This window comes from Tiliqua scincoides, chromosome 1, assembly GCF_035046505.1.
Source record: "Tiliqua scincoides isolate rTilSci1 chromosome 1, rTilSci1.hap2, whole genome shotgun sequence".
Taxonomy (NCBI): Eukaryota; Metazoa; Chordata; class Lepidosauria; order Squamata; family Scincidae; genus Tiliqua; species Tiliqua scincoides.
The window spans coordinates 3,705,877-4,282,592 of record NC_089821.1 but is presented as its reverse complement, the minus strand read 5'-3'; the positions used below and the strand labels follow the sequence as shown (position 1 = coordinate 4,282,592).

At 44.5% G+C, this 576,716-nt stretch overlaps 2 protein-coding genes and 5 pseudogenes across 2 annotated transcripts in view; 3 read left to right on the top strand and 4 right to left on the bottom strand.

Moving 5' to 3' along the window:
- Window positions 1-133,837: 133,837 nt before the first annotated feature.
- On the top strand, window positions 133,838-348,595 carry AKAP6 (A-kinase anchoring protein 6). The gene is made up of 13 exons (XM_066630892.1): window positions 133,838-134,146; window positions 146,491-146,742; window positions 160,978-162,780; window positions 171,930-172,052; window positions 182,519-182,615; window positions 184,280-184,443; window positions 249,903-250,051; window positions 254,118-254,238; window positions 289,699-289,845; window positions 299,692-299,916; window positions 318,509-318,724; window positions 341,001-344,351; window positions 348,441-348,595. The coding sequence occupies exons 1-12, from the start codon at window positions 134,114-134,116 to the stop codon at window positions 344,307-344,309; spliced, it is 6,639 nt and encodes a 2,212-aa protein (XP_066486989.1). The 5' UTR covers window positions 133,838-134,113; the 3' UTR covers window positions 344,310-344,351; window positions 348,441-348,595.
- LOC136638052 (5S ribosomal RNA) lies at window positions 218,220-218,341 on the top strand (annotated as a pseudogene).
- On the bottom strand, window positions 232,793-232,907 carry LOC136637601 (5S ribosomal RNA; annotated as a pseudogene).
- Window positions 348,596-354,163: 5,568 nt separating the features above from the next.
- On the bottom strand, window positions 354,164-354,283 carry LOC136637530 (5S ribosomal RNA; annotated as a pseudogene).
- Window positions 354,284-354,312: 29 nt separating this feature from the next.
- On the bottom strand, window positions 354,313-354,432 carry LOC136638436 (5S ribosomal RNA; annotated as a pseudogene).
- A 38,545-nt stretch (window positions 354,433-392,977) lies between these two features.
- LOC136638339 (5S ribosomal RNA) lies at window positions 392,978-393,097 on the bottom strand (annotated as a pseudogene).
- A 12,064-nt stretch (window positions 393,098-405,161) lies between these two features.
- The window catches only part of NPAS3 (neuronal PAS domain protein 3), an 847,937-nt gene continuing 676,382 nt past the window's right edge, over window positions 405,162-576,716 (top strand). Inside the window, exons 1-2 of the mRNA XM_066633763.1 lie at window positions 405,162-405,316; window positions 536,245-536,334. Coding sequence (XP_066489860.1) covers window positions 405,267-405,316; window positions 536,245-536,334 — 140 coding nt within the window. The 5' untranslated portion in view covers window positions 405,162-405,266. The remainder of the gene's footprint in view (window positions 405,317-536,244; window positions 536,335-576,716) is intronic.

Genomic DNA, 576,716 nt, shown 5'->3' with positions numbered 1-576,716 from the left:
TTAACTTCACAAGTGTAGTAAAGAAATGTAGAGTGGTCATTATTCCATAGCGCTTCAATTCATGTGGCTCAGACGAAAGAACTGACTTTCAGTGATGCCAATCAATATACATCTTACTGTGATAAAATATTAAATTTCTCATTAAGGTTTGTGAAAATTATAGTTCGACTCCATTATGTGAGGATTTTACCTTTCAAATGTCTCAAGGAAGGCATAACTTGTTTGTAGCCGTAGTTTGGGTATGCCAGGCAAGGAATGTGGTTATCTGTTAACCCGGGACATGAATTCAAGAAATGCATAAATGCCATTTTTCTTTCACTGCCGTAATGACATGAGAATGCCTCAGCAAGTCACACCCGTGACTAAAACAATGTCAGAGAGGAGGTACACTACTGATTCATTGCTTCTAGAACATTGTGGCTGTTTTCAAGTCACTCCTCCTAAACCCTTGGCAGCCTTTGTCAAAGATTGTGGTATTTCAAGAATTTTACTGTGAACCAATCTCACTTTATATTTTGTACTTGGGATGAACCACTGAGTACAAAATGCAAATCTCTATCCGGTGAGGGGGATTCATCCTTGGAGTTGGCTTTTGTCTCTTTAAAACACTTAAGAGCAAGGGCCGATTTCACAGGCCAACACACATTTTGCTTCCTTAAACATTATACCAATTCCTGGGTATATTTGGGCATCCGTTTTGCCCTATGTCTAATTTTGGAGATACGGCATAGCTTCTTTAGTGAATGGTTCAAGCAGCTTCCTCATGAGGAAGCCTACACCATTGCTTCCTCACGAGGAAGCTGCTTCAACCATTCACTAATGAGGCTATACTATATCTCCAAAACTAGACGTGATAAGGCAACACGGATGCCATTTTTTGAATCGGCACCCCAAATTCATATCAAACCACCATAAAGTTTGGGAAAAACTTTTCTGACCCTCAATTTTGTAGGCCTGTGTTATTTCTCCATCGTTTCTTCTGAGTAAAGGGGACAATTTTACATGCTGGATGTTGCCTGCGAATGTATTCTATGCACTTGAGAAGCTCCTGTATTTTGTACTTGGCTCTGCAGAAAGTGATAATCTGCTCTACAACTCAACAACCGACAAATCAGCCTAGAGTTAGAGACTGTGGCCTCCATTCTTGCAATAGGCATCATGGGTAGAGGCTTGTATTTGATTAGGGAGGCATGGAGACAAAAGTAGGTTCAAATCCTAAATAAGCAATTTGGCTCTCATTTCTTTCAGTTTAGCAGCAGCAACAGGAGAGCAAGCAAGAGGCATGCAGGGTGGAAAAGACAATGTAAACACTTCCATCTTGAACTCTGACACATTCTAGTCAATATGTCCAAGATTCCGGTTGGTTGGTTGGTGGCTTGGGTTTTTAAAAAAATCTTTTTAGATTGCAGTCCCTTTGGGACAGGGTACCATTTTATCCTATTTTGTTATGAAAACCACTTTGGGAACTGCTCTGTTGAAAAGTATTCCATCCATATTTGTATTGCTACTAATAAAAATGCAGAGCTGACACATAGTTCCTTGTTGCTTTTTCATCACGGGGGAGGGGTGTCATAGGTTGCCGACTGCCATGTGCAAATTATTCCGGGTTTCATCCAAACGTGTATTTGAGTGCCAGACAAGAGAGGTATGGATGCCTTTTTTTCAGATTCTATTTCCCTTTCCAGCCACTTCGTTCCCTGAAAATGTACTCCAAAGGATTGGTTGGACCATTTTATTTTAATTACTTATCATGCAGATCCCTCCACTCTGCTTCTTTACATATTTGTAGTATTACACATTTCTGGGATTGTGTGTCTGTTTGTGTGTGGATTGTCTTGACTTTAGGGTGGAGCAGATGCAGCAAATTATTTAAAGCTGTGGTTCCCAACCTCATGTAGTCCACTGAGGCAAAAATTGGAATTGTCGCAGACCATGTGCAGTGCTTGGCTGCAGCCGCAGGTGGTCCGTTCACCACCATCTCTGGTGGTCCATGGGGGGCAATTGCTTGGCAAGATGTTGGGAGTGATCAAAGGCAATCTCTTCTGAGACCTCGCAGACCACTTCTCAGGGTCTCGTGGACCATCTTGAAACTTCATGCCACTGATGAAAGGGAGAAAGATGTTGTGTTTTCTTGCACAACCCTGGCTGTGTGGGTTTTGAGCAGGCTTCCTTTGTCTTGGAGATGAGAGGATGACTTTGAGAAGGGCAAAATATTCCTCTAGTAATATTTTTGAGTGCGAACTTTCTCACATTCTGTAGCCCTTAGAGTTTATACTGAACTTCTTGTTTTGTAATTATTTTAAAATAAAATCTTTTATTAAATTTTATATAATATAGTATTTTATTCTTATAATCACAATTCTAGAAGTGTGAGATGAGTCATTTTTTTAAAGGCTGTTTTAAGCAAGCCCACTGTACTCCTCTGCTATGATGGATATCACCGTAGCAGCCAGCTTGCTTCTCAGCCAATTTGCATAGTTAGGAATGGCCCCTTGCTTTACACATTTGAATTAAGATTATATCTTCATCATGATTTTTTTCTAGCACAGACAGATGGTGAGTAACTGAGTCTAATGAGGGGATAAGTTGGATCTGGGTGGCACAGTCAGGGGATTTTACTGGACGTCTGCTTCATAGAGAGTGGGAATGAAACAAATGCAAATTAAGGCTGAAATATTCCATTTACAGCATGGTCCTTGTTGCCTCCACACACCCCTTTTAACAGCTGTCCAAAGCACGAAAAACAATTCCTTGCATTCATGCTTATCTGTTCTCATGCACCTCCCTTCGAGTGATGCTGCTCCCTTGACTTTCCTGGCTCTGTCCAGCCATTGGTGAATGCAAAGCACCAGCTCATATGACTGGTAGTGAAGGAAGCCTGTGTGCTAAGCAGTAGCATAGCTATGGGGGGTTGTGCGGTGAGTATTGCAGGCTCCGCAGTACAGTGTGTGAGTGGCCTCCCCAATCTCTGACCTATCGCTGACTCTCTTTGCTTCCAATCCAGGGAGTGGGAGGAAGAGCAGTGAAAGCAAGTAGGAGAACAGAGATTAACGCATCTCCCCACCCACCCACACACACACACACACACACACACAAACACAACAGTTTGGCCTCATGGATGGACTGGCCCTGGTTGGCCAGCTTGGAAAAATTGTTTTACTGAAAGGTGGGAGAAAGACATGTTTTAAAATAAAAGCAGTAGTGAACAGTAGAGAAGGTAGTCAGTAGTAAAACTGAAACTGGCTAGTTGCACTCTTGCTTAGCAGAACTTTTATTTGACAAGTAACCAAAAGCAGGTGTGTTAAAGGATTTACTCTCTGATGAAAAACAGTGACAAATCTATTCGGTATCTCATCTCTGTTTACAGCATAGCCAACATGAAAGGAATGCTGACATGTTTCATATTTTTTCTCTCTCCTCATTTATTTTCAAGCTGTTCAGTGAATTAAACTGCACAGTCCATCTAGGCAATTTAAAAGTATTGTTTCCTGTTCTGCCAAGGCATAGAAAATTCCAATGGCAAATATAGTCCATAGGAGTATTCTCTGGAGAACCAAGTTCTTTATCAATCAAACGGTTCTTTAAAGTTGTTGAACAGCATTATTCTACCCATGTCTGCTCAGAAGTTCACCTCACTGAATTCAGTGAAGACTTATTCTGATGCAAGAGTGTGGCCTTATTGGTTCTTTGTAACCAAAGAGGCATCTGATGGGCTGATGGGTTCTGAGCTGTCTGTGACAGATCAGGAGAGGGATCTTGGGGTGGTGGTGGACAGGTTGATGAAAGTGTCGACCCAATGTGCGGCGGCAGTGAAGAAGGCCAATTCTATGCTTGGGATCATTAGGAAAGGTATTGAGAACAAAATGGCTAATATTATAATGCCGTTGTACAAATCGATGGTAAGGCCACACCTGGAGTATTGTGTCCAGTTCTGGTCGCGCCATCTCAAAAAAGACATAGTGGAGATGGAAAAGGTGCAAAAGAGAGCGACTAAGATGATTACGGGGCTGGGGCACCTTCCTTATGAGGAAAGGCTATGACGTTTGGGCCTCTTCAGTCTAGAAAGGAGATGCCTGAGGGGGGACATGATTGAGACATACAAAATTATGCATGGGAAAGATAAAGTAGATAGAGAGATGCTCTTGCACTCTCTCATAGCACTCTCATATGCACTCTCACATAACACCAGAACCAGGGGACAACCACTAAAATTGAGTGTTGGGAGAGTTAGGACAGACAAAAGAAAATATTTCTTTACTCAGTGTGTGGTTAGTCTGTGGAACTCCTTACCACAGGATGTGGTGACGGCATCTGGCCTGGATGCCTTTAAGAGGGGATTGGACAAGTTTCTGGAGGAAAAATCCATTACGGGTTACAAGCCATGATGTGCACGTGCAACCTCCTGATTTTTGAAATGGGCTATGTCAGAATGCCAGATGCAGGGGAGGGCACCAGGATGCAGGTCTCTTGTTATCAGGTGTGCTCCCTGGGGCATTTGGTGGGCCGCTGTGAGATACAGGAAGCTGGACCAGATGGGCCTATGGCCTGATCCAGCGGGACTGTTCTTATATTCTTAATTTGTATACTGTAGGAGGTCTAGTCTAGAGGGTAGAGCCTCCATTTGCCTGAAGATTAACATCCACAAGGTTGCCAGTTTGAGGCCACCGGCACCGTGCGACCTTGAAGCAGCTGGCAAGCTGCAGCTGAGCTGTTCCATCTGCTCGGAGCGTGGGAGGATGGAGGCCAGAATGTGAAGCCAGATCGGAGTGTAACACCTTGAATGTAGTGGTTCTTGAAAGAAAGAACCTTCTTTCAATTTGTAAAAATCCCTGCGTGGATTTAATAAGCCTGCCTGTGTAAACCGCCTTGAATAGAGTCTTGAATAAAGACCAAGAAAGGCGGTATATAAATACTGTATATTATTATATTATTATTACTGTAATACAGTGATTTGAGGTGGGTGAAAATGATTTTTTGTGGATTACAGTGTTTTCCAAAGTTAGAAGTGAAGAAAACTGTGTTGTGTGTTTTTATTTGAAGGGCACAGTTTTAACAAATTGTAATTGTAAATTATAATCACTTTAAAAGTGTAATAGTAGGTGCAGTCACATTGCATGTAGAGGTGTTAATTTTATTTATTTATTTTTCACATTTTTATGCCGCCCTTCCTCCAGAGCTCTGGGTGGTGTACACAGCTGCTCCCCTACTTTTGTCTTCACAACAACCCTGTGAGGTAGGTGAGGCTGAGAGAAAGTGACTGGCCCAAGGTCACCCAGGAAGCTTTGTGGCTGAGGGGGGATTTGAATCTGGATCTTCCAGGTCTAAGTCCACCTCCCAAACCACTACACCACCCTGGCTCTCACTACAATATGTAGTGGTGTAGAGAATGATTTTTTTTTTTGCAGATTTCACAGGTTTTTTTGAAACAAAAATAAGAAGTGTAGGAAACTCCAAATGAGTAACTTGAAATTCTAAAAATTAAAGCAGTCTGCGCAGAGGCCTGGTGGAACACAAATACGGCTCTCTGGAGCCCTCCGTGGCTGCACTTGAGAGTTGCTCTGGTGCTACCCCATGAAGCCATAGTGTGTCCTTAGCAGCTGCTCAGGCACCAGCCCTGAAAGGGAAACCATTACAAGAGAGAAAAACAAGAACACTGAGCAGAGCTCTCTATTCTCTGCCCATCTCTCCATCTGCCCATTCACCTCTACTGCTCTTCTTCCTCCTTTTACAACCTGGACTGGAAAAGAAGAGAGGGACAGAGTAGAAGAGGAGAGTGATGGGCTATTGATCCCTTCCCCACTTCCTTTTTCTGTCCAGGAAGTGGGAATAGCAGAGGCTTGCACAGTACTAGGTAAGAGAGCTAGCATTTGGCATGCCTCCTCTGACTATAATGATCCAAGTTGAGCAGGCGTCGTTATTTCATTTTTTGTAGTCATTTGTATTTGCACAGCTTGTTTACTTCTGGTTTCCCTGCTGTGAGTGGATGCTGGGGGAGTTCCAGTTTGAAGCAGAAATGAAACATTTCCCCTGTTCTTCTTTTAAGATTTTATAGTGTAAAGCCTTATGACCATGTAGTAAACATTCCCTAATGTAACATTAAATTAGCCATGGGCAAAACTTGTCCTGTAAACATGACTTGTTCATAAATAGCACATAAAAACTACGCTTGGAGAGGCAGATGCTCTGAAACCTGTAAGGTTTCATTTAAACATCCCTATTTGTAAGTACCCCAATATAAGGAAAAGCATCTTCTGCTGTATTTATGGGCTGGAAGGCAGCTTTGGATCCAATTAATGGACAACTGTAATGGTCCAAGTTGAATAGACCTCATTATTGCATCTGTGCATGTCATCCTTCCCCCCCCCCATGTTTGTATGGCTTCCTTTCATTCTGTTTTCCCTTAGTGAGTGGATGTTTGTGTGGGTGTGTTGTTTTTGGAAATGGCACTGCAAAGCATGTGCCAGTAGTTCTGTTTGGGGTATTTTATTTTTTTGTTTTACAAATGTCACTATCAAAGAGTCACTCCACAAACTCTCCCACCTCCATCGTGACTGCATGGCTGTTTCACACACTGAATTTCTGCTCGCTTAATCCGTCCTTTGCCGAAGCTTGTCTCTTTTTTGCCTTTTATTTTTTTAAAGAGCTTGAAAGCTACAGAAGGTTTAATTTGTTTGGAGATAGACAGGCCTGTATCAGAGGCCTGCCAACTACAAACCAAATGGCAAGCAGGGAATATGTAGCAGTTTCCATTCAGGCAGCCTGGGAACAAGAACTAGAATTTCTTTTGTATGAAGCTAAATGCCCATGATTTTTGAAAAGGAGCTGAAAGCTTGAAAAAAGGACACTGTTTTTAATCCAGTGTGGTTCTTATTTTTAACTGCAGAATGCAAGAAATGCTCAGAAAAAAAAAAAAAAAGAAATAATGTACTTCAAACCCAATTCTAAACATTTAGGTTCATATTTCTGGCACAATTCTATCACCATGGACGGGTGGGTGGACACACAATCATAAAAAAGCTATAAATTTGCTGTAATGCTGAAAGATGCCATAATTCATGCTTTTTTTGAGAGCATTTGCTGTCTACTCTGTTACCCAATCACATACTTTCTTAAGAAGAGCCCTGTGGTGCTGGGTGAGGCCAAAGACCCATCTGGTCCAGCTTCCTGTAAGAACATAAGAACAGCCCCACTGGATCAGGCCACAGGCCCATCTAGTCCAGCTTCCTGTATCTCACAGTGGCCCACCAAATGCCCCAGGGAGCACACCAGAGAACAAGAGACCTGCATCCTGGTGCCCTCCCTTGCATCTGGCATAGCCCATTTCTAAAATCAGGAGGTTGCACATAATATATATTGCACATAGTATATATTACTATATACTATATATTACTATATATTACCTCAACAAGTGGGAAACCCTGGCCTCTGAGCGGCCCGCTTGGAGGCAGGCTGTGCAGCATGGCCTTTCCCAGTTTGAAGAGACACTTGGCCAGCAGTCTGAGGCAAAGAGGCAAAGAAGGAAGGCCCATAGCCAGGGAATTGTAGTTAAGAACATAAGAACAGCCCCACTGGATCAGGCCATAGGCCCATCTAGTCCAGCTTCCTGTATCTCACAGTGGCCCACCAAATGCCCCAGGGAGCACACAAGATAACAAGAGACCTCATCCTGGTGCCCTCCCTTGCATCTGGCATTCTGACATAACCCATTTCTAAAATCAGGAGGTTGCGCATACACATCATGGCTTGTACCCCGTAATGGATTTTTCCTCCAGAAACTTGTCCAATCCCCTTTTAAAGGTGTCCAGGCTAGACGCCATCACCACATCCTGTGGCAAGAAGTTCCACAGACCGACCACATGCTGAGTAAAGAAATATTTTCTTTTGTCTGTCCTAACCCGCCCAACACTCAATTTGAGTGGATGTCCCCTGGTTCTGGTGTTCTGTGAGAGTGTAAAGAGCATCTCCCTATCCACTCTGTCCATCCCCTGCATAATTTTGTATGTCTCAATCATGTCCCCCCTCAAGCGTCTCTTTTCTAGGCTGAAGAGGCCCAAACGCTATAGCCTTTCCTCATAAGGAAGGTGCCCCAGCCCTGTAATCATCTTAGTCGTTCTTTTGCACCTTTTCCATTTCCACTATGTCTTTTTTGAGATGTGGCGACCAGAACTGGACACATTATTTAGTCTGTATTTATTAGTCTGTTATTTAAGTAAGTTCTTATGTGGGCATCCTACTGGGTCTAGGGAAACTGTTGGAAAGAATGAAAACAAAATTAGTCGCACTAAGTTGTAATATTTGGATTGTATTTTTAGAAATGTTTGCATTTGTTATCTTGCTTCACGAAACGAAATGATCAAGGCTGCAGCTCATTGACAGATGGCCAAAGTTCAGGTATTAGAGGATTTCAAAATGCTGTTCCTCGGTAAGAGGTAATCCAAGCCTCTCTTGTATGATATATTTAGCCATTACACCTTCTTAAAGGTTAACAAATGTGTTATGTCCTCTAAGGGTCATTAACAAGCATTCAGCACCTCTTGTCAGCCAGTGCAATGCTGCAAGTCTGGTATTTGTTCAGTAAATTAATTGGTTCATAGGATTCTACCAACTAATGATACGATTGATGAGGGCAAGGATCCCTACACAAGATTCATGTGTTTGTTGTCAAAGTCACATTCAGATTTATGGTCCTCAGATTTTTCCCTGGAATTAATTCAGCCTTGTTCCCACACTCCAAAGTGGCAATCCTGGCATACAGAACCATTATTTTCTAAGCAGATCTTGGCATGAGAGTGGAGACAGTGAGATCAAAAGGAGACAGAATGGTGCCAGCAGCAGAGGTGAAGGCCTTCTGGATGGTGACTTCTTGTTTGTGGAATTCCCTCCCCCTGGAATTAAGAAAGGCTTTCTCCCTGGAGATCTTCTGGTGGGCTGTTAAGACCTTTCTATTCAAGAAGGCATTTGACTATTGACATGATAGGCTAGCACTTTTAATGAACGTCATTTTAATAGTTTTGTGTGATCCATTGGGATTTGATCTGCTTTATTGTTTTAACATAAGATAGAAGTTTGCAAGTACCAAAATCAAGTCATTGTTGAAGAAATGTTATTTTAAAAGTAAAATGTCAAATCTTCCTCAATAAGACTTTCTGTGTAGGTATTTAGGATTACTAAACTTTGAAGAATGTCTTCAGGATTCATGATCTTGCTGAACTAATTGTTTGAAGAATATTTTGGTTGTTACAAACTTTCCTTGGCTTATACAAAATTCATTGTGCCACACAGATTAAAAATAAGACGTAAAATTATAGATAACAGATGAGGCTGTCGAGGGTGTTGCTTTGATAAACTAAGCTGACAAAAGACTTGCAGGCTGAATTAAATCCGTGCAGTGTCCAGGATTAAGCTTTTGTACTGTAACCATAAATAGTTTGTGTTTGCCAACATGTACAAGAGCTTTGACTCAACACATAGTGGTGGCTGCTATCAAAGGGCTCAGTGCTCGTGCGAATTCATACAGCCCTTTATACAATCTGTTTGTGTTCATGAGATGCTAAATCCAACAATTTAAAGAATGCCAGATGTGCCTACATCTTTGTCAGACATTTCTGCTGCGTTTAATGTGCCTCTTCCTTTTCTTCCAGAATAAATACTCTTCATGCACCTCAAGGAAATGGCAAAACAAAAAGACAGCTGTTGACAACAGTAGCGTAGCCAAGGGGTGGCGGTCCAGTAAGTATTGCAGGGGGCCACAATGTGCCGTGTAAGTGGCCCCTCCCACTTGCTGTCAGAGCCATTTTGGGCAGTGACGGCAACCGAGATCTTCAGCCTTTCCTCTCCTCTTTATCCTCACAGTAATTCTTGAAGGGGGGGGGGGTGGAAATCAAGGATTAGACATGGCTATGTAAGGCAATAAATTTTTCGACATGCTTTTTTCTCTCTATCTCATGCTATGCGTGTTTACTCAGAAGTAGGCCCCACTGATTTCATGTGCTTATTCTCAAGTAAGTGCACATACAACTGGAGCTTAGCCTTTGCATAAGGCACGCCAAGCCGTGCACACCCACAATGGGGACACAGCGTCTTTGAAGGATGCTTTTCCCTCCCACACAATCTCTTTGTCTTAGCTCAGGCATTTGAAGTCTCTCAAAACAAATCAGTTTGGGGGGGGGGGAACGTAGAAGCAACAGGGAAAATGGATGGGGGTGTGTGTAAGAGAGAGAGAACATGTGCAAGTGTGCACATGGTGCAGAGCTTTTTTGCAGAGCTTTGCTGGGGCATTCATTTCGGGGGAGGTGCACAGTGGGCAGCTTGTTTGAAAAACAAGCTGGACTGAGGACTTTTCATTGGGCTGGCCTTGGAAAGGAGGACGCCGTAAGCAAAGCCGAGTGCTCCTGTCCTTGCCCCAATTCTTCATATAAAGTTCTGCAGGCTGTTGGCTCTTGCAAGATCTCCTCCTTTGGGGGCGGGATTGCTGCAGCAACAGCATTGCCACTGCCTGGATGTCAGGGTCAACAGGGGAGGGGGGATGGGTGGTGAGATAGTGGATGGACTGGGCCCGAGATTGGGTGGGACCAACATCTGACACTTAGGCCAAATCCTAATCCCCTTCCTGAGCAGCCTGGCATTACACTGGGCTGTTTGGATCTGTGTTGGCAATTTAGGTGGCGCAGAGCCAAGTAGCCCCATTGAGGTGGCTGCTGTGTGACGTAGGGTAAGGTGAAATAAATCCACTTACTCCAGGTTGTGCTGGAACCACCTCCTACCCTGTGCTGGATACAGCGCAGGCCAGTTGGCCTGCCTATTCCAGCTCAGGATAGGATTGGGCTGGGGAAGAGAGATAAAGAGATACATACAGAACCAGCAGAGTGTGCGACAGAAATTCAGACTGATCATCTCCTGTATAATTGGCATTATCCAAAGCTCCAGTTATTAGAATATAGGGGAGGTCTCTTTTCCCAGGAGCAAGCTCTGTTCATGCATATTGCAATAACCATATGTCTGTGAATTGAAATACTGTCACTGAATGCAAGGAGTTGCAAACCTCCCCCCCCCTCCCAATGCAAACGTATCAGGGCATTGCTAGCCTTTTTTCAGGAAGGAACAATAGTTTTCTTGGCTGGTATTAATGGACTTATATTTGGTCATAGAGGGCCTGCTCCAAATGACTCTTCAGAATAGCTTTTAAAACCCAGGCGTAACATTCAGCTTTGAAATAATAAATGCTTGTTTTGGAAATGTGATTTGGAGAGGGTTCTGAGGTATTTTGTGAAAAGGATAAAATGTTTTATAGCTGAGATGTGCGATGCAGCAGTGTTCTGTCCTCCAAAAGTTGCCGAGAGCACAGTGGCATAAAATCTGAAAGACATTAAGGGATTGGGAAATGTATTTGCTTTTAAAAGACATCCCTTTTGGTCTGTGGCTTAATGTGGTGATTGATGACTATGTTGTTGTGAACTGACATAGTGGATATTGAGAGAGAGAGAGAAAGAGAGAATCGAATTTCTGTAACTACAGAAATGAGTTGGGGGACAGTTGAAAAAATAAAGTAACATGGTTAAATATAGCAATTATTTTAGCACAACAAGGACTTATTATTATTATTATTATTATTATTATTATTATTATTATTATTATTATTAAGTGCCCAATCCTATACTCTCCAGTGCTGATGCATCTCTGAAGTAAGAGAATAACTAGATATGGGATTTTTTCCCCAGTAACTATGACATAAAAACACACAACACAACACTTCTCATTTTTGTAAAAAAAACAAACCCAGATCTGCAAAAAACCTGTTTTCTAACACCTCTATCTGCATGTAGCGTCATCTGCTGACATTATACCACCTTATCACCTACTTACTACACTTTTATAGTGATTATAATTTAAAATTTTAATTTAGAAAATGCGCCCTTGGAATAAAAACACATAATGCTGCTTTCTGCACTTCTCATTTTTGTCCAAAACCCAAAATTTGCAAAAAACGAAACTGAAAAAGCACACCTCTAGGAATAACTTTTCCCTTACCTTGAGGAGGCCTCTGTGACTGTCCCGTCCCCCCCAACAATAAGCCTTCATGGGAGAAGGAACAAGGGTGCAAATCTGCCAGCTCCTTGTCCTTCAGGAAGAACCCAGAAGTGACATCGCAATGTCACGTGACTCACAGGCTCTGGGCAGTACGTGACACCTCTGGGTGTGTGTCCAAATCCTTTCTTTAAGGCAAATCAAAAAAGAAAATATACTAGTGAATAAGCACCAGATTCAGTGATTTGCCTCACTGAATCTGGTGCTTATTCACTAGTATATTTTCTTTTTGTAGGAGCAAGTTAGGAGTCCGGGCTGTGCTGCACAGGCTTGCTACTGGGAAGTGCCAACTGAAAGGCCTTAAGCACACTGGAAGACAAAGGGTTTCCTTTGCTAAAAATAATCTTTTCTTTCTTCCTGTTCCTAATCCTCTCCCTCCCTGCAGATTCATTATGTGGCATATGTGTATTCAGCACCCTGCAGGATTTACTGAGGTTTAATGACATCACAGATTAGAAACCAGCCTCTGGCACAATGGTTTCTGTGGGTTTAGCAATTGCCCTCTCTGTTCTCATCAAATGCTGCTAAATAGGGAAGCAATGTGCTTTTTGCATCTGAACGATGCATCAAAATCCTCACTCAGAAGTGCATGCAAACAGAAGGACTAAAACCCCCAAAATATCTTTTGGTGTATTGTAGCGGTATTTTAAGAACAGCCGTGTCAGGACATTGGATCGTTCATTTGTTGAGCCAGAGTGCCTGGAATCCATTTTCAGGAAAGGCCAGAAGTCACAAGTGCGGAAGCTGCCAGCAGACAGATTCCCCCATGACCCTTTTGCTGTGTTTGGAAGAAAGTGAAAACCATGTGGTCTGTGCATGAATGCAAAGCACTCTTTTAATGGGCACATTAGTTTCTGCAGTAAAGCATAACATGACCCCCTGAAAAACTAGGGCATATATATACAGAAGCCCTAGCAGGTTTTTCCAGAAATGTACATTGCAATATTTTATGTATTTGTTTAGGGGTTTATTTTGTGGTTTCTTCCTCTTTATGCTCCTAGAATGGCCTCTGGGGGACTCAAAATCAAAAATGCATTTTGCATCTCAAAAAAAATCATCAAGAATTTTTCAGTCATATGTACCAATGTTATAGTGATGATTACTTATTTTTCTTTTTAAAATAAATATCATATAAAAGATTGATAACAAAATGAGACAAAGACCAGCCAGGAAACATAACTTACGTTACATAAGCCAACTCAACAGGGGTTAATCAGCATAACTGAAATGCCTAGCAAATGGATAAGAAAACACAAAGTTTTCTCCAGGTACTGAAACACCAATAGAAAGGGAACCCCACAACCTGGGGGTTGCAGTCAAAGTCTAGTCCAGTGTTACAAGGACCAACCAAACCTATACAGCAGTGGTTCTCACTCATTTAGCACCGGGACCCACTTTTTAGAATGAGAATCTGTCAGGACCAGAAATGATGTCATGACCTGCTTGATGTCATCATCAAGCAGGAAAATTAACAACCCTTGGCTGCAATCCTACCCACACTTACCTAGGAGTAAGTCCCATTTACTATCATTGTTATAAGAATATACATAGTAGCTTGTTAAAAGTTCAGGTCTGTCACATTTCTCCAAATGCAGTCACTTAGCATGGTAGCATCAAGTCTAATATATTAAAAATAAAATATTGAAATGAATGGGGACCCACCTGAAATGGACTCGTGACCCACCTAGTGGGTCCTGACCCGCAGTTTGAGAAACACGGCTATCAACATTATAAATGACAGTGAAACATGAATGGGGCACATTTAGTAGGTGGTCTTGTGAAATGTTCAAGATAGGGTGTTTTAAATATAAAAAAACACTTTTATTTACAGTGTTTGGGGAACATACTATAGAAAAACTCCAAACACTTAACTCTCTGATTAATATTAAAGAATGCAGCATTAATAACCTGTCAGAATGTGTCTATTATAAAGATGGAGAAAGTGCATATCTTGGAAGATACCACTGGCATCGCAGAGCTGTACACAAGCATGGTTGAATTATTTTCTGTATTAAGATCTATGAAGGCCCACCAACTGAGGGGCAACTGGCTCAATAAAAAACAAACAAAAAACTATAAAGTAAAAATCATTGACCATGTCGTACTCCACAGTGAGAGCTTATATCAGAGCCTTCTGGGATATTTCCTGTGTATGCAACTTTCCTCTGCTTTTATAAGTTATGCAGGCAGGCCTCCATATACATGGGGGATCTGTTCTAGGCCCACCCCTGTGGATATGGAAACTGCGGATTTGGGAGAACCCTGCACCATTTAACTCCCCCTGCACCTCCATTAATATTGTTGAGATCCTTCTTGGAGCGAAAATATTCTTGCTTTTATAGGTTGCTGTAAGCATTCTCTTTCATGTATCTTTCTCTCGATACCGAGCTAAACAAGCGCATCGGTAAAGCAGCTACCACGTTTTCCAGACTCACAAAGAGAGTCTAGTCCAACAAGAAGCTGACGGAACATACCAAGATCCAGGTCTACAGAGCTTGTGTCCTGAGTACACTTCTGTACTGCAGCGAGTCATGGACTCTTCGCTCACAACAGGAGAGGAAACTGAACGCTTTCCACATGCGCTGCCTCCGACGCATCCTCGGCATCACCTGGCAGGACAAAGTACCAAACAACACAGTCCTGGAACAAGCTGGAATCCCTAGCATGTATGCACTGCTGAAACAGAGATGCCTGCGTTGGCTTGGTCATGTTGTGAGAATGGATGATGGCCGGATCTCCTCTATGGAGAACTCGTGCAAGGAAAGTGCCCTACAGGTAGACCACAGCTGCAATACAAGGACATCTGCAAGAGGGATCTGAATGCCTTAGAAGTGGACCTCAACAAGTGGGAAACCCTGGCCTCTGAGCGGCCCACTTGGAGGTAGGCTGTGCAGCATGGCCTTTCCCAGTTTGAAGAGACACTTGGCCAACAGACCGAGGTAAAGAGGCAAAGAAGGAAGGCCCATAGCCAGGGAGACAGACCAGGGACAGACTGCACTTGCTCCCGGTGTGGAAGGGATTGTCACTCCCGAATCAGCCTTTTCAGCCACACTAGACGCTGTTCCAGAACCACCATTCAGAGCATGATACCAGAGTCTTTCGAGACTGAAGGTTGCCAACATGATGTAAGCATTCAAGCTTATAGCGATGAGCAGACAGGCTGCCGGCAGCCTAAATGCTTGAAAAGACTAGATCAATGCTAACAGGAAGCAGGAAGGTCTCTTGGATCTGCAGCTATCTGAATCAGTGGATATCAGGTCTGCAGATATGGGGTCTGCAGATATGGGGCCCACCTGTTTTTTTCACCCTTAGCTGTTCAGAAGACTTAGGCCAGAGGTTCTCAAACTGGGGCATTGTGACACTCCAGCCAGGGAACCTCTGCCCCCTTAAGGGGCAGGGTGATAGCAACGGTGGCAATGTGATTGTCATGATTGTGCTGCCGCAAGGGACAGAAGGATTTTTTTCAACTTACCTGGGGGTCGCTATAGCTCTCTGGAGGGTCCAGTGAGCCTGTGACCCCCTTCGCAGTCCTCCCCATGCTTCCAAACTGCTGCAAATAGCGCAAAAAAAGAAGCCACCCAGTTTTGCTATGGAAACCATTTATAAAGGTATGTGTAGATGTAGCGGTGAACAAGTCAAACATGGATGGACAACAGCCCTGTTCCCACTGAGAACCTTCCCCCCCCCTTTTCCTCCTCTGTAATGTGGAACAGATTTTGATAGTCCTGCTATGCCCTTTCAGCCCACTGCTCTTCCGGGATATCAGCAGTGAACTTTGCACCCGTAGCAAACGGCAACTCACAGCTTCTCCTTGACATTTTAGCAGAAATGCTTCTACTGGTAGAAGACCCAAGGGAGCAATTATACAGAGCAATTATAAATTCTGCGTGGTGGAGTTTTGTCTTCTATTTCCTATCTCTCAGGAGCAGTGTTGTGTAGTTGCTGGACTCCACTCTACGTGCATGCTACTTCTCAAATGGTTACACAGAAGAAAGCCCCTTTGGTTTCATGGCCAATGCAGCTGCTCTTTGACAGTGATGTGTTTTGGTTGTGTTTGGTTGGTGCGTTCTATGTAATAATTGACTGGTTTGAAGGAGGCTTCTTACATCATGGTCGTACTGTGTGTGATGGTTGTCGTATACTTGTCGTACACTCCCAGGGTTTTGGGTGCTCAGAGTTCTTGGTTCTTGAACCCTAGAGCCTCAAGGACCCCTGTTGGGTAGAACTGCCACCACCCTGTATGTGCCAGTAGCTCAGTCCAGGGACACTGAGACCCTCTAGGCTTAACTGTATCCCTCGTAGGCACTGAGCACTTTCTTTACTTAAAGTCTCAGTCCTCAAGTTACTAGTCCACAGTGAGTATTTGGTAGCTTGCTGAACGGCTAGGCAGGATTCTGAAACTTTGTCCCCAACAGACAATGAACCAACATGGTAAAAGGATTTTTACTTTATTAAGTACATAGGGTTACAAACAGTTACAAAAGGCAGCAAATGCTAGAGGCATGAAACTTCTAGGAAATATCTCAGCATTAAAATAATAAAGCTAACTGGCTATTTCTGTTATTCCCTAACTCTCACCTGGGTCAGCTTCTGTTGTAGATCTTCAGCCCCAGTTACCTATGGGGCCACATGGTCCTGGCGGGGCAGGATGTGCACCCACCACCTTTTCCACCAAGAGACAAAAACCCAAGACAGCCAAGACCCCCCCCTTTGGGCTTTGTTCTTATACTTCTCATGCTACAGGCTGAGGTGACTCTGTACTTATTTAAACTGACCAATCAGAACTCTTGGGGACAGAATCTTCTCGAAGTGGGGCTGGATGCTAGTCCTCTTAGGTCTCCCCCTCCCCATGGGGATTCATGGGTGCCTCTCGGTCTGCTGAGGTGCTACAGTATCACCTTTCATTGAGTTGTAAATTCCTTGCAGCTAGGATGCAAGCCACTTCTATGTTACTGGGTTACTTTGGTTCAGGCTTTGCAATGCTACTAGGCCTGAACTGCACATATTCATGACAATGGTCCAGAAATGGATGGTGATTGGGATATTGTTTGACTCCAAAGATTGACAATGAAGTACAGAGTTATTCCCCTCTAGGACAGCAGTTCAAAACCAAGCTGTTCATTAGTGAATAAAAACCATTATCAGCACCTGGCCTGTGTCCTAAAATATGCAGAAGATGTGGGGGAGGAGAAGGTCTAAGTAGTGGGTAAGAGTTTAAGCAAATGACTTGCTCCTCGTGTAAAAATTGCAAGCGGTATATACCAGTGTTTCTCACGCTTTTAGTACAGGGACCCACTTTTTAGTGGGTATAGCCAGTATTGTGTGTTTACTGGTATTCTTCTGCTGCTGTTTCTTATATTTTAAAAGTGTATTTATTGAACAGCAAACACACAGCTGCAAATGCAGGTGTAGCTTTTCCTTTCCCTGCCTGCCTTTTTATTATCTAGCTGCTGAATCGGCCTCGGTCATGAAGTCACCCAATTGTGTTTCCCTTGCGTTCCTCTCCATTGGCAGCACATGGAGAGGAGGTGTGAGAAATACAAAACTTCATGATGTCACAGCACGAGGGGAGCTGTGTTTCTGCTTGGGAAATGCATGGGGGAAGCAGCAAAAAAAAAAAAAAAAAAAGGAAGCAGACTGTGCGTGTGGGTGTTTGTAGTCATCAGTTAATAATACATTAAAAACGCTTTGTTTGCAAATGCAAATAGATTGTCAAACTGCTTGGTGCTTTTAGAGATCTGATTACTTCTAACAAGCACAATGGAGATTTTTGTACAACCAAAATGGCTGGTGATGGGGTAGGGGAGGTGATGCAACCAGTGACCTGCCAGGTCACCCCTAGTCTGCTAGCAGCCTGGTGTGGCCCTGTGCCTAATACCCAGCCTGTCTGCTTTTTCCAGCCCCAGACAAATGGGCAAAATCTGGAGGTTTGTATGTTGCAGGTAGCTGCTGACACTTCTACACTACGGCTGTGGGGCTTCAGATAATTTGTGTTAGGGGGGCCACATGCGTTCTGTCTGCGGTACCTCCTGTGGGGAAATGTGTGTAAATACATATATGCTGATTGCAAGACTGGCGAGGCAACTATTGAAATCACTGGAGTAGAACTGCAGGTGGATCCTCTTTATTTGCAGATTCACCCCACTATGAATGCCGAAACCTCAGACTGACCCCCTTGCAAACCTCCCAGATGTGACTGGAACCTGGGTCTTTCTGAGCCTCGTGCCACCTCACGCAGCCTCTTTAAGGCTCAGAATGGCCCCTGGAGCGATTTTTGGGCAACTTCTGGTTTTACAAGGAGTCGACCAAAAGCTGCTCTGCATGGCTTTTCGAGAAGCCATGCAGGTGACTCTTGGAGAGCCCTTAGGTGGGCTCTGAAAATCGCCGATTTCATTATCCGCGATTTTCAGTATCCACAGGGGTCCAGAAATGGAACCCCACGGATAAAGAGGCTCCACCTGTATTTCTACTTACCTCCTGCAGGCTGCCCAAGTGCGCTCCCCCTGGTTGGGTGCAGCGCATACTGGTGGTGTGGTATAGGGCTTGAGCTTTCGTGAGACAGGACTTCTAGTCTAGTAGGCAACCTTCAGTCTCGAAAGACTCTGGTATCGCGCTCTGAATGGTGGTTCTGGCACAGTGTCTAGTGTGGCTGAAAAGGCCGATTCGGGAGTGACAATCCCTTCCACACCAGGAGCAAGTGCAGTCTGTCCCTGGTCTGTCTCCCTGGCTATGGGCCTTCCTTCTTTGCCTCTTAGCCTCAGACTGTAGTCAAGTGTCTCTTCAAATTGGGAAAGGCCATGCTGCACAGCCTACCTCCAAGAGGGCTGCTCAGAGCCCAAGGTTTCCCACTTGTTGAGGTCCACTTCTAAGGCATTCAGATCCCTCTTGCAGATGTCCTTGTATCGCAGCTGTGGTCTACCTGTAGGGTGCTTTTCTTGCACGAGTTCTCCATAGAGGAGATCCGGCCATCATCCATTCTCACAACATGTTCGAGCCAACGCAGGCGTCTCTGTTTCAGCAGTGCATACATGCTGGGGATTCCAGCTCGTTCCAGGACTGCGTTGTTTGGAACTTTGTCCTGCCAGGTGATGCCGAGAATGCGCCGGAGGCAGCGCATGTGGAAAGCGTTCAGTTTCCTCTCCTGTTGTGAGCGAAGAGTCCATGACTCGCTGCAGTACAGAAGTGTACTCAGGATGCAAGCTCTGTAGACCTGGATCTTGGTATGTTCCATCAGCTTCTTGTTGGACCAGACTCTCTTTGTGAGTCTGGCAAATGAGACAGGACTTACCTATGCAGAAACCATACTGATTCTCCTTCCCCAAAACTCACTATGTGGTACCCAGCAAAGAATCTGTGCAAATTAACAAGAAGTTCCTCAAATTATTTACAAAATATATTCTCTGCCTTTTCCCCAGAGGCAATGTAGCAAAGGGCATTAGCGAAGATCCCACCATCTGGGATGGAAAAAAATGGCATTTCGAAGCAGCAGCATGCCGTAGAGTAGAAGTGCCAGCAGCTACCTGTAGCATCTTTCTATCCGAAGGGCTTCCTGAAGAAATGATGCTGATTCCCCTGCAAGAAATCCATTGATGGGTTGGTGCATGCATGCATTTGCTCTCCAAAGCCCAGATTTATTGGCTGCACAAATTTAGAGTTACTATGAATGTACTGCAGACATTTATATTCTGTATGGGCTTGACCTTTCAAAAGCACACTTCTGTGAAAGGGTTCTGCAATATGTTTTCTTGCAGAAGCTATTTTTTCCTCCTTTATCACCTTGAGCATAATCATGCTAGTTTTGTAAGGATTCCCCCTCTTATTATTCAGATGCAGAAGAAAGCATTCCATTTGTTAGGAAACCCAATTACTTAGGCAATGACAATAGACCTGTCTGCTTGAGAGAGCATGTCTTTATAGGCAAGAATTGAAGAGGTTTGACTTCCTCTGCTGAGTTCCTAGCAGCCTGTGATGGAAAGGTCATGTTGGGACGCTGTTGATCTTTAAGTCGTTTGATCATCAAGGCTATCACAGACTCTTGGTTCCAATTATGCTCCGGAGCCTGAATAGGGATGCTTGCAAATGCTGCTTTGCTTGGTATTAGAGATCAGAAGTGGCAGCAGCAACACTAACTTCCTTTGCAGGCGGTTGCTTAAGCTAACATTGACTAAGCAAGCCCTGAGGTTGTTTCGCACCTCCACAACATGTGTGCATTTGTTTGTGTCCTTGCCGTAGGAGCCATTATTTCCCATGTCCTTGTGCCAATTAGCAGAATATTTCCCATTCTACATTTAAAAGGCATTTGATGGTTGATAGTATGTTCATGCAGAGACACCAGTGGCTTATAGTAGAGGTGGGAGAAAATGGTGATGATGAAATAAGAACACCTCTCATTGTAAAGTATTCTCAAACAAAAAACCCACAAAATTGAAAAATAAACAATCAAAACAGGTTTGAAACTCTCCAAACTGGCAGAATGGGCAGCAAAATGGCAGATGCATTTCAATGTAAGTAAGTGTAAAGTCATGCACATTGGGGCAAAAAATCAAAACTTCACATATAGGCGGATGGGTTCTGAGCTGTCTGTGACAGATCAGGAGAGAGATCTCGGGTTGGTGGTGGACAGGTCGATGAAAGCGTCGACCCAGTGTACGGCGGCAGTAAAGAAGGCCAATTCTATGCTTGGGATCATTAGATAAGGTACTGAGAACAAAACAGCTAATATTATAATGCCGTTGTACAAATCGATGGTAAGGCCGCATCTGGAGTATTGTGTCCGGTTCTGGTCGCCACATCTCAAGAAGGACATAGTGGAAATGGAAAAGGTGCAAAAGAGAGCGACTAGGATGATTACTGGGCTGAGACACCTTCCTTATGAGGAAAGGCTACGGCGTTTGGGCCTCTTCAGCCTAGAAAAGTGGCACCTGAGGGGGGACATGATTGAGACATACAAAATTATGCACAGGAAGGATAGAGAGATGCTCTTTACACTCTCACATAATACCAGAACCAGGGGCCATCCACTAAAATTGTGTGTTGGGGGGGGGGGGGTGAGAACAGACAAAAGAAAATATTTCTTTACTCAGCATGTGATCAGTCTGTGGAACTCCTTGCCGCAGGATGTGGTGACGGCATCTGGCCTGGATGCCTTTAAAAGGGGATTGGACAAGTTTCTGGAGGAAAAATCCATTACGGGTTACAAGCCATGATGTGTATGCGCAACCTCCTGATTTTCGAAATGGGCTATGTCAGATGCAAGGGAGGGCACCAGGATGAGGTCTCTTGATATCTGTTGTGCTCCCTGGGGCACTTGGTGGGCCACTGTAAGATATAGGAAGCTGGACTAGATGGGCCTGTGGCCTGATCCAGTGGGGCTGTTCTTATGTTCTTATGTTATGTTTTATTTGGTTTCAATTTAATTTTTAATGGGTGGGGGGGTGCTTGGGTAATGACCATGGCTGCAACTGCTGACACTATACCACCCATATCACCTACCTAGTACACTTTTAAAGCAATTATAATTTATAATTATAATGTACATTTTGAATAAAACACATAACAGTGCTTTCTACACTTCTAACTTTGGAAAACACTGAAATCTGTGAAAAAATAAGACTATTTTCTCCCACACCTCCTTATAGCGGAGTTCTTAAAGCCGTTAGGTGAAATGCATGCAAAATTCATCTCAAGGTCCTTTTCTGGTATGTCCCAGTTAAAAGAGGAGGCAGAGCCTGGAAACCATGGAGAGGTGCTGCTGGTCAGGGCTGAAATGGACCAATCACCTGATATGGTGTAAAGCTGCTTCCTGAAATTGTGGTGTTGGGCGGGAGCGATTCCAACCCCTTGCCAAGGCAGGCACTGAGGAGGCCTCCTCACTTGTGGAGGGCTGAACGTATCAATTTGTAATCAACAGCCAAAGTTAAACTATGAGAAAGTAAAACTGTTCAGCCGGGTTTTAGCTGTTATTCCAATGCAAAGTTTATCTCCTTGGCTTACTTTTTTGGCCTGTTATGCTGCCATAAAATGCGTGTGGTGTTCAAAAGGGAATAAAGCACACACAGGCACAGTCAACATTCCCAGACCTCATCATTCATTCATTTCTGGCTGTCGGATTCTTGTCCTTTAAGCAGTATCATGGCTTTGTTTGCACAAAGCGTTCCTTCCCCGTGCACATCATTCATTATGCAAAGGTTTTATTTCAAAAGTTTAACAGCACAAATTTTTAATATCATATTTCTGGGCTGACTCTTCCCGGGACACCCTATAACAAATGATTGCAATAACTACCGACCATTTGTGGACAGTGTGGTCTTCCTGCCCCCTTGTGGAGAAGCATCACTTGACTCCCAAAATTAACTGAGGAAAACAGACAGAAAAATCTGTTATGGTCTACTTGGATTTCAGATCAATCCAGTTGTTCCTATCTGCAAGCATATCAGTTGCAATCTATTATATTTTATTCTAAGGGAAGATATCTGGACATTTCTGAATTGCAAACGAAACTTCAGATGAATGGATCAAATTATATGTAATCTCCATATGTAGTTCGGGTGTGTGTAGAAGCTGTGGGGGATGGCATCAGGAATTGGACTGAAACATTCATGGACCAAGATATTTAACGCTTTCTACCCTTGCTGAGACTTCCCATGTTGCTATAACCCCCCAAAGTGAAGCTTCCAATGGCCACTTCCCTCCAGGGTTTTGCAGCAGTTTTGGGGATGGGATTTTTGTTTTTGGGGCTACAGTATGAGGTTAAACACCCGTCCTCTACATGGCAATGTCCTATTTCCACACTCAGTCTCTCTAACATACACATGTCATTTGCTGCTATACATAATGATTCTAGAAACAAAGGTGTTTACATGCTGTTAGCTGCATAGAGCTCATGGACTTGGTTCTATGCTTGTCACTAACCAGCCGTAGTGGCTTCTCTTAATGTGTTGGGCCACAAAAGGGCTCATTAAATATGTAGCAGGAACCTTGCATGCTCTCCTAGGTTGAATGTGCTTTGACAGTCCATGTTCAACACTTCACACAGCGAATCAAAAATGAAGAAACAATAACATCTCTTAATCCAGGTCCACACACACGCGCACACACACACACACCATGGGAACCCTATACTTGCTGTAGGGCCAAGCACTCATCTCTCTTCCATTTTGCAACTGAAGGCAGATGAGTTATGGGTGAGCGGGGGGGGGGGGGTGTGAAGAACCATAGTTAAGTGAATCTGCAGATATGGAATCTGTGGATAGGGTGGGATCAGTGGCATAGCTAGGGGGGTGCAAAGCACTAAGTTTTACAGGGGGCCTCGCTGCAGCATGCAAGTGGCCCCTCCTCGGAGCCATTCCAGGTAGGGGAGCAAAACCGAGGTCTCCATTTTGCTCCCCTGCCTGGAATGGCTCCGAGGGGGAGGGGTTGCTTGCATGCTGCAGTGAGGCTCCCTGCAAAAGTTAGTGCTTTGCACCCCCTTAGATATGCTACTGGTCGGGATGCCTGAAGTTTAATCTTCATGGGTCACAGACTTGAGCTCCTGGAAGTGTAAGAGAGCAGGTGTCCCAGAACTGGTAAACAGAACACTTACTGCCACTCTGCTCATTGAGGCAACCAGACTCAATTTCATGACAGTGCAGTAAGAGCTTTACTCATACGTAGCAGCTGTGACTTATTTGGCGGTTGCGGTGCAGAGGGAGAGGTTCACCTCTTACTTCATTTCCTCACCGAAACTGATGCACCTGAAGTGGCTGTTCAACTCTTTAAAGTGTCATTGAAGCGCATGACACTATAAGGCCTAAATAATTGCCTCAGAGACACAGCAGGAAAAGAGTGCCCAGGTGTATTAAATATAAACACTGGCAATACAGGCCAAAATGAATTGGTTGCTCCCTATGAGTAAAATGAAGACCAACCCTGTTCCGTCCCAGGGTAACCATTAACAGCCCAATCTTATCCTTTCCCTTGCCATAGCCTTTAGCTGTGCCAAAACGGACTGTGCTGCATGCTATGGGGGGGCAAGAGGCAGGCTGGGTGGCTTGGGTGAGGGAAGGGAAAATATTTTTCCTTACATCCCCATAGGCCTCCTGCTCCCCAGTCGGTCCCTTTGGACCTGCTCCAGCTCTTTAGCTGGCACAAGTCCAAGAAGAGGAAGGGGGGTGTCAAGAGGTGCAAAAGAGAAGCTGGGGCACCTTCTTTATGAGGAAAGGCTACGGCGTTTGGGCCTCTTCAGCCTAGAAAAGAGATGCCTGAGGGGGGACATGATTGAGACATACAAAATTATGCAGGGGATGGACAGAGTGGATAGGGAGATGCTCTTTACACTCTCACATAATACCAGAACCAGGGGACATCCACTAAAATTGAGTGTTGGGAGGGTTAGGACAAACAAAAGAAAATATTTCTTTACTCAGCGTGTGGTTGGTCTGTGGAACTCCTTGCCACAGGATGTGGTGATGGCATCTGGCCTGGGTACAGCGTTTGGGGCTCTTCGGTCTAGAAAAGAGGTGCCTGAGTGGGGACATGACTGAGACATACAAAATAATTCAGGGGATGGACAGAGTGGATAGGGAGATGCTCTTTACACTCTCACGTAATACCAGAACCAGGGGACATCCACTAAAATTGAATGTTGGGAGGGTTAGGACAGACAAAAGAAAATATTTCTTTACTCAGCGTGTGGTTGGTCTGTGGAACTCCTTGCCACAAGATGTGGTGATGGAATCTGGCCTGGATGCCTTTAAAAGGGGATTGGACAAATTTCTGGAGGAAAAATCCAGTAGGGGATACAAGCCATGATGTGTATGCGCAACCTCCTGATTTTAGAAATGGGTTATGTCAGAATGCCAGATGCAAGGGAGGGCACCAGGATGCAGGTCTCTTGTTATCTGGCGTGCTCCCTGGGGCATTTGGTGGGCCGCTGTGAGATACAGGAAGCTGGACTAGATGGGCCTATGGCCTGATCCAGTGGGGCTGTTCTTATGTTCTTAACTACAATTCCCAGAATGCCTTGCAGGTCTCTTGTTATCTGGTGTGCTCCCTGGGGCATTTGGTGGGCCGCTGTGAGATACAGGAAGCTGGACTAGATGGGCCTATGGCCTGATCCAGTGGGGCTGTTCTTATGTTCTTAACTACAATTCCCAGAATGCCTTGCAGGTCTCTTGTTATCTGGTGTGCTCCCTGGGGCATTTGGTGGGCCGCTGTGAGATACAGGAAGCTGGGCTAGATGGGCCTATGGCCTGATCCAGTGGGGCTGTTCTTATGTTCTTAACTACAATTCCCAGGAAGCCTTGCAGGTCTCTTGTTATCTGGTGTGCTCCCTGGGGCATTTGGTGGGCCGCTGTGAGATACAGGAAGCTGGACTAGATGGGCCTGTGGCCTGAGCCAGTGGGGCTGTTCTTATGTTCTTAAGATTGGGAAAGCGTCTGGTGCAAGTTGCCTGTGCTGGCTACCACTGCCTTCTACCTCCTGACACCAGGGATGTGCAGTGGGTGGGGAGGCAGGTGAGGCAGAGTCTCCCCTCCAGAGTCCTTCAAACAGCACTGCTGCATGTGAGGTGGGTGTGTATGTAAACACCCACAACCACTGCACGTCCCTGCCTGATACACCTCCTGCCCCAGCCCTGTTCCGCCCTCCCCCACCCTGTCTGCACTCGCTACTGACTCTCCATTATCAAAGGGATCTCCTCTGTCCACTGGTGCACCCTGAACCTCTGCAGCCTCTCCAGTGGTGGTCCAAAATCCTGCAGCTCTGCACACTTCCAGAGTGCCTTTTGCAACGTAAGAAAGCACATTTTGCCATTGAAAGGCCAATTACAGCAGTGATGTGCCCCAGTAGGATTAGGCTGTCAGTGTAGCTTGGGTCTTGGTTGCTCAGGGAAAAGGAGAAAGGACAACAGGTCACTCACTAGTCGGACAAGACAGCACAGACTCTATGCCAGGGGTGCCCAAACTCTGGCTCAGGGGCCGTTTGTGGCCCTCACAAACCCCCAGTCTGGCCCTTGTGGAGCCCCCCGTCTCCAATGAGCCTCTGGCCCTCTGGAGACTTCCTGGAGCCTGCACTGGCCCGACACAACTGCTCTTAGTTTGAGGGTGACTGTTCAACCTCTTGCATGAGTTGCAGGCCAAGGGCTCCCTCCACCGCTTGCTGTTTCAGGTCTGTGAAAGCAGCAGCATCAGCAAAGAAAAGGCCGGCCTTGCTTTGTGCAAGGCCTTTTATAAGCCCTGAGCTTTTGCGAGATCTTTGTTCTTTCAGCTACGCCATAGGAGGGTGGAGGGACAACATGTTGCCAGCGGAAGGCATGAACTAAAAGCCACCTTGGCTCCTGCAGGAGCCCTCCAATTATGTGTAGGATCTGAACATAAGTCTCGCTTGGAGGTTAGGTAACCCTGTAGCTGGCTAACATGAAAATGCCAACAAGCCCCACCCCTGGCAGTGCTGCGTTCCACTGCCCCACCCCCACTTCCCCCAGGTACGGTTTTTGTCCATGGCCAACCACGGTGCTCAGGGTGAGATCCTCTCCCTGTGATTTGGAACGTGGGCCACACCAGGGAAGGATCTCTGTCTCTGGGTTGCCCAGGGAAAGCAGGCACTGAGCTGTGGAGCACGTTCATGTTAAGCACTTCCGCCACGGACAGTCCCCCAGGTTACAGAACTCCTGCAGGTCTCAAGTTGCACAGTTACGATGCCAGTGCAGCCTCTCAGGCACTGGCACAGCAGCCTCATAGTATTGTCCAGCCCATCGTGCAATGCGCACTTCACATCTGGATCTCGAAAGCTGCTCCAACAAATCTCGGGCCTCCAAAGTCTTATTCTACAGTCATAAATTGCAGGGTGTTTTGCTTTTCAGTTTTGCTCAATTTTTTCATTGTAAGGCTGGAGCAGCTGCGGCAGGCGCGATGTCCAGAACAACCCAGAATGGAAGTGGAACGACCATGAAAAAGGATCATTATCTACACGTTTTCTACATGGTTGCGTCTCGTGTCCTCCAGGGAATGGAGTGCCTTTCGCTGCTTTCTCCATCCAGCACTAACAAAGACGCTGTTTACAAGGCTGTTGTTGGCAACCTTCAGTCTCGAAAGACTCTGATATCGCGCTCTGGATGGTGGTTCTGGCAAAGCGTCTAGTGTGGCTGAAAAGGCCAATTCGGGAGTGACAATCCCTTCCACACCCGGAGCAAGTGTAGTGTGTCCCTGGTCTGTCTCCCTGGCTATGGGCCTTCCTTCTTTGCCTCTTTGCCTCAGACTGTTGGCCAAGTGTCTCTTCAAACTGGGAAAGGCCATGCTGCACAGCCTGCCTCCAAGAGGGCCGCTCAGAGGCCAGGGTTTCCCACCTGTTGAGGTCCACTCCTAAGGCCTTCAGATCCCTCTTGCAGATGTCCTTGTATCGCAGCTGTGGTCTACCTGTAGGGCGCTTTCCTTGCACGAGTTCTCCATAGAGGAGATCCGGCCATCATCCATTCTCACGACATGTTTGAGCCAACGCAGGCGTCTGTGTTTCAGCAGTGCATACATGCTGGGGATTCCAGCTTGTTCCAGGACTGTGATGTTTGGAACTTTGTCCTGCCAGGTGATGCAGAGGATGCGTCGGAGGCAGTGCATGTGGAATGCGTTCGGTTTCCTCTCCTGTTGTGAGCGAAGAGTCCATGACTCGCTGCAGTACAGAAGTGTACTCAGGACGCAAGCTCTGTAGACTTGGATCTTGGTATGTTCCGTCAGCTTCTTGTTGGACCAGACTCTCTTTGTGTGTCTGGAAAACGTGGTAGCTGCTTTACCGATGCGTTTGTTTAGCTCGGTATCGAGAGAAAGAGTGTGGAGATTGTTGAGCCAAGGTACACAAAGTCATGGACAACCTCCAGTTCATGCTCAGAGATTGTAATGCAGGGAGGTGAGTCCACATCCTGAACCATGACCTGTGTTTTCTTCAGGCTGATCATCAGTCCAAAATCTTGGCAGGCCTTGCTAAAACAATCCATGAGCTGCTGGAGATCTTTGGCAGAGTGGGTAGTGACAGCTGCATCATCGGCAAAGAGGAAGTCACGCAGACATTTCAGCTGGACTTTGGACTTTGCTCTCAGTCTGGAGAGGTTGAAGAGCTTTCCATCTGATCTGGTCCGGAGATAGATGCCTTCTGTTGCAGTTCCAAAGGCCTGCTTCAGCAGGACAACGAATAAAATCCCGAACAAGGTTGGCGCAAGAACACAGCCCTGCTTCACTCCGCTTTGGATGTCAAAGGGGTCTGATGTGGAGCCATCGAAGACAACAGTGCCTTTCATGTCCTTGTGGAAAGATCTGATGATGCTGAGGAGCCTGGGTGGACATCCAATCTTGGAGAGAATCTTGAAGAGGCCGTCTCTGCTGACCAGGTCGAAAGCCTTTGTGAGATCTATGAAGGCTATAAAGAGTGGCTGTCGTTGTTCCCTGCATTTCTCCTGCAGTTGTCTAAGGGAGAATACCATATCAGTGGTGGACCTGTTGGCTCGGAATCCGCACTGCGATTCTGGATAGACGCTCTCTGCAAGTACCTGGAGCCTCTTTAGTGCAACTCGGGCAAACAGCTTCCTACTATGCTAAGGAGAGAGATGCCACGGTAGTTGTTGCAGTCACCCCTGTCGCCTTTGTTCTTGTACAGCGTGATGATATTTGCATCCCTCATGTCTTGAGGTACTCCACCTTCTCTCCAGCAAAGACAGAGGATTTCATGCAGCTCAGTGACGATGATCTCTTTGCAGCACTTTAGGACTTCAGCAGGGATGCTGTCTTTTCCTGGTGCCTTGCCAAAGGCAAGGGAGTCCAGGGCCACGTGAAGTTCTTCTAGGGTTGGTTCACTGTCAAGCTCCTCCAACATAGGCAGGCACTCAATGTTGTTCAGGGGTGGGGCTAATGGAGGATTACAAGGCTACAGTTGTGCATAAGCAGAAGCTGAAGACTGGCAAATAAAAGCTCTGGCCCATCTTGGAATTCAGGGCACGGGATATAGTGTTGACTCCCAAAATAGCATCACTGGGTCAAGTCTTTCTCTCTCTTGTACTGTGCTTCCGATCCCTCCAGGCAGAGGCATAACTAGGGTGGAGTCTGAGTAGCATCTGCCCTGGGTGCTATGTGCAAAGAGGAGCACATGACTGCCCATCAGACTTCGTTCTAGTTATGGAGGTGGCACTGGTCGCTTTGCGCCTTCATTCCTTCTCCTGTGGTGGCTCCCCTTCAAGCCACTGCAGCAAGTGCTCCCTCCTCTGGGAGAACCTGGAAGTGACTGCCTTGCACTGCCGCTCAGCGCAGTCACTTCCAGTTCTCCCTGGAGGAGGCGGCTCTGAAGGCTTTGCACGTCTCCCCAGGAGAAGGAGTGGGTGGTGCAAGGCTGCCACAGCGAGCGCTCCCTTCTCTCAGGAGAACCCGTAGTAACATCACAACATCACTGCCCCAGGTGCCAGGGCCCCACATTACCTCCACAGCAATATCTTATGGGTAGAGAGGGGGATAAATGCACTATGTCAGTGTTTCTCAAACTGTGGGTCTGGACCCACCAGGTGGGTCGTGAGCCAATTTCAGGTGGGTCCCCACTCATTTCAATATTTTATTTTTAAAATATTAGACCTAATGCTACCATGGTATGTGACTGCATTTGGGAAACTGTTACAGACCTGCACTTTGAACAGGCTACTCAGTATATGCTTTTAACAATGATAGTCAATGGGACTTACTCCTGGGTAGGTGTGGGTAGGCTTGCAGCCTAGGCTTGTTAAAAATTTTCCTGCTTGATGATGCCACTTCTGATCATGACATCACTTCCGGTGGGTCCTGACAGGTTCTCATTCTAAAAAGTGGGTCCTGCTACTAAAAGTATGAGAACCACTGCAATGTGTGTTGATGTCACAACATGGGACGCGTTCTGGGGAAAGCAGAAGACCGTGATGACGTATAGGATATAGTTTCCAATTTGTCTGCAATCCAAAGAGGAATTAAGTGGCGAAATGTGGGGTTTCCTGCAGCAGCAGCATCACAGACTTTCCCTTCTGCAAACCTACTGACATGTTTTTGTGCCCGTTTCCCCCCACAACTAATTATGGGCTGCCCTTGGATCAGAAGTCTGTCTTGACCATCACTTTCTTCCCAATCGTGTACAATTTGATTGGACTAATTTTGGTATTGTTATCGGATTTCTTAAGGTTGCCTCTCCTTCAGGCGCTGCTTTGCATATGGGGTGGCTCCCCACCCCCCCTTTACATCTTGCTATTCTCGTGAACATTTTATCTGCTTCATTCCCGAAGCTCCACCTCCTTATCTTCACAGTGATTTATTTTGGGGAATCTGGAACCTATGGAGATTGACCTCAGATAACCTACTGGCACTGAAACCCGTGGTTAACAGAACCATTTCCTTAATTCAACTCAAAGCCCATGGAGTATTGGAGAGACAATTGACTGGACTGCAAACATCAGTAGAAAAACCTGTCTATTTAGGCTGTGTCACTAACTATAGATATTTAACGTGCTGTGTTGCTGGGATGAGAGTTCATAGAATCAAAGAATTTGAAGGAACCCCCATGGTCATCTAGTCCAACCCCCACTTGTAGCAGGAAATCCTCCTAAAGGAAGATCTCTGCTACCCCCTGCTAACCCCTGCTAATTGGGTAAGAGGCACTTTTTCAAGTGGGTGCTCCTTTTTTTAGCAGGGGGAGAGTAACTGGCCCACCTCACCCCAGCAGTGTCTTTTCTAGTGACTGCTTGCTGGTGTTCTTTTGCATCTTTTTAGATTGTGAGCCCTTTTGGGACAGAGAGCCATTTAGTTATCTGTTTTTTCTCTGTAAACCACTTTGTGAACTTTTAGTTGAAAAGCGGTATATAAATACTGTGAATAATAATAATAATAATCTCCAGTGAGGCAGAATCTACCACTTCCCTTGGCATCTCATCTCTTTTGCAGTTTGTTTCATACCCCTCGTCCTTGGTTAGGAAGTAAAATAATTCCCTGAAATATGACTATCTCACATTAATGCTCCCAGCCTAGACCTACGTTTCTCCTAAAAGGGAGAAAAGTAGTAGTAATAAAATCAGCGCTGACATGGACAAAGCCAATGTGCACAATGCATTCAAGCCCCATAAAGAGTGGGGCGGGCACACCATGTATTACATGTATTGGCAACCTTCAGTCTCGAAAGACTATGGTATCGCGCTCTGAAAGGTGGTTCTGGCACAGCGTCTAGTGTGGCTGAAAAGGCCAATCCGGGAGTGACAATCCCTTCCACACCGGGAGCAAGTGCAGTCTGTCCCTGGTCTGTCTCCCTGGCTATGGGCCTTCCTTCTTTGCCTCTTAGCCTCAGACTGTTGGCAAAGTGTCTCTTCAAACTGGGAAAGGCCATGCTGCACAGCCTACCTCCAAGCGGGCCGCTCAGAGGCCAGGGTTTCCCACTTGTTGAGGTCCATCCCTAAGGCCTTCAGATCCCTCTTGCAGATGTCCTTGTATCGCAGCTGTGGTCTACCTGTAGGGCGCTTTCCTTGCACGAGTTCTCCATAGAGGAGATCCTTTGGGATCCGGCCATCATCCATTCTCACGACATGACCAAGCCAACGCAGGCGTCTCTGTTTCAGCAGTGAATACATGCTAGGGATTCCAGCACGTTCCAGGACTGTGTTGTTTGGAACTTTGTCCTGCCAGGTGATGCCGAGGATGCGTCGGAGGCAGCGCATGTGGAAAGCGCTCAGTTTCCTCTCCTGTTGTGAGCGAAGAGTCCATGACTCGCTGCAGTACAGAAGTGTACTCAGGACGCAAGCTCTGTAGACCTGGATCTTGGTATGTTCCGTCAGCTTCTTGTTGGACCAGACTCTCTTTGTGAGTCTGGAAAACGTGGTAGCTGCTTTACCGATGCGCTTGTTTAGCTCGGTATCAAGAGAATGAGTGTCGGAGATCGTTGAGCCAAGGTACACAAAGTCATGGACAACCTCCAGTTCATGCTCAGAGATTGTAATGCAGGGAGGTGAGTCCACATCCTGAACCATGACCTGTGTTTTCTTCAGGCTGATTGTCAGTCCAAAATCTTGGCAGGCCTTGCTAAAACGATCCATGAGCTGCTGGAGATCTTTGGCAGAGTGGGTAGTGACAGCTGCATCGTCGGCAAAGAGGAAGTCACGCAGACATTCCGCAGACATGGTGTGAATGCGGGCACACCATATGAGTCATCATATCCACCCTATTGAGGACTCTGCCCCCTGGAGACCCCATTGTTGAGTACCCAGCACTCACCACTCTCGATAATGTTGCCTAAATGTTAGGCAGAAAGAATGTTAGGACAATGTCACAGAAGGGGGAGTGCGTTCCTCAAAGCTTTCTATTTCTGAAAAAGAAATTGTGGCCTTAGTGAACATAAGAACAGCCCCACTGGATCAGGCCCATCTAGTCCATCTTCCTGTATCTCACAGCGGCCCACCAAATGCCCCAGGGAGCACACCAGATTACAAGAGACCTCATCCTGGTGCCCTCCCTTGCATCTGGCCTTCTGACATAGCCTATTTCTAAAATCAGGATGTTGCGCATACACATCTTGGCTTGTAACCTGTAATGGATTTTTCCTCCAGAAACTTCCTGAGCACATGTCCTCTTGGTTTAAAGGCATTCACTTTCAAGTATGCATGTTTAGGATTGCAGCCTTATTTAAATTGCCAGCTATGGATCTAGCAACTTGGGGGTGCTGCCCCCCCATAATCCTCCCTCTGCACCATCTATGCCCCTAATCTTTGAAATTTTTCTCCTCCCACTCAAGGCACATCTGACTTCATGACTGCATAATTTTAGTCGGTTTAGATGGCTCGTCAAAACTTTTTGCTCCATCCGGTTTGGGGAGTTTAGGTTTCCTTCTGCTCTCTGTTTTGGCTGAGTTTTCTATAATTTTGAGTTTTGCTGTTTCTTGCCTAGCAGCTTTCATTATTTAATATTTAAACATTTTAAATCATAAAATCTTGCCGGGGTTTTTCTTAATTGTTATGGTTCCTTTTTTGTGGCGCGTTACATAGTGCTTGATGGAAAAATGGTCTATACATTTTTAAAATAAATATAACACTGAATAAAAATTTATCATTTATATAGTGCCTCAACAGTTAGGGACTGTACAGTAATTATGCATATTTGTCCCTTTTATTTTGTGAATAGGCATATGGCACACCTTTCAAGGGTAACATAAGTCTCCTCTGAATGGTTGATGAAGTAGCTTGTATGGACTGCAGAACCATTTAATCTTGTTGCATGCACTGGTGCTGTCAGCTCAAATCACCAGTGGCCCTGTGTGTACCACCACAGCTGCTTGCAGAGACCCTGCCAGCACATGTAGGTTGGGAGCAAGGGCAATTCAGGGGAGGATTGGGAAGTTCAGAATGGGGAATGGGCTGGGTAAGGGGTGGGAGAGGAAGAATCTTGGAGGAAGGTGCTCAGGCTAAGTTCCTATCCAAGGCTTCTCAATGCGGCCCTCAGGGAGCCCCCAGCCTCCAATGAGCCTCTGGCCCTCCGGAGATTTGTTGGAGCCCACACTGGCCCGACGCAACTGCTCTCAGCGTGAGGGCGACTGTTTGACCCCTCGTGTGAGCTGTGGGATGAGGGCTCCCTCCACTGCTTGCTGTTTCACGTCTGTGATGCAGCAGAGGCAGCAAAGGAAAGGCCAGCCTATATGCCTAATAAAGGTTTGTTGTATGTTGAAAGGCCAGCCTTGCTTTGTGCAAGGCCTTTTATAGGCCTTGAGCTATTGCAAGACCTTCATTCATTCATATAAGTTCACCTTTAATATATTCATTTATGTAAACTTATGTAAATTTATTCAAATTTAAAATGTAAATTAATTCTTTTTTTCCCCCGGCCCTCAACACAGGGTCAGAGAGATGATGTGGCCCTCCAGCCAAAAACTTTGGACACCCCTGGAGTATGCTGCTGCTTCAGGTAAAAAAAGGATAACTAAATTTTAAAAAAAATTGGCAACATAGAGTTGTTCTATTCAGTAGCATAGCTATAGGGGGGCAGCATAGTAAGTATTGCAGGATTCTGGGAAGCATCAACAAAACACAGTGTTGCCATTGCTGTCCAGAATGGCAGCAGGAAGTAGGAAATATTTCCTCCGACAGGAAGTAGGAGGGCTGCTTACATATCACGTTGCAGCACTTGCAATACTTTCTGAGCCATCCCCTTTGTAGCTATGCTACTGGTGCCATTCGTCTTGTGGCTGTGCTACTGGTCCCATTTAACTTGCCTTCCATGTGATGTTTCGGGGGCTGTTGTGGCGCCTCTGCTTGTGTCATAACAGCTTTAAGAGGAGATCGGAACAGAATTTAAATGGCCTGGTTTTGAAAACAGATTAACATCCTCTCTGGTGCACGTGTTTTCCTAAGCCCCAAAAGCCAAGCGACTGGACGAACCGGTTCCTGCCTAAACGGCCAAACAAAATTAAATGCAGTACCAAAGCATAATGATTAACATTATCACAATTTTGAGTCATAGGATTTTAATTTCCGTATTTGGCAGGAAATGAATCAGAGGGGAAGATTCCACATGAAGGGAAAGGCTAGAACATAAACACAAATATTTGTTAACCGCTTGGGAAATCTGCTGGTCTGATGTGGAAGTCATCCAAAGAATCTAGGCAGGACCACTGTGACCTGGAAAGGTGTTGGAGGGGGAGGGGCAACTAGGAGAGTTCCAAAAGAATCAATGCTTGCTGAGAGTGGAGTTTTGGTCATATGACTGGTTGCGTATATGCGTACATACATACATAAGACCTTTAATGGCATAGATAATAGAAATACAGAACAACAAGCAAACATCCAGAACACACACACACACGCGCACAAACAATAAAATAAAACAGTCATAATCATCTAATACCCCCTCCCCCCATTCACCATAATATAGCAGAAGACCCAGAATTCCGTCCTGCCAGAATCCCAGAAACAAAGTTGGCAACCTTGTCAAGAGAGTCAGTTTCCCCTATAGAAAGAAGAGTTTGTAATTTAAATGAATCCTCCTAGCCCTGCATTTTGTTCAGCAGTGGAGCCAGATAGTTCTTACGAAGGGTGTCATGCAGTGGGCAATAAAAAAATATATGATGTAATGTCTCCGCACAATTCCTGTCACAAGTACATCTTCTTTCTGAGTAGGGAATGCCACTAAACCTGCCCGCTAGCAGAGCTGATGGAAATGCATTGCATCTCGCAAGGGAGAATGCTCTGCGAGCCTGCGGGCACTGCAGGTGATGAAAGAAAGAAGCTGGCCTCCCAAAACTGACTGGGATGTGCAGATGGAGAGGGGAGCAAATGGTGTTAGCCGCACAGAATAGCTCTTGATCCTCAATATTGAGCAATCTTTCTTTGATAGTCCTGTAGGCTTCGCTTAAACCAATCATACCCAGGCTTGCTGTGTCTAGTCCTATCGATTTAAGCTTGGTGAGTGTATCTGCAACCTCCACAGGCAGTACTGGATCAGCCAGAAGCTGGTACATTAGCCCATGTGGGGCAGCATTGAAGAGGATTGCAAGCCAAAATTTTACTGATCTCAGCCAAGCCAACGTTTTGAGTCTGATAAATGCTCTGTGCCCATTGCTGCTGTTTCAGAGACTGTGGCTTACCCAACTGCTTTTGGGATATCACGAAAGAGCTTCACATATTGTCTGTTATGGGGGCTGGGGGATAAGAATAGGCCCTCAGTTTGGCTGTACTTGTCGTAAGAGGCAACTAAACAGCCACCGGGTAGATGGAACTCGTCAGCCTGGGAAGGCAGCTCATCAGAGAAGGAAAACTCTGATCCCAAACCTCCACTGCCTTGTGGCTACATCCAGTTATAGAAAAGGCTTCAGGAGTCAACCTCGAGGCAAAATCCGGAGCCGGAGTCCCTGAGGCAGTTCATGGCTGAACACAGTCACGTTCTGGCAACTCCTGCAACGCCGCTGGAATCAACCGTATTGGCTTCTGCCTTTCCATTGGACCATTTCAGTGACGTGGAGAGGGGGGATTTGCTGCATGGGTAACAGTCTATCCTCCATATCTACTTTACCCAGGCTTCGTGCACTGGAGAGGACACTCTGTTCCAGAACCACCATTCAGGGCGTGATACCATCGTCTTCAGAGACTGAAGGATGCCAACATGATTGTCTGTTCACAGAAGGGTTAGAGGATGATGCACACTATTCCCTACACATTAATCAGCCTGAAGGAGTAGGGCATTTGGTGGGCCACTGTGAGATACAGGAAGCTGGACTAGATGGGCCTATGGCCTGATCCAGTGGGACTGTTCTTAACTACAATTCCCAGGAAGCCTTGCAGGTCTCTTGTTATCTGGTGTGCTCCCTGGGGCATTTGGTGGGCCGCTGTGAGATACAGGAAGCTGGACTAGATGGACCTATGGCCTGATCCAGTGGGGCTGTTCTTATGTTCTTATGGATTTGTGAGTGATCAGACTTCACCAGCTGCTCAGGCAGGCTGGGAGTAGTAACCTCAGCATTACCATGGGGCTAAAGGATGGGGCTCAAAGGTTCAGTGGACATACTCCTGTTGTTGCAACATGGGATAAACCACTGGGTATCTGGATGTGCTTGCATGTATGTTGCAATCCTGTGTATATATCTTCAGAGGCATAATACACTGCCCCATGTTCGTGATAGCGTGTCATGCGATGTCACTTCAGGGTTCTCTCTGGAGGAAGGGTGCTCGCTGCAGCAGCTTTTCATCCTGTGTTCCTTCTCCTGGGGAGGTTTGCCTTGAAGGGGAGAACCCTTGTGGTGCAAGACAGTCACTTCTGGGTTCTCCCCAGAGGAGGGACGCTTGCAGCAACTGCTTTGAACTCCCTGTTCCTTCTCTTTCAAGGGGAGTCACCATAGGAGAAGGAGAGGACGCGAGCCCACCTCTGTACCTATCACCCACCAGTGAACCCTCCGTAACTAGGGTGGAGCCTGGGGGCAGTCATGCACCCCCTTGGCATAGTGCCTGGAGCAGGTGTTCCTAAGGCTCTGCCCTAGTTATGCCTCTGTATGTCGCGTGTGTAAAGATTTGTTTGGATGGCGTAAGACTCGGTGTGAATGTACTTTTCTTTCTGGTCTCACTTGTTTGTTCTGTCCCAGCCTTTTGAAATCTAGCCAACCCCTAGGTGTATTGGATCTGATGAAGAGCAATTGCCTCTCAATCCATTCCGTTTCAGTTTTCTTAATTCCTGAGTTTCTCAGAGGCAGAAAGTCTCAAGCCAAATTTTACAAGCACACGGCCTTTGTGTGATGTGAAAATATTTCTTGACTCAGCAGGTGGTTAGTCTGTGGAACTCCTTGCCACAGGATGTGGTGATGGCATCTCACCTAGATGCCTTTAAAAGGGGATTGGACAGATGAATGGAGGAAAAGTTCATCACGGGTTACAAGCCATGATGGGTACGTGCAACCTCCTGATTTTAGAAGTGGGTTACCTCAGAATGCCAGCTGCAAGGGAGGGCACTAGGATGCAGGTCTCTTGTTGTCTTGTGTGGTCCCTGGGGCATTTGGTGGGCCGCTGTGAGATGCAGGAAGCTGGACTAGATGGGCCTATGGCCTGATCCAGTGGGGCTGTTCTTATGTTCTTAACTACAATTCCCAGGAAGCCTTGCAGGTCTCTTGTAATCTGGTGTGCTCCCTGGGGCATTTGGTGGGCCGCTGTGAGATGCAGGAAACTGGACTAGATGCACCTATAGCCTGATCCAGTGGGGCTGTTCTTATGTTCTTATGATGATGATATCAGCAGAAAGGATACAGGAGGCAATGGGGGCACAAGTCTCAGTCGTGTGGGTCCCTAGTTCCTGGTCCTCACCTATCTTCTTTGGAAACAAAAACTAAAACACTCTAAATTTTGCAGATAAATATTATCCAGCCCAATTAATATACCATCCCACTTTCTCCACCAGCTTGGCTTCAGGGAACTTTGGGACCCAGCTTTGTACAATAGGTAGTTGTTTGTATAATAAGGTGTTGATAGTGTGGATGTCAGTGGCCCCCAATGTAGATGCTTCCAACCATTCAATTTCATTTGTCCCTGAACTAGAGTCTGTGAAGCTAATGGGCAAGTGGCACATGGTCCCCAAATAGCAAAGCTACAGTTGGTCCTCTGCAGGGGTCACATTCCCAGAATGGAAATGCTGAAACCCACAGACAACCAAATCTGCAGCTCTGGGCCCTCACCTGACCTCCAGAGAGGAGCAAAAATCTCTTGGTAAACCAGAAGTGCTTTTCTGACTACTCCAAGAGGTGTTCTGTGGCCCGGTGTTCTGCCAGATTCCCACTCCAAGCCTCACTTAGGGAACTTATGCCCAGTCTAAGCTAATTAGCTCCCCTTTCATTCCCCAACAATGGCCCCAGTTCTCTACAGCAGCACTGCTAGACTCCACCACCAGGGTAGCTTGCCTGTTTAAACTGCAGGGACCCAGTTCCTAAGGCAGCAGTCCTTCTGGTATAGCAGCATACCTCAGCTCTCCATTAGTCACAAAGTCAGTCAGAGTATCCAGGGCAAAGTCCCAAGACAATAAGCCAAGTCACAGTCCGAGGTCAGATTCCAAAGTCAGTCAGTCAGAGTATCCAAGTCAAAGTCCAAAGTCCATAACCCAAGTCACAGTCTGAGGTCAGATTCCAAAGTCCATAAGCCAAGTCAGTCAGACTCCTCTCCAACCTACACTCCTTCTACAACCCACAAACCCTTCCTGCCTCAGGTGCTCCTTATATCCCTGAGGGCCCTATTGCCTTCAAGTGGCTGCAGCTGTGCAGCACACTCTGCTGGATGCAAGGGGCCACTGCTGACGCCACATCTACCTCCTCGCCAGATCCACAATTCCAATACACCCGGAAAGGCTGTGGTTGGCCTCTCTGAACCTCAGAAAGCCTCCCAGATGCAAGGTGCTTCTGGTTGTGTCTGGGAGGTCAGGTGGGGCCCTCACTGTGGGTTTAGAACCCATACTGAATCAAATCCGCAGATTCAGAACCTCCTGATAAAAAGGGCTCAGCTGTATTCCTGACTTCAAATACAGCATCTCTCCTTCCCAGTGAAACCCGTCTCTAAATTTATACAGGTCTATGGAACCAAGATTTCTTGAACCAGAAACAGAAAGCACATGATCAGGATGAAATCAAGCACATGTACTGTTCAGCATGAATCTCACAATGCTCTTTGTTTGTTACAGAAACATGTTTGATATGCAGTAGGCTTTCTCAAACCGGCTCCATTTGACTGTAAATTTCCATTTCCTTCTCAGTTTGATTTTAGAGGTTATGAAATGCTGGTGAGGCCATCTTGTTTTCAGTTCAAATGCATTTGCAGACATTTGACATCCGCTGTGTCTGACCCAATGGCAAAATAACTCCAGCAGACATCATAGTAATACCAATCAGCACATCATCTTCCTGCTCACAGTGCTTCAGTCCCACAGTCTCCTGTACTTCGCAGAAATTAAACGGACATGGTTAAACATACCTGTCTGGTGAGATCACTTCTGAAAAAGGACCTATTATTCATCTCATTTCTACGCCTTCTTCATCGCAAAGGGTTCAGGGTGACTTCAAAAAGCTAAAAAAAACTGTCAGAACATCACAAAACATGGTGACACCAAACATGCTGTGGGTCACATCCAGCAATCGACAATGGGAGGATCCTTGTGCAAATGGAAAGGCTCTTGTGCCAGAAGAACACTCCTTTTGTTCTTGGAGGAAGCTTCCATTAATGGAAGTGCCTGGATACATCCCAATGAAACAAATGACGCTAACTATAAAAAACTTAGCTTTAATTATAATTGCAGTTAATCAAGAATAACCCCATACTTTGTACCATGGGGTCTCATGGTGGCAGTAATATACAGGTGAGTCCTCGGTATCCACGGAGTATCCATTCTTGGACCCCCGCAGATACCAAAAACTGCAGATAATGTAATCTGTGGTTTTGGCCCCGTTAAACTCTCCAGAGGTTAGCAGAGCTGCAGTTCCAATTTCCAGAGGGAGGGCTGGAGGTGTTCCCTTTGGAAATCAGCTTTTGGGGGGGGCCAAAACTGCCATTCTGAAGCTCGCAGAGGCCGCGGGTGGATTCACAGCCTTTGTGGGCTTCCTGGGCCAAGTCTGTCTCAACACGGGTTTGGGGACCCGCATTGAGCTAGATCCGCAGATACAGAGACCCACCTGTAAATGGTTTTACAAAAGTTCACCAAAACTCACTGATAAGATTGTGCATTTTTAAAAAGATTTTTCTTCACGTATGGGTTTGAAAGAGTCCTAGGAAGATTTTATTTTTTGTTTTTAAACCTATTTTTTGTTGCTGCTTGATATTTCTGAATTCATGGAATTGTGCCGCACATGTGCAAATCTGTTCTGATGACCAATGCGAGCTCCACTTTGTGCAAAAAGTCTGCTTACAAAGGGTTTACGCCATGAACAGTGCAACATCTGAGCCGTGACATTGCAAATGTGTGTGGCTCCTCTTCTGTGTTCTGGAAACATCTCCCAGGATTTGGGTGTTTTGCAGGGTTTGCTCAAACTGACTGTAAGGGCAAGACCACATATGAGATTTCTGTTTGGAACTCCCTAATTTTGTATTTATTTTAAAAACAAGTACAGGAGTTTTTTGATCATAAAACACTGGGGGTGGGTTAATCCTTCCCCCCAACACTTCCCTAATCCAAATCAAATCACCCCCAAATTCATCCTCTAACAGTGCAATCCTATGCACATCTACTCAGACAGAAGTCCCATTGTGTTCAATGGGGCTTACTATCAGGAAACTAGGTACAGGATTGCAACCGGGCAGCCCAATCCACCATAATTCCCCATATGGCAATACCATGGTGCCAATGTTGCATCTGCGCTATCTCTTGGGGAACTTTCAGCATGTTGAGGTTTCCTTGGGGTAAGTTGCCACCATGGGTCAACTTGGACTTGTGCATTGACCAGTGAAGGTGGTTCAGGAAAGGGGGGGTTAGGATTCTGTGGACACTACTGCTGCCAAACCTGCCCCCTTCCTGGGTCTGATCTACCCTCCACCCTGCCCCATCTCCTTCCCTTTCAGTCCACCCCTGCCTCCCTCCGAACCCCTGCATGGCACTGGTAGGTTTGCACTGGTTATTTGCACTGGTAGGTATCCTTTGTCCAGCTTCACAAGCACCCAACTACTCACTACTTGTACCAGTGGCCAAGCCACAGGCTCCAGATGTGTCACATTTGTGACAGCCACAAAGCACACTGTGCCAGCAAAACACACCCATAAGATTGGGCCATAAATCAACTTGTCCTATGAGCCCCATGGAAAGAATTCAAATCCTTGTGTCAGTGTTTTTCCCCCTGGGGCTAATGGCACATTTAGGGTGGGGTGATTTAAACATTCAGAGCCCCCAGTACTTGTTTTAAAGATGTAGAAAATAGTGATAGATGTAATCATAGACCTCCTGTGTCTAGCACAGTTTCATCTTAAGTGATGGATTAATGGTGATAGAAGACTGGAAGAGACTGGCTGTAGTGATGATAGATTTTGAACCTATTCAGAATGAACCTGTTTTGAACCTGTGAATCTACTTTGAAGTTTCAGATCTGAGCCTCAACATAAAAACATTTGGCCATCCAAGTTCTTTGGTGCATGCTTCCAGCTAACAAGTCAGGCAACTAGGCCAGTGTAAATGAAATCTTGTAATCCAGGGTTCAGTCATTTAACCTGCCTTAGAATTCATTACCATGGTTTCACCCTGGAGGTACTTTTGGTAAGTGAAAAACATAAGAACAGCCCCACTGGATCAGACCATAGGCCCATCTAGTCCAGCTTCCTGTATCTCACAGTGGCCCACCAAATGCCCCAGGGAGCACACCAGATAACAAGAGACCTGCAAGGCTTCCTGGGAATTGTAGTTAAGAACATAAGAACAGCCTCACTGGATCAGGCCATAGGCCCATCTAGTCCAGCTTCCTGTATCTCACAGCGGCCCACCAAATGCCCCAGGGAGCACACCTGAGAACAAGAGACCTCATCCTGGTGCCCTCCCTTGCATCTGGCATTCTGACATAGCCCATTTCTAAAATCAGGAGGTTGCACATACACATCACGGCTTGTAACCCGTAATGGATTTTTCCTCCAGAAACTTGTCCAATCCTCTTTTAAAGGCGCCCAGGCCAGACGCCATCACCACATCCTGTGGCAAGGAGTTCCACAGACCAACCACAGATTTTCCCATTTTTCATTGTTAGGCCAAGTAGTCGATGGCACAATATCGACAATGAAAATGAACCTCCTGGTGCTGGAGGCAAGTGCTGAGCAGAAAATAAAAACATAAAAAGAGCCCTGTGGAATCATTCTGCCATGTCTGTATTTTTGTGGACTATCTAGTCATACAGGCAGTGGCGTAGCTAGAGGGGGTGCAAAGTACTAAGTTTTGCAGGGAGCCTCACCAAGGCATGTAAGTGGCCCCTCCCCTTCAGAGCTAGGCATTCACCTCTGTTTTGCTCCCTCTGCCTGAAATGGCTCCGAGGGGGAGGGGCCCTTGCATGTGTCAGTTAGGCTCCCTGCAAAACTTAGTGCTTTGCAACCCCTCTAGCTACACCACTGCATACCGGCAGATCGCTACTTTGAAAACTGCAGTTGCTGAGCTGTAGTCTTTGTTTTGACTCAGCTTGGTTGTGTGAGTCAGGTTTTCCCAATAGTCATGGTGATAAAGACAAAGTATCATTCACAATTGTGTAAACCTAGAAGCTGTCCTAAGATGTGTCATATGTTATAAAATACAAGACAAGTAAAACTATAAGCTTTTAAGTATGCCAGTTGTGCCAAACATCAAGCAGGTTTCCATGAGTCATTTTGCAGAGCTTCACAAGGGTGAAGATGGTGTTCTCTGTTAAGGTTGTTGGTACTTTCATTAGGGAAAAGTTCAGTAACACAGGCCTACAAAATTGAGAGTCAGAAAAGTTTTTCCCAAACTTTATGGTAGTTTGGTATGAATTTGGGATGCCGATTCCAAAAATGGCATCCATTTTGCCCTACCACATCTAGTTCTGGAGATATAGCATAGCCTCATTAGTGAATGGTTCAAGCAGCTTCCTCATGAGGAAGCCATGGTGTAGGCTAATCCTCATGAGGAAGCTGCTTGAACCATTCACTGAAGTGGCTATGCCGTGTCTCCAAAACTACACATGATAGGGCAAAACGGATGCCATTTTTGGAATCGGCACCCCAAATATACCCAGGAACTGGTGTAGTGTTTAAGAAAGCAAAATGTGTGTTGGCCTGTGTAATTTTGAATTCAAAACTCAATAATAATGTTATAAGTCAAATAACATTTTTGAAAGCTTGACTTTTCAACTACATACACTAGAAGGCTAGAAGACATAGGCATCATAGGCTATTCAACTACATAGGCTAGAAGACATGCATCATATTAGACAGTCAAGAGTGCATAAAATAGTCATGATTGTTAAGGTTTAAGGGGGGCTTGTATAAAATTATAAGAGGATTGGTGTAGGTTCCCAGTCTTGTCCCAATATGAGCAGGTTGCAAGAACACTTCAACTACAGCAGAGTACTTTCAGCAGTTGTATTGGTCAAGGGATATCACATACAGAGTAGTCATTTAACAGTCCAAGAGTCAGCACAGAGAGCAGTCAGTTCCAGTATAACAAATCCAAATCAGTTCCAATAATACACAGTCAAAGGCTCAGTCCATAAGTCAGTAATATCACATACATACAGTATCCAGCCTCTTCAGTCACTGGCACCAGTCTCACAGTTCCTCCATCAACTCCCCTACTGCTGCACTTAAGGCTCCTCCTGACTATCTTCATATAGTCAGCTCAGCCAATCAGTATTTGGCTTGGTCACACCCAGGGTGTGCCTGTCCCAGGTGTTTGCTGATTCTGCTGAATCATTGCTCTGCACCTGCTCCCTGAACCAACATGTAAGCTTTGGTTCTGCATCACTCAGAACTCAAGCTGACAATGATCACCTTAACTATAGATTCTGGACTCCAGATTTTCCTATCCCTGGCTAATCTTCCAAGTAAAAAAGACCAGTAGCTCCTCTATGCTACCAATACTTAGTTTTTGCCACTATACAAAAAATCCCTGTAAAAGAGCCATTGTTCATCCTCGGCGATTTCAATGCTAGAGTTGGTGCTGATAACAGTTCATGGCCCACTTGCTTAGGTCAGTTCGGCACTGGGAGGATGAATGAAAATGGCCAACGCCTGCTAGAGTTTTGCTGTCATCACGGTCTCTGTGTCAGCAACATGTTCTTCAACACAAAGCCCCAACATAGAGTCTCTTGGAGACATCCAAGATCAAAGCACTGGCACCAGCTCGACCTGATCCTCACCAGACGCTCCAGCCTTCCCAGCATCAAGATCACACGCAGTTATCATGGTGCTGCCTGCGACACTGACCACTCCCTGGTGTGCAGCAGAGTGAAACTGCAAACAAAGCGACTGTATCACACGAAAAAGGAAGGAAGACCTCACATTGATACCAGCAAGACCCGGGATCAGAGAAAAGTGGAGGAATTTGCACAAGCGCTTGAGGAATCTCTTCCAGGCCCGGCTGACGCAAACGCATCCAACAGATGGGAACATTTCAAGAATACCGTTTACAACACCGCCTTGTCCATATTCGGCAAAAAGACCAACAAGGCGGCAGACTGGTTTGAAGCCCACTCTGAGGAGTTGACACCAGTCATTGAGGAAAAGAGGAGAGCTCAAGCAGCATACAAGGCCTGTCCCAGTGAGCGCAACCTGCAGGTCCTCCGAACTGCTCGCAGCAAAGTCCAACAGACTGCCAGGAGATGTGCTAACAACTACTGGCTCCAGCTCTGTTCCGAGATACAGATAGCAGCTGACACGGGCAACATCAAGGGGATGTATGATGGTATCAAGCAGGCCCTAGGTCCAACACAGAGGAAAATTGCCCCTCTGAAGTCTGCCACAGGCGAGGTCATCCAGGATCGGGCGCAGCAGATGGAACGCTGGGTGCAGCACTACTCTGAGCTATATTCCAGAGAAAATGTAGTCACCGAAGAAGCACTGAACAACATTGAGTGCCTGCCTGTGCTGGAAGAGCTTGACAGTGAACCAACCCTAGAAGAACTTCACATGGCCCTGGACTCCCTTGCCTTTGGCAAGGCACCTGGAAAAGACAGCATCCCTGCTGAAGTCCTAAAATGCTGCAAAGAGATCATCGTCACTGAGCTGCATGAAATCCTCTGTCTCTGCTGGAGAGAAGGTGGAGTACCTCAAGACATGAGGGATGCAAACATCATCACGCTGTACAAGAACAAAGGTGACAGGGGTGACTGCAACAACTACCGCGGCATCTCTCTCCTTAGCGTTGTAGGAAAGCTGTTTGCCCGAGTTGTACTAAAGAGGCTCCAGGTACTTGCAGAGAGCGTCTATCCAGAATCGCAGTGTGGATTCCGAGCCAACAGGTCCATCACTGATATGTTATTCTCCCTTAGACAACTGCAGGAGAAATGCAGGGAACAACGACAGCCACTCTTTATAGCCTTCATAGATCTCACAAAGGCTTTCGACCTGGTCAGCAGAGACGGCCTCTTCAAGATTCTCCCCAAGATTGGATGTCCACCCAGGCTCCTCAGCATCATCAGATCTTTCCACAAGGACATGAAGGGCACTGTTGTCTTCGATGGCTCCACATCAGACCCTTTTGACATCCGAAGCGGAGGGAAGCAGGGCTGTGTTCTTGCACCAACCTTGTTTGGGATTTTCTTCGCTGTCCTGCTGAAGCAGGCCTTTGGAACTGCAACAGAAGGCATCTATCTCCGGACCAGATCAGACGGAAAGCTCTTCAACCTCTCCAGACTGAGAGCAAAATCCAAAGTCCAGCTGAAATGTCTGCGTGACTTCCTCTTTGCCGACGATGCAGCTGTCACTACCCACTCTGCCAAAGATCTCCAGCAGCTCATGGATCGTTTTAGCAAGGCCTGCCAAGATTTTGGACTGACAATCAGCCTGAAGAAAACACAGGTCATGGTTCAGGATGTGGACTCACCTCCCTGCATTACAATCTCTGAGCATGAACTGGAGGTTGTCCATGACTTTGTGTACCTTGGCTCAACGATCTCCGACACTCATTCTCTCGATACCGAGCTAAACAAGCGCATCGGTAAAGCAGCTACCACGTTTTCCAGACTCACAAAGAGAGTCTGGTCCAACAAGAAGCTGACGGAACATACCAAGATTCAGGTCTACAGAGCTTGCGTCCTGAGTACACTTCTGTACTGCAGCGAGTCATGGACTCTTCGCTCACAACAGGAGAGGAAACTGAGCGCTTTCCACATGCGCTGCCTCCGACGCATCCTCGGCATCACCTGGCAGGACAAAGTTCCAAACAACACAGTCCTGGAACGTGCTGGAATCCCTAGCATGTATTCACTGCTGAAACAGAGACGCCTGCGTTGGCTTGGTCATGTCGTGAGAATGGATGATGGCCGGATCCCAAAGGATCTCCTCTATGGAGAACTCGTGCAAGGAAAGCGCCCTACAGGTAGACCACAGCTGCGATACAAGGACATCTGCAAGAGGGATCTGAAGGCCTTAGGGATGGACCTCAACAAGTGGGAAACCCTGGCCTCTGAGCGGCCCGCTTGGAGGCAGGCTGTGCAGCATGGCCTTTCCCAGTTTGAAGAGACACTTTGCCAACAGTCTGAGGCTAAGAGGCAAAGAAGGAAGGCCCATAGCCAGGGAGACAGACCAGGGACAGACTGCACTTGCTCCCGGTGTGGAAGGGATTGTCACTCCCGGATTGGCCTTTTCAGCCACACTAGACGCTGTGCCAGAACCACCTTTCAGAGCGCGATACCATAGTCTTTCGAGACTGAAAGTTTCCAATACAAGAGGCAGGGGCTTTGTCTTGTGCAGTTTCAACAGATACCGAAGAGAACTGTGTATCTGAGGGTTCTTATGTTCTTATGACACTTGCTGGTGATGCTCTAGGAAGATTTCCTGCTGCAAGCAGGGGGTTGGACTAGATGACCTTGTAGGGCTTTCCAATTCTATGCTTTTATGATGTGAAAGCATCCACATATGGGGACATGCAACTGCCCTATACTGAACCAGAGTATTTAGCCCTGTGTGGGCTCTGACTGGCAGAAGCTCTCCAAGCTGACAGGCTGAATGTGTGTGTGGGTTTTTGTTTTTTTTAAAAACAGTTCTGCCACCTCTGTCAAAATTGCATGATCTGTCACGTAGTATTTTGATTGCCACTTTTCCTTTTCTCTCCCAACTTTCCCTTCTCATGGTGTCCCCCAAATTCAGACTTCCGAGCCATAGTTGGGGTAGAACCGTGGGCCTGGAGTCTGCATTGGAATTTAAAAATAAACAAAAAGTGGGACGGAGTAAGTTTGAAAGGTTGAGGGATGGGTTAAGTATTAAGTACTGTCTTCTATTGTTTTATACTATACACAGGGGTGTCCAAAGTTTTTGGCAGGAGGGCCACATCAGCTCTCTGACACTGTGTCAGGGGCTGGGGGGAAAAAAGAATTAATTTACATTTAAAATTTGAATAAATTTACATAAGTTTACATAAATGAATATATTAAAGATGAACTTATATGAATGAATGAAGGTCTTGCAATAGCTCAATGCCTATAAAAGGCCTTGCACAAAGCAAGGCTGCCCTTTCATTTGCTGCCGCTGCTGCATCACAGATGTGAAACAACAAGCAGTGGAGGGAGCCCTCATCCCACAGCTCACACGAAAGGTCAAACAGTCGCCCTCATGCTGAGAGAAGTTGCGTTGTGCTAGTGCAGACTTCAACAAATCTCCGGAGGGCCAGAGTTTCATTGGAGACTGGGGGCTCCCTGAGGGCCACATTGAGAGGCCTTGAGGGCCGCAAGTGGCCCCTGGGCCGGGGTTTGGGAACCCCTGCTATACAACATTTTAACAAATAGAAATACACAGTGTTTCCCAAACTGGGGTTCTGATCTGGTTGTTGATGGTTCATGAAACTGACAAGCTGAGAGCTGACTAGGAAAATGTATTGAGCCCTATGGAAAGTGAAACTGAGCCGCATATGCTGGTTTATTTACAAGTAGTTGAACATGCCTCAGTCCACTTTGAAGGGTAGGCCTAGAAGTATGCAATGCCACCAGAATGGTCTCAAGCCAGTGAATGAAGCCCATCTGAGAAAGAAAACACTCAAAAAGGAAGTCCCTTCCCTTGTGAATAGGCAAATGTGTTTCAGCTCCTGTAGAAAACTACCTGAAGGGGAACACAACACCACCAGAATGGTCTCAATCCGATGAACATGGAGCTCAACAAACACTCCAGAAAAGAATCCTTCTGTATTACAGAAAATTGGTATTCTTGGCCTATCAGACTTTGGATAAGTAGGAAATAACTTGGATAGAGAATATATGCATACCCTTAATGAGATCATCTGTGGTTGTGTTTGGTCATGGGACAACATCCAATGTGGTCTTTATTATGTCTGGATTTACAGACAGTATTCTTGCCTTAAACACCGCTAGGCTTTGCATCACTTGGGGGAGCAGTGAAATTAATCCCACAGGTTCACGCTCCAGAGGCAAGCCTCTTCTGTGCAAATGGGGTGAAAAACAGCTTTAGTATGCAAGAGTACGAGTGGTAGCGACTCACAGCGCTCCCAACATTGGCGCAAGAGTTTATGCAGCATCTTCCAGGCTTGGAGGCCCTCTGGCCTTTTGTTTTCTCTTGGGCATCAGCCTACAAAGCCTGCAAAATCCAGAGCTTTTCTGTCAGGTTGAAAGGGGGTTTTCATGCCTGGGAAAAACTGTTTTGCCAAAAACTCTCTAATCTAAGTAGCCCTGGCAAAAAGCCAAAAATGTGTCATCCTTGTTTAAGTGTGAATTGTCACACTGTTCTGTTTTAATCTGGTGCAACCCGGGCTCTGTGAGTTGCATTCCTCAATGTGAAGGGCGAAGATAAATTCCAGGTGTGGAAGGTAGGGGTTCTTTTAATCCCCCCCCCCCTTTTAAACTAGACAAATATCCAGGGGACAGCTGTCGGCTGCCCCACTTGATTGGCTCATGGCACCCTGGCCCAGAAGGCACCCAGATTGCTCCCAGCCTTTCTGGAATCTTCTCTTGTGTGTCTGTCTGATAGACAGATGAAAGGCAGGCCACTCAGCATGCAAATGATACTGCAGGTTAGCTCATAGCTGAGAAATGATGGAGCGGTTTGCCTTGACCAGTTAAAAAGTTTGCCTCTTACTTTAAAAAAAAAAAAAAAAAAGCTTTTTATTAGAAAGGATAGAGCTTAGAAGCTGCTAGACCAAATTGCTGGCAATCAGAACAGAATGAAATCAAAGAAAGTGGGATCTCTAAGAGCTTCAGATTCTAGGTAGCAGTGGCATATCTAGTGGGGGTCAAAGCACGAAGTTTTGCAGGGAGCCTCATCGCAGCATGCAAGCAGCCCCTCCCCCTCCCCTTCGAAGCCATGTACCTCCGTTTTGCTCCCATGGGCAGGAATGGCTCCAAAGAGGAGGGGAAGGGCCGCCTGCATGCTGCGATGAGGCTCCCTGCAAAACTTAGTGCTTTGCTCCCCCTCTAGCTACGCCACTGCTAGGTACAAATCTGGGTGGGGCAGGATTTTGGAAAGAGATGCTGTTTCTCTCATTTCCTGTTGTAGATGCTATAAAATTGAAGACAATAATACACGTTTGCATGTGTGAACCAATAGCCAATATTGGGTATCTTAGAAATAGACTTTCATCACCCAGGTTGTAATAAAAGTATGATTGTCATAATGTTTCCACATAAATAATTTTGAATACGTATGTTATGTGCATTAGTTACCATAGGACATCTCCAACAACATTCTCTTAAATAGGACACTATAGAGCAGTGGTTCGCACACATTTAGCACCGGGACCCACTTTTTTAGAATGAGAATCTGTCAGGACCCACCAGAAGTGATGTCATAACCAGAAGTGACATCATCAAGCAGGAAAATTTTAACAATCCTAGGCTGCAATCCTACCCACACTTACCCAGGAGTCAGAACCATTTACTATCATTGTTAAAAGAATAAACATAATAGCTTGTTAAAAGCAAAGTTCTGTAACATTTCCCCAAATGCAGTCACGTATCATGGGAGCATCAAGTCTTAATATATTAAAAATAAAATATTGAAATGAATGGGGACCCACCTGACATGGGCTCACGACCCACCTCGTGGGTCCCGACCCACAGTTTGAGAAACACTGCTATAAAGTGTTACCCCACTTACATTAACCATACAGTGACACTGCACTTTCCAAAACCCTTTTGCATTTTTCTCCCTGCCTGTCTCTTTAAAGAGCTTCCGTATTGTCTTGGGCTCCCCTGGAAATGCAGTAAGGATTCCTATCACATCACAGTTGCCATAGCAACAGCAGCCTTTCCCATAATGAGCTGCATCATCTGAACTGATGTCACAGCATCATGCAGCAGGTCAAACGAGGCACCTCCTAGTATTGCATCCTACGGATTGTGCTGTAAACATCAAAAAGAGGATGGTGGGAGCGAGAGATGGTGAGTCTTTAAGCATGAACCTCTGCTTGGGAGTCTTCCCTGTTATTAGCATGTCTGGGTTTTGCCTCTGGAGGATGGGCTTGGAAGAAAGATGCTGCATGCCTTAATGTAATTTTTCAGGCAGGACGGCTTAGACAAAGGCCTACAAGAGCCACATGCAGCCCCAAATGTGTAGAACTGACTTTGTTGCTTCTTCAGAGAGCCCCACAGTTGCATAGACAAATCCCACATCTCTGTCTGTGGTGCATCTTGTGGATTTGTTTCTGACATGGAAGCAATTCCTTATTCCTTATTTCCATTTCCAAGGAGATGGAAAATCCAGATTGACCTGTTTTTTGTTTTTTTTTTAAAATAAAGAGTGCACACCCTAGATTTGTAACCTTTGGAAAATCTTTGGTGGTCTGAGGAGGGGTCATTTACCGCTGGTGGCTTCTGAGAGCAGAAGAGCAGGTAAAAATGCTAGCCAGTGCTGAATAAGCGGCAGGTACAGCATGAACCTGAAACAGGATTTGGTGCCTTTTATAAAAAAAATGGTTTTCAGTAATCACAACATCTAATCACACCCAAACTTTCGTTACAAAGTCTATGCAGATGTTCCATTTGCCCCCAGACCTCCTAGCACTGTTGTGGATTAACCTGTAAAAGGAATGCTTAGTAGACCTGAGCATCCTGGTTTAAGGGAGAAGGCAAGTCTTCCACTGCAATTGCAGTAAAAGGTGTAGCCAACAAAATCAGGCTCCCCACTTGGTACTGCTGATCTTATATAAGTACAGCAAGAACATTAACAGTCGCTCCCCTTCATTCAACAGCAGGAAGATGCACCTCTACTCTTAGAACTTCAGTTGTGTCTTTATAACACTGGGATGATTCTTGTGCTGAAATAAATGTATTTGCTTTGTAATTGGTCTCCCCTCCCCCAGCTTCTGGGAATCAACATCAGTTTCACTGCTCTTGCAGTGTAACCTGGCTGGGTGGGATACAGCAATTCATTGTCTCTGTATGTTTAGATGAGTCATTGTTTCAGCTGTTTGCTGCTAAAAGGAACGAAAATACCAGACACGTGTCGGTCTAACTGACCAACATGTTCATTAGGAATTAGGGAGTGGTCTCCATCTCTGCCTTGCTTTTTGTAATTCTTATTTATTTTTTTTAAGTGCAGTTTGGGAAGAGGAAAGAATATATGTTGCTCTTGGTTTACTTGTTTTGACCAGGTAACTAAAGAGTGAAAAAGCTGAACGTGTAAGTGCATGAATAGAACATGTCAAAGAGCAAATGTAGTAAAAAGCTGATTGTTTTCGTAGACATAATCAGCACAAAGGCCTCATCTGGTGTGGCCTGTAACGAATCTTCTTGATTGTAATTAGGCAGCCTGCGTTGTCACCCCTGCGCGTTTTCCAGCATGTGTACATCTGTTATCTGTACACCAGGAAAAAAAAGGACATAGTGTGTCTGTTTTATTTACTGTGATGATTTTTTAAAGAAGGGATATTTTGCTGTTCTATGAGAAGAGGTCTCAGTGGATTGCTGGGTGTTCACCATCGCTGTAAAAGGCATGAGTTAGCAAAAGAGGTGCTGTCTGACTGCTGGCTGATGACATGAGGAAAATAAATTACTACTTGGGAATTAACCCCATTAGCAGATGCCCCATAAAGAGAAGCCATATTATGAAGGTACAGTAGTACTCATTGTCGGGGACCCAATGCAACTGTCAGTAATAAAGGTATGTCTGAAAGAGAGGAAAACATGCATAATACGTGCATGTGTCTGTAATGGACATGACCATTGTACAGACAGAGCCAAATATGCATCACCTGGATATAACAAGTTTTATATTTAAAATGCAATTTCTGCTTTAAAAAATGATCCTACAAATTCAAGTAAGCTAGAACAACTGTGAACTAAGGCTGCGATCCTTTACAGACTTACCTGGAAGTAAGTCCCATTAAACTCAATGAGGCTTACTTCCAAGTAGATTCACCTAAGAATTCACTGTGACATGCCCTGACCTCTTGGTGTGTTCCTAGTACTGAAGCTGATGAAGGATTGGAGGTAATGAATACTACATTTTTCGGAAGATTCTCAACATAGACAGGATGGTGGTCTGTCTGTAGTTCTCAGCATATGGGGAGAGACTGGAAATAAAAAGTTGGAGACTTGGATCCTATACCTGATGTTAGTACTACATAAATAAGTAGAAGCCTTAAAGGAAGCACAAGATAAAATGGCCAACATGCTAGACACTGAACCCAGAGGACATTTTCTTTTTTTCTTTTTTAAATTTCTACCAATGTATAAATTTCTTTTAAAGCATGCATGTCCGCTTGGCCTTGTTTCCTCTTGAAAGAACTCACTAAAATGTGAGCAAGAATCTAGGTTCTTGGGAACCATTACTATCTGAAAGCTTATTAGAAAGCACCGGTACCAGAATAGTGGTCTAGCTGGTGATTTATTATTATTATTCAACTCTCTTTTTAGCAACCTGACTTTGCTTTACTTAAAGTGATCAGTGATTACTTTATTGGCCCAGAATTAATATTGAATGGACACATCTCATTATCTTGATGCTTTTCTATAGAAACTTTCTGGAAAGAATATGACTCTGCTTGCTGGTGGGGTGGGGCATAGAGCAGCTTCAGAACAATAACTGGTTCCTGTTGAGAGCAATTAGCCCAGCGTTCATCAAAGGCAGCAAGCCATAGAGGAAGGTCTAAACTCTGATTCTCTGCCCTTTCTAATCTTCTCCTGTTGCTGAAATTAGGACTAGTTCTTGTGGATATCTGTGTTTGAATTTAAACTGTTGCTTTTTCAGATGGAAAGACTAACATGGTCAATAGTTGAGCCTTTCTTATAGAAGGCCATTGCTAGAGCTAGGACAATATAAAATTGTCCTCCTGGCTCTAGCAATATAAAATAATTATAAAATGTGGTACAGTAGTGGTATTCAACATTTAGTAAAGTTTTCCAATATTTTTAATTAAAAAGTAAATTTTATTCGCTGTGGGGCTCAATGCATATATCACAGATAAAAAAGAAATGCTTATTTTTTCAAGATCTGTTGTGCTAAACCTAAAGATCTGTTAACTTCAGAAATGGGAACCTGTCTTAGTCTGAATTCCGTTAACATATGTTAGCAAGGCTGAAGCACTAATTGATGCAATTAGTAGATTAGTGGAATTAATCACAAGCTAAAATTATGGGCTTTGATTGGAATTTCCTCTGAGCAAGAAAAAGCTAATCTGAGCTGACGGAAGTGTGTGATGCACAATTTTTGATTCTAGTTATAACTGTAATATTATTTGTTAAAACTCAAGTTTTTTTCTCTTTTATGTTTTTTTTGTCTTTGATCCTTAAATGCTTTAATGATCATCTGTAATAATATTGTATATAATATTCACTTCAACCAACTGCTCTTCAATTTAAAACATCTTGAAAAGAAAGTACCCAGTAGATAGAAAATTGATTGGCAGTGCAATCCTAAGCATGTTTACTCAGAAGTAAGTTCAACTGAGCTCAATTGGGCCTACAGTAGAGCTCAATTGGGCCTACAGCCTATAGCAGAGCTGACCCACTTATGACACCAACTGGAGGGGTTGCATCAAATGGTGAATTAGAGGAAAGCAGTAAACGGATGGGGAGTGCCCTGCCCCGCATATACATGAGTACTTGAAACTGTGGAGAAAAACATGCACACACATACACACACACCGGGGACATCCACTAAAAATGAGAGTCGGGAGAGTTAGAACAGACAAAATAAAATATTTATTTACCCAGTGTGTAATTTGTCTGTGGAACTCCTTGCCACAGGATGTGGATATGGTGTCTGGCTTAGATACATTTTAAAGGGGATCGGACATATTCCTGGAAGAAAAGTCCATCACAGGTTACAAGCAATGATGGGTATGTGCAACCTCCTGATTTAAGGCTAGCTCAGAATATCAGGTGCAAGGGAGTGGAAACACGATGCGGGTCTCTTGTTGTCTCTAGCGCTCCTTGAGGCATCCGGTGGGCCACTGTGAGATACAGGAAGCTGGACTAGATGGGCCTTTGGTCTGATACAGCAAGGCTTTTCGTATGTTCGTAGTCGGCAGCAGAACTTGGAATTTCTGATTAATTCATTCATGCACATTATTTATGTCACAAACAGATCACTGTTACCTTCAAAGGTAGAGTTGTTTCTCATGGAAGAACCTGATTAACAACTGCTGTGAAGTACGTTTTGAATATTTTCTGGTAATGGGTTCCTTTCCTTTCACTAAAAACACCAAATAAATATTGCTTTCTCCTGTCTGTCATATATTTTATAACTTGATTCTGAAGAATTCCAGTGCAAACAGAAGAAGAGGAATCGAAGGGGGCAGAACTGGAAAGTGGAAGGAAAAAGAAAGGAGGCAGTTCAGTGGTAAGGACAGAAACAGGGGAGGTTGGCTCCTGGAACTTGCCACCTTCACAGGTTGAAAAGGGGTTTCCCCCTTTCTTTTTCTCCTAATTGTCATTTTTCTAAGTCATTGCCTCAATTCACCTGCCTTTACTCCACCTTAAGATGTAAAACCCTGCTTGGAAGAAGGCACATGTGAGTTGATATCTAGAAAGCTGGAAATGGGATCACTATAACAAGCACTTTGTTAACCTCTATACTACAGAAACCTATCTCTAGTTTGAGCTGACTGTGCACTAATAAAATATGTTGATCCGTGCTTTGGGGTTAGAATACTTACTAAGCACTTAAATGCCAACCTGACAAAACAGGTTGTTTGATTGCAAATAAAGTACTTGTTCATGCAGAGTTTTAAGAAGTTTTAAAAAAGGGAGAATTCAATTCAATGTTAGGAAGGCCTTCCTGACAGTACAAACTGTTCAGCAGTGGAATAGTCTGCCTATTGAAACAGAGACGCCTGCGTTGGCTTGGTCATGTCGTGAGAATGGATGATGGCCGGATCCCAAAGGATCTCCTCTATGGAGAACTCGTGCAAGGAAAGCGCCCTACAGGTAGACCACAGCTGCGATACAAGGACATCTGCAAGAGGGATCTGAAGGCCTTAGGGATGGACCTCAACAAGTGGGAAACCCTGGCCTCTGAGCGGCCCGCTTGGAGGCAGGCTGTGCAGCATGGCCTTTCCCAGTTTGAAGAGACACTTTGCCAACAGTCTGAGGCTAAGAGGCAAAGAAGGAAGGCCCATAGCCAGGGAGACAGACCAGGGACAGACTGCACTTGCTCCCGGTGTGGAAGGGATTGTCACTCCCGGATTGGCCTTTTCAGCCACACTAGATGCTGTGCCAGAACCACCTTTCAGAGCGCGATACCATAGTCTTTCGAGACTGAAGGTTGCCAATACAATGTATCTGTGGGCAGGCCTGCATTGACGGGGGTTGGATCCAGTGATCTTGTAGGTTCCAACCCTATGCTTCTAGAATACTTTAAAACAGGGGTGTTCAGACCTTCTGGCAGGAGGGCTGCATCATCTCTCTGACACTGTGTTGAGGGGCCAGGAAAAAAGAATTCATTTACATTTCAAATTTGAATAAATTTATAGGAATGTATTAGAGATGGAACTTATAAGAATGAATGAAGGTCTTGCAATAGCTCAAGGCCTATAAAAGGCCTTGTTCAAAGCAATGCCGGCCATTCCTTTGCTGCCGCTGCTGCTTCACAGATATAAAACAGCGAGCAGCAGAAGGAGCCATCCCACAGCTCACACAAGAGGTCGAACAGTCACCCTCACACTGATAGCAGCAGTGCTGGGCCAGTGCGGGCTCCAGCAAGTCTCCGGAGGGCCAGAGGCTAATTGGAGATTGGGGACTACCTGTGGGTCGAATTGGAGGTCCCCGAGGGCTGCAAATGGCCCCTGGGCTGGGGTGTCAGCACCCCTGCTTTAAAACATGCACAATCATGCTAAAACCAAAGTGTCTGTGTACAGAGAAACAAGGGATTCTCTCAGCGAAAGCTTGTGCGTGCTGGCAAGATAGCACGACGTCTCCATCTCCAAAAAGGGAGAAATTATGCGCATCAGGCCATTTGGCATAAAAGCCTCCACTGGAGCGGCTGGAGATTTTCATGCAGCACTGGAGACTTACAGTGTTTTGGTAGTAGAGGAGTCCCGTCCCCCCTATCCTTGGATAGGGATCCAAGTCCCCTATAGGGATAGAGTCCCCTATCCCCGGATCCCATATCCTTGGATTGGGTCTGCTGCCCCTGCATACGCCCTCCCCCAGCATGGGTCCCCTCCAGAGGCGAGGGGAGCTTATAATGTCTTATAAGGCATTAAAATAGCTACTTCCAGTTTCTCTGTAAAACTGGAAGTCACATGATGTTTTGCCAGATTCCCAGTCCAATTTTCACTTAAAGAACTTATGCTCACTTTAAGCTAATTACCTCCCCTGTGTTCCACAACAGTGGCCCTAGTTCTCCACTGCAGCACTGCTGGACCCCACCACCAAGGTAGCTCACCTGTTCAACCTGCAGAGGTCCTCCTTCCTCCCCTCTCCTGCCAGCAGCTTCTCCAGCCACCACAGCAACATCTGGGATCTCAAGCGGGTCTTGGGCGTGGCAGTCTCACACCAATCTCCAGTGTCTCCAGCAGTGAGCATAAGAACAGCCCCACTGGATCAGGCCATAGGCCCATCTAGTCCAGCTTCCTGTATCTCACAGCAGCCCACCAAATGCCCCAGGATGCTCACCTGATAACAAGAGACCTGCGTCCTGGTGCCCTCCCTTGCATCTGGCATTCTGACATAGCCCATTTCTAAAATCAGGAGGTTGCACATACACATCATGGCTTGTACCCCATAATGGATTTTTCCTCCAGAAATTGGTCCAATCCCCTTTTAAAGGCATCCAGGCCAGATGCCATCACCAGTGCCCACTCCAGCAATCCTCAGAGGTCCATTAATCAGTTAGTCCATTGGTCAGTCAACAGATCCAGTAGTCCATCAGTTCCTCAGTCAATTAATCCATCAGTTTAACTCTTGCTTTCTCGGTCCTCCCTTCTCTAAGCTTTCCTCCTTCTACTATTCACACCCCTTTTCCTTCCTGCAGGTGTTGCTTTTAACCTGAGGGCCTTCCCTGCAGCTTCCAAGTGGCTGCAGCTCAGCAGCACACTCACTGCAATCTAAGGCCCTGGTGTTAACCCCATGCTTGCCTGCCAGAGCAAGGGGTCACTTTCGACACAACACCCTATCTCCTCGAGGGATCTTGCGCATTTCCATTACATGTGATTTGAGCTCTAAAGCTCAGTCTAAGCCCAGCAGAGACCGTGGATGGACGTCCACAACCTCTGCTGAGCTCAGAAGCCCTTCCGGAGCCCCTGGACCACAGGGACCGACGTTCACCTGTAGCTGTAGTTTCAGCTGTCTGCGTGCGGGGAGTGGTGTTGGTGGTTCCAGAACAGAACTCTAGTGGATAAGGGGTTACTCCTGTATACACTTTATTAATATACAAAAGGAATCTAGTGCAGTGTTTCTCAGATTGTGAATCGCAAGCCAATTTCAGGTGGGTCCCAATTCATTTCAATGTGTATTTTATTTTTAATATATTAGACTTCATGGTATTTAACTGCATTTGGGGTAATGTATATGCTTGGGGTAATGTATTTGGGGTAATGTATATGCTTTTAACAATGGTAGTCAATGGGGCTTACTTCCAGGTAAGTGTGAATAGGATGACAGCCTTTAGGATGTTTGAGGATTTTTTAAAAACAGATCAGCAACTGCTTGGGAAGATTAGGAGAGTTCTTTATTTTAAATAAATTTTTAAACTTTTTAATTTAATGGATTGATTTGATTTTGTTATATGGGGGGTGTTAATTTTCCTGCTTGATGATGTCACTTTTGGCCATGACATCACTCCCAGGCTTAATGATACCACTTCTGGTGGGTCTCAACAGATCTAAAAAGTGGGTACCAGTGCTACAAAATTTGAGAACCACTGATCTAATGGGAGCAAACAGGCACTTGTAAGCAAACAGCATATCCCTGGAGATCAACTTGTGAGTGCCCATGTACCCCTCCTCATAAACTCCTGCTCTGGAACTCCAGACCAGATTCAGGAAACACTTGCAGCTGTTACTGGAATACTGACAGTTTTGTTAAATCCTTTACTTCCATTGGGTGGTAATTTCAGCCAAATCAAAGTGATGTCATGCACCAAGTCACATGAAATAGTTGTAGTTCCAATGCATTCTGCACTGGTCAGACCTCATCTGAGAGACTGTGCCCAGTTGTAGGCTCGCACTTAAGAAGAATGGGGGTAAACTGTAATAAATTCAAAGAAGGGCAATAAAAGTAACCCTGAGAAGAAGGGTGAGATGTAGCTGGAATGTGAATGCATCTGTGTCCAGACTGACTGCCTGAATTTATGTTGTTTCTGCATGGAGATTTCCCTTATGACTATGGAGAAAGTGCAAGGTATACACTGGAAAAGGATCAGTGTCGAGACATACGAGTTTAGCGGGATGATTCATGCCGCAGCTGGCCTTCCAAACTACGTCAGCACCTGCTATGATTCACAGACAGGCCAGTCAGCCTCTGGGAGAGAATCTCAAGCACATTCCTTGTGCCCTGCTTGACAAGATGTGTGGAATGACTCCCTTTTCCTGGACTGTTTGAATCCAAGCAAAGCTGACTCAGCCATTTGTCATTCCAAGGTCAGAGAATGGGTTTTAAGATTGAACAAGCTACACAGTGGACTGTGTCTGGATTTTGTCTCAGTCTCTCAGACAAGACGCTGCAAGTAAGGGCACTGTCTGTTTTGCACAGATATCAAACCTTTCAGGATGTGTTTCCAAATGAATGTTCTGTCCAGTGACTTTTGTCCAGAGTTGCCCCTCCTGATTTGCAATTTGTGATTTGCTTCATCTCCAAATAGTGAGGAAGGGCCATAGTTCAATCACACGGAAGACAGATAAAATAGTCAAATAGATACCAGATCTTGGTGATCTCAAACTATTTTATGGACATGAAGTTCCATGTCAAAATTCTCTTTTCTCCTGTTTTCCCACCTTTTGAATTTTAGAATTATCAGATTTTGAATTATCTGATAGGTTTAGAATGTCATATGTCTCTCTAGACTAGTGGCTCTCAAACTTTTTAGCACCAGGGCCCACTTTTTAAAACAACACTTTATCGGGACCCACCCAGCTGTACCAGACTTTTAAAAAAGGAGATTTAGAAAGAAATATTTTATTTATTTATAAATAGTAATAACCAGGAAGACAGATCCACAAACATTTATATTTACACATGCTTGAAAACTGCAGGAGTTCAGCTCCTTGCAAGGCAGTCAGCAGCTACAGTATCTGATTTATGAATAACTTCAGGGCTGAATTCAAAGCCTGGTATCCTCCTGTATTTAATGTTATCGGAATTCAGTTCTTCCAACTGGAATAAACTGATGAGGAAAAAAGTCAGAACAATCAGATTCTCACTCGATTTCCTGGGCCTGTACTCTTATCCAGCGATTTATACCAATCATAAAACAAAGATTACTGAATATCAAGTCCCAAAACCTCCACGAACTGGCTTTGAAAAGTTGTTCCCCCTTAACTTTTCCATCCCATTATATCACGGTTTAATGGTGCCGTATCTCTCTTTTATGACCAACCCAATTGAGCGGTGTGCTATTTCTCTAGCAAGATTTAATCAGCTGCCATCCATGGTCACAGAAGGGAGGTATGCCTTTAAAATGGGGTTGGACAAATTTCTGGAGGAAAAATCCATTATGGGTTACAAGCCATGATGTGTCTGTGCAACCTCCTGATTTTAGAAATGGGCTATGTCAGATGCAGGGGAGGGCACCAGTTCAGTTCAGTAAGACCTTTATTGGCATAAAATACAGAGAAAGAACAGAACAAGACAGGAATGTACAAAGACAACACAACATAAGCAAAAACATCAGTCACTGCCCAGAGTCCCAGGGCTCTGCCTGGCTATTACCCCAGATAAAAAGGAAGCAACATTATCCAGAGTCTCAGGATCAGGAGTGGAAAGGAGAGACTGAAGCATGGTTGAATCCTCCCAGCCCTGCATCCTAGCTAGCAATGGACCTAGAAATTTCTTGCGTGACACAACATGTAGCGGGCAGTAAAAAAAGGTATGCATTAAAGTCTCAACGCAATCCCTACCACACTTGCATTTCCTCTCTAAGTAGGGGATACCGCTGAACCTGCCCGTTAACAAGGCTGATGGAAGAGCGTTACACCTTGCCAGTGTAAACGCTCTCCGGGCCTGTGGGCACACCAGGTGGTAAAAGGAGGCCGATTTCCCAAAACTGACTGGAATATGAAGATGGAGTGGAGAACATGTGGTTCTGGCGGCACTAAACAGCTCTTGTTGTTCAATATCTAGAATTCTTCCTTTGACAATTCTGTAAGCTGCATCACAACCAATCATACCTAACTCTTCAGTGTCCAGCCCTATTGACTTAATTTTAGTTAGAAGATCAGTGATCTCAATAGGCAGGACTGGATCCGATAATAATTGTTGCATTAGATCAGAAGAGGTGGGGTTAAATAAAATCCTAAACCAAAATTTCAAAAGTCTTAACCATACAGTAGTCCTTAGTCGAATTAACCCCACCTCGAGACACAGGACCGAGTAGGGAACGCACCTGGGTAAGCCCAAAATCTTCCATAAAAAGGAGGCTTGGACGCGTTCTAGTGATTGGTTAATAACCTTATACCAGACAGGAGAACCATAAAGAACCTGGGAAAGAACCTTTCCCTTAAACGCCTCCAGAGCAGCCGGAACATAACCATTTCCGCAGGTGAAAAAGAAACGGGAAATGGCTGAGGAAGCTAGTTTGGATGCGTTCTGCACTGCCCTGCGATGAAAAGCCCAAGTGAGTCTGTAATGGAAGTTGATACCCAGGTACTTAAAATGCTTAACCTGTTCCATTTTGTTACCATTACAAGACCACTTAAAAGCTTTCCATCTGTTAGCAAATACCATTATCTTAGATTTAGCATAATTGATCTGCAATTTGTTGGTCAAAAAATACTCTGTGGCACGACTGAGCAGACGTTTCAGGCCAGTCCTAGTACGAGATATCAGTACTGCATCATCCGCGTACAGAAGTAGCGGCACTTGGCTTGCGCCAAGCTTTGGACAATGGCCATCTACTTCCTTCAGGGAAGAGGCAAGATCATTTAGAAATAGGTTGAAAAGCATGGGGGCCAAGACACAGCCCTGTTTGACCCCTTTGTTAGTGATGATGGAGTGAGTTAGATTCCCCCTCCAGGAGCATCTAACCCTACACGAGGTATTTAGATGGAGGGACCTAATCAGCAGCAGTAATCTTTTATCAATCCCCATGTCTTAAGAACATAAGAACAGCCCCACTGGATCAGGCCATAGGCCCATCTAGTCCAGCTTCCTGTATCTCACAGCGGCCCACCAAATGCCCCAGGGAGCACACCAGATAACAAGAGACCTCATCCTGGTGCTCTCCCCTACATCTGGCATTCTGACTTAACCCATTCCTAAAATCAGGAGGTTGCGCATACACATCATGGCTTGTACCCCATAATGGATTTTTCCTCCAGAAACTCGTCCAATCCCCTTTTAAAGGCGTCTAGGCTAGACGCCAGCACCACATCCTGTGGCAAGGAGTTCCACAGACCGACCACGCGCTGAGTAAAGAAATATTTTCTTTTGTCTGTCCTAACCCGCCCAACAATCAATTTTAGTGGATGTCCCCTGGTTCTGGTATTATGTCAGAGTGTAAAGAGCATCTCCCTATCCACTCTGTCCATCCCCTGCATAATTTTGTATGTCTCAATCATGTCCCCCCTCAAGCGTCGCTTTTCTAGGCTGAAGAGGCCCAAACGCCGTAGCCTTTCCTCATAAGGAAGGTGCCCCAGCCCCGTAATCATCTTAGTCGCTCTCTTTTGCACCTTTTCCATTTCCACTATGTCTTTTTTGAGATGCGGCGACCAGAACTGGACACAATACTCCAGGTGTGGCCTTACCATAGATTTGTACAACGGCATTATAATACTAACCGTTTTGTTCTCAATACCCTTCCTAATGATCCCAAGCATAGAATTGGCCTTCTTCACTGCTGCCGCACATTGGGTCGACACTTTCATCGACCTGTCCACCACCACCCCAAGATCTCTCTCCTGATCTGTCACAGACAGCTCAGAACCCATCAGCCTATATCTAAAGTTTTGATTTTTTGCCCCAATGTGCATGACTTTACACTTACTGACATTGAAGCGCATCTGCCATTTTGCTGCCCATTCTGCCAGTCTGGAGAGATCCTTCTGGAGCTCCTCACAATCACTTCTGGTCTTTACCACTCGGAAAAGTTTGGTGTCATCTGCAAACTTAGCCACTTCACTGCTCAACCCTGTCTCCAGGTCATTTATGAAGAGGTTGAAAAGCACCGGTCCCAGGACAGATCCTTGGGGCACACCGCTTTTCACCTCTCTCCATCTTCCAACTTGGCCCAAAGAAGCTCCCTATCCACAGAATCAAAGGCACCTTTCAAATCAAGGAAGGCTACATAAAGACGGGCCTTACATATCCTGACCTGCTTATAGGCCAAATGAGACAGGATCAGGCAATTATCCAAAGTTGATTTGCCCCGACAGAAGCCAGATTGCTCGGGGCCTAAGATGCCTTGCGAAGTAACCCAGAGAGTGAGTTTATTGCAAAGATATTTAGCATAGATCTTACCTAGTACAGAAAGCAAACTAACAGGCCGAAAGTTTCCTGGTATGGTAGGGTCACCCTTTTTATGAATAGGCACGACTGTTGCTGTAAGCCAGGCATTGGGTAATAGGCCAGAGCTGTCGATCATTGTAAAAAAGTGGGCAAGTAACTGGGAGGGCACCAGGATGTAAGTCTCTTGTTATCTGGTGTGCTGCCTGGGGCATTTGGTGGGCCGCTGTGAGATACAGGAAGCTGGACTAGATGGGCCTGTGGCCTGATCCAGTGGGGCTGTTCTTATGTTCTTATGTATAGTAAGATTCCTTATGCAGAACGTGTCTGCCCCTGCAATCAGGGTCAAATTGAAACTATTCAACATATTTTGTTTTACTGTCCCCATCATGTTAGTTCTATTTGGCACGGTGGGTGCTTAATAGAGATGGGTTTTCTGATTTGCAGAACTTGGAATTTTTCCTCAATGATTGTCCAACTGTGTCTAAATTCTTAGTCTCAGTGTTCTCCAAGTATACTTAGGCCCAAATTCTGACCATCTTTCCAGCGCTGCCAATGGGACGAGTACTGCGTCCTGCCGTTCAGTGGCACTCATAGAGCCCTTCTCAAAGTAAGGGAATGTTTGTTCCTTTCCCTCGGAGCTGCATTGCCCTTATGTTGGTGCTGGAAAGTGGGTTAGGATTGTGCCCTTAGTCTACTTGTTAAGCCTTCTACAGATAATGTTCTGTATTATTTTATTTTTATCCTACCCTATGTACCCTTTGTGCTTTCTCTTGTAGCTGGCTGTTGCCACATGTATTATGTATGTATGCCAGTAAAGGTGATTGGTTTGGATTGAATTAGTTATCTGATCTTTCCATTACACTTTGGTGATCCACCAAAAATCAGGTCGTAAACCACCAGTGGGTCACCTGACCCACAGTTTGGAAACCACTGCTCTAGACATTCACATAAATGAAAAAAAAAACTGCTTGAAATTGAAAGAACCTTTTCATTAGGGTTGAAACTCCTTTCTTAAAAATGTACATTGTTTAGTACCATGAACAAACTAGCGAATTTTTGTTTTGTTTTGCAATCTTGATACCTTTTGGAAATGGGCTTTTGCATTAACTCTGAAATGCACGACACACAGGTAGACGTTGCTAGTGGTCATTCTCTCACTATAGAACTTCCTCCTGCAGCAAAGTCTCTTTCAGAATTGATGTTAAGATTGTTTACATTCGTCAAGTGTTTTGTGGTCTGGAGTAAAAAGGGCAGCTTTTGGTGATCATTTGGCTGTCTGATTGCATTCTTTCTAGCAATCCAACTCTGTGTATGTTTTCTTAGAAGTAAGTCTTACTAAATCTGTTGGACAGTGTATCACATACACAGTGTTAACCAGTGTGTATGTGATACACTGTCCAACAGATTTAGTAACTTCTAAAGATTTAGTTAACCGCTGTGTATCTTTGAGGACAGAGAGGTGTAAAAATACAGACAAATAACATTTTATTATTCAACCCTGAAACATTATACACCTTTTTTTGAAATTGAGGGCTAAGCAAAGGTCGCCATTCATTTTGACCCCTGGCCCAGTATTTGTCTGATCTAGGCTGTAGTCCTATACACACTTTTCTGGGAAAAAGTCCAGCTGAATACAATGGGATGTACTTCAGAGCAGTCATGCATAGGATTGTATTGCTAGTCTCATGAAGGTCACCTATAAGGCAGGAGGTCTGGTCTAGAGGGTAGAGCCTCCATTTGCATGAAGATAACATCCACAAGGTCGCCAGTTCGAGGCCACCGGCACCGTGCGACCTTGAAGCAGCTGACAAGCTGAAGCCGAGCTATTCCATCTGCTCTGAGCGTGGGAGGATGGAGGCCAGGATGGAGGCCAGTTCAGAATGAAACATCTGAATTGTTGTGGCTCTTGAAAGATAGAGCCTTCTTTCAATTGTAAAAATCGCTATGGGGATTTAAATAAGCCTGCCTATGTAAACTGCCTTGAATAAAGTCTTGAATAAAGACCAAGAAAGGCGGTATATAAATACCTGTATTATTATTATTTTATAAAATCTTGCCTCAAGACAACCACTGGGCAGATACGCAACTGGTGTGGGATTGGCTAGCTAGGTTTACTCCAGAGAAATTGGGGACCAAACCAAACTGTTGCCCTGTCTGTCTGAACGAATCTCCTAAGTCAGGCTGGTATAGCCCTTCCTTTGGTGTACGCTGGGGTGTAGCTGAAACATTTGGAATGAACAAAAGCTGCAAAAGGCTCATCAACCTCTGTTGTGTTGTTGTGTCTTCCCTGGATTTGCTCCAAATGCTCTCCTGGGTAGCCAAAAGGGTGGGGCAGTGAGGAATGCAGTCCAGCCTGAATGGCAGCATTGGAGCCTAGTGAAGCAGCACAACTGCCTCTATTCTTTGCCATGCAGCATTTTCTGTCGATCGGTCTGTAATCGCAACATTACATTTCCTATTATTGCTTCAGTAGACCTCCGCCCAGCCGGCTTGGCCTGCGACCAAAAGAATAAAAGGCTGTGTGTCTTTCTAGGAGAGAAGCATAATTCTTTGGTCATGGAGCCCTGCGTCTCATTTCAGAAGCAGCCGCCCAGTAGATTTCTCTTATCACCCGATTTCGAGACTAGTGGAAGCCGACGTGCTTTCAGCAAGATGGGTTCTGTGTCATCTAATTTCAGCTCGTAGAAGGGTTAGCAACCTATCTTGGTCCTCCTTTCTTGCCGTATCAGAAAATGCCATGCCTCAGAAGCTGTTCTAGTGCAGTTTGCTGTTGCAGCAGGGCTTCCTCTGACGCTTGCAGTGTTGCACTCACTTTGTGACCTCTTCCTAATGTTTAATACAGCTTGAATATCCCTTATCTGGACTGCTTGGGACAGGAAGGTGTCTGGATTTCGGATTTGTCTGGATTTCAGAATAATTGCATAAATGCAATGAAAAGTGCTTCCTCTTGCTCTTTTCACTGTTGCCCATATGGGTGTCGACTAGCCTCTTTGACGTGTTTCAGCAATGTTTGTACAGGTGCACATCACAAAGCAGAAAACAGAACTTACAGCCTGTACCTGCACTGCAGGGATATGTGGAGGGTGGGGAGGCAGGTGAGGCAGAGCCTCCCCACCAGAGTCCTTTGAAAAGCGCCGCTGCGTGTGAGGTGTGCAAGGACACACAATCCATGCACAGAGTGTGGAGAGTGCACAGTGCATAGGTTGTGAGTGCTTGCACACCTCACACGCAGCGGTGCTTTTCAAACTCTGGTGGGGAGGCTCTGCCTCACCTGCCTGCCCACCCATCGCACGTCCCTGCCCCCCTGTATGTAGGAATGAGCACAAGACCTTCGCTATGTTCACACTACAGAAAGTTTATCTTGGACAAAAATGTCTGGATTTCAGATGCCTGTATAAGGCAGTGTTTCCCAAACGGTGGGCTGGGACCCACTAGGTGGGTCGCAAGCCAATTTCAGGTGGGTCCCCATTTATTTAAATATTTCATTTTTAATATATTAGATTTGATGCTCCCATGGTATGTGACTGCATTTGGGGTAATGTACAACTCTGTACTTGTAACAAGCTACTATGTATATGCTTTTAACAGTGATAGTCAATGGGACTTGCTCCTGGGTAAGTGTGGGTAGGATTGCAGCCTAGGATTGTTAAAAATGTTCCTGCTTGATGATGTCACTTCAGGTCATGACATCACTTCCACTGAGTCCTGACAGATTCTCATTCTAAAAAGTGAGAGAACCATTGGTATGAGGGGTACTCTACCTGTGCCAGTGAAGAAGGTGGGATGTCTCTGAGGCACACAAGTGGGAGAGAAGGAGGGAGGGAGAGTGTGCACACAGTTCTACTCAGGGTTGGCCTGAGCTATCATCACCCTAGGCCTTGTGGAAATCTCTGCAGAGGACCTCAGGTCAGTGTGTGCATTGTGCAAGTGGGGAAACTGGTAGGCTGGAGCTCTGGCGACAAGCAGCATTACAAAACCATGTTACATGTGCATGATGAAGCTGCATCTGTGGGGCAGGCACCATTGGCTTAGCTCAGCGTAACTCACTAATGCGCCTTAGGATATTTTACAACTGCCTTATGCAAGCATCTGTCTCCACAGCCCTCTGAAGTTACATGCCCTGAGTACTGTTCAGGCCAAACTGCAACCGTGCATGCTGTCCACAGTTGCAGGGCTAATGGTGCGCTGGCAGCCTCGTCCCTGCTGTGCTCTGTTGCTCTGCCGTCTCCATTCCACTCTCCCTGGGGCCGGTATTTGTCTGAAAAAGCAGGTGCTTTCTCTAGGAAGAGATTCTCCCTGTGATGTCAAACCCCAGGTGCTGTCCAGGGTTATGTGTGGCCTGAACAGGGCTCTAATTATAAACATGAGCAGGTACCAGTGGAGAGGGACTGTATTGCCAGACTGGTACTGTCATTTCGTGGAAAATGCATCGCCTTAGGAGTGGACCTCAACAGGTGGGAAACCCTGGCCTCTGAGTGGCCCGCTTGGAGGCAGGCTGTGCAGCATGGCCTTTCCCAGTTTGAAGAGACACTTTGCCAACAGACTGAGGCAAAGAAGGAAGGCCCATAGCCAGGGAGACAGACCAGGGACAGACTGCACTTGCTCCCGGTGTGGAAGGGATTGTCACTCCCAGATTGGCTTTTTCAGCCACACTAGACGCTGTTTCAGAACCACCTTTCAGAGCGCGATACCAGAGTCTCTCGAGACTGAAGGTTGCCAACAAGGAAGGACTGTCATTTCCAAAGCCTGGGGGAAATGGTGCCTGATTACCTGAAATGTGACCCACCTGAGAAGACCCTGCAGACTATTTGTGGCAAGAACACACTCATATTCTGAGAGGCAGAGAACTGAGCAAGGGCCTGAAAGCAGCTGCAGCAACCCTTTGCAGTGCATTTGGCAAGGCTCAGACCCCAGCTGGTTGAAAATCCTTGAATATTCATAGGGTGTTGTAGAACAGTTTCCAAACAAGCTTACCTAATGTAGCCTCAGGACTATGGAGGAGGGTGGATTGGGCCTGGGAAGGGGGTGGGTTTGGTGGCAGAGGTGCCCTGATGCACCTTCATTGGTCAATACGGACTTGCACCATAAGAACATAAGAACAGCCCCACTGGATCAGGCCATAGGCCCATCTAGTCCAGCTTCCTGTATATCACAGGGGCCCACCAAATGCCCCAGGGAGCACACCAGATAACAAGAAGACCTGCAAGGCCTCCTGGGAATTGTAGTTTAAGAACATAAGAACAGCCCCACTGGATCAGGCCATAGGCCCATCTAGTCCAGCTTCCTGTATCTCACAGCGGCCCACCAAATGCCCCAGGGAGCACACCAGATAACAAGAGACCTGCAAGGCTTCTTGGGAATTGTAGTTTAAGAACATAAGAACAGCCCCACTGGAGCAAGCCATAGGCCCATCTAGTCCAGCTTCCTGTATCTCACAGCGGCCCACCAAATGCCCCAGGGAGCACACCAGATAACAAGAGACCTCATCCTGGTGCCCTCCCTTGCATCTGGCATTCTGATATAGCCCATTTCTAAAATCAGGAGGTTGCGCATACACATCATGGCTTGTACCCCGTAATGGATTTTTCCTCCAGAAACTTGTCCAATCCCTTTTTAAAGGCGTCCAGGCCAGATGCCGTCACCACATCCTGTGGCAAGGAGTTCCACAGACCAACCACACGCTGTGTAAAGAAATATTTTCTCTTGTCCATGGTGGCAGTGGGGGCTTACCCAAGGAGGCTTCAACTTGCCAAAACTCGCCTGCAGGATATAGTGGATGCCATGTTGGTATAGTTGCAATTCCACATGGCGAACTAGATGGGATTGGGCTGCCTGTCCCAGAAGCTGCATGGCATCTATGCCCAGTTCACTCGGGCCTGCTGCATTGCAGAATCCCAGCCTGAGCACATTGCAGTCCACATACACGAAAGGGTGGCACTGCTGCAAGAAATACGTTTTCTTCTGGCTGGTTCCTGTACTCCATGCTGTGTACTGAGCTTTCATCACAAACTTTCCATCCAAATGCAGCAGAGTGGCTAAGGAGTGACGTGACTCATAAATTCACACCAAGGGCATCATCGTGGGAGGACAGTGCAAGGGGCAATTAGTCTTCAGTATTTCCCACTAATTTACTGGTTCTCTTCCATAAGTGATGATTGTTATAAACAGTGTAACGGGCATAAGTACTAGGTATGCGTAACAAAAGCACAAATCCCTTTCCCTTAAACAAACAAAAACATGACATGACCAGTGTTGTAGGGTTGCCAGCACTACAATAGTTATTATGAGGGAGGAAAAAAAAAATCAGAACAACAGCTATTACATTTACTTAGCGTGTGGTCGGTCTGTGGAACTCTTTGCCGCAGGATGTGGTGACGGCATCTGGCCTGGATGCCTCTAAAAGGGGATTGGACAAGTTTCTGGAGGAAAAATCCATTACGGGTTACAAGCCATGATGGGTATGTGCAACCTCCTGATTTTAGAAATGGGCTAATGTCAGATGCAAGGGAGGCACCAGGATGCAGGTCTCTTGTTATCTGGTGTGCTCCCTGGGGCATTTGGTGGGCTGCTGTCAGATACAGGAAGCTGGACTAGATGGGCCTATGGCCTGATCCAGTGGGGCTGTTCTTATGTTCTTAACTACAATTCCCAGGAGGCCTTGCAGGTCTCTTGTTATCTGGTGTGCTCCCTGGGGCATTTGGTGGGCCGCTGTGAGATACAGGAAGCTGGACTAGATGGGCCTGTGGCCTGATCCAGTGGGGCTGTTCTTATGTTCTTAACTACAATTCCCAGGAGGCCTTGCAGGTCTCTTGTTATCTGGTGTGCTCCCTGGGGCATTTGGTGGGCCGCTGTGAGATACAGGAAGCTGGATTAGATGGGCCTATGGCCTGATCCAGTGGGGCTGTTCTTATGTTCTTCTGTACATTGATTTAGTTTTTTTGCAATGTAATCTTGAATATGTTCATGAACAGGCCTGCAGACCTTGAATCCGAAGCCTGCAATGCGAATGGGCCCCCTGCATAGTCTGTCTCTAAGACAGTGTTTGCAGCGCATCATCGTCTCATATTACAACATATTTGGAGTCCTGAAGTGCCATTCATTGGCAAAACACATCCTTTGAGTCAAGTCTAATTGGTAGCATATAAAATTGAAGACGATAGTTTCTCTTCAAGCCGCTGCCACTCACACAGCGGAAAGACCCTGCGATGACTCTTGTTCTCAGCCTGGGGCTTGTGCATGAGTACAGTTGCCAGCAGTGAAAGAAAATGGAATTGCAGTGAAAGGGTTTCTCCTTCAAACAAACTATTTATTTGTGTTTTAGTATTTTTTCCCCCCAAACATAATGGAGACCATCCATCAAGCATCCATCAAGCTGCCAAATAACCTCCATTCAGACTCCACTGAAAATAATGGAAATGGCAAAGCAGCAGTGCTTGGGAGATAATGCCCAGTATTGACCCCGGCTTTGTGATCTTGAAATGCCCTGTACCAAAAGGGTGACATGAGGGGTGAGCGAGCATTCTTCACTGCTAAGCAATATTGCATCATGCTCATGAATTTTTTTTTATATGTGCTATATATATTTTATATACAGTGTGGGCCCTCCATATCCACAGGCTCCGGGTCTGTGGTTTTGAGTATCCAATCCCACACCACAGAGAGCCTCAGAAGGTCTCCCAGATGCGACCAGAAGCCAACTTCCAGTTCACGCCAGTAACTTCTGGTTGGTTGCTGTAACTTCTGCGTCTGGGAGAGCTTCTGCGGAGGCTGGTGAGACTTCTGGAGGGCCAGGTGTGGCCTTTAGGTGAACAAGTGCTGTGCCGTTTCCTGGAGGATTCCAGTATCCTCAGATTTTGGCATCCATGGTGGAGGGAGCTCTTAGGAGCGATAGGGCTCAATGTAAAACGTTACCATGGGGCTTTACCCCTAAGGGACCCCTTATTCACCAGGATGAGTGGCAGCAGCGAGGCACCTGGCAGATGTGTGACCGCCAACTGCTTTGGGGGGGGCTGATTTCAAGACAGTCGGACCCAGGGCAGGCGGGAGGGTCGTCCAGTGGCAATGCTCTGTTTGCCATGCTTTCCTCGTAGCACCTCGGCATGGGTGATTCCATGCTGGAGCGAGGTGCTGGCTGTGGCTACAGGCACTCCACTCAGTGCAGAGCCCCTCCAGCTACGGGCCCCAAATTGGTCAAATTGCTCCAAGGCTGGCCCTATTCCTTCCTGTGATCTTTGTTCCTCCAGCGCCACCACCCTCAACCTCATGAAGTTTTTGTGGTCTCTGAAATGACTCTGTCCCTTCTCCTTTGCCGCCCCTTGGGACTCCACCTCTCTTACTTCCTGCAACCCCCTCTTCAAAACCCACCTTTTGGCCCTTCCCCATCGTCTTTTTACCTCACTGCAGCTAAGCCTAAATCTATGCACATGAAATAATTGCCTGTTCCAAAGCTCCTTCCTCTCGTCTCCCTTGTGTTCATTTTAGATCAAGAGGCAAGGAGCTGCCTTGTCTTCTACTGAAAAGTGCCACGCGCACTGATAGCATTAAATAAACAGATACAAAAAGGCTGCGTTTACATGTGATTACAAGGGACATCCTGGTAGTTCTGAGGAAGGCAATGCCTGGATCATAATTGGGATTTTCAAGTCTGAACAGAACTCTGCCAGATGATCTTGTGGATGGCTCATTCTGACTCCAGGAGAGTCAAATTAGCTCTGCTGAATTACCTTGGTCTGCAAAGCAACCATTTCTGCCTGTGTGGACTCCAGAACCCTGGGGAGTGACTGGAGGTGATAAAGGCAAGCCCTGCAATTAGGCGAGTCAGTGGCAGATGGGTCATATGCAGGGAAATCGCATCAACCATATGTTCACCTAACAAGGAAGCAGTCAAAAGGCAAAAGGCCTGGCTTAATCCTTGCTTCGAACAATTATGGAGAGGCTTGAAGCCAGAGACTCTCCTAATCTGATTCGGTAGAACAACAGCAGCGCTTTTCAATCTTTTCCAAATCTCATTTCAGTTCCTTGTCAGTCCTATCGCATAAAAGATGTAGAAAAGCTAAAGATGAGTGTCTTCTGTAAGGCCAGGCGTAGGTCTTTCAACAGCGTTGTGTTATCTCTATTTCCACACAAATTTGTTCATCAGTCATGGGGACAGAGAACACAAGTGAGCCTTGTAAAATGAGCCAACTCCGTTTTGATTTGGAGCGATTTAGGTATCACTGCTGGAATCTTCCAATGCCACCTTCTCTCCCAGATGGGATATTCAGTGTATTGTCTAGCACAGTGGTTCTCAAACATTCAGCACCGGGACCCACTTTTTATCTGTCAGAATCTGTCAGGACCCACCGAAAGTGATGTCATGGCCAGAAGTGACATCATCAAGCAGGAAAATTTTTAACAATACTAGACTGCAATTCTGCCCACACTTATCCAGGAGTAAGTTCCATTTACTATCATTGTTAAAAGCAAATACTTAAGTAGCCTGTTAAAAGTATAGAGCTGTAACATTTCCCCAGATGCAGTCACATACCATGGGAGCATCAAGTCTAATGTATTAAAAATAAAATATTGAAATGAATGGGGACCCACCTGAATTTGGCTCACGACCCACCTAGTGGGTCCCGACCCACAGTTTGAGAAACACTGGTCTAGCAAAACATATTGTTTAATCAATATATTGTTTAGCAAAATGCCATATTGGAGTTATTTATTTTTCACATTTTTGTACTGCTCTTCCTCCAAGTGATTTAGGTGGTTCCTCCCCTCCTTTTGCTCCCACCACAACCCTGTGAAGTAGGTGAGACTGAGAGAGAGTACCGTCCAAGGTCTCCCAGGAAGCTTCATGGCAGAGTGGGGATTTGAACCTGGATCTTCCAGGTCTAAGCCCAACTCCTGAACCACTACACCACACTGGCTCTCAGTTCTGGCAGTCCCGACTTGCACACTTTGCCCAGTCTTGTCCACACTGTTCCAGGATCTTGTCCGGCCATCCTTTCTATTCTACATAGACCAGTTAGCTGGGTGTGTAAGGATCAAACCAGATGTGATGTAAAATGTGTAAGTGCAGATGGTGAGGTTGAGAGTGGCTTGTCTGAGTGTAATCTTATGCATGTCTACTCAGAAGTAAGCCCCACTTAACTTAATGCGAATTACAGGTAAAGTGTGTATGCAAAAGTGTTTGTGGATGAGATGGTTGAAGCACAACATCGAAACTAGCTTGCAACTCATACTCTTCATCAGTACATTATACCAGTTCAGAATTTGTAGTCAAGTTCAGGTGCCAGACAAGAGTCTCTTACTTGACTACTCAATCTGGTTGTACTCCTTTGGTCCTAGCAGTGTGAGGACGCCTCTTTTTCCCCTTTGTTTTTCAGTAAACAAACTGAATTCAGTCCACGTACCGTTTTTCAATGTCAAGTGCTTCTTTTTCTCCTACCAAGTGATTGTTTTCCAAGGAATGGGTATCAAGCAGCTCAGAGGAATCCAGTTCAGATGTTCACTGCATGATTAATTTGTGCCAAGATAAGGACCATCTACTAGTTACATTATGAAACTGAGCCATTTGACTGTCTATGGCTGCACAATTAGATGTTTTATATGTGGGAAGACTTAGCTGAGCATTAGGTAGCAAGCAGAAATGGGGTAAGATGGGGGGTTCAGTTCAGGGGGGAAACAGCAGTGATTTGGGGGTGGAAATGCTATTGTTAGCATAGTATCATACTTTTGCTGCTAGGAAGACTGCCGGCTGTTTCTGCCTTTTCTTATCACTGGTGGATCCTGCTGACCCTTTAGGATAAGTGCGGTTTAACCTTTTTTCCCCTTAACTTATTTCTAAGGAATCCAGAATCAGAAAGTGGGGAGGGGGGAAGAGAGAGGGGTGCCATGCCAACATTGCACAGATGTCAGCGAGACATTCTCAGCCCATCTTAGCAATGCCACACCAGTGGTGCATTGATGCAGACACAGCACAACACAGGCCAATTGCCAAGCCTGTCCTGGCAAAGCAACGGCAGCAACACCTCCAGCATTGGTGCTTCATCCCTGTGACATTGGTGTGATGCCCAAGGAGCCAGTCGCTGCATCTAATCAGCCTGGCAGCCAGAGAAGCACCAGGGTGATCTGAGCAGGGAGCGGGGTCAGCTGCAAGGCAGATGAGTGGCCAATGTCTCTGCCAGCCACTAGGAATGAGCAACCCAGCAACAGGCACCAACTCAACCGGGGGAGGGGGAGATGCCCCAAGGATACCACACAGAAAGACACACAAGGATGCCCCAGAAGCCCTACCTCCCATGGGAGACCCAATGGTGTCAGCAGCAAAGAGGCAAAAGCAAAGAACTGCTGGAAATCCCTGCACCTAGTGTTTGTGCCCCCTCACTGCACCCACATAAACCCATGCATCCATGGAATACTTTGTGGAAACACAAGGGGCTTGTGAGGTGTGGCTGCATTAGTGAGGTTGCTGACTTAGTTGTTCCAGTCAGGCCCCTCTGGCTTTGCAGACTCCATGGCAGACAGTGAACCAACTGATGCAGCCAGACCTCACAAGCCCCTGTGATGATCCTGAGGGATCAGGGGGCAGAGGTCAGAGATGTGAGACAGAGATGCATCCTCAGTACATTACAGCTTGGAATTCCCTCACCCCTTTGCATTGCCCTTTGCATTCCCCTGTTGGGTGGCGAGAGAGAGAGCTTCCAGTTGTGTGTGTGTGTGTGTGTGTGTGTGTGTGTGTGTGTGTTAATAAGCTAGCTTGCCATACCTGATGTGAGGAACAAGAGGCTGATGTGCAAAGTGCTCCCTGCTCCCCTTGTGCACCAAGTGTCCTTTTCCGTGGGTCCCATCACCAGTGTTCCCCTTTACGAGACCAGCCTCATGGCCTCAGGCAGCACACCTTCTCATCTCAGCTGTGGCCTCCCAAGCAGGGGCCTTATGCAGGGGTGTGTGTGGTGTGATTGGCTGCCAAATGCGACCTGTATTCTATGCTCCATCATGGGGAAATGGGCGGAGCAGGGCGTGGCAGGTGGTGCCATTTGCTTCTGTTTTTCCCCTCCCAGTTGTCGTTGGCTTAGTGTTTTCCAGTGTCAGGGGCATGTCCATTCTCTGAAGAGAGGTTAGATATGGGGTGTGTCAACTTCCTTTTAACCTCTATCCGACTTAATTCCTTGGTCAAGAGGGGCCGTTCGGGTAGCGGTATTTGCCCGAGGTCTTCTGCCATGAAGACAGATGCAAAGAACTCATTTAATTTCTCTGCCATCTCTAAGTCTCCTTTTATCTCCCCTTTCCCTCCCTCACCATCCAGAGGGCCGATCATCTGATGGGCCACTGTGAGATACAGGAAGCTGGACTAGATGGGCCCTGATCCAGCAGGACTCATGTTCTTAAGCATGCCATATTTGGGATAGTTGTATTGTTTTGCATATATTTAAAGGCACCATGAAATGCTAAGAGGAAATATCTTGAGAATCCCCCTCCCATGTTTTCTTTTAATATTTCCTAAGACAGAACAAGTTGAAATATTATATTGGAATATTTAAAGGACCCCCTCTCAGACCTGTTCCTATCATACGTACTTGTCTTAGGCGTGTCCTCATCACATTCCAGAATCCTCAGGAGTGTGCTGTGGTTTCGTAAAACCCCATCAGGATAACCATGATCTTTCTCACCATTATTCATTGCAGCAGCAGTTGTCATAGCCACAGTAGTCCCCAGACTGCTTGCGGGACCACCTGGGAGGTGGCTTCCATGTGCAAGTGCCACATACAGAATGTGGGGTGCCTTCTGTTGCACACTCAAAATGGGCTGGTGGACCAAGATGGGGAGAAACAGCTACAACACAGGCTGAAATCTGTGCAGGTTTATGGGGAGTCCCATTCAAATCAATGGGACTTACTTCCACATAGATATGGATAAAATTGCCATGTTAGCCATCTTAGGCCTATTTTGATTCTGGGCTTTTTTTTTCAATAGCGTTAAAGTCTTAGCCATCCTGACTTCTGGCTCCAGCATATAGTTTCTTAAGGGCATTTCAGGTAAATTGATCTGGAAGCTATTCTAACTTTAGAATTCAAGGAGCTTAATGTTCATTTGGCATCAGTTTAAAACAAGTACAGTGTAGCACAGATCCAATGTTTTCCCTGTGATGACAAGAGGAAAAAAAATGTATGAATACGAAGGCTGGCATTTTTTTACGTTACGGATAACTTCTCAATAAGCCACTGAGCAGCGTCCAAATGTTTTTATTGGCCCAAGGCAGAATAATCGCTTTTCACTGCTAAGACTGACAGTGAATTGTTCTTGTATTGTGATGCTTCTTGAAATGAATCCGTATACAGTAGTAGAGATGTTGTAGATACAGTTTCCTTATCCAGAGCTGGGATTGCATCAAGCTTGTCACGTATGCCAGTCCTTGTTTATTAGCTATCACAAGGAAGATGGCTGTAGCTTTACAGTTAACTACAGGCAGACATGCGGCTCCCAGATCCTCCTGTACGCATATCTCAGAGAGGTGTCTCTGCTGCATTTGACGTGAACAACAGGCATCAGGAACAGTGCGGTTAGTCATGGTACAATCTTAAGTTTACATTGTGCCTGCGAAGCACATGTTCCACCAGTGGAGGCCGATGCAAAAGTGCCATGATGTGCTTTGCAACAGCATAGGAGTTTGTGGTCCTGGTGGGAAGGCCTGTGCTGGCCTTCCAGTGCCTGGAGCACATAAGACCTATGCTGGATAGTGGAAGGGCAGGTGAGGGGATGTAATGGGGCAGGAGGAGGGCAGCAACAGGGGTAGATTGGGTCTGGGAGGGGTGGTATCAATGGCACTGGTGCATATGGTACCCTATACCTCTTCCTGGGTGAGATCTGCCAACATGGGTCCACTTGAGCTTACACTGGGAAATTAGCAAGTGCAGGTCTGAGTAGACCCGTTGCCATGGCTGGGGGACAAATGTCCCCTTACCAAGGAGACCTCCATACTAGAGGGTTTCCCTTGCAGGATGCAGCGCAAGTTGTTCTGGCGCCACAGCATTTGTGCAGGGGATTGGACTTTCTGTAAATGCCCTGTTAATTCTGGGTGGAATGGAACAGTTTCATTGCACCATTTACAAAGTTAAAAGTGATGAAAAGGTGTCTAAGAATATCCACCAGTTTAACCCAAAGGCAGTGTTCTTCGTTCTATTAAGCTTAGAAGACTCACTTCCAAAGGGTAGCTTCATTTGTCAGAATAGCACAGAAGCCTTTCATTGGCAGAAATCTACTCCAGAACTATAGCTCTCTGGTTGCGAAAAAGTGGCATTTATTAATATTTTGATATGTTTCTTAAAAGAATACATGGTTTATTCTTGAATGTTTTCTCTTTTTCCCCTCTTCCTCTCACTGTTCCTGGTTTTATTCTCTAGCTACATATTTCCTGTGACGCATGTTCTCTGTCAGGTTGCATGGATGTGCAAAAGATGTGCCTGGAGGACAAGTCCATGCCTGCCACTTTGAATCTGCATGTTGGAAGTAGGGTCTATTTTGAATGACCAGCTATGGGAACTTTCACTGGAAACAGTCATTCATGATGACAGGTGATGAGTACCTCATACAGTGGCAGTCTTTGAGACCTTGGTGCATTCATACATGGTGTCAGAGGGAGAAGCATGTGTCCCCCCCACAATGACTCATGTCCTTCCATCTTTTCCTTATTTGGATCCCATGAGATGGGAGGATGATTCTGCTGTTCCCTCAGTTGTTCCAGTTCCTGCCCCTTGTAGTGTGATTTTAATTTTTAAAGAGACTGCATATATTTTTTCAGCTATAAGGGTAATTTTGACTACATTCAATTTTTGCCTTGCATGGTGATTTCAGAACCAACTGCTTATGTGAGATAAGAAGAGCCCAACTGGATCAGGCCAAATGCCCATCTAGTCCAGCTTCCTGGATCTCAGAGTGGCCCACCAAATGGCTCAGGAAATACACAACACAACATAACCTGCGTCCTGGTGCGCTCCCCTGCATCTGGCAATCAGAGGCAGCCTACCTCTACCTTGCACATACCTACCACGACTTGTAACCTGTAATGAATGAATGAATGAATGAATGAACCTTTATTAGGCATAGAGGTAATGAACTTTTCCTCAAGAAATTTGTCCAATCCCCTCTTAAAGGCATCCAGGCAAGATGCCATCACTACTTCCTGTGGCAAGGAGTTCCACAGACTAATTACACGCTGGGTAAAGAAATATTTTGTTTTGTCTGTTCTAACTCTCTCAACGCTCAACTTTAGTGAATGTCCCCTGGTTCTGGTGTTATGCGAGAGGGAAAAGAGCGTCTCTCTTTCCACTCTATCCATCCCCTGCATAATTTTGTATCTCAATCATGTCCCCGCTCAGGCACCTCTTCTCTAGGCTGAGGAGGCCCAAACGTTGTAGCCTTTTCTCGTATGCGACCTTGATGGTATATGGTGCCTTTTCATTTTTTGTCCCCAGCCTCCTTTGACTGACTCAGGGCAAATCCTAACCCACTTTCCAGCACTGGCATAGCTGTGCCAATGAGATGTGTGCTGCATCCTGCAGTTGGGTGGCACTCATGAAGACCTTCTCAAAATAAGGGAATGTTTGTTCCCTTACCTCAGAGCCGCATTGTCCTTATGTCAGTGCTGGAAAGTGGGTTAGGATTGTACCCTAACTGTAACTGGACTCTTAACAGTTTTTTCCCCCTACTTAAATATAGTAAGTACTCTACTTACTTCCTCTACTTGTGGAAGAGGGTGATTAACACTTTCTGCAAGATCCAGTTTTTTTCCCCTACTCAAAATCCTTCCCATAATGAAAGCAAGCTGCTTCCGTGGCACACCTGTGGACAGTTTGCAGCACACTGGTTGAAAATCACTATGGTAGAGGGTCTTATGGGAATGGCGATTCAGTTGGGTTTTCTGTTTGGGTGTATGCACTGGGAAGCCACCTTTTCAGATGCAAGTATTACCATCCTCACCAAATATAGGTGTACCTACAGGGTCCTATCTGATTAATGATTGCCAAAGGAGCCTCTTATTAATTTAAGAGCAGGCTTGCACAAAGAAGCTTCTGCTCTGATTGGCTGGCATTCCTTTTATGTGACCCAATCCTTCCTGAACAGAAAGGGGAGGGTTGCCTACCAGTCAGAGAGGAAGGAAACAGCCAAAACCCAATGGCTTTCACGTGGCCTCTTTATGCTACCACAATTGGACTGTGCCCCAGTAAAGAACTGTAGACGGACGGCTTCATGTCTGGGCTGCTTTTCACTCTGGAAATGAACTGTGCCATGATGTGGCAAAGTTCGTATTGCCAGATATAATGTAATTGAACATGCCATAGTATTAGGGGGGAGTGGCAAGGAAAAGTATATGGTAAATAAATAAGCTGGCACATCATTCTGCATGCAATTTTGGACCTGGAATGTGGGCAACACAGTACGATTTGCTGTTGAAAACTGCTGGAGTGTTATTGTCGATTGAATGAGAAGCTGCTAATTTGTCTTTGCCTGCCTGAAGCTAATTACTGTTCTTTTTGTGCCATTTCCCCCCATCACTCTGTTTTTCTCAAGCAAAGTGAGAAACAGCAGCTCGTGCTACAGGGAAAATAGGGAGGAAGTACTGTACTCTCCACCTGACAGGTCTGTTCTCTCGAGGAATTACCATGTGAAAGTCTGAAAGCGAAAGCCTTTCTGCAAGGCAAAACCTCCAAAGAGTCCTACCAAGATCCCTTTTGATTATAGCTGATCTGGTGCAGTTTGCTCTTTTTGTTGCTCCCCAAGTGGGAACAGTAAATTGTCTTCTGGGCAATAGCATAGTTACAGGGGGGGGGGGCACTGTAAGTATTGCAGGTGCCGCAACGAGCTGTGTGAGCAGGCCATCCCACTCAGAGCCAGTCATCCTGGGCAGCAACACAAGGTGTATTGTGGCACCTGCAATGCTTACTGTGTCCCGCTCCTGTAGCTACCCTACTGCTTCTGAGTGCGCATATTTGATGGCGACAGATTCTCCTGGCTGTAGAATTCTATGTCTACCTACGGCATAGGGGAAATGGCTTGCACTGACTATAGTCCTTCTACCACTGTGCAATTACTGTCATTTGCCTTTTGACTGGCAAATATTTCTTACCTTCTATTTTAGAAATTGACTGCCTAGATTTTGGGATTCTGTAATTGTGTGTGTGTATATATATATATATATATATATATATATATATATATATATATATATATATATATATTTGCCAGATCATCCAAAGAGATTATTTGGATCTATACTGCAAAGATATAACTTCTTCTTGGTAATGTTATAGTTTGTGCTTGCAGGGATTACAGCATGGTATCAGATTGTGTTGCATGTTGAGTTGCAATGTTGAGTTACACGTTTAGTTACAGTGGCAGAAGTTGGACATCGTGCCTTATGTAGGGTTTTTTTGCTATTGTTTGCATATAAATTTGTATATTTGTAGCTGTATTTACCTTTATAGGCAGAGCAGCTACCTTTGGTATATGTTTTTCTCTGTTTTACCTGTTTCAGCCTTTATTTTACCAGATCATAATAAGGATCCATCTGAAATGTTGTAGTTCTTGAAAGACAGAACTTTCTTCAATTGTAAAAATCCCTATAGGGATTTAGTATAGCCTTCCTGTGTAAACCGCCTGAAATAAAGTCTGAGGAGAAATCTGATGACCATGAAAGGCGGTATATAAATACCTGTACTACTACTACTACTACTACTACTACTACTACTACTACTGTTGTTGTTGTTAACAGCTCTGGAAATGAAACTGAACTGTTTTCATGATGGACAGATGGCTACAAAGTGCTTAAGGCTGACTTTAATGCTCTGTGACAGAAAAAGAATTAAGGGCTCATTCACATTCACAATATCCAGTGGACCCAACACTGATCGATACTGGTACCCCCTCCATACTTCCAAATGCTTAATGAATTTTTGTCTGACATGAACCAGTAGCTATTACTGGTGAATAATCTGACAGATCGCTGAGTCAGAATATTATGGGTACTGAACAAGTCATGTGTGAATGAAGGAAGCTTGAAAATATTTTCTGCTGAGCAGAAAATGAGGAGAAAGAGGCAAGTTGTCACTGTATATGCTGTACTTTGAAACAAGAATGTGTTTGGGAGAATGAAACATGCAGAATAGTGTATCAAAGGTTCATTTGTGGGGCTTACCGCTAGGCTTCCACCGGAGCTGGCTCAGCTCCAGCCGGTGCTGAGCCAGTGCGCAGCGGGCGCCCGCATTCCACGGCTCGGCAGTCTCTGTGACCACCAGGCTGCGGAACGGGAAATGGGGGTGTGGTCATGGGGGAGGCGTTCCGGGGAGGGGGAGGCATGGTCGAGGGCGTGGGGGGGGCGTTCCCAGAGGTGGGGGAGAGGTGCATCTGCAGAGCCGAGCTCCGCAGGATTCAGGGTGCTCGGGCAGGGCTGCTCGCCCTACACGAGTCCCCATTGCGGGACTGCTTCCCTTACTCAGGGGAAGGGGACGAACATCCCTTTCTCCTGAGGAGCCTCCCGCGGTAGTGTGGGAGGCTCTGGATCCGGCGGGAGCCCTTTGTGGAGGTGCCGGGTCCCGCAGCTCCAGGCAGCTCAGGATTGGGCTGTTAAGATCATAAGAACAGCCCCACTGGATCAGGCCATAGGCCCATCTAGTCCAGCTTCCTGTATCTCACAGCGGCCCACCAAATGCCCCAGGGAGCACACCTGATAACAAGAGACCTGCAAGGCTTCCTGGGAATTGTAGTTAAGAACATAAGAACAGCCCCACTGGATCAGGCCATAGGCCCATCTAGTCCAGCTTCCTGTATCTCACAGCAGCCCACCAAATGCCCCAGGGAGCACACCAGATAACAAGAGACCTGCAAGGCTTCCTGGGAATTGTAGTTAAGAACATAAGAACAGCCCCACTGGATCAGGCCATAGGCCCATCTAGTCCAGCTTCCTGTATCTCACAGCGGCCCACCCAATGCCCCAGGGAGCACACCAGATAACAAGAGACCTGCATCCTGGTGCCCTCTGACTTCAGGCAGTTGTATGAAAATTCTGAAGGCCTTAGGAGTGGACCTCAACAGGTGGGAAACCCTGGCCTCTGAGCGGCCCGCTTGGAGGCAGGCTGTGCAGCATGGCCTTTCCCAGTTTGAAGAGACACTTGGCCAACAGACTGAGGCAAAGAGGCAAAGAAGGAAGGCCCGTAGCCAGGGAGACAGACCAGGGACAGACTGCACTTGCTCCCGGTGTGGAAGGGACTGTCACTCCCGAATCGGCCTTTTCAGCCACACTAGACGCTGTGCCAGAACCACCTTTCAGAGCGCGATACCAGAGACTTGCGAGACTGAAGGTTGCCAACTATGGGGGGTGCTCTGGGTATATCTGTACCTATGGGCAGCAACTGTAATCAGGGTGTTAGGCTGCAATTTTGCATTTATTTGTTTGTATCTATAATGCATGTATTGCACTGGGATCTTTTTATGCTCAACTCATGCTGGATGATGGCCACAGAGAGCTGAGTTCATCCAAATGCCTGATGATTGACAAAAAAGTGCAGTTATGGCAGTGTCTAAAGTCAGGCAGTGATAGGATAAGGGATAGGAACAGATGAAGAAAAGGGTTCAGGATAAACTTACAACAAATCAGGGACATGCAGTGGGCAGGGAGGCAGGTGAGGCAGAGCCTCCCCACCGGAGTCCTTCAAAAAGCGCTGCCACCATGTGAGGTGTGTGTGCTTGGGATGCGCATGGGTTTTGTGTGCTTGCACTGCTCACATGGCAGTGGTGCTTTTCGATGGACTCTGGTGGGGAGGCTCTGCCTCACTTGCCTCCCCACCCACTGCACATCCGTGCAATAGACCTAGATTGGTGTTACATTTTGCTGTAAATCTTGATCAACGAGATATTCCAGTCTTTTATAAACCAGCTGACTAACATTATGTTTTATAACAAATGCTTCAGAGATGCCCTGTATTTTACCCCTGGTGATAACAATTAAAAACATTGGTGCTTTTCCTTGAATGCTTTTCTTTTTGCAGTGAATAGATTGTACCAAAATTATAGTTCTGACGGAATCTTTTTTTTTTTTAATGTTCTGTGTGAACTTCCCATCCTATGTAGCTTTATCAGGTTATTGCCACAGGGATACTTACAGTTGCCTTATAATGTGTCAGACCAATGATGAATCGGTTGAAGGAGTTCTGGTTTGGAAAAGACAACCTTTTAATAGCGCAATAAGAATACGTAAATCTGTTTAGCAGCATGAGATAATAGGGCATTAGGAAGACGCAGGAGTTGATGGAATTATCCTATGGAGTTGTTGTGTGGCTTATTAGGGGATACAAAGCGTATATCCTTGGTCAAAACACTCTGTATGTAATTTAAGGTTTGTGATTAGTAAACCTTTCCTGACTCCTTGGTGAAACACTTGGAGGCATTTGAATTAGAGCTGCACAATAAAGCTCTCAGCAAGAGCTTCATCAGATTCTCTTCAACGGGAGAGCCCACGAATCCAGTTCTTATTGACACTCTCTTGCCAGCCGGATTCTATGGGTTGGCGCAGAGATGACATAACAGTTCCCTTGTTCTGCCAAGTGCAAGGCTAGTGGCTGAAGAGACTGACCAGGAGGAGGAGCCCGGCTTGCCTGGATTAGTGCAAGGAATGACAGACCTGCCTGATGATGCCAGCTCTCTCGGGAATGTGTGTGAGAAGAACCTCCTTTTCCTTTGGGGTACCGTAGCTTTTGCTTCTGCTAGGAAACCATATCTGTGCAATTTTTCTGCTGTCTGCAACAGTTTTTTCCCCCCTTTCAGGCATATGTGGGCTTCGGGGGAAAAACTAGACAGCTCTGGCCTGGTCAGTAAGCGTTGGCATGTTTGGGTGATGTCTGGAACAGAATTAACCAAGTAGGATATAGCTGCAACTGACTTTATTCTCATCCTTTATACTTGGCAGCAGTTCGGTGAGGTCTTTTTTAAGAAGGAAGAATTGGTCTTTATTTTAATAGTTGTCGGCATTCTGGGGGTAGAGTCTGTGGTGCACTGTACAGATTCCCGATTGGAAGGAGAGAAAGCAGGTTGGCTGTGTCTAAGGCTGGTGAGAGACAGAAGAACCCCTGCCTGCTTCGGGATTACATTTGCCACATTCTGCCTGCAGCCTGGGGAGGGGGAGCTGTTTGGTTTGTTTGCAGTCAAGCACACTCAACAGGGGTCTGGGGGGTGTTATTTCTCATGTCGAAACACAATGCAAAGCGAATCTGCACAAGGAGCCAATTTTATGCCAACCAGCCGCTTTGCAAATGTTGTGTGCTGTGCTGCCTTCTGCTAGATATTAATCAATGGAGAGTGATTTGTTTGCCTCCTCCCATGCAGTAGGTGGGGCAATGACACAAGTGGTGGGTGTGGAGATGTACCATCGCCCTGCCCCCACTGGTTTTTTGGCTATAACTTTTGATAGAACACATATATTTCAATGTGGTCTCTTTCATTGAAATCTACTGTAAATTACACATCAAATGGTATATAGCATGATAGTATTATTCCTACAAATTTCGATTTTAGTGATTCTGTCACTAGTGGTGTCACCCCCTCTCAGGGTGTCACCTTACTAACACCTTATTGGTTCCATGCAGTGCCATAATAGCATCTCATTGACTCTTCAAACAATCAGTCTCATTGGTCCATTTTGAATTAAGGAAATGTATGTTTTTGTTACGTAAGTCAGTTGCATTTTTGTTTTCTGGTTTTTTTGGCGGTAACTTTTGATGGAATGCAGATATTTTGCTCTGGTTTTTTTCATTACATTCTACTATAAAGTACGCATCAAATGGGATGTAACATGATGGCATTATTCCTAAGAACCGCAATTTTAGCAATTATGGTCACTAGTGCGTGTATCCCCACCCTGTACTTATTACATGGTGTGGCCCTCACCCCCCTAGTGATGCCACTGGATGTTGAGAATATGTTGGAAATCAAAGTAGAGCATCGTGTTTGTCATAAAAGCTGCATAGTGAAATCCGGCTTCAAGGAGCAATTGGGGCAGAATGATTTCTTTTTTCCTCAGAGATTGACTCAAGTTATGAAATGGAGTGATGCAACCCAGAACAATCTATGGCAGTGGTTCTCACACGTTTGGCACCAGGACCCACTTTTTAGAATGAGAATCTGTCAGGACCCACCAGAAGTGATGTCATGGCCGGAAGTGACATCATCAAGCAGGAAAACTTTTCACAATCCCAGGCTGCAATCCTACCCACACTTACCCAGGAAAGAGTCTCATTTACTAGCATTGTTAAAAGAATATACGTAGTAGCTTGCTTAAAAGTACAGGCCTGTAATTCCCCAAATGCAGTCACATACCATGGGAGCATCTGGTTGGCAACTTTCAGTCTCGAAAGACCATGGTATAAGCCTACAGCACCTGGTATTCCCAGGCAGTCTCCCATCCAAGTACTAACCAGGCCTGACCCTGCTTAGCTTCCGAGATCAGACAAGATCGGGCATCTGCAGGAGCATCAAGTCTAATATATTAAAAATAAAATATTAAAATGAATGGGGACCCACCTGAAATTGGCTTGCGACCCACCTATAGGGTCCCGACCCACAGTTTGAGAAACATTGGTCTATGGGAATATTCACCACTCTCCTCACAGGAATAGACAGATACTGTTCGTTTGTATCCCACCCTTTTCACTAGGAGCTCAGTGGCAGGGGCTCAACCCAGATTGCTGCCCACCAGTACCTCCTCACATCTACTGCCTCTGCCCAATTAAAAGAAAAAGCAGCCACTGACTGCTCTCTTCATGTGGTCTCTTCAGCGGTGGGAGTGCAGGACTTCCATGTTTGATTTACAAGGACAGTGCAAAAGAAGAAGCTCCTTCACTTGTTTGCTGCCTGTAAATCAAATGTGGGCGTTCTGGGGTTTGAATAAACCATGTGAGGAGGGGTGATCCATTTTCCGCTCACACTAGGGATGGAAGGCGGATCAGTGTAGGTTACGTGTAAGGCAAGACAGAGGGAGGTGGTGGCAGTGACAGATTTGGGTTGAATCTGCCACCTTCTTGCCCCTCCCCACAATCTGTCCCTGACACAACCTGCATCGCTTGGGCTTCCCCTAATGGTTGGGCTGCCCCTGGAGCTCAGGGTGACCCGCATGTTTTTCAGCACCCCATTTTATACTTAAAATTGGTGAGACTTAGCAGTTGGCCCAGTGAGCTTTGTGGGTGAGTGAGGAAATGGTCCTGGGTCTCTTCAGTCCTAGTCTCACCATAATATTCCGCTGGCTTTTGGTGCATTTGTGCTCTCTCTCTGCAGCTGTAATGTTAGTCACAGCCCATTTAAATTTAAAGCATGAGGCTCCCAGTCTATAAATACATATATTTTCGTACTTGGTGCTTGCAGTACAGTACATATGTTACTATACTACATTGCACTTCTCCAACAGGATACACTGCATTTTATTCTATGACAAAAGTCTCATTTCTTCCTCCTCCTAGGATATCCATTTCTGGAATGTGGTTGCCCAACTGTGACAGGCCATTACTGGATATGACCTGTGACAATCAACACAACACACAAACCTGTGCCTGACTTCCGGAACTGTTTTGTGGCTTTTATTTATAAGTCCGACAAAGTCTAATTCTTTACCTGCTGGGTTGCTCCACATGGGGCGTGCTCAGTGAGCCGTTAAAGAAGTGGTTTGCAATGAGTACAATCCTGTATACACATACCTGGCGATACACCCCATCAGTGGCATCGCTAGGGGGTTGTGGGCCGCACTAGCCACCTGCACTGGGTGACGCAAACCTTAATGAAGCCTCTGCATCCCATTGAATGTAATTGGAATCACTTCTGAGCAAACATCCATAGAATTGCGCTGTGAGCAAATATGTTGGCATCCTTCAGTCTCGGAAGACTATGGTGTCACGCTCTGAATGGTGGTTCTGGAACAGAGTGTCCTCTCCAGTGCGCGAAGCCTGGGTAAAATAGGTATGGAGGATAGGTTGTTACCCATGCAGCAAATCCCCCCTCTCCACGTCGCTAAAATGGTCCAATGGAAAGGCAGAGGCCAATACGGTTGGTTCCAGCGGCGTCGCAGGAGTTGCCAGAACGTGACTGTGTTCAGACATGAACTGCCTCAGGGACTCCGGCTCTGGATTTTGCCTCGAAGTTGACTCCTGAAGCCTTTTCCATAACTGGATGTAGCCACAAGGCAGTGGAGGTTTGGGATCAGAGTTTTCCTTCTCTCAAATGAGCTGCCTTCCCAGGCTATCGAGTCCCATCTACCCGGTGGCTGTTTAGTCGCCTCTTACGACAAGTACAGCCAAACTGAGGGCCTATTCTTATCCCCAGCCCCAGGGGATAAGAGCAAAACAAGGCTATATTCCCTCTTAGGGAGGCCAAGTTATCTTTTTGCCTATATATTATTTGCTTCTTTTAGTGCTGAAGCATACATCTATACTGATCTTTATCTCTTTCTATCAAACAGCACTGTCAGTGGTGTAGCTAGAGGGGGTGCAAAGCACTAAGTTTTGCAGGGAGCCTAACTGCAGCATTTAAATTGCCCCCCCCTTCGGAGCCATTCCAGCATACACCTCCATTTTGCCCCCACCACTGAAATGGCTCCGAAGGGGAGAGCTTGCATGTTGTGGTGAGGCTTCCTGCAAAACTGCTTTGCATTCCCTCTACCTATACCACTGAGCAAAACTGTTCCATTCCCCAACCCAATCAATTATGTATGTCCAGATAATGCACTTTTGCCTTTGAATGGGAAGGCTGGCACCTTTGAATGGAGGACTAGCACCTTTAAATTGCAAATGACAGTGCATATTATTTGGTTTGACATAAGGCCAGTTGATCATGTTATTATTGCTTGGTTCTTTGTGCTGTTATACAGGAAACATTTGCATTGTTCAGTAACAATTTGTAATATTTACTTATTGAAAATATTCTGCCTTTCCACTCCCCAGTGGGAAGAGCTTAAGGTGGCTTACAGTATGTATATATTTTTTCCTATGTATTAGTAGTAGTCCCAAAGGACAGTCACAACCTTAAAATTGGCAGGTTTTTGGTAATGTTTACATTTAGGATGCTTATTCAGAATAACGACTGTGTTGATTGGTACAAATGTGATAGGCTGGTGTTGTCTTCTCCTTGACCTCATGCTGATTTATTCTGATCTTAATTATCTGAAATTTTCTGATTTATTAATTGATCCCATATTTTCAGGATTTCCCTGTACTTGTTGCTTGTTTTCTGACATCAGAGGAATTCATACTGGGAATGTCATTTAAAACCCTTTAAGTATTACAATTGAATACACAACAAAATGGCTGTGAGAAAATTTTTTGGCCCTACATCTGAAATATAACTGGTTTCTATTGAATTATTATTATTAACAGTACAGATATACCCTAGTTATCCATGGTTTTTCCACCCATGGTTTTATCTCAATGCTATGAGAAGGGCCCTTTAAATTAAAGGAAAAAAGTTGTTTTAACAATAGCCTTGTTAATTTGAAAGAGGGCAGCTGGCTGACAATCCATCAACCAGTCTCTCTCCAGGCACTTAGAACAGCTTTACCCCAAGGTAAACCTCCCTTCCCCCTGAGAACATGAAAGAAAGATAATCACTTTGCAATCTTTCCCAGCACTTCCCTCAGGGTTGCTTCCTCAGAGTGAAGGCTTTCTAAGCACCTGGAGAGAGACTGTTTGATGGGTTGTCTGTCTAATGATTGTTTTACATCACAAAGATGAGCAAGGCTGTTTTTAAATTGCCTAGCAAAGGGACATTGTTTTTTTAAATAAATTTGCTTTAATGCAATTTTTGCCATCCACATGAGTTCTAGGAAGGGAACCCTTGTGAATAATGAGACTCAACTTGTATTTATATACTGCTTTTCAATGAAAAGTTCACAAAACAGTTTACAGAGAAAATAAAATCACTAACGGCTAATCACTATTGAATGCTGTGGTTTTACACTTTGAAAACACTCATGGCCAAATTGCAATCCCAGTTGAGACTGGACTGTGCAGTGCAGAGAGCAGAAAGTTTGTGGTTCCCCTGTGTGCTATTTTCAAGGCAAAAATCCCCCTCCTCCCTCCTGCTGAGTGTCAGTTAGCCCCAGCAGTAGCAATTTCCTCACACTGGTGCTTCAGGGGCTAATTACTGCCTGGGGGAGGATTTCAGCTGGAAGAGGGCATGTGGGGTGCAACCTAGTCTTGACTGCAAATGCTGTCTCCATGGCGGTGGGCCACAAATGAGAAGTGCTTCCACTTGGAAGTCACATGCATTTAGATGCACATCTAGCTTGGCCCTCATAGTGAAATGAGTTGGGATTTTTTTTTTTGCAAGTCTAAAGAATGTCAGTATATTTCAATGTGCTATTAACTAGAGAGCTAAAAATGCCAAGTACATGAGCCAAGACACTGTGGATCAAGCAAATGGTAGTCATAAAGCAAGTGGTTAACTTGAAAATATTACTGCAGTGTGAAAGAACATAAGAAAAGCCCAGCTGGAGCAGGCCAAATGCCCATCTAGTCAAGCATCCCCTTTTCCACAGTGGCCCACCAGCTACCCCGGGAAGCCCAGAAACAGGAGAGAAAAGCATGTCTCTCTCCTGCCATTGCTTCCCTGCGTCTGATTTTCAGACTCTCACTGAACCCAGAGGTTGTGTGTAGTCAGCTTAACTAGCAGCCATACGTACATGCATCCTTCCTGAACTTGTCCAATCCTCTTCCAAAGTCATTCAAGCTTATTGTCCTTACCACATCTTCTGGTAGTGAATTACACAGGCTGATTACACAGGCCTACAAAATTGAGGGTCAGAAAAGTTTTTCCCAAAGTTTATGGTGGTTTGATATGAATTTGGGGTGCCGATTCCAAAAATGGCATCCGTTTTGCCCTATCATGTCTAGTTTTGGAGATATAGTATAGCCTCATTAGTGAGTGGTTCAAGCAGCTTCCTCATGAGGAAGCCATGGTGTAGGCTTCCTCATGAGGAAGCGGCTTGAACCATTCACTAAAGAGGCTATGCCGTGTCTCCAAAACTAGATGTGATAGGGCAAAACGGATGCCATTTTTGGAATCAGCACCCCAAACATACCCAGGAATTGGTGTAACGTTTAAGGAAGCAAAATGCGTGTTTGCCTGTGTTATGTGCTGTGGGAAGAGGAACCTCCCATTATCCATCCTAATTTCCCAGCAGTCATTGGATGATCCCTGGTTCTAGTATTGTGAAAGTGGGGATAAAACCTTTCTATCTCTACCCCACGCATATAGTTATGAATCTCAACCATATTCCAACTTGATCATCTGTTTTCCAAGCTAAAAAAAAGCCTCAAACATTGTAGACTTATTCTTGGCTTTATTGCTTCAGTAGTACCTTGTTTCTCATCCTGTCTGACTGGAGAAGAATAAATTATGCAAATGCATGTGAAACTGAAAAATTTGCATGCCTTCTATAGATCACGGATTGCTTTTGTGAGATGTCTGTGTTACGTTTATGCAGAATTTTAGAAGTGTTTTTCTTGCAGAGTACACACCGCTGGCTGTTTGTTCTCTTAATACGTCGGTGAAACAGTGCCTGATATGTGCTAAGCAGCAAATACAAGGGGGTTAATCAGAGCTGTAACTAGGGCAGATCCTGAGGGGCACCTGCCCTGGGTGCTACGCTATGCTATGCGTATGACTGCCCTTCATGTTCTGCCCTAGTTATGGAGGAGACACTTGTGACTTCATGCCCCACATTCTTTCTCCTTCAAATGGGAGCCTTGGAAGATGGCTCCAAACCATTGCAGCAAGTGCCCAGTCCTTCAGGGTTTCTCCAGAGGAAGAGAAGCCTCCAGATGAGAAGGAATGGAGGGCACAAAGTTGCCAGTTCCCGATCCTCCAGGGAGAATCCAACAGTGATGTCATGATGTCACATGACACTGTGATGTCACTGCTCTGAACACTGGGGCAGTACATCACGCCACTGGGGTAAATCACTAGTGAGCACGTTGGTGGTAAAACAGTGGTAATTTAAATCAAAGTTACAGTCTTTAACACTACTCCCTTCTTTTCTATGTTCAGCAGATTTGGGAAGAATTATTGTCTAGAGCTCCTGATGTTAGCCATGGAAGTAGCACTTTCGCCCATCATGCCTCAGGAGCTGGAGTCTGTCCCTGCTGATGCCTCCCCCATGGTCATCAACATGACTCCCACCACTGAGCAAGGTAGCCAAGAAGATGGGGTGAAAGATCTAGAGTCTGGACAGCAGTATGACAAACCTCCCCCTCTCCACACGGGAGCCGACTGGAAGATTGTTCTCCACTTGCCGGAAATTGAGACGTGGCTCCGGATGACATCGGAAAGGGTCCGAGATCTCACTTATTCGGTGCAGCAAGACTTGGACAGCAAGCATGTGGATGTCCATTTGGTGCAGCTGAAAGTAAGCCTAAGTGTTACTCTTAGAGTCTTAGAGTGTTACTCTCTACCTACTGTGTTTACCTGCTTTGGGTGTATAGAAGATGATGTATCTGCTGGTTGTATGAAAGAGGAGGAGGAACATTCTAGAAAGGCTTTTCAGTTGTCTTGCTGAATATCCTACCATGATAAAAATGTCTTGGGGACAAAAGCAGTCCTAATATATGACTAATTCAGGAAGTAGTGGTGACTGAGGTTCTGCTGTGTGGTCCAGACTTGTCATAACAAATCAGTCATGCTTCATGAGGGAATGCAGGCAACCATTGTACTGAGTGGTAACTTGTTTGTCGTGATGGTAAAATTCTCTTTAACTGTTGGCAGATAATACCAGTGGCTGACTCTCCATGTGTAATACGCATAGCATGATACAGTAGGTGTCTAAAGGCTGGGGATTATTCTACTTCCTGTAAAGGCTTTTCCTTCCTGCCCCCCCCCCATCCTTTGATTTTGCATCCAACCTGTTCTAAGCAGTAAAAAGATTTAATGCTAACTGGCTTGGAGTTTGTCTACACTATACCAAGGTACCTGAGCTGACTTGTCTGCTGATTTGTCTCAGTAAGCAATGCTAAGAAAGACTATACAGGTCCACCTTTTTCTTCCGCAGATTTTGGATCTGTGGATTTGACTCAATGCAGATGGCTGTGGCTAGATAGATGTGTAGACAGTGCTGGGGGAGAGGTAGCGGCTGTGGTGCATGTCGGCACCAACGACGTGGGCAAGTGTAGCTGGGAGGTCCTGGAGGCCAAATTTAGGCTTTTAGGCAGGAAGCTGAAAGCCAGGACCTCAAAGGTAGCGTTCTCTGAAGTGCTACCTGTTCCACGCGCAGGGCCAGCTAGGCAGGCGGAGATCAGGGGTCTCAATGCGTGGATGAGACGGTGGTGTAGGGAGGAGGGGTTTAGATTCGTTAGGCACTGGGGAACGTTTTGGGACAAGCGGGGCCTGTACAAGAGGGACGGGCTCCATTTGAACCAGAATGGAACCAGACTGCTGGCGCATAACATTAAAAAGGTGGTAGAGCAGCTTTTAAACTGATCCCTGGGGGAAGGCCGACAGGAGCCGAGGGGCATCCGGTTCGGGACTCCTCATCCCTATGGGATGAGGATGGGGAGGTTAGAGAACAACAAGACAAAGGCAGGGTAGGAGAAGAAATTGGGAAAGGTAGGGAGATGGGATGTGATAGACGGTTTGGCACAATGAGAGGATGCGGGGACAAAGGAGCGAATAAGCAGCCCATCCTGGGGCATTCCGTGTATAAATGCTTTTATGCGAATGCCCGAAGTCTACGAGCAAAGTTGGGAGAACTGGAATGTCTGGTGACAAGGGAAAATATTGACATAGTGGGCATAACGGAAACCTGGTGGAATGCGGAGAATCAGTGGGATACCGCAATCCCGGGCTATAAACTCTACAGGAGGGACAGGCAGGGGCGTGTTGGAGGTGGGGTGGCCCTTTATGTTAAGGAAGGGATAGAATCCAGCAAAGTAGAGATTGAAGGTGGGTCCGACTCCACCGTAGAATCTCTGTGGGTTAAATTACCAGGCTTGAGCAGCGATGTAATACTGGGGGTGTGCTATCGTCCTCCAGACCAGAAATCTGATGGGGACCTTGAAATGAGGAAACAGATCAGGGAGGTGACAAGGAAGGACAGGGTTGTAATCATGGGGGACTTCAATTATCCTCATATTGACTGGGTCAATTTGTGTTCTGGTCACGATAAGGAAACCGGATTTCTTGACGTGCTAAATGACTGTGGCTTAGATCAGCTAGTCACGGAGCCCACCAGAGGACAGGTGACTCTGGATTTAATTTTGTGCGGTACGCAGGACCTGGTTAGAGATGTAAACGTTACTGAGCCATTGGGGAACAGTGATCATGCTGCGATCCATTTTGACGTGCACGTTGGGGGAAGAATACCAGGCAAATCTCTAACAAAAACCCTTGACTTCCGACGGGCGGACTTCCCTCAAATGAGGAGGCTGGTTAGAAGGAGGTTGAAAGGGAGGGTAAAAAGAGTCCAGTCTCTCCAGAGTGCATGGAGGCTGCTTAAAACAACAGTAATAGAGGCCCAGCAGAGGTGTATACCGCAAAGAAAGAAGGGTTCCACTAAATCCAGGAGAGTGCCCGCATGGCTAACCAGCCAAGTTAGAGAGGCTGTGAAGGGCAAGGAAGCTTCCTTCCGTAAATGGAAGTCTTGCCCTAATGAAGAGAATAAAAAGGAACATAAACTGTGGCAAAAGAAATGTAAGAAGGTGATAGGGGAGGCCAAGCGAGACTATGAGGAACGCATGGCCAGCAACATTAAGGGGAATAATAAAAGCTTCTTCAAATATGTTAGAAGCAGGAAACCCGCCAGAGAAGCGGTTGGCCCTCTGGATGGTGAGGGAGGGAAAGGGGAGATAAAAGGAGACTTAGAGATGGCAGAGAAATTAAATGAGTTCTTTGCATCTGTCTTCACGGCAGAAGACCTCGGGCAGATACCGCTACCCGAACGGCTCCTCCTAACCGAGGAGTTAAGTCAGATAGAGGTTAAAAGAGAAGATGTTTCAGACCTCATTGATAAATTAAAGATCAATAAGTCACCGGGCCCTGATGGCATACACCCAAGGGTTATTAAGGAATTGAAGAATGAAGTTGCAGATCTCTTGACTAAGGTATGCAACTTGTCCCTCAAAACGGCCACAGTGCCAGAAGATTGGAGGATAGCAAATGTCACGCCTATTTTTAAAAAGGGAAAGAGGGGGGACCCGGGAAACTATAGGCCGGTCAGCCTAACATCCATACCGGGTAAGATGGTGGAATGCCTCATCAAAGATAGGATCTCAAAACACATAGATGAACAGGCCTTGCTGAGGGAGAGTCAGCATGGCTTCTGTAAGGGTAAGTCTTGCCTCACAAACCTTATAGAATTCTTTGAAAAGGTCAACAGGCATGTGGATGCGGGAGAACCCGTGGACATTATATATCTGGACTTTCAGAAGGCGTTTGACACGGTCCCTCACCAAAGGCTACTGAAAAAACTCCACAGTCAGGGAATTAGAGGACAGGTCCTCTCGTGGATTGAGAACTGGTTGGAGGCCAGGAAGCAGAGAGTGGGTGTCAATGGGCAATTTTCACAATGGAGAGAGGTGAAAAGCGGTGTGCCCCAAGGATCTGTCCTGGGACCGGTGCTTTTCAACCTCTTCATAAATGACCTGGAGACAGGGTTGAGCAGTGAAGTGGCTAAGTTTGCAGATGACACCAAACTTTTCCGAGTGGTAAAGACCAGAAGTGATTGTGAGGAGCTCCAGAAGGATCTCTCCAGACTGGCAGAATGGGCAGCAAAATGGCAGATGCGCTTCAATGTCAGTAAGTGTAAAGTCATGCACATTGGGGCAAAAAATCAAAACTTTAGATATAGGCTGATGGGTTCTGAGCTGTCTGTGACAGATCAGGAGAGAGATCTTGGGGTGGTGGTGGACAGGTCGATGAAAGTGTCGACCCAATGTGCGACAGCAGTGAAGAAGGCCAATTCTATGCTTGGGATCATTAGGAAGGGTATTGAGAACAAAACGGCTAATATTATAATGTCGTTGTACAAATCTATGGTAAGGCCACACCTGGAGTATTGTGTCCAGTTCTGGTCGCCGCATCTCAAAAAAGACATAGTGGAAATGGAAAAGGTGCAAAAGAGAGTGACTAAGATGATTACGGGGCTGGGGCACCTTCCTTATGAGGAAAGGCTACGGCGTTTGGGCCTCTTCAGCCTAGAAAAGAGACGCTTGAGGGGGGACATGATTGAGACATACAAAATTATGCAGGGGATGGACAGAGTGGATAGGGAGATGCTCTTTACACTCTCACATAATACCAGAACCAGGGGACATCCACTAAAATTGAGTGTTGGGCGGGTTAGGACAGACAAAAGAAAATATTTCTTTACTCAGCGCGTGGTCGGTCTGTGGAACTCCTTGCCACAGGATGTGGTGATGGCGTCTAGCCTAGACGCCTTTAAAAGGGGATTGGACGAGTTTCTGGAGGAAAAATCCATTATGGGGTACAAGCCATGATGTGTATGCGCAACCTCCTGATTTTAGGAATGGGTTAAGTCAGAATGCCAGATGTAGGGGAGAGCACCAGGATGAGGTCTCTTGTTATCAGGTGTGCTCCCTGGGGCATTTGGTGGGCCGCTGTGAGATACAGGAAGCTGGACTAGATGGGCCTATGGCCTGATCCAGTGGGGCTGTTCTTATGTTCTTATGTTCTTATGTGTTCAGTCACTTAAAAAAGGATCCTTTAAACAAGTTAAATAGAGTGGGGGGGAAAACTTCCTTTGCCTTTGTGCAGAAGAGGTTGGGAAACACTTGGAAAAGGCAGTTCACCCCCCAACTACCATCCCCACCATCCCAACCACACTCAGGAAGGCAACTGAAATAAAATGTCTTTAGGTCTACCAGAATGTCTCTATGGAGTTGGCAGTTCTCAGGGAGGGAGTTTGTCAGGTGTGTATCACTTACACACCTGACAAACTGGAGGTTGTCCATGACTTTGTGTACCTTGGCTCAACGATCTCCGACACTCATTCTCTCGATGCCGAGCTAAACAGGCGCATCGGTAAAGCAGCTACCACGTTTTCCAGACTCACAAAGAGAGTCTGGTTCAACAAGAAGCTGACGGAACATACCAAGATCCAGGTCTACAGAGCTTGCGTCCTGAGTACACTTCTGTACTGCAGCGAGTCATGGACTCTTCGCCCACAACAGGAGAGGAAACTGAGCGCTTTCCACATGCGCTGCCTCCGACGCATCCTCGGCATCACCTGGCAGGACAAAGTTCCAAACAACACAGTCCTGGAACGTGCTGGAATCCCTAGCATGTATTCACTGCTGAAACAGAGACGCCTGCGTTGGCTTGGTCATGTCGTGAGAATGGATGATGGCCGGATCCCAAAGGATCTCCTCTATGGAGAACTCGTGCAAGGAAAGCGCCCTACAGGTAGACCACAGCTGCGATACAAGGACATCTGCAAGAGGGATCTGAAGGCCTTAGGGATGGACCTCAACAAGTGGGAAACCCTGGCCTCTGAGCGGCCCGCTTGGAGGCAGGCTGTGCAGCATGGCCTTTCCCAGTTTGAAGAGACACTTTGCCAACAGTCTGAGGCTAAGAGGCAAAGAAGGAAGGCCCATAGCCAGGGAGACAGACCAGGGACAGACTGCACTTGCTCCTGGTGTGGAAGGGATTGTCACTCCCGGATTGGCCTTTTCAGCCACACTAGACGCTGTGCCAGAACCACCTTTCAGAGCGCGATACCATAGTCTTTCGAGACTGAAGGTTGCCAATACAAATCACTTACAGCACAATCATATCTTGTGCTGGAACAGGCAGCCAGGATAGGTGCCCAAAGTGGCTCAGCTGGAGGCAAGGGGAAACTCTTCCCCTTACCCCCGGGTAAGCCAGTGCAGCTCCAATGGGTCTTCTTGGACTCCAGAGGTGCCATCTCCACAGGTGGTATAAGTTAGAGGAGAGTGGAGTGACTTGGAGATGCTCTGCGCTGCTCAGGGAATAGGGTTAGAATATGGCATAACAATTGGGTCCCAGCCCCCACCCCCCACTCCCCACCCACACACCCTTGGGACTGCCCTCCGCCTGCTCTCCCCCCACTCTGGAACACCTCCCTCCCACCTCCTCCCTCCCCTCCGCAGACCCCTGCGTCAGCCAAGCTCAGCTGTCACAACCTACCTGGGGCAAGCCAATGCAGAGGCTGGATGCAGCCTCTGTGCTCCAGCGCACCTCCATGTGCTGGCGCAGCTTACTCCTGAGGAGGCGCAAACATGCTTTATGGCACATGCAAGGGACTTGCGCTGGCCCAGGGGTGCTTTAGGATTGTGCCCTTAGTAACATTCAAACCAATGACAGACCGCTGATATGACAGTCTGTCATTTGTTTACTGTACAGTAGCTGTTGTGTTGTGTTGTGTTGTTGGCACAGACTTCAGACTCGAAAGACTATGGTATCGCGCTCTGAAAGGTGGTTCTGGCACAGCGTCTAGTGTGGCTGAAAAGGCCAATCCGGGAGTGACAATCCCTTCCACACCGGGAGCAAGTGCAGTCTGTCCCTGGTCTGTCTCCCTGGCTATGGGCCTTCCTTCTTTGCCTCTGTGCCTCAGACTGTTGGCCAAGTGTCTCTTCAAACTGGGAAAGGCCATGTTGCACAGCCTGCCTCCAAGCGGGCCGCTCAGAGGCCAGGGTTTCCCACCTGTTGAGGTCCACTCCTAAGGCCTTCAGATCCCTCTTGCAGATGTCCTTGTATCACAGCTGTGGTCTACCTGTAGGGTGCTTTCCTTGCACGAGTTCTCCACAGAGGAGATCCTTTGGGATCCAACCATCGCCCATTCTCATGACATGACCAAGCCAATGCAGGCGTCTCTGTTTCAGCAGTGCGTACATGCTAGGGATTCCAGCACGTTCCAGGACTGTGTTGTTTGGTACTTTGTCCTGCCAGGTGATGCTGAGGATGTGTCAGAGGCAGTGCATGTGGAAAGCGCTCAGTTTCCTCTCCTGTTGTGAGCGAAGAGTCCATGACTCGCTGCAGTACAGAAGTGTACTCAGGACGCAAGCTCTGTAGACCTGGATCTTGGTATGTTCCGTCAGCTTCTTGTTGGACCAGACTCTCTTTGTGAGTCTGGAAAACGTGGTAGCTGCTTTACCGATGCGCTTGTGTAGCTCGGTATCGAGAGAAAGAGTAGCAGTACAGCAACTGAAACGCCTTACCTTTGTGTTGGTAGTGTCATCTGGAGGTCTCTGAAGCCTCTTCTGGATCATTCTGGGCCTGCACAGGCTTCCGAATGGCCCACAGAAGCTTCCCAAAGCCACTCTGGTTTTTGGAAGGCTACTTCGAGTTTGCTTTTGAAAACCAGAAGTAGCTTCACGATGCTTCTGGAGACCATTCTGAAGACCATGGAGGCCTGGCACAACCCATAAGAATCCACTGGGGGCATCTAATGACACCAACACCAACGCAAAGGTATACTTTTCACATAACTATGGAAACAATGGGATTTCGGGAATGTTTCCCTGTTAAGTGATGCATACCTGTACTTGCATAGAGGAAGGCGTTCTACCTGAGCAGTAATGTATTGAAAAGCAGCGTAAAAAAAATTGTGATTAGTGAATAAATAAATCTCTCTACCAATCTGCATTTGTGTTTTTGGTAGCTTGCCATTTCAAATAGAACTTGGCAAGAGTAATGGATGGAAAAACTTGGGCCTAATGGAACCTTCCCCTTCCCTGCCCGCCCCAAGCCATAAATTTTGCATTTACAAAAATAAAGAGGCTTGTACCTTCCCTATATAATATAATCCTACTGTTGCTATTTTCCCTCTCTCTGTTCAGTGGGGAGACTGCATCTGTATATTGCAAAATAGTATTTTTTATAATGCTGCAGGAAAAGATATCTCAGTCATCACACTTGCTGCTTATCTGTGATCCAAAGCTTAATCAAACGATTTCTCCAGAAAACAAGAAGCCATGGCCCTTGCTATGGTCTTGGAAGTATGGAAGAAGTTCCATTTCCGAACCTGGTCGGGCCTTGCCAGCACCTGCGTGGGAGTTTGCCTGGGAATGCCTTTGACATCATCAGCTTCATGGAAAAGAGGTGGACTGAGACAGCCAGAGAGTAGCTTGGCAGAAGAGTTCGGCCTGCTTCCTGTCCTCAGAATGCCAGGGATGTGGTGAATTCCTCGTTGGTCTCACACACGTGGATCAGTCTTGCCAAAAGGCAAGGCAGAAGCAGCTGTGCTATTAAAGGCAGTTCAAAAACAAAGCAAAGCAAACAGGTGGCCAGACAGACAGGATGAGAACCTGGAAACAAGACAGAATTTGTTTTGCTCTCAGATAATATTTTTCTATGAGATGCTTTTGAGGCAGAAAATACAGAGCAGATTCCCAGTGGTTTGAACTATATGATTATTAGTTCCCTGATTTTGATGGCTTGTGATTGCTGGCAGGAGGAACAGCGACAAATTGTTACTACAGTTACCTTAAAAACAGAGCTGTTTAGAATCTGGAAGAGTTTTTTTAGCAATTTTCAACTACTGGGCTTCAAACTCCCGCAGCACACCTGCAGACCGATGGTGGCACACTGGTTTGAAATCCCTGCTTTATACATTGGAGCCCCTTGTGGTGAACCACTCAGAGCATCAGAGTGGGAGAAGAAAGGACAATATTGTTACACCAGGCTCAGAAATGGTCTTGTCCTCCTCCTACCAGCCTAGGCAATCCATTGGTTCCTCATAAGAACAGCCCCACTGGATTAGGCCATAGGCCCATCTAGTCCAGCTTCCTGTATCTCACAGCGGCCCACCAAATGCCCCCGGGACCACACCAGATAACAAGAGACCTGCAAGGCCTCCTGGGAATTGTAGTTTAAGAACATAAGAACAGCCCCACTGGATCAGGCCATAGGCCCATCTAGTCCAGCTTCCTGTATCTCACAGCGGCCCACCAGATGCCCCAGGGAGCACACCAGATAACAAGAGACCTGCAAGGCTTCCTGGGAATTGTAGTTAAGAACATAAGAACAGCCCCACTGGAGCAGGCCATAGGCCCATCTAGTCCAGCTTCCTGTATCTCACAGCGGCCCACCAAATGCCCCAGGGAGCACACCAGATAACAAGAGACCTGCAAGGCTTCCTGGGAATTGTAGTGAAGAACATAAGAACAGCCCCACTGGATCAGGACATAGGCCCATCTAGTCCAGCTTCCTGTATCTCACAGCGGCCCACCAGATGCCCCAGGGAGCACACCAGATAACAAGAGACCTGCAAGGCTTCCTGGGAATTGTAGTGAAGAACATAAGAACAGCCCCGCTGGATCAGGCCACAGGCGCATCTAGTCCAGCTTCCTGTATCTCACAGCGGCCCACCAAATGCCCCAGGGAGCACACCAGATAACGAGAGACCTCATTCTGGTGCCCTCCCTTGCATCTGGCATTCTGACATAGCCCATTTCTAAAATCAGGAGGTTGCGCATACACATCATGGCTTGTAACCCGTAATGGATTTTTCCTCCAGAAACTTGTCCAATCCCCTTTTAAAGGCGTCCAGGCCAGTCGCCATCACCACATCCTGTGGCAAGGAGTTCCACAGACCAACCACACACTGAGTAAAGAAATATTTTCTTTTGTCTGTTCTAACTCTCCCAACACTTAATTTTAGCGTATTTCCCCTGGTTCTGGTGTTATGCGAGAGTGTAAAGAGCATCTCCCTATCCACTCTGTCCATCCCCTGCATAATTTTGTATGTCTCAATCATGTCCCCCCTCAGGCGTCTCTTTTCTAGGCAGAAGAGGCCCAAACGCCGTAGCCTTTCCTCATAAGGAAGGTGCCCCAGGCCCGTAATCATCTTAGTCGCTCTCTTTTGCACCTTTTTCATTTCCTCTATGTCTTTTTTGAGATGCGGGGACCAGAACTGGACACCAAGTTCTCCTGGCTTGACTTGGCTATAAATACTTCCCGGTTAAGCCTGGATCTTGATGTGGGCAATCAACAGATTCTTCACCTTGCCTGAATGGCTCTCTGGCTTTGCCCCACAAGTGTGTGCCTGTCAGCCTGCCTATTCCTCCATTCTTGACTGCCTACATGCTCTTCTATCAATCTGCCAGTTTCCTAGCCTTTGTGGATGCCCTACAGCTTGCCAACCCCAGCCAAGTTCCAGCCAAGTTCAGAATGAATGTCCATGTTCAAGTGAACTTTGTATATTGACCTCCCACGGATTTGATCCACTGCCTGGATCCAGATCCAGTTTGAACACTGACCTTGGGCCAGTTAGGCTCTGTCAAGATAAAATTGAGTGTGGTAAACTGCCTTGAGCTCCCTGCAGAACGGACAGGAGAATAATAAACTAAATACATGGGCCAGTACTGACTGGCTCTAAGGAGGTCCCATCCCTATGGGATGAGGATGGGGAGGTTAGAGAACAACAAGACAAAGGCAGGGTAGGAGAAGAAATTGGGAAAGGTAGGGTGATGGGATGTGATAAACGGTTTGGCACAATGAGAGGATGCGGGGACAAAGGAGCGAATAAGCAGCCCATCCTGGGGCATTCCGTGTATAAATGCTTTTATGCGAATGCCCGAAGTCTACGAGCAAAGGTGGGAGAACTGGAATGTCTGGTGACAAGGGAAAATATTGACATAGTGGGCATAACGGAAACCTGGTGGAATGCGGAGAATCAGTGGGATACCGCAATCCCGGGCTATAAACTCTACAGGAGGGACAGGCAGGGGCGTGTTGGAGGTGGGGTGGCCCTTTATGTTAAGGAAGGGATAGAATCCAGCAAAGTAGAGATTGAAGGTGGGTCCGACTCCACCGTAGAATCTCTGTGGGTTAAATTACCAGGCTTGTGCAGCGATGTAATACTGGGGGCGTGCTATCGTCCTCCAGACCAGAAATCTGATGGGGACCTTGAAATGAGGAAACAGATCAGGGAGGTGACAAGGAAGGACAGGGTTGTAATCATGGGGGACTTCAATTATCCTCATATTGACTGGGTCAATTTGTGTTCTGGTCACGATAAGGAAACCGGATTTCTTGACGTGCTAAATGACTGTGGCTTAGATCAGCTAGTCAAGGAGCCCACCAGAGGACAGGTGACTCTGGATTTAATTTTGTGCGGTACGCAGGACCTGGTTAGAGATGTAAACGTTACTGAGCCATTGGGGAACAGTGATCATGCTGCGATCCGTTTTGACATGCACGTTGGGGGAAGAATACCGGGCAAATCTCTAACAAAAACCCTTGACTTCCGACGGGCGGACTTCCCTCAAATGAGGAGGCTGGTTAGAAGGAGGTTGAAAGGGAGGGTAAAAAGAGTCCAGTCTCTCCAGAGTGCATGGAGGCTGCTTAAAACAACAGTAATAGAGGCCCAGCAGAGGTGTATACCGCAAAGAAAGAAGGGTTCCACTAAATCCAGGAGAGTGCCCGCATGGCTAACCAGCCAAGTTAGAGAGGCTGTGAAGGGCAAGGAAGCTTCCTTCCGTAAATGGAAGTCTTGCCCTAATGAAGAGAATAAAAAGGAACATAAACTGTGGCAAAAGAAATGTAAGAAGGTGATAGGGGAGGCCAAGCGAGACTATGAGGAACGCATGGCCAGCAACATTAAGGGGAATAATAAAAGCTTCTTCAAATATGTTAGAAGCAGGAAACCCGCCAGAGAAGCGGTTGGCCCTCTGGATGGTGAGGGAGGGAAAGGGGAGATAAAAGGAGACTTAGAGATGGCAGAGAAATTAAATGAGTTCTTTGCATCTGTCTTCACGGCAGAAGACCTCGGGCAGATACCGCTGCCCGAACGGCCCCTCCTGACCGAGGAGTTAAGTCAGATAGAGGTTAAAAGAGAAGATGTTTCAGACCTCATTGATAAATTAAAGATCAATAAGTCACCGGGCCCTGATGGCATACACCCAAGGGTTATTAAGGAATTGAAGAATGAAGTTGCAGATCTCTTGACTAAGGTATGCAACTTGTCCCTCAAAACAGCCACTGTGCCAGAAGATTGGAGGATAGCAAATGTCACGCCTATTTTTAAAAAGGGAAAGAGGGGGGACCCGGGAAACTATAGGCCGGTCAGCCTAACATCCATACCGGGTAAGATGGTGGAATGCCTCATCAAAGATAGGATCTCAAAACACATAGACGAACAGGCCTTGCTGAGGGAGAGTCAGCATGGCTTCTGTAAGGGTAAGTCTTGCCTCACAAACCTTATAGAATTCTTTGAAAAGGTCAACAGGCATGTGGATGCGGGAGAACCCGTGGACATTATATATCTGGACTTTCAGAAGGCATTTGACACGGTCCCTCACCAAAGGCTACTGAAAAAACTCCACAGTCAGGGAATTAGAGGACAGGTCCTCTCGTGGATTGAGAACTGGTTGGAGGCCAGGAAGCAGAGAGTGGGTGTCAATGGGCAATTTTCACAATGGAGAGAGGTGAAAAGCTGTGTGCCCCAAGGATCTGTCCTGGGACCGGTGCTTTTCAACCTCTTCATAAATGACCTGGAGACAGGGTTGAGCAGTGAAGTGGCTAAGTTTGCAGACGACACCAAACTTTTCCGAGTGGTAAAGACCAGAAGTGATTGTGAGGAGCTCCAGAAGGATCTCTCCAGACTGGCAGAATGGGCAGCAAAATGGCAGATGCGCTTCAATGTCAGTAAGTGTAAAGTCATGCACATTGGGGCAAAAAATCAAAACTTTAGATATAGGCTGATGGGTTCTGAGCTGTCTGTGACAGATCAGGAGAGAGAACTTGGGGTGGTGGTGGACAGGTCGATGAAAGTGTCGACCCAATGTGCGGCGGCAGTGAAGAAGGCCAATTCTATGCTTGGGATCATTAGGAAGGGTATTGAGAACAAAACGGCTAATATTATAATGCCGTTGTACAAATCGATGGTAAGGCCACACCTGGAGTATTGTGTCCAGTTCTGGTCACCGCATCTCAAAAAAGACATAGTGGAAATGGAAAAGGTGCAAAAGAGAGCGACTAAGCTGATTACGGGGCTGGGGCACCTTCCTTATGAGGAAAGGCTACGGCGTTTGGGCCTCTTCAGCCTAGAAAAGAGACGCTTGAGGGGGGACATGATTGAGACATACAAAATTATGCAGGGGATGGACAGGGTGGATAGGGAGATGCTCTTTACACTCTCACATAATACCAGAACCAGGGGACATCCACTAAAATTGAGTGTTGGGCGGGTTAGGACAGACAAAAGAAAATATTTCTTTACTCAGCGCGTGGTCAGTCTGTGGAACTCCTTGCCACAGGATGTGGTGCTGGCGTCTAGCCTAGACGCCTTTAAAAGGGGATTGGACGAGTTTCTGGAGGAAAAATCCATTATGGGGTACAAGCCATGATGTGTATGCGCAACCTCCTGATTTTACGAATGGGTTAAGTCAGAATGCCAGATGTAGGGGAGAGCACCAGGACGAGGTCTCTTGTTATCTGGTGTGCTCCCTGGGGCATTTGGTGGGCCGCTGTGAGATACAGGAAGCTGGACTAGATGGGCCTATGGCCTGATCCAGTGGGGCTGTTCTTATGTTCTTATGTTCTTATGTTCTTATGAGGTGGGTGTGGGGGAGAGAAAACATAGAAGCTGAAATGCAAATGGCGAAAAAATTGAATTAATAATGCTTATATATTGTGAGCAAAAATAATGGCTCATCATCAAAAATGCACATTTCATTTAGGTTTCCACAATCCTTTTCTAGTTGATTTTTAAGATGTTAAAAAATTTTGCAAGTACATACAGCACCATGGAAAACACAGGTCATGGTTCAGAACACGGAATATGGTTCAGAACATGGAAAAAAACACAGGTCATGGTTCAGGATGTGGACTCACCTCCCTGCATTACAATCTCTGCGCATGAACTGGAGGTTGTGCATGACTTTGTGTACCTTGGCTCAACGATCTCCGACACTCTTTCTCTGGATACCGAGCTAAAAAAGCATCGGTAAAGCAGCTACCATGTTTTCCAGACTCACAAAGAGAGTCTGGTCCAACAAGAAGCTGATGGAACATACCAAGATCCAGGTCTACAGAGCTTGCGGCTTGAGTACACTTCTGTACTGCAGCAAGTCATGGACTCTTCGCTCACAACAGGAGAGGAAACTGAACGCTTTCCACATGCGCTGCCTCTGATGCTTCCTCGGCATCACCTGGCAGGACAAAGTTCCTAACAACACAGTCCTGGAACGTGCTGGAATCCCTAGCATGTACGCACTGCTGAAACAGAGACGCCTGCGTTGGCTTGGTCATGTCGTGAGAATGGGCGATGGTTGGATCCCAAAGGATCTCCTCTGTGGAGAACTCGTGCAAGGAAAGCGCCCTACAGGTAGACCACAGCTGCGATACAAGGACATCTGCAAGAGGGATCTGAAGGCCTTAGGAGTGGACCTCAACAAGTGGGAAAACCTGGCCTCTGAGCGGCCCGCTTGGAGGCAGGCTGTGCAGCATGGCCTTTCCCAGTTTGAAGAGACACTTGGCCAACAGTCTGAGGCACAGAGGCAAAGAAGGAAGGCCCATAGCCAGGGAGACAGACCAGGGACAGACTGCACTTGCTCCCGTTGTGGAAGGGACTGTCACTCCTGAATTGGCCTTTTCAACCACACTAGACCTTGTTCCAGAACCACCTTTCAGAGCGCGATACCAGAGTCTTTCGAGACTGAAGGTTGCCAACTGTACACACAGCAACATACAGTAAAACAATAGGCAGAACAAGGAGGCCACTCAGCAATCTGGTGTATGAGCAAAATGCTTTGTTACAGGAATAGGTTTTGGATCCCATAATGGATGATAATTATAGAAATGATTTTCCTGATCTCAGCACAAGCAGTGCTCTGTGAGTAAATGTTTCTGCTAGAAAACAAACTGTAGGCCGATGACTGGTGTTCTGTGCATGCCACTTATCAATGTGCAAAGATGGATTCTCCTTTCTCCTTCACAAGCTTTCCATGAAACCATTGCTCAGTTGTATGGCAACTGCACTGCATATAGAAGGTCCCCGCCTGGGGAAGACCCCTTTCTGAGATCCTGGATAACATCTCCCATGTATGTTGGCATCCTTCAGTCTCCAAAGACTATGGTATCGTGCTCTGAATGGTGGTTCAGGAACAGGGTCTAGTGTGGTTGAAAAGGTCGATTTGGAAGTGACAATCCTTTCCACACTGAGAGCCAATGTATTCTGGCCCTGGTCTGTCTCCCTGGCTACAGGCCTTCCTTCTTTGCCTCTTTGCCTCAGTCTGTTGGGCAAGTGTCTCTTCAAACTGGGAGAGGCCATGCTGCACAGTCTGCCTCCAAGCGGGCCGCTCAGAAGCCAGGGTTTCCCATCTGTTGAGATCCATTCCTAAAGCCTTCAGATCCCTCTTGTAGATATCCTTGTATCACAGCTATGGTCTACCTGTAGAGCGCTTTCTCTACACGAGTTCTCCATAGTGGAGATCCTTTGGGATCCAGCCATCATCCATTCTCATGACAGGACCAAGCCAATGCAGGCATTATCCTACCTAGCTCCAACTGGGAAGACATTATCTACCATTATCTGGGTAGAAATGTCTACCCAGCTCCCAACTGGGTAGACATTATCATCTGCGTAACAGTAATTTGCAGTCAGATTCAGGTAGTGGCATAGCTAGAGAGGATGCAAAGCACTACGTTTTGCAGGGAGCCTTACTTCAGTGCGCAGGTGGCCTTTCCCCCTCCCCTTTGGAGCCATTCTGGGTGGTGGGAGCAAAACGGAGGCAAAGGCCTGACTCCAAAGGGGAGGGGGAGGGACCCCTTGCCCCTACCCCTGTTGGCAACCTTCAGTCTCGAGAGACGCTGGTATCACGCTCTGAATGGTGGTTCTGGAACAGTGTCTAGTGTGGCTGAAAAGGCCGATTCGGGAGTGACAATCCCTTCCACACTGGGAGCAAGTGCAGTCTGTCCCTGGTCTGTCTCCCTGGCTACGGGCCTTCCTTCTTTGCCTCTTTGCCTCAGTCTGTTGGCCAAGTGTCTCTTCAAACTGGGAAAGGCCATGCTGCACAGCCTGCCTCCAAGCGGGCCGCTCAGAGGCCAGGGTTTCCCACTTGTTGCGGTCCACTCCTTTGAACCCCTTGCATGCTGCGGTGAAGCTTCCTACAAAACTTAGTGCTTTGCGCCTCCTCTGGCTACGCTGCTAAGCAAGTATATGTAGCACAACAGCAAGAATGGGGCAAGTATCAACAGGATACCATTTCCCAGGTCAATTGCTTCTTGTTTGGGAGGGGTGGTGAGAGCCGGCATAGTGTCCAGTCACATCAGCTGTTTCTTAATTGTGCAAACACATATCTTTCACTTGGAGTACATTATGGTTTATATATGGTTTATATTCATTTCAATTAAAGCGTCCAAGCAATGGCTAAGCACTAGAGCAGGCTCATTGATTTTAATGGAATGATTCTAGAATGGTAATTGAAACTGGTGGGTACAACTGGCCAGATGTTACTACTTTAACTGTTAGTGGCAGAGTAATTACTTCTGGTGTGATTCGGGATGTGTATAGAGTCTATACATGCAGGCACAATCAATGCATGGAGGTTGGAGGCAGAGGCAGTGACCAATAGCATAGGCAGAGGAGGGTACAGCACGGTAAGTGCAGCTGACGCCACAACGCACTGTGTACTTGGCGCCTTCCACTTGCTGTTGGAGCCATTCTGGGCAGCAGTGGCAATGTGCAGGCAATGGAAATTTAATTAAAACAAAGGGGGGGGGTTGAGAATTTTATTCAGGGACTAGATCACATTAGCCACAATCCAGAGAGTTCCTTTAGATCAGGGGTGTCCAAAGTTTTTGGCAGGAGGGCCACATTGTCTTTCTGACACTGTGTTGGGGGGGGAAAAAAAAGAATTAATTTACATTTAAAATTTGAATAAATTTACATAAATGAATATATTGAAGATGAACTTGTATGAATGAATGAAGGTCTTGCAATAGCTCAAGGCCGATAAAAGGCCTTGCACAAAGCAAGGCTGGCCTTTCCTTTGCTGCCGCTGCTGCATCACAGATGTGAAACAGCAAGCAGTGGAGGAAGCCCTCATCCCACAGCTCAGACAGTTGCCCTCACGCTGAGAGCAGTTGCGTCAGGCCAGTGTGGGCTCCAACAAATCTCCAGAGGGCCAGAGGCTCATTTTGGACTAGGGGCTCCCTGAGGGCCGCATTGAGAGGCCTCAAGGGCCACATGTGGCCCCAGGGCTGGAGTTTGGGCACCCCTGCTTTAGATGAACCCAGTTCTTGTACATTACACTCCAGGTTGTGTGAATATGTACATACAATACTCAGAAAAGATCTCTTTCTGAAAACTGGTATAGCATAGTTGTTGTGAGACTGAACGATAAGCAGTGGCATAGCTAGAGAGAGTGTAAAGCACTAGGTTTTGCAGGGAGCCTCACCATGGTGTACAAGCGGCCCCTCCTCTGGAGCCATTCTGGGCTACAAGAGCAAAACAGAAGCAATGCCACTTATCCTAGTGAGTAGTGGAGGTACCTCCCCCTGGGGGCTGGGGATAAGAATAGGCCCTCGGTTTGGCTGTACTTGTCGTAAGAGGCGACTAAAGAGCCACCGGGTAGATGGGACTCGTCAGCCTGGGAAGGCAGCTCATCTGAGAGAAGGAAAACTCTGACCCCAAACCTCCACTGCCTTGTGGCTACATCCAGTTATGGAAAAGGCTTCAGGAGTCAACCTCGAGACAAAATCTGGAGCCGGAGTCCCTGAGGCAGTTCATGGCTGAACACAGTCACGTTCTGGCAACTCCTGCGACACCGCTGGAACCAACCGTATTGGCCTCTGCCTTTCCATTGGACCATTTCAGCGACGTGGAGAGGGGGGATTTGCTGCACGGGTAACAGCCTATCCTCCATACCTACTTTACCCAGGCTTCGCGCACTGGAGAGGACACTCTGTTCCAGAACCACCATTCAGAGCGTGACACCATAGTCTTCCGAGACTGAAGGATGCCAACACACAGTGGAGGTACCAGAAAAATGTTTTGCATTGGGGCTTGCAGCTCTTAAGACTGGTCCTGATGTGCTATTACTTTTTTCTGACAATGGTTCCTGGCATTGCTGTACCAGGAAGCCCATAAAGCTCCACGCCAAGAGTTGCAGAGTGAATTGTCAGGCTGGAGATGGCAGGGTGGGAGTTCAGTCAAGAGCATCAGAAGCCTGGCTGCATTGTCCCTTGCATGCCTCCTAAAGATCATCATATGTAAATGCCATAAACCCCCAGAGAGAGATTTACAGAGCAATCCCATGCATACTTACCTGGGACCCCACAGAACACAGTGGGACTAATATCTGAGTAAATATGCATAAGATCGCCCAGATCATTGTTTGGCCTTTCTGCTGTGTACACCAAAGCAAAATGTTACCAGAGTCATTAAATTGTCCAATAACCAAACTATTTTATATATACCTTGAGAATTCCTCTGTGCGCCTTAGAGAAATAAAAGAAGAGAAGCACCCCTGCAGGGAGCTGTGGCACTAATTTGGTCAATTATATATTTTTAAAGAAAAGTACGAAAAGTGAATTTAATGTTTTGAGCTTGTTTTTTTGAGGGCTCCCTCGTGTGCCATGTTGCATTCTAATAATTCTCTTGTATATTCCCAGTGATGTGTAATTACCATCTGAAAAAGGAACAATTACTGGCATGGTTACTAATGAGCAATTTTTACTGTAGGCAACTTAGTTCGTGCAAAGCAATGAAGAAACCCTGGAGATGTAGAAGTCTGGGCTGATGTCTAGTGCTATTGTTTTCCTCAGAAATCATCACAGTATCCTTTCATTTTCAAACTTTGGTTAGATTTGAGCAGATCCCCCAAAGAGAGAGGCCCACAGCAAACCATCTTGCCAGTCCTTGCGTGAAGTAGGCCTTAACACACTCTCTTTCTGATTAAATTAAATGCCATTGTGTTGGTGAGTTTAATTGAAAATAGGTTAGTGATTATTTTCTTTTGTCAGAAGATTCTGACAAAATGTAAGGGACAATTGTCACAACGTTCCAAACAAAAATGAACAGGCTGTCATAAGAGGAGGTAAATAAACTTACACAATGTTTTAATGCAACTTTGTGTTCTTTCACCTTGCATCCAAGGTTGTTTCATTGCACAATTAGAGCATGAAAAAGGTTTGTTTTCTAGTTGCAAAAATAGTACTCTAGGATAGCATTTTTCACTTGGTTTGCGATGCATAGAGATGTTTGTTCCTGGTGAGTAAGATAGAATTGCAGCCTACCTCTTACTGAACACAATGGGCTTACTTCTGAGTAAAAAAAATAACACAATTTTCAGACACCTCTAGTAATGCACTGTTGTACAGCTGTTGCAAAGAACTGTGAAATTCTCATATCCACAGATTATGATTCCACCAATAAATAGTGTGATAGGAAAAGGCAGAAGCAAATGTAACACCATAACTGAGTTTCTGATCATCCTTCTTGACTGCTTTTTTTTTTTTTTAATTAAGGGTTGAATTAAACGTGATAACTAAGCTACAGAGTGGTGTCGCATCAACCTTATCAGCTGCTGCAATGCCGTGATTGTGATTATACTTTTCCCTTTCTGGGTTTCCCTGTATTATTCATCCTCCAAGAGCCAAACTTGATGTGATGTGGGAGTTCCATGACACTTTCATTTTTCCAAAAGCAGTTGGGAGCAATTTGGATTGGGGGCATAGCGTTCAAACACTTTCTACTGTGCTTTGGCTCCGTTCTAAATCATCTCCGAGCTGGCTTTTCCCCGGTTTCACTATTTCTGCAAATTTCATGCCTCCGTGTTTTTCCCATTTGTGGTTTATTTATTTAAAAGATTTATACTCTGCCCTTGCTCTGCCGGAACAGATGACCAAGGTGTCTTACAATTTTGGACTTTAATTCAGAGGTGTTGTTTCAGCCAGAGAATTGTCGCAGAGCGAAGAATTAAACTTCCCTTACCCCTGTCCTGTTCTTTGGCCTTTCTCTCCCCCTGCATGATTTTTGAAAAGGAAAAAGTTTTAGGATCCTTCAGTCACAGAACTCCCATGTCACATCTAGTTTGCCCTTAGCAGTGTTCTTTCATCCTTATTGTTTTTCTGCAAGAAAGGGGGAATGGACACCCCTGTTCTGGCTGAAGGAAAAGTCAGTATAATCATGTATGCTAAATCCCTGGTATTCACAGATCCGGCATTTGTGGATTTGACTCACTGCAGATACCAGGGATGCTGGGGAAAAGCCACTTCCTATTTGCTTGTTGAACTGGTAGTGGCTTTCTGAGGCCTCTGGCAGGGCTTCTGAGACCTGTGGAAGCCCGTGAAAGTCTCAGCAGACCTTAGAAGGCCTGCTGGAGGCCTCAGATTCGTGTATCCACAGAATCAGATATCCATAGTGGTGTGTGTCCTGGAATAGATTCCCTGTGGATAATGAGGTCACACTGTACTGCATGAGAAACAGAATATCTTCTAAGGATATGGTGGACAGTGGTGGCAGAGAATGAAAGGAGCTACCTGTGTGTGTAGATCTGCAAGTGTGTGTTGTAAGTATGAAGGGAACGACACATGCGCAGCCTGACTAGTTAGCCAGGAGATTCAGGTAACTGGGGATTAAATAACAGGTCAGAACATTTATCACTGGTAAGGAAGGTGGAGGGCAGTGGGGTAGGGAAGAAACTTATGAGCTGAGTTCTAGCTCCTTCTGCTCAAAGTAATAGGCTCCTTAGAGCATGTATCTAATATGAGGGGTGGGAGGAGTGCAGAGAATTCTGGAACTCTGAATGTGGGCATGATTCAGCTGCCACTTACACACCTAATATCTGTTTGCAGAGCTCTGTAGTATAATATGGATTGTGCGAAGTAGAAAATACTCCTGATATAGTTGGGTCAGATGCGGTTTATAGTCTAGACCAGTGGTTCTCACACTTTTAGTGTCAGGACCTACTTTTTAGAATGAGAATCTATCAGGACCCTATCAGAAGTGATGTCATGACCGGAAGCGACATCATCAAGTAGGAAAATTTTTAACAATCCTAGGCTGCTATCCTACTCACACTTACCCAGAACTGATGGCTATCATTGTTAAAAGCATAGACATTGTAGCCTGTTAAAAGTACAGATCTGTAACATTTCCCCAATTTCCCCTATTAAAAATAAAATATTGAGATCAATGGGGACCCACCTGAAATTGGCTCGCGATCCACCCAGTGGGTCCTGACCCACAGTTTGAGAAACACTGGTCTAGACAAATTTCAATAGGAATTCAAAGTTTCCTAGCAAGTAAGACTCAGACCAAGATGCAGAATACAGAGTTCCAAAGAGTTTCGTGCACTCACCATCAGCCTTGGAATCACCTCTGGAAGGCAAGGCTGAAATCCGATCAGCCCAGTTGGCAGCTCAGAAAATCAATCCAAGACATCAAATGAGCAATGCAAAGCAGAGCCCTGCCAAGTCAGGGTGACACTGCAACTTTGATCATTGCAGTGGCTGAATGAATTGGCTAACTGGATGGGGGGAGGGCCTCAATTGCTCTGACAATGAGTAGGATAGGTGCCTCAATGTGCATGTAATCTGCACCACCACCCCTCTGGCTATGCTACTGCTGCAGTAAATGTTTTATTCTTTCTGGTGTCACAGGATTTTTGTTTTAATATCATGGGTGTGTGGGTATAAATCTAGTCTGCAAACCGTAGTTAAGACTATGAGCAGTGAGCTTGAACTTCTGCCTGAATTTCACCTCGACTTTGAACTCAGTAGGCTGCAGTAGGCAAGCTCTTCCTTAGCAAGCAGGACCAAACACAAAGTGGGGCAGGACCCCTTTTCCATTTAATAATATATTGAAATGTAGTTAAGGACGTCTGAGTAGTGCTGCTTGTCCTGCTGGGGTGAGAAACACGGCAGTCGTGTCTTTGCACCAGAATGAGTTCTCTCGTTATCTGGTATGCTCCCTGGGGCATTTGGTGGGCCGCTGTGAGATACAGGAAGCTGGACTAGATGGGCCTATGGCCTGATCCAGTGGGGCTGTTCTTATGGTCATACTAGGCTTGACTTCCACCGGTAATCTGGGGTGATACTGGTGTAACATAAGTGGTTGTTGCAAGGATTGTCGATGTGATGTACTTCGAACACTGAGAAAAGCTGTAGACAAATTCTAAGTAGTACAAATAAGACAACCTAAGTATTGGGAGAGGGTTGCTGTGGGACAGAGGACATGACTAGCTTCCAAGCTCTAAACTGGCTTTTGCAGAACCCTCTTCTGAGAGCCATTTTGGAGCTTCGGGGCCAAGATCTGAACCAGCCCGATTTGTGCTGCCTGGTTTTAAAATTCTGAAATAGCAAACGCAACCCTGCTAGAGAGGCTATTTATAACTCAAAGCCATGACACTGAATTATATAACTAGCATTGAGTTCTTGTGGGTAGAGAATAAGACTTCAGAACGAAGGGACTGATCCGTACAGAACTCTTTTTATGATTGTGGCCTCAGTGAGGTTGGCACCCCCTTCCCCAATTATTTTCAGTTTATAAATATGAAGATACTACGCTGGATCATGTGTCAGAACATTGAGCTATCTAGCCCTGTGCTCACTTCCCTTAACAACTGTCCAAAGACTCAGGGAAGGCCCTTCTGCTTGGAGATTATAGCAACTGAACCTGAGTTCTTCTGCATTCAAGTCATGTGCTACATCACTGAGTTATGAGTCCTCACCTTGAGGTGAGATTTAAACCAGTAGTTTCCTGATTGATAGCTCAGTCTTGTAGAAACTATGCTACTGCAACCACAAGCAAACATACTGATAAGTGACAAATGTATCTCAGGGGGTTCAAGGTAGCAAACAAAGGGCTTCCTGAGCTGGAGAGCTGGTAAATCAATGTAGCTAAAAGCACAATCCTAATATTGCTTACGTGGGAGCCTTCTTACAGGTGGTCAGTGCAGGTGCCTGAGCTGGCTTGGCTGGGCCCGATCCTTACTGGCCAGCACAGGTAAGTGTGCACCAGCCACCATGGGAGGTGGGTGGGAGAGGGTGGCAGGAAGGTGGACCTAAGGTGGAGAGGGGGCATTTTTGGGTTGGGAAGGGTGGACTGGGGAGGATCAGGCCTGGGACGGGGTGGGGTCAGTGGCGGCAGCACATGTCTTACCCTAACTCCCATTCTGGCTGGCCCAGTATGACACTGGGTTTCCCAGATTGGTACCAACTAAATAGCTCGTGTGAATCTGAGAAGCCCAAGAAGGATACCTGCGACTTTACCCAGCGTAAAGGGAAAAATATCCTTTTACCCTAAGGTGACCTCTAGTCACATCCTAACCTGCATAAGATATAAGTGCAGACCATGCACTAGGCCGGTGCAGGTTAGGATTGGGCTGTAAGAGAGTCAACTATAAATCAGGAGCTCCCAGGTTTGAATCTCACTTCTGCCATGAACTCAGTAGGCAGTAGCAAGCAAGCCACTCACTCTCAGCCTCATCTCCTATGGATATAATAACACGCACTGCTGAAACAGAGACGCCTGCGTTGTCTCGGTCATGTCGTGAGAATGGATGATGGCCGGATCCCAAAGGATCTCCTCTATGGAGAACTCGTGCAAGGAAAGCGCCCTACAGGTAGACCACAGCTGCGATACAAGGACATCTGTGAGAGGGATCTGAAGGCCTTAGGAGTGGACCTCAACAAGTGGGAAACCCTGGCCTCTGAGCGGCCCGCTTGGAGGCAGGCTGTGCAGCATGGCCTTTCCCAGTTTGAAGAGACACTTGGCCAACAGTCTGAGGCAAAGAGGCAAAGAAGGAAGGCCCATAGCCAGGGAGACAGACCAGGGACAGACTGCACTTGCTCCCGGTGTGGAAGGGATTGTCACTCCCGAATCGGCCTTTTCAGCCACACTAGACACTGTGCCAGAACCACCATTCAGAACGCAATACCATAGTCTTTCAGGACTGACGGTTGCCAACTTCTTCTGACCTCGCAGGCTTGTTGTAAGGATTCGAAGAAGATAATATACATGAAACTCTTTGGATTCTTGAAAGCGCTATACAAATGTTGAATTCCATGCTGTTTTGCATGCCATCAGTGGCCAGCCTGGAGTAGCTGGATCTCAGGATTTTGGCCCAAGACTCAGGTTTGGAAGGGCCGTGTTTGGCTGTCCAAGTAAGAGGCTCAGTCTTCTCTACCTTTCTTCTCTGCTGCCTCTCCACTCCTTTCCTCCATTCAATATTGAGCCCACACTGTTGGCCAGCATGCGACTTCAGCTCCTCCAATTAATCTGAAAGGCAGTGAGAAGGCAGCTCCATCCATAATTGGCAACGATGTGTTATTACCAGATCCTGCCTTTTGAATCTCAGGATTGCGCAGGGGGTGGGGGGGAGGTCTCTGACCTGATCATCCTAGCCCAGGTGTTTTCTTTGGGTTAGCAAAGTTGTTGCATCACAAGCCTTAAATCTTGGAGTTTTTAGAAAAGATACTTTCATCAAAACAGTTTTGAAAATGTAGCATAATCTACTTCAGCTAATAATAATTCTAAATCTGCTGAAATTAATTTGGACTGTGTTTTGCAAGACGACAGATCATGTTGGCTCTCCTGAACTTCAAATCAACCCAGTAGTGTAGCCTAAGGGGGGCAGCATGGTAAGTATTACATGGTGCTGCAATGCAAGATGTAAGTGGCATCTCCCACACACCTTCAGAGCCACTGGAGCAGCGATGTCAATGCTCTGGTCGTTGGAGTTGGGGTTAGGGTTGGGGTTGGTCACTTTCATGCTGCGTTGCAGCACTTTCAATACTTACCATGACACCTCCCTTTGGTTCTGCTACAGCATCAACCAGTGTATGGCCACAGGGCCATCTCTGAAGTCATCAGTCAGTCATGAGTCATTACATCACACTGATACTCTGGGAAGAGGGAGAGGAGAAGTTGCGCCGAGGCTAATATAGGCCGACCGGGGCTTTTCTCCCAGAAGGTGCTGTCAGAGACGGCGTTTGTGAGATGACTTGTGGCAAGGAGTAGGACAAAGCGACCGCAGTCAGTGAAAGCAGTGGCATCTCATCAGGCAGACTCACTATTTGGTCCTTGGGATTTTTGTTAAAACGGCAGACGCGTCTGACTGTAAGAAAAGCGTTTAATCTCAAATATTAATGCTTCCCAGCACAGTCACATATTTTGTGCCTGACTCAGTACCGGAGTCCTCAGTGAGCTTGTATCCAGGTTTGAAGGGCCAAAGGAAAGTAATGTGATTTCCATGCAGTTTGCATTAAAAGTGGTAGAACAAGGTCAGCATCTGTGAAAAAGTACTGAACTGGGCAGAAACGCACCTGTGATTACTTGCAGCAGATCTTACTTAGGTAGATGTGCTTTCCACTGCATTCAGTGGAATTGTGCACAGGATGGTGGCCTCAGGCCAGTTGTGATTCACAAAAAACCACCTCCGGAACATTTCCATAATATGATATTCATGTTGGCAACCTTCAGTCTCGAAAGACTATGGTATCGCGCTCTGAAAGGTGGTTCTGGAACAGCGTCTAGTGTGGCTGAAAAGGCCGATTCGGGAGTGACAGTCCCTTCCACACCGGGAGCAAGTGCAGTCTGTCCCTGGTCTGTCTCCCTGGCTATGGGCCTTCCTTCTTTGCCTTTTTGCCTCAGTCTGTTGGCCAAGTGTCTCTTCAAACTGGGAAAGGCCATGCTGCACAGCCTGCCTCCAAGCGGGCTGCTCAGAGGCCAGGGTTTCCCACTTGTTGAGGTCCACTCCTAAGGCCTTCAGATCCCTCTTGCAGATGTCCTTGTATCGCAGCTGTGGTCTACCTGTAAGGCGCTTTCCTTGCACGAGTTCACCATAGAGGAGTTCCTTTGGGATCCGGCCATCATCCATTCTCACGACATAACCAAGCCAACGCAGGTGTCTCTCTTTCAGCAGTGCGTGTTATTATATCCATAGGAGATGAGGCTGAGAGTGAGTGGCTTGCTTACACTCTCTGTTACAGCAGTGCATACATGCTAGGGATTCCAGCTCGTTCCAGGACTGTGTTGTTTGGAACTTTGTCCTGCCAGGTGATGCCGAGAATGCATCGGAGGCAGCGCATGTGGAAAGCATTCAGTTTCCTCTCCTGTTGTGAGCGAAGAGTCCATGACTCGCTGCAGTACAGAAGTGTACTCAGGACGCAAGCTCTGTAGACCTGGATCTTGGTATGTTCCGTCAGCTTCTTGTTGGACCAGACTCAGTTTGTGAGTCTGGAAAACGTGGTAGCTGCTTTACCGATGCGCTTGTTTAGCTCGGTATCGAGAGAAAGAGTGTCGGAGATCATTGAGCCAAGGTAAACAAAGTCATGGACAACCTCCAGTTCATGCGCAGAGATTGTAATGCAGGGAGGTGAGTCCACATCCTGAACCATGACCTGTGTTTTCTTCAGGCTGATTGTCAGTCCAAAATCTTGGCAGGCCTTGCTAAAATGATCCATGAGCTGCTGGAGATCTTTGGCAGAGTGGGTAGTGAGAGCTGCATTGTCGGCAAAGAGGAAGTCACGCAGACATTTCAGCTGGACTTTGGACTTTGCTCTCAGTCTGGAGAGGTTGAAGAGCTTTCCGTCTGATCTGGTCCGGAGATAGATGCCTTCTGTTGCAGTTCCAAAGGCATGCTTCAGCAGGACAGCGAAGAAAATCCCAAACAAGGTTGGTGCAAGAACACAGCCCTGCTTCACGCCGCTTCGGATGTCAAAGGGGTCTGATGTGGAGCCATCGAAAACAACAGTGCCCTTCATGTCCTTGTGGAAGGATCGGATGATGCTGAGGAGCCTGGGTGGACATCCAATCTTGGGGAGAATCTTGAAGAGGCCATCCCTGCTGACCAGGTCGAAGGCCTTCGTGAGATCTATGAAGGCTATAAAGAGTGGCTGTCGTTGCTCCCTGCATTTCTCCTGCAGTTGTCTAAGGGAGAATACCATATCAGTGGTGGACCTGTTGGCTCGGAATCCGCACTGTGATTCTGGATAGACGCTCTCTGCAAGTACCAGGAGCCTCTTTAGTGCAACTCGGGCAAACAACTTTCCTACAACGCAAAGGAGAGAAATGCCTCGGTAGTTGTTGCAGTCACCCCTGTCACCTTTGTTCTTGTACAGCGTGATGATGTTTGCATCCCTCATGTCTTGAGGTACTCCACCTTCTCTCCAGCAAAGACAGAGGATTTCATGTGACGATGATCTCAGTGACGATGATCTCTTTGCAGCACTTTAGGACTTCAGCAGGGATGCTGTCTTTTCCTGGTGCCTTGCCAAAGGCAAGGGAGTCCAGGGCCACGTGAAGTTCTTCTAGGGTTGGTTCACTGTCATGCTCCTCAAGCACAGGCAGGCACTCAATGTTGTTCAGTGCTTCTTCGGTGACTACATTTTCTCCGGAATATAGCTCAGAGTAGTGCTGCACCCAGCGTTCCATCTGCTGCGCCCGATCCTGGATGACCTCCCCGTGGCAGACTTCAGAGGGGCAATTTTCTTCTGTGTTGGACCTAGGGCCTGCTTGATACCATCATACATCCCCTTGATGTTGCCCGTGTCAGCTGCTATCTGTATCTCGGAACAGAGCTGGAGCCAGTAGTCGTTAGCACATCTCCTGGCAGTCTGTTGGACTTTGCTGCGAGCAGCTCGGAGGACCTGCAGGTTGCGCTCACTGGGACAGGCCTTGTATGCTGCTTGAGCTCTCCTCTTTTCCTCAATGACTGGTGTCAACTCCTCAGAGTGGGCTTCAAACCAGTCTGCCGCCTTGTTGGTCTTCTTGCCGAATATGGACAAGGCGGTGTTGTAAACGGTATTCTTGAAATGTTCCCATCTGTTGGATGCATTTGCGTCGGCCGGGCCTGGAAGAGATTCCTCAAGCGCTTGTGCAAATTCCTCCATTTTTCTCTGATCCTGGGCATTGGTTTTGCCCAGTTTGCTCTAGTTTGGGGGGTTACGTAGCCACATATGGTGTTGGCTTCCTCATGAGGAAGCTGCTTGAACTGGCATATGGCTATGTCTTACCCCCAAAACTAGAACCAACTGGGCAAAACAGATGCATTTTTGGATTCAATACCCCCAAAATATCCTAAATTTGTTCAAACACCTTTGGCAACTAAAAAAAACCTGTCTTCTGCGTTCAAAGTCACATGAACACTTGTGCATACGTAAATAACGGACAGTGTAATAATTCCCCCATGGGCTAATCTAGGCACTTCAAGGGCTTGCAAATCTTAGCCAGCGGTTGAGCTTCTGAGATTACAGCAGGGTTAAATAAGGAAGCCCTCGTGGGCAGATAATCCTTTTTGAGGATTCAAACGCTTCCGTCTGAGAGATTACGAACAATGCCATTGATGTATGAGAAGTGAGGTGTTAAAGCACACTAGGGTTTCAGACAAGTATTTTACAGCCCTGCTTGGAAATACCAGGAGTTGAACGTGGAACCTTCTGAGTAAAAAGCATGTCCTAGACCAGGGGTGTCAAACTCGTTTCATACCGAGGGCTGAAAACCATTCATGATGCCTGCCGAGGGCCAAAAGTGATGTCATTAGGCAGGAAGCGATGTCATGAAACAGGTTATAACAAAAAATAAGCACTTTTTCTCATTTAGGAGCTCATTCACTGCAAGTGACAGAAGAGAAAATACACAAATCTTGATCATATTTCAAGATATGGGAGAGCCCAATTTTCATGTGGGCTGCCCTTTCAGCAGTAGCACCTCAGCACTGCTCAGCAGCTGAGAGCCTGAGGGCTGGATAAAAAGCTTCTGCAGGCCGCATCCGGCCCCCGGGCCTTATGTTTGACATCCCTGTCTGAGACCTTCCGCACATGCTCCCATGTACCTCCTCATAGCTGCTACTGAACTCCACATACAAGTCTGTGCTCTCAACTAAATTGCACTTCCCTATTTTTCTTCCCCTTTTATCCATCCTTTCACACCTTCCCAATCAGCCAAGCCCAGGCCTTGTTTGGGGGGGGGGGCCAAACAAATAATGCATTTAGTTTGTGATGGCAAGGAGGGAGTGTCTCAATGCCTGTAGACTGTGGCATAGCTAGAGGGGGTACAAAGCACTAAGTTTGGCAGCAACCTGAACGTGCCCCCCCTTCAGAGTCATTCCATGTAGTGGGAGCAAAATGGAGGCATACACTTTGTTCTGTGACTGGATGATGGTCTGTGTACACCTCTGTTTTGCTCCCACTGCCTGGAATGGCTCTAAAGGGGAGAGGGAGGGGCTGCTTGCATGGCACGTTCAGGCACTTGCAAAACTTAGTGCTTTGCACCCCCTCTAGCTACACCACTGCCTGTAGAGTTCTACTGTGCTCAAGCTGGAACTAATCAACGCAGAGAGCAGTTCCAAGCATGCAGTCCATGTGCATGGACCTCTACTGTTCTCTACTGTTCATCATTTCTCATCTGCCCACATTTCTTGCTCATGTTTGACCTTGGCCAGTGTGCGTTTGCCCTTGTTGTGGAGGATGTTCTCTCCTTCTCTGCTGACTGGGCCACTTCACAAAGCAAACACTCCCTCCTCTTGTTGGGTCTGCGCCACGTACGGAGAAAAGAACAGCAGGAAGGCAGGATAGGCGTAAGAAACACTGCAGTAAGTGTACAGAGGGTTAGAAATGGCCAAGCACAGCAGAAAGTACAGAACGAGGGGTGTGTGTGATGTGATCCCCCTCCTTGCTGACAGCACCTGAGCATTCCAGGATGCAGCCAAATAACGGCCTGTCTGTCCAAACGGCAGTTTCTTGCTGTGTATCATGTTTCTTTTTTAAAAACTAAAGCAGTCAGTTGTATCCTAACAACTTCTTCCCCAAAATCTGCTCACCAGGATCCCCCAATGCTTGGTACAAATGTTCGGGTGACTAGAGAGAATGGGAGGGGGGTAACATCAGTGACAATCACACCCGTTGGCTGAAAACGTTCTTAGTGTATAAATCGACCAATTTCACGAGAAACAGCAAGCATCTCCATATACAGGTGCCCCTCCCCGTATCCAGGACTTATGGCAGTGGATTGCAAGATGCCATCAGTCCCTGACAGACTGGGGCATACGTGCCATTGAAATAAGTAAGGCTAGGTGATGACTAACTTCCTTTGTTGTAACTAAATCTAGAATATAACCCAGTTCTGAAACCTCATTGGTTTTAGAAATAGGCTACTGCAGAAGGTCAGATGCAAGGGAGGGGGAAGCCATTTCTTTGGAGGAGCAGTTTCAGAACTGCAGTCCTGTTGAAGCAAAGGGATGCACCACCTCCGAGTGCCAGATGCAAGGGAGTGGCACCAGGATGCAGGTCTCTTGTTGTCTCATGTGTTCCCAGAGGCATCTTGTTATCTGGTGTGCTCCCTGGGGCATTTGGTGGGCCGCTGTGAGATACAAGAAGCTGGACTAGATGGGCCTATGGCCTGATCCAGTGGGGCTGTTCTTATGTTCTTAAACTACAATTCCCAGGAAGCCTTGCAGGTCTCTTGTTGTCTTGTGTGCTCCTTGGGGCCTTTGGTGGGCCGCTGTGAGATACAGGAAGCTGGACTAGATGGGCCTATGGCCTGATCCAGTGGGGCTGTTCTTATGTTCATCTGGTGGAGGCTGAACTAGATGGGTTCTCGGCCTGCTCCTGGGCCACAGGAAACTGGACTAGCTGAGTCCTTGGCCTGATCCAGCAGGGCTCTTCTGATGTTCTTATGTTCTTTACGTGTTCTTAAATGTGAAATAAAGCTTTAAGTGTCTTACAGTCTTTTAGCCCAGGGATTTCAGTCAAAGCAGCTGCTCAAAGGTAAAAGGCTGACGACTGCAAAATTAATTCTGTTTCTCATTGGTTTGCAAATAAAACTGACTTAATTTCCTGCCCTCCCTCTTAGTTCCACAGAATAGTTTGTTAGATCAGTTACAGAATGATCTGTTTAGCTGTAGCAACACATCAGAGGCAGCTTTCCAGTGCAGCTGCATCACAGCACCATCTAGTGCTTCAAGAAGAGCAGGAAGAAGTTCTTGGCTGTTTATTTTTCCCCTAACCATGATATTGCTAAAACAGGGAGCAACACATGAAAGCTTCAGCTAGCACAATCCTGTGCACTGTTTCTCTCCTGCAATCATGAATTCATTTCTGCTACTGTTTGGCCTGACTGTTTAGCATAGTTCAGTATATGATTTGATGCAATCATGCTGCACATTTTCCTGTAGGAGAGGAATGGGAAAAGGAGTCATTGACAAAGGTTGCTATAGAACGATGTATATGTCAAATAGGTATGGCACAATTAATGTGGCAATAACCCCTGCTAATTGGGTAAGAGGCACTTTTTCAAGTGGGTGCTCCTTTTTTTAGCAGGGGGAGAGTAACTGGCCCACCTCACCCCAGCACTGTCTGTTCTGGTGGCTGTCTGCTGGTATTCATTTGCATCTTTTTAGATTGTGAGCCCTTTTGGGACAGGGAGCCATTTAGTTATTTGATTTTTCTCTGTGAACCGCTTTGTGAACATTTGGTTGAAAAGCGGTATATAAATACTGTTGTTAATAATAATAATAATAATAATTAATAAAAGAGAACTTCTGTAAGGCTTTTCCCCAGTTGGTATTGTATAGAATACAATGTTAGAATAAAATGATGTACAGTCCAGCTTACAGGAGATGTGATGAATGAGATGCTGGATTTTTGAAGATTTGATGGAGATAATGCAGATTCTTTGGACAGGGATATTGCAGATTATTAGAAGTCTATCTGGGGATATTTTAACTCTACAATTAGTGCAGAATAAACTGGGAAGAAGATATAGGAATGTGCTTAGTGGATGAGATTGCAATCCTTTCCTTTTTTACCTGGGAGAAAGCCCTATTGACTTTTCATAGTGGGGTATCCTTCAGAGTAAGCATGCATAGGACATAAGAATATAAGAACAGCCCCACTGGATCAGGCCATAGGCCCATCTAGTCCAGCTTCCTATATCTCACAGCGGCCCACCAAAGGCCCCAAGGAGCACACCAGATAACAAAAAGACCTGCAAGGCTTCCTGGGAATTATAGTTAAGAACATAAGAACAGCCCCACTGGATCAGGCCATAGGCCCATCTAGTCCAGCTTCCTGCATCTCACAGCGGCCCACCAAACGCCCCAGGGAGCAGACAAGACAACAAGAGACCTGCATCTCGGTGCCATCCCTTGCATCTGGCCTTCTGAGGCAACCTACTTTTAAAATCAGAAGGTTGCACATACACAGCATGGGTTGTAACCTGTGCTGGACTTTTCCTCCAGAAATTTGTCCAATCCCCTTTTAAAGGCATCCAGGCCACATGCCATCACCACATCCTGTGGCAAGGAGTTCCATAGACTAACTAGATGCTGAGTAAAGGAATGTTTTCTTTTGTCTATCCCAACACCCCCAACACTCAATTTTAGCAGACGTCCCCTTGTTCTGGTGAGAGAAGGAAAAGAGCATCGCTCTATCCATCCTCTGCATAATTTTGTATGTCTCAATCATGGCCCTCCTCAAGCGCCTTTTATCTAGACTGAAGACCACCAAACTCTGTAGCCTTTTCTCATAAGGATCTTGCTGCCAGGCTCTCAAATGACAATAGCACAGGCTGGAGCAGGCCCAAAATACCTGTGATCAAAGCACAGTTTTCACTGTCATAGCATAGATATAAATGAAGTGTGGTAGAGCCGGAATGGTGTAGTGGTCCTGGAGTTGGACTTAGACCTGGAAGAAGGTCCAGGGTCAAATTCCTGCTGAGCCATGAAGCTTGTTCGTACATCTGAGGACACACAGAAATACCACATAGAGAAATACAGTCGGATTCTGGTATCCACAGGTCTGGCATCCATGAATTTGACTCACCGCAGATGCTAGTGGATACTGGGGTTCAATTTTAAAGCCCTTTAAACACAAAAAGTACCCAAATTGGGTTTTCTGTCTTTTTGTGGCCAAATTGTGCCATTTCCAAGCCTCTACAGCTATTTTCAGTCCTGAAAGGCCCACTTCCAGGTCATATGGAGTTCCTTTCTCCTTCCAACCTTGCCCCAGAATGCATCGGTTTTTAAGGTTTTTAAAATGTTCATGATCCAGCGGAAGATTAACACGCAATAGAGGAAGGACAAGTGGTGATCCTGCGTTCAACTGCACATATGTTCATGAGGAAGGGCCAAACTGAACCAAATGATATATTTGATCCCCCACCTTAAATGTTAAACATTGGCATATAGTAGCCCTGCAGCCTCCCAATCCAAATTGGGACCATGGCATTCTGGTTTAGGGGATTTAATTCTTATTCTGATGCCACTTTGAGGATATTAAACCACTTTTTCTTCCCTTTCCAACCCAGTTGCCAGCTGGCATTATGGAATGCGCATTGTGTTCATCAAGAACAGCATTTCTCAAACTGTGGGTCAGGACCCACTAGGTGGGTTGTGAATCAATTTCAGCTGGGTCCCCATTCATTCCAATATTTTATTTTTAATATATTAGTCTTGATGCTACCATGGTATGTGACTGCATTTGAGGAAATGATACAGATTTTGTTGGCATCCTTCAGTCTCAGAAGACTATGGTGCCACGCTCTGAATGGTGGTTCTGGAACAGAGTGTCCTTTCCAGTGCGTGAAGCCTGAGTAAAGTAGATATGGAGGATAGACTGTTACCCATGCTGCAAATCCCCCCTCTCCACGTCACTGAAATGGTCCAGTGGAAAGGCAGAAGCCAATATGGTTGGTTCCAGCGGCATCGCAGGAGTTGCCAGAACGTGACTGTGTTCAGCCATGAACTGCCTCAGGGACTCCGGCTCTGGATTTTGCCTCGAGGTTGACTCCTGAAGCCTTTTCCATAACTGGATGTAGCCACAAGGCAGTGGAGGTTTGGGATCAGAGTTTTCCTTCTCTCAGATGAGCTGCCTTCCCAGGCTGACGAGTCCCATCTACCCGGTGGCTGTTTAGTCGCCTCTTACGACAAGTACAGCCAAACTGAGGGCCTATTCTTATCCCCAGCCCCCAGGGAGATACAGATATGTACTCTGAATAGGCTACTATGCATATGCTTTTAACAATGATAGTAAATGAGACTTCCTCCTGGTTAAGTGTGGTAGGACTGCAGCCTAGGATTGTTAAAAATTTCCTACTTGATGATGTCACTTCCGGTCATAACATAACTTCTGGTGGGACTTGACAGATTCTCATTCTAAAAAGTGGGTCCCTGTGCTCAAAGTTTGAGAACCACTGCACTAGAACTCTTGCATTAGCTGCAAACTTTCTGTGGATTTAATTGTGAACAGACTCAAGACCTTGCCTTGCGGGGCTCCATGTCATAGCAACCTCGCTGGTCTGAAAAGGCAGCTGAATAAGTTGATCAAGAACACTTATCCTGATTGCCCAATTAAAAGGTGATCGGAGTTTGTTTGGCCTGGCCGGGACACGAGAGTCCAGCCCCTCCCCAAGGGGGAGGAGAAAGGGGCTGGGTCTGGCAGCTACGGCGGACCTTTTAAAAGGGCACGAGACCCAGCCCTCTTCCTTCTTTGCACGTGGGCATCGTGGGAATACCCGCCCGCCCACCCTGGAGGCAGTCTGAGTATAACTGGTTGCCGTTTGGGGCTGGGTAGGAATTTTTCGCTGCCTGCCAAGATTGGCTGAAGGACAGGCAGTTTTTTCGCCTACCCCAGACTGTGGTGGGCCAGGGGGTTACACTCCCCCTGTTTGCAAGCTGCCATTGGTCACTTTAAGAGGGCAGGTGGTGCGGGTTAGGAGGCGTGAATGGGACTTTTGGCATGCACCTTCAGGCGGCATAGGCAGGGCGGAACCCTATTTCAGTCCTCAGGGGCTCGGTGGCACGAGGACGTAGACGGGGCCCTGGCCAGGACCGCGGGGCACACCTCAGAGGCTCAGCGGCTCGAGGTGGCGCAGTCCGCGGTCCGGCTGCCTTCCCCTTAAGGGATAGACATGGATGGGACGTGCCGCCCAGCCGCGGGGCGCGACTTGGAGTCGGGTGCATGCCCGCCTGGGGGCAGAGGTTTCTGGTACCGCCCAGAGGTCCCTCCCCGCACCACAGGGGCTTTCGCTGCCTCGGATGCTGCAGGTCTCAGCCTCTGCTTCTCTTGCTAATGTGAAATAAAGTGGCCCTTTCTCCCATATCTGTTGTCTCAAGTGTTCATTGGACAGTGCCGAAACAAAAGGTCACGAATATGGGCTGCAACAGCTGAATTCGTACACAACATGTCAAATGATGTAACTGCATTGCCTGGAAATGTCTGGAATGTGACCATCACTTTAAACAGAATTAGGAAAAAAAGAAAACTAGTTTGAGCTGGTCACCCCTTCTTCTTTTTTTGCAGAAGACCCATGTCAGAACACCACTTAACGGAATCCTGAAGGGTAGATGCTGAACTGTCATATCTATCTGGTGGTTTAATCTCTAAGAAATAGGAAAAAAAAAAAAACTTCAAAATGAAATTCCTTTGCCATGGCCTCACCGAGCTTACTTTGTGCTTTGTTAAAAGGGTTGATGAGAACGGAAAGGCTCAGGAATCTGGATCTACTTAGTCAATTGTAATATACAAGTGAAATGTCAGCTCAGATCTCATAGCGATAACAGAATTGAAAAGCTCAAGATGTAGCATGCTGGAAGTTTCAGATGAAACCAATTCTTTGCTCTCTCGTTTATGAAGCTCTTTCTCTAAAAAAAAAAAAAAAGCATAACTGTACACGCTCTGTCTATAGTATTGGAGAAGGGTTTGCTCTGGTTTTCCCTGCTAGCTTTCTAACTAAGGCAGTGTAGAAAATGGTAGGTGTGCAGTGGTAAGGGAGTAAATAATATCAGGGATGGGAATTTGGCATCATGGTGAGACAGGACTCTAGCCCTGAGTCTCTTCCCCCTGCAACTCGACTCATGCATGAGTCTTGATGGGCACCCTTTGATAACTCGAGTTCATTTTGACTCAGATCAGGGTCTTTTGGGACAGGCAGGCCAGGGTATGGGCCAAAAGGGACTGGGAAGCGTGCGGGTGTGGTAAGGCAGGAGGGAGTGGAACGGACAGCAGGAGGGGGACAGATGCGGCTGAACAGAAGCAGCTGGGAGGCTTGCATTAAGAGTACAACCCAATTCTTTGCAGCTCTACTCATAAGTAGTCCCAGAAGTAGCCTGTCATTCAATAAGGCAGCTTCTTCCTCCCAGGTAACAAAGTCTGGAGCCATGAGGACCTGCTTCCTGGCTTCCCTGCCTCATTTTCCTCCTCCAGCCAATCCTAAGGTAAGAACCCCCTTGGGCTCTTCCTTCTGCCCTCTCTTGTCCAGAGGGGGAAAAAGACCACCCATCCTTCATCCAATAATAATCAGTTCCTTCAGAGATGGACAAGAGAGCCCACTCCTTCCTCCTTCCCCCAACCTCCTGCTTGATGCAAAACATTAACTCTTTCCTACCTCCTTGGAACACCTTGCCACAGGATGTGGTGATGGCATCGGGCCTAGATGCCTTTAAAAGGTGGACAAATTTCTGGAGGAAAAATCCATCACAATTTACAAGCCACAATGCGTATGTGCAACCTTCTGATTTTAAAAATGGGCTATATCAGAATGCCAGATGCAAGAGAGGGCACCAGGATGCAGGTCTCTTGTCTTGTGTACTCCCTGGGGCATTTGGTGGGCCACTGTGGAATACAGGAAGCTGGACTAGATGGGCTTATGGCCTCATCCAGTGGGGCTGTTCTTATGTTCTCCTGGCTGGAACTTCCCTGCTGCTCACCCAGTTTGAATTATGGCCTGATGAGATGCTTTGCGTGCTGAAAGAAGTAAGCAAACGCACCGAGATACAGGCAGACTCAAGTCTGCACACATGGGGACTCATTTCAGAGTCTGTGACCTCAGACATGAGTCAATGCCTGAGTCATCCATATGGGTGACGTAAGTGTGCACGGATCAGCAAAAAACACTTGTTTTTGTGACTCGAACTGAAGTCACCCGACTTGAGTTCCCATCCCTGAATAATATACAAACTCTGAACAGGTTTGAATCTGGCTATGAAGGCATCTCAGCTTAAGTGGCAGTAATGAAAGCCTGAAGGCATCATTCATTCCCATTTCATTTACCCAAAAATGTTTCTCAGTGTTTATTCGGTTTACCTGTGATTCCTGCAAGGCATTCTCTGTAAGAATAACAAATAGGAATAAAATTATTCTTTATTCCAGATGCCAAGATGGGGTCTTAGTAAAAATTTTAATTGTATTTTAAATTGCCGGACTTGTGGTCTATCAGATGCGCTACCTTATATCTTAAAAGAGCCCCATGTCAGAAAGCATAGGAGTTGATAGAATGTTGGATCACCCATCAGAATCAGAGTGTCTTTGGGCTTTCTACCCACAGCATAGGGAACCAAATGAGCATAGCGCCTAGTGGTTAGTGGCAACCTAGTATTGAAATTGAATGGACTTGATCAGTGCGGCCCACATGATGGAGGCCTGTTTCTGGCTGCAGCTGGTCATAAGACGCCTTTAAAAGGGGATTGGACAAGTTTCTGGAGGAAAAATCCATTATGGGGTACAAGCCATGATGTGTATGCGCAACCTCCTGATTTTAGAAATGAGTTATGTCAGAATGCCAGATGCAAGGGAGGGCACCAGGATGAGGTCTCTTGTTATTTGGTGTGCTCCCTGGGGCATTTGGTGGGCCGCTGTGAGATACAGGAAGCTGGACTAGATGGGCCTATGGCCTGATCCAGTGGGGCTGTTCTTAAACTACAATTCCCAGGAGGCCTTGCAGGTCTCTTGTTGTCTGGTGTGCTCCCTGGGGCATTTGGTGGGCTGCTGTGAGATACAGGAAGCTGGACTAGATGGGCCTCTGGCCTGATCCAGTGGGGCTGTTCTTATGTTCTTATGTTCTTATAACCTATATGCCTGCAGTCAGCCAGATCTTGGAATGACAATGGCTTAAACCAGCAGTTCCCAAACTCTTTGAGAGTTTGGGTACCGCTGTAAGTGCATGCGGGGGAGGGGCAAAGGCAGCATCACAATTGCCACAATCATGCTGCTGGCGGGGCAAAAAGATTTTTTTTAACATACCACTAGCAACGCTGACCCTCCAGAAGGTGCCCCTCCCATGAACACCTCTGTTTATATATATAAAACTGCAGTACCTCATGTGCCTGTAGCTATGCTATTGTATATTAGGTATATATATCTTAAGTATTTTCAGTCTTGCAGCAAGCAATGACATTAGGATAAATGGGCAACATTTGGTGCTTTAATAATAATAATAATAATAATAATAATAATAATAATAATAATAATAATAATAAACAACTTTATTTGTATCCCGCCCTTCTCCCTAAAAGGGACCCAGGGCGGCTAACAACATGTAAAAAACAGATTTAAAAAACATAAATTAGTACAAATAGCAGATAAAAAAAACATATTAAAAACACATTAACAGAGACCATAAAAACAGTAGTCAGATTAAAAGACAGAATAAGAAGAGCACAAAAGAGCAAGTCACAGAGGAATCAGGCCTGTAAAAAACTAAAAGATGTATAAAAATGTTAAGAAGGCCAAAAATCAGAAGGCTTGTATAAACAGCAGTGTCTTCAGGCCTCGCCGAAAACTCTCTAGAGAGGGAGCCATTCTCAAGTCAAGGGGAAGGGAGTTCCATAATGTTAGTACCACTACCGAGAAGGCCCTATTTCTTGCAGCTGCCCCCCGGACCTCCTTGGGTGGCGGCACTTGTAAAAAGGCCTTCTCTGATGACCTGAGAGGGCGTTGTACGGGAGTAGGCGGTCTCTAAGATATCCTGGCCCAGAGCAGTATAGGGCTTTAAAGGTCAAAACCAGCACCTTGAATTGGGCCAAGAAACGAATGGGCAGCCAATGTAGCCCCCGGAGAAGCGGACTGACAGAGTTAATTTCTTGCCCCTGTGAAGCATCTGAAAGGATTATCAAGAAGAGAGCCTTCATCTTACACACTGATATGGTCTCAAGAGCCTCCTCTTACAGCTAATTCACACATTACTTCTTGTTGCTTAGTTCATCTTCGTTCCACTTATGTCATTGTGCTGCCTCTGGGAGTGACACTTTGTGAGCTCCTATCTCATGAGATGCACTTTATTCCTCATCTAAAAAGGAAAAAAAGAAAAGAATGTTTCAAAATAGTATTTCCATTTCCCAAGAGGTAGAAGTTCCAGACACAACTTTGTCTGCAGGGCCTGTGAGAAAAGGCATTTTTGTGACACATATGTGCAAATATACATTTTGTACATGGGAGAGCACATGCGTGCCCACAGACACACAGCACCAGCCTATAAAGAAGCATTAATTCTACACAAAAACAGTCTCCACTTGGATGGTCCCAGCACGGCTTCTTCCAGGTAAGGGTGAAGCTCTTGAGCAGTCTACTGAGTAGAGACATCACTAGGGTTTGCATCACCTGGAGCAAAAGTTCATCGTGTCACCTCCATTAGAATATAAGAAGAGCCCCGCTGGATCAGGCCATAGGCCCATCTAGTCCAGCTTCCTGTATCTCATAGTGGCCCACCAAATGCCCCAGGGAGCACACCAGATAGAGGATGATGGACATCCTTCCATACCAGACCAGAGAGAATTAATTACAATATCATATGCACAGCCTAAATGCAGTGTAATCACTAGGGTTGGTGTCACCCCCATTAACTTTATTTCAATATATAACAGTACAGGTCACCCAACAAACCAGTAACAAACAAAAAACCAGTGGCCAACTTGATGACACACAACTGAGTAAGGGCCCAATCCTATCCAACTTTCCAGCACCAGTGTAGCCGCAATGCAACCCCAAGGTAAGGGAACAAATGTTCATTGTCAGTTTTAAATCAAGGAAATTCACTTATTGTTATCTAAGGCAGTTGTGTTTTCTTTTTGATCTTAATATTTGATAGAATACAGAAAATTCGACACAGTTTGTTGTATTACAATCTTTATGAAATTACCTTTCCAAAGATATATAACATGATGGCATTATTCATAAATCCAAATTTTCCAAAAGGTTTCCAAAAGTTTGGCCACTAGTGATGTCACCCCTGTTAAGGCTGTCACCCAATGCGGTCTTCATCCCTCCGAAGTGTGTCAGGCATGTCCAAAGTAGCCCCCAGTCATTGATGTTCATTGAAAGGACATCTTAAGAGCTCTAAAAACATCAGCTGATCACTAGTATTTGTTACCATGCAATCAAGTTTAAAAAAGAAAAGAAAAGATGGTGATCAGTTGACACCACCCAATAATATTTCCATTACAATAAGAAGTACAAAGTAAAAGAGTGAATTGGTCTTCGTTTGCACATGGTGGGACTATGCATGGCCAAGAGAATGTGCTGGCCAAGATAAAACTGACACGTACCAGTGGACACCACCCCATTCAATGCATGCTTCCAATTGAACAAGGGATTCTGCTTCTGTTGTGACACTGATGAACAGAACGAACAGAGTGTTCCCTTACCTTGAGGAGGCCTCCATGACAGACCCTCCCCCCCCCCCGACTGCAGTGCTTGCACCATTGGCACAACTGCATCAACTCCAGAATGTTGGATAAGATTGGACCCTCAGTTGATTTGTTAGTGAAGCTTATGCCAAAACTCAGCTCTGCTTAAGAGCATCTATTCAAGGGAAAGGGAATAAGAACACTCTTTGCGTGTGTTTTGTGGGAAATGGACTTTGCTCATTAATTTCTGAAATTGGTGTTACCATCAAATGTTAAGGTTACAAAAATCCCCATTATCACAGTCATGAGAATAAATAAATAAATGGACACCTTTAAAAGGGGATTGGACAAGTTGCTGGGAAAAATCCATTACGGGGTACAAGCCATGATGTGTATGCGCAACCTCCTGATTTTAGTAATGGGTTATGTCAGAATGCCAGATGCAAGGGAGGGCACCAGGATGAGGTCTCTTGTTATCTGGTGTGCTCCCTGGGGCATTTGGTGGGCCGCTGTGAGATACAGGAAGCTGGACTAGATGGGCTTGTGGCCTGATCCAGTGGGGCTGTTCTTATGTTCTTATCTTCTTATAAATTGGCACTGATTACAGTAACAATCCTGCTGTGAATATCGGATTTCAAAATGTGTGTGTGTGTGTGTGTGTGTAGGTGCACTGTTGTCAGAAAGTCAGTTATGCTGTACACCTTTGTCTACTGTCTCAGGTTATCTCATTTGACTCATTCAATAGCTGCCCTTGTGATCTTTCTTCAAGGCATTTAAACTCTAAGGTTTTCTCACACCTGCAACACTATAATATGGAAGACCTCAGCTGTTCTACACAATTGTCTTCTACACAATTGTTAAAAGTTTGGGGCCCTCTCCTCCTATTCATCCACTGTGTAATTAATCCATGGAATTTCTTGCCACACCATATTGCACGTGGCCTTAGATGCCTTTTACAGGGGGATTGGACAACTTTCTGGAAGAAAAGTCCATCACAGGTTACAAGCTGTGATGGGTATGTACAACCTCCTGGTTCTAGAAGTGGGCTAACTCAGAATTCCAGGTGCAAGGGAGGGCACCAGGGTGCAGGTATCTTGTTGTCTTGTGTGCTCCCTGAGTCATCTGGTGAACCACTGAGATGCAGGAAGCTGAACTAGGTTGGCCTTTGACCTGATCCAGCAGGGCTCTTCTTATGTTCTTGTCATGCCTGAATCATTCTGTGCTTCCCCTGTTGCACCTGGATCATCTGGTCATCCCCTTTTGCACCAGATGATCATCTGGGTCATCTGGAACAGAGGAGAAATGACAGGATACAGTTTTTATTTAGCAGGAAGACTCAATGTTCAACCTTCCAAGCCCACCTAGTGCAACAGCAATACCTACCTGATGACATCCCTGTGCCACTATTGGACTAATGCAATGTTTATCTCAGTATTTTAGAATGCAGCAGGAAAGAAACTCGTGAGACTTTATCTTTCCTATTTTGTGATTTTCACATGCCCCTCTCTCTATATGTACAGATACAGTAGTTTAAAAAAAAAATCCTGAATTGTCCTGAAATATCAAAATCGTTTAGAGGTTGGGATGAGAAGACATAATAAAATGCCCTAGAATTAGATCATAATGAATGTTGTTTCAAAGTCATTGGCGTAGCCTTTGTAACCATGTAATGAAGTTACAAGAGCATTGTAGCTGAAAATATCTCTTATAACTGCCTTCCATGTCAAATTCTACACAGTATTGTGTAACACAGAGAAAGCCTCCAGTCACAAGTCTCCATCATATTTGTTGTGGATCTTGTGAGTCACTGCACTGGGGAAGTCAAAACTGCTGTTAATAACTGTTCCAGTCTTGTGATCTTTTGTGTCCTGAAATTCATTCTGAACTCTCTCATACTCACTTTGCAAAGTTTCTTCCATGTGTATGGAGGTTCTAAAACTTTCAGCTCACACTCTTGCAGGTTTACTTCTAAGTAAGACTGAATGATTTCACAGGACTACGTCCCAGATGTGTAAGATTGCAGCCTAAATCGATTATTTGGGGGAGGTTGGAGGACGAAGAGAAGGAATATGGTACTTATTGCGTCCATAAATATATCCAACTTCAAAACTTTATCGGTTTTGTGCTGTAACCAAGTGACCGACTTGTATTAGATTCCATTTGGCCATCTTGGTGCACAGCTAACATTCTGCTGGAACTTATGTCAGTGACTAAAATAACCCCAACTAATTTCAAGCAGCAAGTGTCTAGTAACTTACCAGTCAGAGATCTGTATGACTGAGAAAACATTATTGTAGAGTCGGTGAAACTTCAGGGCAAGTGAACAGACCTAAATTTAATCAGAGGACAAACCCTGTGCAGATACAGATTGGAAAATAAAGATCACTTGCTCTGTTTTAAATTTGTTCCTTGCAAAGCAAAAACATTTGCCCGGGAACTGCAAATGGATCTGTCTATGACCTGCCTGGAGTTTATAGCAGCACGTTCTCTGAATTTCTAACTTGCTTTGCTCACCAAAAATAACAAGGGACTGTTAATTTTCTGCTAAATGGATGAATGAAAACCCTCTTTTCAAAACAACTAAGGTAGGACATGCTCTACTGGCAAATAATTCACATAAGATGGGCTTTGGAGAGAGATCTGAGAATGTCGGATTTCAAAGTTTTGTCTCTGCAAAAGCTTTCTTGTACTGTACTTTTTTTTTTTCCTTTTGTAAGGGTCATATTTCTTTCTCTGAACTTTACATCAGCTTGGAAATCTACACTTCATTCCTTTGCACACTGTCATTTCGGCCAAGCAAGACTTGATGCTAACTACTTTATATTTAAATTACCTGTTTGAAGGCAGTTGTTTTTTTTTAATCATTCTGATGTAATAACTGGTACATCAAGCTTCTAAAATAACCTTTTATCATTTTTGTGAGGATGTATATTTTAAAGAAAACATGTCGTACTTCAGCTCAGGTTAGCTTTCAGGTTCTGAAGGCATTCATGTTTTTGATTGGAGCCCAATAGCTTTTAAATGCTTTTTCCTTAGAGAGGTAAAAGATAGTAGTCATTCTTTAGAAAACTCTGCAACAGTTTTGATGTGCTATTTATAGTTCATAATGTGATTAAAAATAGTTGGCGTGTATATTATCGGATGGCTCAGGCTGTGAGGATTCCTAGTGTGGAGTTTTCATATTTATTATGCCTTAACAAATTCATTGCAGAATAACAGAAAACATAATCAAATTTTAAAAAACTTTATCATCACATCTAAGCCTAAGATTTATTAAATGTTCAGCACTAAGTTGAAATGGGATAACTACTGAATAGTAAATTAAGAGCCCAATCCTATCCAACTTTCTAGTACTGGTGCAGTTGCAATGCAGCTTGGAGGTAATGGAACAAATATTCCCTTACCTTGAGGAAACCTCTGTCACTGCCACCCCACTAAAGGATCCAGTGCACACCCCATTGGCACCACTGCACTGGCCATGGAAAATTGGATAGGATTGGGCCCTAAAGCAACAGTGATGTCCAAGGTCCAAGGTATAAGTAACTATTTTCTATCAGCATCTACACCTTATTTAATTATGTGATGAGATGATGTGGAGTTTATTATTCTAGTATTGTCTTGCTTAGGTCTTGTACTTTATCACTGGTATCACTGGTATAATATACAGTATGCTCTTCTTCAGTAGCTGTCTGTACCATTTGTGTACCATTTTTTTTTAACAGGGTTAATCAATCAAGATAACAACTTTGTTAACTTCCCAGCTAGTCTTCATTATTTCAATTAAATGCATTAACAGAGTTCAGGCTGCTCTCATAATTGCATGAAAATATTTGTTGCTCAAGTCACTGGGGCAGATAGGACTGGGATGCTTATCAACAAGTGTTTTAAATTTTTTCCCATGATGTAGTACATTAAAACCCATCTAAACCATTGGTGGAAGGACAGGAGAAGAAGCACTCTATGCTGACTGGTCTTCCTTTTAATGATTTATAATTGAGAATCTGGTGGATTTTCAGGCTTCATTAGTCAATTGTTTTTTTTGTTTGTTTTTGGCAACCTTCAGTCTCGAAAGACTATGGTATCACGCTCTGAAAGGTGGTTCTGGCACAGCGTCCAGTGTGGCTGAAAAGGCCAATCCGGGAGTGACAATCCCTTCCACACCGGGAGCAAGTGCAGTCTGTCCCTGGTCTGTCTCCCTGGCTATGGGCCTTCCTTCTTTGCCTCTTAGCCTCAGACTGTTGGCAAAGTGTCTCTTCAAACTGGGAAAGGCCATGCTGCACAGCCTGCCTCCAAGCGGGCCGCTCAGAGGCCAGGGTTTCCCACTTGTTGAGGTATTTTTTGTGCTTGTCACCCCTTTCTTAACCTTTCCTTGTGATCATTCCGTAGCTGCTGCCTTTCCATCTCGCTGCCAATGGTTTTTAGTTGTTCTAATGGAATCCTGCCTCTCTGGGGATTTTTTTTGCAACTGGAGGAAAGAATTTTTATGACCATGGTCAGTACAGATAGGGGATCAAATGGATTCCTCTTAATTTTACAACCTGAAAAGAAAACTAACCGGTCTCAAAGAAATGAGCTGGTCTCAAATAAACTGATCTCAAACGAATCCAGTAAAAAGTTACTATATTACATTTACATTTCAAATATGCAGGTGTCAATGGAATGTGGGGACTGGTTGGATATGCATGTCTGATTTCTTGACTATACCTGACCTTAGAGATAAAGTAGAAATATGAAGCATTCTAAAGACTATAGCATCATGTTCAACAACCCAACATGCTGAAGAATGTTCAGTACCAATCAGAACTGAATTAACATTGAATGGAAACTTGTTGACCTTTGGTGTTTTTTATGTACATCTGTATAGCTTGCTCTTACTAGTATGCTGCTCTGTTATCTGAGTACAATTTTATTTTCTGTTTGTTACTTGAAACCTCATTATTTCAAGGGCCATAGTTGCCTCACCCGGAAATATCTCTCATTCCACCAACTTGGCACGTTTCCTCTGGGGGCAGCTGACATCCAGCAGAATTCCTGACTGGTTCTATTGAATTTAGTAGTAATGGAAGTCTTAGGAGAGGCAAATAGTTGTAGGGTAGGGTTGAAACTAACTGTGATAGACCAGTGGTGGCATCACACTTTTTAAATGTTTCTCCTCTCATTTCATTCCTGTCCCTTCCACCTTATGGTCATGCCTGAACTACAAGTGTATGTATATTTTCTTTAATCAATCTGATGAAAGCAAAAACCGTATTCTATGTTTCCCCAATAAAAACTTCACCGGGTTGGTCCAGGAAGCCAACAAACCATGGTTAGTTGGGATGTGAAGGTGATCTCAGTGCTATCAGCCCATGCGCTCTCTACCCTCCTCCTTTTACCTCCTCATCTTGCATGCAAAGGGAACTCTGGTTTCTTAGACTACAACTTCACAACTCACCTGAAGCCAAGAGCTGTGGTTTAACTATGGTTCCACAAAGTAGCACTTCAAGCTAGTAACTGTGGTTTAAGTGGATGAAGCCAGGATGGTGTAGTGCAGGGGTGCCCAAACCCCGACCCTGGGGCCACTTGTGTCCCTCAAGGACTCCCAATGCGGCCCTCAGGGAGCCCCCAGTCTCCAATGAGCCTCTGAATCTCCAGAGATTTGCTGGACCCCACACTGGCCCAAAGCAACTGCTCTTAGCGTGAGGGTGACTGTTTGACCTGTTGCATGAGCTGTGGAACGAGGGCTCCCTCCACTGCTTGCTGTTTCACGTTTGTGATGCAGCAGTGGCAGCAAAGGAAAGGGCAGCCTTGCTTTGTGCAAGGCCTTTTATAGGCCTTGAGCTATTGCAAGACCTTCATTCATTGGTGGTTTTACAACTGATGAATGTACATCTTTAATATATTCATCTTTAATATATACATTTATGTAAATGTATGTAAATTTATTCAAATTTTAAATGTATATTAATTCTTTTCCCCCCCTGACACAGTGTCAGAGAGATGATGTGGCCCTCCTGCCAAAAACTTTGGACACCCCTGGTGTAGTGGTTTTGGAAATGGACTTAGATCTGGAGATCAGTCATGAAACTTACTGGATGACCTTGGGCCAGTCACTATATCTCAGCCTCACCTACCTCATAGGGTTGCTGCGAACACAAAAGGAGGAGAGAACCCATGTACACCACCCTGACCTCCTAGGAGGAAGGGTGGTAGAAAAATGTGAAATAAACTAAAATAAATATAAAGTGGCCTGAGTCCCGTTCAGGAACTGGAGAGGCAAGACAGGGGATGGGGACAGTATGCACAGGCTGTGCAGGTTTGGGGTTCCAGTTGTGGTTTGCTGTCTGTCTCAACCAAATGGTTGGTTGTCTGAAACTTGAGGGAGAAAAAAAAGCAGTGGGCTACACTTTGAATTTATCAGACTGTGTCGTTATTCTTTTTTCGAAGTGCAGGTTCTAACATGTGAATTGGTTGAGCATCAGTCTCCTTGACCCCCAGGACACCGCTAGTTTATAATGACCTCAATGCCAAGCAGGTCAAGTCACCCTGGACTGCACTCTCTGCTGGGCCCCTCCCCAGCAGGCTGACAGCTGTGACCCCAACACTCACCCAAGAAAATGCTCCGGGACTTCCCCACTTCTCCAAGAGACGTTTGCTCAGCCTGCTGCAGCTGGCCTGCCCATTTACCCTGGTGGAATGCAAGAGCAGAACTGACCAGAGAGGACAGAGGGGCAAATGTTTATGAGTCAAAGGCAGGGCCAGCTCTGAAACAAACCACTGCCCTTACTTCCCAGCGTGGTGTGAGCAGGAGTGCAGAGGAGGGAGGCAGAGCAGAGGAAGTGACTCTGAACAAGCCCAAGCTTTCCTGGCCCCCAGGTAGGAGGAAAACAACACCTGCAACTGAATGGGGGGGGGGGGAATTGGGAAATCTCATGTCGACCTCCACGTTCTGATGGTTCGGCCAGAGAGAGAGAAGGGGAAGCGCTGTAACAGGTTGTCAGGCTTGCAAATCCCAGGTTTGAGCAATAAGAGCACCTCCAGGGAGGGCTGGGAAACAATGGCATAGTCAGAGGGAGGGCAGTGCAGGTGCCACCATCTACAGCAGGAGCCAGACGGGCAAAAACTGCAGTGCACAGGCCCTTCTGCTCCTTTGCCTGTCAGAGTCAGCAATACTTTGACTCAGCGTAAGGCAACTTCCTGTGTTTCCTATATGCGGAGCTTTTGTTCACTTACTGAAAAGAAGGTCTCCCAACGGAGACTAGAAGTACTGTAAAAGGCACTCAGGGGCTTCAGAAGACTTTGGAGCTTCTCCTGCCCCTGGAACGGCTTTTGGGGGGCAGGTAGAGGCGGCAGCAGCACCCAGCAGTGGTGGGTGGAGTGGAGGCAAAGCCTGCAGGTGTGGCTCTTAGGGCTTTTGTCTGACCTGCCCCCCCCGGCCCGCCACTGCAAGGCAAGGCTCTCCCCATTGAACTTCCACTTAAAGGTCTGGACAAAGTCATGCAACCCTGCTTCAGCAAGCACTTAGACAAGCACGGTAGCCTCATTCACACGACGGTCCAAGTTGAATGTGTAGGTGAAGATGGAGGGATCCAAATCACACCTGCTCACCTTAGCCTTGACCCCCATGCATTTACCTGCACTTGTCCACAAAGCCTCCACGCATACAAAATAGGTATGCAGTCTAAAACCCTGAACATTCAGTTTGCCTGACTGTGGTTTAGATGAATTTACGAAGGTTGGAGGTGGTGTCGGTGGGTGTGAGCTGGACAATTGCACGTGCGGTTTTCAGCTTCAACCACTCACTTGCAATTCTGAAAGGATGATATTGATCTGATTTGCAAAGTCATTGCAAGTTATAGTGACATGTCCAATTGTGGAGTTTCTGAACACTCAAAAAGTGATATCAGGGACGTGCGGTGGGTGGGGAGGCAGGTGAGGCAGAGCCTCCCTGCTGGAGTTCTTTGAAAAGCACTGCTGCTCTGTGAGATGCTCAAGCACACTTAACCCATGGCAGTGCTTTTTGAAGGGCTCCAGCAGGGAGGCTCTGCCTCACCTGCCTCCCCACCCACCGCACGTCCCTGAGTGATATATAAACTAAATACACTTATTATTTTCCCCATTTGAAGCAACCTAAGAATCAGCCTCTCCTGCTACTACTGTATCAATCCCAGACATATATGCAGTGTCCTATCCCCTGGGGGCTGGGGATAAGAATAGGCCCTCAGTTTGGCTGTACTTGTCGTAAGAGGCGACTAAAGAGCCACCGGGTAGATGGGACTCGTCAGCCTGGGAAGGCAGCTCATCTGAGAGAAGGAAAACTCTGATCCCAAACCTCCACTGCCTTGTGGCTACATCCAGTTATGGAAAAGGCTTCAGGAGTCAACCTCGAGGCAAAATCCGGAGCCGGAGTCCCTGAGGCAGTTCGTGGCTGAACACAGTCACGTTCTGGCAACTCCTGCGACGCCGCTGGAACCAACCGTATTGGCCTCTGCCTTTCCATTGGACCATTTCAGCGACGTGGAGAGGGGGGATTTGCTGCATGGGTAACAGCCTATCCTCCATACCTACTTTACCCAGGCTTCGCGCACTGGAGAGGACACTGTTCCAGAACCACCATTCAGAGCGTGACACCATAGTCTTCTGAGACTGAAGGATGCCAACAGTGGATGCAGTGTCCTGCAGCCAGGCTAATAACATTTGTTCTCTCTGGATCCACAAGACAACATATAAGGGTTGGGTACTAGCCCCATTTAAACATAAATGTGTATTAACACAAACAGCTCTGATCAGAAGCGGAGCTAAAATAATAACCAATAACTAGGTATTTTTATACTGCCTTTCTGGTCATCAGATCACTCCTCTGACTTTATTCAAGGCGGTTTACATAGGCAGGCATTTCTAAATCCCTCAAGGGGATTTTTACAGTCATAGAGGTTCTCTCTTTCAAGAACCAACAACATTTCAGAATGGATCTTCCTGGCTTGGTCTCACTTCTGGCCTCCAGTTCTCCCAGTCAGGCTGACAAGCAGCTCCATCTCTCGCTAGAGGGGGACGGCACGGCACGTACAGCATGCTCTGCAACGGCCCATCCCCCTTGGTGTCAGAGCCATTCGGGGCAGTGACGGCAACATACAATTGCTGCCTCAAATGGCTCCCATGCTGAGGGGGATGGGCTTATCACACTGCCCCCCCCCCCCCAGCTCCACTTCTGGCTGATGTTTCCATGCTTAGTTTGGAATTTCTGTGCCCAGAAAAGTCATAATATTATTAAAATAAAGATCAGCAAGACAGACACACTCGTAAACCATGAATTTGTTTTGCATGTAAGCTTGTCATATGCAATGAGGAAGGGCTTTATCTTTTGGAAGGGGTTTACTGCAAGATCAAAGAATATAAACCAAAGCATATTTGCTTCTGTCACTCCTGTTATCTGTGGAGCACGAGGACCTTTCATCTTCCACTAGATTTCACATATTTCAGCAGTGCTGTGTCTTTCACTAGTTAGTAGGAAGAATATCAGGAGTTCTCTTTTAAAGTATGTTAGCAAAATCTAGATTCATGCTAGGAATCTGTGGCTGCAGGCCTGAGTGGAAACCCCACTGAATTCAGTGGGGCTGACTTCCGAGTAAATGTTCTTAGGACTGCATTCTCAGTGCGCAACTCTTGTTTGTAGCCATGTTTTTACTGTTAACTTCAGCCCTCTATGACAGATTGTAGCAGCTGTAAATTACTGGATCAGCTGTCTGCTGGTCTAAGTAGGCAGTTGGTACAGTAATAGATGCCGTCTCCGTGCCCTGAGAAATTCCATGATCAAAGATGCTTCTGTGCAGTCTATGAATTCAACACAAACCTGCTATGTGGTGACCCTATGAGTTTGTAAACACGTGCTTGCCTTATGTTCTAGAACAACTGTACAAGTATGCAAAGTGCGTAATATCCCCACAGTTGAGCTCTGCTGCACAAACCCTTTTAGATGACCGTAGTTCTAATCTGGACTTGGTGGGTGGGTGGGAATTGTTCTGTCTGTGGCTGGCATGGCTGATGGGATTTTCACTTCTCATAGAATGCTTTGGGGTAGACGTCCTCTCAGAAAATCAAACTGGGTTTTAACAAATGACATACAGGCTGAGCCTCATTATTTGCGAGGGTTCCATTCCAAGCACTCATGCAGATGGCAAAAAACGCACTATAGCAAATCAATTTAAAAAACAAAGTTTCTTTGCTCTGGAAAACAGCCTTGCTGACCTTTGTGATGTAAGATAAGAGTCATTAACAAGACAATCCATCAATCAGTCCTCCTCCAAGAGCTTACAAAGAGCTGAGAGCTTACACTCAGCCCCCCTCCCTTCACCAATGCAAAGTGATCACCTCTCTTTCACATGCTCAGGGGGAAGGGAGGGGTCGCCTGGAGAGAGAAGGACTGATGGATTGTCAGCCAGCTGCCCCCTCTCTATCATTAAGGAGGCTATTGTTAAAGGACTGTTCAGTTTTTTAAACTGATTTTAAAGGGGTGCATTTTTCCCCTTCTCCAGGGATCAGCACATTCCTTCTCATTTGCAGGGGCCTCTCCTGTTGAGTCAAATCTGTGTATAAAAACTCAGTGTATAAATAGGCTGGACCTGTATTTTTCGATTCATGTTATGTTGTTCTTTTGGATCCCGTAATCTGCATCATTTATTGTGGAACCTCCTGACCAGGGAACCCTGCCAAGCCTCCTCCCAGCTGGCCTCTAGAAGAATAATATTTTAAAAACTTATTTTTTCCAAGGCCTAAGCTTAGTGGTTCCCAAACTTCCCTGGGTCACAGTGCCCCCCAGCTTGTTCTTCCCAGCTCAGCCAGGTGCTGCCATTTTGGTTATCTCATGAACTCTGGGATGGCGGTGCCCAAATCTTGTGAGATTTCACGAGATCTAAGATGCTAGTGCCTGAGAGAAGAGAGAGGAGGAACCACCAGGGATATCCTATGGCACTCCTATGAGTGCATTGTTTGTGCAAAGGCATCGTCCACCAAACCATGGCCCACAGGCCGGATCCGGCCTGACACTGAATCCCTCCCCACTGTGAGCAGCACTTACTCTTCTGCTGCGCTGCTCACGAGAAGCCCCTCTGTCTTTATTGTGCGACCATCTGGGCAGTCATGTCTGCCCGGGAATTTGGGCGTGAAGCCTGCTGGGATAGTGAGCTGTAGATGTGACTGCCCAGAGTGTTGCATGATAAAGATGGAAGGGCTTCTTCTGAGCCGTGCAGCAGAATGGTAAGTGCTGGTCCGAAAGAGAACTGCTGTGCTGTAACACAGCGGTCACGAGTTTGGCTGCCCTAAGGTGTTGTGACCCACACTTTGGAACTCCTGCCTTAGCTGAATTATAGGATACTATGTTATCACTCTCATTGATAGTTGTTGCCTTATTGTTGTTTTTATCATTTTTATGTATTTAAATTGTTAGTGGTAGTTTTAAATATTGTGAATTGTCCTGGAAGACCCTTGGAGTGAAAGTGGGCTATGGACTTTTCTTTTTTTTATTGTCACCTTATATCTTTTTTTTTCTTTGTAGAGCAATATCTGGGTCCCTTTTAGGGAGAAGGGCGGGATATAAATAAAGTTTATTATTATTATTATTATATCTTAAGCTTAATTATCTATTAATTACAAGAATTAGTCATGCTTGTAATTCATCATTAATATATACTTATTATTAATATCATTAATATATCATTAATATATACTTATTGTTATATATACTTATATAACAATATATACTTATTGTAATATATACTTATTGACAATCAGCCTGAAGAAAACACAGGTCATGGTTCAGGATGTGGACTCACCTCCCTGCATTACAATCTCTGAGCATGAACTGGAGGTTGTCCATGACTTTGTGTACCTTGGCTCAACGATCTCCGACACTCTTTCTCTCGATACCGAGCTAAACAGGCGCATCGGTAAAGCAGCTACCACGTTTTCCAGACTCACAAAGAGAGTCTGGTTCAACAAGAAGCTGACGGAATATACCAAGATCCAGGTCTACAGAGCTTGCGTCCTGAGTACACTTCTGTACTGCAGCGAGTCATGGACTCTTCGCCCACAACAGGAGAGGAAACTGAGCGCTTTCCACATGCGCTGCCTCCGACGCATCCTCGGCATCACCTGGCAGGACAAAGTTCCAAACAACACAGTCCTGGAACGTGCTGGAATCCCTAGCATGTATTCACTGCTGAAACAGAGACGCCTGCGTTGGCTTGGTCATGTCGTGAGAATGGATGATGGCCGGATCCCAAAGGATCTCCTCTATGGAGAACTCGTGCAAGGAAAGCGCCCTACAGGTAGACCACAGCTGCGATACAAGGACATCTGCAAGAGGGATCTGAAGGCCTTAGGGATGGACCTCAACAAGTGGGAAACCCTGGCCTCTGAGCGGCCCGCTTGGAGGCAGGCTGTGCAGCATGGCCTTTCCCAGTTTGAAGAGACACTTTGCCAACAGTCTGAGGCTAAGAGGCAAAGAAGGAAGGCCCATAGCCAGGGAGACAGACCAGGGACAGACTGCACTTGCTCCTGGTGTGGAAGGGATTGTCACTCCCGGATTGGCCTTTTCAGCCACACTAGACGCTGTGCCAGAACCACCTTTCAGAGCGCGATACCATAGTCTTTCGAGACTGAAGGTTGCCAATACAATATACTTATTGTGACAGTGACAAATAAGTTCATTCATTGTTTTGTAAGTGGCATGTCTGAGATTATAAACAGCATGTGTTATTCATGAGATTATCTCTATCACTAACTTTCAGTAGCAATAGAGATGCAACCTGAGTGTTGGTTGACTGGTTAGGGAATTACTGTTTTCTTTGAATTCAAATGGACTGTCCTTTCGAATGTTAGTGTTCTGCCATTAAACATTACATAGAAAGTGTCAGATTTGTTTTGCCTCCTCTTTCCTTCCGTCCATACTTGAGAAGGAGCATACAGGTCATACTTTAGATAGTTCACATACCTTGGGAGCACTCATTGAGTGAGAAGTCATGAGGCAGCAGGCTGTCAATTGGTCTGTTCTCCACCTCCATGATGTGCCGGATTTAGTTAAATGACAAAATTGGCAGATCTTCCAGCATCCTTGTTGCTGGGATAGATGCTGGGTTACCATCACATCTGCTGCAATGGCTTGTAAATTCTTGTGAACTATGCAGTTTTACACTGTTGGCAAGTAGACAAGGGAGCACCAGTTAAACAAGAATTAAAGGCACCTTCCAAACAACCATCTGTAATGAGTTAAGACAAAAAGCAGCTACACTAACCTAGGGCACAATCCTAACCGGGTCTACTCAGAAGTATGTCCTATTTTGTTCAGTGGGTCTTACTCTCAGGAAAGTGTGGTTAGGATTGCAGCCCTAGTGGCACAAAATCACGAGGCCGGCTTCATACTAGTGTTGCAGGAAGGTGTAGCTAGAGGTGGTGCAAAGCACTAAGTTTTGCAGGGAGGCTCACTGCAGTGTGCAAGCAGCCCCTCCCCCTCTTCTTTGGAGCCATATGTCTCTGTTTTGCTCCCACTGCCCGGAGTAGCTCAGAAGGGGGCAAAACTTAGTGCTTTGCACCCCCTCTAGCTATGCCACTGGTTGTAGGGAGATATGTTAGCCAAAATGTTTGGGGCCCGTGATCATTTTCTTTGCAGTATGGTCTGGGCTCTCTTTCTGACATAGTGCCCTTTTCTTGTTTACCCTCCTCCCTCTAAAAATTACAAAATGAAGAGACATTATTAATTATTATTATTATTATTAACTTTATTTGTACCCCGCCTTTCTCCCTGGAGGGACTCAAGGCAGCTTACAAGAAGGTTAAAACAAATTAAAAACACAATTTAAAAACAGATAAAAGCATATTAACAGCACATCATAAAAACAGTAGTCAGATAAAAAGTAGTCAGGTAAAAGAGCATAGAGCAGCAAATCATAAAAGAATCAGGCCTGTAACCAGGTGTTTAAAAAGATATTAAAAGATGTTGAGAAGATGTTTAAAAAGGCTGGGAACTCAGAAGGCTTGTCTAAACAGAAGGGTCTTCAGGCCGCACCGAAAAGTTTCAAGAGAGGGAGCCGTTCTTAAGTCAAGAGGAAGGGAATTCCATAGCGTTGGTGCCACTACCAAGAAGGCCCTATTTCTTGCCGCTGCCCCACGTAGCTCCCTAGGTGGCGGCACTTGTAAAAAGGCCTTCTCTGATGACCTAAGGGGACGAGCCGAATTGTACGGGAGTAGGCGATCTCTAAGATACCCTGGCCCAGAGCAGCATAGGGCTTTAAAGGTCGTCCGACTGCAGTTCTCAGACAAGTAATCCAGCTGCATAGCAAGCTGGAAGTTTGCTGTGGCTTTCCACTACTTGATCACAGGATTGGTTTAGAACGACATCCAGTTTCTTCAAAGAGACCCATGTTGAATTATTTCCATCCTCGCTGTTTTTAAAGTTTATAAAGTGTGAGGCCTCACTTGATCACTTCAGTTTTAACAGTGTGTTTTGGGAGATCTGTTTTTTGCGATGTTTGTTCCTTACGGATGCACGGAAGTAATGCAATCTTTTCCCACAGCTGCCTCACTGGGATTTCAGTGTCTAGTGGTGCCCTGCCTGTCTGCTCAGCTGGAGTGCCTGCATGACAAAATGGACTGTATAGTTATTCCTCTTCTGCAGACACAATGTTTCTATTGAGTCTCCTCTCCAAAAACTTTCTATGAGTTTAGAGAGAAACTTCAGAAGAGGTCTCTAATACAGTGTGCCCTGGCTTCAACTGTTCCTGGCAACCACAAAGGAACCACTATCCATGTGTATTGCAAGCCCTTACACATTTCCACCTGGGCTTTCTGGATTGTAGATATATTATTAAATATATACAAATATATACACACCGTAGAATCTGCTTACTGTGAAACCTTGCAGCTAAGATTCTGGTTTTTTTCTCCCTTTTTCTTACAGGATATCTGTGAAGATATCTCCGATCACGTTGAACAAATCCATGCTCTGTTGGAGACGGAATTTTCCCTGAAGCTTCTGTCCTACTCTGTTAACGTGATTGTTGACATCCACACTGTGCAGCTTCTCTGGCACCAACTTCGAGTGTCTGTCCTGGTTCTGAGAGAGAGGATTCTACAGGGGCTGCAGGATGCAAATGGGAATTACACCAGGCAAACCGATATTCTGCAAGCCTTCTCAGAGGAGACCAAAGAGGTACGGCAAGTGAACATGAGAATTTACTTTTTGTACTGAAGTTGTGTTTGCACATTCAGGCTTTTTTTTTTTTTTGAAGGAAGCTAGGGTGCAGTCCTAACCCTAACCCTCAGGTAACCCTCACCTCCTAACCCGGAGGTGTTGCAATCATGCCATAAGGCATGTTTGCACCGACTCAGGAGTCGGGGAGGCCAGCAAAAGGAGTTATGCTGGCCTCCCAACATTGGAGCCAGGCCTGGTGGGGTAAGTCTGCGTCAGCTACACTCAGTCGATGCAGGGGTCTGGGGGAGTGCATGGAGAGAATGGGCCAGAGACATTTTGGGGCGGGGGAGGGTAGGCAGCAGGTGTTCCAAGGGGCAGGCAGGGAGCGGGAGGCGGGGCCAGGATCCGGTGGTTATGCCAGATTCCGACCTCATTCCCAGGTGGCATGGAGCGGCCCCTGGCCACTCTGTTCTGCTTGGATCTGCACCACCTCACCAGGTGGCGCAAATTCATGTAGACCCATTGGGGCCAGTGCAGCGCGACATGGGGCAAGGGGAAAGTTTTTTCCGTGCCTCGGGTCATGCCACTTTTGGCCCCAAACATACACTGGATGTAGCACAGGCTCACTGGCCTGCCTGCTCCAGTGCAAGTTAGGATTGGGCTGCTAGTTACTTTTGCCAGGGGAGCAGAATATGCTTGGTTCAGACCAGTAGCGTAACCAGGGGGGGGTACGGTAAGTACAGCAGGCACTGCAATGTGCCATGTTGGAGCCTGCATATTGCAGTTGCTGCCCAGAATGGCTCCAGAAGCAAGTAGGAGGGACTACTTACACAGCACATTGTGAGACCTGCAGTACTTACTGCATCTCTCCCCCCCCCCCCCCGCTACCAGACTCAGAACCCCGCTAAGGTTCAGGCAGTTCAAGCCACCTACTGCCCAATGCTGTCAGTCAATTTTAGGGTATTGCAGCAAGTCTTAAATTACTGCTGTTGTCATCCATTCCGAGTAGTTTTTTTAAAATGTGTGGGTCTGTTGTGCTTGTTTCCAAGCGGCTGTGCCAGGGATTCTTAGCCTACCTAAATGACAGGAGAGCTAAAAGCAAACACCCAGATCACTGAAGGCTTATAGCTGCATGGATTACTTACATTCAGTGATTAGCCCAGGAAGTGGGTGCATCAATCATATCATTCTCCTTAACAGAAAGTTATAGGTTTGCATTGACAATACTATCAAAAGCACCTTTGACATTCACAGCTAATATTTTCCCCATGATTGCACAAACGCGCATGCTTTACGCACTGGATTCTCCTGCATCTTGAACACATGTACCATAGATCCAATTTAAAATCAATGCAATTATGACCCCTGCTAATTGGGTAAGAGGCACTTTTTCAAGTGGGTGCTCCTTTTTTTAGCAAGGGGAGAGTAACTGGCCCACCTCACCCCAGCACTGTCTGTTCTAGTGGCTGTCTGCTGGTATTCATTTGCATCTTTTTAGATTGTGAGCCCTTTTGGGACAGGGAGCCTTTAGTTATTTGATTTTCTCTGTAAACCGCATTGTGAACTTTTAGTTGAAAAGCGGTATATAAATACTGTTGATTGATTGATTGAATTACTCGAAATGGAGTGTTTGCATTACAGGCGTGCATTTCAATCCAGTAGATGAGCTTCTTTCTTGGTGCACTTAAGACCAGCTATAACCCGCCCAGCCAACACAGCACTACGAGTTTGGCTCTAGGCTGAGGAGATCCCAGATGAAAAGCAGCTCATTTGGAACTTGTTGGTTTAGAGCCAGTGAAAACATGATAACTGCTGGGGAGGCTGCCCAAATACACAGACACATGCAAGCAATCCATGCAGTGGACACAACCAGTCCATAAGCATGTGGCATTTGCTTGCCAGTGGGGCATTGGCCTTGATCACTGGCATAGTTACTGCTGCACTTGTACGAACTGTGGCAAAGACAATGCTTTTGTGAATGTTATGCTAGTCATCTGCATGTCTATCCATGTAGATGTTTCTTGGTGGCCTCTTCATGACCATCTTTATGATTTAGGTAGCTCTCATGCAAGGGCCCTTGTATAGCACTGCCAGGTGTGTACAAGCTGTGTACAGAAAGCAGAAAGATCCGATTCAAGGGTACTTGAAAGTATGTCTTTAAAAAGAATCAGCCGAGGATTGTCTAATAATAATTTCAGAGCTCTGCATTGGTTACTTCTAAATACTGCTGTTGGTCACTTTGCTTTCCTTCTCTTCTACCAACTAAGAACCAAACTCATGTGACCTTAAATCAGTGGCATAGCTTGAGGGGGTGTCAAGCACTATGTTGTGGAGGGAACCTTACCATGGCGTGCAAGCAACCCCTCCCCCTCCACTTCGGAGCCATTCCAGGCCGCAAGAGCAAAACGGAGGCAATGGCTCTGAAGGGGAGGGGCTGCTTGCACACCGTAGTGAGGCTCCCTGCAAAACATAGTTTATTGCACCCCCTCTAGCTACGCCACTGCCTTAAATGTACGGTCTGGCCCTGCAGTTTTCAAAGGAGTTCTATCACAGCCATGGCAGGTACGGGAATCAGGAAGGAAAGCTTCCAGGGAGGGAATCTCCTATTGGCATTAGCGGAAACTTCCTTCCTAAGGCTCATAGCATGTTCAGATACTCAGAGGCATAATTTTTGTCAGGATCATAGGAAAGGATTCAGTTCCTCCCGCCATACATCCTTTTCCCAATGCCAAGTTCCCCCCTTTTCCTAGTGGCTGCTATTTACTAAAACGCACATGACAAACCAATCCATATCTGAAGTTGTGCCAGTGCAGGCCTGTTGCGCTGGCCCAGGAGTTTAGCAAACATGCCATAAGCATGTTCATAGTTACTCTAGAGCCAGCTAGGGTGGCACAGGCTCAAGGAGGCCAGATTCGGACCCAGAGTTTGCGCTGGCCTGGGCAGGCTGGTGCAGGGGGCGGGTGGTGGGAAAGCATTCTGGGGGAGGAAAGGCATTTGGGGAGGTGGATCGGTCCCAGGAGGGAGTGGGACTGGCTGAATCCTAACCCCTGTCCCAAGCAGCCTTACACAGGCTGCTAGGATTTGCTCCAGCAAATTGGCTGGTACAGATTTGGGTAGCCCCGTGGGGTCGCTGGGGTGTTACTAGGGGTAAGGAGAAACTATCCCCATTCCCCAAGTTGCCCCCCAGCCACCTCCTAACCTGCACTGGATATAGTGCAGGCCACTCAGCCTGCCTAATCCAGCTCAGGTAAGGATTGGGCTGTGAAGCAAACCGTGTCTGTAACGTGATGTGTAGTTTGGCCTTGCTGAAGGAACAGGACACGGCAGGCCAATTAATGTTGCAGGGAGAGATTTGGATTTTCCCTACTGTGGAGAAGAACCAGAAAAAGAGTTGTGGCTTGACAGGATCAAATCTTTAAGCCACACCAAAGAAATATCTTATACAATTCACAATTTCTGAATCTGAATTTTAAATCCAGTCTCCAGGCAAAACTTCTACAAGTTCAGACGCACCTTTAGATCTGCCACCATGAGCTTCATTGACTCAGGGCTCTCAGGGTTCCACCTACATCCACATTTTGAGCAGCTTTCAAGCCCTGGTTCAAGCCTTTCTCAAACTCTCTGTTGTTCTGCACACAAACCCATATGCCAAAAAGAGTGGAACCAATCAGTGCTCCTAGTTAGAAACTGCTTATCAGATGATGGATTCCTTTTACCCAGATTGCTTTTTGGTACCATCAGCTAGTAGTTTTCAAGGACTTCTCTTGCAGACACACTTTGCTGGCTCGGTGCAGTGGCACAGTTAGAGGGGGTGCAATGCACTAAGTTTTGCAGGCGCCCGAACATGCTGTGCAAGCAGGCCCTCCCCTTTGGAGCCATTCCGGGAAGTGGGAGCAAAACGGAGGTAAATGCCAGAGTAGACCCAGAGCACCTCCAATTTGCTCCCACTCCAAATGGCTCCGAAGGGGAGGAGGAGGGACCCCTTCCACAGCACATTCAGGTGCCTGCAAATCTTAGTGCTTTGCACTCTCTCTGGCTGCGCCACTGACTTGGTGATAAAAATATCAACTCGCTCATCCTTTGCTGAACTTGATCCAAGGAGAGTGGGAAACTTGGAATCAAGATCAATAGACATGCACAGGCCCACTCTATCCTTTCCCACCTTCATTTCCTGTCTACACCTGCCTTTTGCCTCCTACTGCTTGACTGGTATGTCCTTTGCTGGCCCATCGATGGCTCCTAAATGGGAAACCCATCGAGCAGGTTAAATTAATAAAATACCTGGGGGTGATTTTTCACTATCAAGGTGGCCGTTTGGCCCATAAAAACTATGTCGGTCAATCAGCACAGAAAACATCTGGTGCCATTTATCGTTTTTATTCATCCAAAGGCGCCAAATTTCTCCCTGCGGCTCTAAGGCTGCATAATGCTAAAACTAGGGCTCAATTGCTTTATGGTTCTGGGATCGCCCCATATTTAAACACCAGGTCTTTAGAGGTGATCCAGACCAAATTTTTGCGTCAACTGTTGTATGTCCCCCGATGTGTGCCGAATACTGTGGTTAGGCTGGAATCTGGTACCCCAAGTATAGAGATGTCGATGTGGCTAAATGCCTTGCATTATTTCTTGAAGATTCTCTCGAGACAGGGTAATTTTACTCATTTGATCTTTTTGGATCCCTTTATAGGCTCCTGGGAAAAGAGGTGCCTGGATTACTTTAATTTTTGTGATCTTTCCCCTGAGTCTTTAACGATGATGAGCCTGGGAGACGCAAAAGAAATTTTGCGTCAGAGGTTGGTGGATCTTGAAATGAGATCTGCGAGAGCCAGACTTTCTACATATGTTTTTCTTGGGGATCAAGCTCTTACGCTTTCTCCTGCCAGGTATTTTTATAACATTGTTATTCCAAAATTCAGGATTGCTTTTACTAAAGCCAGGTGCAATGCACTCCTATCAGCAGTTCTTTTGGGGCGTTACGCAAAGCGTCCTTATTCAGAGAGACTGTGCCCCTGCCATAATAATGTGGTGGAGACAACTGCCCACATTATTCTGCAATGTCCAAATTATGATGATTTGCGATATAAATTTATTTCCCCGGTTTTTGGCGCTGTAACGGGAATGCAGGTGGAGGAGCAGCTTGCCTTTCTGCTGTCTGATGTAAATCCTGATATATCGCTCAGGGTGGCCCGTTTCTGCCATGCTGCACAGTTGATAAGAAAGAAAATTGAGAGTATAAATTGATGATTTTATATATGTGTAAAGGGATGTTGGTTTTAATTTTGTGTATTTTGTTGTGTTGTTTTGTGACTAGCTGGTCGGATGACCGTTAATAAAGTATCTAAGCATCTATGTCCTTTGCTGGTAGAAACAATTTCTTGTGTGGGTTCTTCAGAACTAGGCCAGTCTCTCTAGCCAAGCACTTCCTAGATGAGCCTTACCAGGTGAATGAAAATTGATCTTCTTTGTCAAGCATGGCCCTGAACCCACAAAGCCATCTTCCAAGTTTGAGAGGAAAACAAGATTTGAGGGACGTGAGTACATGCACTCCCCCCTCCTGTATGCCTGCTGCCAAAGGGGATACTGGGAACCAGATCTGAAGATCTTGAAGAGCTTCAAGATCACAAATCCTCCCATCGTGCAAATTCCTTAATCTGTGTCTGATTGCAGCCCTCCTGTTGCTGTCTCCTGTGATTGGCTGTCTCTGTGCAAATGTTAAGGGTTCATCCCTGGGACTGAGAGAGAATTTACAAGCTGAATAGCAGCAGGCCTTGAAGCCTTGGCCTGAATCAGCCAGCACAGCATCCTGGGAAGAAAGGATGATGCAACATCGGGTGATGTAGACCAGGTGACTGCTACATTTGTGTGTGTGTGTGTGTGTGTGTGTGTGTCACTCCATGCAGAGTCAGAGTGACTTAGCAGTTTCTTACTCCACATTGATTGACTGACACACACATAAAGTCCAGCAGGGACAAGATGGGTTGTGGGAGATGCAGAGTGGAGTTAGTGCCGAAGGCTACATCAGTGAGAACCGTGATTCGTGTGATATCTGGACTGTTGTTGTACATATTGTATATAGTAAAGAGGCGTTTGGTGGAGAACTTCTGCCTTGTGTCGTCTTGTTCCCGGGAGTGCCGGTGCTCTGGCCTTGGGAGATAGGCAAGCCAAGCGGCCGGGCAGCAGCTGGCGCTGAAAACCGAACATCCAGCTCGCAACAAATAGGAAACACTAACAAGAAGTGTATTGGAGGGCTTAATATAATGTGGTTCTCCAACTATTGGCACTGATATTGGCATTGGTTGTGAAACTGCTATTTGGATATCCAAGTATGTGCTAAACACCATCCAAATGGCAGTTTCACAACCGATGCTGTTTTCAACCTTTTTCATCTCATGGCACACTGACAAGGCGCTAAAATTGTCAAGGCGTGCCATCAGTTTTTTTACCATTGGCAAGGCACACCATGTTGCTGGTAGGAGGCTCAAATCCCCAATTGCCCCACTAGTAAATGACCCTCTGCGAAGTTCCGCGGCTCACCTGTGGCCCATCCGCAGCACACCAGTGTACCACGGCACAGTGGTTGAAAAGTGCTCTTGAGAGTGAACAACTAGCAGCCCAGTCCTAACCTGTGCTGGTGTAGCTGGACTGCATGGCCTATGCTAGTGGGTTGGGACCCACTAGGTGGGTCACGAACCAATTTCAGGTGGGTCCCCATTCATTTCAAAGTTTTATTTTAATAAGTTACAGACCTTTGCTTTTAACAAGCTACTATGCATATTATTTTAACAATGGTAGTCAATGAGACTTACTCCTGGGTAAGTGGGTAGGATTGCAGCCTAGGACTGTGAAAAACTTTCCTGCTTGGTGATGTCACTTCTGGTCATGACATCACTTCCATTGGGTCCTGACAGATTCTAATTCTAAAAAGTGGGTCCCGGTGCTAAATGTGTGAGAACCACTGCACTAGAGTAGTTGCAGACATGCTTTATGACATGTTCGCAACACTCTAGGCCAGTACAGCAGCTGTTGCACTGTTAGATGGTAAGTATAGGACTGTGCTGTAGAAGAGATTTATACATAAGTTTTTAATGCTTAGCATTAGTAAATAGCCATTCAAAGAGAATTGGAGTATATTGTTCAATAGGAAGGAAGGCTCTGATGACTAACACATTTTTAAAAATCTGTTTCCTCAGCTGAATTCTTTGTCAATGGGGATAATATAATAATAGGGATAATGTATTAGTCATAATGACAACTTTTATTCATTAGTTGGCCAACGCTCCATGATGTTCACTGGCCTGGGAATTGTCAATAAGTTACTATTTACTTGAACAGGATGCTTCTAGACCAGGGGTGCCCAAACCCCAGCCCTGGGGCCACATGCAGCCCTCGAGGTTTCTCAATGCGGCCCTCAGGGAGCCCCCAGTCTCCAATGAACCTCTGGCCCTCTGGAGATTTGTTGGAGCCCGCACTGGCCCGACGCAACTGCTCTCAACGTGAGGGCAACTGTTTGACCTCTCGCGTGAGCTGTGGGATGAGGGCTCCCTCCACTGCTTGCTGTTTCACGTCTGTGATGCAGCAGAGGCAGCAAAGGAAAGGGCAACCTTGCTTTGTGCCAGGCCTTTTATAGGCCTTGAGCTATTGCAAGACCTTCATTCATTCATATAAGTTCATCTTTAATATATTCATCTATGTAAACTTATGCAAATTTATTCAAATTTTAAATGTAAATTAATTCTTTTTCCCCTGGCCCCTGACACAGTGTCAGAGAGATGATGTGGCCCTGCAGCCAAAAACTTTGGACACCCCTGTTCTAGACTATAGCGTAGCTACATGGAAGGAGAGCAGTATGTATTGCAGGTGCTGTAATGCGCCGGGTAAATGGCCACACAGTTGTCGTCACTGCCCAGAATGGCTCTGACGCTGAGTGGGAGGAGCCGTTTGCCCCACACATTGTGGCACCTGCAATATTTACCGCACTCCCCCCCGTAGCTATGCCACTGCTTCTAGATACTACTAAGAGTTACTAAATAGGTCGAGGAGTTGGTTGAAATTTTTCTTCTTCTTCAAAGGGAGACAAAACAGGTAAGAGACATCATTTAATGGGCCCATGTTTGCTCTCAGGCTGCTCCAATTAAAGGCATGGCCTTTCTTAGTTTGTATCTTTTGTAGTCTCACATCTGCCTGAAGTAATTTTTCAAGCTAAGCCAAACCAACGCTGATCAGATGCTGAAATGATTGCTAGGGCATCATCTAAGCGCAGTGATTTCCCCCGGGCCTCAGGTAATTGATTTAAAGTTTCCAGCTGACCTGGGCTTTATGCCATATTGTGCTACATCTCTTGGTTTTGAACTACATCACAGCTTGCTCACTTCTGCTAGGCAAAAGACAGTACTGTATTTAGGAGCAAGACTGCATCTTAACTGCTGCCTCCCCATGTCAGGAATCACCTATGCAGATTTCACTTCAACGCATGAAAATCTAATGTACACCGTGTCATGAGACAAATGTGCATCTATGCTTCAGGGCATGAGAGCAAAAGTTCCCTTACCATGAGTAGACCTCTGCAACTCCCCCCCCCACAGGATGCAGTGCACACTCTGTTTGCACAACTGCCTCAGCGTTGGGGTAGTTTAGTTAGGATTAAGGTGTAAGAAGCTTTCCTTTAGATTTATAAAGCATAACATTAATTGTGTTGCAACACAATCCTGAGCTGCACATGGGCTGGCGCAAGTCCCTTGCATCGGCCCAGAAGGGTCACAAATGTGCTGTAAGGCACGTTTGCACTTCCTTGGGAGTCAGCAAGGCCAGCACACAGAAGTGCACCGGCCTGCGGAGTCTGACACAAACCTCCAAGCTGACAGAGGCGGCAAACCTTGCGTCGGCCCAGCTGGGCCGATATAAGGCTCTGGGGTGGGTGGGGAGGAGGTGGGAGGGAGGCATTCTGGGGTGGGGAGAGGGAAGGTGGTGGGTGGCCCCGGGGGCGGGCGGGAGGGGAGTGGGAGGTAGGGCTGAGATCCAGCAAGTGTCGACCCAATGTGCGGCGGCAGTGAAGAAGGCCAATTCTATGCTTGGGATCATTAGGAAGGGTATTGAGAACAAAACGGTTAGTATTATAATGCCGTTGTACAAATCCATGGTAAGGCCACACCTGGAGTATTGTGTCTAGTTCTGGTCGCCGCATCTCAAAAAAGACATAGTGGAAATGGAAAAGGTGCAAAAGAGAGCGACTAAGATGATTACAGGGCTGGGGCACCTTCCTTATGAGGAAAGGCTACGGCGTTTGGGCCTCTTCAGCCTAGAAAAGAGACGCTTGAGGGGGGACATGATTGAGACATACAAAATTATGCAGGGAATGGACAGAGTGGATAGGGAGATGCTCTTTACACTCTCACATAACACCAGAACCAGGGGACATCCACTAAAATTGAGTGTTGGGCGGGTTAGGACAGACAAAAGAAAATATTTCTTTACTCAGCGTGTGGTTGGTCTGTGGAACTCCTTGCCACAGGATGTGGTGATGGCGTCTAGCCTGGACGCCTTTAAAAGGGGATTGGACAAGTTTCTGGAGGAAAAATCCATTACGGGTTACAAGCCATGATGTGTATGCGCAACCTCCTGATTTTAGAAATGGGTTATGTCAGAATGCCAGATGCAAGGGAGGGCACCAGGATGAGGTCTCTTGTTATCTGGTGCGCTCCCTGGGGCATTTGGTGGGCCGCTGTGAGATACAGGAAGCTGGACTAGATGGGCCTCTGGCCTGATCCAGTGCGGCTGTTCTTATGTTCTAACTCCCGTTCCCAGGGAATTTGGAGCAGCTTGAAGCCACTTTGCTCTCCTCAGACTTGTGCCACTTCAAGAGGTGGCGCATGTCTGAGGAGACCCATAGGGGCCAGGGAGCCTTACCTAGTGGTAATGGGAAAGTTTTCCCTTGCCTTTGGCTGGGCCAATTCTGGTCCCTATCCTGCTCTGTATACAACACAAACTTCTTGGCTTGCCTGTTCCAGCGCAGGATAGGATTGCGCCCTTAGTTTGCTAACTTGTCCCTACATTATTCTACTAACTGGTGTCTATTAAAGCACGCACACAGGCATACAGCATGGGTGGCCAACTCTGAGGTAGCTCAGTGTTTTGGGCTGAAGTTCTGCTATGTGCACATTGCCTCTGTCTTGGTCAGCCATCTCCAACATGCTGTTCCTTCATGCTTCTTTTTCAGCTTTTCCCTCCAGCCCTGGTCCTTCCCCTCCTTCTGTAAACCCCTCTGCTTTGCCACTGCCTGGTCAGCATTATTCCTTCCTCTTCCCAAGGAGCTGGCGCTCCGTCTGGTGGTATGTGGCTTCCTGTCTTGCACAGCTTGGCCAGTCATCTCTTATCATAAGAACATAAGAACAGCCCCACTGGATCAGGCCATAGGCCCATCTAGTCCAGCTTCCTGTATCTCACAGCGGCCCACCAAATGCCCCAGGGAGCACACCAGATAACAAGAAGACGTGCAAGGCATTCTGGGAATTGTAGTTAAGAACATAAGAACAGCCCCACTGGATCAGGCCATAGGCCCATCTAGTCCAGCTTCCTGTATCTCACAGCGGCCCACCAAATGCCCCAGGGAGCGCACCAGATAACAAGAGACCTCATCCTGGTGCCCTCCCTTGCATCTGGCAAAGGAAAAAACTTATCACTCCAGCACGCATCCTGTCCTTCAGTCATCCCTGGATGTTGTGGTTTTCTGTGCTATAGTTGGAGATCTTCCTGGAACCAGAGGAGTGCCTGACTTTCCTAGAGCTCGGTCTTGTCTGCAGATGGAGATCCTGTTGTCTTCAGGCACATTGGAACCCCAGCTTCCCTTTTCTTGCTGATACATGAGCTCATGCACTCAGCTACATTCCTCAAGCATCTGTTCAAAAATCAAAACCCCCGATGACTTATGACGTGGCCTTGGAAGACTCCTTAAAACTTCAGTTGGCATAGAATACAGCCACCAGGCTCCTTACGGTAGCCAGGGGCTGTGCCATATCACACCACCTGCATTAAGTGCCTGTACACTTCCAAGCCTGATTCAGTGTGTTGGCAGAGCTATAAAGCCCTAAATGATTTGAGACCAGGATACTTAAAGGACTGTCTCCACCCCATGTGAGCTTGGCTGTCCCATGAATTATCTCAGGCAGTCGTGCTGCATATGCCATGGCCTTAAATGTTTAGTTGACCCACCACAGCACTTCCTATCAGTGCCCTGTAGTCAGGTCTAGGCCCAGGGAGGCAATACATACACTCACTCTCTCCCTTCTCCCCTTAAGCTCAGTCTCTGAAACTCTCTCTCCCCCCTTCCCCTGGAAATAAATAAATAAAGCTCAGTCTCTGAAATGCACTCTCTTCCCCTGGAAACAAATTTTAAAAAACTCATAAGAACATAAGAAGAGCCCCACTGGATCAGGCCAAAAGCCCATCTAGTCCAACTTTCTGTATCTCACAGTGGCCCACCAAATGCCCCAGGGAGCACACAAGACAACAAGAGACCTGCAAGGCATTCTGGGAATTGTAGTTAAGAACATAAGAACAGCCCCACTGGATCAGGCCATAGGCCCATCTAGTCCAACTTTCTGTATCTCACAGCGGCCCACCAAATGCCTCAGGGAGCACACAAGAGACCTGCATCCTGGTGCCCTCCCTTGCATCTGGCATTTTGAGGTACCCTACTTCTAAAACTCACTTCTTCTTCCCCTACTTGGAGTTAGGGAGAGCTCAGCAACACACCCCCTGTAGCAAAAGTAAAGTTGTCTCTCATGTGCAGAACAGTTTGCACAGGTTCCCTGCTTTTTTTCATGACTTTAAAAAAAAACTGTGCTGAGGCAACTCTTTCCTTTGCCTCCAGAGATTGCTTATACAGGCATGTTGCTGTTTTTTTTTTTTTAATTTGAAAGCCAGCCACCCTGCTTTTATTTATTTATTTATTTGATTACGCCTAACCTGCTGGAGGCAAATCTTCTTGTTGCCTCCCCAGAGATTGCAGACACAGGCACCCAGCCAGTTTTTTTCATTGGAAGTCAGCCATGATGACAGTGAATCAGCTGTGTGTGTGTGCTGTTTAACTTACTGACTGTCATGGAGAAGAAAGCACTTTTTTTTTTTTAACTTGTTAGTTCAGTTTCAGTTTCAGTACCTTTATTGGCATACAGTTAAGAAATCATTAAACACTTTCATACAACTAAAAGTTCGTTTACTTATAACATACCAACTTGCAATTAACTCCCAGAATTCAGAGACTTCAAAGAAATGGGGGCATGCTTCAAATTAGACACCACAATTTGCGAGATAAATGTGGCTATCTGAAAAATGGTGTTAGGGTCAGTGGAAGCTAATAAGGCTTGCAATATAACAGAATCCTCCAAGAAAAAATTGAGATAGGGTTGGAGAGCTGGACATTTCCTCCTGGCCTCATAATGAAGCGGACAATGGAAAAGAAGATGGGCTAACGTTTCTACAACACACTGAGAACATGGACAGATTCTTTCATGAAGAGGAGTACCATTAAATCTGCCCCAGAGAACAGCAGATGGAATGGAGTTACTACAGGCCATAGAAAAGGCCCTTCTAGTTTTTGGACATTCCAAAAGATATAAATAGTTGGGGATTTCCCCTACTCTAACCGGTAAATGAAAGTGTAATGGTGAACAAATTTTGTTGGCAGCAGATAAAATATTGGAAGTATGAAAACTTGTTAGTTAAACTCCTTGGGCCTTTTATTTTCCTTGTTGGGTCAGGTGAGGCACTGCCTCCCCTGCCGCCCCTGATTGCACATCTGCTTTCTATGTGCCAGCATTCCACAGAGGAGGAGGCAGTGGCAGCAAGCAGTGCTAGACACTAAGTCCTTCCCATCCTCCTCTCACATGCAGCCGTGCAAGAAGAGAATGGAGCCGGTTTGGACTCCATGGGGACGGAAGGCTGAAGGGAGTGAAAGATAGGCCTGTTGCAAAGGCCTGGTGCAAACCTGGTGCGGAGTTTCAACTTGTGTCATGGGTGGGCCACCCCTCCAGGGAGCCTACTGGTTATACAAAACTGTGTGCTACTAGCTACATCCATTACGTCAATCTTATTCCATTATTTCTTACAGGAAAAGCATTCCCTTAAGTCATTGGTTTCCAAACTCTCCGGGAGTAGTAAGTCTTTGTGGGGGAGGGGGGAATACAGTGACACGATCCCCAAGGGCTTTGTTTTATTCACCAGCAGCAGCAGCTTCCCAGGGGGTGCTGGGAGCCCTGTGGAAACCTTCACAGGATTCCCCAAGACTTGGAAAATCTAAAACTAAAGATAGCAACCAACTTCCTGTTTTTGATCGTGAAACCCAAAGTGGGTCACAATCTTTATTTTTAGATTTTCCAAGACTTGGGGAGCCCTGCGGAGGCTTCCACGAGGCTCCTCGCACCCCCTGGGAAACTGCTGCTGCTGGCGGTGGGTAAAATAAAGTCCGTGTTGCGTCTGGCAGCAGCACGATCCTGGGGATCACACCTCCCCACCCCTTAAAGGGGCAAAGACAGAGCTCCTCAGATTGGAGGGTTGTGATGCCCCAATTTGAGAACTTCTACCTTAAGCCCATTGGAGGGTATGGATGTACATATGGTTCATATTAACCCCTATTTACATTATTTCTTTTTGGGAAAGTTCCTATTTATAATTTGTTTCACGTTTCCAAGCTTTTTGATACCTAACCCTGATTTATAACGAAGTATAATAATATTCCCATGCAGTAATAGTATCAGAAATAGTGGAATGCCTGTATGAAATGGTGGCCTGATGTCCTCTGTCATTTCAATAGGGCTACTTTGGTACAGGTGTTTTGGCCTTTCTGTTAGCACCACCACCTCCACAATGTTGCACAGCCACACCTTGTGTTACACCAGACACAGATACATCCATTTCCAGAAGATCGTGTAAGGCATGTGGCAATGTTATTTTTTGGTTATGTTATTTTCTAAAGCTCGAAGAAGAACATGGTCCCTCATTCTATATTTGTCATGTTTAGTGTGACAGGTTTCAATTGTGACAATTGTTTCTCAATTTCAAGCTTGTAGAAACAATATTCTGTTATTGTAAAAATTCCCTAGGGGGGGTTAGAGAGAGCCTGCCTATGTGAACCGCCTTGAATACAGTCAGAGGAGTAATCCGATGACCAGAAAGGTGGTATATCAATACCAGAAAGAAAACAACAACAACAATATGTTAGTTTTGACAAAACCCTTTCTCATTTTTGTTGTGTTGCAGGACCGCCTGGACTCTTTAACCGAAGTGGATGACTCAGGACAGCTGACCATCAAATGTTCTCAAAATTACTTGTCCCTGGACTGTGGAATTACTGCCTTTGAACTGTCTGACTACAGCCCTAGCGAGGACCTACTCGGTGCTCTTGGTGACATGACCTCTGGTCAGGCTAAAGTGAAACCCTTTGAGTCCTGGAGCTGCAGTGAAATGGAAAAAGACTTTCCTGAGCTCATCAGAAGCGTGGGCTTACTGACAGTCGCAACCGAGTCAGTTGCTTCCAGATGTAATGAAGGCATTCATGCTAAAGAAATCCATTTACCTCTGACAACAGACCACCGAGATGATGAAGAACACAGTGAGAAAATATCGCCTGCTGCATCCACTGAACTCTCACCCTCTCATCTGTCTGGAACACCTCTTTGTAATGTGCCTTGCACAGAAGAGTCTGTATCAGTTGAGAGTAAAACACCCCTTGACTCAGACAAGAAGGAGCCCAGTCCCTTAGCCTCCAGCAGTGCAATGACCAAGCAGCCCCCTCACTGTGAAAATCCAACTCCCAAGAGGCCCATCAGAGACTGTTTTGACTACAATGAGGATTCTCCCACACAGCCTACTTTGCCCAAAAGGGGTTTCTTTTTGAAAGAGGACATTTTAAAAACTGACATGATGGTCAATGATATAAAAAATCAGATCTCTCTCATGTTTAAGACGGAAATCAGTAGGAGCACGCCCTCATTGCTGGACCCTCCAGACAGATCCAAACTTTGCCTGGCCTTGCAAACAGCTTACACAAATTGTCCTTCTGCCCTCAGCCAGTCCTGTGATTGTTTACACAATCTAGGCGATCAGAATCTCAAATTTGCTATCCAAAATCACTTCAAGGAAGGTTCTCTGGGTCTGGGTAAGGCTAGTGACACCACAAGAAGGGATAAACGGAGGTGCAAGAAGTCACACGACATTCCAGAGGAGGTGGCCTCGTGCAGGGTAGCTGAAATTGTCACGAACGCAACTTCAGCAAATCAGGTGAAAAAAAGAGTGGCATCAACTTTGCAAAATGGAACTGATTTCAGTAGCTTGCCATCCATGGAAGGAACAGAGAGTGATTCCACTTCCACATCTTCTGATCCCTGTAAGCAGAATGGCCAATACTTCAGTGAAAGGGAGGATTCCGCCTCCCCAGCTCACAGCCCTGTGAGTGGCTTTTCAGGGGGTTCGGAGTCTGTTGTGTCCTCATCTCTGGTCCTTCCAAGAAATAAAAGCAAAAAGACCCACTCCTCCTCACCAAGTTCTGTTCGTACCGACGGGAAAGTTGTTGAGGCTTGGTATGGTTCTGATGAGTATTTGGCACTTCCATCACACCTCAAGCAGACTGAAGTGTTGGCTTTAAAGTTAGAGAATTTGACAAAATTACTTCCTCAGAAACCTCAAGGAGAGACCATTCAAAACATCGATGACTGGGAACTTTCTGGAATGAACTCAGATTCTGAACTGTACCCAACGTATCAAGTTAAAAAGAAGCACAAAAGATTAGGCAGAGTTTCGCCCAGCTCTTCGAGCGACATTGTCTCCTCAATCGGTGACAGCATCGAATCCGGCCCTCTCAGCGACATCCTTTCAGATGAAGACCTTTGTTCATCCTCACCCAGCATCAAAAAATACCTTGATGACAGACCACAAAGACCACCAGTAACTCAGTCCTCTGATAAAAATGAAATCTCCACCACAAGTAAATCAGCTCTAATTCAGCAGTTAATACAAGATATACAACATCAGGATAATTATGACATTATATGGGAGAAAATGGAGGTAAGGGAAAAAGTCACAAGGTTTACATCTGTCTTCAGTTGCATTGTGCCCGACAGCAGGGAGGACAGAGTGCAGGGGGGAGGGCTGATTGGAACCAAACACAGGAGTGGTTTGCAACAAGCCGCAATGTTGTTCACAGCTTCCTTACATTTGGTGTAACTTGGATAGGGACTTCTTGATTGCGATATACTGACAGCAGACTGGCTAGGCTCATCTGCAGGGGCCCAGGAAGGAAGGAGGGCCTATGCATGCCAGTGATGTGAGCCACATTGTCTGCATACCAGTATCCACCAGCTCTGAGATGGGCTGAACTATGAGTTCTTTAGGATTTGCATGGAGCGGTGGCGTAGCTAGAGAGGGTGCAAATGCAGGTAGCCTCGGTGCAGCATGCAAGTGGTTCTGCCCCCTCCCCTTAGGTGCCATTCTGGGCAGTGGGAGCAAAAGGGAGGAGAATGCAGGCTTGAGCACATGGGCAGTCGAGGCAAATGCTTCCGTTTTGCTCCCCTGCCTGGAATGGTCCGAAGGGGAGGGGGAAGGGCTGCTTGCGCATCACAATGAGGCTTCATGCTTTGCACTCCCTCTAGCTATGCCACTGGTATGGAGAGGGGGCCATGGCTCAGTGTTAGATCCCACCCATTGCATGCAGGTAGCCTCAGCTCCTATTGTTGGCATCTCTCCAGATAGGGCAGAGAATGACCCCTGCCCCAAATCCTGGAAAGCTCCTTCCACTTTGACAAAGCAACTTCCATGTTGACAATACTGAGATTGATGAATTAATGGTATGAGTCAGGATAAGGCCCTTCTTATATTCCTCTGTATTCCCAAGATCTATAGGGAGTCTCCCATAAAGTTCTGCAGGGAATTCATCTTTTCCCAAATGCCAGTTTGTTTGTTTGCTTAACAAATGTCATGCCTGCCTTTCCACTGTGCCAGGAGCTCAGGGCAACTTGCATAATGAAAGACAATAAGAGCAAGCAATGGAAAACCATACTGTAAGAACAGCCCATGAAAACTAGTCACACCCTAATTAAAAAGCCTGCTGTGATTTGCTATCCCAAACCCACAGACCTCATTCCAATTGCAGTCCTACCTGGGAGTAAGCCCCATTGAACACTGTGGGACTCTGACTAGACATAGGATGGTGTTGTTGTTTGCACTTAAGTCCCACTGAAATTGACAGGGCTTCAGTTAGCAGTGACATTAACATAACAAACTTTAGCTGCAGGTTTGAGGGCAGGTCAAGGAATGACAGAGCTACCTGTCCATCTGTGTGACTCAGGGACTCAGCGAGCCTAGGCAGGCAGCTCTGCCATTTCCTGTGTGACACGTGACAAAACTGGGTGGGAGGCTTTGCCTCCAAGCTGAGCTCTGTGCAGCCTCCTCTGGGAGCATGGCAACCCAGAACTTTGGTGATGACATCATCACCTCATTGCTGAACATCCGGCCCCTTTACCCCAAATGGTTGCCAACCCCTGTGCTATTCAGACAGTTCAGTACATGAATAGGGTACACGAACCCTTCAGTACATGATGCGCAGAGGAATAAGAGCCTGAAACTTATTTGAGGAGAAATTGCTCCTCATAAGAACACAAGAAGAGCCCTGCTGGATCAGATCAAAGATCCAGCTTCCTGCATCTCACAGTGGCCTACCAGATGCCTCAGGGAGCTTGCAAGGCAACAAGAGACGTGCATCCGATTGCCAGTCCCTTGCACAGAGCATTCTGAGGTCACCTATTCCTAAAACCAGGAGGTTGTCCATACCCATCATGGCTTGTAACCTGTGATAGACTTTTCTTCAGGAAACCTGTCCAGTCTCCTTTTAAAGGCATCTAGGCCAGACGCCATCACCACCTGTGAGATTTGCTCTGTGCTTCTATCATTTTTGCTGAAAGAATGGCGTGTCGGTTGCATAGCTATGGAGGGGCAGCGCGGTAAGTATTGCATGCACTGCAGTGCACCATGCGAGCAGCCCTTCCCACTTGCTGTCGGAGGCATTTGGGACAGCTTCTGTCACTGCCCAGAATGGCTCTGAGGGAGAGTGGGAGGTGCTGTTTCCTGGCACATTGCGGCACCTGCAATATTTACCACCCCCGAGTAGCTACACTACTGTGGTGTGTCAATCACATTTGGTTTAAAAGTAAAGACTGGCAAACAAGTTCATTTCTCAATTATTTTAAAGTTCATCTCACGTTTCTCCAAACCTAACCTTTCCTACCCTCCCACCCTGTTCGGTATAAAATAATGAACTAAATCCTTTGGTTGACTCTGGGTTGCTTTATCTTTATGTATGTTAAGGATGTGGAAGAAGGTCAATGTATTCATCAATTATCCAGACGCAAATGCCCATCTGTTTATCCAGTGGAAAAGTTGGGATTTGTTTGGTGAGCTTTTGTGTCTGCTGCATCTAAATCCTTCTAACATAGCAATGTGGTGCCCTCTTGTGGCCTACTGTTGCTAGTGTAGCTCTTCAAGAGGTGCCTTCTGTTACTCGAAGTCAGCTAGAAGCACACAGTTCTCAGTGAGGGAGCCCATTCTTGGCATGTAAAAGGTCCCACTTTCAATCCCTGGCAGCATCTCCAGGTAGAACAGAAAAAGACTCTTGTTTGAAACCCTAGAGAGCCACCATCACTCACTGTAGACAATGGTGATGGATAAGGATGGACCAATGATCTGACTCATTTCAGAAGAACTAGATGGGCCTTTGGCCTGATTCAGTGGGGCTCTTCTTATGTTCTTAAGAAGAGCTCCGCTGGATCAGGCCAAAGGCCCATCTAGTTCAGCTTCCTGTAGCTCACAGTGGCCCACCAAATGCTTCAGGGAACAGACAAGACAATAGATACAACCTGCGTCCTGGTGCCCACCCCTTCATCTGGCAATCAAAGGCAGCCTACCTCTACCTTGCACATACCTACCATGACCTGTAATCCGTGATGAACTTTTCCTCCAGAAATTTGTTCAATCCCCTCTTTTTTATTTTTTTTTATTTTCCAAAAACAAATATAAACAAACACACATAACAAATAACACATAAAACATTCACTACACACAAAAAGGAGTGCAGGAAATCATATATCATTATCATATATCACTAAAACTAATAAATGGTTACATATCTTAATCAATTTCCTCTTCTAAATTTACCTCTTAATATCATTTTTCATTCATCCGTTGTCTATTATATCAAATCAAATATAATATATATGTAATACAATCACCTAAATACCCTATCAAATATTTCTAAAACTTCATTTTCAACCAAGCATAGAATGGTTTCCATTACTCAATTTGTGTCGGTTTTCATTGTTGATCCAAATTTTCTGAAAACCTGTCCATTTCTTTACTCAGCATGTGGTTGGTCTGTGGAACTCCTTGCCACAGGATGTGGTGATGGCATCTGGCCTGGACACCTTTAAAAGGGGATTGGACAAGTTTCTGGAGGAAAAATCCATTACGGATTACAAGCCATGATGTGTATGTGCAATCTCCTGATTTTAGAAATGGGCTATGTCAGAAGGCCAGATGGAAGGGAGGGCACCAGGATGAGGTTTCTTGTTATCTGGTGTGCTCCCTGGGGCATTTGGTGGGCCGCTGTGAGATACAGGAAGCTGGACTAGATGGGCCTATGGCCTGATCCAGTGGGGCTGTTCTTATGTTCTTATGTTCCACCACATTCATTGTTTTCTCTATTAATTCATCTTTCATTGGTATTTTAAAATCCTTCCAATATCTAATATACGAGATGATATAAAAGCATCTCGTATAAAATCCTCGCTACAATTAAAATCATAACTAAATATACATCATTTTCTTTATCTATAACATCTAAAATAATATTAAACAAAATAATTCAGGTTTCAACAGTATAATCAATTAAACAATCTCATGTATTAGATTTCTTACTATTGTCCAATAAATTTGCTTTTTTTTAGCATATGTACCACTTATAATAAAATGTTCCTTCCACACATTTACACTTCCAGCAATTATTTGATATATTCTGTTTCATTTTTGCCAGTTTTTTTTGTATCATATGCCATCTATAAAATATTTTATATACATTTTCTTTAAAATTTGTTGCTCTAATAAGTTTTATATTATGCTTCCAGATCTGCTCCCATTGACCTATTATAATATTATGGCCTATATTTTGTGCCCATTTTATCATACATTGTTTTACTGTTTCTTCTTACATCCAATCCCCTCTTAAAGGCATCTACGCAAGATGCCATCACTACTTCCTGTGGCAAGGAGTTCCACAGACAATTTAGCTTCCTATACAACTTAGCTTCCTATACGCCTCTGCATTTGTGCCATGAAAGATATTGACTCCATGCAGGGTGGATTCCAATATCAGTGGCAGTGCACCTTAGAAAATTGTGTAGTTGTGGAGACCAACTGCTTGCAGTAGGCAAACATGGGCAATGCAACATTAACTCTGACAATTGCAGTGAGATTTGAAGGGATGGAAAACCCCACCATTTTAACACTCTTCTCAGTCCCAGCTCTATTGCTCAGATGGTGTTAGCCCCTACCAGTGGCGTACCTAGAGCAGGCGCAAAGCACTAAGTTTTGCAGGGATCCGCACTGCAGCATGCAAGTGGCCCCTTCCCCTCCCCTAATCCCATTCCAGGCAGGGAGAGCAAAATGGAGGTGTGTACCTGGCTCTGAGGGGGAGGGGCCACTTGCACACTGTAGTGAGGCTCCCTACAAAACTTAGCACTTTGTACCCCCTCTAGCTACACCACTGCCTGTAAGCTGCACAGGTGCACAACTGTTGCAACTGAAGCCCTGTGGAGCTTGCTTCTCAGTGCTCTGGAGTTCAGCAATGATGATGAAGTCATCGCCAATCACTCTCACTTTCTGAGGCGGGTGTCTCAGTCAACTTCATGGATGGGTTGAACCCAGCTGAGTGTACCAGCTCTAAATTTTCTCCTTAACTTTAACCATAAGGACTTCAGTGTACATGGCTCTTTCCTATCCCTTGAAAAGTTTCTGTATCAAAACCAGAGGTCCCATCATGTATCCGGTTGATAAGGAAACTTTTCTCTGGACAGGAAGGAGTCATGCAGTAACAAATACAGTAGGTCCTTGTTTTCTGTGGATTCTGTATCTGTGGATTTGACCCACCGAAGGTTCAGAATCTGTAGTGGGAGGACCCACAGAGGACTTCCCAGATGTGACCTCTGGTCTGTGCATTTCTTTATCCATGGTTTTTGGTATCCATAAGGGTTCCAGGAACCTACAAATGCCAAGGCACCACCTGTACTACATGTAACAACAGGATGGGGTTTGGACCAGAATTGCCATTAGAAAGCACATGAAAAGCAAATACTGTAACATGTACCCCTGTACTTGCATGTTGGATGTTTGGGGTATTGAGAGTGAGATAAGCACACAAATATTAACACCAGTTGCTCCTAATGTTCCATATCTCTGATGTAATAAACAGGAGCTATCGGTTGGTGCCCCAGGAAAGGCCAAGGTTGGTCTGATGCCGGGCAGTATTTTTGTCATGTCTGAAAGAGTGTAATGAGTGCAATCCACCATCTTCCTTGCAACAACAGTTGGTAAAATGAGCTGTACTCCATTTGCACCTCCAGATGGCGCTGTTTACTCAGACAATGACATTTAGAAACTGGACAATGTTATCCATCCTCTGACAGTAATTTTCAGTGTCAGGCTTTTAGTATTCTAAATAATTTTCAGTTTCTACAGTTGTTTTCCTTTGAACAGTCTCCATAAAATTTTATAGACATCATCTGAAAAATAGTGGCGTGATAGTGATTTGTGCTTTCTACTCGAAAATTGACTTTTTTTGTGGCAGAGATAGCCACTGGATACCTCTCCTTATAGATTTTTTAAAATCCTTTCCTGTTTAGCAGAGATGCACACACACAGTGGCAGTTCAATCTCTGCTGATGTTGCTAGGGGACCAGGTATATTATTTTTAGCAAATGATTCTAGTTTATCACAGATTTGTGCCATCGTGGTGTTGCCTATACTTGCTTATGTATATTCATGCCTCAAGATCATAATTTAAATATCCCCAACCACATTTTTTTTTCCTTTTGAAGTTTGGTGGGAAAAAATTAAATATAGACTGTTGATGGGATGAATCTTTAAAATATGATCATGCGGTATAGTATAGTTTATGGGCTGCCTGTCGTTCCATTTTGTCCTTCGGGCTACTAGTTATTATGGTTCATTTCTATAGCATGATGCCATCATAAAATGCTTTGGGTTTTCAGAAAAGCAGTATAAAAATCCTATAAATAAATAAACATGGAAAAATGTTTTGATAATCCTATCTTGTACATTGTTTTTAGCTAGAGACCATAGGCACTCAAAGTAAGCTTCTATCCAGCCGTGTAAAATAAGTTGTAGTTGGAGTGATCCTGCTGTTCAGAAGAAGTAGAAGAAGCCTGATTTAGTCCCCATTCCCAACTTCATTCTCCAGTCCAAAGCAGAGCCAGCCTTGGCACAATCTGGGCAAATTGGGCCCCACACCTGGAGAGGCCCTGCGTTGTGGTGGTGAGCAGAAGATCTGCAGTCAGCAGCTTGCTCTGCAACTGACACATCAGCATGGAATCTGCCATGCTGAAGTGTTGTGAGGGTACCCTTTGTCCTCCCACCCAGCTGCCTGTTTAAATCTTCCCGGTTCCCACCTTTTGATTTCTCTCTTAGTTTTTGTGGGGAGATTTTTCAAATGAACTTGTTGAGTGCGTTGGGTTAGGAAGCAGGCAATGGGGTGACATCGGTCTTGCTGTGTGAAACTGATGAATAAACACTTTAAAAATTCATCATGAACTGAAAGACGACAAGTAATCTGTGTATGTTAATTGCATGAAATTGACAGAGGGTGTGATCTGATCTAAATTAAACCCCTAATTCCTATTGATTGAAATGAAAATGTTAAGCATATTCCAAATGCACTGGTTCTGAATTCAATGGGGTGCTTAACTTTGGTTGGGTTGTGCCCTCACGTTTGCATCAATGCTGCATATCTTTGCAACAAGTGGCTGGATTGCTTGTTTTCTTGCTAGGTTGACCTGAAGTCAAGTGATGCCTATCCTATTGTAGAATCAGTATAAATAAATGGTCCTGAACCAGAATTTCTCACATGCAGGCATGGTCTGCATGCACCCCACTGTGAACTACCCTCTTGTTTCTTGCCAATTCACTGCAACCTGAATGGAGTCTTCAAGCAAATCAGTGGCACGGAAAATAAAACCCTCAATATCATGATGCAGATCTATGGTGGAGCCACTCTTGGAATACTATGTACAATTCTGGGCATTCTGACTGAAGAAAGGATATCACAGCACTGGAAAACAAACAAAATATAGCAACCAAAACAATCAGCACTTTCCCAGCAAGGAGAAGCTCGTGTATCTGGGCTTTGTGGTTTAGAAAACAATGACTGGGTGCATATGTGTAGAATGATAGAGATTCATGAAATCAGAGGAAGTAGCTGGAGAGTCTTACTTACTAATTTGAGAACTCAAGGTCATATGATTGGAAGGAGGAACAGGAAAAAATACAATATTTCTCCAAAGAGTTAATAATTAATATATGGAATTCACTGCCACTAGATGTGGCAATGGCCACTGGCATTAAAAGGAATTCAACAAGTTCATGGTGTATAAGGCTACAATCCTATATGCACTAACCTGGAAGCAAGGTCCATTGAACTCAGTGGGATTTATTTCTGAGTAGATATGCATAGGATTGTGCTGTATGTGTATCAATACTTAGCAATGCTGGCTTTTTGGACTCTCCATATTCTCAGAGAGCATTATTATTAACAATTAATAATAATAATTGAATTATAAACTTAATAAGTACATAATTATTAAGAATATTTATACAGTGGTTCCTCTTTATATGTGGGTTCGGAACCCACAGATCTGCCCCACCGCAGGCTCCAAACACATGGAACGATCCACAGAGGACCTTTAAGAGGCAACCAGATGTGGCTGGTTCCACAGATGTGTACTTCCGAGGGAGGCCACAGGCAGCCTATCTGGACCTCAAAGCACCCCCAGGGGTGTCAGAAAAAGTACTTCCAGTTTTACTGAAAACTGGAAATGCAACACCTTTGGGAGGTGCTATGAGGCCAGTAGAGGCCCCTGGACATGACTGAAAGGTGCTTCCGGTGAGGGCTCCTGACCCACTGATTTGGTTATCCATGGGTTTTAGCATCTATGGCGGTTCTGGCCAATCTTTATATCGCTTTTCAACAAAAAAAAATAGTTCACAGAACAGCTTACATTGCAAAATAAATCATTGTTGGAGGCAACAATGGTTGAGTGAAATCAGAATGGCTCAGGAAAAAAGAATAATGGACCCAATTCTATGCATATCTCTGCAGAACTAAGTCTCATTTTTCTCAGTGGAACTTGCTCCCAGGAAAGGTTGTATGAAGGGTGTATTACAGCTGATGATGTTGAAAGCTTTAAGAATATGTCAGCCTTATGGTCTTTTAATACATGTACTGTACTCTGAAACCGAGCTGGACAAATGTGATGGGTTTGTCCTTGGAGGTCTCTCAGGTGAGTGTGTTTAGGATTGCAACTTCAGTCTAGGACATCCTTGTTCTTGTTTTGATATCCATTGGTTGTATGGATATTTTTTTGAGCTTTGATTACCCGTGTAGTCTCGATGCATTCTAATCAAGTAAATTCTTAAAAACACATTGCAGATTGCCACATGTGCTATTTCTGTTTTCATTCAGAAATAATCACCTTCAGATAAGGATAAGATCCTTCTGTACCAGCCTGTGGAAATTCTTTATACTATGGCTTTAGAAATTCTCTGAATCAAAAATCTTAAATGAATTTGGGTATCCTTGTATTTTTGCCATGGTTTCCAGCCTTTGGAGATATTGTCTTTGCCTTTTCACTTTTTTTTTCCGGGGAAAACATAAATGTTGCAAACTTTAACAAGCTTACAGGGATAATGGCAGGAATTCTATGTATTGGTCATAAATTTATTCAATTTATGAGGCTAAAGTTGTCTCACCTCATAATCAAAGGCTTAAGTGCAGTTTTTTTAGTGTTAAAATATCAAAACAAAAACAGTGTGTTTAGGGGATGATCATTTTACTAACAGACCTACTATTTTCTTGTTCTTTTCTCTTGCTGTGGAAGGGGTTTGTAAGCAAACTGGATGAATTCATTCATTGGTTAAATGAAGCCATGGAAACCACAGAAAACTGGACGCCCCCGAAGGCCGAGACAGACAGCCTTAAACTCTACCTGGAAACGCACTTGGTAGGACAAGATTTTACTGTAAATAACTTCAATAATGGAAATGGCCTCCATTTGATTTTTATTAATTTCTAGCATGGATCATTTTAAGGAAATGTATGTCATAGTCTTGCTGTATGTATTAACTAAAATCCCAACCAATTAATTTTTTTTAAAAAAGAATCCAATTAGTCCTTTTTATCTTGTAAGCAAGCGTTGTGGAACAAATGCCATACCTGAATTTAGGAGTGTGGTGCTGTAGCGATGATCTCATCTCATAAAAAGAAATCTCACCACAGACAGCAAGTAACGAATTTTTACAAATGGCTTTTCAACTGACTGGTAAAATTTAAAGATGACTGCCAATGTTGTTGTTATTCTTATAAATGGAAGTGCTCTTTATCAAGAAAAATAAGACTTTTTCTACCTTTTATAGCTCCAGTACAGGGTCATTTAATACAATTAACATGATGTACATTTTTACAATGCACTGAATGCCACGATCATTGTTTTTATGCTAAGATCCAAAATACTGGTGAGGAGAGTGTTTGCGTGAAGAGGTTTGCAAACAAAAATGAGAGAGAGATTCATTTTGTGAGTCCCAAGATGTTTTTCATTTATTGCTTCTTCTGGTGCTGGTTGTAAACTGGTAAATGAAGTAAAATGGAGAAGTCACCACCACTACCACCCACACACCCCTTTCCATATTATTATAAAATAAGGTGCTGGTGGAGTTTTCTGCTGCCCTCCCCTTGCTGATACTCTAATTTATCATTTCTTAAATGGGGCTTCTTGAGACACTTTCAGGGCTCTGCACGCGCACCATAAGTGGTTGTCATCTGCTTCATGCTGTGCCACTCTGTGCATGCATTGGAGTCTGGGGCTCCCCAAGGCTTCATACATGTGCCAACCAGGCTTCCCAAGTCTCTGTTTAGGAGTGTAAAGGGCTTGGGAGACTGAAAAGTTTGAGAACCTCTGCTGTAGTTCATCACTGTGCTCGTTATCTAGATAAAGGCAATGATAGCATGATGCATTTATGTGTGTGCTCACAATAGTAGCACAATATCACAGCAGGTTGTGACGATGATGGCAAGGAACAGAGGATTATGGAGCAAGCCTGTCAAATAAACATAGTACTGGCTGGTCAAAGGTGTCTGGTCAAAGGTATCTGGTGTGCTCCCTGGGGCATATCTGGTGTGCTCCCTGGGGCATTTGGTGGGCTGCTGTGAGATCCAGGAAGCTGGACTAGATGGGCCTATGGCCTGATCCAGTGGGGCTGTTCTGATGTTCTTAACTACAATTCCCAGGAGGCCTTGCAGGTCTCTTGTTATCTGGTGTGCTCCCTGGGGCATTTGGTGGGCCGCTGTGAGATACAGGAAGCTGGACTAGATGGGCCTATGGCCTAATCCAGTGGGGCTGTTCTTATGTTCTTATGTTAAGGCCACACTGGATAGGTACTGCTAGATTCTCAATTTGGATAGTGCAAGTATAATCTGGTGTTTAACGAGGTGTGGGGAAAGACCTGTAATTTCCATTTCAGACACCACATATTTGGATGGAAAGTAAATTTGTGCTTTGAAACACTGAGCGCCCAAACAGCTTAATTTCCACCCCCCCCAAATGGAACACCTTTTCCGTCATTTACCTTTCTGAGAAGCAGATGATTAAATTATTTTAAAAGGGGATACTTTTGCAACTAGAAGATACCGTTAGTCATTGCTTTGTGATCTATATTTTATTAATGAGAATGTCAGCTTTTCATTTGGTTCAGGCAGAAATTCTAATCGGTGTTTAAACAGAAGTCTATGAAATTAAGTTCCCATTAAGTGCAGTGTCAAAAATATTTTGATATAGTATTTGCATTTGGTACTAAGCTAAAGGGTATAAGGGGGCAGGAGCTTGGCTTCTCAAAATTACCATCAAACTGTGCAAGGTATGTTGTTATAGACTATAGGTGCCTCTCATCTCTAAATAGTTTTAATAACGTGAACATCTTTTAAAAATTACTGTTATGAATTTAGAAAAGATGGATTGTAATTAATTGTTGTAAAATGTACCAACATGTGTTTAGATTAATATATGCAAGACATCATCTATGTGCTCTGTTTCTTCCAAAACGACACAGAGGGGCAAAGCTAGGTGGAATCAAGGTGCACAGAGAAGCAAAGGTTAATTCTTTCCCCATGTGCTGTTTTCATTTTGAAAACATCTATTTGCTCAAGCAGCATGGTAAAGAAAGGAATATTTTACTCTCTGGGCCTCAGAACCGTATGTTGATTTTTGGCATTATCGTGCACTAAAAAAAGAGAGAAATTCATATTTTTAGAGGACAAAACTGGAAAACAAAAACCCCTACACAGCAATTTAGGAGTGGCAATAATTATGCAAACTTCACTGGGGATCAGTTCCATTAAATTCAGCGCAACTGAGTAAAGAGGGCTGGCCTTAGGAGCTGTGGGACCAATGCAAAACATTTTTGCAGGGCCCTCCACACCTGCAGGGGCTCTACTCACCACCAGTGGCAGACCTAGAGGAGGTGAAAAGCACTGAGTTTTGCAGGGAGCCTGACTGCAGCATAAAAGAACCCCTCAACCTCCCATTCAGAGCCATTCCAGGCCATAAGAGCAAAACAACTTTCCAGAGCTTCCCCAGGCCGCCCAATGCCTTATAAGGCGTTAAAAATACGGCTTCCAGTTTCTTCGTGAAACTGGAAGTTGTGTTTTTTCACTTTAGAGCTCAGTCTGTGCTCTGCAGAGGCCGAGGACAGATGTCCCCCAGCCTCTGCTGAGCTCAGAGGACCCTCTGGAGGTGAGGGGAGCAGACTTCCCCTTGCCTCCAGAGGGGGTGCATGCGAGGAGGTGCACTCTGGAGGGGGGCCAGACCAGATCTGTGGGTAAGTGAATCAGCGGATACAGGATCCGTGGATATGAGAGCTCCCTTGTAATAACATTTTTTTTAAAATGCTACTTTTTAAAAAATGCACTGGAAAGTAAAATATTGTAGAAGAGTTTCATACAAACAGCACGAAGGAGCTTTGCAGATAGTGACAGCTCCAGAGTAGGGATTTTCTGCATAGAGAGGAAGAGCTGGCTTGGGATATGGGAGGTTGCAAACATCTATGTGCATGCCCATGCTCTTGGGTTACAGGGATATGGCCCTGTGTGTGGGCAGTGCACCCATGACCATCTTCTGCCTGGTAAGCCTGAATCAGAATCCTGAATTCAAATGCTATGCTTTGGGTACAGTCTCCAAGCCGTGGCCCGCTATGTCACAAGGTGACTTGTCTGGACATGGCAAAGTGATAGCAAAAGTTTTCGTTCTGTGCTGCAACCTCTCCTTTTTACAGCCAATCATAGCAACTGGTTCTGCCCAGCGTGAGTTGCTCTGACAAATGAAAAGCCTCAGCTATGCTGTGCCCAGACAGGTGATACTGGAGCCCTGGATCTGGCCTACGGCTGGTGTTTGGAGGTCCCCGCTTTGGGTCAGAGTGTCCATTTGCTTCTATCTTTACCTGTAAAATTGTATTCCTGGCACTAATCCTGCTCAGTCTGCTGAAGTCAGGTTTTTTTTTCCCCTGAGGAGTGACAAGCTCTGCTCTAAAGATTCAAGAGGCAGAAAAATATACACACACCTGAACGGAAATTACTCAACTCGCAACCGACGACCATCTATTTTGCTCTTGTTTGCTCGGATGCTTGGAGTTGGGAAAAAGAGTTTTCCCCTCAAGAACAATGTGTTACTGGTTAATCTGTTGCCGGAGTTTGCGGTTTGTGCAAATTAGACGCCAAGTCTGAATTTTGTAGAACTGTAAAATTGCAAATCAAGCCCCAGAGTTTTGGCCCATCTTTATTCATCATATTTTACTTCTTCAGTCAACATTATTACTGGTTAATAGGTGCACCTGTAAATCAAGCTGCATTGTATACTTGATATGTTATGTTAAATGGATCTTTTCTAGGGCAGCAAGTCTATTTTTTCTAATGAAGAAGAATACCTCATCTTTTCCAATTTTCCTATCAAACGCAACCACATCATCTTCAGGCAGAGCCGGTTCCAGCTGCATCGCTGCTCCGCTTCAATTATACAAAATTATCCACCCTACTCTCGGGTCCTTTAGGTTTTCTTCTGCTATATGAGGCGCCCGCATGGTGCATCTCTTGTGAAGTGCATGATTACAAACTATTCAACACCAGCCTGTTTTAAGTAAACAGCAAATTAAATATTGTCAGGGCTTGTTCGAGCTTGCTGGGTTGAAAGGAACTTGGAGAAAAGGTTTCCTGAAAAGTGAAGCTTTAAGAAAACGAGCTGTACAAAGAGGGGTGGTTCCCCCCCCTTTCTTATGGATGCTTGACCCACTTTATATTTTGGGATGTGTCTCATTTTCATCTGGTTTGACTGCTGTGTGCTTAACAATATCAGAAAGTTATTTTTGTCAGGAATCTCCATTTTAATTTAACAGGAATGCCTTTCTACAAATCAAAATGTTTAAATTAGATCCTGAAAATATAGAAAGATCCTGAAAATTTAGAAACTTTATTAGTAGTGTAGCTAAAGGGGGTGCTTGAGTTTGAGTTGGCATCCTTCAGTCTCAGAAGACTATGGTGTCACGCTCTGAATGGTGGTTCTGGAACAGAGTGTCCTCTCCAGTGCGTGAAGCCTGGGTAAAGTAGGTATGGAGGATAGGCTGTTACCCATGCAGCAAATCCCCCCTCTCCACGTCGCTGAAATGGTCCAATGGAAAGGCAGAAGCCAATATGGTTGGTTCCAGCGGCGTTGCAGGAGTTGCCAGAACGTGACTGTGTTCAGCCATGGACTGCCTCAGGGACTCCGGCTCTGGATTTTGCCTCGAGGTTGACTCCTGAAGCCTTTTCCATAACTGGATGTAGCCACAAGGCAGTGGAGGTTTGGGATCAGAGTTTTCCTTCTCTCAGATGAGCTGCCTTCCCAGGCTGACGAGCCCCATCTACCCGGTGGCTGTTTAGTCGCCTCTTATGACAAGTACAGCCAAACTGAGGGCCTATTCTTATCCCCAGCCCCCAGGGGAAGGGGAAGGGGGTGCACAGCACTAAGTTTTGCAGGAAGCCTCACCGCAGCATGCAAGCGGCCCCTCCCTCTCCTCTTTGGAGCCAGGTGTACACCTCCATTTTGCTCCCACTGCCTGGATTGGCTCGGAAAGGGAGGGGCCCCTTGCATGCTGCATCGAGGTTCCCTGCAAAACTTAGTGCTTTGCACTCCTTCTTACTACACCACTGGGCTTTGTTTTTAATTACAAATGACAAATTGAGTGCCATGAAAATAGGAAGAGAATTTATGGTGTGTTTTGAGCAATGGCTTAGTTTGGAGGCTTCTAAGGTGAAACTCTTTCCCATTATTTCCTTGTTTGGGTGATCAGGTACAAACTACCAGGTGCAAAGGAAATGTTTTAGTAATCCACACTACTTGAATCTATTTTCAACCAGTGAGCCACCGCACATTAATGTTTAATAAAACATTAATAAAATGTTTTATTTTTGTACATATTTATATATTTTATGTTTTTATATGATTTCTTTTGTAAGCTGCCTTGAGTGCCCTTCACCAGGACAGAAAGGCAGGATATAAATTCTATAAATAAATAAATAAATAAATAAATAAATAAATAAACGATCTGTAGGTGTGCTGCAGGAATTTAGGGGAGCGTCACTTATTAGTTGGCCTATTGGGGTATATGAGCCCCCCACTAGCAGTATATGATTTAAAACATTTAATTGTTGGGCAGACATAGGAATTTCAGTCAGTAAAGCTGTTCCTCTTCTTTGTGTGAGAGCCTTTATGACCTCCTTTATTTTATCAGCCTATATCTCATTGACTTATTTCAGGAGGCAAGATCATAATGTCCTCCTTCAGGTTCCATGGTTGCCTGTTAGCTTTTGGGTGCAACAGAATGAGCTGGTGATGACTAATAAAACCCTAAACAGCAGGGAAAGAACATAAGAACAGTCCCACTGGATCAGGCCATAGGCCTATCTAGTCCAGCTTCCTGTATCTCACAGCGGCCCACCAAATGCCCCAGGGAGCACACAAGACAACAAGAGACCTGCATCCTGGTGCCCTCCCTTGCATCTGACATAGCCCATTTCTAAAATCAGGAGGTTGCGCATACACATCATGGCTTGTAACCCGTAATTGATTTTTCCTCCAGAAACATGTCCAATCCCCTTTTAAAGGCATCTAGGCTAGACGCCAGCACCACATCCTGCGGCAAGGAGTTCCACAGACCAACCACACACTGAGTAAAGAAATATTTTCTTTTGTCTGTCCTAACCCTCCCAATACTCAATTTTAGTGGATGTCCCTAAAGTACAGTACAGTACTAAAGTACAGTAAGTACAGTACTCCTTTCCATTTATTAAGATCCTTAGGGCACAATCCTAAACTGCGGTGAAACAAGCAGGCCGACTGGCCTGTGCTTTATCCTGTGGGAATTTGGTGCAGCCTGGATGGCACCTTGGAATAAGGGGTTTTTCTTCCCCTTACCCTGAGAAACCCTATGGGGCTACTCGGATCTGCACCAGGGATTTCACAGGCACAAATCTGAACTGTCCGAGTAACACCACTTGGGCCAGCATCCAGGGTTGGGATTTGACCTACCCTGCCACAGCCAGTCCCACCCCCTCCCGGGCCCACTCTGCCCCCTGGGCCACCTCCCCTGCTCAGAAATGCCCCTGCCCTGCTTCTGTTCCTCCCTCCCTCCCACCGCCCTCTCCCACCCTCTGTGTCAGTCTGCCTGGACCAGCACAAACCTTCCACCTCTGGGCACAGGGCTGGCTACCCCTGAGTCATCCGAGAGTAGCATGTCCGAGAACGGGCTTTATGGCATGTTCGCAATGGCTGGGAGCTGGCACAAGGGACTTGTGTCTGCTTGGGGGGGGGGGTTGGATTGTGCTGTTAGGAGATGTTCTGTTCCAAGTGCTATATTATTTCCTTATTGTGGCACAAACAGCTTTGAGGTCCACCTGAGCCCAACCATGCAATTGTTAATAAACTAGTAAAAATCTATTTATTTATATTTCTGAATTTTTCTGAATCTGGCTCACAACATTGTAGATTTTGTTTTTTATAATAGTGCGTATTTTAGGTGATTTCTATTAAGTTGTGTTTGAAATAATGAATATTTTCTCCAGATATTAACACTAATAGGCTACAGTTGGTAGATGGATGCAGGTATAAGCATGTATGAGCCTACAAACCTAGACCTGAGGGGTGAAAATGATTGATTCAAGACTTTATTTCAAGGCCAAGTTCCAGAAGCTTATTGAAAAATAGGACAGAAAGTGCCCACTCAGCAAACAAAACCAAAAAATCCATAATTATCACATTTGCTGGGATGTGATATTACCATGGTTTTACCACGAACCTTTGCCATGGTTTCCTTGGGCACCAACAAGCATGACCCTTGTAGCGGAGAGACAGACTGCCTGCTAATTCTGCAATGGGATGATGGAATGGAAGTTTAGGGGATTTGGAAGAAGACGACAATTAAAAGAGGGTCCAGCGAGGTGTGCAAGTTCTGTCCCTAAGGGCCTAGTTTTCTTAAATATGCACCCATTTAAATATACACTTAGAAATGTAATATGCAAATACAGTCAACACAAATTTCAAAAAACATTTAGGCACATCAATCAGTTAGCTCAGAATGGCTACAGCTCCCTCTCAGTTGTATATAACACAGGCTGTCTTAAAAGTTAGATGTGTTCCTTGGTATATTTGGGGTGCTGACTCCTCACTGCGGCACAAAAGCACCCCTCTCCCTCAAGGCCTTTCTGGACAAAGCCTCTGGCAAAGCCTCTATTTTGTTCTCGTGGCTTGGAGTGGTTCTGAAGGAGAGGGGGAAGGGCTGCTTGCATGCCTCAGTGAGGTGTCCTGCAAACTAGTGCTTTGCACCCCCTCTATCTACGCTACTGAATTTTGCCTGATCACATCTAATTTCAGAGGTACAGCATATTATCATTATTGTTATTATGAATATTCAGTGCTTTTTTGTAAAAAAATAAAAAAAAAAAGGTGCAGGAACTCACAACTTCTTTATTTATTTATTTATTTATTTATTTATTTTTAAACCATTTTTTATACATGATTTTTTTTTAAGTCCCAGGTAGGACTTAACCCACAGTTAAGCTCCTCGAGTGAGCCCCCTGCTGGAGGCTGTGGGTTAAGTCCTACCTGGGACTTTAAAAAAAAGCCTGCCTGGGACTGAACTTTGAGGAGTTTTGCAGCCTCAACTGGCCCCCCTTTTGGCAACTGGCAACCAACCTTTATATTTTGCAGCCATGAAGCACCTTCCCACCTAAAAAAAAAAAAATTAAATAAAATTTATTCCTCATAGGGATTTGAACCCCAAGCAGACCAGCACTTTAGCCATTGAGCCATAAGAGCTCTTAGGCTCAAAGTGTTTGGAACTAATACTTAAGACACTGATGGCCACCAGCTGGGCTCAAGACCTTATATGTTAGTTCTGAACACTTTAACTATAGGCTTTCCTATAGCCCAATCGAGAGACTGCTGGGCTATAGAGCACAAGGTTGGAGGTTCGAATCCCTCCCTAGACAGCGGTGCGGGTGGGGTGGTGCAGACAGGGAAAAAAGGTGGGGGCAGGGAGGAGGGGAAAAAAGGGGGTGGTGCAGGCAGGGGGAAAAAGGTGGGGGCAGGGAGGAGGGAAAAAAAGAGATGCCAGAACGCTGTTCCGGTGCGTTCCATTACAAAAAAAGCCCTGTGAATATTTATATACTGCTTTTCAACAGGAATAGTTCACAAAGCCGTTTATGTAGTAAAATAAATCAAAAAATGGTTCCCTGTCCCCAAGTGCTCGCACTCTTAAAAAAATACAATAGAGACACCAGCTGGGGTGAAGAGGGACTGTTGCTGCGCCCCTGCTAAATATAAGAGGGCACCACTTTGAAAGGTATTTCTTTGCTCAGTTAGTGAATGGTTCAAGCAGCTTCCTCATGATAGGGCAAAACTGATGCCATTTTTGGAATCAGCACCCCATATTCATCTATCACCACCATAAATTTTGAAAAAATATTTTTTTCTGACCTTCAATTTTGCAGGGTCAGAGGTTGTGTAATCAGAGGTTTGAAAAGTGCTGTGGTTTGAAAAGTCTCAACCTTCTGAGCCTGCAGGAAAGGAAAAAGGGATATCTCTTGATAAAAAGACCAACTGGAAACCAAGAGCAGGAATGAGTGTCCCACTCTTGAGTTGGGCAGGGCAAGACCTCTGAAGGGCCCCAGCAGCTGTGAAGAAAGCAATGTGATTTCCCCTGCTGAAATGCAAAATCTTCACTCTTAGTCAGCCACCCCTCCTTCTGGGCACAACTGTTGCAATAGCCCAGGAGGCAAAGGGACGAAAGATGTTCAGTGATGTCGTGGGAGAGAGAAGAGAGGGAGTAATGAACATGGGGCTACTTTGCCCTTGGCTGAGTGCTGAAATTTTGATAATAAATGAGCTAAATTCTTCTGTGTGCCTGCATGCTCAGAAGCGTAGCCAGAGGGAGGCAGCACAGCAAGTATAGCAGACACCACAATGCACTGTGTAAGTGGCCCTCCTATTTCATTGACCCATTTGGGTCAATGAAGGTGATTGGGAGAAGCCATTTACATGTTGCGTTGCAGGACTTGCTGTCCTTCCGCACCACCCCTCTCTGGCTACACTACTCTCTCTCTCTCTCTCTCTCTCTCTCTCTCTGTGTGTGTGTGTGTGTGAGAGAGAGAGAGAGAGAGAGAGAGAGAGAGAGAGAGTCCTTCCAACGAAATACTACAGGCCTTCACAAAAATATTTGTTAGACCTATCATATTAAATAATCAAAAGTGAGTACAATTACACAGAATCCTTGTAGTTTCTTTGTTATGCTACCAATGTATAATTGTCAAAATTAATTCATCTCCAAAATAAATACAGTAGTTGTGATGAATGCAGTGCTCTTGTGAAACAGTGATATTAATTGCTCCTATAATGGTGATGATCGAATGCAACTTGACAGAGCCAAAGTGAAGGAGAAAGGAGGCCATAGCAGATGAACAAGCATATTAATATATTAGCAATATTTTGTGCTAATAAATACAAATATATGATGCAGGTGTTTGTCTAAATAGTTCATTTACCAATGCTTGAAATAAAAACATGGAAACATTGGGCTCATCTGCGATGACTCCAACTTGGTTTATTTTATAGGATCTTTTTATTCCAGATATAGCCTACGGGTTACGACTTTCATAAAATCTAATGAATTTCTAGGTTTGTCAGCTGTTCCAACACAGATGCACTTTGCTAATCTAATGGAAACATTTTGAGTTCCAAAATATCAATAGCTTTTAGTATTGCAAATGAATGTGGCTGTTGGATAAATGGAGCTGTGGTTCTTGATAAAAGTAGCAAGTAATTTTGTACGTGTGTTTTCTGTTAAAATGCTTCTCCAGCATTTGATACTCATATATATACATTTTTCCTTGCAGAGTTTTAAGCTGAATGTAGATAGCCACTGTGCTTTAAAGGAAGCAGTTGTCGAAGAAGGACGCCAACTTCTTGATCTTATAGTATCTCACAAATCAGGTAAAATCCTTCTGAAATATTGCAAGTCTTTATGTCTCCAGACTATTAAAGAATAAAGAAGCATTGCTGTAAATTACTGCATACATTCACTTCCTTATGTATTATTAATATTTACATTATCAGTTTGACCTTCAAGATTTATAAATGTTTCATACACTGCATACAATGCTGTGATACTTATAAAATGAAATACTGCCTGCAAATAGTCTGTTCATTTTATTTTGGTCTCCCTGCTCAGCTGAGTTTCAATTGAAATTACATCACTGAAAACTTCACGCTGACATGTTCTTTGATGTAGATGCTATGGAAGTAGCATTAAGATGATAAATTAGGATTTCAGATCTATACACATATATACTTTTACATAGCCAGCATGAGTAATTGCATTGGGAAAGGCTCCTTTGCCATTTAAGCTAATTCTTACCGCAATTTTAAAGTATTTATTAGGAAAGATTTTCAAATTAGGAATAGTTATTTCCTTTAGTTATGCTTGTCCTTTTCAGTATAAGCCTTAAGTTAGGATGAATAATAACTTTGGTCATATTGTTAGAACTTCACGTGACTAGTTTAACTGTATGGCTTTAATCAACATGCAGGATTCCTAGAAACTGCTTCATTCCTTTCTTTCCCCTGTGAAGTTGTCCTCTAGCATTTGGTGCACTTATTATTGAAGTTCTTACATCTGTTACTCCTTTGCCTGCACGTGCTCATCTAGAACCTTAAATAGATTTTTTTCCCTTCTTTCCCAAACATGACTGCTATAGCAAATCAGTTGGTTGATTTGCATGAATTCCCTGGAGGTCAAGGAATGGTAGCAAGGCCTTAAAATCTGATGACTAATATGCCATTGAATATTTATCAAACCAGGAAAAAAATAGCAAAGGAGAGGAATAGTAAATATATGTCCTCAGTAGCAGTTTGTTTAACATGGTAAACCAGGCTGAATATGGAGTTTGGAGCTGTTTTTTTCTGCATATCAGTCACCCATTATTACAGGTGGGGGGAAACTGTGATAACAAAATAAAAACACATAACACTCATTTTGGCACGTCTCACTTTTTGTAAAACAAAACAAAACAGAAGACAACTTTTATTTGCTTTTTATTTATTATTTAACGGGGGATGCATAGATAATGACTGTGACTGCATCTGCTGACACTATACCACCTTTATTGGTAAAGGTATAGTGCACCTAGTACACTTTTAAAGTGATTATAAATTATAATTATATTGTAACTTTTGAATAAAAGCACATAACATCGCTGTCTGCACTTCTAACTTTGGAAAACACCCAAATATGTAAAAAAAAAAAAACAACACACACACACACAACAATTTTCCTCCCACCTCTGCCCATTCTACATTTTTTTGTTGCTGTCTTCCATCAGAACTTAACATGCCACACTTTGACTCAATTTGAACAATGGTATTGTTCCCAATACCAATAGGCTTTGTGTATGGCCTTCTGATCCAAGTACTGAAATATTTAAGGCGGGGTGTGTGTGTGTGTGTGTGTGAGAGAGAGAGAGAGAGAGAGAGAGAGAGAGAGAGAGAGAGAGAATTTTGTTCCCTTCAGATTTCTTCATTGCCCTTTGTATAAATTATACATTCAAGAAATTGTGTTGAATGTGTGACGTTAATGTGATTCTTTCATTTTGGAGAAGGACTGAAGGACATGCTGCAAATGATTTCAAGTCAATGGAAAGAACTGCAGAGGCAAATCAAACGACAACACAGCTGGATTCTTCGGGCTCTGGGTATCATCAAAGCCGAGATCCTGGCTACTGATGTGTCTGCAGAGGATGAGGAAGGGACTGAGAGCCCCAAGGTAAGTGGCTTGAAGTTTGTCTTATTTCCTCTTATTTCCTCCTGCTTTTGAACTCGGCACCACTGAAGTTTTCTTTCCACCCTAAGGCTTTTCATTTCTACTGGGTAAATTTTTTTATCAACAAAATAGAATGTCTTACTCTGAAACAATAAAAAAAAACACTCCAGCCAAAAACTTTTTAAATTTTTTTAGAAAGAATTATTTTGCTCTGTACTGGTGTGCAAGGAAGGGGACGTAAAATATTTAGTAAACAAAACATAAAGTATCTTTAACATGAATAATCGGAATGGTTTTAAATTGTTTTGTTGCAACTATAAATCACTATAATCAGTGCAATCACTCAGCTCTGACATCCATTAGCCGCTTGGTTACAGCAAATTAACAAAGAAGAGAGAAAGTGATTCATTATCTCATTCCTGTTAATGACTATCAGATGCATTGCCTAATTAGGGGATGGCCATTGTAGTGGGGAGAAGGTCATATGCTTTGCCACAAATCTTTTTTGCTTGGAGTTTAAGCTTTCTATAATGGGGCATGTGTGGAATACATCAAGCACTTTCAAGGTAAACTATAGATATCAATATCCATTTGATGGGGCTTTATACGGCGTGATGGAAGCTAGCTTTCTCCTAATGCTATTCTGACACTACTCTGATGGAAGAGGGAGAAGCCTTGCAGCAAGGTGAATGGCCTTGCTGTGGGAAGAGAACCTGCTTTTAAAACAGAAAGACTGGGAGACAGAGGAACAGGGCGAGCATGCATTCTTCAAAGAAAAAATGCAAAGAAGATATTGAAATGATGGGAACATGACTGCAGGAGGAATGGGACTATTTTTGCTTCCATTTAAATGGCTAAATGAACACTATCCACTATACTGTTCTAAAATGTAATTCAGTTTTTCAAAGAGAACCATTTCAAAAATCCCAAGTCATGGAAGGGTAAAATGTGTCACTGAGAACGTCACAGGCACTATCTAGTAGCTCCCCATCACTGTCAAACTGTAAAACATTGTCACACAGATTTCACTATACTAGCACTGGCTGTGCTTCTGGAGAGTGTGTTTTGACTCTTCAAGATACAACTTGAAATTAAGAAATTGAAAAAAATATTTATTTAAATGTTCTTTTCCTCATTTTTCCTTCATGTTTGAGGGTGCGCCTATGCTTTATTTCAAGTATATTATTATTATTATTATTATTATTATTATTATTATTATTCTTAACAGTATTTATATACCGCTTTTCAACGAAAATTTCACAAAGTGGTTTACAGAGAAAATCAAACAAACAACGAATGGCTCCTTGTCCCAAAAGGGCTCACAATCTAAAAAGATGCAAAAGAACACCAGCAGACAGCCACTAGAAGACACTGCTGGGGTGATACGTTTTATTTCTTCTTGTATGGTATTGTAATCTTGGATGGTGTCAGTAAAAGATATCTATACTAGTGTGCGCTGCTTAACAACCTTCCGCTTAGTGACAGACCACATATACGATGGTGTTCAAAGCACAACAAAGAGGCTCTTAATGACGCAGTCAGGTATCCCGTAGCCTTCAGCAGAGTGTCTGTTTACACAGGAAAGAGGCTCTTACTGCAAAGAAGAGGAAATCTATTTTCAGTAGTCAGTGCAGCAAGCTGGAGTGTGGCAGGTAGTATCTGTTTACACAACGAAGGCACTAGATTGGGCTGAATGTTCGCTTAATGACCTCATCGCATTACACAGGGATCAGAGAACATAACCTCATCGTTAAGTGGTGCACACCTGTATTCATTTCATTGCCTGAGTAGATAAAAGACAAAGTTGAAACCAAACTTTGCCTCCTAAAATAGGGTCTCTTTTCGTTGAATATGAATATCAGTGAGGGTGGCACAGGAGCATCGCCGAAGGGGCGTGGCACAGTAAGTACAGCAGGTGCCGCAACACGCCTTGTAAGCAGCCCCTCCCACTTGGTGTTGGAGTCATTCTGGGCAGCGAACGGACCGCTGCCCGGAATGGTTCCAGCAGTGAGTCGGACAGGCAGCTTCCATGGCATGTCACGGCACCTACAGTAGCTATGCTGCTGAACTAAGGAAAGGGTAAACAAAACTCCAGGAGAGGAATGGAAATGTTGTGCATCCTTCAATTTCCTGGGCACCTGGGCATTCCTTGGGCTCTGGCTTCAAGCACTCCAGTGTTTGCATCACTTCCCGTATTGACTTTTACACAGTGACTTTATGTGGATTCTGAGGAAACCATGGATTTTGACTTGTAGGAAACCACAGATTTCTCATTTATGTTTTTGAAGCCCTTCCTAGGAATGGGACTGCAACCTAGTAAGAAATGCTGGCTGTGGCTCTGGGTTAAGGGACTGTCTATAAGCAAAGACAAGCTCACCACCCATGACGGCCAATGGTAGGAAAGTTTTATTTTCCTGGCTGGATGGTAGATCTTTGACACTATGATGGTTGGGTTTGAGTTGGGCAATCGAGCTACCAAGTTAAGTTTTGTCACTTTCTCTGTTTGGCCAGCCCTATAGTAATATCCTACATTGGACCACTGTCCAGTGATTGTGCCCTACAACAGCTTACTCCTGGAAAGATACCAGTCTGACTTTGTCAAGTGCTTCCTCAATTTACTGGACAGGACTTGTAAATTTAAGAATGCCTTCAGGTGAAAGTTTCTCTCTGAGGTTTTTCTTAGGGTGTGTGTGTGTGTGTGTGTGTGTGTGTGTGTGTGTGTGTGTAAAATATAAAAAATTGGTCCATGGGCTTCTTCTTTAAAGTGGTGTTTAAATGCATGGTTACAATGCAGTGGCATAGCTAGAGGGGGTGCAAAGCACTTTTGCAGGGAGCCTCACTGTGGCATGTGAATGGTCCCTCCCCCTTCCCTTCAGAGCCATTTTGAGCGATGGGAGCAAAACAGTGGCAAACAGAGCCCAGGATCATTCTCAGTCTAGGAGCAGACGCACAGGCTTTAGCATAGGCACAAAGGCTGAGTGGCTCCAGTGGCATAGTTAGAGAGGGTGCAAAGCACTAAGTTTTGTAGGAAACCTCATTGCAGTGTGCAAGTGCCCCCTCCCCGTCCCCTTCAGAGCCATTCAGGGCAGAGGAGCAAACGGAGACATTTGCCTTGACTGTCCATGTGCGCCATCCTGCATTTGCCTCTATTTTGCTCCCCCGCCCTCAATGGGTCTGAAGGGGAGGGGGAGGAGCCACTTGCGGGCTGTGGTGAGGCTCCCTCCAAAACTTAGTGCTTTGCACACCCTCTAGCAATGCTTCTGGGTTGCTCAATACAATGGACCCATTGCTGTGGCAATGGGATCACTGAACAATTTGTGGGGGGCAAAAGGGAGGGGCAAGTCAAAGAAAGCCGTTAGCAGGGCCAAGAGCTGACATATTGCAAAGGCTGGCAGATTGCAAAATGAGACCACATGATATAGGATCCTGTAGTGCAGGTATATTGCAAATATCTTTTCTTATTTCAAAAAATATTCACTACTGATAATAGTAACTCTGGACAAGTGCAAAACAACTTACGTACAGATCCCTGGAACACCACTTGTTCTTAAGTAAGGAGCAGGTGTATGTTGGCTGATGTATCATGAATAAGAGTGGTGGCCGTGGGGGTGGGGCTGGGTTGTGATACTTTTCTACAGTTGCCATGTTTTGCCAGTTGACAGTTTCTGATTTGTGTATAATTATATGAATTAACAAAAGCAATTTAGCAGTCGCTCTGTGTGTGTGAAAGAGAGAGAGAGAGAGAGAGAGAGAGAGAGAGCGCACGCACAGAGCAAGCAAGTAATTTGATCTGTAAAGGGAGACAAGCTGGAACATGATAAGCCTTGGTTACCATATAACTGCTTCTACCATCTTAACTAAGCTCAGTAATGTAACAGGGGTTCTGTAGGTGAAGTGTGGATAATGTTACAACAAAATAAAGTAACAAGCAGCTGTCTTAATTCAGACTCATTTAAATCAATCTAATCTTGGTTTCAGGTTCAGAACATTTTATTTCTTGTGGGGAAGGTTGTAAGTTTTTGCTGGAAGCAAAAAAGGCTTGTGACATTAAATAAATAATGGTAAAATGTTAATCCCTTATTTGCAGAATTAAAACAAAATCCTACCAGTTAAGGGCCAATAAGGGCTCCTTCCAATGATGCGTCCATCTGGCTGTACCCATTGCATGGCACGGAACATGAGCCTGCCTGTTTTGCCCACCCTCCTTGGTGTGCCATCCTACAGTTGCATAATTGCATGTGGTGGGACATCTGAACTGGCCCTCATGCATGATTTCCATACTGCACAAATGGTCCTAAATTGTTTTGCGCTTACAGAGGTAAAGCTTCTGGATGACTAAAAAAATTGCAGTCCAGCTTCTGTGAGGGAAGGGAAAATTGTCCGTTTGGCTGGGATCAAAATTTCATACAGGGGCGCTTGGAGGACTGGAAGTGAGTTCCAGGATGTAGCAAGCTAAGGGATTGGTAGCCACAAGACAAGGAGGCAGAGAAAAGAGTGCTGGGATGGATCTGAAAAATCCATCCTGGAGGAATGAGAAATTACCATGGTGAATGAATCAGGGAATTGAGGCAAGAAGGGGCTAATCATTCCAAGTTCACAGCAGTGACATGTGGTGGGGTCTAGGCCGGGGGGGGGGGCACAGCCACATGAATCACTCTTCCCCTCTGAACAGAAATTTTTACAAAGTCTCGCCTTTTCTTTCCTCACTCAGAGCTAGGGAGAGTTCAGTGACATGCCCCCTGAGGCAGCTTGATAGCCACAGCCCCTGGTGCTTTGGAGAGCCTTCATTCAGACTCCCTGCTCTTTTCATGACTTTGAACCAAATGGAGGCAACTCTACCCACTTCTTCCCTGATTGCTGATGCAGGCGCCCTGCCTGTTTTTCATTGGAAAGTCAACCATGATTTTCGCTATCTAACTGAGGCATTCTGCCTGCTGCCTCCCAAGCGACTGCTGACAAGGCACCCTGTCTATTTTTCATAGGAAGCCAGCCATGACTGCAGCAAATCAGCTGCTAGCTGGCTCCCTCTGTACTGTAATGTGTGAATGTGTATTGCTTAATCCAGTGTTTCTCAAACTATGGGTCGGGACCCACCAGGTGGGTCGCAAGCCAATTTCAGGTGGGTCCCCATTCATTTCAATATTTTATTTTTAATTTATTAGACTTGATGCTCCCATGGTATGTGACTGCATTTGGGGAAATGTTATAGATCTGTACTTTTAACAAGCTACTATGCATATTCTTTTAACAATGATACTAAATGGGACTTACTCCTGGGTAAGTGTGAGTAGGATTGCAGCCTAGGATTGTTAAAAATGTTCCTGCTTGATGATGTCACTTCCGATCATGACATCACTTCTGGTGGTCCTGACAGATTTTCATTCTAAAAAGTGGGTCCTGGTACAAAATGTGTGAGAACCACTGGCTTAATGCATTGACTGGAGCACTGCAGAGAGGCAACGTACTTTTCTTTCTACTTGTGGGATCTGGTGAAGCTCCTGACTGCATATCCTTGGTTAGTGAATAAGGTGCATCAGTCAGAAGGAACTGTATGTTATTAACAGTCTGTGAGACAGACAGGACTCTTAGGAAGCCTGGTCAAGAGACGGGGTGGTTCAAGGAAGTTATTGCTTGATCTAGACTAGAGGCTAGACCATATCAGGGCAATTTGGCCCCTTGTGATCACTTCTGTTATTGCAGCGCTTTGGTTGGAAACTCTTAAGGGAGTAACAAGGGTTAAAAAGCTGGGGTGGGACAGGATTACACATACTGATTTGAATTAACCAGTCCATTTTTCTACTTCAGGACTCTAGTATAAGATATTTCAGGAGAGATGAGAAAAGCAGAGGAAATGGATTTCCATAGGCAATTTATTTAACTGTTACCATGTCTTTTTTTTTTTAATTATGTCATCATTGTACATATGTTATGGCCTTTAATTGGTAATACTTCCAAAATGTCGTGAAAGTATAAATTCCTGACTCCTTGCAGGATGGGAAAGTCATCATAATAAAAACACAATAAAAAAATCTGTAGATTTCTGCATATACTTACTTCAGAAACATTAAGAAACCCGTGAAGCATAATAGAAAATCTAAGGAATATACCTAGGGGGTATTTTTCTTTTTTTACCTTGTTGAGAGACTGCAGAAGAGAGCTGATTTTACAAATCTCTAAAGAAACCAGAAATAGGAGGAATTTCAAAGTCTCTAGGAAACTTTTCCCTTAGGACTTTTAAAAGTGTTTTCCACAATACCGTAGGGTCTTTTTATACGCATGTAGGGAGGGCAAAAATGGCAGTTTTAGAACTATATTGAGAGCAGGAACTCAGACTTTGTACCGAAGATTATTCATTTTATTATGTGACAGGTGTTTTGCTTATTCATAACAAGCAATAGGATTTGGGACACATTCAGTTTTGAAACTAGGGATTTTTCAAACTGCAGTTAACAGCTAATCCTTCAACTGCAAAGCATCCTGTCCTTGACCTTTAAATATGAAAAAAGAAACCAAAGGCAGGAAGGAATATTTAAAGTTCACCTAGAAAAGTGTTGTAATTTCCAGATATAATTAAGATAAACATTTTAAAACTGAAGCTAGTCTACCTTTAAAAATAGTTTTTGTTTGAAAATATCTATTTGGTTCAGATGATTAATTAAGCAGAATCACAATAATCAGTGTATATAATAAATTTAGGTATCTGAAACTGCAGTCCTGAAAGCACTTAAGAACCAGGTGACATCCACTAAAATTGAGTGTTGGGTGAGTTAGAATAGTCGAAAGAAAATATTTCTTTACTCAGCGTGTGGTTGGTCTGTGGAACTCCTTGCCACAGGATGTGGTGATGGCGTCTAGCCTGGATGCCTTTAAAAAGGGATTGGACAAGTTTCTGGAGGAAAAATCCATTACGGGGTACAAGCCATGAAGTGTATGCACAACCTCCTGATTTTAGAAATGGGTTATGTCAGAATGGCAGATGCAAGGGAGGGCACCAGGATGAGGTCTCTTGTTATCTGGTGTGCTCCCTGGGGCATTTGGTGGGCCGCTGTGAGATACAGGAAGCTGGACTAGATGGGCCTATGGCCTGATCCAGTGGGGCTGTTCTTATGTTCTTATGTTCTTATGTTCACTTACTTGGGACTAGGACTACAATCCTAGACACTTCCTATAGATACACCATTGAACAGAATGGTACTAACTTCCGAGTAGATATGCATAGGATTGTCTTGTAAGTCCCATTGAACTAAATAGGTCTTACTTCTTAGCAGACACACCTAGGATTGCCCTGTGAGTTTGCACTGGCCTTGCAAAATGTGAATCAGGGCCCAATCCTATCCAGCTTTCCAGGTATGATAAAGCCATACCAATGGGACATGCACTGCATCCCGCAGTTGGGGGAAGTCAAGGAGACCTCCTCATTGTAAGGAAATGTTTATTTCACTACCTTGGGGCTGCATCAGTGTGAAACGTTGGATTGAATTGGGCCCTCATTTGCACATTTTACACACAACCCACATAACCCCACTGACCTTCTCATTTCATTTCCCTTTTCTCTTCTTCTGTCTTGTTCCTTATCTTCCCACCTACCTGATTGAAATTAGCTGGATTTTCAATAATTCTGCAGAGGCCCAAGACTGTAACAAAAGGGACATAACTTAATTATTAGAAACTTTCTTAGATGGCTCTTTTCCCCAATAGCTATTTATTGTTATTGATAATAGCAAATTGTAATAAAGTACTGGTCAAAATTTTGGTAGAAAAATGAAATTAAAGTACTTATTCAAAGCAATGTGTAGTCCAAACTGCCGCCTCGTGAAAATGAATGGGGAGCAGGGAGATTCTGCCATCATTGTCGGATCCACCCCTTCGTGATGGAGTGATGTACCCTCACTCTGCCCCCACTGGTTTTTCGGCTGTACATTTTGATAGAACAAAGGTAGGACACATTCTGCATGAAATTACGCATTGATTGATAAATTACATGATGGTATTATTCCTCCAAACTGTGATTTTAGTGATTTTGGTCACTAGTGGTGTCACACACACACCCCCCCCCCAGGGTGTCAACTTACTAACACCTTATTGCAGCAGTTCTCAAACTTTTAGCACTGGGACCCACTTTTTAGAATGACAATCTGTCCAAGACCCACCAGAAGTGATGTCATGGTGGATGTGACATCATCAGGGAAATTAAAATAAATCATTAAAGTAAATAATTAAAGTAAAACAAATAATTAAATAAGCAGAAGCCAAGTGAATTTCCTCTGTGGCCTGCCTGCAATAACATCCCCCTCCAAAACCAGTAAGGTTTTAAGCCCTACCCAGTGCCCAGTTCAATTTAAGAACTTCTGTTTACACCAGATCACTGTTAGGATCCGGCTGACCTTGCAAGTCTCAAAAAGGTTCATCTTATCACCTGAAGCCTCTGTTTTGATCCTTTTTAGTGCGGGGGGGGGGCTGCCTTCTAGAGCATTTGTTTAGCTCCAGTTCCATCAGATAAGGACCATTCTGGTGGCTTCACATTCCCCTTTGCCTGACCTGACCACCAGCCAAGGCACGTTTGCTTACTTGCGAGTAAACGTGACCGTGAGCCTTATTTTCACTTCCCAGAGGGCTTCTCATTAGGTGTTTTGGGGGGCTGAGAACCATCTTCTCAGGTGTTTTGGGGGGCTGCATTCATTGGATCAGGACCATTCTGGTGTCGTTGGATTCCTCTCAGCCTACCCTCTCTGATGGACTAAGGCAAGTTTGCCTACTTGTGAGTAAACGCGCGATATGGCTCAGTTTCACTTTCCATAGGGCTTCATGCATTTTTTCCTGTTTTTGACCATAATGTTTGATAGAAAGGAGATACTTCACTCTGGTTTTTTGCATTGCATTCAGCTGGAAATTTCACATCCAATGGTATATAACATGACAGTATTACACCTAACCACTGTGATTTTAGCGTGTCACCCCCCCAGTGCGCGTCACCCCCCCTGTTCACGTCACCAGGTGCGGCCCGCACCACCCGCACCCCCTAGTGACGCCACTGCTGCAAGCTTCCTGCTGCTTGTTCCCCCCTCCGTTTTCATCCAGTTTCACCCCTCTCCTGAACCCAGCACTGCCTTACCTGCTCTGGTGGACATGCCAAAATGGCCACTCGTGGAGTGCTTTGCATAGTGTTGGCAGCCATTTTGCTGTTCCACTATCTCTAACACTTTCATACAACCACCCAATGCTACATAGGATTGGGTTGCATGGCTGCAACACACTTATCTACACACACTTATCATGCTTGAACTTACACTTATCATGCTTGAGACTTACTCTTGAGTGGACTGTAATGCATCTCGATTGGTCAAGCCACAGTGCTTATGCTGCAGTGTTTTAAGATTAGCATTATGATACAGAAAATAACAGGAGTGAATTGATTTGTTTCTTGTGATCAATATAGAGAAATGTCATCTACGTGAGTAAATACAATGTGTTGGTTTTCCTTGGTTCATTTAAAGGGCTTTTCAGCTCTAGATTTCTTATCTCCAGAGATTCATATTATGAATCGTCTGTTGGAAGCAAGTTATTTGCAAGGAAGTTATGATATTCAAAAATAGGCGTATCACTTCACGTAATAAGCAGTAAAAAGGGTGATGGCTTGAAATCCATTATTTTTCCATAGGTGGATTCTACGGGTTTGCCAAGCTGAAAAACAGTCTTCCATTTCCACTGCATTGGATGACTGTATTGAATTATATCAGGGTCTATGTGTGAGTTGCATTCTCCCCCTTTCCAGAAGTAGACTGATCCTTATTCTGTTACTCAAGATCTCTGATAAGACTTCCCTCTACACACCCGCAGACACACACTCCAATTTGGTGTAATTATCTGGGGGTTTCTGAGCATGGGAAGTGTGCCTGCAGGTTTCTTTTCGAGCTTTCTTGCAGCTTGTACAGTATGGTGGTAACCTGCTCATCACATGCTAGGACTACAGATGAATTCAGATTACCAAAGTCCAGCCTAGCAGTGGCATACTTAGAGGGCGTGCAAAGCGCTAAGTTTTGCAGGGAGCCTCAATGCTGCATGCAAGCAGCACCTGCCCCTCCCCTTGGGAGCCATTCTGGGCGGTGGGAGCAAAATGGAGGTGGAGGCGAAATATATCTGTGTATTAGAGAGATTTGAAATCCACTCGGATCTGCAGGTTTCCAGGGGCAAGTAAGGGTGCAATCCTAACTCCTTATGTCAGTACTTTCCAGCATTGGCATAGCGGTGCCAATGGGACATGTGCTGCATCCTGCAGTTGGGTGTCACTCACGGAGGCCTCCTCAAAGTAAGGGAATGTTTGTTCCCTTCTCCCAGAGCTGCATTGCCCTTATGTCAGTGCTGGAAAGCACTGACATAAGGGGTTAGGATTGTGCCCTAAGTTAGCTTAGTTCTCAGTGAGGTAGCAAGCCTGTGTCTTCCTGAAATTCTGTCTTCCATGTGGAGCAATGTTTGCTTTTATGTGTGTGAAGGAACATTAATTCATGTGAGCCCCACATGCAGTTCAAGTGTTACAACCCAGATACTCACTATGTTAGGGGCAATTAAGGCGAGTTGCCAAATTCCAGAGTTCAAGTAAACTTCTAGGATGCCTGAACATTTAAAGATGTCTCCAAATTTTTCTGGCGCTCACCAGTGGTCACCAGTGTAGGTAATCTGATTCGATCAGACATGTGGATAAAAGGCTTTGAACTCTTGTCCTCTTCCTCCTTCCTTATACTGAGGAAGCACAAATAGCTGCAACAAACTACAGGCACGTGCCGCTTAACAACATTAAACATTCGTTTAATGATGTTCTGTATATATGACGGTGGTCAAAGCACAATAAAGATGCTCTTAATGAGGCAATCGTGTCTCCCATAGCCTGCAGCAGAGTATCTGTTTACACAACAGAGTAGCTCTTAATGCAAAGAAGAGGCAATCTACCACCAGTAGCCTTTGCAGCCAGCTAGTGTCTGGCAGGGAGTGTCACAACAAAGGCAATAGATTTGATTCAGTGTTCACTTAATGACCTAATCATATAACAACGGGGATAGGAGAATGTATCCCCTTTGTTAAGTGGTGCACACCTGTACTGTGAGATCAATTCTCACATAACAGAAATGCACAAGAGACATTCCCCACCCCTTGGAATGAACTGCTGTTTGATAATACACTGCCCCACCCAACCACAAAAATGCCTACTGTAAGTGTCAATGATGGCAATTCGTGGAGGACATGAGTTCCAATCCAGCATTAGCAATTAAAAAGGTAGACAGAATTCCACATTTGGGTCTGTTTGCAGTATTGATGCAAAAAGCAGTTGCCTGCATTTGGGATGGTGATTGAACACCCTGATTAGAGTTCAAAGAATGCTTCAGATTTTCAGATTTGGTGCAGTATATAGCTCACTTGACCATGAAACGTGGTGGTGGTGATGGGATTGTTGCTCTGAAGACAGCTTTTGCATGGGTTATTTTGGTGTAACATACACAATTGGCTTCCAGTTTGTACTGCTACAAAGATCATGTAGTACTGTTTGAATCTGGCTTCTGGTTTGTTTGTTTTTTTGGTTTTTTTAAAGAAATATGTTTGTTTCTTAAAACAATGCAGACTATTTTATCCTTGGAATTCTCTATTCACTGTTTATTAGGAGGACTGTGATCACCAGTCTGTATTTATGAATGGGCATTTTTAATCTGCAATGTTTTGCATGAACTAATATTCTTTTTTCTGCCTTGACTCTAAGGAAGCAGTTCCCAAACTTACCATGGTCGTGGTACTCTGTAGTTACAGTCCCCTGTCATGGCAACTTCATTGCCCAGCTCCCCCAGACAGTGCCATCTTGAACTGTGAGAGAAGTTGCACAAAATCTTGTGCAATGTCGCATGATTCAAGATGGCGGCACCCTGGAGAGTTGGTAAGGATGCCAGAGACATCCTGTGAGTTTGCCGTGGTGACCTTGGGCACTGAAGGGCACAGTTTGGGAACCACTGCTCTCAGGTGTAGCTTCTTAAATCAGTACTGATTTATACCAATCACCATGTTCTGCGATTGCAAACATCTTGTGTTTTTCTTATGAGAAAAGAATGGAGGGGTGAAAAGTGTTAGCAAAAGTTCTTGTTCAGTCTCTTAAACAAATGCGTATGTATACGAATGTATTCACCAATTGTCATTAAAGATTTTTTTTTTTTTGCTTTTTCTTACAAGTTTGCCACCTCTGTTGTATTCCTGAAACAATACTTCACATTCTGAAATGAAAGGCATTTCTCCGTTCCATTGACTGGTGACTTGCAAGTTGCTACATTGGTTTTTTCAAAAGCATTTCACACTTTTATTGTATTTGTGTGTTAAATTAAGTGTTCATATCTGCAGCATAAACTAACACCTTATAAATATTACTGTGTTTAATTAGCAGTTCAGTGTTTGAATTTTTTGCTGTTACGGTTGATGTTGAAGAATGATTATCTCTGTAACAGTGAACAAAAGGAACACTGATGTGAACAGAGATACTGTTAGATAAAGGCAAATTTTAGGTTCTGCGTGTTAGCTTTCTTTTTAAACTATTTTAATTACTTTCATACTCTGCCTGGTTGCGTAGCACGTTCCCCTTTTTCTTTCTTGTTTCCGTGTCGGCCTGTTTAAGTCTTTCCGCACACCATCTTCTAGCAACCTTTTTATCTGGAGAATCTTTTAGCTCCACTCCCAACAGAATACATAAAACACGACTATTCTCCAGCAGGGTGGTCACAAAGGGAAAAACAGGTAAAACAATGTTTGAAGACAAAGTCTATTTGGACATCCTGCATTTTCTATATCGGGCGGACTTCAAAATGTTTTGTGCTGTGGTGGAATTGACAAGTGGACTTTGTGGTGAAAGAGTTCTGATACTATAATTCAGGGCCATTCAGGCCTTCATAAAAATCCTCCCTTTTCAGGCTCGGGAATGCAGTAAACAAAACACTCTCCATGACTTGTTCCGTGTCTGCTTGGTCGTCCGTCCGTCCCCCCAAGCTGAGACTGCAACCATCACCACCACACTCTCTTGCCACAGATATCAGGCATATTGTGGAAAACTCCAGCCTCCAAATCGGTCCCCAGCTTTCCATACAGTCATTGGTAACTGTGCAGTGTAAGAAAAAGAGGCAAATGCCCACATACATCATCACTCGGTAAAGAGCAGGACTGTGTTGCCCAGACAGATCCCACTGGAGATTTCTAGGAGTTCTCAACAGTGTTAAGTGCCCCCCTTTTTAGAAACCAAAGTTCCCTGCAAGACTTCCTTTCTACCTCATATGCCAGTCCACTGGTTTACATGCTCTCTTCAGTGCACAGACACATTCATCACTTGGGCAGGCATTCACTCGCGCACATTTATCTGTTCTTCACCTGGATAAACACCACACCCAAGTAGCCCAAGGACTTTTCAGCATGGAACCCAAGAAGACGTTCCTTCCTTAGCTTCAATCAGCAACCCCCAAATCTACCGGTATTACAGCTCCCTTTCTCTATGATGTCCTCTTCCCAGGTGACACCATCTTAAATTGTGTGAAATCTCATGCAATCTAAGATGGCAGTGCCTGGGAAGAGGATGTTGGGGACATTCCTCAAAGCCCCTGCGAGTACCCTATGGCTCCCTTCGGAGCTGCCCTTCACAGTTTGGGAACCACTGGTTTCAAGTTTTCCCCTTAATTCAGCCCCTAGACCCTGCCTTTTTTGACCTGTTTTCACCTTTCTGTGCATTTGTGCCTGCCAATTGCAGAGAAAATATGCTCTGGAAAATTAGATATTTGTACTTTCATATATGTGTATTCCAGGCCATCCCATTTTCCTAAGCTGGGAGTCTTAGAGCAGAAAAGCATGGTATTGTGAAAACACTCCTTTTTCATATCAGTTTATGTGGGCACAGAGGACGATTCATGCATTTTATCTATTCACTGGTGTGGTCATTTAACGAGTAAGATAGTCTATCCATAAGAACAGGATAACACATAGGTGGACTAGTGTCTCTTAATCAATTATATAGGATGTGGTGGTGTGTGGGGCTGACATGAACAACGGTCTTTCATCTGAAAAGGCATCAAGTAATTTCTGTTGTCAGAAGGTTGGTAATTAATGTGGAAGTAAGATGTGGGGTGTGCAACAGAAAGTTGCCACTATGGCATACTCCCATGCCGCAGAGTAGCCTCTGTGTAGTGTAGTGTAGTGTGTAGTGTAGCTAGAGAGGGTGCAAAGCACTAAGTTTTGCAGGGAGCCTCTCCGTGCCATGCAAGCAGCCCCTCCCCGTCAGAGTCATTCCGGGCTGCTAGAGCGAAACAGAGGCATATGCTGGAATGGCTCAGAGAGGGAGGGGCGACATGCACAGCACAGGGAGACCCCCTGCAAAAACTTCGGGCTTTGCACTCCCTCTAGCTACCCTATTGGGTGGAAGACAGAAGTTTGTCTCCTTCCTGATTCAGTGTCACAAGCCTGGGTCTAGCAGACCACATTGCCCGTCTGCTTTTGTTCTTTAGCTTCATTTCAGTCAGGCTGGGGATCAGCACATGGGGAGTTCCAGCACTGTATGAGTACATCCAGTCACAGGAAAACAAAACCTCTGGCAACTCTTTAAGCGACTCCCTCCCTCCCCCCCCCCGCGATTCAGTTAGAGCTGGCCCTTGACATTTCTCTTGTGAAGCAGAGAGAATGAACTGCTGTAACTTCTGTACTGTATAACTACTTCAGGGGAAATAACCGACACGCCTTGTAGATGGTGTTTGCTCTGAAACACTAAATTAAAAGCAAGCAGTTTTTTAGGATGAAATTTTCAAAACTGCGGGAAGTCCTGAAAAGGCAACGTGAACTGAAGACCTTGAGAGGAGAACATTTTCCCTGAGTCTGTAATTGCAACACTTCTCTATATGTTGCTTCTGACTTGAAACTATGGTCTTAGGAATTCACCATATTATGTTTGCGAAAAGAATAAGATAGTATCCGGGGAGAAGCTATACATTATGCTCACCTCCTCATTAAACCAATCCTGTGTATGGTAAGTATGATGAACAACTCAAAAATGACACATGGAAATATGTCTACAGTAGTTATGATCTAAATATCATGTTTATGGCTCTGTGTTTGTGACTTCTTTGCTACTTCGCATTGCAAAGTCAAGCGTAAGCATAATTTTGCATTTTTAAAATTTAAATATCAGTGTTTTCAAAATAAGGTACTTTCCCACTGCAAGTTAGGGACCTTGTAAAATAGAATGGATGATATTTTAATGCCTATGATTTAGGGGTGTAATAAGCCCAGGTCCTAACTTTGACCTCATTGCAAGGATTTCAACATAGCCCACCTGCAATGTATTCTGTGAGTCTGTTCCTGATTTACTTTGGCACAAGAACCTCCAAATATACAACGATCCTTAATTAAAACAAATGTAAATCACAGAAGGAAAATGTTGATTTTTGAATGCAGCCAGGTACTGCTACAGTTGTTAGTTTGTTTTTAATTCTTGAAAAGCATATTAAAATTAACTTTTTTTTTCCCCATTTGCCTAATGTGTATATAACTAAACTTCCTTCCCACTGTGAGACAGTTTCATTTATTGCTATTTGCAAACGGCTTAAAAAAGATGCATAGTGGATTGGGCTGGAAACTCCTTGAACAGTTTCTTTTGAAATAACACTACATACGTTAAGCTCAATTACACATCCAAACAGCCACAGCATACTTTTGGTAATTTATTCATTGATTTAACATAGTACCCAGAAGAGTCATGCCTGCTGTCAATTTTGTAATATATTATGTTTTAAATATACTCATGCTCAGCCATGCACGCCATTAAGGTGTGCATAAACCTGTGTTTTTCTCTCTTGACAGCTATAAATGTTTGTTATTATTACACAAAACATATGTTCATGTTGTTTTTGTCTAAATTATTCTATCTGGGGCTATAAAGTTTTAATGTTATTAGTTGCCCTTAGAATTTTAATGTTTCACTGCTGTAACCTTCTTAGGGTTTCTCTGCAATTAAATAGGAACTATTTCACTACAGCCTGAAAGAATAATATATTTTATACAAATAATAATAAAAAAAATCCTTCTTGCTTTTTTAATTTTTTTTTTTTTGTATAGTACAGAGTTTAACTCAATGACATTTTGCATAAAGAAACCTTTCACATGCTATTTTCCAGTGAAGCCCGGTGTAAGTTTGGTCATTCTTTCTCCTTTTTACCATTTCTTAAGGGGGGGGGGGGATATCTGTAGCCATTTTGAATAATTGCAAGTTTTAATTCCCAGTTTGTGAACAAAACATAGTGAATCAAAGGACAGTTTACAAATCACTCCTTAGAAATTGTTTTTTTTCGCACAAATAAAAATTTTCACTATAATATCCCTGCAATATTTTTCTCCATTTTTGTTCCTCTTTCTGCCATGGTTGTCCAAAGCTCATTCTTAGCAGTGAGAAATCATGGTTTTGCATTATGTCTGAACCCAGCTAATATGTGTGACATGTGTTATCTGCATGGTTTGATTTAGATGCAGTGAATTTCAGAAATGGGCTGTTTGTTCATTATATATAGGGAGAAATTTCAGCCTGCTATGTATCTTTCAATGGAGGGAGAAAACCGCAGGTGAGGCTGGCTGCACCACATTTATTTCAATGTGGCATCTCCTGGACAACGGGAAACACCCCATTGCTGATGTATCACATAGTGGCAAAGATACTGTGAATCAGGATATTTCCTCATTCCAGTCTCTCCTCTACCATGAACTCACTAGGTAGCTAACAGTGCAAGCCAAGGCATGACTACTCAGAAGTAAGCCCCACTGAGTTAATTGAAATATCTGCAGCCATTTTGAATAATTGCAAGTATTCCAAAAAAAATACCCAGGTTTTAAAATTTTTGACGAATAGTGTTGTCACCCCCTGCGCAGGTCACTTGATGTGGCCCACACCCCCTAGCAAAGCCACTGACATCAGTGAGTTCAGACAAAGGTGTTCAGGTGTTGCTGATATCTGCTGGACAGATACCACGGCTGTAGCCTAAAGAGGAGCAAGCAAGTGCGCTCCATAACTCTGCCCCTTGTTTTTCCCGTATACGGGTCCGTCCTCCTTCTGTGAATTTGGGACCTGCAGATTTAACACACCACAGGTTCCAAATTCACAGTGGTAGGGCCAGACGAGCTCCTGACCAGAGATGTTCTCCAGTCACGTCTGGGAGAATTTCTGAGGCTCGCAGAGGCTGCGTGCAGAAAATCTCTGAACACAACTAGAGAACCCTCCAGTCACGTCCAGATGTAATATCGGACCAACCTGCAGATTTGCTTATCTGCAGGTTTTGGTATCTGCGGGGGGTTCTGAGAACAGATCCCCTGAGATTACCAAGGTCTAACTGTACCCGGGGACTGTGTTTTCCCATTGATGTGGTGCACTGGGCATGTTCCTGGTCATAACTATGGGGACCGTCCATGGTTACAGTAATACCTAAACAGGGCAATAGAGCCTTGTGTTATGTTCATACCTGATGCCAGCTCTTGTTTATGCAGCCTAGAATAGAGGTTCCCAAACTCCTACCAGGGGGTAGGGAACCTTTTAAGTCCCTGCAGGGGCAAGGCAGGAGCAAGGGGGAAAGCCCCGACGCTGCCGCAGCGATCACAGCACTGTAGGGTCCCAGCAGTATTTGAGTGTACCTGGGGGGCTGCTGAAGCATCCATGAGGGTCCTGGAAGCTCATAGCCCCCTTGCAGCCCTCTTCACACAGCCGCACAGTTTGCCGAATGGAGCTCGCTTGCACAAACTGGAAGTGAGCTACGTTCGGCAATTGGAGCTCTGTGCAGCCATGCTGAGGGGTACACTCAAATATTGCTGGGACCCCGTGGTGCTGCGATCGCTGCAGCCCCATCAGGGACCCTGTTACTGGGCCACTCCCCTTAAGGGGGTATGGCCCACTTTACACGTTTAATGGTGGGTCGTAACCCAGAGTTCCAGACCCACTGGCCTGAGGCTATCAGTATTTTAAGTTTTCCTATGAGTTGCTGTAACTGTGGATGTACATATAATGCAGTGGTTCCCAAAGTTTTTTGACAGGTGCTGCAGGTCCCTTTACCTGCTGGGCATTGGCCATACCACTCCATTAGGGCTACAATCCTATACATTTTATAGGGTGGCAGGTTTTTCACCAGGATTCCGCAGCTCCCCTGGCCAGTTTCTGTGGCTCTCCAGGAAGCCCTGACTCAGTTTGTGAACCCTAATGGGTGACAGAATGTATGAAGTATATAATGTATAAAGGGAAAAGTATTTACATTCTTTCCACAGAGGAGCACTCTGAGCACACAAAAAGAAGTTTAGTTAATTCCTTTTCTATAATGGTTGATCTGAACTTTATGCATTCATTCATCTACTCAGTAATCTCACGTTTCATTTTCTTTTTGTTCTCCCTAGCTACAACTCCCATTCATCCCGCACTACTGATTCAAAATGTGGAGATTTGAATGCATGCATGCATATTTTTTTTAAACTGTCATGATCATTCGTTTTTTTCTGTATGAAACTATATCAGTGATATGGTGAGGATATGTCGTGAAATTAAAACATTTTCCTGAGGAATTGCAGTTTACCTTAGGAAATGGGGAGGCACACTATATGCAATGCAACATTTGCTAGGAAGTAGAGATACCAGGCAAAAACACCATGTCCAAGTTATGGAGCACTTGTAAGTGTTTAAATAATTGGCTGTTTTTGGGAGTTTTTTGTTTGGGAGTTTTTTGTTTGGGAGTTTGGGAGTTTTTTGTAAGTGTTTAAATAATTGGCTGTTCAGGAAGGTCAATTATCTTATGGTAATGACCACAGCAGTCATTAATGCTATTGGGGATACAACTTTTACTTTTTATTGGAGTTTTTACTGTATTCACTTCAATTCAACTTTAAATTGAGGTGTAACCATCCCAATTCATGAATCAGAAACCAAGAAGCAATGAACATAAAATTACATGTTCTTGAGAAAAGCCAATGACTCTTTAATACATTATAATCTCTAGCATATCCTCTGAGCTGTTATTAGTACATATTAGCTGTTATTAGGGGTTATTCAGAGATTTTTCTATTAGAAATTGGGTTCAGTGACTGATTCAATGAATAAGCCCTAGTCAGAGTAGTGTATGCATTTTCTAAACCAGAAAGCACACCTTTGGGAGTGTGTGTGTGTGTGTTTACTCTAGCCTTGAATCCATGGTGGCATTCAAGAGAGTAACTCTTGCATGTATGCCTTACCTAATGGCATATTTAAAATTACTAAATTCCACACTCATTCCAAGCATGATTTTTTTTTTTTTTAGTTTCTTTGGTTCCTTGTGTTTTAAACCAATTTGATACAAGAACTGGAGTGCTGATTTTCTCCTAGGGGGGTTTCCATTAAAGAAGAGAAATGGTCGAGGATGAATAGAAGTCTTCAGGCTCATTTTGAACCAGGCTTGTAGGTCAGACCACAATCTTATAGCTGCTATCAAAACTGTTGTTTATATACAATCATTCTTGAAGCTTGGAAGAGAGATGCCAGGTATATGGAATGATACACCCTGAAGTACTATGGCAAGTATAGGGTGTACCATGTTTTCTTCAGGGTGACCTTTTAGATAGCTCTGTGTCTCAAAGGCAGAGGTTCAGAAAGGCAATCTTTGACTGCTGATTCAGATACTCCTATGCCTGCATCCAGTTACAAAATACAATTGTTCATTGCCAAGTATATGTTGCTGAAGAATGTATGTTTTGTTCCATTACACATAAGAACATAAGAACAGCCCTACTGGATCAGGCCATAGGCCCATCCAGTCCAGCTTCCTGTATCTCATGCCAAATGCCCCAGGGAGCACACCAGATAACAAGAGACCTGTATCCTGGTGCCCTCCCTTGCATCTGACATAGCCCATTTCTAAAATCAGGAGGTTTTAATCAACATACACATCATGGCTTGTAACCCGTAAAGGATTTTTGCTCCAGAAACTTGTCCAATCCCCTTTTAAAGGCATCCAAGCCAGATAACGTCACCACATCCTGTGGCAAGGAGTTCCACAGACCAACCACACGCTGAGTAAAGAAATATTTTCTTTTGTCTGTCCTAACCCTCCCAACCCTCAGTTTGAGTGGATGTCCCCTGGTTCTGGTGTTATGTGAGAGTGTAAAGGGCATCTCTCTATTCACTTTATCCTTCCTGTGCATAATTTTGTTTGTCTCAAAATTGTATGTCTACATGAGGGTCACCACGATCCACATCCTATCAGATATATGTATTTTGAAGTGGAATGTGGCAAAAAAAAACAAAACCCAAGCCTGCAGTACCCTTCACTCGGTGACACATGTGCTTTTTATACAGGTGTGCACCAAGGATGAGCGGTGTGAGGGCACCTGGTGAGGCAGAACCACACCATCGTTGTCCATGAAAAAGCGCTGCAGCTGCCCCGCCTGTTTACACCCAAGGAGGCTCTCCTTACACCCACTTTCTTGGGTGGAAGGAGGGCTTCCTCAGGTGTAAGCAGGTGAGGCAGCTGTGGTGTTTTCCATGGACTACAATGGGGGCGGTTCTACCCCACCTGCCGCCCCACACTGCACATCTCTGGTGTGCACACCCAGGTACCAAACAGTCATGTGAAATTCAGTTCTCACAAGCATACGTGTAGTGAACTATTCATAAACACAGGTTCAGGTTCTTTAACTTAAGTGGAGAACTACTTTAAATGATATACAATTTGGGCGTCTCTTATCCAAAGTGCTTGAGACCAGAAGTGTTTTGGTTAGCAGATTTTTTCATATTTTGGAATACTTGCAAATACATAATGTGTATTTGCAGAGATCTTGGTGACGGGGCCCAAGTCTAAACACAAAATTCATTTATACACTTAGCCCTGAAGTTAATTTTATAAAAGATTTTAAATGATTTTTGCACTTGAGACAAGGTTTTTTTTTAAGGCAAAAAATAAAACTTAAAAAAAAAACTAGAGTCATGTTGACACTCAAAAAGTTCTGTTTTTCAGAATATTCCATATTTGAGAATTCCGAATAAGGGCTGCTCAACCGGTACTGCTGGGTGAGTTTTGAACAGTGTCCTGAATCCACTACGTGTGGGATACAATTATTATTATCTGGCAAGTGACTCACACAAGTTAGTCATGCACATTGCTTGTGTGAAGTCTGGCAGTAATGTAGCCAGAGGTGGGGCAGTGGGGTGAATACAACAGCCCCTCCCACTCACCATCAAAGCCATCACCAAGCACCAGTGCATTGCCAGCACTGCCCTGATTGGTTCCAACGGTGAGTGGGAGGGGTTGTTTACGCAGCATGTTGTAGCACCTGCTGTACTTGCCCACTGCCCCCTTCTGGCTATGCTACCTGAGGCCTAGCATATCTTCCTGCATTATTGTACAGCCAGTACTTCCTCTGCACCCCCTCCTTAACGTCCGTTACATTTTAGTGTTCACTGATGTGTGTCCATACAGGTGGTAAACTGTCCATGTCTGTTCTTTTTCAGAACAGGTGAGCAAGAGGTTGAATGGCAAATGGCTTTGGCGTAGTTAGAGATTCGGCTGCTAGAATGGTCATTAAGCGCTTTGACTTGTGTCCTTTTCATAAGCGGGAGGCGTTACTAGCAGGTGTTGCCAACTAACGTTTTAGCAGGCAACTCATCAGACACTTTCATTTTTAGTTCTCACATATGAAGAGGAGGCATAAACAGTCTATTACTGCTGCCAATGAAACTGATATTCTATGGCTCTGTCCCAGCGGGTGTTACCACCATGTCTGTTTGGCAGCAGGATTAAGTCCCAGCATGGGAATTTCAGTTATAATTGCATTACTGCTGCCGCTGCTTTATTTTTCTAATATGAATGATATTATTGATACAGTTAAAGTGTATCGCACTCCAAAAGTCTTCAGACTGAAGAGCAGGGAATGAAGCTGTGTGGCAGATAAATAAATAAATAAATAAATAAAATCCACACAAAGCCTAGTTTTCCAGAAGCCAAGGAAGCAGCATGCAGGATTCTGCGTAGCATAAAAAAATCAAAGGAAAAAATCTACAAGTTTTCAATGGCTATATCTGAAAAAGTGCCAATAAAGTATACTGAAGGCATAGTTCAGAATAAGAAAGTATGGGAAGGGTCTAGTATGTGTGTGGAGCATCTGCTGCATCTGCTAGAGTTTGCAGTCGAACTAGATATTATGGAAATGCACAATGTGGAATAGCAGTGGGGGCTGTGAAACCGGGCAGATGGCCGGAGATTAACAGTAGTGTAGTGACCAGAGGGCCGTGGCAGAGTAAGTATTGCAGGCGTCACAATGTGCTGTGCAACCGGCCCCTCCCACACTCTGTTGGAGCCATTCTGGGCTTTGCCAATATTGCCATCGCTGCCCAGAATGGCTCCAGCATTGAGTGGGAGGGGCCGGTTGCACAGCACGTTGTGACGCCTGCAATACTTACCATACCACTCCCCCCACACCGGTCACTTCGCTACTGAGGTTCGGGCTTTGGAAATGGAAAAGCTCTGTTTTTCTTTTACGCACCTCCTTTCCCCTACACTCTCAACTCTCTTAGTATTACTTTGAGCAAGGACTCAGTCGCTAACAGTGGATCAGGCAGGAGTGACTCGGTGAAGAGCCAAGTGTACAAGAGGGGGACTGTCTTTGATCAAGCTGCTAGTTTCTGCCAACAATATCTGGGCTGAAGGATTGGGAAGTTTCTGTTGACCTTGTGGGTCCTTCTTGTCCCCTTCCCATTGCCTCACCTGGGCTGGGGGCGATCATGTCACCGTGGACATAGTTTCAATTGAGTAAATTGATGGTATAGAACTGGAGGAGAACACAATACAGGGATACCATTTTTTGGTGGTGCTGGTGTGAGACCAGGGCTGCCTGGCAGTGGCCTTGTTGCGGTCAACAGCATCTTGCATTTTGTGACCGCACAAAGAACATGCCACCAGAATGTGAGTTTAAATGGTTCAGTGGTCTCTTAGGTTTGGGCCCTTAGCTGTTTAACTTCATAACTCGGTACTTGAATTTGCTTACTTTTCACTTTCCTTCCTGTCCCTTTTTCCTTCTGAGAGGAGGCTTGTAGCCATCCTTTTAAATCAGAAACTTTCTTGAGTGCTTTGGAGCACTCAAGTTGGTAGAAAGTTGGTATATGAATGTTAATAAAAGTGCAATTCTATCCATCCTTATTCGGATGTCTCATTGAATTCAATGGGACATGCCCAGGTAAGTGTACAGAACTGCAGCTTAAATAATATTGTGCGTATTAAATGGTTATTTCAGGAATTACAGAAAAATCATATGTGCTAAGTGCTTTGAACTCTCTAATGGCCTCATATCAGCAATTTTCAACCAGTGTGCCACGAAAGGTCCACAGGTGTGCCACGGGAGTTTGAAACACAGTGTTGAAAATTGCTGAAAAACCCTTCCGGGTTTTGTGGCTCTGTTTCGAGGGCAACTATCTGTAGTAACGAATTGTCTGAAGAGGTTCAGACAATTTGTTACTACAGACAGTTGCCCTCGAAACAGAGCCACAGAACCCAGACAAGTCTCCCAGAAGTGACATCACGAGAGGCAGTGATCATGGAGGTTCATGCGGTGTGTGAAGAAGACATGGAAAATTGCTGCCCCAAATAACTGCTGATTACTATTACTATTTTATTAATGTGATTTTCAGTGACGTGCATATCGAGTGTCTCCACCCATATGCGTGAGTAGCTGCCATCGTTCATTAAAATGGGAGAGGCAGCCCCCTGTGCAAAAAATATATGCATTGTGCTGGGTACACACAGCTCTGAATTGGAACAGAGACTTTTTTTAAACTGTGGAATGGAAACATAGATATTAATGACAGGGTGAAGTATCTAAATTTCAGGCAAAGTACCTTGAAATAGCCTTTAATATCTAGAAATGTTTCCCATTTCCTGTGCTTCTTCATCCTTGAAGTTAAAAAAAAAAGGAATGGAGAAAAAAAAATAAGATTTCTATCACCCAGCTTGTTTATCCTAATCAGGATTAGCTTTATCCTAATCAACAATCTTAGATTCAGTTTTAATGATATTTCATTAGCTTCTCAGAACTACCTTTCCTGTCTAGATCTAATTATATCTAATGGAATGTATCTCAACTCAATATATTAAATCATGTTAAAGAACATTTAAAAAAATTATTTCAAGGCCTTGAGTTGGAGATCAGGAGAGGAAATGGCTTGTCTTTTCCCCCCCTCTAGGACCAGAGGACTTAATAAATGTAACTGCGTCAAGAAGATGAAATTAGTGACAAATTTGTTGCTCTTTCTGTAACCTGAATTGTAGCTCAAGGAAGAATCTCTCCATCTTTCTTTCAGTTTGGAATTGAAATGATTATAGTGACCTTAAATGGTGCTGGAAATATCTCTGAGCTGTCTGTAGGAATAGGAAGGCCCATTTGTGTCTACTTTTCCAAACTCCCACATTAGCTCAAGTAGACTTTGTGGTACAGGGCCATTCTTATCCTCAGCAGGCCTGTGCAATTCAGCACTGCTGATGCAGCTTCTGCCAAAAGAATTTTTTTTTTACTTACCTTTTACTTACTTACTTTTTTTTACTTTACTTACCAAAAGAATTTTTTTTTACTTACCTTTTTCCGTTACTCCGTTACTCAGATCTATGCCAGCTATTTTGCGGGGGAATGAATTTTGAAAAATCATCAATCAACCTACGATGCAAATCAAAGCTTTTCTTTGATCTCAGTTTCTGCTCCATATAAGTTTAACACAGACATTAACTAATATTTACTGGTCTCCCAGCATCAGTATATATCTAACTTAGCACTAGAGGTGCTGAATGTAATGGCATAATTTCTTTCCATTATATTGCATTATAGTCAGCACCTCTAGTGACTGAATATGGTATATACCCATGCTGGGAAATCCAGATATGTGTCTTTCAAGCTATTTTTAGCTCCAAGAGGCTGGGGAACCTGGCAAGCCAGTTAAAATCCTCTGGAGGGCCGGATGTGGCCCCCAAGTCAGGGTTTGAAGACCCCTGGTCTTGATAAATCTGGGGTATCAATTGATGGTCTGCAGCTTGGAATCAGGAATTCCCAATATTCCTGGAGGAGGCAGTGTGAGGCAGGACTTGCTGCTGATTTGTTGAGCCTCATGATTTGCTTATCAATAATTTGCTTGAGTATTTATTTGCTTGCATGTGTTTATTGCATGTATTGCATGTGAATTATCATAATAGAGACTAACACAACCTAAATGCAGGGTTTCAAAACTATGAGTGAATTCATTTGAAGGCCCTTGAAAACTCTGCAGAGGATGAGATGCATGTAGTCTTATTAGGTGAGAATGAGCTTTATAATCTGTTTATACAAATAGATAGAATGCTATTAAGGTACTTAAACTAGGAAATACGTTTCTGACACATTGAAGGAGTCAGATCTGATATCAGATTAAGATTACTTGAAAGAAAGAGAAAAAATCAACAATAGTTTTTCAGCAATAGAGTACCATTTACCAAGAAGAGGGATGATTAATACAGTCTTTGTATTCAATAAAGCTATTTCATAAGATAAAGGGCTAGTGATCTAATAACTAGCATATCTATATTGTTTTGCTTGTTTATTTCCACCTTGCAAAATAATTTCAATGCTATCGCATTCATTTTGTTATTCTCTCCTAGTTATAAAACTATGATAAGAGAACATAATTAATGTGAAAAATTATACTGCAATAGCTGCACTTTATTTCTTTAACATTACCATTTTAGAGTTTGGCACATATTTTCCACTTCTTCCATTCAATAAGAGGGAACGGCCAGTGGGGCTGTATTTATTCAGTGTTTGGATTTTTTTGTCAAAACAATTTTATCTGTAATAGATTTTTATCTACATCAGCTGAAAACTTGTGTTTCTATTTAAAACTTTAATGTAATTTCTTTCTTCCTCATTCAGGCAATACAAAAACTTGCACTGACATTCTCTTATATATATATATTTTTCTTTATTTTGCAATATTGATTAAATTTAATAAAATTGAAGGGGGGGTTTGCAATGAATGAAATTGAAACAAAGCCTGTTTATGAAACATGGAAATTACTATCAAAAATACAACAATGATATAACAAATATTGCAATGATATTTGCAAATAAATTCGCTAAGGCCTTATAACAAACCTTAGGGGAAAAAAACAAAGCAAGGATGTATGCTTATTCTAACTGACTCAAAATTTGTATTTATCTGTTCGAAATAAGGCTATCATATTTATTTTAAGGCAATGGTATTGCTGGCATTACAGTACCATTAGATGAGAACTGGTGTTTGCTAGGGAGGTGGCAACAACACAATCACCACGATCGTGCTGCTGCTGGGGAAGAAAGGATTTTTTTTTCCTTACATGGGATCACTGTGGCTCTACAGGGGGTCCAGACAGCATGTGACCTCCTCTGCAGCTTTCCTTGCACCTCCAAAGTACCGTAAAAAGTAAAAAGCAAAAAAAAAAAAAAAAAAAAAAAAAAAGACATACAACATTATGCAGGGGATGGATATAGTGTATAGAGGGATGTTCTTCTTCTCACACAATACCAGAACAAGGGGACAGCCACTAAAATTGAGTGTCAGGAAAGTTAGAGCAGACAAAAGAAAAATATTTCTTTACTTAGCATGTAATTAGTCTGTGGAACTCCTTGCCACAGCATGTGGTGATGGCATATGGCCTAGATGTCTTTAAAAGGGGATTGGACCAATTTCTGGAGGAAAAATCCATTACGGGTTACAAGTCATGATGTGTATGTGCAACCTCTTGATTTTAGAAATGGGCTATGTCAGAATGCCAGATGCAAGGGAGGGCACCAGAATGAGGTCTCTTGTTATCTGGTGTGCTTCCTGGGGCATTTGGTGTGCCACTGTGAGATACAGGAAGCTGGACTAGATGGTCTTTGGCATGATCCAGTGGGGCTCTTCTTATGTTCTTAAATCCCATGAGCCCTTTCACTTTTCTTCCTGTTTGGAGGAAAAGGAAAAGTCCTTTGTCACAATTGAAACTTGCTGATGGGTCTCTGCCAAGAAGAGAATGATAGCAGATAGGGCTCCCTGTGTTGATGGGAGGTTCCCCCCTTCTCCAAGAGAAGACTTATTTTGGCTTGGGGCAGGTGATAGTTGAAAAAAAAAGGGAGCAGTGACTTAAGTAGGATTTGGGGGTGTTTAGACATATACATTCAAAATATCCCTAGAAGCTTTTCAGGTGGAATGCAAAAAAAATCTCACTGTTTAAGAGGTGAGCAATATCTGTAGTATCAACAATAAATACAAGCCCTTAGGAAATTAGCACGCAAAATAATGTAGTCATTTTCCACCCAAAGGGCACCCTTAAATGTATCCCCTCGTTTGCTACTCTCTCCCTTCTTTCATAATATTGAATGATAATTGCTTTGGCTGCTATACGGGAACCCTAAAAATCTTGAAAGTGGTATTTAGTTATAAGACTCCGTTGATATGAATAAAGGCGTTCCAGAGTAAGCATCTCTGTTCAAAGGTTTGTTTTCCCAGCTGAAAAAAGAGAACCAGGTCCTTTGGTACTGAGATCTTTGCCATAAAATGTTTGCAGGCATATTTGCACAGGGCTCCTGTAAAAGAGAAATTTTTCCTTTAACTAGAAGACCTTTTCTGTTAAAAGGTCAGGTGGAGTCAATACCATCCTGCCTCGATGTGCATACGGAAAATAATTAGATCATAAAAAGCTGTTAATAATTTTTGGACATAAAAGCTGAGCACGTTATTGAAAAGTACCAACTGGAGGAGATTTTAAAGCAATGACAACATCTGGTAAGCTGTGCAAAAATGTCATACTTTATTTAGAGCTTGCTAAGTTATTGTAGGCATAGCATGGAGCTTCTTTCCCCCCAAATAATCCTGAAGCTTAAAATCATGGAAGCAGGCTGTCCCGATTCATGTACACTGGAAAATATCCAGGCTTTTTTTTTGGTTTAAATTCCTGACCAGAGGTTTACATGGTTTGTCCACCTCTTTCTAATCTGGGAGACACTATACTCTCCCAAAGATAGTCTAGCACTATGGCCATACCCACACCAAGGCAAAAAGAAGAATGCAGACCATAATACCCAGCCAACAAGCCAAGGGATTTAAACCCATGTGAAAAAATTTCCCCAAACTGAGGCAAGGTAATCAGGGAGCCATCCAAGTGCCGGAACAAAAATCCACTCACCATGTGCTGCCCATTCAACAAAACCTGAAGTGCCTAACAGGGATCCAGGAGCCTTCCAGAGGTGAACTCTTTGAGCACACCCACTCTGGTCCATCTTGGAATGTCTCAAAGTAATCTTAACCCCACCCATGAACCAGAGGGTATAATTTGGGCAGTACTCTTTTCTTCTACAAAATAACTCCCCAGGATGAAATGGTGAGATGCGCAAAGGACTGAGAATGCCTAAAGCAAGCTTGCCAAAAAATGACAGGGGTAGTAGACCACTCATGATCTGGAGCCCAAAGGACCCCTAGCCAAGCCTCCTTACCCTGAAACACTGGATGAATGCTGAAATTCCAGTGCCTTGGCAAAAAAGGCTACTGCCAGTACGTAGCCAGATAGCATGCTAACAGCTTTACCTAAATCCTGTAAATGCAGGAGAAAATGCATCAGGTGTTTGTGGGAACCGGTCAGTGGTTATCCAGGCAAGCCCCCTGCTTCCTTAACTGGACTGGGTGCTGATAGGTAAGGAAGCCCAGATAGGTAAGGAAGCTCCTGTGCCCTGGCAAGTCAAGGGCCACTAACCACTGATGCATCCTGATAACACTCAGGATTTCCAGTTTTCCACAGACAATGCCACAAATCACGCCAGGCAAGGGATTCTCCAGTTGTTATCATTATTGTCACCAACACTCCCCAGGGGCCAGGCGACCTGCCTGTTCTGGCGCAGATTAGGATTTGGCTGCCAGTCAAACTTTTGCATACTGCTAACCAAAAAGATCCAAGCTAAAGATACTTAATAGACAAGTAATTTAATAGCTAAGAAAAGCGATATACTCTACATCAGAGCAGTTGCTTACTTGCTTTCCAGTTTCAGTTAGAATTAATTTTTCCTCTAAACCGATGTCCAATTGGATGCAATGTTTCAAACTGGTCTCTTACTAATACCTTTTGAAGTAGTATTGATATTTTGCTACCCCATTTGGGAATAGCCTCTTGCAGCGCATTGAGAAATGTACTTGCCTTGAAGTTGCATTGTATTGGTGACTCATAGCCGCCTTTTGATCAATTGAGATCCCTGGATCTCTTTCGGTCTCCATAATTGCCAGCTGACTGGATTGCTTAAGCAGCAAATGCTTTTTACTGGTCCTTAAAGGCATTATTTTGTTTCCCAAGATCATGTGTGCTGCAGCATGGAATTAAGCTGGGCGATGCAATATAGTTGTTGCCTGGGGGCCCAATCCTAAGTCACCCAGCACCAGCACTGGGTGCCATAAACGTGCCATAGAGCACATTTACAGCATTTGGTGAGTAAGGAGCGCTGGCACTGGGCCCACGCTGGAAATGTGGCAGGCCCAGCACTAGCATGAAGAGGACATGCCGCTGCCAGAGGTAAGTGCAACTGCTAAGCAGCAGTGCGGCCTCTGGGGGGGAGTGGGGTGGTGGGAGGGACTGGGTGGGTCGGTGGAGCTCTGCTTCGATGTATCCGGAACTCCATATCCAGAAGGCCCAAGACGGAGTCTCAAGTGTTCTGCCGGCAAAATAGCTGGCGAAGACTTGAGAAGCCCCAATGCGGAGCTTGGGGCTTCCTCCAAGGAGACTTCTGACTGCACCCCACTGCTTTGGTGCCGCTGCTCCAGCTCAGGATTGGGCTGTGGGCCAACAATAGTTTGCTAACCTACATCCAAAGAACCAAAGTGTCGAGAGTAAAGCTTTATGCAAGGTTATATATTGTTTACTAGACGGGCAACCCAATCCTGAGCTGCCTGGAGCTCCCGGACCTGGTGGCTCCACGGAGGCTCCCGCTGGATCCTGTGCCTCCCACGCTACCACGGGAGGCTCCTCAGGAGAAGGGGACGTTTGTCCCCTTCCCCTGAGTAAGGGAAGCAGCACCTCAATGGTCGCCGCTTTTGGTTGCTGCTAAAGTAAAGGCGCTTGTGTAGGGAGCTTGAGTCCACGGAGCTTGAGTCCACGGATCCGCCTCTCCCTCTCCCCCCAACACACCTCCCCCACGCCCCTGGCCATGCCTCCCCCCTCCCCGGAACACCTCCTTCACACCCCCAGCCACGTCCCCACCTCCACTGCGCTAGCTCCAGCGGGAGCCCGGCGATAAGCCGTGCAAACGTGCCTTACAGCACGTTTGCAACTGTGGTCTGCGGCGCACGGCTGCGTCACGGACCACAGGATTGGGCTCTAAGGGCACAATCCTAATCCTCTTTCCAGCACTGACATAAGAACAATGCAGCTCCTAGGAAAGGGAACAAACATTCCCTTACTTTGAGGAGACCTCCGTGAGTGTCCCCCAACTGCAGGATGCAGCACACATCCCATTGGCACCGCTGTGCCAGTGCTGGAAAGCTGGTTAGGATTTGGGCCTGAGATGCATCATAATTAAATTTTGTAAAGTGTTCTAAGATTAGATCACATTGGTTAGTTTTTGTACATGCTAAAGATTCCATGCTCCTTGTAAGCATCGTGCAGCTTCATCCTATTTTCAGTTTTTACCATTTAATATCAGAACTGCTGTCTCTAATATTTATTACAAGACTTTGTAATAGTCTTGTTATTTCCCTTAAAAAGTGGAAAATGAGACTTCTAGTTGGTCATGATGAAGAAAAACAATTCAGTGAAGAATTTCTTGATTAAAATAAACGACGAAGCCATGAATTCTGTGTAATGGTAAGGGAAGAGCATTGAAGTATATGTTTGATAACTGTCTCCTGGGTGCTATGGGTCCGTGCTTCTCAACCTGCGCGCTGCTGTGCCTGAAGGTGCAATGGCAAACTCTGAGGGGTGTTGTGGGAAGCCCCTGGTGGTCTCTTCTGGATCTTCCAGGCACCGCCATCTTGGATTGTGCAAGACGTTGCACGATTCTCGGGAGATTTTGCAAAAATCGCATGAGATCTCACACTATCCAAGATGGTAGCACTCAGGGGAGCGGAAGCAGAGGCTTCCACGAAAGAAGGGTGCCACGACCCCAGTAAGTTTGGGAGATTGTTGGCAACCTTCAGTCTCGCAAGACTCTGGTATCGCGCTCTGAAAGGTGGTTCTGGAACAGCGTCTAGTGTGGCTGAAAAGGCCGATTCGGGAGTGACAATCCCTTCCACACTGGGAGCAAGTGCAGTCTGTCCCTGGTCTGTCTCCCTGGCTATGGGCCTTCCTTCTTTGCCTCTTTGCCTCAGACTGTTGGCCAAGTGTCTCTTCAAACTGGGAAAGGCCATGCTGCACAGCCTGCGTCCAAGCAGGCCTCTCAGAGGCCAGGGTTTCCCACCTGTTGAGGTCCATCCCTAAGGCCTTCAGATCCCTCTTGCAGATGTCCTTGTATCGCAGCTGTGGTCTACCTGTAGGGCGCTTTCCTTGCACAAGTTTGGGAACTACTTCTATAAAGTGGTAACAGCATGAATTACTGCAGTGACAAAAAAATGGCACCTCACCCTATGAAAGTGGAGTTCATCCATTCCTCTGTCCTGCCAAGCAATTGCAATTCCACTGTTATACATTGGTCAGTATATTGATGAATGAATGATGATGAATGTTCAGATGCTACCATTTCAGAACCTTGCTTCTGCACACCATTTTGTCATCTAGCATAGGTGCTGGCAGTATGTTATTTATGTGGTCATACTGGCTCTTGGTGATTCAGGACTGTGCAGTGCTAGCATGATATTCTGGGTCAGCTCACAGTACCAGTACAATGAGTCAGGTTGTGATATTTCACCATTGCACCACTTTGGGCCAAATGTCATCCTCTGACCATATATCTAGGCAGAGGAAATGATTTTAAGGTCATCGCCGATGACAGAGGATTGGCTGCTCCAGAGATAGATTGTTTTGCATATTTGCCGTTATGTTTTGCCATCATAATCATGTTGACCTGCTTGATGCAGTAATAAATAGCAGCAGTTGGACAGCACTGCATTGGAAAGTGAATATATATTTCAAATTTTGACTAATTCAAAGTGGTTTTGAAACATGTTTTTATAGGTTGAAAGCCAGAGCCTTAGAAAAAGATATATGGAAATCATTACCTAAGAAAAAATCCAAGTCTTTTAATATTGTTTTAACTCCAGCATCCATTATTTCCCAAAATGTAATAGCTGAACTAGCAACAATAAAGATGTCCAGGTTTCAATGAAATATATTTCATAAATTAGCTTATCATTGCTCTGATTTAGCATGCCTAGCAGGTGAAAGACAAAAACATGTGTTATCTTCCCTAGGGAGCCTTCAATGAGTGTCATTCCAGCTTCATATGTCTTCCTTCTTTCCCCTTCTTGAACTGATATAAAATTCTAATGTGTGCCCTCTGGTTCCATCTTCATTGAAATCTAGCAAAACCGCTGAAGGTAAGATAGTGGCAATGGTGCATGCAAAAAGGAGAAAGGAATACAGTGATTCATAGCACACTTGAAGAAAGTTGCCATTGTTAACAGCACTACTTCTGTATGTAGACAGGTTAAAATATGTCACATCCGTGTTCAAAATAAAGTTATTCATCTCAGCTAGTTTCTCAAAGTTCAGAGGCTGGGCAATAAAACTCTGCAGTGTGTACATTTATAAATTATTTGACATCTCTCTAAAAAAAAAACACAAATATGTTCAGCATCTCAAACAGAGAAGGCAGCAGATTGTTCTCTCTCGCCACTAAAAATTACTACTCCAAAAATTATTAGTCAGCCTATATTAATACCAGCAGTGTCCTGGGTGCTAATATCTCCCAAGTACTTTCAGTGCTTGCCCACTCTGATATTTTTCTACTTGCTTTCTTCCTCTTTACAGGAATAATAGCATTATGAGAACCAAGCATGGAAAATATTTAGTCAAGTTGTGTCTGCAGGAGCAGGGAAGGTGAGCCAAACTCTGCTACCCACCTGCCAAAGGAGGTTTATCAGGCACTGATCCTTACATACCCCACCTGCCTCTCTTTACCTATGCTGTACTGCATGTGCACACTCACAGGGGCATCTCAGGATGTTCTTGGTTGCCCCTCCTACCAGCTCACCTGGTGCCTCCATCTTAGATCTCACAAGATGTTGGTGGATCCAAGATGGTGGAATCTCACTGAGCCAGGCGGAACAGGCTATGGAGGCTGTGTGACCCCAGTAAGTTTGGGAACCACTGTTCTACAGGAGCAATTGGGATGCAAGATCCTTGCCTACCTCTTCAGTAACCCATGCTGGGAAAATGAAGATGTTCCCTAATTTTTTCTTCTTCTCTTTTTTCTGTATTTTACCCTGCTCCTTTTTCCCACTCTACATAAGCCATTTACAGCACAATCCTATGCATGTCTACGCAGATGTAAGTTACACAGTGTTCAGTGTGGCTTACTTCCCAGAGGTGTGCATAGGTTGGCAACCTTCAGTCTCGAAAGACTATGGTATATAAGCCTACAGCACCCAGTATTCCCAGGTGGTCTCCGATCTAAGTACTAACCAGGCCTGACCCTGCTTAGCTTCCAAGATCAGATGAGATTGGGCATGTGCATAGGATTGCAGCCTTAAAAACATAATGGAAAAAAAGAGGTAGGAGAGCAAGAGAATGGAATCTCTCCCTGGATCAGGAGAGATCTCGCCTGCATCTGTGAATTGTAAATTGGCCAGCCAGGCAACTGTTACCCTGCAGATGCCCGATCTCGTCTGATCTCGGAAGCTAAGCAGGGTCAGGCCTGGTTAGTACTTGGATGGGAGACCGCTTGGGAATACCAGGTGCTGTAGGCTTATACCATAGTCTTTCGAGACTGAAGGCTGCAAACCAACAGCCAGGTAACACCACATGATGGATTTGATCCAAAGCCCATTAGTTGACATCTTCAACCTAGTTCATCATTATTTTCAGAATATTAATTTCTTAACATGAAGGATGCATTGAGCCTCAGTTAAACAAATGCAATACACTTGCACATTTACAACTGAATGCAGTCAGTCACTCTACCAGCAATGACTGAGAATCCCATGCAGACAGAGTGTCAGTCATAACATTGCACTGGTTAGCACCAGACAACTAGGGTAGTACCAGAAAAATCAATGGGGCCATATTTATCTGTGCACATCATCATCATTCACCACACCAATCATTAAAGGTCTTCCATTGGTGAAATGTAGCTATGGGACTCTGGAGGCGGTCTGCCTAGGGTTGGTTTTGGCATGGCTATCTGCCTGTGCAGGATACCACAAAGCCCACACAAGTGGCAGCCCTGCATGATGAAGAAGCAGTGTGGAAATGCATCCATCACCCAATCACATGCAAAGAGTCTGCTTTAGTGCCACCAGGATACACTTTGTTTTTACAAAAGGAAAACAAAATGAATCGGCTGCTTCAATGGAAGCCGAAATGTGCGTTTTGCGGAATCCATGCTTTCCACTCCGTCTTTTGTTCTCATTGTGCATTGTCCTCAAAAGCATAGTGCTTTGAAAAATGCACTGTAGCAATCAGAGTGCGTTCTTTTCATGGAGCAAGCATCACTTGCGCTTTTTGGTCTGGTTTGTATTTATAAATTCTTGGTTCTTTGTGAATTAGTGGTTCATTCAGTGGTAACATTTAGCCAGGTAATGAAATAGCTTTATAAACAATCAGTGACATCTCTCTGCACATGAACTTTACACTTCTGTATGAGTACTTGGGATAATGTTGGGGGAGGGGTGACAGTGGCATAGCTAGATGGAGTGCAAAGCACTAAATTTTGCAGGAAGCCTCACTGCAGCATGCAAGCTGCCCCTCCCCCTTCCCTCCAGAGCTATTTCGGGAAAGGGGAGCAAAACAGAGACATACACCTGGCTTCAAAGGGGATGGGCCACTTGCATGCCATGGGGAGGTTCCCTGTAAAACTTAGTGCTTTGCACCCCCTCTAGCTATGCCGGGGGGGGGGGGATTGTTAGGAAAATAAATTAGAATACCTGGGTTGTCTCTTCTTTTATTTCACCGTGGCATCCAATTTAGTAGTATCCTTTTTGATGCCTATTGAGATTCTAAAGCAGCTTTTTATAAACAGATCAGATGGACTATGACAGTAATACAAGTTGCATATTGGATCTCTAATGTGCACCGCACATCACCCAAGCAAAAATATATTTGGTGGCATGTGTGTTATTAATTTATACCGCATATTTGGAAAAGCATACTCTATGTTTTTAGGCTAATGTTTCTGAAAGCATATGTGATGAATTCCAAGTGTACAGCCAAATAAACCTGCATTAGTCATAAGCATATGTATTCGCATATTCAAATGTACAAAATCCAATTAAGCTCCAGCCCCTCGTACTTCTTCATTCATGAGACGACATCTTTACGACAAAAGCAAATAAGTAAAAAGTTTCTTTTACCCCAAATATAAAAAAAATAAAATATAAGTTTGAAGTTAGTCTTCCACAGATAGCCAATTTAATTATGCTAAAAATGACATTTTTAATTAAACACCAAGGTAAGCATAAATGGATTTCAAAATAATTAATCAAACATCAAAAAATTGAAACCTTTTTCTGCTTGAGCAGCAGAAATGAAAGAACCAGTCTTCGGGTCTCATAGAGATTCAATCTAATTTAATTCTCTGTCTTCTCTAAATAAACATTCCTAAAACCTTTTTTTCATCTGGGGGAATAAGGATGAGAGGGGTAATCAATATTTCTAGCATTTTAATTAAAACCGTTAGTGGAATAAATCCATTTAATTATCAGTTAATGAAATACAAGGTCATTTACCTGACAGAAACTTTGAAGGTGGATTACTAGCTGGAATAAAGTAGAGGCACCCAATGTCACAGCCATTTAGCTCCTGTCAAATTTAAGGTTAAAATCCTTTTAGACTGTTTAACCTATTCTCTACCATTTTTCTATTATGTATGCAAATTGGCGAGAGGAAATACATGATCCAAACTTATCTTTACATTTAATTTGTCTCCAAAGTTTCCACTAAGTTTCTATAATTTTATTGCTATCCTTCGAAGAGAAGAAAATCTGGCAGGAAACACTGGCAGGAAAGACCAGGCCAGAAATCAAGTGTTTTTTATTTAAAGAAACTTGCACCAGGAATGGGCCAGTGGCCTGATCCAGTGGGGCTGTTCTTATGTTCTCTTAATTTTTAGAAAATTCTTATGCTTCTACATGGAAGAGGAAGAACTATAGCACACTGATTGTGTACATGTTTTGCATGCAAGAGTTCCCATGTTCAAGCCCTGCTATCTTTAGTTTAGCAAAAGATCACAGATGTCTGCACTGCAAAAGTTTTGGTGGATCTTTTCCAGTTGAAGCAGATGACGCTGGTTAGATGGACCAGTTAGTTGATTCAGAGCACAATCTGCACTTGCTCTGCTGGTGGCCACTGTGCCGGCCAAGGGTGTTGTCACTGTGCAGTAAATCACATTAGTGATAGCCTGGAAGATAGGCAGCAACAGTAGGGAGGGCTATACTGCCCCGCTGATGCTGCATTGGTGCCAAGTGATGCAAAGGTGTGGGGAGGGTGGTGGTGAGGTGGAGAGGGGGCATTTCTGGGTGGGGAAGGGCAGAACGGGAACAGATCAGGCCCAGGAGGAGGGCAGGATCTGTGGAACTACTTGCCACCGGATGTAGCAATGGCATCAGGCCTGGGTGCTTTTACAAGGAGATTGGACAGATTTCTGGAGGAAAACATCCATCACAGGTTACAAGCTGTGATGGGTATGTGCAACCTCCTGATTTTAGAAGCAGGCTACCTCAGAATGCCAGATGCAAGGGAGGGTACCAGGTTGCCGTTATCTTGTTGTTTTGTGTGCTCCCTGAGGCATCTGATGGGCCACTGTGAGAAACAGGAAGCTGGAGTAGATGGGCCTTTGGTCTGATCCAGTCAGGCTCTTCTTATGAGATCAACAGAGGCCTCCTCCACTGGTGGTGGACAGGTCGATGAAAGTGTCGACCCAATGTGCGGCGGCAGTGAAGAAGGCCAATTCTATGCTTGGGATCATTAGGAAGGGTATTGAGAACAAAACGGCTAATATTATAATGCCGTTGTACAAATCTATGGTAAGGCCACACCTGGAGTATTGTGTCCAGTTCTGGTCGCCGCATCTCAAAAAAGACATAGTGGAAATGGAAAAGGTGCAAAAGAGAGCGACTAAGATGATTACGGGGCTGGGGCACCTTCCTTATGAGGAGAGGCTACGGCATTTGGGCCTCTTCAGCCTAGAAAAGAGACGCCTGAGGGGGGACACGATTGAGACATACAAAATTATGCAGGGGATGGACAGAGTGGATAGGGAGATGCTCTTTACACTCTCACATAATACCAGAACCAGGGGACATCCACTAAAATTGAGTGTTGGGAGAGTTAGGACAGACAAGAGAAAATATTTCTTCACTCAGCCTGTGGTTGGTCTATGGAACTCCTTGCCACAGGATGTGGTGATGGCGACTGGCCTGGATGCCTTTAAAAGGGGATTGGACAAGTTTCTGGAGGAAAGGTCCATTATGGGGTACAAGCCATGATGTGTATGCGCAACCTCCTGATTTTAGAAATGGGCTATGTCAGAATGCCAGATGCAAGGGAGGGCACCAGGATGAGGTCTCTTGTTATCTGGTGTGCTCCTTGGGGCATTTGGTGGGCCACTGTGAGATACAGGAAGCTGGACTAGATGGGCCTATGGCCTGATCCAGTGGGGCTGTTTTTTAGGTTCTTAACTACAATTCCCAGGAAGCCTTGCAGGTCTCTTGTTATCTGGTGTGCTCCCTGGGGCATTTGGTGGGCCGCTGTGAGATACAGGAAGCTGGACTAGATGGGCCTATGGCCTGAGCCAGTGGGGCTGTTCTTATGTTCTTATCCAGACCTCCTTTCTGGACCTCCCACAGTTGCACTGGGCCTCTTGGACTTCTGCCAGCTAAATATCCCCTTACACAAGCCCCTGATCTGTGTTTGATACAGCAGAAGCCATGTGGCCCCACTACACCAGTGCAGTTGAAGATTGGGCTGCCTGTATAACATAGCTTCTTAAGATTCAAGTTTGCAGGGTGAGGGGGTACCAAAAGACTTCACTTGAAGACTGTGACTTTTTTTTTTTTAAGTATCGCTAAACCTTAAAAGAACTTTCAAAGAAACAAATGATTATTGCAATGAAGTCAATGTTATGAGGACAATGCGAAGGACCAAATCAAGAAGCAGATGGTGGTATTAACACAAAAATGAAATCATTTAAGAAAAGATGTATTCATATCTTTAAATATTGAGAACTGTAGGAGAAAAGAGGGGTGACTGTTAAGAAAAAGGGAAGATGTAAGGATTTTCAGGTCAGTGTAGAGTAGGAGATTATTTGGTAGTTCAAAAAATATTGAGGACTTCAGAAGCAAATGTCCCTGTAGTTTCAGTCAGGTCAAAATTCTACATGGAATGTGCTGTTGGAAGTGGAGAATCACAGACCTCACTGTGAATGTTTTGAGGCCCTGTGCATAGGCAACCTCAAGCATCTAAAATCTTTGCAAATGGCACCCTCTGGGACCCATAGCAGCTTAGGGGGCAATTTTTAAACTATGAAAGAGTACTAAGAGAAAGAGTTAAACACACTCTGCCATGACCCCAGTCTAGATCAGACCCTGTATCTATAACTCTTAGCTTGCTTGTGCAGTACACAAGTGTAACATGCAACACAAGTTTCATGTTTAAGCCACTATCTACCTGCAGGGACAAAATGCACTTGCATTAGTAGCTAATCCTAAATGCTGTGTGCTTCAAAATTTCCTATTTTCTCATTTTGCCCAATGAAAAATCTATAGGTTTTATGCCTTACCTTTAGACTTTATTTTCAGTACTTATGGGAGAAAAGACAGTGGGGGCCTTAATGGAATCCACAAGCTTCACCCCTAACTCCCCAAGTTTAGTGAAATCATGGTACATTTGAAGTTTTTGTTTTTTTTTAATTAGGAACTAAGGGTATTGTCATGAAACATCAGTGAGCCAGGCATCCTCTAGTACAGGTGTCTCCAAACTTTTTGGTCAGAGGGCCGCATTAAATATCTGGTGCAGTGCTAAGAGCTGGAAAAAATTTAAATATAAAATTTAAATAAATAAATTAGAGATGGAACTTAGATGTATGAATAAATGGATGAGTGGGCTCACTCACTCAGCCTCTCTGGCCCTCAGAACACCCTCCAGATGCAATCAGAGCACAGTTCTGGTCGTGTTCAGTCGAGTGGGCCAGAGGCTTTCAGGGGACAAGAGGCTGGCCGCGGGCCAGATAGAGGCTCGCTGCGGGCTGCATCTGGCCCCCGTGCCGGGGTTTGAAGACCCCTGCTCTAGTACCCCACTGTAATTCAAGTTGAAGAAGGAAATAATCTTTGACCACAATTTCAGTAAACAGAGAAATAATAATTTGTTTCTGCTGAGGATAAGAAAGAGTTTACAAAATAAGTATTTCCTTTCTTTTAAGAATTTCATTTGCACAGCGTTCCCCATCCCTGGACCCAAGATTTCACAAACATCCCTGTAGCGACACAGACAAATGCTAGGAGAGAAGACTGATCATTTTGTTTTCTTTATTTAAAAAGTGATAATCATAGATTCAGATTTTACATTTCTGTGTATGTGTTTATGTAAGAACATGTGTGTATGCACAGTGTGAATATGAAACACACCGTAAAGCTTTGCCCAAAATAACATAGAATTTAGCCCCCCATATTAATTTCACTATGTGCACTGAAGGCATCTTGCCCTGCAGACAATCATTTTGTTAGTAAATCAAATCTTTCTTCTTTGCTTTTCTTCTGCAGGTCTTTTTTCCCCCCTGAAATATGTTTCAGGGAAGAAAATTGACTTGGTACCTCTAGAGACTTCAATCAAAGTGTAGTTCTTCTCTGAGTTGCATGCATATAGTTGTCTCTTACCTTAGCTGGTGCTGTTCCTGTGTCTCTATACAAAATCTAGCTTCCAAAGTTCCTCTTCCCTGGGAAGACTGAATGCACAGTAATCTGGGTTCTTCTTCCAAGGGGCTGTTTTACATGTAGCACTTCTCATAGATTTCCTTGGCAGCTGAATATGCAATAGATAGTTGCACTTTGTCATCAACAGGAGGTTAAATCGCTCAAGATGCAACACTGGATTCTGATCAGGGTTCACAATCTGAGTAATTGAACTGCACCATTGAAAAACTATTGAACACATTGTTCTAACCAATTTTAGCAACAGTACTATCAGGACCATCCAGAAAACAATTTTTAGCGTTCACAACCCTGTAAGAGTTATGTTCTTTAAAAATGGTTGTTGCTGATTCAGATATGTTTGCATCCATTAGACCAGTGGTTCCCAAACTTTTTAGCGCTTGAACCCACTTTTTAAAGTGACACTCTATTGGAACTCAGCTAGCTTTACAAGATTTAAAAAAAAAAATTGATCTTACCAGCTGCTCAAGCCTGTGTTTTTATCATTTTTATTAGGGGGGGAGGGTACTTCTCGTGCATTTTTTGAGCTTCATGTTCATAGGGTCAGGACCATTCTGGTGGTGTGTTCCTCTTCGTGGGGCATAGTTGCTTACTCATGAGTAAATACACACAGGCAGCTCACTTTCACTTTCCTTAGGGCTCAATACATTTTCCTTGTCAGCTTGGAGAGAGGGGGCTCCCTTTTCAAGTGTTTTTTGTGCCGGTGTTCATCAGATCTGGACCATTCTGGTGGTGCAGTGTTCCTCTCAGTCTGCTTTTCGAAGTGGACTGAGACACGTTTGCCTACTCATGAGTAAATGTGCACGTGCACCTCATTTCATTTTCCATAGAACTCAGCACATTTTCCTCATTAGTTATCAGCTTGTCATAAGAACATAAGAACATAAGAACAGCCCCACTGGATCAGGCCATAGGCCCATCTAGTCCAGCTTCCTGTATCTCACAGCGGCCCACCAAATGCCCCAGGGAGCACACCAGATAACAAGAGACCTCATCCTGGTGCCCTCCCCTACATCTGGCATTCTGACTTAACCCATTCCTAAAATCAGGAGGTTGCGCATACACATCATGGCTTGTACCCCATAATGGATTTTTCCTCCAGAAACTCGTCCAATCCCCTTTTAAAGGCGTCTAGGCTAGACGCCAGCACCACATCCTGTGGCAAGGAGTTCCACAGACCGACCACGCGCTGAGTAAAGAAATATTTTCTTTTGTCTGTCCTAACCCGCCCAACACTCAATTTTAGTGGATGTCCCCTGGTTCTGGTATTATGTGAGAGTGTAAAGAGCATCTCCCTATCCACTCTGTCCATCCCCTGCATAATTTTGTATGTCTCAATCATGTCCCCCCTCAAGCGTCTCTTTTCTAGGCTGAAGAGGCCCAAACGCCGTAGCCTTTCCTCATAAGGAAGGTGCCCCAGCCCCGTAATCAGCTTAGTCGCTCTCTTTTGCACCTTTTCCATTTCCACTATGTCTTTTTTGAGATGCGGCGACCAGAACTGGACACAATACTCCAGGTGTGGCCTTACCATCAATTTGTACAACGGCATTATAATACTAACCGTTTTGTTCTCAATACCCTTCCTAATGATCCCAAGCATAGAATTGGCCTTCTTCACTGCTGCCGCACATTGGGTCGACACTTTCATCGACCTGTCCACCACCACCCCAAGATCTCTCTCCTGATCTGTCACAGACAGCTCAGAACCCATCAGCCTATATGTGAAGTTTTGATTTTTTGCCCCAATGTGCATGACTTTACACTTACTGACATTGAAGCGCATCTGCCATTTTGCTGCCCATTCTGCCAGTCTGGAGAGATCCTTCTGGAGCTCCTCACAATCACTTCTGGTCTTTACCACTCGGAAAAGTTTGGTGTCATCTGCAAACTTAGCCACTTCACTGCTCAACCCTGTCTCCAGGTCATTTATGAAGAGGTTGAAAAGCACCGGTCCCAGGACAGATCCTTGGGGCACACCGCTTTTCACCTCTCTCCATTGTGAAAATTGCCCATTGACACCCACTCTCTGCTTCCTGGCCTCCAACCAGTTCTCAATCCAGGAGAGGACCTGTCCTCTAATTCCCTGACTGTGGAGTTTTTTCAGTAACCTTTGGTGAGGGACCGTGTCAAACGCCTTCTGAAAGTCCAGATATATAATGTCCACGGGTTCTCCCGCATCCACATGCCTGTTGACCTTTTCAAAGAATTCTATAAGGTTTGTGAGGCAAGACTTACCCTTGCAGAAGCCATGCTGACTCTCCCTCAGCAAGGCCTGTTCGTCTATGTGTTTTGAGATCCTATCTTTGATGAGGCATTCCACCATCTTACCCGGTATAGATGTTAGGCTGACCGGCCTATAGTTTCCCGGGTCCCCCCTCTTTCCCTTTTTAAAAATAGGCGTGACATTTGCTATCCTCCAATCTTCTGGCACCGTGGCCGTTTTGAGGGACAAGTTGCATACCTTAGTCAAGAGATCTGCAACTTCATTCTTCAATTCCTTAATAACCCTTGGGTGGATGCCATCAGGGCCCGGTGACTTATTGATCTTTAATTTATCAATGAGGTCTGAAACATCTTCTCTTTTAACCTCTATCTGACTTAACTCCTCGGTTAGAAGGGGCCGTTCGGGCAGCGGTATCTGCCCGAGGTCTTCTGCCGTGAAGACAGATGCAAAGAACTCATTTAATTTCTCTGCCATCTCTAAGTCTCCTTTTATCTCCCCTTTCCCTCTCTCACCATCCAGAGGGCCAACCGCTTCTCTGGCGGGTTTCCTGCTTCTAACATATTTGAAGAAGCTTTTATTATTCCCCTTAATGTTGCTGGCCATGCGTTCCTCATAGTCTCGCTTGGCCTCCCCTATCACCTTCTTACATTTCTTTTGCCACAGTTTATGTTCCTTTTTATTCTCTTCATTAGGGCAAGACTTCCATTTACGGAAGGAAGCTTCCTTGCCCTTCACAGCCTCTCTAACTTGGCTGGTTAGCCATGCGGGCACTCTCCTGGATTTAGTGGAACCCTTCTTTCTTTGCGGTATACACCTCTGCTGGGCCTCTATTACTGTTGTTTTAAGCAGCCTCCATGCACTCTGGAGAGACTGGACTCTTTTTACCCTCCCTTTCAGCCTCCTTCTAACCAGCCTCCTCATTTGAGGGAAGTCCGCCCGTCGGAAGTCAAGGGTTTTTGTTAGAGATTTGCCTGGTATTCCTCCCCCAACGTGCACGTCAAAACGGATCGCAGCATGATCACTATTCCCCAATGGCTCAGTAACGTTTACATCTCTAACCAGGTCCTGCGTACCGCACAAAATTAAATCCAGAGTCACCTGTCCTCTGGTGGGCTCCGTGACTAGCTGATCTAGTCAGTTTCAGTTTCACAAGTCAGGACCTGCTGATGGGTCCTGACCCACAGTTAGGGAAACACTGCATTAGACAACTGACTGTTGTTCAAACTGTCTTTGCAAAAATGTTTTCTATCAAGATTTAAATATCATGATTCACTGCATCTTAGTGGATAAAGCAGTGGTTTTCAACCACTGTGCCGCAGATGGCCCACAGGTGTGTTGTGGGGATTTGGGAGAGGGTCATTAGGGCCATTGGGGGATGTGAGCCTCCCCCCTACCAGCAGTATGGTGTGCCTTGTAATTATCACAAATCTCATGGTGTGCTTTGTCAATTTTAGCACTTTGTCAGTGTGCCCTGAGATGAAAAAGGTTGAAAATTGCTGGGATAAAGGGACTGCAGGTTTTTGTTTACAATTTTTGTGTTATTCTAGGGTGAACTTGGGGCCATGGGAACAAATAAAAATTAATTGTTGATACAGCCAATTGTTAGATCAATTGCTAAGATTAAAAATAAAATAGCTACTGTTATGCAATCTTTCCAATCACACAGTATTCTTCACCAGAAAAACAGAAAGATGGCTGATGAAGACGTCTGTATAGGTCAAAACTTTACACATGGATGCATTTTCTGAAAACATAGCACTTGTTTTTATTAATTTTTTGAGTTCAAAACAATTCAAAGTAAGTTTAATTTTAAAAATAAAAATGAGTAAGAGTAATATATTCTTAAAGTTTGCATTATTTAAAAGACTTACAATTTGCAGAATTTCCAGTAACTTATTTATTGAATAAAATACTTCTAAAAACTGTCAATGTGCTATGTGATTTACAGCCTTGGGGAAAAAAACATAGAAGTCATAACTCTGCAGGGTTTGTGATGCATGAAGATCAGATTTTTTAATGTTGGTTAATGCTTTACTAATTAAAGTGTGCATGTTAATTAAAGCAGAGGCTAATGTTAATTACCTATATTAATGGAATCTCATGTAGCACCTGCCTGAAGCAATGGGTTCAATTTTCAAAATATCTCAATTAAGGCTGAAACTTTTGATTTGCATCTAGTAGAGTTTCAATTAACTGCATTGCAAACTTAAATAACACACTTAAAGGCATAATATCACAAATCACACACAGCACTGCAGAATTGGTCCGTTCAATTAGTGGCGAAGGCTGTGGAAGCTTTCACAGTCAGTAGGTGAGGGCCATGTGAATATCACCTAGGGTTGTAGTCCTCTCAATGGCTGTTGGAAGAGAGATTTTAAATATTTCATTGGTGCTGATGGTGAGGAGAGTTCCACCACATCTAGAGCAATGTGCAAAATTTAATGGGGAAGAATAAAATCAATGGACCTTAGTTTCACATAAAAGTATATAGGATCAGGGTGCAAAGTCATTCATCAATTCAGACAGCTGTTGACAGTTCATTGTGCAACTTTCCCTTTTAGCAAAGCCAAAGGTGGTGATTACATTCTAGATCAGGCCTGCTGGATACGAAGCTCACAAGCTGAATGCTGACCTCCCTCTCTAACTGTACCTGATCTGCTTGGAGAATTCCCAATATCCATTGATTGTGGTCCTTTCATACCTTTTGCCTATCAAACATGGATGCTGGAGACAGCACAATATCTGCATGAAACAGGGACGTGCGGTGCATGGGGAGGCAGGGGAGGCAGGGCCTCCCTGTCTTAAACCTTTGAAAAGCACCACCGCCACCCTGTGAGGTGTGCAAGCACTCACAACCCACATGCAGAGCTCATGGGTTGTGAGTGCTTGCACATCTGTATTGGAATTGCGAAAGATATTACTGAGGAGATAGGGTGTGGTGTCCACAGTGCCCCTTGCTCTGAGTAAATACAGGATTAAAGCCCAGGTGGTAGCTGCAGCCACTAGAGCATAAGGAGATCCCTCAGGTATATAGGGAGCATCTGAGGCAGAAAGGGTGGTGGGTGATAGAAGGAGTGCAGGTTGGAGAGGAGACTAACTTGGCAAAACAACATCTCACAGGGTGGTGGCGGCACTTTTTGAAGGACTACGGTGGGGAGGCTCTGCCTCACCACACATCCCTGGCATGAAAATATTTGCCCACTTCCTGAATTCAGAGGCACTGGTGAAATTGGCGCAAGTATTTCCAGTCCCTCAGAGCCAACCAGCCATACTTTTCAATCTTGTTCCTAGGAAGATGGATGCAGCTGGTAAGACATGAACACAAACAAGTTGTTTACAGTGCTGTAGCTCATGCCTCTTTTCTCCTTTCTCAGTCCTCTCCATTCTGCCTCTCCTTACCCCTTCTCTTCCTCTGCTCCTTTTCTGTTCTACCAGAGCCCTCTGGGGACAAAATTATGAGAAACAAACCGGGAAGGGACTGCCATTATAAGTATACACTGCATAGTCTGTCTGCATCTGAGACTGCTTGGTCTGTGAATGGCTTTTCAGCCACGGACATGAAAAACTCAGCAAGGAGTAGAAGGCACAGAAAAAAGCAGCAGCAGCAGCAAAAAAAAAAAAAGAGGTTGGTAAACAGAGAGACTAAGGTTGCTGACCTTCCGGGATTGACCTGGAGTCTCCAAGAGTCAGCTTCAGGGACCGCTGAAGCAGTCCTGGAGAGAGTAGCATAGCTACGGGGGAGTGACATGGTAAATATTGCGGGTGTCTCAACATGTTGTCCAACGGACCCCTTTCACTTACCACTGGAGCCATTCTGTGCAGCAAGACATGCATGTTGCCATCATTGCCCAGAATGGCTCCAATGACAAGTGGGAGGGGCCACTTATGCGGCACTTGCGACACTCACTGCACTGCTCCCCTGTAGCTATACTACTGCCTGAAGATTTTAATAGAGCCTTCCTGGACTCTGATTTCACATATAATGCAGAGTTGGGGGAGGGGAAAATGTCCAGAAATAGTTAGAGTTGCAACCCTAAAATAGACCTAGGAAATCAAATCGGGGAGGGGCAAGAGAGATGGGGGTTCTGAGGGAGCTGTGGTTGTGGAGAGAGGGAGAGCGATGCAAAGGAAAAAAGGGATAACTAAACAAAGAAACTGCAGGTCTGTAGTAGTGAGGAAAAAGAGAGAGAGGTTGTTTTATGAATTGTAATGAGGTAAGTGCGCGAAGTGAAGCAGGGCTGTGTTCTTGCACCAACCTTGTTTGGGATTTTCTTCGCTGTCCTGCTGAAGCAGGCCTTTGGAACTGCAACAGAAGGCATCTATCTCCGGACCAGATCAGACGGAAAGCTCTTCAACCTCTCCAGACTGAGAGCAAAATCCAAAGTCCAGCTGAAATGTCTGCGTGACTTCCTCTTTGCCGACGATGCAGCTGTCACTACCCACTCTGCCAAAGACCTCCAGCAGCTCATGGATCGTTTTAGCAAGGCCTGCCAAGATTTTGGACTGACAATCAGCCTGAAGAAAACACAGGTCATGGTTCAGGATGTGGACTCACCTCCCTGCATTACAATCTCTGAGCATGAACTGGAGGTTGTCCATGACTTTGTGTACCTTGGCTCAACGATCTCCGACACTCATTCTCTCGATACCGAGCTAAACAAGCGCATCGGTAAAGCAGCTACCACGTTTTCCAGACTCACAAAGAGAGTCTGGTCCAACAAGAAGCTGAAGGAACATACCAAGATCCAGGTCTACAGAGCTTGCGTCCTGAGTACACTTCTGTACTGCAGCGAGTCATGGACTCTTCGCTCACAACAGGAGAGGAAACTGAGCGCTTTCCACATGCGCTGCCTCCGACGCATCCTCGGCATCACCTGGCAGGACAAAGTTCCAAACAACACAGTCCTGGAACGTGCTGGAATCCCTAGCATGTATGCACTGCTGAAACAGAGACGCCTGCGTTGGCTTGGTCATGTCGTGAGAATGGATGATGGCCGGATCCCAAAGGATCTCCTCTATGGAGAACTTGTGCAAGGAAAGCGCCCTACAGGTAGACCACAGCTGCGATACAAGGACATCTGCAAGAGGGATCTGAAGGCCTTAGGGATGGACCTCAACAAGTGGGAAACCCTGGCCTCTGAGCGGCCCGCTTGGAGGCAGGCTGTGCAGCATGGCCTTTCCCAGTTTGAAGAGACACTTTGCCAACAGTCTGAGGCTAAGAGGCAAAGAAGGAAGGCCCATAGCCAGGGAGACAGACCAGGGACAGACTGCACTTGCTCCCGGTGTGGAAGGGATTGTCACTCCCGGATTGGCCTTTTCAGCCACACTAGACGCTGTGCCAGAACCACCTTTCAGAGCGCGATACCATAGTCTTTCGAGACTGAAGGTTGCCAATACAATACAATGAGGTAAGAGAAAGAGGGTGCTGGAGCAGAGGAAAAAATGAATGGAGTTCAAGGGACCAGCCATGGGGCAGAGCAGATATACGAAATGGGGTGTATAACAGACGGGAAAAGCCATCATCTGGTAGTTGAATGGGAGTACTGTGATTTTGCCACATGAGGGAGAGACAGTGATAAACAGTCTATCAACTATAAATATTTATTACAATCAACCTTCTTAAAAAGCAATAATGGAGCAGTCCTGATTAGCAGAGCAAATACTGTGCATAATTCAGAGGTCTCTGTGAGTTCGGATGTGCTCGCAGTCCACTTTCATTCATGGGTTCTCCCCTTCATTCCAGCAGGAAAAGTAAGCACAAAGCAATCCGCAGCAGAATGCCAGCACCTGAAAGATGTCGGCAGAATGGTGCAGTAGCCTTTATTGTATCTTCTAATGATCAGAGATGCCAAAACAGGCACCCAGGAGAAAATGTCTGGCATTTTTGTCTGGCAAAAATGTCTGGCTTTGGTGACTTTACCGGGGTAGGCTTCTGTTCCTTGATCAAGATGTCACAACAAAGCACACTCTGGAGAAGAGCCAGGATGTCCCTCAAGGGTCAATGAACTCCACTGGTTGGTTGGCAACCTTCAGTCTCAAAAGACTATGGTATAAGCCTACAGCACCCAGTATTCCCAGGTGGTCTCCCATCCAAGTACTAACCAGGCCTGCCCCTGCTTAGCTTCCGAGATCAGACGAGATCGGGCATGTGTAGGGTCAGCTGTATTCCTATCCACACTTACCTGGGAGTAAGCCACATTGACTATAATGGGAGTTAATTCTGAATAAACATGCATAGGATTGGGTTCTTAATTCTGTGTGGGGATGGAAATCTATGGGAGGGACTGATGTACCTGATGGATCAGGAGGCCAATGCCTTGGAACACCACCCAGCGGGGGGGCACCACTGCGACTTCTCCCCCCGCTATCCTTTTTTTCCCCTTGAGGACCATTTTCCGAGCCTTAAAGGAATGTTTTTAGAATTTGAGGGCTGGAGAAGCTGTTTGTGACCTCCCTGGTCCCCAGAAAACCTTCTGAGGCCTCTGGAAGGCCTAAAATTGTCACTTCTGATGTAGATCTTCCAGAGGACCCAGAAGGTCTACTGGGGGCTGGAGAAGCCAAGCTTGGCCTCTCCAGCCTTCAGAAGACCTAGAAATGTGTCGAATCCTCTCTGTGATGAGGAACACAGACTGAGCACACTCTTGCTGGTAGAATGCACTTTGGGAAATGTCTGCATATATTACGTATATATGAACCTACTTGGGAATCTAAGAGGCACGTGGCTTTGAGGTTCAGTGGCTAAAGAAAGAGTACCAGAGCATGTATAAGGAGAATCAAGGACTAAGGCCAAATGTTTGAATGAGACAGTGGTAGTGGTGTCACTAGTGGGGTGTGGGCTGCACCGGGGGGGGTGCATGGGGGGGCGACACCACTACTGGCCAAAATTGTTAATGTCTTGGTATTTTTGAGTAATTCCATCATGTTATATATCAATTCAATGTGTAATTTCATGCAGAATGCAATGAAACAAACCACATTGAAATATCTCTATTCTATCAAATGTTACAGCCGAAGAACCAGCAGGGGTGGGGTAATTGTACAACACCACGTCCCACCACCTGGGGTGCTGCCCTACCCACTGCATGGGAGGAGGTCCATCATGGGGGTGATGCACTGGCCTCCCGCACCAGGTGACACAAACCCTAGTGGCGCCACTGGACAGAGGCCTTACGGAAAGTGAGCTGTGAAGATTGAGAGAGAGAGAAAGGGCACTGTGGGGAGGACTCTCACATTGATCAGAAGGTGCAGAAAAGGTGTAGCAAGGCAGGTAAACTTCAGAGGATGGAGGACTGTAGACCAGGGGTGTCCAAAGTTTTTGGCAGGAGGGCCACATCATCTCTCTGGCACTGTGTCGGGGGCCGGGGGGGGGAAAGAATTAATTTACATTTAAAATTTGAATACATTTACATAAGTATACATAAATGAATATATTAAAGATGAACTTATATGAATGAATGAAGGTCTTGCAATAGCTCAAGGCCTATAAAAGGCCTGGCACAAAGCAAGGCCAGCCTTTCCTTCCCTGCCACTGCTGCATCACAGATGTGAAACAGCAAGCAGTGGAGGGAGCCCTCATCCCACAGTTCACCTGAGAGGTCAAACAGTCACCCTCACGCTGAGAGCACTTGCGTTGGGCCAGTGCGGGCTCCAGCAAATCTCTGGACGGCCTGAGGTTCATTGGAGACTGGGGTCTCCCTGAGGGCCACATTGAGAAACCTTGAGGGCTGCATGTGGCCCCAGGGCCGGGGTTTGGGCACCCCTGCTGTAGACCAAAGGTTGAAGGGGGAGAATTTCTACACAGGTTTCTAAAAAGTATAGAGTTTTGTGAGAGTGAGCACAGTTTTGAGTAGAGGAGCGTTAACCTGAGCAAGATATAAAAGTTACACTGTCTTGGCCCAAGGAAAGATATGTATTTAGATTCCTTCTTCTGAAAATTTTAAAAGTGAGATCAATCTTTGCTTGCATTTGGTTTTTAGACATACAGAAGAAACATGTGAATCAAAATTCATGTAAAGTGAACAGATAAAAGGTTTTCATTAGATTTGGTCTATTTAGATAATGCAATAAAAGTGGTCTCACATTATTATCACTACCTCACTAAAGTGAGTGTCTATGAAAGGAGGTAACATTTGTCAGAATTTTTTTTTGTTAAGGGCCTTTTATTCTTCTTTCAAATGTGTTGCTTGCATTAATTGTGTGTGTGTGTGTGTGTGTAAGAACCAGCTCTAAACTCTTTCTCTTTGGTAGCGGATCACATCTTAATACAATATGTAGACATAAAGTAAGGATTTAACAATACATTTATATTCTCATCTTTTATTTTACTACATGTTACAGCCTGTCTCCAGAGGCATAAAGCATTTTTATTTTCAAGTTAATTTATATTAGCTACAGTCTCCAGCTGTTTTAGATATAGGATCTTTTCCTGTTGATACTGTTTCCAGGGCAATTCTTTTCTTTTTCCTCCTGTCTCCCTGCCCCCTTACCCAAAAATTGAAAAATTGAATTTAACAAAGTCGTTTTATAATTGCCTTTGTATTCAGCTATCTAAATATTTTATTTTATTTAAAACATCTGTTTGCATAATATCTCATAACTGTACTAGCAGATACCAGCCTTCTGTAAGTCATCTGCTGCCACTTTTATTTAATTTATAAAAAGAAACTAACAAAATTGCTGTTTAACTTAAAGGCCTTCTACTGAGTCAGGATAACATTATTTTGCAAAACCAAAATTGCTTGCGTGTACAATTTTTGTTGAGCCAATCCTGTTCTTCTTTTCAGATTTTTAAAGCATTTAAAACATCACTGTAGAAACGACTGCTCTTGATAGACTTTTGATATACATTTTTTAAAACCTCCTGTATTAAAAATGAGTTTATATTTCTTATCAAACCTGCAGCCAATGGAAGTTGCATCTTAATTGCTTGGCTGTTGGGAGCAAGTTGGGGCTACTGCTGAAAGTCTTTTCATAATAAAGTTGTGAAGCCTTCGGGCTTATTAGATCAGTCAGCTAGAATTTGACTGTAATTTTTAAAAAAAAATCTATGTAGAAAAAGCATTTTTAAAGCTCTTTGTTTCCTTAGTGTTCCCATTAAGAAACCCAGTTGCACTGCATTGAAACCCTTGCATTGAAACCCAGTTGTAAATTCTGTTTCTTGTGAGAGCAAAAAAAACAAGCATTTAACTTTTAATCGGTGTTATCGCTTGTTTCAGGCGCAGCAGAAAGAAACAGACACTCAAGCATTCTACAGTAGGTTTAAATAGGACAAGTTTACTTTTTCAGGGGAAGTAAATCAAACTACTTCTTTTTTGGAGCACTAACAGTATGAAAGGGAAATGATTATGGTTCCCTGCTGGCAGCCTGTTATGACTGACAGGAAAAACCAACAAGGATGCCACTTGGGATGTCTTGTTCAGGAACTTTCTGGAGGGTAGTAAATTGGTGTTGGCACAAACACAGAAAAATAAAATGTCTTGATTCAGCAGTTTTCATTTGGAAGTCCCTGAGCGCTAAAGAAAGAAGTAAATATTCATCAAATGATCAAAATATATATTGATTTTTATTCTGCATTAGCAGCTCAAAGTCGAGCTTCTTGACAGGGTGGATGTCGGCTTGAATGATTCTCTTTGAAATAAAGATATAGGCACCGGGCTGCATGTTACTGTGCATTCCTGAGCCATAGGAAAAAGACTATTCGGACCACAGGAGGCTAAATTTTTAAAAAGAACCCCATAAAGTCCTGCTTGTTCACTACTGTTTTGGTAACTGAATTGTTATTCATATGTAAAGCAACTCTTGTTGTCTCTGCTTTGTTCCTTCCTTTGCGCCATTATCCAAGGATTACTGTTTCACAGCATTTCTGGGGTACTATGTGGATTATAGCCATTGAGTAAGAACCATTTATTATTGATATACTGGAGAGACAGGAAGTGGCGAAATAAGAGAAACAGGATTTGTTCTTCTCATTATATGATACATTTAAAAAAAAATTCTAGTTGTATGATTTTGTTAGGAAGTAATACAGTAGCATAGCAATTTTTGACCTTTTTCCATCTTGTAGCATGCTGAGAAGGCACTAAATTGTCAAACACACCATCGGTTTTCGGACAACTGACAAGGCAAACCTCACTGCCAATAGGGGGCTCACATCCCCCGATGGCCCTACTAATAAATGACCTTCTCCCAAACTCCTGCGGCACACCTGTGGATCATTTGTGCCACACCAACAGTCTGCGGCACATTGATTGAAAATCACTGCTGTAGCAATAGAATATATGAAAAGTAGAAATGAATACGGCGGCTGCTTAGGACACGTGGTAGGCCCATGAAGAGTAGGGAAAGTGATTCAATAAGCAGGGAGCTTTTAGAATGACAGAAGAGTGGTATGTTTTTCTGCTTTGATGTACCAACACATAAAACTGTACCCCAGGCCAAAAATAAGCAAATAAATGCATAAAAAGTTTTCTATTTTATTGAATGCAAAATATTGAAAATAAAAAGACAGGTTGCCTTCATTACTGCATTCCTGTGATAAAATTTGTTTTTTTGTTTTTTTTAAACACCTTTTCTGGCATTAAAATCTCATTTATTGGTGTAAAGTAGAGAGGGATTTTGTTTACTACCTTCCAGACTAAGGCACAAACAGTGTAACTATCCGAATGTTAACAAATTTCCCAGCTGTCATAGATGCTTACAATTCAGCAAACATCTTTAACAGCACAGCTTTAAAATTAAATTTTCCAAACATTATGGCTAATGCTTTAATGGTATGCAAATTGCAAGGAATTCAGCAGCAGCAGGGAAGCTGACCTCTCAACAATACAAATACTTTATGTTTAGAACAGTTCCGCTTTCTAAAGCGACTCTGGACGTTGCAAGAAATTCTGCCAGCTGGACGCGTGAGTGACGTATCTTTAGAATAGCAAAAGATAGACTGGTGCAGGAGAGACACGAACAAGCGTCCATTATGCAAACAACTTGTGCATTTTCGATGTGTACACTTCCTTCTGATGTTGTAGAGAAGTGCAGCTAGCTGGGTGTACTAGCACACTGGGTAGGTGGCACTCCCTACAGCATCTGAGTTTCTCCAACATCTGTTGCTGACCGATATGCAAGAGGTTGGTGTTGATTTCATTCTGAGCTCAATAATATTAAATCCTCAAAGCAAGACTCGCAGGTTGAGATGCACACGTACAGTCGCACGTTTCTTTCAATGCTGCTTTGGCTGTGCCAGTGATTCTTGGTGTCCAGATATATTCCCCAGCACTGAAACAAAAGAGACATCCTGGCACTTGTATGTGTAGACACTAAGGAACTTGGGATGATGGATGGTAGCTTCTTTCCCATTTTACCAAATGGCTGCATGGGTCAGCCTAGACCACCTCTGTGAAATCTGCCTTATTTGTAACTTAAATTTCAGTCTAAACAATTATCTAAATAGTGTCACCTGGGATTGAAGTTGTCCATCAACTGTGTTTTATTGTTTTTGTGATTTTAATTGTTTTAATTATTTTAGTGCTGTTTTTATTGTATTGAAATATCGTTGAAGCTGCCTTGAGAGCCCTTAAGTGGGGTGGAAAGGTGGAGTATGAATGAATGAATGAATAAATAAATATTCCTTGTACTCACCTAAAATCCCATGGAAAAGACTAAAACATAGTGGCATAGCTAGAGGGGGTGCAAAGCACTAAGTTTTGCAGGTGCCTAAATGTGCCATGCCAGTGGCCTCTCCCCCTCCCCTTCAGAGCCATTCTGGATGGTAGGAGCAAATCGGAGGCATTCGCCTGCAAAACGTAGTGCTTTGCACCCCCTCTAACTACACCACTGAAATAAGCTTCTTGAGACTTAGTCCTATTTCCACCTGGCCTTCAGCTACTATCACATGTATAAAGAAAGTATATTTTGCCAGGATTTCATTACATAAATTCAGTAGTTTTCAAAACTTCTTTATACTACACTTCGTACTTCAGTGCAGTCACCATGTTGTTTCAAGAGTCCTGTGTGTTGCGTCTAAGTTGCGTGGTAAGTCAGGAATTTTTTTTTCAGCGGAGGAGATGGCATCTGTGCTTTCGGCATCCTCCCAAGAAGAACATATCTGCTGGGTACATTTTTTACATTGTCCCCATTTCGTCATTTCTCTCTCTGCTAAAACGGCATCAGCAGCCCATCACTGTGCAGGTTAAGAGGAGGAGGAGGAGAAACAGCAAGGTCCTTCCATCGGCCTGCTATGACAAATTCGTATTTCAATACTTTCTTGTTTAACTTTCTTGAATGCCATGATCAAAAGAAGAAAACCAAAATATAAAACACTGAGTTGGATCCAAAAGTCGATGAAGGGAAGGGAATGGCTTCTGGCTGTGCAAGAGCTGTTGGAAGACTCCTCAAAGCACTGAGTGTGGTGTTATCGCGGGTTGCATTACAAGACAAGGAGCATGGTGGATGATGAAGACATAGACTGTACTATTTAAGCTTTAGCAGGCCAAGTCTTTCTCAATGGCCTGCTCAAATGGAGAAGCACCTCTGGATGGGGGGCAGTTCATTATGGGTTACAAGTCATAGTAGGTATGTGCAGGCTCTTGGTTTTAGAGGCAGGCTGCTTCCGATTGCCAGATGCAGGGGAGGGCACTGGGACGCAGGTTGTGTCTGTTGTCTAGTGTGTTCCCTGAAGCATTTGGTGAGCCACTGTGAGATACAGGAAACTGGACTAGATGTCCAGGGGCTTTGGCCTCATCCAGCAGGGCTCTTCTTATGTTCTTATGTTCAGTAACTTTCTCATTTGATACTCTTGAGCATAGTCAGGGATTATATTATGGAGATAAAAGGATGCTATTTTTAGGATCCCTTTAGGATTCTATCTGCACCTGATCTTTAAGGGCAATAAATGTCCAGTGATAATTGGTTGCAAGGAATCCAGGCAGGGCCAATCAAAGCTGGACTGGTACCTAAAAATGCATTGTGACTCCGCTGCCCCTCCCACTTTTCATATGTGCATTGGTGGCTCATGTGTCACTGCCCATCATAATCTGCCCATCACCACCACTGCTGGCTTCACTTGCTCTACCACATGATGCTTCTTCAAAAACTGATCAGGTGGGGAAAGTCCTGGGAATGGAGGATGTTCTTCTTCTGCTCCAAATCCTTTACAAGAGGTGGAAGTGGTGAATAAGGTCTTCTTATCCCCATGTCACCTTCTTACCTCCTACACTACCTGGCACTACCTCAAAACTGGATAGAAATGGAGGATCCTACAACTGCCCAGAATTCCCTCCCCCACCCAGTCAGCTTTGAGGAACTGCCCAAGGCAAGGAGGTGGCAATCCTCGTCCTGGTTGTTCTTCTTCCATGAAAACAGTTGGTAACCGTATCACTGCAATAGCTCTCTCCTGTTCAAGTTCTTCCACTCTGATCTTTGTCAGTGTTACTAGAATGGAAGTAAGTCTCCAAGGACAGTGCATGAGAAGAGAACAGGGCAAAGGCTGAGTGGGATGGCTGGGCAGGTGGCGGGCCAAGGGAGGTAGCGTCAGATGAGGGGCACAAAGCTCTCCCCCTAGCACTGCGGTTTTCATACTCGCAGGGAGTTTGAATCCCGCAGTCAGTCTTTGAGGGGGCAGGGGGGAGGGAGATCACACCGCTCAGGGGGGCTGCAGGGGCTTGGTGCACTTGTCCAAGCCCCCTGCAGCCCCCGGGGGTGCGGGAGCCCTGTGCGACCTTCGGCAGGGCTCCCCGGGTCAGGGAAGGTGACAGCGGAGCGATCGCGCCCCACTCCGCTAAACCGGAAGCGGTGCGCGATCGCCCCACGTTCCTTTTTGACCAGGCTGCAGGGACTGGGGTGCAACCTCCAGTCCCTGCAGCAGCCGCCCCTGGCTGCGGGGAGCTGGGCGTGAGCGCCTGCAGGGCTCCTTGGGTCAGGGAAAGTGAGAGTGGGGCGACCGCGCTCCGCTTCCGGTTTAGCGGAGCGGGGCGCGATCGCTCCGCTGTCATCTTCCCTGACCCGAAGGTCATGCAGGGCTCTCCGCACCCCCCACAGCCCCCCTGAGCGGTGTGATCCTGGGGATCGCGCTGCTGCCTCCTCCCTGCCTCCTGGCTGCCCCCACCCCATAAGGGGAAAGGGACTAGGACCCTCAGGCTGGGTCACGACGCCCCAGTTTGAATACCACTGCCCTAGCAGTTCATTGCCTTCCCCGCCTCCTAAAGCAGCCACTTCTGTCTGTCTCGTGGGCCAACCAGCCTTGGATCTAGGAATTTTTCATCCAGGTTGTACTTGGGAGGAAATCACACATTCCAGGGGTGGAGTGATCACACAGGAGTGAAAGCCATTTTTTTTTTTTTTTTTTTTTACTGGTAGAATGCAATAGAATGTGCCTGTACCATCCTGGGGAACTGTGGTGAAGTTTGGTTTCATATTGTATGTTTCTTTTAGCAACTCCCCTGCTATGCCATTTGCAAACAAATGCTTCTCCATTCCTGCTCTTCTGGGCTGGAGCACAGCTGCTCTTCCGCTATGTGGAATTAGTTAGCTTTGATATTAGGTGACTAGTGGTACGAAATAGTACAGTTTGTGTAGTCAGGTCACCTTCACAACTAGGAAAGGATAAAAACGGGTTTCAACATGGAATTCACTCAGGGTTCAGTAATGTAGTGACCTCCCCTCAAATCTTTTTCAGCAGATATTTCTGATCTCCTTTGGATCTATACATCTGCCATATGGAGATGTGGGATTGTTAATTTTACAAAGTGGTACTCCAAGCCTATAAGAACATAAGAACAGCCCCACTGGATCAGGCCATAGGCCCATCTAGTCCAGCTTCCTGTATCTCACAGCGGCCCACCAAATACCCCAGGGAGCACACCAGATAACAAGAGACCTCATCCTGGTGCCCTTCCTTGCATCTGGCATTCTGACATAACCCATTTCTAAAATCAGGAGGTTGCGCATACACATCATGGCTTGTACCCCGTAATGGATTTTTCCTCCAGAAACTTGTCCAATCCCCTTTTAAAGGCGTCTAGGCTAGACGCCAGCACCACATCCTGTGGCAAGGAGTTCCACAGACCGACCACACGCTGAGTAAAGAAATATTTTCTTTTGTCTGTCCTAAGCCTGCAAGTGTGAAACAAAAATTCCTCAAATGCAACATCTTTGAAGTTCCAAGGAGAGTAGCTGAGCCCACAGAGAAAAATTTGCAATGCAAAATTTATAGCAAATATTGCTTACTTTATTATGCAACAACAAGCTTGAAATGCAGGCTTTCAGACCTTTTTGCTGGTGCTGGTTCTGTTTGACAGAGTTTTAGACCATGACAAGGTAGCCCTTGTCAATCAAAGCAATCCTTAACTTCGCCTCAGCTCGAGTTATATATAGGTACTTGATTATGGAACTCTTTATCTCCAGTAAAGAAAAGGAGGGGTCCGACATCATTTCTCACAATACTGATCATTAAAATGACTTTAAGAGCTGTGATGCAAAACAGAGACCTGCAAAATCTTTTAAAGAAACTTAAAAGGAAACCTAAAATGTTAATTATCATTTGGTACATAGATTTGTTCTTATACCTTTTGTTGCAGTGCAGATTTTCTTGACTAATGTTACAGTAGCCTCTGAAGAATATAGGATTTTTTTTTTAATTTAAGCTAATCAATACTTACTTGAGGTTTTCAAAGTCTCTGTGGAATTGCAATGATATCAGTAGAACATGAGCTGTTGGAAGGGGAAAATAAGCCTTAAGTGCAGAACACTGTGATAGATGACTTCATACAGAAATCAGAAAGATATATTTGAAGCTCACATCTGCCTGGATTTGTTCCTATTGAAAATTTATACAGTAGCCAAAGATGGCAGTAACATATAAACATAGTTGATGCCAAGTAAAAAACACAATGTATTGTCAAATGATAAAGTGGGACACTTCTCCCGAGGGCAGTTGTGTACAGCATAGATTCACGGGAGGGTCATCCAAGTGAACAAAGAAAAGATTTGCTTTATGGGGGGGGGGGGTGTGTGCAACACAGCAAAATGCCAATCCACATAGGGCAAAAGTGTACAGAGGAGAACATATTATTTGGTCAGTCATAGGGTACAAATGTAAACATTATGGATATGTCACTGTCCTTTTATAAGGTTTTGCTTATTAAAAAAAGAGGTGCAGCAATCACATTTAGGATCTCTAGAATTCTATTCTATTAAAAAAAAATCTTATTTATTTATTTAGTCTATTTAGGCCAGTGTTTCTCAAACTGTGGGTCAGGACCCACTAGGTGGGTCGCGAGCCAATTTTAGGTGGGTCCCCATTCATTTCAATATTTTATTTTTAATAAATTAGACTTGAGGCTACCATGGCATGTGACAGAATTTGGGGAAATGTTACAGACCTGTACTTTTAACAAGCTACAATGTATATTCTTTTAATAATGTTAGTAAATGGAACTTACTCCTGGGTAAGTGTGGGTAGGACTGCAGCCTAGGAGTGTTAAAAATTTTCCTGCTTGATGATGTCACTTCCCATGACATCACTTCCGGGGGGGGGGGGGTCCTGACAAATTCTCATTCTAAAAAGTGGATCCTGGTGCTAAATGTGTGAGAACCACTGATTTACAGCCCAATCCCATCCACACTTTCTTGGGAGTAAGCCCCATCAACTCAAATGGGACTGACTTCTGAGTAGACATGCATAGGATTGGGCTGTTAGGCATTCGTCAACTGTATTCTTTGCAGAAAAGCAGCACCTCAGGTGACATGGAATGCCAAGCAATACCTGTAATTTAAATAAATAGCATCAATAAAACATAACTCATTAAAACAATCAATTAAACTTAGACAGAAGAGCCATTTAGAAGAATCACAAGTTAATGTAGCCAGTGTTAAAAGACCTTCAGGTGGTCAGCAGGGAATGCCTCCTGGAAGGATCCCATCCTCACTTGTGAAAAGGTACCCCAGAAGGGACAGAATTCCATAGTCTGGCTCTGTGCCTCACAGCCTGTCCTTAGGGCAGCCATTTTCAACCACTGTGCCATGGCACACTAGTGTTCCGCAGATGGTCCCCAGGTGTGTCTCGGGAATTTGGGGGAGGGTCATTTATCAATAGAACCATCGGGGGATGTGAGCCTCCATTGACAGCACAGTGTCAATTGTCAAAAAGCTGATGGTGTGCCTTGATCATTTTAGTGCCTTCCCAGTGTGCCACGAGTTGTAAAAGGTTGAAAACCACTGCCTTAGGGAAATGCCTCAGTGCATCCCCGCACACCTCTATGAGGAGATGTTTGTTGAGGTACTTTGGCTTACAGGGAAGTCCTATGCATGTCTACTCAGAGGTTAGCCCCACTGAGTTTAATGGAACTTACTCCTAGGTATATTTGGATAGAAATGCAGGCTTACAGCCCAAACCTATCCAGAGGTTTACCTCTGGGGCTTATGACAGTGGAACAGAGTTCCACTGTTGCAAACTGGCTTCCAGCAGCACATGGAATAGAAGCAAAGGTAGGTACAATGGCGGGAGTGGAATAGGGGAGAAGGAGAGGAATGAGTGTGTTCCTGGGCAGGACGGAGAGCAGGAAGTACTATCAGCAGCACCAATATCATAACTCCATTTGTCTACCTTACTCATTTGCTCCAATATCCTACTCCATGCATCTCCCTCACCACCAGTTACACAACTTGGACTTGAGCCTGCTAAACAGCAGGCATAGATCTGAGTAGTCCCATGAGGTCAATGAAGGCTTTCCCTGGGATCCAAAGTTGAACTTACCCTAAAGTTACCTTTCCAACTGAAAGGTACCTTTCCAACTGAAAGACTTTTAGTTGAAAAGCGGTATATAAATACTGTTAATAATAACTGCCTCCCTCCTGTGGATGCAGCATGAACTGGAATTGCTGCATTGGTGGGGGGGGGCGGATTTCAGTAGGGTTGGACTGCCCAAGTGGTTAAGTCTTAGGTCTGCAATATCACTTTGCATTGAGCCTTGAAGCAGGAGGTCAACTGGTGGAGTGAAGTTGGAATGAGGAAATTCTGTGTGATACGCCCTGTATTGCTCTTGTCAAATTCAGCGCTTGCAACATTTCGTGCATACTTTCCTGACCTCTAGACTACCACTGTAATCTGATTTATGTGAACTCTCTGGAAAATCATAAAGATAGATGAGTTGGTGTGTGTTTTGCGAATAATAAGGCAACTCATTTTCTGATCAGATTCTTGGTCCCTGTTTCTAGGGAGAGATGTAGCAAATGCTCTCGAAGACTGGAAAAAAAAAGTTTGTACGCCTTGAAATGGGGGAGGTATGACGTGTACCCTGAGTAGTTAAGGAACTTCTACATCACCTTGAAGTGTGAAATTTGGGACACACATAGGCTTGCATCCAGAGAACATGAACAGTGCACTGCTCACAGCAGTGAACTTTTCTGCCTCAGCCTCCATCCAACAGCTCCCCATCTCCCTACTGTTAAGGACCCTCAGAAATAGCATAGGGAGCTACCAGTGGATGGGGGAGTCAGTAGAAAAATGGGTCATCATCCTGTGCATGGAATAATTCAGCTCATGCCAATCTGTTTGGAATCCCGCTATAGTCCTAGACAACCTTGAACACTGGATGAGTGAAAAGAAATTTTTTCCCCTTAGAAATATGGGTGAGGGAACAGGAGTGACGTTCTGGCACCTTGGTTGCTGCAGACCCTGGGACAAAGTTCTGCACTGCCCTCCCCCGTGGCTCCCTTTGCCTGTCCCCTGTATCATAAAGTCACTGTATTTTATGTATGTTCTGTTTTGATTCCCTTAGGTGGGGGGACAGAACATGGTTCCATTAGCAGCTAGGAGCATGAATCTATACTTGCAGAAGGTTTCATTTGTTAATACAGGTATGCATTGCTTAACAACAGGGTTACATTCTAGTAACGCTGTCATTAAGCAGTATCGTTGTTAAGCAAAAAATGTATAAAAACATATCTTGGTGGTGTTCTTAGGAGGCCACCTCTGGATTTCACCAAGCCTCCACTGGCCTCAGAATGTCCCACAGAAGTGTCAGGAAGCTACTTCTGGTTTTTGGAAGCAAACTGGAAATAGTTTTTCAAAAGCCAGAAGGGGCTTCTGGAGGCTTCTGCAGGCCATTTTGAGGCCCATGGAGGCCTGGAGTGACCCAGAGGAGGCCTCTGGGGTCTCCTAAGGACATGACACCACTAACATGAACAAGGCTGGTGTTGTTGGTCATAAACCAATGACAGACCATCAGTCCATCATTGGTCAGAATGTCCGTAAGTGATGCACACCTGCAAATATCTAGAGCTAGCTATCTATGGAGAGAGTTGAGAGTTGGGATTGATGACAGGCGTATCAAAGTGGTATTTTTCCATTACCTTGGGACCTGATATTTCCAGGCCACTCCACTGACTAGAAAAGTTTGCAAACTAAATGGAGACCCATGGCACAAAACCGTATTCCGTAAGACACTTCATTCTGGAAAGTCTTCAGTGGCTGACAACATGTTAATAATAATGATAATAATGACAGTAAAAATGCTGTTAATTGGTTTTCTGGCAAGCATAAATCAAAGCTGAAGTTTGTTATGAGTAATACCAGATACCCAAAGCTATTAGACTAATAAACGTTAGTGATTTGTGAGGCACTTCTTTGAAAAGAACTTTAATTTGGTATCTCATGGAAGAGAAATTACCTGGATAGTTAAGGGAGCATCTGCTTTTCCTTTTGTTGTTGTTTTGGGGTTTTGTGGGGAGGGGGGTTCAGGGTCACTAAAGAACTTTTCTGGAATCTGTAGACATTTCTCTAGACAAGCCACCATCTATTAATCATCTTACTTCCTTAGTTATACCATTGCTGGACTAAAAACTATACCATGGTGTGCAGTAAATCCGAAGCATGTTGATAAACATTTATTACTGGATTAGAAAAATTCTATGCTGCTTCTCTTAAAAATCAGTCCCCCACATCTTCCCTTTTAGCAAAAGGCAAACCTTATTCCTAAAACCAAGTGCTTCTAATTTAAATTAATAAAATTTGCATAACTTGGATATGGGATGCAGGGAAGCGCCTGTAATTGCCTGTAGCCTGTTGCTAATGGGGAAAGAGAATTAAGTGGCTAAGTTATGCCATTTTTGGAAGCTCCTTCGGTGTGTTTTTATTTTAGTGGAGCATGTTAAAAGAAAACAATGCCATATTGGCCCCAGAGTGCTCTTGAACTCAGCCTCGCCTCTGCACACTTCCCTGCTATCCAGGGGCAAGCCCAGCAATCAGCCAAATCCATCTCCATGTCATCTGGGGATCTAGAATCCGACTCATGCACACAGCTGCAAAACATAAAGTTTCTGTTCAGCAGGGTCTGAAGCCAAATAGTATTCCACATTCTTTTGACCAGGAAATAGACTAAAAAGAAACATCAGGACCCATGCACTTCATCTTGCTCAAAGTTGAGGTTACTGAGAAACCTTTGGGAAGCCGACTGGTGCAATCATCAAAGCTCTGCGCCTTTGCTTTTATTTACATCATCAGTAAAACCAACCCTAGAGCAGGAAGAATGGCATCTGATGCATTCGGGGACTGCTAAGAAGAACACAATCCTATGATTGTGTTACAGAGCAGTCCTGTATGTGGCTTCTCAGAAGCAAGCCCCATTGAGGGATTTACTCTGCCTCACCTGCCTCACCATCCACCGCACATCCCTGAACGATATAGTTGTCACACAACTGCATTTCTTATTACATTGAAATGAATATTACTGGGATCCCAGAAAAAAAAACAAAAAACCCATGCCATTACTTAAATAAAACAACCAAAAAAACAGAAAATACTGGTAAGGGACTTCCACACCCAGGCCTTTTGGTCCTTGTTCCTCTGCCCCTTAGTTGAGCCTTTACATGTGCAAAAAAAAAAAAAGAATTCTGAGTTGCATCTTAAGGTTTCACAGAGTACCACTGTGTCCTCAGAAGTGCTTTTTGTTCCCAGAAGGAGTATTGCGCAAGGAGAAGGGGTCTTTGCACAAGTAGAACACGCATTCCAGAAATGGAAGGAGATTCTGATGACTGAGCAGCTTTCTGCAAAACCTTGGGATACAAGCTTCTGTGTACAATGCATCATGTTTATACCATCAGCTGTTTTTAGAAAAAGAAATATGAGCCTAGAGCCTAACATTTGCAATCCATCTCCTGAACCCTATCTCACCCCCCACCCCCAGAAAAACCCTTTTATTGAAGATTGGAACAGTGTGGAACATGGGAGATGCTGTGGGAGGTGAAATCAGCAGAAATTGGAGGGCATACTTTCTGCAAAGTGGCTTTTCCTCACTCAAGAGCATCTTTAGATCCAAGCCAGGCAGTAACTTGTGCAAATATCTTTTGCACCCCTGCAAAACCCCTTCTCCCTTTTTCATTGATTTAGGACAGCAGTTTTCAACCTTTTTCATCTCACAGCACACTGACAAGGTGCAAAAATGGTCAAGGCACACCGTCAGCATTTTGACAATTGACCAGGTGCACCTCGCTGCCGATGGGGGGCTCACATCCCCCAATGGCCCTGTGTTCTGCCAAATCCCAATCCACCAGGCCTCCTGCCTGCTTAAGGCTGATCAGTCCCCCTTGTGCAACTCACCAGTGCAGCAAGCAAAAGTCAGAGTCCAGTTCCAGTCCACAGATGCCAAGTAAATCAGTCCCATCAATCAGAGTTGCCAAATCAGAGTCCAGAGCCAATATGCCAAGTTACAGTCCAAGGTCAGGTTCCAGGTAGGTCAGTCAAATCCATCAGGGTATCCCAGTCCAAGCCCAAAGTCCAGTCACAATCCACAGTCAGATTCCAAATTCAATATGCCACATCAGTCTCCTCTCCAACCTGCTCTCCTTCAAAACCCACACCCCCTTCCTGCCTCAGGTGCTCCTTATATCCCTGAGGGCCCTATTGCCTTCCAGTGGCTGCAGCTGTGCAGCACACTCTGCTGGATGCCCAGGCCTTACCCTTAAAGGGGCCACTGCTGACACCACATCTACCTCCTCGCCAGTTCTTCCAGATTCCAATACACCCTACCAATATATGACCCTCCCCCAAACCGCCGTGTCACACCTGTGAATCATTCATGGCACACCGGTTGGAAATAGCTGATTTTGGGGTTCAAACAGAAGTTGAAGTTTTTGCAGCCGGTCTGACCGCACAGCTTCTTTCCCTCCCCAACCCAAATTCAGGCAATGTGTTCTGCTTTGTGCCAGGCATTCACGCCATGGTGATCAGAGAGCCTTGCAGTCTCAGGGCCCAATCCTATCCAATTTTCCAGCTCCGGTGCTCCAGTGTAGCCACAATGCAGCCTCATGGTAAGGGAACAAACATTCCCTTACCTTGAGGAGGCCTCTGTAGCTGCCTCCCAACTGCAGGATGCAACATACACCTTGTTGATATTATTCTGCAATGTCCAAACTATGATTTGCGATCTAACTTTATTTCCCCGATTTTTGGTGTTGTAATGGGGATGCAGGTGGAGGAGCACAGCTTGCTTTTCTGCTATCTGATGTTAATCCTGATATATCGCTCAGGGTGGCCCGTTTCTGCCATGCTGCACAGTTGATAAGAAAGAAAATCGAGAGTATAAACTGATGATTTTATGATTTTATATATGTGTAAAGGGATGTTGGTTTTAATTTTGTGTATTTTGTTGTGTTGATTTGTGACTAGCTGGTCGGATGACCATTAATAAAGTATCTATCTATCTATCACCTTGTTGACATGGCTGCATGAGCCCTGGAAAGTTGAATAGAATTGAAACCCCAATTAGCTACCCATACAGCTACACTTCTCAAATTGATTTCATTCCTAGGAACAGTGTCATCGTCACATAGCCAAGTCACTAGCTAGCATCATTTGTTGCTCAAATGGAGACAGATTTGGAGCAACCCCCTCCCCCAAACAAAAGACTACCAAACCAACAGCAAGATTGGGGTTGTAAACAGTGGTGTGTGTGTGTGGGGGGGTAGGTGGGTGGGTTGTAGAATATTTTAGCTCCCTAAAACCATATAAAGTCAATGTTGATAATCATCAGAATAATAGTGTGAAATTTAATACCAGTGCAAAAGATAACCTTGGTTCTGGTCTTTGTTAACCCTGAAGAACGAGTAGTACCTTCATAAATGCATTCCTTATGTATTAAAACAAAGGCTTCGTTTCTTATTGTTTTCTTTCTCTAGGCTGAGGTTCAGCTATGCTATCTGGAAGCACAAAGAGATGCTGTTGAACAGATGTCCTTAAAGCTGTACAGCGAGCAGTACAACAGCAGTAGCAAGCGAAAGGAAGAGTTTGCGGATATGTCAAAAGTTCACACAGTGGGAAGTAATGGGTAGGGAACTATTCTTTTTGTTGTTTTATTCTCAGTGATCTGTGCCTTTTTAAAAAAAAACAACATGATCTTCTTTTCTTCATTCCAATGTTGGATTTTCCAACTAAGCCAAAACGCAAAGAATCATTCATTCTGAGCATGTGTGTGTTCAAAATTATAAAAGGTGTAATTTCTTAATAAAAGATGAAGTCGTTGTAACTCATTTCACTATGTTAGCTGAGTACTGTACGGGCTTCTCGACCACAGCCGCTCATTATCTCCAGGAGAATGCATGGAATACCCTCTGACTCTGCCGTGCATGGTAAAAGTCTTGGTTCTTTTTTCCCTTTGGATTCCCCAAGGTTCCCTAACATCATTTTATAAAAGATACAAAAACAAGGAGGGGAATAAAAAGCACAAGGATCACCTCACTGCAACACACCAAACACCTGTCTTCTCCAGTCCTTTTTCTTTCAGCAAGGGCTAGCCTGATGCCTCTGAGAAACTCCAAAGCGCAGCATGTTGGAGATGGTGTGTTGTTTTTCACCAGCTTCTGGTAATTAATCAGTATAGTAAATGCATCTCGATATGCAAGCACCAGCTTACATCACTGGGCTATGCTTTTCTTGTCATTATCAGAAGTTGATCTGTGGTTCTGCCTGTAACTACCCTTTATCTTACAAAATCTGTAGCGGTTGTGAATGGTTCGCTGCATGTTTTAAAATTTATACAGTTGTTAAAACAACTGTCATGTTCTCCCCATTCATGAGCCTGCCGTAATCATTACCCAACGTCTCCTGCCATCATTTTTTTTTCCTGGGCATGCTTTCATATTTTCCATTTTGCTTCTTAGTACTCTTGAATTTCATTTATCTCCCTCTGTGCATGTTCAGGAAAACGGACAAGGGGGCTGTCATTGTCCTTTTAATATATTTTTATCCCCGTTTCAGAACCTCCAAACTCTGCGTGCTAATTATCCAATGAGAGCCTGGTTCACACGGACTGCGGTGCTGGGAGTGGCTGTGCCGAATGCCAGCTTCACTCCACTCAGCCTCTCTGTTCTTGCCTCCACTCCGTACTTTTTGTGACTTAGAGCAGGGGTCTCTAAACTTTTCGGCTAAAGGGCCGCATCGCATATCTGGTGTGGTGTCGAGGGCCGGGGAAAAAAATTAAATAATAAAATTTAAATAAATATATCAGAGATGGAACTTAGATGAATGAATAAATGAATGGGTGCAAATGCCCAGGATTTCTCCAAGCACCAACACAGCCTAAGAAATAAAGTACAAACTTAAATTGACCCCCATCCCCCCACCCCACAAGCATAACTCCGGTTGCGTTTGGGCAAGTGAGCCAGAGTCTCTCAGGGGATCAGAGGCTGGCTGCAGGCCAGATTGAGGCTGGCTGCGGGCCGCATCTGGCCCTCGGGCCGGGGTTTGGAGACCCCTGACTTAGAGGAATGTTTGCTTCATTTGTACTTAAACTGAGTTAATTTTAGTCTCTGCAACACTATGCAGTATGTCTTCTTGTGCCTTTGCACATTCCTGAATTGCCATGGCGCAGCGCCAGAATTATCCAAATGTATCTGCCCAACTTGGAGACTTTTCCTGGGTGCAGGGGGTTGCACATTTTTTACCCCTCCAAAATAGATGCCCTGCCAACAAAGACCCCACCTGTCCTCTTCCTGGCCGTGCTGGGCACCTTGTTCTCTGTATACTTGGAGCCGGCATGTAAGGGTCTCAGACCAGGGCTCCAGCACCTCATCTCCTCCGTCATCAGCACTCCAGCTCCTGAGCAGGCCAACTGCTGTGGTTCAGGAGCACCACCCAGCCTGTGGTGGCAGGTTGTCTGAATATTGTCAGCCTCCCCTCAGTCATCCTTCTTCACCAAGCCTGGTGAAGAAGACCAAGAACTGGTCTTGCACCTTGATTGGAGCAACTGTTTTGTTCAAGGCCAGTCCTGTGAACTTCAGCGTACACAAATGTAGTGCTGCAACCATCCTTCCAAGAAATGTCTGGGTGGCATATCCCAAAACAACAGCATTTGAGTTGTGTACAACAATTGGGGGAGGGGGGGCGCTGGCTGGTTGGCAACCTTCAGTCTCGAAAAACTATGGTATAAGCCTACAGCACCCGGCATTCCCAGGCGGTCTCCCATCCAAGTACTAACCAGGCCTGACCCTGCTTAGCTTCCAAGATCAGACAAGGGGCAAGGCTCAAATAATTCCATGGATTCAAATGCTTTTTCAGCATTAGTCCTGAATGAAAGAATATCATACATACAGGGCACAATCCTAACCATGTCTACTCAGAAGTAAGTCCTAGTTTGTTCAATGGGGCTTACTCTCAGGAAAGTGTGGTTAGGATTGCAGCCTAATGCTGGCATTATTTTAATCTAATTCAACATTGAAAGATGTATACCTAGAATTTACGTCTGAGCTGTCAGTTTTGCATTTTCTGTGGGTTGTTCATCTTCCTTTGCGGCCTACAAGGAGCCTAGTGGATATCTCTTACTTAAATTGAGGTATACTAACAGCTCAGTCCTAACCTGCACTGGAACAGGCAGGTCGCCTGGCTTGCGCTGTATCCAGCGCAGGGTTGCAGGTGGACCTTGTGCAACTCAAAGGGGACGTCTGACCCCTTACCCTGGGTAATGCTCCAGCCACCTCAATGGGGCTATTTGGATCTGTACCAGCTAAATCACTGGCACAGTTCCACGCAGCCCAGTGTACGGCTGGGCTGCTTAGGAGCAGGGTTAGGATATGGCCTAAGTGCCAGGGGCCTGTTCCACCCCCTTCCTGGACCTGACCCACCTGCTGTCCACCCTCCCCAACCATGAATGCCCCCCCCCAAACACCCCTCCCCTTCTCTCCCCAAACCCCCACTCCAGCAGCCTGCTGCTGGCTTGAACTTACCTTTGCTGGGGCTGAATCCAGCACAGTGTGTGTGTCCTTGTGCCAACCTCCCCAACTCGCATCATGGTGGCCCAAAGTGCTTCATGGCACATTGGCGATACCCCAAAGCTGGCACAAGGGACTGCACCAGCTTAAGTGCAATTTAGGATTGTGCTCTAAGCTAATTAGCTGTGGCAAGCGAAAAGTGCAGCTATCACACAAGATAGTCTTCCTAAGGGCACAATCCTGTGCATGTGTATTCAGAAGTAAGTTCTGTTGTGTTCAGTGGGGCTTACTCTCAGGAAAGTGTGGATAGGACTGTAGCCTCAGATTCATGGTTCTGCTTTAGTGTCATAGGTGAACTTTTGGAGCATTACAGTTTAGCAAGCTTAGGTGATTCCTTTTGTGAGTTCTCCTTCAGACAATTCTGCAGTGCTTCCATGTGCCCCTTCTTTTTCTTTTTTATATTGCAGTGTTTTACTTATTCACTAGGCTTTCAATAGAGAATAACATTAATCCTTCTAAGCTCCTTATTCTAATGATTTATTTTGTTGGAAACCGTTGTGATCCTTCTTTGAATTTTAATGATTGCTGGCTATTCAAGGATTCATTGTTTTGACTTCCTGTCCTTACCTTTGTTTCGAACATGTCTGTAGGGAACACCTGTCTAATACTGTATCTGCCCTTAGTTCTCACTGGCTTCCCGTATTCACTCAAGCCTATCTTAAAGCGTTAAGTTGAAACGCGAGCTACTCATGCATGGAAATAAACGCAGGATATATATTTGCCGAGATAGGCAGATAGTCAGCTGTGGGACGGCTAAATGGATTGAGTCATTTTTCTGTGAAAGTCATATTTTTGGTGCACATAATAGCACATAATGCTCATTGCAGAGAAGTTTGCTAAATATGCTGGCACTTTAAAAGCCATTAAGCAACCCTATATGTTATTCCTGTTTCTTGAGTTTTTTGATGAGCAAGTGAAATATGCCTGCTGTTGTTGACAGAATCTAACAGTATTTGCTGAGATTTAGGTCATATCTGATACTGAATTTTCACCCATCCTGTTGAAATTTAGAATTGCTTTGGAGATAGGATGAGCAATACCATGCGTCTTCAAGAATATCTTATTCTAATACAAGATTTTAGCAGGTATACCCTGTGATGCATAATACATTTTGTTCCTTCTCTGCAGCCTTTTGGACTTTGATTCAGAATACCAGGAGCTCTGGGATTGGCTGATTGACATGGAATCCATAGTGATAGACAGCCATGACCTGATGATGTCAGAGGATCAGCAGCTGCATCTTTACAAGGTTAGCGCTTCCGTTCCTGCCTTTACCTAGCTATAGAAGATCTGATTAGTTTGACAAGTCTTTCTCTTGCAGGATAGCCCTGCGCTCATTGTATATATCATGGTGTCTATTAGAATTCCCTTCCCTGTCCCCAACCTCATTTCCATCCCCTCTGTGCTGACAGCCTGCACCAACATCATAATTGTGAGAAAGTTCCCTTTATCACATTCTATTTGGTGCCGTTTTATAGGAAGACAAAGATTTGTCTTTAGAGTGAATAGAAATAGATGAAACAGCATTCATAAATAGATCGAAACAAAATGGGGAAAAAAATGATAGTAGCATTTAGAAAATGTGTTTTGATTGGGGCTTTCTTTTGGATATTATCCACCTTTCAGACCTCTTTAGTAAATCTTTCATCCAATATGCTTACACAGACACACACCCTTGACTAAATATTTTTTAAAAATCCTTTTTGATTTTTGCTTGTGATACTGTAGCCGCAATGCCTGGTCATTTCTGCTGAAAAAAAGGCATTAGGATAACTTCTTCAAAAGCTGTAACTTCACTTTTAACTTCGGTTCCAGGATATTGTATGTGACTAAGAGTCAAGGTGGGGGCTGGGGATGTATTTTGGGAGTGGAGAAGGGGCTTCCCACAGAAATATCAGGCTGTAGTAAATCTTCCTCATTTAGGCAATTTTTATTGGACTAATTCTGACAGTTGTCATCTCTGAATTGCTCTGAGCATATGGCATATCTCCAAGAGCAGATTGTGAATCATAAAAAATAAAATTAAGAACTAACCACAGAATCAGCAACAGTATAATGGCAAGCAACAACTTCCCCCTAGTTTTTTTTTTTTAATTTCTTATAAAAGAAATACTACATTCAAGGTCAAATAGAAGTTGTTTTCTTTCTACTGTGCTTACGTGTTTTGATAATTTATTCAAATTTTTTTTTATTTTTTACATTTAAGTCTTTATTGTTTATGTAAAAACTCTTTGGGAGGGGGAAATTTTTCCGTTGAAGAAATGCCTGTTTATGAACGGAGCCTGATCCTAACAGCCATAGGACCCAGTCCTATCCAACGTCCCAGCACCTGTGCTGCCACAATGCAGCCCCAAGGTAAGCAAACAAATGATACCTACAGGAGTTTTTCATGATTCCTGCCCACCACCACTGGATGCATCACATGCCCCATTGACAGGGCTGCATCAGTTCTGAAAAGTTGGATAGGATTGGGCCCATATCTAAAGAAAGCTCGTCATAACTAAATCAACTAACTTATTTACCTTACTTACTTACTACGTAACTAACTTACTAACTTACTTACATATCTAAAGAAAGCTAGTCATAACTAAATCAACTAACTTACCGTATTTTTCGCTCCATAAGACGCACCTGACCATAAGACGCACCTATTTTTTAGAGGAGGAAAACAGGAAAAAAAATATTCTGAACCGAATAGTGTAACAAAATATTTAATAAACTATAACAGAATAACATTTGAACCATCCCCCCCTTCTTAGGGTGAATGGGATCATAAACTGGCATGAAGATCCCTCCCTTTATTAGGGCGAATGGGATCATAAACTGGCATGAAGATCCCTCCCTTTATTAGGGCGAATGGGATCATAAACTGGCATGAAGATCCCCCCTTCATTAAGGTCCCCAACGTGCACTCTTTTTTGCAGTATTCGCTCCATAAAAGGCACACACTTCCCCCCCCCCACTTTTTGGGGGGGGAAAGTGCATCTTATGGAGTGAAAAATACGGTACTTACCCCCAGCGGCGGTAAGTGGCGCATCCTCCTCCTACCAGTGCTGGATCCAGTGCCCAGCACCAGCACTCCCTACTCACCTAGTGCCATAAACATGCTTTATGGCATGTTTATGGCGCCCAGCACGGATGCCAGGGCTCAGCGCCAGCACTGGAAGTTTAGAATTTGGTCCAAAGGCTGCAATCCTGTCCACACTTAATTGGGAGTAAGCCCCACTGACTATAATGGGACTTACTTCGGAGTAGGCATGGATCAGATTGGACCCAAAGGCATTTTGTATACCTAAAATAAGGTCATGTGCTGTTGCAGTAAGATTTGCGTGTACAAGCCAACATGCCTGGGCAAAGATACATATATTTTGTAATCTTGATTGGCTGTGTCAGTTCGGAAGCTTTTGTTCCAGCAGCCATAAATTGGAACAGATTGGAACCGTGTAATATATATATATACACCCCTCAGAGCCCCATATACATTCCTCAGAGCCTTATGCTGCAGGGCAGTTTCTACATTTCTCTAATAAATAAAACAGAACAAAAATACAATGTGGTAGCACTCCTGGTTTACAAAAGGGACACAGTCTTGTATGTTATCTTCTGTATACAGTACAACAAAATAACTTGCAAGAATTCCTGACGGTCAGAGCAAAATGCACACATCACTCCGTTGCATGTACACCCCGCCCACCCCCATATTTTTCTTTACGTATAAGATATATGTGGAAGCTGATATCTACAATGGAAAATTAGGGTGGGATGGCTTCTTAACCCTTTCCCCTCTGGCAGTTTTAGCACAAGAATTGCCCCAACGTTTGCTGTCTGTAGATGAAAATACATGGCTATCATCTCTTTCACCTGTGAGGGGAAAAGAAACGGGGTACTGCTTCTAGCAAGAAAAAAGGAAAGGAAAGGAAAGAGTTAAGGAAGCCTCTCCCTCCCTCCCTCCCTCCCTCCCTCCCACCGTTTCTGCTATAGATTGTAGCCTCTGTAACTGCTTTTATTCCAAAGGAAAAAATAAGCATTGGGGCAGTGAGGGGAAGTCACCTGTAATTTAGCCCTCAAGAGAAGAGGACACAATTATCCTGGGAGCCTCACCTATGAGGTTGCACCTATGAGCTGCATAAGAGTAGCACACGCCTGAACAATCCATCCTGAATTGCAGAATACTCATCAGTAAAAAAAATCAAAATAACATCAGAGTACAACAATAAAAAGAGGAGAGGGCAAGAGCAACAGAAAAGCACATTAGTTAAAAATGCTAGCATGAGCCAAACTTGTCAGTGGCTTCTCCCGTGGTAAACCGGAACAGGAACCTGTTCATTGTATAAAGGTAGTATGCTTTAAGTACAATTATCTGAAGTTATAGAGGTGGTTACCCTGCACATTCCTGATCTAAGCTTGGAAGCTAAGCAAGATCAGGCCTGGTTAGTATTTAGATGGGAGACCACCTGGGAATACCAGGTGCTGTAGGCTTATACCATAGTCTTTCGAGACTGAAGGTTGCCAACCAAGATGCCGCCTTAGGCTGATTCGAACCAGTTCATGCATCTTGCTCAACATACACAATACAGTGGGCCTTCGGTATCCATGGGTGATCCGTTGCAGGAACCCATACCGAAATCTGTGGCTAATGAAGTCCACAGGGAATGGTGTGGTGCTGCAAAACTTACCTGGAGGCTGCGCCTGGCCCTCCAAAGGTCACGTGCAATCTCCTCAGAAGGCCTCCCAGATGCAACCACAAACCACATCCAGTTCACGCCAGCAACTTTCAGTCACATCTGGGAGGGGTTCTGAGGCACTGGAAGGCCACATGTGGCCTCATCATGCCTTAGAATACCTCCCAGAAGTGACCAGAAGTCACCAGTGTGAACCAGTAGTGGCTTCTGATGTCTGGGAGCAGTGGCATAACTAGAGGGGATGCAAAGTGCTAGTTTTGCAGGAAGCCTCACCGCAGCATGCAGGCACTCCCTCCCCCTCCCCTTCAGAGACATTCCGAGTGAGGGGAGCGCAACGTAGGCATTCACCTCCGCCTTGCTTCCCCTGCCTGGAATGGCTCCAAAGGGGAGGGGCAGCTTGCATGCTGTGGTGAGGCTCCCTGCAAAACTTAGTGCTTTGCACCCCCTCTAGCTACAGCACTGTCTGGGAGGCCTTCTGAGGCCCTCTTCAGAACAGGCTCAGTCCACGAATGCTCAGATCTGTGGGTGTTAAGCGCACAGATAATAAGGGCCCCCTGTATTGTCTGTCAGCAGCTATCCAGTGCTACAGACAGGCGCTCTTTCCCAGCCTTCCCCGGAGAGGACAGGGGCCTTCCGTATACAAAGCATGTGTTCTGCCACTATCCACCTCCAAGGCAGAGCCTGATGGCTCAAGTTAGCCAGAACCTGAACCTGCAATCTTCTGGTCTGGTCAGAGGAGGTGTCCTTTGTGCCACGGACCTCCAAAGGGGTCAGACTTAATTCTTAGTCAGGAATTCAACTATTACAGTTGGAAGATTTGAAGGCTTCCTTTAGCATAGAACTTGTGCATCTAGCCATGTTTTTGCGCATGTTTTGCAGACATGTTGTATGTCTAGCCATACATTTAGCATTCAAAATGTACTTTGATGGAAAAGGTTTCAAAAAATATTTTTAGTTGACGAACCAAGGCAACTTTCCTAAGATAAATATTAAAATGGGTATAATTGTGTTCCCAAGAACATGTGTTAATCTGCTTGAATACATAGTACAGAGTTGCTTCACGCATTCCTTTTTGATGTGATAAAGCCATCACGAGAGGATTTTACCGCAACAGTTTCACATGATGGTTGCCTCTTGTTGGGGGCTTGCCCATGTAGTGACCTCCACTGTTTACCACCTTCAGGAGGTTAGCCATTCTGAAGCTTTCCATTCTGAAGTCTCTGCCACATGAGGGCGCATTTGAGTGATGCATTTGAATTTGCACATGCAGGCTGTGAGTTTCCTTGGTGGAAAATGTATATATTATTTTACCAATATACACCCTCATAGTTTTCGTGTTGCTCAGTATGGGCTGAAAGTTAAATTGTGAAAGTTGTCATCTGCCTGCAGAACCACGAAACAAAAATCTCTTTGAAAGACTGGCATCACTTCTCTCTCCTTTAAAAAAAAAAATTCAAGATGTTTCACTTCAACAACTTCATATGGAAACCAGTTTGTTGCACTTGTTCTTTTCTGGTGGTGTGTTCCTTAAATCCACAGAATCTTCCTCCCATTTATTGAATTGATAAGTAATTGCACCTCTGAGCCAGCTCAACAAACCTTCCTTGCCAGGTTACCTGCTGTGTTATCACTATTGCCAGCAGTAAGCTTTGCCTCTAAGGAGTCTATAAATGGGAAGGATCTATAATAAAACAAGTACTTTGCAAGGCAAGAGCATACATTAAAAGCATAATAACAATATAGAAATGCTAAGGCTGGGTAGGAGAGAATTGACTGTATATTCACCGTTCAGTCTCTATTCCCACTGATGTGTTTCTCAGATTCCATACTGATTCAAACCCCTCTTTCTGCCTGATTTTATACTGGATATAAAATTGACATAGTGCTTGATAATAGTTTTTGTCCTTGGTTGGTTCAGTGGTTAATTTAATCTTATACCCAAAGACAAGTCACCTTCTTCTGCCCTCCAGAGGGCATTAGAATACAATTAAACAAACAAAGGAGCCTGCAATTATTTCCAAAATTGAGGACTGATGTAATATAAGAAGGGAGCCACCATGCCGTCCACATGCTAGAAGCTTCCTTTGTATATTAACATCTATATCATAACAGCAAAATGAATGCCGATAATCTTCCCTGCGCCTCCCCTGTGGGATAGCTACTGCTGCTACCACTTCAACCTGTAAACAGTGTGTCCCAAAGGCAGTGGCATAGCTGTAGGAGGGGTGTAACAGTAAGTAAGTAACGGTAAGTACTGCAGTTGCCTCGACTCACCATCGGAGCCATTCTGGGCGCTTGTGCATTGGCATTGCTGCCCAAAATGGCTCCGCTGGCAAGTGGGAAGGCCTGGTTCCATGGTGCATTGTGGCAGCTGCAGTGCTTACCACACCAGCTCTCCTGTAGCTATGCTGCTTGCCGGTAGACTCAGGTACAATGTCCCGCTAAGTGAAACCATGCTGCACAGCTTCAAATCCTGGAGGAAAAAGAAAAGTGCTACCAAAAGCATGCCTTCTGGTCCACAAGGAAAACATTTCCTCCAGAGACAAGAGTTCCAGGTCAAGAGACTCTCCAAGCAGATAAAACCTCACAGTAATGGAGAGAGACAAAGTCTTTATCAGGGCAGAGACTATCACTGTGGACAGCATGAACACCTTTCGTGAGGAAGAAAATGCTCAAGATTCAAAAAATGCCGCATCTCAAAAAAGAGATAGTGGAGATGGAAAAGGTGCAAAAGAGAGCGACTAAGATGATTACGAGACTGGGGCACCTTCCTTATGAGGAAAGACTATGGCGTTTGGGCCTCTTCAGCCTAGAAAAGAGGCGCCTGAGGGGGGACATGATTGAGACATACAAAATTATGCAGGGGCTGGACAGAGTGGAAAGAGAGATGCTCTTTACACTCTCACATAACACCAGAACCAGGGGACATCCACTAAAATTGAGTGTTGGGAGAACAGACAAAAGAAAATATTTCTTTACTCAGCTTGTGGTTGGTCTGTGGAACTTCTTGCCACAGAATGTGGTGACGGCATCTGGTCTGGACGCCTTTAAAAGGGGATTGGTCAAGTTTCTGGAGGAAAAATCCATTACGGATCTATACATAAAGTTCCAGAGATAATTATCCTGCATCGGATTTAAGGGATCAGGCCCCAGTGTCTAAAACGCCTCTCATTAATCCTTTAATAGAAACCTCTGTATTGATGCAAGATTCCTGCCTGGAGTGTTCAAAAATTAAGCAAATCAGGGTTTATTGGAGCTGTGGAGATTAGAAATAAATGTACTAGACAGAGAAAGTTAATGATAATTCCTTACATTTTCCCCAGAAGATTAATTGTGCGTTAGATTAAAACCCCATTAAATTGAGTAAGATATGATTGTTAAAATTGTTAGCATGTAGGGAGTAAAATTAACCAAACATTTCTTTACAAATATAAAAATGTTGGCATCTCCTTTGACATTTGGAGGGTTGATTATAAAAGCATTTAAGGTGCTTGAAATACATACTGCATAAAATGTGCCCTGATTAAATCTTCCACAAGGATGTGTGCCACAATGGGTAGGAGGATGCAAGCACTTCCATCATGATTTATAAGCAATGCGTTGATTTAGCAACAGAGAAGCTGGAACACACAGCGGTCCAATAAAAGAGGCTCACTTCTCTTGACTAAATGGCGTTAAAATGCTTCTCGAAAGGAAGTGTGTCCTAAAGGAGGCGTGAGAAGAACCACTCCCAACAGTTCAGTTGTCTGATGCAACATCATGCATCTGCCCCAATTCTCCTTGTTTATTAGAGACAATCCCCATGTTCTGTTACCTGCCGCAAGCAGATCGTGGTGTCCCCATTTTACAATTTGGGGACATCTTGGAGATGCCTCTTAATACGTTTGAGACTGTGAGTTGCTGGAGTAACGGTCTTAAGGATGGGCAACCCAATTCTGAGCTGCCCAGTGCACGGGGCTACCACGACGCCAAAATAGCACCTGCGGCATCCTGAGCGCACCAGGCAGCTGGCAGCGGCTCATCAGGAGAAGGAGACATTTGTCCCTTTCCTCTAAGGGAAGCAATCCTGCAATGGGGGTACTTGACTCTGTGTCAACTAGTTATCTGGTGCAGAGTAAGGACCCCTCATATCGAGCTGTGAGGCCTGACACGGGGCTCTAGATCCAGTGGAGCTGAGCTCCTTTGGTCCTGCCCCCTCCCCTGCCACACCTTTTCCCCACCCTCTTCCCACCCTGGAACACCTCTTCTCCACCTCTCCCCCATCCTGACTTACCTCTCCACCACCCGGTGCTCTGCAGTGCAGGTTCACACTGGACCAGCTCCGGCAGTGAGATGGATTGCACTGCTCTGGATTGGGCACTCAGCCCCTTTGCTGAGGTTCTAGAAACCTCTCTGACGGTAGGGGATTCAGATGCAGCTTTCTAGTGTAGAATCACGTAAATTCAAGCGTATGAATAACAAGTTTCATAAGAGCACCGGAAGAGGTCTTCTGGATCTGGAAGAGGCCTTCTGGATTACAGCAGGAGTCCATGTAGTTGGAATTATCCTGCTTCCAACAGTGGCCAACCAGATGTTTCTGAGAAGCCTACAGGTAGGGCATAAAGGCACTCCCTCTCCTGTTGTTTGCTTCTAAGCAGCTGGTATCTCTACTCTGCTTCTAACATAGCGCTGCCATTTAGTCATCATGACTGGTACCTGAATAGAACCTGAATAGAACCATCATTACCCAAGCTCCTTTTAAAACCAAGAGACAAACTACACATTATTCTAAATGTGAAATATTGCCTGGTAGATTTTTCAGTTATTAAATTCCCCCAGTTATTAAATCCCCCTAGGGATTTAATGTGTGTCCCCCCCAGGGATATAATGTGTCCTCCCCCCAGGGGGGGACATGTCCTACCAGGAGACATGATAGCAAGGAAAAGGCACTGGGGGAAGGTTTTTTAAAGTGTTTATACCATCTCCACTTCACTGTTTTTGGAACGTCTGCCACTGGAGCTGTTTGCAGGCCAAACCCAATTCCAGGGTATTCCTGAGGCTGCTTGTCTCCTTCCTCTACCCCACGCAAAGGGAAGTATTGCCCCTGCACTGTGAGTTGCGTATTTGCTTTTTAAGTGATCGGTGTAAATCTTTCAAACAAATAGCAAAACTTCTAGCCTTCTTGGTCAGAAAACCGCAACTAGTGCATATCCCGTTATCATATATGTGAAGCTGGAATTTTTTGTCCCAGTGTGTATCACTTTACGGTTATTTGTTTAAAGCCATTTGCACAGTTTGGCCTGGTCCTTTTGGAACGCTTCACGGTATGCTTGAGTTTTCACTAACCTGAATAGTAGAACAACTAGCTGTGCATGACTATCCTGTACCTACCCAGCTAGTTGTTTCACACACATTGCTGCTGATGAGGTTCATTTTCCATTGCTGATAACATTACAGGCAATTATGCTTTTCTGTGCAACTTCAGCCCAAAGAACAGGCACACTTTGGTTTTAAATCAGTTCAGAGTTAAATTAATGCAGGCAGAGAAGACCCTCCGGTAATGTATAATGGGGGAGGTGGGGAGGTAGGAGGAGATGAGGGCAGTGATCACAGGCAGAAGAATATGGCAGTTAGTGCACAAGATTGCCCACATTTTTAATCAGAAAACTGTTAGAAGGAATGGTATTGTTGGTGTTCTGTGCTGTGCATTTTCTCCTCTGGGTGCGCTGCTGCTCCACTGTGCCTTTCACTTGGGCTCCGCGCAATGCTCTGGCCTGGAATGGATCAAACAAACCATGGTGAAAGTTTCCCTCATTTGCATCCCTTCTAGACAGCCCTGGCGTACTCACTGCTGACAGGAAATCACTGTCTTTGTCACCTTTCTTCAGTGATCTCCTTTTGGCAGGGACGGTCCATGTGACCAGATTAATCACGACAACACTTCGGGCTCGGAATTCAATGGCGTGTTTTGCTCCATACTTCAAGAACCGCGTGGGCTGGAGTCAGGAGGGAACGACGACATTAATTTTGCCGCGGACAGACAATTAACACTTAAAGACTCACGTTGTAACCTACAAGGCTGTGATTCACGTTGAATCTGGTTTGCTGGAAACTTGTTGGAGGGGGAAATAGCTTTCTGCATCACGGTAAAAATAATTTGGGGGCCCCAAAGGAAAAGAAAAGAAAGCTGCATGGAAAGGGAAAGGAAAACAGAAGCTATAATACTTAAGTGTTTGAAACTGCAGCCTGAAGTGTGTGTAAAGTGCTTACTTAGATGATCTGAATAGGATTCTGGAAACAAAAGCAGCAGTGTGCTCCTCGAATGCTGTGCCGTGCGGAGTTTCCTTGGCAACAGAGATGCCGTTCCAAAAGTAGACAGAACTTTCCTCAGAAAACATGCTATTAATAACCACCTTCCGGAACAACCTGGAACAACTTGACGACTTGGCAGTGATAATGCCGAGTGTTCTGCAAATTAATGTAACACAACAGTTATATGTTTATCTAGCCCATAATTCTTCTGAAGCTGAAGTGTGAGTTCTGTTCAGTTGGCGGATGTGAATGTAAGGAGGCACTCCGAATGTTGGCCGCGTGAAAGGAAGCCGAAAGACCGGTAGGCTCCAAAGCTCGGCTAGCGTCTTCTGCATCGTTTCTCGCTTGTAAAACAGATTAGGCCAATTAGATTACTTTATTCTAATTAGGGGAATGAGAAAGAGGGCATGATTACTGAAGCCAAATGGAAGTGCAGACCTCATTTTACCAATGTACAGCTGAGCAGACCAATGTACTAAACCAGTGGTTCTCAAACGTCTAGCACCAGGACCCACTTTTTAGAATGAGAATCTGTCAGGACCCACCGGACATGATGTCATGACTGGAAGTGACATCATCAAGCAGGAAAATTGTTACCAATCCTAGGCTGCAATCCTACCCACACTTACCCATTTGATATGATTGTCCCATTGACTATCATTGTTAAAAGCATATATAGAATAGCCTATTAAATGTAGGGTTGATGGCACATGGCCTGGATGCCTTTAAAAGGGGATTGGACCAATTTCTGGAGGAAAAATTCATTATGGGTTACAAGCCATGATGTGTATGTGCAACCTCCTGATTTTAGAAATGGGCTATGTCAGAATGCCAGATGCAAGGGAGGGCACCAGGATGAGGTCTCTTGTTATCTGGTGTGCTCCCTGGGGCACTGGGTGGGCCGCTGTGAGATACAGGAAGCTGGACTAGATGGGCCTATGGCCTGATCCAGTGGGGCTGTTCTTAGGTTCTTAACTACAATTCCCAGGAAGCCTTGCAGGTCTCTTGTTATCTGCTGTGCTCCCTGGGGCATTTGGTGGGCCGCTGTGAGATACAGGAAGCTGGACTAGATGGGCCTATGGCCTGATCCAGTGGGGCTGTTCTTATGTTCTTAACTACAATTCCCAGGAAGCCTTGCAGGTCTCTTGTTATCTGGTGTGCTCCCTGGACATTTTGGAGGGCCGCTGTGAGTTACAGGAAGCTGGACTAGATGGGCCTGTGGCCTGATCCAGTGGGGCTGTTCCTATGCTCTTATGTAAGTACAGATCTGTAACATTTCCCCAATGCAGTCACATGCCATGGTAGCATCAAGTATAATATACAGGTGTGCACCACTTTGTGACGTTCCGGCTTACACTGAGATCGCACAACCAACGACCACATGTGGTCACATGTTCATTGGGGGTGCACACCCCAACCCTCCAGAAGCAAGGGAACACTGCTCCCCTCCCCTCCGGAGGGTTGTCTGAGCCTCCCAGAGGCAGTGCACATCTGTGCACTGCTTCTGCAAGGCTCAGACTGAGCGAAATCATGTCTCTCACATGATTTCCGGTTTCCTCCATGAAAAGATTTCCCTCAGTCTGAGCTCCACAGAGGCAGCAAGCGGACGCATGCATGCCTCTGGGAAGCTCAGGCAGCCCTCTGGGAGTGAGGGGAGCGGACCATCCCCTTCCCTGTGGAGGGTCTGGATTGCGTTAAGCGCCGCTTGATGACAGGGATCGTGGTCCTGATCCCTTTTGTTAAGTGGTGCACAACTGTATTAAAAATAAAATATTGAAATGAATGGGGACCCACCTGAAATCGGCTTGTGACCCACCACAGTTTGAGAAACACTGTGCTAAATAGTTTGAACTGAGGAATTCTGTGTACACTCTTAAAATTCTGTTTGATCCAAAAGCTTGATGCCTTTCATGTGCTCTCCCAACTGTGTGCATACACACTCACACAAGTGTCTTTTTTAGAATATAATGAGAATATTGTCAAAATGCTAGTATTTGCTTTCAGTTTATACATTTCTCCACCCCATTGGCTGAGGATAGGTTAAATGACTAGGTGCTAAAGTTACTCAGACACCCTCTGTGTGCTCTCAGCTGATCCAAGCAGCAATATGGAACAAAATATGCTACCCATGCAGACTCTTTAAAATGTGTCATCATTTCTGTCTGCCAGAAGAATAAACTAAGTTCAGATCTGCCTTGCCAACTGGAATCATTAGAATTCTGTTAAAGGCCATAAGTTTACTAGACAGGAAAGGTAGACTACTGCCTTGACCTTTCTTGAATCTGTAGATCTAAAGGTTAAAAGTAATCAATATCTCATTGTGCATCCTGGTAATAAGTAATAACCATCATGTTAAAATCTAAATGATTGCAGATCGCACTTAAGTATGTTGACCCATTTGGGAGCCTTTTTAATTGCAATCAGGATAGCGATTATGGTTTGCTAATAAACTTTTAGCCTAAATGGCAAAAATTGCAGCCTTCAGCTTTTTGTGAAATATGACTTTGACTTCTCGTGCTGATTGAAAAAGGTGTGCTGCAGGTTAAAGGCAAAGATGTGTCTGATACAAGCCTAGGTGCCTGCTTCATTTGCTTTATTTGTTTTAATGGTAACATTTATGCAGTTCTTAAGAAGGTGTTTTTGTCTTGAGTTTGTTTTTCAAACAGCCATGTAGTCCATTCACATGGTCACAACAAACTGTTTCATAAGAGATAAAACTAGTAATGTTTTGTCATAAAGTCAGCCTAGAGTTTAAAAAATGTGTTTGGGGGGGAATTGTGCTAGCCTATGCATCTTAACTAGAATGTCTCTAAATTGGTCCCACATGTGTTCTGTGCAAATGGGGGGCTCTCTATCAACAATTCTAATGAACACAAGAGGATCATATACTTCCCTACAATGCTTCTCTTCACCCCCCCCATGTTCATTTTACCTGACACTGAGGCTGCAATCATATACACACTTGCCTAGGAGTAAATTCCATTGAAATCAGTAGAGCTTACATCTGAGTAGACATGCAGAGTCTTCAGCTGTGAACATCTAAAAGGGCTACAGGCATCAATAACCAAAGTCTTTGATTCATGTGAAGGGGTTGAGGTTCTGTACACAAAAATATAGGAAGCCAATGAGCAAGGGACAGCTAATGGCAGCCAGGATGTGTAGTGGTTTGGGAGTTGGACTTAGACCTAGAAGATCCAGGTTCAAATCCCTGTGCAGTCATGAAGCTTCCTGGGTAATCTTGGGCCAGTTTCTCAACCTCATCTACCACACACATAGTTGTTGTGTGAGGACAAAAGGAGGGGAGAAACCATGTACATCGTCCTGAGCTTCTTGGAGACAGGGTGGTCTAAAAATGTGAAAATTTGCCTGATGAGCTCCATGGCATCGACTTCCTCAAGAGGAAGCTGCTTGAATCAGCATATAAGGTGGTTGTGCCATATCCTCAAAACTACAATCAATTCGGCAAAATAGATGCCATTTTTTTCAGCACCCTTAAAATATCCTAAATTCATTCAAACATCCCTGGCAACTAAAAACAAGTGTCTTTATGTAGGCCTCTGAGTGAGGTGAGGGGGAAGGAGCTTCCTCCTCCTCTTCCTCCCTCAGAACTTCTGAGCATCAGCAATGTTGCTCAATGGTATGTTCCTTCCTGAAGAGAATTCAGAAATCCTGACCTGTGTGTGGACATATTCCTGGAGGACCATACAGCCAAGCGTGCATAAAATGTGCATAAAGGAGGAAGGGAGGTTGGGAAGAGGCAAGCTGGGTTACCTGATCTTCTGCACTTTCGCCCCCCCCATCAGCCAGCTGGTCTCTCCACTAGTTACTGTTCCACCCATAGAGAAAGACTGCAGTCTACCCTAGGCTAGATTGTACCCCATAATTAATAGCATCCACTTAAGCTATATAGTGACAACATTTCTTGACCAAAGAGCTTCAAATTATCTTTAAAGCATGATCATGTTTTGCTTACACAACAGGTCAGGGAGTTGAAATTTCTGCAACTTTCTTATGCTTCAGCTATAAGTATGTATAGCTGAAGCATAATTTGCAATTTGCAAGAAGTTTGCATTAATGTGTGGTATGATTTTCCTTCTCATCTGTTCCATCACTGAGGAGGAGGAGTTAAACAACAGTAGAATTTGCAGTTTCTTTGATTGATGGCTTTTATTATCAGAAATGTGAACTGGTAATCTAAATACCATAGAAATGTCCCAACTGTAGAGATTTGTATGGACTTTTGCTCAACAAGTTGTTTAGAAAATGATTCCGATAAATTCCTTTGAAACTACTCATTGGTTAGATTTCAGGTTTTTAACAGTTATGCAGGAGTCTCTGCTGCTAGTCTAGAGCAGAGAACTGTATATGCAGAAGCTGGGTGCAAAACACTAAGTTTTGCACAACACAAACTGGAGCTGGGTGCAAAACACTAAGTTTCTTCAGGTATCTGACTTTTACAGCCAGACTGGCTCTGAAGGGGAGGCCTGCTTTACACCAGTGGCCAAGAGCCTGAAGAAACTTAGTGTTTTGACCCCCTCCTCCAGGAACACCAGAATGCAGAAGTGGATTCATACATCCACACAGTTCTTTATGCAGCATGAGAAAGCATTGTTCTTTATGTGTGTGGTGGTTAGAATGTCACACTAGGAGTAGGGATACCTGCATTCAAATCTTTGCTCCGCCATGAGGTTCATCAGATAACCTTGGGCCAGTCAAGATCTTTCAGTTTAATCTATTTCACAGTTGTTGTGAAAATAAAATGGAAAGAGAAAAATAATGTACACCGCTCTAGAGGAAGGATAGGATGTGCACACATCCACACTAAAACATACAGTTCAGTCCATGCCGTACTTTAAAAACATATGTCATTACAAATCTATAAAGTGTAAATTCACTTGTCTTCTAGAATAAATATTCATTAGTTGAGTGTCAATATAATGAGAAGGCATGGCTTGGTCTATAATTTAAGTATAGCTAGGATTCCCATCAGATGTTTTTGTTTGTTTTTTTCTTAAAAGGACATTTTCAATTTTTCAAGATTCTTTCCCAAACTAATTGTAAATTACACATTCCATAAAGTACAAAAAGATTTATTTGGGGGGAACGTGATGCCACTCATTTTAGGCCACAGCCTTGTAAAGGTCTTCAAAATACAAAGACACAAAAATAAATATGTGTATGAGGTCAGAAAATCAGGTGCTAAACCACTAGCAATCTAACAACTACAACATTCTCATCATACTGTGCCTTTTAAAAACTCAGCTCCATGGTCCCTCTGTGGTACTTCATTCTCTGTCACAGATTTATAACAGAAGTATAATACACTGAAATTAACAAACTCAAGGGCTTTAAGTCACAGAATATTTTTAAAATAAATAAAACATACATAACTTTAGTCCTCATTCTGAACTGTGGATGGTATAATATATGAAAATGAAACAGCTAGTTTCAAGATTTAAAATAATAACAAAAGAATTTCTGTGTACACTGTAGCATTTAAATACATCTTAAATACATCTTTAAATACAGCATTTAAATTTTAATTAAATGTGTACCCTATTTTGGAAATACTATGGAACCAAACTTATATTAATACTAAGAGAGTGATGTGTAAGATATTATTTTACAGTATGTACTACCTGACAGCCGTCTATTAGAAAAGGATAGACAGGAACATCTTAAAGAGGATACAGTGGATGGCAATGTGGGAAAGGCAGTGACAGCTCTTAGATACACAGCTGACTGGAGCAGGTTGTGACAGTGGAACTGGCTTCCACTGTTTGAAATGGCTGTTGAGTGGCGTTCTTAGCCGCCATGGTGCCCGGGGCCACCCCTCCAGAGGTGCTGCCCCCCACCTGGAGGTGCTGTCTTGTGCCCACTGCCCCCCCAAAAGTGTTCTGAGGGCCTGGGAGGCTGTCTGTGACTTCCCTGGCCCTCAGAATGCCTTCTTAGGGCCAAAAATGATCACATCTGGTTTTTGGCCAAAAATGAGGAAGCCCCTAGAAAAATATAGAACTGGGACCAATAACAAACAATCAATACTTGCAGAAATTCTTTACATGCAGAAAGAAAGAAAAAACAGAAAATCTATTTGTTTTCTGATGTATCTTAGTAAAGCAATATGTGAGCAAACAAGAAGCTTTGCACAGTGGCAAAGAGTCTGAGCTGTGAATCAGGACTTCCATGTTGAATTTCACCTCTACCATAACTTACTAGAAGGCCTTTAGCAAGCAGCATCCTCTTATACTCTGCTCCACAGCTGCAATATAGGAAGCTAATCCTTACCTTACAGATTTCTTGTAAGAATAACATCCAGATAATTCATTGAGTGCTTTGCTCACTCAGAAAGTGTTATACAAATGCTAAGTGTTGTCATTCTTTGTTCTCTGTTTCCATTTGCAACCTGGGGTGTTGGTTGCTTGAGTGGCAAGATGTCAGGAAGACTGGCTACTGGCTACTTTCTTGGCTGGGCAGAGGATGGAATTTTGGCAGCTGCCACTCATCAGACAAGAGTGTAAAAAATGCATCTTCCAAAATTCCCTCTCCATTATTTCATTATTCAAGGCACAGGGCCCAACCTGAGCTCCCAAGAACTCTTCCCAAAAACACGTCACTGACGAAAAGCTGTTCTCTGTGCATATCTTGTTTTATCAGTCTCAGCTTTGCACCTTGTGGAAGTTCTTCCAGCGTTTAAGAAATTTTCCGGTATCTTTCAAAGTACTTTGTCCTCACCTGCTGACGTTATCATCGACAGTCCTGAACGGATCAAGAAAATGTAATCATTAGGAAATTGTTCACCACATCAGATAGTTAGTTCCCTGTCCAGTTTCCTAGTTTCATGATGAAACATCCTACAGAGTGTTTGTTGCCATCATCCATGTCTCTAGTGTGCATTGTCTAGTTCAGCTACAACGTGTTTAAGTGTACGTTATGTGCTTTTAATTCATTAGCGTCGAACAATATTTTACTTGCATGGCTTTCTAGTTTAATTGATCCATTTGACCACCAGGTGGCCTACCACACTGTATTGTGTACCATGTTGTATAGTCTGGCTCAGGTCTTAAGACTCTGAAAATGTAACAATATTTATTAAAACGTCTGTTGCCTGCAGGAATGTCTTTGTGGGTGTGACGTTACGGAATTTGCAGTGTTAACTCTAGGCTATGGGGTCTTTTTCAGACATGTGTAAGTGTGTTTCTCCTAATGGAATTTATCTGCTTATTGAGTGAAGGGTTGAAAAGTGAATATAAAAACAAAATCCTTATAGATCTTTGCATGATTTAAATATTCAGGCTTTTTTTTTCTTATATGCTTAATTGCGGTTCCAAATGACAGCTAACTTCTGCCAGCCTCACTTTCTCCAGCAGATTATTTAAAATGCGAGGAACAAAATCAATATAATGGCAATTCCTCAAATGTCAGTATCTAATGCCAATCACCATTGGCCTGAAAAATTGCATTTAATAGGGTCAGTGTACTACCAGTGTACTACTACAGAATACTGTAGATTCTCCTGAAGCAGTAATATCTTGGTCTTTAACAATAATAATATATGCCAACAATAATATATGCCATATTGCCTTGTGCTATAATCTGCACTAAAAAAAAAATCAAAAATTTTATTATTATTGTTAGTTGAAATAGCATATTTCTTTACATGCACACTATGATGAATATAGGAAGAGTGATGAATTTTTAAATATGATTATGGAAAGAATTATAGTTTTCATATTGGGCTAAACAATGAAAAATAGTATAATGCTAATTATTCAGAAACCTCATTATCTGTCACAGGTTTAAGATGATAAAGTTAAAAAAATTAGTTTTGAAAGGACATATCCAGTCAAAATTAAGCATTGATTGTACTGGTTTCAATGAAAATGTTAATCATATTCTTAAATCTTTTTCCATTGAGATCAATGGGACGTCAAGGTGCTTAACAAATTTAGGGCCCAATCCTACACTTAACATGTGTGCTTGTTCCTTGAGCTCTGCTGGCACAAAAGTAACAAAAGGCACTCCATCAGCTGTAGTCTCTGATGGTTTCTGGACACTCCAGTTCTCACCTCCCTCTTCAGGGCTAGGGAGGGCTTCTCCACAGACCTGCCAATACGCACAATCTACCTCTGGTTCTTCCCTTCCTGCTCCACCCTCTTCCTCTTCAGAAGCGTCACTAGGTTTGCATCCTCCGGGGTGAGAGCTCATTGTATCATGATGGACTTCCATCCGTACCAGACCATACAGAATAAATTACAATATCATACATACTGCCTAAATGCAGTGGCATCACTAGGGTTGGTGTCACACCATCACATTTATTTATTTATTTAAATATATAACAGTTAGGGTCATCCAAGAAATCAGTAACCAGCAAAAAAAACAAGTGACCAACTTGATGACACTCACACAACTGAATAGGAATTATTGTACTAGCTCTGATACATGGAAATGAGAGCTGACTCAATAGTATCTTATTGGTTCCCTGTTGTGGCTGGCTGTAATAATACCTCTTTGGCTCTCAGAACAATCAGTCTTGTCAGTCGGTTTTGAGTTAAGGAAATCCACTTTTTGTTCCATTTGACAGTTGTGTTTTGGGTTTTTTTTCTGGTAAATTGGGCATAATCTTTAATAGAATACAGATAATTCAAGATGGTTTGTTTTGTTGCATTCTGCATTACATTACCTCTTGAATGATATGTAAAATGATGATATATCAAGGTTTCCAAAGTTTTTGTCACTAGTGGTGTCACCCCCCCCAAGGGGGTCACCTGGTGTGGTCCACAAACCCTGCAACCCTTAGTGATGCTACTCTTCCTCCTCCCCTTACTCCTCTACCTTTTGTCCTTGTTCTTTCTCCCTTTTCTTATCCATCTTTCGTTTTTCCACTTTTGTTTTTCTCTCCTTCATCCTCCTTGTGGTTTCAGTATTTCCCTCTCCTGTTTCTTCCTTGCTTCTTCGCTGTTCTGTCTCTCTCCACCCCTGCCCTCCTTATGAGGATGAGACCAGCTGATTGGCTCCACCTGTATCAGCTGCTGGTCAACTGGGCGTCTGTCAGCTTCCCTGTGCTTTGGAGCTCTGGCTGATGATATCATCATCTGGCTCCATAGCAGTGCCTTAGCAGCAGCGGTTGTTGCCGATACTGCTGACAAAGTCAACTCCCACCATGTGCTATAATTTTACACACTGTGTAAACTGCGTTATAATTTTACACACACCCAAGCACCTTAAACAAAGGAACATGGAGCAGTCTGCTAGACAAATATTTAAATGACATTGGTGTTGCATCAAGACACAAATTGGTCTGGTTTCTAGCTGATCTGTCACATTAAATTGGCATGGCATGTGCAAGTCTGGGCATGATCTCTGTGTAATGTATTGAAATATCACAAAAAAAATGATCTAGTTTCAAAATGCAGGCTCCAATGCAATGGGCAAGAGCCCTAATTTATTTGAATCAGTGCTGTTGCTTGCTTAGAACACATCTGCTGAAAGCCAGTGTGCCCCTTGCCCACATTTCTCATGAATGTTGTTATTGATTGATTCATTGAGGTCATAAAGAGGTATGCTGACATACACAAAGCAAGCTGCTTTTCAAGCTGCAAATACTTTTCATTTGCTTCCCTTTGTCCTGAAAGTCCTGGTCCTTCTTACCCATCTAAGAAGCCTACATGCTTATCCTGAATCCCATGCCTCTTGTGAGCTTCTAACTGTTAAGTTACCTGGATATTGAGCTAGATATGATCCTGTGTGTTCAGCAATGAATCTGCCTTGCGTTTCAGTCTTGTGTCCTGTTCTTATGCATCTTTTCCAAGTCAACTTTGTGATACTTAGTTAATATCATGGTTCCAAACTTACACATATAGATCCCCAGCCTGTAGTCAGGATTGTATTGCATTCCTGTCCTTGTCTGTATTAGTCCATGGAGAGCCAGTTCCTGCTGTCTTCAGCATATATGAATACATCTTCTTTATACCCCTATATTAGTTGTAGGAAACTGACTGTCTTGCTCATGTGGTCCTTGCGCTTGTGCTTATTAATGCTTTTTGGCTCTCCAGCTTACACTCAGCTCCATTGAAGGAGGCAATAGGAAGGAGGCTGTACGCTTTTGACTATTGGCCAGTTCAGGCATTTTTTTTTTCTTAAAGGCATGAATAGTGAAAAGTAACACTGGAACCCAGTCATCAAGGAGCCTGTGGCATTGTCCAAACAGATGGACAATGATCATGAAGTCCATTAATAATTAATTTTTGCTCTACTGCATTAGCGTTGCAGCAAATTACAGCTCAGTTCTCGTATCCAGGGTTTACAATCCATGAATTTGACTCAGTGTGAATCGCAAGCCTGCACTGGAGAACCTCAGAGGATTACCTAGGATGCAACCTGACGGCACTTCTAGCAGCATTCGGAAGTCCTCTGATGGTTCTTACCCATGGATTCAATTATCTGCAGGTTTTGGTGTCTGTGGGGGGGGGGTCTGGGACCCCCCACCCCATGGATACCGAGGACCAACTGTATGCTATCAGACCTGCTCCACCTATGATCAGGTATACAGGACTGGTTGTAGAAATACTTAGGTAATAATCTGCTGTGCTTGCAGCTGGACTGTGATTGGCTCCTTGTGCCAGTGGGAGGGAACAAACTGGCAATACCTTAGTCTTGATGCAGGAGCATTTGAGGTCTGGCCCAGCAGACTATTATTGCTAAAAACAGGGGTGTCATTTCAAAATGGCAAAATTTGCATCATATTGAATGTAAATAAACGGAAAAAATGTTTGCTCCGGAAAAAAGACATAGCAAAACTTCCAATTCATTGGTAAAATCCACTAATGCGATGTGTGCGCGTACGTTTGGTTTCCCATAGGTTTCATGTTTCTGCAAATGTGAATGCAGTTGAAAGCCAAACATCTGGATTATGTTTGAAAAACCTTGCATCTATGGAATTTGGACACTTTGAGCCTCAGCATTTGCAGCATGGTGTTATGGCTTCCAATTGTAAAAAATAAAAATAAAAATCAGACTTTTGTTTTACTTAAGGCCCTTCAGACAGCTAGTTGTTGGCAACCTTCAGTCTCGAAAGACTATGAAAGGTGGTTCTGGAACAGCGTCTGGTGTGGCTGAAAAGGCCGATTCGGGAGTGACAATCCCTTCCACACCAGGAGCAAGTGCAGTCTGTCCCTGGTCTGTCTCCCTGGCTATGGGCCTTCCTTCTTTGCCTCTTAGCCTCAGACTGTTGGCCAAGTGTCTCTTCAAACTGGGAAAGGCCATGCTGCACAGCCTGCCTCCAAGCGGGCCACTCAGAGGCCAGGGTTTCCCACCTGTTGAGGTCCACGCCTAAGGCCTTCAGATCCCTCTTGCAGATGTCCTTGTATCACACAAGGTACAAGATGTCCTTGTATTGTATTGTAAGGCCCTTCAGACAGCAATGTAGCTAGAAAGGGTTCAAAACACTGAGTTTTGCAGGCAGCCTCACTATGTAGTACAGGTGGCCCTTCCCCCCCCTTTGGAGCCATTCCTGGCCTAGATCAAAATGGAGGCATACACCTGGCTCTGAAGGGGAGGGAACAATTGCATGGCGTGGTGAGGCTCCATGCAAAACTTAGTGCTTTGCACCCCCTCTAGCTACGCTACCTCCTTCAGATGGTAGGGAACATTTACCAGGCTACCTGCCATAATTCAATCTGCAGAATTCTGTTACAGTGTGTTATTTGAACATGGTGCTGCAAACCATTTCAGGTGAACTATGGATTAAAAAAAACTTACTTAATTCAGAATTCATGTTCAAGTGGTCCTGCAGCTGAGATAATAGTGCCTTGAGAGAGGACTAAATGTTTACTGCTCAAATGGGTCAGGGTTATAGGTCAGCATCATTATAGGTACATGTTACTGATTTTGTTTCTTATTTAAGTATATCCTTTTTTTTCCTTGCCCAGCAAATATGTTAAGAAATGCATAAATTTCCATAAGCCATGCAAATGTATGCAGGCAATTTGAATAAGGTATGGCGAATTTTGTCCATGTGCTTGAAACACACAAAATCTGCCTGTGAAATGGGTGACAGATTCAGGCAATAATGTTTTGCAGTAATGTTTCCAATGAATTCATCTAAAACACCAAGATTTGTGGACTCTAAAGGCCTGATCCTGTGAGAGCATTTTTCAGATCTGAAGCTCAAATCACCTTTGTGCCTTTTTCATACTTTTGTACCTCCTCCTCCTATGACTGTGTGATTATGTGTGATCTGCTCCATAATGTGAATGAGCAATCTGGCCAGGTTGGTTTTACATTCACATTTCAAAGCAATATAAAATGGAAAACAAAAACACCATTAAACTTCATGTGAAAATGCCCTGTATTTATACTGGTTATGGTAGCACAGTTGTGGTATTGTGGCTGCAATCCTACACACAATTACCTGGGAATAAGTCCCACTTCTCACAAAGGTACTTTGATAATGCATAAGGTTGGGCTCTTTGGCTCAAGTGTAATCCCAAACTAGAATGGCAGAATGAATATTATTTGTTTATTATATTTTTAAACCACCCTTCCTCCAAGGAGCTCAGGACGGTGCACATGGCTCCTCGCCTCCTTTTGTCCTCACAACAATTCTGTGTGATAGATGAAGCTGAGAATGGCTGGCCCAAGGCCACTCAGGAAACTTCATGACCGAGTTGAGATTTGAACCTGGATCTTTCAGGTCTAAGTACAACTCCAAAACCATTACACCATATGGTTTGTATTGAAACAGACCAATATAGTGCCTTGTTCCTTATATAGCAGCGTTCATCAACCTGTGGGTTGTGACCACAATGAGGTTGTGAAGCTTCAATGGAGGGGGGGAGTTGTGGCAACCTTTCAAAGCCTGTGCAAGAAAGGGCATGGATCCCTTTCTTGGGGATCAAAAATGGTACCAAAAATGGTACTGCCTTACCAAAACTGATTTCTTACCATAAGCCTACACAGTCTCTTCTCACTGTCTTGCCAGTCTTGCTCAGGCAGTTACCTCAAAGTGCTGTTGTGAAGACACAAGAGGTAGGGGAAAATGGGGCAACAGGCCCATGGTTGCAGGAACCACTTCCTGACAGTGACTCATACGAGCACAGAGCCATGTTTGTTGTGCCAATAAACTTGTGCATGTCCCTGTCAAGAAGCTGGGCTTATTATAACTGTGGACATGTATGCTGTTCCTGCCCCGTATTGCCCAATGAAGGGGTAGACAGAGTGTGAGAACTGCCTGAAGATAGTAATTCTTACTCTAGGATATCAAACCAAGATATCCTAACTATACCTCCTTATAAGCGGAGTTGTAAATATTGGAGTAAACAGTTGGTGTTGCCTCAAACAAAACTATTTTCAGCAGGTAATAAGGCAATTGTTGGCCAACAATTACCATTACTGAACAAGGAGAAAAAAGCAATCAGAACTTATATGAAACCAAGTCAAGATGTAACAGCTAAAAGTTGTTGCATCAAGCAGGTAACCCCCAGAATAAAACATTAAAGAGGACTTGTGAGCAGCGGCATAGCTAGAAAGCGTGCAAAGCACTAAGTTTTGCAGGGAGCCTTAGGGCCCAATCCTATCCAAAGTTTCCAGTGCCGGTGCAGGCATGCCAATGGGGCATGCACTACATCTTGTGGTGGGGCAGCAGTCACAGAAGCCTCCTTAAGCTATGGGAACATTTATTCCCTTACCGTGGGGCTGTATTGCGGCTGCACTGGTGCTGGAAAATTGGATAGGATTGGGCCCTTACTGTGTAGTGCAAGTAGTCCCTCCCCTTCAGGGACATTCAAGGCTGTGAGAGCAAAATGGAGGCAACAGAGGGGAGGGATCGCTTGCACGCTGCGGTGAGGCTCCCTGCAAAATTTAGTGCTTTGCCCCCCCTCTAGTTACACCACTGCTTGTGAGGGAGATTTTTTTTTAAAAAAATCTTTATTTATGGTAATAAAACCAAGCAAAAACTTTCAAACCCTTGTTGCGGAAGAATTATCGCCAGCCAGTAGCTCCGTGGGGCTTGTACGGCTAAAAGCCACAACAGACTTTGTAACGCAATGATGTAATCTTGGCTTTGTGTCATTTACATTCACCCTAAAAAAACAATTTTCCTGAATAGACAGGCTGACAACAATATTGTTCAGTGTTGGATTTTATTTGGATTGCTTCCAAATTGCTCACATGCCTCCCCAGGAACACACCAGGCCTGCTGCAGTTTTTTGCTCTGAATGTTCTCCTTGCCTCAGATTTTATTTTGCTTTTAAAGTCTCAGTCATGTTTGCGAAACTAACCAGCCTGGCCACAAAATTAGGATGTATCTTGCCGAGTGCATTCATTTTACTTTTTGCATATTTTTTCCCGAGGTCATGTCAAGGTTAGTTTGAATTCCATCCTACATTAAGACTTCTTTCACAGCTATTTAGCTCTGCAGCCTACTCCCCGCTGGGGTCTGCCCCTTGGGCACGTCAAAGCTTCAGACCTGACAAATCACACACAGATGAAGCTGTACAGTTTTTTAAACAGTTTCATCAGTAATGTTTGCCTGTACAATATGCTTCTTATACAGGAGTATATTCTCTTGATTGCAATATTGTGGAAACGGATTTCTGTATGCAAAACACGGTTTCCGTTCAGGAGCTGCTAAATCTGAGGCATTGAACAGTTATGGTTGGAATGACATTGCAGTTTACTCTGATGGAAGTGCCACTGAAAATGAATAGGGATTGCTCATGAGTAAATAACTTGGTCCTTATTCCAGATTCTGAGACGAACTTGCATCATATAGTATGTAATAGCTAGGAAGTCCCTGGTTCACAGTTCACCCCTGACACAGACCTACAAGGCTCCCTTTGTCAAGCCACTTTCTGCTAGCCTTAGCCCACTCACCCTCCCATCTGCAATATGGTCCTACCCTACAGGGCTGTTGTAAACATTAGTGAGATGAAAATTTATAACGTGCTTTGAGCAATCAAATGCACTGTATAGGTGCTAGATATTAAAAGTTAATTCAAATACTTTTATTAGTTATAGGATATGGCTCTAATTATAAATTGGGGAGGCAGGAGAGCTTAAATCAATCAAAGTTAGCAAAGTATTCCAAATTGGTGACTTGTCCAAATTCCAAATCTTGTCACAGTAGTTCTTGCAGAGGGAATTTCTGTTGATCTCATTTGGACTCCTTAAATGAGCAATTGCTTAAGTGCATTAAGAAAGAACATGCTGTATTTCAGTCTGACTTCACCCTTGCTTTGCATGTGTGTGTTTCACACAATACATTTTAAAACAGCTTAAATTCACAAACGCAGATTGAAATTTTGGAAAGGATTGTGTGAATGAGGTGTAACTACTGAAGCGTGTGCATGAGAAAAGCATACAAATAAAAAATAGATGCAGCACATATTATATGACATGCATTAGGAAATGCTGCATATACGTTCAGATATTGAAAATCTGATAGTATAACAACATTTCTTGTTTTAATAGGTGACACCGAAAGTCTCAAGGCCCCTAATGACTATATTAGCCAACAATATATCCGTAACAGGCTTAAGCTGTTCAGGATTTTAAAAAGCAGCTTACAGTCTTCCAGGTTTTCATTGGACAAAGTGCCCTGCCTTCTGCAAATTGCTTGATTGACTGATGAAGTGCCATAATTATAGCTGTATTGCCATTTTGACAAAGCCACAATAACAGATTGTAGTTTAGTTCCCACTTCAGGCACACAACTCTTTGCATTACAAAACCCAGATTTACTGGTCTAATTCTTATTCAGAACAAAAGACACCTGGAGATGCTAACTGTATACTAACAAGGAAACTTAGACCCTAGGAAATAATAATATTGGCGTACAACTGGGGTTTTTTGTACAGTTATTTCAGGAGGAATGGTATCTAATGAAGAGTTGTCTAAAGGGCTGCTTGTTTGGAACTAATTAAAGACAGATCTCCTAAATAGCAAAAGGATCATGGGAATTGCATGAGGTGTCTGGAGACTTGTTATTCTTTTGGCACTCTGAGTGGATTGTTGAAGTTGTTAGTCTAGAAATAAAGCAACCTAATAAAAACTCCTATTCCCCCCCCCCCCCAGTATTGGCTAAACCCCACTGTATTTGTGTTGCTGCTGCTGTTGCAATAAGATTCCCATCACTGGTCCAGAGTCTTGAAGAAAACATTTTTTTGCATTAACACATGATGGTGAGAAGAGACCTGCGCTGCCTTCACTGCATGCATTTTCAGCCTTCAATTAACGTGAAAGCAGTACAATGCGTCTGCAACTTCTCTTGCCTAGAGATGCACCATTTATCATTGCAGTTTTACATTGACCTTGACACCCACTTCATTAGAATAAAGATTGTCTACCATTTAGGTTACATTGTTCCTCTGCACAGAGACCCCATGCAAATTTCTGTTCAGATAGAAGAGCTGTGAGCCTGTCAGAGGTCATCTGCATTAAATGATTGCAGCTATTTTCCAACTGCTTCTTTTCATTCTACTCAATTCAGGCTGGGAGGATCAATCAAGCTTTCTGCCTGAAACAGTGGGACTGCTGGGAATATAACTGTTTTTGGTGGTACTGGGTATGCCCTAAACAGTATTAAATATTTAATATAAACTCATTAAAGGGCAAACAGATATTACAGTTACAGTAAAATTTAAATGGTTTGGATCACCTTCTTTCACAAAAGAAGAGCAATTGGTATAAATCCTATATTTTACTAGAGAGAAAAATGAGTCCACTAAGTTATTACAGCTTTTCTTCCATTGAAACATGACAGTGACGTCGCTGGGGGAAAAAAGAACAAAACTCTATGATGAAATATTAGAAGCCTTGGCTGTTGTGTATATTTTATATTCTTTATCTGGAATTCTTGGAACAAAATTAATTGTTGTTTTGCAGCTGGAGAAGCACTAAGCTTTGGATTTCATGTATCAATAAAGCAGAGGTTTTCATTTGTCCTCAAAAGAGATCTAATAATAAGTTACTGGTCTTCTCCTTGAGTTTCAGAGTGATATAATTGGAATTAAATTATTAATGAGAGATACTTTTAAAAAGATTGTTTTATGATCTTCTATTAGGAGATTTGCAATTCATTTTCATATTTGTAGTTTGATTTATATTAAAAATAATGCAATCTATGTCCAATTAACAATACATGGCCAATGTAATATGATTTCTGGATCATGCGAATGGAATGAGCTGGAAGAAGAAAACGAATTCTTTGCCTCAGATGTTATTTGCAGTGTGAGTTCTGGCAATTTTAAATGACATTGCACTTTTTAATTTTTTTTTCCCCAAGACTCAGCAGCAAATTTATCCCAATCAAGAAAACTTATTATTAATTTACAAGGACAACTGTAGGAGTCTTTTAATAATTTCCCTATGCAATTATTTGCCATAAATTGATAGTAGGGGAATGCAAGAAGTTTGCAAGAAATAATGGCTGCTATTTGTCTAGACAAAATACTCGTCCAAGGACTTGAACACTGTCCAGACATTCTGGATGTATTGGCTATGTATGAAATATAACCAAGCCTCTGGACTGTTTGTAAAATGTCTCGCTTTGGTATTACGAAAAAGGTGGGTGTCTAAGAGCCGTTCTGAAGGGTAGTCTGGCCTCTAGCAGATTCCTTCACTCTGCATGTATACAGCTGAGCTTTGCACCCTGGACTTTGGAATAAAAAGACTCTTTGTTCATCAATGAATGGCATTAGGCATGGGCTTCCTAAGGGGCCACCATGAAGCCTAGGCATGAAGAGTACAAACACTAGCCAGCAAGCACAATAAGAGTGTATATGTAGACAGATGACAGACAAAATATCATGTTATATGCGCATGAATTTTTTTAGTGCAGCATGTTTTTAGGAATGTGTGTATCCCTGGGCAGTGCTAGAAACATTAGACATTTTTAGTGGCAGTAGAGAGGGAATTTTTGGACTCTGTGTGTGTGTGTGTGTGTGTGTGTGTGTGTGTGTGTGAGTGAGTGACACACACACACACACATACATCTGTCTACATATGGCAATTACTTTCCTGCAGGAGAGACCCTTTGAAAACATTTGCACTGTGATTGCAGTAAGCTGCCAGCAGGTCACTTAATTCCTGAAGTCAGTGGGTATAATTAAAATAAGTCTAAAATGTGTTGGGTAAAGTGTCAGAAAGCACAGGAGCCCTCCAAACACCGGAACCTGCTTCCAATCGCGCAAAACTTTTCAGCGGCTTAATTCTTCTCTACTGCCATAGCCAGAGCTCCACTGTGTGTTCAGTGTGTCTGGTGTCTTTTCACTCCAACCAACAGAAGCACCATACAAAAGTCTTACAATGGATGTCTTAATCTCTCTGTGTGCTTTTCCAGCATTATTTTGAATTCCATCATGCAGCCTTTTTTTCCATTCCTCTTCTGAAGTTTTATTACAACAACAGAATTCCCAGGGAGCTTTAGGCGCAAGGGCTGCATAACATTGCCCTAGCGTTTCGCTCCAGGGAGGGAATACGTATCCCGACCCAGAACATCTTTTTGTGACGTTCCTCCTGCTGAAAGATTATGCAATGAAGTCTGACCATGTTAATAAATGTGTACAGGTTTTCTTTTCTTTCTTTTTTTGGGTATGATTTTTATTTACCATGTGGTTGGCACCTACAAACCTTTCATGATGATTTCTTTCTTTGACCTCTCCGTGACTAGGCAGCTTGTTCCTTAACACTGAAGGAGACAGAAAAAAAATGCTTTAGTTCCTCAATGAGCGCCTTCTAGGCCAGTTTCAAAATGGCTTATTCTTCTGGTTTCCATGGTGACAATTAATGTTGTTTCAAGGCATTGTTCCAGACTATTTGGACAGAATTTTGGGGTGTGATTTTTCACACACACACACACACACACACACACACACACACACACACACGGAGAGAGAATTTTTAACAAAAAAGAAAACTTTAGCAAACATGGATCACAAGTTTCTCAAGATACTTTTTTTCTCTGAACGTCTTATTTTCTGACAAATTGGCTTAGGAAAAAAAAAAACCCTTTAAAAACAGCCAGCATGATTGAACGACACATCTTTCATTACATTTTGTTTGTTTTGCTTCTTCTTTTTTTAAACATCGAGATAGTTTGTGCAAACCAATGCTGGGAAGAAGAAGAGAGCCAGCCAGCCAAAATGCCTTAACTTGAGGGTGCAGCCACCTTTCACTTTTGAATAGCAAGTCCCTATTTCTGCTCAGGTGCCCACAGTCACCTACTGTCAAAAAAACATGTTTTGAGGGCCTTTTGTATGAGGCAGGTGCTGTAGAAAATGAAATATTAATGGTTTTATTGGCTGCAGCCATTGTTGGGGAGGGGAGGCAGGAAGGGCTTCCTGTGACTTTTTCACATTCTTAATCTCATTTTTGGCTATTGAACAGTAATCTATATCATAACATTCGCAGCCTGTCACAATGGAGCAGACTTTGCTCACTTAATGCCGACGGTAGAATGAATATGAAGATTAAATTATCTTCTCACCACAGGATAAAGAAGCCCTACTAGACTGGGGTTGTGCAGCACTGATAGAGCCGGGTAGCTCATTTTGCCGGAGAGTGTAGGTGTTTGATTGGGGAGGGGGGGAGAAAGCACAAGAAAGCATTAGCAGTACCATGTTGTGCTATCAGAACTTCAGCCCACAGTGCAGCGAACACTTTTCTCACACTGAAATAAAGAACTTCACTTTAATTTCTCTACCCTCAAACAATACTGCACTGGCTGTTCTCCTCTTAGCCAGTACATCATGCAATTAAATGGATTTTTTTGCAGCGTTCCTGCCACTGCTTCATGTATTTTCCATCCATCACTATCTTTCATCATGCTGTTTGTACAGTAGGTTACACAGTGAGGAAGAGACAGAAAGCATAAACAAAGCGTGTTTATTTTTTAATGTCATCATCTTTTAGAGCATCTGTCACAGGGACTCTTGGTGCCGTGCTGCCTAGCAAAGGCTGTTTATTTAGCACAGAAAATTAAATGATACGTATTAAGTCTTTATGATAACTAGAACATTATTCTCCAGCAGCATATGCTGCCCATTTTGTTTCGTTATTGATCTTGCACAACTCCAGAGCACCGCCAAAATCCGTGTCAGCCAACAGCCGCTGAAGCCAGCCTATCACAGGTGAAAAATATTAACTAGCCAAGTCCACAACAGTGTCAGGCAGCTAGAGGACTCCCTCAGTCTATTAATCCACTTGGCACAAAGAGAGAAGTAAAACCAACTGGAATTCAGTGCCGAGCTGAAATGGACTTGGATTTCCCCTGATATTATGTGTACTTACAGAAATAATTATGTAAATCCTTTCCAGCTATATCATCTTTAAATAGAAATCAGATTACATAAAGCAGATTGTAATCTCCTCTAGTCACCCGTTCCAGCTGAAAAGGCAATCATATAGCGTAAGCATCCTTGTTGGCAATTTTAGCCAAGAGAAATGGGTGTCTGCTGTGTGATCCTGTCCCACAATTCCAAACCTGATTGCCTCTTGTTAATGCACATTTTTAGAAACATCTCGTTTCTTTTCGTGCATTGAAATACAAGTTTTGTGATGCATATTCATGCTTATTTTGGATACACCAACCAACACCTGATCATTAATAATGAGAAATGCTTTAAATCACCTCATTTAAAACATTTTGCTCTGTGATCCACAAATGACTAATATTTGAAGTTGGCAAAATATAAATGATATTCATGTGCAGTGCAAATGAAAGATTAAAATATGAAACTAACAATATGCAAAGATATTCATGCAAATGCTGAGGGTCTATTAGCTGAAACAGTGATTTCACACCTTTCTTATTTCTTGTAAGAACTCTCTAATTGTAGTTTTGTTTTGTTTTGTTAGACAGCGTGTTCATGGATCTGGCAAAAGTACCCATGTTTTAAACATTCTTTATTCTAGTTTGACTTTGCTATAGTTAGCCCTGACTTTCATTTTTGTTTTTCTGCAACAGGAACAGGAGTAGCTTTCTTCACTGAGTTCCAAGGAAAGGAAGCTTAGTGTTTAGCATGCAATCTGCTAATAGCTATGGCTGATTTATGTAGGCCTTTTAAATGCTTTTTGGATAATTGTGTTTCATACTAGTATCCAAATAAGAGGTACATTTTGGCACTGTTTTCCCATAAACATTTTTTTAGTACTGAACAGGAAGAAGGAAATAGTACAGGTTTGCCCCAGTATCTGTGGGGGTTCCATTCTAGAACCCCTAGCGGTGACACAAAACCACGAATACCAGGGAACACCCCTCCACCCTCCAGAGGTGAGGGGAGCCTCGCCTCTGGAGGGCCCTCTGAGCCCAGCAGAGGCCATGTACTCTCCGTGAAACCGGAAGTGACATTTTTAATGCCTTAAGGCAGGGGTGCCCCAACCCTGGCCCGGGCGCCACTTGCGGACCTCGGGAACTCCTAATCTGGCCCATGGGAAGCCCCCAATATCTAATGAGCCTCTGGCCCTCCAGAGACTTGCTGGAGCCCGCGCTGGCCCAACGGAACTGCTGTCAGCATGAGAGTGACTTCTTGCATGAGCTGTGGAATGAGGGCTCCCTTCACTTCTTGCTGTTTCACATCTGTGAAGCTGCAGCAGCAGTGAAGGAAAGGCCAGCCTTGCTTTGTGCACAGCCTTTTATAGGCCTTGAGCTATTGTGAGACCTTCATTCATTCATATGTCCCAGCTGTAATATATACATTTATGCAAATTTATGTAAATTTATTCAAATTTGAAATGTAAATTAATTCCTTTTTTCCCTGGCCCCTGACACAGTGTCAGAGAGATGGTGTGGCCATCCTGTCAAAACGTTTGGACACCCCTCCCTTAGGCATTAGGAGGCCCAGGGAAGCTCTTAGTGGCATACACGGCGGGGGGGAGGTGTGGGCAAGCCTCAGACCCAATCCACATATAAGTGAATACGGGATCTATGGATACAGGGGCACCTCTGTACAGTGGTGTCACTAGAATTTGTGTCACCCGGTGCGGGAAGTTTGCGCATCACCCCATGTAGTGGGCGGGGCAACGCCCCAGGTGGTGGGCGTGGTGATGTACCATCACCCTGCCCCCACTGGTTTTTTGGCTGTACCTTTTGGTAGAATACAGATATTTCAATATGGCTTGTTTCATTGCATTCTGCATGAAATTACACATTGATTGATATATAACATGATGGTCTTATTCCTCCAAATTCTGATTTTAGTGATTTTGAAAACTTGTAGAGTCACACACACACCCATGTCAACTTACTAACACCTTACTGCAGCAGTTCTCAAACTTTTAGCACTGGGACCCACTTTTTGAATGATGAATCTGTCCAGGACCCATTGGAAGTGATGTCATGGCCAGAAATGACATCATCAAGTAAATTAAAATTAATAATTATAAATAATTAAATTAAAATAAAAGAAATAATTAAATAAGGGGGAGCCAGTCCTGTTCCACCAAGTGAATCTATTTATTATTATAAATATATTATAAATATTATAATTATAATAATAATTATTATTATTAACAGTATTTATATACCACTTTTCAACTAAAAGTTCACAAAGTGGTTTACAGAGAAAAATCAAATAACTAAATGGCTCCCTGTCCCAAAAGGGCTCACAATCTAAAAAGATGCAACACCAGCAGACAGCCACTAGAACAGGCACTGCTGGGGTGAGGTGGGCCAGTTACTCTCCCCCTGCTAAATAAAAGAGGAGCACTCACTTGAAAAAGTGCCTCTTACCCAATTACCAGGGGTTAATCTACTCTGAAGTAAGTCCTATTGTGGTCAATGGGGCTTACTCTCAGGAAGGTGTGGGTGGGATTGCAGCCTGTGAGCCCAATCCTATGCATGACTACTCTGAAGTAAGTCCCATAGTGGTCAATGGAGCTTACTCTGTAGTCTGCCTTCAATAACACCCCCCAAAAAGAACCAGTGTGATTTCCAGCCCTCCCAGTGCGCAGTTGAAAGTTCTTCTATTTCAGAGAAGACCCACAAAGATCAATACAAAGACCCACCTGGCTTTGCAAGTGCAAAACAGAAAACATTCCCCTTACCATTCAAGCCTCTTTTTTGTCCTTCTTAGTGGGGGGGGGCTGCCTTCTGGAGCATTTGTTGCACTCCAGCTCCATCGGATCGGGACTCTTCTGGTGGCCTCACATTCCTCTTTGCCTGGCCTGACCACCAGCCAAGGCACGTCTGCCTACTCATGAGTAAACACGATCATGTGGCTGAGTTTGCTTTCCATAGAGCTCAATAGACTGCAGGAGGGAGGGAAGGACCTCCTTCTCAGGTGTTGGGGGCTGCATTCATTGGATGATGACCATTCTGACTTCCTTGGAGTCCTCTCACCTGCCCTTTCTGACAGAGTAAGGCAAGTCCGCCTACTTGTGAGTAAACGTGGCCACCTGGCTTCATTTCGGGCTCAGACTCTCAGCTGGGAGGGGGAGATTCTTGGGTGTTTTGGGGGGGCTGCATTCATTGGATCGGGACCATTCTGGTGTCATTGGCTTCCTCTCAGCCTGCCCTTTCTGACGGACTAAGGGAAGTTCACCTACTCATGAGTAAACATGCGATATGGCTCACTTTCACTTTCTATAGGGCTCAATTCGTTTTTTCTTTCCGGTTTTTTGGTCATAACTTTTGAATGAAAGGAGCAATTTCGATTCTGTTTTTTGCATTGCATTCAGCTGGACATTCTGCATCCAACGGTGTTGGCACGATGGGGTAGCACCCTCCATCCCCAGGGTGCATTACCTCGTGCGGTCCACACCCCCCGCACTTCCTAGCGATGCCAGTGCCTCTGTATGTGCAAGTGAGCAAGAGTTCTAGAAACATGGCAAACTGGACAATTAACTAAACTGGCCATGGGCAAAACCTGTGACCTTCCCCTAAATTGGCCATAAGTAGATATTGTTTACTTTTTCTTATTTAAAGAATAACTCACATTCACTTCTGTGGGAAAGCATACATTGAAGTATGGTCTGGTCTAGAGGAGGTAAAGGTCTGGTCTAGAGGGTAGAGCCTCCATTTGCCTGAAGATAACATCCACAAGGTCGCCAGTTCAAGGCCACTGGCACCGTGCAACCTTGAAGCAGCTGACAAGCTGAAGCCGAGCTATTCTATCTGCTCTGAGCGTGGGAGGATGGAGGCCAGAATGTGAAACCAGATCAGAAAGAAACACCTGAATGTTGTGGTTCTTGAAAGAAAGAACCTTCTTTCTACTGTAAAAATCCCTACGGGGATTTAATCAGCCTGCCTATGTAAACCGTCTTGAATAAAGACCAAGAAAGGCGATATATAAATACCTGTATTATTATTATTATTATTGTTGTTGTTGTTGTTTAAGTACTTGTGGACAGCATTGCAGAGGGGACAAAAGTGGACTGGACATTGAATGTCCAGGCCAGGGGACCCCAAAGGTAGGCTCATAAGAACATAAGAACAGCCCCACTGGATCAGGCCACAGGCCCATCTAGTCCAGGTTACTGTATCTCACAGCGGCCCACCAAATGCCCCAGGGAGTACACCAGATAACAAGAGACCTCATCCTGGTGCCCTCCCTTGCATCTGGCATTCTGACATAGCCCATTTCTAAAATCAGGAGGTTGCGCATACACATCATGGCTTGTACCCCGTAATGGATTTTTCCTCCAGGAACTTGTCCAATCTCCTTTTAAAGGCGTCTAGGCTAGACGCCAGCACCACATCCTGTGGCAAGGAGTTCCACAGACCAACCACACGCTGAGTAAAGAAATATTTTCTTTTGTCTGTTCTAACTCTCCCAACACTCAATTTTAGTGGATGTCCCCTGTTTCTGGTGTTATGTGAGAGTGTAAAGAGCATCTCTCTATCCACTCTGTCCATCCCCTCCATAATTTTGTATGTCTCAGTCATGTCCCCCCTCAGGCGTCTCTTTTCTAGGCTGAAGAGGCCCAAACGCCGTAGCCTTTCCTCATTAGGAAGGTGCCCCAGCCCAGTAATCATCTTAGTCGCTCTCTTTTGCACCTTTTCCATTTCCACTATATCCTTTTTGAGATGCGGCGACCAGAACTGGACACAATACTCCAGTGTGACTATACTGAGAAATGTACGTGCCCACAGCATTCTGCAGCAAACAACCCTTTCTTGTAAGAGTGAGCATTTTGCTGGTATATATTTATGCACCTGCATGCTATATAGCATATTCATCTCAGGTGTTTAAGAAACAGAACTCAGTTGTGCAGATAAAGACATGGTCCATGTAGACAGGAACTAGTTTGGTTCACAAGTTCTCCCATTTCATTCTCTGGAGAAAAGGCTGAGGATTGCACAATGAGTTCTGCATGCTTGAAGGGGACTTTGGGTTTAAGGGAACACACATTCCCTTATCTTGAGGAGGCCACTGTGACTGCTGCCAACCACAGGATGCAATGCATGCCCTGTTGGCATGGCTGCATCAGGCTGAGAGAGAGTGGTTCACCTAAAGAAATGGAATTTGAACTTGATTTGTAGCTCAGACTCTTATCCAGTTCACTACATCAACTCCCCAGCACAAGTTACAGCAGGAAGTCTGTTGGGGGCATGACAAAATCTGGACCACTCAAGAAGCTGGTGATGGTGGAGTGGGGAAATATTTAGACCGCGCCTGAGCATCCCTCCCCATGCACTCATGTTCTTTCTCCAGTCTAGGTGAAAAATTTCCATTCTAAGATGTCACTTAATTGAGAATATTGTACTTTAGCTGACTCATTTCTTTTTTTCATTTTAGAGGTACAGTGTAGAAATGTCAATCAGACACCCCAAAAAGATGGAATTGCTGACTAAGGTCGAAGTTTTGAAGAGAAGTGGCGTTTTACTACCCAACGATCTCCTTGAAAAAGTGGATTCAATTAATGAAAAATGGGAACTGCTTGGGGTATTTGCATTTTTATTACTGTTTGTGGGTTATGTGTACATTTTTTGTGTCTTGAAGTATGCTGTCTGTCTGACTTCTAATTTGAAGCACAAATATCTCTTTCATTCAATTCACTACATACATTTCAAACAAGCCACTCCTGCTATTACAAAAAAAACAAAAACAAACACCACACCACCCAGCATAGTATTTTCCTTGTCTCCTTTTTTTTTTTTATTCCCTGCTTGTCTCTTGTCTGACTTTAATAATTTTAGTTCTTTAATACCGGAAAAAGGTAAGTAAAATATTATGGGTACGCACCAAGTCAACTATAATACAGTATATCTGATATACACTGACTGTCATGCTTGAGTGAATGTTAATAGAATTTATTCTGAAGGTACATGTTAGAGACATCTACTCTTTAACTATTTACTATACCCTTAAGATGAAAAGTGGGGATGTCACTACATATTTCAGGTCACATTGATGGCTCAAAAAACAAATATGCAAATTGTGTACAAATCGGAAGTCCGGAGTCTGAGGACGCAGTCAGGATATGTTGCATATGTCTGCATTCATCTCATATTTGACAAAAGCAAGAAAAAGTTTCATATAATTCATTTCATGCTATGATGACTTCAGACTTAGCAAACATGCAATACAAGAAGGTGGCAAAAAAATGCAATATAGCGATTCTCCTACCCAGACAACAAGAGCATGATTTAGGAAGCACTACTGGTGATTATTGCAAGACACAACAGACGAATGTGGGGGAAGGAGAGGATTTTTAAGATCCTATATTAAAAATAATATTTTTTAAGATTATAATGCCGTTGTACAAATCTATGGTAAGGCCACACCTGGAGTATTGCTCCCAGTTCTGGTCGCCACATCTCAAAAAAGACATAGTAGAAATGGAAAAGGTGCAAAAGAGAGTGACTAAGATGATTGCTGGGCTGGAGCACTTTCCTTATGAGGAAAGGCTACTGCGTTTGGGCCTCTTTAGCCTAGAAAAGAGATGCCTGGGGGGGGGGACATGATTGAGACATACAAAATTATGCAGGGGATGGACAGAGTGGATACAGAGATGCTCTTTACACTCTCACAGAGCACCAGAACCAGGAGAAATCCACTAAAATTGAGTGTTGGGAGGGTTAGGACAGACAAAAGAAAATACTTCTTTACTCAGCATGTGGTCGGTCTGTGGAACTCCTTGCCACAGGATGTGGTGATGGCATCTGACCTGGATGACTTGGACAAGTTAAAATTGACAAGTTTCTGGAGGAAAAACCCATTATGGGTTACAAGCCTTGATGCGTATGTGCAACCTCCTGATTTTAGAAATGGGCTATGTCAGAATGCCAGATGCAGGGGAGGGCACCAGGAGGCAGGTCTCTTGTTATCTTGTGTGCTCCCTGGGGCATTTGGTGGGCCGCTGTGAGAGACAGGAAGCTGGACTAGATGGGCCTATGGCCTGATCCAGTGGGCCTGTTCTTATGTTCTTATCCTTTTCATAAATGCTTTCACTAAAAATCAATGTAAAGTTTATAATCTGCTTAAATTATAACTCAATGTTTAGAAGTATTTATAACAGAGATGGTACAATATTTTGCACACTATGCAAATGCTATCGTAGAAACAAGAAGGATAATCCGTTATCCTAGTGAGCAGAACTTGCAAGTGGGCTGCATGTGTCTTACAATGACACATAGCAACTAATATTAATCTTGCAGGGATTTTATGGATGAATTTTTGGAGGTTTATGGATGAACCTCCTTATTTAAGGATGAACTTTTGATGCTTTGATTCAGGAAGGGCAGTGCATGAGGAGAAACATCCCCTGTGGGAACTATGTGCACAGAAGTGTCTTACATATACAAGAACACAAGAACATAAGAAGAGCCCCACTGGATCAGGCCAAAGACCCATCTAGTCTAGCTTCTTGTATCTCACAGTGCCCCACCAAATGCCCCAGGGAGCACACAAGACAACAGACACAACCTGTGTCCTGGTTCCGTCCCCTGCATCTGGCAATCAGAGGCAGCCTGCTTCTAAAACCAAGAGCTTACTATGATTTGTAACCCATAATGAACTTCTCCTCCAGAAATTTGTCCAATCCCCTCTTAAAGGCATCCAGGCAAGATGCCATCACTATCTCCTGTGGTAATGAGAGTTGCATCTCTCCATGGGAGTGCATGCAGCATTCCTCAACCTGGATAAGGCACCACATGTGCAGTGCTCAGCAGGGAGTCTGCACTGTGTGAGTTAACAAAACAAAACTGATCCCATGTTGACAGGGATGTAGCTAGAGGGGATGCAAAGCACTAAATTTTTCAGGGAGCCTCTCTGCAGCATAAAACCAGCCCCTATCCTTCAGAACCAATCATACGCCTCTGTTTTGCTCCACTGCCTGGAATGGCTCTGAATGGTAGGGGAAAGGGCCACTTGCATTCTGCAATGAGGCTGCCTGCAAAACTTAATGCTTTGCACCCCCTCTAGCTACACCACTGTGTTGAGACAGGTAACTGAGGTTTGGATCTAAAGAGCTTTTCTAGCTACACCAAGGACTTTGGCCTGCCAAGTGGCTTTCTCAGACTTTTTTCCCCTTTTGAATATAGATTCCATGCCATATCAAAATCCCACATTGAAAATTCCCTCAGATTCAAAAGCAGTTTGCCATGATATTTATTATTATTATTATTATTATTATTATTATTATTATTATTATTATTATTATTATTTATTTTATTAATTTGTACCCTGCCTTTTTGCCCAACGGGCACACAAGGCGGCTAACAAACAATTTAAAAATACAACATGAAAAACAGTTAAAAACAATTTACAATGATTAAAAAGCTAAAAACAAAACAAAACAAACCCCGTGGGTTTTCATATAAAAAGCAAGAACGCCAGCCAGCCTGTCAACAATTAAAAGCTTTTTGAAATAAAAAGGTCTTCAGTCCATGCCGAAACATTAGCAACGAGGGAGCAGTTCTCAGTTCTAAGGGGAGGGTATTCCACAGTTCAGGGGCCACCACTGAGAAGGCCCTCTTCCTGGCTGCCACCCCTCTCACATCTCTTAGTGGCGGCACAGTCAAAAGGGCCCCCCCAGAAGATCTAAGAGCACGGGCCGAATTGTAGGGAAGGAGGCGGTCCCTCAAATACCCCGGACCCGAGCCGTAAAGGGCTTTAAAAGTCAAAACTAGCACCTTGAATTGGGCCCGGAACAGAACCGGCAACCAGTGTAGCCGCCGGAGCAACGGCTCGACAGAGTCAAACCAACGTGCCCTGGCAACCACACAAGCAGCCGCGTTCTGTACTAGTTGTAATTTCCGGACCGTCTTCAAAGGCAGCCCCACGTAGAGCGCATTGCAATAATCTAATCTAGATGTCACTAGGGCATGGGTTACTGTGGCCAGGTCCGCGCAGCTCAGGTACGGTCGCAGCTGGCGAATCAGCCGAAGCTGAGCAAAGGCTCCCTGGCCACCGCCGCCACCTGGGACTCCAGGAGCAGCTGTGGATCCAGGAGAACCCCCAAGCTGCGGACCTGCTCCTTCAGAGGGAGTGCAACCCCATTCAGAGCAGGATGATAGTCCTGTACCCGAGCTGTGGATTTCCGAACCAAGAGCACCTCTGGCTTATCCGGATTTAATTTCAGCTTGTTCGCCCACATCCAGTCCCTAACCGCCTCCAGACAGCGATCCAGGACCCCAACCGCCTCCTCAGAATCAGGGGGAAAGGAGAGATAAAGCTGGGTGTCATCAGCGTACTGGTGGCAACCCACTCCAAACCCCCGGATGATCTCTCCCAGCGGCTTCATGTAGATGTTAAAAAGCATGGGGGATAAGATGGAACCCTGCGGCACCCCAAACCTCAGAGGTCGGGGTGCCGAACAGGCATCCCCCAGCACCACCTTCTGGGATCTGTCAGCCAGGAAGGAGCGGAACCACTTCAAAACAGTGCCTCCAATCCCCAACCCGGCCAGCCGGCCCAGAAGGACACCATGGTTGATGGTGTCGAATGCCGCCGAGAGGTCCAGCAGGACTAACAGGGTTGCACTCCCCCTGTCCATCCCCCAGCGAAGGTCATCCACCAAGGCGACCAAGGCAGTCTCCGTCCCGAACCCCGGCCTGAAGCCAGATTGGAATGGGTCCAGATAATCCGTTTCCTCCAGTACCCTCTGAAGCTGGGACGCCACCACCTGCTCAAATCACCTTGCCCAGGAATGGGATATTCGAGACCGGCCGAAAGTTATTTAAATTAGTGGGATCCAGGGAGGGCTTCTTCAGGAGGGGGCGAACCATCGCCTGCTTCAAGGCAGGCGGGAGCACCCCCTCCCTCAGAGATGAGTTCACCACCCTCCCCGTCCACTCAGCCAGCCCTTCCCGGGCAGCCCTAATTAACCATGCTGGGCATGGGTCGAGTGGGCAGGCAGCAGGTCTCCACTCCAGAGAATCCTGTCCACATCCTCAGGCGCTACAAGCTGAAAAGAATCCCAAATAGCAGGATAGACAGGTGCCCCGGGGACATCACTGGACATGCCCACAGCGGCGTCCAAGTCATGCCGAATCTGATCGACCTTCTCTGCAAAGTGATACATAGGAATGAGTGAGATCCTGAGGAACTGAATTTCAGGATAAACAGAACTAGTAGTGCCTCACATTGGCTTCTTGCCTGAGTGTTTGATCAACTTAATTCAAGCACAGTTCTAAACTTTTGGTTACTTCTGATAGGACATACGATCAATTGGATGAGCAGCTCATCAACTTCCCTTCATTAAAATAATCCGATTTTAAAATAAACTACTCTGCTCTTTGAAATGGATTTTAAAGGCCTTGTCTTTCTGCATGTTGAGATCAAGATTCAATTTTATATCACTTTTTTGTAGTAATTTCTCCATTTACTAAAAAGTTGCTGTTTCTTCCTAAATGAATTTCATGTATAATAAGCAGTTTTTGATTGGGTTTTGTTTAATTTAATAATAAAAAAAAAACCTCTGTGAAAACTAGCAACACTAGGCATACTGTTTTAATTGGCATGATTACATTTTAATTGGCATGACAAAAATTAAAGACAAGGATTTTAACTTCTAACAATGGTAAAATAGAGAGATATGGTTTTTAATATTACTTTCATCTAAGGTGAACAGTGTGGAATGGAAATACATTAGAATGAAATGTCAGTGGTGCGTACAGTTTAATCTGTGAAATTTTGTCCCCTGTGCTGAATATTACTCTGTCTCAATTGCATATTAAACAAGCCTATCAAGGCAGGCATTGGCATCTGCTGTGCTGACACAAATTGTGAATTAAATGAAATTGATGTCCTCTGTCGTATATTTATGAAGACGGACCATTCTCTGAAGTATTCTGTTTATGAAGAATTTATGATTGCAAACTGTTCCAGAACAAAAAAGTGGCAATAAATTCTTTTTTGTGACCCTACCCTCCAAGGGCATTGATTTCACCTCCTGCTGCTACTTTTGTTACAGCATAAAAACAATAGCTAAAGCTTGATTCCACTGAGAGCCTTCAAATTATCAATATTTGAGCCATCAAAATAGAAGGGTGTTGCCAAGAATGTGTTGTTGTTTTACGTTGTGATCTCCCAAACACTATTTGCAGAAAGCTTTGGAATAGATGAGTATCTGTTGATTTAATTCCGTATGTATTTCAAATTTGAGTATTAGACTGTAAGGGCCCAATCCTATCTTGTGCTTGAACAGGCAAGCCAGGAGGCTTGTGCTGTATCCAGCAAGAGATAGGGCTGCAAAGTGGCTCAGCCAAAGACAAGGGGAAACTCTTCCCCTTATCCCTGGGTAAATCGCTGCAGCCCCTATGGGTCTCCACGGACTTGTGCCATCTCAGCATAACAACTGGATCCCAGCCCCACCTTCAGCTCCCTGCCCGTCCATCTCCGAGACTGCCCTCCGCCTGCCCTCCCCTGCCCCAAAACACCTACCTTACGCCGCCTCCTGGATTCAGCTTCCATGCGCCAGCACACCTTGGGCTTGCTCCCAAGAGGCGCAAATGTACATTACGGCAGGTTTGCAACCCTCCTAGGTCGGAAGATTGTTAGGATTGCGCTGTAACTCATTGTTAGGATTGCGCTGTAAGTCTTGTACCACTTACTCCATCATCATCCCATTGACTTGAATGGGGCTAGTACTAACCCTGCCCACCTTCAAAGATGCACTGATTACTGCAGCCAGTTGATCGCTGGCTTCTAAGGGACAGCTGTCACAAGCTTTGATAGACATGGGTTTGGTTCCAAAATAAATTTATTTATCTACTATATTTTTTATCCTGCCTTTCTCACCCTAAGGCAGTGGTTCCCAAAATCCTACTTGAATTTTGGAACCTCACTAAGTTGCTGCGGGGGCAGGGCTGGAGCAGGCAATTGTGCAAATGGAAGCGAACTCCGACATGCCAGATGCAATGGAGGACACCAGGATGCAGGTCTCTTGTTGTCTTGTGTGCTCCCTGAGGCAACAGGTGGGCCACTGTGAGATACAGGAAGCTGGACTAGGTGGGCCTATGGCCTGATCCAGTGGGGCTGTTCTTATGTTCTTAAACTACAATTCCCAGAAGCCTTGCAGGTCTCTTGTTATCTGGTGTGCTCCCTGGGGCATTTGGTGGGCCCTGTGAGATACAGGAAGCTGGACTAGATGGGCCTATGGCCTGATCCAGTGGGGCTGTTCTTATGTTCTTAACTACAATTCCCAGGAAGCCTTGCAGGTCTCTTGTTATCTGGTGTGCTCCCTGGGGCATTTGGTGGGCCGCTGTGAGATACAGGAAGCTGGACTAGATGGGCCTTTGACCTGATGCTCTTCTTATCTTGATAGCAGATTGGAGCTTATTACCGCATGGAGGGTCGCGGAGGCGGCTACAAGCCTCCGGGACCCTTCAGAAGGATGAAGGATGTCCCCAGATACATTAGGATGTCCCTGGGTACCTGCAGAGTTGCAATCACTGCAACGCTGTTGGGGACCCATTCCTGGGCCACTCACTTTAAGGGGCAATGCCCCTTTTCTGGTTCCCCTGGTGGGAACTGCTGCCCTAAGGGGACCCAAATTTCCCAAACATACCTTATCTCATTAGGAAAAACTAAACAAGACTGAAACTTTAATACTTCAGAATCTGGTTATTATCTAAACTGTTCTCACGTCAAGCTGAATATTATTATTATTATATAGCAAATACATCACAATGCCTCACAATCTCATTACATTACAATGTAATTGTAATTGTAAGCGCATTACAATCTCTGAGCATGAACTGGAGGTTGTCCATGACTTTGTGTACCTTGGCTCAACGATCTCCGACACTCTTTCTCTCGATACCGAGCTAAACAAACGCATCGGTAAAGCAGCTACCACGTTTTCCAGACTCACAAAGAGAGTCTGGTCCAACAAGAAGCTGACGGAACATACCAAGATCCAGGTCTACAGAGCTTGCGTCCTGAGTACACTTCTGTACTGCACAGAGCAGTACTGTACTGCACTTCTGTACAGGAGAGGAAACTGAGCGCTTTCCACATGCGCTGCCTCCGACGCATCCTCGGCATCACCTGGCAGGACAAAGTTCCAAACAACACAGTCCTGGAACGTGCTGGAATCCCTAGCATGTATGCACTACTGAAACAGAGACGCCTGCGTTGGTTCGGTCATGTCGTGAGAATGGATGATGGCCGGATCCCAAAGGATCTCCTCTATGGTGAACTCGTGCAAGGAAAGCGCCCTACAGGTAGACCACAGCTGCGATACAAGGACATCTGCAAGAGGGATCTGAAGGCCTTAGGAGTGGACCTCAACAAGTGGGAAACCCTGGCCTCTGAGCGGCCCGCTTGGAGGCAGGTTGTGCAACATGGCCTTTCCCAGTTTGAAGAGACACTTGGCCAACAGTCTGAGGCTAAGAGGCAAAGAAGGAAGGCCCATAGCCAGGGAGACAGACCAGGGACAGACTGCACTTGCTCCCGGTGTGGAAGGAATTGTCACTCCCGAATCGGCCTTTTCAGCCACACTAGACGCTGTTCCAGAACCACCTTTCAGAGCGCGATACCAGAGTCTTTCGAGACTGAAGGTTGCCAACTACATCACAGTGAGCAGATAATGTCTACGCTCCAAGAGAATGGAGTCAGACCACCAGACTCCACCCTGCTGATACAATAACAACCAAGAAGGAAATGTTTCTTCTGTAACATAATGCAATCATGGACATCCATGTGATACTGATCAACACTTCCACACAATTTTTTTTTGTTTTTTGGTTCACAAACTAGGGTGTAACCAAGTCCCCAGTTACCATAGTTAGTGACTCAGCTCAATTGCTAGGGGTGGAGAAATCTGAAGAGGATTTCATTTTATGCTCTAATGTTATACTTATAGGTTACGCAGCAAGTGAGCAGAAACAATAGACTGGAGCTAGAACCAATGAGTCAGCCTCCTTTCCTGAAATCCTACTCGAGATTTCAGAGGATCGAGAGGTGCTCATGATTTTTTGAGAATTATTCTCTGCATATAAGCAAGCATATAAACAAGTGTGTGAAAATACTGTGTATTGATTTTTAAAAGATATTATTTAAAACCGTCATATTACAATTCTAAATAAAAAAATAGACGCGAAATACAATTATCGTAAACCTACACTTAGTGCCCAAGGCTATTGGGCTTCCCAGCAGTGCTTCTGGCCCACGGCCAGCGCTGGACATCATAAAAGTGCTGTAAGGCACTCAGGTGCCAGCCATGAGCTGCAGTGCTGGCAGAGAAGCCAGCACCAGTTGGCACTGGGTCTCAGCACCCAGAGGAGGTGTTGCTTGAGTGCCAGGCGGAAGCATCCCCGACCCAGAGGGGAGATTTACTGGGGTGGGGAGAAGGCAGAGTGGGGGCAGAACAGGGCAGGGGGAGGGAAACCAGAGAATCAGGCCTGGGAGGGGGACAGAGATGGTGGCAGAGGTTACTGCCAATCCTATGCCCCCTCCCAAGCCACGGAGCCCTATAATGGCCTCCTTGGTTCTGCACCAACTCAAGAACTGGTGCAGCGCCGAGGAGACGCATTGGGGCTGCTTGGGCTCAACACAGGGTAAGGGAACATTTGGTAAGGGAAGACTGCAGTGGTTCCCCCAGCCCTGAAGGATGATGGCCATTTTGGTACCGCTGGACCTTGCAGTGGTGCCGGAGCATAGGATTGGGCTGTTAATTTTAAACAGTATTACATTTGTTAAAGAATGTATGGATTTTTAACAGCATCCTCGATTTTCATTTTTCTGTCATTCTGGAATTCTGATTGGAGCTGTCCTGCTAGCAGAATAGTTGTAAACTCCAAACCAATGAAGCAAGTGACAGTCCTGCGTCATTGTACAATTGTGTCTGTCTTTTTTACGTGCAGAGTTAAGAGAACAGGGTTTCACTATGGACATGCTCTCAGTAAAGCCAATGGGAATCTTTTGTCCTGGATTGCTGTGACAACAGACGGTGGATACAACGACCATTTTATAATACGTTTGCACACATCAGCACCTGATGTGTGATAAAATTGTCCATCCGACTTGGCAGGATGACACAGATGACCAAACGACTGCAGTGTGGGTGTGCTGCTCCTGGGTCATTGGTTTTTTTCTACAAGCTTAGACGCTTGGCTTACTAATGGTTATATATACGTGTGTGTGTGTGTGTGTGTCTGTGTCTGTGTCTGTGTCTGTGTGTGTCACTTGGGAGATTATTGTCTCTCCACTCAGAGTAAGGTACTGAATAAGCAATTGAATTGACTCATATTGGTAATACCTAAATACAGATAATTGTTGGTCAGCTAACGTATGCGCATGGTACATAAGACTAATCTTTGGTTTCTTTCTCTGTTACATTAGAAAACTCTAGGAGAGAAGATCCAAGACACAATGGTGGGGCACAGTGGGTTAGGTCCACGTGACCTGCTTTCTCCTGAAAGCGGCAGCCTGGTCAGGCAGCTGGAGGTCAGGATCAAAGAACTGAAAGGGTGGCTGCGAGATACCGAGCTTTTTATCTTCAATTCCTGTCTGAGGCAAGAAAGCGAAGGAACAATAAATGCCGAGAAGCAACTGCAATACTTTAAGGTAACAAAACAAAACAACCCTACAGGATTTCTTTTAAACGTGAAATAAAATATGAAGTACATATGTTAGCCTCATGTACCTGCACATGCAATAATGCACACTTTTGTTTCCTGTGCAATTTTATAGAGGCATTACTTTTCTGTTAGTAGAACTCAATTACTTGCTTTTAATATACATTTTTCTGTACATAAATGCTTACAAGAATTAAAATAACACCAGCCTTATATCTGAATTCCTTATTATTTTCTCATTGTATACAGTTTAAGGAAGACGCATATGATTTTGAGGTTGATGCATATGATATTGAGGTTTGACACATATGATATCGGTAGACAACTACAATATTGTGAATCACCCATGCATAGGTTTAGCATAAATATACAGAGAAGGAAAGCTCACATAGTTTATCTCATAGTATTGTGGTAGCACCTTTGCTCTAATACTGTGGTCCAGTTTTGCCACCCTCCTGACTGTTGGTACTGGTGAACCAGTGCTCTAGACAGTGGCATAGCTAGAGGGGATGCAAAGCACTAGGTTTTGCAGGGAGCCTCACCGCAGTGTACAAACAGCCCCTCCCCCTTCCCTTCGGAGCCATTCTGGGTAGTGGGGGCAAAACGGAGGCGTACGCATGTCATGTGATTTTAGTACATGATGATTGCTATGCAATAGCTACGTCAATATGGACTGCGCTGCCGTAGTAACTCTGCATGTTCGAGACAACCAGTGTCTTTGGCTCAGTTCAAACATAACACTGAAACATGGCTTAGCGCAACATGCCTGGGCTGATAGGAGCTGCAGGCATGTGGCCTTGTGCGCACCTCCTCCCCTCTCTACTCTCACGCATGAGAGGAGTGTGAAAGCACGTGGCACGCTGACCTTCATCTTGCTGTGTCTTCCTGTGTAGTCAGGAGTGAAATTCTATGAAATGCACGGCCACAGCATGTGGTGATGGCCACTAGTTTTGGATTTTTAACAAGTATTAGAAAATTAAACTTGAACTTCCCATACTTCCCATACATATATCTGGCTATAGCAGCAAGTGTTACCCTGCAGATGCCCGATCTCGTCTGATCTCTCAGAAGCTAAGCAGGGTCAGGCCTGGTTAGTACTTGGATGGGAGACCACCTGGGAATACTGGGTGCTGTAGGCTTATACCATAGTCTTTTGAGACTGAAGGTTGCCAACCATCTGGCTATAGTTAGAAACAGCATACTGGATGAAATGAACTCTTGGTATGATTGGGGAAGGCAATTCTTATGCTCTTAATGGCTTGTGTTAAATGTTAGGGACAATTTACATGCCTGTGACAAAATATACTTTGTAGCTGATAACCCTCTGACCAAACATAAAAACGATTCTTGACATATATTTGATATTGACAGATTTGAATTGTTGTGGAGGCAACTGGAAACCCTCACAGCGTCACTGACAGCGGTCAACTGGAACTACTGGGCACTTTTTAACCGTTGTAAAGTGTTTCTTATGTTTAATTATGTACTAGGGCATCTAGAACCTGAGCCCTAAATACAATGTTTTTTAACCAGTCTGAAAAGTAGCGCCACTGTTTCTCCTCCTCCAGTACCGAAGTAGATGCTCTTGAACATAAAACTGGAACTTTCTGCTAGCAGAACTGTAGACTTGCCTGACAGAGAGTCACTCATTCCATGGGCTCCCCCCGTTCATTCCCACTTTATCCCCTCCTGCTTGATAGAAGATATGCCCTGCTGAGCAGCCTACCTGCTGCTTTTGTTAAGGAGTCTTGGAGCACAATCCCAACCAACCCTTAGCTCGGGCACCAAGCTCCATTGCTGGCACTGGGTGTTGCAAACATGCCATAGCACACACCCATAGCACCTGGGGAGGAGGGGTACTGGGACTCAACATGAGTGGACAGCCAGTCAGCCAGCACTCTTCCAGCACTGGCTGGTGGTAAATCTTCTTGGGTAGGTGGGAAGTGGGTGGAACGGTGTGGAGGAAGGGGAGGATCGAGCCTGGGAGGAAGGCGGAGACGGCAGCAGACTGCCACTGTATCCTAACCTCCCTCCCAGCCTGGACAACCCAACATGGGCCTCCTCGGGTTTGTGCCCACTCAAAAGCCGGCGCAGATTTGAGGAAACCCACTGGCATCATGGCTGCATTACCTGGGTTAAGGAAGCAAACACTCCCTTACCTTAGGGAGACTCCCAGCACCCATAAAATCCAGCGGTAGCCATTTCGGCCCTGTTGGAGCCATGGGCGCCATTGAACTCAAGAACATAAGAACAGCCCCGCTGGATCAGGCCATAGGCCCATCTAGTCCAGCTTCCTGTATCTCACAGCGGCCCACCAAATGCCCCAGGGAGCACACCAGATAACAAGAGACCTGCAAGGCTTCCTGGGAATTGTAGTTAAGAACATAAGAACAGCCCCACTGGATCAGGCCATAGGCCCATCTAGTCCAGCTTCCTGTATCTCACAGCGGCCCACCAAATGCCCCAGGGACCACACCAGATAACAAGAGACCTGCAAGGCTTCCTGGGAATTGTAGTTGAGAACATAAGAACAGCCCCACTGGATCAGGCCATAGGCCCACCTAGTCCAGCTTCCTGGATCTCACAGTTGCCCACCAAATGCCCCAGGGAGCACACCAGATAACAAGAGACCTGCAAGGCCTCCTGGGAATTGTAGTTAAGAACATAAGAACAGCCCCACTGGATCAGGCCACAGGCCCATCTAGTCCAGCTTCCTGTATCTCACAGCGGCCCACCAAATGCCCCAGGGAGCACACCAGATAACAAGAGACCTGCAAGGCCTCCTGGGAATTGTAGTTTAAGAACGTAAGAACAGCCCCACTGGATCAGGCCAAAGGCCCATCTAGTCCAGCTTCCTGTATCTCACAGCGGCCCACCAAATGCCCCAGGGAGCACACCAGATAACAAGAGACCTGCAAGGCCTCCTGGGAATCGTAGTTTAAGAACATAAGAACAGCCCCACTGGATCAGGCCATAGGCCCATCTAGTCCAGTTTCCTGTATCTCACAGCGGCCCACCAAATGCCCCAGGGAGCACACCAGATAACAAGAGACCTGCATCCTGGTGCCCTCCCTTGCATCTGGCATTCTGACATAACCCAACCCAACTTAAGTTTGGGTTGCCGATCAATGTGAGGGAGATATTTTCCCTCCTGTCTTTCTCCCTGGTTTTCAATTTCTTATAAAGTAAAAAGATATTTTCAGCAGTTAGACTATAGCCAGACATCTAGTTCTCAGTTAATCAAGAATAATTCCATATATCCCCCAGGGACTGAACCTGGGTAAAGCATCAGGCAACACTGTTTTTCCCACTTCCAGAACTAAGAAGGGCATGACAGAGTTAGAAAATCCTAAGAACTTTTTTTTTTTTTATGTTGGTGGACAGCTGTCAAAACTGTTTGTGGACCAGGACCCCGGATCAATTGTCTCATTGCTTTGCTGATTAATAACCAAGTCACATTTCATCTAATACTTATTTTCAAAATCGTAGCTATCATGGCATAGAAAACAATTATGCTCTAGTTGTGTTCAGAGCACATCACATTCCCACATAGATAGAGATAAAATCTTCAAGCCAGCTTTATCTCATTAAATTTAAAATCCATGATAAGTAAGTTTTCAAATCCCCACAAACCTCTTGGGGAAGTGAACATAAGAGAAAATGGTTATAATTAATAATATGAAGTGTATAATATGTATAATTCAGAGAAACCATTTAGAACATTTTAAAGAACTTTAGTAGATAACCCTGCTGTGGCGTCTTTCAACTTACTTTCGACTTAGCTAAAACTACAGTCTTATTAGTGTTTATTACAATATGCAAATCATACTTTCACAACAGAATCTTTAATATTATAGTCATGCTGATGATGTACAGAATGACCTGGCACAGATCAACATTTCTATCCATCAACAAACACTCTGTTTGATATATAACAGTGTAGCTGGAATCCCTAGCATGTATGCACTGCTGAAACAGAGATGCCTGCGTTGGCTCGGTCATGTTGTGAGAATGGATGATGGCCGGATCCCAAAGCATCTCCTCTATGGAGAACTCATGCAAGGAAAGCGCCCTACAGGTAGACCACAGCTGCGATACAAGGACATCTGCAAGAGGGATCTGAAGGCCTTAGGAGTGGACCTCAACAGGTGGGAAACCCTGGCCTCTGAGCGGCCCGCTTGGAGGCAGGCTGTGCAGCATCGCCTTTCCCAGTTTGAAGAGACACTTGGCCAACAGTCTGAGGCTAAGAGGCAAAGAAGGAAGGCCCACAGCCAGAGAGACAAACCAGGGACAGACTGCACTTGCTCCCAGTGTGGAAGGGATTGTCACTCTTGGACGCTGTTCCAGAACCACCTTTCAGAGCGTGATACCAGAGTCTTTCGAGACTGAAGGTTGCCAACAACTGTATTTTAAATTGTGTTTATTCTATAGAATGGATGTATGAATTAGCTATTCATTTATAGCTATACCACCCAAGAACACAGCCCTGCTTCACTCCGCTTCGGATGTCAAAAGGGTCTGATGTGGAGCCATCGAAGACAACATTGCCCTTCATGTCCTTGTGGAAAGATCTGATGATGCTGAGGAGCCTGGGTGGACATCCAATCTTGGGGAGAATCTTGAAGAGGCCGTCTCTGCTGACCAGGTCGAAAGCCTTTGTGAGATCTATGAAGGCTATAAAGAGTGGCTGTCGTTGTTCCCTGCATTTCTCCTGCAGTTGTCTAAGGGAGAATACCATATCAGTGGTGGACCTGTTGGCTCAGAATCCACACTGCGATTCTGGATAGACGCTCTCTGCAAGTACCTGGAGCCTCGGTACAACTCGGGCAAACAGCTTTCCTACAACGCTAAGGAGAGAGATGCCGCGGTAGTTGTTGCAGTCACCCCTATCACCTTTGTTCTTGTACAGTGTGATGATGTTTGCATCCCTCATGTCTTGAGGTACTCCACCTTCTCTCCAGCAGAGACAGAGGATTTCATGCAGCTCAGTGACGATGATCTCTTTGCAGCATTTTAGGACTTCAGCAGGGATGCTGTCTTTTCCAGGTGCCTTGCCAAAGGCAAGGGAGTCCAGGGCAACGTGAAGTTCTTCTAGGGTTGGTTCACTGTCAAGCTCTTCCAGCACAGGCAGGCACTCAATGTTGTTCAGTGCTTCTTCGGTGACTACATTTTCTCTGGAATATAGCTCAGAGTAGTGCTGCACCCAGCGTTCCATCTGCTGCGCCCGATCCTGGATCACCTCGCCTGTGGCAGACTTCAGAGGGGCCTTTTGACATCCGAAGCGGAGTGAAGCAGGGCTGTGTTCTTGCACCAACCTTGTTTGGGATTTTCTTCGCTGTCCTGCTGAAGCAGGCCTTTGGAACTGCAACAGAAGGCATCTATCTCCGGACCAGATCAGACGGAAAGCTCTTCAACCTCTCCAGACTGAGAGCAAAATCCAAAGTCCAGCTGAAATGTCTGCGTGACTTCCTCTTTGCCGACGATGCAGCTGTCACTACCCACTCTGCCAAAGATCTCCAGCAGCTCATGGATCGTTTTAGCAAGGCCTGCCAAGATTTTGGACTGACAATCAGCCTGAAGAAAACACAGGTCATGGTTCAGGATGTGGACTCACCTCCCTGCATTACAATCTCTGAGCATGAACTGGAGGTTGTCCATGACTTTGTGTACCTTGGCTCAACGATCTCCGACACTCATTCTCTCGATACCGAGCTAAACAAGCGCATCGGTAAAGCAGCTACCACGTTTTCCAGACTCACAAAGAGAGTCTGGTCCAACAAGAAGCTGACGGAACATACCAAGATCCAGGTCTACAGAGCTTGCGTCCTGAGTACACTTCTGTACTGCAGCGAGTCATGGACTCTTCGCTCACAACAGGAGAGGAAACTGAGCGCTTTCCACATGCGCTGCCTCCGACGCATCCTCGGCATCACCTGGCAGGACAAAGTTCCAAACAACACAGTCCTGGAACGTGCTGGAATCCCTAGCATGTATTCACTGCTGAAACAGAGACGCCTGCGTTGGCTTGGTCATGTTGTGAGAATGGATGATGGCCGGATCCCAAAGGATCTCCTCTATGGAGAACTCGTGCAAGGAAAGCGCCCTACAGGTAGACCACAGCTGCGATACAAGGACATCTGCAAGAGGGATCTGAAGGCCTTAGGGATGGACCTCAACAAGTGGGAAACCCTGGCCTCTGAGCGGCCCGCTTGGAGGCAGGCTGTGCAGCATGGCCTTTCCCAGTTTGAAGAGACACTTTGCCAACAGTCTGAGGCTAAGAGGCAAAGAAGGAAGGCCCATAGCCAGGGAGACAGACCAGGGACAGACTGCACTTGCTCCCGGTGTGGAAGGGATTGTCACTCCCGGATTGGCCTTTTCAGCCACACTAGACGCTGTTCCAGAACCACCTTTCAGAGCGCGATACCATAGTCTTTCGAGACTGAAGGTTGCCAATACCATACCACCCAATGGATGTTAGGGGGTGGGACCTGGAAACCATTCTGATCCTTTTGTAATAGTAGGCACCCCTCCCCTGGCAGCCGTATCCCTCCCCAGGCAGCACTATCAGCTGCCATTGCTGATACTGGATAGCAGCGAACCCTACAAGAGGCAGTTTCCAAATCCCCCCCCCCCCATGCAAATGACTTAAGTTGTCTCGGACTGCAGCCCTCCTGATGCTGTCTCCTGTATCTGGCTGTTTATGTGTTGTCTGTAAATGCTAGCAGGAAGCACTAACAGAAAAGCAGGTTGGAGGGCTGAAAACAATGTGATGCTATACTCTGTGATATGTGTTGATAAGGGTGGAACAGGGGGAGGGACTGACCTGGGAGGAGGGTGGGACTGGCGGAGGCCTCCTCTGACAGATCCTATGCTTCATGTTGGACTTGGAAGCCCAACACAGGGTTTCTCAAATCTGCGTCCTCAGTTTAGCTGGTGCAGCCTCGAGTAGTCCCTTTGGGGGGTTAGGGCTTACTTGGGGTAAGGAGATGAATGTCCCCTTCCCCCAAGGAGACCTCTGGCAACTTCTTCGGCCCCTCAGGATACAACGGTGGCTCTTTCAAGCTGCTGTAGCCTGCAGCGCCGGGAAAGTTAGGATTGGGCTGTAAGAGCAAACATTAACTTTCTGCTTCCTGCTCCCTCTTATGTTGCAATCCTATCCACACTTTCATGGGAGTAAGTTTCATTGACTATAGTGGAACTTACTTCTGAGGAAACAGGCATAGGATTGGCCTCTGTGTCTCCACTCTAGCCTGCAGGCTGCCTGCCTTCTTGACTTGCTATAATTTTTCTGCTTATAGAGTTTGGTTCAAGCAGGACACATTATTGTTTTGAGCAAATGTACAGGAGATAAACAAAGGTATTAAGTGGGGGGGGGGCCCACGAGGATCCTCAGATAACTGAATCTGTGGATACCAGGGGACGCCAGTGTAGATGATGTACAGATACCATGTATTTTCCCCTGCTTAAGAGCTTAAAGGGGAAATGCAAATGGGGAAAATGGCACAGGGGAAATGGTAAACATCCCCCAGACCATAATCACATTCCCAATCGTGTCAATTCTACCTGCCACTATGTGTTTATAAAAGACTCATGAGCTTTCTAATCATGGAATTCCCACCATCTTGTCTTGTGGGGAGGGGGACCACTCCACCAGGGCTCTTTCTGGCTGTGTATGTTCTCTTCAGTAGCTGATGGTATGAGCCTCTTCTGAGCTTCTTCTTCTGGGATACTTTTCTTTTATCCTCTTCTGAGGGCAAAGAAATCTCTAGCTATTAACTGAGCTACTTGAAGAAACAAATAAAATAGAGAGTGACATAAATCTATTTAAGAGCGTGCACATGAAGGCTGCGTTCTAAGGTGCCCTTCTGCTAGTACATAAGAACATACAGTCTCTACTACTCTACTACTAATCTGTAGTAGATTAGTTTATAGCAGAAGAGCATTGCATGAAAATTCAGATTCAGGCTCAAGATTCAAATAAGTTCTTCCATTTGTACAAGCTCCTGCACAGTAGGAAGTAGACTTCCTACTACCACTTTTCCAGACCCATTAGAATTTAGATGCCACAGCCTCTCTTCCATATTTCTTGTGCTTGCAGCACAACTCCCACACAGTGCTGCAATAAATCTTCTGATTGCACTTGTGTAAGAGTTCACAGAACAGCCCTAATATGTTTTGTTCTTCTGCCTTCATTTCTTTGGATCCAAGCCAAGGTGTGCTCACTCTGGAAGCCCACAGTCACCAGTCTTCCTAGCATGTATATGTGCATTCCACAAAAGAGCCACTTGTGAGACTGCCACACTTAAAGATATGTACGTTATTTGCCACGTGTTTCTCTGTGCTGAAAAATAACATTTGAAATGGCCCTGAGACACTTTAAATGAGTCACAGATGACTGAACAACCAGTTGCCAAAGAATCCCTGCATATTCATTTCTGAAGCCTAATTGTCCCTATAGTCTAACAATATAAAGAGATCAAGAGTAAGTAATAAACTCATAAAAAGGAAACAACAACAATAGAATAAATGCAATAAATTTTTAAAACCGAGAAGCACTACAATTTTAGAAAAATCAGCATCACAAATCATTTCTACATGTGTGGAATACACTCAAAAAGTTCTTACAGTTTTCTGCCATTCTCAAGGTTAACCCTCCTTTTCCTTATCTCAGCTATAGGACAGCATAACTTACAACCCACATAGCAAGCCCAATAATTTTGTAATGTTTCTGATTTTGATCTGGTTTTATTTCAAAACAGAGTGACTTCCGATTCTCAGAATAATTGGGGAGCCCACAGGAAGTGCAGTTGCTTCACAGCTCTTGTTGACAGTCCCTCCTAGGCTGCAGTCCTAACCTCACTTTCCTGGGAGTAAGAACATAAGAACAGCCCCACTGGATCAGGCCATAGGCCCATCTAGTCCAGCTTCCTGTATCTCACAGCGGCCCACCAAATGCCCCAGGGAGCACATGAGACCTTATCCTGGTGCCCTCCCTTGCATCTGGCATTCTGACATAGCCCATTTCTAAAATCAGGAGGTTGCGCATACACATCGTGGCTTGTACCCCGTAATGGATTTTTCCTCCAGAAACTTGTCCAATCCCCTTTTAAAGGCGTCCAGGCCAGTCGCCATCACCACATCCTGTGGCAAAGAGTTCCACAGACCAACCACATGCTGAGTAAGTTTCATTGAACACAATAGGACTTACTTCTGAGTAGACCTGGTTAGCATTGTGCCCTTAGTGTCTTTCAAAGTAGAACTTCTGTACCTCTGTCCAGAGAGCTGTGCAAACTTCTGATGGAAGAACCCAAAGCCAACAAAGCCATGATGCAATCTGGTGTAGCTTGTGTCGGCAGTAGGGTGGAGCAGTGGAGCAGTAGCATTGCCAAAGTGTAGGTAGCATGATAAGTATTGCAACGCACAGTGTAAGTGGCTCATCCCACTTGCTCGTGGAGTCCTTGGGGCAGTGAGGGCAACGTGCAGACCCTCATTGCCGTCACTGCAGATCACACTGCAGTCACTGCCCCAATGGCTCCCATGATAAGTGGGAGGGAAGGGCCCCTTACATGGCACATTGTGGCACCTGCAATAGTTACCAGACTGCCTCCCTTCTGGCTGCACTACTGTGATGGAGGATTTGGGGTATCCTTTATGCCAAGTCTTGCCTCTGCAGCCACAACCCTCATTGATCCGCTTAATATTCGTCATGCATTTGTATTGCATGGTTGTCACAAACTCAGAAGTGCATGATTTCCAGTTTTATTTACAAGAACCATGCGATTGAAGGAGCTCCTTTATTTGCGCAGACCCTGTAAATAAAATCAGAAGCCCTGCACTTCCAGGTTTGCAAAAGCCACCCAACAGAGCATGGTACAGAGCGTTTACCCATTGTGACAAAAGCAGACCACAGACAGCCTTGGGCAGCATCTCTGGTTGCACTGCACCTGAACCCCCTGGGAAGGGAAGGTATGAACATTTTGTTTGAGAGAAACTCTAGAAACAGGAGGAAGCCTGATACACTCCCCCTTCTTATTCCTCTATGTCAGGGGTGCCCAAACCCCGGCCCGGGGGCCACTTGCGGCCCTCAGGGACTCCCAATCTGGCCCATAGGGATCCCCCAGTCTCCAGTGAACTTCTGGCCCTCCAGAGACTTGCTGGAGCCTGTGCTGGCCCGACGAAACTGCTCTCAGTGTGACGGCCAACTGTTATACCTCTCATGTGAGCTGTGGAACGAGGACTCCCTCCACTGCTTGCTGTTTCACTTCTGTGATGCAGTAGCGGCAGAAAAGAAAGGCCGGCCTTGAGCTATTGCAAGTTCTTCATTCATTCATATAAGTTCCATCTCTAATATACTCATTTATGTAAATTTATTCAAATTTGAAATGTAAATTAATTCTTCCTTTTCCCAGCCCCCGACAAAGTGTCAGAGAGATGATGTGACCCTTCTGCCAAAAAGTATGGACACCGCTGCTCTGTGTTGTTCAAACCACCAAAACCAGGCTCAGGGTCCAGTCATGCAACCTCTTGACAGCACAGGTGCTGCTGGAAAATACTTAGGCTGCAATCCTGCGTACACTTACCTGGAAGTGAGGGCACAATCTTATCTCCTTCCCAGACCCAATCCCATGGCTTGGCTCCATGCAGACCTGTGCCAGCAATTTCACCAGAGCAGGTCTGAGTAGACCCCTTTGTGCTATGTAAGCTTACCCCAAGGTAAAGGCACAATAAATTCCCTTATCCAGAGAAGACTTTCATGACTGCCCCCCTCCAGCATGCAGCAGTAGCCATTTTGGCTTTGCATTGTCAGGGGAGGGGTCTATATTATTCAGCCAATTAAGGAGAATTTTGTCATATTTCAGTATCAGAAATCTGGGAAAGCAAAGAAGAGGTAAGATTCTCTTGCACATGGTACTAGTATACAGAAGGCTGGCTTTTCAAGTGGTTACACGTGTACCACGATAATTACTACCTGTTAAAAGCTTGTCAAAGTCACTCCTAAGAAGGGCCAAAAGGGGGGGGGGGTTACTTCTCCATCCTTCAATAATATATATATATTTTTTACTGAAATATATCCTCCTATAATGGCATGCTGGATGAGACTTCAGAAAGCAGAATTTTAAAATAATTGATATGTTTTAACAGATTATTGCCAAAAGTGCATGTTTTATTCCATGGAGGCATGGTGATAGATGCAGGCATTTCAGTAATGATATAAGCAATCTGTAACCTATTAGAATTTCCTTTCAGAGTAACTTAATTTTCATATTGTTTTATATGACTAGAATTTTAATTGTGTTTTTAATCTAGAAAGAGAAGTATACAACGCGTTACCTATTCCATAGGAACATGGCCTGAGTAGCAGTGTAGCAAACTGCATTCCTTTAATAACAAAGATTTTAATAAGTACTTAACTCAGCATAAGAAATGACACCAAGAAATTAAGGAATATTGTGCCTGGATAATCATAGCTTTCATGAATCAAAAAGGGGGAGGGGTGCAAAGAGATATCGATTCTTGACTTATTATTGGACTCTAATCCATATACTGCTGGAATCAAGCTGGGATGAATGCAAGCTGGGATGAATTTTGGGGCTAGCAGTGCTATTCTGTGTTTTAATTGTTTTCAAGTAATTTAAAGATAATTTATTTGTATGTATATTTCAAAGCCTGTAATTAGGTAGTAGCAGAGTTATGCGAAGATCTTTCTGATTTTATAGCAATGGATCAAGCAGAAATTCCTCAGCAATCAAAACTTACTTAAAAGAAATTTGTATTAAAACGGTTTGAGGTTACTTGTTTTTTTTCACATGTAAGGAGAGTGAAAAGAAAAATAAATTCTTTGTTAGAAATGTGGATATTTTTAATAATAAATGTCACATGCCATTTACAAACTTGTCAGTGAGACGCTGGACTCTTTGAAAAGAATCTTGGCAAGAGAAATGCTCATTGCAGCAATTTAGGGGATAATAGCTTAAAAGGTATGTTTTTTAAATGAAGGAAACCAGTTCACTATTTTGAAAGAACTCATGATCTATTTTAAACTGTCATTCCATGTTTTTGACTTGCAATTAGATGATATTTCCAAAATGTCAGTCCAAGATTTTCCTCCGACCATCACCCTAATAAAATCTGACAGCGAAGATATTATATCCAAACTTTTTGCTCCGTAATTAGCTTCAAGGCCCTCACAAGGGTTAATCAGGAAAGTCATACAAAGGGTTTCCCATGAATGGCCATGAAAGCAGCAGTATGCCTTTAAAAACCTTTTAATATAGCCAAGATGGATGGCAATCAGTAGACAAATGTATGAGCAAAGCTGTGTGGAGAGAATAGTTTTGTAGTGTATGATGTATGTTACGCAAATGAGCTTATTAGGACTCTCATCTATTTTATTATTGGTGCCCAATTTAATAGAGGCATTTAAAAAACAATATTTCTGCCTGACTCCTTGGAAGGAAGAAGATACATTGAAATAATTGAAAGCAAATGATTGCATGTTGTGCCATTTAATCATGTCATTTTTCAGTGGCTGTTTCTTGCACTTCACTGCATGCTTAGGGAATATTTAGCTGCAGTATAGATTAGGTCCCACCACTGCTAACGGAGCACAGTTCCTATATTAGGTGACATTTTCTTTTAACCTTGAAATCAGTTAAAACACACAGATTTGCCAGTGTTTTCTTTAGGAGATGACAAGTCATCATTCACTTCCAGTATGTGGCATTTGTGTGTGTGTCCTTTAATTTTGAGAGATTACTTACTCTTGGTTGTTCTTTTTCAGTCTCTAATGGAAAACCTGGTTTTTCAGCATTTAGGAGGTACATCTAGCTAATTTTCAAGACACTGGGCTCAGCACAACCAGCAGCAAAAATGATAAAAGGAGTTGATGTCACATGAAATACGTGGATAGTTATTCCAGCCACAGTCAATTATTTTGCTATCTAATTAAGAAACGTGGCTAACAAGAGCACATAGATTTGGGACAAGCATGGAGTTCATAGAGGGGCTTCTTATTTGACACTGCTTGAACTTTGCTGTCCAATCACCAAATAAATAGTTTCCGAGAATAAAAGAGAGGCCATGTATAAGAACATAAGAAAAGTCCTGATGGATCAGGCCCAATGCTCCATTAGGCATCTGTGGCCACTACAAGCTGTTATCGGTTTCTGCAAGGGCAGCAGGTGACCCTGCTCTGCCTGGAGCTCAACTCGGTGCTCGCGCACTTGTACCCCATGGTGGAAAGGAAGGCATATAAATGAGCAGGCATGCCCTTGTTTCCTCTTTCCTTACAAAGAATGTGCTGTGCTGCCTGCCTGCACTATGCTGCTTTTCTTTAAAATGAATAGAGCTGGGGCAGTAGCTTACGTGAGGGGCAGGTACCTGGGCCAGGTGACATAGTGATCCGCCCGCATCATCTCATCACCCCCTTGCCTGCGCTTCCATCCAGCCTGTCACCAACTATGGGTACCAGTTCAAGGACCCCACTGCCGCATCTGAATCAGGTATAGATCTCAGTAACATCAGCATATGTGCCACCAAGCCCAACTTAATTTTTTTTAGTTGGTCCTCTTAGATGTTTAATAGCCCAAGAGACAAAATGAACTCTTGCAGCACCCACAGGACAGCTATCATGTGACAGAACAGCAGTCTCCCAGCACCCGTGTCTGGTACCTTCCAGCTACATAGGTGTTGAAAAAATGTTACTCAACCCACAATCCAGGCAGCTGGTCCAAAAATATGCTATTGTCCTTGACAGCTACTCAGGAGTCCAGAGGAGCAGTCCAATCCTGAGCTGCCCGGTATCCAGGGCTGCAGCTGCACTGAAAATGGCTGCCGCTGAATCCTGCACACTCCAGCACTGAGGACCATAAACATGCCTTACAGTACGTTTGCGACAGGATTTCACCCTTAAATGGGTCACAGTCCCACTATTGGGCTCTTATTGTAGATTGTCAACCAGGGTAATCACAGCATTCCAGTTTGAAAGCTGGACTAGAAGCTGAAATGCAATATTGTTGATAGGACTACAGGGTATATATGCCCACAATTATCTGATCAATGCGCTAAGTACTCTTAGCACTATATTTCTATGCTTAATAAGGGCTTCAACCTTATTGTACTTTGGCTTTTTCTGCTGTTAGGTGACTGAACTTCATCAGGAAGTGAATATGTCAGATACAGTGGAATGGCTATAGAAAAAAGAGGCATGAAAGGAAATATGGATAACACCTGGGAAAGCACACAGGAAAAGGCAGCCCCTGTATAGATTGAATAGTAGAATGCCTGGCTATATTTTGCCATGAATCGTAGTTCTGAAACTTGTCCTTCAACTTATTTGCAATTCTGAAATGTTTAAGGCAGAGAAATCTCTCATTACAGAAATAATGGCATTTTGACTTCTTAAAAGTTAGGCAACTCCCAAGAGTTATAGAATTCATTGTATTAATAAGAAGAACATCTGTAGGAAATGTCCACCTGCTGATATAGTGCTCAGGTTCTTTACGATGCAATGTACTTCATCATTTTAAGACATCTTTTTAATGAAGCGTTATTGGGATTAACAATTTGAATGCAAGTACTTTTAGGCATTGAAAATACCCATTCTAAACGAGATTGCATTGTTTTGTTTACGCTTGTTCATTAATAAGCAATCTGTTAACTGTTGGAGCAGTCCAATTGTGCAAGTGGAAGCTGATTAGGAAGTAATTCTGCTATATTAACGGGTCTAATCATAATTTCTGAGGACGACTTTCAGTTTAACAGTCACTTTCCTATTTGTAGGGGGAAATGGAATGTCAATACAGGGTCTTCTTCTAACTCTGTGCTCTATGAACAAAAGCTCATTCCATTTGCGGAAGGAAGATTGTACTCCTGGACACGGGTGGCTTTCCATGGAAGGCTTGTTTTTTTTTTTTACAGAGCACAATGTTAGGACAGAATTTGTGGATCAGTAGTGTAGCCAGAGGGGGGCAGCGTGGTAAGTACAGCAGGTGCCAGGGCAGCAACACACATCCTTATTGCCACAGGATGTGGTGACGGCATCTGGCCTGGATGCCTTTAAAAGGGGATTGGACAAGTTTCTGGAGGAAAAGTTCATTACGGGTTACAAACCATGACGTGTATGTGCAACCTCCTGATTTTAGAAATGGGCTATGTCAGATGCAGGGGAGGGCACCAGGATGCAAGTCTCTTGTTATCTGGTGTGCTGCCTGGGACATTTGGTGGGCCACTGTGAGATACAGATGATAAGAACAGTCCCACTGGATCAGGCCATAGGCCCATCTAGTCCAGCTTCCTGTATCTCAGCAGCCCACCAGATGCCCCAGGGAGCACACAAGACAACAAGAGACCTGCATCCTGGTGCCCTCCCTTGCATCTGGCATTCTGACATAGCCCATTTCTAAGAAACAGGAAGCTGAACTAGATGGGCCTGTGGCCTGATCCAGTGGGGCTGTTCTTATGTACTTAACAGCAACAGGCCATTTCTGGGTTTTCCCTGGAGGAGGGAGCACTTGCTGTGGTGGCTTTGCGCCCCCATTCCTTCTCCACTTGAAGAGAAGGAAGTACCTCCACTAGTGCCTCCTCCTTAACTAGGGTGGAGCCTAAGGTGCAGTCAGGTGGGCCCCCCTTGGAACCAGGCAGGTGCTCCTCAAGCTCTGTCCTAGTTACATCTGTGGTATTAATACAGATGTGCAAAAAGTGTCACAAGAACAAAGAAGGATGGAGGATGGACAAATCCAAAGAAGAACTACAGCAGAGAACTACAGCCATGGGGCACACAGAAAAATCTGTTGCTCAGGTTGAATTTCCACACAGGTTGCAACGTCTCTCTTATTCTATGCTTTTCCAGCGAAATCGGCTTCTAAATATTTAAATCGGCAGCACACACCATCATTCAGAAGACACGCTGGCTCATTAGAATGTAGACACAGAGACAATAAAAGCACGGGTTTCTTAGGACCCACAAATTAACGTACGGAATACGGAATGTGTTGCTTTTCCCTTTATTTTCTTGATTGTTCAGCCTGAGGAAGTAACTCAAAACCTGATATGCAGCATCATGAACCTTGGAAGGTCCTAAGAAAATAATTATTCTGTTGGCCCTGCAAATTTTATTTAAAGCCAGTGTTGTGATATTTCTATATGCAGTATCTTTGTAAAGTTAATGATAAATAAAATTAAAGCACCCAGGAGTATTCCATTCGTCGTTTCTGTACTTCCTGGGTGCACATGATTCTTACAGAGATAAACATATGAGGTACAATCCAGAAGAAGTTAAGCTCTCTTTTAGCTTCTGTTCAAATCAGGAGGACTTGGGCTTTAACTTTGTTCTGAATTCAGCTGGATTTTATGGGGGGGAAAGGCACACTTGACTTTCTGAGAACTGTGTCAGCAGTCAATAATTGTGGACGGTTTATCTATAAATGACTTTACTTATTGGGAAATGGTTACAAGTTTTTCCCCTTGGAATATTTTTTAAAAATTGCTTTTGATGTGCAAAGCACTTTACAGTTTTTTGCCGTCATAGCAATAGGATTATAAGATCTATCTGTGCTGGTCCATCTGCCTGTTCTGAACAGGGTTGCACTCCCTCTGCAGGAACAGGTGCACAGCTTGGAAGCCCTCCTGGGTACACAGCAGCTGTGGCCAGGGTTTTTTTTTAACAGCTTGGGCTGGTGCACCAACTGTGGCTGTACCTGAGTTGGACTGACTTGACCACAGCAGTCCATGTCTTGGTGAGAGTTCAGCTCTACTTGTTGCCAGTTCATTTCCAAGCCCACTTCAAGGGACTGGTTTGGACCTTTAAAGACCTTTACAGCTCAGGACCAAGGTTCTTGAGGATTGCCTTCTTCCATACTATCTGGTTTGCCCCCTCAGATTATCTGAGGGAGCCCTCTTTCTGCTGCAGCCTCTGATAGCGGTTGGGTCAGAGATAAGAGACAGGACCTTCTTGGTGGTGGCGCTGCAGGGAACCTCCTCCCTGAAGATTTGAGTATTGATCCTTCCCTTGATGTGTTCCAACAGGGACTGAAAACATTTTTATTTTAGTTGGCTTTTGGATAGCTAGCGTGGGTGGGAGGGTTATTTTGTTTATCACCATTTGTCTTTGGTTCTCTCCCATTTTACTGAGCCTTTTAAGTAGCACTATTGTATTCTTTCACATCTGACGCTTATGTTTTTAAGGATTTTTATGATGCTTTATGCTGCTGGAGTTTTGGTGTGTGAGGCTCTATTCTATTGTTTTATTACTGATGTGTGTAGGGTTTTTATGCTGTTGGTTTTTTTTTTTATTGTGCTATGTTTTATTCTTGTTATATGGATTTTATTGTTTCATAAATTATGTTAAATGCCTTGGTCACTCCCCATATGAAGAAAAGGCAGAACCTAAATTTATTAAATAATGAATGAATGAATGAATGAAGTTCCTGCCACAAAGCAGTATTTTCTCCAGCAAGCATGCCACTGCCACAATATATGCTGGGTCATTTTATCTAGGTCAGGGGTGCTCACACTTTTTTGGCTCGAGAGCTACTTTGAAACCCAGCAAGGCCCGGAGATCTACCAGAGTTTTTTTACAATGTTCGCGCCATCATAACATATAACATTTGTATGTTGGTGTACCTTGAGCCCCACTGAGTATAACAGGACTTACTCCTGAGTAGACATGCCTAGGATTAGGCTGTGAGGCTGCAATCCTAGCCACACTTACCTGGGAGTAAGGCCCATTGAGTACAATGGGCCTTACTCCCGGCGTTTCCTCCCAGAGGCACCTGAAGGGGGGGATCGGCACTCCGCGATCTACTCATTTTGCCTCGCGATCTACTGGTAGATCGCAATCCACCTATTGAGCACCCCTGATCTAGGTCATTTAATTTATGGGGTTTGCAGCCACAGTATGATAATGGCCACTAACTCAGATGTCTTTATAAGTGGATTAGACAACTTCATGGTTGTTACTAGTTAGGTTGACTACATGTAAGGGGTGACCAAACTTGCTGAACATTAAGAACCATATACCATAAACTGCAGATGTTTGAGAGTCATGCAAGAGATGTTTGAGAGTCATGATATTTAAGAAGCACTGAAATTCTTAAGTTTATTTACTCACCGTGGACATTAACGTTTTGTTTTAATACAGTGGACTCTCAGTTTGTACCCGGTAAATAATTATAAAGCTTGAAAATTTATTGTTTACCTTTTATATTAACTGTGATGCAAAAAGGAGATCAGCCAACATATTTCTGAGAACCACACGTAGAGCCAAATGTGGCTCTCAAGCAGCTGTTTGGCCACCCTTGGGATGTGCTATCTCCAGGTTCAGAGACTGAATTTCAGTTGCTGATTCTCAGTAGTTATGGGATGGTATGGAACTGATCTCTGAAAACCATTTCTGTTTGTTCATATGTGTAAAATGGGTAGATGTTGATGGAATATTTAATTTTTAGATGATAGTTTATTTTGAATCAGGGAGAAAAACCTTAATGTGGAGAGCTGTAAAATAGTCCCTAAGAGAACTGAACTCTGGAGTTTTTCTATGTTTCCGTATCACGAACTGACATTGGCCCTCCTTCTGTCCACAGTCACTCTGCTGTGAAATTAAGCAGAGACGCCGCGGCGTAGGCTCTGTGTTGCGCTTGTGCCAGCACCTCCTTGATGACCAGGAGACCTGCAATCTAAATGCGGATCACCAGCCTATGCAGCTGATCATTGTAAATCTCGAGCGGAGGTGGGAAGCCATCGTCATGCAAGCTGTCCAGTGGCAGACCAGGCTGCAGAGGAAGCTGGCCAAACATGCAGTAAGTGGCTCCCGCCTGACGTTCCTTCCCTCCCACCTCCCACATTCCTTCAACTTCCTTTTGATGTCTTCAGGAAAGGTTTTACAACAGTCCAATAATTAGGTTCCTGCATTGTTCCCCCCCAAACTTACAATGGTCCTGTCAGGGGGAATCAGCTGATTAATGGGTTTGTGTCCATGCATACAAACTCCATGTTTTAGCCACATAGATTCTGTTCCTTTTAAGACACTGAAAGGGTTTGGTGAAACAGAAATTACTGGCCGGTGAGGGATGCTGTTCCTTTTCACAGTTGTGCCAAAGCATTTTTCTAAGTCATAGAATCATAGAGTTGAAAGGGGCCTAGTAGGTCATCTAGTCCAACTCCCTGCCTTAGGCAGGAAATCCTCTTAGAGCATCTCCAACAGGTGCTTGTCGAACCTCTGCTTGAATATCTCTAGTGAGAGAGAATCCACCACCTCTCTTGGCAATCTGTTCCACTGCCAAACTGCCCTGACCGTCAGGAATTTTTTCCTGATGTCTAATCGAAATCTCCTCTCTTGCAGTTTGCACCTGTTTGTGCCCAAGTCACAGTATAATTCATTATAATCACTTACCTGGATCTCTGCAATGCAAGTCTCTGCTTTTTCTGAATATTATATTCAGCACTAGTCTATATGCTTTCTTTACTGTCACCCACCTCCAAAACTCCAACCTAGTGGACTCAGGTCAGGGAACAAATGCTTTGATTATAAATGATTTCTTTAATTGTAGTTTAGTTCTTTAGAAGCTAGAATAATTCTGTAGGCAGACTGGATCAACACACTGCCCGGAGACAGGCAATGAAGGCATCCTTGATACAAACCAGCCCAACCTTTCCTTGCAAACCTACAAAATTCTGTCCGTGGCTACCGTGGACAGTGGTGAGGGGAGCCTGATGGCCACCGAAAGGATAAGCAAAAGTTTCTGCTTTATTCCATTTAAAATAGCAGCAGCTGCCAACAGGCTGTGCTGTTTTTGCTTTGTTGCCACTTTAATTTCACCTTCTAAAACTCATAGTTGCTGTTCTGCAGTGCCTGGAGCAGAGGCAAGAAGCAACTGAGAAAAAAACACCCTGCGGGCCGCCATATAAGCTGCTGCCACTGCAACCAGATCTGCTCTCATCTTTTCCATGGGAGCGGCTGCTGTGAGTAGGCTGCCGTTCCTCTAAATAAGCCGCGATGTGCTAATTAAAGGCTGGTGCTGCTCATGCAGCAGGAGTGGAGTAGTCTTGTGGCTCTATTTGGCAAGGAATCGATTGGGAGGTGAGGTAGGGGGAAAAGCACTGTGTGTTTTCTTGATGTCAGGGTGCCAGAGAACTTCACAAGGGCCATGCTGCTTTGTTCCCACTTTGCCTGGGGTAACCGAGACTTGTTTGCTGGACGGAATTACCTTTTACCTGGTGGAGAATGCAGCTTTCCTTCTACTGAGAAACAGCAATTGTTCAAAACTCTCCGGCTGCAAATCCTGTACTCACTTTCCTGGGAGTGAGCGCCATTGAAGACAATGGGACTTACTTCTGAGTAGACAAGCATAGGCTTGTGCTCTCAGCATCCTCATCTGATGTTTAATTGTGGGCTTTATTTTTGTTTTCTACATAAATATATCCTTGATATGAAAATGTGGGCATACGTACTGCATCTACAGGTTTCTCGGGTAATAATATAGTTTCAAGAGTCAGACTGAATTTACTCTCTCTCTCTCTCCTCCTCCCCTCCCCATTCCAATCTGAAATGCTACAGCATTTCCTTTCATTCAGTTCCTGTGTAGTCATTTCTTGGGCTGATCCCAAGATTGCTTTTTCTGCTTTGCCTATCTCTCTGCACTTGATGCTTTGCCAGTCTTGGTGCATGAATGGTATCCCAGGGAAACAAGTTCTTTTTTTTTTATTTAAATCTGAGGTTGCCCACAGTATACTGTAATATATGGAAACAAATGGGAAGTGTTTACATCTCTGATGGCACCTGACTCGGTCTTGGCAAGAATCACTGACAGTGGAAAGGTTGGCTTGGTTTATTCAGTGTATTGTGGAAGTTCAGGGATTGCTTCCACATTCTGTTCTTTTGTGCGTATACCAACATTTTCCTTTGTACATTTTAATTTCATGATCCATACTGATATGCGGTTACTGCTCATTGCCCTGTGAGTTCCATTGAAATTAATTGTAAAGAAGCTTGGAGCTTGTTTTTTCAATGTCTTAGGGCCCAATCCTATCCATCTTTTCAGCACCAGTGCAGTCGCAGAGCACCCTGAGGTAAGGGAACAAATGTTCCCATACCTTGAGGAGGCCTCTGTGACTGCCTCCCCTACACAGAAAGCAGTGCATTGACACAGCAGCAGCGACACTGGAAAACTGGATAGGATTGGGCCCCTAGTTAACTACTTAAAATTTCTTTTTTGACCTGTTTTGTATAATTTGCCATCACTATAAAATAATACTTCTGTTAATGAAAAAAGGAAACCCAAATATTCTGCAACCCTGAATATTTGAAAAGATTCACTCTTAGAATGTAGAAATTCAGAGGGGTTTCTTTTCCGGGTGACCAAATTTGGCTCAGAGTTGTTCCAATGGAAGGCTTCCCTAGAACTGGTTAATAAGTGGATTTTCTGCAAGAGAAGGTCTAGGTGGATCAGAGGACTGCTGTGATAGTTCCTTAAAATTCTGGAACAGTCTCCCATACTCTTTCAGTGTCCAATCCCATGTTTCATAAAGTCCATCTCCATAACATTAATTAATGGAATAAAGTGAAAAGGATTAGACTAACCGCCTTCAAAGGTGATATCCGTTATATACTCAATTTTTTCCCAAAAACAAAAAAGATAGAAACCCCAAACATCCACTGGTTTACATGATAAATTTTGGAATTGTTGGTTCCAGGAGATTTTAAAATGTCTTGTCAGGTTGTCCCGGGTGTTTGTGATAAGATAACACACAAAGTGAAGAGGTTTTTCTCTTCCAGGTCAGTGTTGTAAACTATTAACAGATACGTTCAGAGCCAGGATCACTTCTACTCACTTTAGCTTGGATGCCATTTTATTTGCAGCCAACTATAGAACATTCCCAGGGACTGGTTTAGTTAGACCTGCTAGGATGAATTTCAGATTTATTGCAGCCTGAGAATATTGGCAGGGTAGTTAGAGGTTCACAGCTTGCTACCTTTAGGAATTAGGGGTCCATGTTCTCCAGTAGTTCCATCCCTACCTGATGTTCCAGTTCCAGAAGAAGGTATTAAGAGACTACTGTTCCACTCCATTGCATTGTCATGGGTCCCGCAGGGTTCTATCTTGTGTCCCACACTATTTAATAGCTACCTGAAGCCACTGACTAACTAAACCAAAGACACTTGACCAACAGACTGAGGCAAAGAGGCAAAGAAGGAAGGCCCATAGCCAGGGAGACAGACCAGGGACAGGCTGCACTTGCTCCCAGTGTGGAAGGGATTGTCACTCCCGAATTGGCCTTTTCAGCCACACTAGACGCTGTTCCAGAACCACCATTCAGAGCGCGATACCAGAGTCTTTCAAGAATGAAGGTTGCCAACAATAGGGAAGCCACTGAAAGAGGGACTTAGGGTGAAATATAACTATACTAATAATGCAGCTCTGTATCTCCTTTTTATCAAACTCATCGGAGGCTGTGCATGTTCTGAACAGGTGTCCTGGGTCAGTAATGGGTCAGGTGTGATTCTGAATTGATCTTCGTCCTAGTGATTTTCCCACGACAGTGTGGGGCCCGTTCTGCAAGCTGCATGCCATTTGGCACGATCCAGGGCATCTTCTGGGGACATGTTGAGTGCCCGCATGTCTTCTTTCATGCATATCTTCTTGATTCTGAATTGACGCCTCGTTCAAATTATTTGAGCCCTAATTAGAGAAATAGAGTGAATGTAGGTGCCTGAGCATCCACAAGACTCCAAGCTGGCACCTCTGGCTAGCTACAGGCTTTTTTGCTGGCACAGACTTGAGAGACTGCATGTCGGGCCTTCCTGCCCAACAAGGATTTGGTGGAGCAAAGCTCCGCTGATCCCCTCCCTCTAACCCTGGTTCCTCCCACACCCCACCCTCTCCCCACTCTCGTCACATCCTCTCCCCGACCCCCAGAGGCCACACTACCACCCAGAGCTGACACCCCAGGCAGCGGCATGTTCTCCTGCCGACCCTGGGCCCGGCGCCTGACTGGCCTGCACTTCCAACTCTGAAGGTACTGTAAACATACTTTACAGCATGTTTATGCCACCCAGCGCTGATGCTCGCCCACTTTAGGATTGGGCCCATAGGCCACTATATAGACCTTGTAAGCAACAAGCTTTAAGGCAAAGTTGAGCTGGGCCCCAGTCTCTATTCGGATGCCATTCCCCTTGCCGCTTTTCTTGTATGACGGCTGTAGAAGCTGCTTCTATACAAGGGCTACACAAGGACTCTGGAAAAGCAATTCTACCATGTGAAGAATAAATTGTTCTTTTCTCTACTTCATCACTTGCGATTTCACTGTCCTTGCCTTCATATCTCTTCTATATAAAAAGCCACGAGTCTTTTATTTTAGAAGGACACTTTGGAAAGATCCGCTAAATCAGAAGCTGTTAATTGCCACTGGAGGAGGCTTTAGACATCTTGAGCTAATTTCATTTGGGTTTAGGTTGCCTTGATTAGAATCTGTTACTGGTTCTCGGCAGTATTCCTGACTTAGATTGTTTGTCTGGTTTTGAAATCTGCTTCCTTTCCTTCATGCAAATTTTCCTCTGCTGCCGAGCGCTTCTGTAAGTACACTGTACTGTATGTCCAGCGCAATTCCCATGTGCATTGGCTTTGAAAGTATGCGGTACATCCAGCCACATAATTGAAAATAATAAGGCCACAATAAATGGGATGGCCTTAGGGTATAACACCCAAGGGATTCAATTGGTGTCGCTCTGCATCAATGTCCATGCATCATGGTAATTGAGGTAACATAACCAATTACCACATTTTAATTAGAGTTGTAAGAACTTGGAAAAATCTGCAATGGTGAGACAGCTCACTCTAAAACACACACATGCACACACCAAGCAGTCCCTTTTCCAGAAGCCTTTTTCTTAGGAGTCAAAGAGGGCTGCTGAAAGTACTATTGGAGAGGAGGTTGGGAAAAATCCCTGATTCTTTATGAGGAATGAAAAGCAAACCTGGAAAACAAAAATGTGTTAAAATGCTGCCTTGCTGCAAAGCTGATATCCTCATCCACGTCTTCTTTTGTGCTTGCCTGACACTTCTGGGAAAAGAAAACAGTCCTTCAAAAGTTGGAGTTAGTCCTAAATTGAGTCTCTCCTGTTTTTATCGTTCTCACTGGTGCACCGTTTTTAAAAAAGAAGCAATAGAATGATGCCCATTACGCATTTTTGGAAAATCACCTATAGAAGAGACAAAGGCACTAGTTATCACTTCAAGCTTTTAATACTCACTGCCACTAAGAGTGCTTGGCATCTAAAATGGCCTAATTGCAAGCCAAATGACATAATTATCTTGTAAGGGGAAAGGAGTGCTGTAAGAGTTCAAACCACTGCACAAGGGCCTCTTTCTGTAAACCGATGTGAAAATCAGGAGAGAAAGATGGTCGCATCCTGTAGCTGCATCTCGTATGTCCAAGGTCCTTCCACAGAATCCTACACTTAAATATCCATAAGTAGTTCCATTGTCTTCAGTTAATATATTCAATGACTGGTGTGTTTGCAGAATTGTGTCATGTATGTGCACATTTTAAGAATGATTTATCCAACAAGGTGTTCACAGAAGGTTGCACATCCACTTGCAACCAAGGTTGCAACTGACACTGACACCCCGCCCCCAAAGAAGCACGCAAGACATAGGCTTGGAATGATTAAAACTTAATTAATAAACAACAAACCTGCACAGTGGCGTAGCTAGGCCTTTTAGCACTCAGGGCCCATAAATTTTTGTAATCCCATATGACATAATGAATTAATTTTTCAAGTGATGTCATGGCTGGAAGTGACATCATCAAGCAAATTAAAATAAATAATTATAAATAATTAAATCAAAGAAAAACAAATAAATAAGGGGAAACCAACCCTGTTCCTCCAAGTGAATTTTCTCTATAGCCTGCCTTTAATAATAACCCCCCCCCCCCCAAAAAAAAAATCAATGAAATTTTCAGCCCTAGCCAGTGCCCAGTTCAATTTAAGTTCTTATATTTCAAGCATATCACTATCAGGACCTACCTAGCTTTACAAGTCTAAAATAGAAAAAATTCACCTTACCGCTGTTTTATTCTTTGTGGGGGGGGCTGCCTTCTTGAGCACTTGTTGAGCTCCACGTTCATCAAATCGGAACCATTCTGGTGGCCTCGCATTCTCCTTTTCCTGACCTTACCATGAGCCAAGGCATGTTTGCTTACTCATGAGTAAACGCTTAGTTTCGCTTCCTGTAGGACTGAATACATTCGTCAGCTTGGAGGGAGGGACTTCTTTCTTGGGTGTTTCTTGGGGGCTGTGTTCATCGGACTCACCAAGTTCTGTGCTATAAAGTCAAATTCTTTTCCTGGTGCAAAGGTCAGGGCCATACACGCTACTCTTTAGTCCTCCACCTTTTTGCTCATATCATTTATTTGTCATTTTTTTAACGCTGCCCTCCCTCTAAGAGGCTCAGGATGCCGTACATGGTTTCTTCCTTCCTGTTGTCTTCACGACAACCCTGTAAGGCTGAGAGTCATTGGCCCAAGGTCACCAAGCAAGTTTCATGGCCAAGTGGCGATTTGAACCTGAGTCTTGTAGGTCTAGGTCCACCTCCCAAACTACTGTACCGTCCATGCTCTCAGGATATTTCCAGTTTTGTGGGTTCTGTTGGGGTGGACCATCCAACCACACGATCTAGCGAGCATAGACACAAATTATATCAAAACTGACAATTGCTAACAAATTCAGTTGGATTCAAAATGCAGATTTACCCTATTGGTATATTCCTAACACCTTTAACTGAGATAACAGCATAGGACAGTTCTTCTTTTACAGCCCAATCCTAGGCATGGTATTCAATGTGCCACACTCCCAGGAAAGTATGGATAGGATTGTACCAAATTACTGTGAAGTATAGGGCGCAATCCTAACTCCTTATGTCAGTGCTTTCCAGCATGGCATAGCAGTGCCAATGGGACATGTGCTGCATCCTGCAGTTGGGTGTCACTCACGGAAGCCTCCTCAAAGTAAGGGAATGTTTATTCCCTTACTTCAGAGCTGCATTGCCCTTATGTCAGTGCTGGAAAGCACTGACATAAGGGGTTAGGATTGCGCTCTTAATTGATCTAAACCAGGGGTCTCTAAACTGATGTGGCCAAAGGGTCACATCAAATATCTGGCACAGTGTCGAGGGCTGAAAAAAAATTAATATATAAAATTTAAATAAATACATTAGAGATGGAACTTAGATGAATGACTGAAATGAATGGATGAATGGGCTCAAATGTCCAAGATTTCTCCAAGCACCAACGCAGCCCAAAAAATAAAGCACACACACTTAAATAAACCCCCATTCCCCCACCCCACAAGTGCAACTCTGGTTGTGTTTGGTCAGCTGGGCCAGAGGCTCTCAGGGAATCAGAGGCTGTCCACGGGCCGGATAGGTAGCATCTGGCGCATCTGGCCCCCGGGCTGGAATTCGGAGATGCCTGATCTAAACTAAACGGAAAATATTTTAAGGGCAAAAAAAAAAAAAAAAAAACAATTCTAAGTTACCCCATTGGGCTATTAGTACTGACAGTGATTTATCTACAAATAGGCCTTCAAGAAGTCTTTCAGAGCTCTCAGGTTTTGCAGTACATATTCACGCTGCAAGAATTTAAATTAAAGTAGAACTGCAAATACCGCCTAAAGTTTCCCGGGTTGTATAGGTCAGTTTCACTGTTGTGAATATTCCCAGGCCCTATTTTGAATTTTATTAGGAATTCTCCTCTGTCTTTTCACATACTTGCTTTGGAGTTAATTCTCTTCATCTCAGTGGGGTAACTGCAGGGCCAAAGTTTAAGTGATCTATGTTCACAGTACATTTAAGCATCAGCACACCATTAGGTGCATTTGACCATTCTTTGAGGTTTTCATGGTTTTCATTGACAGGAAGATTGGTATGTACAATCTCCTGGTTTTAGAAATAGGCTACCTCAGAATGCCAGATGCGAAGGAGGGCACTATGATGCAGGTCTCTTGTGGTCTTGTGTGCTCCCTGAGGCATCTGATAGGCCACTGTGAGAAACAGGAAGCTGGGCTAGATAGGCCTATGGCCTGATTCAGCAGGGCTCTTCTGATGTTCTTATGTGATTCAGATTCTGCTTTCAAAGCAGTTGTCAACATGCTAAAATGTGAATAAATGTCTCCAGCATTGTGACTTTCGGTACCTTGTGTTGCAGGAGTTCTTAGCATCTACCTAACTCTGAAGTAAACTCACACACAGATAAAATATAATGTGCCAAAATTTTTTAACTTGCACAAGCTCTTTTAGGATTATATTTGTCTGCCTTATTCACAATGCATTGAAATTTGCTGGAGAAAAAAATAAACTTTTTGAAAAATGTTTCCAAAAAAGGATTTTTCTACAATCGTGTGCATACTTCTTCTTCTTCTTCAGTCCTTAGCTGGTGCTTGGGAAGCAAGTTGTTGTCTCATCCAATATGCTGCTGTAGGTGCCACTGGGAACTGTGTGACATTAAGAACATAAGAACAGCCCCACTGGATCAGGCCATAGGCCCATCTAGTCCAGCTTCCTGTATCTCACAGCGGCCCACCAAATGCCCCAGGGAGCACACCAGATAACAAGAGACCTGCATCCTGGTGCCCTGCCTTGCAATGGCATTCTGACATAGCCCATTTCTAAAATCAGGAGATTGCACATATACACCATGGCTTGTAACCCGTAATGGATTTTTCCTCCAGAAACTTGTCCAATCCTCTTTTAAAGGCATCCAGGCCAGATGCCGCCACCACATCCTGCGGCAAAGAGTTCCACAGACCAACCACACTCTGAGTAAAGAAATATTTTCTTTTGTCTGTCCTAACCCTCCCAACACTCAATTTTAGTGGATGTCCCCTGGTTCTGGCATTATGTGAGAGTGTAAAGAGCATCTCTCTATCCACTCTGTCGATCTCCTGCATAATTTTGTATGTCTCAATCATGTCCCCCCTCAGGCATCTCTTTTCTAGGCTGAAGAGGCCCAAACGCTATAGCCTTTCCTCATAACGAAGGTGCCACAGCACAGTAATCATCTTAGTCACTCTCTTTTGCACCTTTTCCATTTCCACTATGTCTTTTTTGAGATGCAGCAACCAGAACTGGACACAATACTCCAGGTGTGGCTTTACCATTGATTTGTACAACTGCATTATAATATTAGCCGTTTTGTTCTCAATACCTTTCCTAATGATTCCAAGCATAGAATTGGCCTTCTTCACAGCTGCCGCACATTGGGTCGACACTTTCATCGACCTGTCCACCACCACCCCAAGATCTCTCTCCTGATCTGTCACAGACAGCTCAGAACCCATCAACCTACATGGGAAGTTTTGATTTTTTGCCCCAATGTGCATGACTTTACACTTACTGACATTGAAACACATCTGCCATTTTGCTGCCCATTCTGCCAGTTTGGAAAGATCCTTCTGGAGCTCCTCACAATCACTTCTGGTCTTCACCACTTGGAAAAGTTTGGTGTCATCTGCAAACTTAGCCACTTCACTGCTCAACCCTGTCTCCAGGTCATTTATGAAGAGGTTGAAGAGCACAGGTCCCAGGACAGATCCTTGGGGCACACCGCTTTTCACCTCTCTCCATTGTGAAAATTGTCCATTCATACCCACTGTCTGTTTCCTGGTCTTCAACCAGGTCTCAGTCCAGGAGAGGACCTGCCCTCTAATTCCCTGACTGGAGTTTTCTCAGTAGCCTTTGGTGAGGGACCGTGTTGAACGCCTTCTGAAAGTCCAGATATATAATGTCCACGGGTTCTCCCACATCCACATGCCTGTTGACCTTTTCAAAGAATTCTATAAGATTCATGAGGCAAGACTTACCCTTACAGAAGCCATGCTGATTCTCCCTCAGCAAGGCCTGTTTGTCTATCTGTTTTGAGATCCTATCTTTGATGAGGCATTCCACCATCTTACCCAGTATAGATGTTAGGCTGATCGGCCTATAGTTTCCCGGGTCCCCCCTCTTTCCCCTCTATTCATGGAACCAAGAAATAAAACAAGCAGTCATCATTTAGACTGAAATGCCTTCCCCTTCATCTCAGCATGTCCACCATTACATAGTTATGTATTACCTACGTATCTCAAAGAAATATGCAGCATTGTCCTTTGGCCATGTTGCTGTCCTTTGGCCTTGCCAAACAGTTTGTGTCCCTAGGAAAATCACTGAAAATCATTAAATCACTAAAAATCTTTGGAACTTTCTATGTCCTTAAGTCAGGGCTTTTCAAACTGGGGCATCACAGTGCCCCAGCCTGTGAGCCCTGGCCACTTTCCCCTTAAGGGGCGGGGGGAAGGATCACCAGGATCGCATCACTAAGGGGGCTGCAGGGGCTGGCATTTATTACCAGTTCCAGCAGCAGCCTTCCTGAGGTGCAGGGAGCCCTCCGTGAGGGGCTGCAAAAGTGAAAAGTGAAAGCACAGTGATTGCACTCCACTTCCAGTGGATTGCAAGCTTCTGGGCAGACCATTTTTTTAATGCTCTGGACCAGGGGTGCTCACACTTTTTTGGCTCGAGAGCTACTTTGAAAGCCAGCAAGGCCCGGAGATCTACCAGAGTTTTTTTTTACAATGTTCGCGCCATCATAACATATAACATTTATGTGTACAATGTATGTTGGTGTACCTTGAGCCCCACTGAGTATAACAGGACTTACTCCTGAGTAGACATGCCTAGGATTAGGCTGTGAGGCTGCAATCCTAGCCACACTTACCTGGGAGTAAGCCTCATTGAGTACAATGGGCCGCACTCCCGGCGTTTCCTCCCAGAGGCACCTGAAGGGGGGGGTCGGCACTCCGCGATCTACTCATTTTGCCTCGCGATCTACCGGTAGATCGCGATCCACCTATTGAGCACCCCTGCTCTGGACAAATGGCTTACTTGTTTTAGGGATGGCATATGGTTGTAGAAGCTGCTTAAGGGCCCAGTCCTATCCAACTTTCCAGCACCGGTGCAACCGAAATGCAACCCCAAGGTAAGGGAATGAATGTTCCCATACCTTGAGGTAGTCTCTGTGACTGCCTCCCCACCATAGGATGTAGTGCACGCCCCATTGGCACAGCTACACCCGGCCTCAAAAACTGGACAGGACTGGGCCCTCAGTTGTTATATTTTTTTTAACCTACCTTTTTGCAATTGTTCTCTGATCTGCATGTGGCACAATGATCTATGTGTGACATTGAAAAACTTTGGGGTTAGGAGCCCACACATTGATGGAATAAAAGCTACTGTCTGCTAATTGAGCACCACGTGCTTGCTCATACAAACACTCTGTAAAACTGCCCAGTATTTATAATCATAGGAATGGTGATTCACCCAGAATGTTATAATTACAGTAAAAATATAGATAAAGATGAGACAATTGTGAGTTGAAATATGTCTTCAGGAACTCAGGCATGAGAAACTACGAGCAACCAGGGGAACAAATATTCATATAAATAGGATTAACACACAATTTACGAAGTGAACAGCACTAAATCTGTAGCAATCTAGGAAAAAAAAAGGTTCAAAATTATGAGTCCCGTGATAAATTGAAGTTTGTCCTGGGTCTCCAAAATGCTTTTTTGAAAGGCCAAAATTCCGCATCTTTCCACATTGTGGAGTAAACCGAATGCATCAGCGACGACTCCATAAACTTTAGGAACTCATTTATTATGATGCTCCATCAGACACTGCATTTATTCACACAGCGCATCTATAAAACCAAGCTTTCATTTGAGCCGTGGGGAGGCCGGAGCCTCTTTCTCTTCACTTGAGAAGGTGAAGCTCAAGAAGATAATTAAGCATGAAACAATGAGGAGGCTTGCTGGGTAAGCAGTAGTGTGAAAACAGTTACTCCTCACAAAAGAGGGGAAATTAGCTGGCTGGATGAAAGAGGAAGTGTCAGACTGGAAGGCTGAAAGGAGGGCTGCCAGCAAACGCAAGGGAGCTCGATGCATCATTCATGCACTTTTTTTTAACACTTAAACTCCACAGCTGTCCAAATGTGAATGCGCTCAAACGCCCTGCATTAAGAGCAGTGACTCTGTGGGGCTCAAGTTATGTCGCCTAAACTTCCCCTGTTCATCTTTTTCTCGTTGCAGCCCATCGCCCACTGCCAAGCGCAGCCAGCTCTCAGCGCAGCATCTTTGTTTACCAAGCCAGTGCAAACAGAGCCTTCTAAAGAGATTCGGTGTCCTCGTTAGTATTACAGTGTAACAAACACATCATTTTTTACATTGTCAATGCCAATATTTCCAGGAACAGAAAGTTTGGTTTGATGTTTGTTGTCTTCACAGAGCACCGTTTCATTTCTGATGGCATTTCCTTTCAAAACTTTCTTCTCCAGGGCTGCGTTCCCTGAAGCAGCCACATTCTGTTTTATTTTATTTTTTTACTTTTGGCAGAGGTTCAGGTGCATGCAGCGCCAAAAGAAATAGAATAAACAAACAGTGCTTAATGCAGCTGGCGAGATCATTTACATATTACTGCACACCAAACACAGAGAACTGAATATGGATTAGAGATGCTGTGATGACATAAATGCCATATCGATAAAGAGCGCGAAAATCCTACGTATCTGTCAGTTTACCTTTCTCATGAGTGACATTTTACTCTGAAATCTATATGGAAAGACTTATGTGCATTTAGAAAAACATTAAAATATTTTCCCAGAAATTGGGGACATAAGTGCACACTGCAGATGTATGTATTTCTGTATCTAGCTATCTACAAGCTCCTCTCACCAGGAGCAACCTCCCTACTGGAGGGTTCAGTGGGTAGCACCAAAGAAAACATGGCAACACACTGAGGAAGATTCAATGACTGTCTGTGAGGCAAGAATGGAAGCATGTCATGACATGATTCAGCACCAGAACCAGGGGACATCGACTAAAATTGAGTGTTGGGAGCGTTAGGACAGACAAAAGAAAATATTTCTTTACTCAGCATGTGGTTAGTCTGTGGAACTCCTTGCCACAGGATGTGTGGGTGGCATCTGGCCTGGATACCTTTAAAAGGGGATTGGACAAGTTTCTGGAGGAAAAATCCATTACGGGTTACAAGCCATGATGTGTATGTGCGACCTCCTGATTTTAGAAATGGGCTATGTCAGATGCAAGGAAGGGCACCAGGATGCAGGTCTCTTGTTATCTGGTGTGCTCCCTGAGGCATTTGGTGGGCCGCTGTGAGAGACAGGAAACTGAACTAGATGGGCCTATGGCCTGATCCAGTGGGGCTGTTCTTATGTTCTTAATAATCTTTGTTGTATTTTTTTTCCTGAAAGATAAAAAGATGCATGTTATACTGGAAGCAGTGTTGAGACTGAAATGACATTCAAGTCTGTACATCCAAACACACACACACACCTGTCATGTAACCCCTTGACAGATGAAAAGCAAACTATAGAGCAGCAGAAGCAACTTCCAATAAAATGTGCTGTGTTGCCAGATGTTATCAGCACAAATAAATCCCCTCTACCTATACAATTTGACACCAAAGCCCGTGATTGTCACTTAAATTGGTTTAAAATGTGATAGAAAGGAAAGTAACCACAGTTTTCTATGATATTTGTTTTTGGAGTTGGAGTGTTAACATTCATTGCTTGAGGTGTGGGACTTGGTTAAATAGATGTGCCCAACCCAACTTGCAGAAATGGTAAAATGTTCTTTAAATTACCTTTCCTAAGTGACAAACATTTTAGACTGCTCACCCTTCGGCAAATGTTTATGAAGATTCCTCCCGTTGGACACTCTCAAGGGGCTTTGATAAACTGTGCAATACTATTAATGTCTACTCATAAGCAAGTTTCATTGTATTCAGTGGGTCTTGTTCCCAGGCAAGCGAGTATTGTATAGGATTGCAGCCCAGTAGCAGACCTGCCCTCATTGCATCCCGGGGCAGGTCTACGACCTGCTGCTTCCCCCTCCAACATGCCGTTCCCCCCCCGACATGCCACCCCCCCTCCCCAAGATACTCGCAAAGGCTCACAGAGCCTCATGCAACGTTCTGCAGTGGTCGAGAAGCCTTCTGAGGTTGTTTTTCTTCCAGTTTCCTGACAAAACCAGAAATATTGCTTAAAATAGCAGGAGAAGCCTCCGAAGGCTTCTTGCCTGCTGCCAAGCACTGCGTGGAATCTCTCCTGCCCGTGGAATGGCTTGGACAGGCAGGCGGGGTGGCGCAGCAGGCGAAAGTGGCAGCAGCAGCAGCATGACGAGGCTCAGTGCCCTGGGCTTCCCCCCCCCCCCCGCCTCTTCCCCAGGTCTGCCACTGTTACAGCCAAAATCTATCTGGCTTCCATGTGTTGTCAGCATGCTGTTTATAACTACCATAAGGCAGTCAGCGCTGGTGAAACTCTCTTGGGCGAATTGTAGTCTGGGAGTGACTAAGATGATTACTGGGCTGGGGCACCTTCCTTATGAGGAAAGGCTACGGCGTTTGGGCCTCTTCAGCCTAGAAAAGAGACGCCTGAGGGGGGACATGATTGAGACATACAAAATTATGCAGGGAATGGACAGAGTGGATAGGGAGATGCTCTTTACACTCTCACATAATACCAGAACCAGGGGACATCCACTCAAATTGAGTGTTGGGCGGGTTAGGACAGACAAAAGAAAATATTTCTTTACTCAGCGTGTGGTCGGTCTGTGGAACTCCTTGCCATAGGATGTGGTGCTGGCGTCTAGCCTAGACGCCTTTAAAAGGGGATTGGACAGGTTTCTGGAGGAAAAATCCATTACGGGGTACAAGCCATGATGCGTATGTGCAACCTCCTGATTTTAGAAATGGGCTATGCCAGATGCAAGAGAGGGCACCGGGATGCAGGTCTCCTGTTATCTGGTGTGCTCCCTGGGGCATTTGGTGGGCCGCCGTGAGATACAGGAAGCTGTACTAGATGGGCCTCTGGCCTGATCCAGTGGGGCTGTTCTTATGTTCTTAACTACAATTCCCAGGAGGCCTTGCAGGTCTCTTGTTATCTGGCGTGCTCCCTGGGGCATCTGGTGGGCCGCCGTGAGATACAGGAAGCTGTACTAGATGGGCCTCTGGCCTGATCCAGTGGGGCTGTTCTTATGTTCTTAACTACAATTCCCAGGAGGCCTTGCAGGTCTCTTGTTATCTGGCGTGCTCCCTGGGGCATCTGGTGGGCCGCCGTGAGATACAGGAAGCTGTACTAGATGGGCCTCTGGCCTGATCCAGTGGGGCTGTTCTTATGTTCTTAACTACAATTCCCAGGAGGCCTTGCAGGTCTCTTGTTATCTGGCGTGCTCCCTGGGGCATTTGGTGGGCCGCCGTGAGATACAGGAAGCTGTACTAGATGGGCCTCTGGCCTGATCCAGTGGGGCTGTTCTTATGTTCTTAACTACAATTCCCAGGAGGCCTTGCAGGTCTCTTGTTATCTGGCGTGCTCCCTGGGGCATTTGGTGGGCCGCCGTGAGATACAGGAAGCTGTACTAGATGGGCCTCTGGCCTGATCCAGTGGGGCTGTTCTTATGTTCTTAACTACAATTCCCAGGAAGCCTTGCAGGTCTCTTGTTATCTGGTGTGCTCCCTGGGCATTTGGTGGGCCGCTGTGAGATACAGGAAGCTGGACTAGATGGGCCTATGGCCTGATCCAGTGGGGCTGTTCTTATGTTCTTAAACTACAATTCCCAGGAGGCCTTGCAGGTCTCTTGTTATCTGGTGTGCTCCCTGGGCATTTGGTGGGCCGCTGTGAGATACAGGAAGCTGGACTAGATGGGCCTGTGGCCTGATCCAGCGGAGCTGTTCTTATGTTCTTAAACTACAATTCCCAGGAGGCCTTGCAGGTCTCTTGTTATCTGGTGTGCTCCCTGGGCATTTGGTGGGCTGCTGTGAGATACAGGAAGCTGGACTAGATGGGCCTATGGCCTGATCCAGTGGGGCTGTTCTTATGTTCTTAAACTACAATTCCCAGGAGGCCTTGCAGGTCTCTTGTTATCTGGTGTGCTCCCTGGGCATTTGGTGGGCCGCTGTGAGATACAGGAAGCTGGACTAGATGGGCCTGTGGCCTGATCCAGCGGAGCTGTTCTTATGTTCTTAAACTACAATTCCCAGGAGGCCTTGCAGGTCTCTTGTTATCTGGTGTGCTCCCTGGGCATTTGGTGGGCCGCTGTGAGATACAGGAAGCTGGACTAGATGGGCCTATGGCCTGATCCAGTGGGGCTGTTCTTATGTTCTTATGTTCTAAATTCAAATCCAAAGTCGTTTCCTAATTGTGGGGGGTGGTGGTCAGTAAATCCAAACCTTTGCTCCAAGTACAATTTAAATAATGCCCCCTCACCTGTTAAAGACACAATACTTGACTTGGGGTGAAGGATCACAACTTTATAAAAACGTGACAATGTACACAGTGGCAAAATAGTGCTAGTTCACTCAACCCATGCCTCTGTAGTGCAGCTTTCTGTTCCTTAAGCAGAGCTGGTGTGAGCCCCTCCCCCCCATCCTCTCCTATCCCAGTGTGATGCCATCAGAGCTGTTTCTTCTTCAGTTCACTCTCTTCAACTTTTGGGGATGCAGGGCTGCCATGGGCCCTAAGAGTTGCCAGCCCACTACCCATCATGCTTTGCAGTGCCACTGGATGCTCGCCAGTTCAGACCTATGCTTGCTTCCCCTACTCACACTGCACTTGCTAGTTGTGACCAAATGCTAACAAAGGAACCCCCCCATTCAGATAAGATGGGAGTAGACCCCCCCCCGAAAAAGTCCAAAACCTCTTTCTTAGCCCCTCAACACTGATTTGCTAATCCAGGGTTAATTCCTGAGTGGGTGAGCTGTCACATGCTGCCCCACAAAAGAGCAGGCTAATTGAGAGCCCAATCCTATTCAACTTTCTAGCTCTGGTGCAGCCGCAATGCAGTCCCGAGGTAAGGGAACAAATGTCCCCATACCTTGGGGAGACCTATGTGACTGCACCCCACTGCAGGATGCTGCGCATGCCCCATTGGTACAGCTGCACCAGCCCTGGAAAATTGGATAGGATTTGGGCTGACCGGGCATGCCCCTTCTTCTAGTGCCCCCAGTCAATCCAAACACTTGCCCAGTGTTGTGTTCTTTTCTCCAGAGAGATCAGGAAAAGAGTCTCTTCCCCAGCCACATCTCTGGGTGAACAGCATCAGACTTCTGTTTCCTTGCTTAACTTCCAGTTGCGCAGCTGGAATGTTGGTAAATAGTGGGGAGAAACAGGGAACCCCGAGACTGGGCCACTCAGTTATTTTCCGAAGAAGGAATTTAGACCCACAGTATGGTTCTTTCCTTAGCTTCCGCATCCTTGCAGCGCATGTAGTTTCCAATGCCAGTACACCATTGTCAGATACCACAGAATCCGCCCCAATTAGCAGCGCCCCGATTTTATTGCTGTTCAAAAGGCCTTTTATATTGGAGTTGCAAAGTGAAAATGTGTGCTTTCAAGTCACAAATCAAGGTGATTTTTATCAGCTGTACAAAACTGGATCCTTTGTCAGGGCCACATGAATTGGAGTCCCACCTGTGCGAGAAAGGCTGCTATCCCGCAAAGCCTGTAGGAACCTGGCCTGAGAGTTCTCAGCACAAGGTTGGAGCCACACTCTGACGGATGTCTGAAGGACCATAAATATTTTCAATACAAAGATCTGTTGGCAACCTTCAGTCTGGAAAGACTCTGGTATTGCACTCTGAAAGGTGGTTCTGGAACAGCGTCTAGTGTGGCTGAAAAGGCCAATCCGGGAGTGACAATCCCTTCCACACCGGGAGCAAGTGCAGTCCTCCCTGGTCTGTCTCCCTGGCTGTGGGCCTTCCTTCTTTGCCTCTTTGCCTCAGACTGTTGGCCAAGTGTCTCTTCAAACTGGGAAAGGCCATGCTGCATAGCCTGCCTTCAAGCGGGCCACCCAGAGGCCAGGGTTTCCCACTTGTTGAGGTCCACTCCTAAGGCCTTCAGATCCCTCTTGCAGATGTCCTTGTATCGCAGCTGTGGTCTACCTGTAGGGCGCTTTCCTTGCACGAGTTCTCCATAGAGGAGATCCTTTGGGATCCACCCATCATCCATTCTCATGACATGTGATGGATGGACATGTGACATGTGACATGTGAATGGATGATGGCTGGATCCCAAAGTACAAAGAATGGTTTAGGAAAAGGTAGGATCTTGCCCTGTTTCGGGCTGTAAAAATGATTCCCTTGCTGCCCTCTGAAGCTAGACATTTGTACAGCTTCCTCTACCTGCAAATTCCATGACAGTCTACAGTGAGCATGTGAGAGTGAGGAGCCTGGTCTTAATGCAGAGTGAGAGGTGTACTGCCATATACATTACATTAGAAAAAATGTAACATGGGTCTTGGATTTTTATTTTCTTTTTTAAAAAACAAACATTGCTAATTAGCCTCTGCTTTAACTTTAATTACAGCAAGTATATGAATCTAATTACTCTTTCCCCCAGAGAGCCTCAGGAAAGCATAGCACTCATAGATGTTTGTGGACCCAAAGCTGTGGCAGCGCAAATGTCCTTTGGCAGAGACGGCTTCTTAGTGACGCGGTGTAGGTGTTGTGCACAGAGGACAGTTCTTTGTTTGGCTGCAACACAAGGAGCCCCATTTAGAAGGGGAGCGGAGGGAGGCCGAGGTGAAACGGGCACTGCAAACATGATTGCTTCCCTCCAAAGGAGGAGCTGGAGGGCTGGCATTTCTCACAAGACAGAATCATTTTTGTTTTTCTTCGTGGCTCTTGCATTCTTGGAGGTGGGGGAGAGCTGATTTCTTTCATTTGCATTTCCGGGACTGTTCTTCCAGTTGTGCTCAGCAATTGACAGTTTGTGTAAGGATGGGGAGGAAGCACATGTTTTTAAAATTGTCCAAATTTAATGCCCTGCCTGTGTTACTTCATAAGAACAGCCCCACTGGATCAGGCCATAGGCCCATCTAGTCCAGCTTCCTGTATCTCACAGTGGCCCACCAAATGCCCTGGGGAGCACACCAGATAACAAGAGACCTGCAAGGCTTCCTGGGAATTGTAGTTAAGAACATAAGAACATAAGAACAGCCCCACTGGATCAGGCCATAGGCCATAGGCCCATCTAGTCCAGCTTCCTGTATCTCACAGCAGCCCACCCAATGCCCCAGGGAGCAAACAAGACAACAAGAGACCTGCATCCTGGTGCCCTCCCTTGCATCTGACGTAGCCCATTTCTAAAATCTAAAATCTTCCCTTCCATGTCTAATGGTATGTGGGAGTTACATTGTAGGACAGTTCACCAACAGTCCTATAGCAGTATACCATTGCACCTAGATAGGAATACTGCATATTAAAGAGTAGTATTCTGCTGAGCCACTCCAGGCCTCTGAGCACAACACTGCGCTCGGGGGTTTGCAGCAGCTCAGCGGAAGCCAAAAGTCAGCTGGGAAACTAGTGGCGGCCACATTGGGAAAGCACCGCCACCCACCTTCATACCCAGAAGTGACGTTCCAGTGTCGTGCGGCGTCACAGCGTGGCTTTGCATCACAGTGTCATATGATGTCACTGCATTGCTGCCCTCAGCTATGCCACTGGTCTTCAGGGCAAGTCCACATTGATCCATGTCAGGGGATCAGGCCAAGGAAGGGGGATATGATAAGGTATGTGTTGGCGCCTCTGATCCCGCCTCCTCCCTGGCCTGTTCCACCCACCCCAAGACCCATCTCTGTCCTCTCCCTGCCCCATTCCACCCCCCACTCTTCCCCACCCCTGCACTGGACTTACATGGTCCAGTGGCCGTACTTCTTTCCGCCAGTATGTGCAGGAGGGCTTCAGCCTTCCCATCAGCAGTCCAGGTAGAAAGGCTGTCACAAATCACTTTAGCAAAGCACATGCTCCACCAGCACAGCAGGGGGTAGGATTGGACCAAAAATCTATGGAATCTGTTGCTCATTTCCAGACTGCTGAAATATTCAAGCAGATGACAGGTAAACCTAGTATCTTAGAAAATGAGACAATCTCTAGTGATGGCACTTTAGAGTAAAACACACAGTATAGATACACGTGTAGAAAGTATAAACCCCTGTGGCCTTTTATACATGATTGAGACATATAAAATTATGCACGTGAAAGATAGAGTGGATAGAGAGATGCTCTTTAGACTCTCACGTAACACCAGAACCATCCACTAAAATTGAGTGTTGGGAGAGTTAGGACAGACAAAAGAAAATATTTCTTTACTCAGTGTGTGGTTGGTCTGTGGAACTCTTTGCCACAGGATGTGGTGACAGCATTTGGCCTGGATGCCTTTGAAAGGGGATTGGACCAATTTCTGGAGGAAAAATCCATTACAGGTTACAAGCCATGATGTGTATGTACAACCTCCTGATTTTAGAAATGGGCTATGTCAGATGCAAGGGAGGGCACCAGGATGCAGGTCTCTTGTTATCAGGTGCGCTCCCTGGGGCATTTGCTGGGCTGCTGTGAGATACAGGAAGCTGGACTAGATGGGCCTATGGCTCAATCCAGCAGGGCTGTTCTTACGTTCTTAAAAGGACCTTCCACTTTGTTGTTTTTCCATAGTTTCATACACTTCTCGAAGAATGGGAGAGGAGTCTTGAAATTAGCTTTAAACATTACATACATAGAATGTGAAGGTTTATTGCACAGCAACGTGGTTTCTTTTTAAAGTCTCACTTCATTATTCAAAACTTTCCCAGAGCAACATCAGCAGAGACAATATATGAAATTAATGTAGTATTTGATTAGGCTGATGGATTGTTTTTACAACTAAAGACTTTCACATTCATTAGTCATACTCACCAGTCATTAATATTGCCTTTATCAGCAAGCAAATGAACAGAAATTCAAATAAAAATTCTGCACCCTTTGGATGTACTCTATGCAAAGCAAATGTTGCAAGAACCAGGATTTCAGATTAGCAATAAAGTTTTCTGTTCTGAAATAGTAGTAGCTATTTGAATATTTAGTTTTGTTGTGTGTGTGGCCTTGCATAAACTTACACATTTTATATAGATAATCTCTTAAATAACTGCTCCCTCTTCCACTCCCCCCCCTCTCTCTCTCTCTCTCTCACACACACACACACACACACACACACACACACAAAGGTGATTCTGTTGGTGTCCTAGCCACTCTTTTGTCTGTGAGGTTCCTTGGTTGATGCAGGTGGTCTCAGGTTTGGAGTTTAGGTTTCCCAAACTTCCAAATTGATACTGAGAGTTCCATGTTGTGTGCTATGCTGCTCAGTACGTCAGTGGTTCTGACTGTTGATGACTTGGTTGTCCTTCCACCAGAAAACTGGTCTATAATCCATATCTGATCCCAGGTACCACCAAACCACCGTTAGCCTGTTGTGGTGCTGCCAGAAAAAGGAAGACCTGACTGTGAGGCTTGTAAAGAGAGATGGTTATACGTACTCACCAGCAGTCACATCACCAGATCCAATAGCAGCCTTGAATGATAGAGAACATGTTGAACTGAATGAAAATCAATAGTCTGGGTTTAGACAGCATGGAAGTGACTGGTGGCCTCTGGGTTCTGGTGGAGGGAGAAATTCCTTTTATTAGTGGGGTGCATCTATCCTTGGTTAAGCAACTGTTCAGAGAATCTGTTAGACTCCACACTGTTGCTAGATTCCTGTGGTATTGGACCAATGTCAGCCAGTAAATCTGAGCCTGAGTTTCCTATACCTTGGCTCAATACTTTAGCCACTGCAATTCAGAACCATGGCAGGGAAAATGGGGGCTTAGGACTTTGTTCCACCACAGTTTCATTCCTGGTCGTGCACTCCCACAGTGTGGGACAAATCCACAGTGGGGCAAATTCCTAAAGCCCCCCCAAACCCCCTCCACAACTCTGTTCTGTTTTGCAACCCCTTGGTTACTATTAAAAAAAAACACACACCAGACCACATAATGTATTTACAAGCACATCTAATACGGCCCTGACAAGTTACAAGGTCTATGCTTTCATAGCAGTCCTGATAAGCAGTGGGTTTTATAAAGAGTAAAGAATGTTTCTATTACTTTGCAATCATGGAGATAAAATGTATTATTTACAAGTATGATGGTGATGAACTAATTATGTTGTTGTTTTTAAACAGGAGTCCCTGAATGTTATTGATCCTGGCTTAATGGAGCTAAATGGCACAAGTGAAGACGCACTGGAATGGGATGAAATGGATATAAGTAATACACTAATTAGCATTAATGAGGAATTCAATGAGCTTGATCAAGAAACAAAACAGGATGATACAAAGCTGAACTCTGCATCTGAGGCACATATTGATGACAGTCCAAAGCAAGAGGGAAATCCGGGTGTTCATGGAAATGGTCTCAGCAGCCCTCACATTACAGCATCTCCAGGCCCTCAAGTCTACCAAGTGTACAGCCTCCACAATGTGGAGTTATCCAGAAAGAATCCTATGTCTCTCATGGAAAAGGCATCCAAATCCCCCAGTATTACATCCCCAAATAAGTGTGCCAATGAAGACTCTCCTGTACCTCCAAAACATTTGCCAGACCTAATGGGCAGCACTATTTTGGCCAAACCACAAAATTATATGTATCATAGTGGGAACATCAGCAGACATTCTGAGAGCCAGAACAAAATAATCAAAGGACCTGAGGCAGAAGCTATCGCCCATTCTGAAATCCATTTGCTAAGTGATACTGGTGAAATGCAAGATAATTCAAGAGTTAATACTTCAGATTCCAAATTAGAGAACATAACTGATGTGGTAAAAGAAAACATTAAACGGGAGGATGGAGAGAATCATGTTAACTTCCAAAACAGTTCCGAGTCAAAGATCACTGAGAAGGTGAGGGATTTGGATAATGTTACTCCGCAGCACGGCCATGAGCATTTAGAAGGGTCACAACAAGGAAAACAGGGTGTCCTTACATTTTATGACTATTCGTATCTTCAGGGTTCTAAACTGAAGCTCCCAATGATGTTGAAACAAGCAAGCTCTGAAAAAGCACACAAACAGGGGAGTTTGCTCCACGGCTTTTATTTTGATAAAGTCCCCTGTCAATCTGAGCACAAAACCGTTGAGTTGAAACCACGTGTACCTGAGCAGATTACATCAACAGACTTGGACGATTCAGGTTCGAAACCCTGTGAATTAATGGAAGATCTGACAAAACTGAGCGACGTCGCAAACGCAAAACTCTTTTCTACGTTATCTCACAGCTCTTCTTTGGATTCCCTTTCGGTGACAAGCGATTTGCTTGGCTCAGGTATTTTTCGAAGCGGAGACGGCCTTCATCGTAGCACCTCATTGGAGAGTTGGCTAACGCCTTACAAAAGCAACGAAGATCTTTTTAGTTGCAATGGCTCTGGAGACCTAAGTGGCAGTAGTGATTCTGTGGGAGAACTTAGTAAAAGGACATTAGATCTCTTGAATCGTTTAGAAAATATCCAGAGTCCTTTGGATCAAAAGATAAAGCGCAGCATCTCGGACATCACCCTTCAAAGCACTTCTCAAAGGATGTCCTTGACTGGCCAGTTATCACTGGATATGGTGTCCTCTCTCCATGAAGATTCCCCTGCTTCTCTCACTGAGCTGAGCAGCAGTGACGACCTGTCTTTGTGTTCTGAGGATATTGTGCTGCACAAAGATAAAGTGCCGGGTTCAAATGCTTCGTTCAGAAAACACCTCAATCGGTCGGTTGCTGACGAGAGTGATGTCAACATTAGCATGATTGTTAATGTTTCCTGCACCTCTGCCTGTACTGATGATGAAGATGATAGTGATTTGCTCTCAAGTTCAACCCTCACCCTGACGGAGGAAGAGCTAGGCATTAAGGATGAAGATGATGATTCCAGTATTGCAACTGATGAGGATATTTATGAAGACTGCAATTTAATTTCAGGACTTGACTACATAAAGAACGAACTCCACACGTGGACCAGACCAAAATTTTATCTGACAAAAGAGAAAAGAAAGGGCCACCTGGATGATGAAATCCAGTGCTGTAAGAATTTGACTCTGAAAGCAAAAGATTCTTTGAGCATTGAAAAGTTTTTGAATGATTCTATACATAAGATTGCAGAACATAACGGCAACAGTAAGAATACATTGGATGAACAAGGGACAAGAAAGCAAGTGAAAAAGAAGGATTTTCAGATTTCCACTCAGGATCGCTTAGTGGATGACGTGGAGAACGGCAATGTTGCAAGCACACCGGAAAATCGAGAGGAGGAGCTCACAATGGCTACCATGAATGCAAGCACACTTGATGGTATGGGGAGTGAGAGTGAATGTGTCTGTGAATTATTTACTGATAGTTCAGATGACTCACATATGGATGTTAAGGAGGCTGCTCAAGTGTCAAATATATGCAGCCTTCCAAAAGAACACCAGAAGCATCTTCCATCTGAAGGCCATTGCACTGAAAAGCCCTTGGCAGAATTTGGCTCAGACATCAAAGGCACAGATACACCAGATACAGCCATACTAAAATCTCTGCCGAATGGTCAACAAAGCAGAACAGGAATTGGCAAAGATGGTCCTGATGGCTGCATAGCGTTAAAATCAAGTGAAGCAGAAAAAATGGCGTCCGCCGGCAGTGGTGCTTCAGGTTGCAACTGTCAATCTGTTGCTTTTGATAAACGAAATGGGCAAGACTGCTCAGTGCACAACTTTGTGATGGAGATAATCGACTTGGCCTCGACAGCCTTGAAGAACAAATCGCAGCCTGAACGCGAGCCAGCCAGTCCACACTCGCTTGCCCAGATCCGGGAAAAGGTCCTAGAACACTCTCACCGGCCCATCCAGCTGAGAAAGGGAGATTTTTATTCTTACCTCTCCCTCTCTTCTCATGATAGTGACTGTGGGGAGGTGACTACATATGTGGAAGAGAAGAGCAGCACTCCAGTGCCACTGGATTTTGCAGATGACACTGAGAATATTGAATGCTTTTTTGAAGCCTGTCCCGAGGAGGAGCGAGTCGAACAACCAGTTGAGCATGTTGCAAATGGTGTGCCCCTGGTGAACTATAATGGACTGGATTTGATAGGGGAACCAAACTCACCCACTGCATGTGGTGGCTTTCCTTTCTTAGACAAGGAAATGGACATAAATGTGCCTGGCTCCGTTAGTCACTTAGTATCAGATACTTTTAAAAATTCTGCTAGTGTGTTTTTAAATTTGGACATCTCTAATGAAGCTTCAGTCTTGAATTCCCTCCCAAATAGCTGTAAAGAAATGGATCTGGAAGATTCACTTGGAATTGCAAAGTCTGAAGAAGATCTTGCTTCCTCTGCAAAGGTCTCAGCTGAAGCCAGTCCAGTGATGCCTGATCATTTGAAGGATGCAGATGTTTTGCACCAGGACATTAAAACTCTTACACGTGAAGGAAATCTCTTGCATCTTCACCAAGAACGGCACATAAACACACACAGGTAGAATGTAAGCACCCCCGGATACATAACGCCATTTCATAAGCAGGTACGTGGTGCGGTTTTTGCAGGCTGCGTGTTACTTATTACTGATATGATTGCATCAGGGATGTGCGGTGGGTGGGGGGGGCAGGTGAGGCAGAGCCTCCCTGCCAGAGTCCTTCGAAACGTGCCACTCTGCCTCACCTGCCTCCCCAAACACTGCACATCCCTGGATTGCACAATGAAGCAAATGTGATGCTAATTATTCACACTATATTTTAAATATTTTTTTGGAGAGGGAAAAGAATTACAGCTGCCCTAGACAAACATTCTGGGCAAATACTAGTAAAACTCATTCTTCTGAAATCCTAGAATCAGGGATGATGCAGGTGCTGCTACAGTTAGCTTACCTGTGCAATAACTGCTCATCTGCTTGTATGAGCAGCGTAACATCAGAAGGGAGAAATGCAGTAGCATAGCTAGAGGGGGGCAAAAAAATAAGTATTGCAGGCACCACAACACACCATGTAAGTGTCCCCTCCCACTCACCATTGGAGGCATCCCAGGCAGCAGAAATTCACAGGAGATGCCTTTTGGTTCAGCAAATGCCTCTGTGTTGATGTCGTTGCCTGGAATGGATCTGACAGTGAGAGGGAGGGGACACTTACACGGCATTTGGTGGGCCACTGTGACATTCAGGAAGCTGGACTAGATGGGCCTTTGATCTGATCCAGCAGGGCTCTTCTTATGTTCTTATGGCACATCGCAGTACCCGCAGTAGTTACCGTTTTGCCCCACTCGAGCTATTCTACTGGGAAAATGCATGCAACTTCTCATCTTTTCCTAGAAAAATTATAGCAGAAGCGCCTTTTCTGTGGTTGCTGAATCTCTCTGTGCTTAGATCCAGCAACATGTGGTTGCGCTGATGTTCTCACAGATCTGCTCAGCCTGCAGGGGTTCATTTCCATGGAGGTGGCAGCTCTGTGCGCATGCATTTTGCCAGCACAGCTCTCTCCTGCATTTAAGAATCATACGAGTCTGCCTCACCCTGAGTCAAGCCATTGGTCCGTCTAGTTCAGGACTATCTACACTGACTGGCAGTAGGTGTGCAGATTCGGGGCTAGTGTTTTTCCCACGTCTGCCTTGAACCCAGTATCCACACTAAAGATTTCCCATGTCCACACTGAACCCAGTATCTTCTGTATGCAAGCCAGGAAGGTCATGTGATCATTGCACTGGACCATTGGGTCAGGTTTTATGTCAAGAAAGTGAAAACGGTCTATTTGCTTCAAGCAACGGGGCCTGTATTTTCTCTGAAATCTAGGAGTCCCTTCCCCCCACTATTTGAGCTCAGGTAATGCTTTAACTTCATTTCTCATGCTATGGGAAATGAATTAGAGGCAATCTATCCTAATTTGTTAACTTATTCAAATAACAGTTATTATACTTAACTATGCTAAAGATTATCTTTTTGGTGGCAGATTGTTTATTTTTTTGATGAGCCTAATTACTGATTTTCCAAAGGTAATTTACATTTATTACTAATACATCTCTTAAAATGTGACAGATAAATGTTGTTCCCATAAGTGTATTATGAAAAAAGTTACTATTTAAAAACACATTATTTAATTTGAAAGATAAATGGCAAACACCATTATTTTTTTTTTTCCTGGAGCACCTGTGCTGTAAGCTCATTAAAATGTGTGATTTTATGTGGAGCTGCGATACTTAAGAGAAAAATTATCTATGGTATATGGATACCCTAAAAATAAACTCAGTTCGCAAAGGTGACAGTATGCATATTTACCAACGCAGCTCAACTAATTTTCTGTGATTTTTGCCTTTTTGCTCCAGCTGCAAGCTAGAATAAAGCTGTACTGAGCGAGCATGTTTTGCTTCTGCATGTATCTCCGTTGTAATCTCATTCTTTTATCAGTGTGCTATAAAATTGACCATTACGGGAAAGTAATAGCAATTCTATAAGCAGCTTCAAAATAGTCCTACACAGGAACAATAATTCTGTTCTACGAACCACAGTGCTGCTCATTGGCACTGATGCTTGAATATTGCACATTTTTGTCTTTGTTTTCTCATAGAGCTGAGGACTTACTGAGAAGAGAGACTAAGATGAGTCAGTGCCATTCTTATTTATTTTTCATTTATTTTTGTTGTCACCATGACTCCTGACCTCCTCTATCTGCAGCACTGGCTTTATGGTCCCTGCACATTTTGGACCAAATCTTGATGGTGCTCCACATGCACAAGCATGTCTTACCCACACAGCTCATTCTGGCTGAGCGAGAGACTCCAATGTGAACATATTTTCTTCTGAATTTTTTATTATAAGGCCACAGGATCATGCTAGATTGGACAAGGGAGACACGTATATGGTGTCTGGAGTTGGAGGGTTCTACTCTTTACATGAAAGCGAACATATGGGGTAGGAGATTAACTCTCCATCATCTCTAGACCAGCAAATTTCAATGTTTCTTCTCATGGCGCACTGACCTTTATGGTCTTTGCCTCTTGCGATGTCACTTCCAGCTTCCAGAAGACTAATCGGTGTTCTATGGCTCTGTTTCTAGGGTGATTGTCTACATATTGTCTGTTCCTCTTCCTCTGCTGGCAGGGACAGGCAACTCATTACTACAGACAGTTGCCCTAGAAACAGAGCCAAAGAACTTGGTAGAGTTTTTCAGCAGTTTTCAGCTACTGTGCTCCCAACTCCCTTTGCACACCTGTGGAGCTTTCTCAGCACACTGAGAAAATCACTGCTGTAGACGTCACTCCATTCTGTTAAGTAGTTTTCTCTCAACAAAGCTCCAATACTAGATGTGAGCCAGGAGGCGGGAAAGTGCTAGAGTGGAGCGAGGTATGGCAGGTGAGAAGGTTTTTGGACCCCCCCCCATACACATTTTCAGGTAAAAGATAACTTCTACCCCTACTTTATATATGAACAAGGCATAGATGTCAACAGCTGCCTCATCATGTCTGTTTTGGTCCACATACAGCAACCCACTAGATTGCCTCGTTCTGGACAAAATAGAAACAGTTATTCCATATTCCCTTCTATGTGTATGTGCTTAGTTGCTTGAAACATGTACTGTACAGTCGAAAAGCGAGGCTTCTTCGCTAAAAGCCCACTCCAAGTTTTAAGAGCAGATACTTCCCTGTAAGACATTTGGCTTTTGTCCAAGCCATATAAGCCTCTGCTTTTTATGATTTGGTGGAAGCATCATTTTTTATAAAAATAGAGAGGTCAGTTACAGCAAAGAAGATCAAAGGAGAAGGTAACTGGATAGATTCAGCCGTTTCTACTTAATTTAGAAGGCATCTAATGCAAGCCTGGAGTGGCTCCGAGGAAATGCTTGAGAGAGGTACTTTGTACTAATCTCTTTGCCGTATTCCAACAGTTATTTCTTCATATGCCTCATCGTAAGCTGCTACTCTTTGTGGTAGAGGTTAACCCTAAACTCTTGAGTAGAAAGCATTCTATATCATGGAAAATAACTCATCATTTCAACAAGCAATGTGAAAAAAAAATTTTTTATGTTGTGCTTCTGTTTATGAATTACTTATGAGAATCCTCTCACCTTTTTTGCAGAACTCTCGTGGACACTCTAAACGATACTTAAATAGGTTATGGTTCTGTTTATATAACCTATGTAACCTACTTACACCCCAAGTCTAAATAGATTACTTGGAAGTAAGTCCTCCTGATTTTAATGGGACTTACTTCCATGTAATGGGTTTAGGAGTGGAGATTATTTTGGTTGGTTGGCCTTTATTGAGCCTTGCATTCCTATTGATTGGTGCACTTTTAAAAGGTAGAGAAGGTAAGTTCACAGGCACCTGAGAGGATGGGATTGAGGAAAAAGGTCAAACTTGATTATTTCCCCTGTGCCTTTTGAAACTAAATCTTGTTTTATAAAAATCAATGACGTTTCTACATCAATAAAAAGATATCTCTCTGATACTGACTTAAACCTCAGGCTGTGAAAAATGTGCTGCCCGTATACGGTCATCTTTGCATATAAGGAGATTGGTATGAGATCACAGAGTGGCTAATTGGGGCTGCTCTGAGCGAGCTTGTGTTTTGCAAATGGAGGCCCTACTTTATGTAACATGGTATTACTTTTTCTTTCTCTCCTTTTAGGAACTCGGCTGCATTTCAGGTTCAGGCTCATCCTTGAAACCCTAGGATGAGCTCTAATTCCATTGTATCACTGCCTTTTGTTACACATGACTCCCAATATAAATTTTATTTCCAAATGTGATTTGTCCATGCTGGCTCAGTGGCCAGGCTTTGTAATGCTATTTCAGTGGTCATTTTGTTCTGTAGCAAAACCATTTGCTTTCATATGGATTTCTCTCCCAAGCTACCTCTTAACAACCTACCCTTCCAAATTTGTACAATTTCTCACCCAGTAAGGTTATTTTTTTTTTATGATTTTGCATTTCCACAGAATATATTATCATTCTGATCACCATTTCTGAAATGTATATGTCACTAATTCTCCTCTGTTCTGTATCAAATTTGATATTTCATTTGTATAATGCATATTGTTTATTGAAAGTATTTATGTTTAGAATGGACATTTTATTTGATTGCAGCAAAAGGAAAAGACCTTGCTAACACATCTGAAGTTACACAAAATAAATAAATTTATCCTTTTGTTTTAAAAATGTAATCTATGCAGCACTTCAAGAAACAGCGACACAGTGTTGTATATTAAGAACTGTTAACATTCTACTGGATTAAGTACAACATTTTGGTTTTCTACTACACTTCTTGAGGTGGTAATCAGAAAAATAACCCACATTTTTAAAAATTGTGCCTTGCTGTATTTCTTATACCGTTTATTAAAAAGCTGCTTTCACAGTAAAATTATGTTGGTTTGAAGGAAGGAAATAGCAAGGTGTGAGTAATTTCTGTATATATGTATAACCAAGTGCAAACATTGATGTATAATGACAGTATAAAATGCTTTAATGTTTGTGATGCCCAGTGGTGTGGAAAACATAAGCCTTAAAACCACTAGATTGCATGATAATTAGAACTGGCATAATAAACGTAGTTTACTGGGGAAAATTCAGGACTGGCTCTCATTTACCTGCTTCCTGTTTAACAGTAAATCATGCGTCCGTCCACCAGTGAGACTGTACATGCTTATAAGGTCCTGCCACGTTCTGTGCAAACACTTATTAGAGGTGTACAGGGACAATTATGTCTATGTACAAATCAGACCCTGAAGATTTGTCAAAAGGTCTTACTTTTAAACTAAAAAAAAAAAGCTCTAACAAAGTAGCACAGGTAGAAGCGGTAAAGTAGCACAGTAAGTATAGCAGGTGTCACAACACACTGTGTAAGCGGCCCCTCCCACTTATTGTCAGAGCCATTCAGGACACTGCTGTCCTTACTGTGCCACCCTCCCTCTGACTATGCTACTGCCCTAACTAGAATGTTTCTATGTGCAGCTGCTCCTGCTAAAACAGGAAAAGTGCTGTGATTGACTGGTCCATAATCTCAGCCAAATGATTCCCTGACATGTCATTTTTAAAAATCCTTGTTGAAAAATCTTAGTACTTTCAAATAATACCTTCATGTTATATATCAATGAATGTGTAATATCATGCGGAATGCAGTGAAACAACCCACACTGAAATACCTCAATTCTATCAAATGTTAGAGCCAAAAAACCGGTGGGGGCACAGGGCAATGGCACATCACCACGCGCACTACCTCAGGTGTTGCCTCGCCCACTGCATGGGAGGAAGTCTGTCATAGGGGTGACACGCTGGCCTCCCGTACCAGGTGGCACAAACCCTAGTGGTGCCACTGCAGCAAGTTCTGCAGAAATCTAGCTATATTGGGCCACCAGGCACCAGCTGGAAATCTCATACTTGGGGTTCTTCATAGGCACAATAATAATTACTACTCTGTAAAGAAGTCCAGCTTCTTGAAGGGCCACTTGAAATGTGATTAGCCTTCTACGTGGATTACATTTTCAAAAAGAAAAAAAAAACCCATGAAAAATCACATGCACATCACCATATGCAATGATCTCACAGGATCAGGATCTCACAGGAACTGTGGAACTCCTTGCCACAGGATGTGGTGACGGTGTCTGGCCTGGATGCCTTTAAAAGGGGATTGGACAAGTTGGGCTATGCCAGATGCAAGGGAGGGCGCCAGGATGCAGGTCTCTTGTTATCTGGTGCGCTCCCTGGGGCATTTGGTGGGCCGCTGTGAGATACAGGAAGCTGGACTAGATGGGCCTGTGGCCTGATTCAGTGGGGCTGGTCTTATGTTCTTAACTACAATTCCCAGGAAGCCTTGCAGGTCTCTTGTTTTCTGGTGTGCTCCCTGGGGCATTTGGTGGGCCGCTGTGAGATACAGGAAGCTGGACTAGATGGGCCTGTGGCCTGATTCAGTGGGGCTGGTCTTATGTTCTTAACTACAATTCCCAGGAAGCCTTGCAGGTCTCTTGTTTTCTGGTGTGCTCCCTGGGGCATTTGGTGGGCCGCTGTGAGATACAGGAAGCTGGACTAGATGGGCCTGTGGCCTGATTCAGTGGGGCTGGTCTTATGTTCTTAACTACAATTCCCAGGAAGCCTTGCAGGTCTCTTGTTTTCTGGTGTGCTCCCTGGGGCATTTGGTGGGCCGCTGTGAGATACAGGAAGCTGGACTAGATGGGCCTGTGGCCTGATCCAGTGGGGCTGTTCTTATGTTCTTATGCATCTCTTGTGCTGAATGTATGTGCATGAAAAGATTACATATCTATGATGACCTCCATGTTGCTTCCTGCCCTTCAGTGAGATTTCAAGGGGCAGCCCAGTACTTAGATGGAAGTCACAAATGCAAATGCTGCAGAAAACAAATAGTTTGATGTTGCTAAGCAGGCATTATGCATTTTGGGGTTGAGAAGAATTTTGCATCTGAAATAAACGGCAGTTTCCATTTTTTTTAAATTGACATCTCAGAATGAAACATTGAAATCATTTGTAATAAAGATTTGAACACCCTAGGTTCAAATTTTATCAAAACTATCATCAAATTCCATTTTAATTTACAAAGCTGGACAATGCATTGATTTCAGACTTTAGCCCTATTTTATTAAAAGACCTTTACACAAGGTTTGTTTATGAGTTAATTTCAAAGCATCTTGCTCTTTTATTTGCTTTTCTTCTCACAAAGTGAAGGTTAGGCCTGCATGTCTGCAAAATGAACAATATAAAATCTAACTGAAATAAGTACAGGTTGCCAGCTCAATTGTGTCTTGCATGTGGAAACGGAAACACTTGTCAGCAACCCAGCAAATGATAATATGTATTGGCAAAGCAGCATTACTATAGTTTATATACTATAAGAAGCCTAGCTAGTCGCTACTGACTACTTAATTCCAGATATACAGCCTCCCCACCGGAGTCCTTTGAAATGCACCGCAGCCATGTGACGTGCCCAAGCACACACAACCCATGCACAGAGCTTGGGCAACTCACACGGCAGCAGTGCTTTTCAAAGGACTCTGGTGGAGAGACTCCCCACCCACCGCACATCCCTGCTTAATTTGCTATGTACACATACCGGTAATTCACTCAGTGTTTTGAATAACTATGTAATATTTTTGTGACAAGATCTGGGAGTGTCACCATAACATTAACCAAAGCAAACTCAATGAAGCTGTTTCACAAAAATGTTTCAGCCAAAGTGAGTCCACAGGAAAAGCAGAAAGCAAAAAAGTCCAGGTTGTGAATGGCTGCCACTTTTAACCCATTCACAAACCTGCAAGAACCTGTCAGTGGGGTCAAAACATGGGAACAAAATTGAACTCTTTAGTGGCACAAGACATGGACTTTGTCCATGCTCAAAACCTCTTTCTGCTTTATTATTTCAAGGCTGAAATAAATGTGTCAAGGCTGAGCCCTTCACAGCAGCCTACTGTTGAGCCTTACCTGCATCCTACGAAGCCCTTGGGAAGATAATGTCATTTAGCTTTAATTCTCAGTGAAAAATTCACTTCCCCAGAAAATCTGTCCAATTTTTTAAAAAAATGTGGTGAGAGGGAGCTTTGATACAAGTGACATCTACATACGCTCGGAAAAATAAGACACACCAGGTAGATTTTCTCTTGTATGATCAGTAACCGGCACTATCAGATAACTAATTGCAAAATCTATATTTAAATCCTAATTGCGCTGGCAGTTCAATCAAATGTGCTCTAACCTTGCCTGTGTTCTGGTGCTGTTATTGCATTTAATCCAAAGCAGAACTGTGTTTGTTTTTTAACATGGCAAAAAGGGCACCAGAGATGTATTTTTTCAATTGCTGACATTGTAGCAAGAATCAAAGACTGCCCCGAGTCCCCTCCGGTTGCTGCATTCATGCCAGTCCCAATTGATTAGTGCAGCTCTTGGCAACGTCTCACTAGGAAAAAGCTTTCAGAAGTATTTTCCCCTCCTACCCAGGGACTGTTTTCATGTGCTAATCTGATTACAAAAGAATATATTTCCCTGTGTTCTGGGCCAGTATCTAGTCTGCTCCGATTTTCTTTTTCATTTTCTTTTAAAAGCTTTTGGGGAACTGGTTTCCTAAGGTTCTGTTTGGTAGCAAGGATACATCTTGTGTTTCGCATCGCTGAAGACAGCAGTGAACACAATTTTCTCTGCCTCAAGTGAGCCCTGCTTACATACACTTCCGTAGCTGGAGTTCATGATTTGTAATTTCCCCTGTTCCATGAAGAGGCATGTCCTTAGCCCCTGTGTTTCCGGATCACCTCTGGAGCAGAACTACTCAGGGGTCAGTGTAGTGAAGTGGGTGGAGTGCTGGGTTTGGAATCCAGTATTAGGAAGACCTGCAGTCAAATCCTCACTTAGCCATAAAGTTTTTATGAGGTTCAAACTTGAGGAGGTACCACGTACATCCCGCTGCAGTCCTTGGAGGAAGGGAGGTATTCCAGTGTGAACAGTAGATAATAAATGTATTTTGCAATTTACAGGAGCCATTTTCTGGAAGGAGAATCAAGCAGGAACAGAGTAAGGTTTCTTTTTTAAAGAAAGAAAGTTGAGTACGAGAGATGGGGCCCTTGGAGCTGGCACAACTCCAAGGACGGGCAGGAAGAATTAAAAAAAAAGGGGAGGTAGTATTGGCATGCATCATTGCCACCAGATTCACCCCTCCCACCACCCTACCCGATTCTCCCCTTTGCCCAGTTTTGCCGCCTTCCCGTCCACCCCCTGCCCTGCCATTGGCTTACCTTGTCCAGCAGGCATGATGGGAACCATTGGCAGACATGCGCTGCCACTTGCATCTGTGCTCCCAAAATGGCCACTGACGAAGCACTTGCACGCTCCATCAGCAGCTATTTTACAACAGTGGAAGACTCCTCTGCTGTCGTAAATCACTCCCTCCAACAGCCCAATTAGGACTGGGTTGTGAATTATGTTTGTACAAAGCCACTGATCATTAACAGGCAACCTGGTCCCATTACGGCAAATTGCCCCTCACTGATGCAGTGGCACTGACGTGGCTTGCATTGCATCCCACGGGGGAATTTAGCAGGCAGAAAGTGTCCTGTTGGTAAGGGGACATTTGTCCCTGTGCCCTGGAAAAGCCCCAGCCTGCACAAAAGGTCTACTGGTTGGCAACCTTCAGTCTCGAAAGACTATGGTATAAGCTTACAGCACCCGGTATTCCCAGGCAGTCTCCCATCCAAGTAAAAAAAACAACCCTATTAAAAAAACAACCCAAGCTTGTAAAAGTCAGATGTCATTAAAATTAGGGTATATAAACTCTTTCATCTTCAGCAGAGGCCACCTAGACTGGGAGCTAGAGCTTACTTTGGTTGGCAACCTTCAGTCTCGAAAGACTATGATATAAGCCTATAGCACCCAATATTCCCAGGCAGTCTCCCATCCCAGTACTAATCAGGCCTGACCCTGCTTAGCTTCTGAGAGCAGATGAGATCAGGCATTTACAGGGTAACAGTGGTGGTTGGCAACCTTCAGTCTGGAAAGACTCTGGTATAAGCCTACAGCACCCGGTATTCCCAGGCGGTCTCCCATCCAAGTACTAACCAGGCCTGACCCTGCTTAGCTTCCGAGATCAGACAAGATCAGGCATGTGCAGGGTAACAGTTGCTGCATGGAACCATGTTGACAGATCAAGCCCAGGAAAGGGGAAAGAATGCAGCACACACAGGCACCACCAATCCCATACTTCCTGGGCCTGATCCACCTATCCCTGGCCCTGTCGCCATCCTCCCCTGCCCCATTACACTCCCTCCCTGCCCTCTTCTGCCCCTGCGCTACTCAGCACAGAACTCACTGCATCCTCCGTGTGCTCTCCTTGTACCTTCTACTGGCATGTGTCGGCCAGCACTGGCCTTCTCACCTGCGCCAGCAACTGCAATGCTGCTGCAAATTGCTTCATGACTAGCATGGGTGCAACACAAGATTTGCAGGTTCAGCAGCCAGCTAAGATGGAATCCTAAAAGTATAGAAGAGTCACCTATCCTGGCACATCACCACTTTTCCTTCTACGTGAAGGTTAATGTCCACCAGATGTTCCTTTTTCCAGTGCTGGCTGCCCAGCACTGAAGAAGCTTCACTTTTTAGTGAATCATGTGTACAGCACACACCTTAGGAGGAGGTTAAGAGAGTTTTGTAAGAACAAATGCTGGGTAAGTAACACCTGAGGTAGACTGCCTGCTTCTTAATGGGCATCATTCTTTCCTGTCAAAAAAAATGCCAGCAGCACAAACGGACTGCAGAACTCATTGTGGACATTTTGATTGTGATAGAAGCTGCTGCAAGGTGAGGAAGATGACGGGTTTTCTCAAAAGGGCACATTACCACCAGAATAAGCTGCAGCATTGAACCTTAAAGATCAATTGCCCTTGAAGTCCGTTTTTAATATATTGAGGCTTACTTCTGTGATGCTCATTTTCGCATAGTGGTTGAATCCTGATGGGCTGTTTGACTGGAAACTTGCAGAATTTATTTTACTTCTAGCACAAAGTAGGAATTGGGGTGGGGGGGAGCCCCCCAAAACAGACTTATATGGGATTTGCAGACATATAGGGACAATACAGACTTATAGGGAGTTTGCAAGAAGCCATCGTGCCAGGAAGGTGGAGAAGGGAGTCAATTACTTACACCTGTGCTTGTGTGGACTGGGCCAGCTCTCCAACCTTGATTGGCTCCCTTTACTTGCTTAAACCCTCTGGTTGCCAGAGGTGCGAGTCTTTGGCGTGAGCCTGGGGGCTCCTCTTCAGAAACAGCCGACTCACACCAAGCACAGCAGCTGCAGCAGTTCTCTTTCCCCCATGTTGTCATCTGCTGGGGGGGGCCACCAATAACACAAGATCTTACTAATTAAGAGACTTGCAGCCTGATTTGGAGCACCTGTAGTGGATATAGCTCAAACTTTCCACCATTTTTGTCCAGTGACTGAATCCACTTTCTGTTCTACCAGCCTTCAGGACTGGGCTTTTCTCTCGCCATCTACAACAGCATGGAAGGGGTTACCCCTTCAGTTACTTTCTCCTGGAGTTATTTGGGAATTGGCCCTCCCCTTTCGTCCTTCTCCCTAGAGGCCTGATACATATCAGTTGGGATATAAGAGTGAGACAACCTGAATCCTTGTGAGAAAGGGGTGAGGGAAGTCAGATGGTTGTGCCCCTGTGAGGGGGGGGCAGAGGAAGTATTGTGGGGTAGCACACCTCACTGGATTGGACATGGGGGAGTTGCTGTAGGAGTGACCTAGCTTTGTACTGCAGAGTAGTGCCTTCCCTTGTCCCCACTCCATCTTTCGTCTCCTAATTTGTAATCTGCGGGAGTGGAAGCCTTGGTACCAAGCTGTGTATGCAACAGAACAAATTCTGAGCAGGTGCTTTATACATTGGCTTTTAGAAGGTGGGCCTCGCCGGTAAGTGATGTATTTCCATCTAGGAGCTCAGGGGAAGGGAAAGGTGCCACCCTCAATAGAGTGATGGGCCACGGAAGATATGGCAGTGGAGGGAGGGCTGGCTGTTCTAGGGGAAGGAGGCGCCCAAATGATGACAGCTATATCCAGCAGCCCACCTGGGGCTGCCAAAGGCCTCCTCCTTTGCTTGACTAAGGGGACAGGGGCTGCAGCGTGTCTTCTCCTATCCACACCTGCTATTTTAGCCCTCCAGAGACCTCTGGCCCTCTAGAGACTTGCTGGAGCCCTCGCTGGCCCAATGCGACTACTCTCAGCGCAAGGGCCAACTGTTTGATCTCTCACGCAAGTTGCGGGCCAAGGGCTGCCTCTGCTACTTGCTGTTTCATGTCTGCGAAGCAACTGAAAGGCTGGCCTTGCTTTGCGCAAGGTCTTTTATAGGCCTTGAGCTATCATGAGACCTTCATTCATTCATAGAAGTTCCATCTCTAATATGTTCATGTCTGTAGATTCATGTAAATTTGTTCAAATTTTAAATGTAAATTAATTTTTCCCACCCACAACACAGTGTCAGAGAGATGATGTAGCCCACCTGCCAAAAAGTTTGGACACCCTGGTATACATGATGCTGTACGAAGCTTCATAGGTTAAAAGCATGTTCCTGCACCCAAAGAACTTCAAGATATTAACGGTTTTTCTAAAGACAAGCATGATTCAGGTATTCTGCTGCATATACTATCTATCTGCCAATAGGCATTCTGGTATATAAGATTACAACTCTCACTTTCATTTTGAAAACATGTAGGGAAAGTAGCTAGAAAATGTATACCTTTGCACTGGTAATATTGGAAGAATCAGTTGTATACAACCACATTATTGAGCAACAATCTCCCAGAAATGTTTCAGAGTTTCTGCATGTTAAACCGTAGGCCTGGCCTACCCAGCATGACTTACAGCCAAATCCTGTTCAACCTTCCAGTTTGGGGGGGGAGGGTGTAATGGAAACCTCCTCAATGTAAGAGAATGTTTGAAATCTCACCTTGGAGCTGCATTGCAGCTGCATCAGTGCAGGAAAGTTGGTTAGGATTGTGAAAGACCCTGTGTTGTTGTCTATTTTTTTTTTTTTACTGTTTTCCTACAGTAAGGGTAAGGAAGTGTGCAAGGAACAAAGTTCTGCTGAAATTAGTTGAGCATATTTCAAAGTAAGTACATTTGGTTGGCATGTAAAGGAACTTGCATGCCAGTACTAAACACTAAACGTTAAGTGTTTTTATGTGCTGTTGGACAAACTGATATGATCTGCTAGAAACAAATGATTCCAATTACCTGGCATGCTGCTGAGAAGCAGTATTAAAATTATCTCCACTACGACTCTTTGAGTATCTGAAGTGGGACTCCCATAGGAGATGGATCGCATATGCAGTTAGTCTGGATGCCGCTGTGATAAATTATATTCAATAAAGAAAAACACTCGTGTTCCTGGCAAGTTGGGCAAAGCCATTTCTAAAAAATAATCCTTCCTTAATCATATGTTTGGATGGAGAAATATTCACATGTGAATCATCAGCCCTGCTCATTTCCTTCCAGAAGGACTGACATCTTAAACTGCACCAGACAATGAATCACCTTGTCAAATGAAGCACAAAATGGAAAACCTGTTACCAAACTCATCTGATATAATGACATTTACAACAACATGTTTGAAGTGATAAACCGACAATAATAATTATATTTTCTGCAGACTTTCATTGTGTTCTGGAAGTTTTGTGCAATCATACGCTTTTCCTCATGGAAATGTTTCAGCATGGCATTTTAATTTCTGGTAATTTAAACAGTCTATGAAATATAAGTTATAGGCAAAATTAAGCTGACTAGCCTCAATTTGGACTGTCATCCCTTTTCTAAAAGCACAGGCCAGGCATAATGCTGCTTAGCAATAGAACCTTTAGAGCAGGGTTGCTCACACTTTTTTGGCTCGAGAGCTACTTTGAAACCCAGCAAGGCCTGGAGATCTACCAGGGGGGAAGGAAGCGTCTGACAGACACCCCCTTTAATGTATAGAGCCCCTGCTGGAGTCTAGTCAGTTTCATCAGTTTTGTTGCTGCATGCCTGAAGAGCAGCTAAAGTGTCAGTTTCAGTTTAGTGTCAGCTAAATATGTCAGTTTCGTCTAGTCACTAGACGAAACTGACATATTAACAGCTTGGAGAGACAGGGCTCCGCAATCTACTCATTTTGCCTAGCAATCTACCAGTAGATCGCGATCCACCTATTGAGCACCCCTGCTTTAGAGATAATTTGAGTATTTTTGATACTTTTAGCACTACAGAAAAAAATTATTGCAGTTTATGATCAACAGTTTATCATCCTGCTCCAATCTTTTCCCACTCTTAAAAAAAAACTGCAGAATTTCCTTCATAGTAGGAAATTGCAATTAGATGTACATTGACACTTGGTGAAGATCTGTAAAATCCTACCCAGTGGGCACTATTCAGAGAAAGCTAAATGAGCCTAACACACAAAGCATTCTGATCCCATTGGTTGCAATAAAATTAATTCTAGAATGTAGTTAACTTTCTCCACACTGCCAGCTCATGAACAAATGGAAATATACTTCCTTGAACTTTCATGTAGAAAATGAAAAGCTTTAATACTTCACTTCACGACCTTTATTGGCATATAACAAACAGGATAAACAAAACAAAATTATAACAATCACTAGAGAAAAACATAGTGAGGCAGGGAAGAGGAAAGTGGTCCAAAAATAGAAAAGAGAAAGAGAAAAAAAAGATATTTTTAGGAAGGGGGGATATTTTAATAATTTGAGACAAAAAAACTAGCAACTGCCTTAGTAATATTTACTTGATTATCGCTAAGCAGAACAAAAAGGGGATCAATAAATGGACCGACAGGATGGCATAAAAAAGGCTCCAAGTACAGTTTTCGAAGTGTACAGTGCGCTGGGCAATAGATCAAAATATGCTCTAGCGTATCCGATTCAAGATGACAAAAGGCACATAATCTGAGGTTCCGAGAAATATGGGAAAATCTGCCAAGGTGATACGAAGAAGGGAAAATACTGAAACGCGCAAGCATAAAAGCCCTTCGAAGGGAGGGGTTTATTAGGGTAACAAAATATTTGGGAGGCTGACCTGGTAAGGGACAGTAACCAAAAAAAAGGGGAGAACATACTGGATTCATATCAGCGGAAAGGGAGGCAAACTCTGCTTCCCAGAGCCTAGTTCGAATAAGCTTGTAGGCACTGTTGACATCAAGGTCCGCTAAAGACGCCAAGGAAAATCTAAAGAATTCAACTTGGAGTCAATTTTTTGAAACCAACTAGACAAAAAGGGGTCTCTTAGCAGGTCATTAAGAAGGGCATCAGATGAAAGCGGAGTCAGAATTTAAGCCCATGCAATAGTTGAAGGAAGGCTTTAATACCTATAAGGATTTTTGTTATTGTTGGTATGTTGATACAATATATTTCATTGTTCCCAAGATAGGCCAGTTCAGTGGAGTAAAAAGAGGGCTCATAATTTTATTGGTAGATGATTTGTATAGAAAGGATCAAAGGAACTCCATGAAGAACCAGGTGATTCTGTTAGTAGCATAGCCAGAGGGGGGTGATGTGGTAAGTATTGCAGGCTCCACAATGCACCGTGTAAGCAGGCCCCTCCCACTTGCTGTTGGAGCCATTGGGGTAGCGATGACAATGGACAGGCGCTCACTATTCGGAAGAGCTGAAGAGTTTAAAAATACAGGTGTATCTACAAATCCTTCTTCCAGGGTTCACATATCAATGGTTCACAATTTTCTGCCATCATGCAAATGACTTCTCTTTGTCTGAATGCAGCCCTCCTATTGTTGGCTTGTCTGTGTCACCTTATTTTAAGCACTCCAACCTGCTTCCTGTGAGCTCTTCCTGCTTTCTGTTAGTGTTTGCAAGCAGCACAGATACAGAGATGACAACTACAGGAGGTCTGCAATCAGAAAAAGAGAAGTCAGGTGTTCAAAGGGGGAAATTTCTGGACTTCTTGTAGGATTTGTTACTATCCATGGTTTCTGATATCCATAGTAGCAGCAGGAAGTAAATACAGAGGGGATGACATCTGTACTAATGAATCTGAACTGAAAATTTGTAATCATTCAGCTCCCATTTACTCTTCCCACTTGACCAGCCGCATGCCTTTAAAGACATGTATGCACAAGCCCTATCCCTTCCCCTGGATTTCCAGTGAGTTTTCTTAAAAATATTAATATTATGTGATTGTACTTACCAGTAAGTCATATGCTTCGTAATCAAGTGAAGAAGCCATGAAGTACATACCTTAAAAGCTGCATTTTAAAAAAAATTTGAAGATGGGAAGAATGTGGCAGAATGTTTACCCAAACTGCTCCTCTCTACACCCTGCTAAGTCCACTTTTAAAGTCTGTTTGGTATAGATGGAGCGGGGTGTTTTGGACAAACTGCAGAACTTAAGAATGAATACCCAGTTTCTGTGCTGTCCACAATTCACTCATGACTGAACACGGAGCACATTTGAGCAGTGCAGAAACAATTCTGAGCCAAGGAATAACTACTTCCCTGGAAGCTACCACTAGAACAAACCAGAAGCAACAAAAGAGAAAAATAACTGGTGAAGTAGTAAGAAAACAGACCAGAAGTACCACACCACTAAAAATTCAGAAGCACACTAATACTTAAGCAACATAAATCAACACAAATTCTCAAAAGTCATGCACTCGTGAGGAGCCAGTGTGTGAAGAGAATGAGACTGGGAATGGCAACGTTCAACTCTTAAGGTTATGGGTTTCTTGGGATAAATCATTACATCTGCACAGCAAATGTAAAACATCAGCTGGAGAAACGGATGGAAAAGGCGCTGTGTTAAATTTTTATCTAGTCATCACAGTTGTTCTCGATTAGCATGTCATCTCAGTCCAAACATTGTGATATGTGCTGTACCTTACAAGGTGAGTAGAGATCATTTTGTTACCTTAGCAGCACAATTAGTGATCTGGTTCATCATCTGTCAACATTCCTTGATTAGTTAATATCTATGCAGCATTTTGAGTAAAGGTCTGTTCGAGTCCTGAATATTTTATTTTTTTGCCTGTTGCAAACATTTTTAACACTTCAGCTTTGATGAGAGGTGAAACAGACAACAGAATTGAAGAGTGTGCTTGCTAATATAATTCTGACCAGATCTGTGCTTCCTAAAGTCATGTTTAAATTGTTCCATTTTTTATTAAATGAATGTTCCCATGAAATTAAGAACATAGATTGCAATCCTTTGCACCCTTACTTGGGAGCAAGCGCCACTGAATTCATGCCTAGAACAGCACTTCATGGTGTCTGTTTATTTGCTTCATTTTAGAGGTGATAACAAAAGAAGCCTGTTGTAGGTGATTGAACTTAATTTTGGGGGCATTTTCAGAAAATAGGGTAAGGAGTTGCCTTACACTACATAAAGCAAAGGCTTATATAGCCCAGAATTGCCTGGATTCTCAGAACAGAGATCTTTGTGAGCCCTGCTATATGCAATTCGTTTAAACTAAAGGTGCCAGGGAGAGAACCCATCACGCGCCCACTTAGTGGAAGACGTACAGTGCTCTCCACAACTGAATTATGGTCAAAGGGATCCTTCTCAAAGGGATCTGATTTTCAGTCATCAATGGATTACTCTGTGTGTAACTTTTTGTACAAAAAAACCTATTCTGATGCAAAATGCAAGGATGCAGCATATGTCTCAACTTATACCATGACATTTATAAATGACATTTGTATAGTCTCTCTCTCTCTCTCTCTCTCTCTCACACACACACACACACACACACACACACACACACACACACAAGCGAGCGCACACACACGGGCCTTTAAAAACATTTCACAGACTTGTTGCTATCTAGCAGCAAGTTCAAATCATAATCTATTCCAGAATTATCCTAGCACCACAAATTGGCCTCGTACAGCATTAGCAGGAATTACATGTACGTTATGTTACCCATCTTAAAATAGACACAAATGTATTCTCCCAATTGCAGTTACGTCAGTTACATAATAAATCTGCCAAGGTTTAGGTTTAATCTGCCAAAAGAAAGGCTCTTTCCATCTTTCCTGCAGGGCAAAGTCCAGCAGAGGTTGGTTTCAATGTGGATGTCGAATTAAGGACCAACCCATGAAAGACTATTCATGATCTTGTCCATACACCAAATTCTACATTCAGATGGCATGAGAGTTCCTGTATTAGATTGACAGAGATTTTAAGACTCCATTGTAATTAGACATAAGGTTTTCCTTTAAAATTGCAGAGCTACCCACCAAGCAGAATAATATTATATTAATCCAGTGGTTCTCAGATACTTAGCACTGGGACCTACTTTTTTAGAATAAGAATCTGTCAGGACCTACTGGAAGTGATTTTATGACCAGAAGTGACATCATCAAGCAGGAAAAATTTTAAAATCTTAGGTGGAAATCCTGCCCACACTTACCCAGGAGTAAGTCCCACTTACTATCATTGTTAAAAGCATATACATAGTAGCCTGTTAAAAGTACAGAGCTATAACATTTCCCCAGATGCATTCATCTACCATGGTAGCATCAAGTCTAATATACTGTATTTAAAAAAAATTGAAATGAATGGGGACCCACCTGAAATTGGATCGCGACCTGCCTAGTGGGTCTTGACCCACAGTTTGAGAAACACTGTTTAATCTATTTATTAAGCAGCTAGCCCCAGTATTTCCTCATACTACAGCATGACTAAGGATAAGAACTCATGCTGGGGCTATACATGTAGGAGAAGGCTTAATTCTTGGTGGCTGGGATTACTAGGGGTAAAAAATGCGTTTAGCACTACCTCCCCCGATTCAAAGGTATCTTTAGAAGGAAAACATGACCTTTGGGTTCCGAAGTGATGGTGCAGCAAAACCTGTGCATCACCACTGAGATTGGACTACTCCATCACCACCAACAAGGAGATGCTGTCCTTCTTTGCCCATTTGAAGACAGTTTCAAGGTCACAGAGGAGGGGCATATGTTTCCTATTTTCCTTTCCCTGAAAACAAAGCCTCCAGAACTATGTTCCAAGAGGTTTCAAGAAAATGTAGAGCATGACTTCTTTCACTGCCCGTCCCACATACAGCTTTGACTTTTTTTGACCTCAACAGCCAAAGGTCAAAAGAGAGCTTGTCCAGGTAAGGAAAAGCTGTCCTTACCTTATCTGAGCTGTCCCTTATATGTGTCTAGTGAGGTCTAGTGAGAATGGTCCTGCGCTGATGAACACAGGTTCCCAAAACACTCAAGAAACAAGCCCCTCCAAGCTGATAAGGAAAATATACCGAGTCCTATGGAAGGCAAAATTGGACCACATGTTGCATATTTACTCATGAGTAGGCAAACATGCCTGGGCACCTACTGAAGGCCAGGCAAAAGGGAGCAGAAAGCCACCAGAACAATTCTGATCTCCGCAAAATGGAGGCAGAGCCTCCCCGTGGTGTGCAAGCGCCCCCCTTCAGAGCCACTCTGAGCATTTGCTTCTCTGGGGGAGTGGCCAGTTGCATGGTATCTTCAGGCACCTGCAAAACTTAGCTCTTTGCACCCCCCTCTAGCTATGCCTTGATGTCAAGGGAAAAGCAGATATGTGAGTACAAGGATGTGAGCATCTGGATCTACCCCCAGTTGGGGGAGGCCCTATAGCTCATTGGCAGAATGTATGCTTTATGTGAAGAATGGCCCAAGTTCAATCCCTGGAATCTCCAAGTAGGTCTGAGAAAAAAAATCGCCACTTCAAACCTTGGAGAGCTGCTCCAGCAGTCAGTATCAACACCAGTAGCACATCCAGAGGGGGCACAGTACAGAGATGGTAATTGCAGCGCAACGTACCTGTTGGCAGCCCCTACAGAGGATATTACAGCACTTGCTGTACCTAACGCAGTGCCTCCCCCTCTGGCTACACTACTGATCAACAGTAGTTAACCACAAGATCAACCATCTGACTCAGTATAAGGCAGACTTCTAGTAAATGAATGGAAAAGCCCTTGACCTTTCAAGATCTATGATACTTAATATGTTTAATGATTATTGATTAATATTTTGTAGAAGAACAAATAATTTAATTTAGGACTCTGCACTTGCTATACAACTTTCAATGCATGTCTTCAATATCTTTCTGTTTGCTGAATGTTTTAGGGTGAGTAATTGAGTTATTGTACATTTAAGGGTAAGGGTTTGTGTTTGTTAATTTTAGTTGTCGGGAATAAATTTTAAAAAATAAATAAATACCTAAAAAGAAAAGCCCTTGACCTTGATGCACTAAGTGCATCAGGCCCAGAAGAATCAGAGCAGGCATTTCTATTCCTTCTCTACCTGCTTCTGCAGTGCTGCATTGCATCATCCGTAATAACAGATCAATCAGCCCGATGCAGGAGGCTGGGGTTTCATAATCATAATACATCCCATGAAAAATAAGCATAACTGCACGGTGTGGGGCTGTCAAAATAAATGTTTAGGGCAGCAGCTCTCAAACTCTCAGGGAGAGTTTGAGCCACAGTAAGTGTGGGGGTAGGGGAAGGCAGCAATGCGATCGACTGGACCCTGCAGCTTTGAAGGGGGCTTGCTGCCCCATTCCAGGGCCTACAGCAGCCTCCCTGTGGAGACCCTCAAAATCGCAATCAGCGCTACTTCCGGTATTGCGTTCATGAAACCAGAAGTAGTCACGATCCCGATTTTTACTGACTGCAGTGTGGGGAGCCCTGCAGAGGCTGACGCAGGGGCTCCCCGCACCCCTGGGAAGTTGCTGTAGACTCTGGTATGTGGCAGAAAGCCCCTGCACCCTCCAAAGCAGCACGATCCAGTGAGTTGCATCGCTGCTTTCCCTCCTCCCTGCCCCTTAAGGGGCAGAGGCCAGGGCTCTCTCGCTGGGGCATCACGATGCTCCAGTTTGAGAACCACTGGTTTAGGGGAAGATGGAGAAAAACCCTTCGAATCAGGCACAAGAACAGAATGTAGTACATGGTTGTCTCTAATCTCCATGGTGTTGAATAAATCCATAAAAGTCAACTCCTACATGGCCGACCTTCACTGTCTGGGTTTGGCCACAGAAAAAGGTTTGGAGCTTCCTACCTTTGTGGAAAAGTTGTTCCTTGACCTTTTCTGGCACTGTATCTCAACTGCAGCAGAGGGAGGTCAAAAGTGAGCTTGTTGTTAGCACCAAAGATTAAGCTTAACCAGATTCCGAGACCAATGATTGTCACACTGCTCCATTTGCAAGACAAGTGTGTCCTTTGCAGAGCAAGGCAGATGAAAGACATTCCTTCCAGGGGTCGCATTTGTTCTTCTTCCCTGACCTCTCTCAAGACTTGCAAGAAAAGCAGGAGGAGTGCTCTGTGACAAAGAGGGACTTAAAAGAGGAGGAAGAGGAGGAGAAGACCTTGTTTTTTTTTTCTTTGCACTTAGACTTCCAGCAAATTAGGCTCTACCTTCTCAAGTCCCTCACACTATTTTTTCATAAAACCCCAGTGGAAGCAGAGAGCACCATTTAAAAGCCACTGTCAAGTACCTGCAGGTTTTACATTTTAAATTGATTTTTAGGAGCTTTGAATAGCTGTAATTGATCTTTTTGTTGCTGTTGTTCATTTCTAACCTAGGAAGATTGGAAGTCATGCTCCTAATCCTGGATGTATCATGTTAACACAGGGTGAATAATATGCTATGCACATGATGACATGTTTTAATGTTAATCTGCCAACAGTCATGCCTGTAACATACAATTAATGGCCCTGGATTGGGATGACTAGTCCCCTAATGACTAATCCCATTTGCATCATCAGATACAAACATCTATTTTCATGTATGGTTGGGGGTGTATTGGGATCCATGTACACATTTAAGTCTCTAAACACGCTTGCATTAGCTACACGGAAGGCCCATCTTGAATCAAGCAACTCTCTTTTTTAATTATTCCATCACATGTTCTACAGTTGATGATCCACCTGTTTATGGGCCTTTTGCCTTCCTTATGTGTTATATAGTGGGTCCATGTGAATAATGGAAGGCACAGAGGTAACAGCTCAACACATTTATTTCATCTTCAGAACAGAACCTGTCAATGAAAACACAAGGCAAACACCCCTTAGCTCTGCTCAGATTGGTGCTGTTGAAACACTAAACTAGAAGGCCAAGAAGATGGTAGGATTTCAATCCACCACCCAATTGGGTAGCCATAACACTGGGCCAATCGGTTATGCAGGATTTCGATCCTGCATAACTTGCATACATAACATTGTGAAATGCAGTTTTATATCTTGACCTTATTTGCTTCCTTCTTGTAAGCAGAACTACTCAAGATAGCCCATCACGGCTCTTTAATCTTTGTCCTTGGATAAAAAAAAAATTAAATATGTAAAGGGTAAATGAAACCGTGACCCAGTTTTTCCAGATAAGATCAAAGCATAAACTTCTACTTGGTCATGTTGGAATCAACATGTACTGCAGCTCCTTAATAGAACACAAAGATGAATTCCCGAATTTCAGGGGTTTAGGTGAAATATCCTAAAGTTCTATAGTTAGTGAAATATCCTAATAAAGTTCCAAACAACACAGTCCTGGAATGTGCTGGAATCCCTAGCATGTACACACTACTGAAACAGAGACGCCTGCGTTGGCTCGGTCATGTTGTGAGAATGGATGATGGCCGGATCCCAAAGGATCTCCTCTATGGAGAACTCGTGCAAGGAAAGCGCCCTTTCCTTGGTAGACCACAGCTGCGATACAAGGACATCTGCAAGAGGGATCTGAAGGTCTTAGGAGTGGACCTCAACAGGTGGGAAACCCTGGCCTCTGAGCGGCCCGCTTGGAGGCAGGCTGTGCAGCATGGCCTTTCCCAGTTTGAAGAGACACTTTGCCAACAGTCTGAGGCTAAGAGGCAAAGAAGGAAGGCCCATAGCCAGGGAGACAGACCAGGGACAGACTGCACTTGCTCCCGGTGTGGAAGGGATTGTCACTCCCGAATCGGCCTTTTCAGCCACACTAGACGCTGTGCCAGAACCACCTTTCAGAGCGCGATACCATAGTCTTTCGAGACTGAAGGTTGCCAACAAAAAAATATAACACCAACAATATGGTAGAAAAGCTCAGTAAGATCTGAATGTAAAGAAGATAAACAAACTAACCCAACATAATTCTAATGAAGTCAGCAAGAAGCCAAGATGGAGAAAGAGAAGCCAGTGACCACAGCAGATGACATTATTTAACTCAAAGCCAGTTTCCAGAAAATTGCCATAATTGCAATGATTTAGAAAATAGTCCAGTGGTTATTTTGGTTATGAATTTAATTTATGTTTTACTCACAGCTGTAACTGTTTGTGTAATATGTGGAACAGTTCTGTTTAAACATTACCTCAAGCTAGGTGGCCAACCTCACCATCCATTGGGCGCCTTAGAGGATAAATTATTGGAATCTAAGCAGATTAATACCTCATGCTTATTCCCATGGCTAATGTAAAATTTTGCAGCTGGAATAAGAGTTTTATTCCAAAACTCTAAGTGTGATGAAAAATGCTGCAAGCGCTGGAAATTAAATAGGTTCAGGTGACCTTCTTTCTGAAATGCAATTGAAACTGGTGTTCTCAAACCATGTGCACATTGGGTGGGAACAGGCATGGAGGCCAGTGGGTAAGGGCTGGCCAAAAGGCTTAGGCCATTTTTTAGGTTACTTGTGGAATTTCCAGTGTGCGCAGAGGATGGGGAAGTCCCATGTTCGGAAGATGAATCAATTTGGAAGTGCCCAACCACTCTCACGATGAACAAGAAAGCCCAGCATGACTAGTGTGATAAGTACTGCAGGTGCCGCAATGTGCAGTGTAAGCAACCCCCTAACTCCTGTTGGAGGCACTCTGGGTAGCGATGGCAACAGCACTGACTACCATTTCAGCTTCCTCTGCCCCCTCACAACTTTATGTGTTTCTGCTATGTGTGGAATTAGACCTCAATGCAAACATTAAAATTTGAGTGAAGGAAACACGGAAGGACCTTCATGACAGATCACCTTCAGCATGTGCTTGGATCTCTCACATGTGAGAAACATCTTTTCCTCAAACAGAATGAAAGAGTTGAAAATAAATCCGTGGCAATATAGGAAAAAAGCAACAAAATATGTTGAACCAGGATGTCAGCTCTTTTCAGACCCTCATCAGTAATGCCAGAATCTGGGAGGTCCTGATGAATCTACAGGGAGCGGTAATAATTTAAACAAAACAAATATTGCTGTTGGGTCCAGCATTGTGCTAGAACAGATTGACATCATCCTGCACACAGAGTGCTGCAGAGCTACTGCTGATGGACATGACAGAAGCAAAAAGTTCACCTGTGAGTGATGAATCAGGGGCAAGAGAGTCAGATGTCAAGGGAGCAGCAACTAAACCTAGATTAACAAGATTCAAGAAACTTTACATCATTTTTGGCAGTCAAAGAGATGGGGAAAGGAAGCCAAATTATGTTTCCACTAATCACAGAGATTCTTCATGTGTGTGGAGGCCTCTGTGTGGCTATCAATTAGATGCATGACCAACCTTAAGCCAAGATTTTCCAGGGAAAAAAAAGACACACACACACACCTTGCCTTGATATTTATCTCATGATAGTCTGTTGCAGCAAAGAAGATTCCTTAAAGATTAAGGGAAAGATCAGCAAAAGTCAAGCACTTTTATGTCCCTTTGATTTCAGTAGGAGAGTTAGCAACATGCTTAAATTTTTCTCAGTGAAATGAGCAAGATTCCAGACTGCCTGACTTTGGCTGGTTCATGACCTAATTAGTTTATTGTGGCATGTGCTTTCAGAAGCCAGAGTTTACATCATCATCTATATCTTGAAATTCATATTTAAGCGCATCAAATAAGCAGCAAGATTTGTGCAATTCATAGGATTTGTGGGTGTAATGCCCAAAATTACAACATTGCAGGAGGATTGCTAGCTGAAGATGCAAAATAAAATAACAATGAAAAGGCAAAAAAAGCTTCGGGTAAGAAAACAGACACAGCAGAAAATGAGTACTCATGACTTGCTCTTCAGCCATACTGCAAGCCTGGCTTCACAGCTGAAAAACAGATATGCATGCCAGTGAACCAAACACCTGTATGGTAATTTTCATTTCATCCGAGAGGGAGGAACCACTTACTTGCATTCAGGCACCTGCAAAACTTAGTGCTTTGCACCCCCTCTGGCTATGCCACTGGTAACACTTGGCTGAGAAGGGAATTTTGCCCTGGGCAGGCAATTCCCTCAGCTGTCCTTTCCTACCTTTTGTAAGATTGGCCAGTTTAATCCCATCTTTAGGAGCAGGTGTTAACTTTTAGAAATGCATTTGGTAGCTGTCCCAAATATCTTACCAGCTATAATCATGTGGTTTTTCTTGGCAATGAACGTTGTTGTGGCATCTGAAAAATATTTGAAATTTTGTAATCAATGGATACTGTCATTGATGTGGGAAGTTCTGAGCAGACTACTCCAGGACCTGGTGTGATGTTCAGTTTTATTTGACATCTTAATTGATGGCCTATAAGAAACAGAAGACAAAGAATGTTAATTCAGCAGCAATCGTGGTTAAGAAACTGAGATAAGAACATAAGAAGAGCCCCGCTGAATCAGGCCAAAGGCCCATCTAGTCCAGCTTCCTGTGTCTCACAGCGGCCCACCAAATGCCCCAGGGAGCACACAAGACAACAAGAGACCTACATCCTGGTGCCCTCCCTTGCATCTGGCATTCTGATGTATGGCATACAATTTGCCATGAAAAAAAAATCATGGATAATTTTCTGATTAATTTTCTGATTATAAATTAGTGAAGTGTAATTTAGAAAAAAAAAACTCAAGCAGAGTATAGTTGCAACACACAATTGAAATCAGTATTTTTTTTAAATCAGTTTTTTTCCAAATATAATGGCTAGTATACACTTTATTGTATATATGTATTTGTACATATTTATATGTATTTATAATTTTACCAATTCTGGATGAACTTTTCTATACTTTTCCAACTAGAATGAACATCCCAGTCCTGAGGGCATGATCACACAGGAAGGTTCTTGCTTCAGTCAGTTTCCAATGCGAATGTAAAAACTACATTGATCTGAATGGCTATTTGCATTACAAATGCCTCTTCTCTGCTCTCTAGGATTCATTAATGATCAAACGTTTACATAATTAGCAGGAGGTAGACTCCAAGACAATTTACCTTTCACATATGGAAACTGACTAGGCCCAAACCAGCTTCAGAAGTGGATCCATATCCTCCAGAACATTCTCTCTGACCATACAAATCTGGTGCATAGCTGTGCATCAAAACAGAAAGCTCAGTGGTTGAATCTGTGGAATGTCACATAGATGACTCTGTGCCCATCCTATATGTGCTATTGCTTAAGTCCTCACATTTTAATACTCTTGGGTTTACACAGTGTCATGTTGCATGACAGTGTGCTGTTGCCAGAGTAGTACCACTGACTCATTCATTTGCAATGCTTTAGCAATTTTCAACTTCGTTTCATCTCATGGCACACTGACAAGGTGCTAAAATGCTCAAACACACCATCAGTTTTTTGACAGTTGACAGGGCACACCAGCTGGGGGCGGGGGCTCACCTCCCCCAATGGCCTTACTAATAAGTGACCCTCCCAAATTCCTACAGCACAAGTGTCGTCCATTTGCGGCACACCAACGTGCCATGGCGCACCAGTTGAAAATGACTTGCTTAGACAATCTTGTGACTTATTTATTGTTTAGAGAAGGCTACAGACAACTATGTTCTAAGCAAATAACTAATTAGCATATTAAATGGTTCTAGGATGACAGTAAATTCCTTAGTAGGCGATTGCTCTACCAGGGTTGTCCTGCATAACCAGTCTGAAACACCGCAGGACATATGGCTAACATAATTCCCACATATTGCTTTTTCCCAAGGGGTGGACTCTGTAAGAAACAAATTATCTAATAAGCACATACACCCACTCTAAGCCTACCCGAGCCTCCTGCAGCTCCCCAGGGGTGTGGGGTGGCCTTCACGACCTTCTGCAGGGCTCCCCACAGCTTTGAAATTGAAAGTGGAGCAATCACGCTCCAGTTCCGGTTTAGCAGAGTGGGGTGCGATTGCTCCGCTTTCACCTTCCCTGACCCAGGGAGCCCTGCAGAAGGTCGTGCAGGCCTCCCTGCACCCCTGGGAGGCTGCAGGAGGCTCAGGTAAGTGCATCCATGCCCCTACAGCCCCCTGAGCAGCGCAATCCTGGGGATTGCACTGCTGCCTTCTCCTTGCCCCCACCCCTTAAGGGGGCAGAAGCCAGGGCCCATAGGCTGGGGTGTCATGACGCCCCAGTCTGAAAAACCTCGGCCTAATCCTATGCATTACTCAGATGTAAGTTGCATTGTAGTCAATGAGACTTACTCCCAGCTAAGTTTGGATAGGATTGCTGCTCAGGTCTAAAACAGGTCCTCATGATCAGTGGCATAGCTAGAGGGGGTGCAAAGCACAAAGTTTTGCAGGGAGCCTCAATGTGGTGCGTAGACTGCCCCTTCCCCTCCCCTTTGTAGCCATTCTGGGCAGGGGAGGGAGCAAAACGGAGGTGAATGCAGACCATCATCTGGTCATAGCACTAAGCATAGGCCTCCATTTGGCTCTCCCCACCTGGAATGGTTTTGAAGGAGAGGGAGGGCTGCTTGCATGCTGTGGTAAGGCTCCCTGCAAAACTTTGTGCTTTGCACCCCCTCTAGCTACACCACTACTCATGTCTCCATTCTAGTTGATGATGATATCTTGATATGATGAGCAGCCAGAAGTGGATGAAGAGAAGAAAAGGATTTATATGCACACTTTGTTTGTTTTAAAAAACTAGGGGGCAGCATCTGGCATGTTTTCTCAGATGTGAAGATGTCTTGGCCTAGCTCTGCCTGTGGGAGGACATTCTTCAAGGCAGAGTCATAACAATGGCAAAGACTCTGGGGCACCTGCCCTGAGCACTATGCCTAGGCGGGGAGAGCATTATTTTTTTTTCCTCCACCAGCATCTCCTCATCTGTGACTTTGGGGTTTTCTGGGAAGGAGTATGTGCTGGCAAATACTTCATGACCTTGCTGCTGCCCTCGTTCCTCTCCTATGGAGGATCCCTCTTGTAGGAGGTGCCCCTTCAAGGGGGAGCCCCCCTCAGGAAAAAGAATGGGGGTAGCAGCCAGATTGCAAAGTGGGCACCTCCAGTGCCTCCTCCTTCTCCAGGCAAACATGGAAGTGATGTCACAACTTCACATGGAAATGTGTTATCACTGGCCCTGGTTGCCGGGGCCGTTAGATATGCCTCTGCTTGGTGGTGACCCCAAATCTACCTATGTATCTCCCTGCCTTGTGAGGAGCAACAAGCTCCCGTATAGTTGTTGGCAACCTTCAGTCTCGAAAGACTCTGGTATCGCGCTCTGAATGGTGGTTCTGGCACAGCGTCTAGTGTGGCTGAAAAGGCCGATTCGGGAGTGACAATCCCTTCCACACCGGGAGCAAGTGCAGTCTGTCCCTGGTCTGTCTCCCTGGCTATGGGCCTTCCTTCTTTGCCTCTTAGCCTCAGACTGTTGGCCAAGTGTCTCTTCAAACTGGGAAAGGCCATGCTGCACAGCCTGCCTCCAAGTGGGCCACTCAGAGGCCAGGGTTTCCCACTTGTTGAGGTCCACTCCTAAGGCCTTCAGATTCCTCTTGCAGATGTCCTTGTATCGCAGCTGTGGTCTACCTGTAGGGCGCTTTCCTTGCACGAGTTCTCCATAGAGGAGATCCTTTGGGATCCATGTCAACATTTTATCATAATCTGAGAACCTGTCTTTCCCTGCATTTTCCTCTTCTCCACACTTCCTCCTTTTCTCCACCCGTTCTTCCTTTACCGGTTGAGGGAGTGGGAGAAGGACAAGCAGCAGTGAAAGCCAACTGAAAGAAGGGGGCGCCCCATGCCAACCTGCAGCCACCACCTCAACTGGTCTCAGGGATGGACCCATCCTGCTTGTAAGTGCCAAGTGCTTCTCCCTAAAAGGTCTCCTGGGATAGGCAGGTTCACATGGAGGCCATATAAAGAGAAATTCCATTCCAAGGACAAAGAGGTAGATTGCTGAGGTTCCCCATTTATTGCGTCTGTTACAAAGAAGAACTGTATTCCTCTATGAGAAGCCAATTGCAATATTTAGAGGTAGGTAATTAATTTAGAGTTCAATTCTGTTTAAGTTTTTCTTCTTTCTCCCCCCCCCTTTTCAATCTGCTTTCAGTTAGATCCCAATTTGTATTTATTGAAATATGGAAAAATTATGTACCTGTTAAAAGTAATGTATAAATCAATGGTATAATTTAGACAGTGCTGCATTTCTCTGGAGTTGGGAGGGAATTCTGTTTTGGAGACACAGGGAGCTCTTGAATAACTACTTGCAGTACGACCACTGCTTAAAAGCTTAGCCCACTGCAGTGCTAACCATGTGGAAAGTTGGTCACCAGCTGCCTCTGTGGCCAGATACTGAGGTGAACAGTGGCACAGATGCATGCTTAACCCTTTGTGTGCTGACCTGGGGTCAGAAGCACTTGCCTAACAAGCACCCAAGTGGCAAATGGCAAGCTTTCTTTCTTTCTTTCTCATCACCTTAAAAAGTTACTAGCAACTAGAGCTAAAGATGTAGAACAACAGAAGACAAGTGGCATTTCTGTCTACCTTCTCCATTTCTATACTACCTTCTCCCATAGCAACACCAGCAAGCAAGTACTTCTCTTCTGCATTGTCTTAAACAACACAGACAGGAGTGAATATTCCCTTTATTATATATGTTACAGCTGTGATGAAGAACTTTACTGCTGTAGCTTCTGCTGGAATAATGTGCTGCTGCTTGAGAGGACAGCTGAGAAAGGACCCGCTTGTAGATCTTCTATGCTGGATGTGGCTGGCCTAGCTACACTGAGGCTGCAATCCTAACCACACTTTCCTGAGAGTAAGCCCTATTGAACAAAATAGGATTTACTTCTGAGCAGACCTGGTTAGGCTTGTGCCCTGAGTCAGGTGGCTCAGGAGATTGGAGTGGTTTGATTTTGATCAGGCTACCTATGTGAAGCTCTCTCTCTCCTTTGCAATTGTGATTTAAGGCCATGGTGTGATATGGTGAAGATGGCAATCTCTGCTGCTGCTTGCTTTAGGGCTCCAGGTGGAAGGGACAAAGTGGCGAACAATCAGTTACCATGATGGGTTCCTGCTTCAGGAGTAAGAGATTGATTCCCTGACTTAGAGCTGGGCAGCTTCTGCAAAGAACAAAAGTGACAATAGTCTCTAAGGGGAGCATCTTGAATACATGGCCTAGCCTGGTAGTTCCCAAACTTACCTGGATCATGGCACCCTCACAGCTTCTTCTTTCCAGCTCAGCTTGGCATAGCCATCTTGGATCTCATGAAATCTCATAAGCTCCAAGGTGGTGGCACCCAAAGCTCATCAGATTTGGGAGTGACCATCTTGGATCACATGAGATTTCATGAGATCTAAAATGTGGACCCAAGGAGAACTAGACAACCAGGGATATCCTGTGAGTGTGGCACACTGCCCTATGGTGTTACAATGTACACTTTGGGAACCCCTAGTCTAGCCTGAAGTCACCCATATCAAAATGCTGAGAAGCACAGTGGAAAGCAATGCCTGCTTCTGTTTCCTGCAAAGGCAATGAAGCAACTTCATCCTGCCTTTTAGTTAAAACAGCAGGTGACCAGGGTGTCTGGCAACAGCCCAGCCCAGCAGAATGAAGGACAGAGCCATTTACCAAAGTAAGAAACTCTGGTAAATCAGCTTGTTGAAGGCCTCCAGAAAATTCTGGTTTCATATATCCAGATGATGGATAGACTTTTTGTACTCAAAATTAGAATATTATGTCCTTTTTCTGTGGCTTATGTAGAATTGCAATGAGTCATAAGTACCCTGGAATAGCTACATGAATAGAAACTGATGCTATCAGGTAAAGTTCAGAACTATCTCATTTGCCATATTTTATGGAGCTCAATGTATGGCCACTGCTGGCTGGCTGCCTCATAAAACAAATATAGAGCAAACTGCAGGATGAAGGTTACCGTCCTCCTGGGATCAAGAGAAAGAAGATGTGATGGGATTTCCGCATCTACAGTGTCATCTGAATTTTTTCTGCCATCTGAATTGACCATGGATGGCAGTTTTTTTCGCCTACCCCAGACTGGCGAGGGAGGAAAGGTGTGTTCAGTAAGTTTCATGCATTAAAAACTGCTCAAGTGGCCAAAGTTGAACCCAAGCCACAGACTAGTGTCTTCATTGGGGGGTGTGAAGGTAAATAGACTGCCAGATGCAGGGGAGTGGCAGTGAGATGCAAGTATCTTGTGGTCTTGTGTGCTTCCTGAAGCATCAGGTGGGCCACTGTGAAATACAGGAAGCTGGAGCAGATGGGCCCTGGGCCTGATCCGGCAGGGATGCTCTTATGTTACGGTGGTTGTGCAACAGATTTTCAAACTTTCTCAGAGGAGTGATTCAGAGCTGCTGCTGCTGCAAAAGGGGAACCAGATAGCCACCTAACATGATTTCTGGTGGGATGTTTGCATGGCTGCTGCCCGTGTTTAAGTGTAACATATATGGAAACAGGGTACCCTGGTGTCATGCCATTCCTTTCAGGGATGTGCAGAATCATTTGCAGTCTCTTGACTCAGGAAGGAGGAGTCAGGAAAACAGACAGGGTGTATCAGAGGTATTTCCCTGGTCAACTGGATAATAACAATGAATATTCGTACAGGACCCTATCCCTAGCATGTATGCACTGCTGAAACAGAGACGCCTGCGTTGGCTCGTGTCGTGAGAATGGATGATGGCCGGATCCCAAAGGATCTCCTCTATGGAGAACTCATGCAAGGAAAGCGCCCTGCAAGAGGGATCTGAAGGCCTTAGGAGTGGACCTCAACAGGTGGGAAACCCTGGCCTCTGAGCGGCCTGCTTGGAGGCAGGCTGTGCAGCATGGCCTTTCCCAGTTTGAAGAGACACTTTGCCAGCAGTCTGAGGCTAAGAGGCAAAGAAGGAAGGCCCATAGCCAGGGAGACAGACCAGGGACAGACTGCACTTGCTCCCAGTGTGGAAGGGACTGTTGCTCCCGAATCGGCCTTTTCAGCCACACTAGACGCTGTTCCAGAACCACCTTTCAGAGCGTGATACCAGAGTCTTTCGAGACTGAAGGTTGCCAACAATAATTCGTACAGGACATTCAAAGGCCGTCAAAATGCCTCTAGGAGGTAGGCAGGGGGTGTGAGGGGTGGCACCCCTGGAGATGTGTCGCCCAAGCACCACAGTGGCCAGGAACACCACTGCTCCCTGCACCCAGTTCTGAGGCTCATGTGCTCAGATACTCCCAAACTTCTGCATGGCAAACTTCTTTTGAGGTCTTGAAAGCCATTTCCAAAGGGGCCTGCAGACCTGGACTCAGAAAGATTCTACTAGCCACGACAACGTCCTGGGAGGTGCCCACAGAGCTGTGTGGCTCCCAGCCATTTTGAGAGCATTTCCTGAACTCTTTGCAGACTTCGTTACAGCAAGAGCTACAAGTGCACCTGAGGAATCATGACATGGGGCAGAAGCAGAAGAGGCAGGGTTCAGGTGCCACCGCTGCCCACTTTAGATGGAAAGGCAGCCGTCCTCTGGTGTACTTCCTTCTGCAAGTTGGGCTGCAATCCTAACCACACTCTCCTAAGAGTAAGCCCCATTGAACAAACTAGGACTTACTTCTGAGTAGCCCTAGTTAGCATTGTGCCCTTGCTCTCCAAGTGCTTGCATTTCAGTGGTGGAAAGCAATGCTGGAGCCTGTTGTTTTCAGACAAGGGCAGTGAATAATCCCCACCTCGGGTTAGTACAGAGAACTCAAAAATGTATTGCCTGTCTAAGTAATGTGAACACTGTCTTGCCAACAGGCGAAAGGGCTGCGAATGTTCTCCCCTTACCTGAGCTTAGCTGATTTCCACTGTCTTTATACTTCAGCCTTGGGGTAAATATGTTTTTATAGGTACTATCCTTTGGAAAGGACATTAAACAGAGATCCTTTCAGCCAGTCTTTGATGGCTATCTAGGCTGAAGACGGGCTGGAGGCACTTTTCAAAGAGTCCGGGGTAAGTGATATCTTAGCCAACATTATCTTTGTCTCGCTTACACAGGAGCTCATAATAGGGTTGTGTTGAATGTTCTCAAACAAACGTTTTCCAAGCAAAAGGGAAACTGTCAAGCTGCCTGAAATTTCTCAACCTGCTCTCTTTGATCACCTTTTCTGCCACTTGTTTGCCACCCGTTTCACAAAGTGCTGCTTCGATTCCCTGATCAGTTGATTTGGGCCATTTTATTGTTTAAAATCTTCATCCACCTGGTAATGTTATTCCAGTCAGTTGAGGAAATTACTTGGCTAGGGGACAACATCGCAACCAATTCAGGGCGAAGGCGTTGCCCCCACTCTGAATACAGGGCAGGGAGGAGGATTATTTTGATCCCTGGTTGCAGCCTCACCAAAAGAATTAATAGATTTATTCCATTCACTCATAATTTTTGCAGAAGATGACCATGTTTACGCCTGTGGTTGGGATGGGCTGAAGATGACTGGGGATGTGCATTTGGAAGAGCAGCTGAATGCAGAAGTGGGTGACTTGCCTTACAGTTGAGGCATTGCTCAGCCCTCTAAACCATGCCTCATTTGCACCATCTCCACTCCCCATGGGGTTGGACCAGGTAGGACAGTGACACATGGTGAGTGCAGTAGTGGAGCCAAGTAGGACTTGCCATTCTCTAAAGCTCCACTAGTGGTACTAGAACTGTTGAAAGTCACGGTCTGATAGCATCCACACAAAGACTAAAGAGAAATGGGTCTGCGTGAAACATGTAGAGGGTCTCACAATTTGCAGGCATCTCACCTGAAGGCCTGGTACTATTGCAAGAGCACCTTCCTCCACATCTTCCTAGTATTGCCTTGTGGCCACATGATATTATTATTATTATTATTATTATTATTATTATTATTATTATTATTATACCCCGCCTTTTTGCCCAACGGGCACACAAGGCGGCTTACAACACTTTAAAAAATATAACATTAAAAACAATCATTAACAACAATTTAAAAAAAATCTAAAAACAAACAAACAAACCCCGTGGATTCTAATATAAAAGGAGAAAGACAGCCAGCCAGCCTGTCAACAATTAAAAGCTTTTTGAAATAAAAAGGTCTTCAGTCCACGCCGAAACATTAGCAACGAGGGAGCAGTTCTCAGTTCTAAGGGGAGGGTATTCCACAGTTCGGGGGCCACCACCGAGAAGGCCCTCTTTCTGGCCGCTGCCCCTCTCACATCTCTTAGTGGCGGCACAGTCAAAAGGGCCCCCCCAGATGATCTAAGAGCACGGGCAGGATTGTAGGGAAGGAGGCGGTCCCTCAAATACCCCGGACCCGAGCCATAAAGGGCTTCTCCCCCAGCAGATTCTCCCCCAGCAGAGGTCTGATCCACAATCCCGTTCTTACACTCCTGGTGCCAGCATGGTAGAGACCCTCAGGCACAAATCTTGTTGGATCACCCTTTACATCACAGATGCCTGTTCCCCATTCCACTGCCCAGAAGTCAGAAGGAAAGTTCTCCTTTGGCTGCAATGAGAGTGGAAAGAACCATTCTTCTCCATCTTGGCTTCCCAGTTCTGGCAGGAGGTGTATGGATAATTTTTGTCCATGCAATGACACGAAGAACTCTACTCTGCTATGGCTACTCCACATGGCCCATCCAGTGGCACAGCAAACCAAGTTGCTGCCCGGTGCAAAAACAATTCCATAGCCCTCCTCCGCAGCAAAGACATCAAATTTAATTAATTAAATTGGGTCTTTTTATTTGTTAAAGTGAGTGAGAAATGTTAGCTAACATTTTAAAATAGCAAGCACTTGTTGAAAGTCAATGGGGCTTCCTCCCAGGAAAGTGTAGTAGGATTGCAGCCTCAGAAGGGAGCCCAATCCTCTGCCTCTCTACTTAGAAGCAAGCCCATTATAGTCAATGGGGCTTATTCCCAGGAAAATGGGGATGGGATTGCAGCCTCAGAGGGGAGCCCAATCCTCTGCCTGTCTACTTAGAAGCAAGCCCATTATAGTCAATGGGGCTTATTCCCAGGAAAATGGGGGTGGGATTGCAGCCTCGGAGGGGAGCCCAATCCTCTGCATGTCTACTTAGAAGCAGGCCCTACTGCCAGCCTGGGTGAGACAATGGGGCTGCTGCAGCCCTGCCAGGAACTCAGGAGGAGAGAGGAGGCTAAGGGGAGGCAAATAGAGAGAGGAGGTGTGGAGAGCAGAGGAGAAGCGTGGGCGGGAGCGATGCTCAGCTGGTCCCACTGCACAAGGAGAACCCCCTCCTCAGTCTAGGGTCCCCCCCTGCCTGCCTAGCAGGGGCTCCACTCACACACACCCCATGTCCCGACATCGGACAGCCCCCCTCCTCCCAAGCACACTTCCTCCTCCCTCCCTAAACGCAGGCAGGCAGGCGCCTTCCCTCCTCTGCTCCCCACACTCGCTTGCCAAATAGGGCTTCAAGGGGGAGCGTGTCCAGCAGGACAGGTGGAGGGAGGGAGGACTGGCAGGATGAGTGAAAGAGAGGTGCACCTGTGCCTGATTGAGCAGGTAGACTGGAGAAGTGGGGTGGGTGGACTGGAGGGGACTGGAGGGGAAGAGGGCCAGCTCCTCCACAGTGCCTGCTGCAGTCCTTCAGCTCTGCTGGAGGCGAGGGCTAGGCTATCCCACCCCCACCCCCCACACAAACAAGCCATTCCTCCCGGCTGCAGGGAGGGGCAACCTACAGTTGAGCGTGACTGTTGCCCCTCCTCCCTCCGGAATGCCTTGAACTGGCAGGGTTGCCGGCAGCTGCCCAACTGTCGTGCACAGGCGGTGTGGCCTTCAAGTTGTTGCCCCCTCAGCCACGTTGTTGCCCTCACCCACCCTGTAGCCCGGCGCACTTGCTACCCCCTGCACCCCCTTTGCTACGCTACTGGGCCCATCACAGTATAGGACACCTTCCTGAGCAATAGGGCGGCAGCTGCTACAGTGGCCCCTCTCCTTTCGCCAGCATCAGTTGTTTTAGAATTCAGTCCTGTCCCAGCCGCTGACACTGTGTCGGGTGTGAGGCATGCAGGAATTGGCTGGCAATTGAAAGAAGACAACTCGCTGCTGCTTCTCCCCCCACAACCCAGTTAACCACAGGACACTTTCTGAGAGAAGAACAGGGAGCAGCCACTACAGCAGGCGGGGGGGGGGGATGGCTGTGCTTGGCCCTGGGTTCATGTCAGATGTGTACTACCAGTCCTGGTCACATTCATTGCTAGCATGAAGCCACTTCAGCCTGGCATCTTCCCACACCACTGTGGCAAGCCTATGAAATGGACGGGCAGAGTCACTCATGTTGATCCTTTGCCCATGACTTTTACCCTTCCTCCTGGCAGTGACATAGCTACAGGGGGCAGCACGGTAAATACTACATGGTAAGCACAGCACTCTGCAAAGTGCTGTTTAAAACCCCCCCGCCCACCCACCCTCAGAGCCATTCCTGCATGAAAATGTGCTGGATCACAGATTCTCCTCTGCCCGGAATGGCTCCAAAGGCAAGTGGGAAGTGCTGCTTACATGGCACTTTCCGGCACCTGCAGTACTTCCTGTGCCCCCCCATAGCTACACCACTGCCTCTCAGCCACGGATAAGTTGTGTGCTTTGCTGCTTGTTTCAGTGGACCATTTCTTGACAGCCTCCATGTGATTGTCACCGCATATGACATATTCCTTTTTCTTTTTTATTAAGTTCAAAGAGGATTGAGACAGTTGACCAGCAAGGCAGCAATAAATCTTATTGAAAATTGTTTGCCTCTGAACTCAATGGAACAGTTTGGGAGCATCTCTGTTATGCACACAGAGCTCTTACAGTTCCTTAAGTCCCACATCTTCTGAGGAAAAAACAAAAAGTAAAATTTGATTGCTAAAACAAATTATAATACTAATCTATTGTTACCTTTAAAAAATTGTCCTTGAAGAAACCCTACAACTATTTCCTAAATATTTAGCAGCTATTAAAATTTACATGTAGTTTACTTCCAAGTAATTGTCCTTAAACAATGACATTTTATGTCCTGGCACTAATTCAAATCCCATTCTAAAAATGTATTAGCCCTAATCCATCACTTTCCTGACTGGCCAATGGAACATAAGAACAGCCCCACTGGATCAGGCCATAGGCCCATCTAGTCCAGCTTCCTGTATCTCACAGCGGCCCACCAAATGCCCCAAGGAGCTCACCAGATAACGAGAGACCTGCATCCTGGTTCCCTCCCTTGCATCTGGCGTTCTGACATAGCCCATTTCTAAAATCAGGAGGTTGCACATACACACCATGGCTTATAACCCGTAATGGATTTTTCCTCCAGAAACTTGTCCAATCCCCTTTTGAAGGCATCCAGGCCAGATGCTGTCACCACGTCCTGCGGCAAGGAGTTCCACAGACCAACCACACGCTTGTCTTAGGATGACAATGCCTCTCTTTCCATCCACTGCATGTTACCATATAAGACAAAACAAAGCCCAGCAGTCAATTTAATGGAACTGACTTTGTCATGAATGTACTTCAGACTAAGATTTTAACAGCGCAACCCTATACGTCAAAGGTTTCCAAACTGGGCATCATAATGCGTATCTGGGGTCTTCCTGGGATCCGAGCTGCTCAGCAGTGCAAGTTCAATGCAATGCACTTGAATGCTTCATCAAAGTCAGGAGTGGCAGCTGGGCTGGCTGTGGAGCTGGGGAAGGGCCCACCTGCCCTCCCTGGCCAGTTTTACACAATTTTTAAGCTGTTTTTCCAGGAACAAACCTGGACTGAAACATTTTCAGGCGTGAACCTGGACTAACAACTGGAAGTGTCGATGACATCAGGACGTTATGCATCCTTGGCACTTACTTCTGGGTCTGGAGCATGACAGGGGCATCATCAGCTGGCAACATTTGAAAAGCGCTGTTTTACAGATCAGGGAGGTGACAAGGAAGGACAGGGTTGTAATCATGGGGGACTTCAATTGTCCTCATATTGACTGGGTCAATTTGTGTTCTGGTCACGATAAGGAAACCGGATTTCTTGACGTGCTAAATGACTGTGGCTTAGATCAGCTAGTCACGGAGCCCACCAGAGGACAGGTGACTCTGGATTTAATTTTGTGCGGTACGCAGGACCTGGTTAGAGATGTAAACGTTACTGAGCCATTGGGGAACAGTGATCATGCTGCGATCCGTTTTGACGTGCAAGTTGGGGGAAGAATACCAGGCAAATCTCTAACAAAAACCCTTGACTTCCGACGGGCGGACTTCCCTCAAATGAGGAGAATGGTTAGAAGGAGGTTGAAAGGGAGGGTAAAAAGAGTCCAGTCTCTCCAGAGTGCATGGAGGCTGCTTAAAACAACAGTAATAGAGGCCCAGCAGAGGTGTATACCGCAAAGAAAGAAGGGTTCCACTAAATCCAGGAGGGTGCCCGCATGGCTAACCAGCCAAGTTAGAGAGGCTGTGAAGGGCAAGGAAGCTTCCTTCCGTAAATGGAAGTCTTGCCCTAATGAAGAGAATAAAAAGGAACATAAACTGTGGCAAAAGAAATGTAAGAAGGTGATAGGGGAGGCCAAGCGAGACTATGAGGAACGCATGGCCAGCAACATTAAGGGGAATAATAAAAGCTTCTTCAAATATGTTAGAAGCAGGAAACCCGCCAGAGAAGCGGTTGGCCCTCTGGATGGTGAGGGAGGGAAAGGGGAGATAAAAGGAGACTTAGAGATGGCAGAGAAATTAAATGAGTTCTTTGCATCTGTCTTCACGGCAGAAGACCTCGGGCAGATACCGCTGCCCGAACGGCCCCTCCTAACCGAGGAGTTAAGTCAGATAGAGGTTAAAAGAGAAGATGTTTCAGACCTCATTGATAAATTAAAGATCAATAAGTCACCGGGCCCTGATGGCATACACCCAAGGGTTATTAAGGAATTGAAGAATGAAGTTGCAGATCTCTTGACTAAGGTATGCAACTTGTCCCTCAAAATGGCCATGGTGCCAGAAGATTGGAGGATAGCAAATGTCACGCCTATTTTTAAAAAGGGAAAGAGGGGGGACCCGGGAAACTATAGGCCGGTCAGCCTAACATCCATACCGGGTAAGATGGTGGAATGCCTCATCAAAGATAGGATCTCAAAACACATAGACGGACAGGCCTTGCTGAGGGAGAGTCAGCATGGCTTCTGTAAGGGTAAGTCTTGCCTCACAAACCTTATAGAATTCTTTGAAAAGGTCAACAGGCATGTGGATGCGGGAGAACCCGTGGACATTATATATCTGGACTTTCAGAAGGCGTTTGACACGGTCCCTCACCAAAGGCTACTGAAAAAACTCCACAGTCAGGGAATTAGAGGACAGGTCCTCTCCTGGATTGAGAACTGGTTGGAGGCCAGGAAGCAGAGAGTGGGTGTCAATGGGCAATTTTCACAATGGAGAGAGGTGAAAAGCGGTGTGCCCCAAGGATCTGTCCTGGGACCGGTGCTTTTCAACCTCTTCATAAATGACCTGGAGACAGGATTGAGCAGTGAAGTGGCTAAGTTTGCAGATGACACCAAACTTTTCCGAGTGGTAAAGACCAGAAGTGCTTGTGAGGAGCTCCAGAAGGATCTCTCCAGACTGGCAGAATGGGCAGCAAAATGGCAGATGCGCTTCAATGTCAGTAAGTGTAAAGTCATGCACATTGGGGCAAAAAATCAAAACTTTAGATATAGGCTGATGGGTTCTGAGCTGTCTGTGACAGATCAGGAGAGAGATCTTGGGGTGGTGGTGGACAGGTCGATGAAAGTGTCGACCCAATGTGCGGCGGCAGTGAAGAAGGCCAATTCTATGCTTGGGATCATTAGGAAGGGTATTGAGAACAAAACGGTTAGTATTATAATGCCGTTGTACAAATCTATGGTAAGGCCACACCTGGAGTATTGTGTCCAGTTCTGGTCGCCGCATCTCAAAAAAGACATAGTGGAAATGGAAAAGGTGCAAAAGAGAGCAACTAAGATGATTACGGGGCTGGGGCACCTTCCTTATGAGGAAAGGCTATGGCGTTTGGGCCTCTTCAGCCTAGAAAAGAGACGCTTGAGGGGGGACATGATTGAGACATACAAAATTATGCAGGGGATGGACAGAGTGGATAGGGAGATGCTCTTTACACTCTCACATAATACCAGAACCAGGGGACATCCACTAAAATTGAGTGTTGGGCGGGTTAGGACAGACAAAAGAAAATATTTCTTTACTCAGCGCGTGGTCGGTCTGTGGAACTCCTTGCCACAGGATGTGGTGCTGGCGTCTAGCCTAGACGCCTTTAAAAGGGGATTGGATGAGTTTCTGGAGGAAAAATCCATTATGGGGTACAAGCCATGATGTGTATGCGCAACCTCCTGATTTTAGGAATGGGTTAAGTCAGAATGCCAGATGTAGGGGAGAGCACCAGGATGAGGTCTCTTGTTATCTGGTGTGCTCCCTGGGGCATTTGGTGGGCCGCTGTGAGATACAGGAAGCTGGACTAGATGGGCCTATGGCCTGATCCAGTGGGGCTGTTCTTATGTTCTTATGTTCTTATGTCTGCTCAGAAGCAAGCCCCACTGAGTTTAATGGGCTTGGGACCCAATCCTATCAAAGTTTCCAGTGGCAATGCAGCTGCAAAGCAGTCCCAAGGCAAGGGAACAAATGTTCCCTTACCTTGAGGAGGCCTCCATGATTGTCTGCTCCGCAATAGTGCACCTGGTTGGCATGGCAGCATTGGAAAGTTGGATAGAATTGGGCCCTTACTCCTTAGTACAGTGGTTCTCAAACTCTCAGGGAGTCTAAGAACCTGGGGTAAGTGATTGTGGGAGTGGGGACTGGGATGGGGGGGAATGTTCCAACGGAACTGCAGCAATTGCGGTGCTGCGGGCGCCCAGGGGCATTTAAACATACCTGGGAGGACTGTACAGCCTCCTGGAGAGTCCTGGAGGCTCGCAGCCCCCTCCCTGAGTCTCCCCTCTGCTGCAGTGGGTTCCAATCTGCAGTCAGTGCCCACTTCCAGTTTGCGGTTGGAGCTCTGGAGCATGGAGTTTCTGAAAACGGAAGCGGGCTCTGACTGCAGATTGGAAGTGACATTTTTGTGCCTTTAAAAGGCATTATGAGAGCCTGGGAAGCCACTTAGGGCATTTTACGAGAGAGAGAGAGAGAGAGAGAGAGAGAGAGAGAGAGAGAGAATGTTTTCAGCCTAAACTGCCATTCTGAGGCCTGCAGAGGCCACAGGCTGACATGTGCAGCCTCTGCAGGACTTCAAAGAGCTCTGGAGTACATGGACATCACCAGCGTCTGCAGTTTCAAGTTTGGGGGGGGGGTGTCCAGATACCAGGGCATGCCTGTAAATGTGCTTAAGATTTGGATGTTGGTAATAAATAAATAAATAAATAAATAAATAAATAAATAAATAAATAAATAAACGCAGGTATTTCTATACTGCCTTTCTTGGTCCTCAGATTTCTCCTCGGACTTTATTCAAGGTGGTTTACATAGGCAGGCAAATTTAAATCCCCATAGGGATTTTTACAATTTGAAAGGTTCTATCTTTCAAGAAACCACAACAATCAGATGTTACTTTCTTGATCTGGCCGCACATTCTGGCCTCCATCCTCCCACGCTCAGAGCAGATGGAATAACTCGGCTCAGCTTGTCAGCTGCTTCAAGGTCGCACAGTGCCGGTGGCCTCGAACTGGCGACCCTCGGATGTTATCTTCAGGCAAATGGAGGCTCAACCCTCTAGACCAGACCTCCTGCCCACTAATCATCACCCACTGATCATCCAAATGCATGGAAGGCAACTTTGCATCCCAGGGGACATTGTATTGGCAACCTTCAGTCTCGAAAGACTATGGTATCGCGCTCTGAAAGGTGGTTCTGGCACAGCGTCTAGTGTGGCTGAAAAGGCCAATCCGGGAGTGACAATCCCTTCCACACCGGGAGCAAGTGCAGTCTGTCCCTGGTCTGTCTCCCTGGCTATGGGCCTTCCTTCTTTGCCTCTTAGCCTCAGACTGTTGGCAAAGTGTCTCTTCAAACTGGGAAAGGCCATGCTGCACAGCCTGCCTCCAAGCGGGCCGCTCAGAGGCCAGGGTTTCCCACTTGTTGAGGTCCATCCCTAAGGCCTTCAGATCCCTCTTGCAGATGTCCTTGTATCGCAGCTGTGGTCTACCTGTAGGGCGCTTTCCTTGCACGAGTTCTCCATAGAGGAGATCCTTTGGGATCCGGCCATCATCCATTCTCACGAAATGTTTGAGCCAACGCAGGCGTCTCTGTTTCAGCAGTGAATACATGCTAGGGATTCCAGCACGTTCCAGGACTGTGTTGTTTGGAACTTTGTCCTGCCAGGTGATGCAGAGGATGCGTCGGAGGCAGCGCATGTGGAAAGCGCTCAGTTTCCTCTCCTGTTGTGAGCGAAGAGTCCATGACTCGCTGCAGTACAGAAGTGTACTCAGGACGCAAGCTCTGTAGACCTGGATCTTGGTATGTTCCGTCAGCTTCTTGTTGGACCAGACTCTCTTTGTGAGTCTGGAAAACGTGGTAGCTGCTTTACCGATGAGCTTGTTTAGCTCGGTATCGAGAGAATGAGTGTCGGAGATCGTTGAGCCAAGGTACACAAAGTCATGGACAACTTCCAGTTCATGCTCAGAGATTGTAATGCAGGGAGGTGAGTCCACATCCTGAACCATGACCTGTGTTTTCTTCAGGCTGATTGTCAGTCCAAAATCTTGGCAGGCCTTGCTAAAACGATCCATGAGCTGCTGGAGATCTTTGGCAGAGTGGGTAGTGACAGCTGCATCGTTGGCAAAGAGGAAGTCACGCAGACATTTCAGCTGGACTTTGGATTTTGCTCTCAGTCTGGAGAGGTTGAAGAGCTTTCCGTCTGATCTGGTCCGGAGATCAGGGTCCCCGGTCCCAGGGGACAGACTACTTATAGAAAAGCCAAATACATCTGTGAGGATATAGCTTTGTGTCACCACACACCATATTTGTTTCATCTCTCATTGTAAGAACAAGAGAATCCTCACTATTTTTAAATTTCCTATTACAGTAGCACATCCTCACTAGAAAGGCCTCCAAAAGAGATTCAAGATGAAGCAAGTATGTCTTTAACTCTAAACCCCTGCCATTAAGATTGACTCCCACCAATTAATCAGCTAAAGTGTTAACTGATTATAAACCAATTAAAGCTTGTAGCCCTAGTCTGAGTTGTAATTACTGGTTTCAATCATTATTTTATTCTGCAGGATGTTATGAGGTATTTGTTTAAATTTAAGGTTTGTGCCATGCAAACTTACTCAGAAGTAAATTCAGTTGTCTTTGATGAGGTCTATTCACTGCAGTACTCATAATATTTCAGCCTTAAAGCAGCAGATGAGAAAATGTCAAAGACAGTGGCATAGCTACGGGGGGGATAGTGCTGTAAGTACTGCAGATGCTGCAACACACCGTGTAAGCAGTCCCTCCCACTCGCTGTCAGAGCCATTCCAAGCAGCAATGGCAACAATGCATTATGACCCCTGCAGTACTTACTGTGCCAGCCTGTGGCACGCCGCCCCCCCCCCCCCCGTAGCTAAGTCATAAGAACATAAGTCATTGCAGTAACACAAACATATACTTCCAAGAAGTACTTCAAAGACTGTAACAGGGCAAAGGAAGGAAGATAGTTCCCTCAAGGAGCAGGCATATAAAAATAAGCACACAAACTTGTTCAGGGCCCAGGTTAAAGTCTGAGTGGGAGAGCCTCCCAAGAGGAAGAAACCCTTTTGCCAAAGAGGAACTGCGACAAGTCATGGGGGAAGGGCCCCAACAGCACTCCGTCCCACTTTGCGTTTTCTGAACATACCTGAGCACATCACCCACGCATTTATCCTTCCATGCATAAAAGGGAGGGCCCATAGCTTGGTAGCAGAGCACATGCCTTGTATACAGTCTGTCCCAGGTTCGGTTCCTGGAATCTCCAGTTAAAAGGAGGAGGTGACAGGTGATCAGGAAGCTCCCTGCCTGAGAGTGCAGAGACAAACACGTTTGATCAGTTGTGCATTTTGTACTCTGGGATCACACACCAAAATACCATTCACTGCGCAGTGGCTCCGAAATGATGTAGGTCTTCATCCTTAACTCCCTGTACTATTTACAAAGGTGACCCCAAAAAAACAGAACCCACAAATCTTTGAATAAAACTGTTAATTTTAATTTTTCTTCTTTTTTCTTTCAACAACAACAGTATTTATATACCGCTTTTCAACAAAAAGTTCACAAAGCGGTTTACAGAGAAAATCAAATATCTAATGGCTCCCTGTCCCAAAAGGGCTCACAATCTAAAAAGATGCAACACCAGCAGACAGCCACTAGAAAAGACACTGCTGGGGCCAGTTACTCTCCCCCTGCTAAATAAAAGAGGAGCACCCACTTGGAAAAGTGCCTCTTACCCAGTTAGCAGGGGTTATACAGGGTATACAAGTCGACTGTGCATGAAATATTGGAACAATCATCTTCCTCAAACTCAATAAGTTTGAGTCCAGTAAGTTTCTTGAAATTTACTGGACCTTTGTAGGATTTAATAAAATTTTTATGGGTTCTGTTTTTTGGGGGTCACCCTGTACTTACAATATTAGAGCAGAATGGGGTAGGTTTTAACATCCACAGGAATTATGGATGCACAGGAGGACAAAACAGCTCCCACAAAAAAACACCAACTGTGTTTGATCAGGTCAATGATCAGTCCTTGGCCAAATAACTACATTCAATTTATTTTATAAATAGCGCTTTTGAATTTCTTATCTTCTTTGGACAGGTCAAGTGCCTATCGGGAGATTATGTGCAGATATCATGAGTGGAACACACTTCAAACAGGTTTTCCTCCATTGATGTGAGAAACTTCAACATCTTGAGGATGATTCTGGTGAGATCCACAGGATAGCCTCAAAACTTACAGTGAGCCCTCAACGGCTGCATAATCAACTAATAGTTCAACCATTGAGATAATACCTTAGGGCTTTCTTCCAGAGGTTCCCCCCCCCCAAACTCCTCTACTGATGTCCTCATACATCTTTTATGACTTCAATGGTGATGCTTCCATCCCCAGGCATTTTCCTTCCAACTTATTCCCTGCTTGTTTTGTCTTTGAATAGATGTGGATGCTCCTAACCCCTTTATCCAGTCCTACTGCATCTGTTTAGGCAGGAAATGACCTTGAGACTCAGACACTCATCCAAAACCATCATCAAGGACTTAAAAGGATGGAAAAGATTTCTGTCTCTGACTCGTTAAAAGTTTGTCACTCAGATATTTCATAAAACTATTGTGGAGAGGTGGGAAGTAAGTACTGATTCTCTTCAGTGTAACATAAGATTTCAAAACCTACTGTGAACCCAGCTTGTTTACAAAGGACTAAAAAACAAAATGCAGAAGAGGGTTTCATTTAAAGGGAGAAAGCTTGGTTATTTTTAATACTTGAGAAGGAAACATATTTTAAAACTCATACTCCCCTCCATTTTTGCTACTGATAAACACTGGGAAAAAACCATATTATTCCATTAAAGTATACTTACATTTCACATCCCCTGGGGGCTGGGGATAAGAATAGGCCCTCAGTTTGGCTGTACTTGTCGTAAGAGGCGACTAAACAGCCACCGGGTAGATGGGACTCATCAGCCTGGGAAGGCAGCTCATCTGAGAGAAGGAAAACTCTGACCCCAAACCTCCACTGCCTTGTGGCTACATCCAGTTGTGGAAGAGGCTTCAGGAGTCAACCTCGAGGCAAAATCCGGAGCCTGAGTCCCCGAGACAGTTCATGGCTGAACACAGTCACATTCTGGCAACTCCTGCAACTCCTGGAACCAACCGTATTGGCCTCTGCCTTTCCATTGGACCATTTCAGCGACGTGGAGAGGGGGGATTTGCTGCATGGGTAACAGTCTGTCCCCCATATCTACTTTACCCAGGCTTCACGCACTGGAGAGGACACTCTGTTCCAGAGCCACCATTCAGAGCGTGGCACCGTGGTTTTCCAAGACTGAAGGATGCCAACAATACAATACATTTCACAATACATATATAGCATTTTGGAAAAACGTTAGCAAAGTAACATGAGATATATGAAGGTATTTGATTCATACGTAGCATTAAGATGGAAAATACTCCTTTATGTCCAGTGGAAAGCTTTCCAAATTTTGATGGCACAGTCCAGTTAAGGTCTTTTCTCTTCCTGTCTGGGTTTTCCCTTCTTTCTTCCCTTTCGTTATTTCCCCCTCCCATCCTTTGTTTTGATCCACTGTCTTCAATTTCCCTGTGTTTCATTATCAGAACATTATGGCTGGTATAAATGTCAACACATACCTGTCATAATGTCAACACAACACAGCATAGCTACAGGGGTGTGTGTGTGGTAAGTATTGCAGGCACCACAACACACCATGATGTGCGTGGCCATTGCTGCCTGGAATGTCTCCAATGGGAAGTGGAGGGACCGCTTACATGGTGTGCGGTGGCACCTACAATACTTACCACATCACCCCCTTGTAGCTATGCCACTGTGTCAACGCACATCTGAAAACAGAGAGCTTTGTAAAACTAAATAAAAAAACATTTAAAAGTTGCAGTGACTATGTCAACTCTATGTAAGCGGCCAGCCCAATCCTATCCCTGATGGGGGCCACTTAGTGCAGCAATGCCAAAATGGCGAACGCTGAATCCTGCTGTCCCACAAAGGTTACTGGAGGTCTCCCTGGGGGAAGAGGACATTTGTCCCTTTCCCTCCAGTAAGGGCACAGGTCCCACAATGGAGATCACTTACCCCACCCCACTCCTGCCCTCCCCACCCCATAATGCCTTCCCCCACCTGAAAATCTGCACTGCCACCTGTCAGTGCAAATTATCCCCGAGTGCTCCTGCAACATCCCCAATCAGCTTCAGGCCCAGTACGAACTGGTGCTGGCCCAGTGTCAGCAGCCCCTCCTCCCTGGGTGCTGCAGACATGCCTTATGGCATGCTTGCAACACCCAGTGCTGGCACTGAGCTCCAGCGCTGGCACTAGAGTCCCTTAGGATTGGGCCCTTAATGAGGTGAGGTGGAGGGGAGAGTTTGTAGCCATGTTGCTCATGATGGATGTGGTCACCACTATTCAGGCTGCATCTTGTTAAGTCAAATTTGGCTTATAAGAAATTAGTCCAATTATCTCAATAGTGAGGAATCAATATAACAAAAAGGAAAAAAAAATCCAACAGTTCACAGATAAAGGTGGTTTCTGTGGAGTAATACATTCTATATCCTACTTTCATTGTATTGATTCCTATTCTGTTTTTGTTCCATCTTATCCCATTCTATGAACACTGTTTTACTCTCCACCTAAATGATATCTGACTAAAGTGAAGCAAAAATTAGATGATACAATGAAGGTTTGAGGCATTCTCTCTAGCAGTGCCTGTCACAAGCTCCTTCCAACACCAGATAATGAAAATTCAAAGTCAAACCATTTAGCTTTAAGTAAATGGAAATGAATTTCTAGAGCAGAGATAGTCTTTCACTGGTGAGAGAAAGGAAGTAGTTCACTGACAGTGAATAATAAAGGTACAACATATAATTGTGATAAAGTAATGTTTAAGTATTAAATGTTATTATATAATACAACTTGTGTGTTTTTAATTTTTTTTTTTAATAACATCACTGAGGTTTTCCTCCCCATAAAAATATGGCAGATGTACAAATCACAGCAAGGAGAGGCTTTATACGATTAGAAATGCTTTGAGCTCAAATGAAACAATTTGCAGAAAAGCTTGTAATAGCATCGGAGTAAAAAAAAATAGAAAAGTCCAAAGCTAGAATCTAACGTTTGCATTCTGATCTCTGTTCCCATGTGCCTTGCGATACAAACACAGAGCTCCCCAATGCATGTGCAGGCTTGATGAAAGCTGCCCCATTTGCTGCTACGGAGGAACAGCTTGACAGCTCAGTCCTATGCTTCCTGGGGCCTTATGCTTTCCTGGGAACTTTCGTTCCCTTCTCCAGTCCCAGCAGGCGTGAGAACCTCTGTGCCTGGCCTTCTGGCCTGGCACAGAGTTCAGGATCTGGAAGAGCAGGATCCAACTGGTCCCAGCACCCTCCCACACCAGATCCTCCCCCTCAACCCACCCTTGTTCTGCCCTTCCCCCGCTCCAGGGGCCACATGGCTTCCCAGAGTTCTCACCCCCAGCAGCAGCACATTCTCCTCCTGCCAGCACTGGGCTGACTGATGCAGACCCAGCGCCAGAGCTCCTTACTCTCTGGGTGCCATAAACATGCTTTATGGCATGTTTATGCTACCCGGCGCAGCTCTGGTGCTAGGTAAGTATAGGATTGGGCCATCGTTCAGCTAAAGGGGTGAATGTATCTCTGTGTATGTGTGTAGTTGCCCCTTCCATTTTAGCAAATTGCTGATGAGGAAACTCCATGCGATTATCTGTATATTTCATGCATTCTGGTTGGCAACCTTCAGTCTCGAAAGACTACGGTATAAGCCTACAGCACCCGGTATTCCCAGGCAGTCTCCCATCCAAGTACTAACCAGGCCTGACCCTGCTTAGCTTCCAAGATCAGACAAGATCGGGAGATAGTGTTCAGTATAGGGAGATGGTTGGCAACCTTCAGTCTCGAAAGACTATGGTATAAGCCTACAGCACCCGGTTTTCCCAGGCGGTCTCCCATCCAAGTACTAACCAGGCCTGACCCTGCTTAGCTTCCAAGATCAGACGAGATCGGGCATGTGCAGGGTAACAGTTGCTATTTATTCAGAAAATCATGAGATCAGGGTAGTAGTTTTTTGTTTTTTTTTAATCATAATCCTGAATCATAACACTGAAGTCTTTCTCCTGACCTATAGGTTTTGTGGTTTGTTTCTTTTCAGATGGGTGAGCATTCAAACATGCAAAATCATGTTAGACATTATCTTGTATATTTCACACACACACACACACACACACTTTTTACAGTTCAAGCCACCTCCACACAGAGGGTTTGCATCACTCAGTGTGGGAGCTCACTGCATCACACCCATGACGAACCTCCTCCCGTACCAGACCACATAGAAGAAATTGCAATATCATACACTCAGCCAAAATGCAGCGCTCTGCTCTGGGCCAGGGTATCTCAGAGATCACCTACTTCCGTACAATCCGGCTCGTCCTCTTAGGTCATCAGAGAAGGCCTTTTTACAAGTGCCGCCACCTAAGGAGGTACGTGGGGCGTCGGCAAGAAATAGGGCCTTCTCAGTAGTGGCACCAACGTTATGGAACTCCCTTCCCCTTGATTTGAGAATGGCTCCCTCTCTTGAGACTTTTCGGCGAGGCCTGAAGACCTTTTTGTTTAAACAAGCCTTCTGAGTTCATGGCCTTTTTTTAAACATCTTTTCTACTCGTATATCTTTTAGTATTTTTACAGGCCTGATTCCTCTATGATTTGCTGCATTTTGCTCTTTTTATCTGACTTTTTATCTGATTACTGTTTTTATGGATATCTGTTAGTGTGTTTTAATATGTTTTTATTTGCTGTTAAATTATGTTTTTAATCTGTTTTTAATATGTTGTAAGCCGCCCTGGGTCCCTTCGGGGAGAAGGGCGGGATATAAATAAAGTTTATTACTATTATCATCATTATCACTAGGATTGGTGTCACCTCCCCATTAATTTGATTTTAATATATTTAACAATACAGGTCACCCAACAAATCAGTAACTAACAAAAATATGGGGGGGGGGGTGACACCAGTTCTAGTGATGCTACTGCATTTTGGCTGTATGTATGATATTGCAATTTCTTCTGTATGGTCTGGTATGGGAGGAGGTCCATCACGGGGGTGACACAAACTGTAGTGATGCCTCTGGGTCTACAGCAAAGGTGTCCAAATGTTTTGGCAGGAGGGCCACATCATCTCTGTGACACTGTGTTGGGGGCTGGGGGGAAAAAGAATTGATTTACATTTAGAATTTGAATAAATTTGCATAAATGAATATACTAGAGATGGAACTTACTGAGTGAAGGTCTCATGATAGCTCAAGGCCTATAAAAGACCATGTGCAAAGCAAGACCGGCCTTTCCTTTGCTGCACAGGCATGAAACAGCAAGCAGCGGAGGGAGCCCTCAGCTCGTGTGAGAGGTCAAATAGTCGGCCCTCGCACTGAGAGTCATGTTGGGCCAGCTTGGGCTCCAGCAAGTCTCTGGAGGGCCAGAAGCTCATTGGAGACTGGGGCTCCCCAAGGGCTGCAAATGGCCCCTGGGCTGGGATTTGGACACCTCTGGTCTAGAGAGTCATGATATACCCACTAAAGGTATTGCTATATTAAGACACCTTCTTAATACCTATGTTAAGGACCTGATCCAAAGCAATGTTCGCCAGACCGGCACTGGAGCTGGCTCAGTGCAAGCCTGCGCAGGGCCACCACTGGTCAGAGGCCAGTCCGACACCACCTGGTGTTCCGTCTGAGCGCCGGGCAGTGGAATGGTAAGTCGGGGCACAGCAGAAGGTGTTCCGGAGGGGGGGGGGGAGGACAGGAGGAAGTGTGATGGGGGAAGGAGTGGGGCAGGAAGTAAAGGATTACAGCCCTTGTGCAACACCTCCGGGCCAGTGTAAGGGACTTGTGCTGTCCCAAGGGCGGTTCAGGATTGTGCCCTGAGTGTGCATGAAGGAGTAGGACTAGAGAGGTATGATTAAGGAGGCAGGAGGTGGGGGCCGGTTGTTGAGCTGTTGTACTGCTCAAAGAGCTAAGCCGAAGCAACTCAGTTGTGCCCTTCGAAGGGAGATGCAAAGGTTGGCAACCTTCAGTCTTGAAAGACTATGGTGTAAGCCTACAGCACCCGGTACTCCCAGGCGGTCTCCCATCCAAGTACTAACCAGGCCTGACCCTGCTTAGCTTCCAAGATCAGACAAGATTGGGCATGTGCAGGAAGCCAAGCTGACAAAGAGTGCAATCCTACCCTGTGCTGGAACAGGCAAGCCAAGAGGCTTGCGTTGTATCCAGCGTGGGATAGGGGCCCAAAGCGGTAAGCCAGAGGTAAGGGGAAACTTTTCCCTTTACCCCGGGTAAGGCGCCCTTGCCCCTATGGGTCTCCTCGGACTTGCACCACCTCCTAAGCTTGCACAAGTCTGAGGAGAGCGGAGCCGCTTGCAGCCACTCTGAACTCCCCAGGAACAGGGGTTGGGATCCAGCATAAGGGCTGCTGACAGAGATAGGCTTGTGACTGTTGCTTGACAACTTTGGAATGCTTTGCATTCTATTGTTTTTGGTCTAAATGCACCTTTTGACCACCCCTTTGACAGCAGGTATACGTGCCATGCCATGCCGTATGTCGGGAAGTAGACAGGTCTGGCCATTCCTGCTGCCCAGCACTGTTTCATCCTAGGTGGCTGCTGGAATTCACACCTGGTCATTTAGGATGATTTCAGTTAATGTCAACATCTTTGTGTTTTGCCATGAAGATGTAAAACTTGCCTGCTAACCTGCCTTTGCCCAACTGGGTTAGGGTGCAATCCTAACCAGGTCTACTCAGAAGTAAGTTCTATTTTGTTCAGTGGGGCTTACTCTCAGGGAAGTGTGGTTAGGATTGCAGCCTGTAAGAGGCAACTTTAAAGCAGTGGTTCTCTTATTTTTAGCAGGGGTAGAGCAATTGTCCCTGTTTACCCCAGTATGGCGTCTTTTCCAGGGGCTGTTTGCCTCTTTTGTGTCTTCTTTTAGATTGTGGGCTGTGTGTGTGTGTGTGTGTGTGTGTGTGTGTGAGAGAGAGAGAGAGAGAGAGAGAGAGAGAGAGAGAGAGAGAGAGAGAATGAGACCCCACTGGACCATCTGGTTCAGTGCTGTCTACATAAACTGGCAGTTGCTCTCCAGAGGTTCTTCCAAGCCTTCTAATCCATGCCTGAGACTGAACTGGGGGCCTTCCTCATGCAAAGGGGGCACTCTGTCACTGACCTATGGCCTCATCTTCTTATTAGCAGCATCTAAAAAACAGCATATCAAACTTAAACAAAATATTACATACTAGCAGCATTATAATTAAGAGACAAAACTGAAAATGGCTACCACACCTGTTTAATTGCTTCCAGTGTTATTCCCTGTTCATCTCCCGTGATCATGCTAGCCTCGTATGGCATTCTAAGACAGAGAAAGAATGCAATTCAGAAGTCTTTAATCATTCCTCTACCCACTTACTGGTCTGCTCTCTAAAGGCTATATGCGGTGCACATTTCTTGACCTGCATGCAGAATTCCTATGGATATCGCTGAGAGAGCCATGGGTGGATGGAGACTAACAGGAGAGTCTTCTCATTTAAAATATTTCAGAGAAAAAAAATAAACGCAGCCATACTTGTTTAAACAACCTGTGAATGTGTCTGCGTAATATTGGCCATTAAACATAGAGTTTGAGTAGCATTTTGGCTGGTGAGGTGGGGGGGAAGGACTCAGTGAGCTAACCCATCTTTTTTTCTGTGAAGACTTTATATTTAACACTCAAACAATTGATGTCCCCGTGGTATAAACAGGATAGATAATGAATATAAGTGGGATAGAAAATTAATCCTACTTGTGAGGAAAGAGACAGTCATAATTCACTTAGGCTTCTCAGCTCTTACGTTATGAGGTCTTCAGCTAACTCTTGGGATCCATTCCACATCCCACAGATGCTCATTATGGATTCTTTTTATGTGCAACATGTGGGGACTAACTAGTTTCATATCTCCTGGTATTAGCTGCAGTCCAATGCATCTTGTATTAAAGTCGAATGCAAACACAGATGCTGTTTAATACAAAGGATTGGAATGCAGACTCTGTTTTTAACGTTGAATTTATGTATCTTAATTTGGTTTGGAATCAAAATGCTCAAGTGAAAATAAAAAATGAAGGCTGCAATTGATTCTTTGATTTGGAGTTGCACAAGGAAGAAAGAATGTGTGCTGCCGTTTGGCTGACGGCAGCCATCAACACAACGCCTTTTAGGATGTGACAATGGAGTGAACGTTAGAACAGAAATCCCTGCTTCGCCGCTTTGAAGTGTTTCAGAGTGCCTCGGAATGCAGGACTTTCTCTCCTGGAAAGTCAAAGCTTTGGGAACCTCCACTGGAAAAAAGATAATATATTGAAGAGACTGAGCAGTCCTGTCAGAACTGTCAGCTCTTCTCCGAGCCATGGTTCTCAAAGTGGACCTTCTCACCCTCAAAGAGAGAGAAGGAATTGGCGAAGCAAAATATTCCTGCTGCAGCATTTGATTTAAGGTCGAGTTATGTAGACCAGGATCAAAATGTGACACAGGCTGTGTGCCTCCTTATGTTCCTAGAACCAAAGAGCTACAAGGAACCAGAGTGTTCTCAACCAAAGGTGAACCACACTGAAGTACTCCTGGAATGCAAGGAGTGGGGAGACAAAGCAAAACAATGCAGCCCTCTTCCCAGACTTCAGCCAATGTGGCCAGGGTTAATCCTCAAAATTGTGCCATTTGGACCTGAGTGGACACTCCTGGCAGTTTTGTCCTTTCATTCTGTCCCTTTCTGCGTCACCCTCCTTTACTTTGTATACATTAGATTTTAAAAAATATATATATATATATATTTTTTGAAGTACTGGCATCATGTTAGTCATCTCATGATAGTCACCATCATGACTATTAACATAAATGCATAAAAAACATCCAAAGCAACTAAGGGCCAAATCCTATCCAACTTTCCAGTCCTGGTGTAGCAGCGCCAATAGGGTGTGCGCTATGCAGTGGGAGGGTAGTAACAGGGCCTCCACAAAGTAAGGGAATGTTTGTTCTCTTGCCTCGGGGCTGCATTGCAGTTGCACTGGCACTGGAAAGTTGGATTGGACAGGGCCCTAAAAGTCTTGGTTGGCAACCTTCAGTCTTGAAAGACTATGGTATAAGCCTACAGCACCCGGTATTCCCAAGTGGTCTCCCATCCAAGTACTAACCGGGCCTGACCCTGCTTAGCTTCCAAGATCAGACAAGATCAGGAATGTGCAGGGTAACAGTTGCTCCTAAAAGTCTTGCATCACCTTAAAGGGCAGGCAGCCCAATCCTGAGCTGCTGGGTGCCCAGTGGCATCATGTCTGGTCTCCTAGGCTGGGAGGGTGGATAAGGCCTACTGCCATCTCCACCCCATCTCACCCCGCTCCCTCCCCCCACCACACCTTCCCCCTTTCCCCCCACCTCGGAATGCCTTCTTCACCTCCCTGATTTACCTTTCCACTGCCCAGTGCTCGCCCAGAGTCCTGGGTGGTATCTGCCTGGCCTCCGACTAGTGCTGGCCCAGTGCTGGCTTGCACTGAAACAGCTCTGATGCTGGACCAGTACTGACTTTTACAGGCATGCTTTATGGCACATTTGCGACAGTGTGTGCTGGTGGTGGGCTGGCACAAGCCCTTCAAAACTGGGCTCTCACTCTCCATCCATCTGCCAATGATAGACAACAGAATGGAAATAAACTGAAAGAGAAACAGAAAGCTAAAGATATAGGTGTATATCAGACAGATGCAAGGGAAGGCACCAGGATGCAGGTCTCTTGAGGTGTTGTGTGTTCTCTGAAGCACTTGGTGGGCCACTGTGAGATACAGGAAGCTGGACTAGTTGGGCCTTTGACCGGATCCAGCGGGGCTCTTCTAATGTTCGTATATTCTTACTTTGAGGAACAGCCCAATCCTATCCAATTTTCCAGTGCTGGTGTTGCTGTACCAGTGGGGCATGCACTGCATCCTGTGGTGGAGGAGCAGGCATAGAGACTTCCTCAAGGTAAGGGAACATTTGTTCCCTTACCTTGGGGCTGCATGATGGCAGCATCAATGCTGGAAAGTTGGATAGGATTGGGCCCAAAGTTCAGAGTTGTGGCTGGGGGGGGGGTGTCACCAACCATCAGTAACTACATCAAAGCCCTGTCTATCAAAGAAACATGAAAAACCAGTTACATGTGCTTTTAAGCATTCACACTTTTGCAATTAGAACAAAAGAACAGCCCCACTGGATCAGGCCATAGGCCCATCTAGTCCAGCTTCCTGAATATCACAGCGGCCCACCAAATGCCCCAGGGAGCACACCTGGTAACAAGAGACCTGCATCCTGGTGCTTCCCCTTGCATCTGGCAATTAGTGTGCTGCTGCTCTGTTCCAAAATGTAGTAATGGTTTTTCTCCATAAGTAAGCACGATGACTGAGGAATGAGAAACTAAGGTGAGCAACAGAAAGATGAGAGATGTATGACAATGTTGGGTGAACAACTGTACAAACGATATGAACAAATAGTGCACATGTGAGTTTTCTACATGAAAAACCATCAGGAGGGGCTCTTTACACGAGGAGCACATGAGTTATGCTGAGATTGAGGAAGTAAGGCTGGAGGTGTTATTAGAACAGGAGAAGAAATGCACATCCCTGGAAAGGAACACTGAGGATAGCACCTCGCATTTGCACATGGGAGACTGCACATCTGTATTTCGTATCACAAAACAGCATGTTGGGGAACAAGTTTGGCTGATCCCCCCTTCCTGGTGTGCTAGCTTGGCACATATGAGGAATACTTAGCAGAAGGAATATTCAGGCACATAATATCCCCTGGATGTAACTGCACATATGTCCCACTGAGCATTGTATACTTTATAGTACTGTATACGGGATAATGTGTACAGTAAAGGAACATACTATGAAGTCTGATAAGGAATTGGCTGGGCTACAAGCAGGAGGGGAGAAATGGAGGAAAACTTGGGAAGGAATTCCCAAGTGCAGCTGAGCAGTTACAGTTAACAGAAATTCCATGCTGGAGTCTTTGAAAGAAAAGACTTTCATTAGCTATAAAATGTAGACCTGCAGGGCAAAAGGCCACAAGAAAGGATGAGCCTCACTCTCATCTAAGACTCAAAAGACTCAGGCCCAACTCCTAACCAACTTTCCAGCACTGGCATAGCTGTGCCAATGGGGCGTGTGCTGCACCCTGCAGTTGGGGGGCAGTCACCAAGGCCTCTTCAAGGAAAGGGAATGTTTGTTCCCTTACCTTGGAGCTGCATTGCCCTTACGTCAGTGCTGGAAAGTTGGTTAGGATTGTGCCCTCAAAGACTCAAAAGGCTCAAAGTAAGACTTCATTTATTTTAAATAAAATAAAATAAGCGCATGTTTGATCTACATGTGGTGCATCACTGGAGAACTGGCCGTCATAAGCAGTGGCCACCTTGTTGTGCACCGTGAACAGTGAGAGAGACTCCCCCGCACGCACGAGGGATGCATTGGTGAGGACAGAATGGAGCATGATGGCAGGGCAGGTTATGCGCACATTCAAAGTGTGCACAGTTATGAAGATAAACTTGCACAGACAGAAATTGAGACCTGCCAGGTGTGGCTCTGGGAATCTGCCCTCAGTCCTTTCTGCCCGATCTGGCCCAGGGATGTGGGTGGGGAGGCGGGGGGGGGGGCAGAGCCTCCTCATCGGAGTCCTTCGAAAAGCTTTGCTACTGTGTGAGGCGCCCAAGCAACCACAAGCCATGCGCAAAGTGCATGGGTTGTGGGTGCTTGGGCACCTCACACAGCGGCAGCGCTTTTCAAAGGACTCCAGTGAGGAAGCTCTTCCTGTCCAGCCCACGCTGAGAGTGGAGCCCCCTGGCATTGGGTGCAGGTACTGCATCCCCAGTCCTGGTCTTCCCCCCAACCAAGCTCTGGGGCAGAGGCAAAGCCCGGGGCTGCAGTACCCGCACCCACCGCCAGGGGGCTCCACTCCCAGCGCTGGTCAGACAAGCAGCTGCGCGGTGCTGGAAGCGCGCCACCTGCCGGGCTCCGTGCGGACTGCCCTGCCCCTGGGAGAGCCCCGTCCGACGGCTCGCGGGCTCGCCGGCCTCCCTTCCTTGCCTGCGGCGAGGCGCCCCCGGGACTGCTCCGGGGGAAAGCTCTGCAGCCGGGGCGGAGGCTCCGAGGCAGCCGCGGTCCGGGGACGGGGCGCCTGCAGACCGGAAGCTGTTCCAGGGGCCCCGTTCCTGCGCTTGTCCCCGCTGGGCTCCGCAGTGGGCTGCCGGGTCTGGGGCCCACGTTCTGGCGCCCCCCCGCCTTCCCAGTGGGGGCGGCCAGTCTGCCATCCAGCCACACTTTCCTGGGAGTAAGTCCCACTGAACACAAGGGGACTTACTTCTGAGTAGACAAGCACAGCATTGGACTCTTGGGCTGTCATGCTAGCCACACTTACCTCGGAGTAAGTGCCCCATGGACTATAAGGGGATTTACTTCCGAGTAGTCCTGCAAAGGCTCGGGCTCTCAGGCTGCAATCCTATTCCCGCCTACCTGGGAGTAAGCCCACTGACTGTAAAGGGGCTTCTAGGCATGCCTGGGGTGGTGCCCAGAGCCCCTTCCCTCCTCCAGCGCAAACTCCTGCGCGTCTTGGGGGGCGGGAGAGCCCAGTGGGCGGGGGAGCGAGTTCCCCGCAACTTCTGCCCCCCCGAAGGCCGCCCCCTCGGCTCCGGCCAGCCCCAGGACGGGGGGAGGAGAGGGAGTCCCGCGACCAGGGCGCCCCTCTCGCCTCCTTCCCTCCCTCCCCGGGGTCTCTCCCCTGCGCGCCGCCTCCTGCTCCCCGGACGGGACACGTTGCCTGTCGGCAGCCCCCTCCCCCGCAGATCAAAGCGCCGCCGCGCCGCCTCCTCCCCTCCCTCCGCCTCCCCTCCCCGCGGCGGCCGCTCGCTCGCCCGCCCGCCCGCCCGCTAATGGGAGTGCAGCGCGCCTCTCTGCCTGCGCCGCCACCGCCTGGCTGTGCAGCCGCCGGAGGGAGAGCAGCGGCCGCCGCCGAGCCGGCCAGCCCAGCCCAGCCGCGGGCATGATCCGCATCTTCCCGGACTTCAGCGTGCAGGTGACGGCGGCGGCGGCGGGCGGCGGGGCGGCGGGCGGAGCGGTGCCCGCCGGGCCGGGCATGGGGCGCGCCGGCGCCGCGGCCAACGGGAACCCGCCCAACGTGCAGGGCATCGCCTCCTACCAGCAACGGTGAGTGGCCGGGAGGCGGCGGGCGCGCTCCGGGGCAGGCGGGCGGGCGGGCGCCGCGACGCTCCGGCAAAGTTTGCTGCCCCGCAAGCCCCACCGCGTGGCAGCCGCCCCGACGGAGCCCGCTGGCCGGGGAGGACCGGGCAGCAGCCCACCTGTTGGGGAGCCCTGCCCGGGAGTGAGCCCCCCCGGGCACAAAGGGCCCTACTTGCGAGGAGACGCGCAGGGCTGTGCTGTCAGCGCTGCCCAGGGCAGAGGCGCGGCGTCCCGCAGAAGTTGGGAAGCCTCTCGCCACGGCAGGTGCGGGGCTGGCCCGTGCCCAGCTGGGGCTTTGCTCCGGGGCTCCCAGCGAAAGAGTGCCGGGGAGCCGGGGCTGGACGACGCCCGTCGGAGCGGTGCACGGTGCGCAGAGCTGTCCGTGGTGCGTGCAGGGTGCCCCCGGAGAGACTCCGCGGGACGCAGCAGCCCCGTCCGAACGCCCCCCAGCACTGCCAGAGGCTCCCGGGCTTGGGTCCTGGGCGCGCCGCCGGGCGAGGTCTCGGTTCTGGGAGTGGACCAGCCGCGCTGTGGATCTCGGGCCACCCGGAGCGGGAGCGGGCGGCTTTCCCGCTTCCCCCTCCGCTCCGAAGCAGCCCCCTCGCCGAGCGCCGCCCAGCCCGCGAACTTCCGCAGCGCAGGGCCCTTCTGCCAGAGGGCGCGGGGAAGGGGCAGCCCCGGAGCCCGGCCCGGCCCGGGGAAGCCGCGGCAGGACCGGCTCCGGCTGCGATCCCGGCAGGAAGTCCCGCTGGCCGCGCTGGGGCTTGCCTCCGCAGCGGCGCGGGCTCTCCCCGGAGCCCTGCGCCTTCCCCTTCGGAGCACTGCGTCTGCCCGGCCAGGAAAGGGCCGTGGCGTTGAGCGGACTCTTCCTGCCGCCTGAGGCTGCAGCGCGAGCAGGCACGCAGCGACCCGGGAGCAACTTCCCGGCAAGCGGGCTGCAGGCGCTGCTTCTCCGCCGCGGAGGGGCTCCCGACTTGCTTGGGAAACGCGCATTCAGAGCCAGCTCTCCAGCTGTCCCCACGTGGAGGCCCCAATCCGATGCATGTCTACTCAGAAGTAAGTCCCACTATAGTCAATGGGGTTTACCCCCAGGACAGTGCAGGCAGGAGTGCAGCCTAACTCGGCACATGCGGAGGAGAAGCTGGAGCGCTCGTTGTCATTAAAGGTGAGGAGGAGGAGGAGGATGAGCAACAGTTGGCATCATCAGAGGCCTCTCCACCAAAAGTGCTTTCCCCTGCTGGGGCGGGGGGCATTTTCCGGGGCGAGCCTGGGGGTGCGGGCACCTTGCCCTCCGGCTGGGAGGAAGCGTCGTGCACCGCAGCGGGACTGACTGCAGAGTAGACGGGCCTGGGACCGGGCTCCTGGTGAGGACGCGGGCGGCAGTGCAGGCCTCCCACTCCTGCGACCCGGTGGCCTTCCGGGGCGGGGGCAGCAGAGGACCAGCCCAGGCGGAGGGGTGCCGGGCGAGCCCCCGAGCTGCCGCGGCGCCGGCTGGGTCCTGCCCACGTGCAGGGGCTGTTGGTGCTGCTGCGGCCCAGGAGTTGGCGGGCGTCTGGGGAGCGGGAGGCTCCTGGGAGTCCGCGGGGACTCGAGGCGGGTCGCGCTCCGGTTGGGGGGTCGCCGCCTGCGCCCCGCACCTTGCAGCGGCGCCGGGCCTGCCCCTTTCCCCAGAGCCGGGACTCGGCAGCTCTCGGATCCCAGCCACATTTTCCTGCGAGTCAGCCCCACTGACTTTAAAGGGACTTACTTCAGAGTAGGCGGGCAGAGGCTGAGCTTCTCAGCCGCTGGAGGGGCATCCGAGGAGCCGCTCCCCTTACTCGGATCCGGCCTCGCCCGTCTCCTAAGCACACCAGGGAACTTTGGCGGGGGGGGGCATCCCGGGGATATCCGGGCAGCAGCAGAGGGACCCCCTTCACGCTGTGCGCGCCCTGCCTGCCCAGGGGGGCTCCGCACCCCGGGCCCGTGCCTGTGGGTCCCAACTTGTGCATGCCTACTCAGAAGCAGCCCCTTTATACTCAAGGGGGGCTTACTCCCACGTAAGTGTGGCAAGGGTGGCAGCCTTGGCTCCCAGTCTTATGCACGTGTACTCAGAAGCAAGCCCCGTTACAGTGAGCGGGGCTTACTCCCAAGTAAGTGTGGCTAGGCTGGCAACCTTGGGGCCCCATCCTTCTGCAGGTCTACTCAGAAGCAAGCCCCGTTATAGTCGGTGGGGCTTACTCGCGCGTAACCGTGGCCAGGACTGGGCAGTGCGCCCGTCCACACGACGCACGCGTGTCGCGGGCGCACGTGTGTCCCGCACAGCCCCGCGTGTGCAGCGCTGTGCCCGGCGGCCCGCCAGCCAGCGCGCGGCGTCTGCGGCTCCAGCCTCTCTCTGTCTCCCTCTCCCGCCGCCTCCGAGCAGGAGAGTCTGCGGACTGAGCGAGCGAGCAGGCGGGCGGGCGGGCGGGCGGCGGAGGCTCCGGCGGCCGGAGGCGGTGGGGGCCCCAGAAGGACTCCCGGCGCGGCCCCCGCAGGTCCTGAGCCGGGCCGGGCCGCGATGCCACCCGCGGAGGCTGCCGCGCGCCCCTCTCCCGCGGCCCAGGCCGGCCACCCATCGCCGCGCCTGGCAGGTCTGCGGAGCCCGGAGGCTGCCCCCACTTCCCCGGGAGTAAGCCCCATCGGCCGCCATGGCGCTTACTTCTGAGTAGGCGGGCCTCGGAGGCCGCCCCCCCGCCCCCACTTCCCAGGGAGCGGGCCCCGATGGGCTTTACTTCTGAGTAGGCAGGGAGCCGCTTCCCGGGAGCGAGCCCCAGGGACTCCGGGGGCACTCGCTTCTGAGCAGCCAGCCAGCCATGCCCCGGCCCCGGGACGGGCCCCCCTCCGCCTGCCCCTCTCCGCAGCGGCGGCGGCGGCAGCAGGGCCGGCTCTAGCACCGCGCTGCGCGCCCACCCGGGAGGGGAGAAGATGGCGCCCACCAAGCCGGGCTTCCAGCAGGATCCTGCCCGCCGAGAACGGTAACGCCGGCCGTGCCAGGGCTGCGTGGCCGCGGAGGGGAGAGGGAGGGACGGGGAGGGGAGAGGCGGCGGCGGCGGCGGCGGGCTCTGCCTGCCGGGGAGCGCGGGAGTCCCTGCCGGGGCGAGCGGGCGGAGGTGCCCCCGCCGGGGGCACCTCCGCCCGCTCGCCCCGGCAGGGACTCCCGCGCTCCCCGGCAGGCAGAGCCCGCCGCCCCTGCCCCTGCCCAGCGCCCCTCCAGCCCGGCCAGCCGGCTCGCCCGCCTCCCCAGCAGCCGCGCCTGCACCGCCTCCCGCTGCAGGCGGCGTCTGGCGGCGGAATCCCCGCGAGGGAACTTTCCGGCTGGCCGGGGGGAGGCGAGGGGTCCCCGCCAGGCCTGGCGGCAGGGCCGGCTCTCCGGCGCACCAGCTAGGCCCGGCCGCGGTCCGGCGCAGCCCCCGCCCGCCGGCTCCGGTCCTCCGCCCGCCCGCCCGCCCCTTCCCCCGGACTCCGGCGCGGGCGAGGAGGGTCCCGGGCCGAAAGTGCGCGGCGCGCCTGCGAGGAGGGGGCCGAGCCGGGGCTGCCCGCCTGCGCGTGGCGAGCTGGAGGCCCGGGAACCGGGTTCCTGAGCATACGCAGAGTGCCGGCGGCGGAGCCGCAACCCTCTCCCCCGTGGATTATAACGGGGCTGACTTCTGAGCAGGCAGGCGGCGGCTTGGACTCGGAAGCTCCGACCCCACGCGCACTTTCGCGGGAGTAAGCCCCGTCGACTAGAATGGGGCTTACTCCTGAGTAGACAGGCGCAGGCTTGGGCTGTGCGTGCCCGGCACTTCTGCTGGGGCGAGCGGGTCCCAGCCGAGGCCGGAGGGAGGAGGAGGACCCGCGGCTGCGAGGGGGAGACTCGGCATGGGACGGGGGGGCACCCCCTGCCCGCAGCGCCTCTCCCTCCCCGGAGCAGCGGCGTCGGAGTTTCCAAGTTCCCTGCCCCGCGTGGCTTGCTTGGGGGCTACTCGCGAGTGGGAGGGAGGGAGGGCTCGCTGGGGCTGAGCGGGGAGAGAACCGCTCCGGCTGGCGGGACCCCGGCGCTGGGCGGCAGGTCTAGCGGGACGGCCACGAGGCAGAGCAGCTCTCTGAGCACCCGGTCCCTGCCCCGGCGGAGCTGAAGTGTTGGCATCGCTGCTACCTGGGAGTAAGTCCCTTGGAGTTCAGTGGCACCTGTTTCTGAGCAGAGAATGGCGTGGGTCTCATTTTCTGAGGCTGCAATCCTAGCCGCACTTTCCTGGGAGTAAGCCTCCTTGACTCTAATGGGACTTACTTCTGAGTAGGCTTGAGCTCTCAATCGGTTTGAATTTGAATACTTGGATTGTGGTAGACTTAGTGCTTGGCTCACTGTGGAAACTGTTGCATGGTTCGCCTCCAACTACATTTGAATGTGTTCTGGATGGAAACATCAGAGTGAATTTTCTAGAAACCAGAGGGTTCCCCTTCCTTTACTATGGACATTCAGCATTTTTCCTCCAGTGACTGTAAAAACATTTGTGTGTTACTAATAACGTCTTCAGCAGCCTGCTGGTTTCCTGCACATAGAGTCATGCATGGGGGGGGGGGGGAGAGAAGCTAGCACATAACTACCAATATGTGCTGACTCCCCGTCACCCCTCCCCACCTTGAACACAGAATCTGCTTTTTGCTTTACGAGTCTGGTACTATATTAGTAATAAGCACTCGCTAGGACAGCTTCAGTAATCTCTCTAGCAGAGGCATATTTGTGTGCCATTTTGGGAATTTTTCTGAGATAGGAATCTTGAAGATAGAATTAATTTCTAGGGGAAACTTCATAGCCTGTGCATCAGTGCTTTCTTTATCACCTGTCTCCATTTGGCATTCGAAGAAGGTAAATCAAAGTATGCGATTTGTTATTCTGCTCCACTTGAGAGCTGTACTAAATAACACTTGGTCTGAAATTCTGATTGAAGTTGTAGGAGGATATACTGTATTTAATTTAATGCCCTTTAATAGCATATTCTTGTTCAGCTCTGATGCTGTCATCTTAAAGGTTGGATCAGAGGAGTTTTATCCTGTACAGGGTGGGAGGAGTAAAAATTTCAGAGAGAAAAGTAGCCTTAAATTCATGAAACACCAATAACCCAAAGCTTGGCCTAGTGTCCAGGTGATTGTTCTATGCCCCTGAGGCGTCACTTCTTGCCACTGCCTACAATGTTCCAACCAGTTTAAGATTAAACGAAATGGGAGTTGTTGTCACAAGTCTCTGCAGAAGGCATGCAATGTCATACCTTAGCCTTTTAACACAGAAGATGTCAGGAAGAGTACAGTGTGTTTTATTAAATATGTGTTGTATTTTCTTAAAACACAGCCCGTATTTCACTGATGTCTTGCTTGCGGCTATTTAAGTCTACTTTCTCTGGAATTGAATTTTCAGCATGCCACAGCCTTTTATAATGCATTCTTGTTACGTGTTATAAATGGCTAACCTGCACATGGTTGCATGCATTCTGGTTGAAATCTTATGCACACTATCCTGGGAGTTAGTTGCATGGAATCTAGTATGGCTTCTGAATAAACTTGCATAGCACTGGGCTGCACATTCCCTGAAATAAGAAAGACCTGGCCATATTAATCATATGCAGAGTTGCAGCCCAAGCCTCGATCCTGTGCAGACTTGCTTGGGAATATGACCCAAGAAAATCAACAGGGCTTTCTCCTGACTAAGCGTTATTAGGACTGGGGTGCTAATATTGAAAACTATGATGCCAAAGCCAAATGTGTTAAACTGTTACAGACCAGTCATTATCTTTTTAATTGCCACACCTTGATGTTTAGTAGACTAGTTGATTTTTAAACTTCTGGTTTTGGTTAATTGAGAGGAAGTTACTGGACTTGAACCTGTTGCATTTTCTTTCACAGTGTTGCAGGTTGCAACTTGTTCAGAGCTGGCAGAGGGTGATCCGGTTATGTGGATATATCCAAGGGAATTAAATAGACGCAAGTCTAATGTGTATGACATGCCTGCAATGATTTGTAAAACATATTGCTGTGCTACTGTTGTAAAGGGGAAAAACAGCTCCTTTCATTTTTTTGGTATTTCTTTCTAGAGTATATGCTTAAACGCAGCAGTGATAAATGATGATATGCATTGTCTAACACTTGCTTTTATATAAATAGCTCCAGAAGATTGCTTAAATGATAATCGAAAATATGAAATAGGGTGGCCTTCATATCACAAGGCCAAGGGTCTACAAATGGAAAAACTGAAATAATGAAATATTTCCAAGGCAACAGACTGTCAACAAGAACAGTAATGCATGGGCATATCATAGAGATACCAGAGAGGATATTAGATCTTATAGCTCTAGAGGTAGGAGTTATAATGACCTTTATTAAATAGAGCCTCCCACATTACCACCGTATCTCTGATTCCTGATTTATGGATTAGCGCCCTCACCAACATCCTCAATTTGAAACATTCTCCCTCCACTTTTTATTTGCCGTATTTAAACTTACTGGAACCATACATTATTGAGGGTTTATAAGAGAGTATTGATCAACTTATAGTATTTTCATCAACTAATGAGCTCCTAGCAATCAGATTTTTATTTGTATTCTCCACAGCCCACTCTTGACAAAACAAAATTACACTCACATAGTATGTTTTGCACTGTTTTATAAGAAATACATCTTGATAGAAGGTGTCCTAAAAGAACTACAGCATATTCTTGTATCTTATCCCCTCAACCAGATAGAGTAATTCTTCATGAGTAAATTGTCTTTATGAATCCATAACTGCCACATAATGCTCTGCTGTGAGATCAGGGGTAGATTTGGTATCCATCTTCTGTACTTACCTGCAAAGTTACTTGAACCATTGTACATTACTTGGTACAAAGTTACTTGAACCATTCAGGAATTAGAGCTTTTGCTGCATTATTACATTTAAATATACAGAACCATTGCAAATGTAAGGATTGTTGGGATAATTCTTCACCATTTTTCTATCCATCTCAACTTGAGTGCAGTATATAGTAATGACAATTTTTTTTTTTTGTATTACAGAGGTAGCAATAGTGATTGTAGTTACCCCACACACTGTTGCCAAGACTGGTTGTGTAGGAAAGTCAGTATCCTCAGGTATCTGATTTGTTCTAAAACTGTACTGAGGCATGGCAGTCACTTTGATAATATTCTGTGTGGAATGGAGCTTAGTATTGATACTAGAGTATCAGCAGAAATTGAAATCCTAGATGCACTGCAGTTGGTTATTATTGTACCATTTTGATTCTCATATACAGTTAATGACTTGCTTTCATCCAACATTGTACTGGTCAGTGCCCAACTGGCAGGCTTGGGGGGGGTATTAATAGAAACAGGCTATAATCCTATCCACACTTACCTGGGAGCAAGCCTCACTGACTATAATATGACTTACTTCTGAGCAGATATGCATAGGATTGGGTTCTGTGGCAACAATTCAATACAAACTTTACTGGAAGAAAGCCCTGTTGGACACAGTGGGACTTACTTCTAAGTAGACATGCATAGGATTGTGCTGTCAGGTTGCCATCCTGTGCACAAATACCTGGGAGTAGGTCCCACTGAACTCAAAGGGACTTACTTCTGAGGAGACATGCATAGGACTGAGCTGTTTATAATGTTAATGCCTGCTTAGTTCCTTTGGCATAGCTATGGGTTGTGTGTATGTGGGGGGTAGGTACCGAAGTCTAAAGATATGGTAATAATTTGTTGTAATATGCTAGTTTGTGGGAAGGTATGCCTCATAGTAAGAATATAGTTGGCGGTTGCTGTTTATCAGATGGTTTTGTGGCCAGCATGATCAATAGTTTTGCCAAATACAAGGCGCCTGTGAAATGTATAGGACTCTGGTGCCCTTTATTTTAACAGAACTTTGAGCAGAGGTATTCATTAATAATTTATGATATGTTTGTGTATTACATGGAATGATATCACATTGAAAGATGTGCTGTGCTCGGGAGGGTTTCATCTTTTCTCTGGAAAAATGTGAGCAAAAGCTGGGAATATAATTTCCAGTTCTATTATCATTAAAGCTACCCCAGAATTAATTGAGTGTTAATGTGTGAAAGGAATTAGCCACTTTATAGATACTACCTTTTTAATTTTATAGGTTCCTCTGTTTTGCTTATTCCATAATGCTGCTTTTACAAGTCTGTTTACTCCTTTATTCTTGGGCAACTCTTAAAAGAAATACAAAGGTCTTGTTCATTTAAATAATTTCACTGTTTTATGCTTAGAACTGAAGTTCACAGGCTGTTATCATACTGAACACATGAATGAAGCAAGATAATGGAAGGGGTTTGTTCATGTGATCAGAGATGCCCAGAGTTCTTACATAGTGAATGCAGCATAGTTCTTCTGAATTAAAAAAAAAAAAAAAGGCAGGATATTGTATAGGAAGGGAACTCGAGAATGACTGAAGCATTTTGACTTGCCTGCTGTTTCCTGTCACTAGGGGTTTGCCGTGACTTCTGAACTAACTGGATTCTGCACAGTGGCAAAAATGATCCTACAGAGCCATTGTGTCACTAATGCTGAAATGAAAGAGAGATGAGGGCAAGAACTGTTGATTATCTGTGTATTATTGTCCTCACCCCTCTCTAGCCTCATGATTTGTCTCCACCAACATCCTGGTCAAACTTCATTTCTGTTTGTCCCTTGTTAACTTTTTCCCGGACTAGTAGCGTACATGTGTGTGCACACCCTATATATAATACATCAGCTGAGATTTGTGCAGTAGCATAGCTGGGGGAGTGCAGAGCACTAAGTTTTGCAAGCTCCCTCCCCTTCCGAGCCATTCCTGGCTGCTAGAGCAAACCGGAGGTAGTGTAGCGAGAGGGGGTGCAAAGCACTAAGTTTTGCAGGGTGCCTCACTGTGGTGTGCAAGTGGCCCCTCCTCTACAGAGCCATTCCGGGCACTAGAGCAAAATGGAGGTGTATGCTGCATAGGATTGCAGAATAAAATATTAAAGAGGTATCTGTGCATTTGATAAATGCACCTATCAGAATTGTCCTAATTTTGTTCAATGAGAGAGTACTTGGTAGTAAAGAAGGGTAAGGAGGAGAGACATTTGTTCAAATGTGAGGGATACCGTAGACTTCCACGTGAGGAAACCAGAAGAGTCTTGAGCAATCAGTTAAGGGACACATGGTATGATTCAAAATGTGGCAGAAGCTTATGCTATTTTTTCTCTCCGTCTCTTGCACAGAAAACTTTTTGATCTGGACCTGTCTTGTTTTAATTAGAAATCTCATTTTTAAGTTCACACATCTCAAGTCTGAATGTATGGCACAGAATGCACATCTGTGTTTGCTAGTCTTAAGGCTCTTAACAATTAAGAATTGTTAATGTGGATTCCAGACCACAAAATTCTTTCCCACCATGCTGTAGACAAATTAGCAGCTAAAACAAATGAAAGTGTTATTTCAGGATATCTGCCATACAGAAGTCATTTGAGATTGTGTGTTTAGATCTGCCAGTGGTTCAAAGAGGTCTTCCTTGTGGGCTAACTGGCTTTCTCCAATCAGGCTAAGCAATGGGTTGTGCCTTATAAGGATTAGATTAGAATAAAGAGGTGGACCTTATTCAAAACCTGTGACATGACTGTAAATATGTTAGAAATCTTAGTTAGAAAAATAAGTTAGAAATCTTAGTTAGCTCTTGGTTTTAGAGGCAAGCTGCCTCTGATTGCCAGATGCAGGGGAGGGCACCAGGACGCAGGTTGTGCCTGTTGTCTTGTGTGCTCCCTGGGGCATTTGGTGGGCCACTGTGATATGGTCTGATCCAGCAGGGCTCTTCTTAGGTTCTTATGTTCTTAAGTTATAGATGAAATAGAAGAAAAGAGCAATCCTTGACTTGGGATATGTAAGCTAGGCTGCCTGTTTTGAGTTGAGATTCTGTATTTTGGGTGTTTGCTGTATTCATGACTCTCTCACTTATTTACTCTCTATATTGCATATCTTATACAGGTACACCTTGACTCTTGGCATGTGTTGCTTTGCTCTTTTGACCATTTCTTGTACTTGAGTTTTGTCAGTCAACCAAATACGGGAAACCAAATACATACTATGTATTTTGGATGTGTTAGATTTACTGTTTTTGTTAGCTGTTCATTGTTAGTGAAGATGAGCAAGATATACATTTTTGAAATTAATAATTCTAATTTTGAAATTAGAAGCAAACAAGGAAACCAAGGCTACACTCCTATGCACATAACCTCAGAGTAAGTTCCCTTTATATAATGGGACTTACTTCCGAGGAGACATGCATAGGATTGGACTGTAAGACAAAAGGGAGTCATGAGTATGGACAGCGGTATAACACAGAAGCAAGTCCTTCCGAAATCAAGGTTTAAAAGGGCAGACCTTTGAGCTCTTTGGTATATTACAAAATGTATTTTGAATTCACAAAAAAGTGGATATTCTGTTGCCATCTGCTATTTTTCCAGAAAAGGAAATTTCTGGGCTTCACAACTACTTCACGCAATTTGAAAACCACAACTTGAGAACCTCATGTATGCATGCTGGGTGTCCAGATATGTACAAAATAGATATTTTGAGATATGTATATAGTCTGTACTTCATGTGTTTGATGGTCTGTAATGTTCTTTGGATTCTGTTAATTTTCCCTCAAGAAAGTGTAGGATACTTGTTAATGCATCATCTAGTCGTCATTGGCACCTTCTGGTATAAATTGCTTTCAGCTGATCAAATGGCGCTTTATAACCCTTGGTTTGTAGTGCATTCTAAAGCATACCTGCTCTTTTTAAAAAATCTTCTACTGGGCAAGTTCAGTTCAGTGCTGATTAAATTTCTGCCCAGCCCACAGGTGTACATATTTGATTCCAGTTGCATATATGCAGTATTGGGCAGAAATGGCTTAAGCTCTTATCCAATACCAAACCAGTACTTTTCAGAAACATCTTCTTTTGTTGTGCCAAAAACTGCATTTTAGGTCCTTTTTGTGCATTTAACAACTTGGAGTCAACACATTGTTTGTCTTCTAAGAGTGTAGCCCTTTGGGTTTGAAACTTTTATTATCTTTTTTTATTTACCTTTTTCATATCTGAGGTTGAGTTACGGGGAAAGGTGTGAAATAAATGTTAACGAGTTGCTTGCATTTCTTACTTCAGTATGCAGCTATCTTAAAAGCAAATGGTTTCCATATGGGGTTGGAGAGCTGTACCAGCCTGTGTATGGTTGTTTTGTAGAGAAAAGTCGCTTTACAAATAATCAGAGATGATCTTCTGCTTCAGATTTTCCTGAACTGAGCAGTAGAAACAAGCTCTGACCTGATTTCTGCAAACCCTGGTTCAAGTTAAGGGGTGTAGGAGCGAGGAAATCTCTTTACCTTTGATGTCCTCTGCAATCTTGGGGTTGGTTTGGTTACTAGGTTGGGATTGGATCCAAAGACTTGTGAGTGAAATATTTAGTGCTGATTTGAGCGGACTTGTAAAAACCTTGCACAACAGTCCATGCAGTGTTATAATTGTTAAGTTCTATAGCAGTTTGCATGATTTTGCCAGTGCTAAAGATTGCACTAGTTCTTGCATAAGCAGAAGAGCATCTTTGGATTTAGGGCACAAACATACCTGAGAATAAGTCCCATTGAACTCAGTAGGATCTCTGAGTAGACATACATAGGATTGCACTGTTAGTTTCACTTTTTTTGTGCAACATTCTAGTGCTGAATGAAAAATATCTTCAGAAAGAACTTCTCAGGATCCAGTCCGTGTTTCATTATCCCTTTCAGTTAGACTCGTGTTTCTCAAACTGTGGGTCTGGACCCACTAGGTGGGTCATGAGCCAATTTCAGGTGGGTCCACTTTCATTTCATTATGTACTTTATTTTTAATATATTTTTTAAACAGATCAGCAATTGCTTGGAGGGTTAGAAGGGTTATTCTTAATTTTAAATAAATTTTATACTTATTGTAAGCTTTTTATTTACCTAATTAATTAGATTTGATTTTGTTGTGTGGTAAGTGTTAAAAATTTGCCTGCTTGTTGATGTCACTTCTGGCCACAACATCACTACCAGGCTAATGACTTTACTTTTGGTAGGTTCAGAAAAATTGTCCTTCTAAAAAGTGAGTCCTGGTGCTGAAATGTTTGAGAACCACTGAATTAGACTCTATGGAGGAAATCCTGCAATGAAAGTCTCCTATTCAGTGGTCTGTGATTTTTCTTTATGCTTCACTGGGCACATTTGAAATAGCTTCAGAACTGAAACCCAACCCAAAATATCTTTCCTTCCAGATTTTCTGTACTTTTTAAACATTGTAATTCCAGAAAAGTTCAGTTTTTGAAACTTTTCTTTTTAAATTAGATAAATTGGTATTTAAATTCTTGTATCTCTCAGTTGGTAAGAAACTGAGGTTGTTGGAGTAGGTCTGACTTGGGAGTAGGTCCCATTGAATGCAACAGAACTTAGTTCTAAGTAGACATGTGTAGGACTGGGCTGTAAATTATTTTTGTAGATGAGTATTGTTGCTGAATTTACAGGTTGGTGTAATTCTTTAAATTGAAAATAAATCATTGGCGCCCTGTAGTCCTAAAAAAGTTAAATTGTACTTTGTTTTGAAGATCCTGAAAAATATGAAATAGTTGGCACCTTTTTTTGTACAATAGAGAAGTGTTGTATGCATTTCTTGTACCATGAAGTTTGCTGTACATTTAAGGCTGAGGAGATGGAATTTTTGTAGCCTTTCAAAGCATGGTTATCATGAAAATGTCCCAATAGATTAAAGTGTGAATCAAGGCAATTTCTCCGCACAACTGTTCCTTACAGGTGATAAAATTCCCCTTAGCAGGATGATACAAACCAACCAGTTTACCGTACAGGTGCATCCATGCTACTTGATATTAAGGAGTGGTGCAAGGCATAAAGCCACTCTGAGGACTTCTCTAGAAGCCTTCTACCAGACACAATCTTTTGTGGGTCATTTGCCATGCCAGGATTGACTCTCCTCTCTAAAAACAGCTGAGGGATAGGAATTGGAATACCATCTCTCCCCTCCTACAGTGGGTATATCAGGAGTGGATTATTGCATCACATGAATTGGATGCCATGGATCCACTGAATAAATGCTGCATATTTTCTGCACAAAGAAAGGCCTTTTAACAGAGTATTTGAATCTCTGTCAACTTGATAGAATTGTGGCGCTTATGGAGTTGTATTCCTGTGCAAATTGAAAAGTGTAGGGATGTTCAGATTGTCAGTAATGGTTAAGATGTGTAAGCCAGCAAAAGTGCAGCATAGACATTGTACTTCATACCAACCAATGGGTGTCCATTGCTTTGTTTCTTGCTCATGATTATGCATGTCGACTGAGCTTTTGAACTGCACTTGGATTAAAGTTCACTTTACTTATGCTCCAGCTTAAATGATATAGTTTGTTATAGAATTACCCTTTTTAGGTTGTATGCCTCTCAGCACAACTGTATAATTTGTTAAATTTTGGAATAAAAGTCTTCTTTCCCCAAGGAAAGAATAGACTTGGAGCATTGTAGAGAAACACAAAATACTCAACCACTTGTAGGTAATAGTCTTTATAGGTCAAGGTGGAGGTCAGTGGAAAAGGCTGAATGACTGAATCTTTACAATATTGGCTGTGGGATAAAAAAGGACTTTTGTAGAGTGTGTTGTTTATCCCTTAACCTTCATAATGGCACAAAGTGCCTGATCCCATTTGTGAAGAGTATCATCGGATACAGAATTGGCTGTTACACTTCAGTTCTGTGTAAGCCAATGGTTCACAGGGAGATTCAGAAAACCTTATTAAAGAATTTGTTTTATTTGTAAGAAATACAGTGAAATTATCATAAACTGGTGAAGACAAAACACCATTCCTTCTTCATTCATCATCTTCAGTATTTAATAACGCATACATTTCTTGAGTAAAACTATATTACCATGTTTCCCCCTTCCTGCATAAATGAAATAATTGTATTCAAATTCTAGTATTTGAAGATCTAAAGGCTGTATTAAAGTATCTTAATTAACTGGATGTTCACTTTACTATTGACATTCTCTGTTTTATGATCAGTATTTTTGTAAAAAAAATATGTTTGCTATGTAAATTATGTACTTGTGCTGAAGAGGACAAGTATTTTAATTAGGTCTGTATATTTCTTTAAAAGTGTGTAATTAAGGCTAAAACGAATAGAAGAACATGTAATCTCAAATTAAAATAAAGAGATATGAAAGAAAATGAGAGTCACTAGGTTGTGCTAGTTTTTATTCCTTTTACAAAAATGTTTTTGTTTGCAGGATTTAGCAAAAGTTGGTTGCTTCAGTTCAAGGCACAGTGGGGGTTTAAATGTGCATCTGGAACTCCATGTAGTGGCTTCCCATTTTATTGTAAGGGACTGCTGCGTGCGGTCTTTGGGATTGCACGCAATGTGTGAATGGGATTGTGACTGATATTCACAATCCAGATAGCATCAAGTATATTGAAATCCCTCTGAAATAAATTGAACTTAAATATACAGAATTAGGCATTATCATGGTTGGCTGATTTAGTTCTGCTTTTTCATAAGTGCTTACAGACTGTACTGTGTGAAGGCTCACAGCCCAATCCTATACTTGGCGGCAATGTTGGGTGCCGCTGCACCAAAATAGCTACTACTGTTTCCAGTGGCGTCACTGGGGCCACCAGAGGTCTCCTTGAGGAAAGCCCCAGGCCTTCTCAATGGGCCTTCTCAAGTCTGCGCTGATTTTTTTTGCTGGCGCAGACTTGAGGACTCCATGTTGGGCTTTGCAGAGCTCAGCTGATCCCATCCCCTCCTACCCCAGTTCCTCCCCCTGCCCTGCCCCCCAGCCTTCCCCCACCCCGGAACGTGTTCCTTCCTGCCTCAAAAGTCCTTACTGTCTACCAGAGCTCTTCCCTTGCTCTGAGTGCGGGCACTTTCTACACAGAGGGTGCTGTAAATGTGCTGGAGCTCAGCTCCGGTGCTCAGAGTTCTGAGTTCTCAATTCCTCTTCAAATTTATGCATGGCGGTGTGTGTGTGGAGGGGGGTGCATAAGAATGTAGTGTCCCTTCAGCACGTCTACCTTGGAGACATTAGGAAAGTAGACTGCAGATTTTTTCCCCGTAATTAATGGGTAACAATTGCATGGGATGGATGAACTGTTCTCATGAAGTTCCATATTCAAATGTGTCTACAACATGAGGACATGAAGCAGGTTGGTTAGATGGGGGAGGCATGCTAGGAAAGTGGAGCATGGCAGTATAATCTTGTCCAAAGATAATCTTGCTTATCTTTGAAGTCATCTGCCCAGGGCTTCAGTTATTTGGTGGATTTTAGCAGAACTTTCATCCAGATCTTACATGTACTGTACATTCTGGAAATGCGTCCTGTTGCTGTGAATAAGAATGAAACAGGCCAGCACACATTTTGCTGTCTTAAAGGTTAGACCTGTTCCTGGGTATATTTGGGGTGCTGATTCCAAAAATGTTTTGGAATGTTTTGTTTTTCCCTAACAAGTCTTGTTTGGGAGATAACAGCATAGCCTTGTTAGTGAATGGTACAAACAGTTTTTTTCATGAAGAAGTTTACTTCATGGCTTCCTCATGAGGACTGCTTGAACCATTCACCAACAATGCTATGGTGTATTTCCGAAACCGACCATGATATAACAAAACTGATGTCATTTTCAAGATCAGCACCCCAAATTCTTATCAAACCCCCATAAATTTTGAAGCAAAAAACTTTTCGGACCCTCAATTTCTCAGGCAGTATGTGACAAACCAGTGTGCATGCAAGTCACTTGATTTCATGGGCTTATGTTTGCTTAACTCTGTGCTAGATGGATTCACTTTGTTGTACTTAAGTCTGGGTCTTATCAATATTTTGTGCATTTATGTGATGGAAAAGTGATATCCAGGTTTATAAATAAAATCCTAAATCATCTTGACAAATTCAGTTGACATCAATAAGACTTCTTGGACCCTTGTAGCTGATTACAGCTGTGAAACAAGGTGATATTCCTCTGAATACTAGATGCTGGTCACATGCAGTGAGCAGTCTCCTGTTTTCATGTTGTGGTTCTGATCTTGGACACGTGAGACGGACCATTGTTGAAAATGGAATGCTAAACTAGGATCACCTGGGGTCTGATTCAGCAGGACTTTTCTTGCATTCAATAACTGTTTACTCAAACAACCAACCTTCTTGCCTTCAACGTGGTAAAGAGATTTGTGCCAGGGAAGTGGACTTCTGTGAGTGAATTGCTTAGTGGATCAGGAGTCATGGGTATACACAAGAGTATACACATTTAGATGTACACCCAAATGTGTATATCATGTGACTGCAATGTATATCTGTCGGATGGGCAGCAAAATTGTGACAGAATGAATCATGCGTATCTATTTGTGACTGGAGCAACATGGAGTGAGGTTTTTTTTTCATACACTGGCAATTTAAAAATTGTTCCTTTCTATTTCTTGTTTGAAGCAAAATAAGTAATCTTTTCTCAAGATTAAGACTTAGGCTACAGTTCATAGCTAGTGGTGTCTGGGCTGAAGCCTGCCTCAGCGCTGGGTGTCGCTAACATTCTGTAAGGCCAGAGGAGCTGGAGAGGAGGGGCTGCTGCCACTGGGTTAATGCCAATTGGCACTGAGCCTCAGCACCCTGTGGAGGGCAGTTGGGGGGGGGCAGTAGGACTGGCAAAGTGCTGCTCCACTGGATTCTGAACTTTGTGTCAGCCTGGAATGCCCGACGTGGAGTCTCTCAACTCTGCACTGGCACAAACTTGAGAAGCCCCATTGTGGGGCTTGGGGTGTTCCCTGGGGGATGGGGCCTCAATGGTGGCACTGGATATTTCGGTAGTTGTTTTGGTGCTCTTGCGCCTGGCTTCAGGTACGTCAACAATGAATTTTTCAAAGTTGATGTCATCTGAGAATCCTTACAGTCTGATGTAATTTGTATTTTGTATTTTGCTAGTATTTTTTAAAGAATTTTGTAGGAATCTAAGGGCCAAATCCTAACCGATTTTCCAAAACTGGTGCAGCCGTGCCAACAGGGCATGTGCTGCATCCTACAGTAGGGGCGAGTCATGGAGGCATCCCCAAGGTAAGGGAATGTTTGTTCCCTTTCCTTGGGGCTGCATTGCAGCTGCATTGACACCGGAAACTTGGATAGGATTGGGCCCTTAGTAGGTTAAAGAACATTGACTGAATGTTTTTCATCTGTGGGGAGAGTTTTGCTCATGGGTAAAGTTTTTTTTTAATGTTGATTGTACAAACAATACAAATAAAATAATGGTCCTAAAAAAAAATTATGCACACACACACCAGGGGACATCCACTAAAATTGAGTGTTGGGAGAGTTAGAACAGACAAAAGAAAATATTTCTTTACTCAGTGTGTGGTTGGTCTGTGAAACTCCTTGCCACAGGATGTGGTGGTGGCATATGGCCTGGATGCCTTTAAAGGGACTGTACAAGTTTCTGGAGGAAAAATCCATTACGGGTTACAAGCCATGATGTGTATGTGCAACCTCCTGATTTTAGAAATGGGCTGTGTCAGATGCAAGGGAGGGCACCAGGATGAGGTCTCTTGCTATTTGGTGTGCTCCCTGGGGCATTTGGTGGGCTGCTGTGAGTTGCAGGAAGCTGGACTAGATGGGCCTATGGCCTGATCCAGTGGGGCTGTTCTTATGTTCTTAACTACAATTCCCAGGAAGCCTTGCAGGTCTCTTGTTATCAGGTGTGCTCCCTGGGGCATTTGGTGGGCCGCTGTGAGATACAGGAAGCTGGACTAGATGGGCCTATGGCCTGATCCAGTGGGGCCGTTCTTAGGTTCTTAATAGTATATATATATATATATAACTTTTCAACTTTGATTCAAGATATAGTCTAAACTTTGAGTGCATACCAGTGAAATAACAGGACTTGCTTCCAAGTAAAAATGCATGGGATTTGGCAACACATGTCTTGTTTTCAAGTAAGATTTAAATTTAGCAGCATGTGATGCAATTGTTGATTTTTTCCCCCCTTTTTTGCTGAGGCTGTTAAGGGGAACTAGGGCTCATCATTTTTTGCAGATTTTTATTGTTCTGTGTAAATGTAATTTGTTAATCCAGTGAAATTTGTCATAGATAAATTTGCTTGGATTATCTTGTCACTACCGTATCTGCATTCTTTTGTTCATTGCTTATTCATAATTTAACAGTCTGGCAGTGAGCCTTTTTGGGACGCTCACAAAAGATATATGACCTCCACCAGCTGCTACTCTAACCTGCAGAATGCACAGCAAGACGCTAGAAACGTGAGGATTCCTCAACTGATTAAAGTGCTCTTCATTTAAACAGTCTGTTCAGAAGAATCTCAGGAATTTCTGTGAATAGCCATTTTCATTTTTTTAAAAATCCTGCACAATAAATTTTAACTTTTTTTCTCCCCCAACTGCAAGAAAATTATTTCTGCCCTGATTTGGTGGTGTGTGATTTTCTAGATGCAAGTTGCAGGAATCATGACAATTCAAATTAGTAGCCATGTAGGATTCCCTGCAAATGTAAGCATCAGAACAAAACCCCTTTTGTTATTTAAGACTACATTTTTCTACAAAGAATTCCTTTGATATAGAATGTTGTTGTAAGCTATTTTACAGAGAAACTGGCTGATTTAACCCTTCTGCCACTCTGCCACTTGTGGGTTGTATTTTGTGAACACCAGTAGTGTACAGAGTACTGAAGACATTAAAATAGAATGTTATTTAAAGTGTATCAGCAGTTTAGATTTTCATTATTCTTCTGAGGGCGCAATCCTAACCCCTTATGTCAGTGCTTTCCAGCACTGGCATAGCGGTGCCAATGGAACATGTGCTGCGTCCTGCAGTTGGGTGTCACTCACGGAGGCCTCCTCAAAGTAAGGGAATATTTGTTCCCTTACCTTAGGGTTACATTGCCCTTATGTCAGTGCTGGAAAGCACTGACATAAAGGGTTGGGATTGCACCCTTAGTTAACCATATAAATTTTTCACATATTTAACCTTTATCTGCTGATCAGCTTGTGAATAATGGCAAGTTTTTACCTCCACTTAGTCCTTGCACAATATTTTACTTTAAAATAACTCATTGCTAATCCATGCCGTATTGGACCGTTACTTTCCTTGTTATTACGGCTTCAAACCTGTTAAAACCATCCTACTGTATTGTGTTCCGCTGTGCTTTCTTTAATGTACTTACTTTTACGCAAAAGTGGCCAATTTATGAAACACATGGTATTTTTTCAAAATGCTGTCAATTCATAGAGAATATGAGGGACTGTCTCTGGGGGAAAAAAGTCTTGAATTATGTACCTTTTGTACATGAAGAACATATTTTGGTTTAGAATCAGTATGTAAAACTGTTACTTCTCACTTTTTAATTTATCTGTATGATCTGCTTTCGACATCCTTTATTTAAAATTAATTAGCTGCAGTGCTTTCATCCCAATAGCTGTCTTTTTTTAAATGATCCATACTGTTGACAATTCAACATAATAACTGTATCCTAGACCAAAACGCTTTTGGTGTTTTGCACTTTTTATTTATTTATTTACTTACTTGCAGCCCAATCCTATGCATTTCTACTCAGAAGTCAGTCCCATTTGAGTTCATGGGGCTTACTCCTAGGAAAGTGTGGATAGGATTGTCCCTTACTTACTTACTTACTTACTTAGGGCCCAATCCTATCCAATTTTCCAGTGCCGGTGCTGCTGTGCCTATAGGGTATACACTGTTTCCTGTGTTGGGGAGACAGTCTTGGAGGCCTCCTCAAGGTATGGGAACATTTGTTCCCTTACCTTGGGGCTGCACTGTGGCTGCCCCGGTGCTGTAAATTTGGATAGGATTTGGTCCTTACTTTACTTACTGACTACATTTTTATCTAGCACTGCATCCAAGTTTCTCAGGTCAATGGGTATAACCCATTTCTGCTAAGAAGCAGCTTGTAGGGTTTGTTTTGAGATTGTGACTGATCCAACTTTACTTGGTGAGCTTCTTGTCTTACTGTCAGTCTGAACAGACTTATAGTCCAGTGCTCTGTTCACTACACCCTGTGTACTGGCCCCAATCCAGAAAGAGAAGTGATCCTGATGCAGACATAAATTTTCCCTTTTGCCCAAATAAGAGACTGCAGCAGGAGGTGAAAATCCAGCAGCTAAATATGACTATGAATGTGTGAACTTCCAAATCAGCAGCAAGTGTGGGCACCCCCTTCCCATTTTGGGGCAAACAAATGTCGCCTGGGTTTCCCTTTCCGGTCAGTTGGTCATTGCTGGATGGAAAAAGCAAGGAGTGTTTTTGTTCATGCTGATCTGTGAATTGTGGTGAATGGCTTTTGCACAGAGAAAGTTAGCTGCCCTTAACCCCAGTTTAAATAAGTGAGACTTAAGAACGACATATCTGGATTGGGCCTGTATGTCAAGGTTTTATATCAGTACAAGTATATGAGAGATCTGTTTTAAATAAAGTTTTTATATAAGTTTAAAATCTTTTCCATCTTTCTGTACTATGATCCTCATGATACCTGTTAGGTAGGCAAATTTGGATCGCTGAGGTCTAATCACAACATGCTTTGATCAGTTGTGAGTTTAGTACTTCTAGATTGGAAAGGAAATCTATTGTTTGATTTCACATGTGATACTGGCATTTTTTTTTTAAAAAAAAGGTCATCAAAAAGATTTTTGAAGACCTTGTTTTAGCATTGAGTAGTCCCGCACTCCTTTTAATAATTACTTTCATCTCATTGTAGCAGTGTGTTTGAAGGTACAGGTCAATAAGGATGATCACATTCAGAATTTCATGATTTGTGTAGTGGAACAAATTGAAAGCAAAGCCTGTATCAATCACTGTGAAGGGAGGGTTAATTGTTACTGCTTCTCAAGCCTCTGGACAGATAAACCAGTAATGAAATACTTATTGCTCTGATATGAGGATACTGAAGGATGAAACAATGGAAAAAAGCAGTCTCCGAAGATAACAAAAGGCAAACATTTTTAATCAGAGACAAAGTAGGATAGTGCACAAGAGTCTGGAGTTAACTCTTCCAAAGTAATATTTTTGTTTACTATAGTCACTAATAGTACTTTAAGAAAGTGCTTGAATGTGCGTGACAGAAAACAAGGAAAGCTTATTCATAGCTTGCAGAAATCACAAGTTTGAAAGGTCTTCTGCAAATCTAGCTTATTTTGCATGGTCTGAAGCTGTTATGCATTAAGCATTTTCTCTATTTTTTTGTTTTTCGTGGTACATTCCATATTTCAAAATCTTTTAAAAAGATTGAAATACAGCTGTATTTACTGAATCCAGTATTTGTCACCTTGTTGAAAGCTTTTTGTCTACAGTTGATGAGCACAGTAAAGAAATGTTTAAAATCAGAAAAAGTGAGGTGAAGACAAGTGCAGCAAAATAAATTCTAGCATTATAGTAAATATTTAACCATTTAAGATTTAAACATCTGTTAGTTTCTTATATGTTGAAATATATGCAAAAATATTTAGCCAAATTGAAGTCTTAGGCCCATGACAATCATCTCAACACAGTGGGTAGTTTTGAAAATTAATGAGAATGATAATGCTGTAAAGACTGTTCCAGAGTTTGCCCAAATTCATTATCTAAGACTCTTGTTAAGAACATCTCAAAGAATTTTAACCAGGAAAATATATTAATGGTTCGAAATCATTTCTCAAAACGCTGATTTATAAAAGTATAATGGAATTATATATGCAAGAGCTATAGTTAGCATCACAACAGGAGAAGAGCATTATATGAAGCCACAATATCCCAACACATAAAACATTTGGCTTTGATTTTCAGCTATAGCTGTCAGTCTTGTCTTGCTGATTTATATTAATATTTTTGAGGCTGTTGAGAGAATTTGAAATTATAGCATTTAATAGGAAAAAGTGACTGCTTGTGGGTTGTTAGAAAAAGAGAACAATTTCTAATATAAAAATATGTTTTCATGCAACCCATTGCTTATATTATTGGAGGGACATTTTGGAGTAAAGAGAGGCCAGTGAAGATCTGTAGAAATTAGTAGTTTATGTACAGTGGTACTACCTGTTTTGTTACATTTTGACTGGGACCTGTGAAATAACTGCATGTAGGGAAAATAGAGAGAGCATTAAAAACTTCTCTTTAACACTTTTCATTTCCTTGCCAAAGTTTCTTCACTTTGGTCCAGCTACAGAGATCTTTACATTAAAGCAGCCCTTCTTGTAACTTGCTGGTTCTGAAACCACAGATGCCTGTTTGGCACAGGTGCAAAAGAGAGCGACTAAGATGATTACGGGGCTGGGGCACCTTCCTTATGAGGAAAGGCTATGGCGTTTGGGCTTCTTCAGCCTAGAAAAGAGACGCCTGAGGGGGGAAATGATTGAGACATACAAAATTATGCAGGGGATGGACAGAGTGGATAGGGAGATGCTCTTTACACTCTCACATAATACCAGAACCAGGGGACATCCACTAAAATTGAGTGTTGGGCGGGTTAGGACAGACAAAAGAAAATATTACTTTACTCAGCGTGTGGTTGGTCTGTGGAACTCCTTGCCACAGGATGTGGTGATGGCGTCTAGCCTAGACGCCTTTAAAAGGGGATTGGACAAGTTTCTGGAGGAAAAATCCATTACGGGGTACAAGCCATGATGTGTATGCGCAACCTCCTGATTTTAGAAATGGGTTATGTCAGAATGCCAGATGCAAGGGAGGGCACCAGGATAAGGTCTCTTGTTATCTGGTGTGCTCCCTGGGGCATTTGGTGGGCCGCTGTGAGATACAGGAAGCTGGACTAGATGGGCCTGTGGCCTGATCCAGTGGGGCTGTTCTTATGTTCTTATGTTTGAATGTACTCTTGACTATGGATACTTTTGATTCCCATTGTGTTGACTTTGAGCAGATTCTGCATTGTGACTTCTCCAGTCTGAATGTTGCCTTAGTTATGAACTCTTTAGGTGACCTTAGGCAAGTCATTCCCACTCAACCTCAACTGCACTATGGGTGATATATTAGAAGCATAATAAGTGGATTTTATGTGAAGCCCTTCCAAAAAATGGTATCCAAAAGCACACTCCATGAGACCAGTTCTGGTGATAGCTGCTTCAGCCCTTATGCCAGAAACAGGAAATGCCCTGTTTGAGCAGGGAGGTTGGCAGGAGCCTGGGGGTCTGGGACTCAGTCCTGCCCTATCACAGCCCTTTGGAGACCAATGTTTCTATTCCCCTGTAGTCCTTTAAGCTGCAAAGGGATATTTCACCTCAGTCTAAAAAACCTGCCTGTAGGATTCAGTCATGACCCCCCGCCCCCCAAATCCATCAGTGACTTATTACTAGGAATGAGTGGTCATTGCAGAGTCTGCTCTGGGGAACTTCTGTTGTGTGGAGCATGGATAATGGTATACATTGGTGTCAAATGGGTCACCCAAATGAAGCGTGAACCCGAGGAAGTGCTGAGAAACGTTTTCATTGACACATCTTACCAAATACATAAATATGTAATAATATCTCAGAGGTCAATAATTAAAAAGACACAAGCAAGCACTGTGGTTACAGTAACCAGGTCACCCCCTGGTTAGTACAAGAGCACTGCAGAATTGGTGCGAGCATTTCTGTAGGTTTTTAAAATACTGATTTTTCATGAAGATCTGAACAGAGTAGCACCTAAGACCTTCCACAGAGTGGGGCTCCATCATTGGGAGCTCATTTTTGTTCAGGACTTAAAAAAAAAAATCAGAGGTAAGGTCTCTGAGGCAAGGTCTCTTTGAGGCAAAAGAGTGCCTCAAGAAAGCTGTTGTATGGCATTTTACTTTACTGGTGGAATCTGTTTCTATAAATTGCTCATGAATCTTGAGTTGTATGTGGCAGGATGCGGTGCGAATGTCTAGGATCAGTTTGAAGAATTTCATATGTCTGATGCAATCCATGACTAAAACTGTTTGAATTTTAGAGAAATGCAGATGTGGTGCATATACATTGTATTTTACTCAAGCATTTTTAAGTGATTAAAACAAAGCCCAGACATATTGATTTGTATCCAGAGACCTGAATCCTCACTAAGTGCCGCTGAATAAATGAGACAAGTTAGTATGACTTAGGACCAAACTGCATGTTATGATGAATGAGTAATGTAGCTTTGTTTTTTCTAGAGCAGGGGTGTCAAACTTGTTTCATTCAGCGGGCCGAACAGGATTTTATGATACCTATTATTATTATTATTATTTTATTAATTTACACCCCGCCTTTTTGCCCAACGGGCACACAAGGCGGCTTACAACACCTTAAAAATACAACATTAAAAAACAATTTACAATAGTTAAAAAATCTAAAAACAAACAAACCCGGTGGATTTTCATATAAAAAGCAAGAACGCCAGCCAGCCTGTCAACAATTAAAAGCTTTTTGAAATAAAAAGGTCTTCAGTCCACGCCGAAACGTTAGCAACAAGGGAGCAGTTCTCAGTTCTAAGGGGAGGGTATTCCACAGTTCGGGGGCCACCACCGAGAAGGTCCTCTTCTCGGGCCGCCCCTCTCACATCTCTTAGTGGCGGCACAGTCAAAAGGGCCCCCCCAGATGATCTAAGAGTACGGGCAAGATTGTAGGAAGGAGGCGGTCCCTCAATTACCCCGGAACCGAGCCATAAAGGGCCAGAAGTGATGTCATTAAGCGGATGAAGACCAGAAGTCATCACTTTTTTCTCACTTATGAACTCATTAGCTGCAAATGATAGAAGAGAAAATATGCAAATCCTGATCATATTTTCAAGATATGGGAGAGCCTTATTATCACACATTCTGCCCTTTTGGCACAGCTCAGTAGCTGAGAGGAGCTGGTGATGGGGTTGTTGGGAGAGCCCAAGGGCTGGATGAAAAGCTTTCATGGGCTGTATCTGGCCCCTGGGTCTTATGTTTGACACCCCTGGTATAGGGTGTGGGATGCATGTGTTAGGAGTAATATGCCGGGTAGCTGAAATGGGGCAAAACTGTAGCAGGGAAAACGGGAGGGCATTAGCATTTTGTTCCCTCTGTGGTTTTGATCTTGATTGCATAGGGCTCCCCATATGGCATTTCAGGGAGATAAAGCAGGCTATACGTTTGTAAACAAACCAACCTCTCATGGACTTTTTTGGAAGATTCTCCTCCAATAAAAACAAAGCTGCAACTAGAATTGAAACCAGAGACAGAGCACTAAGTTTCCCTTACCTATCACTGTGGTTTCATCCTACTTTCCCTGTAAAAAAACATGACCACATCACACATTTGTTGTAAAGTGTAGTTTCACTTAAGTCCCTTTAATTTCAGTGTTGCTTAGTCAGGATTCACTTTCTCTGGATACTTTTGCAGTAACTGTCATACCAGAATGTTGGAGTCTTTCAAGACAGATGAGCTGAATAGGCACTAATGTCTGGTTTAACTGTATTAGTACAAATAATCAATCTGTAGAAACACAAAATCTTTGTCTTGAGGAGCTTTTGCAGTCAAGTTACGGTCATACTTTACTCTTTTAATAAGCCTCTTTTAAAATGCACTCATTTTATTGCATATGATATATGCTTTGATATAAACATTTTCTAATGGCCAACACTGTTTAATTTTACAAACTTCGCATTTCTGTGCTACCCTTGTTGGAGAAGTTTTACTGATGTGAGGCTTCAGTAATGTCAGGAATCTTGTGATAAAAGAAGACAAATAACATTTTTAAATATTAAACATCCATGTAATAGACTTGAGTTAACATAACAGTAAATAAAAACAACAAACACCGTTTGAAGAGCTTTGAAGAATTCTGTACTTGTTACTACAAGGAAAGCTTTGCAGAAAGAAGCTAGGTGCATAAAATTTGATTGATAGACAAGAGCTTCAGGCACTAATATTTGAAACTGTAATATTCTTTTTACATTTACAGCGTAGGAATTTTCCAGGATGAGAAGTTCAATAAAATAGAACTAATTATCTAGTTTTCAGGTACATAGCTCTTCAAAATCAATAAATGCCAATTTCCTGGCCTTTTTTAAATAAATGTTGCTAGTAAACATTTTAAAAAAGAGATAAATCAAAAATGTATTTCTAACGATAGGTGAGTCAAGCATATTTTATAACATGTAATCTATTTGAAATTAAAAACAAACTTTTCCTGTGAGGTCTGCATTTGTTGTTTTCGAAAAGGTTAGTTTTAGTCAATGCTGCAAGCACATAAAAAAATCCACATGGAATCCTTCACAGTGTGGTCATCACATCTGGGTATGCCTTCTGAGCTTCCAGCAGAGCAGTTTCTGGTTGGCCAAGCTGTAAGCAGTGACTCCGCCTGGCTTGGTTGTCTCACAACAGCTTAGTCAGATTTCAGTCTCCCATGCAAAATTCAACCAGCACTACCCTTGCTTAATATTTTTTGGACAGCCTTCCACTCAACCATCAGATGGTTGTGTTGGAAGCAGTGTCAAAAACCTTCAGGTAGGCTAATAGGTAGGCTAGTAGTATTTGTGTGTGTGTGTGTGTGTGTGTGTGTGTGTGTGTGTGTGAGAGAGAGAGAGAGAGAGAGAATGTGGTCTTGAGCCACCTGAGAATGTTCAGTGCCTTAACAATTTTTCAGGCTTTGGTTAACACAGTTGCCTTTGACTTCCTCCTCCCTGCTATAAAATTTCCACTTGAACAGTATCATTTGGTATCCTTCACTGAAGAACCAGTGTGCTTATTGGAGACCAGCAATTTTGCTGAAAACTGACCATTCTCAACAAGTTCAGTCTCCTGGGGTTAATTTTAGTCACTTGTGAATCCTCTGTTCTGCGTGCTGAAACAGGAAGAAAAATCTTTTTTTTTAAAAGTCTCTGAACTCCAACCTTTTACCAGTATTTCTATTTGAAGACCGACAGTTGGGATTTCCCCCTTGCTCTAAATTTTGATACTTTAGCAGTAGCAAAATGAAAGTCAAGTAGTGAACTGTTTGCCTTCTGCTGGATGCTTATCATTGACTGAACCAGTCTTTAAACATCCATTGCAACCTAGTCTAGATTAAAAAGAGAAACCTACATCCTGCAAATTTTCTGCAGGAAATAATGCCTGTAACTCCATTAAGAAATGAGACAAACAAGAAGCAAGAGAGCGTGGGGATGGGTGTGATGGACTAAGACAGGACCAAATCAGGTTTCTGAGATTCAGGAGAGTTTGATCAAGTTTGAGTTGAAGTATAGGAATGAGAAGCTACATGAAATCAGGGAAGTATGCATGGGTCAGACATTTGGATAGTTAGGCAAGTGTTTTGTACATAGAACTGGAGAGTGTTGTTAACTGCAGTGAATGTGAGGTGTCACAGGTTTCATAGCAAACATAAAAGCATCAGGAAAGTATGAACTGCTAGATTTTTTAAAAGTTTGCTAGAAGTTTTTGTATCGAGTTTTGCAAGTCTGCTTTTTTTTTTTTTTAACTTCATTAAAAAAGAATTAGACAAGCGTTATGAAATGTCAGCTTGTCAGATATGCTGTGTAGTGAGGGCAGCCAGGTGGTTTGGAGAAACTCTGTAAATCGTTAGAGGGGGGGAAAATCCTATGCAGTATAAAGTTTGCTGATCTACTGATACTAACATTTTGAAGTGTTGATGCTGAAAAGCTTGGTTTCAGTAATACTGTAATAACTGTGTCAAAGTCATTCACATTTTCCATTGCTTCATACTGGGATAAGATTTTAATAGTGGTCTGTCAGCCCAGTCCTGAGCCGCCTGGCGTGCGGGTCTGCTGTGGCATTGACAGTGGCTGCTGCAGAATTCTAAGCATGCTGGGCAGTTGCTACTGGCTCCTCGGGGGAAGGGGACTTTGGTCTCCTTCACGCGGGTAAGGGAAGTAGCCCCGCAATGGGGCTACTAGACTCTGCGGTGGCTCTTTAGCCAGCGTAGGATCAAGGAGTCCCTTGTTGGGCCACATGGCCCGACAGAGGGCTCTGGATCTGGATCTCTCCCTCCCACCCCACTCCCTCCTGTGCCACACTTCCTCCCCACCCTCCCCCTACCCCAGAATGTCTCCTCACCTCCCCTGATGCTCCCACTCACCTCTCCACTGCTCGGTGGTCCAGGTGAGCCGTGGGCTGCGGACCACGGGCCCAGCACCGGAGCTGGCCCAGCATGGGCTCTTGCTGGCCTAGCTCCAGCACTGATCTGTAGTAAGGCTCACAGATGTGCCTTACGGCATGTTTGTGACAGTGCGCACCGGCAGAAAGCTGCAGCATCAGGCTCAGGATTGGGCCCTCAATTGCCTCTAAGTTCTTGTCTCTTTCCTTTCTATTCCTGGTTTAAAAAAATCATTGTAAATACTGCAGTACTCATAATGTGAGAGATCCGTTCAAGAAAGTTGAAGGCTGCTATAGGATTATAGAATGCATTGTTGATTGGATAGGCAGGATACGAGAACTGACTGGCTCCAGTAGTATAGCCGTGGATCCAGCTACAGTCTCAAGGCAAAGTATAGCATCTGTAAGGCTGTACTGAAACTAGTAAATGGCTGTATTGGTTGCTTGAAAGTAATCAGTTACGTCTTTAGGCTTTATGATTAAAGGGAGGAAAATCACGTATTCCTGTTAAGAGTATACTAGTTTGTGTGTCATATCTCCAAAAGTAAGTGAAACTGGAATGGAAAACATTTGGGTTCCCTGTATTGAATGAATACCGCTGGTGCTGTTATTGCTTTTTGAATCTACCCTTTAGAAAGACCTGCATTGAGTAGCAAGTTTCAGGTTTTCAAAATCCAAATTTCATTTGTATAATCTGTTGGCTGCTGCTTTCTTTCTTGAGAAATGTTCTTGCCACAGTTTACAGTTCTTGTCATCAGGATGTCCTTCTTTGGAGAAAATGTTTCTCAGTCCTTTTAATATCTTTTTAAAGAGGAAAGTATTCACAATTTGTGAATAGTCCAAAACTGTCTCTCAGATTCCTTATCCATATGGTCATGCATGAAAATCCATAGGATATGAGCAATTTTTTCAGATGGGGAGGGGAGAAATATGAACTGAACCATTGCCAGATTCTCAGCGTTGGCCTTCCTTGCTTCCTTGACGGCCCTGACGCTGCATATTGAGCTTTAGGTCAACCAGAGTATTCTGTAACAGATGCCTGCAGCTTCTAGTATTATGCTGCTTTCTTTGATGCAGATACCAACCATGTATTTCAATTTCTGTGACTTTAGCTATTGTAACCATACTGCTTACTTCTGCTGGCACATCAGTTCTGACAGTTGTAATTCATTTCGGCAACTCATTGGTACTTTTCACTTCTATATCTACTTTGTCGATTTCCATGCTTGTGGTGGTTGTATTGCCTCAATCACCAGTGCCCCCAGTAACTCCTCATGACCCATTCCTACCCTCCAGCCTTCCTGAGAAGGTGACTAATGCAGGTGTACCAGCCTCCAACTTGGATTTGGAGTTGATCCTGAGATCTCGAGATCTCTGATATCCTTGAACTGGGCTTTAGAGCCATGCCTCTAAATGTGCATTTAGTCATGTTAAACTAGCTTCAGCCAGCAAGGAGATATGTCTGTGCTTGAACAGATTATACATGTGGCAGAAGGTTAGGTCAGTGTTTCTGTGGGTTGGGACCCACTAGGTAGGTCGTGAGCCAATTTCCGGTGGGTCCCCATGTGTCTGCATTTGGGGAAATGTTACAGACCTGAACTTTTAACAAGCTACTATATATATTCTTTTAACAATGATAGTAAATAGGACTTACTGCTGGTTAAGTGTGGGTCGAATTGCAGCCTAGGATTGTTAAAAATTTTCCTGCTTGATGATGTAACTTCTGGTCATGACATCACTTCTAGTGGGTCTTCAGCTTCTAAAAAATGGGTCCCAGTGCTAAGTGTGTGAGAACCACCAGGTTAGATGATATAGGCATGAAGTTTTATTCCACAACTGCAGGCTCCCCTATGCATCATAAGCTACCAAATGTGTGGCAAAGTATCAGGATATTTTTGAACAGGAAGGTCTCCTCTTTCTTTGGTGACATAGGAGAGAACACGAAACAACCTACTTGAGTCTCCCAGATCAAGGCCTTTAATTTAGCCAAACAAACGGATACTTCATACAATGTTGACTGTGGTTCCAAAACTATTGCAAGAACAATTGCTGTCTAACATCAGACCTGGCTTAGCTCCACCTCTTTGTTTCCAGAAAATAAATCACAAACTAAGAATTTGCCCTTTGCAGTGCTTCTCAGCACTTAAACGCATGATACTTTAGGAAAGGTTAAGGACTCAATCAATTTCTCAGTCTCTGGGAGTCGCACTGCAGACCAGTCTTCCAGATTCTGCCCCTGAAACTGAGTGCGATTGCTGCAGCCTTTTTTGTGTTTCCTTAGTGATCGGCAGTTCAAGAAAAAGGTGCTCGTGCACACCTGAGGTAACCTATACTCCAAGCCTAATGAATTCCTATGCAGAAGTTGCACTAATCAGCATAACTTCCATCACTTCCTAAACCAATCTAGTACAGAGGAGGAGGAAATGAGAGTCCTGGCAGCTCCTCATTGGCAAAGACCTCTGAGGGCTGGACCCCTCATTGGCATGCACTGTTGGAAATGTGCCATAAGGCACACCCGGGACAGTCTGTGCAGGGTGGAGGCCAGAGCTGGCACAGTGCAAGCCTGCACTGAGCTAGCTCTGGGCACAGGCCAGTCATACACCATCTGGTGCTCCTTGTGAGTGCTGGGCAGCGGAGAAATAAGTCGGGATGAGGAGGGAGGCATATCCGGGTAGGGGGGTCGGGGGAAGGCATGGCGAGGGTTGGAATGGGGTGGGGTAGGCGGGGGGGCGGGACCAGCACAGCAGAGTTAAATAACCTATGCAGAGTTGAGTAGCCCCATTGCAGGGCCCCTTACCTGGAGGAAGGGGACAAATGGATGCTGCAGCAGCCGTTTCAGTGCCACTTTAGACCTGGGCACTGCGCAGCTCAGGATTGGGCTGTGAAGCATCTAATCAGCATCCAACCAGCATCCAATCAGGTGGAGGAAAAAATGGTCTCTTTTCAAGTTTACTTTTTTTTTTTTTTAAATGAATTGAGAAGGGTTCTGCATCCATGTATGTGGTTGTGTTTATTATGGGAACAATACCTCCTTCCCTCCTCCGGCCTCAAAACTAAAAAGGAATGAAAAATTAACCGTATTCCCTGAGCGTATGTTATAAAATTGACATTTGTTCAAAATGTGCTACTGCTTGAAGACGATTAATTGAGGGAACAAAGGAAAGTAAATCTGGATGGATAACATATTATTTCCAGTTTAACTGTACTTGATGTTAAAGAAAACATGGATATTATTTGAAGCAAACTGAAGCTTAGGTTTCCATAGAATGAGTGCAACAGTCAAACGCCTTTCTCTGTAGCAAACTGGCAAACATCAGAGGGAATAATATAAAATTAGCTTGAACATACTGATGAATTAACTACTATTATGCCTCTTTGTCATTTTCTGAGGCTATTAAACAAGGTTGCAAACAGGTAAGTTGCATAAAAAAGAAATGCTAGTTGAAAAGCAGAAATTGACAGGTTTTCATTCATTCCCCATTTGTCTGCTGGCAGCTGAGAATTGTGTTGCTTACATATATTTTTTATTGCTTGGTCTTAGAATGTCTGTGGTGTGATTTTTGGGTTTTTTTTTTTAGAATAGTTAATGACGGACTTGACTGATTGAAGCTGTATTTGAAGTTATTTTGAGTACTGAGGCTTCCCCCCCTCAAAAAAAAAACTACACATAAACACAGTTGATATTTTATGAAATAAAGCCCTTGCAGCTAAGAAGTGGGAACAATAATCTGCAACGCCTACTTTTTAAAAATCAGTTTAATGTTTGTCCCTTAATAGTATTCAGACATCAGCAAGATAATGGGTGTACCTACCAGTTATGTGCTGATATTTCAAAAATATGATCCCACATTTGCACACACAAGCAAGAGGATCAAGCAAGTTCTACTGTTCTTATTGTGATGCTTGAAAATTATTGAGAATGTAGGCGTAAGAGTAGGACCCTAAGCAGACAAAGAATGTATGTGTTAAAGCAGTTTACACTGAGTGTCAAAGTAGATATGACTCGAAGCACACAATAAAACATTCTGTGTTGTTTTTTTAAAAATAAATCGTGTGCTGGGTAGGTGTTTGATGAACCAAAACAATGACGGGAGATAGGGCACTTTAGTAGCCTGTCTTGTGGCTCCATTTTTGATCATAGCCTTCCCTGCACACTATTTTTCATGGAAATAAAAGTTTCCATTGACTTCTGATTGAAGCTTTGTTTCAATTAAAATTAGTACGTGGGAGGGGTGTGCAATTGGAATTGGAACTATGGCAAGGAAAAGTTCTAAAGCCCCTATTCCCTGCTATCCTTTGTCAGCCCCTCTCCACCCACTATTTTCTTAAAGAAAATGATTAGGATCATTTCTCATTTCACTATGAAAAACACAACATATGTGTTCACAACACAAACGTGCAACAGAGTCCAGAGCAGAGATTCTTGCAGACTTGCCTTGGAACCTGTTTACAAAGCGAGGAATTAGTTCTGAAACATGTGAAGTAACTGTACTTACGAACATGGGAAGGATTGTACTTCAGCCTTTGGAGACTACTTCCTACTGCCTCGCGAACTGAGCTTCTAGACAAGCTGGTGCAATGGAAATTATTTTTTCAAAAATTAACCACTTGTGATCCAAGATTTTATTCCAAGGAATCTAGAATAATTTTTTTTGACAAATTCAGTACTTAAATCTTCCATAAGACATCTCCATAATATTTATTATAATCATTATTATCTTCAGTAGCACTCTTTTGACGGTGTTCTTTATAATTGTTCCAACTGCAGAACATGCTAATATGCTGCATTTGAAAAAGCACACGCTATGATAGATGAGAAAGTACTAAAGGTATCTGATTGCTCACTCAGCTTAGGTCAATATTTCTAATTCTTCCAGTATTGACTGCATTTATGATTTCTGTCCAATTTGCATGTGACTTTTTGCCTTCTAAGAGAATATATCTTTCACCAATAGGCTTGGAATTGATTATGATTTTGAGTTTCAGAATTAGGGAAGGAGGACTCAGAAGCAAACCTCCTCTGTTTGAAAATAATGAGCTTTAACAGTTTTGAGCACAGTTGCAGTGAGATTTGGTGGGGAGTGCAGCACTGGTTTCGGGACAAAAACTGGAAGTGTTTTATTTCCTTTTCACAACGTTTTCAAGCTTTGGGGAGGCCTGCAGAGACAGTCACAGGCTCCCCAGACCCTCTGGAGAACCATAGAAATCCTCAGTCGGCAAGGTGATAAGTTACTTAGGGCCCAATCCTATCCAATTTTCCAGCACTGGTGCAGCCACAATACAGCCACAAGGTAAAGGAACAAAAGTTCCCATACCTTAAAGAGGCCTCTGTGACTGCTGCCCCACCACTAGATGCAGTGCATGCCCCATTGGCACAGCAGCACTAGCACTGGAAAATTGGATAGGATTGGGTCTTAAACCCCCTCCATGCCTGGCAGGAGCATGATTGTGGTGATTGTGTTGCTGTCGATTTCTGGGTCATTCCCTTTAAAGGGAAATGGCTTTTCTTCAGTTCCCCTGGTGGGTTGTGACCCACCAGTTTGGGAACCACTGACCTTCACAGATTTTACATACCTGAAGAAGGTACCCAATGACATTATACTACTTTGTTGGTACTTATCAAGAGGGTGCAAAAGATTCCACTGATGCAAAGATAAGAATGAAATGATTCCCACTACTGCAGCATTTGGAACCAGATGAGCATGGAGGTGTGCTGCCATGAGAAGATCATGATGCATGCCACCACACACACCTCCCATATGCATAATAGTTGTGACCCAAGTGGTAGTGGGGCTCGTTTTTCCCCCACACACAGAAAATCCTGTGAAATTTGCGCATGTGAAAGATGTGGGTTTTGTGATTCTTCCTGTTGCTAAGTTCCTTGTCCTCATTCTTGTTGTGGCCCCCAGAACTTGTAGTGTGAGGTAGAGGCATGCTTGATCTGTGTCTTCTGGGCATGAATGAATGGTGGTAGGAGAGAATGGAGAGTAATTGCTTGCATGGATCTAGAAAGTTCATATCCCTGATTCTGAATGGGAAGGTTGCCCTGAGAAACCACTGTTTCGTCATAAAAAAATTAACTTTTTTTGTTTCTGGGGGAACCTTCTTGCTTGGAAGCAGGCAGTGGAACCCATTGTTTTCCACAGGGGTTTCCTTTTTGGGGAACCCTGCTTCCTTGGTTGAAGAGTAAAATTTCAGAAAACATGGGGGGGGGTCCCCTGTGGGGTGAGGAATTATAGTACATGGTATTCTCAAACCAGGAAGTGTCTTGCCTTGAGAGGGGCAAATCGACCAAGGGAAACTCCCATCCTTCTTAGTGCGCAAGTGCTGCTGGAGATTTCTGTAGACCCAGGAAGTCTGCCAAGGATATACTTTGACTGACTGTGCAGAAAAGTCCAAAGAGACGTTGACATGGAAGCTGACTTGGTAGCATGAAATGTTATGAAATCGGTATTGACTGACAGGTTAGAGGCAGTGCAAACAATCAGACTGACGAGAGGAGCTGACTCTGAGAAAACCAATTTCCAAATAAGAAATTACGGTGCGTGGCTTTGAGTGAGTTTTACCTCCCTTAAAATAATGACGATTGCCTGTTGAATTTTCTACAGCACGGTGAATTATAGTACAGCATCCATTGTTATAAAGCAGTGGATTGTTGTCCTCCTTCTTGTTGCTGTCAGCTACAACAATTTCAAAAGAGCGCAATCCGTGTGAAAGAATGAATAAAATTCAGGGAGTAGCATCAAGGACTTTGGAGCTCAGAAAAAACGGAGTTTGGCAGTGCTAATTTGTATTAAAGTTGTTGTTGCATGACAGCAGGAAAAAGATTTAATGCTTGCCACCTGAATCAAGCCATGGAACATTGGTTTCTATCACTGCCATGAATTTGAATCAAGGCCAGTATCTCTAAATTTGAAATAAACTGATACTGTCTTGGAAAAAAAATAAAAATAGGCCACTTACATGTGGAAAGGTATTTAGAAAGTAGTATTTCAATTTAATTTTTAGCAGTGTATATATCTTTCAAATTACTAGCCTTCTGGCCTGTTTTGCTCCTTTCTGTTAGAAGCAGTTATAGATGAGAATGTATTGCCCCAGAGTCATTTCTTATTGGCACACAGCCCTGAACAAGTGGTGATTTTCACACAACCACAGGTTCCGGTTTATACCCCCACTGTCACTGTGCAGGCACTCGATCCTAATGTCTTCTTTCCCCTCCCTGTTGTTTTGCTGCTGTACAGATGATAGAAATAAGGGTTTGCACTAAAGGGGTTGGTGAGACTTCTTTGCTGCACTGCCATGTATAGAAAAACTGAGTTCAGCTCTGGGAAAGCACAAAGTGTTTCGAGTTCAAAGTGGGGCAGAAAATTCCACTCACTGTGGTACTGAATCTAAAGAGCAACCTCTGTAGGAACTTGCAAACAAATAGGTACAGATGCCTGAATGCATCATATGCCAATTCTGACCCCATTGGGAACTGGTTGAGGTGGCGGCTTCAAAATGCCCCCCACATCACCACATTTCTTAGGCTGCAGTCCTGTCCACACTTACCTAGGAGTAAGCCCCATTGACTCTAATGGGACTTCTGAGTATACATGTATAGTATTGGGCTCTCAGTGATTTTGGCAATATGGTAATAAGAACAGCTCAGTCAGATTACAAGTCCATGTAATTCAGCAGCCAGACATGTGCTTCTTGCTGCTCACAAGCAGGGCACAAAGGTGATGGGTCTTCCCATTTGTTTATCCCCAACTTCAGGTATCTGTCATGTGGTTGAAGCCTACAAAATGTCAAGCTCTCTGTCAGTAGAATTAAGTCTTAGTTCAGTTTTAAAGCAGATGCTACACAGTGACACCTCCCATAACGCTGTTTCTTTCTTTTAGTGCTGTTTTGTTACACTAAACAGTGTACACTAAACACTAAACAGTGGCGTCACTAGGGTTCGCGTCACCCGGTGTGGGAGACCAGCGCGCCACCCCCCCATGCAGTGGGCGGGGCAACACCCCGGGTGGTAGGCGTGCTGATCTACCATCTCCCCGCCCCCACTGGTTTTTTGGCTGTACCTTTTGATAGAATAAAGGTATTTCAACGCAGTTTGTTTCATTGCATTCTGCATGAAATTGCACATTGTTTGATATATAACATGATGGTATTATTTTTACAAACTGTGATTTTAGTGATTTTGGTCACTAGTGATGTCACCTCCCCCCAGGGTGTCAACTTACTAACACCTTACTGGAGCAGCTCTCAAACTTTTTGCACTGGGACCCACTTTTTAGAATGATAATCTTTTTAGAATGACAGGACCCATCATAAAGCAAATTCAAATAAATAATTATAAATAATTAAATTAAAGTAAAACAAATAATTAAATAAGGGGAAGCCAGCCCTGTTCCTCCAAGTGAATTTTCTCTGTAGCTTGCCTGCAATAACACCCCCCCACACACACAAAAAAAGAATCAGTAAGATTTTCATCCCTACCCAGTACCCAGTTCAATTTAAGTTCTTATATTTCAAGCATATCACTATCAGGACCCACCTGGCTTTACAAGTCCAATCCTATGCCTGTCTACTCAGTAGTAAGTCCCATTATAGTCAGTGAGGCTTACTCTGAGGAAAGTGTGGATAGGATTGCAGCCTAAAACAGAAAAAAATTCACCTTACCTTGTCAAGCTTCTGTTTCATTCTTTTTTATGGGGGGTGGGGGCTGCCTTCTGGAGCATTTGTTGAGCACCAGTTGCATCAAATCAGGACCATTCTGGTGGCGTAACATTTCCCTTTTCCTGACCTACCCAGGAGCCAAGGCACATTTGTTTACTTGCGAGTAAACGCAACCATGTGTCTTAGTTTTGCTTTCCATAGGGCTCAATACATTCGCCAGCTTGGAAGGAGGGACCTCCTTCTCAGGTGTTTTTTGGAGACTGCGTTCATTGGATCAGGACGACTCTGGTGTCCTTGGATTCCTCTCAGCCTGCCATTTCTGACGGACTTAGGCACGTTCGCCTACGTGCGAGTAAACGTGCAATACGGCTCAGTTTCACTTTCCATTGGGTTCCATGCATTTTTTGTTTTCTGGTTTTTTGCCAATAACTTTTGATAAAAAGGAGATATTTCACTCTGGTTTTTTGCATTGCATTCTGCTGGAAATTCCACATCCAACATGATGGGGTTACTCCTAACCACTGTGATTTTAGCACGTCACTCCCCCAGTGCGTGTCATCCCCTCTGTGCGCGTCACCCGGTGCAGCCCGCACCCCCACTGACACTAAACAGCCCTGGTGTGATTGACAGCTACTGCAGCCAGTAGGGGAAGTGCACCCGTGGTAGTGTGGGGGGACAATCAGCAGCAGTTCACTGCTTTTTCTGTTAACAATGTCTGCTATAGTTCTGTTTCACACACTGCTTGACTTTCTGGTAATTCTCTATTGCAGTGTTTCTCAAACTGTGGGTCGGGAGCCACTAGGTGGGTCGCAAGCCAATTTCAGGTGGGTCCCCATTCATTTCAATATTTTATTTTTAATATATTAGACTTGATGCTACCATGGTTTGTGGCTCTATTTGGGGAAATGTTACAGACCTGTACTTTTAACAAGTTACTGTATATATATTCTTTTAACAACGCTAGTAAATAGAACTTACTCCTGGATAAGTGTGGGTAGGATTGCAGCCTAGGATTGTGAAAAATGTTCCTGCTTGATGATGTCACTTAAGGTCATGACATCACTTCTGGTGGGTCCTGACAAGATTCTCATTCTAAAAAGTGGGTCTCAGTGCTAAATGTGTGAGAACCACTGCTCTATTGTGTATGGCAGGTTATAGACTCTAGAGTAGTAGTTAGCACTGGGACCCACTTTTTAGAATGAGAATCTGTCAGGACCCACTGGAAGTGATGTCATGACCGGCAGTGACATCATCAAGCAGGAAAAATTTTTAACGATCTTAGGCTGCAATCCTACCCACACTTATCCAGGTGTAAGTCCCATTTACTATCACTGGTAAAGGCATATACATAGTAGCCTGTTAAAAGTACAGGTCTGTAACGTTTTTCCAAATGCATTCACGTACCGTGGTAGCTTGAAGTCTAATGTATTTAAACTAAAATATTGAAATGAATGGGAACCCATCTGAAATTGACTTGCGACCTGCTTAGTCCCAACCCACAGTTTGAGAAACACTGCTTTAGAGAACTCACCTTTGGCTGCTAGTTTGGTTTGGGAGTCTAGACCTGCTTGTCCTCTATGGTAATGGAAGAAAAGAGGAAGAGGCTGTGTTTATGTAAGTGTGCTTCACAGTGTACTGAATGTTATGGCCACATTAAACAATTGTTAGTTTTTCTTTCACAGTTAGCTCTTCATCCCTGGATTTAATTCTGCAGGACACGTCAGGAAGTCTGGCTTCCAAGGATGGGTTATGGTTGCATTTCTAGTTAGAAGAAAGCTCCATTAAGTAGAATGAGACATATTCTGACGGAAGCATTGCAGGCCATTTTATTTATTTATACATACAAAGATACATATATACATACTTACGCACTCTGCCATTCCCATGCCAAAGCAGATACCCAAGGTGGCTTACAGTGCTCCATAGTAGAGTACAAATGAGTTTTTACAATGATTGTTCTATGGGCAGCTCATAGGAACCTTTTCATCCAGATGGAATCCTTCATGGCATCTGGGTATGCCGTCCAGCCAGAGCAGTTTAAGTTGGCCAAGCTGTAAACAGTGACTTCTCCTGGCTCTGTTGTCTCATGACAGCTTTATGAATTTTCCGTCTCCCATCCAAAATTCAACCAGCAAATTTCCGCTCAACCACCAGACCACACCTGCTGCCTGATATGTACTGTGGGCTGGACTGGATCAGACCATATCTTTAGGAAAAGGAGCAAAAGCACTTTCAAATGGGAAAAAGCAAAATTTCTGGGCAGATCAGAATTCTGTATATGTAGAAAGTCAAGGTAGAAAATGGGGATACAGTTGGATAGACATAAGAACATAAGAACAGCCCCACTGGATCAGGCCATAGGCCCATCTAGTCCAGCTTCCTGTATCTCGCAGCGGCCCACCAAATGCCCCAGGGAGCACACCAGATAACAAGAGACCTGCAAGGCTTCCTGGGAATTGTAGTTAAGAACATAAGAACAGCCCCACTGGATCAGGCCCTAGGCCCATCTAGTCCAGCTTCTTGTATCTCACAGCAGCCCACCAAATGCCCCAGGGAGCACACCAGATAACAAGAGACCTGCAAGGCTTCCTGGGAATTGTAGTTAAGAACATAAGAACAGCCCCACTGGGTCAGGCCACAGGCCCATCTAGTCCAGCTTCCTGTATCTCACAGTGGCCCACCAAATGCCCCAGGGAGCACACCAGATAACAAGAGACCTCATCCTGGTGCCCTCCCTTGCATCTGGCATTCTGACATAGCCCATTTCTAAAATCAGGAGGTTGCACATACACATCATGGCTTGTAACCCATAATGGATTTTTCCTCCAGAAACTTGTCCAATCCCCTTTTGAAGGCATCCAGGCCAGATGCCATCACCACATCCTGTGGCACGGAGTTCCACAGACCAACCACACGCTGAGTAAAGAAATATTTTCTTTTGTTTCTCCTAACCTTCCCAACACTCAATTTTAGTGGATGTCCCCTGGTTCTGGTGTTGTGTGAGAGCGTAAAAAGCATCTCCCTATCCACTCTGTCCATCCCCTGCATAATTTTGTATGTCTCAATCATGTCCCCCCTCAGGCGTCTCTTTTCTAGGCTGAAGAGGCCCAAACGCCGTAGCCTTTCCTCATAAGGAAAGTGCCCCAGCCCCGTAATCATCTTAGTCGCTCTCTTTTGCACCTTTTCCATTTCCACTATGTCTTTTTTGAGATGCAGAGTCCAGAACTGGACGCAGTACTCCAGGTGTATTCCAGACAGAAGTAGTGGGTATAAGGAACAAGACACAATAAATAGCTTAGAAATGCTTGTCAGGCATCACAGGTTGGCAGATAAATCTGAAACAAAGATGCATGAGGTGATAGGCAAAGAGAGATGGCAAGGCAGAAACGTAGTGTGTGGCTGCGGTTCTGTGGTGTTGGGATGTACTAGGGCTAGCATTGTGTGTGTCTGTGTTTTGCTCTGTTTTGCCTGATTCTAACTCAGCTGTTTTGCCATGTTAAAAGCTGCATATATGATAGGAGGCTGGAATTGTTCAACTGCAGACTTTACTTTTATTCTGTGTGATAATGTAGTAGGCAAAGGAGCTGTCCGGCAACCTTTTGACTCCTCTACCAGAAGCATGTTAGCAGGTTTGCAACATTCCTGAGGAAATCTGTTTGATAGAGGACTAACAGTTGTTGTGTATCTTTATGCCTTCAATTTTGAAATACTTTTAATGACTAAGTGCATAGGATAGATTTGATGTATGATTCTTAAGGATCCTGAAGAAACTGTTCTGTTTCTGGCTGCATTTCAGTTTAGGAAGGGCAGAGTTCTGAGCTGCTGTGTAGAATTCTCTTCATCACCATCTCAATTCATGCACTTCTGAAGTGCTCTTCGCATTTAATGTCCCCAAGGGTTGCTGTCCCCACACAGCTTTGGAGAAGGAAGGAAGGAAGGAAATAAATGCAGTAGCCACTTTAAGTGGCAGATGGAATTTGGAGAGCCAGAAAGTAGCTAACCAACTCAAATTATTTGATGTCTTTGTTGTAATATAACATGCTTTCTTGAGTTGTCTTTCATGTCCCTGATGGAGCCCTGAGGATATACTCCATCTCAACCTGCTTTAACCGTTTGCCGTGCTCAAAGTGGCAACCTTCTTGGTGTGGAGGATGGGAGTCTCTTTGGAACCTATCAGTGCTTCTTCTTAATCAGTTGAAGTGCCGTCTGTATGATAACAAGAGTCGTGCCTTTCACCCCAGGTTGTACCAGCCTAAGAGGTTGGAGACAGACTGGAAATTTAACCTACATCTTTGGCATAGTAATGCTGAGCGTTTCCCTTGGGCAGGTAGGAACTTAAAAATGATTTTTTTTTTTTAAGGAATACATTCAATTTGAAGTGCCCCAGGGCTCAAACCATTTTGTGAAGCTTCCATGCTTTAAAAATGGCATGACCAACCTTGCATTTTTTTTTCTTAGAATGAATACTCATAAACAGGGTGACTGTAAAGTTCAACAAAGTAAATGAACATTTGCAAAATAGGCTGGGAAACCAAAACTGACATGTTTGTAGGTGTTTGTTGGACTGCAAACAGCCTGGATTACTGGAAGACAACACTTTTAGATTTCATAAAGGTATGCTGATTTTGGTGTAATTTTAGGTCTTGTGAGAATTTTTTTCTTGGAAATATTAATTTTAAAAAATATGTGACATTAAGCAATTCTTCAGTTAATACATTTATACCTCTCATTCTTTCCTATGGACAACCCAAAGTGACTTACAATCACTAAAATACTTCATTATCAAAAAGAAAGTTTCATCTAAGTTGAGTTGCTAATCATTTGGAGGTCATAAATTGTGATAATTGACCATTAAGTCTATATTTTCATTTTAGCATTGCTTGTTATACTTATTTTGTACTTCATACATAAGAAATAAATTATTGCATTTTCATTGGTTTAATCCTGCATGTGGCCGACTTGTTAAGAAGTCACTTCTTTTGTCTTCAGTAGCAAGTTGTAGAGGTAAAGAGCTTTGCATCCTTGTGTGTCAGGTAGCCCATTTCCAACTTCTGGGGTCGCAGCAGTACTGAAATGGTCGCCACTGCGTTCTGTGGGACTGGGGCAGCTGCTGGAGTCTCCTCGGGGTAAGGGAACAAACATTTCCTTACCCCATGTTGAGCTCTGCAGCTGGCAATGGGTCTCTTTGGATCTGCCCCTCCCAGACCCAATCCTCTCTCCAGCCCACACTCCATCTGCCCAGTTCTGTCCTTCCCCACCTTCCCCCCACCCTCAGGCTGGCAGGAGCACTGACTACTGGCCATTCCACCTCATCTTCTTGGTACTGCAGCCCATCATCAACGGGTACTACTCATAGTACTGGTGCTGCATCCTCTCCATCATTGCTGGTGTGTCTTATGACATTTTCGCAATGGTGATTGCTGGAGCTGTGGCGGCCGCCTGCGCCTCCCCAGCTCAGGATTGGGCTGTAAGGCAGAGGTTCCCAAACTGGCAGGTTGTGACCCACGAGGGGAGCCAGAGGAAGGTCATTCCCCCTAAGCTCCTTATTCCAGTAGAAGCTATTCGCAGCAGCAGGGAGGCTCACAATAGGGACTGCGAGCCCCCTTGCACCATGCCAGAGGCCAGCACAACCCCCAGGTAAGTTAAAAACCCCTTGTTCCCAGCGGCGGTGCAATCGCTACATCTGTTGCTGTCCCCACTCCCTAGCCCCGTTCAAGACCTATAGAGTTCCCAGCTCTCTTGTAGGAGTTTGGGAACTGCTGGCCTAAGTGGTATGAGTGTGCTCTAAGTATTAGGGAACATGTAACTGCCTATGCTAGATGGTTGACTTCTTCTGGAGCATCCTGTGCTATAGCCATGGGTGGTACTAAATGATCTAACCTGACTATTCTTACGAACTCCAGCCTGTTCATTATGCAGATTTCAAATGCTAGTGTACACTGGCTCTATGGTAAACTGTTTTCCCATGGCAAGACTCTGCTCAGCAGTGAGAAATAGAACTACCTATAGTATGAAAACTTGCAATGATTTTCAGATGGCTCCACATCAGACCCCTTTGACATCCGAAGCGGAGTGAAGCAGGGCTGTGTTCTTGCACCAACCTTGTTTGGGATTTTCTTCGCTGTCCTGCTGAAGCAGGCCTTTGGAACCGCAACAGAAGGCATCTATCTCCGGACCAGATCAGACGGAAAGCTCTTCAACCTCTCCAGACTGAGAGCAAAGTCCAAAGTCCATCTGAAATGTCCGCGTGACTTCCTCTTTGCCGATGATCAAGCTCTCACTACCCACTCTGCCAAAGATCTCCAGCAGCTCATGGATCGTTTTAGCAAGGCCTGCCAAGATTTTGGACTGACAATCAGCCTGAAGAAAACACAGGTCATGGTTCAGGATGTGGACTCACCTCCCTGCAATACAATCTCTGAGCATGAACTGGAGGTTGTCCATGACTTTGTGTACCTTGGCTCAACGATCTCCGACACTCTTTCTCTCGATACCGAACTAAACAAGCGCATCGGTAAAGCAGCTACCACGTTTTCCAGACTCACAAAGAGAGTCTGGTCCAACAAGAAGCTGACGGAACATACCAAGATCCAGGTCTACAGAGCTTGCGTCCTGAGTACACTTCTGTACTGCAGCGAGTCATGGACTCTTCGCTCACAACAGGAGAGGAAACTGAACATTTTCCACATGCGCTGCCTCCGACGCATTCTCAGCATCACCTGGCAGGACAAAGTTCCAAACAACACAGTCCTGGAACATGCTGGAATCCCTAGCATGTATGCACTGCTGTAACAGAGACGCCTGCGTTGGCTCGGTCATGTTGTGAGAATGGATGATGGCCGGATCCCAAAGGATCTCCTCTATGGAAAACTCGTGCAAGGAAAGCGCCCTACAGGTAGACCACAGCTGCGATACAAGGACATCCGCAAGAGGGATCTGAAGGCCTTAGGAGTGGACCTCTACAGGTGGGAAACCCTGGCCTCTGAGCAGCCTGCTTGGAGGCAGGCTGTGCAGCATGGCCTCTCCCAGTTTGAAGAGACACTTGGCCAACAGTCTGAGGCAAAGAGGCAAAGAAGGAAGGCCCATAGCCAGGGAGACAGACCAGGGACAGACTGCACTTGCTCCCAGTGTGGAAGGGACTATCACTCCCGAATTGGCCTTTTCAGCCACACTAGACGCTGTTCCAGAACCACCTTTCAGAGCACGATACCATAGTCTTTCAAGACTGAAGGTTGCCAACATGATGTACTGACAGCAAATGTTGCTGGTATGGAAACTGTAATTGGCACTGAATTACCATATAACAGGAAGTTCTACATGTTACATTAGGATATGTAAAGTTTCCAAGGGTTGACCATGTAAATGACACAATCCATCAATGATCCTTAAGTAGATACCAGAACTATGTGTAGTACGAAAAGAGACTCCGTGATAATACTGTAATTCTTATTTATGGTTTTTACTGAACACACTACAGCGGGGGTCACATGATCTACAAACTGGTCAATTTCGATTGGGCCTGCTGAGAGCTCGTACATTTCCTCTGTGCATATTCCCTCTTCTGAGTGTGTACTGTTGTCCTTGGAATGTTTATTCATTCCAAGTGCCTGTGACTTTTATGAAGAGGAATCACCCTGGTTCACAAACTGGACATGAAAGTTGAGATTAGAGTCTGGTTTCACATTCTAGTTTGTGAAACAGAGTTAAGCCACGGTTACTGGTTTCACACAAGGTGTCATTTAAACAAAGCAGGGTAAGGAGAGTGTGGTGCGTGTGATCTAAGCAGGTTTCAGATTTACATTCCAGATTCAAACTTACCATAGTTTTTCAATTGTGTTCACCGGACCTTACATTTTTCTTAAGTCTTATATCCTAAATATATTTTCTTAGATTATGTTTAACCATGAAACAAAATAATTTGTGTCATTTCAAAATTGTAATAACAGAACAATTGTTGTAGAAATAAAAGGACACTGTGTGTAGCTGTGATTTGATTTTTAGGTGTCCGTGTGTGTGTTTGGGGAAGGGGGATGCATGAAGAATTCATCTACCTCAGCCAGACAGGAGGGACTTAGTGATGTAACTTATTAAGATGGAGCCACTTTTCTGTGGAGCTGCCCCGCAGTGCTGCAAATAAGTTATGAATGCAGCACTGTTTAAGAGTAGAAAGGTTTGCTTGGAAGAGAGCGGTGCTGGGCCTCCACTATTGAGAAGATGCCAGTCAGGAATGAAAACGTCTTTCATGAAACTATAGCTGGCTTCCTTGTGATACAGTACTAGAATGCGCAGAATTTTAAATCCAACTAATGTGTGAAAATAGACACAATAGTTTAAAGTTGGGAGGAAGTATTCATTTATAATTTGCCTATATTAACTGATCATGTCTAAAAAAAAATAATGTTTTTTCTCTCCTTGAACTCTCTTTTTCAAATGAAAAATTGACTAAATAGGGCGTTTGTAAGCCTTTCCTCCTTCTACAATCTTTTTGTGCCTTTTGATTGTAACTACAAAAGATGTCTTCTGAAGAAAAGAAGCTTTGGGCATGACATCAGAATCAAGGAATGCTCCCCACAATGCAGTGTAGTAAAAGCAGTGCTTGTCTATAACAGTGTTGGATTTTTTAATAAATAAACATTTTGGAAGAAAATGCAGCTGTTATTATGGCCTCAATTTTATATTACTAATTAATTTAGAGTAGTAGTATTGACAACAGAATCATTCAGTAATTTTTAAATGCCGGTTCAGTACATGATTTTGGGGTATTTTATATAAAATTCATTTTCAAAATTTGTGCAAATATGCAATGCTCATTTTATTTCATCAGTGTGTTGATTGAACGTGTAGGTGCATGTATTACTGTAATTAACTTTCTGCTACCTGGGATCCTAGAACTGGGATGTATTTAGTAATAAAAATAAATAAAATACTTATAGCTAAAAAGAAGGCCGGGTGGGAACAACTCTTTTAGGTATAGCTATTGCTAGTGTATAAATGGTAGAATAAACATATGTAGATAACTGAGGGTCCAATCCTATGGGCCTTTAGAGCCATCACTATAAGACATGTCATAAGAACATAAGAACAGCCCCATTGGATCAGGCCACAGGCCCATCTAGTCCAGCTTCCTGTATCTCACAGCGGCCCACCAAATGCCCCAGGGAGCATACCAGATAATAAGAGACCTCATCCTGGTGCCATCGCTTTCATCTGGCATTCTGACATAGCCCATTTCTAAAATCAGGAGGTTGCACATACACAACATGGCTTGTAACCCGTAATGGATTTTTCCTCCAGAAACTTGTCCAATCCCCTTTTAAAGGCGTCTAGGCTAGACGCCAGCACCACATCCTGCGGCAAGGAGTTCCACAGACCAACCACACGCTGAGTAAAGAAATACTTTCTTTTGTCTGTCCTAACTCTCCCAACACTCAGTTTTAGTGGATGTCCCCTGGTCCTGGTGTTATGTGAGAGTGTAAAGAGCATCTCTCTATCCACTTTATCCTTCCCCTGCATAATTTTGTATGTCTCAATCATGTCCCCCCTCAGGCGTCTCTTTTCAAGGCTGAAGAGGCCCAAACACCGTAGCCTTTCCTCATAAGGAAGGTGCCCCAGCCCCGTAATAATCTTAGTCGCTCTCTTTTGCACCTTTTCCATTTCCACTATGTGAGATGTGGCGACCAGAACTGGACGCAATACTCCAGGTGTGGCCTTACCATCGATTTGTACATCAGCATTATAATATTAGCTGGTGCAAGGGAAGATCTCAAGACAGGCAGCAGTAAGGACTTTTGGGGTGGGATGTGGAAGGCGTTCTGGGACCGGTGAGGATTGGGGGAGGAACCAGAACAGCACAGGGGGTGGGACTGGTGGAGCCTGGCTGAAAAGCCCAACATGGAGGTTCTCAAGTCTGCACTGGCAAAATAGCCAGCACGGACTTGAGAAGCCCCATTGTGGGCCTTGGAGCTTTCCTCCAAGGAGACCTCCGACAGCCCCGGATTTCTGGTTATTTTGTGGTGTATTCAGCTGAGCTCTGAGGTTCTTTAAGTGGAATTGTGTGGTGCCAGTGATTTCTAGATAGTCTGTGGTGCATAAAAAATTAGTGTCAGAGCCCTAATGTAGGTATTGCCTCATTGTTGCAGAGAATGCTATGGCTTGTGGCAAGGAAACCATATATGTGGTCAACAGTTGAACTGACTAATTAACTTGTCCAGGATGTAAACCAGACACAGAAGTAAATTGAAAACTACCAGAATCCCTGGCAAATAAGGGACACTTAACTTGCCTTTTCCCCAACTTAATTATGAAAACAGCCGCTTGATTTGATTTGGTGGGAGGCTTTCTGAATATTTTTTCTATCATTTTTTTTTCTTACACTACCAGCACAGTTCGGGGTTAATGGCCACATAGACAAACAATCCAAATTTAGATTTATATAAGTGACAGTTAAGGAAACTTGTCGACTTTACACAATCTCCTTGTCGCAGGGTGACATCTAATGACACCAGAGCAAGGCTCTTGCCCACAATGACTCCACAAAGTGGATGGGGGGGGGATCATGAGGGTGCTTCCTCCAGGAGAGGAGTGGCAAGGTCACCCAAGTGATCAGAATGCCTTCCTGCCGCCTGGGCAGCACAGAGCACCTGCTGCTCCAGGCCGAGTGACATGAGAAATGGATCTCCCCTCCTGTGCATGTGCACTCTGCCATGCCTCCTCCCCTCCTGCGCATGTACGGTGGTCTGCCAGGGAGCAGAGGGATGGGAAGCAAAGGAGAGACAAAGCAACTGAGGACCAGGAGTTCAGGGAGACTCCAGCCCACCTGGTCTGCAGTGCAGAGGACACAAGGTATCAAGTCGACACTCAGCTTGCTCAGAGGCTCTGAGGAATAGACCTCAACCTCCTTTAATTGTTCACAAACAGTCTAGTATACAGTACAGGCTACAGCTATGAATACTAAAATCTCAGCACAGGCCTTCTCTCTTGATTTGTCTTGATTTCACTTTAGATTCTGTGGGGTACTTGACAGGTTACCATCTTGAAAGATCCTGCTCCCTGGGAATTTCTTCCAAATATTCTAGTTTGTGAAAACACAGTCCAACTTCACATATATCATATCGTTGAGTGAACAACTCAAGAAGGTAGAATAACCCGGCAACATTAACCATTTGATGGTTTCTCAGTTGAGAAAGGCAATTATTATAGTATGTTTTTTTATTTTTATTTTGTAACAGTTCTTCGTGGTGCCTGTGCATTCATATTGATGAAATCTGGGCCTGTGCAGAGCATCCTGTGGAAACTTTTAGAACTCTACCCAAGATTTCAATTTGACAGCTGTTAAGGGTTTGAAAATATCCTTCCCACAAGAAACCGTTCTGCTTTTTCTCTAGGTTCAGTGGTCCCCAAAGTCCTACTTAAGAGGAGAGAACCACCTTAGTGCTTGTGTGTGTGAGGGGATTGCAGCAGTGCCATCTCCAGGATGTCTGTAGATCCCATTGTTAACCTGCACATGCCCAATCTTGTCTGATCTTGGAAGCTAAGCAGGGTCAGGCCTGGTTAGTACTTGGATGGGAGACCGCCTGGGAATACCGGGTGCTGTAGGCTTATACCATAGTTTTTTGAGACTGAAGGTTGCCAACCATCTCCAGGATGGTGCTGCTGCTGGGAAAAGAGGGAAGTTCCTGGCTTATCTGAAGCCAGCAACGGGGTCTTGGGGGGTGCAGGGAGTCCTGCAGACACCTTCGCAGGTTTCCTCAAGTCTGGAACATTTGAAGAAACATCAGAAGTCACTTCTGGTTTCACTTTTGGAAACCGAAAGAGTCCTGTAGGGATGTTTGTGGGGATCCCTCAGACCCCATGTATTTTCAGGTAAGCCAGGAACCCCCCTTTCTTCAGCAGCAGCATGATCCTGGGGACCATGTTGCTGCAATCCCCCTGCCCCCACCACTTAAGGAGCCAGAATTAAGTGGTTCCCCTGTCCGGTGGGTTGCAAGCTACCAGTTTGGAAACCATTGCTTTAGGTCATTGTTTCTCAAACTGTGGGTCCAATTTCAGGTGGGTTGCCATTCATTTCAGTATTTTATTTTAAATATATTAGACTTGATGCTCCCGTGGTATGTGACTACATTGGGGAAATGTTACAGACCTGTAAACAAGCCTACTATGTATATTCTTTTAACAATGATAATCAATGGGACTTACTCCTGGGTACGTGTGGGTAGGATTGCAGCCTAGAATTGTGAAAAATGTTCCTGCTTGATGATGTCACTTCTGGTCATGACATTACTTCTGGTGGGTCCTGACAGATTCTCATTCTACAAAGTGGGTCCCGGTGCTAAATGTGTGAGAACCACCACTCTAGGTCATTCTTCAGAGAAAAGATGCCATTGCAGGCATCTCCCCCAGCAGCGTGTGCAAAAATGAAGCCAAGAAGTCACAAAACAAGGAAAATCCCATCGAGCGTGTATAAAACAGGGATCTGTAAACTTTTTGGCCAGAGGACCGCATCAAATATCTGGCACAGTGTCGAGGGCCGGAAAAAATTTAAATAAATACATTAGAGATGGAACTTAGATGAATGAATAAATGAATGGGCTCAAATGTCCAGGCCAAGAAATAAAGCACACACTTAAATGGACCCCCATTCACCCATCCCACAAGCTCAACTCTGGTTGCGTCTGGTCAGCTGGACCAGAGGTTTGCCAATGGCCAGATAGAGGCTCACCACGGGCCGCATCTGGCCCCTGGGCCGGGGTTTGGAGACACTTGCTTTAAAGTGTTCTTTTTCTTTCTCTTTTCTAAATGTAAAGGACCATACAACAGGATTACAGTATTTATTTATTTATTATAGAATTTATATCCCACCTTTCTATCCAATGAAGGGCACTCAAGGTGGCTCACAATTAAAACCATATTAAAAACATGCAATGCACGTTAATGTGTAAAAGACATTTAAAAACAAACAGTAGCATTCCTGAAATGGCTGTGCTTTTGTATTTCAATTGTACATTGTTGTAATTTCTTTTCCTACCATAGCTGAGCACAAGCAAGACTGTAGGGCAAAAGCAAAGTTTGTACTTGCTGATCTAATACACAAAAGATCCTACGGTACAAGTAATAGGTTGCTTGTACTGCAGTCTCTTCCACAGTGACCTGTGGAGGTTAAAATACATTGTGGGAAGTTAGTGAAGCTAGTTTCAGTCTTCTCAGTGCAGGTGCGCATTGTTCAGTGTTTTCTACAGTTCCAAAAACTGGGGAAACTAGATTTAGAAAAGAAAGTAATGATCTGACACAGTAGAAATCTCTGGAGAAACCTGTTCTGTAAAATGGAAGTCCCATCTCTCCTTCAAATAGCCTTGAGAACTTTTATGATTAGAAACAATTCTATATAAACTTCAGCTGTGGAATAATGGAAAATCTTTGGGTGGCTTGGAAGCGCACAAGGGAGGAAGCCGTCTCTTAAGATACACGAAGGCCAAGACATTCAGGGCTAGTGGCATCTATAGATTTAATACCAGTCTATACAGTAAAATATTGAAACCAAAATATAGTCTATGGTTTGTTTTTAAACTAAATTCATTCTGTCTTTAATACCTACTTCTGTTCTCATTTACAGGGTGGGTCCCGTGGTGTTTAAAAGCTTTGAAATCTAGGAAGTTTTGTGTATTGGGATTTGAGATTTGAATTTCCAAATATGGCTCTGTTCTAACCGATCCAAGGTTATTGTTAAGTAGATTGTAGCTATGGAGTGAAAAAAAGTCAGTGCTCTGTAATCTGGTGTCGTTGCTGAATCTGATGCGGGGATTACCTAACTTCACATAGGATGATGATCAAATGTTAAATAATAATAATAACTTTATTTTTACCCCGCCTTTCTCCCCGAAGGGACTCTAGGCAGTTTACAACAGGTTAAGACAGATTAAAAACATAATTTAAAAACAGATAAAAGCATATTAACACATATCATAAAAAACAGTAGTCAGATAAAAAGTAGTCAGGTAGAAAGAGCATAGAGCAGCAAATCATAAAAGAATCAGGCCTGTAACCAAGTATTTAAAAATATTAAAAGATGTTGAAAAGATGTTAAAAAAGGCCGAGAACTCAGAAGGCTTGTTTAAACAGAAGGGTCTTCAGGCCTCGCCAAAAAGTCTCAAGAGAGAGAGCCATTCTTAAGTTAAGGGGAAGGGAATTCCATAGCATTCATGCCACTACTGAGAAGGCCCTATTTCTTGCCGCCGCCCCACGTACCTCCCTAGGCGGCGGCACTTGTGAAAAGGCCTCCTCTAATGACCTAAGAGGATGAGCCGGATTGTATGGGAGTAGGCAATCTCTAGTAGGCGATTCTCTACTGTGACGTGTTGTTCATGAAAACACCTAACAAACTGGTGGGTTGTGACTCAGCAGAAGAACTGGAAATGGGTTATTTCCCCTTAAGAGGAGTGGCCCAAGAATGGGTTCCTGACGGCGCTGCAGCGATCGTGACACCACGGGGACCCAGGTACATTCTAACGCAGGGGTGTCAAACGTAAGGCCTGTGGGCCGGAAGCAATTTATGTGGCCCCAGTTATCATTGGGCTCTCCCAGCTTGATTATTGGGCTTTCTCATATCCTGAAATTATGAACAAGATTTGCACACTCCTCTGTCATTGGCAGCTAATGAGTTTCTATGAGAGAAGGAAGTGCTTATTTCTGACCATGATGTCACTTTCTTCTTAATGATGTCACTTTCTTACTGATGCTTAATGATGTCACTTTCTTGTCAGTGATGCTTAATGAAAGTTTAATGATGTCACTTTCTTCTTAATGATGTCACTTCCGGCCCACAGCAGGCGCCACAAATGCTAAATTCAGCGAGTTTGACACACACCTGTTGTTACGTGCTTGGGAGGCTCCTGAAGAATCTTTGAGGGTTCCAGAGGCTTGCAGCACCCTCTGCAAGCATCCATATGTCTGCCCTGAGCTCCAGTTGGCGATTTCAGATACTTTGCATTGCAATCGGAGCTCAAGCAATCAGTGAATTTCAGGGCTTTTTTTCTAATGGAACTTGGGGAGATGGAGTTCCGGCACCTTTTTGCAGGGGCCCCTCCCCTTTGGAGGCATTCCAGGAGGGGGGGAGCAAAACAGAGGCATTCGCTGGGTGGGTGCTGGGGGGTGTAGGGTGGGCGGGCGCCTGGCCCCTGCCTGACCGCACAACGACCCCCTCCTGCCCCATCCCCAAGCTCTTGCCTGAGCCCAGCCCGCCTCCCTTCCCCCCACGCTCTGCTTCCCCGTGCAGCTTCCAAGCCGGTGGAGGGCGTGGGGGACACGCGCCGACGCCGAGGAGGACAGACAGCCAGCCAGCCAGCCAGCCAGCCAGGGAGATGGGCTGCGGCATCCATGGAACGCCCAGGTACTGGCTTGGCGGAGGAGGAGGGGAAGGAAGCTGGCTGGTGCAGCCCCCATGCCAATCTGCAGCATGAGCCTAGATGTGTCTACTCAGAAGTAAGTCTCATTGTGCTCAATGGGGTTTGCTCCTGGGAAAGTGTCATAGCCTTGCAGCCTGAGTAGACAGGCAGAGGAAGGGCTCTGAGGCTGCAGTCCTCTCCACATTTTCCTGGGAGAAAGCCCCACTGCCTCTACTGGGACTGACTTCTGAGGAGGCAGCCATAGGCTTTGGCTCTGAGGCTGCAGTCCTCACCACACCTTCCTGGGAGGAAGCCCCACTGCCTCTAGTGGGACTGACGTCTGAGTGGACAGGCACAGGATTGGGCCCTGAGGCTGCCATCCTATCCACAGTAAGCCCCATTCACTAAAGTGGACTTCTGAGTAGACATGCATAGGATTGGGCTCTTAGGCTGCAATCCTAGGCACTTTCCTGGGAGTAAGCTCCATTGATTAGAATGAGACTTACTTCAGAGTAGACATACCTAGGGCTCTTAATTCTGGCAGAGATATATATCTGCACCCGTTTTCACATGCTAAGGGTGGGTGAAAAGGGATTCTACGTGTGTACAACGTGCTGTCCAGTCTTGCCAGAGATCCTCCTCATCCTTCCCCCACAAGCATGCCCTCCGCCAGCCAGCGTTTGCAGCTCCTCTCCAGCAATGCACAGCAGCTGCTCAGGGCAGCAGAGAACATACAATTGCATGCCAAGCGCCTTCCCAAAGACACAGAGTATTCTGATACCTGAATTAAACCATATTTACTCGCTTGTTTGCAAACGTAGCTGTTTCTATGTGCACCTAAGGACCCCTCTCGTGTAAGAATTCCTTTTTTGTTCTTACTCCCACAGTTGCTTAGAGTAATTTTACTAAATGGAACTCACGTAAGCCATTTTTTGGAATCCATTCACTGCTTCCTCTCCTTGAAGTAGTGCCACACTACATACTACACGCTACCAGTGCACCTGTACAGTATTTTTCCCCATGTGTAGAAAAAGTAGCTAGGGGGAAGGGGATGTGGAGATTGACAGCCCAATCCTATGCATGTCTACTCAGAAGTAAGTTCATCTTTAGGGGGAAGCACATTAAAAAATATAATTCTCCAATAAAAAATGGTTTAAAAATAAATAAATAAATAAATAAATAAATAAAAGATTAACAAGTTGTGAGTTCCTGCACCTTTTCTTTTACAAAAAAAGCACTGGTTGGAGCTCAGGGCAGCCTCATGGAGGCTCACAGAGGGGGCTGTGAACCTCCAGGACCCTTGAAGAGGCCTCAGGAGCCCCCCAGGTATGTTAGAATGTCCTGCTGTGCTGTTGGAGCCACCCCCGCTCCCATCCTGTCTCCGCCACCACCTGCAAAGTCCCTTACTTTCTCGGAGAAGTTTGAGAACCTCTGACCTAAACTGTTCTAGGTGTTGTACATAAATAAAATGTGATGCAGGTCTCTGCCTAGAGACTCACAATAAAAACATGAGATAATTGGATAGTGATAATTTCAGACCTTGAACATGAGCACATCCATGCACAGAATTATTCCCTACCACTGGAAAATAATTTTCCACATACTCTTAATTTTCTGTCTGACATGAACTTAATGAGGTTCCTTATTTCCCACAAACTATTTTAGGGAAAGCATTCCAGAGTTTTGCAAGTGTACAAATTACAGACGCTCTTCCTATTTGCTCTCAAACAGTATTAATGTTTAGATTTTGGATCCTCGTGATTCAACCAATATTCCTAGGAAGGTATTATCCCCTCTATTACAAGTCTGTTTTCAAGGTAGTACAAGGCTTTGAAAGAACAATTTTGCCAGGTTTGCCAAGCAGTGTGATGATTTATGCCATTCAACACCAAGCCTCAGGGACTTTTGGTCTCCTTAAGCACTACATAGAAGTGACCCTGTTCCGTTGAATAATAGGAAGTGCGCACGCTGCAAATATCTCCCATGCGTGTGCTGGACCAACGTGAAGATCCCACCTGCCCCTTAGGCCAGTAAACAGAATTTCTGAAGCATTCTCATCCCACTTGGTACTTTAAAGTATCTGAAATACTTTTAGCACAGGTTATTTTTAATAAGCTACAGAGAAACAAATGATTGTCTAAGGTCCAAAAACAAAGTGAAGAAGAAGTGAAAGCACCAGGCTCTTCTAAGGCTGGACTCCACTGTAAAACACCCCCCCCCCCATCTGTCAGTGGGAGAGTTGGTCGCTGTGTTGCTGTGCACGGCCTATCCTGACTAAACAACCCTTTAAAATTAGGCTTCCAGCAAAAATAGTTCTTAATCCCTTATTATGCTAAGGCAGCAAAGAGGCCACGTTTTCAGAAGGACTGTGCTTCTGTATAATGGACTTAAAGAAAGTGGTCAGATATTCAAAAAGCAATCAATACCTGGTAGATCTCACAATTTCTCCGTGCAATCGTTTCTTTTCTTTTATTATTATTTTTTGTCCATCATAAAGTGGGAGACTAGCAAGGGAAATTGAATGATAAAAACCAAATGTCATTCAGAAATTGCCAAATTTTCTTGACTGCCTTATTTATTTAAAGTGTGCCGAACAGGTGTGCAAGTGTTGTTTCACCTCCCGCTGCTTTGCCTGCTTGCCGGCTGCCCTGCTGGTACCTTCCTCACCACTTAGATATTTATTTCTACAATGCATAATTAAAATGAACAATACAAAAAGAGGAAGGGGTGGAAATCGCATTACCCTCTTAAAACTTTCAAGGTTTCTTCTGAGAAGGTTGTGGAAAGTGTTCTGTCTGAGAAGCCTGATTTCTAATTTGTAAGTGAAAAAGTGGTATTAGCTTAAAGGAGACAAGCAGAACACAATGGATTTCACATTTTCCCCCCGTTGTCTAGTACAGACCAGTTGTACAGAAAAGTGTACCATAGATGCAGAGATGATTGTTTCCATGCCAAGTTCTGTAAATTGTGTGACTTCTGAATCATGAATTGTTTGGGAGCTTTTTGCTGTTGTGCTTTTGTGCTGTGCTGATATGGCACCTATGGAAGGAAAGTCTAGTTACCTTATATTATTTTCAAATTTAGCAAAAGCTTTTTTATAGGCTTTGCCATTGTAGCTAAGAAGGATTGTTTATCTTCTCTGTTTTCCAAGTACAAGATTTCTTACATAATCGAGTGTGTCTATTTCTGGGAATTATGCAATGCAATCCTAGACAATAAATATTCTCAATTCAGTGGGACTTACTCTCTAGTAAGTGTGTTAGGATTACAGGCTGATCTTTAATTAAAACAAAATTTGCTTCCTGCTAGGTTGTGGAATTGCATTCAGGCTTCGTTAACCTGAATGGCTGCTTGTTTGTCCCTCGTGGCTTCAAATCATAATTCCCTAGCCATCCACCCTGCACTCATTCAATATTTCTCCTGCTTATAATGCTGTACTTCTCGTGGAAAGCAAGAAATTCAAATCCTTGGTTCAGAGTAGAGCGTGCATACTGAGTGGAGTGACATAAAAGGAACAAATTTGCTTAGAATGTTTACCTCCGACTTTGAAACACCTCCCTCCCAGAAATGTTTAGGCTCTTCATCCTGAAACATGCAATTCCCTCTAGTACTTGACAGATGTCGAAAGCACAACTGAGAGACATGCAACGTGATTATTTAGTTACATTCAATCAAAGCCTATTCCCAAGCCTTTGTGGAAACATACATATTTTAAAGTGCAACACTGGATTTAAATCATACTATTGGGCTTTTCTTGTGCTTATAAATTCTAAGCTGGACTGTTCCTCAGGATGAATTGATTCAAATCAAGGGAATTTAAATCATGATTCCAGCCATCACAAAAAAAAAAGGATTGGATTCAAATTATTTAGTTATGTCAAGTTTCCTGGTTTATAATTTAGATTTTCAAATGTGTGTTCTAGTTGGTTTCTATTAAAACACTGCTTTTCATTGCATAAAACCTTTATATTTTAGGAGCATATTTCATAACATGTAATAGAGGAGTAATAAAATATATTATTGCTAAATAAATATAAATATATTTATATTACTATATATAGTAATATATAGTATATATTAATATATACTATGTGCAATATATATTATGTGCAACCTCCTGGTTTTAGAAATGGGCTATGCCAGATGCAAGGGGGGCACCAGGATGCAGGTCTCTTGTTACCAGGTGTGCTCCCTGGGGCATTTGGTGGGCCGCTGTGAGATACAGGAAGCTGGACTAGATGGGCCTTTGGCCTGAGCCAGTGGGGCTGTTCTTATGTTCTTAACTACAATTCCCAGGAGGCCTTGCAGGTCTCTTGTTATCTGGTGTGCTCCCTGGGGCATTTGGTGGGCCGCTGTGAGATACAGGAAGCTGGACTAGATGGGCCTATGGCCTGATCCAGTGGGGCTGTTCTTATGTTCTTAACTACAATTCCCAGGAAGCCTTGCAGGTCTCTTGTTATCTGGTGTGCTCCCTGGGCATTTGGTGGGCCGCTGTGAGATACAGGAAGCTGGACTAGATGGGCCTGTGGCCTGATCCAGTGGGGCTGTTCTTATGTTCTTAACTACAATTCCCAGGAGGCCTTGCAGGTCTCTTGTTATCTGGTGTGCTCCCTGGGGCATTTGGTGGGCTGCTGTGAGATACAGGAAGCTGGACTAGATGGGCCTATGGCCTGATCCAGTGGGGCTGTTCTTATGTTCTTAACTACAATTTCCAGGCGGCCTTGCAGGTCTCTTGTTATCTGGTGTGCTCCCTGGGGCATTTGGTGGGCTGCTGTGAGATACAGGAAGCTGGACTAGATGGGCCTATGGCCTGATCCAGTGGGGCTGTTCTTATGTTCTTAACTACAATTCCCAGGAGGCCTTGCAGGTCTCTTGTTATCTGGTGTGCTCCCTGGGGCATTTGGTGGGCCGCTGTGAGATACAGGAAGCTGGACTAGATGGGCCTATGGCCTGATCCAGTGGGGCTGTTCTTATGTTCTTAACTACAATTCCCAGGAGGCCTTGCAGGTCTCTTGTTATCTGGTGTGCTCCCTGGGGCATTTGGTGGGCCGCTGTGAGATACAGGAAGCTGGACTAGATGGGCCTATGGCCTGATCCAGTGGGGCTGTTCTTATGTTCTTAACTACAATTTCCAGGCGGCCTTGCAGGTCTCTTGTTATCTGGTGTGCTCCCTGGGGCATTTGGTGGGCTGCTGTGAGATACAGGAAGCTGGACTAGATGGGCCTATGGCCTGATCCAGTGGGGCTGTTCTTATGTTCTTAACTACAATTCCCAGGAGGCCTTGCAGGTCTCTTGTTATCTGGTGTGCTCCCTGGGGCATTTGGTGGGCCGCTGTGAGATACAGGAAGCTGGACTAGATGGGCTTATGGCCTGATCCAGTGGGGCTGTTCTTATGTTCTTAACTACAATTCCCAGGAGGCCTTGCAGGTCTCTTGTTATCTGGTGTGCTCCCTGGGGCATTTGGTGGGCCGCTGTGAGATACAGGAAGCTGGACTAGATGGGCCTTTGGCCTGATCCAGTGGGGCTGTTCTTATGTTCTTAACTACAATTCCCAGGAGGCCTTGCAGGTCTCTTGTTATCTGGTGTGCTCCCTGGGGCATTTGGTGGGCCGCTGTGAGATACAGGAAGCTGGACTAGATGGGCCTATGGCCTGACCCAGTGGGGCTGTTCTTATGTTCTTAACTACAATTCCCAGGAAGCCTTGCAGGTCTCCTGTTATCTGGTGTGCTCCCTGGGGCATTTGGTGGGCTGCTGTGAGATACAGGAAGCTGGACTAGATGGGCCTATGGCCTGATCCAGTGGGGCTGTTCTTATGTTCTTAACTACAATTCCCAGGAGGCCTTGCAGGTCTCTTGTTATCTGGTGTGCTCCCTGGGGCATTTGGTGGGCTGCTGTGAGATACAGGAAGCTGGACTAGATGGGCCTATGGCCTGATCCAGTGGGGCTGTTCTTATGTTCTTAACTACAATTTCCAGGCGGCCTTGCAGGTCTCTTGTTATCTGGTGTGCTCCCTGGGGCATTTGGTGGGCTGCTGTGAGATACAGGAAGCTGGACTAGATGGGCCTATGGCCTGATCCAGTGGGGCTGTTCTTAGTTCTTAACTACAATTCCCAGGAGGCCTTGCAGGTCTCTTGTTATCTGGTGTGCTCCCTGGGGCATTTGGTGGGCCGCTGTGAGATACAGGAAGCTGGACTAGATGGGCTTATGGCCTGATCCAGTGGGGCTGTTCTTATGTTCTTAACTACAATTCCCAGGAGGCCTTGCAGGTCTCTTGTTATCTGGTGTGCTCCCTGGGGCATTTGGTGGGCCGCTGTGAGATACAGGAAGCTGGACTAGATGGGCCTTTGGCCTGATCCAGTGGGGCTGTTCTTATGTTCTTAACTACAATTCCCAGGAGGCCTTGCAGGTCTCTTGTTATCTCGTGTGCTCCCTGGGGCATTTGGTGGGCCGCTGTGAGATACAGGAAGCTGGACTAGATGGGCCTATGGCCTGACCCAGTGGGGCTGTTCTTATGTTCTTAACTACAATTCCCAGGAAGCCTTGCAGGTCTCCTGTTATCTGGTGTGCTCCCTGGGGCATTTGGTGGGCTGCTGTGAGATACAGGAAGCTGGACTAGATGGGCCTATGGCCTGATCCAGTGGGGCTGTTCTTATGTTCTTAACTACAATTCCCAGGAGGCCTTGCAGGTCTCTTGTTATCTGGTGTGCTCCCTGGGGCATTTGGTGGGCTGCTGTGAGATACAGGAAGCTGGACTAGATGGGCCTATGGCCTGATCCAGTGGGGCTGTTCTTATGGCTTGTGTACTGCTGTGTCAGTTTAACTATAGTGTGTGTGTGTGTGTGTGTGTGTGTGTGTGTGTGTGTGTGTGAGAGAGAGAGAGTGAGTCAATATATAGATTTATTGTTGACATAGGCTTAGTAGAGGCTCCTGCCAGGAATGTCAGTGAGCAAAGCACCCAGCAGCAGCCATGGAGTCCTCACAGCATTTTGGGTGGGAAACCTAGCACACATCTTCCCTTTTGCCAGACCTGCATGCGCCACAGCCCAGGAGGGCTCACCTTTGCCACAGTCAGATCACAATAGCAGTGGAAAAGCTGTGGGAGAGCCACAGAGCCCCCTGACCGACCCCACCCGCCCCAGCCAGGTGGGGTCTGGCAGGTTCTGCGCCTTCCCTCACAGGGGCTTTGCCCAGTGCACCCAAGCTGTGCCCTCCTCTTCTCACCCTGTGCCTTTGTGGACTGGGTGAGGTAGAGTGCATTCTCCCCTGCTTCAAGCCTTGTCCCCATATTATGTCAGCTGCACAGGGAAGAGGAAGCGGTCCAGAGACAGCTGACCCAGCATGCATAAGACCAGGTGTGGCACTGGAGAAGGGACATGCAGAACCTCCCCGCCAGAGTCCTTCAAAAAGCGTTGCTGTCATGGGAGGTGCGCAAGCACTCACACCCCATGCACTTTGTGAGTGCTGGAGCACCTCCAGTGGTGGCACTTTGCCAAGGACTCTGGTGGGGAGCCACTGCCACACCTGCCTCCCCACCTACCACACATCCCTGGTCTTTCCTTCAACAAATGCATTTTAATGTTTTTTTATTGACTTGTAAGCCAACTGGGCCAAAAAGGGGGGAGTATGGGTTGTGTGTGCTTTCACACCTCACACGGCAGTGGCGCTTTTCAAAGGACTATGGTGGGGAAGCTCTGCTTCCCCACCCACTGCGCATCCCTGCGCTGGAGATGAGTTTTCTAGGGTGGTCCTAGCCATGTTAGTATTATTGAGTACATTTTGACTATATTTTGGTCTTAATATTTAGACATCTCAAGCAACTGTCAGCAGTGCACCTTTTTAAGACTTCACAGTATGAGTCTTCATTTATAAATGTGCAGCTCACCTCAAATGTTTATCTGTTGCTACCTCCTTGCCACTTGCATGGACCATGTGCATTGCGATTGCCCTGCCAAATCTCTGCATTATTGAACTTTGCTGTTAAAACGGCTGTTTAAATGTATGTGCATTGTTCATAACTCTGCTGTTATGCCCCTAGTAATAAAAGAATATCTGGTCTTCAACTGTGGAAAAAAAAAGATTCTGAATCTTAGAGATGCTGCCTTTGGATACTTCACATTTATTGGTTTATGAGCCAGTGGAGAAGTGTGCTTTGATTTCAGGAGCTGCTTACCTCTATTATCAACACTGCAGAGAAGTGCCTTGTGGTAATGGGTTGTACATAAATATGACTAATTCAGTGTGACTGAATTAGTATCCCAGAAAAGACCTGCATATATGAGGGAAGCTTTTGGCTTGTTAAAAGACATTATGTGCATGGAGGAAACGGAGAACTGAAAGGTTGGGTACATTTGGTGATTTAGTTCCAATGGTTGGCAGAGGTGCCTTTGCTGAAAGTCTCATCTACAGTCTCCGCATTCCTCCAAAAATGACCCTATTACCCAAATCCCCTGTATCTTTTGCTTGAGCCTTACTGCATTTCCCTTGAAATCAGAGCCTGCAGTTGGAGGCTATGTGGATTTTCAAATTAGCACACAAGCCAATCCTTGTTCTCCTTGTCATTTGTAAATGTTTACCACAATACACACTTTCACAAATGTAGCTAAACAAAGAATTCAACACTTAGATTCGCTGCTGGAGATGAGCAGCTGCATGATGCAGTGGTTCATGTTCTGCGATCACAAGAACTTTTCAATTATTGCCAAAAAACCCAGGCCCTGCTGCAGCCTGCTGCCCAGGACTCATTGCGCCTTCCTGTAAAGGTTTGATACCTGTGACCAAAAAGTGCTCACAGCAGAAGAGACTGTGCCTGTTTTAAAGTTGTAAACCACGTTTGCCTTTTCAAGTGACCTGTTCTTTCCAGGATTGCAGAAGTGTGATGACCCGATCCTGAACATTGTGCACCGGCTTGCTGCTAGCACTCAGTGTCACAAATGTGCTGTGAACCCCATTGCCAGGCCGCTTACCTTACTCAGGCCTTGCACAGATAGCTAACTTTTGTGTTGGATACCCTCATTCTAGTGACCACCTACCTCTGATGTGTGATTTAGCTTATTTTCCAAATTGTTGTCATAACACTAATATCCAGGAGGAAGCTGGCTACTCAAGCATAACAAAAAGAATTAAATGGGACCCATATTCTAAGGATTCGTTTTGTGCATTGATACAAACAAAGGAAATCCCTCAGTTGTCTACTTTGGATCAACCAGGGATTTTTGAGGACCTAATATCCACTCTCTTGAATATATTAGGTCAGATCCCTTCACCTCAAAGAGCTGAGGGTTGGATGGATGATTCTACCAAGATTGATCAGATCTGCTTATCTCTGAAAACTGCCGTTCGCTGCACTTATAAAAAATTCAGAGATACTAATAGTAGACCACTTTTACACCAATATTTCAAGCTGACTGCCCACCTGAAGGATGCTGTTAGAGTTTCAATCCGTCGCATTGCAGAAGCAAGATGGTCACTCTTAATTAACACTGTTAGATCTAAAAATGTCAAGAGTTTTTGGCAAATAATATCAGGCTGTTTTCATAAAGAGCCAATCTGTATTACCACAATTTCTGTTAATCTGTGGGAAACACATTTTAAATCAATTTTTTTTTGATGAATCTAAATCTATCTCTGTTGTTAAGGCACATATCCTGCCAGACCTCCCAGACTGGCCCACAGTCTTGGTGGATGAGGTCATCTCAATTATTAACCAGCTGAAACAGGATGAAGCAGCTGGCCCAGACGCAATTCCATCAGATATCTATAAAGCAGCACCGGATTGTTGGGCCCCAATCATTGTGGAATTATTTACAAGAATTGATAAATTTTGAGTAATTCCAGAATCCTGGACTAGATCATTTTTGGTCCCTATTTTCGAAAAAGGAAATGAAAACCTTCCTTCCAGTTACAGGCCAATAAGCCTTCTGGATGTTGCAGGGAAAATGTACGCATCCCATTTACTGAGGAAACTCTCTTCCTGGATATCTGATCACAACATCATAGGCCCAGAACAAGCAGGCTTCAGGCCAAACGAGTCCACAATCAACCACTGTGTAATATTGTCCCACTTAATTTTCAAACAGGTGACTCAAAATAAATCTCGACTTTATGTGGCATTTCTGGACCTAAAGTCAGCTTTCGATTCGATTGATAGAGACAAACTCTGGGAAAAATTTGAAAAGATGGGACTCGATAAAAGATTGTTAGAATTAATTCGTGTCCTCCACCTAAATACTTCTTGCCAAGTGAAATTATCACCTTCTGTGATAAGCTGTGTGCAGTGAAATTATCACTGCAGCAGGGTCACCTTTCAGCTCCAATCCCAATCAACAAAGGGGTCAAGCAGGGTTGTGTGCTGGCACCCATTTTGTTTATTCTTTTCATTAACGACTTGGCCCCCTTCCTAACAGAGTTTGACATGCATTGTCCCAAATTGGGATCGGTGGACGTTCCTTTACTTTTATATGCTGACGACATGGCTCTAATCTCCCATACAAAAATAGGCCTCTGAAGACTGGTTAAAGCCTGTATTGAATATCTCGCAACTAACTCTCTGCAGATAAATTATGAAAAGTCCAAAATAGTGGTTTTTGGGAACTCATGGAAACCACAGTCTTGGCTTTTCAATGGAAAACTAATACAGCAGGTCAAGGAATTCCAGTACCTTGGCCTTCGGTTTCCTTATAAGCATTCCTGGTCCTCCCATCGTTCGATTGCAATTAATTCATCCAAACCAGCTGTCCAAGCCATAACTCGTTTTTTCTTTTTTGGGGGCAACTCATTTGTACCAGCTGCTTTGCAAGCTTTTAATGCCAAAGTCATACCTCAAATTTTATATGGCATCCCTGCATGGATGCCGGCATTAATTGATACAATCAAAAGGGTCCAGTTTAAATTCCTTTACAAAATTTTTGGCTTACCACATTGTGTCCCATATGCAGCACTCGGCCTGGAGTCAGGTCAACATAGATTGGAGCTACAGGCATGGTCCAGTTTTTTAAAATACTGGGCCAAAGTCTTTTTCAGGGCTGATCGTCATTTGCTGCTAAAAGGGCTGTTGGCCGATCCATTGATAACTCCTTGCCTAGCCCTATTCTATAAAAATAACCCCACAGATGGGACTTGAGGTTGATCTACATAGGGCTCCCTCTCCTGAGGTTATGGCAACCAGACTACATGACATAGAGATGTCATGCGTTATCAAGCGTTAAGACATCAATTTCTCTCTCACTTGCTCAGTGCTAAAATAGGGCTTTCAGAGAATGCTAAAATTCAATACCTTCTGGGTGGTGACGACGAGCATATAACCCTTTCAGTTGCACAGTTTCTAAACCTGAGTAACTTGAACCGAGTCAAGCTATTGGTCCCAAGTAACCACTGAGTAGATTGCATCCTGGCAAAGTCTGTAATTGGCTGTTTTCTGTTTTTTTAATAATATATGCACGTATGTATAATGTTATGTTTGTATGTATTTGTGTGTACATTTATGTGTGCGCGCGCACACACAAGCACACACACACACACAAACACACACACATATATCTGTGTATTGCTTAGGTGTCTATTCTCGGTAAGGTTCAGAGACCTTATTTACCAAATATTTATGCCAAATAAAGTTTGGACGAACGAACCTTACTCAGGCGTTGGGAGCCCTTGGCGGCTCCCCGGTGAGCTCACAATGCTGCAGCCACCATTTTTGCACCCTGAGCACCAGGCAGCTCAGAATTGGGCTGTGATTCAATAGCATTATCTTAGTACAAGAGTATCAAGGATCCTTTTAACATGAGTGTTCCTACCTTTGCTCCATTTATACAGGTGCAGCCTATTTATCCACGGATTTTTTTATTTGCGGATTAGTCTCAACGCAAATGGGGTGGGGGTATTGAAAGTCACACACACCTTTGCGTCCTTTGCCCTGCGCTGGCATCTCGCTCCATTTCCAGGCAGCCCAAAAACACTGCAGAAAGGCTCCGCCTCGTCCAGGCAGGGAAATAGCTCTGGAGCCCTGGAAGAGGTTCCCCTTGCAAAGGAACAGTAACACTCCTGGAGCCCCTGAGCCAGCAAAGAGGCTGAAGAGGGGAAGGGGGGCAGAAAACCTCTGTAGCGAGAACACGTGCAGCAAGGTGAAGCGCTCTCTCTCTCTCTCTCTCTCTCTCTCTCTCTCTCACACACACACACACACACACACACACACACACACACACAGGGGCAGGTGTGGTAGCAACAGAGGGGATTGCTTTAAAAAACCCAGGGAGTGTTTGCCAAATCCCCCCCCCATGGTGCAGGCTGTCACCGACACAAGCAAGCCTTCACAGTAAGCAAAGCATGTGATTTAGCCTACAATCCTCTCCACACTTTCCTGGGAGTAAGCCCCCTTGACTACAATGGGGCTTACTTCTGAGTAGAAAATCATAGGGGTGGACTCTTAAAAGCTCAGCGGGACAGCTGGCAACGGGAGGGCTGAGTATGTAGTGGAGGGGAGGGGATTGATAACAGCTGCCTTAGTTTCCTTCCATCCGGAAGTGTCAGGCTGCAGTGTATTTGCGTAACTCTATGGAATTGAGCACAACGCATTTTTTGTTAATTGTGCCGAGTCACGGAATGGAACTAAAGTGGATAAATAGGCTCCACCTGTACTCTCTGGTACAGTTTGTGCCTCAGTGGGTTGGTACTGAAGACAGGAGCAATTAATTGTGCTGTGCTCTCTCTCTCTCTGTGCATGAGATTGAGAGAGAGAGAGAGAGAGAGAGAGAGAGAGAGAGAGAGATGTCTGAAGTGTTAAACTAGTGCAATATGCACCTGTGCAAGCTGTCTTTCTATCACCTTTCCAGTCTACTGAATCCCTTCGTGTCCTGAAATGCTGCTGCTGAGTATTGCAAGATTGTCAGCAACAGCATCTGATGCAATTGGGGGGGGGGGGCCTGCATAGAGATGAGCGAGAACAAGCAAGCTCCTATGACTGCATTTCTTTTAGAAATTTAGAAAGATTTTAGAAAAGATCTGCCAGAGATCTTTCCCAGAGTCTAGCATTTATCCACAGACCAAGAAACCTTTTCTCTTTAAAATAATGTGCGTGGGGGTGGGGTGTGAGAGACCATCAGGCAGAAACTGTGGTGGGGCAAAGTAGCTCCTACCCCATGGGCCACTATTTAAAAAATATCCTAATGAGCAGCATGATGTTTTCTGTGTACGTATTGTGTATACTGTGACCTATAATCCCTCAAGAGGTGGTTTGCTCATGATCCTGTCAAAAATGTGGAATGGCCCAATCCTAAAAATGTGCTTTTCTGTTCTTTTCCTCTACGTATTCGTTATTTCATTCTGCTTTTTTTCTCACTCACTTTGTTGGACTCATAAATGTAGTAGTATTTTTGTCCTGTGAGCAAAATAAATTAATTCTGCTTGAATGAAAGAAGGAACGGGGATGGTTGTGCTATAATTTTTAATTGAATGGTCCCTTTTCAAACACAGTAACAGCTTTTCCTTCGCCATATACTCTTGGCAATAAAAGGGAAAAAAGTAGCAGTGAGCAACAAGTTTATCAATTTGAGCAGGCCAACTGCACAACTAAATGCATGTGAAACTTAACAAATCCCTTGGGGAAACTGACTGTAAGAATTTTCTAGTCTGTGTCAAGTTACTGAGGTGCGACATGGTGGATTGAACTTAATGCCTTAGGCAAGCTGAGTCAAATAGAGACAGTTTAAGATTTTGCTGTGCCCATGAAGGGATCTGCTAGCAGTCTTCTAAATGAAGCTTTCAGAAAAGAATATAGCACTATCATGAGCTCTTTTCCCCTGAATATTTCAGTGAGTTATTCTAGTTTAAAAGAAATCCTAGTAGGATTTCCTCTGCTTAAGCCTTGTAGCAGCTGAGAAAAGATTGGAGGCACTCTTTTCTTTACCAAAAGAAACAAGGGGCTACAGTGAAATATCCACTATATAATGGCGTTTGTTTTGAAAGGGATACTTTCTCAAGTGTTCCAGGCTGAAACGAAGGATCCCTGTCTGATTGGGGATTGACCTTGTTGTGACCCATGAGTCCATGGTGCTGAGAAATCTGTAGGAGCCTGCGTCTACTTGCACCTGCTTTGTATTTACATACTGCTTCTTTTCCTTCCCATCCTCTCCCTTCAGTTTTTATTGCTTCAATTCTGTACATACTGCCCAACATTTGGGAAACAGAAGAAAGGGTGCGGAAGCGGCTTGCATGATTTAGGGTCTCCATTCAGCACTTTTTCCAGAACCCTGAAATGTTAATTTCAGAACTTGAGAATATCTTCTAAACTGAAAAGCTCTCAGGGTAATCGATTGTTTGTTTTTAATTTAGCTATACAGATAATAAAATAAAACTTTTGGTCACGTTATTCCTACAGTTTTGAAAACTGGATATGTGCACATGTGAGATTCTCTGGCTCAAAAGTAATTACTCTTCATAGGTATAATTCATAGGTATAACAAAGCATAATTGTTGCTGGAGTGAACAAAAAAATAAAATCATGCTCCCAGTCCTGAAATCAGTACTAGTCAATCAGCACTGTATGGTGAAAGGGGATTTTGCCAAGCCCACCCATAGACCAAGGAAAGTTACCAGATAAGGATGATGGCTGTGATCCTATGATTATGGCCATGTGTAACCTTTAACAATGAAGGTAAACTTAGTTGATTATACAGGGTGTCCATAAAGTCTGTGTGCACTTTAAAAATTTTATAACTTTGTTAGTATTTGTGCTAGAAAGAATCTGTAAAAAGTATTAGAAAGAAGAAAATCTATATTTTTTATTGTTTTATTGTACTTTTTAAGTTTCCACATGTCCACCATCATTAGTAATACCAAGGGTAATACGATTTTGCGGTTCTCCAAAAGCATTTGCCGATTGATTTACAGTAATGCCTGAAACCACATTAGTTATTTTAGCTTTCAAGTCTTCTAACGAACGAGGTTTACTTGCATACACAATTTTTTTCACATGTCCCCATAAAAAAACATCTAATGGTGTCAAGTCTGGCGAACGTGGGGGCCAGACCGCGGCTTATCATGGACAGAGCCTTTGAATTTCTTCATCCATTTGGTAATAAGAGTTCCTATGAGGTGGTTCTTTACTGTATTCAGTTCTAAACTTTCTTTGTACAGCAACAGTAGATTTCAGTTCAGCCAACCAAAGGACACAGTTTACTTTTTCTTCCGTTGAAGCAATGGGTCATAAGTAATTCTGAAAAGAAGTATTTTTAAAAGTTTAGCAAAATTGTAAAAATATTGTGTTGAAGAAATGCTTAATAACTTTACTAAAAACTAGGTACACTAAGCTTTCTAATACTTTTTACAGATTCTTTCTAGCACAAATACTTACAAAGTTATACATTTTTTAAAGTGCACATGGACTTTATGGACACCCTGTATACTATTATATATGCAAGCGGCAGTGCCATATATACTTATGTGGGGGGCTGAGCACCATTGAAATTGGTGGAATTTTCCTCTGAGGAGTTGTTAAGTCGTGTCAAATCTTTGTGACCCCTTGGACCACAAGATGCCAGGCTCCCCTATCTACCGCTAACTTCCGGAGTTTGTCCAAATTCATATTCATTGCCTCCGTGACACTATCTAACCATCTCATCCTCTGCCGTCCCCTTCTCCTTTTGCCTTCAGTTTTTCCCAGCATCAGGGTCTTTTCTAAAGAGTCCTCCCTTCTCATGAGAGGACCAAAGAATTTAAGCTTCAGCATCTTCCAATGAACAGTCAGGGTTGATTTCCTGTAGGACTGACTGATCTGATCTCCTTGTAGTCCAGGGGACTTTCAAAAGTCCATCTGAGTAAAAATGTATAAAAACAGAATGTAAGTCTTAAAGTAACTGGATAAATTGTTGTCCGGAATGTCTTCATGCGTAATTTCTGAATAAGATATTGCATGCTGCATGACAGTGGGAGTGTCCTGTAATAGAACAGACCTTAACAGAGGATTTGCCAAGTTGTGGCTATTCCATCATCTAGTTCTGCTCTCAGCCAAATGGTAATTCTAATGGCAACCCCTGTGAACTAAAGGTGTTGCTGCTTAATGCCAGAACAGTCAATAACAATGTCTTGCCCATTCAAGACTTGATCCTGGATTAGTGGGCCGATTTGGCTTGAATAATCAGGACTTGACTGGACAGTGCGTTCTTTTAGCTCTGTCTGCTGGGTTTCAGGATACTGTAGGGATGGGGGAGTTCTGACCATCATTCCAGTTTAAGTGTTTACCTGTTTACCTGTGGAACTCCTTGCCACAGGATATGGTGATGGCATCTGGCCTGGATGCTTTGAAAAGGGGATTGGACAAATTTCTGGAGGAAAAGTCCATCACAGGTTACAAGCTGTGATGGGTATGTGCAACCTCCTGATTTTAGAGGTAGTCTACCTCAGAATGCCAGATGCAGGTGTCATGTTGTCTTGTGTGTTCTCTGAGGCATCCGGTGGGCCACTGTGAGATACAGGAGGCTGGACTAGGTGGACCAGCTGGGCTTTTCTTATGTTCTTCTATGTTTTCTGCTGAAGCTCAGTGTTCAGGACAAAACTGGAATTCTGTTGATGTAGTGTCTACCTGCTGCCCAACTGTTGCCCTGTCTGAGCTATTGAGGTGTTCTTGGGTGTGGTCTTGAAGTTCCCACTTAATATCAAGTATCAAGTTTGACTTGATACTGGGGGACCTTAGCATTCACTCTGAGGCCTCTGTTTCCACTTTAGATCAGGATATCATGGGCTGCATGACAACCATAGTCATAGCCCAATCCTGTAGTCCGCAGCACGGCTCCGTGCCGTGGACCACAGTCACAAACGTGCCTTATGGCACATTTGTGGGGCTTACTGCTGTGTTCCCACTGGTGCTAGCCCAGCGCCAGCCGGTGCTGAGCTAGCACTGGGCGGTGGCCCAGGTTCCGCGGCTCGGCGGCCTCCCAGACCACCAGGCTGTGGAACGGGAGGCGGGGGTGTGCACAGGGGCGTGGGGGAGGTGTTCTGGGGAGGATGGAGGGAGGTGTGTCAGGGGATGGGCGGGAGGCGTGTCAGGGGGAAGGAGAGAGGCGGGGGAAGGAGAGAGAGCTGTGCTCCACAGGCTCCAGGGCGCTCATGCAGGGCTGCACACCATACATGAGCGCCTTTACTTTAGCGCCGACCTTTTGGTTGACGCTAAAGAGAGTAGCCCCATTGCGGGGCTGCTTCCCTTACTCCCGAACGTCCCCTTCTCCCGTGATGCCTCCCGTGGTAGCACGGGAGGTGCAGCATTCGGCAGCAGCCCTCCTTGGAGCCGCCGAGCCTGGGCGCTGCGGCCAGCTCAGGATTGGGCTGTTAATGAGTTAATGGTGCTCGTGCATTCAGAGCACATTCTGGCTTGTGTTTATTTTTGGTCTGGAAGTTGGTGATCTGGGCATGGAGGAGATTAATTGCACTTTTTTGTCATGATCAGATTATTACTTGGTAAGGTTTGGACATATCACAGTTCCTAACCTCCACAAGAGGGAACCTATTAAGATATCTGCCCTGAGACCAATGGATCCTGGTGGGTTTCTGAGGGCTCTGGGGAATTTTCTTGCTGCTGTAGCTGGTAAACCTTTTGGTGCCTTGACACAATCACTCCCAGGTGTTTATTGTCTACTTCAAGAGCCTTGGTGGCCCCTTGATTTTCTGAGGAGCTTCTGGCAATGAAACACTTGGGGAGATGTCTTCAGTGAGGTTGGTGCCTGTTGATGCCAATTCGGACGGAACCCATCTGTGGGAGTACTCCACGGCAGTGATGGTAGCAAAGAAAGCTTATTTTTCTGTCGCCGTTGTGTTTGTGGAGAGCTGACCAGCATTGTAGTGGCGTAGAGCTTATTTGACCTGGTTTGGGGACTGGGCTTTGGTTGCTCAAGGGAAGAACTGTGCTGGGAACTGAACGGAGAGAGTACATCCCTGCTGGTTTTGCTGCATCCCTCAGAGGCATCAACCATGGTATTCTTTTGGATTCTTTCTCTACAATAGTGGTTCTCAAACTGGTGGGCATGGCCCACCAGCTTGTGTAACGATGCCCCATTCCCTTTAAGGGGTGGGAGCAGGGGGAAGGCAGCAAAGCAATCCCCAGGATCGCGCCCCTGAGGGGGGAGGTGGTGCTATTTTTTAACGAAATGTATGTGCTCCCAGGGTCCAGGGGGTGTGGGGAGCCCCGCAGAGCTCTTGCAGGGCTCCACGTGGCTTCTAAACAGTGAAAGTTGCAAGCACGACAAAACCGGAAATTCCACTTTCGGTTTAATTGCGCTTGCAACTTTTACTGTTTAGAAGCTTCAGGGAGCCCTGCAAGCACTCTTTAGGGCTCCCCACACCCCCTGGATCCTGGGAGCATGTATGTTTCATTAAAAAATAGTACCCCCTCCCCTCCGCAGGGGCGTGATCCTGGGGATCACTTTGCTGCCCCTGCCCCCACAAAGACTTACCCCGGGAGTAAATCTCCCGGGAAGTTTGAGAACCAGTGCTCTAGGAACTGCCTAGTAGTGAGGGCAGGTTCAGTTAGGTAGTGTTGAGGTGTTCCTACACCATGGCCTTTAGGCTTTGTTCTGCAGGACTCTGTTTTGTCCCATGTGCTGCTTAATATTTATGGAACTTTATTTATGGAGAATTATGGAGAATATTTATGGAGAAAGTTGGAGGTTTGGCGTCAGGTGTCATCAATATTTAGATGCACCAAGCTTTACTTTTCTTTGTCAAACTCAGCTGGAGAGGCTGTAGATATTCAGAATTGAAGTCCTGAGGTGGTGAAGGGCTGATATGGGTGCACAAACTGAAATTGAATCTGAACAAGATGGAGGGACTCCTGGTTAGGAGATGTGTTGATTCAGTGATGGTGTGTCAGGTGTTCTAGACTCTTGAAATTTGGTTGCATGTTGCACACTGAGGTTCAGGATTGGGCCTAGTGTGGGCCCAATCCTGACTCTGCAGGGGCCCTTGAATCATTGGTGGCACAGAGGGCAGAAAAGCAGGCAGACATAGAAAGCTGTACTAACAATGATTTATTGAATTTCCTTACAGGAGTAGAACTTCTTGGCTTGCCTCAACCTGGCAGTCTTTGCTCACGTCAGGGTCAAGCAGAAGAGATAGTCAGAAAAAGGTGGGAAACTGTTCAACTCTTTCCTGCCCGCCTATTCCCCTTGTTCAAGCTTCCTGAGATAACTCCACCTAGTCAAACATTCCAGTAACATAAAAGAGTTGCTTTAAACATTTCCTTTACAGTTTTGTTTCTGCTTCTGCCTTCCTTATCCCTTGAAGTAAGTATTTATAATAATCCTGAGGTCACGACTCAGCAGTAAGTTCTTTTTGACACAACGCAGGCTTTTGAAAAGTTGGTCCACTTTTGAAAAGTTGGCTTTCAGGAAAATCTAAGAGAAATCCATTTAGTTGGTACTGAGCTGTTGGCAACCTTCAGTCTCGAAAGACTATGGCTATGGTATCGCGCTCTGAATGGTGGTTCTGGAACAGCGTCTAGTGTGGCTGAAAAGGCCGTTTCAGGAGTGACAATCCCCTCCACACCGGGAGCAAGTGCAGTCTGTCCCTGGTCTGTCTCCCTGGCTATGGGCCTTCCTTCTTTGCCTCTTTGCCTCAGTCTGTTGGCCAAGTGTCTCTTCAAACTGGGAAAGGCCATGCTGCACAGCCTGCCTCCAAGCGGGCTGCTCAGAGGCCAGGGTTTCCCACCTGTAGAGGTCCACTCCTAAGGCCTTCAGATCCCTCTTGCGGATGTCCTTGTATCGCAGCTGTGGTCTACCTGTAGGACGCTTTCCTTGCACGAGTTCTCCATAGAGGAGATCCTTTGGGATCCGGCCATCATCCATTCTCACAACATGACCGAGCCAACGCAGGCATCTCTCAGCAGTGCATACATGCTAGGGATTCCAGCACGTTCCAGGACTGTGTTGTTTGGAACTTTGTCCTGCCAGGTGATGCCGAGAATGCGTCGGAGGCAACACATGTGGAAAGCGTTCAGTTTCCTGTTGTGAGCGAAGAGTCCATGACTCGCTGCAGTACAGAAGTGTACTCAGGACGCAAGCTCTGTAGACCTGGATCTTGGTATGTTCCGTCAGCTTCTTGTTGGACCAGACTCTCTTTGTGAGTCTGGAAAACGTGGTAGCTGCTTTACCGATGCGTTTGTTTAGCTCGGTATCGAGAGATGGTACTGAGCAGAGAATATATAAACAGTGAGAGCAGGAGAGTACAGGTGTGCACCGCTTAACAAACTGTCCACTTAATGACGGGCCACATATACAACGGTGGTCAAAGAGGCTCTTAATGAGGCAGTCAGGTGTCCCATAACCTGCAGCAGAGGGTCTGTTTACACAACAAAAAGGCTCTTAATGCAAAGAGGGGGAAATCTATTTTCAGTAGCCTGTGCAGCCAGCTAGTGTCTGGCAGGGAGTGTTGACACAACAAAGGCTCTAGATTGGGCTGAATGTCGCCTTAACAACCTAATCACATAACAGTGTGGATTGGCAAACGTATCCCTTTCGTTAAGTGATGCACACCTGTATATCTTTTTATTAAGGCTGAACCAAAGATCATTTTGTGTTTAGACTTGTGAGTGTGGAAAAATGTATTTTATTTTGGATGAAATTTTGAAGTCTGCGAACACTCATTATTCAGTGTTGTTTCGAACTCTTTTTGTCCTTAAATTGTTGCTGCTGCTTTTTGACACCATTTTCTTTCATTGTCCTCATTGTCTTGAACCTCATTTGGCTTTCCTGCTATTTAATCTGATCAGCTGTGGAGACACATTTGGGTTTGTTGATGATGTCACAGTGCTACGTATGATGCAGTGACATCATGGATGCTCCTAACATTATGTGGCTCGCCACAGACTAGCGCAGTGAAGCAAAGGACAGTGAAAGGAACACCAAGCAAACAATGCTTAGAACAGCTTCTAGAACAGGGGTGCCCAAACCCCAGCCCTGGGGCCACTTGTGGCCCTCGAGGTCTCTCAATGCGGCCCTCAGGGAGCCCCCAGTCTCCAATGAGCCTCTGCCCCTCTGGAGATTTGTTGGAACCCGCACTAGCCGACGCAACTGCTCTCAGCATGAGGACGACTGTTTGACCTCTTGCAGCTCTCATGTGAACTATGGGATGAGGGCTCTCTCCACTGCTTGTTGTTTCACGTCTGTGATGCAGTAGTGGCAGCAAAGGAAAGGCCAGCCTTGCTTTGCGCAAGGCCTTTTATAGGCTTTGAGCTATTGCAAGACCTTCATTCATTCATATAAGATCACCTTTAATATATTCATTTATGTAAACTTATGTAAATTTATTCAAATTTTAAATGTAAATTAATTATTTTTCCCCCCTGGCCCCCAACACCATGTCAGAGAGATGATGTGGCCCTCCTGCCAAAAGCTTTGGACACCCCTGTTCTAGAAGATGCCAAACAGCATTAGATCATCATTAATATTTAGTTAATATTTTTGGTAATTAAAAAATTAATTACTTTGACTTTGACTTGGTAATTAATATAGCTACTTTTGACATTTGATAATGTTTGGTGCTGATCTAGTGTGTGTATCACTTGTGAGGCAGACACTGAGTTTTCTGAGTAATCGGGCTTCCCATAAGTTTTATTTGAGAACCATGAGTCCTTCTGAAGAAACTTCTGTGGTTGTTTTCTCGACTTGCAGAGGTCAAGGGTAGATTACCTGTCAGAAAAGGCATGTTTCTTTGTTTCTTGTTGTGACAGCCTAAAATGCTGAAGGACAGAGCATTCATCAGATGTGGAAAAAAGCGAGGGAAGAGGAAGCATCATTTTTAATCTGCCCTTGCAGATCCCGAACAGCAGAGATTTCCCAGGGACAAGGCTACAGAATGGTGGTGACTTGGCAGAGACAGACTTGAGTCCTGTCTTGGCCCAAGGCCCATAACTATAATATGTAGGTCTGGCCTGGCCAATTGTGTCCAAGAACTGAACTACATGCTATTGTTGCCACGGGCAGCCAAATTCTGTGTGGTGATTTTTCCATCCCTTAGCCAAACTGTTTAGCAGCATTGACAATACAAATTGGGGGTTTCATGTAGTGAATTCTCCACCACTGTTTTATGTCCTTGGCAGATGCTCATCAAGGAACTTCTTAAGTGATGGTTCCAGTGATGCTACTACTAGCTATTTACGAAAACTCAACGCAGGGATTGGCATTGCCACAGCTGTCATAACACTTAATCCAGCACTATCTAGAATTTACATCAATATTTTGAAGCATTGCTTCATAGCCAAGCATGTGCATGTTTTAGCACTGATACATCTTTGTAAAATAAAAAGGCACAAGCTATTGAGACTACTAAACAGCACAATATAGCTTGCTGTACAGTAAATTTTACACTGTAGGTCAAGACTGCTAACTTAATCACTGCAAGTGAAATGGTATCCTCATGGAACTTGGCCATGAAAGAGTCTGAATCTGCCAGTTTAGGCTTTTTGAAGCATGCAAACAGATAACTACTAGTATGACTGAAAACTATGTGTGAAAATTCAATACAGGGATTGGCATCGCCACAGCTACCATAACACTTAGTCCAGGACTGGAACACATGTAATACATGGAACACATGTAATATAGTATGTTATATGGAATACATGTAACACATGGGGAAAAAAGTGATCTTCATCTTGGGGAGCAGAGGAATAGGAGCCTTGGAAAACAAAGTAGCAGCCACGGGGCAGGAGGTCTGGTCTAGAGGGTTGAGCCTCCATTTGCCTGAAGATAACATCCGAAGGTCGCCAGTTCGAGGCCACCAGCACCATACGACCTTGAAGCACCTGACAAGCTGAGCCGAGTTATTCCATCTGCTCTGAGCGTGGGAGGATGGAGGCCAGAATGTGCGGCCAGATCAAGAAAGTAACATCTGATTGTTGTGGTTTCTTGAAAGATAGAAACCTTCTTTCAAATTGTAAAATTCCCTACGGGGATTTAAATTGCCTGCCCATGTAAACCGCCTTGAATAAAGTCTAAGGAGAAATTCAAGGACCAAGAAAGGCGGTATAGAAATACCTGTATTATTATTATTATTATTATTATTATTATTATTATTATTATTATTAATAGTCAACTCATTCTGATTGCTGGTTACTGCTGCTGCTGCAGGCTTTGTTTTTCATCTGCATGGCACAGAAGGGAGGAACATCCTTTCTTTTGTACAGGTTGAATAGCTTCCTAGTTGCCTAGGATTAGAATTCCCAGTGATGCTTCTGGTATGGATTCCACATTCACTCCAGTTGACAACTGCTAGATCAGAGTCAATGCTGCTGAAACAACTGTGTTCCTAAGTTTCAGAAATTTTTGCTGTTGGCAACTGATGATTTCTGGGCTGGGGCACATTCCGTATGAGGAAAGGCTACGGGTGTTTGGGCCTCTTCAGCCTAGAAAAGAGATGCCTGAGGGGGTTGAAGGCCAGGAAACAAAGAGTGGGTGTCAATGGGCAATTTTCACAATGGAGAGAGGTGAAAAGTGGTGTGCCCCAAGGATCTGTCCTGGGACCGGTGCTTTTCAACCTCTTCATAAATGGCCTGGAGACAGGGTTGAGCAGTGAGGTTGCAAAGTTTGCGGACGACACCCAACTTTTCCGAGTGGTGAAGACCAGAAGTGATTGTGAGGAGCTCCAGAAGGATCTCTCCAGACTGGCAGAATGGGCAGCAAAATAGCAGATGCGCTTCAATGTCAGTAAGTGTAAAGTCATGCACATTGGGGCAAAAAATCAAAACTTTAGATATAGGCTGATGGGTTCTGAGCTGTCTGTGACAGATCAGGAGAGAGATCTTGGGGTGGTAGTGGACAGGTTGATGAAAGTGTTGACCCAATGTGCGGCGGCAGTGAAGAAGGCCAGTTCTATGCTTGGGATCATTAGAAAAGGTATTGAGAACAAAACGGCTAATATTATAATGCTGTTGTACAAATCTATGGTAAGGCCACACCTGGAGTATTGTGTCCAGTTCTGGTCGCCGCATCTCAAAAAAGACATAGTGGAAATGGAAAAGGTGGAAAAGAGAGCGACTAAGATGATTACGGCGCTGGGGCACCTTCCTTATGAGGAAAGGCTACAGCATTTGGGCCTCTTCAGCCTAGAAAAGAGACACCTGAGGGGGGACATGATTGAGACCTACAAAATTATGCAGGGGATGGACAGAGTGGATAGGGAGATGCTCTTTACACTCTCACATAATACCAGAACCAGGGTACATCCGCTAAAATTGAGTGTTGGGCGGGTTAGGACAGACAAAAGAAAATATTTCTTTACTCAGCGTGTGGTCGGTCTGTGGAACTCCTTGTTGCAGGATGTGGTGATGGCATCTGGCCTGGACACCTTTAAAAGGGGATTGGACAAGTTTCTGGAGGAAAAATCCATTACGGGTTACAAGCCATGACGTGTATGTGCAACCTCCTGATTTTAGAAATGGGCTATGCCAGATGCAGGCGAGGGCACCAGGATGCAGGTCTCTTGTGTGCTCTGTGGGGCTTTTGGCGTGAGATACAGGAAGTTGAACTAGATGGGCCTATGGTCTGATCCAGTGGGGCTGTTCTTACGTTCTTAATTGCCCTTATCTGGCCTAAGGTGCAAAATGTTACTGATATAATAATTATGTCCTAGTAGTGAACGGGCAGCCCAATCCTGAGCCGCCTGCAGCAACCAGACTCGGCGGCTCAACAGAAGGCTCCCGCTGGATCCTGCGCCTCCCACGCTACTGTGGGAGGCTCCTCAGGAGAAGGGGACGTTCATCCCCTTCTCCCGAGTAAGGGAAACAGCCCTGCAATGGGGCTACTCTCTTTAGCAGCAACCAAAAGGTCGGCTGAACTTGCGAAGGCTGCAAATCCGCCTCTCTCCCTCCCCTGGCATGCCTCCCCCATGCTCTCGGCCACACCCCTGCCTCCCGTTCTGCAGCCTGGCGGTCCAGGAGACCGCAGAGCTGCGGAACCCAGGCGACCGCCGCGCGCTAGCCCAGCGCTGGCTGGTGCTGGGCTAGCTCCGGCCGGAGCCCAGCGGTGAGCCCCGCAAACGTGCCTTAAGGCATGTTTGCGAGTTTGGTCCGTGGCGCGGAGCAGTTCCGCAGACTTCAGGATTGGGCTCACAGTTGGCGCTTTAAATGTTTTCAATACTCTTTCTATTTTTTCATAATTAAACGTTTTTGGGAAATACACAGTTTGGCTTGCCTCCTGTTTGAAGCTTTATTAAAACAATAGCATAGTCTGGGTAGCACATACAGCTTCAGTGAAATGATGTTCCGTTGTTGAAGGCTCTCTTCAGGACCAGAAGAAGTGTTCTGCTTGTGCAGGAACCTTGTGCATGAGCAGAACACTTCGTTCACAGAGGGAGATTCTGACAGCAGACCACTGCATCAGTAAAGATCTGGATGCTACCCATTGCCTCTAAAGGAAGTGTTTTAACCCATTTCTGCCCAGCCCACAGGTGTACACATTTGATCCCTGTTGCATATGTGCAACGTTGGGCAGAAATGGCTTAATGTATGGCAGCTCTTCTGTAAGTGTAACCTTGCACTGTTAACAGAACCGGCCCTCCTGAGCAAGCATTAGGATTCTGGTTAAGACTGGTTTTTTTTCCTACTATGTCCCCACCCCATTGTTGCTCACTTCCCTCTTTTTGCTGTTGGACCTCCTTTGGGTCAAGTTTGGCAGGAGCTCCCGGTCAACATGGTGGTGTAGCTTTTGTTGGCTTATGTTTTTTCTATTGGTTTAGCATTTTACACTACCACTGCAGAGTGGTTTAGGAGCAATAATATACTGTCCAGAGCGTGTGAGTATTGGCTATGCTGTTACAGCCCAATTCTATCCTGGGGAGGGGATAGAATTGTTGTATCCAGTTGCCTTGCCAAGGCCCCCAGAGATCTCCTCGAGGAAGGGGACTTTTGTCCCCTTCCCCTGAGGAAAGCCCCAGGCCCTGCAATAGGGCTTCTCAAGTCTGCGCTGACTATTTTGCCAGTGCAGAGTTGAGAACCTCCTTTTCTGGCTTTTCAGCCCAGCATGGAGAATGGGATCCAGCGGAGCAGGGCTCCTCTGGTCCCACCCTCTCCTGGGCCAGTTTCTCCCCTGCCGTGTCCTCTCCCTGCCCTCACCCTGTCCCGGAATGCCTCCCCCCTCCCTGAAAACGAGCATTTCTGCCTGGTGGTACGATTTACCTCTGGGCTGCCCCGCAGCGTCCTCCATCCACCACTGGGCCCAGCATTGACCTGGCACCGGTTCTTCCTTACAGGGTGCCATAAACGTGTTTTACGGCACGTTTACAACACCCTACACTGGCACTGGAGTTCATTGCCGGCGCTGAAGGCCCATCGGATTGGGCCCAAGTCTGTCACTTTATTTCTGATTTATCTTCTGTACATTTATATTCCTTTTACTTCTGTCTTTGGAACATATACAAAAATACAAATCTGTATTTGGGACAAGACTTCTTGCACGTCCCCTTTCCCAACAGGTTTGTCAGCCTCTGGTTCTAATGCAAAGTCCTTTTCTCCCTTGTTTAGAAAGTCTGACTTGGCAGATGTATTATTAAAAGATCAATATGACCCTACAAATCAATATGACCTGTCTGACAACCATCTGAGCAACACTGCTTATAATATGCAATTATTTGGCCCAAGCTATTCAGAAGTGATCAAAATGCTCTAAGATGGTGCCAGTGGATCATTTGGGGATTTTTTCTTTCAATGAGCTTGGTCTTGATCCCTCTAATAACTTGTTGTGCTAAGTAAATAAATATACAAAGAAGTAGTTTGATTATTAGTCAATTGCTACAGCGAGCAAACCATTTAATAATAATTAATAATAGTAAAATTTTAATTTAAGCCAAAAATTCTTTATTATTATTATTATTATTATTATTATTATTATTATTATTATTATTATTATTATTATTATTATTAACAACTTTATTTCTACCCCACCTTTCTCCCCAGAGGGACTCAAGGCGGCTTTCTATAGTTAGCTAGTAATATATGTTGTAGTAATTCATATGTCAGGATCTAGGAAAATATGCAGAGGTAAATTTTTTATCCTGTGCAAAACTTTTTAATTAAAATATTAAAATATTTCTTCTCTGCTATTTGAACTCATTGAAGGGATTCCCAAGGTGGCTTTCTATATATTTAATAGATGGTTAGCCTTTTTGACGAATGGCTATCCTCCAGATAAGAGTTGAGGGGTATTCTGGTATGCAGTATAGTGATTTCAAGTGGGTTAAGGATGGTGCCAAATTTGAAAGAAACTAGACTGTTTAGCATTATTATGTTGTATCTCTTTAATGTTGTTTATATATTTGCTGGATAATCAGTGTAGTCTTGATATTTACATGTTCTGGACAAAGGTTAAAATTAATCAATGTATAGTACATAGAGAGAGAGAGAGAGAGAGCTTTAGGAATTTTGAACTAAAATATGGTGACTATAGCTCTAGCATGCAGTCAGCGACATGCACCAGCTGAATAGTGGTGTAAGTAAGGTAGAGTAAGAAAATATTGGAAGCCTTTTTATGATTGGATAGATAATTTTAGTTAAACAATATTGAGTGTTTAGATAAATCTAAATTTTTATACTGATAAATATGACAGCTTTTGTATTGATGATTATTGAATATTTTTCAGTCGTCTGATTGCTTTTTTTTTTGAATAATGCATGTTGTATTCTAGAGCCAATACCCTCATGTGTAACCTGTGTAGTACCAGCCTCAAGTATAACCCATTTTCTTTACCTGTATCGTAATAAATAAGTAAAATACTTAATTTAAAAAATGGTGGTGTAAGAACTCTAACCAGATTTAGGGTGCAACCCAACCCAAAACCGCACTTAAACCAGCACAGGGTTCTCCAGTCAGCATCCAGCACAAGCCAGCCTCTGGGTGTTGCAAACATGCTCTAAAGCACGTTTGCAGCACTGCTGAAGTTGCAAGGCAGGCATTTGCTTCCCTGTGCCAGATCCGGACCTGTGCTGGTTAGTTTGTGCCTTGGTGGGCAGGGGGAGAGTGTTCCAGGGCTGTGGGTGGGCCAGTGGGAGGATTGGGCCTGGGTGGGACCAGCATCCAGCACTTAGGCCAGATCCCCTAACCCCCATCCTGAGCAGCCTGGCATTATACCAGGCTGCTTGGATCTGTAACAGTATTTAGCTGCTGTAGATACTATAAGTAGTCCCATTGCAGTGGCTGGGGCATTGCTCAAGGTAAGGGGAAAAAATCCCCTTACCCCGAGTTGCACCACAGCCATCTTTAGCCCTGCGCTGGTGCAGGCCAGTTGGCCTGCCTTTTCCAGCACAGGTTAGGATTGAGCTGCCCGAATGTTACATGTAGGGAATTCATAGTGTAGGTATGTGCTAGACTAGAGCACTGAATTCTTTTTTAATTGAAATATTCCAAGTTTCAGTTGTTCATAAACTATAAATAACTAAGGAGGGTATATTGTTAACAGTGATGTATTCAGATCATCCCATGTATGGCACTGTATATGAAAACCTCTTAACTGATTACTTTGGATGTGATAAAAGCATAGCACATTTCAACACTGCATCATATTTGTCATTGGAGTGGATAAATCTGTTGATCTAGAGTGAAGCTGATCCACTCATTTCTCTTATTCCGTTATGTGATGAAACTGTCATAAATGTATATCTGATGAAGGGCGCTGCCTTTTAATGGAATGAATTTGCTGATGATAAATGCCCTGTGTTTAAGAGGTTTTCACTTATACCACGTTAACTTTATAAGTTGAATTGATTCCTAGAATGTGAAAAAGTTGAGGTTAGAAGCAGCATATTATTCCATTAACAAGAATGTTGTGTGGAAGTTTGTTGGGAAACTATAGGATTAGTTCAATACTTGATAGTGTTAAGGCAGCTTTTAACCCTTAATATTGCCTTCCCTCTTTGTTTTAAAAACAGTCTGACCCATAACTAAATGCAGATGATGTAAATGAATAAGGCTGTTGGAACACAGTAATTATTGCCAAGAATCTTGAGGTTAGTGACTGACTGCGTCCATAATGTTCCCATAATTTTGTTGTTTTGAATAGGTGACCCGAACAACAAATGGAATTGCAAATATATATTTTTTTAATTTGTTTGAGAAGGTTGTGACTGGATGTGCAAGAGAATGCATAGTTAAGCCATCTGTGTAAAGACATGCATGAGGTGCGCATCAGTGATTTGGATCAGCATTGCAAAAGCTTCCTATGCGCTTTTGCAGGTAAGTGTTCCAAGCATACATTGATAGCTTGGGAGGGAAGAGAAATATCCTTGGAAATAAAAGGACAAGTTTCACATGTCGCTTCTGAGACTTTCACAAGAGTTCCTGTAACAAGCCAAATTTAGAAGAAACAAGATCTACTATGGAATATTGGTCTGGGCTGGATGATCTAGTTCCTTCCAGCCCTAGATTCTGTAATGATATATGGGTCAAATTATCTCCACAAAAGATGACTGTGTTAATTTAAGTGGAGTAGCATGTACATTATATTAGACACATGGAGGTAGAAGAATGACTGATGCTGGTAGTGTCCCTACGGCCCTTTCAGTGAAACCGCGTGAAATTAATTTCACTCCCAGTTTGTACATTAGAATAAATAATTTCATATATGCCTAGTACTGCTCTTCCATGAACTCTGAATGTTTATTTCTGCACCTGGTAGGTGTCTTTATCTCGACCTTTTGTGCTCTGCAGTATTAGTTTATCATAAGGCTGTGAAATTAAGAGTTACTTAAGTGCTTTATTGAGCCTAAGCACTTGTATTTTCCAGCATTAGATTGTTTGTTTACTGTGCAGTGAGTCGACCCCACCCAGCCCAAGGACAGCCCAAGCTGTTACCATACAATGGGACTTGGTGTTTGACCATAACCGCATGTCTCACTCCACAGGCAATCAGCATTTTAATGAGCGATTAAAGGAAAGTCATTGTACTCTTGCGGTCTTATCACAGTTGCCAAATAATTTTGTGTTGAATAAATAGATAATGTAAAGAGACACCTCTTCTTATCAAGTTGTTGTCATTAAGAGCTCTTTTAACTCATTCGCAGTGTATTAAAACACACATGACACTCAGAGGTAATTAACTTTGCTGCAGGTTTTTTAAAGATTAGTGTGGTTTCCATTGTGGTATTTTTCTGTTACATTGCTCCACCAAGAATATTCAGTAAGTCTTTAAGAATAAACATAAAAGGAAGTCCTGCAGCACAAGCCTACCCATGTCTATTCAGAAGTAAGTCTCATTGAGTTCAGTTGAATTTACTCCCAGGTGTATGCAGGATTGCAGTCCAAGAGCCTCCGTGTCTTATTGAGGTGTGATGAGGTGTAGGTGATTGTTATGCTGTGTGAATTCTAGGAATTATTAGGTAAGTTGTATCAGGACTCTGATGTAGAATGTAATTGATGTAAGCCCTTTCATAGCATTCCAAGATTGAAATCGATATTTATTTGGAGTACAACAAATATAATAAACTGCATTCCTTTTGTAAACATTGGTCTGTCTATAGTTTTAAGTTCTGCTTTGAGAGAGCACATTTAGAAATGACAAGGATAAATTTTAATGTGGTTATGTTCTTATTTTTGTGTCTATATGATAGCAACCACTTGATGTCATGACCAGACAGAATTAACATTTGTACTGTAGTCCTTGGAAAGGGAATATATATGTATTTTCATTCAAATGAAAATCAGCTTAGAAAGAGAAGTTGTCAGTGCCACTCTATAAAATTGCATACCAATCTAGATACCTACACATGGATTTCAAAAGCAGTGAGTAATGTTGCCCTGGGCTGGAGAGAATGTCCAAAGAATAAAAGGCAAATGTCCTACTGTGCACGACAGATCCATGGATTACAGCCAATATTTATTTGTGCTTACATCTTGTTTATGCACTGCAAAACATTAGATTTCTGTTAATGTTAGAGAAAATAGTGCCACGAAATAGCTATTGTAATAGTTAAGCCTTCTGTGTTGTGCATGCACAAATTTCTGTCAGTTTCTATCCCCGTAAGGTATGAGTTTAATTAATAGAGTCAGAAAAATCACTTTTTATAAGAAATTGTACACTTTTAGGGGAAAAAGAACAGAAAAAAAGTTTTGGTATTGCCTGTATTTTATTAAATTCTTCAGCATTTCATAGTAGTTTAGAAGATAATTTTCAAGTGCTTTTGGTTGGCTATGCAGCAGGGCTTGGTGTTCGTTGTTGGCTGTTCAACTAAAAAGGGAGGTGTCAGTAACTGTGCTTAGTAATTAAGCTAGTCCCAGTTTGCTGGAAGTACAGTTTAAGACTGCAGGGAAGCCTCAGATGGCTTCCCCAGTCGATCCTGGATCTGCATGAGGCTCCGTTTTGCTCCGGGTGTGTGTGGGGGGGCCAGCTTCGTGCGGGGGGATGCCATTGTGGACTTTTGTCCCAGGGCACTTTGAGGGGAGGTCCGCCACTGCTCACATTTACTTTTCTGGGGGAGCAGAACATCACATAAATTGTGAGTGACCAGAGAAACAGAGTTCAGAGCTGGCAAGTGCCCTACATGTATTTAAGGTATCAACCTAGTTCAGCTATAGTTTGTTGGGTTGGGAATGCAACCTGAGCCCTCCTGAGCCCACAAGTTCCTCTTTCCCTGCTTGTTTAGCACTGACATCCTGGTTTATTAAAACAGTCCAGTACATCATTGAAACCCAGAATTGTTATAGAATGTTATCGAATTCAGATGAACTATGGAGCTGTTGTTTAAAAAAACAGGATTTAAACATCATACTGTTAGTGTTTTCTCAAACACTGTGCAAGAACTGAGAAGCTGAGGGGGAGGGGGGCATGCAGGCTTGGGAGGATTCAGACTCCGTTTCTGAAACAACAAACAAATGTTTATCGGGCTGTCTGCACTGACCTCACATGACCAACAGCCAGTGATGACTGTGGGGATGGGGCAGCCCTGAGCTTCCAGGCACCTCCTGGAGCAGTGATGCTGAATTGGTTACTGCTGTATCCTGCGGGCACTGGGAAGTAGCTGGAGGTCTCCTTGGGGGAAGGGGGACTTTTGTCACCTTCTCCCAGTGAAAGCCCCAAGCCCCACAATGGGTCTTCTCAAGTCTTCTTTTGAGTCTTCTTTTGCTGGCGCAGGCTTGAGGGACTCCATGTCAGGCGTGCTGACCCGACATGTAGTTCAGGAGACGGCGGAGCAGAGCTGCACCGATTGCGTCCCTCTTCCTCCCTGGTTCCTCCCCCCAAATTGCCCTCCCTGCTCTTGTTCCACTCTCCCCCACCCTAAAAGGCCACACCACTGCCCAACACTTGCACTCATCCCTGGCTGTGGCACATCCTACTTCTGCTGGTGATGGGCCTGGCGCCTGATAGCTCACAGTGAAGTTCAAGCTGCCGGTAGGCTTGCTTTAAATAACAAACAAACCTGCACTGAGCTTAACAGAACTTAACCACTTCCTGTTAACCTCCGTTTAGTTTTTTTTCCCAAGCAACCAGTCGGGAAGCAGTCTAAAGCTGGCTATGAGCTGCTAAGGTTATAGCAACCTTGTTTAAGGAAGAATCTTCACCCGAGCAAATCTTAAAATTGCACTAATGGGCGCATACAGGGGTCGCCTATCCGTAGGTAAGTGAAACCGCGGATATGGGATCCATGGATATGGGGGCCCCCTTATTCTCTATGCAAGGAACTATCATGCCTTAAAGGTCCTGTATGGCTGGAAGGGAAGGTGGAACTTGCTTATTCATCTCACTTGCTTATTCATCTCGCTTGATACCATTGCAGAATCATGTTTCAGAGAGAACGTAATATGTGCTCCCCAAGGTGACTGGCCAGGTGGCTTTTTGCCAGCCTGAACTGCTGTGGTTAGTGCTGTGCTGTGAAGCCACAACATCATTGTGGTTGCCCAGCTAGCTCCCACTCTGTCAAAGCTGTTATGGTTTGCTTTTGCCAAATAATACCAATAGAATTAATTCAATTTTAAAAATAAAGTAACATTAGATCATAATTTCTCACTTGGATGATGGCATTTGGTTGTTCTTCTCACCAGTGGATACAGCTGGGCCACATGGCTAATGAAACAGTAAAGTCTTGGAAAAGGCGCAACAAGGCAGAAATGACAGTGACTGTTGTATGTTCAAAGTGTCACCTCGGACAGATAATTAGTCATTGTGGTAGTTCATTGGCCTTTTATCTTGGGGATGTTGAAATTCTTTTGGAAAGACTATGTCATTTTGTATGTCAGGTGGCTATTTAATGTCCATTCATTTTCTGGTAATATAACTTTAATCATGTAGACATTTTTCATGACATGACCTTGCTTATGTGACTGAGACTGCAATCTTAGACACACTTGTCTGAGAGTCAGTCTCATTGAACTCAATGGGGCTTACTTCTGAGTCGACATACACAGGAGTGCGCTTACCTACCTTTGTGAGTTCTGCTTTGTTGAAAGCAAGTCCAAATTGGTCACCTTGAAAATTCTGTGTACAGTGAACCGGTCCAGGAATAAAGGTAAAGCTGTTTATTGGAAATTCAGTTGCTCAACTCTACACATATTGCAGAGGTTCTTAACCTTTTATGCTTCATGCACCCCCAGGAGAATTTCAAACTGCTAATTATTATTATTATTATTATTATTATTATTATTATTATTATTATTATTATTATTATTATTATTAGCAGTAGCTAATAGTAGCAGCAGCAGAAATTTTGGAAAATCATAGGAAAAAATCATAGCTAAAGGAAAGAGGTGGATCAATGCAAAATGTTGCCTTAATTCTGGGACCACCTCTTGCACCCCCTAGGGCTATAAGCCCACAAATTATGAATCCCTGATATGAAGAGAGGTAACACATTTTTTAAAATTATGTATTGGAAGGCTACATACAGGCAGCTCTAACCTGCAATTCTCGTTTTTTTAAAAAAGTGATGTGTTTTTCCCCGGCTTCCTCCGCTACTTTATTGGCTGCTGCTTACGGAGGTTGCGAATGGGCAGTAGCGTAGCTATAGGGGCGGCAGCATGGTAAGCATTGCAGGCACCACAGCACACCATGTAAGTGGCCCCTCCCATTCACCATCACTTACATGGCACATTGCAGCACCTGCAATAGTTACTGTGCCACCCCCTCTGTAGATATGCTTCAGGGAATGGGGAAAAGCTAAGATATGGTGCTGAGAAAAAAGCGGAGATGGTGTTATCAAGGAGGCGTGGGATGATGGAGTCCATATACCTTGCACGCACATGTCTTTTTTGAGCCCTTCTTCAGTCAAGAGCTGCATAGAGCTGGTTTTCAGTGCTTGTGGCAAAAGTTTAAACTCTCTTTCAAATGGTGAATACAGAAAGTGTTTTAGGATGCTTGCATATTAACAGGTATTTGGGGTTTTGAAAGTGCTGGAATCATTACTGTTTTGCATAGATCTGCTGCAGAAGCCATGGATTCTTATTCAAATAGCTTGCAGGTTTCAAAATTAATTCCATGCTTTTAAAAATGCTTTAAAATCTTGTTTTATTCCCCAGAGATTTGTTTTCTGCTGTTGCGATTAGATGATGACAGCTAGCTGGCTTTTAAAATTGATCAGGAAGTATTCTGGCAGTCATTCAGTGTTGTAAAAGCACTTTAATGGATATGAGCTATTCACCCAAATCAGACTCAATGTCAAAACAGGCGAAAATACAGCTGTCACTCTGGACAACAAGTTACACATATGCAAACAGCTGCTTGGAACACTATAGAAAGTCAAGCCTGAAATGAATGTTTAGGGCTTGTCTGATTATATGCTGTTAGTGTATACGTATGTGGGTCTGTGTCTTGTTTTTGTGCAGGGAGAAGTCTTTTTCCTTCCTTTCTGCACGTATGTGTCAAATCTGTGATATAAATTTGTAGACATATATTATTTGGGGGCAATAATTTTGATCTTAGTTTTGTCACATCTGATCTTGAAAGTGAAAGGCTTTCAGTTTGTTTATCCTGTGGAGACCATTAGCAAAGGATATTTGTAATGGAATTTGTATGAAATGGAATTTGTACGTAGGCCCTTAACATAGGGTGGACAGAGAAGGGTATGGGAATGTGAACTGATAAGAAGACCCGGAGCTCAGGATCCGGTGGAGCTGAGTTCCACTGCTCTTAGCGACCTCCCCACCTTCCTCTGCTTGTCTCCAAATTATACATATATGAGGTTATATTAAAGTACTGAGGCTGAGCACATTTACTTCTTTAAAGTTTCAAACATTCTCCAGTGATCAACTGAGTGAGTTGAAGGTAAGTCTTGTTTCAAACTTCCATAAGTGTAAATCTGCTAAAAAAAATTATTATTCAGTTAAGCTGAATATCTCCTATTCCATTTTTGGAACCATAACAGCAGCTGTTGCTTCAGTTCCTTGCTGGACCATAGCAATGATTGATCTAATTCAGGATCCTGCTTCCCACAAATTTCCTCCAACTTTCCTCCGTACTGCCTCTGAGCAACTGGTATTCAATGGCTTTCCACTTCTGGGCATGAAGGTTCTATATAGCCATCATGGCTCATAGCTTTTGATATACTTATCCTATCCTTTCTATCTATGGTAGCTTTTGATATGCCTTTGTCTAATCTCCTTTTAAAAACATCTGAGTTAGTGGCCATCATCGCATTTTGTTGTGCTAAGAACAATAACTTTAATAGGATGACCTCAAGTTCCAGTGTTGTGGGACAGAAAATTTCTTAGTCCATTTTTGTTCCACCACATGTATGAACCTCTGTTATTCCCCACATTGTCTTTTTACGTACAGTATATAAGTACAAAACATTGAATTACCTTATAGGAATCACAGGCTCCTTATTTTTTAAAAAGCGACAGCTACAAAAACCCTTGGTGCCTTGAAACAGATATTCAGTTGATTTTTTTGGAGAATAACTTGATAAAATGAATTTATGATGGAATTGTTCCACTTTTTGTTCAATTTGTTATTTCTTTTTCTTCCTAAAAGATCAGTTTTCCTTCTGCTTGATGGATTTTCTCTTCTGGTTTTTCAAAAGAGTTTTCTAGTAGTCCCCTCCACAATACTTTATAACATGTCCTTTATTAAGTGTGTTCTTTAATTGTTCACTTGACAATTGCATCTAGCATTCCAACTCCATAGCAGTTTTGTTTGGAATGAAACTGGGAAGTCTCCTTATATTCCACTGTCTACTCTCACAACTCCAGAATGCTGCAACAACTTTCTAGTTTCATAAAATAGTTGTGGAAGCAATTGAGGCTAAGAGAGTGAATGCTTCACATCTGATCTCACTTATCCCACAGGAATTGTAGTTCTTACTATTTGGTTACCTTAAATGAGGACAGGCATATAATGTGTTAGCTGTCAGTGTTACAGTCTGGGAAGCCTGTGATTTGAATTAACCTCACCCATGAGTTTAGTAATTGACCTTTGGCTTGCCATTCCTATGCTCAAGAGCTTATGCTTTCATTTTGAGTAGAGGTGCAGATCCTGCATGTATTTCTCTACTGCCTCAACTGTTGAAGAAAATGGAATCGTAGATTCTACTTTTAAACTGGATTGGAGCAGCACAGTGTAGCAAAGTTAATCACTTTGAAGGCCCATTGATTTTTATGGCAGAGTATTAAGCATGTATTGAACACTTTTATTGAAACTAGGGCTACACTGAAGTTTCATAAGTTTTGATTTATGTGTCAACATTTGCATAATTGGGGGAATTTTCCCAAAACTTAATGGGTACTTTTGACTCAGTCCCTAGGAAACCCATCATACATTAAAGGTCTTCACCTGACCTAGATTATGCCCATATTTTATAGAATGACAGTCATGACTAAAGCAGTAATGTCTGTCTTATTGAGTGGATTATCTGGATGAGAGCAAACTATGTTTCCTTGATTTGTAATGGATAGTACCATCCAAAAGTTTTTGTCAGTGAAGGAATTTTGCTGTTCTCTTAATCAGCTTTAATTACTGGTTATGGATTGTTAGTTCCAAGTGTAATTTCATAATCTCTTTCCACTACACTGTGTCGTGACATTTGTACTATCCAAACCACACTGCTTCAGACCTTCCCTATTTAAAACACACACACAGAAGACTTACTGTATGCTTTTTACTGTTCAGCACGTTTATGAGGAACATATTCTTTTCTGAGCTTTTCCTTCTGACCTGTTAGGTTTTCAGAACTATTTTCTTGCATGATGACTACTCACAGCTGCAGAAACAGAATCATGGCAGACTTGTGGCAGAGGCCTGCAATGTTGACTGTCATCTAATGACTTACTGTGCCTAGTATAAATTGCCGCTCAAACAGCATCCTTCCAGGTTTTCCTCCCAAGAGAGCATGTGGTCTTTAAAGAGTGACCTTCCTCTGCCCCAGCACGTCAACCTGGAAAGTTTCTGCTTGCAGTTGGATTCATGTCAAGCAATAGGCTGTACTTAAAACTCATTTAAGATAGAAAATGTGAGAAAATATTCCTGCTTTGTATGTGTGTTAGAATACAAGTATGGCTTCTAAACAAAAAAAATTCTATTGATTGGGCATTCTTTTGTATTTGCAGCCAAATCGCAATATTTTCTTTGAAATGCTCCTCTAAAATCTTTTCTAAGAAAACACAGTAGCTATGCAGGATTATCAATCATATATTTCTTCTCTTAAAGAAAATGGGCAAGATCTGTTTTTGTCAACATTCATGTCTGCTGCCTTCTCAGTAGGTAAGACAATAATACCAATGCACATAGAAAAATCCTCAGATATGCTTCTATAATGCTTCAAAGATATATACAAATTATATATTTGTATTATGTATTTCAAGTGTTCAAAACATTTTCGACAGCTACATTGTCTCTTATAACAGTCCTGTAAGTAAAGGTGTGATTTTTTTGGATGAAAAAAAAGTAAAAACACATAACACCACTTTCTGAAGTTCTCATAAGAACAGCCCCACTGGATCAGCCCATAGGCCCATCTAGTCCAGCTTCCTGTATCTCACAGCGGCCCACCAAATGCCCCAGGGAGCACACCAGATAACAAGAGACCTCATCCTGGTGCCCTCCCTTGCATCTGGCATTCTGACATAGCCCATTTCTAAAATCAGGAGGTTGCACATACACATCATGGCTTGTACCCCGTAATGGATTTTTCCTCCAGAAACTTGTCCAATCCCTTTTTAAAGGCGTCCAGGCCAGATGCTGTCACCACATCCTGTGGCAAGGAGTTCCACAGACCAACCACACGCTGTGTAAAGAAATATTTTCTCTTGTCCGTTCTAACTCTCCCAACACTTAATTTTAGTGAATGTCCCCTGGTTCTTATTTCTGGTTCTCATTTTTGTAAGCTTAAGAAGAACCCTGCTGGATCAGGCCAAGGGCCCATCGAGTCCAGCTTTTCTGTATTTTACAGCAGCCCTCCAGATGCTTCAGGGAGCAGACAAGAGCACAAAATACTTGTATCTTACAAGATACTTGTAAAACAATAACGATCCTGAAATCTGAGAAAAAAATAAAACATACATATTATAGGTCACTGTAGGGCTGTTGGGCTGGACTGTGGGGGGTGCCTGGGCAATGTCTGTGGCTGCATCTGCTGACACTCTCCCACCTACATCACCTACCTAGTACACTTTTGAAGCTATTATAATTATAGTAATTTATACAAATGTGCCCTTGCAATGAAAACACATAACATCATTTTCTACACTTCTCATTTTTGTCAAAAAACGAAATGTATGAAAAAATAAAACTGAAAAATCACACATCTAACTATAGTATAGCCAGGATTAATATCTTTCTATTACGGATGGGAGACCGAGGTTAGGAGAAAGTGGACATGGCTAAAGATGTAGCTAAATAGAATTGATGCTTGAAATAAAGAATTGGTGATTGGCGTTCACTCAATTAATGACTACAGTACATTAGCGAAAACCCTGGCTGTTGAGTGCTGCTCCACAAACAGAGCTTTCAGCAGGTATTCAACCCAGACTTTGACAGAGTTCTAGGGAAAGGAAATACCATCGTGATGAGGTAGCCACCCACGGTGCCCGTCTCTGTGTGTGAGCTGCTTGAATTTGGTGTACAAACAGTACCATCAAGGAGGAATTCTCAGGCCAGAAATATGTTAGACTCTCTTTCTGTGTTCCTGCAGCCTCATTTTGTCTACAGTATTATGGTGGGAGATGAGCAGGGTGGTTTTCTTTCGCAAAGAAGCTATGGAGATGGGAATCATTGCTTTACTCTTTCCCTGCTTACACTTCCCCCAGACAGTTCACCCCCTCCCTTTTCCCAGACACGTGTTTTTCTTCTTGTCTTGACCCTCAGCATGGAGCTAATAATTTGGAGAAAGCAGTAGCAGGCAAGGAATGGGTTCTTGTCTGTCTGCTTCTCTGCTGAAATTGTGCTCCTCCTTCCAGTCGGGCTGGCACAGACTTGAAGGCCCAACATGGAGTTCAGGATACGGCAGAGCAAAGCTCGACTGATTCCACTTCCTCCTGCCCCAGTTCTTCCTCCCCCCACCCCACCCTCATTCCACCCTCCCCTGCCCCCCAGAGGCTGCTCCACCGCCCCGTGTTTGCACTCACTCCACCGGTGGTGCATCCCCTTCCTGCTGGCAGGGGGCCCGGCACCTGACTGGCTCCCCTGGCTGATTTCAGCCATGGTGCACGGTTTGGGAACCAGTGCCCTAAAGCTCTTTTCTGCAGGATCCTGGCCTAACTTCCGTTCTTGTTGCTGCTGCTGCTGCTGCCATCATCTGACTGCCCAACTGTGCCTGTCAGCAATTTTGGCCTAATCCTTCACTACTGAACATTCTGTGTTCTTGACATGTATGCAATCAATGGTAAGGCCACACCTGGAGTATTGTGTCCAGTTCTGGTCGCTGCATCTCAAAAAAGACATAGTGGAAATGGAAAAGGTGCAAAAGAGAGCGAATAAGATGATTACGGGGCTCGGGCACCTTCCTTATGAGGAAAGGCTACGGCGTCTGGGCCTCTTCAGCCTAGAAGAGAGGTGCCTGAGGGGGGACATGATTGAGACATACAAAATTATGCAGGGGATGGACAGAGTGGATAGGGAGATGCTCTTTACACTCTCACATAACACCAGAACCAGGGGACATCCGCTAAAATTGAGTGTTGGGAGAGTTAGAACAGGCAACAGAAAATATTTCTTTACCACACAGCGTGTGGTTGGTCTGTGGAACTCCTTGCCACAGGATGTGGTGACGGCATCTGGCCTGGACACCTTTAAAAAGGGATTGGACAAGTTTCTGGAGGAAAAATCCATTACGGGGTACAAGCCATGATGTGTATGCGCAACCTCCTGATTTTAGAAATGGGCTATGTCAGAATGCCAGATGCAAGGAAGGGCACCAGGATGAGGTCTCTTGTTATCTGGGGTGCTCCCTGGGGCATCTGGTGGGCCGCTGTGAGATACAGGAAGCTGGACTAGATGGGCCTATGGCCTGATCCAGTGGGGCTGTTCTTATGTTCTTATGCACAGAAACTCCAAAGAACCTTTTGAGGCAATAAAATTTTTCTTAGGGCTGCTTGTTACGCAAGTTCTTCTGGCTTGTATATGTTTAGAAGTTATTTCACTTCCACTCTAGTGCTGCACAGAAACTGTATGCTAACAGTAGATATTTTGTTTGTTTCCTTTGAGCATTTACTTGTTATATATGAGTTACGTTTGGAAAGGTGTAAGGAGAGTTTTTTTTTCTCATTTTCTTTGTGTCTTATTTGTGAATCATGTTGAAACTTGATGAAGGAAAATTAAAAAATGTGAATCCAATAAAGCATAAAAAGTCAATTAAAATAATTTTTGATGTATACAGTTCCCCTTAATTTTAAATTATTTATTCACTCATGCTTCACAGAGAGTTTATAGTTGCAAATTTTCTGAATAATTTGCAGTATATTTTGGAGCATATCAGAAATGAATGTGTGCTATGCAGCTTGATAAATGTTCCTTGAAGGGTGAAGGAGGCCTCCCTCACAGGCATGTCACTGAACTGTTGTCCAGTTCTCCTTTGTCTTGATTATCCTAGGAGGCAGAGTGCCAGCCAGCCCATCAGGGGTATAGACTAGTCTCTGAGAAAGTTACTAGCCTGTAGAAAAACCCCTAGCATCTCTTGGCATTCATTTCTAGCTTTGTGAAATGAATGGCTGTCTGGAAGAAAAAAGAAAAAAAGCATTACTCTGTTGACTTCCAGAGGAGTAACCTTGTCAGCCTGTAGCAGGAAGAACCACGAAGAGACTTGCAGCACCATAGAGATGAACACATTTATTTCAGTAAAAGCTTTTGTGCTCTTCATCAGATGTGTGGAGTGTCACCTTCCACCTGTTAACTGAGGACGACAGTTTGTGCATGTGGTGAAGTAGTCCATGAAAAATTATACAGAAAGGCATTTCTTGTCGTTCATGGTCTCTTTGGGATTGAACTTGTGCAGACCTTCATTGAGAACCTTCAAGAGCTGGGCAGTTTAATCCTATACTTGGTGCCACCACCAGGTGCAGTAGCACCAAAATAGCTATGGCTGTATGCAGTGGCACTGCCAGGGCCACCAGAGGTTTCCTCGAGGAAGAGGAGCCCCGGACCCGCAATGGGGCTCCAAGTCTGCATCAGCTATTTTACCAGGGGAAACAAGAGAACCTCTGTGTCAGGATTTGAAGCCCAACATGTAGTTTAGGGTATCCCCCGCCCCTAAAGTCCTTAACACTGCCCAGAACTCTGCCATTGCTCTGGGTAGCATCCGTCTGGCACTCGCAACATGGTGGGTGCCATAAATAAGGCATGTTTACGACAGCCAGTGCTGGCTCTCTGAGCCCTTAGGATTGGGTCCCAGCACTTTTGGTGCTAGCCCCACCCTTCTCTAGGAACTGTACATGTCCAGGTGGCCATGACCCAAGACTTTCTTCCTGGCTTTTGGCTGCCACAGTGCTTACTCACCATAGGTGACCAGGGAAGAGACTGTTTAGAACAGTGATTTTCAACCTTTTTCATCTCATGGCACACTGACAAGGCACTAAAATGGTCTAGGCACCCCACCGGGTTTTTGACAATTGACAAGGCACACCATGCTGCCAGTGGGGGTTCACATCTCCCATTGGCCCTATTAATAAATGACCTTCCCCCCAAATTCCTGTGGCTCACCTGTGGACCACTTGCGGCACGCCAGTGTGCCACTGCACAGTGGTTGAAAATGGCTGGTTTAGAAGCTTGGAATAAACAAGATGGTCCACGGCTTTTTAACTCATATTTTCATGCTGGAGGCTAGCCACACATCTCTATCCTTTTGCTGGTTTGTTGGTTTCCTAGATTTCTTCTCCTCATATCTTGGAAGTGTTTGTTGTAGCTGTATTGGCCCTCTCTTGTTTTGCTTTTAGCTGCTAGTTCTGAGACTGAAACAAAAATGGACACTGTCAAGTGACTAAATTCGTCTTTGATATTTCTTGGATACACTTGAAGAAGCTCAAGTAATTATTTTCCTGACTTCAGAAAGTTTAGTATTCAGAACTGTAGCCTGCAAGAGCTGTACAGTACTGAGCATAATTTTAAAAACATTGTTAACATGTGAAAAATTGAAGCTGATATTCTAAAGAATATTTTGGTGATGTTTACAGAAATTCAGCTGCCAACTTGAAGAAAATGAATGAATTTTGCAATATGTTTCCTAATTTGTGTGGTGGTAGAACTACATAACTACCTCCCAGAGCAAATCTCAGCTGCTGCCATTGGAAAGGTTCTATTATTAGCATAATAATCAAGAGTCTTCAATATGATAAAATAGGTACCTGGGCAGAATTGCAGGGAATCTGGTTGCTCCAGAGAAGCTGCCACAATTTAGACAATATTGATAATAATGCAATGATTAGAACATGTCTCTGTGCTTAAAATAAAAGGCTAAGTAAAGGTAATGGGACAATAGTTCTAATCTGCTGAGTTTTCTTAGTCTGCACACCCAGAGGATAAGGAAGTTTCTGTCCTTTTCTACTTGAAAGAGTGCCTGTCTCTTAGGTTCCTCAAGGAAGCACTATTAATTGCCTAGGCCAAATTGCCTGTCAACCTTGTGTAGGCAGGAAGCAGAGGATCACTAACTTATGGTAGTTTATGCCCATAGCAGATATTCATTAAGTACAAGCTAAAGGACTCTAAACTGTATTTTTTTTAAACCAATCTGAAGATCTTTTATATTAGATCTCAGACTTTCTGTTCACACCATTTACTCCAAATATTGTCGCTTGGATGAGATTGTTGCTGAAGTTGCTGTATATTTTGGTAAAAGCATCTTAGAAGCTGAAGTTGCAATTTAATGCTGTGCACTTGATTGAACTTCATTTCTTCAGGCATAAAGGAAACTGCATTGCATTTCCTCTGAACATGCCCACTTACCATCCTACTTTCACTAAAAGCATGTCTAATTGGATAGAGTTTTCTTTCTCGGATAAGGACTTGTAGAAATTAACACAAGTACAGTATGATCATTTCAGTAATCATGTTCTGAGAATTACCCCTATCACACATGTAAAGCTAATGTAAAGAAAGCAAAGAACAAATAAGAGAATGATGAGAATCATGAATTCAGTGACTTTATCTTAAAAACTTAGCTTATAAAGACCTGTTGCTTTACCTCTTTCTCACTTGTGACGAGTGTTAGATATACAACTTCTGTTGGGATTTATGTGAACAGGCCTTCTGTTTATGTGGTCCTTCCTTTATGCACTTTAAGGGTTCCTTCCATTTAAAATTTCCCCTTGGTTTGTATGAACCCTCCAAACCAGGATTGCAAATTATGTTTTAATTCTGATTTACAAAAGCAGTTTTTCATTAAAGTAGAGCATGCAAAAGGAGGATGGAGCATGTTAGCACAGGGTAATATGTGTATTGACCATGTAACAAATATCAGACTTTGTCCTGGTGGTATTATGCAAACCAACTCATAGTGTAGCAGAGCAGAAATGGTACATCTGCATACACATTTCTAGTATGGCTTATAGCAGGGGTCTCCAAACCCCGACTTGGGGGCCAGATGCGGCCCGCAGCAAGCCTCTTTCCGGCCCATGGCCAACCTCTTGTCCCCTGAAAGCCTCTGGCCCACTCAACTGAACATGACCAGAACTGTGCTCTGATTGTGTCTGGACGTTGTTCTGAGGGCCAGAGAGGTTGAATGAATGAGCCCATTCACTCATTTATTCACTCATCTAAGTTCCATCTCTAATTTATTTATTTAAATTTTATATTTAAATTGTTTTTCCTGCCCTCCACACCACGCCAGATATTTGATGCGGCCCTCTGGCCAAAAAGTTTGGAGACCCCTGGCTTATAGAATTGGATTGAAAAGTGATATTCCCCACCTTCCCTGCTAGGCCGGCTTTCTTTGCCATAAGAGCATGGAAATGTTTGACGTGCATTGATTTGTGTGTGATCGGGAGAGTTAAAGGATGGAGTCCAGGACAGTCGTGCATTGCGCCAAGACTTTAACATTGGGCTTTATTCAACCCATTCACATTCTAGCAGAGCTTCATGAACTACTTGGACTGCTTGCAAGCCATAATTAAAACCAATCCCTTGCCATGCTAGAGTAGGATGTTATTTTAAAGATGTGCATTTTACGATGTTCAACTCTCATTTTGAATTTTATGAAAAATCTTCTTGAATTCTAGACTCATGTTTGACAAACATCCTTTCAAAAACAGCGTGTCCCAAATGACTGCATTGGCATGTTAGTAATTAGAGAGTAAGAAAAGACCAAGATATCTATCTCTCACTGAAGTGGTCTCTGACCACAGGAAGCCCTGCTCACCTCTCCTCTAGTTAGCATTTCTCAAGCAGTGGTACTTGTACCACTAGTGGTACTTGAGGTGTTGTCTGGTGGTTCACACGGGACCCCCAGATTCCCACTGCCTGGCAGTGAGACCAGCAGTGCAATGTGACAAGCAACAATAGGAAGCTTGGTGGGCAGAGCTCCAGCATGAACTTTCTGCACCCTCGAAAAAGCCCTCCTGTCCACCCTGAGCCTCTTACCAGTATTTGTTGTGTCTGGCTTCCCAATCTGGAAGAAACTGCCAATGGCATCATCAAGTAGTTACTTCTGGTGATACTTCCAATAGGTAGACCATGGAAAGTGGTACGGCAGGCATCAGATGTTGAGAAATGCTTCTCTAGTTACATAGACTTTACAAGTCCTGCCTACATGGTAACATGACCCTGCAGTTTTCAGAGTCAGAAATGATCTGTATCCCCTGGGGAAAAAATGATTTGAGATTTCCAGGAGTGAAATTCATCATTGGATACCAAATTCCATGTTTTCACGCTGTCGTCACAAAAACATTGGATAGGTACATCCCTGGTTGCCCAGAAAATGGATACAACTGCTGACCTTCCAAAGATGAGTCATTGAACTGGGCCTGGCAGGAAGGGCCTCTGGGAGGAATTTTATCTGGGGATACAAAGTTTCTTTTGGGCCCCTTTGCAAAAGGGGAGTAGTGAAACAGAGTGGGGGAGAGTGGTGATGGGCAAGCAGAGTAGGGGCAGGGAGGGGCAAAGCAGGGTGAGGGGAGGGTAGAGACAGCTGGAAAAGTCTTTGGAGCCCAGGTCTACCCACCCATGTGGTATCAGTAGTGTCCTAAGCAACCCCAGTCATGGTAGTGTAAACAGCAGATAGGAAAATGTCAGATCCCAGGAAATTTCTGGGCCCCCTCCTTTGGCTCCTGGACCCCCCTTTTGACCCTGGGCCCGGGTACAAATTACCCCCTTGACCCCCCTCTCCTAGGCCATGCTGGCAGTTTTTGGAAAACAATGCTAATGGCTGATGATCTCCACTTCAGATGCACGCCTTGGGGCTGAGGACCTTGGGTGCTAACAGGGACTGTACAGGAATGTTAGACGTCTATAGAGAGAACATTGTCATATACGACAGTGTATGCTGTGCCCTTGATGGTCTGCAGCCCATCTTTTCAGACATTTAGCTGTGAGTTCAGGAAAATCATCTTTTTACAGTGAGACAACTTATCTGTGACATCAAAAGAGACAAAAGACATATAAATAGGTGAGAAATCCAACAAGAAAGGAAATTCTTGCAGAGGCCAAAACCCAAAAATTTATCTGTGTATATCGAAGAACAAGAATGCTCACAGGTAGACTGGTTCAACCACAAATCCAAAGGTTTCCTGGCAGTAAGGATGCTGCATGTTTGTGGTTGGATCAGTGTACATCTGAGCAACTTGCCAAGTTAAAACCTTTTTTTGTTAGGTTCAAAGAACGAGGAACCGAGGCAATTAGAAGAAAATCTTTTTTTTTTTTTTTTTTTGTAATGGAGCATGCAACTCCCACCTATAATGGTGTGTTCCAGGAAACATTTTCATCTGCTTCTACTGATTGTATCATCCAAACTGCCAGATGCAAGGGAGGGCACCAGGTTGCAGGTCTCTTGTTATCTGGTGTGCTCCCTGGGGCATTTGGTGGGCTGCTGTGAGATACAGGAAGCTGGACTAGATGGGCCTATGGCCTGACCAGTGGGGCTGTTCTAATGTTCTTATGTTCAACATGGGTTACAAGCCATGATGTGTATGGGCAACCTCCTGATGTTAGAAATGGGCTATGTCAGATGCAAGGGAGGGCACCAGGATGCAGGTCTCCTGTTATCTGGTGTGCTCCCTGGGGCATTTGGTGGGCCGCTGTGAGATACAGGAAGCTGGACTAGATGGGCCTATGGCCTGATCCAGTGGGGCTGTTCTTATGCTCTTAACTACAATTCCCAGGAAGCCTTGCAGGTCTCTTGTTATCTGGTGTGCTCCCTGGGGCATTTGGTGGGCCGCTGTGAGATACAGGAAGCTGGACTAGATGGGCCTATGGCCTGATCCAGTGGGGCTGTTCTTATATTCTTAACTACAATTCCCAGGAAGCCTTGCAGGTCTCTTGTTATCTGGTGTGCTCCCTGGGGCATTTGGTGGGCCGCCGTGAGATACAGGAAACTGGACTAGATGGGCCTATGGCCTGATCCAGTGGGGCTGTTCTTATGTTCTTAACTACAATTCCCAGGAGGCCTTGCAGGTCTCTTGTTATCTGGTGTGCTCCCTGGGGCATTTGGTGGGCCGCTGTGAGATACAGGAAGCTGGACTAGATGGGCCTGTGGTCTGATCCAGTGGGGCTGTTCTTATGTTCTTAACTACAATTCCCAGGAAGCCTTGCAGGTCTCTTGTTATCTGGTGTGCTCCCTGGGGCATTTGGTGGGCCGCTGTGAGATACAGGAAACTGGACTAGATGGTCCTATGGCCTGATCCAGTGGGGCTGTTCTTATATTCTTAACTACAATTCCCAGGAAGCCTTGCAGGTCTCTTGTTATCAGGTGTGCTCCCTGGGGCATTTGGTGGGCCGCTGTGAGATACAGGAAACTGGACTAGATGGGCCTATGGCCTGATCCAGGTTGGCTGTTCTTATATTCTTAACTACAATTCCCAGGAAGCCTTGCAGGTCTCTTGTTATATGGTGTGCTCCCTGGGGCATTTGGTGGGCCGCTGTGAGATACAGGAAACTGGACTAGATGGGCCTATGGCCTGATCCAGTGGGGCTGTTCTTATGTTCTTAACTACAATTCCCAGGAGGCCTTGCAGGTCTCTTGTTATCTGCTGTGCTCCCTGGGGCATTTGGTGGGCCGCTGTGAGATACAGGAAGCTGGACTAGATGGGCCTGTGGCCTGATCCAGTGGGGCTGTTCTTATTCTAAACTGAACTTGAGTGAAATGGTCACTGAGAACTCCTATCACTGGTAGTTCCTGAACTTGCCATAGTTACAGCACCCTTCTATCATGGTGCTTTCTTCTTCTGCCTTTCCCTGATGCTGCCATCTTTGATGTAAGTTGGTAGTGTCCAGGAGAGCCAGAAGAAGAGGTTACTACGGTCATCTCGCAATACCCCTGTGAGTTCACCATGGCACCTGTGGGCACCATAGTGCACAGTTTGAGAACTACCACCTGTGGCTATTCTAACATAAGGCTCTGATGATGATGATGTTGAACAGTATTTATATACCGCTTTTCAACAAAAGTTCACAAAGCGGTTTACAGAGAAAATCAAACAAATAACTAACGGCTCCCTGTCCCAGCAGGGTTCACACTCTAAAAAGTTGCAAAAGAACAAAGAAAAGAAAGAGTGGATGCCGGCAGCCACTAGAACAGACACTGCTGGGGTGAGGAGGGCCATTTACTCTCCCCCCCCCCCCGCTAAATAAAAGAGGAGCACCCACTTGGAAAAGGGCCTCTAGCAAGGTGGTTATTCTGCCCATATCTGCCCATTCTTCCCACTCAAGGGGAGGGGACGTTATTCCTGCTACCCAGCAGCAATCTAGTTTTACATATTTCAGTTGCAGGAAGTACAAATTATATCGATGATGGAGAAATATACAGTACTTCATGTGGTAACACTTCCCCCTTATTTCAAAGCGAATTTGCGAGTTGTTACTTCAATTTGCTTTCACTTCAAGTAAGCAGGAAGCCCAGCGCAGCCTCTGCAGGGCTCGAAATCTTAAAACGGAGCAATCGCAAAGCACTTCCTGTTTGTAGGAGGTTCCTTGCAATCACTCTGCTTCAAGGTTCCAAGTCTCTGCGGGCTCTGTGGAGGACTGCACTGGGCTGCCCGCACCTCTTGCAGCCTCCAGCAGCTCTCACTGAGTCCAAGTAAGTGAAAGCACCCCCCTTTGCCCACCCTCAGGGGCGTGATCCTGGAGGTTGCTTCCCTGCCCTTGCCCTTCCCCCGCAAAGACTTACTGAGAGAGTAAAGCTCCCTCAAAGTTTGAGAACCACTGTCATAAGTTTTAAACATAAAAAGTTGTACAAGTGTTTCTCTCTTCATTAATCTGATTTAATGAATAGTTGCTCAAGAGAACCCCAACTCAGTTTGATGGCCTCATGCCCAACTAAGTGCATACAGGTTTGCAACAGTGATCCAAATGCTTTATTACACTGTTTCTCAACCAGTAGCATGTGTACCACCAGTGGTACTTGAGGTGACGTCTGGTGGTACTTGCGGGACCCCTGGACATAAGAACAGCCTCGCTGGATCAAAGCGGCCAATCAAATGCCCCAGGGAGCACACCAGATCACGAGACCTGCAAGGCTTCCTGGGAATTGTAGTTAAGAACATAAGAACAGCCCCACTGGAGCAGGCCACAGGCCCATCTAGTTCAGCTTCCTGTATCTCACAGTGGCCCACCAAATGCCCCAGGGAGCACACCAGATAACGAGACCTGCAAGGCTTCCTGGGAATTGTAGTTAAGAACATAAGAACAGCCCCACTGGATCAGGCCATAGGCCCATCTAGTCCAGCTTCTTGTATCTCACAGCGGCCCATCAAATGCCCCAGGGAGCACAAAAGACAGCAAGAGACCTGCATCCCGGTGCCCTCCCTTGCAGGACACTGGCCGCCTGGCAACAAGACCAGGAATGCAATATAGCGAACAATGGTAGGAGGCTTGACTATGTGGGCAGAGTTCCAAAGCATGCTTTTCCATGCTCAGAAAAGCCCTGCCATCCACCCCGAGCCTCTTATCGTTATTTATTGCGTTGCAGCTGGCCTCCCAACCCAGAAGTAACTGCAATTATGTCATTGCCAGTTACTTCTGGTGGTATTTTGAATAGGTGAACTTTGAATGTGAAGTGGTACTGCAGAGGACAAATGTTGAGAAATACTGCTTTGTTATATTATTATTATTATTATTATTATTATTATTATTAACAACAACAGTATTTAGATACCACTTTTCAACAAAAAAGTTCACAAAGCGGTTTACAGAGAAAAATCAAATAACTAAATGGCTCCCTGTCCCAAAAGGGCTCACAATCTAAAAAGATGCAAAGGAATACCAGCAGACAGCCACTAGAACAGACAGTGCTGGGGTGAGGTGGGCCAGTTACTCTCCCCCTGCTGAAAAGAGGAGCACCCACTTGAAAAAGTGCCCCTTACCCAGTTAGCTTAGCTCTTACCCAGTATATAGTTTTGGGGGGAAAATTACTTCTATTAGTTATTTTTCTCTCTCAATACAACTGGCTTTCAAACATTTATCACCTATATGACCTAGGTCTTCTCATATTTAAACATGTGTTAGTAATAACGTATTGAACACTGGAATGGTTTTGGTTTTTTTTTTTGACATGTTGCAAAATGATGCATTTTGAGCAATTAAATTCTTCTGGTTGTAATGTTTTTTTCTTATGTTGCATCTCTGGAAACAGGCTTAATATAATATCCTTTCCACTTTCAGCACTCGTACCGTTTTCTGCATCTTGGCAGTCTAATTTCCATTATATTCACTGGGTTATAGGAATACTTAATGTCAGGAAGGCAGTATTTACTGAAATACACGAGTTCAGAATTCATCATGATTCTGTGTGAAATCCACTCGCCCTTTGCTCCCCACCCCCTCTTGAATTGGAATGAAATGTGCCTTAAACTGTAGTGAAATACATCACATGAGGCAACACTGGGGCCTTGCTTCGCCTCTATTCCTGGTGTGAAATCGATACACTATCTTTCCTCCTGACCTGTTCTGTGACCTCCATTGCAGCTCTCATGCTGAACAGCAATTGCTTTGAACAGCCTGGGTCTGCCACAGCTCACAAATGATTCTCAGCTTTTGTCTAAAACTGATGGTGATAACAAAGGGATGATTTTATATAATGTAGTTGCAGTAGTTTTCTAATTATGAATTACATGAAAGTACATGCTCTTTGTTATTAAACTGTTTCAGTAGCAGATATTGCAAATATGCAAGTGACATTGCTTCGAACTGGGGGCATTCAGGGTTTCTGTGTCCATATTTCTCTGCCAAAGTTTACAATGGCTGTAGAAAACAACGGCTGTAATAATAAAATACACTATATTGCAAATTGTATTTAAGTGGAGAGTTACTACTTTTGAATATTAACTATAGATTTATTAGATTTTGTGGAGCAGAAAAGCTAGTTTGACAAATATTAATGTTCCAGAAAGAGATGATGCCTCCTAACTGGAATCTTAATATAAAATTAAGGCAAAAGTGAAAAATGGGCATTGCAAACTAGTTGCTAATATGTAAATAGCTGTATTTTGAATCATTTTAGACATTTACCCATAGGCTTATTGAAGGAAAAGACTTATTGAAGTTTTAATAGGCATTTACACTTGCATCAAGAAGTCCATTGTTCAATTAGGTAGATTACGCTAATAGCCTTTACTTGCTTTGAAATCGAGAAGCTGTCTGGTCTGGTGGAAAAGTTCTTATTCTTTCCAAAACATATGAGTAGCAAATGAAATGCACATAGATAATTCTAAATCATTGTCTTTGGGGGATCTTTCCTGCTTATTCTTTTCAGAAATAAGTACATCAATCAATAGTGCTGAAGCAGTGAAGCTTTTTTTAAACCCTCTTTTTAACAACAAAACTTAACTAATTGAAATTGTATGGAGTAGTAAATGTACTAGCTTAGTTGTACATTTTATTTATGGTGTGGTGTACAGGGAAATTACCTTCTCTGTCAAACAGCAAGATGGAATATTGCTCTTGACAAACTGCTATAATGCTTACTATAGAAATCATGTACCCCTCTGTTTCTCTTTCAATCATTCCAGCTGTTATGAACATAGTTTTATGTTTGATACACTGAAAAAAGGGCTGGTAACAAGTGGATATTCATAAAGCAAAGAGAGTCTAGGTTGGCTGGCAATCACTGTTGTCAAAATAAAGTGACTACTGTTTTTATTGCTGTGAAAGATTTTTTTTTATTTGTATTAAGAACATAAGAACAGCCCCACTGGATTAGACCATAGGCCCATCTAGTCCAGCTTCCTGTATCTCACAGCAGCCCACCAAATGCCCCAGGGAGCACACCTGAGAACAAGAGACCTCATCCTGGTGCCCTCCCTTGCATTTGGCATTCTGACATAGCCCATTTCTAAAATCAGGAGGTTGCACATACACATCATGGCTTCTAACCCGTAATGGATTTTTCCTCCAGAGACTTGTCCAATCCCCTTTTAAAGGCATCCAGGCCAGATGCCGTCACCACATCCTGTAGCAAGGAGTTCCACAGACCAACCACACGCTGAGTAAAGAAATATTTTCTTTTGTCTGTCCTAACTCTCCCAACACTCAATTTGAGTGGATGTTTCTGGTTCTGGTGTTATGTGAGATTGTAAAGAGCATCTCTCTATCCACTTTATCCTTCCCATGCATAATTTTGTATGTCTCAATCATGTCCCCCCTCAGGCGCCTCTTTTCTAGGCTGAAGAGGCCCAAATGCTGTAGTCTTTCCTCATAAGGAAGGTGCCCCAAACCCAGCAATCATCTTAGTTGCCCTCATTTGCACCTTTTCCATTTCCACTATATCCTTTTTGAGATGTGGCGGCCAGAACTGGACACAATACTCCAGGTGTGGCCTTACCATCAATTTGTACAACGGTATTCTAATATTAGCCGTTTTGTTCTCAATACCTTTTCTAATGATCCCAAGCATAGACTTGACCTTCTTTACTGCTGCCGCACATTGGGTTGACACTTTCATCGACCTGTCCACCACCACCCTAAGATCTCTCCTGATCTGTCACAAACAGCTCAGAACCCATCAGCCTATATGTGAAGTTTTGATTTTTTGCCCCAATGTGCATGACTTTACACTGACTTACGTTGAAGCGCATCTGCCATTTTGCTGCCCTTTCTGCCAGTTTGGCGAGATCCTTCTGGAGCTCCTCACAATCACTTCTGGTCTTCACCACTTGGAAAAGTTTGGTGTCATCTGCAAACTTAGCCACCTCACTGCTCAACCCTGTCTCCAGGTCATTTATGAAGAGGTTAAAGAGCATCGGTCCCAGGACAGATCCTTGGGGCACACTGCTTTTCACCTCTCTCCATTGTGAAAATTGCCCATTGACACCCACTCTCTGTTTCCTGGTCTTCAACCAGTTCTCAACCCAGGAGAGGACCTGCCCTCTAATTCCCTGACTGTGGAGTTTTTTCAGTAACCTTCAGTGAGGAACCATGTCGAACGCCTTCTGAAAGTCTAGATATATAATGTCCACGGGTTCTCACACATCCACATGCCTGTTGACCTTTTCAAAGAATTCTAAAAGGTTTGTGAGGCAAGACTTACTCTTATAGAAACCATGCTGATTCTCCCTCAGCAAGGCTTGTTTGTCTATGTGTTTTGGGATTCTACGTATCTTTGATGAATCCTACCTGAGAATCCTGAGATTCTATCCTACCATCTTACCCAGTATAGATGTTAGGCCGACCAGCCTATAGTTTCCCGAGTCCCCCCTCTTTCCCTTTTTAAAAATAGGCGTGACATTTGCTATCCTCCAATCTTCTGGCACCGTGGCCGTTTTGAGGGACAAGTTGCATATCTTAGTCAAGAGATCAGCAACTTCATTCTTCAATTCCTTAGTAACTCTTGGGTGGATGCCATCAGGGCCCGGTGACTTATTGATCTTTAATTTATCAATGAGGTCTGAAACATCTTCTCTTTTATCTGACTTAATTCCTTGGTCAGGAGGGGCTGTTTGGGCAGCAGCATTTGCCCAAGGTCTTCTGCTGTGAAGACAGATGCAAAGAACTCATTCAATTTCTATGCCGTCTCTAAGTCTCCTTTTATTTCCCCTTTCCCTCCCTCACCATCCAGAAGGCCAACCGCTTCTCTGGCAGGTTTCCTGCTTCTAACATATTTGAAGAAGCTTTTATTATTCCCCTTAATGCTGCTGGCCATAGTCTCTCTTGGGCTCCCTTATCACCTTCTTACATTTCTTTTGCCACAGTTTTTTTTATTCTCCTCATTAGGGCAAGACTTCCATTTACGGAAGGAAGCTTCCTTGCCCTTCACAGCCTCTCTAACTTGGCTGGTTAGCCATGCGGACACCCTCCTGGACTTAGTCGAGCCCTTCTTCCTTTGCGGTATACACTTCCGCTGGGCCTCTATTACTGTTGATTTGAGCAACCTTCATGCACTCTGTAGAGAGTGGACTCTTTTTACCTTCCCTTTCAACCTCCTTCTAACCAGCCTCCTCATTTGAGGGAAGTCATATTCAGTCAATATCCTGTCAAAGGCTAGGAAGATTCAGGTCAGTTACTTTGTTCTTGTTACTGTATGCTGTTAACACGTATGTGAACTTGCTACAGGAAGTCAGAATTCAGGAATAATAACACTTAACACTGTATAGAATTTTCTGAGTGTTCAAAGCACTTTCCATGTATTTTAATGCTATCCTTACCACCATCTTGTAAGGTTAGTAAATATTATTCCCAAACTGCAGCTGGGGCCAGAACTGAGAGGGATTCACTGGCCTAAGAATAGACAATGAGTGACAGAAGTAGGATTTGAACTATGGAAGTCCTGATTCACAGCTTGGTCTCTTACAGTACAATCCTGTGCATGTTTACTCAGGACAGGCAGTCCAATTCTATCCTTGGTGGGCCACTGATTGCATCGGTGCCAAAACAGCTACTGCTGCATAAAGTGGCACCGCTGGAGCTGCTGGATGACTTGGGGGAAGCCCCAAGCTCCCCAGAGGGGCTTCTCAAGTCTGTGTTGGCTATGTTGGGCAGGAGGTCTGGTCTAGAGGGTAGAGCCTCTGTTTGCCTGAAGATAACATCCGCAGGTCGCCAGTTCAAGGCCACCGGCACCGTGAATGGTGAGAACTTGAAGCAGCTGACAAGCCAAGCTGAGTTATTCCACCTGCTGTTTGGCGTGAGCGAAGAAGCGTCTTGGCTGCCCTCCATGTGAGAGATGAAGGAGCTGCTTGTCAGCTTGCGTGGGAGGAAACTGGAGGCCAGAATATGATACCAGATCGTAAAGATCCATCTGAAATGTTGTATAGAACCACATGTTCTTTCTTCAATTGTAAAAATCCCTACAGGGATTTAGAACAGCGTGCCGATGTAAACCGCCTTGAATAAAGTCTGACGACCAAGAAAGGCGGTATATAAATACATGTATTACTATTTATTATTATTATTATTTTGCCAACACAGACTCGAGAGCCTCTGTTGTCGGGCTTTGCAGCCTGACATGGAGGATAAGATACAGAAGAGCAGGGCTCTGCCAGTCTTATCCCCTCCCACCCTGGTTCCTCCCCCACCCCGGAACGCCTGCCCTCACCCCTAAGGTCCTCATTGCTGCTCTCACCATGCTCCCAGTGGCATCCGTCTGTTACTGGGCTCAGTGCCTACTGGTGCTGGGCTGGAGCTGGCTGTTGACTCCTCTTTGGGTGTTGAGGATGTGCCTTATGGCTCATTTGTGATACCCAGAACAGGTGCTAAGATAGGATTGGGCTCTCAGTTCACTGTGTTCAATGGAACTTACAGGTAAGTGTCGCATAGAATTGCAGTCTTAGTCACAGAGGCGTCATTGTGTCACCCCTATGATGGACCTCCTCCCGTACCAGACCATACAGAATAAATTACAGTATCATACACACAGCCTAAATCCAGTGGCATCACTAGTGTTTGTTTCACCATCCTTAACTCTATTTATATATATAACAGTATAGGTCACCAAATGAATCAGTAACCAAAAAAACAACAACAACACATTGGACAACCAATGGCCAACTTGATGACACGCATACAACTGAATTAAGAACCAATCCTAAAGAGGCCCAGTGCCGGCACTGAGCCGCTGCACTGGTGCTGGGTGCCATAAACATACCATGAAGCACATTTACAACTCCCAGTGAGTAAAGATGTGCTGGCGTTAAGCCCAGCTCCAGCAGGAAGAGGATGCACCACCACCAGGGATAAGTGAAACTGCCAAGAGGCAGTGCGGCTTCTAGGGGGCAGGTGGAGGGTGGGGTGGGCGAAGGAACTGGGGTAGAGGGGAGCAGGATCGGTGAGCCCTGCTCCATCAGATCCTGAACTTCCGCCCAACACAGAGTCTCTCAAGTCTTCACCAGCAAAATAGCCAGCGCAGACTTGAGAAGCCCCATGTGGGGTTTGGGGCTTTAGGTTTGGGACTAGAGTCTCCTTCCCCAAGGAGACCTCCATCTGCTTCTTGTTGGAATACAGCAGTAGCCGCTTTGGTACCGCTGCTCCAGAGGATGCTGGGAAGCTCAGGATTGGGTTGTAAGAATTCTAATCAAGGTCTGATACATGAAATGAGAGCTAATGCATACTAACACCTTATTGGTTCCTGGAAAAATCATAATCACACCTCATTGGCTCGCAGAACATTCAGTCTAACTGGTCAGTTTTGAGTTAAGAAAATCCTTTTTTTTTCCATAGGATTTTCTTTTCTTTTTTCTTTTTCTGGATATTTCGTGTTTTCTTTTTCTGGTTATTTGGCCATAACATTTGATAGCATTCAGATATTTCAGTGTGGTTTGTTTCATTGTATTCTACATTAAATCACTCATCGAGTGATATATACCAGGGGTGGCTGTGGCTCAGCAGCCACATGTGGCTCTTTGACATATAATGTGAGATGCTCGAAAATATGTTGACTGAGCTCCTTTTTATTTTCAAGCTTAATAATTATTTACCAGGTATAAACTCAGCACCCGCTAGATAAAAACATAAGTTTAGTGTTCAAGTTGAGTAAATATACTTGAGAATTTAAATGCTTTTTAAACATCTGTCTTGTGGCTCTCAAACATCTGAATTTTATTGTATGTGGCTCTTCCATAAAGCACGTCTGGCCACTCCTGCTATATATTGTGATGGTATTATTTGAGAATGTCTGCTGTTGTGGTAGCAAGAGGTTGTTCTACTCAGCTAATTGCTGCCTGTTCCTGGCTAGGCATAGACATAATGGAAATGGAAAAGGTGCAAAAGAGAGCGACTAAGATGATTGCTGGGCTGGGGCACCTTCCTTATGAGGAAAGGCTACGGCGTTTGGGCCTCTTCAGCCTAGAAAAGAGACGCTTGAGGGGGGACATGATTGAGACATACAAAATTATGCAGGGAATGGACAGAGTGGATAGGGAGATGCTCTTTACACTCTCACATAATACCAGAACCAGGGGACATCCACTCAAATTGAGTGTTGGGCGGGTTAGGACAGACAAAAGAAAATATTTCTTTACTCAGCGTGTGGTCGGTCTGTGGAACTCCTTGCCACAGGATGTGGTGCTGGCGTCTGGCCTGGACGCCTTTAAAAGGGGATTGGACCAATTTCTGGAGGAAAAATCCATAACGGGTTACAAGCCATGATGTGTATGCGCAACCTCCTGATTTTAGAAATGGGCTAGGTCAGATGCAAGGGAGGGTACCAGGATGAGTTCCCTTGTTATCTGGTGTGCTCCCTGAGGCATTTCAGGAAGCTGGACTAGATGGGCCTATGGCCTGATCCTGTGGGGCTGTTCTTATGTTCTTAACTACAATTCCCAGGAAGCCTTGCAGGTCTCTTGTTATCTGGTGTGCTCCCTGGGGCATTTGGTGGGCCGCTGTGAGATACAGGAAGCTGGACTAGATGGGCCTATGGCCTGATCCAGTGGGGCTGTTCCTATGTTCTTAACTACAATTCCCAGGAAGCCTTGCAGGTCTCTTGTTATCTGGTGTGCTCCCTGGGGCATTTGGTGGGCCGCTGTGAGATACAGGAAGCTGGACTAGATGGGCCTATGGCCTGATCCAGTGGGGCTGTTCTTATGTTCTTAACTACAATTCCCAGGAAGCCTTGCAGGTCTCTTGTTATCTGGTGTGCTCCCTGGGGCATTTGGTGGGCCACTGTGAGATACAGGAAGCTGGACTAGATGGGCCTGTGGCCTGATCCAGTGGGGCTGTTCTTATGTTCTTAACTACAATTCCCAGGAAGCCTTGCAGGTCTTCTTGTTATCTGGTGTGCTCCCTGGGGCATTTGGTGGGCCGCTGTGAGATACAGGAAGCTGGACTAGATGGGCCTATGGCCTGATCCAGTGGGGCTGTTCTTATGCTCTTAACTACAATTCCCAGGAAGCCTTGCAGGTCTTCTTGTTATCTGGTGTGCTCCCTGGGGCATTTGGTGGGCCGCTGTGAGATACAGGAAGCTGGACTAGATGGGCCTATGGCCTGACCAGTGGGGCTGTTCTAATGTTCTTAACTACAATTCCCAGGAAGCCTTGCAGGTCTCTTGTTATATGGTGTGCTCCCTGGGGCATTTGGTGGGCCGCTGTGAGATACAGGAAACTGGACTAGATGGGCCTATGGCCTGATCCAGTGGGGCTGTTCTTATGTTCTTAACTACAATTCCCAGGAGGCCTTGCAGGTCTCTTGTTATCTGCTGTGCTCCCTGGGGCATTTGGTGGGCCGCTGTGAGATACAGGAAGCTGGACTAGATGGGCCTCTGGCCTGATCCAGTGGGGCTGTTCTTATGTTCTTAACTGCAATTCCCAGGAAGCCTTGCAGGTCTCTTGTTATCTGGTGTGCTCCCTGGGGCATTTGGTGGGCCGCTGTGAGATACAGGAAACTGGACTAGATGGGCCTATGGCCTGATCCAGTGGGGCTGTTCTTATGTTCTTAAACTACAATTCCCAGGAAGCCTTGCAGGTCTCTTGTTATCTGGTGTGCTCCCTGGGGCATTTGGTGGGCCACTGTGAGATACAGGAAGCTGGACTAGATGGGCCTGTGGCCTGATCCAGTGGGGCTGTTCTTATGTTCTTAACTACAATTCCCAGGAAGCCTTGCAGGTCTCTTGTTATCTGGTGTGCTCCCTGGGGCATTTGGTGGGCCACTGTGAGATACAGGAAGCTGGACTAGATGGGCCTGTGGCCTGATCCAGTGGGGCTGTTCTTATGTTCTTAACTACAATTCCCAGGAGGCCTTTCAGGTCTCTTGTTATCTGGTGTGCTCCCTGGGGGCATTTGGTGGGCTGCTGTGAGATACAGGAAGCTGGACTAGATGGGCCTATGGCCTGATCCAGTGGGGCTGTTCTTATGTTCTTATGTAGGCCCAATTCTCCCCAGGGGGCAGGGCAGGCATCTACATTGGGCCTCCCCTAGGATTCTGAGCTTTCAGCATCTGCCCAAGGGTGTCTTGAGTTGACCCTGACCCTGTACTGCAGGTATCCTAGTCCTACCCAAGTTTAGCTTATGTACATTTGAAAATACCATACATAGGATGTGTGTGTTTGTCCATTTATGTGCATGATACTTTACATAAAGTGGAAGGGAAAAAAACCTAACAGGTTCCTGTTTGGAAATTTCACAATCTAAAAGAGACAGAAGAGAGAAGGGGAAGTGGATCCAGAAAAGAAGTTTGCAGACTTAAATTAAATCTTTGTTCAGTTTCTTAACTGGGTTGAACATTGGACTCCCTGTTGTCTTGGTCATTATACTCTTCATTTCCACTTTGAGCAAAATAAAAGAGCTTACTTTTTTACTGATCCTGAGAGTTTCTCTGTGACCACTGTGCTTTCATATCACACTAGTGGCTATAATTACTCATTTCAGCAACTTGTTAAGTGCAGAACACATTCAAAAACTTGCAGACAGTAAGTGCATGAGAAAAAAAGGCACCCTATCCATTGTTAGCTGCCTTTGGGTACCCCTTAATTGGGATGGAAAAGTGAGATAGGAGGATTTTAGATAAATTATTCACATTTTAAATGCATAAGCAACAAATTTTACACCACCTAGAACACTTACACGTGTAAAGTACTAATTTTTATTGAGAAGCCACTTCATTAAAAATATTGATGGCCTGAAATTTGTGTGTGTAATGATAAATAATCACATAGCACTCAAAGAAATGGTCATGTGACCATTAAAATATTTTCTCTTACACAATTGTGTAGTTTTGTTGAACATCTTGAATCTTCATCTGGGATCTTAACCAGGTTTCTGATAACAAACGTTCCCTCTTACACATTAGTGTATACATGTGCAAGACCGGGTGTGTGTGAATGCATGCCAAGTCCAGATTAAATTTCATGATATGATTTCAGATATGATATGAATTCAGATATGATTTCATTATACATCTGGAATTTTCACCAGGGTTAAGATAACAAACAATGGATAATGCTGAACCGTTATTATGTGTTACCTCTCCACAGGTACAGTGTGAGTAGTAGCTGAAAGAACCTGTTATTAAGTCTTGATTTCTAGTAATCTCAAAACTGGCATTGCGTTAAAATGGTGTCTTTTGAACATAGGCAGGCAGCCCAATCCTAACCTGTGCTGGAATAGGCAGGTCAACTGGCCTGCACCATACCTAGTGCAGGGTTGGAGGTGGCTGTGGCGCAACTTGGGATAAGGCGATATTTTTCCCCTTATCCGGAGCAATACCCCAGCCACAACAATGGGGCTACTTGGATTTGCGCCAGCTAAATTGCTGGTGCAGATCTGAGCAGCCCAGTTTAATGCTGGGGGAGAGGTTAGGATCTGGCCTAAATGCCAGAGGCCGTCTACCCCTCTCCCGGTCCTGACATGCCGTCCCCCACCCAGAACGTCCTCAAAACGTCCTCATCCTCTCCAAACCCCTATTCTGACATCATTAACTTACCAGTGCAGGGAGGCTGGCATCTGCCCTTGTGCCAGCCTCCCCAGCTCCCACCATGCCACAAACGTGCTTTATGGCACATTCACTATATCCAGGGGCTGGTGCAAGAGACTTGGCGCTGGCTTAAGGGCAGCTTTGGATTTCGTTAAGTTTTTTAAAGAGTATTTTTTTCTCATCTCTAGTGAATGCTTGGAAATCTGTATTTATATCAAAGAGATAGAAATTAGGTTTGACCACAGACATGAAATATAGTTTCAGGTGTGTATTGGAAATGTTTACGATTGGGTGCTTCAAAAAGATAAGCATATACAGTGCTTATCCAACAAGAGTTTCAGCCTGTGCACATTTTGACTACTAGACAAATATCCGGAATGGAATCAGTGCATGATTTGGGGATTCACTGTATGCAGAAATTACTCCATAGAACAAGGACAGAGAAATATCTCATGCTGCTTGTGTCAGCCACAGTCTTTATTCTTGTTAAGAATAAATAATTGTCATAAATAAATGGTTGAAATTATGTTTTTTCTTCAGGGACATAAAGTCCAGATCACAAGAAGCAGTAGTTCTACTCTGTGCTACAGCGGTCAGACCTCACTTGAAATAATGCATCCAGTTTTGGGCACCACATTTGAAGAAGGAAATTGATAAACTGAAATAGGTTCAGAGAAAGGCAACAAAGATGGTGAGGGGTTTGGAAATCAAGTCCTATGAGGAAAAGTTAAAAGAGGTGGCATGTTTAGCTTGGAGAAGCAAAGACTAGGGAGAGATACAATAGCTGTCTTCAAGTATCTGAAAGGCTATCATGCAGAAGAAGGGGAGGACTTGTTCTCTATGACTAGGAAGTACATTTAACCCACTTTTGCCCAGCCCACAGGTGTACACATTTGTTACATATTATTATTATTAACAGTGTTTATATATCGCTTTTCAATGGAAAGTTCACAAAGCGGTTGCAGAGAAAAATCAAATAACTAATGGCTCCCTGTCCCAAAAGGGCTCACAATCTAAAAGATGCAAAACACCAGCAGACAGCCACTAGAAAAGACCTTGCTGGGGTGAGGTGGGCCAGTTACTCTCCCCCTGCTAAATAAAAGAGCACTCACTTGAAAAAGTGCCTCTTATCCAATTAGCAAGGGTTAATATATGCAACATTGGGCAAAAATGGCTTAAGATAGATGGAAGAATTTCCTAACTGAGAATCTGTCAGTCCCTGGAACATTTCAAGCAGAGACTGGGTTTTGGGAACCTCTAGTAGGTACCTGCACTGAGTAGGAGGCTGGTCAAACATCTCCAGAGTCCCCTCCAACTAACATACTACGATTCTGTAATTCTCCTTCAGGAAAAAATAGAAGATCTGTGCTAAGTGTCCCCCTGTAGTGTAATTTACCAATTTTTAATGGTAAAAGAGTAACGGACTGCGTGTTATTCTGAATCTGTTTAAAGCTTTGTGCTAAACTTGCGATGTAGTGGAATTATTTCTTGACATAAACATTTTCTAAACATTTTATTAAAATTAAATTCCCCTAAGTCATACTTCTACTTCATTGTAAGCATGAATGAGTAATACAGGGTTTGTTCTCTCCAATGAATTGTTATGCAACAAGACTTGATGGTAATTCTACCTTTCCCAAAATCTGATATCAGGCAATTTATCTTCTAAACAATACTCTCGAGTACTAAACCTGAAACGTTTTGGCATCAGCCCAAGTCAAACTTCAGGCAGCTGATTCTCAGGAGCATTTCTCTAACGCTATAAATTTAATTGTTTTAATGAATAGTGTACACGTGTCAGAGTTGCTTGCTGTGCTTCCTGTTTACTTGTTTTCCTGACACAGAAATTTCTAAAAGACAGGACGGATTTTATTTAGAAGTTTTTTAAACCCTTGGTATTAAAAAAATAGATGAACCTTGGAATAATTTAGAGAGATTGAGAAATAATCTGAGAGATTTCTTTTGCTGCATGTGTTTTTGAAACCGTTCTCATTAGACTTGGGGGTTGAAGGATATGGGAGTTTGCTATCCCTACATGCTATAGTGTTACAAACTCCAGTTTGTCCCAGTATGTGTATGGTCTTCTCCATCTTGGCTGATACCCTCAGCATGAAAGGCTGTGACAGTTCAGACATCTGTGGGCTGTGGAACTGGCAGAGGCCTGCCGGATCCTATCCGACTTTGCTGGCATTAGAATACAAAATAAAAATTTAGTATTGGACAAACCCTAAGCTACAGTTACCATACGACAGTCTATTTCTGAAAGGTTTTTTTTTTGGACATGTTAAAAATTTGGTTACATCAAATTCATACAGACATCAAAATACATACCTAGGACTCATTCATAGTCATGGATATCAACTTGGTGCTTCCTCAAACAAATAGCTGAAGTTTGGTGAATTGAAAATGCAAGTCATCTTTTTCAGTGAGAAAAACATGCGAGGATGTTTGTGATTCTTGCCCAGAATGTACAGTCAACCTCTAAATAGAGGCTATAGCAGCCATTTTCAACCACTGTGCCGTGACACACTGGTGTGTCACGAATGTCCCCAGGTGTGCCGCAGGAATTTGGGAGAGGGTCATTTATCAATAGGACCATTGGGGGATGTGAGCCCCCATTGACAGCACAGTGTGCCTTGTCAATTGTCAAAAAGCCTTGACCATTTTAGTGCCTTGTCAGTGTGCCGTGAGATGAAAAAGGTTGAAAATCACTGGTCTATAGTCTTTAGACATGAAACCAAACACAGCTCCGATAAAGTGCAGTTATGGGATTACTTCCTTCATACAATCCTTTGAATGAAGGAGAGCTGATTTGTTATGGTATCTACAATCATATAGATATGGTTGTAAAATACAGAGTGTATCTGTTAGTTCTGACCAGTCACTCATGTGTAAATATTAAAAAACTTCACGTCTTCACTTTTCTCTTTGGGCTATGGAAAGGAACATTGTTCTTCCCTTTCTGGGAAGCCATAGTTACAAACAGAGTATTTCATGTTATCCTGAGGAGCTGGTATTCCTTTTTGTATGTTTGCATCAGTCAGAGAATTTGGGTGTCATCTACTGCAAGCAACTTCAGTGAAGTAGACTGCTATGCACCTGGGCAGTTCTTTGCAGCTTCACATCCAGTTGTGAATTTTCACAAGCAGTTGATGAAAGCCTGTTTTAGATTGTTTAGTATCCTTGAAATGTTTCCTGATTGTCAGCTTCTCTTTTGCTTCACTTTGTGCATCAGAGACCAGTAATTTTAGGGACAGCGATCCTTGCAGAAATAGTTTAGAGTGGGCAGTGTTTCATAACCAAAGCAAGAACTCTCAAAGTTAAACCTTTGCTAGCTGAGCAAAGAGGCACTTTATTTAAGTGGTGATTCTCCTGTATTTAGCAGTGGCAAGCAACTGGCCCTGTTCAATCAGCATAGCATCCTTTTAAGTGGTTGTTTATTAATGTTTCTGCTGTACCTTTTTAAAATTGGGAGCCCTTTTGAAACAGAAGACCATATATTTATTTAGCCAGGTAAACTGCTATGTGAACATTTTTTTGGTTGAACAGTGATATATAAATAATATTTATTAAATATTATATAAATAATATCTCATTTATAATAAAAAATTTATAATATTTATAATATAAATATATAATGTAATATAAATATTTATAATATAAATTTATTTATTTATTATATAAATAGTACTTATCATGCTGGAGTAAGTCAACTCATGGACATTACTGGCATCCAAATATTCTGAACCACCAGCACGTTTCACGTGATTCTTGTTGCTTGATGACCATTGATACCTATAGTATTTTATAGATTATGAATGGTGGTGCAATGCAGATGCAGGTTGAGGGCCCAATCCTATCCAACTTTACAGCACTGGGGCAACCACAGTGCAGCCCCAAGGTAAGGGAACAAATGATCCCATACCTTGAGGAGGGCTCCAAGACTGCCTCCCCAACACAGGAAACAGTGTATACCCTATAGGCACAGCAGCACTGGCACTGGAAAATTGGATTTTCCAGTTGGAAAATCAGGATTGGACCAGTTGGACACAGGATTGGGCCCTCTTTATTTTCGAGGGTTCTATTCCCAGAACTCACATGGATGGCAAAATTCTCATTCAAGCAAATCCATTTAAAAAACAATGCCCCTTTGCTAGGTGATATAAAAACAGCCTTGCTGACCTTTGTGATGTAAGTCATTAGACAGACAACCCATCCATCAGTCTCTCTCCAGATACTTTGAAAGACTTCACTCTGAGCCAGTGACCCCTCCCTCTACCCAGAGTGCAGCAAAGTGATTATCTTTCTTTCACGTGCTCAGAGGGAAGGAAGGGGTCGCTTGCTTTGGAGTGAAGCTGTTCTAAGTGCCTGGAGAGAGAATGATTGATGGATTGCCAGCCGGTTGCCCTCTCTCACAATGAGGCTGTTTTTAAATGACTTTTTCCCTTTAATTTAAAGTGCACCTCTCATTGCTTGGATGAGGTTGTGGTTGGTCTGTGGAACTCCTTGCCACAGGATGTGGTGACAGCATCTGGCCTAGATGCCTTTAAAAGGGGATTGGACAAGTTTCTGGAAGAAAAATCCATTACGGGTTTCAAGCCATGATGTGTATGTGCAACCTCCTGATTTTAGAAATGGGCTATGTCAGAATGCCAGATGCAAGGGAGGGCACCAGGATGCAGGTCTCTTGTTCTCAGGTGTGCTCCCTGGGGCATTTGGTGGGGCTGCTGTGAGATACAGGAAGCTGGACTAGATGGGCCTATGGTCTGATCCAGTAGAGCCGTTCTTATGAGATAAAACCTGTGGGTAATTAGGTTATACCTGTACATTTTCCATTTTCCTTGGACAAAAAAAAGTTACATGATTAAATTTAACATTGGAGTTAATATTGATATGCAGCAATGAATATCCAGCTGTGAAGAGTACATAACAATATTGAGAACAGTGATGTGAAAAAGCTGCCTTTTGAGATAATTAAACATCAGTGCAGTGTTTAATAACAAAACAAATTTTGTTTGTTTAAAACAAACTTGTTTTAAAACTGTTTAAAAGTGTTTAAAAACAAAACAAATATTAAGCTCATCCAGCCTTACAGTTTAGAACTTTTGTGCAAAATTAGCTAGACTGGGGCCTGGATTCCCTTGAGTCAAATGTCATCAAGTGAACCTCAGATTCCCACAATTTATTCTGGCTCTCAGGAGCTTTAGTGGATGCACAAGGGACACTGGTGCTAAGGGCAAGTCACTGCAGGGATCTTTTTGATATTTGGATAGAGCTGCAGAGATGCAAAGCAGGCACAGTTTGTGACTTTGACAATTCAAACTTCAGAGTTCCAGAACATCATAGAAAAGGGGGGGGAAGGGAAGCATCAATACCACAAGAGCTTTGCATACAAGTGAGCACTTCTATTCCCACCATGCAGTGCTGTCACTAGGGGAGTAGGGGGAGGGGGGTGTAGTCCGCACCTGGTGATATGCATGGGGGGTGGTGACATGCACTGATGACCAAAATTGCTAAAATTGCAGTTTGTAGGAATAATACCATCAACCATTCGATGTGTAATTTACAGCAGAATGCAATGAAAAAAACCAGTGGCACAACACCATGCTCACCACCTGGGTCATTGCCCTACCCACTGCATGGGAGGAGGTCCGTCGTGGGGGTGATGCACTGGCCTCCTGTAGCGGGTGACTTAAACCCTAGTGAAACCACTGCCATCATGATATTTGGGGCCCAAGGATTCTGCTCCTGTTGCACATCTCTAGGGAAGACAAGTCCTCTTTCTTTCCCTGCCAAGATGTCTTCTTAATATTATTTGTATATTCTGCTGAGAAGACATTTTGTTGCCTGAGGCAGAGAATTTAAATGACACCCCCTTCTCTCATGGTTAAAATTATGATAATAAACAGGAAGAAAAATGAATGACAGCTTTGTGCCCTGTAATGGTACCCCATAGTCTGCTTCCTCAGACAAGTTTCATCACTCTGCATAATTCTACGGCCACCCTTCCTCTTCCAAACGGTGCTCTCCACTTTACATAAAAGTAGTAAGATAGAATAATTTTAAAACCATTTTGATCACTCCTCTAAAAGTATGTAGAACACAGAACAGTCAGCAGGCACTTCATACAGAAAGGAACAGATGGAGATTTGGAGGGAGCAACTTCTGTGGCGGCTAGAGATGGAGAAAGAACTGGGATCGTTGCATATGTTTTTCTCTTTTTTTTCTGGTTTTTTTTTCCTTCCAGTTCTTCCAATGGAAATTTTGGGAAGCATTTTTTTTTTGAAATATTTTCTCTTTAACAATGGTGACTGAAATGCTTTTTAAGACAAGGTTTTAAAGTATAGTTTATCTTTTACTCTCTTGAAATGCATTCTAACAGTTATGCAACACCATCTACAGTACTCAGCAATTATTGTATAGAGAAGGTATGTACAACTGTCAGATCTACTCAGCTGGCTCATATTCTTCTACCTTTGTGCCGTGTGAAAGAAACAGATGTAAGTTGTATCCTAAATCCAGGCTCAATTCAAAGTGCTAGTTTTGACGTTTAAAGCCCTTTACAGCTTTAATTATTATATTATTATTATACTTTATTTTTACCCCGCCTTTCTCCCCGAAGGGACTCAAGGTGGCTTACAAAACAAGGTTAAAACAAGTTAAAAACATAACATAAACGGGGTATGTGAGGGACCACCTCCTTCAATATAATCCTACCCATCCTCTCAGGTCTTCAGATGGGGGTCCTTTCTAACTGTGCTGCCACCAGTAGAGTTGAGGGCGATGGTGGCAAGAAATGGGAACTTCTTGGTGGCTGCGCCCCATCTTTGGAATTTCCTCCCCCTTAAATTGAGAACAGCCCCCTCTTTGGTGTGCTTTCGATGGAGTCTCAAGACTTTTTTATTTATTTATTTAGAGAAACTTTTAAATGCTGACGCTTTTTTATGAAACGTAGTTTTAATTGTGCTCCAGTTTATTATGATCTAGTTTATTGTGTATTATTGTTTTAATTGTTTTTATGGTTTTTGTTTTTACATTAACGTTTTAGTATTGTTTGATTCACTATTGTATTGATTTATTTTATTTTATTTTGTAAGCCGCCTTGAGGGCTCCTAAGTTGGATGGAAGGCAGGATATAAATTCCTTGAATGAATGAATGAATGAATGAATGAATGAATGAAAATGCTGCTTCTGTTTTTTGGATGGGGAGGGGACAATTTTACCAGATCTTCTCTTCTCTTTATGGCCCACAGAATCTTTTCCTGAGGGGTGGGGAACTCTCAGGAGCAGATTTTTTGGGGGGTGCTGGACACTATATAGAGATGTGGAGATCAGTGAAAAATGTCCCTCTCCTTGATTTTTCTTTTCTGAATGGAAGAATTAAGATAAAACCTGTTGTTTGAAACTGTATGCACCAAACTAAGAAATATGGTAAAGTGACATAGTAAAGAAGCTCCTGTCGTTTTTATTTTATTTAAAAACATTTTGATACATTTGTGACAAACTGAAAAAATCAGTGAGGAAAAATTGGCAGCAGTGGAGGCTTCTTTTGCTTGTTAAAAGAGCACCCATTGATGGAGGGAGCAATCTGGATTGTGGCGGGAAGCACAGTCCTAACTTGCGCTGGAACAGGCGGGTCAGCTGGCCTGCACTGTATCCAGTGCAAATTTGGGGCTGGCTGTGGCTCAGCCCAAGGAAAAGGAAAATAATTCGCCTTACCCCAGCAGCAGCCTCAATCGGTCTACATAAATCTGTGCCACCTAAAGGTGTGGTGCAGCTCCAAGCAGCCTGGAGTCGCTTTGCACTGCCCAGGAATGCATAATTACCAGGTCCTGGCCCCACCTCCCCAGTCTCCTGCTGTCTGCCCACAAGTCTGCCTGGCAACCTACCCTCCCCCACCCCAAAACACCTCCCATCCTCCCCTCCCCTCCCCACGCTGCCCCAACCCCCATCCTGACCCCTTTTCTGCCATCATTCGGATCTGTCTTGGGGCCACTGCACATGTGCTATTTGCTAAAGAAAGTAGCCTAGGCATTCTTGCAGTGATAGTATTATCATCATGTGTCGTTTCATCCTAATGATCCCTAACAGGGAACTTGTCCAAACATAATCCGACCAGCCCACCCTAAGTGCCCATAACTGGAGCATCAATTATTGTGCACGTTTCTCCCCGCTTGAGAAGGCTGGTTTGGATGAACTTCTTGTTCTGCATAACTAGGTGTCAGCATTATGGATGGGGGGGGGGGGTAATATCTGCGTTCAGAGGTTCTCAAACTTTTCAGTCTTTGGAGCCTCAATGGAGTGTTGGGGAGCCCCAGAGGGAGACTGGGGAGGGCACCAGGACGCAGGTTGTGCCTGTTGTTTTGTGTGCTCCCTGGGGCATTTGGTGAGCCACTGTGAGGTACAGGAAGCTGGACTAGGCGGGCCTCTGGCCTGATCCAGTGGGGCTGTTCTCATGTTCTTAACTACAATTCCCAGGAAGCCTTGCAGGTCTCTTGTTATCTGGTGTGCTCCCTGGGGCATTTGGTGGGCTGCTGTGAGATACAGGAAGCTGGACTAGATGGGCCTCTGGCCTGATCCAGTGGGGCTCTTCTTAGTTCTTATGAGTAATGTAGTGCAGAGAAAATGGTGTGATCATGGAGCCCCTGACGGAGTCTCCAGGAGCCCCAGGGCTCCAAGGAGCACATTTTGAGAAACACTGCCCAAGTTCTTCCTCCGTATGATGTAGGCAAGACTCTGGTTTGAGAGTTTGAAAGAAAGATGGTTACAAGTGAAGTATGCACTCATCGTACTGTTGCTTACTCACTGCTCCCTTGCTAACACTTCGTACATTGGTAATTATAGTTGGAATAAAACTAAGATACTTATATTTTCAAATTTCATAAATATACCAAACAATACAATTTTATATTCTAAGTCAGCGGTTCTCAGCCTTTTTATCATCAGGACCCACTTTTTGAATGACCCTCTATTGGGACCCACCTAGCTTTATGAGACTTAAAAAAGGTGATCTAGCAAGAAATATTATTTTTATTCTTTTAATTACAAGCAATATCTATTTATTTGTCAAAGGCTGCAATCCTAATCACACTTTCCTGAGAGTGTTGTTGGCAACCTTTAGTCTCGAAAGACTCTGGTATCGTGCTCTGAAAGGTGGTTCTTTGGAACAGAGTCTAGTGTGCTGAAAAGGCCGATTCGGGAGTGACAATCCCTTCCACACAGGGAGCAAGTGCAGTCTGTCCTGGTCTGTCTCCCTGGCTATGGCCTTCCTTCTTTGCCTCTTAGTCTCAGACTGTTGGCCAAGTGTCTCTTCAAAATGTGAAAGGCCATGCTGCACAGCCTGCCTCCAAGCAGGCTGCTCAGAGGCCAGGGTTTCCCACTTGTTGAGGTCCACTCCCAAGCCTTCAGATCCCTCTTGCAGATGTCCTTGTATCGCAGCTGTGGTCTACCTGTAGGGCGCTTTCCTTAGCACGAGTTCTCCATAGAGGAGATCCTTTGGGATCCGGCCATCATCCATTCTCACGACATGACCGAGCCACGGCAGGCGTCTCCTGTTTCAGCAGTGCATACATGCTAGGGATTCCAGCTCGTTACAGGACTGTGTTGTTTGGAACTTTTGTCCTGCCAGGTGATGCCGAGGATGCATTGGAGGCAGCGCATGTGGAAAGCGTTCAGTTTCCTCTCCTGTTGTGAGCGAAGAGTCCATGACTCGCTGCAGTACAGAAGTGTACTCAGACGCAAGCTCTGTAGACCTGGATCTTGGTATGTTCCGTCAGCTTCTTGTTGGACCAGACTCTCTTGTGAGTCTGGAAAACGTGGTAGCTGCTTTACCGATGTGTTGTTTAGCTCGGTATCGAGAGAAAGAGTGTCGGAGATCGTTGAGCCAAGGTACACAAAGTCATGGACAACCTCCAGTTCATGCACATTCCTGAGAGTTCATTCTCATTCTGAGAGTAAGCCCCATTGAACAAAATAGGACTTACTTCTGAGTAGACCTGGTTAGGAGTGTGCCCAAAAACAAACAAAAAACTTGATCCATTTCTCATAATGGGGCAGCCCTAATGAATAGCCTCGAGGCTTAGGGCTGCGGTTTTCAAACTCTTCTGGAGTTTGAAACCCACAGTAAGCCTTATGGGGCGAGACAGTGACGCAATCCCCAGGCAATCCTGCCTGCAGCGGCCATCCCTGGGTGTGGGAGCCTGCGCGAGCCTCTGCAGGGCTCCCAGGTCAGCAGCAGTGAAACTGAGCGATCGCACTCTGCCTCCACAAAAGTGGAAGAGGAGTGCAATTGCTTCACTTTGGAAGCCTCGGAGAGCCCTGCGGACAGTTGTGTTGGGCTCCCTGCACCCCCGGGAGGCTGCAGGAGGCTGTGGTAAGTGCAGCCAAGCCCCTGCAGCCCCTTAAGTAGCGCAATCCTGGGGATCGCGCTGCTGCCTCCTCCTGCCTCCTGGCTGCCCCCGCCCCTTAAGGGCAAAGAGTCCAGGGCCCTCAGTGGGGACGTCGTGACGCCCAGTCTGAAAACCTCTGGCTTAGGGGGTATGTGACCCAACCTTCAACTGCTCCTGTTACCTGTCACTGATGGACTTGGGAAAAAGCACACTAGAAAAAAGATAGTCCAACATTTATCTCCGTATGCTTACAAAACCTTGCAAATTGCAAGAGCTCAGCTGTTTGCAGAGCAGTCAGCAGTGAGCAGCTACCTGATTTTTGAATATTCTCAGGACTTGAGGAATTATTGACCTGATCTTTCCATCACTTGTGTTTTCACTGGAGGCTCTGTGGGACCCACCAGAAATTGTCCCAACCCACAATTTGAGAAACACTGTGCTAAATTATACATAATGTGTTTTATATTCTTAAAATAATATATTATAGATCTCAGAAAATGAATATTTCACATTTCAGTTTTTCCCTGAAAAGTCTCTTTGTTCCAAAAAAGAAATGGAGAAAATCTTCTGTCTCCAACATTTAAAAAAAATGTTACATCCCTTTACCAAAGCAAACATCCATCTAACTGCCAACTGAAGCTATGATAGCTCAATTTAGTATATACAGGAATGGGAATAGGTGTTGGTTAATTAACAGGTGAATGGGTTAAGAAACTTGTTTTGGTTTGTGAAAATCTTCTTTTAATGAGGTTATTGAAACTGGAAGTTCAGAATTGAAAATATGGCTATTTTCAAGCTATTATACGCATCAGAGGAACCAAACTGAATGTTGCTCCAGTCCAGCCTCCTACTTTTCCATGCTTACCACCAGTATATCTCTGCAAGGAAGACATGAAGTCAGTACCTCCTTCCAGCTGCTGTTTTTCAGCAGCTGGTATTCAGCAGTTCCTGCTTCTGATGATGGAGGTTCCATATTACCATCATGACTAACAGCCATTGATGGACATATACTCTATGAATCCGCCAATAATTCTTCCTTTGTTTTTAATCTACTTCCAAGTTCTAGTAGTATGGAAGTAGGGGCGAACGGATTGTAAATAGATAAATATGAGCTATTCTTTTCAAGGATTTATCGTTTGTAGTGGGATATAAATCCAATAAATAAAGGATAGCTAATTTTATCTGTAGTTATTATGCAATCCAATCTACCTTAGAACTGTAGGGCATGCAGCTAGTTAAAGGTGCATGGGATTGCAGCCTTAGAATGTGTCAAATGAACTAACGTGGAACTTTTCAGTAAAGTGTAAATGACTACCCAGATTTATTACTTCTGTTCAATTACATCACAAGATCTTTGTTTATTGAGTTTTTTTTCTCTGAAGATGTGTTTCTTCTGTTTCCATGTGATAATGCTGAAGTTCACACACCACTCCTAAAACCAGATTTTAATAAGTAAAGTGTGTGTGTTTTCTACTCTACGACTGTGTGAGATAGTGGTGTAGCTAATGGGGGTGCAGGGGGTAGCAGTTGTACCAGGCAACAAGTTTTTTTGGGGGGGGGGGGCAACAAGCTGACATTGACACTAGTGGCCAAAATTGTGAAAAAATTGGTATGTATGAATAATACCATCATGTTATATATCGCTGGAAAGGGAATTTAATGCCGAATGCAATGAAACAAACTTCATTGGAATATCTGTATTCTATCAAAAGTTATGACCAATTAACCATAAAATGAAAACACAACTGCCTTCTGGAACAAAAAGTGAATTTCTATAACTCAGAACTGACCTATGAGACTGATTGTTCTGAGAGCCAATGAGATGTTATTATCCTACAGCAGGGAACCAATAAGGTGTGAATATGAGTCAGCCCTCATTTTCATGTATCATAATATAGCTACCCCTGCTAACTAGGTAAAGAGGCACTTTTTCAAGTGGTGTTCCTCTTATATTTAACAGGGGGAGAATAACTGTCCCTCCTCACCCCAGCACAGTGTCTCTAAACAATAAGGGACACACTTTTAATTTATTTACTTAATTAATTAAATTTGATTTTGTCGTAGGGAGGTCAAAATCTTCTTTAACCCCAGATAACAGATAGATGCCTTAGCTATGCCACTGGCTGGGAGGGATCCTGCAGAGCAAGTGGGTGGCGAACTTCAGAGGGGGGGGCAGGTTTTCCTCCGATTTTCACTTTTTAAAAGCCTAGGTATGAGAATCGCTTCTGGTTGTGAAATCACTTTTGGGGCATCATTTTGAGCTTGCACCAGGCTACACGATCATTAGCTTCACAACTGGTGTGAGAATTCCTATTTTTGGCCCTTTCTCCCCATCACTTCCCTGGCAAAATCTACTATGCAATCCTTTGAACGTTTGGTTGAGAGTAAGTCCTTATGAACTCAGTGGACTAAGCTAACCTGCATTAGATTATACTGTACCATATATGCAGGGACAAAGCAGATGTAATGGAGGACATGCATTCTCAGTTTTCCTTTCACTTTCTTTTTTTACTTCAAGGCAGCTACAGTAAGCTCTGATTTTGATTAGAACAGTGGTGCAATATAACACTCCCGTTCTGCTGCTTCCTGATCTAAATCACACACACCCTCACTGCTATTTGTCTTGCTGGGAGGAAAAATACAGGCAAGTAATAGGTATTTCTATTTTTATAAGCTGAAATCCTATAGTTTCTTATGAGCAAGCCCCATTGAACCCAATGCATGCAATGTAAACTTGGTTTAATAAGAAAGCTAATACTGCAAATATTTTCAGTTTTTCCCAATTATTGTTTAACATCCCCTCCAAAAACAACAACAACAAAAAGAGCTGTTTCTTAACTTCAGCATTTCTGAAAATGTTACATCTTTAGGAATTACATAATTTTGTTTCCGTCTCATGCTACAAGCACAGAGCAAGGTTTTTATCCTTTTCAGTTTTCTTTAGAGTTTAAAAGTGCCTTTATTTTTAGATTGATACAGTTGATTCACAAAGACCCATTAATAGTATGGAAGTTTCAGACTGAGAAGTTGCGTAGTCATTGTTTATTCAAAAATGTATAGCTAAAAAAACACCTATGATTAGCTCCTTTAGAAGTACATGGAGAAGTGAAAAGTCCTTAGATACCTTTTTTTAAAGCTGTTAAGAGGAGAATAGAGTTGGAGGTCACCTGCTAGCGAACCCAATACTTTCAAAGTTTCTTGAAGTCACAAAAAGCAGGCTTGGTGAGGAGAAACACTGATAAGAATCAAACCTTATTCTTCTGCAAATGAGTTGTTTTTAGTTGTCAAGCTGTAAATTTTGAATAGGCAAGAAAAGTTTAACCACTCTTGCATCATGAGCCTAAAGAAAGAGGTGCATCTTGGGTGCTACTTGTTACATATCTTTCTGATACCGCATTTCTGAACAGGAAATACACCTAACTTCAACCTTTAATCTTCTAGGAGAGAAAACAAGTAGGGCACAGAAGCAAATATCTTAAAAATGCCCTCTGACTCCTTTCAGAAGGCAAAGAATAGAGTCAGTCATGTAAAACTCAGTCTGTCCCTGCCATGGTCTGCAGGCCTGGAAACAATAACTCCAGATCAATGGAACAAATGCCAGCTGATGGATAAAAGACTTAGACGTGGAATGTGGTGTTTTTCCATTGCTGGAAAAGTCGGTTTCAAAAGTGATATTTCCAGTTAGTGATACCATTTTTCCTCTTATTGGTTGGCAGCCTTCTGTCTCGAAAGACTCTGGTATCGCGCTTTGAATGGTGGTTCTGGAACAGCGTCTAGTGTGGCTGAAAAGGCCAATTCGGGAGTGACAATCCCTTCCACACTGGGAGCAAGTGCAGTCTGTCCCTGGTCTGTCTCCCTGGCTATGGGCCTTCCTTCTTTGCCTCTTAGCCTCAGTCTGTTGGCCAAGTGTCTCTTCAAACTGGGAAAGGCCATGCTGCACAGCCTGCCTCCAAGCGGGCCGCTCAGAGGCCAGGGTTTCCCACCTGTAGAGGTCCACTCCTAAGGACTTCAGATCCCTCTTGCAGATGTCCTTGTTTTGCGGCTGTGGTCTTGCCAAAGGAATATCATATCATAGAATCATAGAGTTGGAAGAACCTAAAAGGTCATCTAGTCCAACCCCCTGCCTGTAGCAGGAAATCCTTCAAGAGCATCTCCGGCAGGTGTTTGTTGAGACTCTGCATGAAGATTTCCAGTGACAGAGAATCCACCTCCTCCCTTGGCAACCTATTCCACTGCCGAACCTCCTTTACTATCAGGAATTTTTTTCTGATAGGAATTTTTTTTCTGATTCAATCGGAATCTCTTGTCTTGCAGTTTGTACCTGTTGGATCTAGTTCTACTTTCAGAGGCAGCTGAGAACAAAGGCCTGGTGAGTACTTGGATGGGAGACCGACTGGAAATACCGGGTGCTGTAGGCTTATACCATAGTCTTTCGAGACTGAAGGTTGCCAACCAATAATGAGAACAAATGTGTCCCTTTTTCTATATGACAGCCCTTCAGATATTTGAAGAGCACTATCATATCCCTTCTCAGCCTTCTCTTCTCCAGGCTGAACATACCAAATTCCCCCAACCTTTATTCGTAGGGCTTGTTCTCCAGCCCTTTGATCATCCTCATTGCTCTCCTCTGAACCCGCTCCAGTTTGGCTGCATCTTTCTTAAAGTGAAGTGTCCAGAACTGGACACAGTATTGCAGGTGAGGTTAAACCACTGCAGAGTAAAGCGGAACCACAACTTCTTGCAACTCGGAAGCGACGGTTCTGCTAATGCAGGCTAAAATTGCATTTGTCTTTTTTGCAGCCACGTTGCACTGCTCACTCAGGTTCATCTTGTGGTCCACTGCAACTCCAGGGTCCCTCTCACATGTTGTGCTGCCAAGAAAAGTATCGCCCGTTCTATACCTACGTCAGCATTCATTGTGATAAAATTGGAAGCTTAAACATTGCAATTTCTTTACAAGGGCCCTAACTTTATACTTCAGTCTTAGTCCAAGATGTAGTTTCACATGTAACCCCTAAAGGTTTTCCAGGAGACTTTGTCACTGGCAGCTCTACAGAATGTTTTGTTCCATAATCCTCTGATTCTGGAGTAAAATGCTGTGGTATTAAAAATGTTTTCAAGGATTAACATTATTTTACTAATGTATTACTGCAGTGGCGTCACTACGGTTTGTGTCACTTGGTGCGGGAAGTCAGTGTGTCACCCCCATGATGGACCTCCTCCCATGCGAGAGCCAGGGTGGTGTAGTGGTTTGGGAAGTAGACCTGGAAGATCCAGGTTCGAATCCCCCCTCTGCCATGAAGCTTCCCGGTGACCTTGGGCCAGTCACTTTCTCCCAGCCTCACCTACCTCACAGGGTTGTTGTGAGGACAAAAGGAGGGGATCAGCTGTGCACACCACCCTGAGCTCTTTAGAGGAAGTGTGGTATAAAAACGTGAAAAATAGATAAATGTAGTGGGTGGGGCAACAACCTGAGTGGTGATGTAACATTGCCCTGCCCTGCTAGTTTTTTGGCTATACCTTTGGATAGAACACAAATTTTTCAACATAGTTTGTTTCATTGCATTCTGCTGTAAATTACACATCAAATGGTATATAACATGATGGTATTATTCCTTCAAACCACAATGTGGTTATTGAAGGAATTTAGTAATTCTGGTCACTAAATCACACACCCCCCCCCCCCGGTGTTACCTTAATAACACCTTATTGCGCATGCGGTGTCATAATAACTTCTCATTGGCTCTTCTAACAATCAGTCTCACTGGTCCATTTTGAATTTAAAAAATGTACTTTTTTGTTACATGAGATGGGTTTTTGGCCAGGATGGGTGGGGTGGCATCTTGTGTGGGACGGCATCATGGACCTTTGCGCCAGGAGTGGTAAGTTGCCACTGTGCCAAAGATCATCCTCTTGGCGTTTGAATAGAATGGAGATTTCACTGGGTTTTTTCATTGAATTCTGCTGTAAATTGCACATCAAATGGTATAATAATAATAATAAGGTATTTATATACCGCCTTTCTTGGTCTTTATTCAAGACTTTATTCAAGGCGGTTTACATAGGCAGGCTTATTTTAAATCCCTTATTAAATAGGGATTTTTACAATTGAAAGAAGGATCTATCTTTCAAGAACCAATACATCCAGATGTTCCTTTCTGATCTGGCTTCACATTCTGGCCTCCATCCTCCCACGCTCAGAGCAGATGGAATAACTCGGCTCAGCTTGCCAGCTGCTTCAAGGTCGCACGGTGCCGGTGGCCTCGAACTGGCGACCTTGTGGATGTTATCTTCAGGCAGACGGAGGCTCTACCCTCTAGACCAGACCTCCTGCCCTAGCCATTTGCCAAGGTCACAACGCAAGAGTGAAGCTGTGGTCATTGCTCAGTCCTCACTTCAGCTGAAAAGGTTGCCCACTTGTGTCGTTCCATTGCAGAAAGTAAAAAAAAAAAAAGTAGGCTAGGTTATGGTGTCGCAGGCCAAAGTGCCATTGTGGTCAAACCACAGCCCAGACTGATCAACCTACACCCTCCCCAAGTGCAACCGTGGTCAAACTCAGGTGCAATCAACCCACATCCTGCCCAAGTCAGTTTGGACTTGATACCACACCTTTTATGATCATGCAGAAGGGAGCCAACAAAAGGAAGTCAGTCCTTCCTCCCACCTGCCCACTCCTCACCTTGAGCTTCTCGAACCGGTCGCTCAGGGACGCCGCCTGGTGATCCCGATGCCGCCCCACCAGTTTGCATAAGGCACAGATGAGCTGGTCATCAGCCACGCAGTACAAACATGATGGTATTGTTCTACAAATTGCGATTTTAGCGATTTTGGTTTCTCGTGGTGGGATCAGAGGCAGCCTGTATATCAGTAAACATGTCAAATCTCTTCTAAAAAAGAATGATAACAAATGATTAAGAAAGTAAATTAAAAGCGTTTGTAAAAAGGTGAACTGTTGTCTGGTGAAAAAGAAATCTGACTTTAGGACCGTGCGGGAAGCCTCACTGAGGCTCCTGACATGGTCGGAAACTGTACTTCCAGGTTTCAGGAAGTACATTTAAGACTATGGGGAAGCCTCAGTCAGTCTTACGATTGGGCAAGGCTCTGTTGCACTTTACAGGTGGGGGCGGCATCTTGCTGGGGGCGGCATTGTGGACCTTTGCCCCAGGAGTGGGGCAAGGTGAGTCTGCCACTGTGCCAAAGATCATCCTCTTGGCCTTTGACCTCATACCAATTTATTTTGTCGTTTCATTTGGACTTTGTTCAGATATCTCATTATGTATGTACATTTATTTCAAATTTTAAAAAAAATCCAAAATCTGAAACACTTCTTGCACTTTGGATAAGGGATGCTCAACCTGTATAAGATGACATAGAGAAAGAAACCTGGGTATAATCTGCATATTGATGGTAGAACTCCAAACCCAGGTTTACAATGTGAGGGATTAAATGGCCTGAAGAGGTATCATATGACAGTCTGAGAACCCTCGCTTCAGAGAAAGCTAAAAGTCCAAAAAATGTTTGGCGATACTATATATATAAAAAATCCCAGTCTTCAAAATGTTTGTAATATTTTCAGCCTGACCACAAATCCTGCTAAGTGGTCAGCAACAGGAACCAGGTTACATTAAGTAACTTAAAATTCATGCATCTAATTCCTTGTGTCGTGCAGGAAGGAAATTACTTTGTGTAGTTATTTAGTTATTCAGTAGGATTCACCTTCTAAGGCCAGGGAAAATTTTAAGCCTCCAGAATTTTGTCTGACACACAGAAAATTCTAGGGAGTTCTCTGATTACTGGTGAGACCTGATAAAAAGTAGTGCTAAATTTGATGTAAGCACGCGCACAAGGGGACTTACCCCCAAACCGTATTCATCATTCTGAAAATGTTAAAATACTGGGCATAGTTACATAGTCTAGTCTAACTCTGAATTTCTTTGCCTTTCAGAGGCTGCCAGTTATTTGCATTGCTTCAGAAAAAGATTCCCCCCCCCCAGTTTAATATCTTACTTATCGCAAAAAGCCAGGGTCCAGTTAGTTAAGGTTTCAGTTGTACGTGGAACACGACTTCCTAAGCTTGTCATGCATCAAACTGTTATGGCTGGCAATTGTTTAAAAAAATTCATTTTGTTATGAACTAGCCTGTTTTCAACTGGGCTGTTCAGAGATGGATTGCTTTCTGGAGTTTTTGACAGGTGTAATTGTTAAGGCGTCATCTGTTCTTGTTTGCACAAAATACATTTTAGCCAACTGTAGGACTTGCCCGCTAATCTTTCTCACATCATTCCATTCTTTGCTTGCCACTAGACAAATCCCCTGTTATTTGACCAGATGGTGGAAAATCCATTCTCATGATAAGTTGCTTCTAGTTTGCATTTAGATTACCTGCAAAAATGGAACAATTTACTACTCTGCCTCTAACCATCTCTTCCCTCCTCTTTTCCTTTAGTTTGACTTCTTGTAACTAATTATTTAAATTCTGCCCTGTGAGTTAAAATTAGTCATAGCGTTACATGTTTCACATGTATGTAAATGCACTTAAAGTTCCACCTCAAGTTATATGATGGGTCCATCTTCTGTTGAAGTGACACCCACCCGTCAAGGTGGAAGGAGGATGTGTCTGATATGCAAATATAGGAGTATTTGAAGGGTGTTTTGGAACTTTTTAGTGAAAGCATGTAATCTTTCTAAGAAAAAGAAAAGCAGGCAGGCCATAGAATGGGTGGTTTCTTTTTGCTTTTTTAACAGCCCTTGTAACTTGAGAAAGAAGATGTAAATATTAAAGTGGATTTTTTTTTTTTTTTGCATCTCACTGGGTATTGAATTGCTAGCATTTAGAAAATATCCTACTACTTTAGCAGTGATCTTTAACCTTTTGTTCTCACAAGAGTAGCAAAAGTGGTATTCGTAGCACCCAAAACTGCTACTTGAGAATGAATACTTCTATCTTATAAACTCTTCAAAACCAGCTGAATGTGATTTCAGTTCACCAGTGCAAATTGATTGGGCTCAAATATTATTCAGTTCTTTAATTTTCAATTTTGAGAAAATGTATATAAGGAATCAATTTAAAAGCATAAAATGGAAAAGGAATATACAGTACCAAGAGTAAATAGCCAGTATACAGTCTGATCTTGGGCAAAATCAATTTTTATATGGAACTTATGAGATCAGCCTTCCCTGCTGACATAATGCGTTGAAGAACGAGTTATCAAACTTAATTTGGGTATACTTTCTGAAAGTCAATTTTAGAGACAGAACATACAACTGACTTTATGGAAAAGCTTATTATTCCTAACTAGCAACACTCTTGCATATTATCTCCTCTCTGACTGGCTTCATTGGGAGATTTGCCAGGTTGCAGGATTTACTGAACCCCATCTAGTAGCTAATCTTTCATTTCTGTTCCCTGTTTATTAAATGGTCTTCTCTTGTTTAATAATTTTACTACATAATATAGAAGAATAATTTATGTGTATATTAAATGTAAAAGTGATTAGTGTAATTCTACATGAGTATCAACCTGATGGAACTTTGGATGTACTTTATCTGAAGTCATTTATAGGATTCAAATAATATAGTCAGATAAGACTTCAAATATGAGAAGTAAATTATAGAAGCAAATAAGATAGTATTTTTTAAATCTGTGCTTGGGAGTGAGTACATTATTTGCATGATTGTGAAACCTTGTGATATACTAACCTGAGCCATAGCATACTGAGAACAAATTAATTAGACTGGGCCAGTTTCTGTGTTAATTTCAGTGCTATGCATTATAATTGAAATTCTAGTGTGACTACCTGGGATTTATATGGATGAATTGCTTTAAAATATTGTTTTTGTAGATGTCTTCTTATTTTATTATTGCAGTTTTTAAAAGACAGTTCAATAAATGAGGGGAAGTAACCAAGGCCATTATATGGCTTTCAAAAAATGTGTAGAAATTGAATTAAGAAAAGATCCTCCTTAAGAACCCCTAGTTTCATCAATTAGGTGAAAATTAAGTGTATCAATTAGGTGAAAATTGTCAGGAAAAGCAGGCTATACATTTTACTATTAAAATAAATATTAAGGAATAGTCACCAAATGCTGAGTCACCAAACCAAGTACATTTCTTAACAAATGTAAAAGCAGCAAACCTAAGCATACAGGTAAATGTTTTGTATTTTCATGGTTATTGGCAGTTTTCAAAGTCAAACTCTCTTTTGCTGGGCTTACTAAGAATAAACTATTAAAATGAAAATGAATTACTCCAAATTGCAAGCTAATTATTTATAATGATTGATTCATTATAATCGGCATGAATTTAGTCAAAAAGGCTAAAACTGTTTGTCAGATTCTTTAATTTAAAATAAAAGCCAGATTGAATGCAGTACTCAATTGTAGGCTGTAAAATTATGTGGTGGGCCTCAGCAGTGGTGTAGCTGTAGGGGTGGCGGAGTGGTACGTTCTGCAGATACTGCAACACTGCCACTGCAGGGGTGGCGGAGTGGTACGTTCTGCAGATACTGCAAAAGACCCATTCTGGGCAGTAAAATGCAACGTGCAGGAGATGCTCCCCCTTAGCTATGTTACCTAGCCTCAGTCCCATGGCCATGAAGTTACTCACCTGGTTTTTCCTCTTCCATTGTTGGGAACTGGTCCAAGTGTTTAGGTGTCACGATTTTACAGTTCTTACTCAGTCTGAACATACGTAAATACAAATGTGAGTTATACCTGAGTGCAATGTCAGCAACAACCTGATCATGCTAGTTAAGTACTATGTTACTTATTTTAAATATATAAGCTGACATTAAAGTTTAATTATTTAAAAGGGGGTTTGTGTGCATGTGTGTGTGTATCCCATTTTTTTCTGCTTTCAGAAGAACAAAAATGTGCTCTGATGTAAAATTAAATTTTAATTTACTCTCAGTGCTGTATTCTGGAAGTGGATCATATATATAAAGGTATATATAGAATGCAATCAATGTAACAAGATAAGATAGATGTAACACATAATAATAGTACCTTTCAAAATACTAATTGTCCTGCATTACAGTTGACTGTAGAGAATCTCTAGTCATGTATATCTGTTTTTGATACCTCTACAGAATAACTGTCCAGCATCCTCTGCCCAACCAATCAGAATGTAGGAAAATCTACAGATATGACGGAATCTACTGTGAATCTACCTACCAGAAGTATGTTGAAATCTGTGTGAGTCTTTCCTCTGGCTCGTGCATTAGTGCTCATGCTGTCCCACTATTCAGAAGTTAAACGCATATTGAAAACTTGCACTTCTGCTTGAATGAAAATAGCTTTGAAATTGGGGACAAATATATGTTGTTTTCATACTTGGGAATTGTGCTCTTGAAGTTAAAAGAGAAATAAATAAACCTCTAGGACTTTATTAAATCTCTTAGGTATGCTTCTGTATATTGCAGTAAACAAGTACTTAAACCCAGAAAAACCTAGGCAAAGTATATTGCACAGGTGCTTCACATCTTAGGGATTTGAAAGGTGTGTTATGTATAAATTAGCTGTCACTTTTTTCAGTTGTGTAATGGAATGATGAGTTGTAATTTGCATAATCCTTTAAGAAGGCAAATTATACTGTCATGTAGCAGACTTAACATGCTAGCAAGGATTTCATAGCTTTGAAGCTAATTAGTATGTACCTTACAGGACAGTTAAATTGAACTTGAGTCTTTTTGCTTTTTCAGTCATTTGCCTTTGTCCCTTGCCTAACAGTTCTGAATTTGTTAGTGACTAGAGGATGTTGCATGTGTATTGGATCCATTATAGGAAGAAATTGGCCTGACCAAGATAATGCAATGCATTTTGGGTTTTGTGACCTTCATAGTAGGGTAAAAAAGTTTAATCTATTATTTAGTGAATTAAATGGTAGCCCTGATTCAACTATTGCAATTTGAGTTAGAAATAGATTTTTGCATGCACATCAGTGGTACCACATTTATAACAGTTTGGGGTATGCTGAGAATAAGATCATGTTTGGTGGTGGAGAAATACTTGTAGAGCTGCATGTATTGTCCCATTCAGTTTCCAGTGCAGTGGTCTCTTATTGGTAGCTGTGAGTCCTGCATTTTTCTGGGTCTGGCTGACTGCTGTCAGTATTGACATTGTGTAAATATGTCTGGCAAATAAAGAATTGATGGCATGTATATTACTGGTGAAATAACAAATTGGATGATGATTACCAAACTGTCTTCTGTATTTGTGCTTTTCTCTATTTTTTCCTCTATTTTTGTAGTGCAATTCTAAGGCTTGCCGCACCAGCAAGTAAGAAACCAGGCTGAAATTATGCTACAGCAGTGTAACAGAATGAACTGATGTTGCATTAATGCAACAAGTTCACCATGATGCCATTGTTACTGACAGATGAACCATCAGACGTTTTGAAAAACTGAATGTATTTCAGTTGTGACTTTTTAAAACACTTGTTTCCTTTTAAATTATTAATGGGGAATGTAAAGAATATTAATGGATTCACCTCCCTTATAGTTGGAATGCGTGACCATTTCCTTATTTACAGATAATTCTCAAATACTTCTAGTTTCCACCAGTTTCTAGTTCAAGAAGTACCAATTACAGTAATAGCTTGGGTTTGCGCAAGTGGACCTATGTTCTCAGAAGAGATCTCGCAGCATTCACCCCATCCCCGAGGATCAGGTGACCCTTTGGAAAGGCATGGGCTATATCAAGAGGAAGAGAGGAAAATTCTAGATATCAGGTACAAGTAGCTTCTTTGAGTGGAGTTTTGCCCATGAAACTTGTTTGCACTCAATGTCCGGGGATTCACTCCCTCCCCTGTAGTGACCACTTATCCCTTTCTGTAGGATCACCTGATCCTGATTCTAAGTGGAGACTTTGTGAGGAGGCATGGGTGAGAGAGCTCCATTGCTCAAGCGGACGTCCTACTATACAACACTGAATCCAATCGAAAGTACAGTGGTGCCTCGCAAGACGAAATTAATTCGTTCAGCAAGTTGTTTCGTATTGCGAAAATTTCGTCTTGCGAAGCGCGGTTTCCCATAGGAATGCATCGAAATTTAATTAATGCGTTCCTATGAGCAAAAAAAGTCAGAACAAAGTCAAATTTGGTTTACAAAGTGTTTATTAAGTGCTCTTTAAAGGCATACATACTGTACAGAGGATTTCAAAAATTTCAAGCACAAAACTTCAGCTTTTTAATTTTAAAAATTCGTCGTGCGAAGCACGGCCATAGAAAACTCGTCTTGCGAGTCACCAGAAAAAATGGCAAAAACGCTTTCGTCTTGCAAGTTTTTCGGTGTGCGAGGCATTCGTCTTGCGAGGCACCACTGTATACAATATTGGCTACCACAATAATATACACATAAGAAAATTATAGAAAATAAAGTCCTGTGAACATCTGAAAACGAATCTTTATGTCACTTAAAGCAAGAACTATTGTTAAAATTAAAACTAAGATAGCTTAAATCAGCGGTTGTGTTGCAATATCCCTAGGGTGACCGTATAAGCATTAATAATTAATAGCTAGCAGTGCAAGATAAAATACCAAACAAATACATAAGTAAAAGTTTAATAAAGACTTGTATCAGCCTGGTCAAGTTCCTTGGATTTACCAAATGTTTTGGTATTATCCTAGGTTGGTAAATTCACAAGTAACTACTTGACAATAAGTCAACTGCAAATTAAGGCTTAAAAATTTTGAATACAAAATGATCCTAAATTGCTTACTAAATGATTTTTTTTTTTTTTAATATTTGGGTTTTCCTCAGAGCTGCATGGGTGGCCATCAGCAAAACTATATCCAAAAAAAGTGTACCCAGTTGCTGATGGCTGCTTATTCATTTTCACCTATCTTCAGGACTCTCCGGCCTCATCTACTTGTCTGTAGGAATGTGGACAATAATTATTCTAGATGATGGTTGAATGAGTATGTTGGTATAATAATAGCTGTGAAATCTTAGATTTAGTGACACCTAATTTCACCTAATCTTTTGAATAGGTTCCATCCTGTCTTCTAAAAGAAGAATAAAAGTTCTTTCAGCAAACTGAAATTTCAGCACACATCTGGTTTTCATAACAGCCTTTTCTATACCAAAGCCCAAGTATAACTACAGAACATAACTACTCTCAAAATGGTTGAAAGATTTGCCCAAATTTCATAGTGTAAAACTGTATGTTTACAGTTTTAGAGAATTAAGAGCCCGATCCTGAGGTCCGTGGTGTGGCTCCACGCTGTGGACGTCAGTCGCAAACGTGCCATAAGGCACGTTTGCGGGGCTTACCGCTGGGCTTCCACCAGAACTAGCTCAGCTCCGGCCGGTGCTGAGCCAGCGCTCGGCGGGCGCCTGGGTTCTGCATCTCAGTGGTCCCCTGGACTGCCGGGCTGTGGAACGGGAGGTGGGGGCGTGGCTGGGGGAGTGGGGGAGGCGTTCCAGGGAGGGGGGAGGCATGTTGGGGAGGGGGAGAGGTGGATCCACAAAGCCAAGCTCCGCAGGATCCAAGGCGCTCAGGCAGGGCTGCTCGCCCTACACGAGCGCCTTTACTTTAGCTGTGATCATAAGGTCGCCGCTAAAGTGAGTAGCCCCATTGTGGGGCTGCTTCCCTTACTTGGGGGAAGGGGACAAACGTCCCCTTCTCCCGAGGAGCCTCCCGTGTTAGCGCGGGAGGCGCAGGATCCAGCGGGATCCCTCCGTGGAGCCGTTGGGTCTGGGAGCTCCGGGTAGCTCAGGATTGGGCTGCCCGAAGACCCAGATCTATTATTATGAAATCTAAATATTCTTTCAGTTGTTTTGAGACTTCCAATCAGGTCATTACTTACTGATTAGAAGACAGGAAGTAAAGGTTAAAGATGGAGTTGAATAAAATATAGGACAGAACCTGAATATTACTAGTATTAGTATTAGTATTATTAACAACAGTATTTATATACTGCTTTTCAACAAAATTTCACAAAGCGCTTTACAGAGAAAAATCAAATAACTGATGGTTCCCTGTCTGAAAAGGGCTCACAATCTAAAAAGATGCAAAACACCAGCAGGCAGCCACTAGAAAAGACACTGCTGGGGTGAGGAGGGCCAGTTACTCTCCCCTGCTAAATCAAAGAGGAGCAGCCTCTTGAAATAGTGCTTCTTACTCATTTAGCAAGGGGGAATTATTATGGGTTCGTTTAGAAGTTCTCAAACTTCTCAGGAGTAAAATTCCTGAGGTGAGTCTTGACAGGGGATGGAGGAATGCAGCAACACAATCCACAGGATTGCACCGCTGTCAGGGGGTAGGGGTTTCCTTTACTTACACGACGCAGCAGCAGGCTCCTTGGGTTTTGGGGAGGCCTGCAGAAGCTTCTGCAGGACTCCCCAAGCTGCAGAGAATGAAAAAATAATGATTGCAACCCACTTCCAGTTTGCGGCTGTGGACTCTAAAAACTACTTGTGGTTTTCGGAGGCAAACAGGAATTTGTTTGCCTTTTGAAAATGGGAAGTAGCTTTGGGGGATTCTGCTGGCCATTCTGAGTCCACAGAGGCCTGTAGAGTAGGTTTCCAGACTGGTGCGACCCAGAAGATGCTTCCGGGGCCTCCTCTCACCTACAGAATGGCTTTGTTTTGGAACTAATTGGAGACAACGGTGGGTGGGGGGACCCAGGTCACAACGCACCTGGTCTGGGTTGTCATGATCCACTCCTTGGAAAAACCTTGATGAGTTTATTATTTTAGTGAAGAAACATTGTCCCAGTTTATTCTGTGCAGTTCATGCATTTTTGGCTTTGATCCATGGAAAGTGGCTGCATACACAGTGGAGATTTTGTGCTCCCCTTCAAGCATTCAGCCACTCCTGTAGGTTGAATGGACTCTGCGTGGAATGGCTTACAGTATGACATGAAGGGGTGCTAGAGCTGGAAAGGTGAACTGGCAGAAGTTCTCCAATACTTTGTCCTTGTTAGCAAGTATTAATCCCTTTCACTTGCCAACTTTTAATTAGCTAGGGCATGTTTTTAGTCAATCAAAATGTTCTTAATCGATTAATCTAACTCAGGGGTGTCCAAAGTTTTTGGCAGGAGGGCCACATCATCTCCCTGACACTGTGTTGGGGGCCGGGGAAAAAAGAATTAATTTACATTTAAAATGTGAATAAATTTACATAAATGAATATATTAAAGATGAATTTATATAAATGAATGAAGGTCTTGCAATAGCTCAAGGCCTATAAAAGGCCTTGCACAAAGCAAGTCTGGCCTTTCCTTTGCTGCCGCTACTGCATCACAGACGTGAAACAGCAAGCAGTGGAGGGAACCCTCATCCCACAGCTCACGCGAGAGGTCAAACAGTTGCCCTCATACTGAGAGCAATTGCGTCGGGCCACTGTGGGCTCCAACAAATCTCCGGAGGGCCAGAGGCTCATTGAAGACTGGGGGCTCCCCGAGGGCCGCATTGAGAGGACTCGAGAGCCGCAAGTGGCCCCAGGGCTGGGGTTTGGGCACCCCTGATCTAACTGAATAAATTGACTGATTCTAAATTTGAATTAACTTTGAATTAACTTTGAATATTTATGTTCTGATTATTAATTCCGATACAATACTTAACTCTAATACACTTTTATAAAATATGGAATCCTGTGCACGCTTGCCTGAGATTGTTCTGCTGGATTTTGTGAAGTTTGTTTTAAACACGCAAGTAGCTGTATATCCCATGGAAACTAATGAAACAATTCAGTTGCAAGTAAATCTGGTCTCATTGTTTTCACTGCAACTTAATTAGAAAGAATTCCCAGTGGATTAGGGCCAATATCATTATTTTTAAATCATGAAAGTTATAGGAAAAAGTTCTATTTATATAGGCAGAAGTTGAACTCAGCTATCTGTGTTCTATAAGGAAAAAGTCCCATATTTTTCCTAGTCCAAACAGCAACTTTATTTGTGTTCTGATTATTAATTCTGATACAATCCTGAACTCTAATACACTTTTATAAAATATAAAATCTGAAATTTCATTTTAGTACTTCAGGATTCATTAAATGCTCTTTGTAGCTGTCCTTTGTCCAGTAAACATATCTACCATAAGAGTTATCTAAACATATCTACCACAAGACTTATCAACTGGAGTGATGATCTCTCAGTTAGCCAAACATACTCTTTATTTATATGGCCACACTGGAAATTCCCGAGTTTTGAAGTTGTTTTACAAAGTGAAACTTGCAAGATGTTGAACATCAATTTATCTGTCTTAGGACCCAATCCTATCCTTCCCCAACACCCAGTGGTACAGCGGCACCATATGGCCATGGCTGTATCCTGTGGGGGCAGGGAAGCTACTGTAGTTCTCCACAGGGTAAGGGAACATCAGTTCCCTTACAGCATGTCAAGCGTGGCTTGTCCTATGGGTCTACTTGGGTAACCAAAGAGACCCATGCTGGGCATCCCAGGAAGGGATATAGCCCCTGCCCCGTTCCTGGGCCCCATCATCCTCTGCCCCCCCTGCGCCTTCCCCTGCCCATCCTCTGGCCCCTCCCCTGCCCAGTTAAGCTCATCGCCAGCGTTGGAATGCCTTATGACACTTTTATGATGCCCAGCACTAGTGGTGGGCCTGGACCATCAGCACTGGGCAGCACAGAATTGGGCTGTTAGTTTTTTGTATATTGTTAAACTGTGCAAAAAGAAAATACTATATTTGGTTGGTAAGAATTCTAGCTTGTTTTGGAGAAAGCTACCAGCAAGATTCTGGCATCTGACAGGAAAGAAAGTAACATACACTAAGATATTGACCTGGATCAAAGATTCCTGGCAGAAGGAAATGTGCATAGCCACAATTTGGTGTAGCCATTGAGTGTTGTGCCATCAACTTGCTCTTACTATTAATTAAGGGAAAGACGGAGATGAATTTGGAACCATGGGAGTTTGGATTTGGTCATACTTTCAGAACATAATTGGGAATCTGACCTGGTTTGCAAATTTAGAATTGGGCTAGAAAAAGAGGTTTATTCCATTTTGCTGGAGTGGGGAATTCCTTGTTTTGCTAATCCTGCTTCCTAACTGAGCTGAGCAGAGTTCATCCAGTGCTACATGAAACTAGAAGAATTCTGCCTTGTGCATCAGTCTCAGTTTGCATTTATAAATGGACAGGACAACATTTCGGTTCTGCTTCCAATTTTGAATTTAGTGAAAGGATGAGCTACTCAGGCATCTTCATAGGTTTGCAGAGCAGCGGGGAAAGTAGAAACACATGTGGCTTGCGCTTCTGCTTTCACTGCTTCAGCTGTAACACGCAGAGTGGGATCTTGTACATTTCATCCGTGGTGAGCTCTGTGAGCTGAAGGTGACTCCTGGGGCCAATTTGGATTGCCTTGGCACAGAATGCTAATGTCTCTAGTGCAGAGTACACACAATCCTGCTCATCCCTGGTTTTTGTCAGTGCTCAATAAGTCACAAACATAGTGTGGTACAAAATGCATTACCATTCCTCTTCCTTTCTCACATTTATCCTATTCACTCTTGTCTTGGGGAGAGGCAGATCAGATGTAACTTTTTTTCTTTTTCATGGTCTCTAGAGCTATGTATGCTTTTAACACCACATATTACTGCTATTTTTTATTTGCATGAGCATATACGCAACATCACACCTTTTTACTCCATTCTATTTACTTCAGTCACTTATCACATTTTCATATCCGGTATCTTAGAACCGGATCCCACATTACCAATAAGCATGTCTTCATGATATAAAGAAAATTCACCTGTTTACAAGGGTAGATAATAACTGAAGATTTTCTTTTAAAAAAAAACCGTAAAACATCAGCTATATTTTGGATATTTTTTCTAGTTTTGATAATAGGGTCTGGAGAAAAACCTCTTTAAAAAATCCTGAAATCTGAATGTAATGCAATCATGTTAAAAGTATGCATTCAAAATCTCTTATAACTGCTTTATGGCCATCTAGCAAACAAACTGAGTTAAAGACCACAGTTCTGAGTTAAAGACCACAGTTCTATGCAAAAAAGAACTCAAGGGGGGCCTTGACTTCTGAAGTTGAGAATGCAATCCTAAACACACTTTCCTGAGAGTAAGCCCCATTGAACAAAATAGGACTTACTTCTGAGTAGACCTGGTTAGGATTATGCCCTGGGGCCACAATTCTAACCAGTTTTCCAGCACTGACATAAAGGCAATGCAACTCCAAGGTAAGGAAACAAACATTGCCCTACCTTGAGGAGGCCTCTATGACTGCCCCCCCCAACTGCGGAATGCAGCACATGCCGCACTGGCACAGCTGCGCCAGTGCTGGAAAGTTGGTTAGGATCCCGCTCTAAGTGTTATACATGACACAATAAACCTTGTGTTATGGTTATTACTGTGGGTTTCCTATGGAACCCAGGGTCTAGCAAGACAATACAAGTACCAAGTTCCAATAGCATAGCCAGGTGCGGTGGGGCGGTAAGTACGAGAGGTGCCACAATGCACCATGTAAGCAGTCCCTTCCACTTGCCGCTGGAGCCATTTCAGGCTCCATGCTACTGCTAAATTCCAATAGATTCCATTGTATATATTATCAGGGTCATCCACTGAGCCCCTGGAGACGACTTTACACTCCTTTTTAATACCCTCCAATTACCTAAGCTCTGCAATATGTTCAGTTCTGAAATTATAAGTGTTTATGACTCTGTAACATGGAATTTTACTTTCCACCTAATTGAGAAGCACTGTTTTGTCTGGTAACTTCAGCCCTTTTCATGGAAAATGCTGGTGACTTAGCTTTCAGATAAATTATCTTGGGTAGAGTGTTAGTATTTGCGCGGAGAGTACCAAACAGAAATCACAGTCTTGTCTCTAAGCAGGTATAAATTTGGAGTGAATGAAGTCTGCATGACTGAAGAATTGGGACTTAGCGCCAAGGTTGTACAAAGGTTATATGCAACTAAACATATTTCCTTGTTTATGAAATTAAAACATTAAAAATCTCAAGTGGGAAACTTGATTTAAAAAAAATGGTTTTTTTCTTGGTGACTTAGAAAATGTTGGTTTAAATCACTCTTCCTTACTTGGGAAGATTTAAATTAATCTTTCCTTCAGTCTTCCCGGGCTACAGGGCCTGGGGCAAAGTCATGGATTGGCCTCTTATGGCCCCCTCACACTTCCCCCCAGGTACATGGTGCACAACTACTGTGACTGCTACTGGACTGGCCTGTCTTGGTGGGTACTCAGAAGGGCATGGGTTATTGGCTAGCGCCTGACCGCCAAACACTAATGCTACTCATAGTGTTCATAGTCCTAATTTTGAATAGTGAATAATTAGAGGGAAGTAACTTCTGCAAATTATGTTCTCTTGCCTTCAGTATGCATTTGTAGAGCCAACCAAGTTCAACTTCTATTTTTCAGGGTTGGATCCAGAAATGTCCTTCATGTACAAGGCATTGTTTTTTGTTCATGGAAGGGCTGCTTTGGTTCTAAAATGTTCCACAAGTGAAACAAAGATTATCTTTTACTTGTGTGTTTGCACAATCTCTCATATAAGCAAAATCATGAAAACCTCTCTAGAAATTAGCCTATCTCAGAACCCAATCCTGAGCTCCTACTGCCAGTCCTCCGCCAGCGCTGAGTATCGCAAATGTGCTGGAAGGCACGTCTGCAGCCCTCAGCACCAGCAAGAGCTGGTGGAACACTGGTGCTTCACCGCTCAGCAGTCAAGTGGACTGCTGGGTAGTGGAGAGGTAGTTGGGGGCCTGGGGGAGGGGGGAGGAGGCATTTCAATGTGGGGGGAAGCAGGGAGAGGGTGGGGAGGAGGCGTGCTGGGGAGGGAGCGGGGAGAGAGGTAGGCAGGACTGGCGGGACCTGAGCTCTGTGTTGGTCTGTGCAGCCCAAGACGAAGGGCTGCCACAGATTAGAATAGCCCCATTACGGGGCTACTTCCCTTACCTGGGGAAAGGGGCCAAAAGTCCTCTTCCCCTGAAGAGCCATCGGCGGATTCCCTGTTGTGTATAGGATGCCGTGACCGCCCCGGTGCAACGGGCAGCTCAGAATTCGGCTGTCAGTATCTTACTGCATTAACTCACCAAGCTCTTGGTGAACAGTGGCAGCAGCTATTTTCTTCAACATGTGGCTCTTTGAATCCAACCCTCAGTGTTTCAGGCTGTTGGGCGTATTTCACAACATTTGGAAAGTCTTCACAAAGTGCTTCCAATTTACTAGAGTGATTAAGCAAGCACTTGATCAGTTGTATCTAGTTAGCCTTGTCACGGTTCCATTGATGGGACAATAATTTGTGTCATAGACTGCAATGATTCTTAGTCATGACTAACTTTGTTTGGCTACAACCCAATAGATTTTTTGCTGATACTGTATATCAAATTCAGTGTGGTTTTTGGCTTTTAAGATGCTTAACAGTCCGGGACCAGGTTACCTGAAAGGACCACCTACTCCCCTATCAACCTACTATCAATCACCTACTCCCCTATTAAAGTCAGCCTATGAGATCTGCTTTTTAACCCACCATTGGCAGGGAATCATTTGACAGGTGCTAGTGGTAGGGCTTTTTCAGTAATGGTCTCACAGTTGTGGAGCTCCAGTTTTCAAAACATTCTGCAGCACTATAGCCTCCTCACTTGTAGTTTTTAATGAGTTAAAAACCGTTTTATTCTGTGAGGCCTTCTGGAATCTTGGTTGTTAGTAATGTATGTTTTACTATTGGTGTTGACTTTTACTGCTACTGCTTTTATAAAGAGCCTTTATTGTATGTTATGCCTTGTTATATTTTTTAAATTTTTTTCATTAACTATATTGATTTTTTTTTTTTAATGAAAAACAGTTTAGACATTTAGTAAATAGTACACAAAATAGTAGTGAATAATTCATTGGGTCCCCAAGTTACGGCAGCTGCATTGGTGCTTTTGTGCAGGCTTAGGGCCCAATCCTATCCAATTTTCTAGCGCTGATGCAACTGTGCTAATGGGGCATGCGCTGCATCTTGTACTGGGGCAGCAGTCATAGAGGTCTCCTTAAGGTATGGGAACATTTGTTCCCCTTATCATGGGGCTGTATTGTAGTTGCACTGGGGCTGGAAAATTGGATAGGATTGGGCCCTCAGTCTGCTTGTTGTAGTGCTTTTACACAGGTGTTATAGCGCTGGGCCAACAAGAGCCAGCGGTTTTGACTTCCAGACATACCTTCAGAACCAGTACATAACTTGGGGGCCTTGGTATAAAATAATTTTGTGTGAACTGCACGCTTCACCGCATCCTTAACCAACCCTGTCCTCAGCTTACTTCTCAATAAATTAATAGTTGTACTTTCTGTTCAGGCGTTTGTTGGGATCTCACATTTACTTTTATCGGTTGTAAAAATTCTCAGTAATTCACAGCTATATCTCAGGATTATGTTGGGTCTGTGACCGTAAATAAAGAATGAATGAGTATATCTCAGGATTGCTAAATTTAATGTAGCTGTGAACACTGTCAAAAGTTATGTGCTGGGTCACCCTTTTCTATATGCTTCTGGATATTCCACAAAGGGCTCAATCCTGACTCACTTTCCAGCAGAGTGTAAGAGCAGTGCAGCTCCGAGATAAAAGAACGAACATTCACCTACTTTATGGACGCCTCTGTGAGTGCCACCCAACTGCAGGATGCAGCCAATATCCCATTGGCACCATTATGCCAGTGCTGGAAAATTGGTTAGGATTTGGGCCAAAATTCTTCTTAAATTTTGGTGAATATCTTTTATCTTTTAGCTGGCTCCTTTACAGCATGGCTTATTAATCCCTATGAAATATATTTTATAATTATTTTTAAAACTCTATTTTTATATTTTTAAAATTCAGACCCTTTTTATCCTTACAACTTTAGGCAGCTAAAAGTGGACCATACACCTAGTGTAAATATGCTAAGTCTATAAAAATACATGTAGAACAGTTAGAAACAAAATGCATACGCAACACCACAACTTTTTATGGCTTTAAAAGACATAGGGCACAATTCTGAGGCACTCTTGGGCTAGCACAAGTCCTTGGGCTGGGTCAAGCCGCTCCGCTCTCCTCGGACTTGTGCCACCTCAGGAGGTGGCACAAGTCCAAGGAGACCCATAGAGGCTGCAGTGGTTTACTCGGGAATAAGGGGAAACGTTTCCTCTTACCTTTGGTTGAGGCACTTTGGAGCCCTGTCTTGCACTGGATACAATGCAAGCCTCCTGGCTGACCTGTTCCAGCGCGAGATGGGATTGCTTCCATAGAAAATCTGAGCAAAGTATAAAGGCCTGAACAATTCTCAAAGAACTTGATGGATTCCAAGAGGAAGTCATGAAGTGCTTGAAGGTGTTACTTGAAATCATATTTTCAGCTAGCACACAAGTTTGATCTCAGATCTCATTCTCTCAGGTGAAGGTAACCTCATAGACCCATGCTTGTAGATGGGAATAGATGAGAACCATGTTCTATAATTATGCCCAGAATATAATGCAATGCAGACTCTCCACATTGGTTAAATGCTGCACTCCTTTAAAAGAGTGTATTTCCTTCATGAATTGTTGCATTCTACACCAGCTGAAGCTGGGAAACATAATCAACATGTTGTACTTTTTTGGCGATACCTCAGACTATACTTTCCACCAACTTGATGGGTAAGGGCCCAATTCGATCCAACTTTCCAGTACTGATGCAGCTGCAATGCAACCCTATGGTAAGGGGAAAAAGTTCCCTTGAAGAGGCCTTTGAAGAGGTTTTTGTGATTGTCCCTCCACTGCAGGATGCAGTGCATGCCCTGTTGGCACAGTGCTGGAAAACTGGGTTAGGATTGGCCCCTAAGCCAGTGGTTTCCAAACTGTTTTGACTGGCAACTCCCTTGACCTACTGGGCCATTGGCTACAATCTTATATATTTTATAGGGCAGTGAGTTTTTTATGAGGATTCCTCGGCTCCCCTGCCTGGTTTCCGCTGCTTCCTGGGGAGCCATGGTTCACTATTAGGAAACCACTGGGTTAAGCAGTTATTTTGGAAAACACTAGTGTCAGGGGTGCTGAAACTGATCTGCCTCTCAAAATGGCAGCAGATTTGCTGCCCCAGATTTTTTTGTTCTTTCTTGTCAGCATCCCCACACTCTGCCGGCACTCACCTCCTCTATCATGTCTTCTTGTAAGGTGCCAGGCTGGGAAGATCCTTCCCCAAGAAGTCATGGGGGTGGAAAGGCATGAACCCTTTACCTGGGTGCTCAAAAGAGTGCCTGAGAAACAGATAAATGTCACAGAGGAGGAGGATGTTGGTCCCTCTTGTTTTGCATGCTCAGACATCGAGCAACAGCTGGACAGGGGACAAAGCAGGGCAGGTGGTCGGTGGGGACAGGTTGTGGGTTACCCCTTACTAGGATGCCATGGGCCATCCCTGACTGATCTGATTCTGGCTATTGTATTACACGGTTTTGAGAATTTAAGTGGAGCTGCTAAAAACCTATGATTTGATCATAACAAACAAGAATAGCCTGTGTTAAAAAGACCGAACCAAAGTGTAAGATGCATTTAGAAACTGGAAGGGGAGAAGAAAGCTTCCAGAAGCAGTTGAGTCCATGGACTGGTCTAGATTTTCTAAAGAAATTTTAAGAGAGTGCTTGTTGTGCTCTTCAGATTCGGACGTGACATATTTGTAGCTCTCTGACAGAAGTTGCCTGCCAGGGAGAGAAAGAAATGACTCGCTTGCTGCTTTAAGAAAGTGAAACTTCAGTAACAGAAACATGCATTTAGTTTTACTTTGGTTAAGATGTGCAGCTGGCCATTCCTTCAGTAAGCTCAGAGTGGTGTGTTGACCTCCCAGAAACCTTGTGAAGTAGTCTAAGAGAGACAGTGACTTGTCCAAGACCACTCACTGACCTTCAGAGCTAAGTGGGGATTTAAACCTGACTTCCTCCACAACCAAGCTATAACTGGCCTGTGCAGGATCTTCGATTCTGAAGGATGATGTTTTCTCTCCTTAGCTTTTTCTAGATTCGCTGCAGTGAGGGAATTTTTACTTTTGTATATCACTAATCCTGTCCACGACAGAGCAGAAGGTTGTAATTAATTCACCACGCTCATATGTGGCCATGGGAAGATGGAAGAAGAAAGGGTAAAAGTCTCAGAATGCTTGCTCTGTTTCCCCACATTTTAGGAGATCTCAGAAGAAGGCAATGTCTCAGTATCCCTGCTTAGCACAGGGGTGTCAAACTTTCTTCATACAGAGGGCTGAAGATAGAATTCATTGCACCTGCTGAGGGCCGGAAGAGACATCATTAAGCAGGAAGTCATGTCATTGACCAGATGATGGCCAGAAATAAGTATTTTATTCTCAAATAGGAAATCATTAGCTGCAAATGTCCAAAGAGAAAATGTGGTCTTAGGGCACAAGCCTAAGCAGGTCTACTCAGAAGTAAGTCCTATTGTGTTCAATGGGACTTACTCCCAGGCAATTGAGGTTAGGATTGCAACCTTAGGGCCCAATCCTATCCAATTTTCCAGCCCCGGTGCAGCCACAATGCAGCCCCAGGGTAAGGGAACAAACATTCTCATAGCTTAAGGAGGCCTCTGTGACTGCTGCCCTACCACAAGATGCAGTGCAAGCCCCATTGGCATGGCTGCACCAGTCCTTGAAAACTGGATAGGATTGAGCCCTTAGTTATTTAAGAGCAAGAGTGTTTACTTCAGTTCTTACATTCATTGCGAATGCCTCTCCTTTCATATTTGCAAATCAGCATGCAGGATTTCAGTTCCGGCATCTAATATGCTTTCCCCTCCCAAAGAGAGATTGCCTCTCTCTAAGAAAAGGGAACAGTCCCACACTGTGCTCCTTTTTCCTTTCTGCCCCCAGATGCAATGAAAGGAGACAGCTTTGCCAATCAGGGAGTGAAAGAGATCAAACCCTACAGGCAGCATGTCGGTGAATGAAGTACATTCGCGGTTCGATGCCCTGTCATCGGTGTCCACAGTATCTTGCTTTCTATTTGCTATGCAGCTGCAAACAGGATGTAACCTGTGACAATTGAGGTGTCATTTCTTCTTTTGCAAACTTTGCACACATTTACAAATGGTGGTGAATGGCAAATATGCAGTTTGTCGACCAAAAAAAAATGTGGTGAGGAATCTGAGTTTTGTTTTATTTTTGTGAACATTTCATGCTTCTGCCCTTGAGTATTATGAAGTCACCATGATATGATAAGATGCCTGTGACATGGCTCCCAGCTGTGAAAATGCTTTAAAAAAATTACTGGACTGCCAGTAGGTTTTGATGATCTCACTCTGATAAAAGCTCCTTCGCTCTTCATCGCAGTTATAGGGGAGGACTGGGGCACAGCTCGTTATATTAGGAAGAGGCAATAAGGAGAAGGGGACTGTACTTTGAAAAAGTCTGCCTTTTAAATATTATGTCCTTGGATCCAGTGCCGTAATTTAAATGCTAAGTTGAGGCATAAGAACATAAGAACAGCCCCACTGGATCAGGCCACAGGACCATCTAGTCCAGCTTCCTGTATCTCACAGCGGCCCACCAAATGCCCCTGGGGGCACACCAGATAACAAGAGACCTGCAAGGCTTCCTGGGAATTGTAGTTAAGAACATAAGAACAGCCCCACCAGATCAGGCCAGAGGCCCACCTAGTCCAGCTTCCTGTATCTCACAGCGGCCCACCAAATGCCCCAGGGAGCACACCAGATAACAAGAGACCTCATCCTGGTGCCCTCCCTTGCATCTGGCATTCTGACACAGCCCATTTCTAAAATCAGGAGGTTGCACATACACATCATGGCTTGTAACCCGTTATGGATTTTTCCTCCAGAAACCTGTCCAATCCCCTTTTAAAGGCGTCCAGGCCAGACGCCATCACCACATCCTGTGGCAAGGAGTTCCACAGACCAACCACAGGCTGAGTAAAGAAATATTTTCTTTTGTCTGTTCTAACTCTCCCAACACTCAACTTTAGTGGATGTCCCCTGGTTCTGGTGTAATGCGAGAGTGTAAAGAGCATCTCCCTATCCACTCTGTCCATCCCCTGCATAATTTTGTATGTCTCAATCATGTCCCCCCTCAGGCGTCTCTTTTCTAGGCCGAAGAGGCCCAAACGCCGTAGCCTTTCCTCATAAGGAAGGTGCCCCAGCCCCATAATCATCTTAGTCGCTCTCTTTTGCACCTTTTCCATTTCCACTATGTCTTTTTTGAGATGCGGCGACCAGAATTGGACATAATACTCCAGGTGTGGCCTTACCATAGATTTGTACAACGGCATTATAATATTAGCCGTTTTGTTCTCAGTACCTTTTCTAATGATCCCAAGCATAGAATTGGCCTTCTTCACTCCCGTCACACATTGGGTCGACACTTTCATCGACCTGTCCACCACCACCCCAAGATCTCTCTCCTGATCTGTCACAGACAGCTCAGAACCCATCAGCCTATATGTGAAGATTTGATTTTTTTGCCCCAATGTGCATGACTTGACACTGACTTACATTGAAATGCATCTGTCATTTCAGACAACACTTCCCAAGAAATAAATTCCAGTTTCTTATTAAGCCAGTGTCCCACTTTAAGAGAGAGACTGGGGAGGGAATTGCTCATGTCCAGTTTCTGCTGTACTAAAGAGAATTATTTATTCTACTTAGTATATCCTCTTTCTGTGACTGGTTTAGTATAATTACAAGTACAAAAATATTGTTACATACATCCTTGAAACCAAAGTAGCTCAGATGGATTCAAAATTGAAGTAGTTTTTCATCTATATCAGCATCATTTCTTCTATTATACTCAAATATTGGCCTTTTTTATAAGCTTTTGTATGTACACTGCTATAGATGTTCCACTCTTTGATAGAAAAATATTATGGTTCCTTGTTCAGTGATGAAATCACAATATAAACTTTAGTTGATCCTTCCCTTCCTCACATTGTCCATGACTTTTTTCCTCCATGTAGCTCTCTGGGGAAATCTTGATGGTGCAGAAGAAAAATCCACGGTTTGAATAATTTTACTGGAAAATAGATATTTCTCTCCAGCTGAGCAATAGAAAGTACCCTCTTCCGGACCACCTCCAATCATCTGGGTTAAAAATATGACAGATTAACAAATGGAAAATTAATTTAAGTGATTATTAAGAGGCTGGACTAAATTAGAGATGTCGTGAAATTTTTCAGTAGAATTTTTCTACAGTTTCCAGTAGCACTGCATTAAATAAAGTGAAAGCTGGACTTTTTTCTTAGTGGTTTAACTGTTAAACAGAACATCTTACTTTATATAGTTATGGCATTGTTAGTAGGTTCATCGGTCCACTTTACTAGCAATCTGGTGGAAGAATAGTTTCTATTATTTTGATATGTTACATTTTGAGTTGGGACGTACTACATGGAAGCAATCTTAGGCCCAAATCCTTACCAACTTTCCAGCTCTGACATACTCTGCCAGTGGGGTATGTGCTTCTTCCTGCAGTTGGGGGGGGGGCGCGTCATGGAGGCCTCCTCAAGGTAAGGGAATGTTTGTTCCCTTACCTCGGAGCTGCATTGCCCTTAAGTCAGTGCTGGAAAGTTGGTTAGGATTGTGCCCTTAGGGTAATAGCCTTTTGCAGATATAGTCCTTGTTCTCTGTCATCCCAGGTAAACAAAAGAACATCAGCTTAGGGAGATGCGCTCCCTCCTGTCTTCGGAGCAGTTCTCCTTTTCTGTATTTTCCTTTTCTGAAACACTCTATTTCACTTCTAGCAGCCTGATCTCCCTTGAAGCAACTGCTGCTGCTAACATGACAAGTTTGATTTTAGGTTCATGTCGCACAGGTAACGTTACATTGTTAATGTGGGAGGATTCTTGCTTTTAGGGGTAGCTGCATGCTCTGCCGACTGATTACTGCTGATAATTACATTACAGGTTGGACCCAGTGAAAACCGACAGAGGTGGTTTTGATTCATATCACCCTGGGGACTCAATCGTGTATACAGAGCAAGCATCTGCAACAAATTGTAGTGCTGAAATCTGCAGGAACAGGCACAGCAACAGAGAAATATCCATAAAAGGAGAGAGCTGAACTATTGTCATATTCATAGTCATTCATTCTGTGGATGTAGAGACAAAAGGATATACAATACTGTACTCAGTTGGTTCTTCTGTAGCTACCATTAATTCCAATGGCTTATATACAAAGCCTGTATATGAATGGCTTATATACAAAGCCTTACTTAAATGATGGGAGGTTGAATAGCAGTAGTGCACGTAGGGTTGCGCTTTTGGTGTGAAGCATTTCAGAGTTTAATTTGAAGAACAAACTAAGGGTGCAATCCTACCCTGCGCTGGAACAGGCAAGCCAGGAGGCTTTCGCTGTATCCAGCGCAGGATAGGGGCCAGAACTGGCTCAGCCAGAGGCAAGGGGAAACTTTTCCCTTTACCCCTGGGCAGGGTGCCCTGGCCCCTATTAGTCTCCTTGAACCCGCGCTACCTCTGGAGCGGCTACCTTCAAGCCGCTCCGAACTCCACAGGAACAGGGGTTGGGATCTGGCATAACTGCCGAATCCTAGCCTTGCCTCCTGCTCCCCGCCTGCCTGCCCCCCAGGCTGCCCACCGCCCGTCCACCCCCTGCCTAGGAATGCCTCCCTCCCACCTCCTCTCCACCTCCTCCCTGCCCACCCCAGAGCCTTGCGTCGGCCCAGGTGGGCTGACGCAAGGCTCACTGCACAAGCCGCCAAGGAGGCTGGAGGCTTGATCATGAGGAGGCGCAAATGTGCTGTACGGCACGTTTGTGACCCTTCTGGGCCAGCGCAAGGGACTACTGCAGCTTAGGATTGCGCTGCATGACAATTTCATCAGTAATCCTTATAGTGCATCTAAGGTCTAAACTGCATGTTATGTTAAACTCATCATTTAAGACAGGGGTGTCCAAAGTTTTTGGCAGGAGGGCCAGCATCGTCTCTCTGACACTGTGTTGGGGGCCGGGGGGAAAAAGAATTAATTTACATTTAAAATTTGAATAAATTTACATAAGTTTACATAAATGAATATATCAAAGATGAACTTATATGAATGAATGAAGGTCTTGCAATAGCTCAAGGCCTATAAAGGACCTTGCACAAAGCAAGGCTGGCCTTTCCTTTGCTGCCGTGAAAGGCCTTTCCTTTCACAGATGTGAAACAGCAAGCGGTGTAGGAAGCCCTCATCCCACAGCTCACGCAAGAGGTCGAACAGTCACGCTGCTCACGCTGAGAGCAGTTGCGTCGGGCCAGTGTGGGCTCCAACAAATCTCCGGAGGGCCAGAGGGTCATTGGAAACTGGGGGCTCCCTGAGGGCCGCATTGAGAGACCTCGAGGGCCACATGTGGCCCCAGGGCCGGGGTTTGGGCACCCCTGATTTAAGAGACCAGTTTAATCCGTAAAGTAAATGGAAAGCGTTTCTTGTAAAAACAAAGCAGGCTTTAAAATCTTGTGACCCCTTTTAATAAACTCTTTACATTTTGTCTGCATTCTTCTACTTGGTCCAAGTGCACTCAGGAGTCCTTCCTCTACTGCTCACTGTTTGGTTCTTAAGGGCTAGCTCCAGATTTTGGGGTTGGACAGATTTCCTTACTTTGGATAGGGGCAGCTACTTGATACCAATTTTTTCAGCTTGATATCAGTTTACCTGTATTTAGCCATTAGTCACTAGTCCCTGGACAGCCTTCCATCTTCCCTTACAGAATTGTCGTGAGAATACTGGCTCAGATCTGCACTTAGCATTTTCTACCTGCATGGAGCTCCGTCCATTCATTTTAACAGAAAGGGAACTTCCTAAGACTCCCTAAATTCCTCGAATAGAGTGAGGGATCATTAATAGAAGGATCTCTGAACATAAGCAAAGTTCATTCCTAATCAACAGGAAAGCACCCTCCCCTTTCAGGGATCATCTCTGCAGCCATTCTGGCATTGCTAGATTCCCCCCTCCCCCGTGCATCTTTACTTAAATTCAAAGACCCAACAAATGTGCTCTTTGTACATGCTTTTTTCCTCCCCACTCACACAGCTTTTCAGTCAACAAAGCAGCTCATTGAAGCAATCTTGGTAGACAAATGGAAAGCTCCCAGAGAGGACTCACTATCATGGAAAGCTATTCTGTACTTCAGGCCTTTGGGAAGAAAAGCTTTTAGCTCTCTGCCCCAATTGCTGACTTGCCCAGTCCAGTCTGCAGGTGATCTACCAGAGGTGGGAAGAGACAAGTTAAATCAGCAATGAGCAAAATTTTCCATGCATTTGTGACATTACTGCTTTCATCTCTTCTACTCAGAATTGTCTTCCTGGCTGTCCCAGAAGGGTATAAGTTGAGGTTTGTAGGCTTACGCAGTACTGGACTTGTGCATCTGTCTCTCTATATCCTCACTCCACGTACATTTGGAATTACTCTAACAAATGAGTTTTCCATTCATTTCAATGGTGGGAATGATCTGTATCTTCATTCCTTTGCATGCAAAGAGCTGCACGTTCTGTCTTAATGACTCTTATTCCTACTTCCTTGTTGTTGTCACAACCTGGGAGGATTTGGAATAGGACACCATTCTCTGTGACTAGGCCCAAATAATTCCTTGTGAGTAGGCTAGGACCATTGCAAAACTGGCATCTCTCACTGCATTCTTCAGCTGCCTGGGGGACTGCGTGTGTTGTTTGCACCACTGGAAAAAGGTGCAACATGTTTTCAGAATCAGGCACCAAAACATTCTTAAGTGTAATTTACTAAAATTTGGCCTCAGATATTCCCTCGTGAGAATATACTTGCTGAGCTAGTAGTCCAGGCTGAGCTAGTAGTTGGAGGTTTTATCCAAACATCTGGGGTACCAATGACACTCCATATATCTATATCTATAACAGATATAGAATAATTGTCATACTTAGGTGGAACTCATGGTAGGCACTCTGCAGACATCCAGTGAAATAAGAATCTCAGAGTTGGCTTTCTGTTGCTTACCTGCTGGCCAGAAAAAGCACTACAGGTGGAGCCTATTTATCCATGTTAGTTCCATTCCGTGACTTGGCGTGATTAACAAAAAACGCATTGTGCTAAATTCCATAGAGTTATGCAAACACACTGCAGCCTGACACTTCCGGATGGAAGGAAACTAAGGCAGCTGTTATCCATCCCCTCCCCTCCATACTCAGCCCTCCCTGTTGCCAGCTGCCCAGCTTCTTTCACATGGGATGCTGATCTTTTAAGAGTCCAGCCCTATGCATTTCTACTCAGAAGTAAGCCCCATTGTAGTCAATGGGACATACTCCCAGGAAAGTGTGGAGAGGATTGTAGGCTATATCTCATGCTTTGCTTGGTGGAAAGGCTTGCTTGTGTCCGTGATTGCCTGCACCATGAGGGGGGTTGCTTGTGTTGGTGATTGCCTGCACCATCTCAATGGGGGGGGGGATTTGGCAAAAACTCCCAGGGTTTTTTTAAAGCAATCCCCTCTGTTGCTACCACACCTGCCCCGTGTGAGTGAGTGAATGAGTGAGAGAGAGCACGCGAGCGAGCGCGCAAGTTCCACCTTGCTGCACATGTTCTGGCTACAGAGATTTTTGGCCCCCCTTCCCCTTTTCAGCCTCTTTGCTGGCTTAGGGGCTCCAGGAGTGTTACTGTTCCTTTGCAAGGGGAACCTCTTCCAGGGCTCCAGGGCTGTTTCCCTGCCTGGGCGAGGCCGAGCCTTTTTGCAGTGTTTTGGGCTGCCTGGAAATGGAGCCCAAAGGAGCTCCTGGAAATGGAGCAGGGCAAAGGAGGCAAAAGCGTGTGTGACTTTCGGTTCCCCCACCCCATTAATGTTGAGACTAATCAGCAGATAAAAAAATCCGTGGATATATAGGCTGTACCTGTACTTCAGATTAGGGAAAGTTGAAGAATATTCAGAGCTCAGTATGTGTATTTGATGTAATTTTATTTTATTTTATTTTAAGACACAGTAATGAAGATGGAGCAGACCATCAAATAGAGCAGTGTTTCTCAAACTGTGGGTCTTGAACCAATTTCATGTGGTTCACCATTCATTTCAATATTTTATTTTGAATCTATTAGATTTGATGCTACTATGGTATGTGACTGCATTTGGGAAAATGTTATCGATCTGTACTTATAACAGGCTACCATGCATATGCTTTTAACAATGATAGTCAATGGAGCTTACTCCTGCGTAAGTATGGATAAGATTGCAGTTTAGGATTTTTAAAAATTTTCCTGCTTGATGATGTCACTTCTGGTCACGGCATCACTTCCAGTGGGTCCCGACAGATTCTCATTCTAAGAGTGTGTCCCAGTGCTAAATGTGTGAGAACCACTGAGATAGAGGTTCTCTTTGAGACAGCACAATTGTAAGTGACTGCAGATGGAGGACCTGTTGCAAATTGAAGGTTGCCAGTTTCAGGATTTTCTAGTTTTATTGCTTGAACCAGTTTGTTTATTATTGAGGACTTTAGATTTACTTATTGCTTCCCCAAACCAGTAATAATGGGGGTATAAAAAAACTGGGGAAAAGACTCCACCAGTGTTGACATGTTTTAACTTTGCAACTTTATTGTGCACTTTGAAATACATAAACATCTGTTGATTTTGAAACACTGCAGGCAGGTTTTAGTTTCCACTGCGAGGCCTGCGGCTTTCCAGTCTGGCCAGCTTCAGTGTGAAACGGTTGCGCCCCCCCCCAAAAAAAAACAACCCTGAGCCACAAACAACATTTGTATGCTTGGGATAATCTCCAAGTCAAGATTACTAACATGTTATCAATCAGCAGTTTCTCTGCATAACAGCAATGTTAGTAATCTTGACTTGGAGATTATCCCAAGCACACAAATGTTGTTTGTGGCTCAGGGTTGTTGTTTTTTTTTGGGGGGGGGCGGCGGCGGCAATCATTTACACCTGCATTAAAATTCCGAAAATGATTTTGAGATTCACTATGGATGTTTCTGTTGCATAATGCCAGTAAGATGACATTGGGTTCAGAACATTATTTATTTGGAACCCAAATACCGTAGTAATCACGAACAGGAAATTACTGCCCCCCAATCCTCATGTTATATTTAGAATGCTACAAGAATGCTTTGTCCTCTGCTCTTTATTATTTTTCCCCCTACCCTGTTTTATTATCAGTTATATGCAGCGATACTTAACCTTCAAGGAAGGAAAAAGAATGGTGCCCAGGAATCTTATAGAAATCATGTAAAAACCGTTTTGTGGGTACCGTAGATGTCCGAAGGACTAGGAGAAGAGAGCATTCAGTGTGTTTTTAATGTGCCTGTCACTTTCATGATGCAGTTAGTTTCCGCTAGCTTGAGGCTTGTGTTCTGGAGGCCGCAGTATGCATTCCAGATGGCAGTGCAAACAATGTCTGTCAGTGACTTACAGGTAAATATAATGAACCAGAAGGGTAATTGGGGAGCTGCAACATGCAATTTGAATATGGATTAGCATACCAAGGGATTGTTAAAAAATGTATAAATACCTCTGCTAAAAATATTTATTGTGTATCAACATCAGCAGCATGTCTACATGCATAATAAAGCCAGGACAGTTTACATCTGATATGTAAATGAGGAAGACCAATAGTATACATGGCATAGCCTTTTCAACCAAAAAGACCTGTTCAGCAGGCCAGATCTTCTAACTAGGATCCCTAAGATCACAAGTTAAGGATTTGCAGGTATCCAGGATTTTCAGGTGTCCAACTGGTGTGCCAGCTGCAATCGTACTTGGATCGGGCAGACCTGGACACTGTGATCCATGCCACAGTTGCATCCAGATTAGACTACTGTTAACATGGGACTGCCCTTGGAAACGGTTCGCAAACTGCAGTTAGTACAGAATGCGGCAGCCCACGTGCTTGCTGGAGGGCAGTGCTTTGACTCTGTCAGGCCACTGCTCCAATGGCTACACTGGCTACCCATTTGTTTCTGGGCACAATTCAAAGTGCTGGTTTTGACCTTTAAAGCCCTGTATGGTTTGGGGGCCAGGATATCTGAGAGCACTCCTTCTTCCATATAATCCACCTAGTTCAAACATTGGAGAGGGCCCTTTTACAGGTGCTGCTGCCTATGCAGGTGGGCAAGGAGTAGCGCCTTCTCCATTGTGGCACTTGCTTTATGGACTTCCTCCCACTTAATGAACTGCTCCCTCCTTGGAGGCTCTCCAGCAGGGCCTAAAGACTTTTCTTTTTACACCCACCTTCTGATTTCAGGCTTTTAATATTGACGGTTAAAGTTTTATGTTGATTAATTTTTATGAGCTGTGTTTTTACTGTCTGCTGTTGGTTTTTAATGAGATTTTCAAGTTGTATATTGATTTTAGGTAATTTTAATGCTTATATTTTTATATTGGTATTGATTTAATGTTTCTATTTTTATATTTGTACTGTATTTGTCTTTGTATTGTTGTAAGTTGCTTAGAATGCCCATTGCAAGATTAAAGAAAAGAAAGGTCCCCTGCGCAAGCACCGAGTCATTACTGACCCTTGGGGTGTCGCCGCGTTCGCGATGCTTTCATGGCAGACTATAATTGGGGTGGTTTGCTATTGCCTTCCCCAGTCATGTCACTTTCCCCCACTGAGAAGGCTGAGTTGACCTCAAGCCAACTACCTGAGATCCTGTTGCAAGGTCAAGAGCAAAGTTCAAAGGCAAACTCAGTAGGCAAGAGTGGTGATCGTCTGCAAGCTTTATTCGTTGCCAGCAACGAGCTTCTCAGGGACTCCTGTCCAAATGAAGAGAGCAATGAGAGCTATGTGGGAACTCCCAGCACTCTCAGGGAAAAAGCAAAGCTCCAGTGTGAGCCTTCTGCTTATATAGTATTTTGGCTTCTTTGTGTGAAAATCTCACACTGTCATTGGCTGGGGTTATGACATCAGAAATGGAGGCTTTCTTAGGATTGGTCACAGATTTACAAGCATCTGATTGGTCAGTTTCAAGTTACAGATTCCATATATGGTCAGAATTTACATTGAGACATATATATCCTATGGATTCCAACAACCAATAGATGGCACTCTTTACTCAATTATAGAACTAGGTTTGATATGTCTTTTACAATTATCTTATCTTTTACGTTCTTTGTACCTGACACCATGGAGCTGTGTGCCAACATTATTTAAACCAAGTCCTCTGACTTGCCTCTATCCCATGTTGTAATTCTCTATATGTATGAACAAACCGACTTCTTATTGTAAATAAAGATTTTAAAAACTCTTTCCTTATTTATTTTAACTAAATTCAGTTTTCTCTGTCAGCTAAGAGGCTCTGACAGAGCTCCTCTAGAATGTTCTGCCAATTAGGGACTTTATTATCTTGTTCCTGTCCAGCTGGTGACTCCATCTCTGTCTGTCAAACAAGATAAACTGTCTTCTCATTAAAACTGCTTCTGACCTGTGTATAAACTCTTAGTTATCTGCTATAACTCTTCCCAATTAACGGTGCAGGCATCCTGCCTAATAATAATAATAATAATAATATATATATATATATAATACAGGTAATTTATATACCGCCTTTCTTGGTCTTTATTCAAGACTTTATTCAAGGCGGTTTACATAGGCAGGCTATATTAAATCCCCGTAGGGATTTTTACAATTGAAAGAAGGTTTTATCTTCCAAGAACCACAACATTCAGATGTTTCTTTCTGATCTGGCTTCACATTCTGGCCTCCATCCTCCCACGCTCAGAGCAGATGGAATAGCTCGGCTTCAGCTTGTCAGCTGCTTCAAGGTCGCACGGTGCCGGTGGCCTCCGGTTTCACGATAAGGAAACCGGATTTCTTCACGTGCTAAATGACTGTGGCTTAGATCAGCTAGTCAAGGAGCCCACCAGAGGACAGGTGACTCTGGATTTAATTTTGTGCGGTACGCAGGACCTGGTTAGAGATGTAAACGTTACTGAGCCATTGGGGAACAGTGATCATGCTGCGATCCGTTTTGACGTGCACGTTGGGGGAAGAATACCAGGCAAATCTCTAACAAAAACCCTTGACTTCCGACGGGCGGACTTCCCTCAAATGAGGAGGCTGGTTAGAAGGAGGTTGAAAGGGAGGGTAAAAAGAGTCCAGTCTCTCCAGAGTGCATGGAGGCTGCTTAAAACAACAGTAATAGAGGCCCAGCAGAGGTGTATACCGCAAAGAAAGAAGGGTTCCACTAAATCCAGGAGAATGCCCGCATGGCTAACCAGCCAAGTTAGAGAGGCTGTGAAGGGCAAGGAAGCTTCCTTCCGTAAATGGAAGTCTTGCCCTAATGAAGAGAATAAAAAGGAACATAAACTGTGGCAAAAGAAATGTAAGAAGGTGATAGGGGAGGCCAAGCGAGACTATGAGGAACGCATGGCCAGCAACATTAAGGGGAATAATAAAAGCTTCTTCAAATATGTTAGAAGCAGGAAACCCGCCAGAGAAGCGGTTGGCCCTCTGGATGGTGAGGGAGGGAAAGGGGAGATAAAAGGAGACTTAGAGATGGCAGAGAAATTAAATGAGTTCTTTGCATCTGTCTTCACGGCAGAAGACCTCGGGCAGATACCGCTGCCCGAACGGCCCCTCCTGACCGAGGAGTTAAGTCAGATAGAGGTTAAAAGAGAAGATGTTTCAGACCTCATTGATAAATTAAAGATCAATAAGTCACCGGGCCCTGATGGCATACACCCAAGGGTTATTAAGGAATTGAAGAATGAAGTTGCAGATCTCTTGACTAAGGTATGCAACTTGTCCCTCAAAACAGCCACAGTACCAGAAGATTGGAGGATAGCAAATGTCACACCTATTTTTAAAAAGGGAAAGAGGGGGGACCCGGGAAACTATAGGCCGGTCAGCCTAACATCCATACCGGGTAAGATGGTGGAATGCCTCATCAAAGATAGGATCTCAAAACACATAGACGAACAGGCCTTGCTGAGGGAGAGTCAGCATGGCTTCTGTAAGGGTAAGTCTTGCCTCACGAACCTTATAGAATTCTTTGAAAAGGTCAACAGGCATGTGGATGCGGGAGAACCCGTGGACATTATATATCTGGACTTTCAGAAGGCATTTGACACGGTCCCTCATCAAAGGCTACTGAAAAAACTCCACAGTCAGGGAATTAGAGGACAGGTCCTCTCGTGGATTGAGAACTGGTTGGAGGCCAGGAAGCAGAGAGTGGGTGTCAATGGGCAATTTTCACAATGGAGAGAGGTGAAAAGCGGTGTGCCCCAAGGATCTGTCCTGGGACCGGTGCTTTTCAACCTCTTCATAAATGACCTGGAGACAGGGTTGAGCAGTGAAGTGGCTAAGTTTGCAGACGACACCAAACTTTTCCGAGTGGTAAAGACCAGAAGTGATTGTGAGGAGCTCCAGAAGGATCTCTCCAGACTGGCAGAATGGGCAGCAAAATGGCAGATGCGCTTCAATGTCAGTAAGTGTAAAGTCATGCACATTGGGGCAAAAAATCAAAACTTTAGATATAGGCTGATGGGTTCTGAGCTGTCTGTGACAGATCAGGAGAGAGATCTTGGGGTGGTGGTGGACAGGTCGATGAAAGTGTCGACCCAATGTGCGGCGGCAGTGAAGAAGGCCAATTCTATGCTTGGGATCATTAGGAAGGGTATTGAGAACAAAACGGCTAATATTATAATGCCGTTGTACAAATCGATGGTAAGGCCACACCTGGAGTATTGTGTCCAGTTCTGGTCGCCGCATCTCAAAAAAGACATAGTGGAAATGGAAAAGGTGCAAAAGAGAGCGACTAAGCTGATTACGGGGCTGGGGCACCTTCCTTATGAGGAAAGGCTACGGCGTTTGGGCCTCTTCAGCCTAGAAAAGAGACGCTTGAGGGGGGACATGATTGAGACATACAAAATTATGCAGGGGATGGACAGAGTGGATAGGGAGATGCTCTTTACACTCTCACATAATACCAGAACCAGGGGACATCCACTAAAATTGAGTGTTGGGCGGGTTAGGACAGACAAAAGAAAATATTTCTTTACTCAGCGCGTGGTCAGTCTGTGGAACTCCTTGCCACAGGATGTGGTGCTGGCGTCTAGCCTAGACGCCTTTAAAAGGGGATTGGACGAGTTTCTGGAGGAAAAATCCATTATGGGGTACAAGCCATGATGTGTATGCGCAACCTCCTGATTTTAGGAATGGGTTAAGTCAGAATGCCAGATGTAGGGGAGAGCACCAGGACGAGGTCTCTTGTTATCTGGTGTGCTCCCTGGGGCATTTGGTGGGCTGCTGTGAGATACAGGAAGCTGGACTAGATGGGCCTATGGCCTGATCCAGTGGGGCTGTTCTTATGTTCTTATGTTCTTAACTGGTGACCTTGTGGATGTTATCTTCAGGCAAATGGAGGCTCTACCCTCTAGACCAGACCTCCTGCCCTTATCTGCCTTATCTGCCCTCCTGCCTACTCCTTATCTGTCTTTCCTGTATGTTGTAATCTGTCTCTGCGTTGTGTCTAATCTCTCTTTGTACCTCCCTAGTTCCAATTAAAATTAACAAGCTGGACCTTGAGTCTCTAATCTTTCTTTGTATTACATTCCAGGTCTATGAGCTGTCTGTGAGACCTTTGATTAATTTTTGTTGAGATTGCAATTTGAATTACATCTGAGACTTAAGCAGCCTTAATGGTCTAATTCAGGGGTGCTCAAACTTTCAACTTTAGGGATCCTGGACCTTTAACAAGTGTATAGAAGAGAGAATTGCAGCAGGTGCAACTTGTCATCCCACAGATGACAAGCTACACCTGCTGAAATTCTCTCTTCTATACACTTGTAAAGTTGAAAGTTTGAGCAACCCTGGTCTAATTTAATGGCTTTTTACTATTTTGTGTATTTCTATACTATTATTAACAGTTAAACTCTTTACTATGCCTTTATACATATATTTTGATTATAATTCCAAGCAATAACTATTAAGCATTAAAATATTTGGCTTGCATGCTAACTGTGTGATCCTTTGGCACTTCCATGATGCTCTGGTGTGTTGCCTTTGTGTAATCAGCCTTAAACAGCTCTTCCAGTGCATATTTTGGAAAGCCTGTCTGAATTAAGTTCTAAAAACTTTTTTCTCTCTGTTTAAGGAAGCCTGAATTTTTAAAATACAAACTCTTTCTCCCTATGTGTTTCCCTCTGTTCAATTTAGTCTTCATTTATCATTTTCCCAATTAAACTAGACAGCTGGAAATTCCAGCCTCCTAGTGCTTTGAAGCTCAAACTCTTATCTAATGTCCTTGCTAGTATGACAAATGATCTACAACCTGCTTGTCGGCTTTTGCTGTTTCAGGCCTCTTCAGACTGAGAGACAGCAAAATGGATTTCTGCAAATTGGTTGGTGAAATGTGCCAGGCACATAGGCTTCTGAACACTTGATTTGATCTGAGCATTCATTTTCAAACATATAAACTGATAATTTGTTTTAAACTAATTCACTCATAACATAGCATAACATTTGGTTCATTAACATAAGTAAACATTTGAACATTTTCCCCACCAAACTGCCAAGCACTTGCTCTGTTTAAATGACTTGTTTTAACATGAATGGCTGGCTTCCATTAGCCTGTATCAATCCCAGCTTCCTCTGAGATCGAACTCAGGTTGCAGAGTTCTCGGTTGCAGTACTGTGACCTACCAATGAGAGCACCACATAAGGCTCTCATTGGGACATAAGAACATAAGAACAGCCCCACTGGATCAGGCCACAGGCCCATCTAGTCCAGCTTCCTGTATCTCACAGCGGCCCACCAAATGCCCCAGGGAGCACACCAGATAACAAGAGACCTCATCCTGGTGCCCTCCCTTGCACGTGACATAGCCCATTTCTAGAATCAGGAGGTTGCGCATACACATCATGGCTTGTAACCCATAATGGATTTTTCCTCCAGAAACTGGTCCAATCCCCTTTTAAAGGCATCCAGGCCAGATGCCGTCACCACATCCTGCAGGGTATGTATGTATGTATGTATGTATGTATGTATGTATGTATGTATGTATGTATGTAGAAAGAAAGAAAGAAAGAAAGAAAGAAAGAAAGAAAGCCTGAATTGCCACCACTTTAGGGGACAAAACTAGAATTGTGAGGTCATTAGCCTGGATCAGTAATAAACAGATCCTTCCATACAACAGCAATAATGCAAAATGTGGATTTTGATCATCTTATTAATATACCTTGAGGTAGCAGAGTTCAAACCAGACAGTTTGAACAGTACTTTAGCGGTCTAAAAATGGGTTTTTACTGAACATGCATTTAGTCTCTAAATAGACAAAAGTTATTTGTTCTCTTCTTGAAATCTGAATTGGTTTTTCATGACATAGTTATTGCTTACTGTCACAAGCCATTGCTGTATTTGGAATAAAAATAAAAAGCCACGGGGTCCTTTGCTACGTGTATTATAAAATATTGTGAGGCATTTATACTCAGAAGCAGAACTAATAGAACCTCATGCTCTGCAGTTTGGAAGAACATTTTAAAATGAGGTTTTGAAAATGTTTGGCAAGGCTCAAAAATGGGACAAGTTTAAATGTAATTGTAAGCTCTTTAGAGCAAGAATCTGTTTTGCTTATACTGATCCTGTCTTATACAGATGCTGTCTTCCACACAGCACCATGTGCATTAAAGCACTTTGTTGGCAACCTTCAGTCTCGAAAGACTCTGGTATCGCGCTCTGAAAGGTGGTTTTGGAACATCGTCTAGTGTGGCTGAAAAGGCCGATTTGGGAGTGACAATCCCTTCCACACCGGGAGCAAGTGCAGTCTGTCCCTGGTCTGTTTCCCTGGCTATGGGCCTTCCTTCTTTGCCTCAGACTGTTGGCCAAGTGTCTCTTCAAACTGGGAAAGGCCATGCTGCACAGCCTGCCTCCAAGCGGGCTGCTCAGAGGCCAGGGCTTCCCACTTGTTGAGATCCACTCCTAAGGCCTTCAGATCTCTCTTGCAGATGTCCTTGTATCGCAGCTGTGGTCTACCTGTAGGGCGCTTTCCTTGCACGAGTTTTCCATAGAGGAGATCCTTTGGGATCTGTGCAGCATGGCCTTTCCCAGTTTGAAGAGACACTTGGCCAACAGTCTGAGGCTAAGAGGCAAAGAAGGAAGGCCCATAGCCAGGGAGACAGACCAGGGACAGACTGCACTTGCTCCCAGTGTGGAAGGGATTGTCACTCCCAAATTGGCCTTTTCAGCCACACTAGACGCTGTTCCAGAACCACCTTTCAGAGCGAGATACCATAGTCTTTCGAGACTGAAGGTTGCCAACACACAGCCACAAGAGAGAGTTTTCCAAAAGAATATAGATTTTCTTAAGAGATATAAACAAGGAAAAGACAGTGTCAATTGCGCAGAGTTAAGTGGTTATGGGTAAAAAAAACAGAAACTTGTCAATATCTCCATTTGAGCAGGCACTGGTTATGTAAAGAAGGAATAGAGAGTGTGAGAGTTGGGCTGCCAGCTGGGCTAAATTTCTTCCATCAGAAATGACCCAAGAAGAGAGAAGGAGAAAATTAGTGGAAGGTTGAAAGCAACTACTGGGAAATGGAAGATTTTAGGAAGGAGTTGTTATGAGGGTTCGCAAGAGAGAGGAGAAATTACTTATTCTTAGTCTGCTGGGTAGACTGGGGTACCGTATCTTTCTGTTTACGATCGTAAACAGGAAGTGGCTTTCAGTTGAATTTTTTTTTACTATTACAGGGGCTTGGTGAGCCCTGCAGAGGTGTCTGCGGGGCTCTCCGCACTCCCTAGAGGCCGGCACCCCCTTAGGTGAGTGGAAAAAACAACAGCGTGATCCTGGGACCGCGTTGCTGCCTTCCCCCCTCCCCCATGCATACTTATAGTGCTCCCAACTCTCTTGTAGGAGTTTGGGAAGCGCTGGTATAGTTGAATGTTAAAGACTAAACAGCAGAAGGATTGAAGCAGAAGGAAGCAAGGCTATTCTTTGTTGGACCTAGAACAGCTTTTTTCAATGTTTTTTCCCTGCTGTACCACTTTGCATGGTTCACTTATTAGAAGTACCACCAAAAGTAACAGGCAATGATGTCATCACCAGTTACTTCCAGATTGGGAGACCAGGTGCAACACCACAAACACCAGTAAGAGACATAGGGGAGATGGGAAGGCTTTTCTGAGCATATAAAAAGCACATGCTGAAGCTCTGTCCCAACAGGCCAGACCTCCTACTGCTGCTTGTTGCATTGCATTTCTGGTCTTGCTGCCAGGTGGTGGGGGTCTGGGGGCCCCATGAGTACCACCAGTGGTACAAGTACCACTGGTTGAGAAACAGTGACCTAGAATAAATCCTACATGCTCACCCCTTAATCAACTCCATTTCACCATCATGACATTTCAGTTCTGGTTCGTTAAACCACAGCTAGCTCATGCAAAGTTAGGAATGGTGGTTTAACTCTGGCTTACAAAGCAGGGTGTGAAATTGCAAGCTGAAGGTTAGTTTCATATCCTGGTCTATAAGCCATTTAAACCACAGTTTCTTCCTTTGCATGAGCCATACCATTTGGTTTAATAGATGAGGATGTCTGGCAGCATGCCAGGTAAGAATAAAATGGAAGTAGGACAGGTGGAAGCATGCAGATTCCACATGCATTCCTGGTTGATACACTATTGTTTATTAGTTGTGTGAAGTGGACTGGCGAGATTTGACCCACATACCATCTGGCCTTGAAGATAAATATTGGAAAAATGGTTCAAGAATACTTCATACCTTCAAAGGTTAAAAACTTATCTGTACATTTATGCTGCTAGTCTGTCAAGGCTGGAGAGGACTGCTGCAAAAGTGCTAAGCATAGAAATCAAAGCAACCTTTGGTTGGCATTCCCTCTTAGGTTCAAGTTTTCAAGCTTTTTAAAAAGCAGAGATACAGGAAAATGGTGTTCACTTGAGCAGACATGTAACCTTTTTTTGTGTCATCCTTTTTAATGTAAACACCCTTGTTGAATATAAGATAACCTCTACCAGGGATGCATCAAATTGTAAGAGAATAAATTTTTTTAAGTTAACAACTAGAAGAGTTGCCTTGTTTGCGATATGCAGTTTTAAGGGGAAGGATGTTGTTTGATCAGCAATCAAAATTACACTGGATTTAGTTCTTTGTTGAGTCACACCTTAAATAATTAATTTCAGAAGTGGACCAACATTTCTAAATTTCAGAATTGTACCATTTTATACCTATTGTGTTAAATCAGGGGTGCTCACACTTTTTTGGCTCGAGAGCTACTTTGAAACCCAGCAAGGCCCGGAGATCTACCAGAGTTTTTTTTACAATGTTCGCGCCATCATAACATATAACATTTATGTGTACAATGTATGTTGGTGTACTTGAGCCCCACTGAGTATAACAGGACTTACTCCTGAGTAGACATGCCTAGGATTAGGCTGTGAGGCTGCAATCCTAGCCACACCTACCTGGGAGTAAGCCCCATTGAGTACAATGGACCTTACTCCTGGCATTTCCTCCCAGAGGCACCTGAAGGGGGGGGTCGGCACTCCGTGATCTACTCATTTTGCCTCGCGATCTACCGGTAGATCGCGATCCACCTATTGAGCACCCCTGTGTTAAATTGTTACTGATAAGAAACAGTGTGCGGTTCTCTAACTCTCTGGGAGTTCTCTCCAGAACACTCTGTCTTTGTGGGGGACAGTGACACAATCAGGAATGGGAACTTGAGTCAGGTGATTCAAGTCCACTTTCAAAAACGTGTGTTTTCGCTGACTCATTTACATTCAAATCACCTGTGTTGATGACTCGAGCATTGACTTGAGTCTGAGGCCACTGATTTGGCACCCAGTCCCCACTCATGCAGATTTGATCCTGTCTCTATCTGGAGGTGCTTGCTTACTTTCAAGGAATGAAAGACCTTGTGGAGCCATCATTCAGATTGGGAAAGCAGCAGGACGTTCTGGCCAGGAGGCAAGGAAGGGTTAATGTTTTGCTTTTGCGTAAAGCTGGAGGGGGAGGGGGGAGCAGGCTCTCTTTTCCATCTCTGAGGGAACCAATGAACAAAGGATGGGTGGTCTGATTTTTTTCCTTTGGATGAAAAGGTAGGGCAAAAGGAGGGCCTAAGGAGGTTCTTGCCTTAAAATAGGCTAGAGAAGCGCAGTGAGGGGGAGGCTGTTCGTAGCAATCATGCTTTCCAAGCTCATGGTTCCTCGTTCCTCTGTTATTACGTGGGAGAAGGAAGCCTCCTTGAATGACTGCAGTGGGACTACTTCTGAGTAGAGCTTCAAAGGACTGGGTCGTACTGGTAAGTCTCCCAGCTGCTGCACGTGCCTGTCCTCCCTCTTGCCACTTCTGTCCAACGCTCTTACACAGTCCGTCCCACCCCCTCCTGGCTTTTTTGCAGACGGGATGGGGACATCAGGGGACTGTTTAAGGAGATCTTCGAAACACGTACACACGCCAGCAGTAGCCCCGTTTCTTTTTCTGCAGAACCGTGGCTGAGTTTTTAAAGAGAAAGACTCATGACTCAAATCTTTTTGACTCACAAAAACACTCTGGGTGACTCGGAAAGTCCCCCTGTTAAGACTTGTTTTTGAGTCAAGTTGCGGGGGGTGGAGACTCATGATTTGTTTTCGAGTTGAGTTGCAGGGGGCAGAGACTCATGGCTTGACTAGAGTCAAGCCACACTGAACTTGCCCATCCCTGGACATGATAACCACAATCTTGCAGCCGCCGGGGATAGAGGGTTTATTTAAAACTAACCACAGCCTTCAGGAGGGTGTGGGGAGCTCCGAAAACACTTCTGCAGGGCTCCCCATGCCTCAGAAAAGGTAAAAATAGCAATCACAACCCACTTCTGGTTTGCAATCATGAAACAAGAAGTGGGATGTGGTAGCTTTCTTTACTGTTGACAAGGCATGGTGAACACTTGGCAGGGCTCCCCGCACCTCCTAGAGGCCAGCATGGCCTGTGGTATGGTTTTTTTTAAAAACTCTCTTTCCCTGGCATGGGTGTGATCATGGCAATTTCATCCCCCCGTCCCTCCCCCACTCCTTAAGGGGGCAGAGACAGGTCTTTCCAGGCTAGTGGGTTGAAACCCACCAGTTTGAGAAGCACTGGTTTATAGAATAGTCACAAAAGTGATCTAAAATGCTGGTAGGCAGCTGTGCTGACAAAAATATAGTCTAGAAGGTGATGACGAAAGTCAGATGTGTTCCTCCTTACAGTTTCTGAAGGATGAAAATGGCAGGGTCATTCCTATCAAGTTAGTGTAGTGACACTAATGGTGGTGTATGGTCAAATGGGAATGACAAATGTATGTGTTCCATGATCAAAGGGCAATCTGCTTGTTCTGCACATGTGATTTGGGAAATGTGTCTAGAACAGTGTTTCTCAAACTGTGGGTCGGGACCCACTGGGTGGGTCGCGAGCCAATTTCAGGTGGGTCCCCATTCATTTCAATATTTTATTTTTAATACATTAGACTTGGTGCTATCATGGTATGTGACCTGCATTTGGAGAAATATTACAGACCTGTAAAGAAAGCTACTATGTATATTCTTTTAACAATGTTAGTAAATGGGGCTTACTCCTGGGTAAGTGTGGGTAGGATTGCAGCCTAGGATTCCTATAAATTTTCCTGCTTGATGATGTCACTTCTAGTCATGACATCACTTCCGGTGGGTCCTGACAGATTCTCTTTCTAAAAGGTGGGTCCCTGTGCTAAATGTGTGAGAACCACTGATCTAGAACATGCAGTTAATTCTAGTCATTTGTACGTGGAAGAGTCACTGCCAGTGGGTTTACTTATCAGTTAATTGTTTGCTTATCATACAAGGATTCTTTTGTCCTGCTATTTTCTGAATATTTTATTTTTTCTTGGTCTGAGTTTTAAAGTCCTGATGCACTGTTATTGTGAATTCAGCTGCAATTTATGTTTAGTCATTCCAGAAATCTGACATTGTAGTGCAGTGTATCTTTTCCCCCCTGTTGATTTGCATTTGGTAAAGCGACACTTCGTAGGTTGATTTCTTGGCTCTCACTAGCTCCAGACAACTAATTTTGTTATTCTCAAACATGATTATCTTCTGGGCTTTAAGAAGTGTAGATGTTGCTAAAGCATAAATTCTTAGGATTGCACTTGATGGTGGCATGATTCAGATTCAAGCAGGGGTGCTATGTTAGTTTGTCACAACAAAGAGTCATGTGGTAAAAACAAGCATATTGCAGTGCAGGCTTTTTTAGACTGGGCCAAAGCTTCTTTGTTATGCACATGAAATGATCTAAGTGCATATAGTCTGAGTACAACTAAAAGCAATACTTTTTTCCCCAGTATGAAGCAATCTGTGACATGACCAAGCAATGTGAGGAACAGTGGTAGGGGTATCGCGTCACAGCTTTACATATCATAACTTAAACAGATCTGTTAATGGTCCAGTCCTATGAGCCACTGACACCCAGTCTGTCACTGTAAATGCTGCTTCCTCGTCGTCAAAGGTACGCAGCACCTGCTGGGTACCACACAGGTGTAGGTAAGGTGGTGACAGGAATGGTTTAAGGGCAGGTGGGGGAGGATTGGGACAGGGATTGGAGTGGGCAAAATATGTTTTGAGGGTAGGCAGATGATTTGATCCCAGTGACAACAGTGCATGCCAGGGTACTACCTCTGTTTTCCTGGCTCAGTATGCCCCCTTCCTCTAGAAAAATAGATGGCATAGATTCAGCGACACCTGTTGGCAACCAGGCAGTCTACAGGCAGCTTGCCTCTCCCAGGCCATCTGGTCACCCCCTGCCATAGCTGCATGCCATGGACTGGCAGGGGTTAGGTTTGGGCTGTAAATCTAAATAAAAACAGTTAAACGTTAAAATTGAACATTAGGGACAGTGACAGTGCAGATGTTACTAAGGAAGGTGAGTTTCTAAATCCTGCATGCCAGGAGAGAGGTTTTAGAATCTGATAACTACTAATATTTTGGAAAGGCAAGATGAATCATGTACTGTATACCTTTTTAAGATGTTTAATCTTGTTTAAAATCCCTTTATTTTAAATAAATGCTGTATTATAAAGTGCCCAACCTCATTGGATTGTACTTTATTCTGTGACCAGAACATAAGTTGGTCTCTCTCCATTGGTTGCAAAACTCCTTCTTCTTTACAGGTGTGGGACAACCAGTGTGCCTTTCCTTTGCCTAGCTTGGGTCATATTGGCACTTTAATCAGCTGGGTTACCAGTAGGAATAGTGCTGAATTTCAGCTCTGGGAGGGGGGTGTATTTGTAGCTGGCACCCCAACTGTGAGGTGAGGCAGATTTTGTCTCTGAAGATTGACTCAACTCATAACAAACTTGCCTTGAACACAGCCATCCAGGCTTTTGCTTGGTAGACCATGGTAGACGATGTGCTTTGCAGGTTCCATGGCCAATCTGTGGCATCACCAAGTGGGGTTGGGAAAGATCTCTGTCTGAAACCCTGGAGAGCCACTGCACTGCCAGTCACTATATAGACCAGGAGCCTCCAAGCTACAGCCCATGGGCGAATCAAGCATCAAGAAAAAACTGCAATTGCTTTTCTTCTCACCCATTTGTCCCACAGCTTTGTGCCCATCAGCTGCTTTTGATGACTGTTGCCCAGATGTCTTTATGCCCCAGTTTCCAAGGAAAAGCAGCAATGAGTCTTGAGTTGGAGACCGCTACTAGAGACAATACTGATCTGGTGGACCTGTTGTTGGCAACCTTCAGTCTCGAAAGACTATGGTATCGCGCTCTGAAAGGTGGTTTTGGAACAGCGTCTAGTGTGGCTGAAAAGGCCAATCCGAGAGTGACAATCCCTTCCACGCTGGGAGCAAGTGCAGTCTGTCCCTGGTCTGTCTCCCTGGCTATGGGCCTTCCTTCTTTGCCTCTTAGCCTCAGACTGTTGGCCAAGTGTCTCTTCAAACTGGGAAAGGCCATGCTGCACAGCCTGCCTCCAAGTGGGCCGCTCAGAGGCCAGGGTTTCCCACTTGTTGAGGTCCACTCCTAAGGCTTTCATATCCCTCTTGCAGATGTCCTTGTATCGCAGCTGTGGTCTACCTGTAGGGTGCTTTCCCTGCACGAGTTCTCCATAGAGGAGATCCTTTGGGATCCGGCCATCATCCATTCTCACGACATGACAGAGCCAACGCAGGCGGCTCTGTTTCAGCAGTGCATACATGCTAGGGATTCCAGCATGTTCCAGGACTGTGTGTGTGTGTTGTGTCTGGTGGACCACTGGTCTAATAAAGTGTAAGGCAGCTTCCCTCCTGCTCCTCCCTAAAGGGAGAAAGGACACCGATGACCAAGAAGGCTGGGGACAGAAGGATGGTCACCTTTTCATTTCCAGTTCTGAGGATTTTCATGCATTCCACATAGGAATGCCAGAGCATGTAGTTTTAATGGAGTGAATCACAAGGGATTAAAATCATATTCCAGGAATGTTGGAGGTTTCTGTTTATGCCCAGACAGCACAGATTTGCTGTTGGGGGCACTAGGAAGTGAAAGACAGGCACTCTGCAGCATCTCACATCCAGCTTTCCCTGCTACCAATTTCTCCTCCTTGTCCTTGGGAAGGAGAGGGGAGAAGGCAAAACCAAGCAGCAGGGTAGCTTGAGGTTGGTGGAGGGAGGGATAGAAGGAAGCTCCCCCAAGGTTCAGTCTGTCTGAGATTTCTTGGAGAATTCTTAGAAAAGCAGCTTCAGTCAGATCTGCCAGTAAACACGTCCTAATCCACTGGTGTTTATATGCAAGCACTTCTGCCTATAAATATCTGCATGTGCTAATCTGCCCAAGAGACAGTTGATGTGGTCTGCTTTGACAGCATAAATCACTTGCGGTGGCGTGGGAGAGGGGCAATTTGGTTTGCCGTCTCAAAAAGGCATTGGCGCTGCAAAGCTGATCACGCCAGTCATCTCTTTTGCAAGTGCGCTGGGCCCATCCCCTTGGATGTGTGGTTTTTCTTACACTCCTTTGCATGCTCAGTACCTGATTCAGAGAACACCATTTTTGCATATGTATGGAATCCTCTTTCTGTACAAGGATTATCCTTGCTGGATTGGGGCAAAAAATGTTATGAAAAATATACCCTTAACGCTGACTGCCACAATTCTCAGCAACCTAGTTTTTTTTTCAAAAATAGTGTTGCTTCCTTTTTTTGTTTTTGTGTAAACCCTTCAAAGTGATCTGGGGAGGGTTCTGATGCAGATGCTGCACAAAACTTTTTATTGTCCTGGTCATTCCTCCAGTCAAGCCAATAAAAAATGTTTTCACTCCTGTGTCTATATTTACTTCTCAGTTCTTTATAAATCTGGATTGGTCTGTCAGGTGTGATGAAAGCTGTGCGATTATGCTCTGTAAATACTGGCAGTTCCATCATTGTTCTGTATGTCTCCAGTAAAGGTTTAAAGGGTTACGGAAATTGCTGTATAAAATGCCAGATATCGTCCGGTCTCCCTCTAAGCCTATTAGATTACTTTTTCAGTGGAGATTTAAGACAGTTCTCCAACTCGGCAAGCCATTCTGCATCTCTTTACATGGAGAAATGCAGTGTTGCCTCTGGACTTCCTCAGCATGTTGTATTTAGTCTTTATGACCAGGGAAGCCACATTCACAAGATTTAGATAGGCAAAGAACTGCACCCATTTTTTTAAAAACCACTTTGTATGAGGTGTCTGGAAGCGCATGGAATATTGCATAGTAAATCTTGCATTAGAAAGCAGCAGATGCCTTGCCGAAGTGTTGCATTTTTTTCTCCCTGGGACCGGAAAATACTGCTGTCCTCTAGATATATTGTTGGAAGCTGTACTGAGAAGCATAGCTTTCTTGTTAGTTGATAAAGGGAGATTAGAATAATCTACTAGGCTATTTTATGGCACTTGTTAACAACACTAACTTTCCAAAATTGATTCAGTTTAATCCTTGCTGTAGCCTTACCTCATTTCTGGAAGACATATAGATAATATGGTACTTATAGAAGCCTTACGTGTTGCTGAAGAAACCACATTTTTCCTCTTAGTTGAATTGTGCATCAGGATTATATTAGCATAGACTTTGAAACATTTGAGCCCCATAGGGTATGGTGTGACTGTTGATATGACATGACTTGCCTTCGATGGTTGTTTTAACAAGATATCTGTCATATATATACATATACACTAAGCTGCAAGGCATAACTGAGTAATGTTCGTAAGAAACTCTGCTGGCAACATTTTTCACTTTCATCTTTATCTGATTAAGTCATGTTTCAATAGTGCATTTAAACAAAATATTTAAAACTCAATGTTGTATGCAGTTTAATTTTGCTTTCTTTCTAAAACACCCTTCCTTGTCTGAAGAACATTAGTTCTTAATTGAAAATATTATACACTACAAAAGATTTGGAGGAGCATGGATAGTATCACATGGGACAGTGGTTCCCAAACTGTGAGCTGCAGTGCCCAAGGGTGACCCTGGTGTCTTCTCCTTCTGGCTCTCCTGTGTGCCACCATCTTGCCAGTGCCCTGGGGTGAGAGGAGCCCTGTGTGAGCACCTGCAGGGCTCCCCAATGTTCCAAAAGTGAAAGCGCAGCAATCGCACTCCACCTCCGCAAAACTGGAAGTGGAGCGCGATTGCTGTGCTTTCACTTTCTGGAGGCTGGGGAGCCCTGCAGGTGCTCGTGCCTGAGTGACACGATCCTGGGGTTCACGTTGCTCCCTTCCCCACTCCTCCGCAAAGACTTAGTGGCTC

Coding starts and splice junctions, on each gene's coding strand:
- AKAP6 (XM_066630892.1), top strand. CDS start 134,114: ATGAATGAAAACCCTCTTTTCAAAACAACTAAG. Junction 146,743..160,977: donor TCTCAGAGGAGACCAAAGAG/GTACGGCAAGTG, acceptor GTTGTGTTGCAG/GACCGCCTGGACTCTTTAAC. Junction 162,781..171,929: donor TTATATGGGAGAAAATGGAG/GTAAGGGAAAAA, acceptor TTGCTGTGGAAG/GGGTTTGTAAGCAAACTGGA.